The 524858-nt window shown below is 45.2% G+C and overlaps 1 protein-coding gene and 2 pseudogenes across 4 annotated transcripts; 1 reads left to right on the plus strand and 2 right to left on the minus strand.

The window, feature by feature from the left end:
- Positions 1-65790: 65790 nt before the first annotated feature.
- SIDT2 (SID1 transmembrane family member 2) lies at positions 65791-296408 on the minus strand. Of its 4 annotated transcripts, XM_085647452.1 has the most exons (28): positions 295683-296408; positions 229614-229735; positions 229204-229368; positions 228343-228388; positions 225248-225349; positions 224450-224533; positions 223852-223951; positions 222302-222367; positions 212008-212098; positions 207027-207085; positions 206530-206541; positions 193948-194019; positions 190809-190883; positions 161664-161729; positions 157768-157886; positions 151377-151450; positions 150835-150901; positions 149539-149612; positions 116054-116177; positions 115521-115638; positions 105709-105845; positions 101902-102010; positions 97947-98023; positions 96598-96644; positions 80243-80348; positions 80016-80126; positions 79499-79612; positions 65791-66346 (listed from the first exon to the last, which is right to left on the minus strand). In XM_085647452.1, exons 1-28 carry the CDS (start codon positions 295875-295877, stop codon positions 66284-66286), a joined length of 2595 nt encoding a protein of 864 aa, XP_085503578.1. In that variant the 5' UTR covers positions 295878-296408; the 3' UTR covers positions 65791-66283. The 4 variants fall into 4 exon arrangements, with proteins under 4 accessions (XP_085503578.1, XP_085503579.1, XP_085503580.1 ...); XM_085647453.1 differs by lacking the exon at positions 206530-206541; XM_085647454.1 differs by lacking the exon at positions 161664-161729.
- On the plus strand, positions 233840-234588 carry LOC146856965 (voltage-dependent calcium channel gamma-8 subunit pseudogene; annotated as a pseudogene).
- Positions 296409-308094: 11686 nt separating the features above from the next.
- On the minus strand, positions 308095-309945 carry LOC146856966 (syncytin-A-like; annotated as a pseudogene).
- Between the last annotated feature and the right edge of the window lie 214913 nt (positions 309946-524858).

The raw sequence follows: 524858 nt of genomic DNA on the forward strand, positions 1-524858 counted from the left end.
AAGCAGCCGCAAACATTCAGCATACACTACCGTGTAGAATACATATTTTCTTTTGGGGTGGGGGGGGGTACAGGGTTGTCTCTACAGAGCGACATACAAGGATAGATACACTGATTTAAGCAAGTTGACTTTCAGCACAGTGTAGTTTGAAACATAGCTTCGTGAGGGGAGTACTTTATACACTACGACATGCAGTGCGACTAATAGGAGTGAATGCACAAGAAAGTTAACTGCGATTGGCTATGCGATATTTTATGCAATATTCAATGCGACCTCTGTGCAGCCCGGTTCTGCCGACAGTTTATGCAGTGCAGCGTGCAGTGTCCGACACAGTGCGATGCAGAGTGTGAACTGCCGTGCAATACTCGGTATCACAGTTTGACACTTTGGTGTGCGTCATGCCTGTCACATGCAGCGCCATTTACAGTGTAGTGTGATAGACAATACGCAGCGCGACTGGCAGTGCGATTGAAATGCAGTACGTGGTACAATGCACCATGCAGCGCAACCTACAGCCTACTAAGAGCAATTTACATTATATGATAATGTTCATTATGCAGTTCAAAATCCAGAGCGCTGTGCACAGATTGTACAACTTGTCGTTGGATGTGCAGGAACTGTGATATATTAACAGCAGTGGAACATTCAGTGCTATTAAACGACCGCTTCATGATATGATATGCAGTGGGAAATGCAGTGACACAATGCACTGCAATGTTAACATGGCTGTTCCTAATGCCAACCCTACATCTACACAGTGCACCCCAGCCTGCCACCGTGTCAACCAGTGTGAAGACGCGTGAGGGCAAAGCATTCCACTACTACATGAAACGCGCGAAATCCGCCGCCGGGGAAGTTTCGCGCTCGGCGGAGATTTACGCGGAGATTCGCGAGCGCGGCTCCTTCGGTTCGTTAAAACGAGGAATTTTGGTGATGGTTTTTGCGTTTCATTCTTTTTGGGAGACTCGTTTCATGGTATACCTTTGGCAGGATTTTCGTCCCCGTTGCGCGAATCCACAGCCATTTTGTGAGTGTTCCTCGAAACAGAAAATGTGTTCTAGGCCTAGCAATGAGCAGATGCAGGACAGGGTATGCACACTTGTTTTTTTTTATACACTGTATAGTAGGTGTCGTTGGTACTCCTATTTGGCAGCACTGCTAGTGGCCTGAAGTGGGACAAGGAGCAGCGACCTCCTGAGAAATATCTTGGGTCCTGGCACTTATGTCACACATTAAGCACTGCTAGCAAGTGATGTTGCTTTCTAGCAACCTCGTCACTGCTTCATTATTTACTGTTCTATTTTCCCTTAAGTTCATGGCCTCAACAATTGTGTTTCCGCGCCAGTGGCGCTTTCCGTTAATGTACTTGCACGCAATCCACAACCTGTTGCGTAATTTGCAGATTTCAACAACAACAAATATTTCAATCTCGGATGGATCGACAGTTACTTTAAAAAGAGCCACCAGTGGTGCAGGACAGTGACAGAAAAGTGAACTGCTCACCTTTCAGTTGCTTAATGTCATATTCAGATGTTAAGCTAGTGCTAACACGGTGACATTTTTTCTTAGACATTATTAATATGTTTTAAGATTACAAATTTACGAAATAGCATCGCAGGTGAGCAAGTTGCATTTTGCCACATCATTTACCCTTTTCTTGCCTCATAATTCGCTCAACCAGGCGGCATGAGTTCCATTGCGGCAGAATTCCAGTTGCCCTTCTTATGTTTTCATCTTTTCCATATGATTTATAATATCGTTATGCGCGTTTACCCTCCAGGGAAGTCTATGAGTTAGCGTTTAATGTTCCTTGCAATTGGTTACATGTAAATGTAGCGCCTTCTGGCTTTAGTCTCCTGAATTTACAGTTCTGTAACCTTTTTCGTACACATGGCGATCGGGTTGGTCATCTGTCTCTTCTCCATAAAATGTCACATAAATATTGTTGATCACTTTGTAAACAGAAATAATAAAACTAAACGTGTCGTTCCTTTTCACATCAAGGCCAAAACTGCTTTTGATTTTCGCTGACACACGTTCCTCCGACAACGTAAACCAATCGTCTTCTTTGAAAGATTCCAACACAAAAACTGAAATGAAAAACAATTGAAAATTAAGGTGCGTTATCGGGAATACCCGTATTCACGCGCCCAAATAAGTTGTGCACGTGTTGGCGTGTGTGCGAGCTGCTGAGCGCTCCCTCCTCTGTTTATCTGTGGTGTGTTTCGGGAATTTCATGGATCTCTTGGTATGTGCCCGAATGGGGGGGGGGGTCTAGGAGACAGGGCGAGTGAGAAAGAGATCAAAGGGGCTTCGGTGTATCTGTGAAAGACGGTCCAAGTAACGGGTCCCTGTAATGAATGCAGCAGTGTCGTTTTGCGTGGGGGCGGTAGTCTCTCGTAAGACAGTCTGACACGGATGTGGTTGTGGTTTTTCTCAAAATAGTTCAGACTGCATTCAGTTATATACCTGATGTGAATGTGGCTCGGTGTGACAATGCAAAATAACTTTTTTCCTTATAGGTACCCGGTATGTTAGACGTAGTTTGGGAGCGATTTCGCAAGAATGTGACTATTACTTGATGATTTCAGGTATTGTAGAAGCTTGTTCGACAGTTTCTTTTCATGGCTTCGTTTGTGCGGCATTGAACAGTAGGTGTGTTGGCACGTGTGTAGTACGGGATTGGGTCTCTTACCTTTTAATCTTGGCATATTCTCTGCTGAAATGGTTTGTTTTTTCCTCAAAAGATACTATTTTATATTTCTGTGACTGAGACCGAACCTGTTGAGATCACACTTTGTTCCCCATGAATCTGTTGGGTTCTCGAATAGAGATACTACGTGTAAGCGGTTCCTCGCAACTCTACCACTGCTACTTCGGGTGTTGGAAAAGCGTCTGCAATTCACAGGGAAGGTAAAAAACATGGTTTTTAGGTCTCTAACCCCCCCCTCCAAAAACAAACCGAGGGCACCGGAAGACACCACCGCCTTTCTCCGAGGCAGAGCAGAAATGCCTCGGAGAAACGCAGCGTCCTTTTCAGATTCGGGGGCGTGTTTTGCTGTTATCTCCTCCTTGAGACTTCTTGCAAAAAACACGCCCCTCGATCCGAAAAGGACGGGGCCTAATCTGAATGACTGACCTCTTCTCCAGTGGCTGGCCAGCATTCAAGAGGCCAGCCAATGGAGAACAGGGGAGAAGAGGGGCTGGTTCAAGCCCCTCTTCTCCAAGTCATTAAATCTCTCGACTTCCGGTTCTGCCTTCGGCAGACCGGATGGTCCCGAGACCTAAAAAGAGGGGAAGAAGCGCTAATTAGGAGCTGGTGCGGGTAAATTACAAAGCATGTGAGCGAGGTGTAGGTCAAATTACTCTTACTTAGTAGGTAGAAATTGCCGGGACAGCTGTGTATATCATAGCGCGTGACTCACTCCCGGAAAGGATCTAATGAGGGAGAGAGAACGGGGTGTCATGAGCCTCATGGTTGGAGAGAACAGGAAGTTAAAAAGCAGTGAATGCGCAGGACCGATAGTGTACTTACAGTTAATTTCAAGGCCCAGTTCAATAATTTGGAGAATCAGGGACGAAGAGAACAGCGCGACTCACTGTATCTCACTGCTCTGGCTGTCTGCGATGAGTGCGATAGTGGCCCGGTGTGCAGGGAAGTTAAATAAGGGCTGTATCAGCTGTGCAAACAGCCGCAGGGCGGAACTAATTAGGAAGCCTCTGTTCGCGCTGGAGAGTTCGGAGGCTGAAGTGAATTAACCCTTTGTGCGCTCTGAGGGGAGGAGATGCCGGTGAAAGGACAGGCTGCTAGGGAGCAAGTAAGAATTGTAAGAATAAGGAGATATTTCAGGAGTAGGATGGAGAATGAAACTAGAGAAAGTAAAATAATAAATCATTGACTGTTACAGTAATGCATGCGTCTTATAGCCACTGTGGCCAACCGTTCGGAGGGGACAGAGCGAGGGGCAGAGGCAGGGCCAGGTACAACTTCCCACCAGGCGAGCGCCAGACAAGACGCAAATTCTACCAATGTACTAGTACTGGTACCCCCATTATACCAATGGGGGTACCAGTACTAGACATCGTGCCTAACTCCACAATACATGAAGCAGACCCTATACCCATCTTTAACTTGTCTAAACACCAACTGGCTTCCACAGATATAGCTCTATTGAGCAGAGGTCTATCGTATGTAATAACCGAAAAACCCAATTGGTTCTCAATACAAACTGAGATTTTTTAGTTTTTCAGAAAAGTCAGACTGAATGCCTTTTTTCAAGACAAAGAGACACCTCCCAAGACTGACACGACAGGACTTCGTCCCAAATCTACCTTCAATCCCCCGAGCGGCTATATGCCCCCTGAAGTCATTACCCTTGAACACCTTGTACTTAAAGACTTACACAAAATACAACAAGAATATAGGTTTACCCGCTCCAAAGTACAGAAGGCGTGGCTCAGGTTTGTGGATCTTGCCCTTCTCTTAGCAATTAGGGTGATCACCATGAGATGGAAGTCTCCCAGAAGCCCGGCGGTCACGGTGTGGCAGGCTCACGTGCTCCAGTGGGGAAGGGCAGAGGGGGCGGCTATTCAGAGAGAGGAGGAGAGAGGGCTGAGGAAGCAACACATCTCCCTAGATTGGGAGGCCATGCTGATTGCACTGGAAGCACTGGACCTGGCCCCCACACAAGACACCACGACACTGTAAAACGTAGAGTGTGAGTCCATTCATGCCTGTACGGCTCGAGGAACAGAGAGGCTGTGAATCTGACCAGTACATGGTACCCCGGAGCAGACGCTCCTATAGTGACTCCCTGCTATCACTGACATAGTGACAGTTAGACTGACCAGGAGAGGGTTAGGGTGGGATAGGAGAGCGAGAGGGGGAATAGTTGGGAGTTGAACTTAACCAATGCACTATTTTAAGTTAATAATGCCCTATATAGGACTCCCCTCTAATGCAGATAGGAGAAACCAGATTGATACAAATGCATGGGGCTGTATATGGTATATGATGGGAGAAAACCAAAAGACTGTATTTGAATGCCTATATTTTGAAAGTACATGATATACAGCGGTCACCAATAAAGTGTGTTAAAAAAAAAAAAGACTATAGGTTTACCCCATTCCATGTGAGCCTAGAAGAAAAAAAACAGCCTTAAGAGACTCAAGGAAATGGATGATATTGTCATAAAACCATGTGACAAAGGTGGAGGCATAGTCCTACAGGACAAAACAGCATATGACAACGAGATCCATAGACAGCTAAATAACACCTCACACTACGAACCCCTGGCACGTAACCCTCTTAGAGAAATCAGCGATTTAATCTTTACTGTGACCAAAGAGGGTTTAGATGAAGGCTTCCTTAGCAAAAATGAATTCTTGTTCCTCAATAACAAGACCCCTCGGACACCAGTATTGTACACCCTACCCAAAATACACAAAATCCTGGAGGTACCTCCAGGTAGACCTATCCTGTCTGGCTGTGGCTCAATCCTAGAACCCCTGGGTAGATACATAGACTACTTCATAAATGGAATGGTGCAAGATACCACCACATGTGTGAAGGACACCACTCATCAATCTGATAGAATCACAACCTTTCAATCCACAATCAGAACTCTTGGTAACCCTTGACATTGAATCGTTATATACGAACATACCTCAAGATAAAGGCATAGAAGTTATCAAAAAGCACCTCACTCTCCGTCCGACTCCACATCAGGTACCTACGGAGTTCATTACCTCACTGCTCGAAATAGCTTTGACTAAAAACGACTTCCTGTTCCAAGACAAATACTACAGACAATGTAAAGGTACATCTATGGGGGCCTGGTTTCGCCCCCCAATTTTGCCATTCTGTTTGTAGACGACATTGAGACTAACATCATCCTCAATAGGATGAACCCTTTTCTACAAAACATCCGTGTATGGCGTAGATACATAGACGATGTGTTCATGATCTGGGGCGGCACTAACTGTGAACTCAAAACCTTCTGTTCTTGGCTCAACACTGCCCAGCCGGACCTTAAATTTACCTACAACTATGACGATACCAAAATTGACTACTTGGATGTCACCATCAAGAGTCACAATGGCGAACTTTATACCACCTTGTTTAGGAAGCCGACTGAGCGCAATACCCTCCTCCAATACAGAAGTGCACACCCTAAGGCCCTAAGAGATGGACTACCTTATGGCCAGTTCCTCAGAATCAGGAGGAATTGCAAATTCAAAGAAGATTGTTTCTTGGAAGCTAACACACTATGCAAGAGGCTCACTGACAGGGGCTATCCCAGACGCCTAGTTAAACGGTCTATGAAACTGGCCTGGTATTCACACCGAGAACATCTGTTACAGCCCAAAGTAAAAACACCCCTTTCTAGAATGACATGCTTTACCACATTTTGCAATGTGAGTAACAAATTAACTAAAATGATCAAAAAACATTGGACGGTCCTAGCGCCACTTAATCTTTCAACAGGTACCCCACTTTTTTCATTTAAAAGAGGCCACAACATAAAAGATCATCTGGTTAGGGCCTACAAACCAACGAAATGGGATCAGACAATACACCCCTACCTCAATCTTCCTCCTCTACAGGATCACTACAAATGTAATAATTGCATGGCATGTGATTCCACTGTTAACACCAAAGTATTTGAATTTGAGAACTCTAAGTATATTCTGCAGTCTTTTTCGAATTGCAACTCACAAAATGTAATTTACTGTATTGAGTGTCCTTGCAAATTGAGGTACATCGGCCAAACCACACAAAAGATCAAAACAAGAATTTCCCAACACAGGAGCAGAATACGGTGCAGGACTACTACAGCACCTCTTGTGGAGCACTTTCTATCAAAAGGACACTCTGAAACAGACTTTACGTGGCAGGTCATTGAAATCCTACACCCCAACGGCAGGGGAGGAAACCAACAATAGATCCTCAACCGCCTGGAATGCAAATGGATTTTTAATTGCCGAACCATTGAACATGGCTTAAACTCGATTGATGAATGGAATGCCATTTTATAACACCCGACTATTCGTATCTGCCGACTCTGACCTTGGTCACTTAGTACAACTGTGTACTCTCACTGAGTGTTTAAGGTCATGCATCCCAATTGATGTACACCTACTGCCCACTGAATTTTCTATTTTCTCTTTTTGATTTATGTCCAACGTTATATATTGTCACAGTAGTTGAATATTAATGGATTCACTGCTAATAATCATTAGGTTACACCATAACCATAAAATGTCTGTTTCAAGTCCAGCAATATATGCTGCCAAAGTGGCTATAAGACGCATGCATTACTGTAACAGTCAATGATTTATTATTTTACTTGCTCTAGTTTCATTCTCCATCCTACTCCTGAAATATCTCCTTATTCTTACATTTCTTACTTGCTCCCTAGCAGCCTGTCTATTCACCAGCATCTCCTCCCCTCAGCACGCACAAAGGGTTAATTCACTTCAGCCTCCGAACTCTCCCGCGCGAACAGAGGCTTCCTAATTAGTTCCGCCCTGTGGCTGTTTGCACAGCTGATACATCCCTTATTTAACTTCCCTGCACACCAGGCCACTCTCGCACTCATCGCAGACAGCCATAGCAGTGAGACACAGTGAGACGCGCTGTTCTCTTAGTCCCTGATTCTACAAATTATTGAACTGGGCCTTGAAATTAACTGTAAATACGCTATCGGTCCTGCGCATACACTGATTTATAACTTCCTATTCTCTCCAACCATGAGGCTCATGACACCCCATCCTCTCTCCCTCATTAGATCCTTTCTGGGAGTGAGTCACACGCTGTAATATACACAGCTGTCCCGGCACTTTCTACCTACTAAGTAAGTGTAATTTGACCTACACCTCGCTCACATGCTTTGTAATTTTCCCGCACCAGCTCCTAATTAGCGCTTCTTCCCCCCTTTTTTAGACAGCATATTGAGGATGATGTTAGTCTCAATGTCGTCTACAAACAGAATGGCAAAATTGGGGGCGAAAACGGCCCCCATAGATGAACCTTTACATTGTCTGTAGTATTTGTCTTGGAACAGGAAGTAGTTTTTAGTCAAAGCTATTTCGAGGAGTGAGGTAATGAACTCCGTAGGTACCTGATGTGGAGTCGGACGGAGATTGAGGTGCTTTTTGATAACTTCTATGCCTTTATCTTGAGGGATGTTCGTATATAACGATTCAATGTCAAGGGTTACCAGCAGTTCTGATTGTGGATTGAAAGGTTGTGATTCTATCAGATTGATGAGATGAGTGGTGTCCTTCACACATGTGGTGGTATTTTGTACCATTCCATTTATGAAGTAGTCGATGTATCTACCCAGGGGTTCTAGGATTGAGCCACAGCCAGACAGGATAGGTCTACCTGGAGGTACCTCCAGGATTTTGTGTATTTTGGGTAGGGTGTACAATACTGGTGTCCGAGGGGTCTTGTTATTGAGGAACAAGAATTCATTTTTGCTAAGGAAGCCTTCATCTAAACCCTCTTTGGTCACAGTAAGGATTAAATCGCTGATTTCTCTAAGCGGGTTACGTAACAGGGGTTCGTAGTGTGAGGTGTTATTTAGCTGTCTATGGATCTCGTTATCATATGCTGTTTTGTCCTGTAGGACTATGCCTCCACCTTTGTCACATGGTTTTATGACAATATCATCCATTTCCTTGAGTCTCTTTTTTTTTTTTTTTTTTTTTAAAAACCTTTATTCGTGCATCTTAAAAGAACAAATACGGGCCTACAACCGTCAGGCCGGCCACGATACAATGAAGCACTGATACCCACATTACATCCCCCGTGCATCAACAGTCAGGATTAACAACGAGTTATGGGTCACACACTGGAGCTATCTTTGACACCCGGGGAAGGAGAAGTGAAGGTTAATTTTAAGTTTTTTTGATAATTTTATCAAAGAAAAAAGTCAATGAAGGATAGGAACAAAGGAGATTCGAGTCCGCAAGATAGCCTCACCACACGGGAGAGCAGCAACATCAGTAAGAACAACAATTGAAGGAAAAACTCAAACAGTGAGGCGGTGCAGGAATATAACAGGATAGTCACAAGAGCAAGTACGCACCCCTCCGGAGCCGCCCCCACTCGATCCACCCCACACCCGGACCCCGAATCGAAGAAAGTAGAGCGCAGAGACATAAAAGAAAAAGGCCCATAGAACTAATGAAGAACAGAGTATTACCCCCCCACCCTACACCAATGCGGAGGCTACGGCCTACCCCCCCCCCAGCATAGTGCCTGTCGCCCAATGAACCCGAAATATAGAGAAGAGAGAAAGTAGGAATAGAGTAAAGAAAGTAAGAAAACAGAAAAAAAAAGGTGGGGAGGAGCCCACGGGACACCAGAGCGCCCCAAACCATCAGCCATTCACACTGAGAGCCCACTACACCAAAAAACGGCATGCGAAGATACCATGGCACCACAGTGTAAGCGAAGGGATACAAGTCGCGACGAGTGCGCGCAAAACATACATACAGTTCCAGTCCCAGGCCAGCCCGTCCATAAACCATGGCAATAGAAGTCAGTCTAGCCCTGGCCCGATCGCGGGCTTGGGATTAAACCAGCCCCTGCATGAAGGCCCCATGTCCCGAGCAGACAAAGACAAGATGGCCGCCTGTGAAAGGATAGTGAAATAGGATCACGAAATGGCCGCCGCCCATCAAGTAAGGTCCCTCTTTGCACCACAGAAAATCCAAACCTGGCAAGTAAGGTGCAGGAGTTCCACAAAAAGTAAGCAGTGGGCCACCGCGGACGGCTCCCCGAAGCCGTTAGGTATCGCTCAACAGGATAGTCCAGCGGACGCGGTGAAGCAGGCAACAATGAAGCAGGCAGCCATGACCAGGGGGACAAAGTATCCGCAGTTGAGGTGTAGAGCGGTGTACCCTGGGCGCCGGGAGCGACAGGTGAAGGCACCAGTGTAGCACAGTCACACACCGCCGTTGCGTCCCCGCAAGCGGACAAAAGCACCGGGAGACCCACGCCCTGTAGATGACACACCGTGCGCTCATGACCCGCGGCCGACAGTATGGGGTCAAACCGCTCACTCAGCGCCTGCAGGCCAGCGCACATCTGTAGTTGGAAGTCCCGCAGGGCAGCCAGAATGGAGCCGCATGTCAGCGGAGGCTGGGCCCCCCCATCGGCAGCAATCCGGGACGGCACCGTGGAGCTGGTTTCCGGAAGAGGGAGGGCGAAGTGGGCAGCGGGCGAGACCGGAGTATCGCCCCCCAGCCGCAAGTAGGCACTCAACGCCATGTTTTGCCGCTATACGTTGCAATGGCCAGGGGGGGGGGGTCGTGGCAAGGAGTCAATACCCCTCAGGTCTACGCCGCAACGGGAAAGGCCGACAATCGCTTCTCTTCTCGCAGGTTCCCTCCGCCGCTGGCTTGGCAATAGGCGAAGGGGGCAGCAGCCTCCCACAGCGCGGTCCTCAGAGCGGGGCAGGGGACCCGCCGCACCGGGGCCCACCCCACAGCTCCAGCCCGTCCGGCACAGGTTGCAGAAGGTGTCCGGCCGTCCCTCTCCGGGCTCATCCAGCAACGATCCGTGGTGCGAGGTGAGATCGGGACCGCGGGGCTCAGGTTCGCGCTAGCTGGTCCGGTGACTGCGGAGCTTCCAGGGGGCCAGCAAAGGCCGTAATGGCGCAGGGTTTCAGGGCAGAAGACAAAAGCACTCAGAACTCGGGCATCCGGGCGGGCTGAGACTCCGGGAAAGCGGCAGCGCGGTCAGCGCGTCTTCGCACACGTTGCGCTTCGAAAATCGGCGAGGATGGGCAGCAGGATAGTAGTCCGAGGCCACGGACCGACGGAGCCGGGCGCTCAAGCGTCTGCTCCGGTCGCCATCTTGGCTCCTCCCCCTCCTTGAGTCTCTTAAGGCTGTTTTTTTTCTTCTAGGCTCACATTGAATGGGGTAAACCTATATTCTTTTTTTTTTTAACACACTTTATTGGTGACCGCTGTATATCATGTACTTTCAAAATATAGGCATTCAAATACAGTCTTTTGGTTTTCTCCCATCATATACCATATACATGGTACAAGATACCACCACATATGTGAAGGACACCACTCATCAATCTGATAGAATCACAACCTTTCACTCCACAATCAGAACTCTTGGTAACCCTTGACATTGAATCGTTATATACGAACATACCTCAAGATAAAGGCATAAAAGTTATCAAAAAGCACCTCAATCTCCGTCCGACTCCACATCAGGTACCTACGGAGTTCATTACCTCACTGCTCGAAATAGCTTTGACTAAAAACTACTTCCTTTTCCAAGACAAATACTGCAGACAATGTAAAGGTACATCTATGGGGGCCGTTTTCGCCCCCCAATTTTGCCATTCTATTTGTAGACGACATTGAGACTAACATCATCCTCAATAGGATGAACCCTTTTCTACAAAACATCTGTGTATGGCGTAGATACATAGACGATGTGTTCATGATCTGGGGCGGCACTAACTGTGAACTCAAAACCTTCTGTTCTTGGCTCAACACTACCCAGCCGGACCCTAAATTTACCTACAACTATGACGACACCAAAATTGACTACTTGGATGTCACCATCAAGAGTCACAATGGCGAACTTTATACCACCTTGCTTAGGAAGCCGACTGAGCGCAATACCCTCCTCCAATACAGAAGTGCACACCCTAAGGCCCTAAGAGATGGACTACCTTATGGCCAGTTCCTCAGAATCAGGAGGAATTGCAAATTCAAAGAAGATTTTTTAATGGAAGCTAACACACTATGCAAGAAGCTCACTGACAGGGGCTTTCCCAGACGCCTAGTTAAATGGTCTATGAAACTGGCCTGGTATTCACACCGTGAACATCTGTTACAGCCCGAAGTAAAAACACCCCTTTCTAGAATGACATGCGTTACCCCATTTTGCAATGTGAGTAACACATTAACTAAAATGATCAAAAAACATTGGACGGTCCTAGCGCCACTTAATCTTTCAACAGGTACCCCACTTTTTTCATTTAAAAGAGGCCGCAACATAAAAGATCATCTGGTTAGGGCCTACAAACCAATGAAATGGGATCAGACAATACACCCGTACCTCAATCGTCCTCCTCTACAGGATCACTACAAATGTAATAATTGCATGGCATGTGATTCCACTGTTAACACCAAAGTATTTGAAAACTCTAAGTATATTCTGCAGTCTTTTTCGAATTGCAACTCACAAAATGTAATTTACTGTATTGAGTGTCCTTGCAAATTGAGGTACATCGGCCAAACCACACAAAAGATCAAGGCCAGAATTTCCCAACACAGAAGCAGAATCCGGTGCAGGACTACTACAGCACCTCTTGTGGAACACTTTCTATCAAAAGGACACTCTGAAACAGACTTTACGTGGCAGGTCATTTAAATCCTACACCCCAACGACAGGGGAGGAAACCAACAACAGATCCTCAACCGCCTGGAATGCAAATGGATTTTTAATTGCCGAACCATTGAACATGGCTTACACTCGATTGATGAATGGAATGCCATCTTATAACACCCGACTATTCGTATCTGCCGACTCTGACCTTGGTCACTTAGTACAACTGTGTACTCTCACTGAGTGTTTAAGGTCATGCAACCCAATTGATGTACACCTACTGCCCACTGAATTTTCTATTTTCTGTTTTTGATTTATGTCCAACGTTATATATTGTCACAGTAGTTGAATATTAATGGATGCACTGCTAATAATCATTAGGTTATACCATAACCAAAAAATGTCTGTTTCAAGTCCAGCAATATATGCTGCCACAGTGGCTATAAGACGCATGCATTACTGTAACAGTCAATGATTTATTATTTTACTTGCTCTAGTTTCATTCTCCATCCTACTCCTGAAATATCTCCTTATTCTTACATTTCTTACTTGCTCCCTAGCAGCCTGTCTATTCACCGGCATCTCCTCCCCTCAGCACGCACAAAGGGTTAATTCACTTCAGGCTCCGAACTCTCCCGCGTGAACAGAGGCTTCCTAATTAGTTCCGCCCTGTGGCTGTTTGCACAGCTGATACAGCCCTTATTTAACTTCCCTGCACACCAGGCCACTCTCTCACTCATTGCAGACAGCCATAGCAGTGAGACACAGTGAGACGCGCTGTTCTCTTAGTCCCTGATTCTCCAAAATATTGAACTGGGCCTTGAAATTAACTGTAAGTACGCTATCGGTCCTGCGCATACACTGCTTTTTAACTTTCTGTTCTCTCCAACCATGAGGCTCATGACACCCCGTCCTCTCTCCCTCATTAGATCCTTTCTGGGAGTGAGTCACGCGCTGTAATATACACAGCTGTCCCGGCAATTTCTACCTACTAAGTAAGTGTAACTTGACCTACTCCTCGCTCACATGCTTTGTAATTTACCCGCACCAGCTCCTAATTAGCGCTTCTTCCCCCCTTTTTTAGACAGCATTTGACAGTCTCTTGAGCGATTCGGTTATGCTATTAGCCAGTTGAATTCGTCCACCCACGGCTACAAATTGATTTCGTATGCCAGCAATTCGTCTCACGGATTATTACACCAGTAAGTCTCCACTTAGTGGCTCCTTCCTTCTTTTAAGGGCACCACCCTGTAGCCCCTTTTTTTTTTTTTAAACGCATTTTTCTACTAGCGTGCCTTTCTACCAATTATCCTGTGTTGGCGCTTTCACGTGCAGTTTCTTTCATTTAAATACCTTCCCCATGCGGATTCGTGACCTTCCCCTATTTTCTAGTAGCGCGCCTTTCTACCAATTATCCTGTGTCGGCGCTTTCACGTGCAGGTTGATTCCTTCGTATTCTGTAGATTAAAAACACCTTCACCATGCGGATGCATGACCTTCTCCTGCACTTCTTTGCTAACTCACTCCTCCCTAATTTAATTCTTACTTCCATTTTTGGCATGGTTAAAATGGAATTGTTCGCATGTAGTATGCAGTGACATACACGTATACCTAGCAATAGGGTCTGGACCTTTATTCTTAGTTGTCCTTGGTTTTTGATTTATTATTCTTTAAAATAATGGAGCCTTATGACTATGAATATTTAATTACAATTGTACAGCATTTAGTTTAGTTTATTAAAATGCCCGTTTTTCCTCATTTTTAGATTCAGCTTCCTCACCATATATGTCCTGATGATGATCTCTAACAATTGAGATCGAAACACGTTGACCCCTCACAACATAAAACTCTTGCCTTTTATAAAAAAAGTTTTTTTGAAGAGTTTTCTACAATTGTTGTCAATGCGATGCCGTAATTTTAAATCTCACTATCACTTTGCACGTCACGTTTCTTTCACTTATTGTGTGAGCACCTGAATACTACTATTGGGGAAATAAATGTTTCACATGAACTGTGCTTTGTCCCGCTGTACATTGTTTTTGCTCCCTTGAACAGATTAATTCTCAGCTCTCCAATCATAGTGCTCTCCCTAGGATCACTTCATAGTGCTCTCCCTAGGATAACTTTATAATTGGCCCTTATTTGGCCACACCAGAACCATTGTTCTTCTAACGTATTATTCACCCCAGGTTCACATATTGAGGCACTCTTGTTTCTTTCAAAACTCTTTCAGATCAAGGCTGCATCTTAGAACCTCTCATTTAATTTAGATATTGCAGACCTTTTCTGTAGAACTGGATGGGCAGATATATATACACGCCTGGGTGTCCAACAATTGTCAAACATCCTGTATGCTGATCATCTGCCACTTCTCAGCAATACAAGAATAAGCCTACAGAGGTTACTAAACTACCTCAGCTCATAGGCAGATGAGAATGAGTTGGATGTAAACCGTAAAAAAAACACTAAAGTGATTACATTCAATCTCCGTATTTTAAACAAGCGCAAATGGCTTCTTAGTGGAAACACAATTGAGAAAGAACCAACCTATGTTTATCTAGGAGTCAAAATAGATCCAAGAGCTATGTATGCACCCCAAAGAGAGGCGATTAAGAGAAAGGCACAAGCACTCAATCATGCTTTTATAACACTGGCAAGATCCATTCAAGGTCATAACCTGAAGCCACTGGTAGCAGTAACGAAGGCCAAACTGTTACCAACTCTTGCTTATGGATCGGAAATGACAGACCCCGAGGCCAGTCAGCTTGATAAAATCATGACAAGATCTTCTAAACAAATTTTCTCGCTACTGTAGTGACTGAGCCACTTTTGTGGTCTGACACCCTATGATGACCCTCAACCACCACCATTTTACCTGATTTTAGTGTGTTATATTACCCTAGCCTTAACGAAGGATGGCCCTGCATATGTCTGCTTCTCTTCTGTCCTGTAATCTTGGTGTCTTTCAGTAAAATAGTACTGCTAAGAATAGAAGGTATGGGGTGTCGAGGTGCAGTGCTGTGGGTAGTGGTGTACACATGTGCTCAATGTTGTATACTGAGGGATAAAGTCTATAGTGTTATTTGGGTTATGTGAATTATGTGTTACTATTGCCTTTGACATGGCTTCATGTCATTCTGATTTCTGACTTTACCTTGCTTTATGGCAGTGCTGACTATTGCCTTTGGCATGGTTTCATGTCATCCTTGCTTTGCTGATTCCATCTTGCTTTGGGCCTTTGTGTGTGCATCGCTTAACTAACTCCATTTTCATGACTGAAGCTATTTTCTGTGCCAGCACGAAGCTGCAGAGGTGAAGAGGGCATGTTTTGCTCTTCTCCTGTTTTTCGCACTTTACTGACTAGAGAGAACTGGTTCTTATCAGATGAATGTACATGGTCTGTCTCGGAGCCATAGCAAAGGCCTGATCAACCGATGCAGTGGCCTTGGAGCAGGCTGGTACGGGCTCTCATGAGAACGAGGGGCGAGGCTTGCTAGAAGCTTCGTTGTATTTGAATTTGTATTAAAAAGGGGAGCCCACACTGGCCTGGTGGAAGTTCTCGCCATGGGGCAGCCGTGTTGTCACTGAAGAGTGGGGGCTGGTGTAATCTCTGAGCTTTCACCCGGTTCAAGCAATGGACTCCCCTTAAGTGAAGTGGGGTGAAATGATCAAGCAGTAGGTGAGGTGTCTCTGCTACTAACTGTCTCTTGATTCTTTACTGATTCTTTCCTTTCCTTCTTATTTTCTGATTCTTATATCCATACATATATATTTCTACATATATATTTGCTTTGATTGTGTATTTCAATCGGTTATTTGATATGTGAGAGTCTGCCATGATCAATATATATTCGGCCTGCCCGTGATTGAAGTATTGTGTTAATAAATTTAAATATTCCATATGTTTGAATTCGTCTTTTCCTTGTCTTAGGAGGTGATGAGTGTGCCCTCCTGGCAAGTGATGTGCAAAGTATATCTCGCTCTATTGGAGGGTTGTGTGTGTTACCTTGGTCTAGAGGAGACTCATGTGATACTGGTTTCTTGCCTTGCCTTTGGGGGAGTGTTGAAAGTTTGCCCACCTTAGGAAGTGCTGTGTATATGTTATATTCCATAAGTTTCGAACTGATATTCTCGCCCTGGGAAAGTGACGGTACATACCTTGGTCCAGGGGATATCTGAGACCTTTCATTACAGCTACCCAGATAGGAGTTGCCCACCCAAGTTAGGTTGGAGTTTTCACTGAAGAAACAGACGCTTGCCAGCCCTGCGGCGTATATTAAGTGTTGCTATAAATTGCGGTCAGCAGCTGATGACACACTGGTCTATCGACTCTGGTCCAAAATTAATCTGTAAAGGGGGAATGGTAAATAGAAAAATATCTTGAAAGTAGCATGGAGATACTCGAAATGGGTGACCTATGGAACGCCAGTATATCTGGTCAAGCCTTCAGAAAAATCAGTAAAGAAATCTATTATACTACAATGTTAGATGATTGATAAAGAAAAGACATCCAAGCCGTCGCACAGGTGGTTGGTCTTTGAATTCTTAAGCTACACTAAGAAAGTCACCTCTTCATGAAGCCACCTACCACAGGAAGATAAAACAGAACTTATTGGCACTAAGACTCAGTGATATTTCTACATTAGATTTCCTTCTAAAGTGGAGGGAAGACAGCCAAGGAAGAGATAAGAATTGCCGCCTAGGTCTCCAGGCAGACGAATCCCTGCAGCACGTTATATGTACCTGCCCTGCCCTGGCCACATATGGAAGAGGTTTGTTGAGAAAAGAGTTTAACAACCTAGGGGTTAGGTCCTGCAGATCTGAACTGATAGATTCTCTGGATCAAAGGAATATAATGTTGAGCATTAGACTGGTACAGTTCCAGGGCATTTTTTAAATCCCTTGCAAAGGCAGATGTACAGACATAGGTGGGATAGGAGGAACAGTGAAGAATCCCCCTGACAAGAACTCCAGTTTGTATTATGTTGTGGCAAGATGCTAGGTACAATGAACACTTGTTGCTTCCTATCCTGTCCGGTTGAGTACCAACTCAATCAAATGGCTACTTGCACTTTTGGCAAAAATGTGTACATTGCACATATGTATTTATGCCTTAGCGGTTTGCTAGGGACTATAAACGTTTGTGGTTTCCTTGTCGGCACCTTCCAGGCAAATTTGCACATTGCATAGATATTGCCAGTTTTAATTTTTGCACATTTGCACTTTTGGGCAAAAATTGTTTACTGTATTCCCAGCAAATTTTGTATCAATGGGTGCTCTCCAAACGAGTGTGAATGTGTGTACATGACAGATAATCATTCTAGAAATTATCTATTTATACGTTTCTGTTGTGTATACCCTTCTTTTGATGCTTATGTTTTTTATTGACTGATGAGCGAATTTACTGCCACTGGTACTACTAGCAAGTAGTGTTCATTTGGTGTGGACAGCAAGAAAGTAAAGGGAATAATTATCTGTGAATATTGTAACAATATCTGCATGGTTATTCCCAGTGCCTCGCCAGTCTTTCCTTATAGTGAGGCACATCAGCGTAGGCATGCTTAGAAAGTAATTGAGCTGCTCTTTCTCCCTCTAAATGTTGCCTAGCAAAATTCGATCTGTGATTAAATAAGTTCAGCCTGTCCAGCAATGAGTCACTTCTCTGCAAATATTTCACCGATTAAGGGATGACTGTCCATTGATTTCTTGAGCATGGCCAACTTCCTCCCTGCTCTGTCAAAGTTCCTCTGGCGTGGCAAGTGGACTGCAAGTGTTGTTTTAATGTAAATTCCTTTCTTACGTATGCTTTGAAGGCCGTCTGCTCAACCGGCTTCTCCCCAACAGATCTTGCATTATCCTGTAATTACAGATGTGTAGCATCTTGTTGTAAAGGAGGAGATAAATTCACAGTGTAGAAATGTTCAAAGGTACTTTATTTTGAACGCAGAGATTGCGTTGGTGCTCCAGCTGTAGTTAGAGGATAACTGACAGTCTGGGAACACAATCGTAACAAGAACTTAGAAAGGATAGAATGGTGGTTGGAACTTGACATTTAAAGTGCCCACAACCAGAATATAACACATCTCTGACAATAATCTGTAGGCTGCGTCCTGAAGTGCCTCTCGCTGTTACCTCTATCAGGAAATGCAAGTGTGGTTTCTCCCAGTGCAAAGACAGACGCAGGGAGTTTATGATCCAATATAGTCTTTATTTAACATTTTCCAATAAGAAACATGTGACCAAGTGATTACGTTAAACGCAAACATATTTATAGCAGGTTATTAGTTGCTATTGTTCCACTCAGTTAAGCAGGAATGCATTAGTGCCATCCCACCTGGAATCTCTTCAAGAGGTATATATGCACTCAACCAAGGCTTATTGAGAACACTCAGATTTACACAGCAAAAACATTATTTTAAACCTCCTTATGAGACTCCTGCCACTTTTCCCCATATTTTGTCAAATTACTTGGGACACCCTCTGCTCTTGTATACCGCCACTTTAGCCATCATACACCAATGAATGTTTTTCATGCACACATTAAACACCAGGATAAATTGACTAGTCAGATTTCTTCTTTGCTACCATTATCCGGCACCCACGCCCTGCCAGCCACCCAACCCCATACATGGCAATACCTGGACACAAGAGTCCTATTCTCCCTTTAATTCAATGAATACCAGTCAACCAATGGCCTTGTGTTGGGTTTTAGCGTAAGGGATTGTGGAATGTGGCAGCGTTAAGGTTTTTGTTGGGTCGACTGTAGAATGTAATGTTTTGAATGCTGGGTCTGTTGCTTCTCTCCTGGCTGTCCTGCTGGCTGTATTACAAGTACTGGAAAAAGTAAACTTACATCAAACACCATCCTTGTATGTGTGTCTTTCTGAAACCGGCACTTTAATTTAATTTAATTGTGGGTTTATATAGCGCTAGAATCGACTCCCGGAGGAGTATCTCCGCGCTTCGACCGCTGGGGAACCCGTCCTGGCTCACCCTGAGAGATGGTCCCTAATGGGTATCTCTAAGGTGCGACCAAGCATCCCCGGCGGTCTGGGGGGGCCGTTGTGAAGATGAGGCAAGCTAATGCCCAGAGTTGCCGAGTGTGGTCCCCGACTGGAGTAGGCACCGAGGCGAGAATTATCGAGCCCGCTGACCCTGGTCCACGACCCTGCCGCGTCGGGAATCGAACCCTGGTCCCGGGCCGTCCTCTGCTTACGGGCCTGCTGCCTCTAACCAGTGAGCCACACCTCTCCACTTTGCTGCATACATTTGAATACTGTTAGGCTGAATGTTTAGCGGTGACTTGCACACCTTACAAGCTGTGGGGCACAGTGATCTGCACACCCTGCATCAGTCATCATAAATTGGTGAGTCAGGAGCATGGGTGATTCACACATATTGAAGAGTGTGAGCTCACTGATCCTCACTGTGACTCTGTCATGAACTTGAGCATACAGAAAGCCTAGAGTTCATAGTAGGTACTGTTTTACCGGTAACTAGACATAATATCGAAAAAAAAATATCGAGTTTTTAATATCGAATGGACAGAATATCGACTTGCAAAAATATAGTGGTGAAGAATATCGAAAAACAGGTAAGAAATATCGATTGCAATAATATAGAAGTAAGTAATATCGACAGTCATAATATAGTTGTTAAAAATATCGAATTTTTTATAGTGTTTTAAGAGTTAGTATATGTGTTAAAAGTATGTATTAATATTGGAATGTATGTTAGAATATTTTTAAATTAATGAATTTTATCTTTTTTTATTTTTTTGTAATTTAATTCCGTAGCGGGTTGTGGGTTTATAGGGGATTAGGGTGGGAAGTAATTTAATTATAGTACATTAAATAATAATTTATAGGAATTATTAATTATTTTTAATTTAGTTTTGCGTTTTACTTCTGTAGCGGGTTGTGGGTTTATAGGGGAATAGGGTGGGAAGTAATTTAATTATAGATTATTAAATAATAATTTATAGGAATTATTAATTATTTTTAATTTAATTTTGCGTTTTACTTCTGTAGCGGGTTGTGGGTTTATAGGGGAATAGGGTGGGAAGTAATTTAATTGTTATTAGTTAATTATTAATTGGTATTGAAAATTAATTGGTTGTTGATGAATTATTAATTGGTAAATAATTAGTATTAATTGGTAATTAATTTGTATTAATTGTTTAATTGATAATTATGTTAATTGTATTCATTTAATATTTGTAGCGGGCAGTGTGTTTATAGAAGAATATGGTGGCAAGTAATATAATTGTAAATAAATAAATATTTAATTTATTTGTGTATATTGTTAATTAATATATCTTTAATTTAATTTTGCGTTTTACTTCTGTAGCGGGTTGTGGGTTTATAGGGGAATAGAGTGGGAAGTAATTTAATTTTTATTAGTTAATTATTAATTGGTATTGCAAATTAATTGGTTGTTGATTAATTATTAATTGGTAAATAATTAGTATTAATTGGTAATTAATTAGTATTAATAGTTTAATTGATAATTATGTTAATTGTATTCAATTAATATTTGTAGCGGGTATTGTGTTTATAGGGGAATATGGTGGGAAGTAATATCATTTGAAAAAAATAATTATTTAAATAATTTATGTATATCCTTAATTAATATATTATAAATTAATTATTAATTGGTATTATTTGAATTTATTAATGTTTGTTATTGAAAAACAATTGTTTGTTAATTAATTATTAATAGTTAATTAATTAAACAAAAATGTATTGGTATTTATAAATAATCAATTCTTGTGTGATTGGTAATTAATTGTAATACTTGTTTTTGTATTAATAATTAATTAATACAAAAAAAATACATTTATTATTTTCTCTACTATTGCACTTACTTGAGTGGGAATAGTAATTTTTACCCCTACGCTATCCAATGCTTTCCCTATTATTGCACTCTCTGGAGTGTGAATAGTAATTTTTACCCTCCCGCTATCCAACACTTTCCCTACTGTTGCATTCTCTGGAGTGGGAATAGTAATCTTTACCCTACCGCAATCCAACGCTTTCTCTAGTGTTGCACTCACTGGAGTGGGAATAGTAAATTTGACCCTCCCGCTATCCAACGCTTTCCCTACTGTTGCACTCTCTGGAGTGGGAATAGTAATTTTTACCCCTATGCTATCCAACGCTTTCCCTACTGTTGCACTCACTGGAGTGGGAATAGTAAATGTTACCCTCCCGCTATCCAACGCTTTCCCTACTGTTTCACTCTCTGGAGTGGGAATAGTAATTTTTACCCTCCCGCTATCCAACGCTTTCCCTACTGTTGCACTCTCTGGAGTGGGAATAGTAATTTTTACCCCTACGCTATCCAACGCTTTCCCTACTGTTGCACTCACTGGAGTGGGAATAGTAAATGTTACCCTCCCGCTATCCAACGCTTTCCCTACTGTTGCACTCTCTGACCCTGGTCCACGACCCTGCCGCGTCGGGAATCGAACCCTGGTCCCGGGCCGTCCTCTGCTTACGGGCCTGCTGCCTCTAACCAGTGAGCCACACCTCTCCACTTTGCTGCATACATTTGAATACTGTTAGGCTGAATGTTTAGCGGTGACTTGCACACCTTACAAGCTGTGGGGCACAGTGATCTGCACACCCTGCATCAGTCATCATAAATTGGTGAGTCAGGAGCATGGGTGATTCACACATATTGAAGAGTGTGAGCTCACTGATCCTCACTGTGACTCTGTCATGAACTTGAGCATACAGAAAGCCTAGAGTTCATAGTAGGTACTGTTTTACCGGTAACTAGACATAATATCGAAAAAAAAATATCGAGTTTTTAATATCGAATGGACAGAATATCGACTTGCAAAAATATAGTGGTGAAGAATATCGAAAAACAGGTAAGAAATATCGATTGCAATAATATAGAAGTAAGTAATATCGACAGTCATAATATAGTTGTTAAAAATATCGAATTTTTTATAGTGTTTTAAGAGTTAGTATATGTGTTAAAAGTATGTTTTAATATTGGAATGTATGTTAGAATATTTTTAAATTAATGAATTTTATCTTTTTTTATTTTTTTGTAATTTAATTCCGTAGCGGGTTGTGGGTTTATAGGGGAGTAGGGTGGGAAGTAATTTAATTATAGTACATTAAATAATAATTTATAGGAATTATTAATTATTTTTAATTTAGTTTTGCGTTTTACTTCTGTAGCGGGTTGTGGGTTTATAGGGGAATAGGGTGGGAAGTAATTTAATTATAGATTATTAAATAATAATTTATAGGAATTATTAATTATTTTTAATTTAATTTTGCGTTTTACTTCTGTAGCGGGTTGTGGGTTTATAGGGGAATAGGGCGGGAAGTAATTTAATTGTTATTAGTTAATTATTAATTGGTATTGAAAATTAATTGGTTGTTGATGAATTATTAATTGGTAAATAATTAGTATTAATTGGTAATTAATTTGTATTAATTGTTTAATTGATAATTATGTTAATTGTATTCATTTAATATTTGTAGCGGGCAGTGTGTTTATAGAAGAATATGGTGGCAAGTAATATAATTGTAAATAAATAAATATTTAATTTATTTGTGTATATTGTTAATTAATATATCTTTAATTTAATTTTGCGTTTTACTTCTGTAGCGGGTTGTGGGTTTATAGGGGAATAGAGTGGGAAGTAATTTAATTTTTATTAGTTAATTATTAATTGGTATTGCAAATTAATTGGTTGTTGATTAATTATTAATTGGTAAATAATTAGTATTAATTGGTAATTAATTAGTATTAATAGTTTAATTGATAATTATGTTAATTGTATTCAATTAATATTTGTAGCGGGTATTGTGTTTATAGGGGAATATGGTGGGAAGTAATATCATTTGAAAAAAATAATTATTTAAATAATTTATGTATATCCTTAATTAATATATTATAAATTAATTATTAATTGGTATTATTTGAATTTATTAATGTTTGTTATTGAAAAACAATTGTTTGTTAATTAATTATTAATAGTTAATTAATTAAACAAAAATGTATTGGTATTTATAAATAATCAATTCTTGTGTGATTGGTAATTAATTGTAATACTTGTTTTTGTATTAATAATTAATTAATACAAAAAAAATACATTTATTATTTTCTCTACTATTGCACTTACTTGAGTGGGAATAGTAATTTTTACCCCTACGCTATCCAATGCTTTCCCTATTATTGCACTCTCTGGAGTGTGAATAGTAATTTTTACCCTCCCGCTATCCAACACTTTCCCTACTGTTGCATTCTCTGGAGTGGGAATAGTAATCTTTACCCTACCGCAATCCAACGCTTTCTCTAGTGTTGCACTCACTGGAGTGGGAATAGTAAATTTGACCCTCCCGCTATCCAACGCTTTCCCTACTGTTGCACTCTCTGGAGTGGGAATAGTAATTTTTACCCCTATGCTATCCAACGCTTTCCCTACTGTTGCACTCACTGGAGTGGGAATAGTAAATGTTACCCTCCCGCTATCCAACGCTTTCCCTACTGTTTCACTCTCTGGAGTGGGAATAGTAATTTTTACCCTCCCGCTATCCAACGCTTTCCCTACTGTTGCACTCTCTGGAGTGGGAATAGTAATTTTTACCCCTACGCTATCCAACGCTTTCCCTACTGTTGCACTCACTGGAGTGGGAATAGTAAATGTTACCCTCCCGCTATCCAACGCTTTCCCTACTGTTGCACTCTCTGACCCTGGTCCACGACCCTGCCGCGTCGGGAATCGAACCCTGGTCCCGGGCCGTCCTCTGCTTACGGGCCTGCTGCCTCTAACCAGTGAGCCACACCTCTCCACTTTGCTGCATACATTTGAATACTGTTAGGCTGAATGTTTAGCGGTGACTTGCACACCTTACAAGCTGTGGGGCACAGTGATCTGCACACCCTGCATCAGTCATCATAAATTGGTGAGTCAGGAGCATGGGTGATTCACACATATTGAAGAGTGTGAGCTCACTGATCCTCACTGTGACTCTGTCATGAACTTGAGCATACAGAAAGCCTAGAGTTCATAGTAGGTACTGTTTTACCGGTAACTAGACATAATATCGAAAAAAAATATCGAGTTTTTAATATCGAATGGACAGAATATCGACTTGCAAAAATATAGTGGTGAAGAATATCGAAAAACAGGTAAGAAATATCGATTGCAATAATATAGAAGTAAGTAATATCGACAGTCATAATATAGTTGTTAAAAATATCGAATTTTTTATAGTGTTTTAAGAGTTAGTATATGTGTTAAAAGTATGTTTTAATATTGGAATGTATGTTAGAATATTTTTAAATTAATGAATTTTATCTTTTTTTATTTTTTTGTAATTTAATTCCGTAGCGGGTTGTGGGTTTATAGGGGAGTAGGGTGGGAAGTAATTTAATTATAGTACATTAAATAATAATTGATAGGAATTATTAATTATTTTTAATTTAGTTTTGCGTTTTACTTCTGTAGCGGGTTGTGGGTTTATAGGGGAATAGGGTGGGAAGTAATTTAATTATAGATTATTAAATAATAATTTATAGGAATTATTAATTATTTTTAATTTAATTTTGAGTTTTACTTCTGTAGCGGGTTGTGGGTTTATAGGGGAATAGGGCGGGAAGTAATTTAATTGTTATTAGTTAATTATTAATTGGTATTGAAAATTAATTGGTTGTTGATGAATTATTAATTGGTAAATAATTAGTATTAATTGGTAATTAATTTGTATTAATTGTTTAATTGATAATTATGTTAATTGTATTCATTTAATATTTGTAGCGGGCAGTGTGTTTATAGAAGAATATGGTGGCAAGTAATATAATTGTAAATAAATAAATATTTAATTTATTTGTGTATATTGTTAATTAATATATCTTTAATTTAATTTTGCGTTTTACTTCTGTAGCGGGTTGTGGGTTTATAGGGGAATAGAGTGGGAAGTAATTTAATTTTTATTAGTTAATTATTAATTGGTATTGCAAATTAATTGGTTGTTGATTAATTATTAATTGGTAAATAATTAGTATTAATTGGTAATTAATTAGTATTAATAGTTTAATTGATAATTATGTTAATTGTATTCAATTAATATTTGTAGCGGGTATTGTGTTTATAGGGGAATATGGTGGGAAGTAATATCATTTGAAAAAAATAATTATTTAAATAATTTATGTATATCCTTAATTAATATATTATAAATTAATTATTAATTGGTATTATTTGAATTTATTAATGTTTGTTATTGAAAAACAATTGTTTGTTAATTAATTATTAATAGTTAATTAATTAAACAAAAATGTATTGGTATTTATAAATAATCAATTCTTGTGTGATTGGTAATTAATTGTAATACTTGTTTTTGTATTAATAATTAATTAATACAAAAAAAATACATTTATTATTTTCTCTACTATTGCACTTACTTGAGTGGGAATAGTAATTTTTACCCCTACGCTATCCAATGCTTTCCCTATTATTGCACTCTCTGGAGTGTGAATAGTAATTTTTACCCTCCCGCTATCCAACACTTTCCCTACTGTTGCATTCTCTGGAGTGGGAATAGTAATCTTTACCCTACCGCAATCCAACGCTTTCTCTAGTGTTGCACTCACTGGAGTGGGAATAGTAAATTTGACCCTCCCGCTATCCAACGCTTTCCCTACTGTTGCACTCTCTGGAGTGGGAATAGTAATTTTTACCCCTATGCTATCCAACGCTTTCCCTACTGTTGCACTCACTGGAGTGGGAATAGTAAATGTTACCCTCCCGCTATCCAACGCTTTCCCTACTGTTTCACTCTCTGGAGTGGGAATAGTAATTTTTACCCTCCCGCTATCCAACGCTTTCCCTACTGTTGCACTCTCTGGAGTGGGAATAGTAATTTTTACCCCTACGCTATCCAACGCTTTCCCTACTGTTGCACTCACTGGAGTGGGAATAGTAAATGTTACCCTCCCGCTATCCAACGCTTTCCCTACTGTTGCACTCTCTGGAGTGGGAATAGTAATTTTTACCTCTACGCTATCCAATGCTTTCCCTACTGTTGCACTCACTGGAGTGGGAATAGTAAATGTTACCCTCCCGCTATCCAACGCTTTCCCTACTGTTGCACTCTCTGGAGTGGGAATAGTAATTTTTACCCCTACGCTATCCAATGTTTTCCCTATTATTGCACTCTCTGGAGTGGGAATAGTAATTTTTACCCTCCCGCTATCCAACGCTTTCCCTACTGTTGCACTCTCTGGAGTGGGAATAGTAATTTTTACCCCTACGCTATCCAACGCTTTCCCTACTGTTGCACTCACTGGAGTGGGAATAGTAAATGTTACCCTCCCGCTATCCAACGCTTTCCCTACTGTTGCACTCTCTGGAGTGGGAATAGTAATTTTTACCCCTACGCTATCCAATGTTTTCCCTATTATTGCACTCTCTGGAGTGGGAATAGTAATTTTTACCCTCCCGCTATCCAACGCGTTCCCTACTGTTGCATTCTCTGGAGTGGGAATAGTAATTTTTACCCTCCCGCTATCCAACGCTTTCCCTACTATTGCACTTACTGGAGTGGTATTAGTAAATTTTACGCGCCCGCTATCCTACACAGAAAATATTGAATATTTTTAATTAATATCACGTTAAGATATATGTAATAATTTTTTTTTTAACTTACTTTAATTATTCATTAAGTTTACTGTTATTTACGTATTTTTAAGTATGTGTCAGTTAATTATATGTATTATTTCATTAATTTAACATTACTTTTAAAACATTTTAAAAATTCGATATTTTGACTAACTATATTATTTACAACGATATTTTGGATTCGATATTTTTGTAATTTCCTGTTTGGAGATAGGACTTCGATATTTTGGTATTCTATATTTTGGCATTGATATTTTTGTAAGTCTATATTTTTGTAATCGATATTATGTCAGTGATCCGTTTTACCATATTAACATACGGTCCAACATTGCCTACGGCGTTGGTTAATATGCAGCTGTCTATGAATCCTCCTGCACCTTTTTTGTCGTCTCTTGGTCAACCTCCTGTAGATTGCGAACAATGGAAGGATGGATTCAAAGTATACTTCAAGGAATTCGAAGGTGAGATTTTCACACACAAAAATACATTTGCAAAATTGAGTCACTCCTTCAGCCCAGAAGGCAGGAAAGTGCTGAAACATCTACCTGCGTCGCCTGTGTTCGGGGAGGGAGATGTAGTAGATGAGTATGAGTCACCATAAGGGTGTTGGACTTATGTTTATTAAAACAAAAGTCATAATGGAGCAACATAAATTTTACAGCAGGCAGAAGTCAGTTGAAAATATTTTAAGTGATCTAAGACCTTTAAATGCCTCATGTGACTTTAAGATATCTGAACGAGGAAGTGATACAGGACCAGGAACTGGAGAAGTCCAACAGTAAAAAGGTGCAGGATAAGTAGAAAACCTCACATTAGACAAAGCTATTGAAATAACGAGTGGTATAGAGTAGACAACAAAATTAATGGAACAGATGTCCGTGAGTATCCAGGTGCATGAGCTGCAATCTCAAAACTAGGCAATGAAAAAGTGCCCTAAATCTGAGGTAAAGAAAAAAACACTGAGTGTTATTGGTGTGGGAGTAAAAATAATTTAAGGGATTCTCCAACATGTCTTGCAGAAGACAAATTGTGTGGCAACTGGCAAGTGTAGGAACAAGCATTTACAATGCAATGGTCTCGGCATTGTTAAAGTTAGAGCTATTGGCATTGCTCATGACATTATTTTTGTTCATGTTTTTGTTTTTAAGACATTTAAAGAAACAGCATTGTTATTTACAATGTCAATAGCTTAATCTCTCTCAAATGCGAGACCTATCGCATTTGCACCCACACACAGAGCCACACACACAAAGCCACCCACACACACAGAGCCACCCACACAGAGCCACCTACACAGAGCTATTCAGATAGAGCCACCTGCACACAAATAGAGCCACCCAAACAGAGCCACCTACGCACACACAGTTACCCACACACAGACAGAGCCACCCACGCATAGAGCCACCTACAAAAAAAGCCACCCACACAGAGGCACACACATACACACACACACACACACATAGAGCCTACCACACACATACACAGATCTTAGAGTGGCTGTTGGGGAAATCAGGGACTAAAGACGTGAAAGACTAAATACCGCTCACCTGGGCCGGTATCCCGCAACACTCGCTCCAGCTGTGGGAAGGTAAATTCGGGAAGCTCCAGCAGCGTCCCGTACCGCTCCAGGAACTATGACCAGTCCAGCCCTGGGTGCTGGTGACTACCTGGCGCAGCGACTGGTGCGCTATCTGCGGCTCCACATATGATGCACCCACCCTCTGTCATACGGGCATTCGAGTGTGTTACAAGAGCCTTGCTAGCCTCAGCCGTTGTGAGAGACTCTCGCGACGTGACTTCAAGCTGCAATGGTTCTCAGAGCGACTGTGTGTAGATCAAGTAACCCTGGACACCGCCAGCCCCCCAGGGCCTTCGGGGCTCACTTGCTTTCATTGATGGGGGTTCATCTGCTCCCCCACACAAGCACCTAGAGCTGGAACAGAGAGGGATCCCGACAGATCCTGAATCCAGCAGCTAATACTGAGCCAGATTCAGGTCGGCCCCAGTGAAATGCCCTCTTTTGTCAATTTGTCGACTGCAGGACACACTCAGCAGCATCTACACTTCCTGCAGGAGGCGAGGGAGCTCTCTCACTTTCATGTCCATCCATGCCAAATGCTAATGCCTCATATAAAGGGCCATCAGCACTCCTTTTGTCTGAGTCTCATCCTGGCTGGTGGTATCTGTATCTTAACACCCCGATGCCAATGCCACCAGGCAAACAAACACACTCGGCTTGTCACTGCTCAAGTGTGTGAGATAAGCTATGATCTGGAGACATGGGTTTGACTTTTCAAAGCTCTTCATGTAACAAATATGTACAACTGTTGGACTGTCATCTGTGTCTGTCAATGTGAGTAGCTGCACCGATACCCTTTTATATAGCGCTTTCTACTAGTGCTCATTACTATAGAAGAGCCTTTTCAGCAGCATAAAATGACCAAACATTGGAAGAACATCAGGATGGTTTTAAACTCAAGCCAGGCAGTTTGCGTGCAGCTCCTCGATGCCAGTTCACAGCTCCCCAAGGGCCGGGTTTATAGTTTAATGAAAGGTGGCGGAGGACATTAACATCAAATGTGTATCTCTGTACATTGAAAAGACCCCCGGTCACTGTGGTTCCTTTCAATGTACAAAAAGTTTTATTGAACGGCTGCTCTCGGTTTGGACGTTTGTTCAACAAACTTTTCCAAACCTTTCATTTTTTCTGACACATGCTCCCGAGTCATGCAGTTTTACTCTCTATTTATATTTTTTTAATGAAGATGAACGTCTACAATCTTGGAACACTAAACTAAAAAGAACAAAGGCCCGTGCAGCATCATAAAACATACCTGCACATGTGTGATGACACATGCACATACATCATCGCTCTGGGGATTTTTTTCTTTTTGCCGATACTAAACAGCATTAGCAAAGACAATTGTAAACCCAAAAGACGCGAAACTTTGGTTTTGCTAATGCTTGTTATATTCTAGTCTTATGCACCCCTCATAAACCTGTAGCTGTACATACCTAACCGTGAATAGCAATGGAAACACTGTCTGGGGTAAGTCAGTTGCTTCTTACAACCAACCCACTGAGCTCTCTTCACGGAACCTCGCTCACCACGACACGCACACACCGTGACCTCCTCTGTGAGTTTTACAATATCACTTCAGGCCTAAGGTCCGATGAATCCACATACTGTTTTTAAAGTTTGTCGAAGTCCATGGAACGTTCGAGGTGCGTCTAACAAAGTTCCTGATGTCGGGAGCCTCAGACACTGCTGGGGGGTGGGCTGTAATTACGCCAATAAGCTCGTGCTCTTGGCATGCTTTGCTTTACTCTGTTCCCTGTCACAGCTCCATTTGCAGCGCTTGGTTCTTCCCTCCAAACCCCTCCCAACTCCTGTCTGACGTCAGAGCGCCTTGGCAGGTGTGACGTTGGCAGACTCCTCATACATGACTCTTTAAGGACGCCTCCCGGGACTCAGGGGCGCTTGAACTGTGCTCTGTCCATGCAGGGGGAACTTCCTGCCTCTGCTCGCCTCCTGTTGTAGCCTGACTGAGGGGGATTGGGGGGGGGGGCTCATAGAGGTGGGGGGAGGCGGAGGACGTATAATGACGGGGGGCGTGCATTTATCAGGTGTGGGAGGTAAAGCATGCTTTAGAAGGGGTTGCAAAGGATAGAAACCATCTAGGAAGGAGCAATAATGTTATATCGCCGCACAAAGGGGGAGCGAAATTGCAAGTACGTGCGAGGAGAAAAGGCACTTACATGGAGGTGGCTAGTTGAATGTGTGAGCTGGGGCCACATAGTCTGGTGAATTCCGACAGCGCAGTGTGTAGCAGCTGGCTACCACCAACAGCTTTGAACACCATTTTGTAATTCTTCAATAGAAGTCCTCCATTTAAGTTCTCGCTGTATTTTTCGCTGCTCTTCTTTCTATTTATCTGCCTCATGGTTCCTCGTCCTGTGTGGAAAAACCCACACGTCTTAGAGTTGCGACTCTGATTTACACACATTTAGCTTTTTGTAGATGCTTGAATTTTCGGGCGTGCTCCTGTAGTCACCGATGTAGGAGGTCTGAAGAACTGGAAGAAGAACTGTGGGCGGAGAATCAGAGGGAGAGGACGAGCACGCCACCGCCTTTCTCCGAGGTGAAGCAGAAATGCCTCGGAGAAAGGCAGCGGCGTTTCCGGATTCGGGGGCGTGTTTTTCTTTTCTCTCCTCTTGCCATTGGCTGGAGGAGATAATTCGAAAAGTAGCAAAAAACACGCCCCCGAATCCGAAAAGGACGGGGCCTGTTCGGAGAGACAAACCTCTTCTCCAATGGCTGGCCAGCATTCCAGAGGCCAGCCAATGGAGAAGAGGGGAGAAGCGGGGCGGGTTCAAGCCCCTCTTCTCCAAAACATTAAATCTCGGAGCGAGACTTCGCAAGCGCAGCCTTCGAGCCGAGACCTAAAAAGGGGCACTTCATGAAAATGTGGAAATCAAAGTGGCATAAAGAAGCAAAACTGGCAAAGAATGTGAATACAGTGGGAAATAGTCCCAATCTGAGAAGTCAAAATGATTCTGATGAAAGGAGTGTGGTATTCATGGTGGGTGAGGGGCAATTTGTTTTTTTAAAGGGAACTGAGCTAGGCCACCGGTGAGAGTGAAGAAATCTCATTAATGAGTGAAGCTATCATTAGGAAGCCTCATTGCATAATGGAGGTCAATGAGATCAACATGATGGCAGATTTGGGTTCTTTATTTACATTGATAAGTGTGGCAGGTTGGGAAAATGTCAGAATGTGCCATTACGAAAATCAAAGGTAAAACCAGTAGCGTGTGGAGGCAAACCCTTTGAAGTAATGGGTGAATTCGACGCAGGATTAAACTTTAAAAGGAATGTGGCAGATGGCATGGTGGATGTGGCTGTAGAAGGGTCAAAACTGCTGGGTTGGGAGGATCAGAGAAACCTTGGGATCATGTTGGATCCCAATAACCCAGAACAGGTCATGTTGTGTAAGGAAATGGTGGGTGTGAAGTCTGTAGGGAAATGTGCCTCGACTGAAGAATTTCCTGAAGTCTTTGATGGGGGATTAGGAAAAATTAAAGGCTTCACACACCAATTTCAATTGAAAACAGGAGTGGAATCTGTTGTAAATAAGGCAAGACATGCTCCAATTGCTATGATGGAGGAGTTGGAAGGAGGACTTGAGAAATTATGTCAACAAAATATTATTGAGCCCATAGAAGGCTCAGAGTGGCTTTCACCAGTGGGGTTGACTAGAAGTCAAATGGTACATTGTGAGACCTTAATGAGAGAATATGGGTCGATAGGCATCCTCTACTCAACATTACCGAGATGTTGACTGTGCTAAAAGGGGCAAGAGTTTTCACTGCTCTGGACATATCCTCTACCGACCATCAGATTGCGTTGCATAGGTACTCATGCCATCGAGCATCCTTCGTTACACCCAGTGGAACATTTAGATTTAAACGAATGCCCATTGGGTTCGCTTTGGCCTCATCCATGTTCCAGCGTGTGATCGAGGCAATGCTCAAAGTCATTGACAAATGTGAGATGCTTCCAGGATGAACATTTTATGTTTGGGGTGGATGAGAAGGAGCATAATAAGACTTTGGTATTGTCTATTTTAAAGGATAAAGGGGTCACTTTGAAGGTGAGCAAGTGCCAGTTTGTCGTGACTCGTGTGGATTATCTGGGACATAACTTGTCTGCCCATATGTTGGAACCCAAAGGAAGTTTGGTGAAGACGATTAAGGAATTCCCAGCACCCCAAAATAAAGACCAGTTGAGATAATTCTTTGGAATGCTAGAATTATATGCATGGTTTGTGCCAAACTTTACTGAAAGGACAAAAGAGATGAGGGTGTTGTTAAAGAAGAATGTGAGGTTTGAGTGGTCAGGGGAGGTGAACAAGGAATTTTGTGTGATAAAGAAAGAGATTGCAGATGCTATACCTATCAAGTTGTTTGACACTGGTGATCCGTGCATTGTGGTGATGCATGCCAGCCAGTATGGATTGGGTGCTGTGTTGATGCAGACAAGGGATGGCAAGGATGAGGTGATGGCATTTGTGTTGCATGCCCTTCGCTGAGCAGAAGGCACATATTCAGTCATAGAGCATGAAACTTTGGCATGTTGGTTGAGAGTGTACCATTTTAGGAAGCAATTGTGGGGGGTTGGAACTTACTTACGAATTGACCACAAGCCCTTGGTCAATTTATTCACAACTCTGGGAACTTGCAGAGCAACACCTAAGATTGCTAAATGGCACGATAGGCTGCATGAGTTTCATTTTAAGGTGGAGTACATACCGGGGGTGAAGAACATCTTTGCGGACTGTTTGTGATGGTTGCCTTTAAGGATGAAGTCAAGAGGACAAAGATCATGATTTCTGTGTTGTTGCATGTGCAAGGACGGATGAAAGGGGTAGCAAAAAGGAGGAGAAATTGAAAACAATTGGTGAAACAATATAGTGTACTACAAGAGCTGATGTCTTATTTATATAAAGGATGGCCAAAAGGGAGAGTGAAGGACTCACTGAAAATGTACAAGGAGTGTTTTTGAGGAATTGGGTGTGTGTATAATGGTGTAATGAGGCATGCCAATTTACTGGTGGTGCCTGATGGTGTACAAGTAAAGGGTTTGAAATTGGCACATAGGGCATAAGAGCAATGAAAAGGAGAGTCAGAGATATCTTTTGGTGGCCAGGATTGGACAGGGAGGTGTAGCATTGGGTAAGAGAACGTGTCGCTTGTGCTCTGAGATATAAGCAACAAGTGATGATGCCAAGTCCTGTTGAAGTGGTGCCGGTGCTAGAGAGACCGTGGATTAGACTAGACATGGATATTATTGGACCCATGAACATGCTGAGTGAAAGCCAAAGATATGGAATTGTGTTGTTAGATTATTATTCTTGCTAGCCAGAGGTGAAATTTGTCAAGACTATAAACACTTCGGAGGTGGTAACGTTTTTGCATGAACTGTTCTTGCGGGAAAATGCCCCGGCTGAAGGTACAATTTACGGCTGAAGAATTTAGCAAATTCATGAATAAGTGGGGTGTGAAACATGTCACAACTTCCCTGTACCATCCCAGGAGTAATGGTCTTGTTGAGAGGTACAACCAAGTGATTAAGGACAATGTGCAATTGTAATTGGCGAGTGGGTTGAATTGGAACTAGGAATTAGAGGATTTAATATGGTTGTTACGCACTACACCCAAAAGCAGTCACAAGTATGTCACCATTTGCATTACTCAAGGGAAGGGTATCTGCGAACAAACTGTTGCTTCCATGGATGAATGGATTGGAGCAATCCAAGGAAAAGAAGGCATGCTTAGCTTAAGTTGTGAACTGAACAAGAATGTGTGCAAGGAAAATATGTCTCTGAGAATAAGGGATGGTGATTGAAATCAAGGAGATTGGGTCAGAGTTAGATTGCCTGGTGTAATTGGCAGAGGTCATTCGAAATTTTTTGATTCCAAAAAAGTAGTTGTGTGAAGAGGAATGTGGTCAGGTTGGAAGATGGCAAATGGTGGCGTAAGGAAAAGCGCACTTTACAAAAAGGGCTAATAAATACTCACTGTGTTGGTGAGCCAGCAATGCGGGAGTAGCCACTCAGTGTTTCCGATGACAAGAATCATTCACACACAAGAACTCATTTGGAAAGGAAGGCAGCGGTGTGTTGACGTGATTATGTATTGTGAAACTGCTTACATGTTATCTTGTAAAATTTGTTAATGTTCTGTTTTTAATTGGATTTTGTTGTTGTACGAGGGGAAGATGTGCTGGATTTTAGCGTAAGGGAATGTGACATGTAGGACGGAATGTAAAGTGTTAAGTTTTTTTGTTAGGGGGAATGTAGAATAAAATGTTTTGACCGCTGGGTCAGTTGATTCTCTTCTGGCTGCCCTGCTGGCTGTATTACTGATGCTAGAAAAAGTAAACTTACTACAAAAACCATCCTGGCGTGTGTCTTCCTGAAACCGGCACTTTGCACCCTTGTCTACAACAAATAAAATACTAATCTCAACTGTAATGTACTCTGGCATTACACAATACTTGCAGCCAATATAATCTTTTCTTCATCAATGGTTGTGGAACTATCCAGGTTCGACCCAGTGCCTTGTAATAAGGCACTTGAATCAGTGCAACTTTTATATCCCACAGGGGAGCCTAACATGGACAGACACCACTTCCATTTGATTTTCAATCTGGTCTTTTAGATGGTTTTTCTACCATAGGGGATCCTGCTTTTTTTAATTGTCATCTTCTTTTATGATCTTTAACTTGGTAGGAAACAGCAGAAAGACCTCAGGCCTAGCTTTCGTAACTTCAACTTCACTGCTTATAAAGGTACACTCTGGCTCCTTTGCTGCGGTGTATTTGTGAAACAACAGAACATGGATATTTTCAACTGTGAAAGGACCAATCCAGAGTGCAGTCTGCAGCAGTACGTCGCAGTCTCCGATTTAATAGTGTGGCCAACACAGGTCTTGTTGGCATCGCCAGGGATGACGCTGATGCCTGTTCCTTTTGTGCTGACTAAACTACATAAGAACAAGTTACTTACCTTCGGTAACGTTTTTTCTGGTGGATACAGTATCTGCCTGTGGATTCCTCACCTTTTGAATATCCCCTGCGCCAGCATTCCGCGGAAATTCTTTCCTAGCTCTCCCAAGTCGACGAGGACATCCTAATAGCACGTCTCCACTCGCGACACCGTATGACATCATCGGAGCCATAAGAGGACCTCGTCGGCGTGCTGACGTCAGTTCCACCCATTTTTTCCATGCCACCGAGGCAAACGGGTGGACCGACATTTCCACATGTATACATAGTATACTAAATATATATATATATATATATATATATTCACTGAAAAAACCATAGGTTTCAGGCACGTTATAGTTAGGAATTAGCATTTAAAAAAACCTTAGAAATTCACTGAAAAAACCATAGGTTTCAGGGGCGTTATAGTTAGCTGGACTTTTCACTCGTACAAAACCATTGAAATTCCCCTGACCATGTTATGATTGATGTAATATGTGACGTCATCAGCAGTGCATTGCAGGCGCGCGAGTTATAGTTAGCTGAACTAACTATAACGGGAGAATTTCAATGGTTTTGTACGAGTGAAAAGTCCAGCTAACTATAACGCCCCTGAAACCTATTGTTTTTTCAGTGAATTTCTAAGGTTTTTTAAATGCTAATTCCTAACTATAACATGCCTGAAACCTATGGTTTTTTCAGTGAATTTTTATGGTTTTTTAAATGCTAATTTCTAACTATGCCTACAGAGATAGGACATGTGAAGAAAGAAGAAAAAATGCACAGAAAGAAAAAAAAGAAATGCAGAAAGAAGCAACAGAAGTCCTCAAAGACGAAGAAAAGTGCAGGAAGAAGGATAATGTGCAGAAAGAACAAACAGAAGAGCAGAAAGAAACCTTGTTGCAAAATCATCCTGTACCCTCAACTTTTTCAGACGGATACTGGTGGTAACTGAGTCTGACTAACCAGTCCTAGAGCAAGTGCTATGTTAAAAGACACTCAGAATACAGTGAAAACACCTACATACACTAGGGAATACTATGCGTTGGGGTCCCCCTGTGATTAGCATGACCTCCTCTGTAAGCCCCTAGTATATAATAGGGTAGGGGATTAAAACAACCTCTTAAAACGCGCCACAGGGCGTGTTTGCACATGTCACCTCAGGCCCCGTCCCCTCCCTTCCCCACTGTGTAAACACGCCCTGTGGCCGTTTTAAGTTGGGAGATTAAGTCCCTTTAAATCCTGAGGGTCCCTAGGGTCCAACTAGACCACTAGGTACCTCCAGTAAGCGCCACAGAGCTGCGTTGCAGAAAGATGTAAAAAGGGGCACGGCCTAGACCACCTCTCTGCAACGCAGAGCAGTGGCGCTTACTGGAAGCACCTGGTGGGCTAGTTGGCCCCCAGGGTCCCTCAGGATTGAAGAGGAATTATTTCCACAACTTAAAACGTGCCACAGGGCGTGTTTGCACACGTTAACTCAGGCCCCGTCCCCTCCCTTCACCACTGTGTAAACATGCCCTGTGGCCTTTTTAAGTTGGGAGATTAAGTCCCTTTGAATCCTGAGGGTCCCTAGGGTCCAACTAGACCACTAGGTACCTCCAGTAAGCACCACAGAGCTGCGTTGCAGAGAGGTGTAAAAAGTGGCACGGCCTGGACCACCTCTCTGCAACGCAGCTCAGTGGCGCTTACTGGAAGCACCTGGTGGGCTAGTTAGCCCCCAGGGGCCCTCAGGATTTTAGGGGCATTATTTCCCCAACTTAAAACGCGCCATAGGGCGTGTTTGCAAAGGTCACCTCAGGCCCGCCCCCTCCCTTCCCCACTGTGTAAACACACCCTGTGGCCATTTTTTAAGTTGGGAGATTAAGTCCCCTTGAATCCTGAGGGTCCCTAGGGGCAAAATAGCCCACTAGGTACGTCCAGTAAGCGCAATTGCAGGGAGGTGTAAAAAGGGGCACGTCTGCACCACCTCTCTGCAACGCAGAGCAGTGGCGCTTACTGGAAGCACCTGGTGGGCTAGTTGGCCCCCAGGGTCCCTCAGGATTGAAAGGGAATTATTTCCCCAACTTAAAACACGCCACAGGGCGTGTTTGCACACGTCACCTCAGGCCCCATCCCCTCCCTTCACCACTGTGTAAACGCGCCCTGTGGCCGTTCTAAGTTGAGAGATTAAGTCCCCTTGAATCCTAAGGGTCCCTAGGAACAAACTAGCCCACTAGGTACCTCCAGTAAGCGCCACAGAGCTGCGCAGCTCTCTGGCGCATACTGGAGATACCTGTTGGGCTAGTTGGCCCTCAGGGACCCTCAGTATTGAAGGGGAATTAATTCCCCAACTTACAACTGTCCAGGGGGCGCGTTTGCAGAGTGCTGCAAGGAGGGGGCGTGGCCTCCGGCACGATGCCGGTCTTTTATTTATTTTATTTTTTTAAGAAGGAGGGCTGTGTGGCCCCCATTCTTTTTCTAATTTATAGGCCCTGGGGACCCCATTCCCCAGGGCCTGCACCCTAATTTTTTTTGTTGAAAAAAATACAATTGGCCCTCCCACGGCCTTAATCTGCCCCGGGGACCCCAACCCCCGGGTCATGGGCTTTTAAAAAAAAATTCTTTAGGAGGGGGGCTGCGTTGCCCCCCTTCTCAGGCCACTTATTGCCCCGGGGACCCCATCCCACAGGGCCGGCCTCTGTTTTTTATTATTTAAAAAAAAAATATATTTATAGAAACACCTAGGAGATGCTGGAGAAACCGTATGTACCTATCACCATGATGATTTGCGTGATATTCATTAAAAGGCGACTATGCATACAATGAATCCACGTGGAATGTATTTACACCGTTAGTGAAGCTCTGACGTGTTTGACGTGTTCACGGGCATTACATTTTGCGATGGGGGGTGGAGGGTCAGGGGGTGTTTCTGTCAAGTGAGCCCGGAGTCACAGTCACAAACGTCCTCTTCTTCCTGAATAAAAGTGAGATTATGCTGCATACTTTTTCATATTTCAAGTAGTTCGCACAGACACACATTTTAAAAACAATAAAGTTCCTAATACCTGTAGAGTCCCCGTGGAAAGAAGAGACACGGACACAGGATTCTTACTGCTCAGCTCCTTTATTCGTTCCTTCCTCGTCGTCGGGCTAACGGCTAACTGCCGTTCCTAGCCCTCTGCTCCTCCCTTTCCGCCCGCCCTGGTCCCCACTCAGGCCGATCCTAGTGCCTGACCTGTTTGGACATTGTGCCCTGTTACATCGGCACCATTACATCTCCCCCCTCTGTAAATGAAAAGCAAAATATGAACAACACAGCAACTGTCCCTTTTTTTTTTTTTTTTTAAAGTTCCTCAATAAGGCGAGACGGTTTTGTGATGACCTTTCTGGGGCGTGACTGGAGTTCAGGATTGTCATGCTCGTTCTCGTCGGCCATTTCCATCAATGCCTGACTGCGGTGGGGCAGTGTCTCTGGTTCTCTCTTCTCCATTTTCAATTCAGTCAGTAGTTCCTTAACGTTAAGTCCGCACTTTTTAAAGTGCAACACGTTCCTGGTAAGTCTTCTTCCGTCGGTCTCTGCAGTGATCATAGTTCCTTTTTGTTGTATCACCTTCAGCGGAACCTCATGGTACTTGCGATCAGGCTTCCGGGGCTGCTCTTGCCGTGCAAGCACCCAGTCTCCTTCTTGTATTTGAGGGGACGTAGCACGTCGTCGTTCATCAGCATAGTCCTTCATCTTTTCTTTCTTTATCTTGTCTCTGGCTGCCATCTCCTCATGGTCAGAGTCGGGATACTGTTCGTTCGCTGCCATAGTCATCATTGGTAGTCTGGTGCGCACTGGGCGTCCCAACATGAGAGTGGCAGGACATTTGCCTGTGGTGGAATGAGGCGTGTTTCGGTACGCTCGCAGTACCTCGTTGAGTGCCATCTGAAGGCTCTTTCCGGTGAGTTCTGCTTGCTGAATGGCTTTCTTGATCGTGGACATGAAGCGTTCAACCATTCCGTTGGCCTGAGGCCATAATGGTGTGATCTTACGGTGCTTGAAGTTGAAGTGTTGAGCAAAATCAGCAAAGTCATGGCTGTTGAATGGAGGCCCGTTATCTGACTTCACCACTAGGGGAATTTCCCATGCGGCAAAGACCTCCTCTAGTATCGGTATGGTACTCGATGCTTTCGTGGATGAGCACAGTTGTGCGATGGGGAATCTGGAGTACTCGTCCATGATGACCAGGACATATTGGCCCGATTTTATTGGCCCAAAGAAGTCAAAGGCAATGTGTTGCCAGACACCCTCCGGTAGTGGAGACATTTGTAGTGGTGCAGGAGGATCCGGACGGCTCACCAGTTGACACTGCGGGCAGTCTTTCAGAGTTGTCTCTACCATCAGGTCTAGTGTTGGAAACTAGACTCTTTCACGGAGTGTTCTTTTTGTGGCTACTATGCCCCGGTGCCCTTCATGTGCTAAATTGATGACCCCTTGTCTGAGTTGTCGTGGGATCACTATTCTGGTGTCTCGTAGGACGAGACCATTTGCTGCTATTGACAGTTCGTCGTGGACATGTTTGAATGCCGCCATTTCTTGGTCGTTTTGTTCACTGCTTTGCGTGTGTCTCCAGCTGTTGAAGACGGCTGAAATGCCAGAAACCAGTCTTAGGAAGCTTGTTTCCGGTCCAGGGAAGGCATGGCTTGGCAGTTCGGGCTGGACTGTTCCCATGAGGCACAGGGTCAGACTGATTTGCATATGGCCATGTCTGAACTGGTGTGGTAGAGTGGGCTAAAGAACGGCGATGGATTAAACCCAGATCTGTTGACTGGGTGTGAGTGTTTGATTGGTTCTGATGCTCCGTCCATCACCACCCCCTTTTGTATTGCTGTAGTTTAGGACATGTGGAATGTGATGTATTGTTCTCCTGATTGCCTCTTGGAATATTTCCGCTGCTGATGACACTCCGAAACTTAGTCTTTTATATCTGAATAGCCCAAGGTGTGTCGAGAATGTTGTGATATATCTTGACCTTTCATGCAATTCTAGCTGGTGGTATCCTTTGTTGAGATCTAGTTTTGAAACTATCTTGGCTCCGTTGAGTGAAGTGATCATGTCACTGATGTGAGGGCCTGGATGTCTCTCTCTATCGCCATGTTGGGCGCCCTCCTGCCCACACATAGGCGGACTCGGCTGGTTTCCCCTTTCTTCGGGACTACCACCACCGGGGAGACCCATGGGGTTGGTCCATCTGTTCTTTCTATGATATCTGCTTCCAGTACATCTTGGAGCTCCTTCTCCACGGCTTCTTGCAGGTGAAACAGGATTTTCCAGTGATGCTGTGCTACCGGTGTGATTTGTTCGTTTATGTGCAGTCTTATTTGACAGTCCTTCATTCTTCCCAGGCCTTGAAAGAGCTTGGGGAACTTTTGGATGATAGCTGGTTTGTCAGCCACTCGGTATAGGATGTCAACCAGTTTCAGTCGTTAGGCGGTGGCCAGGCTCAGGAGGCAGTCTGCCTCAGGCCCCTCGATGACATGGATGTAGGCTGATATTGTGCGATCTTGGTACGACAGTTCGGTTGCAAATTTCCCAAGACACGTTAGGGGCTTTTTGGACATCCACGTGTATACTCGTACATGTGCGTTATCCAGCTTGGGAGGTGATTTCATTTCGTTACGGGCAGGTAGTTTAGTGATGCCCCACTGTCTAGCACGAACTTGGTGGGGTGAGCACCAATTCTGATGTCCAAGCACGGGTATTCTTTCAGCCGATCAGGGTCGGCTACACAATAAATATATTCTTTTCGGTCTTGAAAGATTGGTGATGTGGATAGGGATTCTCTTGATGGCGACCGTCGAGATTGATATGTCCTGCAAGAGTGGCAGCTGGATTGTGACGACCCAGTGGATGAGTCCCATCTATCCTGGACTGCTCTGACATGGTGATGACTGCTTGAAGGCTGATGTTGCTGGTACCTTCCCTTTTGATCACCTTTGGGTATCGCCCCGCACATGCTTTCAAAGTGGTTGTCTCTACCACACTTCCGGCATTGTTGTCCTAGTGCTGGGCATGCGTCGGCATGTGGGAAGTCGTAGCCGCATCTGTAACATTTGAGTTGTCTGTCTGATCGTTCCTTGGTGTGGGTTCTGCCTTTGTGTCCTTTGCTTGACTGGTGGTGATGTTTCTTGGATCTGGAGGAACGCACCTGTGGTGGGGATCTTCCATGCATTTGCCGAGACTGCATCCTGAATGCTTGTTCCCGTCTCTCACATTTCCCTGCTTCTATTTTCTTCGCATGTTCATCGGCTTGTTCATCTACTCTTGCCATCTCTTCAATCTCTTCCAGCGAGTAGCTTCTCTTGAGCAATTTGCGTCTCAGTGGTTCAGAGAGGCAACCTTCTATGACTCTCAGCCGAAGGGCGTCTTCAGTTGAAAACTTGTCAAAATCACAGTATCTCGCCAGTCGTCTCAGACGTGTGACGAACACCCCCATTTGCTCACCTTTCTCTTGCGCGGCCAGATTGAATGTGTACCGCTCGTAGTCAACATTGCTTTTGTGTAGAAACTTGCGATTTAGAGCTTCGCAGACTTTGTCATAGGCACCAGAGGACTCAGCAGGCAGTTCTTTTATGAGTCGTCCAACTTCCTTGCCAATCAGGTTCTTGAGGCCAAACAGTTGTTCTTCAAGGTCCGTCACCTTGGACGCTTTCATGAAGTCCTCGAAATCTTCTATCCATTCTTGCCATCGCGGACCCATGACCCCACCAGATTCAAGAACGAGGGGCTCGGGGCGGCGCAGGAATGAGGCTCCAAACATGCTTGTGGGAGCTGGGTCAGGCATTGTTCAACTGTTATTGCTGATTGCTTTTACAGACTTTGTTTGCTCTCCGTTACGCACGCCAGTGCTTGCTTGTTACTTCTGTTGCACTTGCCAATGCTTGTTTGCTACTTCTGTTTCCTTTGCCAATGCCTATTCGTTACTTCCGTTTCATTTACCAATGTTTGTTTGCTGTTTGGCACATCTGCCTGACTTAAAGATGGCCTCTGATGGTCCCTGACAGGGGGATTGGGCAAATCTCGCGCCTGACCTCAAAAATGGCCGCCGCAAGAATCTCGTGTGCAACGAGATTTTGTCTTTTGAATTACCGGAGACACCGCGATCATCAGCGCTTGATTTCACTCACCGGGGCTCCGCCTTTGGGCACCGCTACCACACCAGGTGAGGTTATTTTATTTTCACCATTGCCGCCGGGGTGGGCTCCCGGTAGGCTCTTTGGACTTCACGCTCTAGCCTCCACACACGGGGCGAGCTCCGGATTTGTTGCCGCCGGGGTGGACTCCCGGTGGGCACTTCTGTCGTTGCGCTCCCAGCCCCACACGCAGGGCGAGCAGCTCCGGGCCAGTCGCCGCCGGGGTGGACTCCCGGTTGGCTCTTTGGACTTCACGCTCTAGCCTCCACACACGGGGCGAGCTCCGGATTTGTTGCCACCGGGGTGGACTCCCGGTGGGCACTTCTGTCGTCGCGCAAGCTCGAAGCCCTTCATCGCCAGTTGTAGAGTCCCCGTGGAAAGAAGAGACACGGACACATGATTCTTACTGCTCAGCTCCTTTATTCGTTCCTTCCTCGTCGTCGGGCTAACGGCTAACTGCCGTTCCTAGCTCTCCGCTCCTCCCTTTCCGCCTGCCCTGGTCCCCACTCAGGCCGGTCCTAGTGCCTGACCTGTTTGGTCATTGTGCCCTGTTACATCGGCACCATTACAATACCCACCTTCTCTGAACAGTTAGCTTGCTGCCCCATCCACCTCCTCCCTATCCTCTGTTGTCTGAATCCATGGACTAGCCTCCTCCCACCTGCCGTGCATGGTCTGATGTGCTGCCACTGCCCTCCATTTAGCATGATGTACCAGTCCACTCCTCCTGCCCTCCATTGCCCAATTCTATGGCCCATCATTGACCTCCTGCTTAGCCTCTGTGCTTAGCTTGCTGCCCCTATTCTCCTTCCCCCTGCCCTCCGATGTCTTTGTGCATGCCCCTGCTCCATCCTTTGTGCCCACCATGTTCCATGGACCTGCCACTCCTATCTACTCTGAGTGTTCTGTTGAGCTGCCACTCCCCTCCCACCTGCCTGGCATTGTCAGATGACTGTAACCTGTCCCTGCCACCTCCACTCTGCCTGTCCACATGCCATGCCCCTATCCCCTTCCTCCTCTCCTCTATGGTCCATTTTACTGCCACACCCTTCTACCCTCCCTGGTCTGTTGTGCTGCAACTGCTCCTCCTGCCTGCCCCGGGTGGTCTGTTGTGAGGCCCCTTCCCCTGAACTCTCTTGTCTGTGCCCAGGTCCTGACCCTCCCTTCTATCCTCCATGGTCCTTTGTGCATGCCCCCTGCACTCTCCTTCTTGCCCATCATAGCCATTGCGCTGCCACTAACCCTCCCGCTTGCCATGCATGGTCTTCTGTGCTGCCATGCCCCCTCCCACCTTCCCTGTGTGGTCAGCTAGCTGCCCCTGACCCCCTCCCACCTTCCCTCCATGGTCTGTGTGTATGCCATCATAGTCTCACTGTTGCTTTGCATGGTGCGTCTTGTTTCTAGTGCCCATCCTGCCTGACCTCCATGGTCATCTTGCTGCTCCTGCCCTTCCCACTTTTCCCCAGCCCTCTGTTTCCATGTGCAGACCCCTATTCCCTCCCTCCTGGCTTGTCTGTCCCATTGTAATGCCCCTGATACGTCCCTCCTGCCCTTTATGGTCTGTTATGCTGCAGCTTTCTCTCCTGTCTGTCCATTATGGTCAGCTAGCTACCATTGCCTCTTTCCCCTCTGTTCTCTGTTGTCCATGTGCATGGTCCTGTCCCCTCCCTATTACTTTCTAAGGATTGTTGTGCTGCTCTCCCGTCCCGCATGCCCTGTGTGGTGTATTGTGCTGCTGCAAACCCTGATGCCTGCCCTGTAGGGTCAGTTTGGTGCACCTCTCCATGTCCCTCCTGTCCTCTGTTATCCGAGTCCATGTCCCTACCCCAATTCCTCCTGCCTACCATGATCCAATGTACCATCCTCGCGAACATTTTGAACTTGGTAAGAGGGAGATTTTGAAAAAAAAAAACTGGGGTATTGATTTTCCCCTTTGAGTTACATTGAAAAAGAGGAGATTGTAGACAGGAGACAGATCAAATAAAGCCCATTTGAGCTTAAAAACATTGGACGTTTCCTGGCTGAAACGGGTCTGTTGGCATGTATGGTTGTACTACCACTGCCTCTTCCTTCTGCCCACAATGGGCTATTATATTGCCACAGCCTCTCTTGCCAGTCCTGTATTGTTGGTTTGTTGCCCCTGCCCCCCTTTCCACTGCCCTCCATAGTCTGTTGTGCTACCACTGCCCTTCCTGCCTGCCCAGTGTGGTCAAATTGTTGCCTCAGCACTCTCCTACCTGCCTTCAATTTTCAGAGTCCATGCCCCTGGCCTCTGCCTCTCAACTATATCCCAATGAACAACAAGATTGCTAACATTCTATATTTATTACAAAAGTATGGAATGCCTGACGTCATCTTGATGTAATCAAAACTGTAATATCTAGAGAATTTCCTTTAGAAATTACATATATGAGAGGGTCTTATTTGCATCAAAATTATGGTTAGTGCTGTAAAAAAACTAAAATGAGGACATATTTTCTGAGTTTTCAAATAGCGACAAAGAACTTTTAAATTATTTGTAATCTTTATTTTTTTTATCCAGTTGACCACTTGATTAAATGTTGCACCTAGGGGAGAGGATGTGGTGTTACTTCAAGAGCTGCAGACTTTGCAACTGGGGAACCAGGTTGGAGTTTCTGCTTCAGCTCAACATTCTGTGATTCTGGTCAAATCACTTAATCTCCCCATGTCTACAACTAAAATGAATTTGATCTTGTGTGATGTAACCAATGCTCATGTAAAGCACTCCAATACCTGACAAGTCTGCACTATATAAAACTGCAAATACACAAAAAAGAAGTGTTTTGCACACTTCTGTCATTGGGCTACATCTGGGTGATATTTGTGCTGCATTTGGGCTCTTTTGTCTCTGGTGGCCAGCCTGGGAGATTTATTTGTTATGAAGTTTCCTCATTTACTGCAGTCTCCTCAGTAGGAAATACTTTCAGTTTTTTACTTTGATTCCTTCAAGAAGGCATTCAGATGTGTCACACATTTGCCATAAATTCAGAATGTTAGCACTCTAGTTGCTTATTAGATCACTGTAGTAAAGCTACTGCTCACCAGGGAAGTCTGCTGCTGGTATTGAAAGTGCATGTTTCAGTCTGCATGTCAGAGGTTTTAAATGAAATAGAAGAGGATTTGAGAAGTCACTCAAAATGTGCCCTAATTTTTCTTTCTGCAGCACTAATCATACTTTCTATGGCAAAATGAACCCCCTCATTTTGTTCGTTTTTAAATTAAATGTTTTAAGAGTTACCACTTTATTCCAATCAAGATGGCTTCAGGTGTGCAATACGTTTGTCGTAAGTAGGACTGTTAGCGCTCTAGTTGTTCTTTAGAACACTCTGGGAAGCTGCAGTAGAACACAACTGATAGTCTCTGCCCTGGTTGGATGTACATGTTTTACTGAGAATGTCAGACTTCATTCTCACATGACTGAGAAAGATAATGTGAATTTACAGAAAATATGCTCTCAGTTTAGCTTATAGATCACCTTCCAAACCTCTGTGGGAAAAGCATGAGAAAATAGTTTTCTTTCGCACATGATTCATGATATCACAGCAGAAGGCTTTTTCACATGGTAAAATCACCTTAGAACACACCACAATTCCTAAAATGAGTATGGTACCATCAACAAATGATTTATAATGTAACTAAAGTCTTAAAACCTTCTATTAACTGCAATGCTTTTTAATGAGGTGCTATCATGTATATTGGTCCCAAGATGGCTGCCAACACTTCTTGGATGAAGTACTGACAGCCAATCAGATCTCACGATGAGATGTGTGGTTAGGCTCCGCCCAGATATATCTATCTTTTTAACTCTAATTTTCTCAGGAACTACTGAACGGATTTACCCCATTTAAGCCAAAGGCACGAGTCTGAACTAAGGACTACCTCTTTGCCAAATTTGGTGTAATTCTGTTCAGCAGTTCGGGCTGTAGCTGCGTCAACATGTCCTATGGGAAAATGCATGGGAAAATGCGTTTTGGGACCCCTCTTTTTTCTCTGCCCCCGCTTGACGATTCACTGTGAAATTTTCAGGATAGGAGCGGACCGGAGCTGGCTAAAAGTTTGGAAAATTTCGCCAAGATTCGACAATCGGCGCCAACGTTATTCCAAATAGAATGTTGCGGATTTGGTATGGAAAATAGGTCCTAACTAGAACTACCTACTGGCGACTGCCAGTAGGTAATACATATATACACACAAATGCATAACTTATAAAGGAATGGAGAAATAGCAACAGACCAAGCATTTCTCACTATTAAAACATAAGCATGATTAAGACATATTAAAAACATTCATGTCAAACAGTTAAAGCATTATTTGGTAGACACAGGTGGACAACGGGGAGGTGGGTGGGACCGTGAGGAATCAACAGGCAGATACTGTATCCACCAGAAAAAGCGTTATCGAAGGTAAGTAACTTGTTCTTCTGATGCATACTTCTGCCTGTGGATTCCTCACCTTTTGAATCGAATCCTAAAGCCGTACCTCTCCCGGAGGAGGGTGTCCACCTGACTAGACCAAAATATCGTGCTAAACAGAACGAGCAAAATGACCCTCACTCCTAACCTCCGAATCCAAGCAATAATGCCTTGCAAAAGTATGGAGGGAGGCCCCAGTTGCTGCTTTACAAATATCAATAACAGGAACACCTCGAGCCAAAGCAGAAGAAGTAGACTTAGCTCTGGTGGAATGAGATACCTTTTGGAGAGGCCTTCTTGGCCAAGGCGTAGCAAATCTTGATGCACAAGATGATCCACCTGGAGAGCGTCTGCTTGTGCACAGCCTTGCCTTTCATTCGCCCAACGTAGCCAACAAACAGCTGATCATCCAGCCTCAGATCTCTTGTTCTGTCCAAATAAAAGCTGGCAGCTCTCTTAGGGTCCAAACAATTAAGTCTCTCTTCCTCCTTGGAAGGGTGAGGGGGAGGATAGAAGGTAGGTAAGATAATGGACTGTCCCAAATGGAAAGGAGTAACCACCTTAGGAAGGAAAGCAGCCCAGGCAAGTATTAAGAGGCTTAAATTGAGAACCCATTAAAAAGGTCAGAACGAGATTCAAATCCCACTGAGGCATAATGAAAGGAGTTGGAGGAAACCTATTAGTAAGTCCCTTAATGAACCTCATAACAATGGGGGACTTAAATAAAGACGGCTGGTCCGGCAAACATAGAAAAGCCGACAAGGCCGACAAATAGCCCCTAACAGTAGCCACAGCACAATCCTGCCAAGAAAAGCGAAAACTGAAGAACATCAGACAAGTGGGCCTTTAAAGGATCAATGGATCTCTCTCCACACCATTTAACGAATCTAGACCATCTGAAAGAGTAAACAGACATGGTGGAGAGTCGCCTGGATGATAAAATAACATCCACCACATCCGGCAGGAGAGAGAAGGAACTCAGGTTGCCCCGTTCAATCTCCAGGCATGAAGGTGCAGGCTCTGGAGGTGTGGGTGTAGAACCTGCCCCTGCGACTGCAAGAAGAGGTCTGCCCTGATAGGGAGACGGAGCAGAGGGTGCGATGAGAGGTGAAGTAGGTCTGTGTACCACACCCTTCTTGGCCAATCCAGGGCGATCAATATAACTTGGGCCCGGTCTTGGCGAATCTTCCTCAGAACCAGAGGAATCAAGGGTATGGGGGGGAAACGCATAAAGGAGTTGCAAGCTCAAATCCAATTGAAACGCTTTCCCCCAGCGCTACCTGCATCGGAAACTGGAGACTGCAGAACAATGGGCAGTGCGCGTTCTCGTGAGTTGCAAATAGGTCCAACCGATGAGACCCCCACATCTGGAAGATGTGATGGACCAACTCCGGATGAAGCTGCCACTCTTTATCGGCCCAGTAACGCCGAATGAGACTGTCCGCACGAACATTTGGCACTCCGGCTAGATGATTTGCAAACACACAAATCCGATGGCCCTGAGCCCAGGACCAGAGTCGTAGAGCCTCTCGGCAGAGACGATACGACATCGTGGTAGTGTTGACCGTCAGGACCTGAACCGACTGACCACGAAGGGAAGGGAGGAAGGCCTTTAGTGCCAAACGAATCGCCCGCTATTCCAGCTGGTTGATATGAAGCAACCTTTCCTCTGGAGACCAAAGACCTTTGATCGCCAGATCCCCCAGATGAGCACCCCACCCTAGAGTGGAGGCATCCGTGATCACTGTGGCCACCGGTGGAGGAGGCTGTAAGGGCTTTCCTTGAGACAGGTTGCCCTGCGCACACCACCAAATCAGCTCCGCTGCAGCTTCTCTGGAGATCTTTACCTTCTCCCCGAGATCTCCGTTGTGCTGATACCACTGCCTGCGGAGGCACAACTGGAGTGCCCTCATGTGCCAGCGTGCATGGTTGACTAACAGAATGCAGGAAGCGAACAGACCGAGCAGACGTAGAACGTTCAGGACTGGAACAACCGCTCCATCGTGAAATAAAGGAATCATTTCCTGTATGTCGAGAATCCTCTGTGCAGGTGGGTATGCTCGACACACAGAAGTGTCCAGTATTGCCCCTATGAACAGGCTGCGCTGAGAAGGCATCAGGTGAGATTTGGGTACATTTATCGAGAAACACAATTCAAACAACAGTCGCGTTGTCACCTGCAAGTGGCCCGAAACCAACTCTGGAGACTCTGCTTTCAACAGCCAGTTGTCCAGGTAGGGGAAAACAGGAACCCCATACCTTCTGAGATGTGCTGCTACCACTGCCATCACCTCTGTAAAGACTCGAGGTGCGGAAGGGAGACCGAACGCAAGAACCGCACACTGATAGTATTGCGATCCTACCGTGAACCGGAGATATTTCCGATGCGACTTCAGGATGGGAAGATGAAAATACACATCCTGCAGATCGATGGACACCATCCAGTCTTCCAATTGCAGTGCATGAAGAACCTGAGCAAGGTCAACCTTTTGAAGTTCTCCTGTCTGAGGTAAAGATTCAAAATCCTGAGGGCTAAGATCGGCCTTAATCGACCGTCCTTTTTGGGGATCAGGAAATACTGGGAGTAGCATTCCTGACCCCTTTCCTGCTCCGGAATCCCCCTCTATTGCACCTTTCTGTAACAAGGTAAGAACTTCTTGCTGCAAAAGTAGCAAGTGGTCCTCTGAGCACCAACCCTGGCGAGGAGGGTAAGGAGGAGGAAACTCTAAAAAAGGGAGGGTGTACCCATTCTCTACAAGATTTAAACCCCAAAAATCTGAAGTGATCAATTTCCAATCTTGTGGAAAGAGGGACACCCAGCCCCTACCGGACCAACATGTTCTAAGATGGGGTATTTAGAACTGCTTTCCTGAGGCACCAACGGTGGTGGGAGGAGAAGTGGAGGAGGATTGCTGTCAAGCGGCTCACCTAAGACGTCCTTTATTTTTTCCTCTGTACAATTTGTACAAAGTATTCTGCTGCTGCTGGCTCTGTTGAATCTGTTGGCGGCCACGAAAGGAAGCAGCTCTTCCAAAACCACGATACCGCTTGTAGCTGTAGCCCCTAGACTGCGTCTGAAGGCCCAGAGATCTCGCAGTCGCTTTGCTATCCTTAAAGCGTTGCAAGGCAGAGTCAGCTTTAGTACCAAACAGTCTCGACCCATCAAAGGGCAAATCCAGCAGAGTCATTTGAACATCAGGAGAAAATCCGGACGACCTGAGCCAAGCTTGTCTTCTTGTTGCCACAGAAGACCCCATCCCACGAGGCACAGAGTCAGCAGTGTCCAGACCTGATTGTATCACCGGATGGGCCGCAGCTTGAGAATCAGAAAGGGCCTCCAAGAAATTATTCCAATCCTCTTCAGGCAACTTTGGAGCTAGCTGCTTGACTGAGTCCATCAGAGCATGGATATACCTCCCAAGGATTCAGGTAGCATTAGTGGACTTTAGAGCCATACTCACAGAAGAAAATATCTTCTTTGCCGCTTTCTCAATTTTTTTAGAATCCCTATCACCGGATATGGTAGGGAATGAACCAGAAGATTGCTTCGAACAAGAAGCCTGGACCACCAAGCTTTCGGGTGACGGATGTGAAGACAGAAAAGCCGGATCCCCAGGAGCAGGCCTGTACCTTCTTGAAATGGACCGGGAAACTGCAGGAGCAGACAAGGGCTTCTGCCAGAGTTCCAAAATAGGCTCAGTTAAAGCCGCATTAAAGGGTAGAAGAGGTTCAGAAGCTGCAGAAGGTATATTAAGAACCTCAGTCAGGATATTAGATTTTACGTCTGCTGAAGGAAGCTGCAGATCAAGCAACTCGGCTGCCTTCCTTATCACAACATGATAAAGAGCAATATCCTGCAATACTCCAGCCTTTGGAGATGAGAGATCATACTCAGGAGAAGTATCCAATCCATTGGCCTCCTGTAAGCCTTCAAACTCGTCCACAGACTCAATCTCTCCTTCCGCCTGACCCTGTTCATATTCCTCCTCCTCAAGGAGCCTCTGCGCCTCTCTCCTAGAGCGCTGTTTCAGAATCTGCGTCGGTGGCGCCAACCGCGGCGCCAGTGACTACGTCAACGGCGTCGATGGAGGAGCTTCAGCTTCTAATCTCGGCGTCGATCGAGTCCGAGGCGGCGCCGACTCGACAGCAGAAGGAGTCCGATGAACCGGAATGGAAGACCTCGGCGTCAAAAAATGCAAAGCCGGAGTCGTCGGTAAGAATGGCACAAAGGCTGCTTGAGCATAGTGGTGAGGCACACCCAAGTTAAAGGCCAAAGGACCCATGTGGCCCGAAGGCGCACCAGATGGAGTAGAGGCCTTGGCAAACATGCCAAACACCGCATTTAAAAAATGCGTAGGGTCTAATCCAGAAACAGGAAAAGGAGGATATGGATCCATACCTTCCTGAGCAGGAACCACCTGAGGCTGTCTTGGAGCCTGCAGAGCCGGCGCCCGCACAGGTGAAGCCACACGGACTGGAGACGACTCCCTGGGCATCGGAGACATACCAGGAGCGGGAGAACCTTCAGGCAACGAAGAGCCCTTCTACACCGGTGACCACGGAGCCAGAGATTGAACTGGCGTCGCCCGTGGAGATGGAGTTGGAGAAGAAGAAACTAAGTCCTGACTTCTAAGCCGCTTAGCTGGAGAAGGCGACCTCGAAGCCCTGACCTTCGACGAACGGCGTCGAGAGCCATGTCTCTTCTTTGATTTCTTATGTTTTCTTGACTTCGAAGTGTGAGAAGAGGACGACTTTGCACGTTTTCGACCCCTCTTCTCCTTTTGGCTCTGGCTATAAATTGTTTAGCCTCACGTTGCTTAATGGCCTTCGGATTCATCTTCCTGCAGCTTCTTCACTCATCGACGTCGTGATCCGAGGACAAGCACCAAAGGAAATCATCATGGGGGTCAGTGATCGACATATGACCGCCACGCTCCCTGCAGGGCTTAAATCCGGACTTCCTAGAAGTAGCCATTAGAAATCCTCAAGGAAACAAAGTTAACACTTTAGAAAATGGAGAGTCCCTAGAAAAACAGTTACGCATCGCACGCACGAAAAAAAGGGAACTGACGTCAGCACGCCGACGAGGTCCTCTTATGGCTCCGATGATGTCATATGGTGGTGCGAGCCGAGCTGAACCGTGCTATTATGACATCCTCGTCGACGTGGGAGAGCTAGGAAAGAATTTCCGCGGAATGCTGGTGCAGGGGGTATTCAAAAGGTGAGGAATCCACAGGCAGGAGTATCCATCAAGATAATTTATAGGCCTGTGAGATTGTCAACTTTACTAAACAATCCTCATATGGGGAAACTCCCATGTCATACATTGTTCTGCATCTTCTGTGTGGTATTCCAGATACTAGATTCTCTCTTGTATCTCTTTCAGAAAGGCTTACATTCCTTTTAGTGTGGAGATTTGGCCTTCATTTTCAGTGATTATCAGCTAATTTCTGGTCAGTATGTAGATTTGAGGTTAACAGCATGTATTCCATTATTTACTGCATTTCTGATGTCTTATGGCTGATAAGTTCAATGGAACAACATGACTGTTACATTTTTGGCAAACCCCAGTAAGATCAGGAGCCCACTGTTCTTTAATATGATACCGCACAAGGGGGAAGGATGGCTGGGCTAGGGACTTGTTTGGTTTCCACATCTCACATCTATCACGTGAGCAAGATGTCTGGGGGGGAAAACGCTACAAATCCCTGCACTACTTATGACTTCACAAATGGTGTAGAGGCCATCAGAAACTTTAGAACATTGCTATTGACATTCTCTGTTTCATTAGTTCTAGAGTAAAGAATCATCAATCTAAACCCTAAGTAATATTTACTGTAACTTCAAAATTGAAAGTATCCACAATTGGCAGACTTCTAAAACAGTTGAAATCCATCAGTTACAAAGGGAATTGCAATGGGAATTTAATTAACATGCGAGGTCTGCCCTCAACAGAACAGAAAAACAGTTGATCAAGGGAGGGGATTCCACAACTTCCTCAGCCACTCACAGACTTTTAGCTCAACAAGTGGGCATCACCCATTTGGGGTATTAGCTTAGCATACCAACCCACAAAAAGGCAGACACAGAATCAAGACTAATAATGTTCACCCTGTAACAATTACCTGCCCCATAACCAATCTCAGAACGATAACCACATCTCCACCTGAAAATCATCTTCTCTTTGCACACATAGGATTTAATTTTCATTTTATTTTTAATTCACCAGAGGATTCTTTTTATATTGTGTTTTATAGTAATACATTCAACATACATTAAACTGCTTTCAAAAACTGGTGCCAAAATAGAACACAGAGTTCCACGTTTTACAGTCACACCATCAAATGCCTCATCGCTTAGTTTACTTTTTGAAGGTTATATAGAACTGATTAAAAAGCCACCACTGCTGTGGCAGGCATTACATTTCATGACGCTTCTAGGTCCGATTGTGTACCCAACCCGTGCAGAAGCAACCTGCTGCTACAATGGAATGCTTCCTGGTTAAGACAGAGAATAATGCCTTGTATCCAACCCCTGGCTGCAACCCAAGTCTAGGGTCACCACATTTTTAAAAGAATGATATAACCCATCTGTACATATTTTAAAATTGTACCAGTGTTGGGCACTGGCATTTGAATATGGATAAGTTCCTTTGCCCTGGCATCACTTTTACCACGGAACTGCTAATTCTATCTCTTCTTTCTATATTTAGGAACAATTTGTGCAGCTCTTCACACTTTTGGCGCATTTCAGACTTATTTTTTTCTTTAAGTTTTATTTAAAAATGAAAAAAAAAAACAGTTTAGCCCTAAATATGAGATCACCCAGATACCATTTTAGGAAAACACACTTCCCATATTGGGAGGGGCGCAGTGTGACTTGACATGGAACGTTGGTATCAGGACAAAATAGAACTCCGGAAATTGGTTCTCAGTTCAGACTCATGCATTACCCCAAACTCTAAGGGGATAGGTAGAATGCACCGCAAGTCTCTACTTTTTCTATGTGGAATTCCTGGAAGGGTCATCAGGCGATAAAGTGGTAGTATAGTAGTGATTTTTCCGTTGTTTTTCAATAGTTGCCCTAGACCATCACATAAAGTCTATTGTTTCTGTTGTTCAATGGTTTTCAGTTTCAAGAGGTAAGTCCAGGCATTAAAAGTAGTTAGCATGTTAAAACATTAGAAATTGCTTGCTTACACTCCAAGCATGTTATCAAAACCCTCACCCGTCACGGACCCTCCATTACTGTAGAATATTAGCAGAAGAGTAGAATTCAGACGTAAGAGCTTCACATCGTTGGAGGGTTAAACAAATGTCGTGGGCACCCAACAACCCTTCAGATACTTCCAAAGGCACCAATACAGCTGCAAGATCAGTTCCTGCACGCGCTTGGCGCCTTGCACAACGCCTCGTCTGTGCCACCCGCGCTTTCACTTCCGCCCACTGGAATTCACTGTGTATTTGAGCGCACATCAGCTTTCTACCAAGTAGTTTTAACCTCGCTGCTGTCCCCCTGTGGACTGATATCATGACCAGACTTCATTTAGCATAGAGGTGCCTAATGACATATTGACCTCTCAAGCAACTGATGACAGCGCAGTTTTAACAATATACCAACAAAACAAGAAAATCCCAGCTTCAGTGTAATTTATAATACAATCCAGTGTGGGACTGAAATATACCTTGTAACAATGATCTTCCAAGAAAGCAAAAACAGGAACACATTTTGAAGAAAAATAATGTTGTCACTCATAAATTACATTTGATAGTGTATGCAGTAGAAGCATTTGTTGGGCTGAGGCCCTGATCGAGATGCATCACAGAAAATGACTGGAATGTGCAAATCTGAGTGGTAAAAAACTGCGTTACTAATCCTATAAAAAAATAATACATAGCTTTAGGACTGGCTTCTTTTTTAATACTAGCAGAGTCTTAAGGCATATTTGGCTTTTATTTCTTCTTAGTTCCGTTTTGTGAGAGCCTACCGTGACTTTCATTTGCTTTGCATTTAACAACCACATTTCTTCTGCAGTAGTTTAAGGACAGGCCTGTTGTTTTTCCCAGAATACTTTTGGGACTTGATGTCACTTTCACATGACCCTCGTCGATCCTGATGTGCCGCTGCTTCGATGTTCTGCTGAAACCAGGAGATGTACCCTCTGTGCTTTCTTTAAAGTCCCAGTCTAGGGCGTCAACCTGCTGAGCACTGCAATAACACTTTGCCTGATCCGGTCCACTGCAGAGTCAGGCGGAAGCTACATCAAGTCCAGAAAAACATGGTAACAACCCCACTGACCCGATCTTCAATAGAACCCAACAGCATTTTTTTTTTTTATTAACAGAAGTCTAGTTCCCTGTAAAACTAAAATGTAACAAATAAACAGAACAAAAACAAAACTTTTCATCCAACAGGTTAAAAATAAGAAACAAATACTAAAAATTTTTTCCAATCATTAGATCTCCATTTTAACGTTACCAAGTATGTTCGGGACCAGATGATTACTCCGTAGGGAAGGAAATATAAATGGCGACAAGCAGTGGAAATGAGCTTCTTCCATCATTGAACCCCCAGAATCACATAAATTTGAAGATTGCACTGCTGCTGTGGGGGAGACAGTTTTTTTTAGGTGTGTCTTTGGAAAAATACATCTTTTGCTCGAGGCCACAACTCACTAAAAGTAAATTTAATGAGCAACATTTCTTCACAATTCCCAAGTTATCCGCTTGGTCTGCTAAGAAATTAAACGTCTCGTTCTTGAAGATGGTGAATTAAAAAGCCGCTGTTGATGGTGATAATAAATGAATTTATAAAGTGCAAAAAAATACACCCCCAAAAATGGTTTCCTGGTGCTGTGAGCTTTAGGAGTTTCCCAAAGGAGAGGATCAGTACAATAACCATGTTTTCAGACTCTGCAGAAGTGGAGATGGTGAGATTTGTGCCACAGATGAAGTGGTTACGCAGTCCAGTGTTTGAGAGCAATGTAAGAAAAAAGGCCCTGCTTCCCAAACAAGACCGATGAATAGGAAGGGCAGAGGCCAGAGAAGCTACAAATGAGCGAAGCTTATGGCTAGGCATATATCGCCTAACTCTCCAGCAAACGAAGGCAAAGATCCCGCAAGGCTCACGATCGCCTTGAAGATGAAACACTTTTCTACAGGCTACCAGGGGAGTGCCCTGAGCTTGTTAAAGTCAGAGCAGCGAGGAGGGAGACCTAAGAGGGGCATGGATGCAAGATTCTGGATGAGCCGTATGTGCTGAATAAGGAATTAGGAAGAGATGACTCGAAGGATACAGTAATCAACAGGCTAAAAAATGGTGGATTGAACCAATGATTTGCAGGAATCTATAGGGAGTAACAGTATTATTTTTTATGACATACTCAAACAGTCGACGAAAGCACTCTCTTTGAGGACAATGAACCTAAGTTGATTTGAGGTTAAATAAAAAGGGATGAATGCACATGCTGATTGTAGGACTCTACAATTCTGTTTTCACAAAATCAGAGACATTAGATACACTCTGTCACCCCCATTAGCATCTCAAGCAACACGTTATAAGTTTTCATTATATGACAGTTATTTATTTATTTTTTGCGAACTTGACCCGAATCCAATCCGGTATCAGAGCGCTTTACATAGCACCAGTTACATTACGTTACATGAGGACACACATTCATTTTTTGTTAGGCACAGGGAGATTAAGTGATTTGCCCAGAATCACAGGATGTTTAAACGTCATTACCCCCTCATGGGTCCTCCCCGTCCCAGTCCTTACTACGTGAGGCAGTCCTGCCTCCACCCAGCCAATCACAACGCCAGTATTTCCATACTACATAAGCCCCGCCCACCTACCGGCATGCCTGTTTTTTTTCTGCTCCGACGGCGGTCGGACTGCTGGTGCTCCTGGTTCCGGTCCCTGGACCCAGTTTCCTCTGGTGGCAGTTCCGCGAGTTTTTCTTGTGTTTCTTTGATGTGCATTGTGCTGTTTCATTCTTGATACACGGCGCGGCCGCTCCGGTTTTCCGGTCGGCTGCGCTCCTGTTCTGGGGTCAGGTACGCTCCCCGCTCATGTGCTGGGCTGGGGCGGGGAGATTTAGTGGTGTCCTGGCCTCGGGTCGTTCCGGCGCTGCATCCGGCCCCCGCGGCCATTCTCTTTTGATCTGTGGCTGTGGGTGGAGACTTCAGGGCTGCCCTCCTTTTCTTTATAATTCCGGTCTCACATTGCGTGACTCGGTGATTAAGGGCAGTATTTATTGGAGGTTGCTGGGCACTTCCTTTGTTGTTGTGATTTCCTGTTTGGTTGCTTCTGGGCTTTCTCACTATAAGTGAAGGCGCTTCTTCTCCTGTGCCGGCTAAGGCTGTTTCCAAGCAGCATAATGTTCAGGATCTGCAGGAGTACGACGTCTTGAAGATTTCTAGGGCTGATTTGCAGGACTTAATTAAGTCTGCGGTCCAGTCTGCGCTGCTGGAGCCTGCGGCAAAGTGGGCTAAGGATGATGAGGAAGACATGGACAATTCCCCTAAGGGAAAGTACGTCCAGGGCAAGGTTTTTTCTGACATGCTGGTCCATATTCGAGAGGTGCTTGGGTTTGACGCTAAATCTCTGACTGAGGAGGGATTTTACGCACAGTATAGCTCCACTGTGGTGGATGACCTCCCCTTCCATGATGTCCTGAAGGATATCCTCACAAAAGAGTGGCTTGAGGTGGATAAGCAGGGTATTCCGTGATTCCTGGGGAAGTAGTATTGCCTGGCGGCCTTTGATTCCCAGTTTCCTGCGATTCCAAAGTATAATTCTCTTTTGTCCTCTATGGCTTCCGCCTCTTCTTCCTCTTTGTCCTCGGAGGAGGCTTCCCTGACTGATCCGGTGGAGCGTAAGCTTGAGTCTGCTCTCAAGCGTTTATACGCTGCTTGTCACTTTGGGGTGCGTGCTAGCACTCATGCGGCCTATGCTTCGCAGGTCCTGCTTAAGGATTTCGAGAAACTGTTTGACTGTCTTCAGGATCAAGGGGACCCTACTCTTGTGTTGGCTCAAATGGAGGTCTTGGCACAATTCCTCTCGGATGTCACTTTTGAATCCTCCTGGGCTTTTTCCTCGGCTGCTGGGGCAGCGGTGGCTGGGAGGAGGTCTCTGTGGACAAAACCGTGGCGTCTTGAGCCGGCACAGAAGGTCTTGGTCCATAAACTGCCTTTTGAGGGTCCCCGTCTTTTTGGGGATGCTTTGAGTACGATGGTGCAGCGCTCTGCGGAGGAAAAGCAATTGTTGAAGTCTTTTCAGCCTGCTCCTAAGAAAAGGTCTTTCTTCCAGAAACAGGAGTTTCAAGGGGTTTTGTCCTCTCAGCCCTTTCGTGGTCGGGCCCGTGGTCAGGGGCCGCGTTCCGTTATAAGTCCCGGCCTCAGCAACCGCAGCAGCAGCCTCCTTCTGGTGCAGGACAGAAGTGACTATGCCGCTGTGGGGGCTCGTCTCCGTTTGTTTCTGAACCGTTGGTCAGCTCTGATTTCCGACCAGTGGGTCTTGTCTGTCATCAGGTGGGGTTACCAGATTCCCTTCCAGGGCCCTCCCCCTCTGGATTTTTTTCTGGTTACCCCGTTGTCAAGAGACCCCGTGCGGCGATCTGCCCTGTGGTCCGGCGTCGCCATGTTATTACGGAAAGGGGCTGTGGTGCCGGTCCCTATCGGAGGACGTGGGCCTGGGGTTCTATTCCCATCTGTTTCTGGTTCCAAAGCCCGATGGTTCCTTCCGCCCCATATTGAATCTCCGTTCACTGAACAAATTGGTGTGGTTGGATAATTTTCGGATGGTCACGTTACAGTCCGTCATCCCCCTCATCCAGGAGGGTGATTTTTTGGCTTCCCTGGACTTAGAGGACGCTTATTTTCATGTTCCGGTCCATCCTCCCAGTCAGGGGTTCCTGAGGTTTGCTGTCCACGGGAGGCATTTCCAGTTTCAGGTTCTGCCGTTCGGCTTCTCCACTGCTCCCAGGACTTTTACCAAGGTATTGGCTCCTGCTGCGGGGGTTTTGCAACATCAGGGTTTCTCCGTGTTTCCCTATATTGATGATTGTATGGTCTCTGCTTCCTCTTTCCCTCAGGCTGTTCTGGCGGTGGAGGCTACGTTGTCCCTGTTCCAGGAGCTGGGGTTCAGGGTGAATTTGGCCAAGTCGCATCTGGATCCTGTTCAGAGACTTCAGTTCATCGGGGGTCTGTTTGACACCTCTCTGGGGGCGATGTTTCTCCCTCCTGTTCGGATCCTTTCCCTACAGACTCTGCTGCGGGATCTGTTGAGTCGTCCCTCTGCCCCAGCTCGTGTTTGGTTGCGGGGCAGGGATTGATAGCTGCGACCACTGCTGTGGTTCCTTGGGCTCGCCTCCATCTCAAGCCCTTGGTGACTCATCTTTTGGCTCGGTGGGACCTCTCCCGGGAAGATTAGGAGACTCTGGTTCCTCTCTCTCCTGCTCTGATTCAGGACTTGGACTGGTGGCTTTGCACTCCCAATCTTGAAAAGGGGGTGCGGTTTTGTCTTCCTCCTCCCCTTTTGTTGACGACAGATGCCAGTCTCTGGGGTTGGGGGGCCACTTTGGGGTCCTTGGAAGCCAAGGGTCGGTGGTCTCGGGGGGACGTCGCCTGTTCCTCGAACTGGCGGGAGTTGGCGGATGCCTGGAAGATGGTGCAGTTTTTTCAGGTTCATCTCCTCGGGACGAATCTGTCGGTTCGTACTGACAACCAGGTGGGTCGTTGTTACCTGAACCGTCAGCGGGGGGCCAGGTGCGCATCTCTGAACGTGTTGGCCTCCATGATTTGTGCTTGGGCGGAATCTCATCTGTTGGCATTGAGGGCGGTGTACATTCCGGGACGGTTGAATTTTCATGCGGACGCTTTGAGCAGCGACCTTCCATCTTCTGTTCTGCACCACCTCTCTCTTCCTCTGTTCCTGTCCCTTTGCCTTCGGTTCTGGACTCCTTGGATCGATCTTTTTGGATCTCCTCACAACTCTCTCCTACCCCGGTTTTGTTCGGAGGTACTGTGTCCTCAAGCTTGGCCGGTGGATGCTCTTTCGATTCTCTGGCCCTCGGGCCTTCTGTATGCATTCCCTCCCATTCCCCTCCTCCCGAGGGTGCTGCAGAAGATTCGGGGGGAGAAAGTTTCGGTCCTGTTGATTGCTCCTTTCTGGCCTCGCCGCATTTGGTTTCCTCTCCTGTTGCAGCTGGCGGAGGGTCGGTTTGTCCGGCTTCCTTTGTGTCCGTCTCCTCTTCAGTTTCCACTCCTGTCTCTGCCTTGTCTTCGTCGTTTGCAGCTGACGGCTTGGCTCTTGAGCGGTTGACGTTGAAGTCTGTGGGTTGTTCGTCTGTGGTGGCTCGTGACATCCAGTTGTCTCGCCGCCCTTCGACCCTTAAGTGCTATGGTTGTCATTGGGGTTCTTTTGTTTCTTGGTGTTCTTCTCATGGGGTGGCTTCTGTACTGGGGGATCCTACTTCTGTGTTGGAATTTCTCAGAGATGGTTTTTTGAAAGGCCTTTCCCCTTCCACGTTGTCTGCTCAGTGGGCAGCTGTTCGTGCTTGTCGGGGTCCTGGGGCCTCCTTGGAGGGTGTTGCCCCTTTGGTTAGTCGGCTTCTTCGGAGCTTTCAGCTTCGTTGGCCGGTTTATCCTGTTCTCGTCCCTTCTTGGGATTTGCCTACTGTTTTGCGTGGTCTGCAGTTGCCCCCTTTTGAGCCTTTGATGGAGGCGGATTTGTTGTGGCTGTCCGCTAAGGTGGCTTTCCTGTCGGCCATTACCTCCGCTCGCCGATTGGGTGGGTTGGGTGCCTTGCCCATTACGTTTCCTTATTTGCAGTTACTCCCAGATCGGGTCGTTTTGCGGCTTGATCTGGATTTCTTGCCTAAGGTTTCTTCGAGTTCTCATTTGCAGCAGGAGGTGATTCTTCCTGATTTGCCTGATGAGGGAGGTTCCCTTGTTCCCCCTTCCGTGAATGTTCGCATGGCTCTCCAAATTTACCTCCAATGTTCCCTGGGGCTCCGGAGTTCTCCTGCCCGGTTTGTCTCCTGTGGGGGTGTGGCTAAAGGGAAGAAGGTTTCCACTTCCATGATCAGTCGGTGGGTGCGTTAAGCGGTCTGCCAATATTACAAGTCTTTGGATTTGCCTCCTCCATCTCATGTGCAGGGTCGGTCGACGCGTTCTGTGTCTGCTTCCTGGGCTGAGGCGGCGGGGGTTTCTATCCAGGAGATTTGTAGGGCGGCCACCTGGCAGTCTCATCCCACATTTGTGCGACATTATCGGCTTGATGTTTTACATGCCTCTGCTGACAGTTTTTCTGTTGGCGTCTTGAACGCTGTTGTTCATTGATCGTTTATAGATTAAAGTTTTGTACTCTGCATGGATCCCTGGTGTCATGCGTTTTTTTTAATTAGTTCTCTGCTTGTGAGTTCCTCCCGTAATAAGGACTGGGACGGGGAGAACCCATGAGGAGGTATTGTCTTGTTACTTACCGGTAATCTTCATTACCCCGATTAGGGTCCTCCCCGTCCCTTTCCTCTTCCCTCCCTCTCTCCCGCTGTGTTTGTGTCGGAGTCTTGTTGATAACAGGCATGGCGGTAGGTGGGCGGGGCTTATGTAGTATGGAAATACTGGCTTTGTGATTGGCTGGGTGGAGGCAGGACTGCCTCACGTAGTAAGGACTGGGACGGGAAGGACCCTAATCGGGGTAATGAAGATTACCGGTAAGTAACAAGACATTACCGAGACTCGAACCCAGTTCCCCAGGTCCGAGGTCGAGCGCCCTAGCTGTTAGGCCAACTCCTCTCCCCAATGATCAATGATTCTCCTCCACACTGCCTCTTTACAGAAATCCTGATGCAATCACCTATATTTGTTGATCCAAAAGAATCATGAACAGAGCTCAGAGACCTTTTTTAAGTAAAGAATTGCATTCCAAAACAGTTTGCATTTCCAAGAAGACATTTAATTCAGTTAAAATACATATTTTAACCTACTTAAACTTCTTTAGATGACCGTTTACTTTGGTCCAGCCATTGAGCAAATCTTGATCGACCTGCCTTCCTGAAGAAGTCTATTGGATCATGAAGAAGAGGTGAATGGTGTCTCCACTTCAGAGCACCTGGAACTGAACTACTCTTTCTGTGTCCTGTAAGGTCCAGGCTAAGCTCCACACATTTCCATAGTCTGAGCTCTCTTGCGCACATACCAACTCCTACCTGCCCGAGGACATCACTAATTCAATCTTTAAACCTGGGTGTGTGCGCATAGATTTACTCTTTAGTTCCATTATAAGCAAATGCAAATTTATCACCTACAATCGTTGCGTGTTTTGTGATTGTATCAGGACAAGGGTTGGAGAACAACCGCACATCTATTCAAGGTGTGGTTTTGGACTTGAGGCTGAGATTTCGCCATGCCAGGTTGGAGAGCAGCTGGAGGCTGCCATCCTAATGTCTCTGTCTTTGCTGTGTGAGCCTACTTTCTTCTGGTATTAATGGGATGCAGCTTTACTGTGTCAATCAACTACAGCATTTCCTCTCTGTGCTGTTGATTTAGTGAGCTCTGGGTGCATTAAACAGGCTTTTCTCTCCACTGAATTATCTCAACAGAACATGTAGTAATGACAGATAGCACCCATTGCTGTTAGCAGGAAATGGTGCGGGACTTTAAAGGTGACCAGTGTGCATTACTTCATAGATTACTCAATTCACAATATTTTCTCATCAGTCTTCATGTAATGAGAAAATAATACGTTATCCAGTCTTCATCAAGACTGTACAGTATGTGCCCCAGAAGATTTACACAGGGAATGAGCACCCAAGGAGGTTTTCATAGCACAATGTATCCCACCCAATATGTGAGAGCAAACAGAAATTCAGTTAATAGCAGGGTTACTGATGAAATAAAAATAAGGAAAAACCAGACTGAAAACAAAATTAATACAAGTGTATTTTTCAAAAGTAACCTAGTTTGAAGAGAAAACAAGCATTGGCATAGCCAATAGGTCTCGCCTTTGGGACCTTATAAGTGTTTAGCCATGCAACAGTTGCATAACTAAATACTTATAAGGTCCCAAAAGCGAGACCTATTGGCTATGCAAAGCGGCCGCGAAAGTGAAAGTGATCGCGATCACGATCAAACATCAAACCGAAAGTAATCGCGGTAAAGCGTGGCACGCGCGCACATGCGCTGTGGCTCTAGGCTGGCCTGGTAGCACTTTTTGGAGCCCTCTCAATAAGTCTCGCCAGACCAGCGCATGCGCTGGGTGAGGAGAGACCTAAAAAATGGTAGCAGGCAGGGTAAGTGGCCGTGCAAGCACAAAAATGATTTGTGTGACCAGAGGTATATCAATGATCATGACTGGAAGAGGACAATCTCAAATCTTCAATCATTCATAACTGGAAGTGTAAAATATTCCACCTGAAGCTTTTTAGTCAATGGCATGGCAATAATGAATTCTGATTCGTCAGCAAAACATGATTATTTCTCAGTGAATTAATGCCTAGAACACTCGCAAACCACGATCAAAAACACTAGTGGTGAAAAAAAGCATAAAAAAGTAGCCATTTTATGATACTGGTCCTGATTTCAGGATCAATTATAACTTCCTCATAAGAGGATTCATTGGTTGGGAGCACCAAAAAAACCTGATTTATGAAAGGCCATCAGGTAATGTTTTTGTTCAAACAAAAATGATCTGGAATGTCTAAATTAATCAACCGACACAGATTTCACTATAGTAGAAGAACCTTCTGAAAGGATACTCTTTTGACCTCCATCAAAACTAAGGGTCTTTGTGAATTGTCAAGAAAAGCTTTGAATTAAAAAGAGATTTTGTGTGTCATTTGTGCACTTTAGAGCCCTTGTGAGTTCTGCATGAGAGATACAGCCCTAAATTGGACGCGTAAGGACATGGTTTAGCAGGAAAGGCTATTAAATATTCATATTCAAAACTATGAAAATTATTCATGCCTGTAATCATGGTCATGCGAAATGACCGGACCAGGTAGGTGCCAACAACTGTGTTTGGAGAGTCAAACTTGACAACCCACTGAGAACAAAAAAGGCTTTCAAAGACACCACAGCCCCAAGGAGATCTCACAAAGCTTGAGAAACAACCTACCAACACTTCCTGCACATCTGAATAACTGACTTATGGATGGATTTAGAAATCATGTACTACAAAGGTTTTTTCAGGCTTTAGCTACAAAAGAGATAATGTTAAAATCTCAAAAGAGTAGTTACAAGAATTAATAACTAAAGAGTACCTGGTAAGTTGGCTTGGTTTAAGGAAACCATAATAATGAACATTCAAGTGGAAGAACCTCAGCAAGCCAAGCCAGCCAAGCACAACGGGCAGGAATACATTGACAAACGCCTCAGGTAAAGCAATGCTCTCTGGTTGTACCAATAGCTCCAAGAAGGAGGTTCTGTGATAGCAAATAGGTAGGATCGAAATGTCTGTATAGTGGTCTGTATAGTGGTATTTTATTTAAGTTGTATTTTTTTTTTACATATCTCAGCACCACCAAAGTTGAAGATCTTACTTGTGTTTGCGGTTTAGTGTCTGGCACTGACTAAAGTTCCCAAATAAGCAGGTCTTTTACTGGCATTGGAGAAAAAGACAACTGCTTTAAACTGTGCGACAAGAGGCAAGGAAAAGTATATGGTGGTTTATTGGCCTACATTTTTCTAACCACTCTGGTTTGAGTTCCAGGATTCAGCAAACATTCAATTATCTAAAGAAGTCAGGATAGTCGGGGCAGATCTGACTGGGAGGCAACTTACCAGTAACTCTCCAATAGTCACCTGGCTCTCAAATGTCGAGGAACAGCACTTCACATAGCAGAAGCTGTCTGAGAAAAGGTAGGGGGCCAGGAGAAACTTTTAGAGTATGTAAAGTACCCATTACAGCTTTTTAAACAATGATCTGATATTTTGTAACTAGCCACCAGTAGGACCTAAAGGCACCTCAATGAATTCTCAAGAAATCTGAGGTTGGGCCAATACACACCAACTAAGTGAATCTACCCAACTGGATGCCTCTAGTGGGCAGCATGTTCTACCAGAAACAGAGCCATGCATTGGTCTGGGGACCTTCAAGGTAGTTTGTTATTTTGAGTGGCTGCAACAGGATGAAGACAGGGGGCAGCTACTATAGGTAGGAGGAACCGGTATCATTTGAAGGTGTTGAGCATCTGACACCAACAAGCAAACACATGAAGAAACACTACTTCTAGCCAGGAGCAGTGGGTGTGGAAGAAAGGCCCAGCTAGATTGGGACAGGTGAAAAGGGAGATTTGGCATGTAGGTGAGGTGCACTAGGCAAACACAGGCAGAAATCATGGAAGTTCTTGACGCCAGAGCAACATCCTCCGTCAGCTGGGCAAGGCACAGGACTTCACCTCTATTATGTCACTGGAGCGAAGGCTTCCAAAGTAAGCTAGTCACAATGCTTCATCACACACGAATGCAGATGGTGACCCTATGCTCCCTCTATTACGATGAGTCAAGTAAAAACGCAGAGGAAGCAAAGGCTGCTCACTGTGAAATATTCACGGACGGAAAGAGACTGCTCCTAGTAGGAGGGAGCAGTCAGATTTCAAGACCACAGAGAATCTGAGCAATGAAATCAATGGCTGTTTATGGGAATGTTGGCAATTTATTAGCTGGATTTTGTGCAAAGACTGAAATTGACATACACACAAATATCTGAGCGCACACACATCCCCCACACACACATACACACTGTAGAAAACAAATATTCTGTTTGTGTTATGGATTTTAGTCCTTTAAGAAAGTTCCAAGCATCCTTACTTCATTCGTTATATGCATCTTTCTTAATTCTCTGGAGTGCTACACTGGCACTAAACATCTTCGAGTTGGAAATGAGGCTAGGCCAAAAAAAAGTCCCTCCACTGCGCCCACTTTGGGAAGAGCCTCAATGTCTCCAGAAGGCTTCCCAAAGTCACACCACGAAGGACGGCAGCAGGGGGTCTAAGAACGGCTACACTGTAGACGTTGGAGCCAAAGGCTGAGTTCGGCAAGATGGCCCAAACTGCGGGACGGAATTAGTGGTTTGCTCCAAGGTTTGTACAAACCGAGCACTCCTTTCTGAAATCCTGCAAAAAAGGCCTAGAAGACGTAGATCTTATCTCTCTGTACCGTGTCCAGGTCATCGTCTAGCGTCAGCAGCACCTGGGACAAAAGAAAGGAGATGGTCAGGCTTAATAAGAGCAGAGATGTCTATCATGCCTACCACTTCCCACACCTCTACTCTGAGAAGGAGGGAATAGTGCATTTGTAGGATGGGGACTCCAACAATAAAGTAGTGTAGAGATTTCGTATTACTTGTTAGGTACAGAACAGATCCCTCTGACACTGCACACTCATCAAATAAAGTATGAACTTAATAAGCAAAAGCAACACAAATCTATGGTACCTATGGAGTAGTCATAGATACACAATGAAAACGTTTCTTACCAGTTATTATGGCACACCAGCATTGGTATCTTTCATAGATTCACCAGCTTGAATTGCTCCCTGCCATCAGGCAAGGAGCGTTCTGTAGTCAGAGTAAACAAAGAAGTGTATATAGATGGCCAATAAATAACACTGAAAGTAGCTAATGAGATAAAAAGGCCAGAGCTCTCCCTTTCGCAGAGGCTCCCAACTGTTTGAAGTTGTCAATAGCGTGCAATAAAGTGAAATGAGTGATGGGTGAGTCACAAGTGAATTTATTAAAGATATCAAGGCTGGAGAACTGCAGTCATAGGCAAGTGACTTCTTTCTTTTCCAGCATTAGATCTTTCATAGTTTCACATGCTTGAACTGAGATTAGCAAAGTAGAATCTGAAATTAAACTACATGTGTAAATGAGGCTCACCTCAAGTGAATAGGTTCTCAAGCACTGCCTGTTCCACTGTCAATTCTCTGGATTGAAAATCAGGGAAGTGGAGCTTGATATAGATGTGTGTGTGCCATGTTTCTGCTCTACAAATCTCTTTGAGGGACACTCCAGCGAAGACAGTGGCTATAGCCGCCATGCCCCTAGTCGAGGGTGTTTTAACACCTGAGAAAGGTTTACATGTCACATTATGGGTCATCACATTACATGAGGCAATCCACCCATCAAAACTTTAAGATAAAAGTGTACCCCTGGGAGACAGGCCATAAGCCATGGACAGCTGACATAAGGCTTTAATCTTTTGCAGGTATATCTTCAGGAATCACTTAATATCAAGCAAACAAGGAGTGCTACAAGCTGCAACTATAGGCTGCAGGGAAAAAACCTGCAATGAAAATTGTTGATTAGATGAAATAATTAGTTCAAATAATTTGTTCTCAGAGAGACTATCTTTGAGGAAACTAACATACGGCTCATAAAGGTCTAAGCTCACCTATTGTTCACACTAAAGTATGGGCCATCAAATAAGTTGGCTTCCAAGAGTGACGCCGAACAGTTGCTCTCTAAACTGGATCAAATGGGCTTTTTTTCCATGAAATCTGTTACACCTGTATTAAATGCCAAATACAGGGCAAGCCTTATTGTTGCTGGGAATGCTCTGTATGAACAAGTTACTTACCTTCGGTAACGCTTTTTCTGGTGGATACAGTATCTGCCTGTGGATTCCTCACCTTATGAATACCCCCTGCGCCAGCATTCCGCCGGAAATTCTTTCCTAGCTCTCCCACGTCAACGAGGACGTCACAATATCACGGCTCCGCTCGCAACACCGTATGACGTCATCGGAGCCATAAGAGAACCCCGTTGGCGTGCTGACGTCAGTTCCACCCATTTTTTCCGTGCCACCGAGGCAAACGGGCGGACTGACATTTTCAAATGCAAACATAGCATACCAAATTTATATACATATATAAATTCACAAATACATAATCAATAAAGACATAGAAAAAGCAATGAATAAGCATTTCTCATTATTAAAATATCAACATGAATGAGACATGTTAAGATAAAATATTTTTGGGTAGAAACAGGTGGACAACGGGGAGGCGGGCGGGACAGTGAGGAATCCACAGGCAGATACTGTATCCACCAGAAAAAGCGTTACTGAGGTAAGTAACTTGTTCTTCTGATGGATACTTCTGCCTGTGGATTCCTCACCTTATGAATAGACTCCCAAAGCCGTACCTCTCCTGGAGGAGGGTGTCCACCGGACTAGACCAAAAAATCTTGCAAAACAGAATGAGCAAAATGGCCATCCCTCCTAACCTCAGAGTCCAAGCAGTAATGCTTCGCAAAGGTGTGGAGGGAGGCCCAAGTTGCTGCCTTATTAATGTCAACAACAGGAACACCTCTAGCCAAAGCAGAAGAAGTAGACTTAGCTCTGGTGGAATGAGCTCTGATGCCTTCAGGAGGGTCCTTCTTGGCCAAGGCGTAGCAAATCTTGATGCACAAGATAATCCACCTGGAGAGGGTCCTCTTGTGCACATCCTTGCCTTTCATCTTCCCAACATAGCCCACGAAGAGCTGATCGTCCAGCCTCAGATCTCTTGTCCGATCAAAGTAAAAGCTGACAGCTCTCAAGGTTCAAACGATGCAGTCTCTCCTACTCCTTGGAAGGGTGAGGTGGAGGATAGAAGGTAGATAAAGTAATGGACTGTCCCAAATGAAAAGGGGTAACCACCTTGGGAAGGAAAGCAGCCCTGGTCTTTAAAACCAACGTATCCGCATGAATGGTCAAAAAAGGAGGTTTTGAACGAAGAGCCTGAAGCTCAATCACCCTCCTAGCCGAGGAAATGGATATCAAGAAAACCGTTTTAAAAGAAAGAAACCTCAACAGGCAAGTATGAAGAGGCTCAAATGGAGAACCCATTAAAAAGGTAAGAACGTGTTTCAAATCCCACTGAGGCATAATGAAAGGTGTGGGAGGGAACTTATTTGTAAGGCCTTTAATGAACCTCATGACAATGGGAGACTTAAATAAAGGCGGCTGGTCCGGCAAACATAGAAAAGCCGACAAATAGCCCTTAACAGTGGCTATAGCACAACCTCGTTGTGCCAAAGAAAGTGAAAACTCCAGAATATTAGACAAACGGGCCTTCAAAGGGTCAATGTCTCTCTCTCCGCACCACTTAACAAATATGGACCATCTGGAAGCGTAAACAGACTTAGTGGAGTGTCGCCTGGACGATAAAATAACATCCACTATATCCGGCGGGAGAGAGAAGGAACTTAGGTTGCCCCGATCAATCTCCAGGCATGAAGGTGCAGGCTCTGGAGGTGGGGTGTAGAACCTGACCCTGTGAGAAGAGGTCTGCCCTGAGAGGGAGACGGAGCGGAGGGTGCGATGAGAGGTGAAGTAGATCTGTGTATCACACCCTTCTTGGCCAATCCGGGGCAATCAATATGACTTGTGCCCGGTCATGGCGAATCTTCCTCAGAATCCGAGGAATCAAGGGTATGGGAGGAAACGCGTAAAGGAGTTGTGAACTCCAATCCAATTGAAACGCGTCCCCCAAAGCTCCCTGCATCGGATACTGGAGACTGCAGAACAACAGGCAGTGAGCGTTCTTGTGAGTGGCAAACAGGTCCAACCGAGGAGACCCCCACATCTGAAAGATGCGACGGACCACCTCCGGATGAAGCCGCCACTCGTGATCGGCCGAGTAATGCCGACTGAGACTGTCCGCATGAACATTCAGCACACCGGCCAGGTGATTTGCAAACACACAAATATGATGGTTCTGAGCCCAGGACCAGAGCAGCAGAGCCTCTCGACAGACGAAACGACCCTACACCTCCCTGTTTGTTGCTATACCACATCGTGGTAGTGTTGTCCGTCAGGACCTGAACCGACTGACCACGAAGGGAAGGGAGGAAGGCCTTTAGTGGCAAACGAATCGCCCGCTATTCCAGCTGGTTGATATGAAGCAACCTTTCCTCTGGAGACCAAAGACCTTTGATCGCCAGATCCCCCAGATGAGCACCCCACCCTAGTGTGGAGGCATCCGTGATCACTGTGGCCACCGGTGAAGGAGGCTGAAAGGGCTTTCCTTGACACTCCACCAAATCAGCTCCGCTGCAGCTTCTCTGGAGATCTTGACCTTCTACCCGAGATCTCCGTTGTGCTGATACCACTGCCTGCGGAGGCACAACTGGAGTGTCCTCATGTGCCAGTGTGCATGGTTGACTAACAGAATGCAGGAAGCGAACAGACCGAGCAGGCGAAGAACCTTCAGGACTGGAACAACCACTCCATCGTGAAAGAAAGGAATCATATCTTGTATGTCGAGAATCGTCTGCGGAGGTGGGTATGCTCGACACACACAAGTGTCCAGTATTGCCCCTATGAACAGGCTGCGCTGAGAACGCACCAGGTGAGATTTGGGTACATTTATCGAAAAACCCAAATTGAATAACAGATGAGCTGTTACCTGCAAGTGGCGTGAAACCAACCCTGGAGACTCCGCTTTCAACAGCCAGTCCAGATAGGGGAAAACAGGAATCCCTGACCTTCTGAGATGAGCCGCTACCACCGCCATCACCTTTGTAAAGACTCGAGGTGCGGAAGTAAGACCGAATGGAAGAAGCGCAAACTGATAATGTTGTGACCCTACCGTGAACCGGAGATACTTCCGATGCGACCTCAGGATGGGAAGATGAAAATACGCATCCTGTAGATCGATGGACACCATCCAGTCTTCCGGTTGCAGTGCAAGGAGAACCTGAGCCAAGGTGAACATTTTGAACTTCTCCTGTCTGAGGTAAAGGTTCAAAACCCTGAGGTTCAGGATTGGCCTTAAGCGACCGTCCTTTTTGGGGAACAGGAACTACTGGGAGTAGCAACCCTGACCCCTTTCCTGCTTCGGAACCACCTCTATCGCACCTTTCTGATGCAAGGTAAGAACCTCCTGCTGTAAAAGCAGCAAGTGGTCCTCTGAGCACCAACCCTGGCGAGGAGGGTAAGGAGGAGGAAACTCCAAAAAAGGGAGGGCGTACCCATTCTCTACAACATTCAAGACCCAACGATCTGACGTGATCAGTCTCCACTCTTGTAGAAAATGGGACACCCGACCCCCTACCGGACCAACAGGTTCTAAGATGGGGGATCTAGAACTGCTTTCCTGGTGTACCAACGGTGGCGGGAGGGGAATTAGAGGAAGAGGAGGAGGATTGTTGCTGAGATGAACCCCTGAGGCCTCTTTTATTCCTCCCTCTGTATGACTTATACAAGGGGTCCTGCTGTTGCTGGCCCTGTTGTGGTTGCTGACGGCCACAAAAGGAAGCCGATTTCTCCCAAATCCACGATACTGCTTGTAGCCATACCCTCTGGAGTGCACCTGTAGACCTAGAGATCTTGCAGTAGCCCTGCTGTCCTTAAAACGCTCTAAGGCTGAGTCTGCCTTTGAACCAAAGAGTTTTGACCCATCAACGGGCAAATCCAGCAAAGTCGCCTGAACATCCGGTGAGAACCCAGACGAATGAAGCCAAGCCTGCCTCCTTGCAGCCACAGAAGATCCCATCACACGAGCTACAGAGTCAGCAGTGTCCAGGCCTGATTGAATCCCCTGACCTGCAGCAGCCTCGAATCAGAAAGGACTTCCATGAAATTAGCCTGATCCTCCTCAGGCAAACTAGGAGCTAGCTGCATAACTGAGTCCATTAAAGCATGAATATATCTTCCGAGAAGACAGGTAGCATTAGTGGATTTAAGAGCCATACTCAAAGAAGAGAACACCTTCTTTGCCACCTGCTCCATCTTTATAGAATTCCTATCACTGAGAATGGTAGGGAAAGAACCAGAAGCCTGCTTCGAAAAAGAAGCCTGGACAACAAGACTTTCCGGCATAGGATGAGAGGATAAAAAAAGCTGGATCACCAGGAGCAGGCCTGTACCTCCTAGCGATGGAGCGAGAAACAGCAGGAGTAGACAAAGGCTTCTGCCACACCTCCAATATTGGCTCCGTCAAAGCATCCGTAAAGGGAAGCAACGGTTCAGTAGAAGATAAGGAAGTAGTAAGAACTTCTGTAAGAATGCTAGATTTCACCTCAGCCGAGGGAAGCTGTAAACCAAGCAAATCAACTGCCTTCCTTATGACCACGTGATAAGGAGCAATGTCTTGCACAACACCAGTATTAGCAGATGGGAGATTATACTCAGGAGAAGTATCCAATCCACACGGAGGCCCTCAAACTCATCCATGGAATCAACAATCTCCCCTTCCTCCTGATTCTTTGCATACTCCTCCTCTTTAAGGATTCTCAGCGCCTCTCTCCTAGAGCGGTGCTTAGGAATCGGCATCGGCTGCGCCACATGCGACGTCGGTGAAGCAATCAATGGTGTCGACGGAGGAGCATCGGACTCAAACCTCGACGCCGATCGAACTAGAGGCGGAGCCGAATCAACAGCCGAAGGAGTCCGTGGAGCCGGAGTGGAAGACCTCGGCGCCGGGAAATGCCAAGCCGGAGTCGACGGCAAGAAAGGCATAAAGGGTGACTGAGGATAAAATTGAGGAACACCCAAGTTAAAGGCCAAAGGACCCATGGGGCACAAAGGCGTGCCGGATGGGGTAGAGGCCCTGGCAAACATGCCAAACATCGCATTAAGGAAATGCGAAGAGTCTGAACCAGGAGCAGGAAAAGCAGGATATGGATCGGTACCTTCCTGAGGTCGAGCTGGGGGCTGCCGAGCCGGGGACGGCGCCCGCACCGGAGAAGAAACTCTGCCTGGAGACAACTCCCTAGGCACCAGAGACATCACTGGAGCTGGTGAGTCTTCTTGTTGCTTAGAGCCTCTCAAAGCCGGCGATCCAGAGCCGGAGATGGAACCGGCGTCACCTGAGGAGAAGGAGAAGGTGAAACACAGTCCTTCCTTCGAGGCCGTTCAGTCGGGGTAAGCGACCTTGAGGCCCTGGCCTTCGAAGAACAATGTCGAGAGCCATGCTTCCTCTTGAACTTCTTATGCTTCCTCGACTTCGATGTATGGGACGACGAAGACTTCACCCTCTTACGACCTCTCTTCTCCTGTTTGGCTTTGGCCATGAAAAACTTAGCCTCACGCTCCTTAATGGCCTTCGGATTCATCTTCCTGCAGCTTCAACACTCCTCGACGTCATGATCCGAAGATAAACACCAGAGGCAATCTTCATGCAGGCCCGTGATAGACATATGCCCGCCACACTCTCTGCAGGGTTTAAATCCGGTCTTCCTGGAAGATGCCATCAGGAAACAAACAAGAGAAAAAAAGTTTTCCTCGAAGAAAATGGAGAGCCCTCAGAAAAATCGTTAAGCGTTGACGGCGCAGAAAAAAGGGAATTGACGTCAGCACGCCGACGAGGTCCTCTTATGGCTCCGATGACATCATACGGTGTCGAGAGCGGAGCCGTGATATTGTGACGTCCTCGTCGACGTGGGAGAGCTAGGAAAGAATTTCCCGCAGAATGCTGGCACAGGGGGTATTCATAAGGTGAGGAACCAACAGGCAGAAGTATCCATCAGAAAGGCCTCTTGCTTTGAATGTCAGAACATAGATGACAAAAATATCGCCTGACATTATTCTCATGCCTTGAATATCGTTTACAAAAAAGGATGTATATTTTCTGTTACTACCTTAAACGAGAAAGGTATTTTGTAAACAATATTTAGGACACAACTATTTTTCCAGATGTTGTTTAGATTCATTATATTCTGCTGCAATGTCATTTCATGAGCTCCTATTATTCTTGAAGAAGACAATGAGGGATCATTTGCCTCTTGTAAATTTCTCGAAATAGCTGCCTGATGCAATTTTACCAAAGCACTTTTTAGCCTTGCAATTTACCAATTTAAGAAGATATAATTAAACTGATGGGGCAACATCGAAAGAGGATCCAATTTTCTGTCTTTGTCCTTGTTACAACATCATAACATAAGCTCTTATGGTAGATAAGGCTCTAGCTGATAGGCATATCCTTGTACAGTATTCTGAAAGATCTAGATGGCTTTATTATAAGTCTTGAGGAGCCAGCCATCAACTGCATAGATAGTGGATTTTGAAGGAGTATTTACTTGCTGTCCTTTGCAACAACTGTGGGTCTGGATTGAACTGAATTTGAGTCTGGACTAACATGTTACATAACTCCATGCACTGGTGTTGTTCACTCAGGTTGTAACCACACGGCTCATTGTGTAAGGTTCCTTCCTTATCTTGCTTAAGGCTGTGTAAGGTTCCCTTGTTATCTTGCATCAGACTGAGTATCAGTGGAAATGGCAGAGAAGCATACAGAAACCAGAAAGTGTCCCCTTAAGGACTCTAAATACACACAGTTGATGGACGGAATGCAGAGCAAATCAAACATTCTCCTCCAGTCAATAGATCTGGCTTTAATCCATCATTCTTTTGCTCACCATGCCACCCCAGTTTGGACCCAGCCATATGCAAATCAGTCTTGACCCTGTGCCTCATGGGAACAGTCCAGACCTAACTGCCAAGCCAGGTCCTCCTTGGACCAGAAACAAGCATACTGGGACCGGTTTCGGGGCATCACTCCTCAGCCAGGGCAGCTTGAATCCAGTGGCACAGTGAGCCTGGGACACACGTCTGGGCCTACCCGGAGCACTTCGGCGAGAAAGCGAAAGACACACAGTTGATGGACGGAATGCAGAGCAAATCAAACATTCTCCTCAGCCGATAGATCTGGGTTAGATCCAAAGTTCTTTTGCTCACCATGCCACCCCAGTTTAGACCCAACCATATGCAAATCAGTCTTGACCCTGTGCCACTGGGTTGGCGAAGTGAGCTAAAGAATGATGATGGATTCAACCCAGATCTGTGACTGGGGGTGAGTGTCTGAAAAGTTTCAACGTTCCAGCCCATCATCACCTAGTGTTTGCTTTGTTCGCCTTAAGTTAGCAGGGTATGCCCAGACGTGGGCCCTTGCTCACTGGATTCTAGCTAGCCTGGCTGATGAGGGGTGCTACCCCGAAACCGGTCTCAGGATGCATGTTTCCGGTCAATCAATCAATCAATCACTGCATTTGTAAAGCGCGCTACATACCCGAGAGGGTCTCAAGGCGCTGGGGAGGGGGGGGGGGGGGGGGGTGCTACTGGTCGAAGAGCCAGGTCTTGAGGAGTCTTCTGAAGGCCAGCAGGTCCTGGGTCTGTCGTAGGATGGTGGGGAGAGTGTTCCAGGTCTTGGCGGCGAGGTAGGAGAAGGATCTGCCGCCGGCGGTGGTGGTTTTTCGAATGCGAGGGACTGTGGCGAGGGCGAGGTTGGCTGAGCGGAGGCTTCGGGTGGGGGCGTGGAAGCTGAGTCGGTTGTTGAGGTAGGTGGGTCCGGTCCGGTCCAGTGAAGACCTGCCCTGTTCAGTCTGGACTGTTCCCATTAGGCACAAGGGTCAAGACTCATTTGCATATGGCTGGTTTCTGAACTGGGGAGGCGAAGTGAGCTAAAGAATGATGATGGATTCAACCCAGATCTGTGACTGGGGGTGAGGGTCTGAAAAGTCTCCGCGCTCTGTCCATCATCTCCTAGTGCTTGCTCACTTAAGGACTCGGGCAATGCCAGCTGCTTGCAAATTCTGGACATTTTGGGTTGTCACAAACATGACTCCTTGATGATTCTCCAATGGCAAAATTTTAGAACTGTCTGTCATCTATCTCCCACTTATGGTGTCATGAAGTTTGTCTGCAGACAACATCTGGACAGTTATGTTTGTACTCCTGAAAGGTGCTGACACTTCTACGTTGTATCTGAGTCCCCACATCGGAAAGTCACTGTGCATCCAACAAAAGCTGGAGAGATCTGATTCTTTATGCTTTGTGCACGTAAAACACAGTTTCATTGGCAATCCTGAGTATACCTTGATCAAGAATCAGTTTCAAAAGAAAAGGTTTGCGAGCAAGTCTGAAATCCATGTCTTCCAACAGACTGATATGTGATATCTCCGATTTTGCACAAGTCAGTTCAGATTTAGGGCCAGATTTAGATCTTGGCTTAATGGTCCTGCGGTTACTTTTTCGTTGGACTCCCCGTCTGCCTACTTGTTGATCTGCCCACTCGATTTAGATGCTTGCAGGTCCATTGACAAAAGACTGCCAGAGGCCAGTTAACTCCAACAGGAATTCTCTACCGCGTCACCGGCACCACAGTCAGAAGTGGCTGTCGGCGGGAGGCCTGCCAAGATGACCACCGAGCTAATCACGATTTGGCTTTCCCTCGAGACAACTGTGGCAGGTATACATCCTACTTTTAGTTGGCGGAACTGAAGGAAATGAGGTAAGAACATACCTTCTTTTTTTTTTTTTACTGTTTTCCACTTCCGTCTTGAACCCCATCGTCAAGGTCCCTTCTTTGCTACTCCAACTCCACCACAACTCCAAACAACTTCATTGTTGCCAGGATCTAAGGTAGGCAACTTTTACAGTTGTGTCACTAGGAATCGTGTGTTGACAATTGCTGTAGCCTCTTGACTCTTTTGATTGCTCTTACATACATTTTTTAATTGTGTAAAGCAGTAGTTTATTCAACAACTTAATAAAGGTGTGTTCGTCTTACCTTGATGACACTGTGTGAGGAATACAATTTGTAACAAAAAGGGGTGTAACACATTATCTAGATATGTTTTTGAGGCAAACACAACATATATGTGTATTGATATGCTAATAAGTTGAACTTACCAGTCTCCACTCCACTAGGGACTCACTCTGTCAGCAAACCGCCGCTCGGACTTTGCCAGCATAACGGGGACGTCTAAATAGGCTTAGAAGAATACCGCCGGCCTGACGGCGAAAGAGCCTGCACACATCTAAATACGGCAGGTGGGAGACAGAGTACTTGAAACCACCGCCCCATAGGGACGGCGGGATTACTGCCAAGCTCTAAATCAGGCCTTGAGATGGTTATCTCATCAGGGAGGCATTTATCGGAAGAACCATCGAAGGAATAGGGGATGCTAGGTTTTGACATAAGAAAATACTCTCTCTGTTCATCCGCATTGTATGCAACATGACCGTAATTACATTGAGCCGGTCTCTATTTATCTGCTGCCGCTACATGTTTAGTGGCTCCTTAACAGCCCTCATTCGATGACAACATTGGGGCAGCTGTATGATACAAGATGACATGCTTCCTAAAAGATATTTGATCTTTCTCATTATTGTTACTGCTTTGGAATGAATATGAGTCGCTAGACATATTAACTTTTGATTCCTCTTAAACAGAAACACTCTTCCTTCCTTTTTTGGTCAAATTCGAACAGAAAATCAATTATATGAGAGATGGGGGTACAAACATTCCCGTGTTGATTGCAAGGCACAGACCGGACATTGCATGGTTGGCTGACAGAATCACTTACCAAGCTTGGCTGAACTTCGATGTTTGCCACCGCACAGCAGATGGGCTTGGGATTATCCCAAATATTCATCCAATTATTTTCTGTTTCATCATAAAGTCACCAATGTGAGACATAATATAAAGGTGCTTTCTGCTTGCTTTGTTAATCTGTATTAAGGGATCAGTACCTTAAATAATTTATGCAGAAGCCATGACTAAGGCCTTCTACCCCGAAATGCATTGGGGCATTGCTGGGATATGAATTTCCCCTGCATTGCGGCTTCAATTTGCAGCTCTCCTTTCGGGTCGACACCCGTGTGCTTTCCCGCAGGAGGGCGAAACACCTCTCTTCAGTGCAGCCCCATCCTTTCTCCTTTCCTGGGAGTCCTTAGCAGGTTTCCCTGGCAGAACGCAGTTTCCGGTTCATGTGCAACCGTTAATGGCACAAGAGATTGATGGCAACCAAGAGGCAACTTTGTAAAAGTTGCTATCTGTAACTTGTTAAATTAATTTCAACTGGCGAACCAAGACAGGCTAAATCTAACAAATTTAGATATTCTCCCTGTTTGATAAATGGGAGGGTCTTCTCAAGGTCGAATATAAATAAATCTTGTTTTTCGGGATATTTTATTAGGCACTGCCGATCCAACAACGGTCGCCACTCTCAAGACTTTTTGTAATACCAGAAAGAACCTGTAATTACACTTAGTTCATTTTGAAAAGCAAATAGATAAAAATGTTGTTCTTTTTTAAGAACAAGCACTTCCTCTATTACCTCCTTCCACAACAGCTTGGGAAGTTTGATTTTGAGCTCTTACAGATGCTTGTTTAACCCTCCTCTTGGTGGATTTGGAGGAGGGTTTTCTGTGACCTCCAAAGTGTGTTAACTCTTGATGATACATAGAACCCATGTGCCGGATGTTACAGTTTGCTCATTTTGTAGAAATTAAAGCACCCTGCCTGCCACCAGCACAGTCAAACGGGAGCTGAAAAGATCAATCAAGTCAGGCTTGATTTCCTTTGTTGTTAAATTGGTAGGAGTGTTCTCTTCGTCTGGGTCTGAGCCTACTTGGTTAACCTCTTTGCTATCCGTGTGACTGTGGATTTATTGACTGTGACCCATAACTTCCAAAGTGCCTCTTTTTCTTGATGACTGGTGTTGATAAACCCCTTCAATGTTTTCGCCAACAGTAAGAAAATTACTTTGAAGGATGCCCAAAGATCTTGCTAACTCTTTATCTGTTTTTCTGGATGGCAGAATCTCATCCACCTGCCTGATAAAAGTTTTTTTTATTTACATCCTTTATTTGAATAATTAATTTCTCATATTTTAGTACAGCAAAAATTATACAAACCCAACACCCGAAGCCACCATTCCACCCGTCGCCTCCGGCCCGAGTTGAAGTGGGCCGCTGATGCCAACAAGGTTCACCAGCTCTCCAGAACTCGAGTCCATCTTGGTTTCGCCCCTTGTGGACTACACGATCTCGCCTGCAGCCTCTGCACACAGACCCCCCCCTTAACCGTGACTGCTCCTGGTAAGAAAAAGCCGACACCTCTGCATCCATAGCCCATAGTTCTTGGAGAAGAGGACTCCAGGTTTCCCTACGTCCCCCAACATAGCAAGTCTTGAATCCAACTATTGTTTCAACCTGACTGGCTTCCTAGCTAGAACCTGCATCCTCTATTTACAGAGACCGATCCCCATTGAAACCTATTGGGCTCCTGACGCTGATCTGCACCCTGCACCTGGCCACCCTTGCGCTGCTGGTGGTGTACTGCTGGTGTTGCCTTAGAGCTTGCCCCCCACTCACCTTAAATCCTGGAGATTGGTCCTGTAAGTCGATTTTTTGTACTTGTTTGCAGAACTTGTTCTTGCATCCATAGGATAACATTGCAAACTAAGTGTCTTCAAAAATGTACTTAACCCAGCACCTTGTGACTCTGGGCAACAGCTAGCTTAATCTTCCCGACGGCCCCCAGTCCCGTGACAGCTCGTCTGAGGTAGCTGCGCGCTTTACAAATGCTGGTATTATTATTATTATTATTTACTGCTTAGGCAGACCCACTCACCAGGAAGGAACCGAACATGGCAATAGAGGACAGAAAATGCCAAATGTCATGGTCGTCGAAAAAGTCGAGAAGGATGCAGTCTCTGTTGTGTTCACGTGACTCAGCTGGAGTTTTCTATAAAAAGAAGAAAAAGAGTGGTGAGCAGAAAAAATAGCAGCCAACCTGTCTCACAAATTCTTGAGATACTCATAACTCTCAAAAAGAAATGTGTGCCTCATCAACTATATCTCCATCATCCCCACTAGGGGAGATGAGGGCCAACATTTTTCTGGATTAGGATTAAAAGAGACAATAGAAAATGCAAGGCCATGTGTGAGTGTATATTTGCCCAGCTATGAAATGGTTAAGGGGACTTGCTTTGTAGATATAGTTTAATATCATAACTATCAAATAGCATGGGCTTCTGGTCATAAAGACTTCAGGTTAGTGTTCCCATGTTACATTCTGTCAGTTGCATGTTTACCAGTGAATTCCTTTTCGAAGTGTTGGACGGCGTCTAACTACAGCTGGTACTCACCTGCCAGGTGCTCAGGCCTTGGAAGAAAAAAAATAGGGCGAAGCCCCACACTACGGAGGTGCATATGATGCACATGAAAGGGATGAACTTTATCCGCTCACCGCTGCGAAGCTGAAGTTTGGAGAGAAAGAACAAACATGTTTTTATCTTCTAGTGCCTTAAACATTCCTGTTTGATGTGCTATCTAACCATTATTCATAAATAATACAGAAAAAGTAAAAACTCACCTTCATGATGATGTAGAATGCGAAGTAGAGGAGCAGATTGCAGATCCCAATTGCCAGCAGATAGGATGCAAAGTCATTTGGCCTAATGAAAAGCCCATACGCAGCCCTGGGAAAAAAATATTAGGAGTTCTGTGAGAGTATACACACGCCAACATTCTCAAATCTCCGAAAATGCCTTCCTTTTTTTGCTATACAGTGGTTGTGAATCCCCAACGGCAGGTTCGCTGACAATCACTAATCATCCCAAGCAGTCTTGTAAGTGTTTCCTCAACACCTAGGCTTGATGGAGAACAAGATCACTGGTTCCACTGGGTTTTGGGATAACATGCATGTCATCTTTATGCTTAAACGGATTTTAATGAGATTTATATATGAACAATAAATAGTGCCAATTTGAACGATACATTAGGATCATACAGACAGTGAATTTCCCAATGTCCCCGTCCTCCCCTCCCTTCCTTTAGGCCACCAAGATATTATTTCCATTGTCTGTGGAACAATTCAAGATAGTAATGTGTTCTATACTCGTATCAACATGGAAGTATAGTTAACGTGTATTCTTCATTATGGAGGTTGTGGAATATTTGGTCTTTTAATTGCATTAAGGAGAGCTCTGTTATCGTAGCTAGGGGAGGCAGTGGGCGAACCCTGTGGTGTTCCCAACAAGGATTGTTGAGGAGGTTCCCTTAAGCAGTACACCACAGACACGCCCGAGCTGTGTCCAGGGACCCTACAACTGGTCGAGCCTCTTGCAACTGTACATCCCCCTCATATCCTGCCTATCTCTCAAGTTGTTTGCGCCACGCGGAGACCTCCAGGGACTTTCCAGTTCCTAGCTATTTCTCTCTTCACTAACAGATGAGCAAGATCTTGGAACCTGCTTGTCGTTTTAGTTTTGGAGGTATGTGGGAACCAATGTAAAAGGTATTCCCCAGGGGAGCAGAGAACCTCCTTTGATATGAATTTTGCAACTACTGTTTTTACCTCCTCCTAATAAGTTTACAGTGTCGGGAAGGTCCACAACATATGCATTAACTCGGCTCCATCCTCCCCGCACCTTGGACAGGACTCTCCAATTATGTGCTCTGATAAAAAAACCTCTGTGAAGGAGTCAGGTGTGATGGCTTACTGATTGAGAACCCTAAAGATTTGAAAAGGTATATCCCCAGTTTGATGTGATCTACAAGGGACTGTGGCCAGCCCGCTTTCAACAGCTAGTTGTCGAGGTAGGTGAAGGATAATGTTCCTTACCCAGTAAGCATCTGTTCTTGGCATGTAGAGCTGTAGATTCACATGCTTTGCATACTCCTGCCATCTAGTGTTGGGTCCGGATGGTTGCACTTTGTCTTCTCCAAAGAAGTCTTTCCAGGCACTAGGTAGGTGATTCCTCCTTTCAGTGATAGTGCACATGATCATCGACTCCATTGTTAGATTGTTTTGCCACAGAGGGTGAGAATGGAGATAGTAGGAGTAGAATAGAGATGTCCATGCATATGTATATATAAAGTAAAAGAGAACTGCAGCAGGTATAGGAACCTGGGGAGGCAGGTGGGCGTATGTGAATCTACAGCTCTAAATGTCAAGAACAGATGCTTACTGGGTAAGTCACATTATCCGTTTGAGACGTGTGAGCAGTAGATCACATGCTTTGCATAGACTATACAGCAGTATTTCCCCAAAGCGGTGGCTAACCTGTAGCTGTTGCAGTTGTCTGAAAGAGTGTTCTAAGTACTGCCTGGCCTACATTAGCTTGTTGTCTTGCTGACACACCTACACAATAGTGTTTGGTGAATGTGTGGGGTGTAGACCATGTTGCAGCTTTACAGATGTCAGCTATGGGGATGTTTTCTAAGAAAGCCATAGTTGCCCTTTGTTTGCGGGTGGAATGCACTCCTGATGGTATTGTTAAAGTCCTCTTTGCTTTTGCATAGCATGTTTGAATACATTTAATTAACCACCTAGCAATACTTGACTTAGAAATAGGATTGCCTTTGTGTGGTGGAGTAAAAGCCACAAAGAGCTGTTTATTTTTACAAAATGGTTTTGTCCTTTTTATATAATACGATAATGCTTGTTTAACATCTAATGTGTGTAGAGCTCATTCTGCCACTGAATGTCGTTGAGGAAAGAACACAGGCAACTCAACAGATTAATTGATGTGAAAGGCAGATACCACTTTGGGTAGGAATTTGGGGTTAGTGTGAAGGACCCCTTCGTTTTGGTGGACTTGACAAAATGGTTCCTCGATGGTTAGTGCCTGAAGCTCACTCACACTCCTCAGTGATGTAATAGCAATGAGGAAAGCAACTTTTCAAGTGAGAAATTGCAATACACATTTGTGCAATGGCTTGAAGTGTGGACCCATTAGTCTGGTAAGGACAATGTTAAGATTCCACACTGGAGCAGGTGGAAGTCTTGGTGGAATAACTCTTTTGAGTCCTTCCATAAAAGCCTTGATAACGGTTACTCTGAAAAGGGGCAGATGCTGTCTATTTTGAAGGTATGCCGCTACTGCTGCGAGATGCAAGTGTATGGATGTATAAGCCAATCCTGACTGCTTGAAGTGTAGTAAGTAACAAATTATATTTTGAATGGAAGCATCTATAGGGTTGATGTGGTTGTTATTACAATCTATAACAAACTGCTTCTATTTAGCTGCGTAGCAAGCCCTTGTAGTAGGCCTTCTGGCCTCTTTAATGATATTCATACAGTCTGGTGGAAGGTTCAGATGGCCAAACTCCTTGATTTCACGTGCCAGATCGCTAGGTCGAGTTCCTTGGGATCTGGATGTCTTATGTGTCCATGGCTCTGTGTGAGGAGACTGGGTGGGAGATGCAGTTTTTGATGAGGAACTACTGAGAGCTCCAACTGGGTCGTAAACCAAGGTTGACAAGCCCATGTGGGAGCTACTAGGATAAGTGTGAGGGATGTTTTTTGAGCTTCCGAACCACTAGTGGAATGAGCGAGAGAGGCGGAAAAGCGTAGGCAAATATCCCTAACCAGTTCATCTATAGTTCATCTATAATGCATTTCACTTTGGACAATGGGTGTGGATAACTGGAGGCATTTGAAAGAAGGGGAGGAGAACTTGAGGGTGAAGTTACCACTTGTCAATCTGTTGTCTCTGCCTGCTGAGAAGATCTGCGATCTGATTGTTTACTTCTGGGAGGGGTTCTGACAAGAGATAAATTCTGTAATGTATGGCCCACCTACAAATGGCTTGTGCAAGGTGTGACAGCTGGAGGGAGTGTGCCCCTCCAGTTTCTTTATGTAATACGTGGCTGTCATGTTGTCAGTGTATATCAGGACATTTTTCCCTGCAAGGTGAGTCTGGAAGGCTTTCAGCGCCAGAAATACTGCTAGCAGATCTAGATGATTTATATGAAGTTGCTTTTGACTCCACAACCATTGAATAGTGTGAGTCTGGAGATGAGCACCCCAACCAGTGAGCGATGCATCTTCTGTTAGCACGGACTGTGGAACTGGGTCGATAAAGGGCTACCCTTTGGATAGGGTTTGTGGATTCCAGCACTGCAGAGAGCGATGGATGCGACAATCTACCAACACTAGATCTGACAATTGACCCCCAGACTGATTCCACTGACGTGCTAAGCATTCCTGAAGGGGACGCAGTTGAAGTCTTGCATGGGGAACTATCATGATGCAAGACACCATCATTCCCAGTAGTTGCATATACAACTGAAATTATAGCCTGAATATTGCAGATTCTGGCTGCATTGGGGTAGGCTAGAGCTTTGTGAGTATTGAGAGTTGCTCCCAAATATGTTTGTGTGTTGGAGATGGGACTTCAACACATCTACTGTAAACCCCAGATAGTGCAGCATTATTTGAGTGTGCTGGAGACACTCTGAGTAAGAGCTGGCTTTGATGAGCCAGTTGTCCAAGTATGGGAAGACATGAATCTGCTGTCTTCGCAGGTGCGCAGTGGCTCCTGCCAGGCATTTGGTGAATACTCTGGGAGCAGTGGTGACTCCGAATGGAAGCACTTTGAACTGGTAGTATTTTCCCGCTACCACAATCCTGAGATATTTGCGATGAGCGGGATGTATTGAGATATGAAAGTATACATCCTTTAAGTCTGAAGTAGACAGAAAGTCACCTTGTTGTAGGAGTGGGAACACTTGTTGAAGCGTCATCATGTGAAAGTGATCGGAGTTAATATATTGATTTAACTCGCTGAGGTCCAATATAGGCCTGAGAGATCCGTCCTTTTTGGGTATCAGAAAGTATAGGGAGTACACGCCACATCCTTGATATTGTAAAGGTACTGCCTCTATAGCTCCCGTTTGCAGAAGAGAGTAAACTTCCTGTTTGAGGAGGTGTAGATGCTCTGGTGACATTTTGTGTGAGCGTGGAGGAATGTTTGGGGGATTGTCGGTAAGCTCCAGGCAATAACCAGATTGGATAATTCCTAGAACCCATCTGTCTGAAGTTATTGTATGCAAGGCGGGTAGGAATTGGGAGAGACGTTCCCCAACATGAGTGGAATGATCGGGGGGAGGCAAGTCACTGTTTGTTTGTTGAGGGGGAGGTGCGAGGTGTGGAACCTTTACCTCTTCCCTTGCCATTATGCCTCTAAATCAGCCTCGAAAGTAACCTCTTGAAGAGGATGGCTGACTGTTGCCTTTATACGATGTAGAGGTGTTGTCTGTAGATATGTTCTTGGAGCCTCCCCTATAAAAGGAGCAACGAAAGAAACCCTGATGGATGGGGAATGTAGGGCTCCCAAAGACTTTGCAACGTCTGTGTCCTTTTTCATCTTCTCTAAGGAAGTGTCTACCACAGGACCAAAGAGATGCTCTTTATCGAAAGGTAGATTTAGGATAGAAGCCTGATCTTCGGGTTTAAACCCTGAAATTCTAAGCCAGGCGTGCCTTTTTAACAAAACACTGGTGTTGAATTCATGAGCGGCAGTGGCAGCAGCATCTAAAGTGCATCTAATAGAAGTGTTTGAAATTAGTTTCCCTTCCTGAATTAGGTCGTGAGCCTTAGCCTTGTGTTCATCCTATAGAAATTGGAGATTTTGTTCCAATTCATCATAGTGCGCTCGGTGGTATCTCACTAAAAGAGCCTGGGTATTGGCAATACGCCAGTAATTGGCTGCCTCTGCAGCTACTCTTTTCCCAGAGGCATCGATTAGTTTAGATTCCTTGTCTGGAGGAGGGGCATCCCCCGAGGTTTGAGAGTTTGCCCGTGTATGGGCATTAGAAACCACTAGGGAATCTGATGGTAATTGATCCTTGATATAAACTGGATCCGTTGGTGCAGATTTATAGTTCTTATCTACCCTTGGTGTAAGAATTCTTGCGCAAACAGAATTTTTAAAAATGTCGTCCGCATGTTTTAGCATGCCCTTAAGCATAGGCAGTGTCTGAGTGGATCTTTGGGAAGAGCTTAGTGTTTCAAAGAAAAAATCCTCTTCAAGTGACTCTTTATGAAGCTGAACTCTATAATATTCAGCAGCCCTATTTAGTAACTCTATGAATCCTACATTATCATCAGGTAGAGGGGGTTTTGTAGGGTATAGGTCTGGATTGTTATCTGTGTTTGGATCTGTATTATAATCATCCCATGGATCAGGAATATTATCGTTCACCCCATCCCCAACCCCATCATCCTGGTTGTCAGGTGATTGTGGTGGTGGTAAATTTGTGGGTGTTATGAGCAAATTTGGGTTCGGTGGGGAAGGAGGTGATAAAGGAGGAAGAGAGGGATTAGTACCAACATGCTTTCTCTTAAGGGGAATGTGGGAAGTGCCCTTCGTTTCCGGTTTGATATACTGGCAATTTTGCCTGAATGTGTCCAGTTTTGGGGTTGATAACCAGTTTCTTTTGGGTATGGGTTTGCAGGCGGGACATCAAAACGATGCTCCTTTGATGGAGAAGGATCTGTTTTTTGTTTTGGTGCCAATGTTTTCAGAGCCGATGTTTTCGGCATCAAATTGTTTGGATCCAAAGATGTTTTTGGTTTCGGTATCGAAGGGATTGTTACCAAAACTTGCTTTGGTCTCTGTGCCGATTGTTTCAGCGGGGTGTAATGTGGCCGGCTCAGTCCCGAGCCAGAAGGCTTTGATGTTCTTTGATGTTGGTTTCGGTGCGGAGCCCAAAGGTGGGGCATTGGAAACATGTTCTCGGTGCAGACCTTGGCCCAAATGCAGAGGAGGGACTGGAGCCTTTTTCTTGGGCAGAGATGGTGTTTGGGGTAGGGGAGGATTGGTGCTCACAATACCCTGACCCTGCAGAATCACTTTGTCCATGTCAGAGTCAGCTTCTGACACAGAAGAACAAGTTACTTACCTTCGGTAACAATGTATCTGTAAGAAACATTAGTTAGTTAGATTCCTCACCTTAGAATATCCCCAGGCGTCAGACTGGATCCGGAAGATTTTTTCGTCAGCATTACCCCTTGCGCGTCGCTAGGCGTCGTCTGCGGCTCCGCGTCGTGCGCCGGAATGACGTCGTCGGAGTACTTAGACGCCGCCCTCGCGCGCTGACGTCAGTTCTTGTACATAGCCTTCCGCGCCAGGAACGCAGAGCCATGCAAGATACCGACACTGGTGCCAAAAAATTCTAGGGCCCTGAAAGGGATAGCCTTAACCCTAGATGTCAGTTCGCAGAACGGGGAGGATGGGTGGGTCGGTGAGGAATCTAACTAACTAATGTTTCTTACAGATACATCGTTACCGAAGGTAAGTAACTTGTTCATCTGAAAGAAACACGTTAGTTAGATTACTCACCTTAGAATAGATACCAAAGCAATACCATCCCCGGTGGTGGGTCTGCGAACCAAGATCACACCAGAAAGTCCTGGAGGACAGAACGGCCAAAGAAGCCATCCCTCCGGACTTGGCTGTCAAGGCAATAATGCCTGGCAAACGTGTGTAGCGAAGCCCACGTTGCCGCCTGACAGATGTCCTGCAAAGGGACACCCCGTCCCAAAGCAGTAGTAGCCGCTGTGGCCCGAGTAGAATGGGCGCACAGCCCAACAGGAGGGTCCTTTTTTGCCAAGGAATAACAAATTTTGATGCACAAAACGACCCACCGAGAGATGGTCCGTTTGTGCACAGCTTTCCCCTTCTTAGCACCCACGTATCCAACGAAAAGTTGGTCGTCCACCCGGAACTGCTTTGTGCGGTCCAGATAAAAGGAGAGCGCACGTTTTGGGTCCAGACGGTGGAGCCTCTCTTCCTCTTTGGAAGGATGCGGAGGCGGAAAGAAGGTGGGCAAGGTGACAGACTGCCCAAGATGAAAGGGGGTCACCACTTTCGGAAGAAAGGAGGGACGAGGCCGAAGGACAACCTTGTCCGGATGAACAGAGAGAAAAGGAGGCTTTGATGATAAAGCCTGGAGCTCACTCACCCGTCTAGCCGAGGTGATGGCTACCAGAAAAGCAGTCTTAAGCGTCAGCAGACGAAGAGGACAATTATGAAGAGGCTCAAAGGGAGCGCACATGAGAAATGTGAGAACAAGATTCAAGTCCCACTGAGGCATTACAAAAGGGACAGGAGGGAACGTGTGAGTAATGCCTTTTAGAAAGCGTGTAACTACAGGGGACTTGAAAAGAGAAGGCTGATCAGGAAGCCGCAAGAAGGCAGAGATGGCAGCAAGATAACCTTTCAAGGTGCCCAGGGCAGAGCCCTGCTGGGCCAAAGAAAGAAGAAAGAGGAGAACCTCATAAAGAGGGACGGAAAGGGGATCCACAGCCTTTGCTGTGCACCATGCCACAAATTTGTTCCACCGGCAGGCGTATACCGTCTTTGTGGAGGGACGCCTGGCTGCCAGAATGATATCACAGACTTCAGGAGGCAAGTCAAATGGCATCAACTGCCGCCGCTCAATCTCCACGCATGGAGGTGGAGGCTGGACAGGTTCGGGTGGAGGACCGTCCCCTGCTGCTGCGACAGAAGATCCTCCCGAAGGGGCAGACGTATCGGAGGATCGGTCAACATACTGAGTAGCTCGGGATACCAATACCTTCGTGCCTAGTCCGGAGCCACCAAGATGACTTGGGCCCGGTCGCGCCTGATCTTCTTCAGTACTCTGGGCAGAAGTGGTATAGGCGGAGAGGCGTAGAACAGACCGCAACTCCACTCGTGACGAAAAGCGTCGCCGAGCGAGTGCCGCCTTGGAAATTCCAATGCGCAGAACCGCTGACATTGCGCGTTCGCTTCGGTGGCGAATAGATCTAACCAAGGCCCTCCCCACTGCTGAAAGAGACCTTGCGCCACTTCGGAGTTCAGACGCCATTCGTGATCCATCATGCACCGGCGGCTGAGTTCGTCTGCTCTGGCGTTCAGAGAGCCCGCCAGATGTTGAACCACTAGGGTGACGCCCTGGTGTTCCAGCCATGTCCAGAGGCGCAGAGCCTCCTGACAAAGGGTCCACGACCCCACCCCGCCCTGTTTGTTGCAATACCACGTGGCAGTGGTGTTGTCCGTGAACACCTGCACAACACTTCCCCTGACAGAGGGAAGGAAGGCTTTCAGTGCAAGTCGGATCGCTCTCAACTCCAACAGGTTGATGTGGAGACGAGACTCCGCCGGAGACCAGAGGCCTCTGATCTCCGCCTCTCCCATATGGCCACCCCATCCCAGGAGGGACGCATCCGTCGCTACGACATGCTCCGGTTGGGGAAGGGAGAGGCTCTTGCCCGTGACCCAATCGCGGTCCGTGAGCCACCACTGCAACTTCTGCGCAGTGCCCTCTGAGATCAAGACATGGTCGGACAGGTTGCCGTGATGCTGGGCCCACTGAAACTTCAGGTCCCACTGCAGAGCCCGCATGCGCCGCCTGGCGTGGTGCACTAGTAGGATGCAGGAGGCCATCAGCCCCAGAAGCCGCAACACTAGCCTGACCGAAACCCAGGACAGAGGCCGAAAGATGGGAATCAGGGCCTGTATATCCCGGACCCGCTGTTCCGGAGGATAAGCCCGGAACTGCGCCGAATCGAGAACCGCTCCGATGAAGAGGAGCTTCTGAGGTGTGACTCCGGCACGTTGATGGAAAACCCCAGCAAATGCAGGAGATCCGCCGTAGTCTGGAGGTGGGAGACGACTGCCTGGGGCGAGCCCGCCTTCAACAACCAGTCGTCGAGATAGGGGAAGACTGGAACCCCTGATCTGCGCAGATGAGCTGCGACCACCGCCATCACTTTCGTGAACACCCGAGGGGCACTGGTGAGGCCGAAGGGGAGCACGGTGAACTGAAAGTGCTCCTGGCCCACCGTGAACCGCAGGTAACGCCGGTGGGCCGGCAGGACGGGGATGTGGAAATAAGCATCCTGCAAGCCCAACGCTACCATCCAGTCTCCAGGGTCTAGGGCAGCTAGAACCTGAGCCAAAATTAACATTTTGAACCGTTCCTTCTGAAGGAAGGCATTGACGTTCCGGAGGTCCAAGATAGGGCATAGGCCCCCCTTGCCCTTCTTGGGAACCAGAAAGTAGTGGGAATAACAACCACGACCTACTTCTGGGCTCAGAACGCGCTCGACGGCCTCTTTGGCCAAGAGGGCCGAAACTTCCTCTCGCAGAAGATTCAAATGATCCTCCGAGATACGGTGGTGCTGCGGTGGCATGGCTGGAGGGGTCGTCTCGAAGGGGAGGGAGTAGCCCCTTCGGACGATCTGCAGCACCCACCTGTCCGAAGTGATGGTACGCCAGTGGAGCAGGTGATGGCGAACTCTGCCGCCCACTGGCGAGGAATGGGCCGGAAAGCTCGGACTAGGAAGGCTTGGAGGCGGATGCTGCCGGGGTGGATGTGGGCTGACCGCGTCGACCTCCAGAACCGCCTCGGCGGAAACCATGTCCGCGACCGCGCGCAGGTTGGTTCTGCGGCTGGTGGCTAGGCGGACGTGAGGAGGCACCCCTTCTTCCTTGGCCACGAAAGGGGCGAAAGGCGGATGTTTGCGACCGCGGGGCCGAGAGGCCCAAGGACTTGGCCGTAGCCCGGGAGTCCTTAAAGCGATTCAGCGCACTGTCCGCTTTCTCACCAAAAAGGCGAGTGCCATACAAGAGCATATCCATGAGAGTGCTCTGGACATCCCCCGAAAAGGACGTGGACCGCAGCCAGGCGTGACGTCTAAGCGCCACCGTGGTAGAAATCGCCCTACCCAGCGAGTCCGTAGTGTCAAGCCCACATCGGATTGCATGTCATGCTGCGTCCCTCCCATCGGCCAGAGCCTGGGTAAGTCGTGTCTGGGCCTCCTCCGGGCACAGGGGCAGCACGTCCTCCACCGTATCCCACAGAGAGTGGGAATAACGGTCCAAAATACAGGCGGTGTTCAAGGACCGCAGACCCAAACTAAGGGAGGAGGACAGCTTTTTGCCAAACTGTTCCAGTCTCTTGGAATCCCGGTCCGGCGGAGCGGTCGGGAAGGAGGATTGGGAGGTAGAAGCCTGGATAACCAGGCTCTCGGGGGTGGGGTGTTGGGACAGAAAACTGGGGTCGCCCGGAGCAGGGCGGTGGCGCCTGGCGACGTTCCTGTCCACAGGAGGAACTGTGGAGGGCTTGGACCAGGTGCCCTGCAGAACGTCAATGAGGGCCTCATTGAATTGCAGCAGAGGCTCAGTGGAGCTTGCTGCACACTGAAGCACCTCAGTGAGGACGTTAGTTCTCACAGCCACGGCAGGCAGCTCGAGCCCAAGGGCTGCGGCCGCCTTGCGCAGCACCACAGAGAAAGCAGCACCCTCCTCCGAAGCCACAGTCGGAGGAGAGATGAATCCAGTGTCTGGTGAGGTATCCAGACCACTGGCCTCCCCCAGTTCATCTGCCCAGTCCTGTGACAGCTGAGCCTGAACGGCCATAGGATCCTCGGACCCCTCCCATTCGCCCCCGTCATCCGATTCCTGGTAAACAGGAGGAAGGAGCAGAGCCGGACGATAGACATAATGTGTCTCTAACGGCGCCGTACGCGGCATCCATCGACGCCGCAACGGCGCCGGATCCGGAGCGGGGCTGAACTGGGGCTCGACGCCGTCGACTGGGACTCGGGGGCGAGTCCCTCGGGCATGCAAGGTTGCCCAGTCGGGTCCGCAGGGCCCGAAGGCGCGCCAGCGGGCGTCGACGGCGGAGCCAGGCTCCTCATGGCCGAGAGGAAGGCACTGACTTCCGCCGGCGTCGCGTCAATCCCAGGGATCGGTGGGTATGGTGACTTGCGCGGCGCCTGCGGCTCCGCTGGAGCCGCGGGGGTGGAACCACCCTGACCCTCGGCCGAGTCGCGCGACCGGCGAGGGGAGTCCGAAGAGCGGTGTCGCCTCTTGGACTTCTTGGAGTGCTTCGACTTACCCGAAGACTTGGAGCCAGACGAGCGATGATGACGTCGGCTGCGGCTCCGCGACCGATCCTTGGACCTCCTCCTGGACCGGGATCGAGAGGGGCGCAGAGCCGTGAGGCGAATCTCGAGGAGCTTATGGGACCGCTCCCGTCTAGCTTTCGAGGTCAGGGCCTTGCAGTCCGAACACGACTCCGCGCCGTGGTCGAGGCCCAAACAGTAAAGGCACCGGCGGTGATGATCCGTAACCGACATCAAGCGGTTACAGTCAGCACAGGCTTTGAAACCAGGCATCCTACCGGCACCGGAGTCGAGACAAGATCAAAAAGGATCAAAAAACTTAGTCAAAAAAGACTAAAAGGGGTAGCTCTCCTGGATCTGCGCTTACTGGCGCGGAAAAAAGAAGAACTGACGTCAGCGCGCGAGGGCGGCGTCTAAGTACTCCGACGACGTCATTCTGGCGCACGACGCCGAACGCGGAGCCGCAGACGACGCCTAGCGACGCGCAAGGGGTATTGCTGACGAAAAAATCTTCCGGATCCAGTCTGACGCCTGGGGATATTCTAAGGTGAGGAATCTAACTAACGTGTTTCTTTCAGATATGTGCTTGTCTTCCTCCTTGGGTGTCGCCGACGTCTTGTTTGGAATCTTCTCCGAAGAGATCCAGCATGGAGCCGCTGTGTTGATGTTGCATTTCGTGACGTCAAACTCGTTGGTCACGGAGCGTCTTCTTGGATCAGAACGATTTGCACGCTTCGCAGTCTTGTTCGTCATGCTCCGGGGAGAGACACAATTTGCACACTTCGTGCATGGTCAGTGCGCGGGTACTCGACGTGGCACCTGGGGCAGAATTTAAATGGAGTCTATTTCATCGACTGCGAGCTTGCCCGACGGCCTTCCACAAAGTTTCCGATCGAAAGTGATTTTTTCTGAACCAATACGATATTCGGAGAATGGGAACATGATTGAATAACAATACCATCGAGGGTAAGTGGATTGTGCACGAGGAGAACCGAGAACCGGTGTCAAACCGGAGTGCAGCAATCCATGTTCGAACCCGATGGTGGAAAAAAACAATCTAACAAAGTCGATGCCCATGCGCACCTTCACCGAAAGGAGGAGTCACCTACCTCGAGACTTTTTTGAAGAAAAACAAAGTGCGAATATCCGGACCAAAGACTAGACGGCAGGAGTATGTAAAGCATGTGATCTACACTCACATGCCTCAAACAGCTGGTATTACCACTTTTTTTGGTTTGGCTGCGACCAACGCCATCACTTTTGTGACCACCTGAGAGGCGCTGGTGGGGTCAAAGAGCATGTTAAACTGAAAAGGCTCCTGGCCTACATTGAACTGTAGGTAATGTCTGTGAGACTGCAGGACAGGAGCTTAAAAGTGAGCATGAAGCAGGTTCAAGGCAAACATCCAGTCACTCAGATCCACGGTAGACAGAACTTGGGCCAGTGAGAGCATATTTTAATTTGTCCTTCCGCAGGAAGGAATTCAATTCGGACGGTGAAGATCTAAGATAAAAAGAAGGCCTCTGTCCTTCTTCGACAGGAGGACATAGCTAGAGTAACGATCTATCCCCATTTCCCAGATCGGCACATTATTGATGGCCACTTTGGCTAGTAGAACCTGCACCTCTTGCAGCAAGATGAACAGGTGCTCCTCTAAAAGCTGCTCTGATTTGTGAGGAAGGTGAGGTGTGTGAAAAAAGAATGGTGGGCATACCACTGCTGGACGATCTGGAGGACCCATCTGTCAGAAGTAATGGCCTGCCACCGTCGAAGAAAACGTCTGACCCGGTCTCCTTCCGTTTAGATGTGCCTGCTCAGGGAAAACTAAGGTGGCTTGGAGGCTGACAAGGATATGGTGGAGGAGTGGGTAGAGTGGTATCCTTTGTGACCTGCACAATGTCTGCTTGAATCCCATTCCCTGCCCCAAAAAGATGGGGGTAACTGCTATTGGGGTAGCAGAGTCTGGTGGTCTGTACTCCAGTGCTCTAGAGTAGCCTAGGAAAGGTTGGCCTGCCGAGGACACTGGTGGACAGAGGTTGAAAGGCCCAAGGAACACACTGTGACAGTGCACTCTTTAAAGCTCTCGAGGGCTGTAGAAGCCTTTTTCGGCAATGAGGCGAGACACATCAAATGACATATCCATTAGAGATGCCTGAATGTCCCAGAAAAGCCAGTGTCGGATCCACATATGGCAGTGGAGCATCAAACTAGCAACCACTGCACATCCCAAGCAGTCAGTAGTATCCAAGCCACCCCCATTGACATATTTTGCTGCACCCTATCTGTCTTAGATTGTTTGAGCCAATCAGGCTTGGAACTCCTCCAGGAGCTCGATAGGTCTCAACTGGAGGGCATATAGCTGTCTAAGATACAGACTGCATTGACTGACTTCAATATCAAGGTGGCAGAAGAGAACATCTACCTCCTGAACGCCTCAATCCTTTTGAAATCCATTTCTGGAGGAGTAGTGGGAAACATATTAGGGTGGAATTTGCTGGTGGACACTTGGATCACCAAACTCTTAGTAATCGGGTGCTTCAAGGAAAGGTCTTGGTTATCCAGCGCCGGTCTGTGATGCCTGGCCATCTGCCTGCTTACAAGTGGACAAGAGCAAAGCTTCGCTCAAGTAACCAATAAGTGTGTGAGTCAGACTTTAAAGAAATGGAAGCAAGGGCTTGGATGAGACTGGCCCAGGGTGCAAACCCTCATTGAGGACATTTGTTTTGACTTCAACTGAAAGCAGATGAAGGTCCAGGACCTAAGCTGCAGGTTTAATCACCATGTCAAAAGATGCACCATCCTGCATTGGGGGCAAAAGGGGTGAAAATAACCCTACGTCAGTGAGCCTCTGAGCAAGGGCTTGTGGAAGAGGAAGGGTTTTGTCTGAGTGTATGGGAAAGAAGTATGTCCTGGGCTCACTGTGCCACTGGAAGTAAGATATACCCAGCTGGAGAGCCCATAACAGGGCTGACACCAGTCCTGAGTTGCTTGTGTTTCAGTTAAGGGAGGACCTGGCCTGGCAGTTCGTGCTAGACTGTTCCCATGAGTAACAGGATCAAGACTGATTTGCATGTGGATGGGTACAAGCTGAGGTGGAATAGTGGGCGAACAATTATGGATTGGAATGCGCCCTTGAGCGATTGCTAGTGGCTGAGATTAATTCAAGCATTCCATCCATCACCTTGTTGTTTTTGCACTGAAGGGGAGCACCTACAGAAGCGAACATTTTTTTTCCCAATGGGTTCAGATGCTTGGACACTCTATACTGAGGAATATATAGACTTGTAGCTCCTTTAACAGAGGCAGAACATGCAGTGTAGGATTGGTGCTGAGATATGAATGATCTAAAGATTCCAGCTTGTACATACCCAAAATAGTTCTTGATACTGCAAATGTTGTTCAAGGTTGTCTGATCCATCAGCGCCTCATGAAATTGAATCAATCCTTTCAATGGCTGTTTACTTGAGAAAGTCTTACTAATACTAATGACTTCACCTCAGCAAGATACACTGGAATGGGAAGTGTTTCGTATCCCTTAGAAGCATCTCTTAAAATTAAGCATGATCAGGGAAAAAGCAGCCTGAATTTCATTAACCGGCGAAGTGCCAAGTACAATAAGATCTTGAAGGTCCATAAGTACGTGAGAAATAAAATTTATAGGAGGAAGAAGACTGCATTGTTGACTGTAATTATCCTCAGTATGACTTGCGCTGAGCAGAATTTGAACAAAATTGGAGTCCGAGACAAGCAATTCTTCCATTAGCTGAAAAGATTGCTTTATAGTCACTGATGAAATATCAGGGAACTACATCTGCTACTGAGGTGCCTTGCATTTAGCCTTAACCTGTTCCAACCATTGTATGATGGGCGTTTTAGGAAATGATGTCTTTGCAGATGCCAGAGATTGTGGCACCAAACCAAGAGTCACTAGGCCAGAAGAAGCATGTTAATAGCCATGACTAGGGGCAGCGCTAAATCAGCCCTATGAAATCAAGTAAGTTGTGGCTAAAACCAAGTGTGCCACTTTGGAACCATCTGGAGTTAGGTAAACCTTTGACTTTGACCAGAGAAAGTACATCAGTGGTTCTGGCAAAAAAAAGCCTGCATGGTGTTTCTAAAGGCCCGTATCTCTGACCTGTCTGTGGGAAAAGGTATGGGCTCAAGCATCAGAGTTGGCTCCGAACAGGGGGCAGTACATGTCTCCATTCACTTCTGCTTCTTCTTTTCATGCCTCGAAGCAGAAAGGTCTGTGCTCCTTCTTTTGACATTTGAGAGGTGTAAGGTGGATATGGAATAGAACCATGACCTTCAGCAGGTTATTGTCCTTCTAGAGAGAGACCGTGAGTGACTCTTTGTAGATGCTACCTTCAATTTCACCTCTCTTTCACAAATGGCCTTGGGATAAACTGACTGACATACAGAACATGCTTCTGTGTCATGGCCTGGCCCAAAATAGCATAGGCACTACTTGTGAGAATGCTTTAACCAACACTGATCAGTGACTGATAGAGCAGGACTTAAACCCAGATGCTATAGTAGGAGCCATTTCTTAGAGGTTTACAAAAACACAACAAATATAAAAAGCAATTGTGCGGATCCCATGTCAGTGAGGCGTGGAAAAAACAACTGACATCACTGGGGTGCCTGCACCTTATTTACACGATCCACATCATTTCCAGCACCTCCTCAAACACAGACAAAGATGTTGATGTGTCATGTTGGTTTTTTTTGCAAATGAAACTTCATCTCTCCAAAAAAGAAACACTGTTTTGGCTTACTTATTCATCTAAAAACCACAACACTGCTCATTTTGAGTGCTCTACATTCTGACCAGAGTTCACTTAATGGAGAAACATCTGTTGGTATTCTGTAAACCTCTCCCTTAAAATGGTTGCATTTTTCAAAATTTGCAGAACACAACCTGGTCAGGCTCTGCTTGCTTTTGCTGACTATCAATATTCATTAACATATACATTTTGCCTTTATAGGCCTGTATGATGCTTGTTATGTTTAGCTATCACACTGTGTGACCAATTCATACTTACAGAGACCAGTTTATTATGTTTCCCATGACAAGCAACACCATCCGGTCCTGGAAAAAATGAAAGCATGCAAGTAGTCAGTCAAGGAGATATCTGTGAAACTAACAAACATCACAAAAGAAATGCAGCATAGGCATCCTGCATGCTGTTAAAACAGCAGCTTAGGCACGAGATAAGGATCACAGAAATTAGGATATCTGGAGAAGACGCATTGGAGATTTAGACATTTTGAATCACAGCGATCTTAAGACTGTGTGATTTTGAGCCTAAGCTCTCTCTCAGTGCCTTCTCCTTATTTCTATTTTCTAAAACTGACTAATGCTGAATGCGCTGTTTGAAACTGGGTTCTGTGACTTCCACCTTCAGAATTCTGTGCTTCATTCTCCTACCTGCAGTGTGAAATTAAAAATAACAATGCACCTGATATACCAAAAAACAAGAGAAAATATTGGTTGCAAATAGCAACCAGTTTTTTTCCATAGCCATTGAAGAATTGTATTAACAAAGCTTTGTACGATTAGGTCAGATCGTAAAATTCTGGACCCGGGTGGGTTGCAATCCAACCTACCTCATGAATATTGAAGAAGAAGGTCACACATTGAGAGTCACTCCGGGCTGTGACCGCCCCCAGGGTTGGTGGCCTGCTAGGGTCAACAGACCACCATGTCTGTTATCACCTTTTAATAAAGTAAACTTTTTTTATATTGCAGCTTATTCTACATAAAAGATAAGGGGGCAACAAAGTTTTTTATTTAGATTTCCAAAGTGGAAGGGATCCACTTGGGACCTCTTTCCTTTTACAAATTCCTTACCACTCCAACTTGTAAGTCGGTAATTTTCAATGATTTGCAACCGGATTTTGGTTGCAAAACATTGACATCTCTCATATCGAATCACTATTGGATGTGATGCCTACGGCGGGCCCTTTAATAGCAATTCAGTTTGAAATCACACAGCCATTTTAGGAGTGTAAAACGTACTGACTCTCAAAATAGCCTTAATACATTGAATACAAATTGTTTGTAGTTCGAAACAGTGTTTCAGGCTGTATGTGACAGTAAAAACGTTTGGCACATCTCGCCGGAAGTGCGTATTTATGCAGTGCTTGCCAACAAGCTTTGCAATTTCAGTTGTTACTCTAGGTTATATCAGTGAAACAATTATTTGCCTATTGTATGGACAGGGAAACACAGTTTCCTAGCACATACCCAGAAAACATACAAAACCTGTTTCATATAGTAGGCTGCAAAGTAAAGTCTATAAATTGAGGTACCAGCACACAAACAGACCTATGCTGTACTGACAGTGTTGTGTAGATTGCTTGTGATCACCACTAGAAGCAGCAGACTCACCATGTACATAGGTCCGCTGCATTGTCTGATACAATCTGTGTACACGACATACAGTATTCGCCTGAAGATTCCCGTGTCTGAAAGAGACAACAACCATGGTCAGCAAGTAGGACAAACACATCTATGCTTCCATTCACAGAGATACTGAAGCACTAATTCACTAATTCAGCTCCTCAGGCAGCCCTGCAGCCTATCAAGAAAGCAGTCATCAACACATTTCTTTTCACCTATAGTCACACTCCTATTAACACTTGGGACAGGAATTGTACAAAAAACAGTCTGTAAATCAAACAAGGACCCTCTTGAGGAGGCTTGGAGGGCCAACAAGGAACCTTTTGGGTAAGCTGTGTCATAGAAGGGAGATGCAGGGAGGTAGAACGGCACTATCAGGAAAAGGCTCTGTAACAGAAAGTGCACTGTATGCCCCTAGACACACAGGACACCTTGTGACTCTGTCCATCAGGAAGAAGCATCTAGAGGAGGAGAGATTTGTTGCTTTTTGCCATTACCTACGTCCCCTCTCTAATTTCCTTCCTGTAAGTCCTTCGTCTGCCTATTACTGGCAAAGCAGACATTAAATTTGGAAAAAGAAAACATTTCCTCATCACCTAAATAGCACACAAACATGCCTGACTCCCATCAGATGCTCCAATTCGACTCTTGGTGACAGCAAACCATTAACAAAAAGAATCTGATCTGCAAAACAACCTGGTACAAAACCGTGTCCCAGCCTCAAAACAAAGTACAAGATGATTTGGAAATGCTTGAGTGAACCCCTTCATTCTGGAAGTTAGCGTTATCCGCACCAGAAGTGATGTGGGAAGTGCTTATATAGGCACCACCCCAGCGTGATGATATCCATTTCTTTTTGAGACCTTGCCATGCCAGAAACGCAGAGCCATGAAGAATAATGATGAACTGGTGTACATCACTACAAGCCTCATAAGTGTGGCGCCCTATGTAGAACTTTATTTGCAGAGCAGGGTGGATGGGAGGGTCGTAAAGAATCTGCGACTGGATAGAGTCTTTCGCAGATAAGGCGTTACCAAAGGCATGCCACTTGTTAATCTGAGAGGGAGTTCTAACTGAAGATTCCTAACCTTAGAATGGATACCCAAGCAACACCTCCTCAGAGGAGGGGCTGCTAATAGATTAGGCAAAAAAATACTGCAGGATTGAACGGGCAAAGAGCCCATTACAACAGACCTGACAGTCCTGGTAGTAGTGCTTGGTGAACATGTGCAAAGATTCCCACGTTGCTGCCTGACAGACGTCCAGGATAGGATTTCACAAGCTAACGCAAGGGTTCAGCCTTGTTTCTGGTGGAATGAGTATGCAAACCATTTGGGTTGCCTTTTGGCTAATGCATAACAGATCTTTATACAGAGAACTATCCATCGTGAGATAGTCGGTTTCTACACATGCTTACCTTTCTTCACCCCAACATACCCAATGAACAGTTGACTGTCCAACCGGAATGCTCTACTACGATTAATGTAGAACAACAACGCTCTTTATGGTCCAAGCGGTTGGGTATCTTCTCTTTATTAAAATGGTGAGGCGGAGCAAAGAAAGTAGGCAAGGTGATATTTTGGCCTACATGGAAAGGTGCCATTACCTTTGGAAGGAAGGAAGCACTAGTTCGCAGGACCAGTTCCTCTGGGTAGAATGCTGTGTAGAAAGGGTGCACAGAGTGCTTGCAGTTCGCTGACCCTCCCTGCCGATGTTATGGCCACCAGGAAAGCTGTTTTTATGGTGACAAACCAAAGTGTACAGTTGTGCAATGGCGCGCACATGGGAAACATTAAGACCAGTTTGAGGCTCCATTGGCGCATAATGAATGGCCTTGGAGGAAACAGGTGTTGTAGTTCCTTGAGGAAACGAGTCACAACAGGTGACTTAAACAAAGAAAGTTGGTCCAGAAACCACAAGAAAGCATACATGGCTGAGGCCAGTGAAGGAACAAACAATAAAGATAAGGGTACAGAAAGAGGTTCAATGTTGTTGGATGCACACAAAGTCACAAATTTGTCCCAAAGGCAGGCATATATTGTCTTGGTGGAGGGACGCCTGGCTGTCAAAATAACGTCACAGACTTTGGGAGGAAGGTCAAAAGCTGTCAACGGCCGCAGCTCAATCTCCATGAAGAAGGAGGGTGTGCAGGTTCAGGTACAAGACCCTGCGCTGCAATTGAAAATCCTCCCAAATGGGCAGCCTGATTGGAGGACCAAGGCTCAGTCTTAGGAGTTCAGAATACCACACTTTCTATGCCCAATCCGGAGCCACAAGAATGATTGGGGCCTGGTAGTTCCTGATCTTTTTGAGAACTCTGGGCTGGAGTGGTAACGGTGGAAAGGCGTACAGGAGGCTTGAGCTGAACACAAGACGAAATGCATCTCGGATCGATGGCCACCTTGGAAACTCCAGCATGCAGAACTGTTGACACTACGCCTTCTCGGTTGCGATGAACAGATATAACCAAGGCTCTACCCAGTCTTGCACCACCTCCGGAAGTTGATGCCAATTGTGATCTGCTAAGCATCGACGGATGAGTTTGTCTGCTCTGGCATTCAGAGAGCCCGCCGGATGTTGAACCGCCAGGGCAATGCCCTAAAATTCCAGCCTTGTCTAGAAACGCAGGGCCTTTTGACACAGTGTCCACAACTCCACCCGCCCTCTTTTGGAGTACCACATGGTGGTGGTGTTGTCTGTGAACACATGAACTAGACTTTTCTTGATCATAGGAAAAAAGGCTTTGAATGCCAGTGGGATCACCCGCAGCTCCAGCAGGGTGATATGGAGCAGGGACTCTGGTGGAGACCCGAGTATTGATTCCCACCTCTACCAGATGGCCGCCCCATCCCTTGAGTGATGCTTCCGTCACTCCAGTCATCCCTGGGTGGGAAAGGGAGAGGGGTCTGCCACTGACCCAAAATTAGTTTGCCACCACTGCAGGATTTTTTTTAGTTCCCTCTGAGATGTGAAACCATGTCCCAGAGAGTCCCCTGATGCTGTGGCCAATGGGACTTCAGGCCCTACTGCAGAGCCGGCATATGCCAATGAGCATGGGTTACCAGTAGGATGCAGGAGGCCATGAGGCCTAACAGCCTCAGATTCAGTCTCACCACAATCCAGGATAGAGGCTGAAGGATCAGAATCATAGCCTGAATATTCTGGCCTCGCTGTTTGGGAGGATAAGCCTGAAACTGCACAGTGTCCAGAACAGCTGCGATGAAAGGGAGCATCTGAGAGAGTCAGGTGTCACGTTGGCACATTGATCGTGAACCCTGAGTGCAGGAGGTCCATCGTAGTCTGGAAGCTTGAGAAAACTGCCTAGCCCCCTATCCAGGCAATCTCCGATATGGGCTTGATGTATGCAATAAGACTTGGTTCTCTCTGGTACCTTCTCTGTGAACTTTTTGGTGTTTCCTCCATGAAACCTCATCCAAAAGTCTTATTTTCGTAGATTATGGAGCCTTAAGCTATGCTTTCAGACTCAAAGGTGGAGAAAAATAATCTGAAGATGGCGATCACAAGTGTGAGTTTCCGGGGAGGGCATACGATATCAGAAGAGACTGGCTAAGACGCCAAATGGTGGGATCTTCGACGTCGAAAAACAAAACAGAAAACAGAAAACGGAGAAGGAGTACTAAAAACAGGGGAATACCGGACCCAACTACTAGATGGTGGAATAATGCACAGCATGTGAATCCAGAAAAGATTCACGCTGCAAAAATGTATGAACTTTTATAACTTCAGAACAACGTCCAGGGAGAAAAACCTTAATTGCCATTTGCTATAAGATATTTTTAACTACAAAATAACAACACTTAATGAAGTAAATGCTCCAACAGTGATACAAGCTCAACTTTAACACACTAGTCTGAGTACAATAAGACACATTTATGTGGCAGCAGTGAGTGTTTCTGGAGGAGAGGAGGTAAGGAATTCTTACCCAACTTCCAGCGGCCCATGTAGTAGAGTTGGGAGCTCAGCAGCAATGTGGCAACTATGTGAATCACAGAGAAGATGATCCAGAAAACCAAGTTCCCTTTGCCGAAAACCTAGAGAAATCAATGAATAAAGACATCCTTCAGAAAAGAGGAAGCATATTACAGGATACAAGGTTTGCCTGTGAGCTGGGCCTTGCATGAACAATGTCACCAGAGACATCTGCAGCATCACTTCATGCACACAATTTACATTCAGTTTCTAAAACTTGATATTAAAATTCCCTCATCTGCCAAATCACATAAGGTCATCTTCTAATTCAAATATTGTTGGTTAATCAACTCTGCTAAAAACCTGTAATGCTCATATTACTGCTGTTATAGTCATATAATCTAATTTTACGACTACTTTGCAAGCCTTTACCCATTTTCATGGTAAAAAACAAACTATAAAGTATGCCAAATGTCTTCTACTGTCTTTGCTCCATCCCTGTCCCCCCTCATTCTCTTTACTTTCCAAGTATCTTGCTCTCACCATGGCTTTCTCCTCTTCCCTCCTCCTACCCCTTATATTTCCACCTTTCTTCTAATGATCCTACATTTAATTTCTGGTTTCAAAATTGTTAGCTCCTTCTCTTTTCTTTGGCCAAGTTTGCTTCTCCTCAGATTTGTTGTGAGCGAGGGTGTTAGACTTGGCTTTTTCAGTGGCCTCCTGTTTTTGACCTATTCTCCGTTGGTTTTAGGACTCTGGGCATGTTACCACTGCTAATCAGTCCTAAAATGCATATGCTCTCCATGTAAATTTTTTATATGGATTTGTGTCTCCATGATTGGCTTATTTGATTTACTACTAAGTCTCTAATAATGTGCACATGTGTTCCCAGGGCCTGTGAATCTAATGCTGCTAGTGAGCCTGGAGCACTGATTGTGCACCCACACAAGTAGCCTTTCAAAGGGTTCTCAGACCTGCCACTGCAGTGTCTGCACGCAGTTTTTACTGCCATGTCGAACTGGCAAGTGCACCCATGCTTCCCTTCTCTTCATGTAAGGCACCCCTATGATAGGTCCAAGGTACTCCCATGTGCAGGGTGCAGTGTATGTGAAAGTTAGGACATGTGTGTGTGACATGTCCTGATAGTGAAATACTGTGTATTTCGTTTTTCACTATTGAAAGGCTGTCTGTCCCAAAGGCTTTTTTTTTTTTACCACATAAGAAGAAAAAAAAGGGGTGGGAGGAAAGTAAGTCCTACTCCAACCTCCTATATAATGCCATAAATACACAACAAGGAAGTAGGACTCAAAACTAGATCGCTGTGAATTAACAAGGTCCCTGGGAGGATACCCAAGTGTATAAAACTGCCCTCACACACAGCAAGCTGTGTCATGCTTCATCATAGAGCTGTGAACACATCTCCATGCTAGCCAACGCTGGAGGTGGACCAATAGGGAAGGGGAAGACCGTATAACACAAAGAAAAAAATGCAGAACAAGGGATGAAAGTATGTGAATAAAGGTGCAGAAATAGTGGTATAAAACTGGATTAAAGGATGTCCTCAATTCAACTTTAATTATGGACTCCCTTGACCAGAGTAAAAGAAAAGGCCACTAATATGACCAGTGGATGCAGGTAAGGTGAATTGTAATGAATCACCTACCCCTCTACTCTGCAAGTAAATGTCGACATGTTTCAGCCGAATCACAGGATTAAATTAATCATTACCACGGCTTTCTCCGGGACTTCACATCAAGGAGGAGATCCCAAAAGAATAGACCCTAACCCCTCAGTCCAGGAGTAGGGAATAGGCACCCCTACTTAAGGATTATTACCTACTCATCTGTAGGGATGATTTCCATGGGGAACCGAGTGTATTGAAGTTCAATACTCGAAATGGTGGAGGAGTGAGAACAACTTCCTGTAGTCAAACTTACGTCAAGATGAGTTGTTGGCCCCCTGCGTTCCCTCCCGTCGCTGTGTAGGTCCCATAGGCTTAACATGGGAGTTTACTTGCAACATTTTACAAGCATAACTCTCCATTGGGATAAGATAGAGAAATGTTGTTTAGTAGGCCTGAACTCAGAATTTAAAAAAACATCTTTTAGTGAAGATGATTTTTATGTTGTGTGTTTGAAAATGGCACTTTTAGAAAGTGGGCATTTTCTTGCTTAACCATCCTGTGTGCCTCTGCCTTTTGTGTATTCCCTGTTTAGAGTAAGAGGAGCAGGGTGACTCATAGCCAGACTGAATAGGCCTGGCTGCACTTAGAGTGGTGGGAGGAGTTGTCACTTGCACCTGAATGAACTGGGGCAGCCTTCCATAAAGTTATCTCCACCTCCTGTGGTGAACCTGCCTGAGTCACGCTGAACTGGTTTATGTGTGTCAGAGGAACTTTGTTTGTACCAACTTCAAAGGAAAATGTGGAATAAATATGGGAACCCTGACCCCAGAACTTTTTATTACTGCTGGTCTAACGTACCTGCCAGGAAGAGGAGCTGGAAGAGCTGTGAGGAAAGATTACCACTTTGCTGCATGCTTTGCTGGGTTAGCCTGCAATTGCTGCTTCTGTCTTGGGCAGAGAAAGCACTGGATTGTTCTTTCTGCAACCTAAGTATCTCTAAGGGGTTCATGTAGAGCTTGCCTCCTGTTGGAAGTCTCAGGGAAATTAAAGATTTCAACATCTTCGGAGTACCGCCTTCGGGACAGTGTCTTTCAGTGGCCACAGAGGGAAACCGCAGTCCAAGGCTGTCAACGAGTCCGCCGGCGGTTCCGTGACCATAAGGCACCGCAGAGGACACCACCGCAAAGGGCACAGCCGCACTTCGCAACCCTGGTCTCATCGATGACGACATCTGCCGCCGCCACTGAGCAGCTGATGCACCGCGACCTGTGGGCACTGCACTGTCTTGCTTCACTCTGCTGCACCGCACACCGCACCACTCCGCTTCACACCACAGCCTCGAGGTCTGCCACAGGTGGCCCGCACCGCTGCGGTCGCCCAGAATAAAAAGGTACTGTTTTGAGGATCTTCTGACACTGCAATCGGCAAGGAACCGTTGGATTTGGGTGTCACAACACCAAGATAGCCTTTGAAGGAGCTACCAACTTCAAAGAATCGTATTTAAAGTCTAGTTTTGCATTATTCCCATTTTGATCACTGTATGTTGGATTGTTATCGTTTTGGTCTTGTTTTACATAGATAAACATGGATATATATCTAAAACTGGTGTGGCGTCCTTTTGTAGTGTTTTTACTGTATTACTGTTGGTTATATGCAAAGGCTTTGCACACTGCCTCTGAGATAAGCCTGACTGCTCGTGCCAAGGTACCAAGAGGGTGAGCAGGGGTTAATTTAGATGTGTAACTGCCTTATGCCGACTAGAGTGGTGGAGTCTGATTGGCTTAGCTGCATACCCTAGCCAGACAGAAAACCCATTTCAAACAGAGGAAAAATCAGGCTCTCCGGCTCCCGTGCATCCAATCAGTGAACGAGCAAACATGCTTTCACAGTGCAGTGTTGGCTCACACAATGGATTTCCTGACTCCAACCCTTAAGACTTAGCACCCTGTTGCATGTGCAACATGCTGACAGAAAAGGAGAGCCAAGTCAGTATGTAGTCAAGAAGATTATGGAGGAAAACAAACTGTGCCTATGAAAACACCATACTCACTTCTCCAGAAGAAACCTAGCAGGAAACAAGGCCAGACAAAGGTATAATGCCCAACAAACCTCTCTTCAATTCATAACATTAACACTCCCATTACCATCCCTACTGCAGTCACGAGTGCAAGATTACCATCAAGGAAAGAAGCTCACCACACCGAGGACGGAGAAGAATATGACAAAGGCAAGGCAGGCATAGGCACTGTAGGCACTGGCGTTGATGTCAGAGTGCCGCTTCTGGTACAGCTTCAGCATGCAGAGGCCTGCAATCATGTACATGAACGAGGTGTCTGCAGATTTAGAAAAAAAGCAGGGAGAGAGGTCAATAGGAAAGGGATGTGGATACTAGGAAGTAAAGAACAAGTTACTTACCTTCGGTAACACTTTTTCTGGTGAATACAGTATCTGCCTGTGGATTCCTCACCTTGTGAATATCCCCTACGCCAGCAACATTCGGAAACTTTTGTAGCAGTCCAATCTGATGAGGTCAAAGACGACGTCACAGAAACACGGCTCCACTCGCGACTCCGCTGACGTCACCGGCTCCATAAGAAGACCTCGTCAGCGTGAGGACGTCAGTTCTGCCCTTTTTTCCGTGCCTTCGAGGCACACGGACGGACTGATAGCAATATATGCACAGTACATAGTATACAAATCAACACACCCAGTGTGGAGAATAAATAGGAAGGCAAAAGAAATAGCACAATGCCTTTGACAATAATAAATACACTTTTGAAACACCATCATTAAAAATTGCAGGTATACAAGGGTGGACAACGGGGAGGCGGGTGGGTCAGTGAGGAATCCACAGGCAGATACTGTATCCACCAGAAAAAGCGTTACCGAAGGTAAGTAACTTGTTCATACAGAGCATTCCCAGCAACAATAAGGCTTGCCCTGTATTTGGCATTTAATACAGGTGTAACAGATTTCATGGAAAAAAAAGCCCATTTGATCCAGTTTAGAGAGCAACTGTTCGGCGTCACTCTTCTGATGGATACATCTGCCAGTGGGTTCCTCACCTTGTGAAAAGATTCCCACAGCAGTCCCACTCCCGGAGGAGGGTGTCCACCCTTCTATACCAGAAAGTCCTGAACGAGCAAAGTGTCCGTCCCTCCTCACCTCGGAATCCAAGCAGTAACGCTTCGCAAAAGTGTGGCGGGAGGCCCAAGTTGCCGCCCTACAAATGTCCTCCACAGGAACACCTCTCGACAAAGCAGAAGTGGAAGATTTGGCTCTAGTACAATGAGCCCTTAAACCCTCTGGAGGTTCCTTACCAGCCAAAGAGTAGCATATCTTGATGCACAAGACAATCCATCTGGAAAGGGTGCGCTTGTGCACCGCTCTGCCTTTCCTGCAGCCAACAAAGCCCACGAAGAGCTGGTCATCAACTCAAAAGTTTTTTGTCCTGTCCAGGTAGAAGCTCACCGCCCTCTTAGGGTCCAAGCGGTGAAGCCGCTCCTCCTCCTTGGAAGGGTGAGGGGGAGGATAGAAGGTAGGGAGGATAATGGATTGCCCCAGATGGAAAGGAGTTACCACCTTAGGCAAAAAAGCAGTCCTGGTCCTGAGGACCATTCTTTCAGCATGAATGGTCAAGAACAGGGGTTTTGAACTCAGAGCTTGAAGCTCACTTACCCTCCTTGCCGAGGTGATCGCAATGAGAAAAACCGTCTTGAAAGACAACAGTCTCAAGCGACACTTGTGTAAAGGTTCGAAGGGAGAACCCATCAGATAAGTTAAGACAAGATTTAAGTCCCATTGAGGCACAATAAAAGGAGTAGGAGTAAACTTGTTTGTAAGGCCTTTCAGAAATCGTAAAACAATAGGCGATTTGAACAAAGACGGCTGATGCGGCAAGCAAAGGAATGCCGACAAAGCCGATAAGTATCCCTTTACAGTGGCTACAGCAAAACCTTGCTGAGCAAGAGAAAGGGCAAACTGCAGAATGTCAGATAAAGGAGCCCTCAAAGGATCAATTGACTTCGCCCCACACCAGAGCTAACATTTAGACCACCTATAGGAAAAGACAGATTTGGTGGAATGACCTCTGGCAGACAAAATTACATCTACAACATCTGGCGGGAGAGAAAAAGAACTCAGGTTGCCCCGTTCAATCTCCAGGCATGAAGGTGTAAGCTCTGGAGGTGGGGGTATAGAACCTGCCCCTCCGAGTGCGAGAGGAGGTCTGCCCTCAGAGGTAGACGGAGCAGAGGGCACGAGGAGAGGTGGAGAAGATCCATATACCACACCCTTCTTGGCCAATCCGGGGCGATCAATATAACTTGGGCCTGGTCTTGGCGAATCTTCCTCAGAACCCGAGGAATCAAGGGTATGGGAGGAAACGCGTAAAGGAGTTGTGAGCCCCAACTCAACTGAAACGCGTCCCCCAAAGCTCCCTGCATTGGATACTGGAGACTGCAGAATGACGGGCAATGAGAGTTCTCGCGAGTGGCAAACAGGTCCACCCGAGGAGTTCCCCACATCCGAAAGACGTGACGAACCACCTCTGGATGATGCCTCCACTCGTGGTCAGCGGAGCACTGCCGACTGAGACTGTCTGCACGTACGTTCAGAACCCCGGCCAGATGATTTGCCATCAGACAAATCTGATGATCCTGAGCCCAGGACCAGAGACGCAGAGCCATTCTGCGGAGACAAAGAGACCCTACTCCTCCCTGTTTGTTGACATACCACATCGCGGTAGTGTTGTCCGTCAAGACTTGAACCGACTGACCGCGAAGGGAAGGGAGAAAGGCCTTGAGCGCCAAACGTATCGCCCGCAATTCCAGAGGGTTGATGTGAAGCAACCTTTCCTCTGGAGACCAAAGACCCTTGATCTCCAGATCCCCCAGATGTGCGCCCCACCCTAGGGAAGAGGCATCCGTTATCACTGTTGCTACCGATGGAGGTAGAGACAGATTGCCCTCCACCAAGACAGATCCGCTGCAGCTTCTCCGGAGATCCTCGCAGACTCCCTGAGATCTCCTTTGTGCTGATACTACTGCCTGCGGAGGCACCACTGGAGGGCCCTCATGTGCCAGCGTGCATGGTTGACCAACAGAATGCAGGAAGCAAACAGACCGAGCAGGTTAAGGACCTTCAGGACTGGAACAACCGCTCCATTGTAAAACAAGGGAATCATTTCCTGTATGTCGAGAATCCGTTGTGGAGGTGGGAATGCCCGACACACAGTAGTGCCCAGTACCGCCCCTATGAACAGGTTGTGCTGAGAGGGCACCTGGTGAGATTTGGGTACGTTTATCGTAAAACCCAATTTGTGCTACAGCTGAGTTGTAACCTGCAGATGATGAAGCACCTTCTCTGACGACTCCGCTTTGATCAGCCAGTCGTTCAGATAGGGGAAAACTGAAATCCCCGACCTTCTGAGATGGGCTGCCACCACCTTCGTGAAGACTCGAGGTGCAGTAGTAAGACCAAACGGAAGGACCGCAAACTGGTAATGCTACGACCCTACCGTAAACCGGAGATACTTCCTGTGCGACTTCAGGATGGGGATGTGGAAATACGTATCCTGCAAATCGATCGACACCATCCAGTCCTCCTGATGCAGCGCTTGAAGAACCTGCGCAAGGGTGAGCATCTTGAACCTCTCTTGCTTCAGAAAAAGATTCAAGATCCTGAGGTCCAATATTGGACGCAATCTGCCGTCCTTTTTCGGAATCAAGAAACACCGGGAGTAGCATCTCTGACCCCTCTCCTGCTCTGGAACCACCTCTATCGCACCTTTTTTTAGTAACGTCAGGACTTCCTCCTGCAGGAGAAAACGGTGACCCTCTGAGCAAGCCCCTTGACAAGGAGGGTAATTTGGAGGAAATTCCCGAAAGGGAAGGGCGTACCCATTTTCTACAAGATCTAGAACCCAAAGTGTAGTAACCAATTCCCAATCTTGTAGAAAATGGGTAAGCCGGCCCCCCACAGGACCAGCATGATCCAGAATGGTGGATCTAGGGCTGCTTTGCAGTGTTGAGAGGGGCTGAGGAGGAGGAGGAGGAGGAGGAGAGCTGACGACCTTGAGTGTGACCTCTGACTCTGCCTCTGTAGCTCTTATACAGAGTGCTTTGCTGCTGTTGCTGCTGCTGGGGCTATCTGTAAGAACAAAAGGTTGACCTCCCGAAGCCCCTGTACCTCTTGAACGAACCCCTTGGCTGAGATTGAAGGCCCAAAGATTTAGCCGTGGCCTTACTCTCTTTAAATCTTTCAAGCGCAGCATCCGCTTTCTTGCCAAAAAGTCCAATAGCGTTGACTGGACATCAGGGGAGAATTCTGAAGATTTAAGCCACGCACTCCTCCTGGTGGCAACAGATGATCCCATGACTCTTGAAACTGAGTCAGCTGTATCCAAGCCACTTTGGATCACCTGACATGCCGCTGCTTGGGTATCCAAAAGGACCTCATTGAAACTTATCCTATCCTCTTCTGACAGCTTTGGGGCCAGCTGCTTTGCTGAGTCCATAAGAGCATGGATATAGTGGCCCAAAAGACAGGTGGCATTTGTCGATTTAAGGGCCATGCTGGCAGAAAAGAAGACCTTCTTGGCCGACTGATCCAATTTCTTCGCTTCCCTGTCACTCGGGACTTGGGCAAAAGAACCTGATGACTTTCTGGAACAGGCAGCCTGGACCACCAGACTCTCCGGAGATGGGTGAGATGTCAAAATGTCTGGGTCCCCCGGAGCTGCCCTATACCTCCTGGCAATAACTTTAGAAACTGCCGGAGCAGAATAGGGCTTACGCCACACCTCCATTACTGGCTCTATAATAGCATCATTTAAAGGGAGTAAAGGCTCCGAAACAGTAGAAGGAGAGTGCAGAACTTCTGTTAGGATGTTAGGCTTGAACTCTGCAGAAGGCAACTGCAGATCTAAAAGTTCAGCCGCCTTCTTTATAACAGCATGGTATGGTGCCACATCCTTTGAAGGAGCATCAGAAGGAGGAGTAATCTCCCATTCAGGTGATAAGTCCAGGCCACTAGCCTCCTTCAACTCAAACACATCGTCCGACTCCATCAACTCACCTTCTTCCACTTCCTCCATCTGGTACCTCTGTTCCTCTAGTACCCTTTGGGCCTCCCTCCTAGACCTGATCCTCACAACCGGAGTCGGCTGAGCCGTGACCGAATCCGACGGCGCCGGAGCCGGCGTCACGCGTGGATCCAAAGGAACTGCCGGCGTCGAACGAGGTCGAGTCGGCGCCGGTGAAGAAGGGAGCGGCGTCGATGTCCTCGGCGCCGGTAGATGCCAAGACGGCGTCGCTGGAAAAAATGGCATGAAGGATAAGCTTGGAGAACTCCCAAACTGAAGGCCATAGGACCCATAGGACCCGAAGGTGCACCAGAGGGGTACATGGCTCTGGAGAAAACTCCGTACATCGCATTAAGATAATGCGTAGGGTCCTGACCTAGTCCTGGAAACGCAGGATATTGTTCAGGCATCACCGGACTCGGGCCGACCGGCGCCGACGGTGGAATCAACGGAGCGAAGGCTCACCCGGAGCAGAAGGTTCCTCACACGGAACCGGAGAAGAAGCTGGAGCCGGAGATGGAGCCGGGGACGGAGAATGCTCCGGTGAAGCCGCAGGTGACGAGGAGGCCAATAGGAGAATCAGGAACAGGCGAAGGAGATACAAAGTCCTTACGGCGTCGGGAGGGCGATGTCGATCTCGGAGTCGCATCCCTATCTGAGTGATGTCGAGAAGAGTGCCTCTTCTTTTTCTTGTGCTTCTTAGACTTAGAAGCATGCCCCAAAGTCGACTTCGACGCCGACCTCGACCTTCTCCGGCCTCTTTTTTCCTTCTTCATCCTTGCGATTAACAATTTCGCTTCCCTCTCCTTAAGAGCCTCGGAGCTCATCTTGCGACAGCAAGAACATCCTTCCACATCATGGTCCGAAGACAGGCACCACACGCAGTCTTCATGCGGATCCGTTATCGACATGTGTTTCCCACATTCAAGACAAGGTTTAAATCCAGACTTCTACGTCGACATTTCAGCAGAAGAAGAGAGAGAGAGAAACCAGCTGAAGACAAATTAACAAGAATAGCGCCAGAGAGAGAGTCCCGAAAGCCATTGGCATCGACGGCGTGGAAAAAAGGGAACTGACGTCATCACGCCGATGAGGTCTTCTTATGGAGCCTGTGACGTCAGCGGAGTCGCAAGCGGAGCCGTGTCTGTGACGTCGTCTTCGACCTTATCGGCGTGGACTGCTACAAAAGTTTCCGAATGTTGCTGGCGCAGGGGATATTCACAAGGTTAGGAATCCACTGGCAGATGTATCCATCAGAAAAAGAAAGACCATTGTTTTATGAATGTATGATTTTACATATGAAGACATGTATGCTGTCTTCTCTTCCCTGAGTCCTAACAGTAAATATATATACACCTTATGTCAGTGGTTCCAAACTATTTTGACCAGTGGCTCCCTTGAGCCATTGGCCATTGCCCATGGCTCCCTACTGTCACTTTTTTGGAGGCTGGCCGGATGTAAGCCCGGCCTCGGAAGCATTTTTCTCCCTGAAAGTAATTGGGATGAAGCTGATGAAGGTATTAGAATCATGCAGGGTGTTTTGTATAACTAAGGCGGCGCCTCTAATAAAATATTCCTAGTTACACTTCTTTGACCATGCCTTTTTTAGAGTACCCTCTCAAACGTTTTTGCTCCCACTTACAGTGCTAGATAGCACCTTTATGCATGTAGGCCCCATTGCCAAAGTGTTTGTGCTTGAAGAAAATTTGCATGCACTTCCATTTCTACCCATGTCATACATGCCAACACACCTGTCTTAGCAGGGTGACTCACACATTTTTAAACCACATACAGCTTTATTTTTGCTGTCTCCTCCCTAAAATTACATCCCAATCTATGCAAGCCAAATAAATTCTTATGATTTCTACTTCCCTCTTTCTTGCTTCTAAATGTTGGCATTATGCCGTAAATGGTGTTTTACTTCCCTGTGCTCAACGGGAGAGCAGGCCAGTGTGGAAATGTGTGTGTGCTAAAAGAAATGTGTACTGGAAGCTCCTATGGTTCAAGTCCAAGTGCCAATACTTAAAAATACTTAATGTGTTTAATAGACAGGACAACTATACTTTCCGGATAACTTGCATTGGTGTAAAATGCATTCAGAAAAAAATTAAACTTCTGCTTACTTTGGGAGTGTTGGAACGTGTGGATCCAGTGAAATATGGAATTCATCTCCCTCGACATGCTATCAATTAAGCACTATGTTTACAGCTGTCGGCATGTCACTTATAAATCATCAACATCATGCGTTTAAGTCCAATTAGTTTAACTGAAGCCAATAGACCCTTCAACATTAAATGCATTAAAGTGCTAGGTTTGACTGCTCCCCAGGGAGCCATGGTGCACAGTTTGGGAATCACTGTCTTATGTGACAAGTCACATACTTTGTCATAGTTATTTTAAAAATACGCCAACATTCAGAAGCCCTGTGTTAAATGAGTGCACACTAATTGCTTCCAATTCATTTGGGATCATTAAAATCAGGATCTCCTTAATACTTGCACATGATCGGTTGACTAGGAGGAAGTGCTACCACCTGTGTATAAAATCAGAAACTTTGCTCCAGACCAAAATGACATTCATTTTTCACATCATGACTAGGTCAAAAGATATTGATGACAGTCTCAAAGAAAGAACTGTTGATCCTCATAAGTCTGTGAAGGTCTACAAACTCTTTTCTAAGCAATATGAAGTTGAACAGCAAATGTCAGAGTTCATTATTCTATCGTTAAGAAGGGGCTTAGCAGGTGCTCACTGGCCAAATGAAACCGAAATGGATTTGTTCAGCTATAATGTATTACATTTGGCAAACACAAGGGGATGATGGACGGTGCACTAAAACTTTTCAGACACTCACCCCCAGTCACAGATCTGGGTTTAACCCTTCATTGTTCTTTTGGCTCACTTCGCCACCCAGCCATATGCAGATCAGTGTTTACCCTGTGCCTCATGGGAACAGTCCAGCTCGAACTGCCAAGCCAGGTCTTCCCTAGACCGGAAACATGCATCCTGGGACCAGTTTCATACACCGAATACAGTATCACCACACTAATCTCATACCAACTGTCAATCATGGGAGCAAAGGGGGCGGAATGTGTGTGCCTGATTTGGAGCCACAAAACCTAGATGCCTCACAATCATGGAGTCCAGCATGAATTCTTGTATGTACCAGCACATTCTAGATAAAAATGTAGAGACCATATGTCCAACAGCCTAAAGTTATTCATGCAATAGGGCAATGAACTAAAACACACCAGTAAATATTTGAATGAGTAGCTGATAAAGAAAATAATCAGGATTTTTGAACGGACAAGTCAAAAACAATACCTCAACCCTATTATAGCGAGGATTAGGCCAGAATTCTCCCCAGCAATATGAGCGAGAGGATATTTTTGCTTGAAGTTATTTCTGCTAAAGGGGTTATATTTCTAAATCATGTGGTGCACCTACTTTTTCACTCAGGGCTACTGAGTTTTAGCAGATGTTTTGTTTAATAAATATTCAAAAAAGCGTGAGCGTTATTTGTCAAACGAGGTCAGGTTAAGACCTGATGAGCACTTAATAAAAATCAGATATGTATAAATATGTAAAACCATGGGCTCAAGTGGTGTACTTTCTTTTTCACATCACTGCACATAAAAAGAAGAGATACATCGCAGTGAAGAGAAAAGAAGGGGTGAACATGCCCTATAAAGAGATGAGAGAGGTAACACGTGTAAAAGGTGCAGAAACAACTGAGTCAGAAGTGAAAGACTAGGTGTTGGTCTAGAGCTGGGAAAAGAAAATTGTAATTGGAAAGGGAGAGAGGTGAGTAGGAAGGGCAATCAACAGGTTTTAAGAGAGAAGAGAAGAGATCAATGAGGATAGAAGGGAAGAAATATGTAAAGCAAAGAGGGGTGAGTAGAGAGGGAAAAGATGTCTAGAGAGACATGCGCTAGACCATAAATAAACAAGTTTATAAAGGGCAGAGAGAAAAGTGATCTGGAAGGGAGAGAGGCGGGTAATAAAAAGGGGAGCCAAACAATTCTGGAGAGGGCACACAGGGATTAGGTGGGAGAGGAGTGAATGAGATTAGCGGTAAAACCAGAGACATGTGGATTGCAAAGGGAGAGGGAAGTGGACGTGACTAAGATTGGAATGAGACATAAGATGGTAGAAAGCATATGGGAAGACAGGTCCAGAGCGAGGTGGGAAAGAAGGCTGTTGATAACAGAACTGCTAGGACCAGCATACAATAACTTGCATTAACTAACCAGTCATGATGGATGTAAGTGTTATGACGGGACACCTGCCTACGAAGGGGAGAGCAACCTGCTGAGATGTGTAGATTTCTGATCAGAGTTTTGTAGGGTTAAAAGTCCCTGGCACTATGTCCATTTCACAACCCGCTAATAATTTTACCATTCCGGCAGACCGAGTATGTTTCCCAAAGTCACTAAACTCCTGAAAAGTATTTTACATGATTAACACGTGTTGCTCACCAACAGTGTTAAACTCTGAGGGTTGGCTGGGGGCCACCCAAAGTGATACTTCCTTTAACAGGATGAGATAGCACTAGTGGTTGGTGGTAGCTAATTACAGTAGTGGTTAAAATGCATTGGCAGAAATGGGAAAACCAAGAAGATTGCAAGATGCATTTAGAAAGAGGAGATGCTAATGACAGGGATACAGTCAGGAAGAGAGATGGGGAAAAGACAGAAACATGTCTCACACAAGAGGAATGTGCAAAGGGGGAGAAGAAAAGTTGAGCATGAGAAAGGGTTAGGAGTCAGGAGGTGGAGACCTGGAAAGGTAAAAAGAAGACATAATGTAGGTCAAAACTGAACACTGCAGTAGCAAGAGAAGGAGACAAAGAGTTAACTTTACAGTGAGTGATTGAAGCACGTGTTGCTTGACTGCTCATCTGATAAACAGGTATTCTGCTCACCAAATTGGAAGTTGGTGTAGTTGGGGCAGACATGGTAGCAGGCGCTCAGCAGCCCTTCCATCATGAGAGCTGTACCCATGGCGTAGAAGACTCCAAAGTGTTTGGGGATACCACACTCCTGTCCATACAAAAGAAGGGTAGCATCAACGCCAGAATTGAACTTGTGACATCATTTTAACTCTGCCCCCTTGTTAGGAAGAGCAGCCTTATACCAACTTTTATCCCCCCAAATTTTTTCGAAAAGCCACTCTACCTCTTCTTTCAGCACTTAACCTCATCTTACATAGGTATCTGGTTACCTGATTTCTGAGCTAATACTTATTATTTAAAGTTCACCCTCATAATGATCTTGACTCAATGCTTGCCCTGATTGTTTCTTCATATGAGCATTCCTTGAAATGCACCTGATATTTTCTGAAAGGTTATCTGGATCCTACACTCAATGATCATCCCAATCCTAACATCAATGCTCACTTTAATCCTACCATCAATGCTCGCCCCGATCCTACCATAAATGCTCACCCAGATTTTACCTCAATGCTCGCCCGGTTGTGCATCAGCGCTCTGTTGTAGTTCAGCTCTCTTTGGAGCACGATGAGCAGAAACAGCATGCCCAGCATGATGTATCCCAAGTTACTGACTATGTTATTAAATGCACTAGTAAAAAGAGAAACAACAAACTTATGGTGACAGGCGGCAGGCACTAACATGAAGCTTTAGACAAACGATATTTTCAAGAACTGATCTAGAATAAATGTAGTTCAGTGAGGAAAAGCCCCAAGACAGGGCACAGAAGCCACTTGCCCAGCAGCTACACACTTCACTCTCTGACAATGCCACACATGGGAGACAGAAGAGTTGGGGTAGAGTTGTTTGCATATGTGACAGCAAATGAAGAACAACTCAAAACACACACATCAACCACACATCACAGACATAGCAAAAGTGGAGTCCGAGGCTATACCCAGTTTTGAAGCACATCTCCAGAAAGAAGAGAACGACTCACATTGTGAGTATTAAGCTTGTACAAGCCAGTAACAGTCCTGACACAAAGCAAGATTAATTTCTAACATTAAACAGTGTGTGTATATATACATTTACATTATACAGAGGCGGACACCACTGTGTAGTTATAGTTAGGTCAGTTTTTATAGGTAGAGAGTTGTTTGTTTTGCTAGTATCTTAGGCAATGTTAAACTAATCTGGACAAAACGTCACCAAAAAAAGTTCACCGAACTTAGCTTCCTTCATGGAAAGCATTGGCGCTGATCCGTTAAGCAGGGGCCAAGAATAAGGGGGTCCAAAAGTGTGAATTCCCATAACAAACTTTGCTCTCTGGTACAGAACAAATGGCTCAATGTAATTACACCAAACTGGGCAGAAAGTTAAAACTTTACTCAGAAAGGGTGCTTTTTGTGATTTGTTGTAAATCCATTTAGCTGTTTTCAAGAAATTAGTTTTAAAAAAGAGCTTGAAATGGGCAAAAACGGGTTAAAAAGTCAGGTATATCTGGCCTGTTGTGATTGACCACTACATAAACAAATCGTTATGGCAGCCATTACACAACAGAGGGACACGGTCCCTGCATCCTGAAAATGAATTACAAAATATATACAAGGGGGAGGTAACCCAAGGGGCATGTGTGGGGTAGCGTGGCTGAATGAAAACTGTTTTCTCTCATGATTTTCTCAAAGCAGTTTTGGAATATGCTCCAGAAGCTAAAATGATAGCACATTTTCTATATGTTCACACTCTCTTCCTCAGCCATGCAAGAATAAAGTCTGATGTTCTGAGTAAAACATGTACTTTGAACAGTAGTAGCTTGATAGCTGGTTTGATTCTCCAGTGTTCTACTGCAGTGTTCTAATGAACAACTAGAACGCTATCTAGTGTGTGGCAGGGGAGATTTTTTAAGTGGGTGTGCCCTGCATTCCACCCAGGGCACCAACAGCTCAGTTTCTGTTCGGGGTTTGCAGGGAGAGCTCCAGGGTCCCTGGTTCCTCGGGCAGGAGCTGGCCATTAAAAAAAAATATGTTTTATTGTAGGAGGGTGCCTCTTAGCATCCACAATTCAGAGTACATTGGGGCTGCGGGGAGAGCCCAAAGGTCTCCGCCCAGCACCATACTGGTTTTGGCGGGACCAGACACCATTACTTTTCTCCTGCCGGGCAGGAGCAGTTTTTATTTACTGCTCCCAGATGGGCGGGAGCAAAGTTCTATATTCTGCCTGGGAGTTCACGTTCTTGGGGCCTCATTGAGGCACAAGGAGGGGGGCCTTGCGCACCCTTTCAATTTTAATAATATGGTGGTCCCAGGTGGATGGGGTCATGAGCAATAATTGGCTGAGGAAGGGTAACCCACGCCTCATTTCCCTTCATTAAAATGTGCCCGGGATGGGAAGTGAGGGATGGGGTTGCTGGGGCCGAAATCAGCTTGGGGCTTGGAAAGGGGCCCACGCATGCACCACTTTCCCTTTTTGGAAAAAAAAATATATATATGGTTTGACGACCAGGACCTGGCCCACCCTGGGGGAGTCACTTATAAAAATAAATAAATACTATGGTGGCCACCATTTTGCTTTTTGTGAGCATGTGCTTTTTTAACATGATCTCACAGAAGAATCGCATGATGGTGGCCATAATAAAAAGAATGGGAGGCAGGGTATCTCTATTCTGCCCCTATATAATGCTTTTTTTGTGTGTGACTTTTTTAGGATAAGGGACGAAGTCCCGAGTCCTGTGATGGCTGCAGCAACAATTATTATGCTGCGGCCAGTCAATCAGTGAGGGTGCAGCGGGAGTGAGGTGGAAACTTTATTTTTTAAGTTGTGTGCTCGCAGCGCACTCGCAAGAGTCCCACGAGCCTAACCGTCCAGCTATACAAACATTTTGAGACTTAATTTCTTTAAAACCGCTGATGGATTTACACCAAATCACCAAAAAGCTGGCTAGCTGAACCACAATCTAGCTTCCTATTACACTCTGTCGTTTTAGCTGTAGCGCGTTACCAAAAATCCATAGAGAACTTGCATGGGGAAATACCATTTTGAGACCCCCTCTTTTTCTCGGCCCATGCGTGACAGATCACCCCGAAACTTTCCAGGAAGGAGCGGAGTAAAAAACATAAAAAGCTTTTGGAAAGTTTAGTGACGATCCCTCAAATTGTGCAAAAGTTATTAGCACACCAAAAAAGCGATTTCCTATGAAAAGGTAGTCTTAATTATAACTACCCAGTGGTGAATGCTACTGGATAATTTTATATATATATATATATATATATATATATATATATATATATATATATTAGTAAATAGCTCTTTATTGTTTGATTTTAAAAACCATTTACAACTGTACATGCTAATAATTAAATAATCTGATTTAACTATAGTAAAAAATTTAAAACAGTACATGCTAATGATTAAATAATCTGGTTTGACTATAGTAAAAAATTTAAAACAGTTGATCAATAAAATAGAGTTCAGTGGTCGTGAATGTCTTAGTAATATTCTGGTGCAATACGTCGCCCTAGGTTTCATGTAGTTTGAGATAAAACATCTTTTAGTTCAGGATCTCGACTCTTACTGAAGTGGAGGTTTGGCTTCAAGAAATCTTGACGCTTTATGAACGAATTTCGCAAGCCCAATATTTAACTTTGTGTTCGCAGGGTTAAGGGCAGCCAATATTGCTTGACGGCAGGAACGTACACCCAATTTAATACATTGGCCTCTCAATAACTGCCGTCTGGCTTGAAGTAGTACTGGGCATGCACAAACAATATGTTCCATTGATTCGGTGTGGTAACCGCACAACCTGCATGCAGTGCTACAGCCCGACCGGCGCCATGCCGGGAGATTCTTCAAAAAGGGCCATTCTCCCATCCTCAAGGCTAAAAACGTACGCTTCCAATAAAGTGCATATGTGCTAGACAGATAGGGCAGCTGGACACCCACTTCGTAGTTGGCAATCACTGCCCAGGCATGTCCCCTCTTTGATAGTGTTGTCCTATCTGAATGGAAGGACCACAACCTAACAGATTTCTTTATGGCAGATTTTAACACTGATGGGGAAAGATTTAAGTCCCATAGGTCTTTTGCGCCTAAAAGCTGTAAGCTGTGATCCAGGTATTGTCGGTACTTTTGACTAGTGGGCTTTTTCTGTATTTCCTGCCAGAGTCGCGCCTCCAAAGAACCCTCCCGGGCCTGACGCAGTCTATGGCACAGTTTAACAAAGGCGCCTGCCTCCACACCGATTTGATCTTGGAGTCCCAGTTCTAATCTCACCTGGGCTGGCGATGCAGATTTTGGCAGCCGGAATGCTCGTTTGAAGATTTTTGTAATTAATTTGTTTATTAATTTACTGGTTGAGCCCTTGGTGATCTCATGACCATATATTAGTGCGTTGATTACTTTGGCTTTCATTACTTTCAGCATAGGTGTAAGACTGGGACCTAATAGCTGGTTTGACAGTTTTGCAGCGGCCACCTCTAATGAAAGTCCTTTTATTTGTAGTGCTTCCTTGTGCTTGCCAAAGGAGCCACTTGCCTTCAGGAAGATGCCCAAATATTTATAACTGGAGGTTGAGTCCAGCTTTGTTTTTATTGAAGAACCACCTTTCTATTGTCCTTTTTTGTTTCCCAAAGGAGATAGTTTTGGTTTTTGACAGGTTAAGTTCTAAATGATTTTTTGTATATATATATATATATTTATTTTTTTTCACTGAAAAAAACATAGGTTTTACAGACGTTATAGTTAGAAATTAGCACTTACAAAACCTTTGAAATTCACTGAAAAAACCACAGGTTTCAGGGACGTTATAGTTAGTTGGTCATTTCACTCATACAAAAACAGAGAAATTCGAACGTTATAGTTAGTAGAGCTAACTATAACTCGCGCCCCCGCAATGCACTGCTGATGACGCCACATATTACATCACTCATGACATGGTCAGTGACATCACTGATGACATCTCAAATGACATCACTGATGAAATCATCCAGTGAATGTGTGTTTTGGTAAAGTTGAAATATATTTTATATATGTTAATGCCAAGGTGTATTGAAGAATGAGTTGGTGTATAAGTGTCTGGGTGGAGGATTTAATAGGTGTGTGACTGACTGTATAAGTCAGTGATTAAATGTCTCTTACTGAATGCATGGTTAGTGACTAAACTGTGTGAATGTCTGTATCAGTCTCTCAGTTGTTGTATAAGCTGCTGCATGGCTTGATGATTAGATACATGACTGTCTATATGGGTTACTTATTGGTAGCATAAGTATTTGTATGGGTGGCTCAGTGTTTGTGTGTGTAGGTGGGTGGGCGGTGTGTGACTTTCTGCCATGTGTGAGTAGCTAATTTACTGGGTGTATGGGTTCAATAGTGCATGTGGAATTAGCTGTTTCGGTGAGTGAGTGTGTGTATCAGTGTGTTGGTGAGTGAATGTATATCTCACTGGTATACGTGTGAGTAACTACATATGTGAAAGGCAGTATATGTGAGTGTTGAGTATATAAATGACTGTGATAGTGAGTAATTGTGAGAGTGGCTGTATAAATGAGTGTGTGCTTGTGTCAGTGATTGTATAAGAGAGTAAGCATATGTTAGTATCTGTATGAATAGGTTAGATAGTGAATGTATAACTGTATAGGGGAGTAAACGGTAGTGTTATAGATTCTTTACATGACTAGCTAGGTGTGTCAATAACTATGGATGAGTGACGGTGTATGAGTTTGTATAGGTGTATGAGTACATATAATAGTGCTGTATTGATGAGTGACTGCATGTATGAGTTACTGTATGGGTGAATGAATGAATGTGTGTGTATAACTAGGAAGTAGGCAGTGGGTATATAGTAACTGCTATTGATTTGTCTATGGTTTAGAAAATGGTAGTCAGTATTTTAGAGTGGGCGTATCAACGGTCATACTAGAGTGTGAAGAGGTGCATCAGATTATCATGTGGATGATGTCATCAGTGATGTCATTTGAGATGTTATCAGTGATGTCACTGACATAATCAGCAGTGCATTGCGGGGCGTGAGTTATAGTTAGCTCTACTAACTATAACGTTCGAATTTCTCTGTTTTTGTACGAGTGAAATGACCAACTAACTATAACGTCCCTGAAACCTATGTTTTTTTCAGTGAATTTCTAAGGTTTTTTAAATGCTAATTTCTAACTGTAAAGTCCCTGAAACCTATGGTTTTTTCAGTGAATTTCAAAGGTTTTGTAAATGCTAATTTCGAACTATAACATCTGTAAAACCTATGGTTTTTTCAGTGAATTTCAAAGGTTTTTTAAATGTTAATGTTTAATTACAATGTTCATTAAACCTATAGTTTATCAGTGATTTTAAATTATCATTCCATTCTCAACCTGGTTAAAACAGCCAATATTGCAAGTTTTCCAGCAATAGCTCCCGCCCCAAAAAATTGCCACAAATGAGAGCAACAACTAACGCAAATAATATACAGAGTAGGCGTTCCTGTACAAAAATAACACGAAAACACCACTTCCCGACATTTTCACTGAGCAGCCAAATCTGCGGTGCGTTCCAAAAACAGGCGATAAGCTGCGTTAGCAGTAGGAATGTAACATCTGCCTTTTACTGGTGTAAAGTAGGACGGCTACCTACAGTGTGAAAGGGATCCCAGCCCAGAATCACATCTGAAGACCAACACACGTCATAGAGCTACTGTTCATGCACTTCCGACACCCAAGAAGGCCACAAATAAAACTGCCACCACCCTCAGGCCCACCCCCGGACCACCCCCCCTACTACCACCGAGGCAGCGCACAACAGGGCAGCAGACCTTCCAAAAACGGCATGGCCCCTGAGCCACACAATAGCTGAATGTAGTGAGATGTGGCAACTAAACATGTGTGAAGAACGCAGGTCACCCACACCACACCCATCAAGCACAGGCATCACAGGACACGTGACCCTGCCAATAAAAATGACCAGACGCACGTGCTCCACGCCATTTCCATTTCAGACTTGGTGCACCGGATAGACTGCAGCCGGCACAGGCACACCAACACGGGACGGTGAATTTTGGTCCACTGAGGTAGGGGCATTGTAAGTGCTGAGCGGGTGTGCAGCCTGCATTGATGCCCCGTCCCGGTGGTCCGGACAGCTTGTTTTGTGTGCCCTGCTGGACCGCAGTGTAGGCTTGAACCATCCAACAGCGGGGGCCTACCGCCACGTGCATGGCCTCACTGGTCACTGAGTTAGTGGCACCGCAAGGGCTGAGCGGGTGTGCAACCTGCGATGATGATGGGTGCACTGGTATGTCCTCTGCCATGGCAAAATCAAGACGCAGCACCAAATGTGAGACCTGCGGAGCGGGGCTGCATAATGTGGAGGGTGCCCTGTCCGCAAAAAGGTGAGCAGTGAGGCCTGGGTGCGCAGGGGCAGGCAGACACCTCTAGGCGGCAGGAGTGGATGGGGTGCAGTAGCCTGGGTGCGCAGCGATGGGCAGACACCTCTGGGCAGTGGAAGTGGATGATGTGCAGCAGCCTGGATACACAAAGGTGGGACAGCAATTTAGGCGTGCCCAGTCATATATACTCTACCATTCCTGATTGTGTACTATGTTTCAGATGTGGGAGCTTGAGGGCTCCACTAGGTCCCGGCACGTGGCTGGAGACACAGCGGTGGCGTAAAGGTGAGCTGTGAGGGTTTTGTCCTCAGTGTGGGCACTCATTGTCCCTCCTCATCTCTTCCTTTCTCTCCCTCACACTCTATCTCTCTATTCCTCTGTCTCACACTGTTTCTCTCTTTCTCTCTCTCTCACTCTTTCTCTCTCACCCTTCCTCTGTTTCTCTCCCTCTTTCTCTCTCTTCCTCTCTCACTGTTTCTCTCTCTCTCTCTTCCTTTCACTGTTTCTCTCTTTCTATGTCTTCCTCTCACTCACTCTTTCTTTCTTTTTCTCGCTCTCTTCCTCTCACTTTCTTTCTCTCTCCCTCTTCCTCTCTCACACTCTTTCTGTGTCTCTCTCTCTCTCTCCTTTGATGGACGCATGCCGCACAATCTTATCTTGCTTTTTGTCTAACAGGCTGTGATTCACGGATTGACGTCCCCCCCAAACACAGAACTCCAGCCACTCAGTGCCACCAGAGCTGAACACGTGTGCAGCCTGCCATGATGCGTGGCCATCCTGACAATCAACACACATTTTGAATTGTGAGCTCTGTTTACCGCGTGTACGCAACGCCTGAGAAGGTTGCTTCGGCACATGGTGCACCCTCTTACACACACGCCAGTGGCGGAAGGTGAGCAGAGAGGCTTGTTTACGCAGCAGCGGGCAGTCACCTCTGGGCGGTGGGAGTGGATAGTGTGCAGCAGCCTGGGTGCAGAAGAGCGGACAGACACCTCCGGGCACTGGGAGTGGATGGGGTGCAGCAGCCTGGATGCGCAGGAACGGGCAGTCAATTTCGGGCACTGAGATGTAGAAGCCTGGGTGCACAGCAGCGGGCAGACACCGATGGGCAGTGGGAGAGGATGGGGTACATCAGCCTGGGTGCGCAGACGCGAGCAGACACATCTGGGCGGCAGGAGTCAATGGTGTGCAACAGCCTGAGTGCGCAGGACTCCCTGGGCGATGGGAGTAGATGGGGTGCAGCAGCCTAAGTGCGCAGGGGCGAAACAGAATTACGCGTGTGCAGTTGTATGTACTCTGTCATTACTATTTCTATACTATGTTTTAGATGACTAAACTTGAGGGCTGCATTATATCCCGGCAGGTGGTTGGAGGCATACCGGTGGCAGAAAGGTGAGCTGTGAAGATTTTCTCCACAGTGTCAACACTCACTCTTGCTCTCCATCTCTTCCTTTCTGTCACTCACACTCTTTCTCTCTTATTCTCTATCTCTTCCTTTCTCTCTCTCTCACACTTTCTCTCTTTCTCTTCCTCTCTCTCTCTTTCTTTCTCTCTCTTCCTCTCTCACACTGTTTCTCTCTTTCTCTCTTCCTTGTATCTCACTCTGTCTCTCGCTCTCTTTCTCGGTCTTCCTCTTTCACTCTTTGTTTCTTTCTCTCTTTCTCTTTACTTTGCTGGACGCATGACGCACCATCTTATCTTTCTTTTTGTCTTGCAGGCTGTGATTCACAAATTGTCGAGGGATGGCACGCCATACCTGTACCTACTTTTATTTTGTTCAAATAAAATGTTTTATATGTAAATCCATACATGACTAAGATTCTCATTTGTCCAAATCACAAGCATCTTCTTATTAATAATTTTACCACATTAGCCATTTTTTTAAGTTCCAGATTCCCTAACGTGACTGTCACATTTGTTTGTGGAGAGTGGGGGTGAGGGTGGGATGGCAGACAAGTAGCTGCTGCTGGGGGGTATCAGAGCAGTGTTGGGTGCCCCACCTGCATGATCGTTGGCTCCATTGCATCTGTTCTCAGAGACTTGCGAGCCGACTGGCTGGCTCATAGAGGAAGAGCCGCGGCCCGTCAGTTCGCAGAGGGAGAGCTGCAGGCCAGCTCGCAGAGGAACAGTTGCAGGCCGACAGGTATAGGGAAAGGTGCAGGCCGTCGGCTTCCAAAGGGATAGCTGAGGAACAGTGATGCGGGAAGAGGGAGCGTGAAGTGGGTATCTCGCAGAGAGAGACCTGCGGTATATTTCCAGTCTTGCCTTCACACATACAACTGTGGCCCGAGAAGTCGCACCCGAAGAGCTGCGAGCCGACCGGTGGTTCGCAGAGGGAGACTTGCAGGCCCAAGAAAGTTGTTGGGGGTATGCTGGTGATGTGGGAAGAGGGTGTGTTACCTGCTGATGTGGGGAGAGGCAGCGTGAAAGGGGTATCTCGCACAGACAGAGTATGTTTTCAGAGTTGCCTCGGACAGATGCGAGTTGACGGACTGAATTACAAAATGGCTTTTCAATGCTCATATAGTGTGACTTATCAACAGTTCGCACCCAGGTTCGCAGAGGGACAGCTGAGGCCTGTGGGCTCGACTCGCAGAGGGAGTACTACGGGCCGTCCGCTCCCATTGGAACAGCAGAGTACTAGCTTGCAGAGGTAGAGGCACAGCAGCTTACTAGCTCGCAAAGGTAGAGAGCTGCGAGCTGACGGACTGTCTTCTAAAGGCATAGCTGCTAAGTGGTGATGTGGGGAGAGGGAGCGTGAAACGGGAGTCTCACACAGACAGAGCTCCGGTATATTTTCAGTATTGCCTCGCAGAGATAGAACTACGGAGAGATACGAGCTGACGGACTGAATCACAAAATGGCAGCCAACACTTCCTAGTCTCAACAGTTCACAGCCAATGAGCCACAAGCTCGTGCTCGTAATGCCTCAACCAATCAGATGTCAGAATTCTCAAAAATCGATATCTGTACAATATAATATTTCTCAAAAACTACTGAATGGATTTACCCCATTTAAACAAAAGCATGCTTTCTGGACCACGACCATTCTCCCTGCGAAATGTGGCGCATCCACTCGCAAAGAGGCACAGCAGCGTACTAGCTCGCAAAGGTAGAGAGCTGCGAGCCGACGGACTGCCTTCTAAAGGCATAGCTGCGAGCTGGTGATGTGGACAGAAGGAGCGTGAAAGGGGTATCTCGCACAGACAGAGCTCCGGTATATTAAATTGCCCCCGGCACCTTTGTTTTATATTTTCACTCAATGCGAGGCACAAGATGGCTGCTAACACTTCCTGGTTTGAAGTGTTAGCAGCCAATCAAAGGATACTTCCAGCTTTGAAGAGTTAGCAGCAAATCAGAGGCAAGCTCGTGCTCGGGAGATAGGCTCCGCCCATATATATATATATATATATATATATATATTTTTCCTTTAATATCTCAAAAACTACTGACCGGATTTACATAATTTCATCAAAAGCGTGCTTTCTGGACCAAGACCTTTCTCCCTGCCAAATTTGGCGTAATTCCGTTCAGCAGTTTCACCTGTAGCCTTGTCTGAAGTTTCCTATGGAAAATGCATTGAGAAAACACGTTTTTGGACCCCCCTTTTTTCTCAGCCCCCCCTTGAACAGTCACCCCCAGACTTTAAAGACAGGAGCTGATCAAAAAAGAGAAACTTTTTGGAAATTTTTTATAAAGATTTGTCAAACGACGCCAAAGTTATAAGCACATGAAAGAAAATAAATAAATAAATAAATATATATATATATATATATATATATATATATATATATATATATATTCACTGAAAAAACCATAGGTTTCACACACGTTATAGTTAGGAATTAGCATTTAAAAAACCTTGCAAATTCACTTAAAAAACCATAGGTTTCACACATTTTATAGTTAGCTGGACATTTCACTCGTGAAAAACCATTGAAATTCCCCCGTTATAGTTAGTGCAGGCAACTATAACTCACGCGACCGCAATCCTCTGCTGATGACGTCCGATATTACATCACTGTATTTAGAAACTTATTTACCCATGTCTTCTTCCATTAATTTTTAGCTATACACATATTACAAATATTTTTTTTCAGAAAGACACATTTGTCATCAGTGATGTAATATCTGACGTCATCAGCAGAGGATTGCGGTCGCGTGAGTTATAGTTGCCTGCACTAACTATAACGGGGGAATTTCAATGGTTTTTCACGAGTGAAATGTCCAGCTAACTATAACATGTGTGAAACCTATGGTGTTTTAAGTGAATTTGCAAGGTTTTTTAAATTCTAATTCCTAACTATAACGTGTGTGAAACCTATGGTTCTTTCAGTGAATTTGTACGGTTTTTTAAATGCTAAGTTATGTATTTATTTATTTTTTTAAGGTTTTTCACCTTGCGCGTACCGTACGCGCACCAATGAGCTTCGCTCACCGTGCGCGCGCTGTGGGCGCTTGGTGCGCTTCGCGCACCGCGGGCCCACGTTACGCAGTTCGCGGAATTTTTCCGTTTCTACTGTATGCGCACGCTACGCGTACTCGCGATTTTTCGCAAAAAAATTAAAGGACATTTTGCCCTTGAGGGTCCTTCTGGGACCCCCTGACAAAGGCTAGGGGGTCAGGAACTGTCCACCCTGCCCCCTTTTCACGTTCTCCACCTTTGTTTTTCACCCCCTCAGACTGCGAGAGACAAAATGGCGGCCGACACTTCCTGGTTTCGACCGTTTCGAATGTTTACTAAGATCTAACAACCAATCAGAATCGCCCTCGCGCACGGCAGCGTGCGCGTACGGTAAGTTTTACCGTACGCGCACGGTGCGCGCTTATAGATATATATATGCTTTTAAATGCTATTTTCTCAGGAAATACTGAACAGATTTACACCAGACCTGCAAAAGGCACATCCCTGACCCGAGGACTACCTCTCTGCCAAATTTCAAGTAATTCTGTTCAGCCGGTCGGGCTGTAGCTTGGACTAAAGGTCCTATGGAAAAATGCATGGGGAAAACGCGTTTTGGGACCCCCCTTTTTCTCAGCCCCCGCTTGATGAATCCCCCCGAGACTTTCAGGGAAGGAGCGGAGCGCCCCACCTATTTTGAAAATTTCGCGAGGATTCGTCAATCGGCGCCAAAGTTATTCCAAATAGAATGTTGCGGATTTCCTATGGAAACACGATCCTAACTATAACTATCTACTGGCGACCGCCAGTAGATGATATATATATATATATATATATATAAAAACAGGGACTTAAACAGATTGTTTGCTCAGTGATTGAGCAGCTGACACTGTAGGAGTGTAAAAAAGCATCATGAGTGAAGATTCCATGTGGAATGTGGATCACTACAGTCCTGCAATCCCTTTAGGTGTGAAGTAATAGGTGGTATTGCCAATATCCGTCCATCTGAATGCAAGGATTTTAAATTGTATATACTGATGTTTTTCCCATGGAGGCTAGTAGCTCCTTTAAGATATGTTCCACACAAAAATCATCAAATCTGACAGCAAAGTGTCCATAAAGTTAAAATGATAGGCCACAGGCTGGTCAAGTTTCTTATTTATTATACTGATTTGTAATTCCTGAATTGTGTACAGAGGCCATTCACTATTTTGCCTACATCTTGTTTTTCACAGCTTTTGCATTGCCACTAAATCACATAAATAATGCATGTTGATTGACATGTAAGATGCTGTCTTATCTCATAGGTTTGTCTTGGAACATAAGTGTTATTGATGATGTTTGTAAAAAGGTATTCACATGATACACCTTTAAGAAACACAGCAATTACCCTCTGCATTTGTTACAGCTAGCTTAAGTTCAGCTCTTACAATAAGATATCATACATTGAGAGCTCTATGATAAGCAATGACTGGCTGTTTTAGAAAAACCTTTTTATTTTTTTCTGCAGGTAAATAATAAGTGATTTTTTTTTTAAATGAAGTTTTCATACTTTGATGCTGATGGAGGATAGTCAAATAGGATTCGGTCACCTTTGTTTCTGTTGTTGATATTGCAAATAAGGGATTCCCTGCCAAACTGCAACGACTGGTCAATTTGTTACTGTACAATAAGCAGAGGATAGCCTCAAATTTGAAATAATCTAGCAAATTCTTGCAGATGTTCTTTAAAAGTGTCCTCAGTATTCTAGGTGAGTCTTATTCTGAGTGCATTGCTGTAGATGATGCTGAGTTTAGCGTGGTGGTGGTGGGGGTGACACAAACTGATCAGTTAGAATTTTCTGTTTGTAAATGGTGAGTAGCACATTCAGAAAAGGGAGAAAATGCTTGTTCTTAATATTGCTGCTGGTGCATTTGATGGTAGGATGGATACTGTTAATGTAAGCTGTAAATTCTTCCCGTTTTCTACTTCCTTTGCTTCATACTATTTATATGTCATCAATGTATCTTCAGTGAACGAGGTGGTATGCACACCGTGTTTTACTCATTTGTAATCCATTTTGTCTGATCCATGTTTAACAAGCTTTACGAATTGCGTGCGGAACTGGGCTGTGCATACCCTAAATGCACTTGAACATATAGAAAACATGTGGGGAGCGTGTGTATCAATGTATCTGAGCCATATCACTGGTTTGTTGCTAGAAATAGCAAGTATATGGTGCTCTACTTAGTCCATGACTATATTAGCATAGGATGGAGCTATCCGAGTGCACATGGTAGCACACTGAATCTGCAGATAGTGTTTACCATTGAAGATAAAATTATTGCATTGAAGGATAACTCTTTCAATGTTGGTAAGCACATTGCTTGATGGCTTTTTCTTAGTTCTTTTATTAAGAACTTCAGATAATGCAATTAGACCACCTTCATCCGATATACTGGTGTATAATGATGTAACATCAAATATAGCTATGAGGGTGGCTATTGTTTGCTTGTGACACGTTTTGGCTTGTCCAGACCTTGATCACGTAACGTTTGCTGAGATAAAGAGACTGTACAATACAAATAATACAGTTGATGGATTTCCCATTCAATCATGAAAAAAACATCTACATAGTGCACAATGAGATAGACAAACCAACAACATGAAAATTCATTGATCGATTAACATCTGCATTACTTATAATACATAAATATTGTTATAATCACCCAAAACGTCTACTACTTATATCACCAACAATTAGGCATTATGATCTGTGACAATGTTACATGTAAACACCCAAAAATTACTCACCACTTAGTTTGGTGTACAGTCACACATAAATTACAGCACTCATTGTCTAAATTCATCATTGTACCTAAATCAGTGAGCAGAGTATAACTTCAGAGCGAGGTCAGGTGGCACCATGGGACTCCGCTGTGACATTGCACGGACTGCAGAATTGTCGGCGTGGAGCCCTATATAGCCCACCCCTACAAGCTGATGTCTTTTCCTTCCTTTCCGTGCAGTCGATGCGGATAGAGAGCTCAGCTTCCATAGTTCACAACAGTATGCTAGGAAAACTTCTCTGCAGTAGCCCACAGGATTCCAAAAGTGCTATGACTGGAGGAAGCAGATGTCAGTCATGGACCCACATGACATCTGCCTGGGTGTCTGGGGTCCAAACATACCTCCTAAAGTCCTGTGCTCCAAGTAACAGGCTGCTCCTGTGCCAGGTTCCAGAAGTGGTCCAAGTTAACATTGCCGGATAATTCAAAAATTAAGGCTAAGAAGTCCCACCATAAACACAAGAAGTCCAAGCAGCACTCTTCTCAGATCTGTCCATCCTGCTCCTAGGAGACAGTCATCACTTGAAAAAACCCAATTCCACCTCCCTGCCCAGGTGGCATACAACTACCAGTGGGAGCTGCACATTGTTCTATTCTATTACACTCTAACCTTCACATCTGCTCTTCCTCATGTTTCACCTGTCCGCCAATCATGACTCCATCCTTGATCTGGAAATTCCCTGTTGGCCAAAGGGGCCATAGAGATCATTTGCGAGGAAGAGGGGGCAGGAGGCGTTACTCTCAGTACTTTTCAGTACCCAAAAAGGACAAAGAGTTCAGGCAGCATAAGACTTTCGGTTTCTGGACACTTTCTTCAGAAGGACAAGTTCAAGATGGCCATGCTGCCATCAATCCAGGGGACTGATTGGTTTCTTGGACTTGCAGGATACGTACTTTCATGTGTCCATCTTGAAGTCCGAGAGATACATTCTTTGGTTCATGATTGGGTTAGAACACTTTCAATTTATTGTCCTGCTCTTCGGCCGCATAAGTGTTTTTGGAGGTGATTACTGCAGCCCATCTTCACACGTTGGGTATACACATGTTTCTAAAGCTAAATGACCGGCACATTCCAGTATAATTTATGACCCTAATGTTTTGGCTCGCTCTTGGGTTTCAGCATGGATGGTTCTGAAATTTCATGGCTTCATGCTTTTTGCTGGTCGCTCAAGCTCTTTGGCACATGCGGGCACTGCATTGGAATGGCTACCCTCAATGGGCCTGGCACTGAAGTTACCTCTTGGAAAACATTTGTATTTTACAAGGAGCAGCTCGAGACCTTCAGTGTTTGCTGCCGTAAACCACTCTGACCTGGAGCAGTCTGTTCTACCTGAAAGTCTGGCGATGGCTCAGCCTTCAGAGGATCTCTACTATGGCCAACCATTCAGCAGCCATCTCAATTTTAGAGCATATGAGCTCAGCAGATGCCACCTGAAGGACCATGAAAGGCACCTGTAACCTGTGGTGGTTCAAACAGGCTTTGTGCCTGGGTATCTTTTTGCTCTGCCAAGGATGCAGTGTCGCTCTTACTGCATGCTGGAGTTTATGCCTCAAGGTTCCTGGGAGACTCATTCTGCCTGCAGTAGGACTTCAGTCTCCTGTGTGCTTTCCCAGCTTTCTCTTCTGCCCCAAATGCTAAAGAAGGTCATAAAGGAATGATTACCATTCACCCTGATAGCCCCGGATTGGTTCAGAAGAGTGTGGCACTCACATCTCTTGAACATGATCATTTGCTTTCTGTGTCACCAACCCCTTGGGTAGGATCTTTAGTCCCAGCAACAGGGTCGTGTTCTGCACCTGAATCTTATGGTCTGCTCCTGCAAGCAGGTAGACCGCGCAGAAGAAACTGAGTGGGTTTGATCTGCCTTCATAAGTAATGGATGTAGAAGTAGTGGATGTTATCCATGTGGTTCGGTGCCCACAAACTCATTTATTCTGGTCGTTGGATGAAGTTTGTTGCCTGGTGCGGTACACTCAGATGGATCCTCTTCTGACCAAGTTGACGGACATTGTGATGTTTGTTTTGTTACTGGCCTGGCAAGGCTTTGCTATGGGTACCATTTGAGACTATTTATTGTCCCTTTCAAACTTTTTTGGCATAGATATCTGCAAAAAAATAGGCAGTGGGTTGTAAATGGCCCGGGGATACCCCTCTGGACCCTCCCGTTATTCAGTAAGGTTAAAGCTATGGGTAACAGATACAGAACAATGCTGAGATCACAGTGATGGACAGCTACAGGATTCCAGTTCGCTTAAGACATTTCCAGACAGACATAGAACCCACCGTTTGGCCTATTCCTGATATACATAGCTTTACTCAATGCAGCAATATCTACATGGGGCTCAATCTCTGGATAAACCAGAGACTGCTAAGACTTTAAAATACTGTTAACATGGAGTCGTCTCTTGATCATCAACCCTTTATAAATCCCTTCGATAAAAACAAAAATGTAATTTGAAGGATAGCTATTAGAAGGACTTGGACACAGACCTTATAGTCATGGAATAGGCCACTGTCTCAAATATATGTCCATAAAGTATCCAGGAATGCCTGCCTAATATCTGTACAATTTAACTACTCACATCACACTTACCTCACCCCACAAATGCAACAACATGTTTTCTGGTACCATCAATAACTGCCCTAGATCTGATAGCCCAGAAGCCACGTTCTCCCATGTGAGATGGTTATGTGATGGTCATGCCCGGTCATGGCCTCCGTTTGGGTTGAGGTGATGATGCAGTACCTGGACAGGTAAACGAAAGCTGTACAAGACCAAAATCTTCCTATTTGTTTTAAAGACAAAACCCAAGCCAGGTAAGTGCACACACGCTTCATTGATCTAGCTATATTCTGCTGAATCTCAAAGCACGGGGGTGTAGGTTGTGAGCTATTATTATAGCCAAAAGGGCTATCTTAATCTCTAAAAAGGAGGGTTGAGGTTTCATTAAATGGACAAAAAAAGAGCCCTTTGTTTTTACATCGAGCGCACTGAGGATCACCAGGTAGATAACCATCTTTGTATTGATTTTGCCGGAGCTAAGAAACTAAGGGGGGGGGGCAAAAACAGCCCTTGTCCAGATAGATCTTCCTGTGCATAAAACATGGTGTTCCTTGCCCAGGAAGGAGACGCCTGAGATTCTTCAAACACATACTACCAGAGCCAACGTTTGCACCATGACAAAGGTGAGGGATGTTCTGGTGTTGAACATCTGCCAGGTGGCCACATGGGCGCATATCCATACCTTTACCAAGCACTAATGTCTCTACTCTCAGGGCCACAGGGAGAGCCATTTCACCTGCTCTGTTCTGCAAGATGACCCCACATGAAGTCCACTTGCACCCTCTGCCTTTTGGGAGTAACTGCTATGATTTCTAATCAAAGTGAGGAATCTGTAATTAGAAGTATATGAATACGGTTACTGGAAAATAAGTACCTCGCTCTTTGTGGACGGACTTATATGAAGTAGAACTATGCACTATTTTCCTTTCTAACAGAGTGGTTACGGGAGCCCATCCTTCATTCATCCAAGAGATAATTTAGGATTTTCACATTACCCAGAGTAATACTCTGCCAACGTTCTTTCCTAATCCTTCAACACCTGCAGAACATGCTTTACATTTTCTAGATATCAGAAGGGTTCTTTGTTTATATATAGGTGAGACAAGGGTAAGAGGAAGACAAATCAACTTTTACGGTAAGATTAGAAAAAGCATGGCTACATCCAAGCAATCTATAGCTAGATGGAAATTATCCTGTTAGCAAACAAACCTCTACCTGGTAAACCTTAGGATCATTTTCCCAGAGGAAAAACAGCTATTACAGCTTGGATCAGACGCATACCAATAGTCGATATACACAAAGTAGATACATGGAAATCAGAACACAACTCACAGGTATGCTAGAATAGGTCAGAAACCTATTTTAATAGAGAATCTCTTTCATTGTATAATTCCAAGAACCCTTACAATTGTTTATTCCATATTCTCTTCCTGCTGCCCAACAGCCGCTTTCTGAAGGAAGATTTTAGCTTGCTATTCTAATCCAGTGTATATACTATCAATGAAGACCCGATGATGCAGAGGAAAAAGTCATTTACTTATAGCCCTAGGTCTGCATCACCAGAGTCTTCATTAAAGCCTTAAACAACCAACCTCCTACCTGGCTAGATAACTTTGGGCAATGGAAATCAAGTAAGAAATATAAACCTCTTTTACCTAAGCTACTGTTAAAAAACTGGCTCTTTGAGGTAAATGCCAGTAGAGTGTATTGTGGGTAGAGGACCCTCTTGGACTCTTAAAGAGACAGAATATTTTTCATCAACTTCTCTGGAAAAGAGAAATTGGAGCTCCGATAAGCTGTAACAAGGTGCGATTCCTCTAGACAGACAGACCTTGGCACCTTGTGGTTTATAAATGATCATTACATCCATGAGAAGTGCTCTGGAGTCCACGTATGTAGCGCAGAATTCTTCTAGTGTTTATGAATATCAATGAAAAACTTACAATGCAGAATCTGCAGTTAGACGTATCCAGCAGACATAATGGTGTAGCTCTTTGACCTCCTGTGTCCATGTTTAGCTTACTTTTTCACAAGGTTTAAGTGGCTCTTTTGAGCTTGCCCATGGTGTTATTTACATATGAAAATCAATACTCGTTTTTCACAGGTTATGACATTTCACTTGAGATCCTGTGACCCCTAGGACATCCTGCACCACACCTGCAACACCCGAAAACCTAAGGAGGGCTGCCTTTCATGTACTACCATCTTTGTGCAGAGAGGGGAGAAATGAGTGACTCTACCTGACACGACCTGAGGCCTGACTCAGAATCAAGTTTGTTTGTAACACTCACTTAATCTTGGGTGCATTTTTAAATACCTGACCAGATTTCCACCTTTGTCTCCTTGCGATCGACACATCACCTACATTTACATCCTGTCAAAGAGCATTTGTTGTGATAAACTGTTGATACATGTATGTGCAAGTCAGGGTTAAGGAAGCAATGACTGTGTGAAGAGAGTTTCATATTACCAGATTGTGTGCACATCTTGTGCCTTAGTTTATCTGCTGTCCTTTGCTGATGTGTAGGCCAACTCTGGAGGGAGTATAGTATTACGCACTCTAGTGAGATCACGACCTTAACACTCCCTCCATCTTCCCACCCTTTGAATCTTGATTGCTAAGTAACATTTAACATCTCTGGAGAAGGAGTATAGGTAGAGGGATCACAGGATATGAGCAGGTCTTTTTCCCTGTTTAAGTCTGGAAGGGTACCAGGGACTGAAATCCTGAACTTTGTATCCCTCATCTTCCCTTACATTCCTTCTGCATGTTTTCCAATTCTCAACCAATGCCAATACCACAACATTAAGTATACAACCACTTCTTAGTGATTTACCGTGGACCCTCTACTAACATGACAGATATTTCCTTAGTTTGTTCAATCACCACACCACACAAAAAAATGAATAGTACAATGCCTGCAATTCAATAAATGAGGACTATCTCAGCTACAGTCATGAGGCAGCAAGTCTACAATTGCATTTTGAAGAGTTGTCTATCGCTGACCTTTAGAAGGTGCCGGAGTACTTTGCGCATTATTACCACAGATTTGGTTGTCAGTTTTTTCCAGTCTTTTTGAGTAATTTCTTTTTCAGTCGCTGTCTCATTACAGCAGCTGAGATAGTTATAATTTAATGTACTGCTGATGTTTTATATTCTTTTTTTTCTAGAATTCCCTTAAAAGTGACATGAAGTATTGTATGCAAAAAGCACCTAGAGGTGGAGTGATTTATACTCCTGGATTTTTCGCTTAAGATACGAATGTCATAATCCATTCGTACTAGACTCCATACACATTGTATTGAGCGAAATGTTAATGAGTTTGGTCCATTTTCTCTTCCCAGGTGCTACCTTTTTTTGGTCCGTAAGATGACTTAGATTCAAAATAATGATTATTAGGGTTGAAGCGTTGACAAATATGCTAGATGAGTTGTTTTAATCAGGATCTTTTACCCCACACTCTGATTTTGAGATGTGTCATTGAATTTTACATTCATGTCAGGCCCTAGCTTTGTATATATACATTGTATATTGCACTTGGGCACTTTAATTACTTATTTACCATCACTGCGTCGTTTCTTGGAGCACCTTGGTTGCTGTAGACTCTGAGACCGACCGCGATGGATCCCGAATTCAAATACACCATAGCTTGCTCAAGGATTTTACCTCTGGACTTGGTCTGCTGGATGGAAATCAGAATCTCTCAACAAGGCAAGGAAGCAGGCTATATCCAGAAATGTCTCACCTAAGTCGGAGAGTAGTTAAATGAGGTCCTGCTGAAGCTGTTGATTTTGGCAGGAAAAGCTCAGAGCGGGAAAAGTCTCTTCATCGGTTGCATACTTTTGGCACCTGTGCCTGGTCAAGATTTTTACCTTGGGACTCAGACTCTTGAATAGAGCTTGCATTTCTCCAGCAGGACAAGTCAGCAGGCCCAACCCATACATATTATAAGTGAGAATGAAAGCACTCACTTAAATTGGGAGTTATCATAAACTGATTCATCCTTCATCTCAGACAAGGCGCTGTTTAATTCCCAAACATAATATATTGATGAAGGAAGCATTTTATACCTTCTATTCGGGTTGCCATGTGGACTACTGTATAAACGGCAATAACAGAACAGATTAATTTCGCCCTGAAGAAGTCCTTCTGATAAGGACGAAACGCGTTGGCTGTGTTTTTGATCATCTCTATCATGTTTTAAAAAACGTCATTGAATTAAAGGAAGAATTTGGAAGAACACTTGTGGACATGGATTATATTTAACTCTTTGTCTGAGTCAATTTGTGGTGCACCTGTGCTGTTTGTTTAAATTGTTATATTCCTGTACTGGAATTACATTGGGACAGTGGGTGTTTCTCAGTGTGCACACATCTCTCTGGGTAGTTCCAGGCTATACCTATATAAATTAGGGATAGCAAGTTAGGTGCTGAGGCCTATAGGGTTCCACTGTCTAGTCTTTCTGATTTCACAACCCGAAAAGGAATTCATGGGGTCAGATACCCTTTCACAGAGGGGCTGCTGAAATGGATTTGTTGCTGCAGAAAATCTCCAAGCGGATGAACCAGTTTCTTTAGCCCAGCGAAGCTTCTACTTTGTCCTTTTTCAGCAGTGCTTCACTTAGGACTTCAGGGCTTGGTTTAGTACAAGCCTAATACAAGGCCCAGAGCAGGTCCAGCTGTGACAGAGCAACTGATCATGCGAGAAAGTGTTTTTTCAGTTTGTTGTGGCCCTGTAGCCACACAGGAGGTCAGCTCACTTAACTTTAGAGGCCACTTCTTTGTCCTGGGTACAAAAGGGAGCAGAACTAGTCCTGAAGGGCTTATCGCAGGTTACAGCAGGCAGGGACCAGTCCTATTCTGGCCTTCACAGGGCCAGAAAGTATTCTGAGGAGGGTTCCATATTTATGGTTTCCACTAGCCTGTGGGCTGGAGTAACTCTGGTCTTCATCCTAACAATTGATGTACATTTCTCCAGGGGTTAACCTACCCTCTTTGTCAGCAGTTTCTGCTTGCCCTACTACAAACAATCCCACAGTGCACCTAACTCCTAAAGTCCAAGATGGGGGACCCCATACTCTCTTGTGAAGACCCTTTGTGTCCACCCAGAGATGTGGCCTGGGAAATGAGTTGCCCCCTCCTTTGTGGTCACTCAAAACTGGTTCTGGGGCTAGCTTCCCTTCTGCTGGGTTTGGAGCCAGCCTCAATGTGGGAACACATGTTTGGCTTCCCTTAGGTCTCACCTTACATTTACTTATGAAAGGGCAGGCCCTTTACAAGTTAATGAATGAAGTCCCTGGGTCCAACTTAAGTGGTCTTCGCGCATGGGGAACAAAAAAACATTCCTACACCCATGCCATTGTTTCTGCTCAGGGAGCAGCTTTCACATCTCATTAAGGTTAAGCAGTGGCAGACCAGCCAATGCTAATTAGCCACTGGGGGTTCAGGCAGGTAAAAGGTAATTTTCTAAAAAAACAATTCTAATAAATATTAGAAATAGGTGTTGAACACCTTTTTTTATGCATTTTCTGTCAATAGTTTCAGATTAAAGTTTATATTCTGCACTTTGACATTTTCTAGTATTCAGCCACAGCCCTCCTAGGGGTGACTTATTAATATTTAAAAGCAGGGTGGGGACTGATTAATAATAAAAGCAGGGTTTCCGGCCTGCCAAAAGGAGTTATTTTGACAAGCCAGACATTGAGTTTTTAGGCTTCTGCAGTCAGGCTACCAGAGCAGGCCTGAAGAACAAGTTACTTACCTTCGGTAATGCTTTTTCTGGTGGATATAGTATCTGCCTGTGGATTCCTCACCTTTTGAATACCCCCTGTGCCAGAATTCTGCGGAGATTCTTTCCTAGCTAGCACGTCGACGAGGACGTCATAATAGCACGGCTCCGCTTGTGACACCATATGATGTCATTGGAGCCATAAGCGGACCTCGTTGGCGTGCGGACGTCAGTTTCACCCATTTTTTCCGTGCCACCGAGGCAAACGGGCAGACCGACATATATATATATATATATATATATATATATATATATATATATATATATATATATATATATATATATATATATATATATATATATATATATATATATATATATATCTATATCATGCTCCGGTTTCCGTCTTTAATATATACACACACACACACACACACACACACACACACACACAAATGCATAACCAATAAAGGCATGGAGAAATAGCAACAGACCAAGCATTTCTCACTTTTAAAACATAAGCGTGATTAAGACATCAAAAAAATTCATGTCAAACAGTTAAAGTATTTTTTGGTAGACACAGGTGGACAACAGGGAGGCGGGTGGGACCGTGAGGAATCCACAGGCAGATAATGTATCCACCAGAAAAAGCGTTGTTCTTCTGATGGATACTTCTGCCTGTGGATTCCTCACCTTTTTAATAGAATCCCAAAGCCTTACCTCGCCCGGAAGAGGGTGTCCACCTGACTAGACCAAAAAATCTTGTCAAACAGAACGAGCAAAATGACCATCCCTCCTAACCTCTGAATCCAAGCAATAATGCTTTGCAAAAGTATGGAGGGAGGCCCAAGTTGCTGCTTTACAAATATCAATAACAGGAACACCTCTAGCCAAAGCAGAAGAAGTAGACTTAGCTCTGGTTGAATGAGCTCTGGTACCTTCAGGAGGGTCCTTCTTGGCCAAGGCGTAGGAGATCTTAATGCACAAGATAATCCACCTGGAAAGTGTCAGCTTGTGCACAGCTCTGCCTTTCATTCGTTCAATGTAGCCAACAAAGAGTTGATCGTCCAGTCTCAGATCTTTTGTTCTGTCCAAATAAAAGCTGACAGCTCTCTTAGGGTCCAAACGATGAAGTCTCACCTCCTCCTTGAAAGGGTGAGGGGGAAATGGAAGGTAGGTAAAGTAATGGACTGTCCCATATGGAAAGGAGTAACCACCTTGGGAAGGAAAGCAGCCCTAGTCCTTAGAACCAACTTATCTGCATTAATGGTCAAAAATGGAGGTTTCGAACTAAGAGGCTGAAGCTCACTTACCCTCCTAGCCGAGGTAATAGCAATCAAGAAAAACGTTTTTAAAGAGAGAAGCCTCAAAGGACAACTATGAAGCGGCTCAAATGGAGAACCCATTAAAAAGGTAAGAACGAGATTCAAATCCCACTGAGGCATAATGAAAGGAGTGGGAGGAAATGTATTCGTAAGGCCCTTAATGAACCTCATGACAATGGGGGACTTAAACAAAGATGGCTGGTCCGGCAAACATAGAAAAGCAGACAAAGCCGACAAATAGCCCTTAACAGTGGCCACAACACAACCCTGCCGGGCCAAGAAGAGCGAAAATTGAACAACATCCGACAAGTGGGCCTTTAAAGGATCAATGGATCTCTCTCCACACCATTTAACGAATCTAGACCATCTGAAGAGTAAACAGACTTGGTGGAGTGTCGCCTGGATGATAAAATAACATCCACCACATCTGGCGGGAGAGAGAAGGAACTCCGGTTGCCCCGTTCAATCTCCAGGCATGAAGGTGCAGCCTCTGGAGGTGGGGGTGTAGAACCTGTCCCAGCGACTGCAAGAGGAGGTCTGCCCTGAGAGGGAGACGGAGAGGAGGGTGCGATGAGAGGTGAAGTAGATCTGGCCATTTCAGGGCGATCAATATAACTTGGGTCCGGTCTTGACGAATCTTCCTCAGAAAACGGGGAATCAAGGGTATGGGAGGAAACGCGTAAAGGAGTTGCGAGCTCCAATCCAATTGAAACGCGTCCCCCAATGCTACCTGCATTGGAAACTGGAGAGTGCAGAACAACGGGCAGTGCGGGTTCTCGTGGGTGGCAAACAGGTTCAACCGAGGAGACCCCCACATCTGGAAGATGTGATGGATCTCCTCCGAATGAAGCCACCACTCGTGATCGGCCGAGTAATGCCGACTGAGACTGTCTGCACGAACATTCAGCACACCGGCTAGATGATTTGCAAACACACAAATCCGATGGCCCTGAGCCCAGGACCAGAGTCGCAGAGCCTCTCGGCAGAGACGATACGATCCTACACCTCCCTGTTTGTTGATGTACCCCATCGCGGTAGAGTTGTTCTAAAGGACCTGAACTGACTGTACGCGAAGGGAGGGAAGGAAAGCCTTTAGTGACAAATGTATCGCCCGCAATTCCAGAAGGTTGATGTGAAGCAACCTTTCCTCTGGAGACCGAAGACCTTTGACCTCCAGATCCCCCAGATGAGCAACCCACCCTAGAGTGGAGGCATCCGTAATCACTGTGGCCACCGGCGGAGGAGGTTGAAAGGGCTTTCCTCGAGACAGGTTGCCCTGCACACTCCATCACGTCAGCTCCGCTGCAGCGTCTCTGGAGATTCTGACCTTCTCCCCGAGATCTCCATTGTGCTAATACCACTGCCTGCGGAGGCACCACTGGAGTGCCCTCATGTGCCAGCGTGCATGACTGACCAACAGTATGCAGGAAGCGAACACACCGGGCAGACGTAGAACCTTCAGGACTGGAACTACTGCTTATCCATGAAATAAAGGAATCATTTCCTGTATGTCGAGAATCCTCTGCGGAGGCGGGTATGCTCGACACACAGAAGTGTCCAGAATTGCCCCTATGAACAGGCTGCGCTGAGAAGGCACCAGTTGAGATTTGGGTACATTTATCGAGAAACCCAATTTGAACAACAGTTGCGTTGTCACCTGCAAGTGGTGCGAAACCAACTCCGGAGACTCTGCATTCAACAGTCAGTCGTCCACATAGGGGAAAACAGGTACCCCATATCTTCTGAGATGAGCCGCAACCACCGCCATCACCTTTGTAAAGACTCGAGGCGAGGAAGTCAGACCAAATGGGAGGACCGCAAACTGGTAGTGTTGCGCTCCCTCTGTGAATCGGAGATACTTCTGATGCGACTTCAGGATGGGAAGATGAAAATACGCATCCTGCAGATCGATGGACACCATCCAGTCTTCCTGTTGCAGTGCAAGAAGAACCTGAGCCAAGGTCAACATTTTGAACTTTTCCTGCCTGAGGTAAAGATTCAAAATGCTGAGGTACAAGATCGGCCTCAATCGACCGTCCTCTTTGGGGATCAGGAAATACCAGGAGTAGCACCCCTGACCCCTTTCTTGCTCCAGAAGCACCTCTATCTCACCTGTTTGTAACAAGGTAAGAACCTCCTGCTGCAAAAGCAGTAAGTGGGCCTCTGAACACCAACCTTGGCGAGGAGGGTAAGGAGGAGGAAACTCTAAACAAGCATTTGCAATGCAATAGGTCTTGCATTTGCAAGGGTTTGAGCTATTGGCATTGTAAATGACAATGCCTTTTATTTATATGTTTTGAAAACCTGCACGCGCTACGTAAACACGCACTTTGTACTTAAAGTCGTTACATACGAGAAGCAAGGCTGGCAGTAACTGCGCCTCTTTTACTACCAGTTTTGCTTCTTGAAAGCAAGGACTATAAGTATGTTTGCAGGTTTTAAAACATATAGATTAAAGGCAATGTCATGTACAATGCGAATAGCACAAACTCTCGCAATTGCGAGACCTGTTGCATTGCAAATGCTTGTTTTCCATGGGCAGGCCTTCACAAAACTTAACGCGGAAACTTAGCTGACTGAGCCGGGGGAATGCCAAGATTCCTGCAAGTCCATCAGTGGGGTCAAAAGTCACAAGCAGATCAAAGAGCACCTTCTCAGTGCAAACGTCTGACTGAACCCCAACTGCATAGTGGTATCGCCACTGTGTAATATGTACACAGCGTGTGCTTGTGTGTGTGTGTATGTTGCCCCTTGCTGGTGGTGAGAGAGGCCAGTGTAGCAAGTCTCAAGAGGTTCAAGATATAAATTACATAGAACGGAGGCCAGTACTGGCCGTTGTGAGACCCCAAGATATGATTACAGGATGAACATCTAATTTACAGGAAGTCTTTGCCTCAGTTCCAGTCCTCCTCGTCACACTCACTTCCTTACTGAGACCATCCCCCAACCCCCCAGACAGGCCAGTGTTACTCATATCACCGAACGAGCCGACCAGATAAGCTGTCTTACCACCATCCACCATGTAGTGGGGCAATTACTCCACGGATAATGACATTTCCAATAACCTTAAAAAACAGAAGCAGCATTGAAAAAAATGCTTTAACAAAAATATAATAAAAACCCTCTGGAGGTAATTGAACAGAAAAATTGTGCTTTCATAGTTTCATGAGCGAGAATGAACCCTTCCTAATTTGCAGTCAGCATGGACCAGTGGGCGGGGCTCTACAACTGCACCATTTCACTCTCAGACAATTCAGTTCTTCAGGAAAACATGTGTACTTTCTTCTCATAGACAACAGCGCCTCCTGCCTGATCCATTGCACAAACAACCATCTTGTTTAATATCACAAATTTAGCATAATTTTCAACAAGTCCTGTAAATGACTTCAACTGGTCTTTATCCTTGGGGCAGGTGCATCGTTGATCTCGTTCAAAATCTTAATTTTTTGGGTCCAGTTCTTTCACTGTATATATGAGGTTTAAAAACTCTGCTCCTGTACCTTCAACATACAAAACATTACCAGAGCTTTATCCAACCCTTTCTGATGCACACTTGATTTACACATCCTTGCCAAGAGTCCCTGCCTCCCACACTTGAAGCAAGACTCATTTGCAGCCAAACAACTTTTGCTGTTGCCTAAACGTACCTTGCATCATTTTTCTCTCCATAGTCCTATCACAAACCACAGGATTAGGATTCAGTAATATGTATTTTACCACCTTGCTCTTCAGATTATTTCAAATTTTCACCCGGTAGCTGCAATTGTAAGAGGTTGTGATGCTTCATTCAACACAGTATTCTTTCTAGGGTGAAACCGTTCATCGGAAGTTTTAACGATTGAAAGATATTCGTCAAGTGCCTCACCAGTACCCAGGGCTTTAAGTGGGATGAAAAAAACTGGAAGGTCTCTCAAAGGGGCGTGGCCAATGCAATTAAGGGCGTGGCTTAAAAACACTTAAGCTAAAAAATCTGTGCTTAGCATAGTGTGCCGCCCGACTTATTTTGCTGTTTCTGTCATTGCATCTAGATATAGAATACAAGTAACATCATACCTACAACAAGTCAGGACTAATGGCTTTGTCAATGGTTGTTAGTTGCAAAAGATAAATAATCAGCAATTATGGCTTGTATATAATATTGAAAAAGCTTCCACTTAAAGCCCTGGTGACACCACGACAATGTTGCTGCTCCTGAGTTTCAAAAAGAGAAGGGAAATCCAGAGAGAAAATGACGCTCTATAAAGGATTTCCCTTCCCCTACAAAGCTCACCTGGCATGAAGTCATGCCCTCACTTCTCCACTAGTGAGAAGTGAGCAGCGCACATGATGTGCCTCCTGCACTGCAGTCAGTTAAAAAACGGACCGCCTGTCCCAGAGCACAAAACAGAGCCCGATAGAGACCCGTTTCGAGGCCTCCTTTAAAAAAATGCCAGTGCTCAGACCCGGTGAGACCCAGCCCACTTAAAGCCCTGCCAGTACCAGTCCGTACATGTAAGTCCCCTTCTAACAGAAGAGTCTTTAACACATTCCACCTTTCGGGACATAAATTATACTGCAATAGGGCTCTCTTCGTCTGTGACGCAAACATGTTTCCATCAGTTGCCTCCAAAGAAGCCTCAAAGGCGTCTTTCCATTGTTAAGAGTTGGGGTACCCAAGCACACGTAGAAATAAAGTTTGCATAGATTATTACTCGAATTGGAGCCAGACGCGGATGGGGGCAGTCTTATATTACGGACGTACTCTCCACTACTCGGAGATGGGATCTTTGCTGTTATACTGAACACAGCCACCAACCGATATTGTTTCCCTACAAGGATTGGGCCCCCCCCGTCGCATGACTGTATGACCCGGAATTATCGTCATACCCTAAATACTGATAATTAGACAGTGTGCAGCCGTGAACAAGTCGCATGTACAATATTACTAGAGGCGACGAAACACGTGTTGGCTTGGAAACCACTGTGAAGACTGTGAAATTGCTATGAATCAAGAATATTAAACGAAGAAAGCTACAAGAAAGAAACGGAAAATCACTTATTGTGTTATAATTGTTACTTGATGTAATAATCTATGCAAACTTTATTTCTACGTGTGCTTGGGTACCCCAACTCTTGACTTTTGTTGCTCTGGCCACAAATCCTTTAGGGAGGCTAGTGGTTCTTCCTTACCCTCTAGCACCGTTACTGATTTAGAATTTCACGAATACCGGGTGCACTCACCACAAGCGCCTATCATCTATTATAAATACCACTGCCCAGTTCAAAAAAGTCTTTCCATTGTTACCAGCACAGTGTGGGCGGTCCAGGAGCAGTCAGGGATGGGGGTGGAGCAGCAGCCTTTTCCATATTTCATGTGTCTGTGCGCAGTCAATGAAACACGTGGATAAGTTGCGGCCACACACAGAATAAGCATATAGAGAGAAAGCTCTGCCTATTACCGATGCTGCAGGCACACATTTCACATAACTGAATTGGTAAATGACCCAACTCCCAAATGTAATCGAACCTCATGTGCCTTAAGTCATGCTTGTGACCAATAATACAGGCCTGTGGCCAAATGTGCTCGAAGGTGTGGCTATCACCGATAGCAAAGGTCAAAACTTCATGCTCTGAGGTGTGCCTGTCACCAGTAACACGGGCAGCAAAGGTGAAATCTTCATGCACTGAGGTGTGCCTGTCACCAGTAACACGGGCAGCAAAGGTGAAATCTTTGTGCGCGGAGATGTGCCTGTCGCCGGTAACTCAGGCAGCATTCAGCGTACGTAGAATCTCAAATTAAAATGGCCGCATTGATTTTGGCAGAGGTGTGCTCACAGTTAAGAGGGCAGCTATATCAACGTACATGTGTCATATGTTTGATAGAAACAATGGCTGCCCACAAACGTACATCGACAATAATGCCAACCACCTAGGGTGACCAGATTCTCAAAACAAAATTCAGGCAGGCTCGAGGAGCAGGAGACAAGGAGGGGGTGCCTGTGTCGGAGATGGTTGGGGGGGAGGGGGAGGGAAAGAAAGTGAAAGCGCAAGCATGGCATGCACGCGTTGTGCTGAATGCGCCAGTCCTACGCGTGCACATCGCCTGGAATGAAGAAGAAAAACAAGGTGGAAGAGATGTGAGACGCAGTGCTCGTGCCATCTCCTGTCCCCCTTCGCTAGCAAAACCGACGACTATAGGTCTCGCCAAGGTGAGCAGCGCATGCGCTGCATCACTAGGCGAGACCTAAAAAGGGAGGGTGTACCCAGTCTCTACAAGATTTAAAACATAGCGGTCTGAAAGTGGGACACCCGACTCCTTACAGAACCAACATGTTCTAAGATGGGGGATCTAGAACTGCTTTCCTGAGGAACCAACGGTGGCAGAAGAAGAAGTGGAGGAGGAGGAGGATTGCTGCCGAGCAGCTCCTTAAAGACATTCTTTATTTTTCCCTCTGTACGATTTGTACAAAGGATTCTGCTGCTGCTGGCTCTGTTGAATCTGTTGGCGGCCACGAAAGGATGCAATTCTTCCAAAACCATGATGCCGCTTGTAGCCGTATCCCCTAGACTGCGTCTGAAGACCCAGAGATCTCGCAACCGCTCTATCCTTAAAGCGTTGCAAATCAGAGTCAGCTTTAGTATCAAACAGTCTCGACCCATCAAAGGGCAAATCCAGCAGAGTCGCTGGAACATCAGGAGAAAATCCGGACGACCTGAGCCAAGCTTGTCTTCTTGTTGCTACAGAAGACCCCATCACACGAGCCACAGAGTTAGCAGTGTCCAGACCAGATTGTATCACCTGAAGGGCCGCAGCTTGAAAATCACAAAGGGCCTCCAAGAAATTATTCTGATCCTCTTCAGACAACTTTGGAGCTAGCTGCTTGACTGAATCCATCAGAGCATGGATATACCTCCCAAGGAGACAGGTAGCATTAGTGGACTTTAGAGCCATACTCGCAGAAGAAATTACCATCTTTGCCACTTGCTCCATTTTTTTTAGAATCCCTATCACCAGGTATGGTAGGGAATGAACCAGAAAATTGCTTCGAACCAGAAGCCTGCACCACCAAGCTTTCCGGTGACGGATGTGAAGACAGAAAAGCCAGATCCCCAGGAGCAGGCCTGTACCTTCTTGAAATGGACCGGGAAACTGTAGGAACAGACAAGGGCTTCTGCCAGACTTCCAAAATAGGCTCAGTTAAAGCCTCATTAAAGGGTAGAAGAGGTTCAGAAGCTGCAGAAGATGTATTAAGAACTTCAGTCAGGATATTAAATCTTACCTCTGCTGAAGTAAACTGCAGATCAAGCAACTCTGCTGCCTTCTTATCACAACATGAAATGGAGCATTGAGATGAGAGATCATACTCAGAAGTATACAATTCACTGGCTTCCTGTAAGCCTTCAAACTCGTCCACAGACTCAATAATCTCTCCTTCCTCCTGTCCCTGTTCATATTCCTCCTCCTCAAGGAGCCTCTGCGCCTCTCTCCTAGAGGGCTGTTTCAGAATCGGCGTCGGCGGCGCCAACCGCAGCGCCGGTGACGGCGCTAACGGCGTCGATGGAGGTGCTTCAGCTTCAAATCTCGGCGGCGATCTAATCCGAGGCGGTGCCGACTCAACAGCAGAAGAAGTCAGAGGAACCGGAGTGGAAGACCTCGGCGCCGGAAAATGCCAAGCCGGAGTCGTCGCCATGAATGGCACAAAGGGTGCTTGAGCATAGTAGTGAGGTACACCCAAGTTAAAGGCCAAAGGACCCGCGGGGTCTGAAGGCACACCACGTGGAGTAGAGGCATTTAAAAATGCATAGGGTCTGATCCAGGAACAGGAAAAGGAGGATATGGATCCATACCTTCCTGAACAGGAACCACCTGAGGCTGACTCGGAGCCTGCGGAGCTGGAGAAGACAGCGAAGCGACACGGACTGGAGACAACTCCCTTGGCATCGGAGACATACCAGGAGCCGGAGAACCTTCAGGCGACGAAGGGCCTTTCGACGCCGATGACCTCAGAGCCGGGGATTGAACCGGCGTCATCCGTGGCGATGGAGTTTTAGTTGGAGAAACAAAGTCCTGCCTTCGAAGCCGCTTAGCTGGAAAAGGCGACCTCTAAGCCCTGACCTTCGACGAACGGCGTCGAGAGCCATGTCTCTTCTTCGACTTCTTGACTTCGAAGTGTGAGAAGACGACGACTTTTCATGTTTTCGACCCCTCTTCTCCTTTTTGGCTCTGGCTATAAATAGTTTAGCCTCTCGTTCCTTAATGGCCTTCGGATTCATCTTCCTGCAGCTTCAGCACTCATCGACGTCGTGATCCGAAGACAAGCACCAAAGGCAATCATCATGGGGGTCAGTGATCGACATGTGACCGCCACACTCCCTGCAGGGCTTAAATCCAGACTTCCTAGAAGTAGCCATTAGAAATCCTCAAGGAAACAAAGTTAACCCTTTAGAAAATGGAGAGTCCCTAGAAAAAACGTTATGCGTCGATGGCGCGGAAAAAAGGGAACCGACGTCAGCACGCCGACGAGGTCCTCTTATGGCTCCGATGACATCATACGGTGTCGTGCGCGGAGCCGTGCTATTATGACGTCGACGTGGGAGAGCTAGGAAAGAATTTCCGTGGATTGCTGGCACAGGGGGTATTCAAAAGGTGAGGAATCCACAGGCAGAAGTATTCATCAGAAACTATGTTTTATAGGTCAACCCTGTGGATGGCACAAAAGGTGCTGCAGACCAAATGTGGCAGTTAACTTCCTGGCCCTGAATGCATTTTCTACACCACATACCAAGGACTAATAGGCAAATTAAATATGTCAATCAAGGATACATCAATTTACACATGTCAAAGGAAGAGTACATGGACTTTACTCCTGTTTAGTATGGGTAAAGCGCACGGAGTTCCAAGTCCATCAAAAATAGGGTCCAGAAAAAAGCAAAGAATTTGGAGGAACCTTGCAGAAAACGAGGAACTGCTACATTGCCAGCAACCTGTGCACTCCTCCAAGCTACCCCGGTCTCTCCTGGGCAGCCCGTAAACAGCACAACTACAGCTGGATTTCTACTCTGCAGGCCTGTCTGTTACTAATCGTTGCACCTGGCTAGACTCAGATCATTCACCTTGACTGGAAATATATATTATTGCATGCCTGTAAGTTGCTATTCTGTCACTCTGGGGCAAATACCAAGACAATGTACCATCACTGCTGTAACCGGGGGATGCCTTTGGTTGTTCCTTTGCCACAAATGTGTGGATTCCACAGAGACCTACTCAATCAGACAACAATGAATTAATGTAAATTGCCTTCATTCTCTCTCTCCTACCTCAACCCACCACAATAAGTCTTGGCTTAGTAAGCCAAGAGCTCCACTTCTCAGGCATGACACCAAAGTGCTCCCCACATATGAGAGTGCAATTATACACTCTTAGCAAGCATTCTCGCATGGTATAGCAGGTTACCTCTCCACTCTTCTGCACCTCATAAGGCGTATTAAGCATAACTAAATGCAACTACAATGCAATATGTAAGATAAAAAAAATTACATTTATAAGTCCATAAGGTATTTGTATTCACTGCTAAAAACGACATCAAAGCAGCAAAGATGAGACATTTCTAAACTGATAAATTGCAAACCAACCAAGATGGTAGCCCCTGGGATTGCTAAAACGACATAGTGGGCTACATGCAACTAACAGCTAGGACCCTAAATCTAAGTGATAAACAAACACAGCCAATTCATCTGAACCTCGGACATGATACAGATAGGAAGGTAAAGCAGGGAAGGAGTACGTAAAAAAGACAGATGCTAGAGAGGTACATACCTGAGGGCACCCAGTGGGTGTGCGCACAGGAAGTTGTAGTAGCAGATGTCCTGGTTTCCAGTCACATTCACAACCTGGAGGAGAAGGAGGGTATAAATACAATCATCCCCCAGTCACGATCTTGCAAGAGTGATGACTGCTGGGAATTTGGAATCAGAGTTCCTTGAGAGTGGTGCAGACTGACGCAAAAAGCAATTGGAAGGACTAATAATATATGTAGTCTCGCAGTTTAGCTCCCAAACAATCAAAGGTAAATTTAACAATAGAAATGGCTACTAAACACTTTTTGCAGAAAAGAGTCTCTGTCCTACAGTACTGCTGAAAACCTACATAAGGCACTTAACTAAATAGTAATGGAAACCACCTTCCTATGCCATTAGTCAGAGACAGCTCCTTTAAAGGAGACTATATTCTGGGACCATAAAATACTGGCACCTCAGACCAGTAATAGGTTCCTCAGAAGGGCTTGCGTGACGATCTACAGCCTCAGCATCTCCTGCTTGAATGGAATAATTTATATTTCTTCCTGTACTAGAAAAGTGTCCTTTTTCAACCACAGTGATGTTTCCATGCTATTGCAGCTTTGTACGTGCCTGTAATCCCATTTGATCTTCCTACATTGTCACTTACAAGAAGAAACAAACTTGAAAGTAGCAACAGGCTGTGCTATCTCCTGCTTTACATTTTACTTCAAAATATTGCTGATTGCCCAGTCTCACTACCTAGGTCGGAAACATGTATGTGGAAAGTCACAAAAAGATAATCAGCTTCACTGGCCATGAGTACCAGAAAGGAAAAATGTGTGCACTGAGGCAGCGATTTACATACGATGAAAATCCCCAACATTGTGACTAGACATGTCTGACTATAGGAGGAGTGGTGCTAGATGGACTGTAGTCACTTGTGGAAATTTGAGGGTGGAGGACTTTCTCCAAGTGTTGGGACATAACTTCTAAAGCTCACAGATGAGCAAGCTCACTTGGAAAGCTACTTTTTGTGTTGGTGTAGTAACTACTGCCAGGATGTAAAGTACACGTTGATTTGGGTCAACTTCTCTTACAAATCTAGTACAATGTTGAAGAATTTTGGCAGGTGTGTTTACGCTTTGGTGATCTCACACCACGTGCACCAATGAAGGAGGATTGGACTTTCATCGGACAACATGTTTTATGTCCTCTGAAGGTATATGTATATACATCCAGAAGCTTGCATACCTTTAGATACTTTATTATAAATGTATGATATGTGGAAAAAGAGCTGATCTCTCCTGCCCCTCTCCCAGTTCACCCCTCGTACCGTCTGGTATGTAATCACCAACTGGATGACCGGGAGTGCGTAGAAAACAGCAATTGTGGCAATATTCCTGCAAGAATAAAACTAAGTGTGAGTGGAGGCACCGCAAAATATAAACATTAATGCCATTTAAAGGAAACCTGTAAGCTTCCTAAACACACTTTACAATACATATCTGATGTGCTTCATATGTTTAAGTGATTTTCTGGCTCTGAACATAGGCAGTTTAGGATGGGGCTAAAGCAAGAAAGGATGACTGAACACTGCCTGCTAATGGCCACTTGGTGACATCCCTATGGTATAAAACAGATATCTGGACAAAGGGACAGCGGAGAACCCAGAAAAAGACAAACCCATAAGAAAGGCTCAGTATTGTGTTGCCTCTGTCTTCATGATAGCAGAAAGAACTTGGCAACCCATATTTTTATTCAGAAGAATAGACCGAGATGTTATGGATGCATAGGTTACAACCAGGATGCTCTAGGTCTACTTTCTAATTTGAAACCCCCAAACAACGTTAACTCCATCCCTGGCCGCGAACTCACCAGAAGTAGATTTGGTACTTCTTCCTCATGACTCTTGTGTCCTTTCGAGCCAAGTCAGCCACACATAAGTATTTCTGGAAGAAAACCAGTGTGTTAGATTAAGAGACTTGCACCACAATACATACAAAGCATAGATACTGAGGAAACCCAAATAGTCTGATAAACTCAACACTGTAGGAATACAGAGCAAAAGAAAAATTATCTAAAGTGCATGAGAAATTTAAGAAAATGCCTTATTCTGGACTCTGGGCAAAGGCAGAGGAAAATGTGAGTGATAAAGAGCATAGGTATACTACAGAAGGCAGCGAGAAAGAAGAGACAATTAAGAGCCAAGATTCCACAGCATCGACATGAAGAGATATGGTTCCAACTTCTGGAGCATTACTTATCCTGACAATCTCTCCAAAACTGCATGAAAAGGTTTAAACATAACATACTCAAACAATATCTGGAACAACTAATAGCAGACACCTACCTCAACACAGACAAGGATAGTCTAAAGAGGATTTCATCTTCTATTCAAAACGCCCAGCAAAGTGGAGAACTGTTATTTCTCTTCATCCACAAGTAACTAACATAAACAAAACTCCTTATGGAACCAAACATATTAGTGCTCCCTCCAAAATCTTCAAAGGGGAGGCCGTCATTTCCATCTTTAGGACAGGAACATACTAATTTAAGCAACAAACCAACACCTCCCCACCTTTGACAGCCATTTCCCGACACTTATCTCTCTTATCGTGCAACACAACCCAGCACCTACTCCCTAGCAAGACCACACTGCTACATTATCTTCCAACTATTCCCCCCTCAGGAGCTCTAATGGCTACTCAGGAACCCAGACCGCCGTCTTACACCTACACCGGGACAGATCCGGCCCCAATCCCAGGCTCTTCACAGAGCTCCACCCAGTCTCTTCGAACACACACATGATCTCCAGCATGAAACCCACCCAGCTAAAACAAACATATTATACCTCCAACCCCAACAAATAAGATTTAGCCATGAATATTATTCAGCTGCACTGGAAGCATCGACTGCCCCTCATGTGGTGTCAAAACCCTCCCCAATCTTCTAAACACAACCCTTAACATAGAAAATAAAATGGACATCCTAGCAGAAGAAATCTTGCACATAAAAAAGGAACTCCGGACCAAATTATTTTCCAAAGCTGACTATGACAGAGAAAGTCTCCCTATAAAAGTTCTTTGAGTAATAAAGGGGGAACCTACTGGACCACTATCCCGTTTGGTCACTCACCTCACAGACCTCTTAACCTCCTATACCCATCTGAAGCAAAATTACTTACCAAAATCATACTGCATTAAAGCATTCCTAAAGAACCCCAAGCCTTTATCTAGTATTCCAGTAATCTTCAGCTCGAAAAGAATCTCTTAAACATAGTGCCCAGACCCCCATCATCCAAACGGTTTGCTCTTGAACTGTAGATCAGTTGTTAAGCATGCAACTGAACTAGAAGAAACCATACTAACAGATAACATTGACATTACATTTCTGACTGAAACTTAGCTAAATGAACACTAAACCCCAATACTTGACCTGCTTGCACCACCTGTCTATTTTATTATATGATGGGAGAAACCAGGATGTACAGGAGGTGGTCTAGCAATCATTCAAAAATATGTCATCCGGCTCAACACCTTTGAGACCACGAACTACTCACCATTCGAATACCTAGGAGTTAACCTCATAACAAAAAGGTGCAACCCCTATCAAACTTCATACCATCTATCACCCCCTGGTGCTCACTCAATCTACATAGAAGAACAATCAGACCTGATAACACAGGCATCCCTAAATGACACCAATGACGTGTTCTTAGGGGACTTCAAGCTTCACTGGAATGGCACAGATGACACCACGATCCGTAACCTAATAAATTTACTGGAAATCAATGACTTTAAACAGCTCTGCAAAGAACAGACCAACAACCGAGGTGCTACTCTAGATGCAATAATAACTAGAAAGTGAGTATGTCCCTCTTAGGTATCTCAAGCCCATCGACTGGTCTGATCACCATCTCATACACTCCAACCTAAAGGCTGAACCCAGAACTTACCAAGCCACATTTTTTTTTTGGGAGCGTTTGAGTTTTTATATATAATGAAATCCAATAATTTGTGGTCTGCTTTCAGATACATTATAATTTGCTTCGATGCACGGAAAACATTGTGAAGAATTGATAATGCATAGGCAATGCCATCAAATTGGAACATGAATTCATATACCAAAGAACCATAAGGAAACACCTTCAAGAATGTTCTCCCTTCTTTTCTAGGGATTGAACTGAAGGTATATTGAATCAACTGCAGAGTGAAAGAAAGGGCCACGTTTGGATGCGGAGAGCAATGGGATATCTACTCAAATCCGGCAGATGTTCTCTATGCCACCTTTCAGGTCACTATGTCAGTCACCTAGCGGTCCAGGTAGCATAGTTTTCCTGATGACACAGCCCATGTCTACTCTGCTATTGGAAAACTTACCAAGCCATAATTAATAAACATGCACAATGGACACAGAAGATCCAACAAATTTCCCTGTTGACTCTGGAAGCCAAGATAAACGCCCAACTTCATTCACATCCTCATCTACGCATGGTAGATGACCTCACTGGCCACTATAACTGAACAATAACAAACTTGCTTGACCAAGTGGTCCCACTCAAACACAAGAGATCCAGAAAGATCCAGTCTCAATCATGGTTCAATCCAGATCTAAACACAGAGAGGAGACAACTAACAATGGCTGAAAGACTATGGAGACAGAACCCTACACCAACTCAACTTGCTGTCCTCGGGGCTGAACACCTCTCCTACAAGAAACATTTTTAGAGAAATAGGTACTTTCCAATCGAGATTCAGAAAAGTCTGCAGCACAGAAACTGCTACAATTAATATATCGCACAACATTATCAGATCTCTAGATGAAGGCGACTCTTGCCTCTTAATCCTACTTGATATATTGGCGGGATTTGACACAGTCAACCCCCAAACTTTACTCGAGACCCTCAAGAATCACACCAACGGCTAGCAGCCAAAGGAAATGGGCGCTGCCTAGAGAGGCTCCGTGGCTCAACAGACAACCCTATCAATCCGGCTATTAATCCGCTGGAACAAAGATACCAAAAGTAGTGGAAAGTGTGGCGGATGTGGTGCGGCATTAATTGTGCTGCCCATGGTTGCTAGAAAAAGGATACCGGCAAGCCTACGTCGACGTGAATGGACGCGGCCTGCGACGTGAAGTGCAGCCGGGGTCTCGAGTGCAGCGGCAGCCGAGCAAGTGAAGGCAGTGAGACCCAGGCCCGGAGGCAGCTTTCGTGCGGCCAGAGGAAGCGGCCGACCAGAGCAGGTCAGTTACGGTCCCAGCAGATTGGTGGGGTTCAGCAGCGCAATTGCCCTGGCTTGGCAGACACGGCGCAGCTTCCCAGGACCCCCCCGGGAGCCGCCCGTGCGCTGGCTAGACGCACTACGAGGACAGGTCAGGTCGGCCTGTACGGTCCGAGGCATGGTGGGAATTCCCCCCCGGGGAGATTATTTCTGGGTTAGTGCGCGCAAGTACCCGAGAGACTCACCAGGGTGACCGTAAGCGAGGCGCTGTAAGAAATACAGCCACTTTGAGAATAAGTAGCCTTGAGACAGTAGTACAGGACCGGTAGAGAGTCTGCACCAGTAGAGACTCTGAGGTGCGCAGCCCATTGAGTGGTATCCTTCTCTTCCCCCTCACTGGTTCAAAGGAGAAGATAACGCCATGCGATCCGGCTCCAAGGGAGGGGCAGTGGCCATCTTGAAACGCCGTTAACGTTACCAGAGGAGGATCACCTGGCCTACTAGCGCGCCAGGAGGGAACAAATAGACAACAAACACGGTCAGTCATACGAGTTCCTGCACAGGTGCGCAGCTCTTTGACAACCCCTCAGTAGCAGCAGCGAGTACGAGACACAACTGGCAAGAGGTGGAAAACCCGAAAGGCCGCGTGTGGCTCCCAACCGCTCAGGCAGGCAGCAGTGAGTACTACCTCCTACCACTCAACGCGACATCGTTGGAGACTTGCTGCAATGGGAGGAGGGGGCCTGCGCAGAACGCATCAAACAAAGCTGGACAAGTATGTCTGCGCCAAAGGCCCACCTGAACTGTCTGACCGCAAACCCACCCGTGTGGTGAGCCCCACAATCTCGGAACTAACAGAGGTCACGCTGCAGGACATTATGAGTACGTTGAATAACGTGCATACATCCTTAGACTCCCGAAAAGGGTCGGTCTCCATGGAACTCTCCCTAATCCGAGCAGACTTTAAAAAAATGGGTACGAGAGTGACGGAGGTTGAAGCAATTACAGCGACTCTCTCAAAAGACACGTCTGCTCTTCAACCCCAAGTACGTCAACTTAAAGCAGAGAACAAGCTCATGGCAGCCAAACTAGACGATCAGGAAGGCCGATCAAGGCGTAATAACGTCAGAATCATTGGAGTGCCGGAAGGGACAGGAGAACCAGCACTGGACCTTTTTGTCGAAGACCTCATCAAGAACCAGTTGCAGCCTCGAGGTCTATCTGATTATTTCTCAGTAGAAAGAGCCCATCGAGTTCCGGGAGGCAGACCCACACCGGGATCCCCCTTTCCCCAGACCCATACTAGCCCGAATTTTCAACTTCCGCGACTTGATCCTTCAGACAGCGTGAGTCACCCCTGCTACGGCTCGAACACAGTACAGTGACATGGCGGCGGTGACGAAACAACGACAAAGCTTCCTGGAAGTCAAGAAAGAGCTGAGAAACCGTGAGCTCAAGTACTCCATGCTCTTCACAGCGAAATTAAGAGAAGAGGCGGAAGGAAAGACTTGGTTCTTTACGACACCTGAGGAGGCACAGGAATGGCTGGAGGGAAGGCGTTGAACTGCGAGCTCTGGAAGGACTGGAAGAAAATCCAATCAACAGTCACAGGAAGCGGCACCAGTAGAGTTGGAACCTCTTCATAGAACGCCTCACAATTATTCTGAATCAAGAGGGTGTGAAATATCACCTATAGGCAGACAACATACAGCTTTAGTACAAAATATCTTCCTACAGTGACATTCGCCAAATAAATGTCACACTAAACAAGATACAAACCTGGCTAAACACCAATCAACTAAAACTGAACCCTAATAAAACTGAACTTATACTCTTCCCCGCGCCCCCATGGCAAGCCTTTACTAATCCAAAAATGGCTCGAGAGCCTGGATGCTCTTAACTGTTCTTTCACACTCTTCAACTCCGTGAAGTCCCTGGGAATCATCCTAGACAAAAACATGTCAATGAAGGAACACATCAACGACTCAGCCAAATGGACACTCTACACCCTAAAACATTTCGGGAAAATCAAACCGTTTATTTCACCTGAAGGCCTCAAGACTGTAGTACAATCACTAGTCCTCTCGAAACTAAACTACGGCAATGCCATAATCAATGGGACCGCTAAAAGCCACCAGACTCCTCACAGGTACCTAAGGATTTGAACACATATCACCAACTCTCAAGAGTCTCAGTTGGCTCAACATAGAAGGAAGATGCATCCTCAAGACAGCCTATATCACCCAATAGGTTCTTCAAACCCTAAACATTTGGATAGCAAACTATCAAGAGCGGGTAGAAATCGGGCCCTGAGAAGCTCCAACTCTCTCCTTCTGATCATTCCCCAAACTAAAAGAAAAACATCCCAGAAACGCTCCTTCTCAAGTAATACTCCATGGAATTGGAGCTCACTTCCCATAGATGTCTGTTGCAATCCCTCTTATACTTTCTTCAAATAGAACCTCAAATCACTATTGCTTAACAAATACTACAATCTGCTCCCATGAGCCCGCCACACCGACATGATTATTGACATGGCTTCTTGACCCAGCATCTGATCCATCACTAATGACACAGATGAATAATGCTGTACTTATGATACATTTTAACTTACATATATAATATCTCATTTCTTTTATTTTTTATTTCCTTTGGATAAACTAGGTCAACCTTGAATCCTTGTATTAATGTTATGATCTCTGTTCCCATGTACTGTAAAGCCCTCTGATGCCTCCGGGTCAAGCCAGCGCTATATAAAACGCTCAATATATAAATAAAATTAAGAGTCAAGGACAGATGTCTGTTTGCCAACAAGATGGATTGGTGTGAGAACAGAAAAGCTTTAGGTAGAGTACAAGAAGCAGCATTTACACATATTAGGAGAAGAAAGAAATTAACCAAAAGCTAAGTGTACCTATAAGGGAGATACAATGCAACTGTAGATAAGAGGAAGAATGGGTAAAATCAGGTGCAACACTGGGTAGGGATTCCTGAAGCAACACAGTGATGCACAATCCATTAGTGATTAAAGGGACAACATTTACCTTGGTTCGGATTACATTTTTGTCAGATTCAATGTCAACTAGTGTGTCATAGTCATCCTCTTCCACAGAGCTCAGGGACTCCAGGCGAGGTCGGCTGGCAAGGTTCTCGAGGGAACGGTCTAAGGGACACAAGGAATAAGTAGATGTGAGGTGAACAATTAATGCTGCCATGCAACAAAAGGATTAAGAGGCTCATCAACATGATACACTCACACCGCAGGCAGATCACCCATGAGTGAAGCTATGGCACTACTGCCAAATCTCAGATAGCAGAAAATTCATACATGAGCAGCGGCCAGACCAACGCTACAATGGTCTGCTTACACAAACGGCAATTTCTACACGTCACTGAAACGGACATCCCACCAGTTTCTATTTTCAAACATCCCATGTGAGGATCCTTTCAACTCTCTACAAGATCAGGACTGGTCAGTTTTGCTTGAACTCCAGGGCAAATCTCAGGCAAACTCAAAAGCAGTGAACTGATGGCTGGTGGTAGCTGCAACCTGTATCAAATAAGTTAAGGCAACAATAAGATATTCTGAATCTGCACAACTTAAGACACTGATTACAGCCAAACACATCATTTAGGAAGGGCTATGGCCACCTCTTGCCACTTCCTTCGCAAAAATGGCCCATCAAGTTTCTGTCTCAAAAAAAAAATACAGATCACCCAGGGGCGTCATCATCCATACAATAGACTTCGTCAGGGACTTGGCAGAACAGAGTTGCATATGGCGCCTTTGTGAATGCTGAATCCACCTACAAGACACACAGAGACCAACAGATATCTTCAAGGCAGGTGCATTCAAAAAGTAATCAAGCCTAAGGCATGTGATTGGTTCCACTCTGGTCCAAATTACACTCCACCTGTGAAACAGCTTCATAGCCTGCATCTAGGTTTGTTATTAGCACAGGAGTACAAACACACAAAAGGTATGGCAGCTAAATGTATTTCCAAGCTCACCCTATAGGGATTTCCAGCCATAGGAACTCAGGCTCCAAAGATTATGTATCAAAAGGCCTCACGCACATTTTCTTGGCATGCGTCATCATTGGCCAGTCCGCCCCACCATGTTAGGACAGTGCCAACACCGTGTCTCAAACTTATTGAAAGGATTGTATTCTCCCATTCAGTAAGGTTGGGACCACCGAGGTAGCAGTGTCCTATTGCAGTGGTGCAGACTGGCCGATGATGAAGCATGTCACAAAAATGTGAGGGAGGCTTTCCGTTCAGAATCTTTGGAGTCTGTGTTCCTACCGCAGAAATCCCTTTGAGATGATTAGAAAATAATTAGCTGCCATACCTTTGGTGTGTTTGTATGCAAGTTGTGGAGGATATAGTGCAGTTTTTTTAATCCTCTAGCTCTTCCTTTTGTGTGAAACCATTGCAAAGGAGTGTCACTGTAATCTACTGCTCCAGACAGGAAGCTTTAGAGGTCTTGCATACCTGCTGAACAGCAATGAAGCAGACACGGCTCAGTTTAGAAAGAAGCTGAAAATGTGGCTATTTAATCGAATTTAACAGTCTGCTGCTACTGGACAGCTAATTGGAGGTGCAGAGCCACAGGATAATCCTTGGAGTGGCAGTGTCCTATACGAGTGCCTTTTCATTCATTCATTCATTCATTCATTCATTTGACCCTGGGAATGCAGGCAATAATTGCAAACTCTAATGAATAGTTGATTGATTTGGGTTAATGATCACATTATGTATTCTCCTCCCACCCTTCCAATCGATGCTGGGGTGGAGGACAGACACGCATCACAAGCCTTGTACATGGATTGCAAGGTACATGTACTGATCATAGTGCCTGATAAACAAAAAGATCACAAGTGACAGACAGATGAAAATTATCATGCACTTGTCACAAGTGCCCTGCACTAATCACAAGTGACAGGCAATGATCAAGAAGTGCACACTGAGGACTGGTGGAGTGAACAGACTGCAATTGATGTGCACAGATTATACGTGACAATCAATACAATTAGTTTATTTCCAATGTTTCAAATACTGAGTCCTTAGGATTCTTTTTTTTGCGAGGGAGAACAGAACATGGACCACTCATTATGGGAGTCCAGGATACCTGGCTTCTGATAGACCAAGGATATCTTATCCAACAGCAGCACAGCTAGAGTTCTGCACATAATGCAGCAAATATGTGAGGGACAAACACCACCTACAGTCAATGTAAGTTATATTTAGTAACAACATGGACACTCAACTAAGCAACGCTAAAGCTTACCACCATGCTACACTGTGAGGTATATCTCTAGCTAGTGGTTTAGTTTGTAAAGTGGTCTGAAAAGAGCGGCCAGTAGCAGCACAGGGTTTAGAAATTGAACAAATGGGATAGAATACTTCTCAATGCAAGGTTTAGTATCTTAAATAAAATTAGATGTCTCTCAATGAAAAGCTTAGCATTTTAAAGAATGCAGAACTCAGTATCTCAAAGACTAACCTGGAATGATTCTGAAAGCAGAGATTGGTGTCCTAATGTACAGTCTGAACTGATCCTCTATACTGGGTTTGTTATACCAAACAAAGACTTAAACACTTATTAATGTAGAGCTCCTTCAAAGAACCATATGGAAGTCTTCTCAGTTAAAAGCTTGGTAATAACCAACAGAATAGATCAATTTTCCATGCCGAGCTTAGTTTCAAACTAAAAACCTCAATTTTCCAATCTGCACAGATTCTCATTTTAAAGAACTGCCTGGTACACTCCTCAACCCTGAGCTCTGTAGTCTAAAAATTGGCCTCGAATGGCCATATCTCTGTTCTCAAACATTTGAACGATAACCATGAACACTTCTCTGTGGTGAACTCACCATCTTAAAGAATGGCCCAGAAATACATGCATATGATGTTTAATGACAAACATAAGAGCCCTTGATAATACAGAGGGTTGTGTTCTGTTCTCCCAAAAAGCAAAAGGCAATTCGAATTTGCCAAATCAGTGGCAGTTTACAGCATTAAAGGGCAGTGGGGGTAATCTGACAATATTAGGAGTGTTGAGCTAGACCGTAAGCAGAGCCTGACTTGAGTGGCAAAAGAAAGAAGGATTAAAAGGGATTTTTATATTTACCCAAGGTGTAGCAAGTGCATCCCCAAGGATTGGCCAATAGGAAAATCCAGAGATTTAGGCACAGGCCTGGTGCTTTTTCAGAGTTTAAGGAAAGATGCTACATGACAGGCTTAGCGCTAAATTGCCCAGTAGCACTGGGGTAAATACAAGACATTTTACCCACCCTTCTAACATTACCCAGGAAGCTTCACATTACCTTCATCAGGCAATCTCAGAATTACCATAAAGAGCTAGCAGAAAATGGTGCTGTAACGTGCCCAGCAGAGATAACGGATATTACAAGACTGCCAGACAGGACAACCTAGGCTGAGATGAGCTGCAATGAAAGTTAAGGAAATTCATGCCCATGCCAAGTATACAAGTATATCTGTGCTGAATTAAGGGCTAAGAGTGCAGTACAATACACCCCTGTTTAAACTGTGCTGCAACACAAGCAAAGGTGCAGTGTGGCACAGACTAGGGTCAGCTGTACTGCCAACTGGGCTAATGGTGTTGTATGGTACATGCAAATCTGAGCTGTGCTACCAGAAGGACTGAGCCTGCTGCAATGCACACATAAGGCTGAGCTGTATTATCATACCACTTTCTGAGATCCAACGTGCTTGTAAGAATAAGGCCAGAAAGTTTATAAGGCGCCAACCCACGTAAGGTAGCCATAACAGTATGCTGCCTTTTCAATTAGTGAAGTATTCTATGCTATGAAGAAGGGAAATGCCTGCGTCCCTCTCCCTCCTCCAACTCCTGTTTGGTTCTGCCTGCGGTCAGCTTGCATGTCTTTCTCAGACTCTCAATTTTGCCCATGTGTACCCATATAAATATAGACTGGTCTCCACTGTTTGGTGCTGGGGAATCGTCGCTTGAACCGGTCCGGGCCTTTAAAGGAAATTAACAGTTATTTAAGCTCCAATATATTTACGTTTTATGGGATTTGTTTATATCTCAAAGCCCACACTAAAAGTTCAGAGCTGCTTCTAAAAACAAACAAAACCATACACAAAAAGACAGCATTGCACATGTATTGTCCAAAATATAAAGCTGAAGACAGAGGATTGTCTGCGGAAAAGAAGAAAGGACCCCTTTTTTTACAAGGTGCCCAGGTATCTGCATGAAGGTTGTGATGTGCGTTAACTGCAGATTGCTTATCTAGGGTGCTAAAATTCCTCCAGCTATGCTATAGCAAAACAGAAGTGTAGGGCAGGTGTTGCAGGACGTGAGAGGAGAAGAACACAGGCATTGCAGGGCACGATTCAAGTTGCAGTCTGGTCTGCAGGTCAGGATGTGAGGTGAATGCTAGTCTGTAGTGCACTCTGTGGGGTTTAGATGGACAGCAGGGAAATGTGCAAGGTGCAATGAGCTGCACGACACACTGACATGCAGGCTGGGCTGCAGGGCATGATCTGAGAACTACTGGATAATGGGGACCCAAAACCCTATCTAGTCACTTATGTGAAGCAAACCTTTTGTGGAGTGCAGTTGCATTACAAGTACACTGGATAGAGCTGCTTTACTAACAGATTACAGAATATTTCGATACAATAAAATGCTCACACTAACATTTTGATTGATAAGTTACATAATGATAAACATGTCATGCAATGCAATCATAATCAGCAAGAACTTTATGGGTTGCGTAAAAATGCTTCTTTTATTATTTAGAACCCTCTGTTCAGTTTTCAGAAGGTACAGACAACATTTGCTTAGTCTCCTGAGGAGTGCAATGATACAGCTTTCTCAACACAGTTGGAAGTAGGGCTATGTCTCAGGGAGTTCTTCTTTGCTGAGGTAAAGTCAGTCCTATGTAGGGTAACGCTGCAGCCTGTTAGAGAAACCTGGAAAGCAGAGTCACTGTCTCGGAGTGGTCTACGATGTGATATGTGTGGGAGAAGGATGAGATGGTGCCCTTTCTAGTCTTCTAGGGGAAACAATGCTATTACACTTTAACCCTACTCAAAGTTCTTGCTGATTGTTATGATTGTATGGAATGATATGTATAACATTATTTACTACTACTGAAGCATTTTCATGCAAGTTATGATTGCCACAAAATACATGTTTAACATTATGCAATTGATCATTGGTCAAAATGTTATGGTGTGTGCATTTCATTGTCTCAAATAAAGAACTGTTAAGCAATATGGGTTTGAGAAGTCTGGGAGGAGAAATATTCCAGATGCTGCCTTCCCACACTAAACATCTGCAGATAGGCAGGCAGACAGGCTCTGCAGTACAGGGGGAGTAACATCAGGGCAGCACATGCTTAAAAGTAGCGATGGATCAGAAATAAAGACATGTAACTACTGACGATGGAGGAATTACAAACAAAAAAAGCTTTTATTTCTCTCCGGCTAGAGCTTCCTCCGTATCTGCACACCATATCTCATTAAGGTATTAGTTACCTGGAAGTGTGGCCTGTGCTTGACGTGACCTTCAAGCAATGGAGAGCAGAGCCTCACCCATCATTCAAGAGCAGAGGCCCCTTCCTGCTAATGAGGAGCAAAGGCTTCCTCAGTAATGAGCAGCAGAGTGTCCCCCAGCCAATGAAGACCTGGTACCTCCAACCAATGAAAAGTGGTGTCTTCAGACCCAATGAGGAGTCCGGTCCACCTTACATGAACCGTAGGAAGCAGTTCTCTCGAGAAAGAATGTGGTACAAATGGACCCACCTCCCTGATTTTCTTCAGAACCATGAATGAAGCAGGTAAACCCTAACTCACCTTCTATTAACTGCCAACACTTCAATAGTGGTGACCACTTATGTGTATACTGGAGTATGATCTAGCATCTGTGACTAACCTATCCTATTTTCCCTACCCAATCCTTGTATCTGCAACACACTATACAAGCTATGTAGATTACATGCCGAAGCCAGTTTCATGTGAGACTACCGAATTGAGTGTGCTTGAAATGGGAATGCATTTCTCCAGAACAAGAATAAATGCATATCTGTAGTGGGTGGAAAAAGAGTTTAAAAAAAAAACCCAAAACCAAAATTTTCTTCAGAACCATGAATGAAGCAGGTAAACCCTAACTCACCTTCTATTAGCTGCCAACACTTCAATAGTGGTGACCACTTATGTGTATACTGGAGTATGAGCTAGCATCTGTGACTAACCTACCCTATTTTCCCTACCCAATCCTTGTATCTGCAACACACTATACAAGCTATGTAGATTACATGCCGAAGCCAGTTTCATGTGAGACTACCGAATTGAGTGTGCTTGAAATGGGAATGCATTTCTCCAGAACAAGAATAAATGCATATCTGTAGTGGGTGGAAAAAGAGTTTAAAAAAAAAAACCCAAAACCAAAATTTTCTTCAGAACCATGAATGAAGCAGGTAAACCCTAACTCACCTTCTATTAGCTGCCAACACTTCAATAGTGGTGACCACTTATGTGTATACTGGAGTATGAGCTAGCATCTGTGACTAACCTACCCTATTTTCCCTACCCAATCCTTGTATCTGCAACACACTATACAAGCTATGTAGATTATATGCCAAAGCCAGTTTCATGTGAGACTACCGAATTGAGTGTGCTTGAAATGGGAATGCATTTCTCCATAACAAGAATAAATGCATATCTGTAGTGGGTGGAAAAAGAGTTTTAAAAAAACCAAAAAACAAAAAAAAACGGTGTAACTTCACTTGTCTAGTCGAGCATCGTTAAGGTTACCAAATAGTTTTTAGATCATCTTGGATGTGACTTTCAAAATGGGCTCTGAAAGTGTTGCACAGTTAGGAGCTTAAAACATACTAAAAATAGGTAGTTGGCTAGTGAGGAACATGGCTGCATGTGCCTTACAGATGCTATGGGGTTTCACATTAGACTATTAGTTCAGAAGACGTAGAAGTTTGAATATTATAAAAAGAAATCTAGAAATACAATTAAAAACATAAGGCTAAAGTGCCATTATAGTTAGGTACGGTAATAAGATGTTAGCTTGCATTACAAAACCTCAGAAAAATCACACAAAAAAACAACGGTTAAGGAGACATTTGTTGACATCTAATTAAAATAATTGGTAGGGTTGATGTGTAATATTGGGACTGTGAGTCTTCATGAGATCTATAGTCCAAAGCCAATTTAGAAAACCTTCCCAAGACAAGATTGAAAGTCAAAGCCTAAAAGGTATATCTGTAATTATGATCATTAAGGGAAGAAAAAAGTAGTTAGTTAAGGAATTAGCAATACATCTCTCAATAGTAAATCAAATTAATGCACTAAGATCAACAAGCAGTCCAACTAGAATTAATGTAATATGTGGAAGGGGTTGAAAGTCACGGAGGTGTCCGCCCTCTTTAAATGGGATGTTTCGCTTGGAACCAGATGTCCAGAAACGAGAAACCCTGACCCCTATTGAGAGGAGAACTGAAGTTAGGTTGCGGGACAGAGCAGGTAAAGGGATTTTAATGTACGATCCTCTATTTTGATGGATAGCCAATATGAATGGAACACAAGTCTTAGTTTACGCCCTCATACGCCTGCATCTTTATGGGACAGATGAAAAGGTTAAGGTGTGGAGTGACAGCTTCTCAGAGGACACACCACATATTAACTTTTGGGGTCCTTATATCAATGATATCTTGTGTATCTGGCAAGTAAACATTGAAACACTGAAAACTTTTCTTAACTAGTTGGACAACGTGTGGAACATCAAAACTACTTCCAAATTCTCCACCACAGCAATAGAATTTCAGACCATTCAATCTACATTAAAAACGATGAACTCCATAAGAGCCTGTATTGTATGTAAACAGCGGCAAACACAATACTCCACACAGGGAGCTGTCACCCCAACCACAATATTGGTAACATCCTAAAGGTAGAACTTCTGCGTCTGAAACAAAACTGTGGCAAGGAAGAAGCATTCTGGACTAAAGGAACTGCATTGATTTCATGCTTGGAAAACTGTGTATACCATTCTGTCCTTCTCAAGAAGACTGTGAAGGAGATTCATAAGACCAAGCGTAGCGAGCTTCTGAAACACAAGTTAAAACCACCACAATCTGACGCATTGTGCATCATTATCGATTATCACATCAGTAAATATCGTATTAGAAAAATCTTACGACATCAATAGCATCTCCTGACACAGAACTAGAGCATCTCACACTGCATTACAACTTACCTAGAAATTAGCTTTAGGAAAGTCGCAGAGTTTGAAAAACTCACTGTGCAAGTAGGAATTTGTAGACAAAAGAACCACAAAATCCACATTTCTTGGTAGACCACTGGGCTTCCACACGTCACAATTTTAACATCTGCAAAATAGAGCTGAACAAACTACAGAATCTTATGTTGCAGACTGGAGAGAAAATCGAAATGAGGACCTAGATTGATTACAACACTAAATTTGCTATCTCCATTATTCCATGCAACCTTCCAGATTTTCCAGCACAATCAGACTTCTTTGAACCGGGATCCAGGAACACTATAGGAATATCCGTAAATGTACGACTGGACATCTGCTCACTAAATATTTTCATAACATCCACCAGCACGATAAGACATTTTCCTTTGCAGGAATTTAGATTATTGCTAACGTAAGTAAAGACGGAGACTGGGAGCAGGGACTCCGCAGGAGAGCAAGTGAGCTAATTCTCTGATACCAAACTATCAACAAGCATTGGCATAGCCATTAGGTCTAGCTTTTGGGACCTTATATGTATTTAGCTATGCAGCACAATATCCTTGGTGCAACATCAACTGTTGCATGGCTAAACACTTATAAGGTCCCAAAGGGAGCGCTTTGTTAGTGTTTATAGCTCAGATCATATGTAACTCTCACTTCAAACTTTGTGTCTGTGCAATTTACAACACTTACACATCATCTTCACTGCACTATTTATCACTACTTTGATGACGTTGCAGGCTGGTCTCTTCCTCTGATATTTACAATCTAACAAGCGGTCGAGAAGGCCCTTTATTGCAATGCAATACGTCTAGCATTTGCAAGAGTTTAAGCCATTAGTATTGTAAATGACAATGCTTTTTATTTATGTTTTAAAACCCAAAACATAAATACAATGCCAATAGCACAAACTCGCATGATTGCAAATGCTTGTGTTTTTTAAGGCACAGTAGCTCAGAATACGTGGATACATTCACAAAGTTTCTAACTTTTCTTTAATAACCTAAGGAGTGCCAGAAATGCACGTGTTGTTATGAACATCTTCTTTTTACTTGACAATGTAGAGCTAGAAAATCAATGCAGAGGAAAGAAAGGGCACATTTTGTTTTCTCATTCTTTAAACAGCAGCTATAATTATGCTCTGTGGCCTGACCTGCCTTGCCCCTAGGCTGCTGGCTCCACCAACAGGCACAGGACATCAGAACACAACTATGATTATTACAGAGTTCTGACCTCTTTTCTATATAATAGGCGACTGAGTGGGTCACAGGTCACATATAAATAAATTAGAAACTTGTTCTGGATACACAGTCAAGAAGTGCAGAGGGCAGAATTACGATGGATAAGAAAGAGAGCAGAGGTGCTTCTGACCCAGCACCTACAGCCCAACCGTGTAGTACCGCCAATCCTATTTGCGTACACGCTGACATTTCGGAACAGACGAGGCAGATGTGAGAAAAAATTCAGAGGGTTAGTTTCCCCATAACAATATATCGCAATGAAGAACACTGTAAGCGGGGAAAAGCTACAAGAAGAAAATGTTCATTCACAACACACAAACATACCGAAAGATTTGAATGAGGCAGAACCTTGCAGACTTTTATGCAGATATAAACAAGTGAGTGTAACATACCTCTGTAATAAAAATTTTCTGCCATCAGACACACTCCTGACGCAAGTCATACGCTAACATATGGCGGTGACCTGGCATTCAATGTGAACGCCCTGTTGAATGCAGCCGCATCAGCACTGAGATACTTGTCTACTGACTACTTCCCTTTTTACCTGCGAGGTCACGAGGCTACACGCGTTATCAGCATACGCATGGTCGCTACATTGTAAACAAAGAAAATCGACGAGCCATCAGACTGCACACTTAAAACACATTTTTGCACTGACTATCATGGCCACGTGTTAATACATCCCTGGTTTAGAGCTCCCCCTCCACAATCCAGCTGATTCTGGTGAAGTTACCCACATGTGAACATGAACATAGGTCACTTTTCTTTGGTTGTGCTATGTTTGAGGTGTTATCCCTGCTACATGATTGTGACTAATAGAAAATCGATATGCTGCCAGACCTAGGAAGACAAAGGGCGGTAAAGCAGGCTGTCTTTCAGGTTCGTGGAGTTAAACACAATATCATATTGAATATGTGCGTTTTAGAGTCTAAATATAAATATGTGGCTTTCGTCCGTTTTTCTCGACCAAGAGAGGAGCGGGACATGTGCGCATTAGAGAATAAAAATATATGTCAATAGAGCTCAAATAGGAGACTTTACATAAACGGCGTGTCCTACTTTTATGCACTCTAAACTAGCCCTCCGAGAGAGCTATACCTCGCAGAGCGCATGCTCGGAGAATGATTACGGAAGCGACTGGATCACGTGAAGTACAGAGGAAAGGGGCAGAGAGTTGCTGAGACAGCGGCTGAGGAGGGGAGGGTTGCACTAGGCAGGGGAAGGGGTGTGGGGTCTGAAACCCAGATTGCGCCTGCTCGGAGAATGATTTCGGAAGCAACTGGATCACGTGAAGTACAGGGGAAAGGGGTAGGGAGTTGCTGAAACAGCGGCTGAGTGCTGAGGAGGTGAGGGTCGCACTAGGCGGGGGAAGGGGTGTGGGATCTGAAAGCCAGATGGCACCTGTCCGCGTAACCGTGCGCATAACCGCATGCTTTAGGCCACACAAAAAGCATGTAGTCAGATTTTTGAAGCCCACTTACTAAAAGTCTCGCCAGAGCAGCGCATGCGCTGGCTCAGGCGAGACCTAAAAACAGACTGAGCTGAGATGCCGAAATGCACTAATGACTTCTTGGAAAAATTAGATGGACCGGTCGACACATGCCTAACAGCACTCTGGAGCCCCTCATCTTTCCGGGGTATCCCCTTGCTGTTTTCATGTTCGTGACCTGCACTTTTTCCTATCGCACATTTGACTCTTTCAGGGCCTACCCCATCATTTAATCCTACTCTTTTCTCCCCGCAGAATCATTCTATTATGGAGACCTGTATTAGAATTTGTGAATCCCTTTTTTGTTTACATCTTTCATGTCATTTAACATTTGGGATATGTATTTAGTGAAACGTTATCCTGACTCAGGGCTATAACATGCTTCACTACCAAACTGTAGACTTTAATATATGCAACTGACTTACACCATTTGTTGTCTGACTGTGAAGGACTCGGTATAAAGATATTTAGATGGCTCTCATAGTATTGATTATGTTAATCCTAAATTAATTGCTAATTAATAAAAACAATCTAACATTCCAACCTCTGATAATTTTTTAATGACTACACTGTACTGTAATACAGCACTTTATTTATCATTGTTCTTGCTATGATTTCTTCTTCTGTAAGGCTCTCAAATCATCGTACGCTCTGGATTTAATTTAATCAAATTTGATCTCCTTTCTTATTCTGGATATTTTCTTTTTCTTTTCATAATCACATTTCAAACATCCTTAAAGCAAATATCTTACAACAGGTTAAATATAACACTATGTCCATTATGATTAATAATATAATTAGTATACTTAATATTTTTAGTAAACCGCCACCAACCTCACTAATTCATTCATCCATCTTACCAAATCCTTTATCAATCTCACTAAACCATTCACCAACTGTTTCCCACACACTAGTTTCTCCCAAAGAATGGACGTCACTTTATTATCAATATACAATGTATTGCTCATGCAATTATCTGGCACAAACATACATCACTGCTAGACCTTAATTAAATGAAGCAAACCACTTTCTTTTGCCAAAAGCATATGAAAGGAAAGCCTAGTCTGAATCTTGTTTGCATGCATGGCAAACATTTCAACGGACAAGTTACTTACCTTCGGTGAAGCCTTATATGGTAGAGACTGCAGATTCCTTAACTTAGACTATTCCAGGCTAGATCAGGGAGACCTTTGCTTGAGCAATAATACCCTTGCGTGCCGGTAGGTGGCGTTGGTCAGCTCTGCGTGGCATTGTCGTCGCCAAAAGCAATGTCTGTGTCACCTATATAGGCGCCACCTTGGCGTGCTGATGTCAGTTACTTTTCACGACTTTCCAGTTCAGGAGCACGGAGCCCTGAAGTGCACTGGCAGTGGTGTGTTTAGAACAACTAGGGCCCTGAAAGGGATCCGCCCTGATGCTAAAAACCTGTCCGCAGTGCTAGGAGGATAGGTGGACAGGATGGAATCTGCAGCTAGATCATGTCTCTACCAGATAAGGCATTATGTTACGTTAAAACAACTTATAAAGCGGTACGGATATATTTAACATATTTAAAGGAGAGAGCACATGCCCTTTAGCACTGATTAGCAGTGTTAAAGTGCCCAGAGTCCTAAAGCCAACAAAAGGTCAGAAAAATAAGAGGAAGAATGCAAAACGTTTGGGGATAACCCTGCAAAAAGGGCCATGTCCAACACAGGCCATAACATAGCATAAAATGACAGGCCATTCCATATCAAACCATACAACGACAGACCATACTACACCATATCATACCATACCATACCATACCATACCATACCATACCATACCTTCATATAAAACTCCAATTATCTTTGCAAAACAATGACTTGTTGTTTAGGAAACAAAATGATGAAACTAAGAAAAGTAGTTCGCTTTTAACTGTTTGTATGCAAAGGACTGCCTGTGGACCATACCAAAACCTACAGTGGACTTAAAGTATGTCCATTGCTTACTGTTAAATTTGCTATATTGTCATTCTCATTTGCTTGCTTCTTTTTAGGTCTCACTTGAGACCGCACATGCACAGTCACTTATAAGACATTATGTTACTCTAAAGGGGACCTAGAGAACGGCTACTTCTTATCACTGATTGGCTTCATTGTCATTCTTATTTGCTGGCTCCTGTTTGGTCAGCACATGCTAGTTTCATTTACTCTTTTGTGTGTTTCCCCCTCCAGTGGAGCAGGGCCCTAGTACTCCTTCCTTTATTTGTCCTTCCGCTGGTTGCACTTTCAGGTGCAGCAAATTATGCAATTTAAATTGCAAAAAAGATCACAACTGAACAAATTCACTAGACCAGTCTCACTAATTATGAACTCCTGATTAGTAATACTTGAACCCATTTCAACTGAAGCAATTTCTGACAAATTTTTGTAACTTGTTTATTCAAATCACTTACAAATTGGGCTTCTTTCCTCAAGAGGGGTTGGATGGCCATTAACCTCTCCTATTACAATAGGGCCATTTTGGTCTACCTCTAGGACTACAGCAAGCAAGGAATTCTCCGACCCTCTTCAGGCATCATTATTGTGCCCCGACTCAGTCCTGTAGGACCTCCCAGTGTAAATGCAAATGGTGGAAAATTGTCATTAAATGGTGAATGTTTTTGATGAAATTTTAAATTTGATTGAGATCCTAACATATTATTCTGCATAGGCTGTTATATGACTGGGGCTGAAGGCCTATCACCATTGATCTGCCTTACAATCTGCATGTTCTGCATTGGAGGAACAATTTGTGACTCATTTTGAAGTCTATTTACATTAAAACTAAAAGTTAGTTTCCAGTGGCCCTCACTACCACAAATGTGACATGCTCCAGTTTACATTTGCAGACTATTAGTTTGAAAAGAATTATTGTTAGTAAAACCTCAACCTAAAACTCCTTGAATATCTACTTTTTACGGCGAGCCTGGGTAGCGCATGCGCTGGTCTAGGAAGCATGGTGTATTGGAGTATGCACTTGAAGCCCTGCCCACTCTCCTCCCATATTTGTCATTGGCTTGCGTCATTGTTCTTCGTAAATGCTGGCTTCGGATTTGTAAATAGGCTTGTTAGTCCCTCCTTAGTACCGCCTTGTCTTCATTTGCAACCTCCCATGAGGACTGGCCCTTTTACTTCGGTTGTTACACACTACGTGTTATTTAGTCTGTAAGCACTATTTTCTTTAATTACTTTCTCTTACTGCAGGCTCGACATGCGCTGCTTCAGCTGTCCCAGCTAACCCGTTCCTTTCCGTGTGCTTTGAGGCCCGGGTAGCCACTTACTGGAGGTGTGAAACACAGGAAGTGACCGAGGCTGGAGTGCAGAGTGCCTCCCAGGCGAGCGGTGTCCTGTCGCGTTATGTTCAGCATGTCAGTTCTCACTCCCCTCCTCCGCACGCACTATAACACATACATGTCCCACACTCAAAGTGCATCACCACCCCATGGTGGCAGGGAATGGCTTGCATCTATTTGACATCCATAACTAATACTGTCACCAGATTAGTATCATAAGCCCAATCAGCCGTCTTACGCAAATTAGGCCTGCTAGTGTGTCTTAGAGGCTAGCTGTATCCTCTGCCATATGTCTGCCAAAGTGGCAATAACAGGACCATGGTATATTATTACTGGAATAACAAACATGGTTTCCTTAAAAGCGCATGCAGTTCTGTGATTCTTTTAAAGCAGATGCGTCACGAGTCCCCATCCATTTTAGTCTGTTTTTCTAAAGGATGGTTCCTCTAAAGAAAGTACAAGTTACTTACCTTCAGTAACGATGTATCTGGTAGAGACGGTTCTAGCCGCAGATTCCTTAACGTAGAATTATCCCCAGGTGTGAGACTAGACCCAGAAAACTTTCTTGCCCAGCATCTCTGCGCGCCGGGGGCGGTACCTCGTGACTCTGCCTCGACACCTCCGCGGGCGTGACGTCAGCGAGGTCACATAAGCCCCACCCCGTCACGCTGACGTCAGTTTGCTTGGGAGAACTTTTCTGCGCGAAAGAGAGAGAGAGAGAGAGAGAAAGAGAAAGAAAGAGAGAAAGAAAGAGAGAAAGAAAGAGAGTGAGTGAGAGAGAGAAAAAAACGGAAAGAGAAAGTCTACAGAGGACATTCAACAGACTGAGAACCAAGATTAACAGAGCCACTTATTTTGTACCCAAAGTAGATAGAGAGAGACACACACAAAAGGTGAGGAACAGCACCAGGTGGCACCGAGGCGCCAGGAGGCTACAACAGGAAAGCCAAAGCAGGAAGAGAGCAGACCACGTCTGAGGAACAACTGTGTAAGCCAGGTGGTAGCACCAGGCAGCACAAAAGTACCAGAAGACCACATCAGGAAAGTCACAGTAGAGAGAGCGGAAAGCACCTCTCTGCGGAACCACCATGCCAGCCAAGGAGAGATCCGGGCTGGAGGCACAAGCAGTGAAAAGTGCTGTAAGAGAAAGAGAGAGAGAGACTGCAACCAAAGACCACACAGAAAAGGGCCACACGCCCGGTACAGAGGGGCAACAGCAATCCACCCCCAGACTACTCAGTCAAGAAGGGCCAGAGCCTCTGAAAGGAGCAGGAGGCCAAGGACAGGCAAAAGAACCCCCAGCGTCGAAGACTGCAAGGGGATCAGAAATTGTAACAACAAAGAGAAAAGAGCAAAAGCAGGCCCCTACACTGGAGAGAACCCAGCTGGAATGAAGTCCGACAGGCAGAAAAGGACCCCCACAGAAGACAAGCCACCCAGAGGGAGGCCAGTGCAGAAAACCAAGCTGAGGGTCCTCGCAGAACGGGGAGGAAGGGTGGGTCGTGAAGAAATCTGCAGCTAGAACCGTCTCTACCAGATACATCGTTACCGAAGGTAAGTAACTTGTACATCAGATAGAGACTACTAACCGCAGATTCCTTAATGTAGAATAGATACCCTAGCCATACCCAGACGGGAGGAGTGCCTGCGAGAGAGCCTCCCCACCAGGAGAGAGTAGGGCCCCAGCAGGGGACATGGCAGACGAACAAGAAGGAAAGGGCCAGGAGATCCAAGCCCAACCAAGAGAAAGAGAACGTCCAACACCCTGCAGGGGCAGACAACGCCCCAAAATTCTCAAGGAACGCAAGGGCCACCTCAAACCCAGTGAGAAGAGGTAGAGCCAAAGGCTGGGCCCACCAGAAGAAACACAGGCAGAGCGATAGAAAAGGGCTGAATACACCTCGGCCGCAAGCAGCGGGCAAGGCCGGAATGGCGCCACTGCCAACCGCACAGCCGGAAGAAGAAAAGCACCGTTGCGCGAAGCCCCAGCGGAACCAGAGGTAGGGGCGCACGGAAACACATCAAGATCACAACGTAGGAGAAGAACAAGCAGGCCCGCATGGGCATGCGCCACCAGTAACAGGCAACAACACGGAACAGCACACCCTGGACAAGGCAGACGCCAGCCGAAGGCAGAGGCCAGGGAGGGCCAGGACACACACTGACCCACAAAGAAGTGGAGGAACCGGCAGAGAAGAAAAAAAAAGAGACGGAGGACAGCCTAAGCCTGTTACCAGAACACAGAGGCCAATGAAAGTCAAACTCTCTGGAGCATCAGACCGAGGACCAAGCCAAAACACAAGCCTAAAATGCAGAACTGCTAAAACCCGATGCCGCAGACAGCAGGCCAGACCGGCCAAGCGACGTAGCAACAAGGGGATGGACGGATTTAGCGTAAGCTGCTCCAATACAATTGGCAAGAAGATCGCACCGACGACATACCGTGACGCCACGGAGAGCAAGGAACCCGGAAAGGGTGACCACCCCTCCCCAGCACAGGACAGAGCTATGAAATAGCTACAAGTACCCCACATAGGGTAGGTAACGTCCCAAGAACCATGGGAACACCTCTTAGGAAATTTCCGCAGCAGAGGACAAAACAGAAAGTCCTGCAGAAAAAACCCGCAGACGGCTTATCAAGCAGCCAATAAAGAAGATACAGAAGGCCTAATCTCAGGGTCTACCAGGCTTACCAACAGCCAAAACCACAAGTCAACAAAGGCCGAACCAGCAGCCAACAGCACCAAGGGCCCAACAAAAGGACCCCAAGGGTACAACAGGAACAATACAGAACACATAACCCTGGCTACCCGTGACAAGGCCCCAGGAAAAACAACAGAGAACACCTCCCAAAACACAGACCGGTAGTCAGGTCACTGAGGGGGAGGAGGAGAACGAAGACCCGCAAGAAACCTCTGAATGGCAGAATCCGCAAGGGCGTGGAACAACAGAGTGCCATCAAAGGAAAGGTCAACCAGCCGCTCCCCAACGTTCTCAGGGAAAACACTATCCCATATCCAGGTATGGCGACGAAGGGCCACCAAAGTAGCTGTTGTATGACCAAGTACCTCTGAAACGCCCAGAGCCGAGCAAAGAATAAACACCGCCAGCTACCGGCAATCCAACACATGGTGCCACAGATCAACGCAGGCACCCTCCTGAGAAGCAGAAGACACAAGGGACTCCGCCGAATCCCACAAGCAAGATGTGGCCCTGGCCAACACACAAAGTGTGTTAAGGGCCCGCAAAGCAGCACTGGAGGAGGCAAAGATGTTGAGCACCCAGGAATCTAACTACCAGGCCTCCCATGACGGGGGGGAGACAACACCGATGGCAAGGAGGGAAAGGCAGTCTTTAAAAGAGGGCCCCCTGGTAGAAGGGTGGAGGGAAAGACAGACAGGATCATGTGGAGCAGGACAGTGGCGGTGCAGAAGAGGCTGGGGCACAGGGTCCCCAGTGGCAGGACGCCCCCAAAAGAGAATTGTGGAGCGCAGCCCCGAAGGGAAGAAGCAGGTCCCGTCCACCAGAGCTCTGATGGAGAACCTCCAGCAGATGATCCGTGGGAAAATGGGCAGCTGGATCGCCCATGCGCACGATCCCTGCAGCCGTGGAAACAGCCCGAGCAAAGGCAGCACTCGCCTGCGTAGGACCCCACGGCGGGGAAAGCAGTTCCTCCGTGGGCGATGGCTGCAAGCTAAGGCAGCCGTCCCCCAGCCCAACCGGAGGAAGGAAAGGCCAAGCTCGAAAAGGAGGAGGGTGGACCGATGAATGGGGAACCTGAGGCATCTCTGGCGAAAACTGTAGGTGCGGTGACGGCGAAGAGCCGTCCTTAGAGGACGCCGGAGAAAATGCGACGACGCGGTGACCCGTCTCTGGAGAAGATGAAACCAACAACCGCCGAACCTCTGGAGAAGAGGGGTGTCCGAAGACGAATCAACGACCCAACGTCGGCCCGAAGGGGACGCCAGAACGACCTCTGCCACAACGTGCGGCACAGGAGACCGGGGCGGCTAAGGAACGGCACCGAAAAGGTGTCGACTCCACCTCTGACGAGGCAGCCGACTGCGTGGAGGGCCGAGAGGGGCTCGGGGACACACCCCGACCCCTAGCCGGCGCTGCCAGGGCCAGCAGCCGCCGGCGCCTGAGCGGTGTCACCTCGGCCTCGGATAAGGCTGCCGCCTGCCCAGAGGACTGAGGGGGACTCGAGGACATGCCACAAGCCCTAGCAGGCCCCTGCGGTGCCACCAGGGTCAGCAGTCGCCGGCCCCTGAGCGGCGTCACCTCGGCCATGGCCGCTGCCTGCCCAGAGGACTGAGGGAGACTCGAGGACACGCCCCGAGCCCCGGCAACCTCCCGCAACACCACAGGGACCCCCGCGGGGTTTTGCGGCGAGGCAGAGGCGCCGAAGGAGGGAACCTCCGAAGGGCCGAACCCAGACGGCACCACATCCTCTGAACCTGGAGGTGCCAGAGCCACCGGCGACGTCGCAGGAGTCCCCGTACGCGGCAAGGGATCCGCAGACATCCCAGGAAGAGAAGGAGAAGAAGGAAGAGCCAAAGAGGCCTGCAAGGCCACCGCATAGGCCTCCATCTGGGCTCTGGTCGCCCCCGCGCCGGGGAACGGCGCATAGGTTTACATCGCGCGGGGCCGCACCACCCACGGAGAACCCATGCCCCCAACAGGCCGTGGACCGGGTCTCGGGGACAAACTGCGACACTTGCCAACAAGTGAGCGATGCTCTTGCGACCTGGGAGAAGGACGCTGTCGGAGACAGAACCGGCGTGTCTTGAAGCCGTCCGCGGGGGAAGGACGCGGCGCCGACACTGACCTGGACATGCGTGCCGAAAGGAGTTACATCCGGCGCTCCCGCCGGGCCTTCGGCTTCATTTGCTGACACGCCTCACAATCTGTGGAGTTGTGGTGCTCCCCCAAACACCACATGCAGATGGGGTGAGGATCCGTCGCCGACATCTGGCGCACGCAAGACGAGCACGTCTTGAATCCCGAAGGCATTCGCCCACTGTTCCCAAGAAGACCCTCAAAGCGGAAAAAGAAGGCCTGAAAACAGGCCAGGAACACAATCTGGATCCACGTAGCACGCGGGAAAGAAGAAAACTGTCAGAGCGCCGGGGTGGGGCTTATGTGACCTCGCTGAGGAGGACGTCGGAGCGGAGTCACGAGGTACCACCCTAGCGCGCAGTCAAGAGGTACCGCCCCCGGCGCGCAGCGATGCTGGGCAAGAAAGTTCTCCGGGTCCAGTCTCACACCTGGGGATAATTCTACGTTAAGGAATCTCTGGGTAGTAGTCTCTATCAGATGAATAGTTTAAGTAATTTTAGTGAGCAGAGCAGTGATGTGTGTCTGCTTAATAATTTCCTCTAACCCTCATGCTTAAGTGGCGTTGCCAGCTCTCCACTCCCACCCCCCACATCTCTCAGCTTCTTTTGGTTGAGCGGGCTGCCGAAGATCAAATTAATGTAGTGTATGGGCAGGGCTGTCACACTGCAGCTCCTCTCTATTTCATCCTTTGTATACAGAGTCATGCCTATGCCTTCACCTCTGACTGAACACAAAACAACACCTTGGCCTCTACTTAACACTTCAAGTGATAGCAGCTGGATCAATGCCTAATTGAAAGTGCCTCAGTGCTGTCACTCCCCTCGCTACATTTGAAAAAGACAGACACATATTGTGCATTTACATAAAAGCCACCCTGCATGTTTATCAAGAACCTTGCAGCGCCTCTGCTCCCATTCAGTCCGAGCAGTCTGTGCTTACCCACCTATCGCCCCCCAGAACAGTCAGGGCTGCAGCAGTGCCTAGTTTGTAAAACCAAAATAAGTGCCAGGCCCACTGCGGGTGCTGTACTTCTCCAGCAGTGGTGCAGCGAACTGTGTACAGCGCCAGGCTGCTAAGACCCTATTAGCGCGTGGTCGTGATGGGGAAAGCAGATTATTAAACCGTGTTTTATTTTGCATTTCTGATGGAGAAAAGAAAAGAAATATCAGGGTGCGAGGAAAGAATAGGACTAGACAAGGTACTTACTCCCGACAAGAAGGGACCAAAGCTCTAGCTGGGACTGGTAGACTGCTCAGAAAGTAAGCTGCTTTCTGATTGAATTTAGCAGCACTCTTAGCTACTGAAGCCTGGGCACTGTACGAATTATAGAGTGGCAAAAAACCCGTACACTACAGGAGCAGCGCTTACACATACAGAACGCGGACTAATTCCTTGCAATGCAAGGTGCCACAGCATTTTCTTGGAAAACAGGTCTTCACATTCACCTTCAACAAGGATTTGCAATGCAATAGGTCTCGCATTTGCGAGAGTTTAAGCTATTGGCATTGTAAATGACAATGCCTTTTATTTATGTTTGAAAAAGCAAAACGTAAATAAAAGGCATTGTCATTTACAATGCCAATAGCTCAAACTTGCGTAAAAGCGAGACCTATTGTATTGAAAATGCTTGTTTAAGAACTTCATCTGAGCCACCACCTTCTACTCTGTCATTTCTTTTTCGCATCATAACACCCAGTTCAATACTTGGCATAGGAAAGGAACTGATCTAACTATTTTACTCAACAGCACATTACACTGCTGAATAGGCGGCTGATCTCTGGCCACAATCCCAGCACAAAAGACAAGAATCCGAACACGCTTTCATTTGCCGGATCATCAAGTTTCCTATGCTGTCTGTCAATTTGCCGCAATCTCTCACAATACAGATGTACTGACTCAACTGCATATTACATCACTCTCATAATATTTTGATAACTAACGTTTTTCTGTGGAACCTTTCATTTCAAATACTCACTTACTTGAGTATACTTCTGTATGACAATCGGAGACAGCTTAAAAAGAGAGGCATCTCTTTGTGGCTCTTGATCTGGCCAGGGTATTATTGTCTTACTCTATCCCCACAAATCTTTAGATACCACAGTTGAAAACAATACTCCTAATTCTTCTGAAAGTACCTTCAAAATTGTCACAATGCTTTCTATCTCAGGATACCACTTATCTGGCTAGTCTCCGGTCTCAAGAAAGTTCTTTGTAAAACTCCGTAGGTCCTGCTGAGTACTGGGTAGACGCACATATGCTCCTCCAGATACTTAGCCAACCAGAAATAATTTTTCAACAATCACTTAACATTCAGAATCACTCTTACTCGCACGTCTTTTTGAATTACTATTTTCGATTTTTCAGACTCGTCAGAAAACTCAATCAACTCATCTCTTTACTCTGCCACATTTTTCAAGCCTCTGATCACATTTAGTAATTCTCCTAGATTGTTTGCCAAAGGTATAAATGTTTGTGTTTTTGCAAACTCCATGCGATCAGTCTCATTCTAAAAGTGTCACCAATTCTCTTTATAGATAAATCTACTTTCAATTCTTCAGCCAATTTCTCAAGATTTTCATATTTATGAAGGGCACACTTTCCTGTTTCTGCACTCAAAAGCAACAATTCATCTTTAACAAACAATGAAATTTAACAGCTATAAATTTCCATGTGTACAATGTTAAAATACTCTTGAAGCTTAAAAAAATAAATCCACCATATTCTACTCAATTGTTGGAGACGGACTAAACTGTGATTCCTCTCTCATTACATTCAGATCTCCTGCTCCCGCAATTGCACACAAGTCTCAGTACATGGTGGAGGTCGTGCTTCAATCAACAAACGATCCTCATACACATTTTATCCCTTGGAACCCCTCTCAGTCTCATATATAGGTTTATTTTCCTCGTTTTGCTTTTGTCTAAATCCGCAGTAATTGCAGGAAATACACCTACAGTCTCAAACACATTTTCACACCATTCCTTTATCCATAAGCACAATCTCGCATCCATTCATATTTGTAAAGCCTTATCGAACTGACCGTTCAACATTCGGTAACGATATATCTGTAAGAAACATTAGTTAGTTAGATTCCTTATCTTAGAATATCCCCAGGCTGGACCTGGAAAGATTTTTCGTCAGCAGTACCCTTGCGCGTCGGTAGGCATCATCTGCGACTTCGCGTTCGTCGTCGTGATCGCCAGGATGACGTCGGAGTACTTAGACGCCGCCCTCGCGCGCTGACGTCAGTTCTGAACATAGCTTTCCGCACCAGGAACGCAGAGCCGTGCAAGGAACCGACACTGGTGCCATGAAACTAGGGCCCTGAAAGGGACGACCTTAATCCTAGATATCAGTTCGCAGAACGGGGAGGATGGGTGGGGCGGTAAGGAATCTAACTAACTAATGTTTCTTACAGATATATCCTTACCGAAGGTAAGTAACTTGTTCATCTGAAAGAAACACGTTAGTTAGATTCCTTACCTTAGAATAGATACCCCAGCAATACCAACCTCGGTGGTGGGGCTGCAAACAAAGGTCACACCAGGACGTCCTGGAGAAAGGAACGGCTAAAGAAGCTGTCTCTCCGGACTTGGCTGTCCAGGCAGTAATGCTTGGCAAACGTGTGCAGCGAGGCCCACATTTCTGCCTGACAAATGTCCTACAGAGGGACTCCCCGTCCCAAGGCAGTAGTAGTCGCTGTGGTCTGAGGGGAATGGGCCCTCAGCCCCACAGGAGGTTCCTTCTTAGCCAAGGACTAACAGGCCTTAATGCACAAAATGACCCACCGAGAGATGGTCCGCTTGTGCACTGCCCACCCCTTCTTAGCGCCCACGTAGCCAACGAAGAGTTGGTCATTCACCCGGAACTGTTTTGGGCGGTCCAGATAGAAAGAGAGCGCACGTTTTGGGTCCAGACAGTGGAGCCTCTCTTCCTCTTTCAAGGGATGCGGAGGCGGAAAGAAGGTGGGCAAGGTAACAGACTGGCCGATGTGAAAGGCAGTAACCACCTTAGGGAGAAAGGAAGGACGAGTCCTTAGAACAACCTTGTCCGGATGGTGTAATGGCTGGATTTTCTGTTTAGATGGGATCAGCCCCCAGGGGCCCCTGTGACCCAGCCAAAACGTACTCACCTTCCGTCCTCAGGACTCCTCTATATCCAGGCACCTGGTACCTACCTGAGGATAGGGAACTCGCAATATACAAGCTCATATTATTAAGAACACCACTAAATCTATAGGGATACTAAGAATACTCACTGATTACTAGGGATATCCATACCCTACACCACACTTATTCACATCAGTTGGTCTCGCGGCCACCCTGACCCAGACCGTTCTACCCTAGGGCAGATCTGCTACACACGGGCCTGCAGAACCCAATGCTCCCTTTTCCAAATCGTTCGCGATCCTGCGAAACCTACACGGCGGTATCCCTCCCGCCGCTCTCACTTATACACGGGCTGCAATCCGGCAGTCCTACACGCTGGTAATCCTCCCCAGCGCTCTCATTAACGCCGCATATCAACGACGACCACATTCCTATGAACACCTATACATATATATATATATTGGGATATTATCTCAGCTGTCTACTCGGGATGAAACTACAATAATAACTTTGAATGTGGGTCCAGATTATTGTGTATTACCTGCTCTTGGCATCAAAGGTCCACTCACTCCCTATTTATGTGATCACCACTTACCTGATTGGGATTACTCATCCATTCACGCGCCTAGTGCTCACCTAGGAGCTTCATTTACCTTCAGTGAACAAGAATAGGGGCTACACACCAGTTTGTTATAAACTGGGGGTCATTTATTACAGTAATATAAACATTAATACAAATCTAACAAAGGCTATAGGTAGAACACACTACTTAAAAGAGAAGGATTACACATAACAGGAACACTCCGCTGAAAGGGAAAAGATTAAGTGTAGCTAATGTGATGAAAGCGATATCACCTGATTAGTGTGAAGTCTTGTTCTAGCTGTCATCTGGGTTCCTCTCTCGTCTGTGCCTTGGCTCATCTCATGCTCTCTCTCTCTCCTGCACTCTTGGGTACACCTCTGCGCTGATCGCTCTGCCTCTGGACTCCTCTCCCCCACACGAACTGTCTCTCCACCTTGCGTCTTCACTCTTAATGGTTCCTGCCGCTCTGATCACCGTTCATTCTACTATCTTATTCGCTTTGTCTCTGCGCCAATGTCCAATTCCATCTGCTCCCATAGGTTAATCCACAAGCTCTCCTCTATCTCTTCTAAAAGGCATTACTTCAGACTCCAGCTATTCACACCTCCTCCTGATAAGCAACTGCTTCTGACTGCTTCCTTCAGTTCCAGCTCAATATTCAACTCAGCTCTTCTCCAGATTGAACTCTCTCTCTCTCTCTCTCTGCCAACTCCACTCCACTGCTCTCCTCTCTGCTGGACTCTCTCCTCGACTGCCCTCTGACTGACTCACTGACTCCGCCTCTGCACTTCACAAATATAGAATGCTGTTTCCTCATGGAAAGTTCCAGCCATCAGCCCGCCGCCCACCGGGTCTCTGCATCACCTCGCATCAAGGACACTTTCCCAGCTGGCCAGCCTTTTGTTGTGTCTTCTACACAGAGAATAATACAGCCTACCGATAAGGGCTGGCCCAGACCGGTTCTCTCCAAGTGAAAAACAGCCTTAACTATAAACTTTGCCTTTGCCCTGAAAAGCCTCTCAGCTTCATCAAGATGGAGTCCCTCTAGCTCTAGGCCTGTAGGCCTGAAAGGGGTGAAATGCTCCTTAGCTCTGTCAGAATACCTACATGAACCATACCAATATGTCTAATATGTCAAAGCCAATAGGCAATAGACAGGTTAAAGTCAAGAATAAAGGCATATTAAGCAGCTATCCTCTTCTAGGTCTGGAAAAAGGGCTTAAAAGGGCCAACACAGGCTAAGAATGCCTATACTAGATGCGAGCAAGAATAATGATCTATTATCACTGCTAAATAAAGCCAAAAACCCTGCCATAACAGATGGACAGAGAGGAAAGGAGGTTTAGAAGAAAGAGCCTGGAGCTCACTCACTCTTCTGGCAGAGGTGATGGCAACCAGGAAAGCAGTCTTGAGAGTCAGAAGACGAAGAGGGCAGTTATGAAGTGGCTCAAAGGGAGTGCACATCAGGTAGGTTAACACCAGGTTCAAGTCCCACTGAGGCATTACGAAAGGGACAGAAGGAAACATGTGAGTAATGCCTTTTAAGAATCTAGCAACAACAGGGGACTTGAAAAAAGAAGGCTGATTAGGAAGCCGCAATAATTCAGAAAAAGCTGAAAGATATCCCTTGATGGTGCCCAGAGCAGAGCACTGCTGGGCCAGGGAAAGAAGAAAGAGGAGAACATCAGAAAGAGGGGCGGAAAGGGGATCCACAGTCTTTGCTGTGCACCATGCCACAAATATGATCCACCTGCAGGTGTATACCGTTTTAGTGGAGGGACGCCTGGCTGCCAGAATGACATCACAGACTTCAGGAGGCAAGTCAAATGGCATCAACTGCCACCGCCCAATCTCCACGCATGGAGGTGGAGGCTGGACAGGTTTGGGTGGAGGACCATCCCCTGCTGCTGCGACAGAAGGTCCTCCTGAAGAGGCAGTCGAATCGGGGGATCAATTGACAGACTAAGTAGCTCGGGATACCAGTATCTTCGTGCCCAATCGGGAGCCACAAGGATGACTTGGGCCCGGTCGTGCCTGATCTTCTTAAGCACTCTGGGCAGAAGTGGTATAGGCGGAAAGGCGTATAACAGACCGCAACTCCACTGGCGACGAAAAGCGTCTCAGAGCGAGTGCCGCCTTGGAAACTCCAAAGCACAGAACTGATGACATTGCGCGTTCTCTTCGGTGGCGAATAGATCTAACCAAGGCTCTCCCCATTGCCGAAAGAGACCATGCGCCACGTCCGGGTTCAGACGCCATTCGTGATCCATCATGCACCGGTGGCTGAGTTAGTCCGCCCTGGCGTTCAGAGAGCCGCCAGGTGTTGAACCACCAGGTTGATGCCCTGATGTTCCAGCCATGTCCAGAGACGCAGAGCCTCCTGACAAAGGGTCCATGACCCCACCCCGCCCTGTTTGTTGCAATACCACATGGCGGTGGTGTTGTCCGTGAACACCTGCACTACACTTCCCTGGACAGAGGGAAGGAATGCCTTCAGTGCAAGCCGGATCGCCCGCAGCTCCAATAGGTTGATATGGAGCCGGGACTCCGCCAGAGGCCTCTGATCTCTGCCTCTCCCTTGTGGCCCCCCCATCCCAGGAGGGACGCATCCGTCACCACTACGTGCTCTGGTTGGGGGTAGGGAGAGGGATCTGCCACTGACCTAATCGCGGTCCGTGTGCCACCACTGCAACTGTCATGCAGTGCCCTCCGAGACCAGGACGTGGTCGGACAGGTTGCCATGATGTTGAGCCCACTGGAACTTCAGGTCCCACTGCAGAGACCGCATCCACCACCTGGCATGATGTACCAGCAGGATGCAGGAGGCCATCAGACCCAGCAGCCGCAGGACCATCCTGACCGAAACTCGGGATAAAGGCTGAAAGATCGGAATCAGAGCCTGAATATCCCGAACCCGCTGTTCGGGAGGATAGACCAGAAACTGCACCGAGTCCATAACCGCTACGATGAAAAGGAGCTTCTGGGAGGGACTCAATTGTGACTTCTGCACGTTGATGGAGAACCCCAGCAAATGCAGGAGATCGGCCATAGTCTGGAGGTGGGAGACGACTGCTTGGGTTGAGCCCGCCTTCAACAACCAGTCGTCGAGATAGGGGAAGACTGAAACCCCTAACCTGCGCAGATGAGCTGTGACCACCGCCATCACTTTCGTGAATACCCGAGGGGCACTGGTGAGGCCGAAGGGGAGCACGGTAAACTGAAAGTGCTCGTGGCCTACCGCGAACGGCAGTAACGCCGGCGGGCCGGCAGGACGGGGATGTGGAAATACGCGTCCTGCAAGTCCAACGCTACCATCCAGTCTCCAGGGTCTAGGGCAGACAGAACCTGAGCTAAAGTGAGCTTTTTGGACTTCTCCTTCCGGAGGAATGCGTTGACGCTCCTGAGGTCCAAGATAGGTCGTAGGCCCCCTTTGCCCTTCTTGGGAACCAGAAAGTAGTGGGAGTAACAACCCCGTCCTACTTCTGGGCCAGGAACGCGCTCGATTGCCCCCTTGGCCAAGAGGGCCGTAACTTCCTCCTGTAGAAGTTGCAAGTGATCCCCCGACATGCCGTGGTATTGCGGTGGCATGGCTGGAGGGGTCATCTCGAAGGGGAGGGAGTAGCCCCTTTGGACAATTTGCAGCACCCACCTGTCCGACGTGATGGTACGCCAGTCGAGCAGGTGATGGCAAACTCTGCCTCCCACTGGCATGGAATGGGCCTGAAAGGTCGGAATAGGAAGGCTTTGAGGTAGATGCTGCGGGAGCAGATGTGGACTGACCGGCTCTCTGTCCCCCTGCTCCCCCACGGCAGAATCCACGTCCGCGACCGAGTTGAGGCTGGTTCTGCAGCCTGTGGCTAGATGGACGTGTGGGGGCGCCCCTTCCTTGGCCACAAAAGGGGCCAAAAGCGGAAGTTTGCAGGCGCGGGGCCGAGAGGCCCAAGGACTTGCTCGTAGCCCTGGAGTCCTTAAAGCACTCCAGCGCACTGTCCGCTTTGTCGCCAAAAGGGCGACGGCCATCTAAGGGCATGTCCATGAGTGTGCTCTGGACATTCTCTGAAAAATTTGTGGACTTCAGCCAGGCGGGACGACGAATCGCCACAGTTCTCGCAATCGCTCTGCCTAGCGAGTCTGTGGTGTCAAGTCCACACCGAATGGAGTACCGTGCAGCATCCCGCCCCTCAGCACGAGCCTGGGCGGGCCTCCACCGGACACTTGGGCAGCACGTCCGCCACCGTATCCCACAAGGAGTGGGAATAACGGTCCAAAAGGCACGTGGTATTAATAGACCGCAACCCCAAACTGAGGGAGGAAAACAGTTTCTTCCCAAACTGCTCTAACCTTTTGGATTCCCGATCCGGAAGAGCGGACGGGAAGGCGGTCTGGGACGTAGAGGCCTGGATAACCAGACTCTCAGGGGTGGGGTGCACTGACAGAAAGCTGGGGTCGCCCGGAGCAGGACGGTGGCGCTGGACGCGTTCCAGTCCACAGGAGTGACTGTGGAGGGCTTGGACCAAGTGCTCATCAGAACGTCAGTGAGGGCCTCATTGAACTGCAGTAAAGGCTCCGAAGAGCTTACGGGCGGTTAAAGCACCTCAGTGAGGAGGTTAGTCCTCACGGCAGCTGCAGGGTGCTCCAGGTGAAGGGCCTTGTCAGCCCTGCGCAGCACCACAGAATAAGTCGCACCCTCCTCCGTAGCCACGGAAGGAGGAGAGATGAAGCCAGTGTCAGGCGAAGTGTCGAGACCACTGGCATCCCCCAGCTGGTCTGCCCAGTCCTGACTTAACTGGCACTGCTGTGCCAGAGGGTCCTCAGACCCCACCCAGTCCTCCCCTTCATCCGTCTCCTGGTATACAGGTAGAAAGGATGGAGCCGGGTGGTAGATGAAACGCTCATCCATCGGCGCCGGAGACAGCGCCGGACGGCGCCGTTCCGACGCCGGACCAGGGCTGAAACTGGGGACGGCGTCGTCCGAAGACGGCGCCGGGGGCGGGACCATAGGGGTCGGCACCGGCGGAGGAGTCTTAAGGTCAACCGGCGTCGACCGGGATCCAGGCCTGGATCCCACGGGGACCTGCGGGGTCGGGACCGAAGTAGACGACGGCACCGGGGCCAAAGCCGCCGGCTCGCTAGGCCTCGCAGTCGGACCTGCGGGGCCCGAAGGCACGCCGGCAGGCCGCGACGGTGGAGTGAGACACCTCATGGCCACGAGGAGGTCCCGAATCTCGCCCGGAGTCGCATTAGGCCCAGAGACCGGAGGGTATAGGGCCGGACGCGACTCCTGCGGCTCAGACGGAGCCGCGTGGGTGGTGCCACCCGGACCCTCAGCCGAGTCACGTGACCGGCGAGGGGAGTCAGAAGAGCGGTGCCGCTTCTTCGACAACTTCTTACTGTGCCTCGACTTACCTGAATGCGAGGACTTCGAACCCGACGAGCGATGATGACTTCGGCACCGCGACCGGTCCGTCGACCTCCTCCTTGACCGGGACCTCGAGCGGCACGGAGCCGACTGTCGGATCTCGAGGAGCTTGTGGGACTGCTCCCACCTAGCCTTCGAGGTCAAGGCCTGACTTGTCATCATGGTCGGCCCCAAGGCAGTAGAGTCACCGATGGTGGGGGTCGGTAACCAACATCAGTCGGTGACAGGCATCACACGGCTTGAACCCGGGCATCCCTACCGGTACCAGGAGTCCAGGTCGACTCGAAGGAATAGACCAAAAGAGTCCAAAAAGTTAGTCAAAAAGTGACTAAAGGGTATGCTCTTCCCGGATCTGCGCTTACTGGCGCGGAAAAAAGAAGAACTGACGTCAGCGTGCGAGGGCGGCGTCTAAGTACTCCGACGAAGTCATCCCGGCGATCACGACGCCGACGACGATCGCGGAGTCGCAGATGACACCTACCGACGCACAAGTGTACTGCTGACGAAAAATCTTTCCGGATCCAGCCTGACGCCTGGGGATATTCTAAGGTAAGGAATCTAACTAACGTGTTTCTTTCAGATCAGGTATGCAACCCATGACGTAGCAGCATCTCATTTACAGCACTTCCAACTGGGGGTGAACTTCTCCTACATGAAAATGTTTCTCAGAGTTTGCCATAAACACACTCACTACAGACTCAACCAAACTTCACAATGTGCAAGACACACGTAATCAATCACAATATGGTTTCAAAACACAACCTACAGATAATACGCAATATCAATAAACTAAAGCACATAAACCTTTTTGAATGCCTACCAATGACACTGGACGAAAATCAAATTCACCATGAAAAAGGTAAAAGCACCTTAAAAGCACACCCGAAAATAGGTTTTCGTTCTGCGACAACTTATCTTTGGAATCAGTGTGGTCTATCCTCGCACACAGAATAAACACCACTACTCCAGATTAGTTCTTGTTCACAACTAGACTGCTAACGACCTGATAGACTGCAAATTATAATTAACCTGGCGCCACACGTTTGTTCAGCAGACAATATATCTAACTCAAGTTCTCCTTTAATCCAAAACCTTCACATGAACTTTCGAAAATCATCAATATTAACCGCGCAAAGCCGGATTGATATTTACCAAATCCAATACTTAGACAACACCTGGATACTGTAGCAATAATCCAAAATCTCCATGATACTTCAATTTTTCACCACCAAAATGAATCAGTAATAGGTTAATTAGTGTTATTTTTGATAATTGGATTGTCTCAATGCCAGCATTCTCTACCAAAATGTTGACAGCTCTCTTATTAAAATAACTAAGAGGGACAATGAGCAGGATCAGGATTTTCTGTGTCTTCATAAAACACAGTCCAAAGCCAATAAAAAAAAACCTCCACAAGACAAGATTCAAAGACAAAGCACCAAAGGTTTTAAGATCATTACAGAAAGCAAAAGGTAGTTAGTCCGGGAATCAGCAATAAATCTCTCAATAGTAAATCGAAATAAAGCAAGAGGATCAACAGAAGGTCTCTCCCCAAATCAAGTAACCACCCAGAACCAAATATATGTAAGGAAGAGGATTGACAGAGTCTGCTCTCTAAGCAAGTAAAGCATAAGTCTAAGAATAACTCAAATGACAGACTAGCACAGTCAGCACAGATAAAAAAGTAGGAAAACGTCTGGCACATCTACCAAAAATACCATTTTTATTGGGTAAAATTAGCAACGTATCATTCTAGTAAGCCAAAGAAGTTTCTAATACAGAAGATACTTTCAATAAAATGTATCTAGGACTACCTACTTTGCTGCATAATAATGAATGATGTGTCATAGGAAATGAAGGAAATAACATGGTGTTTAATTAATATAGAAATACAGCAGACGGTGCAGCAAATTAATAGTTCAAAAGAAATACTCAAACAAAGTACCTTGAAAGTTACAAAGAAAGGAACATCCTGAACATAGTTTCCTCAAGAATAACACAAATTAAAACAAATATTGTTTATTCAATAAGCACGATAAATAAAGCTGTATTTTTCTAAAAATGGATACGAACACAGAGGAACACATGCACGTGGAAAAAGGCCGGTTCACATAAAATAAAAATGCACATTTCTTTCTGTATTTACAAACAGATGTCAATGCATGCTGTGTGCAGCCTAATCATGCCAGCATAAGCATATCTGAATTAGACATTATTTTTCTAATTCATATAAACTCCAACACTTTATGTAGTTAGGTGGTGAAATGTGAATAAAATTCTGTTTAATTACTAGGAAAAAAACACTGATATTAAAAAGTTATTACTTTACTGTGCTTATTTTAGCTTGCACCCCCACCATGCACTGCTTATAACCTCACATATTACCTCATGACATGGTAAAGGACATCACTGATCACGAGAGTCAGGCATTGGGACAGTGTCCTATAGGGTTTATGGACTTGAAGCATTTCAACATGCTACACCTGCGGCCAATTTTCTATCACCAACCACATGAAAACGGCCATCACCTGTGACCACATAAACAACTTCATCAACGAAACCACCTTCCCAGATGCCTGGAACATGTCACAGTTCTACCGCTCCTTAAGAAACCCTCACTAGTCAACTTCCGTCCAATCACACTGCCAATCTCACTGCTACCTTGACCGACGAAAGTTATGGAGAAGCACATGAGCAAACATCTAGCTGTCCACCTCAATCACAACCTCCTCAACACCACTCAATCTGGCTTCTGAAACTACCCTCATCGCCATCGCGGACATCTGACTGGCCATGGACAGAGGAGACACCATTGCCCTCACACTTCTGGATCTACCCAGCGCCATTGATACAGTCACACACCCCACCCCATCCTCATACAACACCCACACAATGCCTGTATTCAGGGACTAGAACTCCATTGGAACTGCTCTTTCCTCACAGCTTGCCCCCTGTGGGTCAGCTTGGTTTCTTTCACCTTGACCACATGTAGTCATTACCAAGTAGGTGGTGTACAAACTAAAATATTAGTGTTTGGCATGCAGTGTGTGTGTAATTAGCATAACAGGAGTGGTATCAAGGAGTGTTTCCCTTGGACCTGATTAAAAGCCAATAGGGTTCGGCTTTTAGAAACGCAGGCACATTTAAGCCTTCCCTTTCATTTACCCCTTGGTTTTAACTACATGGACTAGAGAACAGCATAAATAGTGGTTGACCTACTGGGCAGGTATTTTTAATCTCACTCTCCATAAAAGCTTTCCACTCCTATCGTTTTCCATCTCCTTTTTCATTTGGATATACCCAATGTTCTCCCGAGTATCTCGTAGGTAATAGCACGCCTCGTTCCTCAGCAAAACAGGATAGACCTGATGATGAAGCATGCTACCAAGGAGAAACCCTAGTGGGTGAGGGTATTACAAGAAAACCTATAGTTTTCTTTCCTTTATAAGGGTTAGTCCTTTTGAAACAATTGGGCTCTCTTTTTTTTATTTACATCTATGATGTCATCATTGCCATTTAACATGTGATGAATGATGTAATATATGAGGTCATAAGCAATACATGGCAAGAGCATTACTGATGGTTAGCTCAGTCACCAGTGAATTTCAGTGTTTCTTTTATATTTTAAATGTTATTTTTTAGCCATTTCAACACCTACCTATAACGTCACGTTAACATTTATTATTTTCAGTGAATTTTATATCTATCTATCTATCTATCTATCTATCTATCTATCTATATATATGTTTGTATGTATGTATATTTTTGAACTATTTTGTGTTAACAAGAGCCCCAAATGGAATGACAATAACTTCGGATCCCTCGTAGTGCTTGCGCTTACCTGTGTAGCCGTAAGTACCTTCAGAGGACACCAAGCTGTCTGAAATCGCATCGGTGCTGGCAGTGGAACCGTTATCTGAAATATAGGGTAGCACAGAAAGTGAAATGAAGTGCAAGGTGTAAAGGTCTGTAGGAAAGTGCCCCTTTTTGACATGGTCACCCTCATGTTGTGCCTGGTATTTGATGGAACTTTGACTGAAGAGTACTTGTTTCCTGCTAACCAGGTCACTGGTGCCAGTGATCTTCCCAAAAACCACATAACTGTGCAATTGTTCCACAATTGGATAGACCTTTAGCACCCCTGTAAGTCCATAGTAAATGGTACCCCTGATACCTAAGGCATGGGTACTAAAGAGGGTACCTAAGGGCTGCAGCATGCACTGTGCCACCCTAAGTGACCCACCACCAAACTCATGAAGACAAAAGTGAAAACATGACATGACACACACCCTGTGTGCCATGTCCCCAGACACTGCATGAAATATATGTATACGCCTTAGGCCTTCCAGCCATAAGGCAGGGTGCATTATATTACATGTGAGGACATATCTGCTTGAGATGATATGCCCCAGTGCAATCTAGTCCAATTACTAGATAGTACAAGTGAACAGGGAAGCCATCTTGCGTACATTATGAGATCCCCAGCAACATGATGGCTTTACTGAAAACTATGGTATTTAGTATCAAACACCTTGTCTTAATAAACCCATACCCAAACCCATACTGATACCAGTTAAGACACACGCCTAGAGGTTACCTTAGAGGTGCTCCCTGAAAACCTACAAACTTCTAGTGCAGCCCAGCCTGCCACCACAGACCGGTTTCTGACCCTCTGCAGGTGAAAACCCATGCTCTCAGAGGTCAGAAACAGTGTCTGCTCCAGTCGGTGGTGTTGTCACCTCTGAGGAGGAGGAGGATGGCTAATAATCAGCATATCAGGGCAGGAGGCTTCAAAGGCCTCTGCAGTCTTTGATATGTGACCCCCAGCTTCACCCAGACAAGGAAAATTCCACCCCCTGTCCGAGGTCCATTTGGCGTCAGGATAGGTTGGAAAATTTGTTAGGTGGAGGAGTGTTCACTATCAAACTTGATCCACCTCTACGGTGGGCTACCTGAAGCGAACACGAAACAGAGAATTCCACCATCTTGGTTTTTCATGAACTTAGATACACTGGGTCAGTGTTATGCCCACTCCCCACAGGAAATGGTCATATGTGGGGGTGGGGGGTAGACACCCCATAGGTAAGCAGGAGACTACTAACTCACTCTCCCCTGAACTCCCCTAAATTGAGTGTTTAGGTGACACCCCTGACGCCAGGAACTCAGATTCAATAGACACAAGATGAAGAGTACAAAGAAGAGTGAAGGATCAGCTGCATACTTTTTCGCATCAAACCCTGCCTGCCTACACCTGTGCCGACAATCGCGATAAACCAACTTGTCTTGCCCCTGTGCATCTGCCAAGATCCCCGTGGGTTGCCAGTACTTTGCAAATTGCCAGCAATTTTTCTTGGAGTAGAGGAGCTGCTCCCCGGCAGCCTGCAGGCACCAAACAGCAAAGTCTGGTATACCGTTCTACCGCCCCCCCGGATCGACTGACACAGCAGCCCCCCCAGGAAGAGGTCTCTGTGCTCCAGAAGGGCAGATAAGTCTTCCCACCAAGTGAGAAGACGCCAGGCCCAAACGGAAACGCACAGCACTAATACCCGGGGTAAGGGATCCCTTGCAGCAACCAAAGCCTGTTTGAGTCCAGTTCAGACTCCAACTACACCAAGACCGAGCAGCCGTCGAAGGACGTCAGAACTGCAGAGACCCACTTCTAGAGTCGCCCAGCTATCCTGTTCTTGTCCCCTCAACTGGCAGGCAAGGAATGACAACCATGAGCGCCTGTGACGCACAAGCACAGCCGGCCTAACCAATCTGCACCCAAGAACCCCTGCCCAGGTTTCGAAATCCGACTGTGCTTCTTTGCTCCTAGGGCCCTCACGAACTGACCCCCCCCCCACCCCCACATAGGGAGCTCCCGTAACTTGTCACCAAATCCCCCTCTGCAGCCTGTTTCTAGGTGCCCCTCTCATTTGATGCAGCTCGCAAAGCTACCAACCTGACCAGCACCTACCCACCCGGACACTCCAAGACAAGTAAAGACCGACTGCTATTAGTTCTTTGGACCTTGGCCCCCTACCACCTGAAGTCATTAAGGGAACCGCAAGAAACCTCATGCAAGTAACCATATGCAGTACATGCATTTTTAACCACAGGAAAACATTACTGCGTAAAGACGCATTTAAGTGAACATTTTACTTCCCTGTAAAAATCAATAATTCTAAAAGTACTTACTTGATTCTGAAGTTCTCGGTGTTCAAATGTATATAAAAATGTATTCTTTTTCTCTAATTGGTTTAGGATTTATTTTTAAGAGTGTGTCTCGTTTATTGTCTCTGTGAGCACAACAAATGCTTAGCACTACCCTCTATTAAGCCTAAACTGCTCTCCCATACCAACACAAAATAGAGCGTTTTGGTTTACTTGTGCCTTTGTTAACCAATAAGGGTTGCCTGCACACAGTGTACCTCGTTTTGATAGTCTATATAGAAAGCCGGCTTCCTACAATGTCTACTGAAGAAAGGTCGCTGAAGACTGAATGTAGCTAGGCCCTCTTCCACAGGACTCCTTCTCCTCCCATAAAGTGGCAGTTTTAACAAAGATATGGCAGAGAGAGTGAAAGAGTGAGAGAGAGTGAGAGTCAACAGAGGACATTCAACAGACTGAGAACCAAGGTTAACAGAGCCACTTATTTTGTACCCAAAGCACATAGAGCTTTCAGAAAAAAACCTCTTACGAAGTCCATGAGAACTAGACAATCCATCAGTCTCATCTCTGAACGGAACACCACCCTGAAAGGAAGGTGCCCGTACCAAAGGAAACTTAAGTCTTTAAACAATCAGAATGCACACCAATCCTGGTATTAAAGAGGTTGAGAGTAATAGAGCAAGGAATTCTCCAAAGCCAAGACTGCCATACATTTAGAACCCATCAGCAACGACCAAGGTGACGTTTCACACAAACCGAGATATGCAGAACAGTAGAGCACTGCCCAACATGCCTTTTTATCACCCCCACAGAACAAAAACACATACCCAAAGATCCGTATCCATAACCTTCATATTGAGGACTTCCACAGAAGGTGCCAGGACATACTTTCGGCTTCCCTGGAATGTAGATCAGAACAAATTAAATGGCATAAGGATAAGGGCAGACATATTCCGGTCTCATATTCATGGGGACTTGGATTTGTCATTTTGCAAACTGCACATAATAGTATTACCATGAAGGCTTCTCAGAAAATAAGTGTAAACATCTTTCATTGAGACTCCTTTAAACAAGTCTTACCACACCAAGAGGTTATTGTACCCCATCGACTTTGTCCATAGATCGCATACCCCGGTCTTCCTGCTGTCAATCAACGCGGAGAAGGCCTTTGATCGGGTGGACTGGGATTACTTATTTGCGGTGCTCCGTGCATTCGGCTTCGGGGACAATTTCATTCGATGGGTGCGCTGCCTAAACCCCTCCCCCAGAGCGGCGGTTTGAGTTAATGGCTGCAAATCCCCCATGTTCCCTATTGTCCGGGGCACGCAACAAGGCTGCCCCTTATCCCCCCCCTCCTGTTCGCGCTCTATATGGAGCCTTTTGCTCAGCACATTCATTCCAATCCTGATGTGGTGGGTTTGAAGTTCGGAGCGGACACCCATAAAATTAGTATGTATGCTGATGACATCATCCTCTCCCTTACACAGCCGCGGACGACTCTGCAGTACCGGACGACAGGGCTTTCTACCTTTGGAAGGTTAGCGGGATTTAAGGTCAACTTCTCAAAGTCACAAATTCTTAATATCTCTATTCCAGAGACAGAGGTTCAGGACCTCCAGCAAGACTTTCACTTTCAGTGGGTATCCACGGATATTACCTATCTCGACATTCGTTTGACCCCTTCTATTGCTAAAACAGCCGCTCTTAACTACTCTCTGTTGCTGGAACAGACAACCAAGGCCCTGGTAGCCTGGTCTCGTCTCAAGCTGGCATGGTTTGGCAGGCTGGCGGCGGTGAAGATGACGGTTCTGCCGTGTATCCTTTATATCTTCCAAATGCTCCCTTTGAGCCCGCCACCGGGTACCCTTCGCAAACTCCAGGGGCTGCTTAATAGATTCCTGTGGGTCAATAAGAAATCACACCTTGCGCTTGCTCATGTGACCTCCCCGAAAGTGCAGGGAGGGCTTGGCTTCCCGATTATGCGCACCTACTACCAGGCAACATGCCTTCGCTTCATCGCGGAGTGGAACAGACCGCTTTCCAGCACGCACTGAAATTTTATGGATCAGACGGTGGCTGGCCGGAACATATGGCGGGAGCTCTGGCTTCCACGTCGGCACAGAGCGTGGGGGCTATACTCTTCTCCGATTACGTCCCCCGACTCTTAAGGTGTGGGACCGCCTTGCGGGCTCGAAGGGGTGTACGACGTTTCCCTCTCCCTTGTCCCCTTTAGTCGAAAACCCCGACTGTCCGCCAGGTTGCGCATCCTAGATCTTCCAACGATGGAGGGAGGAGGGTTGTAAGCAGATGGGTGCCTTGTTTGATCGCGGGGTTGTGATACCCTTTCCTCAATTGCGCAGGGATCATGCGTTGTTGGAGGCCGATGCCTTTCCCTACGCGCAAGTTGTGCACTGGGTTACGCGACCTGAGAATTTTGCGCTAATGTCCCGTCCCCTGACATCCTTCGAAAAATGGCTGGGGTGTAAGACGGATGATCATAAACTCATCTCTGAACTCTATGCCCTAATCACCTCGCAAGCGCAGCAGCGCCACACCAAAGCGCAGGTTCGGTGGGAAATTGACCTGGGGAGGCCCTTGTTACACAAGGAGTGGGACCACATTTTTTATAGGGCACATCATACTGCTTCCAACACAGCAGGGGCCGAATCTGCCTATAAGGTGGTTACTCATTGGTATTATACACCAGTGCGCATCAAGAAGTGGGACAAATCCAAATCAGATCTCTGCTGGCGAGGGCGTGGTTCTGTGGGCACTCTGGTGCATTTGCTGTGGCGCTGCCCCAAACTAGTGCGCTATTGGAATGCAATAATTGATGATATCGATGCAGCTTTCCAGATCCTTCTGCCGCGTGCGCCTGAGCACACCTTGCTAGGTCTTCCCCATAATAAGTTCTTCCCGCTGAAATCGCTAAGAGGTAAACAAATAGCGATGCCTTTGCTGGCAGCGCAACAGGTGGTCTTAGCGCATTGGGGGTTGCTGACGATTCCAGATCCTCGAGACTGGATCCAGAAGCTTTGGCAACTCTTAGCGATGGAGCGGATGTCCCTGAAAGGCACGGAGTTTCCGAAGCTATGGGCTCCCTTTTTGCAGATCCTCACTAAAGATATGAGGGAAGTTACGTGCCCGAAATATTTGAAAATCTTGCGCCTCGTACCTCTAGAGCCTCCAGGCGCAGTGGGAAATGACTAACTGGCTCTGCGACCCCTAGGTGGAGACACGAATGACAGCCTTGTCTGATCTGAAGTGATGCGGAGGGCGGGTGGGGGGAGGTTATGGGTGGGGGGTTTGTTTCTTTATTCCTGTTGTTTTGTTAGATAAAAGTGGTGCTTACATTTGCGCCTACCTGGCTTACTTTGGCTTACTTTCACTGCGAGGTCGGCCTCCGGGATGTAGACCTATGCGGTGTGTCTATCTCTACAGTTTTCGCTCTGTCGGCGCACAGATGTAGGCGGTATAGCTGTGTATTTGTTTTTGTGCCCACATAATAAACATGATTAATTCCTAAACAAGTCTTACCCACATGTTAATTTTTTTTTTTTAATTAATCCCTTCCACCTACTTTCCCCTGGAAAATGTAAGTGGTTGGTAATGTTTTGGAATCTAAAGAATTATGTCCGAACAGCAACAGTTATGGTCATATTCCCACTTTATCTAATTTGTTTTGAACTCAGATTCTTCACTTTTTGTTTCAAAAGGATCTGAGAAATTACACCTCCAGAGCTACTCCACCGTCTTTGATTTTATTTTTGCCAATTGAAAAAGTAGAAATTGTTCTACTTTTTATTTCTAATTATAATCTTTTTTTTAAAACAGAAATGATCTACAATTGTCCTAGGAAAAAATGCATGAAATGTCCGTTACTCATTTGCACAGAGATGTTAGGGTTCTCTTAGTCGAGAGGCTTGTGTCCCTTTTTGATAAAGAAGGCGATGAAATCAGTTATACTACCAAAAGTTTTCAAAATATAGGCTCTCTTTACAAATTAATGTTGTGTTTTGCAGTGTATGGTGAGGCCATTGTATATTGGTATAACAGTGTTTGGTCAATATTTGTGCAGCTCAATAAAATGCTTTGTTTCACATGGAGCTTGGCATATTTAACCTGGGCACTTTTCTGCCATGCGGATCTCGTAAACTGATTACCATCGCTGACAAGTCAAAGACAGAGTGTGGTAGTGTAAATTGCAGTATACTATTATTAGGTTCTTGGCACAAGAAGCACCCAAACACCCAACTCAATAGGAAACAAGGACAACACAAGCACTGATAAAGCAAATCGGTCTAGCCTTAGCAAGCTATGTAATGATTAATTCCTTTTTTTTTTTTTTAACTGCAAGCATATGTTTCAAATAAAACAGAAAAAACAAAAGTGGCTGCCATATGCTTGCATTAAAAATCTTACATTTAAAAGAAGTTTACTGTTGTGACGGTTTCGCTAGTTATGTTTAAAATAAAACAAAAAACTTTCAGTTGTGACATGCACTTGATTAATATTATTTGTAAAAGAGGCAAGATTGAATCATTACATATTCAAGCACTTTCAAATAACTATTTTATTGCTTGATTAATAAAAACCGTTGCAATATAATACATGATAAACACCTATACAGAAACAAGTAAAATGGAACCGCTGTCATAAATTCAGGGCAATAAAATCAATTAAAACCCGTTTCAAAATGTGAGTACTTATCTTGAAATCAAAGAAAGATGGAATCTAAGAAAGCAGTGCGACCCTGAAGCGAGTCCATTTTGAAGTGAAAGCACAAATGCTCATTTGAGCGCTCTAGGACAATGCAATGTGAAACGTTAATGTGCAAGTGTCAATTTATAAAGTCTAGTTTTATAAAATGTAGCGTGTTAGGCCAAGAGTGCACAAGGCCAGATTTAAGTAGACCCATGTTGGAGAGATTAACTTAAGTTCCAGTTTGTGCCAAAGAGGGCAGCCCAAGGAGCCCTCTGGTGCCATCCTTAGCCTCTGACAACAAATCGCAAAGGGCTCCTGCCGAGCCTGAAACTGTTTAGCAATGCCAAACTCCACCCTAATTTGTGCAGGTAATCAGTTCAGTGGTAGTTGGAAGACTGACCTGTATATTTTGAGTACCATTTTATCCAAGGTGCCACAATCCCAACCCCGGAGCACCTCACTCCCAAAGGTCAGAGTGGGAGGATCTTAGCTTGTGCCACCTGCAAAACTAGCATTAGCATAGGGCCATTTAGTTTGTTGTATAGAGACCTCATGCCAAAAGCCAACACATAACCTTTCTTCCTTATTTCCTCAAATCGGTCACTGTATCCTCCAATCCCATTGAAGTGAACTCCAAGGTACCAGAGGCTTTTTACTGATTCGATTTTTTCATGTCCAATAAATCAGGTGTGCTTCTGCTTCCTTTTTTCCTTGCACTATTAATGTTTTAGTTTTTTTCCTGTTGATGGTCAGCCCGTTTCTTGCAGAGAAAGCAAGAGCTGAATCAACCAGATGCTGTAAACCGACCTTGGTTCTGCTTATGAGAGCTAGGTCATAAGCGTACAATAAGTTCTATAGCTGGAAGCCCCCTAATTTAGGTGAATGAGAGTTTAAATCATTTAGTAAAAGAGTAAGATCAGAGAGAAACAAAATAAATAAAGTTGGGGCCAAAACACATGCCTGATTCAGCCCTTGCGTAGTTTTGATTTCCCTTGATACACGAGAGCCATCCCCTACTTTAATTCTGACCCAGGTTTCAGCGAGTAATAGTTCCAAGGCCTTTAACAGACCGTTCAGAATCAAGCACTCCAATCACAGGTCGCTACAATGTTACTTAAGCACTCTCTAACAGTAAAAGGGAGAACAAAAATAAATCACCTTCTTACTGGGCATCCCAAGAGTCAGCAAAATAGTTGTATTTAAAGTTAATATACAAAATAAATACAATTCAAAGACCACATTTTAAAGCAGATTCGTCACTGAAGGGAAAGGAGTTATTTTCAGGCAGATATGAATAATGTGCTCAGGGTTTATGCAGCTACTCTAAGTGATGTGTGGCAATTTGTGAAAGGGGGGGGGGGTGACCCATTGCCCCAGGCTATGCACTATGAATGGCAGAAGCAAAGTGTGAATAACAAATTAAGAGAGCAATGGATGAAACCCTATTGGGATGGATGAAATGCCAATTTTGAAGGACACTTTGGGAAAACAATAGCATAGTACTACTTTGTTATGGCGCAATCAACGTCAGGCAGGCAAGTTGAGGCTCAAGAAAAAAAAATTGTAGACAATACACACCTGTAGTAGGGCTACTGCTGTCGTCTCGTTTGAACACGCTCCAAATGACATCCGGTGGAACGCTCCACAAAAGAGCTCAGAAATGACACAATACACCCAACGTTCCACGAGCTGGAGCATTCTACAAACTCCAACTCGAGATGTAGAACACAACATACTTCTAAAGCTTCTTCAAAAGTCAGACCGGCAAGGAATGGCTGCAAAGTCATTTTCTGACCAACACAAACGGGCCAGGGTTCATCCCTTCCCTCTGGAGCCACTATCAAACACTTGTGATCATTTTAAATAAATGCTCTGTTCACAGGGAACCACAGATGTAAATACAGAAACTTGACAGTTTTCGGGCAATGGACAGGTGACTCGCTGCTGTTCTATAAAGAAGCAGTTAGACGTTAGAAAAGTTGATGAAGCCCGACCACATAAAAATGGCCAAAAGCGGTGGATTGAGTGTTCATTTTTAGGCATGCACTAGCCCCCTAAATCAAGGAGAGGCCTCAGTGTTGCTTTGGCTTGGGTTTCCTCCCAGCCTGCTACTGAGCTCTGCATTTTAACAGAGCAGCTCCCAGAATAGTACTGGCCCAGCCACAGGCACAGCTTTTCATTTGGCCTAGAGGGCGAACACATGACAGGTGCTTTGGTTGAATTATTTCACATCACCACTTCCAAGCATTGCCTGGCTGTCAGCGCCCACTGCCTTTCGAACAAAGGCTAATCTTTGTAACCTTTATTTTGTGGCATTTGGGGCTGCTTTAAATCACCAAGTTTATCTGCCCAAGATAAAGGAAGAGGGGCGCCTCAGAAGTGCCTAAAAGCCATCCCTCAACTAGGCAGCCCCCAGCCAATGTAACAATGGATTAGGGATCTCCAAAGTTGGTTCTGTAAGGCCGGATCCATGCCATGCTTTAAAATCTGGCATGGATCAGGAATTCCAGGACCGACTTTGGAGAACCCTGGGCCAAGTTACCCACTTTCCGTAACACGCTTTCTGGTGAATTTAATTGCATGTTCCTCAATTTAGAATACTCCCCAGGTGCCAGACTGTACCGAGAAATCTTTTCTCAAGCAATGCTTCTGGGCGCTTCTAGGTGGAGCCATGCAGCGCCACGTTGACTCTCTGCTGCCCGTGAAGTATTGGAGCGGAGCCACATATGAGCGCCACCATTTGTGCTGACGTCAGTATCATGCTTGACTCTTTCACCCAGCGAAGCTTCTTCTCCTCTTCCGAGGGGTGAGAAGAGGCAAATAACCTAGGGAGGGTGCTAGATTGCCTAAAGTGAAAAGGATGTGCATTTTTAGGCAAGAAGGCTTCCTGAGTTCTCAACACCAGTTTGTCTGAAAAGAAGGTGGCTTAGAGAGGATGCACCAACAGTGCTTAAAGCTCACTCAAGAGATGAGATGAATTAATCATAGTGAGGAAGACAGTCTTCAAAGTCTAGAGCAAGTGATCAGCTATGCATCGTTTCGAATGGTGTACACATGAGAAACATTAAGACTGAATTAAGGTCCCAATGTGGCACCACTAATGATTTAGGAGAAAATGTGTCTCAGGCCTTTTATAAACCTCATCACTATGGGTAAATTAAATAAGGACAATTGGCCAGTCAAATATGAAAAAGGCCAAAGGGGTCAACAAATAAACTTTTGTAGTGCCCACTTTAAGGCCTTGGTGGGCCAAACACAAAACAAACAAAAGAACATTAAAAAACTTGGAGTGTAAAGGGTCAATCTTGCAGTTATCCCACCATGCCACAAACTTGTCCTATCACCAGCAAAAATTGACTTCCTGGAAGGGCACCTGGGTGAAAAGGATGAAATCCATCACTTCTGGCAGCAGATCAATCATTGTCAACAGTTGCCTCTCAATATCCATATACAGTGTTGATTGCGTAGATTCAGGTGGAAGGACCTGCTGCTGAGATAGAAGTTCCTCCTAAGATGGCAGCTTTATTGAAGGAACACATAACCAAAAGGTCTAGGCACCATACTCTACTGGACCAATCCAGAGTCACTAGAAGTAGTATGGCCTGGTCGTTCTGATCTTTTTCGGAATTTTTGGCATGACAGACAGAGACAGGAAGGCATACTAGAGTCCTGCATTCCAATACAGCTAAAATGTATCTCCTAACGAGTGTTCTTGCAGAAACTCCGAGGCAAAAAACTTTGGACACTGCACATTCTCAGTGGTAGCTTAAAGATCTAGCCAGGGGTTCTCCCCACTGCTGCAGGATGTCCTGTATCACCTCAGGATGTAGTCACCATTAGTGGTCTGCCAGACACTGTCTGCATAGCTCATCCGCTCGGACATTCAATGGCCCTGTCAGATGGTTCGCAATCAGGAATATGTTTCAATGCTCCAACCAACTCCAGAGGAGCAAATCCTCCCCAGCACAGAACCTCACTCGACCCTGTTTGTAACAATACCAGTTGGTAGTGGTTTTGTTCTTGAGACCCTGCACCACCCTCCATTTGATAGACAGGAGGGTGGCCTTTAAAGACAAACAAATGTCTCATAATTCCAGCAATTTGATTGAGTTGGGCTTCCATCGGAGACAAGTGTTCTCTGATCTTCACCCCCCCAGATGACCGCTTCAATCCAGTAGGGACGCATCTGTCACCATGGTCAGCTCTGGGTGGGGTAGAAGAGGGGCCAGCCACTGACCCAATTACATTTGAGTAGCCAACACTGCAGATTGGGTGCAGTCCCTTTTGAAATGGAAATGGTATCCAGTAGGTTTCCTTTTTGCTGGGCCCACTGGAATTTCAGATTCCATTGTAGAGCCTATGTATAAAATCAGGCGTAGTCAACACAAAAATGCAGAAGTCTAAAAGGCCAAGAAGCCTCAGACCTGCTCTAACTGAGATCTAGGACCGAGGCTGAAATATCGGGATCACATCCTAATGTCCTGGACTCATTGCAATAGAGGGAAGACCCTGAATTGTACGGATCTAGGACAGCTTCAATGAAAGGAAGACTCTGCGTATTAGTCAGGTGTCACTTTGGCATGTTGACCATGAAGCCCAACGAAGCTAGGAGTTTCAGCGTCTGGAGGTGGTCTACGACGGACTGTGGTGAGCACGTCACCAACAGCCAGTCACTTTTGTAAGGGAAAGTTGGTATCCCTGACTCTCGCAGATAAGCAGCAACCCCCACAATCATTTTGTGAACACCATAGGGACACTGATGAGGCTGACGGGAAGCACAACAACCTGAAACTTCTCCTGGCCTACCTGGTCCCATAGGTAACATCTGTGGGACTGCAGGACAGGCAAGTGAAAAACACATTCCGCTGATCCAAGGACACCATCTAGTTGCTTGCGTCCAGGACAGACAAGATCTATGCTAGCATGAGAATTTTTAATTTGTCTTTCTGTAGGAATGCATTCAGAGGTCAAAGGTCTAAAATGGGCCAAAAGCCCTTACCCCTTTACGGCACAAGGCAATAGCAAGAACAGCAACCCTCTCTAATTTTCGAGAGGGGAACTCTCCCGATAACTCAGTTGAAAAGTAAAACCTGCAGCTATTGCAACAAAATAGAAAGGGATTTCTCTGAGATTCGTTTCGATATGGGATAGATTTGACAGAGCAGAAAGAAAGGGTAGGACATAGCCATGCAGAATAATCTAAAGGGCCCATCGGTTGGACATGATAGATAACCACCATAGGAGAAAGCACTGGATCCTGGCCCCACAGGGTGGGTGTGCACCACTAATGGTAACCTAAAAGGACATGGTGGCTGCTGCCGCAGGGGTAATGAATAGGGAAGAGGGGTAGCAAGCCTATGCTTTTTTTGGCCTGCATCTAGCTCGCCAGATCCACATCCACAACCTTAAAAGGACTGGAATTATTGCAACATCAGTGACAGACTTTGTCTATATGCCAGCCCCCTAGAGTAGACTCAGGATTTTCTAAACTGATGAGGAATCTGTTTGGCAGGGGTCAAAATACCCAGGGGAATTGCCTTGGTCCTAATTTCTTCAAAGTGTTCCAGGGCAGAATCACCTTTCTAACTGAAAAAGCATGAATCATCAAAAGACATATCCATGAAGGAGGGCTGCAATGATTTAGAGAATCCTGTAAGGATCATGTTTTGGCTGCATCTTGGCCATCCTGAATTGTCTGAGAAATGAGGCCCTAAATTCTTCTAGAACCACTTGCAAGATTTTGCTGGCTATGTTGCAGGGAGCACACACATATCAGCCCAATAAGCAGACTGTGTTGACTGATCCCAATACTAGGCTAGGAAAGGAGAAAAGGCATTTACCAAATGGCCGAGTCCTCTTAGACGTCCTACCCAGAGCAGGTGTGGGAAATTAATTTGGGTTCACCTTGCTGGTTGAGGCCTGAGCAACCAGACTCTTTGAAGGAGGATGCTTAGTGAGAAAATCCGGATGGCCAGATGGCAGACTGTGACATCAGGCTACCTGCCTAGTCACAGGTGGGAAAAAACAGGGCGTTGACAAGGTCCCTATAGAGGTATTAGTGAGGGCATTGTTGAAAGAGTAAGCGCTTCGATGTGGCTGGCACACGTAGTAAGAAAGTTAATTTTCAATAGAGGGCAGCAGAAGGTACAAGACCTGAGCTGCTCTTCGGACTACTACTTGAAATGATGCACAGTCTGCCACTGGTGGTCCAAATGGAGAGTGCAACCCTGTATCTGGAGAAGTATCAAGCCCACTATCTTCTTGTAAGTCCATTTAAAAATTATCATCATCCTAATGAGGAGGTAGATAATCCCCATCACTATCGTAAAGATATCTGGGTGGAGATAAGTATGGGTCACAATCAGAGCCTAAAATGTAGTGGAGCTTCTGATGGCGCATCCACCCCGAAAAACTCACTTTGATAAGACTTAGGCTGTCTGGTGACTAGCAGTGCTTTAATAATTTTATAGCGCAACATCGGTCAGGATCAGGGTGAAGTCTGTTTGGAGACAGACACTGGAATCAGTACTAGATCATGGTGGCATCCCGCACCAACACCCACAAGGGAGGGAGGGACAGACGTAGGTCTTGAAGCTGGGTACGTTTGAACCACAGTCTGTACGAGACCCCTAATATAGGGCGCAAGGGGGTAAGACCGGACAGCACGGAGGACAGATCCGCAGGCTCAAAGGCATGCCAGAGAGAGCCAGAAGAACACAAAATTTCTGGAGGATGGGCTCCTTAAAAGCGTCAATTTGCTGTGGCGTTTTTGATGACCCACAATAGTAGGGGTGCACCTAGATCAATTGTGGAATTGGCTCTGCAAACGGAGATATGAATGGAGACTGACTGACATTGTGACAGACTTGCGCCTTCTCTTTGGTTAGAGAGTGGCGGGATGGGGTAGAGACCTACTTCACTTTCTTGTTTACGCCCTTAACTTAGAGCAGGCCTATGCAAGGTCCAGCAATTCGTTTTGTGATGGGTAAGGTACCGCTTTGCCTCTCGGTTTGTTTTAGGTGCATGAAGGCACACTTGGAGCACAACTCTGAGTAGTATCCAGTCTGACTGACATCAATTTTGAACCATCGCAGCATGTTTTGAAACTGTAGTCTTGGGAGGAGACATTGGATTTTTGTATATTTTTGGGAGTTGGTGTAAGGGCAACAAAACTGAAATGGAGTACCAGATCTGTATTGGAAGGTGCAAAAAGTAAGGAACTGACATCAGACCACAGGGGTGCACTTGTAATTGGCTTAGCTCCATCACTATCAGGCGTACGGAGTGAACACGGCACATCTAGCAGCGAGCGGGAGCGTTGCTTCAGAACAGTTTTCTGGATCCAGTCTGGTGCCTGGGGAGTAAGTGAGGCACCTGTGGTTAGACATATCCATCAGAATTTAATATAAGAAGAGTAATGAAATAGGTCACCTTTCTGCCATGATACCTTGATATGGATAATTTTCTGCTAAATGTTATTTCTCCTAGCTTAAGGTTATTCTTCTAACATTACATCCCAGCTTCCTGCCCCACTGAGGAAATTAAAATACTATAATTCTAGATACTAAAGTGGAGTTCTTGTTAGAACTAATGTATAATCCATGCAAGTGCCAATACACATACAGTCAAGGCATTTATTCACACTTGTTATGGCTCCTCTGTGCGTGAGCAGGAAGTGGGGGATTCAAGCATACAATTATTTTGGTGTCTTCTGAGTAACCCAACTTTCCAAAAATCCTGGTACTCCTCACTAGCAATATAACTTCTAAGTACGGCTAGACTGTGAACAGTTTGTAAGGAAGAATGCGTGTTAAAATGAAATTCTGAATAATTTTTCTTTTTTAAAAGGGAAAGGAACCCAAGTAAGGAAAGGCAAAAGACAATGCATATGTCCCCTTTATCAACCACAACACACTTAAAAACCGATGTCCTGTAAGCGATGATTCTACTCCTTCAAAAGGTTCAATGTAAGATAAAAGTGTAAGATGTCACAAGTGCTGAAAATCAAAAGAGACTTATATTTTCCAACATAAACAAAAGTCTCAAAGCAGCATCTCCAGCAGAAAGACACAAAGTACCACAGCACCCCGTAAAAGAACACAAGTAGCTCTGAGTAAGAAACCACAATGACTCTGCACCCATTACACAATTTGAAAGCACATTAACCACCGACAGTCAAATCATGCTGGCCCTTTGCCACCATACTTCACTGCTTAACACCACCAAACGTTGCAAATATCGCTGGTCGCTCTCCCAGAGAAAGGTTCTTACTTGTATCTCACAAAACTAAAAGCTTTTTTCTGCACATAAGTATGGGCTGGAAACACATTTTCACTAAACTGTAACTGTATAGTCTGTTGGTGAATTGCAGGAATTATGTTCCCTTATTGAGACTTCCAAAGAGTTGTATATAAAGAACAGCGGTTTCAAAAACACTAATCTAAATCAGCTCCAGAACTTCCAACCCATTTGTTTGGTTTTGCCACAACCAATCCAAATATTTGGAACTTACAGTAATTTTGTGCATTTTTGTTAGCTAACATTTTGTAAGGAATAAAATAGAGTAGCCATCTTTAGAACAAGTAACGCTTTCTCTGGGTAAAGTGAATCCATAGAGAACGCTCAGAGTTAGTACAAGTGTTTGGTGCATGTAAAGAAACAGACCATGCTACCTTACACTAATGATCAGAAAATAACAATCTTACCGAGTAAGGAGGCTGCAAATGTGAATGAGACAAGGGTGGAAAGAGAGACAGAAACAGAGAAGCACATTATAATCAGGTCAATTCCTCAACTTAAAACAAGCATATGGTGATCAACAACCTCATTCTATATGGAGGGTACACCAGGAGGAGGAGGGTCTGATCTATGTGTGTGAGTGGCTATATACACTTCCACCTATTAGTTTCCAGACACAACAATAGGGAGAATGTACAATCAGGGACAGCAGGAGGAGGCATGTAGGGACATCCCTCACAGCTTTCACCACATACTAAGCACAAGAGCCATGGATGACCAGCAAGTCCCCATATTCTGTTCCCCACTGTCATGCGACCACCTACTGACTAGTGGTTTATATGTTCCCTTGCCATGGAGAAGCCTGCAGGCTGAGCCTCACAATCACACTTCTCTTATCACACAAACTGGAACATTAATTTGTAGAAAAGAAAAGCAGCTGTGGACCAGGCTGCAAATACTGTACCAGTCTCATCACTTGGTGTGCTCACAGGTGTCAGCAGTCCTTTCTTCTTTTTCTGTTGCCTGCAAGTAGAGTATGCATCAGCAGTGAGGATACAGAACCAGCAAGAATTAAAATTTTCCTAGCTAACGTAACGGAAAGTTTCAATTCTATTAAGGACTCAGAGGCGAGGATTATGCCTTCTTTCTTCACTTTAATGCACAGCAGCGAAGATACCAAACAAACTACATTTCCCATGGAACAAAGGGAACATGTAGTGGCAACAAGAAAAAACATGGTAACATCCAATCACAGCCACAAGACCAGTGCCCAATCAGGGATCAGGCTGCCCAACATAGTCCTTCCACAGTGTCCTCCACTCCTCTTTCTGAGCGCGTAGCCAGCCTCTTTCCACCCTTCAAGTCTCCTGCTTGTTGGAATCCGAGCCCGAGGACAAGAGGAACAAATTACTGGAGGAATCACTGAGAAAATATTGCATAAGAGTTATTCACAGTGCAACAAATACATAAGAACTAGAACTAACACCCTTACTTACTGTCGTACGGGGAGGGGTCTCCTCCAGGAACACTGGGCGGGATAATCCTCGCCTCCGAGTCCTTAATAGAATTGAAACTTTCCGTTACGTTAGCTAGGAGATTTTTCATTCTATGTCAGGACTGGAGGCGAGGATTATGCTTGTTTAAAGCTTGCCCACAACCAAATGAGCCATATTCAGAATCGGTTTGAAATAGAACAGTTTGAATGTGAAGTCCGAAGACCAGTCTGCCGCGTTGAGAATGTCCTCAAGCCGCGCTCCTAGACTGAAAGCTTTAGAAGCCATGGCACCCCTCGCGGAGTGCGCCCCAAACTGGGTGAGGTTGATACCGGCTTCCTGCATCACCCAACGAACCCACCTGGCAATTGTGGGAGAAGACACCGCCTTAAAAGGCTTCCGCAGCGAAATGAGAAGCAGCCTCTCTCCTGGGGGACGGAATTCCTCCGTCATGTCCTCGTAAGCCTTGAGACAACGAACTACACAAAGCTTCGGGAATCCGGAAATTGTGGGTAGGAAATTGATCTAGTATGGCACTTAGTGCGTCTGACCAACGTAAAGGTTACCCCCTCAGAGATGTCCAGAGCCCGAACATCGGACATCCGCCTTCAAGAAATGAGGCACAGAAGCATTTCCAACTTTGCAGACAATTCTTTCCTGGAGAGATACCTATTCTGCTGCCAGGATAAAAACAGGTTAAGGACTTGATTCACGTCCCAAAGAGCGGAATAGCGAGGCTCCGGGGGCAGGGACAGGCGAATGCCCCGCAAAAGACGACAAACCAAAGGGTGTTCACCCACCGGAGCGCCCTCCACCGGAAAGTGGCCGGAAGCGCCAAATAATTTATGTGCAACTTCTGTTCGTCGGGTGACCACAACCCTCCTGTAGAGAGGTCTCCGCACCTTGCCCCCAACCGAGCCTGCTGGCGTCCGACTCTATTACCATGTCCGGCGCAGAACCGAAGATTGCCCTTCCATTCCACGCCTCCATGTGGTGCAACCACCACTGTATTTCGGACCGTGCCTCGACAGATAAGAGGACTTTGTGTGAATACGGAAACCCTTTCCGAAGGAAAAACCCTTTGAGGCGCTGCAGAGCCCTGTAATGAAGCGGGCCTGGGAAGATGGCTTGAATAGAAGCGGACAAGAGACCCACCACTCGAGCCAACTGGCGAAGGGAAATCCGCTGCTTGGCCAGCACCCGACGTAGTTCGTGGCGAATCTTGGTCACCTTCCTGCCGGGCAGGCTGAGTGTGGAAGTAGTGGAGTCTATGACGAATCCCAAGAATGTAATGTTCTGGGTAGGATGCAAGAGAGACTTCTGCTCGTTGATAACGAACCCTAGATCCTGGAGAACCGACACCGCCATCTGAAGCTGTTGCAACAAGCGACGATGGCAAGCCGCCATCAGGAGCAGATCGTCGAGGTAAACGATCATTCGGACACCCCTGGACCGTAAGAATTCTATCGCCGGTCTGAGGACCTTGGTGAAACACCAAGGGGCCGACGAGAGGCCGAAGTGGAGACACGTGAACTCGTATGTGTGGTGACCCCAAAGGAACTGCAGAAATCGCCGATGAGGCGGGAAGATCGGAACCACCAGATAGGCATCCTTGAGGTCCAAACGGACCATCCAATCGAGGGGCTGGAGGACATCCCTGAGAAGATGGATTCCCTCCATTTTGAAATGACGATAAACGAGCCACTGATTGAAGTCGCTCAGGTTTATCACCGGCCTCTTCCCCCCATCGGATTTGTCGACCAGAAAAACGTTGCTCAAGAATCCCCTGGGGTGCTGGGTCGTGCGGGCGATCGCGCCCTTCCGGAGGAGAGAAGAAGCCTCTTTGTCTACCAAGAGGGTCTCTTGCACTGAGAACCAAATAGGACAGGGGGGGGGAACATTGCACTGGGGTCACTTCGAACTCTATGTGAAATCCTCTCACAGTTTGCAACACCCATGCATCTTGTGTGATCGTCACCCAAACCGGGAAACACCTTGCCAACCGCCCCCCTATGTCTTGTGGGGAAGAAGGGAGAACTCTCACCTGGGCTAGAGGTTGCAGCAGCGCCGCGGTATCCTCTCCCTTTACCCTGTTTTCCTCGAGTGGGGTAAAAGTTCCCAAACCTGGACTGGTCCTTGTATTGTCCGGAGCCTCTCTGATTGGTCTGGTGTTGCTGACGACCGGCCGAGAGGCCCCTTCCTCGGCCGGCCCCGCGAAAAACACGGGGGAACACCTTCTTAATAGTGGACTGCGCTCGGTGGTGAAGGTGTTGACAAATTTCCCGAGCTCCTTCACAAAAGGCTCGTCAAAAAGACCGCCCTGGGCAACAGGGCCTGCCTCTGAATCCGCCAGATCCCGTAACTTGGGGTCAATCTTAATTAGAAGAGACCGGCGGCGCACACGTTGTGCCCAACTGGAAAGGGTCTCAGGGTAGATAATGGAGCCTGACTCTTGGCCTCCTCCGCCACATCTAATATTTTTGTAATCGGGCCTAGCGCGTCCAGGAGTTTATCCTGGCAGGCCCTCCAGGATCTGTCTATCCCTTTTTTGGGATCCCTTATCAACTTCTGAAGAAAAGTGCCCATCCGCGGGTCAATCTCCGGAGTCAACGCCACCTTGCCTTCTAAAGAGGGGCGAGGGCACTCCGCCCGCAAACAGTTGCGAGCCTCCTTCTCAAGGGGGCAGCGAATATGGGCGGCCACATAAGTCGCTACCTTGTCGGCCGGGGTCCACTCAGAGGAGCGAGGGTGTACTATGTCGTTGGGGTCCAACATATCAGAGGTGCTCGGGGGATCCTGGGCTGTCCCAGGCAGCTGCTCGGGCGGAGAAACCGGCAATGGGGCAGGGGGGCCACCGGCCGAGAAGCCATAAAGGCCTGTCTAAGGCAGTCAAACGCATCACCATCCACGCCCTCTTCTCGGGAACGTTTGGGCGGAGGGGCGAGTGATTCCTGACAAGAAGTGGAAGGATTCAGAGGGGCAGGGGGGCCCACTGCTGAGAAAGCTTGGAAAAGGCCTGCTCAATCTGACGTGAGAGTCTATCCTCCAAGGGGGAAATTGCCTGGTCAACTGCCCTATTAATAGAAGTATCCATCGCCTCATAAAAGGCGTCGCCCCAGGGCATATCAGTGAGGGGGTCCTCCTTCTCTTGATAATCGTCATAATATTCCATGACGCGTGGGAGTGGGCAAACTCGCAACACAAACTACAGAGTGGGTCCCACTAAGTGTGTCAGCAGACGTTTACAGGCTGGGGGGCAGCCAAATTTTTTCCACAAAGCGGATAAAACCGCAGAATTTACGGGTCCAAGCCCAGGGGACACAATGCTGGTGAAACCAATCTCTAAAAACCCTTGTTCGGGTCCACAGGTCTGGGTCAGGTCCCTCAATATGCCCCCAATCAATACAAGACCTTACAGGCGTAAACAGCCAAAAGCTGCAGATACAGGATCTGCCTTGAAGGAATATATGGGCCAAGGCAGCGAGCGTGGGGCACAAAGTCCAGACGGCAGAAAATCACTGTTGCTACCGCAATACAGCTGCGAAGGCGTCACCCTCAGACCCTGCTCCAGGTTCGAAAGGCGGGCGCGACATTTGAATCTCGCTGAGGAGATATCAACGACGCGCCGCGTCCGCACTGCCTCCCGCGCCCTCTAGTGGCGGGAGGCCTGGAGGCTACACCAGCAAGGAGCCACGTAGGCACGGGGAAACGCGCCCGCGGCTCTCTCCCCGCTACGGAGCCCACCTGCTGCGGGAAGTTCTAATGAAAGGAAATGAAAAAGCACGATATCGGCGCCACCGTACAAATAAACAAATAATTACCTCAGCGCAAATAAAGCGACGCCCGCGAACCAAAGAGCGCGATCACAACAGAGAGCGGCGCAAGCAGCGCTTACTTCTAAACATTGCAAAATTCTTAAATATATATCCATGCATATCTAAATGCCACCAAGTTAACCATTCACTCCACAATAAAGGTAACAAGGTGAAAAAAGCACTTACCTTGCTGCGCAGCAGCGAAGAAAGAGGAGTGGAGGACACTGTGGAAGGACTATGTTGGGCAGCCTGATCCCTGATTGGACACTGGTCTTGTGGCTGTGATTGGATGTTACCATGTTTTTTCTTGTTGCCACTACATGTTACCTTTGTTCCATGGGAAATGTAGTTTGTTTGGTAGCTTTGCTGCTGTGCATTAAAGTGAAGAAAGAAGGCATAATCCTCGCCTCCAGTCCTGACATAGAGTCTTAGTGCCCTCAGTCACTTCTCTGCTTCTCCTACCTGGCTCTCTAGTTGTTGACCCCAAAACCACTCTTTTCCTCTGTCACTTCTTTCCCATTTATAAGAGTCTTCCAAATAAAACTATTTCTTCAATCCTCTCCATCTCTTCCTTCTACCATCTCTCCCAAATCTTTTAACTGTTCGCCCTACCAGTTCCAGCCACAATATGCCTTACCTCCAGAGCTCCCAACAGGCAATGATGAATGTCAGCAGGTAGAAGGATAGGAAAATGCCCAAACAGAATAACATCCCGCCAACATAGGCATCTATGGGAACAAAGGCATGTTGTAAGGCGCGCAGAAAGAACATTCCCCTCAAGCAAGCATTAGTGGCAATAAATGCACACAGTAAGGTTATTGGAAACAACATCCTCCCTACAAAAGTATCTTTGGGGATAAAGGCACGAGGTAAGGTGCACTGTTAATCCAGGTGAGGAAGGCAGTCCAGAGACAGATGGTGGTCTTTAGAAATTTGGGAGCCTGTTCAGTCAGGTCACAGTTTTTCAAATACATTTTCGTTTCATGTCTGCATAAGCAGTAAGGGTGTGCAATGCATGAAGATACGTGGCACATGATAGCTAGAGCCCATGTGCAATGCAGCTATGTGGAGGGCCATGTGCAAATTAAAGCACACGTCAGTTATTGATTGGGCAACGCGCAAGGAAGTTTTTGAATCTTTATGTAAAGCCTGGTAATATGAGAAAACATCGAGCACATGGCAATTTCTGCAAGGGGCCAAATGTATGAAATAGGCATTGTACATTAGGATAACAGAAGAGTCAGGGTTGATTGATTGACGAGGAGATGTCATAAGTGCTTTGATGTTTGGACTTCGAGATAATACAAGCTGCAGTCGAAAAGTCTAATACAACAATATGGAATACCAAATGTTACCACAAATACCATTACCATGTGGTATGTTACAATGCGTTTTTTACAACGAGTTGTACCTTTACAATGCGCTGTTTTTATTTGTTTTCTAAAAATCTTTATTGTGAGGAAAACATTATATATATTTATTTATTACACACACATAACCACACACACATCTATCTATATATACATATCTATATAAACATAGCTATATCTCTATCTCTGTCTTTATATATCTATGTGCTGCCGTGAATGTCAGAAGCAGGACGCTCTGTTCCTGCAACGCAGAGGCCGCCCTGTCAGGGTCGGTGGTCCCTCAGCACGGAGACAGCCTGTATGGATTAAATTCTGGGGCATGACCCGCTCGCCTCACACAAAGATAAAATGACGGATTCACCTGACATAAAGAGGTGAGTAAGGGATTTGAGAGGGGTATTCCACCACCTCTTGATGACACTGGAGGACCGGGCTCTCTTGGACATTTACGAACTGTGGCAGTGTAAATTCAAAAAGCGCTTGGGAGTATGTTTATTTTGAACAGTTTGCAGCAAACAGCCATTGTAGCAAAATAGGTATTTTACATCCATGTTGCACTGCACTCTAAACTTGCGTGATTTTTCTCCCTTGTTGCTTATTGGGAAATGAAGGATTTTTGGACTACAATGCAACAAGGTAGTCTACTTTAAAATTTTAACTACATGGTATTACAACTCATTCTCCAATAATTAAGGCTAATCGGCTAGAAAGTGTCCAGAAAAATTATTTAATCTGCCGCCCTGTGTTAAATAAAAGAGCCTTGGCGAACGAGTATATATATATTCACTGAAAAAAGCATAGGTTTCAGGCCTGATATAGTTAGGAATTAATATTTAAAAAACCTTTGAAATTCACTGAAAAAAACATAGGTTTCAGGCCTGATATAGTTAGGAATTAGCATTTAAAAAACCCTTAGATTTTCACTGAAAAACCATAGGTTTTAGGGGTGCTATAGTTAGCTGGACAGTTCACTCGAACAAAACCATTGAAATTCCTCCGATATCGTTAGTGGTACTAACTACATCTCGCGCGCCCGCAGTCCACTGCTGATGATGTCACATATTACATCATTTATGACATGGTCAGTGACATCACTGATGACATCATCCAGTGAATGTGGTTTGGTTCGTTATTTAAATATGTATTATATATATCGGAATTTGCATTGAAGAATGAGTGGATATATAAATATCTGGATGGAGGACTTAGTAGCAGTGTGATGGACTGTTTACTTGACTAATTTATAGTGTCTCACTAAATATATTGGATAGTGACTAAACTGTGTGAATATCTGTATCACTTTGTCAGTTGTTGTGTAAACTGCTTCTCCAGATACTAGCTATGTGAAAGTCTATATTAGTTATTGATTAGTTAACTGAGTATTTGTATGGGAGAGTGAAGGTGTGTGTGGTTCGGTGAGGGGTGTGTGACTGCCTAAAGATGTGTGAATAGTTAATTCAGTAGGTATATGAAGTTAAAACTACATGTTATAACAGTTGTTTGGGTGAGTGAATATCTATATGGGTGTGGCGATGAGCAAATATATATCTCAATGTTACATGTCCAAAAAACTAGAAAAATAAAAGCCAGTGTATGTGTCAGTTGTTGTATATACATAAGTATACACAAGACTCAGTGATTGTATGAGTGACTGTATGGATAACTGTATACTTGTAAAAGTGATTTTATAACACACTAAGCATGAGTTATTATCTATATGAATAGATGAAGTGGTGTTTTTATAAGTGTATAGCTAAGTAAAAGTAAGTATGATCCATTGTTTGCATAAGTGAGTAGGATGACTTCATAAGTGATTAGGATGTGTGCTGGTGTGTAATGTCGATATAGGTGTATAAGTATATTTGATAGTGTTCTATTGATCATTGACAGCATGTATGAGTGAATGTATAGGTAAGTGATTAGATGTGTGTATAGATATAGGATACACTGAGTGGGTGTTTAGAAACTTGTATTCCTGTGTCAATGGTTTTAAATCTGGCACTCTGTATTTTACAGTGAGTGATGAAAGGTTATACTAGTGTATGATGAGGTGTATCTGATTGTCACGTGGATGATGTCATCAGTGATGTCACTGACCATGTCATGAATGATGTAATATGTGACATCATCAGCAGTGGATTGCGGGCGCGCGAGATATAGTTAGTACAACTAACTATATCGGAGGACTTTCAATGGTTTTGTTCGAGTGAAATGTCCAGCTAACTATAACACCCGTAAAACCAATGTTTTTTTCAGTGAATTTCTAGGGTTTTTCAAATGCTAATTCCTAACTATATCAGGCCTGAAACCTATGGTTTTTTCAGTGAATTTCAAAGGTTTTTTAAATGCTAATTCCTAACTATATCAGGCCTGAAACCTATGGTTTTTTCAGTGAATTTCAAAGGTTTTTTAAATACTAATTCCTAACTATATCCGACCTGAAACCTATGGTTCTTTCAGTGAATTTCAAAGGTTTTGTAAATGACAATTTTTAATGTATTAATTGTTATACTGATTTTTTTGATACCGATTTACTACATTTTTTAAACTATTTATTTTTAGATATTTTTTTTTAATTACATTATAATTACATTATACAGTATAATACAAAATAATCTTTCTCAGAATGAATTACTTTAGTTTAAATACTTTGCAAATAGGCAATAGACTTTTGTACAGTAGTTACAGTTGTTGCAATGGGCAACACAGTTTCAAACACAATGCAACATTGAGCTCAATGGGAATTTCTAGTCAAATGCAATTAGTTACTCAGGGCTCTCAAAATCATAATAAATGCACTAGACCAGCAGGTCTAGTAACCTACAAAATCTCCTCGACCCAACTGAAATGCACTTGACCTCTAATCTGAAAGCTGAGCAAATGTGACAAGTTAACAAGATTTAAAAGCATTTTTATTGCTCATTTACTTTATGAGCAATAAAGACGCCTTTAAATCTTGCTATCTTGTGACATTTCCCATGTTTTCAGAGGCAGAGGTCAAGTATCAGTTTGTATTCCTATTCACCAGTACGGGCAAGTGTTGTTTATTTATACAAACATGGGTAGCTATTGACGGAGGATGCAGGGGCATGCACAAAGGACCATGGAGGATAGAAGGAAGGGTCAGGACCTGGGCACAGACAAGAGAGTTCAGGGGAAGGGGCTTCACAACAGACTGCGCGGGGCAGGCAGGAGGAGCAGTTGAAGCACAACAGACCAGGGAGGGCAGAAGGGTGTGGCAGTAAAATGGATCATGGAGGACAGGAGGAAGGGGGTAGGTGCATGGCATGTGGACAGGCAAGGTGGAGGTGGCAGGGACAGGTTACAGTCATCTGACAATGCTAGGCAGGTGGGCGGGGAGTGGCAGCTCAACAGAACACTCAGAGTAGATAGGAGTGGCAGGTCCATGGAACATGGTGGGCAAAAAGGATGGAGCAAGGGCATGCACAAAGACATCGGAGGGCAGGGGGAAATAATTGGGGTAGCACCTAAGCACAGAGGCTAAGCAGGAGGTCAATGATGGGGTATAGAATTGGGCAATGGAGGGCGGGAGGAGTGGACTGGTACATCATGCGAAATGGAGGGCAGTGGCAGCACATCAGACCATGCATGGCAGGAGGGAGGAGGCTAGTCCATGGATTCAGACAACAGAAAATAGGGAGGAGGGGGATGGGGCAGCAAGGTAACTGTTCAGAGAAGGTGGGTATTAGGAACTTTATTGTTTTTAAAATGTGTGTCTGTGCGAACTACTTAAAATATGAACAAGTATGCAGCATAATCTCACTTTTATTCAGGAAAAAGAGGACGTTTGTGACTGTGACTCCGGGCTCACTTGGCAGAAACACCCCCTGACCCTCCACCCCCATTGCAAAATGTAATGCATGTGAAAAGGGTAGGTGAACGCAGTGTTATATAGAACATAGTCCTGAGAGCACGATTGAAAATGAAAACTAGATATAGTGTATGGTATAAACTATGCACCAAAAAGTGTGATATAAGATGAACCGGGCGTGAAATATAATATGCAATACATTGTGTGCAATGACCGATTCATTGGAGAGCGCGAGATAGCACAGGCACTAGCGCGTGCTATGCGATATGCGCCTTTGAGTGTAATATGCACAGGGCAGTGTTGTGTAACCTAACTAGTCTCTAAAGTTGTAATATAAAATATGTGCTGGGGAGTGTAACGTTGCATATGCTCTGTGACAAACATATGGATCCTAGATTGTAATATGTATGGCATAGCGCTGTGCGTTATAACATAGGCATCGAGGAAGGCACATTAGATGGGGCAATATAACCCGTGCGAAGGCAAGTGTGGCATAACATATTCACGGGGTGGTGTTACAGTGCACATGGGCTAGAGAGTGTCATAGCATATGCACTAACTAGTGGAATACAACACAGAGGTGTGTGGCACTCGGCGGGCACTGGTGGGTGTAACACAGCATTAGGCTCAGCCAGGAGCGCGCTGTGACTCTCAAGTGAGGTTCGTCTCCTTTCCAGAGAGTAAAATAAAAAGTATTACACATCCGGCGGTGGATGTGTGTTTTTTTAACCGTGAGAGGGTTTCTTGCATTGTTTTTGTCGAATTTTTGTCGAATCCCCTTTGAATGGTTAGTGTGCGTGTGTATTAAATGTGCCCTTCTTGCCCATCATAGCCATTGTGCTGCCACTAACCCTCCCGCTTGCCATGCATGGTCTTCTGTGCTGCCACGGCCCCTCCTACCTTCCCTGTGTGGTCAGCTAGCTGCTCCATACCCCCTCCCACCTTCCCTCCATGGTCTGTGTGTATGCCATCATAGTCTCACTGTTGCTTTCCATGGTGTGTCTTGCTTCTAGTGCCCATCCTGCCTGGTCATCTTGCTGCTCCTGCCCTGCCCCTTGCCCCCAGCCCTCTGTTTCCATGTGCAGACCCCTATTCCCTCCCTTCTGACTTGTCTGTTCCATTATAATGCCCCTGATCCGTCCCTCCTGCCCTTTATGGTCTGTTATGCTGCAGCTTTCTCTCCTGTCTGTCCATTATGGCCAGCTAGCTCCCATTGCCTCTTTCCCCTCTGTTCTCTGTTGTCCATGTGCATGGTCCTGTCCCCTCCCTATTGCTTTCTATGGATTGTTGTGCTGCACTCCCGTCCCGCATGCCCTGTGTGGTGTATTGTGCTGCTGCAAACCCGGATACCTGCCCTGTAGGGTCAGTTTGGTGCACCTCTCCATGTCCCTCCTGTCCTCTGTTATCCAAGTCCATGTCCCTACCCCAATTCATCCTGCCTTCCATGATCCATTGTACCATACTTGCGAACATTTTGAACTTGGTAAGAGGGAGATTTTGAAAAAAAAAACTGAGGTATTGATTTTCCCCTTTGAGTTACATTGAAAAAGATGAGATTGTAGACAGGAGACAGATCAAATAAAGCCCATCTGAGCTTAAAAACATTGGACGTTTCCTGGCTGAATCGGGTCTTTTGGCATGTATGGTTGTACTACCACTGCCTCTTCCTTCTGCCCACAATGGTCTATTATATTGCCACGGCCTCTCTTGCCAGTCCTGTATTGTTGGTTTGTTGCCCCTGCCCCCCTTTCCACTGCCCTCCATAGTCTGTTGTGATGCCACGGTCCTTCCTGCCTGCCCAGTGTGGTCAAATTGTTGCCTCTGCACCCTCCTACCTGCCTTCAATTTTCAGAGTCCGTGCCCTTGGCCTCTGCCTCTCAACAGTATCCTAATGAACAACTAGGTTGCTAACATTCTATATTAATTGCAAAAGTGTGGAACGCCTTACGTCATCTTGATGTAATCAAAACTGTAATACCTAGAGCATTTCCTTTAGAAATAACATATATGAGAGGGTCTTATTTGCATCAAAATTATGGTTAGTGCTCTAAAAAACAAAAATGAGGACATATTTTCTGAGTTTTCAAATAGCGACAAAGCACTTTTAAATTATTTGTTATCTTTATGTTTTTTTATCCAGTTGACCACTTGATTAAATGTTGCACTTAGGGGAGAGGGCGTGGTGTTACTTCCAGAGCTACAGACTTTGCATCGGGGGAACCAGGTTGGAGTTTCTGCTTCAGCTCGACATTCTGTGATTCTGGTCAAATCACTTAATCTCCCCATGTCTACAACCAAAATGAATTTGTTCTTGTGTGATGTAACCAATGCTCATGTAAAGAACTCCAATACCTGACACGTCTGCACTATATAAAACTGCAAAAACACAAAAAATAAGTGTTTTGCACACTTTTGTCATTGGGCTATACTTGGGCTACATCTGGGTGATATTTGGGCTACATTTGGGCTCTTTTGTCTCTGGTGGCCATCTTGGGAGATTTCTTTGTTATGAAGTTTCCTAATTTCCTCATTTACTGCAGTCTCCTCAGTAGGAAATGATTTCAGTTTTTTACCTGGATTCCATCAAGAAGGTATTCAGATATGTCACACATTTGCCATAAATTCTGAATGTTAGCACTCTAGTTGCTCATTAGATCACTGTAGTACAGCTACTGCTCACCACGGAAGTCTGCTGCTGGTATTAAAAGTGCATGTTTCCGTCTGCATGTCAGAATTTTTTTCAGCACTAACAATAATTTCTATGGCAAAATGAACCCCCTCATTGTGTTCCTTTTTAAATTAAATGTTTTAAGTGTTACCAGTTTATTCCAGTTTATTCCAATCAAGATGGCTTCAGGTGTGCCATACTTTTGTCATAAGTAAGACAGTAAGCACTCTAGTTGTTCTTAAGAACACTCTGGGACATTCTGTCATTAGGCTATACTTGGGCTACATCTGGGTGTTATATGGGCTACATTTGGGCTCTTTTGTCTCTGGTGGCCATCTTGGGAGACTTATTTGTTATGAAGTTTCCTAATTTCCTCATTTACTGCAGTCTCCTCAGTAGGAAATACGTTCAGTTTTTTACTTTAGTTCCATCAAGAAGGCATTCAGATGTGTCACACATTTGCCATAAATTCTGAATGGTAGCACTCTAGTTCCTCATTAGATCACTGTAGTAAAGCTACTGCTCACCAGGTAAGTCTGCTGCTGGTATTCAAAGTGCATGTTTTAGTCTGTATGTCAGAATTTTTTAATGAAATAGAAGAGGATTTGAGAAGTCAAAATGTGCCCTAATGTTTCTTTCTGCAGCACTAATCGTAATTTCTATGGCAAAATGAACCCCCTCATTTTGTTCCTTTGCAAATTAAATGTTTTAAGAGTTACCACTTTATTCCAATCAAGATGGCTTCAGGTGTGCCATACGTTTATCATAAGTAGGACTGTTAGCGCTCTAGTTGTTCTTTGTAACACTCTGGGAAGCTGCAGTAGAACACAAAGGAATCAACTGACAGTCTCTGCCCTTGTTGGATGTACATGTTTTACTGAGAATGTCAGACTTCATCCTCACATGACTGAGAAAGATAATGTGAATTTACAGAAAATATGCTCTCAGTTTAGCTTATAGATCACCTTCCAAACCTCTGTGGGAAAAGCATGAGAAAATATTTTTCTCTCAAACATGATTCATGATATCCCAGCAGAAGGCTTTTTCACATGGTAAAATCACCTTAGAACATACCACAATTCCTAAAATGAGTATGGTGCCATCAACAACTGATTTATAATGTAACTAAAGTCTTAAAACCTTCTATTAACTGCAATGCTTTTTAATGAGGTGCTATCATGTATATTGGTCCCCAGATGGCTGCCAACACTTCTTGGATGAAGTGCTGACAGCCAATCAGATCTCACGATGAGATGTGTGGTTAGGCTCCGCCCAGATATATATGTGACTTTACTTTTCATTTTCTCAGGAACTACTGAACGGATTTACACCATTTAAGCAAAAGGCACAACTCCGAACCAAGGTCTACCTTTCTGCCAAATTTGGTGTAATTCCGTTCAGCAGTTCGGGCTGTAGTTGCGGCTAAAGGTCCTATGGGAAATTGCATGGGGAAAACACGTTTTGGGACCCCCCTTTTTACTCAGGCCCCGCTACACGAATCATCCTGAGACTTTCAGGATAGGAGCGGACCGGAGCTGGCCAAATGTTTTGAAAATTTCGAGAAGATTTGTCGATGGGCGCCAAAGTTATTCCAAATAGAATGTTGCGGATTTCCTATGGAAAATAGGTCCTAACTATAACTACCTACTGGCGACCGCCAGTAGGATATATATATATATATATATATATATATATATATATATATATATATATATATATATATATATATATATATATAGAGAGAGAGAGAGTTTCACTTGCTTAACATGGAGTATTTCTTGCACCCCAAACTTAAGTGATTTTTAGATGGTGAACAACATAACTTTTAAAGTGCAGTTATATTTACCTCAAGGGCTTTGCTATTTCCATGCAATTGACACGTGTACACTCAGTAACTCTATGCTGCATGTGACCATGGTGTTATCATTGATGTCATCAGCAATGTTATCAATGATTTCATTAAACATGTTGTGGCTGATGTTATATGTTAGCCCATAAGCAGTGATAGCAGGGGTGCAAGTTATAGTTAGCTCAGAAAAATATACCAAGTGAATTTAGAGGGTGCTCTTTCTAAATGTTCGTTTTAACCTTATTTCAACACCTAACTATAACGCCACTTTAATCATTGATTTTGTCAGTGCACTTGTCGCACAGAACAGTCAGTCTGCAGGAGCAGTCAAGATGTCAAGGAAAGGCAGGGCTGAGGCAATGTCAGAAACTATCAGCGGCATGAAGGTGAACTGAAGGTGTCCAATCAAATATCGGGCTAAGCCTAAACTGGTTACTGCTCTGATTATATGCTCATTTCAGGTAAGGGTGGATATGGACCAGTATAAAATATCTCTCAACTCTCCTCCTCGCACAAGAATGAATCACAAATGTGGCTCTTGCCTGTTCGGATGCCCCAGGCTGCCCTCTATGAACTCATCTTTGCCTGGCTGATAGGACAATCTATGTCAGGACTTTCAATTCATCTCTTCCATCGAGACACCATACCCCACTTCATCTCATTCTGCCAGAAAACCAAAGCCTGAAAAAGGCCTGGATGCAGCTCAGGAGACAGAGATGCAGCCAAGCACCTGCTACAGCGAAAAGTGATGACGGCTTCCTGCTACAAAACCACTGGTGCGGGAGGTGCTTAAGTTAAATTAAGAGGTTGTGGAAAAGCAAAGATCAGTTGGTTATGGTGCAGAAAGGGATCAGGTCATTTCACAAACAATTTTGAGGAGAGCAAGAGAAATGTGCTGAAAAGCAAAGTGAGGAATAGCGCAAACATGGACTCCTCTGTCATGGGGGGGGGGGGGGTTACACTTCAATTTTTTGTTTTTGAGCTTGTGCTTTGAAACGCATTTGCTGATTTAAAGGATCATCATTTTCAATATATACACTTGTGGTGTTTATACTGAAAGACTCCGATAAGCAAATGATCTCTGAATCTAGACATTTCACTTGAATTCTACAAGCATTTTTCTCTTTCTTTAGAACAAACTATAACACAACCATCAATCAACTCTAGGAGTTTTCCCCACTCCACACCCACAATGTCTACTGCAAAACTTACTTCTGAGTGCTGGTGTCACAATCACATCCAGGCTCTTCTGTCGACTGCCCTGATCTACAGGTTGACCTAAAGATAGAACAATACTTAGCACAAGTATGCAGCTACATACCCCACTTCGTCCTCCCACCGCTCCCCCCCAGTTAACACACTCACTAAGAAACCGCTCAACTGAAATCAGAAAGGGGTCCACATAACTCAATTAGGAGCCCTACTGACAAAGATCCCCAGTCTCAAATTTGAAATGTCACTAAAACTAGGGCCTAATGATGACATTTTGTAAGCATTTTATTTACTATTCACTCTGCCTGTTTGTACAATACATATAAACATGTATCTGAAACCTGTGGTGCTTTTGAAAGAACTCTAATATGGTGCTGCATGGGACATCACCTATTCCAAGGTGCAGCGCTATCACAAAGACAAGACCTTTTAGCAGTCTAGAGGCAGTAGTGGTAGGAGGATGGTGTGAAGACAAAGAATGGGACTCCAGCTGGTGAGCAGGAGGCATCAAAGTCCAGCTTAAAACTGCAGGAATTGGAGTGCAGAAAATAGGTATTAGGGAAGCCCATAGTGTAGCTACAGCAGCAATGGTGGCAAGGCATGAGGGAAGTAGGCACAAACTTCCACACAGACATTGTGGGCATGGGAGTGGCAGATCTTGGCATCCAGTAACCATGAGAATAAAAGGACAAAGAGAAGGTGCCAAGGAGCATACCGTATAAGTATAACAACCTGGACGTAGGTCGGCAATATACTGTAAGAGCAGGCACTGAGTGAGTGCAGAACTGCGTACACCATAAGTATAGTCAGAAACAGAGAGTGTAATGCGCCATTCATGGAAAAGAAAGAAACCGTTGAAATGCTACTAACCTTACATAGGACAGAAAAAGTTGGCCCATTTTGACAGACGAGGAATGAAACCTGATTAAGTGCTGTACAGCATACCTTGAGTTTTGTTTAAATCTGTTTATTGTATTTTCGTGAAACAATATTTTAATACCGTGTACATTTCACAACTCTGCAGCTCTGACATACACAGTACCTGATATCAAAAGTGAGTATAATACTTTGTCATCAGAATAACATGGCATCGGTACATATGTGGGACACCCTTCAGCTACTGGGGTGTCATAATGACTCTGGGGTGCCAGCTTTTGAGAGTGCGAAAGTGAACAGCTAATGCTGTGAACGAATTGTGTGGGGGACGTTGATGGCGATAATGTGATAGGGCCAACGGGACGCACCTCCCCACCCCCACGGCATGTTGTAGCATTCAGCTATCATGTTTACCGTTCTGCCAGGAGCGACCCAAACTAAATGGAGTGGAGGTGGCAAACGTGGCTGCTACCTATTGTAGAGAAGTGGATGGCTGTACCAGCTACACGGTAAATGTGCGTTGCGAGGTAGGTCGCAGGTAAGTGTTCTGTGGTGTGCGCCCTGTGATTCGTGATTGCGCCAGTAGGGGGAATACGCTCCCGTGGAAAGCACACTTGCCGCTGCCGTATGTCAGAGCTGTTAAGTGGTGAAGGAACCGGAACTGTACAGCATACCTTGAGAAAAGGGATAATAAGGGAGAGGCCCCCCACACGCTTCATCTTCAGTCTTTACCACCACCACCACATAGAAACTGCTGCTCGGGAAATCCTTTTTCTGCAAGGGCATAATATAGAGAGAGAATGTGAAAGAGAAATGAACATGGGCAACAATGTCAAGAGTTTTTTAATGTTTTGTAGGGAACATCCTAGGATGTGCACGTGGTACGACAGAGCCCATGACGTAGGCGAACAAAGAAGGGTCAAGCATCGCATGACAGGTATCATGACCTGGATAAGCATGGCAAAGCGTTTTACACGACCCGGCTGACAACAGCAGAATAGATCTCATGGCAGAGAAGACAGACACAGGACAGATCCCCATGACATGGATCAGCACAAGAGGACAGATTGCAATACTGGAACAAGCATAGCAAAACAGACCACATCAGATGAAGAAGCATGGAAAGGCACATAGCATGATATAGACGAGCACAAGCGGTCACATCCTATGGCATAGAATTACATGAGACAAGCTAGCATGGCAGAACAGATACCAGGGCTTGGTCGAGAACAGCAGGAGAGCTCACAGAACTCAGATGAATATGGCCAGTACCTGGACGGTAATGGCTGCTTTCTTGGTCATCGTCTGGTACATGCCGATGAACTCCACGTTGTTATCCAAATCATACACTGGACACTAGACGAGGGTAAGAGGAGACGTTTGGGGCATTTTTGATTAACATTTAGCAAAAATGCACATTACAGAAGCCTATACAGTATCTAATAGTGTAAACAGCACACAAAAACATAATAGGAGTTTAACCACATACTAGGTTCACGCATTTTAACAGTACTGGCAGCTACACATAGACCGTGACCAACGTGAGCATGCTCAAGTGGTAGTTATATGGACAGACTGAGGGCCAGAGTAGGGTGAGAGCCAGATGCATGGGTGGAAGTGGTCAGGTACAAGTGGGGTACAGGATACACAAAATGCCCTAGGTTTAGGGGGCTGTGAGAGAATGCTATTGCAGATGGTGCTAGACAGATGCAGCATCAAATATGTGCTCATGGGTGGTGGCAGATACATCACTTAGGGCTAACTCCACATGAACTTGCGAGGCGAATACTCGATCTCAAATTGTTTACAGTTTATGTTAAGCAAAAATATACTGATTTTCTTTATTGATGTGACTGCAGTGTGACTCAGCATCTGGCACGCTTAATGACCCCCTGGTGGAAACATTCACTGTTCTCCTACTAGCTGTGTATGAACGGTGATGTAATGTTTTCTCCATTATCCTTTATTCCATAGTTTATTAAGAAGTTTAAGCATAACAGAAAATGAAAATCTAATAAAGCGATACTAAAAAAATGTGAATACGCCCATCCATCATATTTCTTTACTCACCAGGATGTCCTGGATGGAGATGACGGAGCAGGGAAAGGCAGATGTGGACGTTACTTTCACAATCACAGAGTCTACATCATCTGGAAACTGGTACCGCAGATACTAAAAGAGAAAGACCACAGATGAGACTCTCACAATCGTCTTCAAATGGACAATACAGGCAAGTAGGCCACAGAACAATCCATAACACATTACTGTCTTAAACTTCACCCTAATTCAGGGGAAGCTCATTGTAGAGTTATTTTCCATTTACACAGGTAAAATGCCTTGAAATTTGACAAGTAAAATGCCAAATCGCTGGTTGGCCATACGGTGATCAATATTCTTGAAGGGACTCAGGGTTTCTGAAATCTTGTTAACTAACCTTGCCGAAAAAATATATTGTGGTTGTGGAGAAGAAGCATATTGAAAAGTAACAAAAAGTGACCAGTGGGTATGTTTGCCTGTCAAAAGCCATTGGGTGATTTTCTGAGAAAGGAATTATTAAAGGGTTAAATGTATTACGTGTGCAATTTAGCTTATTATTCCTTAATGTCAAGTGTCCTTCATTAGATGCAGTGTGTCCGACTGAACATATGGTTTCTCCACATTAACCTGCTGGCAAAACTCCTGTATAAATCAGGTGCCATGTGCATTGCCCCTCTTACATCAACTCACTTCATCTTCGGGCACTATTTTGTGAGAAAAAGTCAACCAATTAAGGATGCTAAGGATATCTTCTGAGGACTACAGGCAAATCATTTCCTATCAGTTCAGTGGAAGAATTCTATTTCTAGGGTTGCATGAACACACCGAATTAGGGTGTAGTGTTCAAGGGTTTATGTCCACCTGTAGTAATAATAGCTTAGTGTCTCTCTCAGTTCATGTTTTCCCCATTTCTACCTTTTTGCTCATTTCCCGTATTTGCGAAAATTTCAAATGTTTAGAAACAGCCAAATCACCTGTATTTATTGTTATAGAAAACTAATTATCCACAGCGACATGAATTAAGCAAGGCCACCTAGACTAGATCAGCATATGCGGAAACAGCAGTGCTGGAGAGACTTTCTAGAACTGCAATTATATAACAAACACACTTATTTAGCAGCATAGAAGCTCTATAAAGCTGCGCATGCAAACACTTTGGTATTTGCAATTCTTTATTTCCATGGTGAGAAGTCTATAAACGATTAAGGGACAAATGCACAAAGCTTTTTTAATGTTGCAAATGGCCAGATTAGCGGGATTGGGCAATTTAAGAGCACAAAAAATGTTTTTTACACAATGCCCAAAAGGGAAACTGAGATTTGGTAACTAGTTACCGAATCACAATTTGTGTTTGCTACTAAATATTGCTCTGGTATTTGGAAAGGGTGTACCTTTCAAATAACAAATCGGTATAATATGTCTTAATAACATGTTACCACCAGTTTTAACCCATTCGCAAAGGGGAAGGGTGAGACATTTCCCCTATGAGAATGTTCAAGAAATAGTTTTTAATAGCAGGCCGTGGTCTCACGGACCACTGCCTACGCTTAACGAATAGAATTGCAAAGTTTAATTCTCTCTATTTAAACACATCCCGTTTTCCCTCAAGGAAAACAGGCTGCATTTTAAGAAAAAGTTTGCTTTATTAAAAAGCTGTCAAAGACATGGTGGTCTGCTGATCTCAGCAGGCCACTTTCCCTGTGAGGCCTGCGATTCCTAATGGGTTGCAAATCGCGACCTACATCTTTAATATGTATGAGGTAGGTCTATTTGCGGCCCAGTAGAAATCACTAATGAAACTCACAAGAGTTTCATACATTCGGAATACTGATTTTCTTTTAAGTTCCAAAAGATAAGTTTATTGAGCATACAAAGGAAAAGGAAACATCACTACATTACATATATCAAAAAGCAGAAATCACACAGAAGAAAAATAACAATGATAACACCATGCAGAGTATATTTTGGCAAAGAAAAACTTGGAAATTTTTACGGGAAGCAAGCTATAATACAAGGCTGAAAACAGCAATTAATACAAAGCTAGAACATATTAGACAAAAGGAGATATGGCGTTATTTGGAAAATTAACAATAGGAAGAAGTTCAAGGAGGCTGGGTAACTTCCTGTGTAAAAGGGTAAGGAGCATAAGACTTTTTTGCCCTATCATCCAAAAATTGCGTAATGGGGGAACCATAGTAGTAAACGTTTCTCAGAAAGGGATATAGGAAACACTAAAGTTGTGTCCAATCTATGATTGTGGCAAACAGAATACCACCAAGCTAGGTATGAAAGTTTGGAAGCATCCTTCCAATTTTTCGTTATCTGTTGAAAGGCCGCTGCAGCAAAAGGTCAATAATTTGGGTGTATGCAAACTTTGTGTTCCAACCAGTGGAGAGACTACCAAGAAAGATATTAGCAGATGAGAGGGGAATTCTGGTGTGAAATATAAATATAATGTTGATTTGTGACCCAAGTTCTTGCCAAAAATTGAGTACATAAGGACAAGTGAAAAGTACATGTTTTAAATCAGCATGGCCCATATGGCACGTCCAGCAAGTGTCCAGAGGGTCAGTGGAAAACTTATGTAATTGAGTTGGTGTTAAAAGAAGTCTATTATATATAAAAAAAAGGGTTTGAGTGGCACTTGCCGATCTGGAAGATTTTCTAATTGCGATTTAGAGAGCATTCCTAATGACTGCACATCTACCCATAAGTTCCTAGTGCGACTAGGTTTAAATTTGGTGTTTGATGTGGCACCAACATGTTGCCTTGCCACCTCTAGGCAGTGCTGGGGTTGCCCTTTATGTACAGTGGCAGAGAATGAGCTCTCCAGAAGACTGTGGGCTCTATCAAGGGAGGCCATTCCCTTACGAAAAGTGGCTTAGTCCAGATGTATTCTTCCATGTAGTACTGTTCCTCAAGGAACAGAGAAATCTTTGAACACACTTACTCCGATAAGAAAATTAGATTACTTCCAACATTTGCTAAACAGTGAAATTATACGATTCTTACATTATGACTAGCATGAACATACTATCTTACAGCTACGTCAAAGCACTGCAAAATTAATACAAAAAAAACTCAAACAGAAAACACAGTTGCAAGGTTTCATTGTCAATATTACTGACTTGAGGCTGAGAAGGTGTGGCATTGAAGCTGACTGCTTGTCTCGTCCTATAGGGAAAAAAAAGACAGCTGTTAAATATCTCGAGCAAAGTCCAGGTAAATATTACAGGGGTGACAAACAAGTCGTGTACATTACACGTCAGCACTGCTGTGAAAGTTTTTTTTGGCTGCTTGACAAATTAAGAGCTTATCAAACCATGTTACTCACAAATAATTTATAGTGTGCTCCAAGTGTCTCAGCTCATGCAATTCAATTGGTACTTCTAGGATGCTACAACCCACTATATAGTAGGTATAATACAGAGAGGCTTAAGAACAGCCTAGTATAAGTATCGCATAGGGAAGAACACAGAAAGGAGAGTCTTCACTCGACATTCAAAAAGCTGACGGTTCTGAGTTCTGCAAACTCTAACTGCAGGTCCTGCAGAAAGTCGTGATCCAATGGTGCAGTTGTTAACCTTCCTTTTGCAAACAACTTCACATAGGCTTCATTTGTGCTGGCACCTATATGTTTTTCTCCTTACAGAAGTCTTGCTTTTCTCATAACTGCACACTACAGCCTTAAACAGTGTATCTTGTTGTCTTAAGTGTAAAAATGTAGAATATCTCCCTACTACAATTTAGGTATATTGGCATTGAAGGAAAAATTAAATGCCTGTCTAGTAGGAAAGTATTTAATGGAATAAAATAATCTGATGTATGCCGTTTCCAACTGACGCAATAAAAAATAATAGAAAAAACAAGTTCATAGCATTGTAGTGCATAGGTATACCGGTTATGGCTTACAATGGTTGGCTCAAATCCTGCTAAAAATCATCAGTGATAAAACCAATGGACAGACTTTAACCCGTTGGCCTGCTCACCTCAATATAAAGTTATCCACCCGGGAGACACTGAGCTGGTACGAGGCGTTCTTCATCGACAAGGTTGACACATCCACGTAGAACACTTGCAACTCCGACATGTTCTTGGTCTGTGGTTGGCACAGGGTGCGACCAACATCCTGGTACATGTATTTCCTCTGATACCTAGAGCGACAAAAGAGGCTTGATGCAGGCACAGAAGGAAAGCGCCACTGACATATGGCCTCAACATTTCAGTCTCTTAAAGCAATCAACCACAGCTCATTAAGCACACTTAGAACGTTCACATATTCTCCTCAGCACCCCTCTCTGCAGTCACTTATTGTACTGGTTTCAGTTCTTGACAAGTGAGGAGAATGGGGGACAGAAATGAGGAGCACAAACAGTCTAGGATGAGCATCCATACTTACAAGCCCCTGAGGACGAGTGGCACTTGAAAGGACACAACCGCCTCCTTCTGCCGCACCACAAACAGCACCGGGCTCTCCTTCTGCTCCAGGGACACGTTCACCGAAACCCGAACACCCTCAGTCTGCACAGAACACAATCACACAGGTGACGTTAGGCATTGACAGGAATAAAGAGTTGCAGTGATGGGAGTCAGTGTGAATACATGTTTAAGTTAGGGAGCATACCATGAATTAAGGAGTAACAGTCAGTAGGCAAAGCACAAATTTGTGTCAGAGAGAGAGGAAGGTAACAAAGAGAGGGCGCAAAGCAAGAGTGGTGAAGCTAGAAAAGGCAACAATGTCAACTGTACGGCCAGGAGTCATGGGGGTGGTCACCTGCGGGGAAAGGATGAAATACAGGGACAGATTTTACAAACAAATTACGATGTCAGATAGAGAGAGAGAGAACAACACATGAATTATGGGGTCACGGACGTGATAAAAAACACATATACATGAGGCTAGATTCACAGAGAGACTAGGCAGAGGAGAAATTATAGAGTTAAAGGTGGATGGAAATGCTGCAGAGATTGAGTGGGCCCAGCCCATACACAATATGGAATTTAATATGGTCAGCGATGAATCTTGAAGTATAAACCAATGGAAACTCTGAGGAGAGTTTTCTAGTCGTACCCTCGGAAGTCAAAGCGGACAACGTAAACCTTACCAGCAATGCATGTTCCAACTCATACAAATTTCTTGCAAATGTTCTCGGCCTCCCATTTTTAATTCTCATCTACCCCTTATAGCACTCCGCACTCACTAAACTCTAACCTTCTCCACTCCCTCCGCCCCAACTATTTCTAGCTCCAATCTTACCCCTTCAGTACTCTGCTTCCAAACAACTATGTGCTTCCCCCTCGAGCTTTCTTCTACTCTTTCCACCCTGCCTTCTGCACTCCCCAGCTCTCTATTACTCCCACAACTTTCAGCTCGACCGACACCTCCTCCTATTTTAGACAACATAGTTCAGTGTGTTCAGTCTGCGGGCCACTGGTTCAAATGTCACTCTTTTGAGTTCGATAAACTTAGTAATACCAAATTGAGTGATAACCTTTGTTTGGTACAACACTAAGCCTCAGCAATGACTCTACAGCAGTAAAATTTGCATATAAACTAAAGTTATTATTTCCACCTATCGGACACTCGTGCCAAATCAACCTTTTCTGTTGTGCAACATTCCTCGATGCTGCTCCACTTGCTCTCATATATAGAGGAACATTGCACAGGCCTTAATCACCATTCCACAGAGACATGCTGTCCCAGTGCTGCTCCTTATTGTAGATCTTGCTCATGCAGGTTGGCAGATTATGACGTTTTTATACAAAGTCATGTGGGTGATAAACATATCTAATTGTATCAGACACGTTTTTAAGGCTAATGCAATTTAAGGTAAAAGCTGGAAGACTTCCCTAGATAGTTTTGAACCACGATCAGCGCTGCACTCTGTTCCATCCTCAACACCTCCCTCAAAACAGCCACCTTCCCAAAAAGCTGGAAACACGCTAAAAATCACTGCCCTCCTCAACAAGCATTGACATAGCCAATAGGTGTCAGTTTGGGACCTTATATGAGATTAACCAGAGGTTTTGGCTTGGACTTTGTTTTTAAGCTATGTAGTAGAGCAGTGTGGCTGCTGTGCAGCATGTTGAAAAGGTATATTGAACAAGAATAGCCACATTCCTGGAGGAGCAAAAAAGATCAACCGACGGAGAGCAGGTCAGAGAAGAGACGGCGAGGGGGACACAGAAAGGCAGGTACGGGACAGTGAGAGAGCAAACGTGACAGTCAGCCACACAGACAGAGAGGCTACTGGAGAGATGTAGAGAAAGGAGATTCTCGCACAGTCACCTGGAGTGAGAAAGAGACAGATAGTCAGGAGGTAAATAAGAAGCCAGGGGGGAGAAAGAAAGAGACAGACAGACAGAGAATGTAGAATGAAAGAGAAAAATAAAGCGCCGCCGAGATAGAGCACCATACATCCGTGAGGTGAAAGAGGGTGGGAAGAACTGAGAGAGACAAAGAAAGTGCAGCGGCAGAGGTACAGAAAAAGAAAAGAGCTAAAGAGAGTGCCAGATATTTGCATAGCGCTATTTCTATTCACATGCCCTTGGGGAGCTGGATACCCAGAAAATGGGAAATAGGTTATGGGGGGGGAGGTGGGAGGGGGGGGGAGACAAGAGTAATATGCTGGCTGTGATAACAAGTAACTATGGAATGATATGCTCTTGAAGCCACAAGATTTGAAACCACAAACAGGGACATTGGCTTCACATCTATAGCTCTTAATATGACTGCGCCAACATAATCATCCTTCCACAATCTGACCACAGCCAGAACCTAAAGGGAGCTCAGCTCACAGGAGGCACTGGAATTATACGATTCTATGGCTGCAGAGTTTCTCACATAATTATGGATTTGCCGCAAAATATATTATCTGCAGCATAATCTCGAGATATTAAATAAACATTGTTTGTAGCTCAAACAGTTCTAAAGTTAATAAAACCATGGCAACATGTGTTTGCACGCAGCAGAGGGCTCTTTGCAAAGGTTAACTGGGTATTCAGTTGCTGATTTCTGTATTTGTTTGTTAAACTAGCTGGTACTAGTGATGTGAAATCGTTGCACAGACAGTATTAACATGTGTCATGTGTAAAAAAGACAAAATATTAAAGTAATACTATTAAAATATGTCGCATTATGCCGCATGTTTTGCCTTTTTTTGTAGGATAATTTAGCGTTCTACTGCTGCTTAATTCCAGGAACCCTGACTATAGAAATGAAAACAACAAAGAAACAGCAGGAAGAAAAGGAACTACTGTTAGGGAAAGCAAATTGAGGTAAAATGTGAACAGGGACGGCATCTTTGACAATAGTAATGGATCTACAGAGTCATTGTATAGAAGGAGATCTGCCTTGCTTCTTGCCTCTAAATACTGATGCGGTCAGCTATGAGAGTCCGTTTTCAGCTAGTGAAGCCCTGATGAGCACACACCAGAGTAGGCTTTTGTTTATGTGCAGGGATGTCTCTCAGCCATAGAAGTCGGAGTCCTCGTGTGGTTGTAAAATAAAATCAAGCACCGCTTCGGAAGGCATCCTATCTCAGCAGGAATGGCTCACACCTGTGCAGCTGGAGTTAGTCCAACCCATAGCACTGCTTTGCAATGATAGTTTACATTATTTGAGCAAATAAAAGTTCCTTTTTAGGCAGGAATCTCACATGGCAAATCCCTTAATCTCCCTTTGGGTGCATGTAAAGCGCTCGGACACCTTCGGGTTAAGTTTGTGGTATAAAACTGCGACAGTAAATTTGGATCGACTAAAAACACAAGCAGTTGTTTAAAATCTGCTTTCTTCACAAATATGTTTTTAATATGCCGAATAATCTGCATTCTATCTGCTAGGCAGTGGGCCTTTTAAACCAAATTTGTGTTCAAAGCAGTTTTTAAACAAGCGCTTGTGTTTACAGCCGATCTTGGTTTGCAAGCAACTAACGAGAATCAGCTGAAAACACAAGCGTGTGCAAAGTGAACGAGGATCGACTGAAAACAGAAGTGCTAGTTAAAAACTTCTTTCTACACAAATCAGATTTAATGCAGATTTCAAGCTTCACACGGAACTAAACTATAGTTAAGCAGCATGGCAAGAGTACATCCGGTGGGGATACTGGAGTTAACAAGACATCACTTGAGCAGACTGGCGTGAACTAAGAAAGAAACCCAAAAACAAGCATTGGCCGCGTAACGCTGGAAGCTTGTAATAAGAGAAGCTGACGAGGAGGGAGTGGGAGAAGGGAGAGGGTAGGGCAGGGGATTCACACGCTGTAAGGCTTAATGAGCCATTACAGAAACCCAGATGGCATCTGTGCACGTTCACGCGCGTGGACACTCACACTTGAGGCCAGCAAAAGCATGTGGGTACCACTTTGAAAACCCACTTACTAAATGTCTCGCAGAGCAGCGCATGCGCTGGCTCAGGCGAGACCTAAAAATGTATGTTGCCAAAGAATGAAGGATGAAATATAATGAAAAATCAGCATGTCCAAGGAACCATGGGGTTTCTATTTTACATAGAAGGTCTTCTTGCAAAACATATGTGCACCTTTCTAGCCAGGACATGGCTTTATGAACTAATTAATGCTCTATTTATTTAGTTAGCCATCAAAGTAATCGAAGTAATACATCTTTTTCATTCCTCCCACCACTGCAGGTCTGAGAAACATTATCGGAGTGATCGTTTACATATCTGCCAACAATACGAGTGAGCCAGCGGGCAAGTCTCATGATGAAAAGAAAAGCCATTACTCGTATGGTAGTCTTTTTACTTCGGAGGGCTATCATTCATACTGGCAGAGATGATCGGGGTCTTGGCTGTCAACATCTATATCGAAAAAAACAGGGAGGCCCATTGAAAATCTCGCACGGAACTTATCAAAAACCCGTCTGCCATTTTGCGACTACCCAGCTACCGTTTCAGGTACCGCCAGCGCTCCCGCTCTCGGTCAACCGAGCCCTCCCAGTCCCGGGACACATCGCCAGTGGGAGTGAAGGGGGTCCCATCAACTGACATCTCCATGTACACCTTGTCCAGGGATCCCTCCAAGGCAAATGTCAGCAGCCTGTTCAACACAGAGTGGACAGATCACAGCTTCCTGCAGCTTCACAACTGCTTCCCCAAGGAGTCTGGGGTCACCGTGACCGTCACTGGCTCAGCATCCAAAACGGGCACGCTGGGCAAGGATGGCTCCAACACCAACACGCTAAACAGGAAAACCACGCCTGTGCAGGGAGTGGGCACGCCCAGCGGGTGTTTGTGTGTGAGTGAGCGTGTGTGGAAGTGTGTGTCTTGGCGAGTGTTGTGGGATGAGGTATTAGCCATTATTGCCATGAAGCAACATGAGGAAGATTCTAGAAATGTTTTCCTTCACAAAGTATGAACGTTCGCAGAGACAGATCAGGAAACTGGAACTGGGGGACGGAGAGAGGAAAATGAAATAGTAATAGATTGCATATAAAGAACAGAGAAAATGTATGTTTAAGAACACTGAAAAGAGGCAGTGCAAGAAAAGAAAACTAAGACATGAAAGGAAAAAAGCATTGTAAGAAAATATATGAAAATATAAGCAAGGAGAAAAAAGTAAGGGATGATTTAAGCAAAGAAAGAAAGAATGAAGAAATAAGGCCAGGAGAGAGGAAGGATGGAAACAAGGAAAGAGGTGAATGTGGGAAGAAAGATAGGAAGGAAGTAGGGAAAATAATATTTTTACAAAGGTAAGAGGTTTCTTTCTGAAACATAAGCATATCCCAGCTTTGTTGGGTAGTTAGATGAAAGCTGCTTGCTGGGTTGCTGTTAGATCCCAGAATGTCGTGGCTCAGATACAGGGCTTTAGATGAAGGAACCAATCCCTGAAACTCTACCCCACAGTGCTGAGCGGGGGTTGAGCTTATCCTGCAGGCCTAGTGACAACAAAGTGCAAGGTTCCTTGTGCCAAGTCACTGATTGATGCCAAACAGCTATTAGGAGATGCTGAACTTCATTGGCTGAGGCGAGGCAACCAGGGGTCTATAATGAACTAATGCCAGTCAATAGAGGGCTTATTCAGACAGTCAGGGCCTGGTGTTGAGCAGTTATGGGAGGATGCCTGACAGTCATGATGTAATGCTAGGCTATTCTTGACTGATGCTGGGTAGCCATTGGCTGATTCTAACAGCTGCTTGATGTGTGCTGGGCAGTCATGCACTGATGTTGGCAGTCACAGGCTTATGATGGACAGATACCAGGCAGTCACAGACTTATATAGGGAAGCCAGGGTCTGATGTTTGGCTCAATGAGCTGGTGAAAATATTTATGGTCCAATGCGGACGTCAGATACTGAGCAGTCTTGGGCTCATTCTAGGCGTTAATTGCTGTCTGTTGTCGAGCCACTATAGACATATAGATCGGCAACCGGATGATGCCCTGAAGTCACAGGTTGATACTGTGCAGTCATTGGTTAATGTCAGACAGGCACATCCTAATACCAGGCCATCATTGGCTGAGGCCGGACATCGGCAGCCTGAGGGAGAGCAGTCATTGGTTATTGTTAAGCAGTCACATCCTAATGCCTGGGCATCACTGGCTGAGGCCGGGTATTCACAGCCTGACGGTGAGTAGTCATTGGATTATTTGTAATAGTGGCAGATGCTAGGAAGTAATTTGCTATTGTGAACAGTAATAAGCCGCCGAAGCACGTTCGTGGTAGAGGTGTTGAAGAGGCAAATATGTTTTTGTGAGAACTTCCCAGTTTCTGCGCGTAGTTGGCAACAGACCTTTCATGTGGGGTTTCATGTGCCATTCCGAGATTCACACCCCTTTTAAGTAGTTATGATAAAAAAAGATCGCCAACCTCCATCCAACTTCAAAGAGAAACCGGTGAGCTTGTCAGTTTGTGAGGAATTCTTTTTACAAAAAGGCATAAATGAAGGAAATTCAGAAAACTTTTAAAAGCTCAAGTAGGCCAATTATCAGAATCTCCAGAAGACTTTGCTCACTCCATAAAAACTTTGCACATAAACAATTTGTGGTTAATTGCTTGTTTGACATGGACTGATGCGAGAAAGCAGTGCTGAATTTGTGCCGGTGGTGGGCAACACAGATTTTTCAGGACTGGGGGTTATTTTTCATTTTCAGACTTTGACTCAGGAAGGAAGGGAAACAAGCATTGGCGCGCGGCCGTGAAAGTGACACGGCCACGCCGCCCGCGAAAGTGATCGCGATCAATGGACGAAAGACAGATGGCAGCTGCGCACGTGCACGCAAGCTTTAGGCCACCAAAAGCCTGTGGCAGCACTTTGAAAACCCACCTACTAAATGTCTCGCAGAGCATGCGCTCGCTCAGGCAAGACCTAAAAAACCCTCAGCCGACCCCAAAGTCCTCTGCAACTATCGAACCATCTCTCTGCTCCTCTTCCCAGCCAGTCATTGAGAAGACCATCAACAGACCACCTAGAACACCACAAACTCCTGGAAGAACGCAATCAGGATTCCGAAGAAACCACAGCACTGAAACAGCCCTCATCGCTGCCACAGATGACATACAAACCATCCTCAACCGTGGACAAGCCACCGCCCTCCCCCCTCTTCGACCACTCCATCGCTTTCGACACAGTCTCCCACCACACACCCATTACCTGACGGCATACACCTAGAACACAAGGACCAGCACTCAAATGGATAGCTTCCTTCCTATACAGAAGAACACGATGAGGCTGGCTCTCGCCGTTCACATCAGAACCCAAGGACCTCATCTGCAGAGTTCCACACAGATCATCACTCAGCCCCAAACTTTTCAACATATGAATGACTCATCTGACAAGCATCATCAGATCCAACAGAATCAACATCATCTCCTATACGGAAGACTCCCAGCTAATTTTTTCCCTCTCAGATGACACAGTCACCGCCAAGACAAACTTCATACAATGCATGACCAGAGTGCTCAACTGGATAAAATAAAACTGCCTCAAGCTCAACAGCAAATTGCTGATCTTTAGACATAAGAGTTCTCCTTTGGAGTCCACTTGGTGGCCCTTCGATCTTGGACCCACACCCAGCCTAGGAAGCTAGGCCTTATCTTGGACACCAAACTCACCATGAAGTCCCAGGTCAAATCTGTCACCTCCTCATGCTTCCACATCCTCTTGGATGTTACATAAAATATTCAAGTGGCTCAAATAGACACCAGACGTACCATCACATAATCCATAATCACAAGCAGTTAGGACTACGACAATGCACTCTAAATCAGCATCCCAACCCATCTCTTTCACAGACTTTAAACCATCCAAAAATGCAGCTGCCAGACTCGTCCTACTACACCGAACCCACACTGCACCACCCCACTCCTCAGAAACCACCACTGGCACCCCATCCAGAGGCGCTGCCAATTCAAACTGCTCATACACACATTCAAGTCACTACACAACACGGGCACCGCATACTTCAATCACAGGCTTCACTTCCACCAACTCACCTGACAACTTCCCTCAGCATCGCTCTCACTTACACACACCCCAAATTCACAGAAACAGAACGTGAGGTTGATTAGTCTCCTACCAAGCTGCCAAATACTGGAACAACCTCCCCCAACACATCAGGGCCTTCTTCTCACTTCTTCATTTTCACAAGAAGCTGAAGACCTGGCTATTTAACTAGACTTCTTGTGGGACCACCTAGACTGCCTGTATTCAGGCCCAGCCTCACCACACGCCAATACTCACCTACCCAGCGCCTGAATACCCTCATGGGTGAAAAGCAGCACTCTACAAATCCACCTTACATTACAGGGGAAGGGGATGGAGGCTTCTTGATCTAGAGGTGGCGGGGAGCCAGAACCTTAATTATTTGTTATGGTGAACAACTATATAAGTATCAAGCCGCCCCGGTCAGCTAGCGAGGGTTATGGCTCCCTTCCCTCGTCTGCACTAGAACAGAGAGGTTAAAAAATGGTTTCCAACGCATCAGTATTTCCATCCACTACTTTCTTTCCGGGTTGGCCAGTTTGAGGCTTCTTTTTATTTTTACTATAGTTTACTTGGTTAAGATAAAGTCATCTATGATTGTGGCAGAAATACGAGATTGCAGCATGTCCACCCCATTATTGGCTTTTGTGCTGAATTATAAGGCAGACAAGCTGATAATTCACTAGGAAGGTGTTGAGAACAGACCACATATCAGCTAAAAAGTTCCTTGCTTATGCCCTGCAATAACTAGAGGAGTGACCGCGAAGACAATCTACTGATACTCTGAAAATAAGACGAAGACGCTTCCAGAATGACCTGAGCAGCAATGATATCAGCTATATGGACGAGGGAATGTCACCTAACAACACTTCTAGCACTGAATAAGGGCTGTTGATAGGCAACCCCACTAACCCACTCACTAATTGTGGCAGGGAGCAGAGCATTTTGCTAATCTGTTTTATGAGGTCAGGCAAGTATGCAGCACCCAGGAAATGAACTTGCGGGAGCCGTAGACAGATATCTATGCACAGTATTATTAGTGATGGCGCAACGTGGGATTCTAAAGAACACCCAAAGAAAGAACATACTTGCCAAGAAGGACTTTGCAAATGGCCCTATGTCAGAAACGGATGTTTAAAAGGAAAGAAAATAACAAGCACCAGGAAAAAATATCTTTAAAGCCTGCTGTCACACTTTTCTCCTGAGGCAAAAAGAGATGCCGGGACTAAAGTCATTCTACTCAGAGTTGGGGCAAGATATTTTTGAGGCTGGAGTCTTTATGTGAACATACCCTTGTTTCAAGGGGACAGGGTCAGTGGGCCAGTGTTGCCTTGAAAGCAAGAATCAGACTGCAAGGGACCCAGAACTTGTGCTCCAGTCACCAGGTCAAAATAGGGAGGTGTTGACCCAGTGGGAACTATTCCCCCAATTTGCGGAAGCACGACCTTGACCATCCATCATAATGGTTATCAGTTGTCAAACTAAATTGGATTTAGCGGTTTTCCGATCTTATTATTTTGTAAGTGATCCATACCTAGCTTTTCTACATTTTCTGAAGAGCAACCATCTAAGATCCACTTTCCACTTTCCCTTACATTTTTTTCTCCAAAAGACAGTGGTAAAAGATTCTATTTCCAGAAGGTATCCCCACCACTATGCTTAAAAACTGGTCAGATCAGTACATTTTAAGGAAATTACAAGCTTGCCAGTAACTGCACAGCTGGAACAAATCTCCCACGGTTCGGAAAATGTCCCTGAAAATGCATATCATTTCAACTCTCAATGGTCATAGTAAATGAACATCTAACTGCTTCTGCATGCAATATAAATGCCATGAATTAAGATTTAGGAAAGGCTGAGAACTGAAACGAAAACCAAAATTTGGAAAGATATTTACCACATATTGGACAATGGATGGAAAACCCTGACAACGTGTCCTTCTTGACCTCTCACCGTCCCAGACATGAGATTCGAGAGAGCAATTCAGCTGCTTCGTGTGAATTATCACAAACCGCTGGGTGAATGATAAATATCTGCTCAGACACAGTCATACGCAAAAGTTTTCAGGGCTCCCTTTCTGGCCCAAATGTTGTTAAATTTGTATCTGGAGCTTCTAGGGTCATGATGGAGGAATCCTTTGTGACCATTCACCAATATGTTGAAGACATCCATTTAAACATGAAAATTTCCTCTGTTGCCGACATCCTCACTCCTTTCTCGCCACTTTAACACCCACGGAATTCCATTAGATCCCAAATTACGTTTTTATTTATTTAATATCTTCCTTGGTTTCTTCTAAGATGCTATCCACAACTAGGAGCCAAGGGGGTGAAAAAAGAACAGGTCGCCCCCCACTCACGGAATTCAACACAAGAAAGGACCTGTTCTGTCAACTGTCTGAACTACAGTGAGCGTCCACCATATATTTTCAAAATCACACAAATTTGTGTGACACAACAGTGGATCAATATCTCCCATCTGCCACAGAGTGACCTCAATCACTAATGTGTTTAAAACCTGGTGTTTAATGCTGTGCCTGGTTGTGTAACCCTCCTACAAGTGTGAAGCTGAAAAACAGTGAGGAAAAGTTGACAGTGCCTCACGGGAGTAACACCACGGGAGTTTACAGACTGGTACTCGCCTGTATCCTCAGGTTCTCATCATTAGCAACTGCCAACTTGTAAAGCAAATAAGTGGTGAGCAAAATCTTTTGTTTCTTTTTCCTCACCACTTATTTGCTTTACAAGTTGGCAGTTGCTAATAATGAGAACCTGAGGATACAGGCGAGTACCAGTCTGTAAACTCCCATGGTGTTACTCCCGTGAGGCACTGCCAACTTTTCCTAACTGTTTTTGACCTTTAGTTCCTCTTCACACTTGTAGGAGGGTTACACAAGCAGACACAAAACAATTTAGTGATTGAGGTCACTCTATGGCAGATGGGAGATATTGATTCACTGTTGTTTCACACAAATTTGTGTGATTGTGAAAATATATGGTGGACGCTCACAGTAGTCCTGACAGTTGACAAAACAGGTCCTTTCTTGTGTTGAATTCTTCTAAGATGCAACAAATGATGTTGGAGAAATGACTGTTTCGTGGGTTTCATGCATCACTCAGAAATCCTGGTCTTGTGCTTATTGTTAATTGCAAAAGTTCACAACCTCCCACTGCACCCAGTGAAAGAGTAAGGATACATTTAAAAAATCATAAATTATTACATGCATTTCTGTTCAGTGTTGCATAACTGTCAAAACCCATTCAGGGGCCCAAGGTACAAGCAGGCGCTACTGGGTCTTAACCCTAAGAGCTGGGGCTGTTTGCCTCTATTGGCTTGGGGTCCATCCTACCTATGGCCCTAAAGACTGTGACAAGTATAACCTCTTCAGCACTTGACTCTCAATGGTAGCAATGGTGAGAAGTCACCGGCTTCTCAGGAAGGCAGCGTGGGGGAGCTTTCAAGCTGAGAAATCAACAGTCACCATGCAGTGCAATAACATTGTACAATCAAGTATTGCACTTGTTAAAAGAAAGTACTTTAATACACACAGAAAACATAGTGCTACACACTACATGCAACAGATACAAATGGTTCACTGGCATTGGCCAACTGTGTTTACAGGCTGGTATTCATCACCTCCTCTGTTGAGTTGTCATGGGCAGGTATCAAGAACAGGTGCAATTTGAACCCTCTGACTTCAAGTGCTCACTTTTTATAGTAGTCCCCAATTGTTTTCATCTTATCACCGTGGTGTTCTGTCCATTCTTCGGGTGCAGACAGCAGGGACTTGCAACACATGTCTGGCTCCCTTGCTCTTCTGGGAGGCAAGATGCTGGCTGGGGGAGCACCTGTGCTCGGGCCTTAACCGAGGACAGTAGCAGTGAAGGGTACCATCCAGAGACTGTGTAGATATGCAGGCTCCAGCGGCATCCCAGGTCTCCGGCTGAGTGTAAGTATCTGCGGCTGATTGTAAGCCCACTTCTGGGCTACTGGTTAGTTGGAGGTTGTAAGCCATGGGATCAAGGGTCATGCACTGTCTTGAGGCCAACTTGTTCAAACAGCACAGCCCCATCATATCAAGCTAGTGATACATTCCACTAAGGGAGACTTTGTCTTTCTTGCTAAGCCAACTGCTCAGGCACATTTCACAGTCAAACTGGCAGAGTGCGCCTCAGATAAAACTTCACAGTGATGCAGAAACATAGTCTGCTCAGGCACAACTTCACGATGTTCCCTAATGGAATTGCTTATCAGGAGAGAAAAGCTCACATTCATGAACTCCGTCTTTCTGGGTGGGTCCGCACATTCTGGGGTAGTTTGCGTCTGTCTCGCCCTTGACTATCACATTCCCAGGGTTGGCAGACTCGTTCGCTCTTTCTGGCAGGTTGGTTTCCAGGTGTTCAGGACAGGGGTTAGCTTCTTCCATTCAGATCAGAATCCAGATGATGTCTCCTCAGCTCTGCGAAGTTGGTTGTCCGGCAAACACCAGCTGTCCTCAGAGTACTCTGAAGAGTACCCAAAACCTAAGGCAAAGAGAACCTGTAACTGGTGCCTCGCACTTTTTTACAGCCAAAGCATCCATGCAATGCTAATTTTTTCCCCTGTATTTCAGAACAAGTTTAGGGTGGTTCTTTCCTGTGTCTTCTTCAGGCTGTTTTGCGGATACAGCTCTAGTATAGAGCAGGGTAGTCTTCAGCTTGACTACCCAAAACAGAGGCACAGAAGGGTGTGAGCTTACTGCACCTGGCTATCAAACAGAAGAGTGATCAGAAAGAAGACAAAAGGCAGGCTTCAATTAAAGGATACTTGACACTCAGTTCTACCCTTCAGCCCCACCACCTGCTAGATGACAGTGCTAAGCAAGACTAATCCGCAGCCCCTGTCAGCAAAAGGCCCTAATCAAATTTATAAAGGAAACCATGTTTTCTTTCCTCAACTTAAGTGTCTTTGCCACCTGAGTCCAGTTTCAGGAATGTCAGCAAAACCCTTCAATTGTGACGGAAAACAACCTCGCATCCAGCCTGTGCACATAAAAAGTCAACAAACTAGTTACAAAACAATAGAGAACTATAGTGAATGAATGCAATACAACAAGCAGGTGAAAGAAACATTGAGGATTGTACCATTACTGAGTCTATGCCAGAGAGTCTTTGAGAACATCATTTGTAAATAAACAAACATGACTTGAAGGACAACGTGCATCACATGTGATAAACAATTAATGTGCAGGGTGAGACATCCATTTTAAACAAGATGGCGCTGAGAGCCAGCTGAGGCATAGTTAGCATAAGACAAGAAATGCAAATTAAAGTGTCTTATCAAAATCGTTTCAAAGGCAATAACATCATTAAAGTGTATGCATATAAATTCAAGTGCAGATTACTATCCTGCGCATTGTTACTAATGCACAATTTTATAATTGCACAAAAACTTCAAAACAACCATTTTCTGTCGAGGGTTATCTTTTCCTTACTGAGCGCACACATTATTTGGACTTATAAACAGAACTATCACAATTCTTCAGAAAGATCAGACTTAAGGCCTTCTTCAGGAAAACACTGTCTCTCTACATGACCCCACGGCCACAGACCACCCTTATCTTTTTTTTACCAACCATTCCCGTAAAGATCCTTACTTTAGAGAAGATGGTCTCGAAGGATAACTCTATGCAACAATATACCCATCAATTCACGCCACTCAATTTCACTAAAGCTGTGAGATCAACCCTTCAATGTCAGAAAAACACCCCAGCCCAGGTTAAGAAACCAGTGGACAAGGGGAGCGGGACAGTACTACAAGACACAGACAAACATAAAGAGGAGATTCTTTAACAACTAGAGAACATTGAACAATACAGTGAATTGTCTAAGAACACAAGTAAAGACATACAAAGTGAAATCCTCCAGGTTACATCATCTGCAAAAGAAGAGGGTAATTAAGCCTCAATTCCAATTTGAAACGTTAAAAAAAATCCCAGAACCTCGTACTATTTACCCTGCCCAAAATTCACAAAAACACAAATTGACCAACAGTTTCTTGTTGCATTTCTATTTTAGAGACCATTGGACAATAAGTGGGCTTTATCATCAAAACATTTGTACCATTTACTAATTGTTACATTTGTGACAGCATGCATTTCATCACCCTAGCAGAAGATCGACCTTTTGATCCATCACTTGCATGCGTGGTCACACTAGACATAGAATTCTTGTAAACTAATTCCACAAGAGGAACGGATTTGAGTGATTCAGGACTTGCTTGAAACAGGTTCCCACACAATTTATTATTTCCCTCTTACATTTGGGCTTGAATAAAAACGTTCTTAATTATGACAATCAATACTACTCACAGATAAAAGGTACATAAATGGAAGCCATTTTGTATTCCAACTTTGCAATTCTGTATATGGACTATATAGAATCAAATACCATGTTGTTCATTACCAATCCCATAAAACAATATATATATTTTGCTGGAGATGTTACATGGAACACATTTTCCTGATCTGGAAATTTCCCCAGGGGCACCTGATAAAGTTCCAGGACTGTCTCAATACTAATTGCAAAGGATTGTGCCTCACTATGCATCACAACAGATTAGAGATTGAAGTTTGGGATAGCATTATGAGGGTCGAAGATGAGCATTTGTGCAACATACTGTAAGGAAAAAAAAACTCGAGAAAAACACCCTTCTCTCCCAATATAGTTATCATTCGAGATCATTAAATAACTCATTACCATACTCAGAATCACATGTAACTGTAAACTTAAGGCAGACTTCTTCAGAGAAGCAGCCATTTTATCCCAGAAACTCTCAGAGAGGTTATCCACGACGTCTGGTCACCTGCTCAATGAAAAGAGCATGGTATTGCCCAAGGGATGAACTTTTTTTACACAGTGAAAGGAAAACTAACAATAAATTGGTCTGCGTTATAACTTTCTCACCTGCTTGGATTTTGTCAACAAATGTATAAAACAAAATTGGAAAATACTGTCTGCTGGGGACTTGAACCTTAACCTATCTAAGTTTGCGTTCAAGAAAGGCAAAAAACTAAACCAAGTAATTTTCTTTCATTCAAATTAAAACTACAGTGAGGGACTTTTCTAATTGCAACATGAACATTGACATATGCATATTTATTTGTCCTTGTAGCTTTTTTATATAGGACACATTAGCTACAAAATCCACCTATGCATCTCCCAACATAGAAGTAGGCTGATGTGCAGGGTCCCCACTGAGCCTCTGATCTCCATCTTTCTAGAAAGAAAAAAAATACAGAGAACGTCTTCAAATGACAAGTTATCACTGATCCCACCATCGACCAGAGGTGGTGAAATCTCATGAATGCTCAAGAATGAGGAGCTTAAATGGATTGTACAATGTGACACTGTTAATAACGGACTTCACACTAAGGAAGATTGGAATTTGTTGACATAACTGGGGAACATGTCTTCCGGACTATTGAGTGTTCGGCCCAACATAAATAGTTAGGCCACTTCCTTGATCTTTGATTTTTTATACATGACTTTATAGTTCAAGATATAGTGTTTACCAGTCCTACGCAATTTCGTAGCGTACAAGACTCATTCACTCTCAGAACATTTGTCCATTCTTAATAAATTTCTATTTCTGGCCCACATTCTGGAACAATTATTTGTTTTGTTAAAAATCCTTCATTATGTGATAATGTGGTTTACATCCAAATAGGATATTCTTCCGATGTAACCTTGAAACGTTAATAATCAGTCATGTAATCTCTCTTAATTGTGTGAATCTACATTTGCCTTCTCTCTAATTCTTCCTTCTTATCTGCTTGAAAATGCTATGGGGCAGCAGAGAATAGAGGCACGGTTTCCGACGGCTGCAGTTAGCATCCATTATTGGAGACTTTTACCCATCTTACACTGCCCTTGTGCCATATTTCGGCACTGGCCCGACTCTGGCTGGCCACTTTCTACTGCAATTACAAGAGGACACTTTTATTTTGGGATGCGTCCTCAATGTGTCAGTTTCCAATACAGAACAGTGACAATTATTTTTCTTTTCACAATACCGTGCGTTTGTCCGTGGAATAACCACAGGGTTCCTAATTGCTGCTGACCATGTATGTCACTCCCTGACTACTTGTAACGCTCACACTACTGCTTGCCATCATTACCTCATTGTAAACCAGAATATTACAGTTTCCATTTTCTGCCAGATTCCATGTCCTTTGAAGGACTCATTCTTCACTGTGCCTCAACTCATGTTCTGCGAGTTACATGAGGCCTTAAAATCACATTTGATAAGTATCATGGTCTTCACTGCACTGGGAATTTCGTTTTCCCTTTAATCATGCACCACTAACATTATCCTTTGCATAGTTTCCATTTATCATCCCCCTGCTCCAAGAGGGTTAATTGAAGCCCTCGTGAATTGCATGACTTGTAAAAATACTCACATCTTCACTCAGCTTGTCCTGTGCAGGGTCTAACTGTCTTTTCCAGTTTCAATTTATTTAGAGATATTCTACATACTCACCTTTGGGTTCTCCTCGTTATCTGCCCAGTCCTGATGATGGTCCCATAATTAGAAGGATCAAAAGATCAAATACTCTTTTACGAGTTATTTAATGAATTATCTTGGTTTGTATGGTCGTCAGTGAAAGCACTTTACATGCCTCTATCATAGTGTGCTTCACGTTTAGAACACCCATTTTATTGAATACATTTCCAGTCATTTAAACTGGACTATAAATATTCAGATTATGTGATATCTTTGAAACGTATTTTTCAACATTAAATGTTTTAAACTATTGATGCATGTCATTACATAGGGCCCAATGTCTTAGTGAAACAATCACCTCAAACAGGTCACTCTAAATCTCGAACCAATGGAATCAACTTCCTAGCTGTAGCGGTTTCAGAAATTTCACAGTTCAAATCCCAGCCAAAACCATATGTCCAGGCGAATAGTCTACGGGCCACTACACTTTCAGGTGCCTTTCTGGGTGCCACAACACTGTAAAATCCCTGCCATGACTGGTTACTTTAGAGATACCTGCCTCCTACATGAAATGACCATGTATGGAACAATTAGGGTGAACTGGCCCGGCTCCTCTACAACCCAGTTGCTACTAGGTCTTTGGTCTTCAGAGATTAGTAACAGTGTCCCCCCTCAAGTAGGGGACAAAGTCACACATTGCCACCACTGGGATTACTATAAGGAAGAACCAATACCATAATTTTGAAAGGTAGGCTCTAACTAGGATTGTGGCGCATGCACAGACTGCATTTCTAAGCACATCCCTTTAGACTTTGGCATCCACAATCACTGCATTTCAAAACTTTAAAAAACATTAGAAAAAGTGTTGGAACTTTAAAAATAAAAAAATATGAAGTTTACTTAAACAGAATGCTTCAGAAAGAACTTGTGGGCGTTACAACAGGCTCAATAGGATAATGTTGGCCACAGGACACAATTTATACTATTTTCTAGTGTGCAATGCCAAAGCACTAAAATGCCCGGGGTTCTCTGGCTCAGAAGAAGCTAGAACATCTGTTTTTTGCTACTTGTTTGTGATCAAAGTGTAAAATATGTATTTACCTATATATAATGCCCTTTCCTTTTCTAAAGTAAAGAAGAGCTTGAGTGTTGAAATTATTTGTTATTCATTGTTTCACACGTTTGCTGAATATCGAACCTCACACCGACTCCTGGTTTAAGCTCTGACTGCTAGACTCAGCTAATCTCATGGAGTTTAAATGCTAAACGTGAGTCATCGGTCACTCAGTTTGAGTGCAAGAGTGTTGTGTCATCAGAACACCAGTAAAAGACCAGTAACTGTTATTTATTGCCCAGAAACCCGACTGCCTTGGAACCCTAGAAAAGATATCACAAGACAAATTCTGCAGTCTGCACATTGGAAGCAAAATAAAAACTGGTTTGCTGGACAGTATATCACAAACGATCCTGCAGTTTGAAATTGTGCAACAGACTCCAAAGAGGACTCAACTAGTGGGAGTGTTAGCATCTTACTAAGACAGGTTTTACAAGCCCAGATCAAATATCCCCACCCCTCACTGTATAAAAGGAGCATGTAAACTCTCAGCTTTTGCAAACACTAGCTATTTCGATCGGTCTTTTCTGCACACTACCACTACAGATCTCAACAGCTTGTTGTTTCCAAATACTTCAAATTGAGTATTTGACAGCTGTTGAGTTAAATACATTTTATGACAGCAACTTAGAAACCAGACCGCCACACCAATACTGACAACAACAGTTCTGGCATTCCTTATACACAAGCTAGCATATGCCAGAACCCGTACATCCTGCGTCGCTTGCCACTGAAAAACCTTATTCCATTTACTGCCATGAAAACGGCAACCCACACTGTGTGGGAGGTTGAGGATGAATCTGGCTGCCGAGAATTCAGCAGCCAGACTCATCTTCAATCTCCCACACAGAACTCACAATACTCTACACCCCAGGAACTACACTGGCTTCCAATACACAAATGCACTCAATTCAAACTACTCACACACACATTCAAGGCACTCAACAACTCCCCAACTACCTGCACAGTCGCATCCTTCCACCAACCATCCAGACACCTCCACTCCGCAGGACTCCTACTTGCCAATCTGCCATGCACACACAGACGCAGATCAGGAGGATGAGTGTTCTCTTACATTGCTCCTAAATCATTGAAAGACCTCCCTCTCCCCACCAGAGCCTCCTCTTAAATTCTTCTTAAATTCCACAAGAAACTGAAGACCTGGCTTTTCAATTAACCAAACTACCATAGGTAGGGCTAGGCACACACACCTTCTCAGTGCCATGACATCCACTGCGGGAGATAGTGCACTGTATAAATACACATAATATAGCATAACGTGTGAATATATTGAAAATGTGTCTTTACTCAGGGGTGTTAAATCGCTCCAACAAACATCAACCACAAACATTCTAAGTAAATGCAGCAGCTCCTTCAACAACCATGGCACTCCGAGCTACTAGAGTCGGAGGTGGCAAGTTGGGTGAAAAATTGATGGACTGGGATGCAGCAGTGAGCAATTACCAGTGGCTGATATTAACTTAAGCATTCCATCCATCAATGTTTAGGTCTCACCTGAGCCAGCGCATGCGCTGCCCTGGCGAGACATTTAGTGAGTGGGCTTTAAAAAGCAGACCACAGCTTTTTGGGTGGCATAGAGCGTGCGGTTACGGGCACAGTCACGAGCAGAGGCGCCATCTGGCTTTCCTCTCGCTCTCCCAAGCGCGCACGCCTCGCTCCGCCTCTCTGTCTTGCTCGCGCTTCAATGCTTCCCTTCTCTTTCTGACTTGCGCTCTCCTTCTCCTGCCTCGCTTGTTTGCCTCTCTGCGGGTTTCCTGTGAGTGACTGTCTCAGATTACAACCCCAACCAGTCAGCCCCGCAACTTTCCCTTAACCCGTCTGCCTGCCCTGCACCTCATTCTCTGCCAAACTGCCCAACCTTGCCATACAGTGTTTGCCCTGGGCTCTGCCCTGTATCTATTTCCTGCCGCTGCTCTTTTCCTCTGCATCGCTGTACTGCTTGATTTTCCCGGCTTTCTGGTGCTGCAGGGCAGTCCATATGACTTCAGTCTATTTCCATCTAAGTCTCAAGTCTGGAGTAGTGAGTAGAGCCTGTCTGTTAGACACTTTGACACAATCCCGTGCTTCTACCCATAGCTTAGGGCCTATATACATAGCCTAGGGGATAGATTCGTTAGCATTGAGGATAACTTGCCCTATAGTGAGGGTATTTCATAGAGTTGTACTGAATCCAGGCCTGGTAGGCCTCAAACGGGAGAGACTCCATCTTTCTTTCTGCTCCGGCAGCCCGGGACCTTCCCAGAGGGAGGGGGATGTTTTAGTTATGAAGTGTTATTCGCTCGGAGAGAACTGGTTCAGGCCGGCCCTTATCGAAGGATTGTATTTTTCTTCATGCCGAAGACACTACAACAGGCCGGCCGGCTGGGAAAGTGTCCTTGGTACGGGGAGGTACAGGAATTTGGTGGGCGGCAGGTTTCGAGCTGGAAATTTCCATGAGGGAATGCACGTCCATATTAGTGAAAGTCTGAGTGAGATAAGGCACTTGCTTCTAGACCGTAGGCGGCATCTGGCCGTTAGCAGAAGAGCTATTGCTTATTCCAGGGAAGACTGATGGCGAACTCGAATCCAAAGAGAAGAGAGTAGCCAAGGAGGACAAGGTTCTAGTGACTCGGAGAGGGAGAAGGAAGCAGACCCACAACTGCCGAGGGGTGACTTCCAGGCTAAACCGAGGCATAGACGAGAAGGGAACCCAGATGACCATCGAGCACAGCCTACACATATATAAGGTGCAGTCGATCCCTTTTTCTCCTTTGAAGTATATAACTTAATCTTTCACTTTCCTTGCAGGTTCTATATGTATGATATGTTCTATAACTGTGCATGCGCCATTTGAATAAAGTATTTAGCTTGTTGTACGTTAGCATGTGTTGTGTACTTTTGTATAGGAGAACAGTCTATTCTTTAGTCAGAGTTACTCTAAAGTGAACAGAGATTAATCCTGGTCAGGTAAGGGGTAACTGGATGAGGGGAAAGACAAGCCCCTCGAACTAAGAGAACAGGTTGTGCTCAACTGGTAGTCTTTGTGTGATCGGATATATGGTAATCCTAACTCCCCTGTCGTGTACTACAATTATAATAGGATAAGCTCGTGCTAAGGCTGCCGAATGGGTAGGAGATTCTGGGTCTAACAAAGGCCGCGAGACTTTGAGTGTCGCTGCCGACTGGGTAGGAGATTCTGGGTCTAACAAGGGCCGCGAGACTCTGCGTGTCGCTGCCGACTGGGTAGGAGATTCTGGGTCTAACAAGGGCCGCGAGACTCTGCGTGTCGCTGCCGAATGGGTAGGAGATTCTGGGTCTAACAAAGGCCGCGAGACTTTGCGTGTCGCTGCCGAATGGGTAGGAGATTCTGGGTCTAACAAAGGCCGCGAGACTTTGAGTGTCGCTGCCGAATGGGTAGGAGATTCTGGGTCTAACAAAGGCCGCGAGACTTTGAGTGTCGCTGCCGAATGGGTAGGAGATTCTGGGTCTAACAAAGGCCGCGAGACTTTGCGTGTCGCTGCCGAATGGGTAGGAGATTCTGGGTCTAACAAAGGCCGCGAGACTTTGCGTGTCGCTGCCGAATGGGTAGGAGATTCTGGGTCTAACAAGGGCCGCGAGACTTTGGGTGTCGCTGCCGAATGGGTAGGAGATTTTGGGTCTGAGATTGCGAGGCTGTGAGGCCTCCATATATATATATATATATATATATAATAGGAATTCCCTGTCCTTAGGTGGTACGCATATATGTGGTTATTTAGGTGTAAAAAAGCCCTAGGGAGGGGGTAACGTTCTGGTTTGGGTCAGAAGGGCTCTGTAGAGCGGGTTTCACCAGATCTGAAAACCCAAGCAGAACAATCGCCAGCTTGCCTTGCACTTTTCCCTTTCACTTTAGTCTGCCTGCAGCTTGGCATCAACTTTAGTACAAGCCTACCGTGCCCCCATTACTTTGCGGTGCAGATCTGTACTGTACCTCTTACCAGCATACCCCTCGCCTCTTTCCCGTCTGCCCTGTACTTTAACGAGTGTGTGTTGCTACCTCAATCCGCCTCCATAGCCCCTCAATTCTATTGTTTTCAGACTAGCGCGTGTATAGATCTGCTCACGTGCTGCGTATTCAGTTTCCAACTCCCAAACCACAGCGCTTCCCGCCAACCCCAGCCCTAATCTGTCACTGATCCATGTTAAATCCATCCAACGTCCTCCTAACTACGTGCCGCTTTGTCCTTCAGCGACTTCTGCCAACCCGAACCGCTTCCTGAAATCCTCTTCCGCTAACCATTTCCGGCTTCCTGATAATCTCCCAGCTGCTTCCGGTTTTCCTCCAAACGCTATTGCGTTTCCTGCTAACCGGTGAACAAGATCTTTAAAGCCTGCACTGACACCTTGCCTATAATTCTGTCACTTACATCCCTCTCCCAAGTTTCCCTCGCAAGGGTGGTAGTATTCCTCACAGCCAAAAACGCACACTCATGAGCTGAGGTCACCGTGCACAGCAGGGCCGTTGTACTGTGTGTGTGGTAATGCATTTGGCTCTCGTGAACATCTTTACCGTGCACACCACATAAATGCCCTGCACCACATCCGCTGCACATCACGCCCAGTCTCTGCACTGAGTGCCTCTACACATGAGAGATCTTCTCTGCTTCTCCCCTCAGCTAACACCCTTTCTTCCATCTCATCCTCCGCGCTGCAAGTTTTTCCCGCTTATCCTCAATATTTCCCAACTGCCCGGCAACTTCTCTTCAGCACCGCCTAACGTGCACCTCATTTTTTGCATTGTTCAGCGGCCCTGCTTCTCTGCAGTATCCACTCGCCCTTCACGCCATCCTCTGCGCTGTCAGTTTGTCCTCTTTGTACTGTCAGCCTGTCTTGTAACTCATTTTGTGCGCTCTCTGTCCGTTCTGCAGCTTATCTTGAGCGCTGTCAGTCGGCCCTGCAACTTTACCTTAACCCGTCTGCCTGCCCTGCACCTCATTCTCTGCACTTCCAAACTGCCCGACCTTGCCATACAGTGTTTGCCCTGGGTTCTGTCCTGTATCTATTTCCCGCCGCTGCTCTTTGCCTCTGCATCGCCAGCTTGCCTTGCACTTTTCCCTTTCACTTTGGTCTGCCTGCAGCTTGGCATCAACTTTATTACCAGCCTACCGGGCCCCCATTACTTTGCGGTGTATTTCTGCACTGTTCCTCTTACCAGCATACCCCTCGCCTCTTTCCCGTCTCCCTGTACTTTAACGAGTGTGTGTTGTTCCTCACAAAGCAACACATTTAGAAATAGCAACAATCTGCCCCAAACCTTTAAAGGATCATACAGGCCAACATTTTAAAATTAAACAAGCATTGGCATAGCCAATAGGTCTCGCCTTTGGGACCTTATAAGTATTTAGTTATGCAGCACAATATCCTTACTGCAACAACATCAACTGTTGCATGGCTGAACTAAGCTGCACCTGACTGAAGAGGCCTTGGGTCACTTGTGTTCTGGTTCAGAGAAGACCTGGCTCGCAGTGTCACCCTACGTACGTTTGCCTGCATGATGTGTTGCCAGATTGCTGTACTCTTCTTTGCGTCTTTGTTAAAACTGTAATAGAAATATTATGAAACAACTAAGACCTGGATTTGCTGTTCAGGCTGGACTGTTCGATAGGAGCAAGACCAAGCAGGCCGGGTTCTAGCGGGTGGACCAGGCCCATCCAAATATGACCTTTCGCCCTCCCAGTAACAGCATGAAGGCCAACAGAAAACGTACACTGTAAATTAAAAGTTCCTCCGAATGTTATTTTTCTTCTTCTTAGTTGCCTGTTACAGGATTGGGCCAGGGTCTCTATCTCGCAGGAACCCCCAATCACACACCTCCTTTTAGATAGGTGGGCTTTGTCGTCGCCCACTAGTGCAGGTACAATAGGGGCATGGCAAGGGGAGCAAATCCTTTCCTTTGGCTCCAGAGTAACTTTTTCCGGCCATCATGCTGAGTGGATCTCACCTTCACTATACAGTGCTGGAAAAAAATAAGTTTATCCTGCTACAGCTACATCTTTCTTGATCCCTGCAGCTGCTGGTTTATCAGATACTGCTGAAAAGCAGAGTTTGACATTAACGTTCCAAGCAGGTGAGAGAAAACTGCGGTGCGCATGGCCATTTGTTCATGTTTTCAGATTCTGCAATTGCCCAGCAAGAAACATAATTGGTGTACGCTTCATTTAAAATTGTTTCTTTCGTTATTAACATGTCCTTTCTGGTTTTGCCTGTTTAATTAGTAGTAGGGTCATTAGGGCAACTGTGTAACACGTTTTAAAGTGTGTACTAATTATATTAATTGTTATATTCAATGTTTTAAGTTTGAAGGTGATTTTATTAATATTTTTTATTGGGATTAATCAAAGTGGAGACAGATGGTGGCTGATAAGGGGCTGGGGACCAAGGTCCGCTTCAGCTGTGAGATAAGGTGCACTGGAGAGAAAAGTGGATAATCAGGCCTGAAGGGAGTGCGCTGCAGAGTCCGGGGTCAAGTGGAGGTAGTAATGAAGAGGGATTCTCTCTCAAGGCTAACACAGAGGGAGCCTGAGCAGTCACCTCTTACCATCAATGGGACAATACATTGAGAAAAATAACACTTTTTGAGAGTGTTAACATTTAAAAAGAGACTTGGAAAAGAGTTCATTTTACTGAGCCTTGTAAAGCTCAGGAGAGGCAAAGGAGGGCCCTGAGAAAGCCCTGGCTGCACACATGGACCCGGCTCTAGAAGTTGGTGACCAAACAAATTAACCGGAAGAGCCAAGAGACACATGGGCCCAGCTCTAGAGGTGGGTGGGACAACAAATTAACAGTAAGAGCCGAAACAGCTGAGCCAAATGTTTAGCTTGGTTCAAAGAGCCTGGTATCGAGCAAAACTTTTGCACTGTAAGTTGTACAACATACCTCATGTAAAATCAAGATAAAATCTCTTCAACATTGGAAAAAGTGCTTATTTTTAACATGCGGGAGTAATTGAGCATAGTACATCAGATTATATCCCTGCAGTGAGAGGCATTTCTTTAAAAACTATCACTTTTAATCTCAACAGAAACATTCATGCCTGTCGCACAAAGCTTTTAGTGACCTAAAATGCAAGTCAGTTGTCATGTGCGCCCTACTTGTGGCTTAGATTCTTAGTGCAGATGAAGCACCGTTATAGTATACCAAAATCAAACATAAAAGATTTCTGTACTGTGCACATCTTGAACATATGTATTTGAAGGTGAGCTCTTATGCAGTAATGAAAAGGAGGCTCAGGAATAAAGATTCGGCTAGGATCACACAACTTGTTAAAGTGGAGAAGCCAAAATTGATCCCAGTTTTCCAGTTTCCCATTGTGCAATTCGGCTACTAAATGGGTATCTTATTCTCCTGGTTCGCAGGAAAGATTAATGTTTTGTCTTTAATTCTGGGTGAATGACGTTACAGCCTGGGCAGCAGCAGAAGCCAAATGGAAGCTCGGCTTGTTTTGGGCTTGAGGGACCAAGAGGACCTTGAGCAGAGCCAGGTGTCTGGCTCAAGTCTTCAGTGGCTTGCCCACCTCTATCCAGCTCTACTAGAGGTATCCCTGAGCATTCAGATTCAGGCCTTTATTGTCCGCAGACCCTCCCACACCCCTTCTTGGGGAAATACCCAAAGAGGTCAATGGCAAGTGTAATTATGACGATTACGTATTTTAGTCTGTGCATGATGTGCACAGTGATATACTGTAGGATGCGGCATGCGTTATACTGATCAGATAGTGGCAGTGCATGCCTCATTGGATGAGCAGGCATGAGGTGCTGCAGTTCTGTTCAGATGAAAGGCTGCTCGCCGCTCAAGAGTCCAGCTGACCATACACGCCTGACACTTTGGATTCCTGGGGAAGAATACAACATTTGAGCTTCATCTGAGCAAGGTACTCTGTGAAGGAGCCCAACTAACTAAGAGGATCCCCATAGGCGATTAAGTATTGCTACAATGTTCAAAGGAAATGTATCAGGGTGCCAAATAATGTTTTTTTCTCCTTATAGCTGTTCCTCCGCCACTTTGCTGGCCTGCGTTTATGTAGTGCTTCAACTAGCTACTTCGCCTGGCATACTAGTTCCATTTTTTTCCCTCTAACCGCTTTGAAAATCTATGTGAGAGTTAGGTAATTGGCTTTGTTCCACCAAAATGGATTTGGCATGACACACAAAGGGGGTGTGCTTATGCTTAGCAGCAAGGGGGTAACCTCTTTCCCCTACCCACCCTATATGGGGCCCCTTCATTACACCTTCTATCCATCTATTTCAGCATCCTTTAAGCATTTCATGCATCCATCCATCCATCTTGTTCTGCTTCCATCCTTTCACCATTGCTTCCATTTTTCCTTTTTCATTCTGTGTATCCACCCTTTCAACATTACACTCTTCCAGCCATTCATTCATGCTTTTCCCATCCAGACATCCAATCGTTTTCATCCATCATTTCACCCTCCTTTTATCATTTCACATATCCATCCAGTCTTCCATTCATTCACCCACGCATTCATTCAACCTTTCATGATTCTAACCATTCTTTCTTTCACTCAACCACGCAAATGTTATATTACATTTTATCCATCAGTCCTTTCACCCCTGCATCCATCTTTTAATGTTGTTGGCCCTTCAGTCTTTCTCAGTTTCTTCTTTTCATATGTCGTTCATTTCATTCTTCCTTCCAGCCTCATCCCTCCCTCCCTCTCACACGGCCAGTAGCATAGCCAGTGTTCCGTGGGCCCTAGTGCAGGGACGAAATGACCCCCCCCCACCCCCCCCCCAGCAGCTACTTGAATTATAAAATACAACAGGAATCAAACAACAAGAGAGAGAGGGTCAGAAAACACACTCTTCGTCCCCCTGGAGTACTAATAATAAACAACAAAAGAGTATGGAACAATTATTACAAAAGGAAAGGGGAAAGAACCTATGTTGCCACAAAACAATCAAAATTTGTTAAAAGAGTCCTCACTCACCAACCTGGTTGGTGACATGCTTCATCATTGGACTCCCACCAGGGAGGTCTAGCACCTCCCCGGTGTGCTACAACGCCTGGTTACAGCGGAGCGGGTGATTGATGTGTCACGTGTGATAGTGCAAGGTGATGTGCAAAGTGGATATAAAAAATGTCAGGTTTCAACCAAAAACCTTTATTATGGCAAACCTGGCATTAATTAAAAAGGGTATGATAACTAAATACCAAATTTTGGTTAGTTAACCCTATTAGTGAAAAGGATAAAATTTGGTCAACATGTTTCTGCCATTTTTAGTTGATTCACCAGGCATTCGTCAGGACCTTACTGCCCCGGTGGTATGCACACGCTAAGGTGCACCCAACCGTCGGCAGTGATGTTAGTAAAAAACTCACGGTTCTTGTTACCGGAGAGTCTTCAGGATTTCTGAAGAAAGAAAGGTATCTGCAAGAATAAACAGAAACAACATACAACATAAAAAGAGCATTGCTTCGTGGAATTTACAAGCATTTACATGTTTTCAGTCAAAGGAAAAAATCCCCTTTCACTTAACAATATCGTTTTTTGGTACACACGAAATCTCATTAAGAAATCATCAGAAACTACTATGGTGTGTAGAAAGCTGAATGATATTTAGTTATCATACCCTTTTTAATTAATGCCAGGTTTGCCATAATAAAGGTTTTTGGTTGAAACCTGACATTTTTTATATCCACTTTGCACATCACCTTGCACTATCACACGTGACACATCAATCACCCGCTCCGCTGTAACCAGGCGTTGTAGCACACCGGGGAGGTGCTAGACCTCCCTGGTGGGAGTCCAATGATGAAGCATGTCACCAACCAGGTTGGTGAGTGAGGACTCTTTTAACAAATTTTGATTGTTTTGTGGCAACATAGGTTCTTTCCCCTTTCCTTTTGTAATAATTGTTCCATACTCTTTTGTTGTTTATTATTATAAAATACAACAACAATAAACAGGGTTCAGTGAGGCCCTCAGGCCATGGTGCCACTGTACATGCTGCAATAATGGAAGCTACGCCCTTGCACACACTTTCTTCCGCTCTCCCATCATTTCACCTTTTGGGCCTCCTTTACTGTGATTGGTTTTGCATCACTGACCTCAGGGATGGATTTCCCTTACTTTGTGTTTTAAAGAATTTTTGTCTGCAGAGCTGCAGCCAGAACGGGCCCATAATTAGGTGTCAACAACACCCCTACTTAAGCTGTGAAAGCGGTATGGGGCGGTTCATGATGCCACTGCCTGGAGGCATTGCATTACTGAATGACATTGTACTTTGTACCAATGCCTTAAGTTTACAGTTGTAATCTGTATCTGGTACAAGAATTAAGATACCCCTCTGTTGCTCCTGGGTGGATGCATAGTACATATATGCTGGCTACCTATAACCCCTTGGATCTTCTCATGCATTGGCATGCTCACCATTTACCGGTAGATGGGCCCAAAGCCATCTAGCTACCTGCCTATATGCCCAAATCTGTGCAATACTTTCTCTAGGCAGATCTACGCTGGTTGCCTGTAACTGGAGCACTCCGTTAGATAGCTCGTCATCACTGCTGGTTGGACTCAAGATTATTTGTCATATAATTCAGGCCTGTTGTATGTTCATCGTCAATCTGGGGGATTATATGGAGCCATAGTATGACTGCCGTTCTCGAGCATATGGTGGGTCACTCATCTGTTGTAGCTATGTAGATACATCGGTAGCCTGCTCACTCACTCACAATAATACATTTATGTAAATTGCATGTATTCCATCTCTTACTCTTCTCCCTTCTATTTAATGTCTACTTGCAATGGCCTAATAAAATATAAGAGCATCACTCATCCACAGTACTGAAACACTCCTCAAGTAGGCCACACCACAATGCACCACTCTACCAACTGATCATCAAACAGGATAAGTTTAGACACCATATGCAGATAAAATGCAGGACATTGTATTGTGACGGGAAAAGACTCCATAAAATTCATTCTTTGTTAGGAAAAAAAAATCCGCCAGAGATGGTAATTAACAACCATACCTCAGACTGCTTCAGTCCCCATGAACCGTACAGGGATACATGCAGCTCAACAAGCCTACAGAATGCTAAATAAGAATGCCTTGGATTGAGGGAGAGAGAGTTGAAATGGGTCCCATGTAACACATATGCAATTCATTGCCGATGCAGCATTGCACCCTTATTGGGGATTCAAGGTTATTTTAAATGTGATCTGCGACTCATGCCAGGTTTGCCACACCAGAAAGAGCATGGTCTGTTCTGTATATCCAGATATTGTCATGATACCAAAGCTATCCACAGCTGCAATTTTCTACTGCTTTTTGAGGATTTATCTGATGCTTAGTACCAATCACACCCTTGAGGATTTAAAAAAAAAAAAAAGTATTATTGTACCGACACATTAATTTTCAGAAACCTTTTTTTTTTTTTTTTTTTTTTAAGTGTTTGACTAGTGGTATTTTGACCTGATATTTCAAGAAATCTTTTAACCAATCAATGTTTTAGACTTTTGGAAATGTCAAATATTTGTTTCAGTTTCTTCTAAGACTAGCTTGGGTATCATGGACAGATTCTTCATTCGGAGCGGTTCTTTAGACGCCACCTGCAATCCCTCGTGTTATAATCCAAGTCCTGTACCAGTATCCCCCATGAAAGGTGAAAAAGTAAGAAAATGTATGCTCACCTAAATCATGGTACTGCTGTGAATATATAACTTATTGACAAAGAAAAGCATCAAGGTCGTCTCAGCAGCAGTGATACTGATCTGAATAGGGATAAACCATCCCAACCATTTCTCAAAACTAATCGACAATGTAGATTTGGCGTTCGTGAGAGGGCACTCAGCTCAGACTGGTACAGAACTTGACCATGGTTGGAGTACTCTGTTAGTCTAGATGCTGGATTTTGTTTCTCAAGTCATATGATTTCTAATGGGAAAAATTATATGGATACATTGGTTTCTGTAACTGGAAACGTGCGCTGGCACCTGGTTCAGGTTTTGCTAAACATGTGGCCAGTCAAACGCACACATATCCTGTACTAGCTCTAGCAAAGGCATCTAAGAAAGAGGAGAAAGGAGATACAAATGCCTGTTTATTAGATACAAAGTAACAGAAAATAATCAATATTAATTAAAAAGCATTGAAGAAGTCATTCAATTTCTTGTTGTGAATGAACACATGGTGCATGGTGACACAGAAGTTTTTGATTCAACAAGTGGATTATTTTTAAAGCTTTTCCAATACACTTTGAAACAAGATAAAAAGCTAGCCAGAATGATACGCTCTATTCCACTAAATGCAAAATATATGTCTAAATGTATCTAAAATCAAGTAATAGATACTTTAGCTGGCATGGTTCTCTCACAAGGCTAAATGCGGTGCAAATGCTGTGATTTGAAGATTTTTTGTATTAAAAGCGATTGCTCCTGTGATAAATGCAGTATGAAAATATGTTCCTCATGGTGCGTTTTGTGAGCAAAGCCACACCAGAGGAGAATTTAATTGGTATTTTACAGATGGAATAATTAGTTTATGAATATATAGCTGAGCAGATTTTAAGCCACTTGGTTGCCTGTGATATTAAACCCGAAGACATTTTAAGTCAGTGCTATGATGAAGTATCAGTGATGAGAGGATGCAGGCTGTGATTCAGGGAAGATTAAATGAATACATTCCAAACTTACACTTTCACAATCTTCAGCTTCATCTTTTTGTCATACATGCCATCCAGACGAACCAAAGGCAAAGCGATTCTTTGATCTTTATAATATGCTGTACAATTTTTTTCATTGTCATTATGTGAGTCAACAATATAATGGACTGACTCTCAAACATCTTCTTGAAATTCGAGGGATTAGCCATTATGAGGTAACAAAATGTGTGGTTGAAATCACTGACCCAATTTCTGATCTTATCAGACATATATCATGACGAAGCTTGTGGATTATTATATCATATTTGTTGGGGTACAAGTCAATGCTGAAATCTGCAGCTCGAAAATCGCTGCACATCAAGCAAAGTACAAGTCACATTATTCTGTGGGAATTCTTCACTTCTGCATCTGGGTAATCATTATCACTAGAGTTATTAACTCAAGGTTTTCATTGGAGATACGCACTCCATTAGCTTCATTGCGTGTCTTACATATTTCTACTTCACTCCAGCATTACTTCAGTGATACGCACGCTATGCCTTGCTTGCTCATATCTCCTTCCCTCCCCATGCATTACCTCCCGCCTGGTGTAATTCGCAGAAGGGCACAGCGTTTCCTCTGTTTTCTTCAGTCTTCACAGTACAGCTGTTCTGGATGTGTCTACTGCTTTCCACTGCTCGCTGACAGGCACAGCTTTCATTATACTGTTACAAGGGCGACTTCAGAGCTTTCTCATATCTTCCATGTATTTGCAATCAGCTAGTGTTTCAGAGTCACACATTCCTGTTTATTACACTAGCGTGTATCCGCTAATACGCTCACCATCCCTTCCTCGTCGCCAGTGATAATGATTACCCAGATGCTGAAGTGAATAATTCCCACAGACGTAAGTAGTTCAGGAGTTTATTTCCAGCCTTCCACTCTCCGCCACAGAATCAAATAGAACCTCACATCAACATTCTAAGGTGCACTCCAGGGAAAGGGAAGAACCAAGTCAGGAGGGGGAACCAGGGGAGGACCAAACCACGTCCCCTAAACGGATAAGAAGGGAATGGTATCTTAGACAGAGGGAAAATATAAGATGCAACAATATTCAAAAGGGAAAATGTTCATGTTATTGGGAAATGTTTACAAGATCAACTTTTAGCTTTAAAGCCTGCTTATGCTGGGTTTCAGACCCAGAAAACAAATCTGTATTTTGCAGTGGAAGTTCTAAAGTCCACACTTAGTGCCCTGAAAGCAATTCGTACAGATCCACTGCTCTTCTGTTGAAGTGTCAGACAAAACCAGGTGTTAATCGTGGATCAAAAAGGAGGAGGACTTTCAAATGCCGATTTGCAGATTCAGTGGTACCTTCAACAGTTGGACAATCTTCAGATGACTCTTTCTTTTCTCAACAGCAAGCCCTCTCGAACATTCTGAACAGAGCAATAGTTGAAATGGAAACAAAGATTCTCCCAGAAAAACATTGAACTTATCTAAGCAATTTCTATCTTGGTTCCCTCACCGCCTTATTTTCTTGATGTGAACAAGTGTGCACCACTTCTAGACCTAAATAATGTAAGCAAAGCTGCTCTTGCAGCACAACTAACTGTTGCAAAACCATTGTTACAAAAAAATGTCACAGATGATGCAGACGTCACGTTTTGTGAACTGTTACTTGATTATGCTGAAGCTTTCCCAGCACAAGTTACAGGGGCTTCAACTGCAGCCTATGAGAGCTCCTTTTCAACCCTAGCCAATGTCCTCACACCTTTCCAATGAACAATGTTCCATGATCGGAAACAGAACTTGACTATTTTAACACATGAGAAGGAGCTCACTGCGAACTTATGAATGGATGGGTTTGTAAGGGAATTTTCAAAGAACAACTGAAGGTTACCGCTAGGATTGCAACTACTAGCTTTGCAATTGTCACGAATGAAAACTGCTGTCAGTTTTCAAAAATACTCCTTACTTTTTTTCAAATGTGTTGCTCTTTTTTAAAAAAAATGTACCTATGGAAGTACATCGCAAAAGAATGACAGGAAAATAAAAATAATAAAGCTCCTATCGTGCAAAAAAATACGTTTTGGACAAATTACAAGTAATAATAGCCATCCTTTCTAGTGCAATGATGTCAAGGTTTTTGTGGGTAATAGGGACCTCCTTAATCTTTGTGAGAAGTTGGCCTGGCATATGCTGGTCACTAGTTATAGTGGCCACCTTGCACCAGTCCAATTTGACTCTTATGGTAGATAGGTTTAAGACAACCTTTTAAAGAAAGTTATCCTAGTGGTAGCTGTGGAGAGCAGCCTTCAGACTAAGTCTCAGAGGAATGTAAAGCAGCTTGTTTTACCTTATAATCTCTTGAATTACCAAATTAAAGGACACCACACAGGTATATATATCAAATATATATGTATTTATTTCTAGACACACTCTACTAATCTCTTTATGAGATTAGAAGCCAGGAACACATTCAAATATCAACGTTTCACAATAAGTTAAGCACAACTATGGCTGGGGCCCTAGGCGCCCTAGGGGCGAACCAGACCATATACTAAAAAAGAGGTTTAGGAAAGTCGACTTGCAAGGGGACAAGGCCTAGGGCCTGTAGAATCGCAGGGGCTTCACTAATCCACCCAAGGCAGGTAAGTAGGAGACCCACGGGAGACGCATGCAGTGTGAGAACACAGCCGCGGGTCCCCTATTGATTTCAACGCAGCAAGTCGCGGTTGGATTTTTAAAGTTCTAGGGTACTTTGAGGAAGTCTACAAGCAAGCCACTTACTCGAGAGCCAACACAAACTAGGGCACCGGAGTGCACAAGTTACCTCACCCAGAGAAGCCGGGTGCATAGGTGTCTTTTGGTGTCGGGTCGCGTCGCTGTTTTCTATGGAAGCCAAAGAAGATTTGCTGCTTGCGAAGACTGAAGAAGTGTCCGGTGGAATCCAAGGCTGGATTCAAGATGAAGATGACCTGAAAGCAGAAGGGACAGTGTTCACAGTCACTTGCCAGTGACCCGGGGCCAGAAGAGATGGATGCCCACGGAAGTCGGGTGATTTCAGGTGATCAAGGGTGTTTTGACTCTTCGCTCACGAGGTCCAGAAGGGATCGACGATGACCAGCAGCTGGATTTGGAGTGTCCCATGACGTCTGCAGCTTGCTGAGGTGTCGGCAACCGGATTGGAGCCAACAAGCCTTGGCAACAGCAAGTCTCGTGGAAAGTGAATTAAGTCAGCGGTGCAGACCAGCAAGGTCTGAGGGACTGAGCAACCAGGGGAGCCCTTTGGTTCGATAAGAAAGTCTTCGGAGGACCCACAAGCCAACGGGCAAGGGATCGCGAAGACACCTCGTGAGGAAATGCTATGCAGGAGCCCACGGTCACTCGGGACGGGTAGGCCTCTGATTTTCGCTGCAAAACCTGCTGGAGGCTTGGGCCACAAATGGTCCAATGCACAAGTTCGTAGAACGTCGTAAAGAGGTTGCACTAGACAATAGTGCACGGTACCCGGGTATTGCTGTTCCTCGTCACTCGTGGAGTCCACTCGCCACAGCTTTGCTGGGGACTCACAATGGCTGTCGAGAAGTCAGGAACTCCACTTCCGGGGCTGCAGGGACTTCGGACTCCGGCGAGAGCGGGAAAGTTTGCGACCGTTGATTAAGGTTTTTGTGCCTGCCAAGCAGGGGAGTCACTCCTTGACTCCAAGGGAGATTCTTCTGTCTTCCAAAGGTAGTGGAACGTCGAAGGGCCAGGATTCTTCTTGTAAAGCGTCGTTCATGGATATCTAACTTGCAATGGCAAGGTTTCCCTATCTTATACTAAAGGTAGGGGAGGGACTAGCTCTATGACCACTCCTCTGGGAGGGTCAGCGTAGTGGGTGGTTACGCCCACTTCCCTTTGTCCAGTTTCGCGCCGGAGCAGGGACAGGTAGCCCCTGAACTAGTTTGAGCTGGCATATGCACAGAGGAGCCTACTGCTCCCCCAGTGCAGGACTTCAAAGCACTCTAGAAGTGCACCCACCCATCCCCAATACACTAAATCCTGTCTGGAAGGTAGTGACACCTCCCTGTGACAGGATGCCTATTGTTGGGCCTCCTCCACTGCGAGTTTCAGTCAGCAGCAGGAGGGCAGCCCAGTGTCTGTGCTGGTGGCATCCATTTTGTGATGCCAGGGCTCTTTCAGATTTCTACTGTGTTACCACAGTAGGTACATGCCGTCCCCTCTAGAAGGGTGGGATCATACTGCCACACCAGTAACTGGTGTGGGGGTATGATTCCAAGTTGTTTGACACCAAACACGACATGTTTTGATGCAGTCATTCCAAAGTTAGCATTTACCGGGAGGTAATATTGCACTTAAGAGTATATGGTTTAACCACAGTCACAAACAGCCACAGAGAATAGACTCTGCCAGCTGCAGAGGGGTCCTGCTCATGCAGAGGCACACCCTCACATTGTAAACCAAGCACCCTGCCCTCAGGATTGATAGGGCCTGCCATAGGGGTGACTGATAGGTTTATATGTGTGTGTAGGGTGAGATATAGGGAACCTATACCTCCGTGAGGAGTGCTAACACTACCTCACCCAGGCTGCAGTAGCAGGCCTGTGGTGTCAGATTTAGCCTGCTTCCCAGGGGTGGCATAATACATGCTTCAGCTCCTGGTAGGCCTGTGAAGTACCTATGCCATTGGTACCTAAGGTACCATATACTAGGGGCTCATATGGTACCACAGTATCCAATCACTAGTACATCTAATATGCACACCATGTCATTTAGGGGAGAAAGCAGATAGGTTGGGGTCCTGGATAGCAGGATCCCAGCCAGACTAGTCAAAAACCATCAAAACACCAGGAAAAAAGTGGGGGCAACCATAGTCAGATTCCACCTTCCTACAATCTTGAACTGCTATTACAATATACTTGATATTCAAGTGCTTGTGTTGAAGCCTGGCCTGCTAGTATTTGAGGGTTTGCGCGTAGGCACCGACATTGCTCTTACTGTCAAGTAGCTCTCTACATGCTCTGTATACACACAGAATCTATCCTTTGTATCATGGTGACTGGAAGTAGATATGATGTAATTTAGACCTTGTAGACTACATCCGGAAGTGATAAATTGGGCCCACAGTGGCACACCCGAAAGAACCCTTGGCTCATCCAAATAAAAATTCCTGGAGCCAGCCCTGAGGACAAGGATGATTTGAATATGGCTAGGTCATAACTGAGGTGGCAAGGTGGGTAAAAAAAAATTATGGCCTGGAATGCGGCCTGAGTAATTAGCAGTGGGAGAGGTCAAGCATTCCACCCCTCATTTTTTTTTTGCATTACTCCGTGCAATGCTCTCAGTGCGACAGGTATGCCCATACGTAGGTCCCTTGCTCGCTGTTCCAATGAAACCAACTTTCACAAGGATGAAAAGGCCTAATTAGACTGAAATTGGTCTTGGGTTGCTTGTGTTCCGGTTTTTGTAGGACTGACTGTCCTGACTGCATCAGGATCAAGGATAATGGCTAACGCATATGGCTGGGTTTAACTTGTGGTGGCGAAGTGAGCAAAAAAAAAAAAAGTGGACTGGGATGCAGCCCTGAAAAATTACCAGTGGCTGAGATCAATGCAAGCATTCCATCCATCGCTCTTTTGTATTCCTCAGAAGTCTTGGCAGCACCAATCCAGACACCAGCGCTTCCACAGGCACCATGACTGCGTTATTGAAAGCCGCATTTCTGGTACAACCTAACATTATCCAGTCTCTCCATTTAACTCAACTAACTCTGATAAGTGAACTAGTAGATACCAAGCAAGCACCTTTACCTGCTCTTTCCTAAAATCACATCCTAGCTGTCTCTACTTTGCACAATCACCTCACAACTTCAATGTTCCACTGTCTGCCAATCTATCATTCAAAACCATGTCTAATTTACCGTACCTGTAGAAGCCACGTTCGCTCCGACCAATATCAGTGATGGTATTTATTTTGTGCTGACCTCCAAATATAATTGTTGGTACCTGAGGTACCTGAGAGAGCAGTCATTGCCTAGGACAACTGGAGATGGAATCATATTTTCTATAATAGGAATCTCGAGATAGCTGTATCGAATAGGACAATAGCTACAGGTAAGACAAAAAGTAGCCACAATCTCCCAGAGATAGAGTTACCCAGCATACCAACAGGTTCCCCCAACAACAGCCCGTCTCTCCTCCGTCCAGATGGGAGCTAAAAAATCTCAGTTCACAATCGAACAAGACTTACAAGGCCTTGCAACTCGCTATCAGAGATATGAAGAACATTCTACACCTCTCAGAAAAATCTCTCTAAAGAATTTAGCTTTTTCAGAAATTAGTACACGAACCCCATAGCAAACTAAATACTATGTTAATGTTAAAGACATTTATAGAGCGCTACTGTTACCCAAAGGTGTCCTGGCGCTATGGAAAGTCCTCCAACTTAAGCATAGGGAAATAGAGAATGAGGCTGGGGTTATATATTAAAAAGCCAGGTTTTCAGGGCCTTCCTGAACGCCAATAGATTTGTCATACTTCTAAGATGGAATGGCAGACAGTTCCATGCCTTGGCTGCAAAGACCACAAAGCTCCCGCTGCCCCAACTGTTTTTTTTTTTTTTTTTTTTTTTACAGAGGGCATTATCACCAGTTTTGCTATTGAGGAGCGATCTTTTAGGTATGTACCATTGAAATTGCCATTTCAGGTGGCCAGGACCAACACCATGAAGGGCTTTGTATACAATGGATAGAGATTTGAAATGCACTCGCTTCTTGACAGGTAGCCAGTGCAGCTTTCTAATCTCCCCAGAGACTGAAGCATATTTTGGTATGCCGGCGAGTAGTCTGGCAGCTGCATTCTGTAGGAGTTGAAGTCTGTACATAAACTTTTCCTGGATGTTGAGGTATAGGCTATTACAGTAGTCTAGCCTAAACATGGTCAATGCAGTAATTACCGTTTGCTGACTGTCTTTTGGCAAGTTATATATTTATACAGAACAAGGGGACCCAATAGGTAGTTGAGGACCTTGGGTAATTGTTAATTTTAAGCAAACAGTGGTCCTCAAATTTGTTTAAGGAATGAGGGGAATAAATATAGTACAGAATCGAAACTATATTTAGGAATTTCCAGCCGGACATCCAGTTTAATTCTTCAATGAAAAAGCAAACAATAATCAACAGCAAAACATAGGTGGGACACAGTCCTGTATCCGTTGGGGGAAGAAGACAAATACAAAACAAACAGACATTACAGGCAAGGCAAGCGGAGCTTAATTACGAAATCCAATGTTTTAAGCTTTTTTTCTACAAACAGTGCACTTTTTTACATAATAGATTAATGTGCATGCTGTATAGATTGGGGTCGACGACGTTTCGATCCTATTACAGAGATACAAGGATCATCATCAGGACGAAACAATGAACAAGCCTGGTATTGAAGGAAATTGCCTGTGGAAAATCAAGAATATGAAAAGGAGGAGAGAAAGAAAGAAAATTTAAAGCTGGGATATGGCAGCGCGGAATATACATCCGTGATAGTGCTCAGTGCACATGCCACATGTGACTTCATGCAGTTTGGCTGTCTCTAGAATGCTAACGAGTGAGCTAGTGAACTAGACAGGACGAATTAATCTCCACGGAGAGGCAAGCATTAGTTTAGCACCGGTGGTGGAGTTCTACCGTTAGAACGTAAAGCCGGGGGGTGGCAAGGCGCGGAGTGTGTGACCGCAATAATTATAGCTGAGAGTCAAGGCTGCCGGTCTGAGAGAGGTTCGCTTACCAAGGACAGTCGACGTGGTAAAGTGCCGGAATATATAAATCGCGTCTAGTAGTGCCACAAGGTCTGGAGGTAGGCTGGCGGGTGCGGGTGTGACCGCAACGGTAGCTGGGGAAGGAAGGGAGGCAATTGAGGTTGGGGAACAAGTGAGTGGGTAGCGCCAGGGTGACGGGATGCGGACGAGGAGGGTACCTGTTAAAGTACGGAGGCGGGCAATAGGGATTTCTAGCTCCGGTCCGAGGTCAATGTTAACAGTCCGCGCATCCGGGGTTGACGAGCAATCGTGATAGAATTGCTGGAATGAAGGATCCGTGGATATGCACTAGAAGGGAAAGGTGCAGTTTACTCAAAGGATCAATAGTGAGTATGCCCATACGAGGTAGACGGACAAGGTGCTTACCGTGATCAAGTGGCGTCCTCAGTTAGCAATGAACGAGTGACGAGGAGGGCCAGGGAAGCGTGCAGGTTTACATGCATCGTGAGCGTGTGGTACACTAGAGCGTAAAATTGCGACGCCATGATGGAAGAGGATAGTAAAAATAGAAGAAAGATTGACCAGAGGCGGAAAGTTTTAAAGCAGATAATTATTATGAAGGGACATTTTCGCATGTGGAGAAGAAAATACAATTAATTACAAAGCCAACAGGGACTGTTCAGCAATGCGTCGTAATTACTTGGCTGAACCCAGGGAAAGCAGTGAGACAGAATGGGCAAGACATAAAGAATTAATAAAGTGCGAACATCAAGAACTGTGAGGAGTGTAACAACGAGGCAATCACATTTCCGTTAATTAGAAGTAAGCATTGTGCGATGAGAAGCATCATATGACATCTGTCATAGCAACCACAGTTCCGAGTGGAATATCTCAGGAGACAGTCTAACAGAGAATGGGATCAGAAGTGTGTTATTCAGATGAGATTAGTCCAGTCCTCATTCCGATTCAGACCATCCTTGATGCTGTTCATACGAATGATCATTCTGAGTTCTTCTTTATTTAGAATCTTGGCGATGTCACCACCCCTTGGGGGTAGTTTGACGCTCTTGATGATTGTCCACTTAATGTCATCCTCGGTGTGTCCCATTTCAGAAAAATGTTCAACAAGAGGGGCATTGGGGGTTTTGCAGCGCAGTCTGCTCCTGTGTTGACCAATGCGTAGTTTGATCTTTTGGGTAGTTTGGCCAATATACACTTTGTTACAAGGACAGGAAATCAGATAAATGACATTGTTGGTGTTGCAATTGGAAAATTAAGTCAAGGTGATAAAAACATTGTTAAATAGAAAACTTTTTCCTTCCATAGTCATGCTACATACATTACAATTTCCACATTTGGCATGACCAATGAGGGGCGTGAGCCCCCAATGTTCATCCAAGGTAGTCATGGGACGAGTGGTTGGCAGGGTGGCCCTTACCAAATGATCCTTGAGATTGCGGCTCTTACGGAAGGCAAACAAGGGTCGCTCTATGGAAAGATTGCCCGCATTTAACACTGGCCAGTGTTGCAGGATGGATTTTCTGATTTGATTGGAAGCGGGGGAGAAAGTGGTGACACAGACTATGCGGTCGGTATTGGTTTTGGTTTTGGGGGAAAGAAGGACTTCCCTAGGACAATACCATGCTCGTTTTTTCGCATTGCTTACAAGTCTTTTGGGATACCCTCGGTCTCTGAGTTTGTTGCTAAGGGTAGTGGCTTCAAGGAAAAAATCCTCCTTGGAGAAGCAGTTGCGTCTAATGCGCAAAAACTGTGAGTATGGTAGAGAGTCTCTTAAGGCTCTGGGGTGATGACTCTCATAGCGAAGTAAGGTGTTTCTCTCAGTACTTTTCCTATAAAGTTTAGTGAGTAGTTCGCCATTACAATGATATATGGTAAGGTCCAGGAATGGGATGTGTGATCTGTCGTGTGTATTAGTAAAATTTAGGCCTGAGCAGTTATTGTTCAGCCAATGGTTGAACTGACAAAGAGTTGCTTCATTCTGATGCCAGATTAGAAAAATATCGTCTATGTATCGACGCCATAGGGTGATACCAGAAAGGAAAGGATTCGTGGGAGAAAGGATGGAAGACATTTCCAAGTGATCCATATACAGAATGGCCAGATTAGGCGCAAAAACTGCCCCCATCGATGTACCCTTCACTTGTTGGTAAAAATCATTCTCGAAGGAAAAGAAATTACGGGTTAGACAAAGTTCTAATAACTGGATAATGAACAATGTGGGAACACAGTGAGGGCGTGGTCTGGAGTCTAAAACCTGTTGAATTACAAGGAGTGCTGGGATTTGTGGAATATTGGTGTAGAGGGATTCTACATCCATGGTGCATAGGAGATCATTGTTAGGATCGAACAGGTGGTGTTCAATAAGGTTAATCATAGACATGCTGTCTCTGATATAGCACTCAGTGAGGGGGACAAAGTCCTTAATGAAATGGTCTATATATTGGCCAAGAGGCTCGAGAATAGAGCCGCAACCCGACACTATGGGACGTCCGGGTGGGTTACTCTGGTTTTTGTGGACTTTTGGGAGAGTGTAGATGACTGGGGTACGTGGAGCCTTAACATTGAGGAAGAGAAATTCCTTGGGACTAAGGAAGCCCTGTACTTTAGCTTCAGTAGTAAGTTGGAGAATTAAGGTCTGTAATTCCTTAGTAGGATTAGTGAGGAGTCTGCAATAGTGATCAGTGTTGGATAACTGTCTCAGAATTTCAGCTGTATATGCATCCTTTTCTTGTAGCACAATACCACCACCTTTATCTGCTGATTTGATGATTAGTGATTGGTTCAACTTCAACGAAGAGATTGCGTTTTTCTCGGAAAGAGTAATGTTATAGGGGATAAAACGCTTTTTTGATTCCAAAGTGGATAGATCTCTTAAAACCAATTTCTCGAAGGTGGTGATTTCACTCGGTACCATACTAGTGGAAGGGGAGAAGGTGGAGGGAGGTCTGAAGGGAGTGTTGCCAGTGGGTGGTGTGGAAGGATTTAAAAGAAAGAAGGTGTGTAGACGCAGTCGTCTAAAAAATCTGAGTAATTCGGTGTGCAGTTCTAGGAAATTCGGATGAGTCGTAGGGACAAAGGACAACCCTTTGCTCAATAGGGAAACCTCAGGGTCAGTGAGTACATGCTGGGACAGATTGAAAATGGGTATGCATTGTAAATTAACCTCATTTACCATTGGTAAAATTTTTGGTGGGTTTGGCGTTCTCCTGGTGGATTGTACCATCTTTGGTGTTGTTTGACCCGGCCACGTTTTGGTGGTTCGTTGTGGCCTCGGCCTAAAAAATTGCAATTGGGACCAGGGTGGGAAGGGCCAGGAGGGCAATTTGTTCCACTGGTGCCCTCACCTGGGTCTGAGTTGTCTGAAGATTCTGCAGATGTATCGGAAAAACCCACTAGATTGTGGCGTCTGTTGAAGCGTCCCCAGGGTCTACTGTTTTGTGGATTAGAGTATGCCCTATTTGTGTAAAAGTCCTTCTGAAGATATGGGTAGGTGCGCTCAATGTTGTATGTTCTGATATCTTTACGGACTTTCACTGATTTCTTGTTTTGTTCTATTCTTTGAAAGTCATCAACTGTCTTTTGAATTTGTTCAAGTAATTTCTTACTGTCTGTAATCTAACTAGATTCTTTGATTTGTTTCTCAATTTCAGAAATTTCTTCAGCTAATTTCTTAAGTGACTCAATGGCTGTGTCAATACCTAGAACCAACCAGTGGCGAGAGCAGGTGGTACCTATATAACTGAAGCTGTTGATGTACTTGGGAATATCAGTGAATATACCAGGAATATTACGCACTTGTAGCCCAGTCGGAATGATTTCAGCTTTCAAATACTCAGTGAGCATCCGGACCATAAGTTGGAGACGAACCTCTTTCTTTTTACATTTTTCTAGTTGTTCATTAAATGATGCATTGGCAGTGGAAGGGGAATCTGTTGTCTCAGAGAATAAAGAGGGGCCTTCACAGATTTTCTTGATGTACTCGTCAGAGTAAAGGGGTGCGTGATCAGACATAACAAGAGAAAGTAGGGGGAAATAAATGGGCAGGGGCATGGACGGACATAAGAGGAAGGAACCCACTTACTGGTAAGGGGATAGGTATCCTGACCCTTGCAATCCAGCGATTGCGCTTAACATATTTATACAGAACAAGGGGACCCAATAGGTAGTGGAGGACCTTGGGTAATTGTTAATTTTAAGCAAACAGTGGTCCTCAAATTTGTTTAAGGAATGAGGGGAATAAATATAGTACAGAATCGAAACTATATTTAGGAATGTCCAGCCGGACATCCAGTTTAATTCTTCAATGAAAAAGCAAACAATAATCAACAGCAAAACATAGGTGGGACACAGTCCTGTATCCGTTGGGGGAAGAAGACCAATACAAAACAAACAGACATTACAGGCAAGGCAAGCGGAGCTTAATTACGAAATCCAATGTTTTAAGCTTTTTTTCTACAAACAGTGCACTTTTATACATAATAGATTAATGTGCATGCTGTATAGATTGGGGTCGACGACGTTTCGATCCTATTACAGAGATACAAGGATCATCATCAGGACGAAACAATGAACAAGCCTGGTATTGAAGGAAATTGCCTGTGGAAAATCAAGAATATGAAAAGGAGGAGAGAAAGAAAGAAAATTTAAAGCTGGGATATGGCAGCGCGGAATATACATCCGTGATAGTGCTCAATGCACATGCCACATGTGACTTCATGCAGTTTGGCTGTCTCTAGAATGCTAACGAGTGAGCTAGTGAACTAGACAGGACGAATTAATCTCCACGGAGAGGCAAGCATTAGTTTAGCGCCGGTGGTGGAGTTCTACCGTTAGAACGTAAAGCCGGGGGGTGGCAAGGCGCGGAGTGTGTGACCGCAATAATTATAGCTGAGAGTCAAGGCTGCCGGTCTGAGAGAGGTTCGCTTACCAAGGACAGTCGACGTGGTAAAGTGCCGGAATATATAAATCGCGTCTAGTAGTGCCACAAGGTCTGGAGGTAGGCTGGCGGGTGCGGGTGTGACCGCAACGGTAGCTGGGGAAGGAAGGGAGGCAATTGAGGTTGGGGAGCAAGTGAGTGGGTAGCGCCAGGGTGACGGGATGCGGACGAGGAGGGTACCTGTTAAAGTACCGAGGCGGGCAATAGGGATTTCTAGCTCCGGTCCGAGGTCAATGAGAACAGTCCGCGCATCCGGGGTTGACGAGCAATCGTAATAGAATTGCTGGAATGAAGGATCCGTGGATATGCACTAGAAGGGAAAGGTGCAGTTTACTCAAAGGATCAATAGTGAGTATGCCCATACGAGGTAGACGGACAAGGTGCTTACCGTGATCAAGTGGCGTCCTCAGTTAGCAATGAACGAGTGACGAGGAGGGCCAGGGAAGCGTGCAGGTTTACATGCATCGTGAGCGTGTGGTACACTAGAGCGTAAAATTGCGACGCCATGATGGAAGAGGATAGTAAAAATAGAAGAAAGATTGACCAGAAGCGGAAAGTTTTAAAGCAGATAATTATTATGAAGGGACATTTTCGCATGTGGAGAAGAAAATACAATTAATTACAAAGCCAACAGGGACTGTTCAGCAATGCGTCGTAATTACTTGGCTGAACCCAGGGAAAGCAGTGAGACAGAATGGGCAAGACATAAAGAATTAATAAAGTGCGAACATCAAGAATTGTGAGGAGTGTAACAACGAGGCAATCACATTTCCGTTAATTAGAAGTAAGCATTGTGCGATGAGAAGCATCATATGACATCTGTCATAGCAACCACAGTTCCGAGTGGAATATCTCAGGAGACAGTCTAACAGAGAATGGGATCAGAAGTGTGTTATTCAGATGAGATTAGTCCAGTCCTCATTCCGATTCAGACCATCCTTGATGCTGTTCATACGAATGATCATTCTGAGTTCTTCTTTATTTAGAATCTTGGCGATGTCACCACCCCTTGGGGGTAGTTTGACGCTCTTGATGATTGTCCACTTAATGTCATCCTCGGTGTGTCCCATTTCAGAAAAATGTTCAACAAGAGGGGCATTGGGGGTTTTGCAGCGCAGTCTGCTCCTGTGTTGACCAATGCGTAGTTTGATCTTTTGGGTAGTTTGGCCAATATACACTTTGTTACAAGGACAGGAAATCAGATAAATGACATTGTTGGTGTTGCAATTGGAAAATTAAGTCAAGGTGATAAAAACATTGTTAAATAGAAAACTTTTTCCTTCCATAGTCATGCTACATACATTACAATTTCCACATTTGGCATGACCAATGAGGGGCGTGAGCCCCCAATGTTCATCCAAGGTAGTCATGGGACGAGTGGTTGGCAGGGTGGCCCTTACCAAATGATCCTTGAGATTGCGGCTCTTACGGAAGGCAAACAAGGGTCGCTCTATGGAAAGATTGCCCGCATTTAACACTGGCCAGTGTTGCAGGATGGATTTTCTGATTTGATTGGAAGCGGGGGAGAAAGTGGTGACACAGACTATGCGGTCGGTATTGGTTTTGGTTTTGGGGGAAAGAAGGACTTCCCTAGGACAATACCATGCTCGTTTTTTCGCATTGCTTACAAGTCTTTTGGGATACCCTCGGTCTCTGAGTTTGTTGCTAAGGGTAGTGGCTTCAAGGAAAAATCCTCCTTGGAGAAGCAGTTGCGTCTAATGCGCAAAAACTGTGAGTATGGTAGAGAGTCTCTTAAGGCTCTGGGGTGATGACTCTCATAGCGAAGTAAGGTGTTTCTCTCAGTACTTTTCCTATAAAGTTTAGTGAGTAGTTCGCCATTACAATGATATATGGTAAGGTCCAGGAATGGGATGTGTGATCTGTCGTGTGTATTAGTAAAATTTAGGCCTGAGCAGTTATTGTTCAGCCAATGGTTGAACTGACAAAGAGTTGCTTCATTCTGATGCCAGATTAGAAAAATATCGTCTATGTATCGACGCCATAGGGTGATACCAGAAAGGAAAGGATTCGTGGGAGAAAGGATGGAAGACATTTCCAAGTGATCCATATACAGAATGGCCAGATTAGGCGCAAAAACTGCCCCCATCGATGTACCCTTCACTTGTTGGTAAAAATCATTCTCGAAGGAAAAGAAATTACGGGTTAGACAAAGTTCTAATAACTGGATAATGAACAATGTGGGAACACAGTGAGGGCGTGGTCTGGAGTCTAAAACCTGTTGAATTACAAGGAGTGCTGGGATTTGTGGAATATTGGTGTAGAGGGATTCTACATCCATGGTGCATAGGAGATCATTGTTAGGATCGAACGGGTGGTGTTCAATAAGGTTAATCATAGACATGCTGTCTCTGATATAGCACTCAGTGAGGGGGACAAAGTCCTTAATGAAATGGTCTATATATTGGCCAAGAGGCTCGAGAATAGAGCCGCAACCCGACACTATGGGACGTCCGGGTGGGTTACTCTGGTTTTTGTGGACTTTTGGGAGAGTGTAGATGACTGGGGTACGTGGAGCCTTAACATTGAGGAAGAGAAATTCCTTGGGACTAAGGAAGCCCTGTACTTTAGCTTCAGTAGTAAGTTGGAGAATTAAGGTCTGTAATTCCTTAGTAGGATTAGTGAGGAGTCTGCAATAGTGATCAGTGTTGGATAACTGTCTCAGAATTTCAGCTGTATATGCATCCTTTTCTTGTAGCACAATACCACCACCTTTATCTGCTGATTTGATGATTAGTGATTGGTTCAACTTCAACGAAGAGATTGCGTTTTTCTCGGAAAGAGTAATGTTATAGGGGATAAAACGCTTTTTTGATTCCAAAGTGGATTTCAGCTGTATATGCATCCTTTTCTTGTAGCACAATACCACCACCTTTATCTGCTGATTTGATGATTAGTGATTGGTTCAACTTCAACGAAGAGATTGCGTTTTTCTCGGAAAGAGTAATGTTATAGGGGATAAAACGCTTTTTTGATTCCAAAGTGGATAGATCTCTTAAAACCAATTTCTCGAAGGTGGTGATTTCACTCGGTACCATACTAGTGGAAGGGGAGAAGGTGGAGGGAGGTCTGAAGGGAGTGTTGCCAGTGGGTGGTGTGGAAGGATTTAAAAGAAAGAAGGTGTGTAGACGCAGTCGTCTAAAAAATCTGAGTAATTCAGTGTGCAGTTCTAGGAAATTCGGATGAGTCGTAGGGACACAGGACAACCCTTTGCTCAATAGGGAAACCTCAGGGTCAGTGAGTACATGCTGGGACAGATTGAAAATGGGTATGCATTGTAAATTAACCTCATTTACCATTGGTAAAATTTTTGGCGGGTTTGGCGTTCTCCTGGTGGATTGTACCATCTTTGGTGTTGTTTGACCCGGCCACGTTTTGGTGGTTCGTTGTGGCCTCGGCCTAAAAAATTGCTATTGGGACCAGGGTGGGAAGGGCCAGGAGGGCAATTTGTTCCACTGGTGCCCTCACCTGGGTCTGAGTTGTGAGCGTGTGGTACACTAGAGCGTAAAATTGCGACGCCATGATGGAAGAGGATAGTAAAAATAGAAGAAAGATTGACCAAAACATTTTTCTGAAATGGGACACACCGAGGATGACATTAAGTGGACAATCATCAAGAGCGTCAAACTAGAGTGGAGGAGCCAAGATGGCGGACGGACAGGACGTCTGAGCTCCCGGCTCCGCAGCCCGTTCGCTGTTTACATGACATCCTGATCTTTAATCCTGCCTACGGCGCGAGCAAATGCAACCACGAATGCGCTGATACTTTCCGCATTCCTCCGATGCCCCCGCCGGCTTTTTTGGTCGAGGATTCATAGAGTTCGCCGACTTTGGACTTCGCCCACGCATTCTGGCCCGACCACCGCCACCGGACACCGCTTATCACGTACGGTGGGACGACCTGGGGCTGGACCGGCGCCCGGGGAAATGTGACCGGACGTGGAGTGGGCGGCCTGGCGGAGCCTTCTTCGCGACGGAGAGAATTCCGGTACGATTGGGTCCGGGCTGGCGAATCTTCCTTTGTCCTCCTACCAGCGGTCAGAGCGGTATCTGTTTGAGAGCGCCCACCACCCGCATTGCAACACAGCCGAGGGCTCTCCCATCGTGTGAGCCCCGTATAGCGAGCAGTAACTCCTCTTGCCTTAACTACTGTCCCTCCATCCTATGGAGTCGCCCTCACCCCTCCGAGGTGGGCTAACGGCAAAAATGGTACCGGTGCCGGTCTACCTCGCCGGAAAGGCGGAAGCCGCCATATCCTTGACGCAAGCTTCCCTGCCTACTGTCGAGCTGGAGGGTGTCCCGGTGGCGCCTTTACATACTGTCGGCATGCTGAGGCAGGGAGCAGACCTGACCTATGGTGATATCCTTCTAGCCCTAGGGGACTTGCGGGCGACATGGTGCCAACGCACTCGAGAACTAGAGCGGAAGATCGATGCCGCTATGCCATCCAGGGAACTACTGCGGTTGTCTGACCCCCCAATGCCTCTCATTCCTTTCGAGGCGGATACAAATTGGCGACAGGGGGATACTGTGGAACGTCCTCTCCCTGGCTACAGTGTCGAGGGTTCTTTTAAGGACAGAGTTGCAGTTACAAAGCTCCCTTCCACTTTACAAGCTGAGACTCTGCCTCTGCAAGTGTTGCCATGTCTGCCTCAACATCGCCGGAGTGTGAGCCGTTCTGTGGGGAAAACTGTGTTTGTCACTATCGATGTGGTGATGGTCTACGACTGGGAACTCTCGCTTCCTCTCCCTCTGCGTCCTCTTTGCCGGGAGCGGCCATCTTGCTCCTTTGTTCTGCCTGAGGTACACTCCCAGCGGCGGCCATGCTTGGTGGGGTCTCCGCGTTCAGGCCAGGGTTGATGTTGCCTCCCTTGATGATCCTGCCTGACCGCCTGGCATGACCCGGACTAGAATATTTGTTTATGTATCGGTTGTGCCGCATGTGGGTAATTTGCTACTGTTTATTGCGGGGGTGGATCTGTGGGGCCACTTAGGATCGGGCCGGGGCTGGGCGATTCCCTTTAGTTTGCGGTACGTACTGGCGGGCGGGGACTAGGACGAGACTGCTAATTATCTGCTTTGCTCGCACATTTGGAATGGAGTCTCCCCACCTGCCGCTTTGCTTGCTGCTTCAGTTGTGCTGATGATATTCAGGGTGGGGGACGCTTACGGGGCTGTGGTGACCGGGAGTATGTAAAAATTCCTCCTCCTGCCTTCTTTGGGAGTCGGAGACTGGGAGGTTATTTCCCACTCTCCAGACTCTCTTTCCTACTTGGGGTTCACTTGGGGCGACAGGCATGCCTATTGGGGGGGGGTGGGCCGTGGCCTTCCGCTGGTATGCAGGGTGGGGGGATGGGATGTGTTCTATGTCTTCTCGTCTCTATGGCCCTCTTTCTCTCTCTTTCTCTCTCCCTCTTTGGTTTCTTTCTCTTTTATGTTTCTTCGTTTCTTCGGGGTCGGGGTTCAGTGTTAGTAGGGAGTTTATTGTGTTCTATCATTCTGTGGTATAGTGTATGCTCTTAGTTCCTGGAGGGTGGCCACCTGTCTCCTTACCAATGCCTTCCTATATAGCGCCTCCCTCTGGGTGCTCCGTGAACGGTGATGTCTCTCCTGGTCAATGATTAGCTTCGACTCTTTTCGAAGTTCACTACATCGTACTCGACGAAACCATAAAATTAAACCTTTTCTTATCCTGACATTATTGTTCTATGTTCTCCAATGTCATAGCGGCCGGCCCCGAGGGGTTGTAGGCAGACGCTGTGTATTGTGCATCTACCGAAATAAAGGTTTTAAAAAAAAAAAAAAAAAAGAGCGTCAAACTACCCCCAAGGGGTGGTGACATCGCCAAGATTCTAAATAAAGAAGAACTCAGAATGATCATTCGTATGAACAGCATCAAGGATGGTCTGAATCGGAATGAGGACTGGACTAATCTCATCTGAATAACACACTTCTGATCCCATTCTCTGTTAGACTGTCTCCTGAGATATTCCACTCGGAACTGTGGTTGCTATGACAGATGTCATATGATGCTTCTCATCGCACAATGCTTACTTCTAATTAACGGAAATGTGATTGCCTCGTTGTTACACTCCTCACAGTTCTTGATGTTCGCACTTTATTAATTCTTTATGTCTTGCCCATTCTGTCTCACTGCTTTCCCTGGGTTCAGCCAAGTAATTACGACGCATTGCTGAACAGTCCCTGTTGGCTTTGTAATTAATTGTATTTTCTTCTCCACATGCGAAAATGTCCCTTCATAATAATTATCTGCTTTAAAACTTTCCGCTTCTGGTCAATCTTTCTTCTATTTTTACTATCCTCTTCCATCATGGCGTCGCAATTTTACGCTCTAGTGTACCACACGCTCACGATGCATGTAAACCTGCACGCTTCCCTGGCCCTCCTCGTCACTCGTTCATTGCTAACTGAGGACGCCACTTGATCACGGTAAGCACCTTGTCCGTCTACCTCGTATGGGCATACTCACTATTGATCCTTTGAGTAAACTGCACCTTTCCCTTCTAGTGCATATCCACGGATCCTTCATTCCAGCAATTCTATCACGATTGCTCGTCAACCCCGGATGCGCGGATTGTTCTCATTGACCTCGGACCGGAGCTAGAAATCCCTATTGCCCGCCTCGGTACTTTAACAGGTACCCTCCTCGTCCGCATCCCGTCACCCTGGCGCTACCCACTCACTTGCTCCCCAACCTCAATTGCCTCCCTTCCTTCCCCAGCTACCGTTGCGGTCACACCCGCACCCGCCAGCCTACCTCCAGACCTTGTGGCACTACTAGACGCGATTTATATATTCCGGCACTTTACCACGTCGACTGTCCTTGGTAAGCGAACCTCTCTCAGACCGGCAGCCTTGACTCTCAGCTATAATTATTGCGGTCACACACTCCGCGCCTTGCCACCCCCCGGCTTTACGTTCTAACGGTAGAACTCCACCACCGGCGCTAAACTAATGCTTGCCTCTCCGTGGAGATTAATTCGTCCTGTCTAGTTCACTAGCTCACTCGTTAGCATTCTAGAGACAGCCAAACTGCATGAAGTCACATGTGGCATGTGCACTGAGCACTATCACGGATGTATATTCCGCGCTGCCATATCCCAGCTTTAAATTTTCTTTCTTTCTCTCCTCCTTTTCATATTCTTGATTTTCCACAGGCAATTTCCTTCAATACCGGGCTTGTTCATTGTTTCGTCCTGATGATGATCCTTGTATCTCTGTAATAGGATCGAAACGTCGTCGACCCCAATCTATACAGCATGCACATTAATCTATTATGTAAAAATGTGCACTGTTTGTAGAAAAAAAGCTTAAAACATTGGATTTCGTAATTAAGCTCCGCTTGCCTTGCCTGTAATGTCTGTTTGTTTTGTATTTGTCTTCTTCCCCCAACGGATACAGGACTCTGTCCCACCTATGTTTTGCTGTTGATTATTGTTTGCTTTTTCATTGAAGAATTAAACTGGATGTCCGGCTGGACATTCCTAAATATAGTTTCGATTCTGTACTATATTTATTCCCCTCATTCCTTAAACAAATTTGAGGACCACTGTTTGCTTAAAATTGTCTTTTGGCAAGAACAGCAATATTTTCTTCCAGGATCTAAGAGCAAATGATGTGGTTGAAATAACTGCCTTCACTTGGTCCCCAAAGTTAAGTTTGTCATCAATCCAGACTCCCAGCTTTTTCACTTTCTTAATGGGGGTAGGGAGAGGACCAAGCGTATCCGGCTACCAGTCAGGGGCCCAGAAGTTGGGGTAATTCCCAACAAAACAGTTTGAGGCAATTTTGGGCCATCCAATTACCCACAGCTGCCATGCAGTCATGGAGCCGATTTGCTGTTCCCAGTTCCTTCCCTGACAGCAGTGACACCACAATCTGGGTGTCATCCGCAAAGGACTTCAGGCCAAAGCCAAATGACTCAATCAGAGGTGCCAGTGACGACACATAGATATCAAAGAGCGTAGGGCTCATGGATTGGGACTATCCCAATGCCAATGACAAACAGACTATACCGACCTCGCAATCAACTTGGATATCTGACAGATATTGAGATACAAATCCTATTGTTATTGTATGAATCATCACCCAACCTCCCCCCTAAGGTAGATGAACATAACATTACATTAGCCGCCATCTTGGGTGAGTGGTTGGGAAAACGGGCCGGTGACTAGGCGCCATCTTGGTTGGCGGGCTAGACGATCGCATAGGCGGTCTCCCGCGCTCTGCCCTCGCATCCTGCATTTAAGGCGATCCTTTTACACCGGCAGGTAGATCTTTTGAACCTGCACGCGTGTCACTGCTTTTGCCAGCTTTTTAAATTGATTCCTAATTTTTTTTCGCCATAGCTTGGCTTTCGCTCCTGTTCGCGCTCGTGCTGTAACCTGCGCAGTTGCGCCTGCATTTTGGGGGGGTGTGAATAGAGTCTTACCTGCACTATAATAATTGGAAACTCACCCGCATTTGTGGGATTTAGTGAGTAGGGCTACCTGGGAGGCTTACATCCCGGCGTTAGCCGCCATCTTGGGTGAGTGGTTGGGAAAACGGGCCGGTGACTAGGCGCCATCTTGGTTGGCCGGCTAGACGATCGCATAGGTGGTCTCCCGCGCTCTACGGTGATAAATAGTAATGGAGGGCCCAGCGCGCAGCGTTGGCGCGCAGCGGGCGCGCCGGAGGTGCGCCAGAGGTAAGCCCGTTTGCGCCCGTTCGCGCACAGGACGCGCTGGCGGCTGGAACTGCTGCCCCCGTCTCCCTTATGCGCTTAACCTACACGAAAGAAGATCTTCTTGTCCTGAAACCTGATGTTTCGGTAGAACACCAGCCCTCTACTATTGTTAAAAGCCACAATTCCTTGGCCTGTGGTCTGCTAAATGTGAGATCCTTGTGCAGGCATTACATAGAGATAGCGCTACTCATAGAACAACATGAGTTAGACGCCTTATTCATGACGGAAACATGGACAAGGACAGATAGTGGAGTAGAATTGGGGCAAGCCTGCCCCCCAGGATATAAGATTAGACATAATCCTCGTGTTGGGGCTAGAGGAGGAGGCGTAGGGTTGATTTATAGGGAATCGCTGGAATTTTCCCAGCTAGAAATTAAGAGAATCACGGAGTACGAACTGATGGGTTTTTCTCTGAAGGGACAGGGGGGGGTGCTATTCACTGGTCTCCTGTGTTATAGACCCCCGGCTGGCGTTACGTTTGCCGTGTCCGACCTTACTGACTTGATCTACGATCTATCAAACTCCCATGCCAGACTGATGGTACTGGGGGACTTTAATCTGTGGCCAGATGGGCCAACAGACTGAGCCTTCACATACCTTACCCAGGCATGTTGCAACATTAATCTGGAGCAGTTGGTTCTTTCTAAGACTCACCAGAGGGGACATGTTTTGGACTTGATCTTTGCTGACTCTAGTCAGGTGAGGGTTGGAAATATCCTACCACAATGCTGGACGGATCACGCCCTAGTTCTTTTCTCCGCAGCTCTCCCGGTAGGCTACTCTAAGAACAGTAGCACGGGAACTGCTAAGACTGGGAGACAATGGTCAAGGCTCTTGAGAGGCGCAACCCTACCAAATCTGCTCTCTGAAGCTTTTCAGCTGGGAGACAATGCGGATGAAAGTTATAATTCCCTTATCCAGCGAATTACGGCCTCTCTGGACAACCTGGCCCCGCTAAGAAAAACGCGAGACAGAACAAAAACTGCCATGCCATGGTTTTCGAGGGAGCTCCTCCAACTTAAACATCAGTGTAAACGTGCAGAGCGGAGATGGAGGAAACACTATCTGGCATCGGATAAAGTCCTTTTTAAGCAGGAGCTGGCAGCTTATAAGTCACAGATTAAGTGTGCAAAAGCGAGGTTCCTAGAGGAGACTTTATTGTCAGCCTCAAATAAAGCTCAGGCTTTGTTTAAAATCGTCAACGAGTTGTCACGACCGGCCTGAGCTACTACAGCTATCCCAGCCTCTCAGTTACTATGCGACTCGCTGGCCAAGGCCTTCGAAGAGAAGATCGCGACCATCTTGAGTAACTTAAGTCCTATGACACCAGGGGCTGCTCTCTCATCTACATCAGAGATGGAGGCAGAGAAAGCAAGGTTGGATAGTTTTCCTCTTCCCTCCTTTACAGAATTTGGCGCTTTCGCGGATAGTGTGTCCTCAGGCTCCCCCCTTGATGTACATCCGCACAAACTCTGGAAAGTGTTTAGGGAAGAGTTGTTCCCTCCTCTCCACGCAATCTGCTGCCAGTCTCTTGGTTCCGCCCAGGTCCCGGACAGCTGGAAGCTTGCGGTAGTTTCTCCGCTGCTGAAGAAAGAATCACTGGACCCCGTATGCCCCGCTAATTACAGACCCATTTCATTACTCCCTTTCCCGATTAAGATCTTGGAGAAACTGGTCACGAAACACCTGTCCAGTTTTTTGAAAGTCAATGACTGTCTGGATGCGGCGCAGTTTGGGTTCAGGCCAGCGCATGGAACCGAATCAGCTTTGGTGACTGATTTGAGTGACCTTCGTTCGCGTGCCGACTATGGACGAGCAGCCTTTTTAGTGCTACTTGACATGTCGGCAGCGTTCGATACGGTCAGTCATGCCATCTTGACCAGGAGATTGGAGGAGGCTGGTGTGATGGGTCTGGCCCGGGATTGGCTTGTCTCATACCTGGCCAATAGACATTAGGTGGTTGCCCTGCCTCCCTTCAAGTCTACCATCAGAAGGGTTGGTCAGGGCATACCCCAGGGATCGGCCATTAGCCCCATTCTTTTTAATCTCTACCTCCGCCCCCTGGTCAAGCTAATTAAATCTCTTGGCATTGCAGTCACCAACTATGCTGATGACACCCAACTCATCTTCTCCTTTGAGGGGGAGAATGCGGTGTCACAGGAGACCTTTCACCATTGTATGGTCACCACGGCAACATGGCTGAGCAACAACTCGCTGCAATTCAACAGCTCCAAGACGGAGGTGTTGCATTCCTCAGCGGACCGTGTCCCGCGCCCTCTACCGCAGGACTTCTGGCCCCCCTCCTTTCAGGGCACGGTAGCAGCGGCAGACTCGGTCCGAAACCTGGGTGTGACAATGGAACCTAATCTTCAACTGGATGGTTTCATTGATAAAACAGTGTCTACCTGCATGGGGCTGATGCGTACCCTGCGGAAGATTCTCCCTTTGCTTCCCGCCCATGCCAGACCAGAAGTAGTGCGCAGTATCATCTTAAGCAGACTCGATTACTGCAATGCACTGCTTCTGGGGGCACCTGTCACTGCATTAGGCAAACTACAACGGGTACAGAACTTCGCTGCCAAATTAGCACTTTCCCGCCGACGTCTTGACTCGTCATCCGCAGCACTTAAAGACTTGCACTGGCTGCCCATTTCTCAGCAGGTTGAGTTTAAAGCTTTATGCTTGGTCTTCCGGGCCCTTCATGGCTTGGGACCGTTGCCCCTACAGGAGATGTTCTCTTGGTACATCCCTACTAGATCTCTCCGCTCTGCTTCAGCCTACTTGGTAGTTGTCCCCAAGATCCGGAGTAAGCGGATGGGTGGCCGTTCCTTTGGCTTTACGGCATCCAAGATGTGGAATGATCTGCCACTGCCGCTCAGATGCTTAGGAGACCTTCTCTCCTTTAAAAAAGAACTAGAAACTCACCTGTTCCCTAGGATAGTGTAGCTTGCTGATATAGTATTGACTGTGTTTCAGGATCTGTTAGATCACAGCACCAGGATGCCCGTTGGGTGACAGGAGCGCTTTATAAGTGTGTCATACATACATACATACATACATACATCAGTCCTAATCAACGCAAATAGAAATTCAAAGATTAAACACAGAAAAACAAATCTTAACAACCTAAAACAAGCATTTACAATGCAATAGGTCTTGCAACTGCGAGTTTTAGAGCTATTGGTATTGTAAATGGCATTGCCTTTTGAAAAATTAACAGGTATTGTAATTTATAATAGTAATTTTCCATCTGTACCATAACTACCACTATTATTATTACTATCACCACAGAGTAGTAATAGTAATAATTGTAGTGGTGGTTATGGTACTTGTGGTGGTTGTAGCGGTGGTGGTAGTGGTGGTGGTATTGGTACTGGTGGTGTTAGTGGTGGTGGTACTGGTGGTCTACATGGATTTTATTTCATTACTTATGCTACTGCTGGAATATTTTTTAACAAAAAAATACAAAAACTAACAAACAAACATCATTTGCAACGCCAATAGCTCAAACTTTTAGTAATGCCAGCCCTATTGCATTGAAAATGTTTGTTTTATGTTGCAGACATGAGGTGCATCATCTACTTCCCACAATACAATCTTAGATTTGTAGACACTTGTAACAGTTTTATGGTAGGAGGTAGTTGTTCAGCCAGAGTAAGGCTAATAGGTCACACAACTTTGCATTTTGATACCTGAAGTTTTAAATTACAATAAATGTAGTAGACCTCAGGCAGGAGACTTGAGTTACCAGTAACTGTGGAAAGAACAACAACTTTAGAAACTGGTGCTTTATTTCACCTTTTCCGTGGTGTGAAGCTTACATAACTGTTTTATTGCGTTCGAATGGGCACAAGGGTGCTTATTTACAAGTCCCTTGCACCGCTGGTGCAAGGGGTTTGTAAATAAGCCCCAATGTCGTTGGCAGAATGCTTTAAAGATGCCAGTCGATTGCCGCTCACTCTATGCCCACACATATATCCCAGAGAAAATCCTGCTCTTAAGCAGTGTTGCCAGCTTTTGGTGTCCAGTGAGGCTTGAATACTTCCAACTGAAAAACGGTTGTGAAACCAGGAGCAGCTGAATCCGCGAGACACCTGGACCTACAGCCAGAACATTTATTATAGGTATTAGCAAGGAATTTAATACATCATTGAAAAAATCCCCCTGGGCCTTAATGTCCTGTGGCAGAGGAAATCCCTCAGTCAGGGCACATACATTATTGGCAAACAGTTTAAAGGCAAGGTGTATAAATAACCCTTTAGAGCCTCATCAGAATGTAGCCGAGAAGTAGCACAATCAAGACATATACACAGTTGGAAAAAGTGCTCTTAAACATCCAGACCACACCACAATGCCACATAAATTCAACTAAATTCATGCTAACTGCCAATGATACAAGGAACGTGGAACAGGGGAAGACCCGTTGACCCAGTTGAGACCGGGTGAAATATGATAACAAAACAACAATGTCGTAACCAGTGATCATTACAAAGGGGCAATTACAATAAGTGCATACGTCACTGAGGGAGGGAAAAAAGGAGACCAAGATAAGAGAAAAGGGATTATTACTGAGCAAGTAGTTATAACAGCACTACATTACAATTGGATTAAAGTAACGAAAAAACAACAACCAATTGTGTACTGACCGTGTCGGTGTAAGTTATAAGTGCATTGACACAAGTGATATGTACACAACGTGAAGCGGCGCAAAACAATAAAGACAATCAATATTCAGGATCAGACAATATATATACAACAAATAATTCGTTTTTAAGGATTTTCTAAAGTGATCCTGTGGTGGCCATAGATTACACTGTAATGTCGACGGCGTTTCGACCTTGTTGAATAAAGGTCATCATCAGGACAATGGCTACAGCTTTTAGGTAGTGCTGTTTGGAAAGGAAAGCGAAATAGAATAAAGGCTATGAAAGTCCATAAACCATGCATAGAGAACGTGAATTAGCAAGCGAGGGAAGTCACCTGGAGGCACACAATGGACGAATCAAATGAAGTAATTGCAGGGGTGATTAAAAGGCGATCACTATCAATAAATGTAGGAGGCAAAAAAATCGGGTGGCATCAGAAATGGAAAGAAAGGGAACAAAAAATAGCCGCATTTCTAACTGGATTATGGACAACAAAAACGGACATACCAATGAAGGTAGTGACTCACAGTAATGGTTATTCCTACCGAGGTAAGCATAATGACGCTGTCCATGAGTAAAGGAATGCGGCGGTATGGCCAGGCGGACCAGGGATCAAGTTAGCTAGTGGATCGTGGTATCAGCTGTTCCAGTAGGGCGCGAGGGTAACTGATGGTAAATCAGAAAATAATAGGAGGGGGGGCGAAAGGCAGGGTATCGGATTAAATAAAGGATACAAAAAAAGGGTGGTAAAGGCACTGGACAACTATGGTATGGGACAGGAGGAAGTCTTACCAGCATGCAGTGAAGTTACTTCTTTTAATTGAGAGTAGAGAGAGGGAGGTGATCGCTGCCACGATCAACGTTGAGTTCAAATCCAGGAATGAATCACCGGAACGAGTAAAACTAGTATGGGAGCAACACGGCAACTGCTAAGTAAAGCCGATATCCGAAGGGCGCTGGTGCGGTGGGCAACAGAAACACAGGAAAGTGTAAAGTGTCAATGCACTTATCACTTACACCGAGCACGGTCAGTACACAATTGGTTGTTGTTTTTTGGTTACTTTAATCCAATTGTAATGTAGTGCTGTTATAACTACTTGCTCAATAATAATCCCTTTTCTCGTATCTTGGTCTCCTTTTTTCCCTCCCTCAGTGACGTATGCCCTTATTGTAGTTGACCCTTTGTAATGATCACTGGTTGAGACATTGTTGTTTTGTTATTAACTGCCAATGATACAGTTTATGAAAGGTTTAGAAAAAAAAAAAAAAAAGAAAGAGAAGAAAAGACAAACATCCTAGTGTGAATGTATATACGGCATCTCGTACTTAATTACAGCCAAGGTTCTCTGGCTGTATAGCAGCTCTGCTGACCTGGTTCTCTGGCTGGACAGCAGCTCAGCTGACCTAGTTCTCTGGCTCACAACGGGTCTGCTGACCTGGTTCTCTGGCTCTAGAGCGGCTCTGCTGACCTGGTTCTCTGGATCTACAGCAGCTCTGCTGACCTAGTTCTCTGGCACTAGAGCAGCTCTGCTGACCTAGTTCTCAGGCTCTAGAGCAGCTCTGCTGACCTGGTTCTCTGGCTCTAGAGCAGCTCTGCTGACCTGGTTCTCTGGCTCTAGAGCAGCTTTGCTGACCCGGTTCTCAGGCTGTACAACGGTTCTGCTGACCTGGTTCTTTGGCTGTACAGCAGCTCTGCTGACCTGGTTCTCTGGCTCTATTGCGGCTCTGCTGACCTGGTTCTCTGGCTATATTGCGGCTCTGCTGACCTGGTTCTCTGGCACTACAGCAGCTCTGCTGACCTGGTTCTCTGGCTCTACAGCAGCTCTGCTGACCTGGTTCTCTGGCTCTACAGCAGCTCTGCTGACCTGGTTCTCTGGCTCTCTAGTAGCTAAGCTGACCTGGTTCTCTGGCTCTATAGCAGCTGTGCTGACCTGGTTCTCTGGCTCCATAGCAGTTCTGCTGACCTGGTTCTCTGGCTCTAAAGCAGCTCTGCTGACATGGTTTCTCGGGTTCTACAGCAGCTCTCCTGGCCTGGTTCTCTGGCTCTAGAGCAGCTTTGCTGACCCTGTTCTCAGGCTGTACAATGGTTCTGCTGACCTGGTTCTCTGGCTCTAGAGCAGCTTTGCTGACCCGGTTTCTCAGGCTGTACAATGGTTCTGCTGACCTGGTTCTCTGGCTCTAAAGCAGCTCTGCTGACATGGTTTCTCGGGTTCTACGGCAGCTCTCCTGACATGGTTCTCTGGCTCTAGAGCAGCTCTGCTGACCTGATTCTCTGAATCTAAAGCAGCTTTGCTGACCTGGTTCTCTAGCTGTACAGCGGCTCTGCAGACCTGGTTCTCTGGCTCTAAAGCAGCTCTGCTGACCTGGTTATATGGCTCTACAGCAACTCTGCTGACCTAGTTCTCTGGCTCTAGAGCAGCTCTGCTGATCTGGTTCTCTGGCTCTACAACAGCTTTGTTGACCTAGTTCTCTGGCTCTATAGCAGCTCTGCTGACCTGGTTCTCTGGCTCTACAAAGGCTCTGCTGACCTGTTTCTCTGGCTCTACAGCAGCTCTTCTGACCTAGTACTCTGGCTCTAGGGCAGCTCTGCTAACCTGGTTCTCTGGCTCTAGAGCAGCTATGCTGACCTGGTTCTCAGGCTGTACAACGGCTCTGCTGACCTGGTTCTCTGGGTCTACAGCGGCTCAGCTGGCCTGGTTCTTAGGCTCTGGAGCAGCTCTGCTGACCTTGTTCTCTGGCTCTAGAGAAGCTTTGCTGACCTGGTTCTCAGGCTGTACAATAGCTCTGCTGACCTGGTTCTTTGGCTGTCCAGCAGCTCTGCTGACCTGGTTCTCTGGCTGTACAGCAGCTCTGGTGACCTGGTTCTCTGGCTCTAAAGCAGGTCTGCCAACCTGGTTCTCTGGCTCTAAAGCAGCTCTGCTGACCTGGTTCTCTGGCTCTAAAGCATCTCTGCTGACCAGGTTCTCTGGCTCTAAAGCATCTCTGCTGACCAGGTTCTCTGGCTCTAAAGCAGCTCTGCTGACCAGGTTCTCTGGCTCTAAAGCAGCTCTGCTGACCTGGTTCTCTGGCTCTAAAGCAGCTCTGCTGACCTGGTTCTTTCCCTCTAAAGCAGCTCTGCTGACCTGGTTTCTCTGGCTCTGCAGCAGCTCTGCTGGCCTGGTTCTCTGGCTCTAGAGCAGCTTTGCTGACCTGATTCTTAGGCTCTAGAGCAGCTCTACTGACCTGGTTCTTAGGCTCTAGAGCAGCTCTGCTGACCTGGTTCTCGGGCTCTACAACAACTCTGCTGACCTGTTTCTCTGGCTCTAAAGCAGCTTTGCTGACCTGGTTCTCTTGCTCTAGAGCAGCTCTGCTGACCTGGTTGCAACAGATATTGGGTTGTTTCGCAAGAAAAGTCACCCAGGAGTAAATTTCCATTATTTTGGAATTGACAGGGGATTGTAGGAGTACTGCCAGGAAACCATGATGACAATCACACTTTCCTGAGGCCAGTTGTGGAATTCTTTGTAAATCTCAACGTTCTCACATGGATATTTGGGTATTTTTGGAAACAAATATAGAAAACGTACATTTACGCATGCGCAAATCCCTCTCAATTACAGAAACCCAAATCAAGCGCGCGGTGGGAGCGTGTGAAAGCTAACATCGCTAGAGAGGAGACACCATGCGTGTGCACATCGCCTGTCCAGGCGCGCACATGTCCTGTCCCCCTTGGCCCATCAAACCGACAACAATAGTCTCGCCAAGGAGAGGAGTGCATTTGCTGCATCGCTAGGAGAGACCTAAAAAAGTGACTTTAATTCCCGAAAAGCACGACTCAATAAGGGACATTTTACAGAAACCTATCTTGTTTCTACTACTTAACTGTCTCTCAGCAAAGAAACATGCCGCAGACATAGCCGACCTCATATTAAACCAGGAAATCGATGTAATTATCCTAACAGAATTATGGCTATCAGAATCATCCTCTCCATGCCTTGATCTATTAGTCCCACCAAACTACAGCATTGGGAGACTTTACAGGCTAAACACAATGGGTGGAGGCATCGCCTGTATTCATAGCTATGACATTGGCATTACGAAAGTTCATTCGGACCCCCTTGTGTCATGTGAATACCTCGGTTTATCCTTAAGATCCATAGATAACCAACTTTGCAAACTACACGCGTTTTACCACACCCCAGGCAAAACACCATGTTCATAGACCCACTGATAGAAATCATCACAGTAAACTCTGCTCCTCAATCCAACGACATCTTCATAGGAGACTTCAATCTTCACTGGGAAGATCACAATGATACTCAGATCAATTTGCTCAGAGACTTCCGGGAAGATCAATCTTTGGTTCAAGAATGCCAGCAACAAACCCATACAAAAGGCTCTACATTATATTGGATCATCTCTAAGAAAAAAGCTGTTGACACAATCGAGATCATCCCTTGTGACTGGTCAGATCATCACATCATTACCTTCCAAATACCCTACATAAAGAGCAAAACATCCGCACAATCAATCAAACCCAGAAAATGAGTTTGTGACATCAGAGGGCTTAATATGGAGCATCTTGTAGCACGATGTGTGAAAGAACTACAACCTCCTAATAACCTGGCAGACGTCAGCAAACTCACGGAATACTACAACTAATTGATGAGATAGCCCCTTTAAAAGTCAAAAGAATACTGGACAAAGATAAAAACCATTGGTTTAACAGATCCCTCAATGAAGAAAGATGGTCACTCAGACTAACAGAACGGAAATGGAGACAACACTCGTCCTCACCCATCTAAAACTACTAAGACGGGCCAGAAATGCATACAATAAAAGTATTCTAAAATAAAAAAAAAACTTCTTTAGAAGAGAACTGGATAATGCAAAAAACAGATCAAGGAAACTCTTCGAACTGCTAAAAGATCAATCCAACAAAACGGTCAAAGCTGCACTAATAGCACAAAAATCGAACATTAGCTGTGAAGAATTCTCTTCCTCCTTAGCAGACTGCCTAAAAACAGGGCAAGTCATTCCAAACTTTAAAAAAACCTACCATGAACCCCTCAGACCTTAACAACTTTTGACCGGTAACAAAGATTCCAATGCTAGCCAAAGTTATGGAAAAATGTGTTTAACAACAACTGAGCCAACACAGTTCAGAATTCAAATTTCTGAATGACTGCCAATCAGAGTTCAGACCAAATCACAGTACTGAAACAGCTACTCTTCACAAAGTGGATGATGCTCTACTTGCACCAGACAGCCATGAAACTGGTCTCCTAATTCTGCTTGACCTTTTGTCTGCATTCAACACTGTAAACCATGCCAAAATACTAGAACGACTGGAGGAAAGGATGGCTTTAGTGGGCATAGCCCTAGAGTGGGGCTAGATCCTTCTTAGAGAACAGATCGCAAAAATTCATGGCGAACCAAACACTATCAGCATCATCCCCAAACCTTATTGGAGTACCACAGGGATCAACTTTATCCCCTGCTCTATTCAATCTATATGTAGAACCGCTAACTAAAATTTTACAGCAGGCAAACATTTCCTTTCACATGTTCGCAGATGACACACAGCTATATATCAGGATTACATCAATGGAAGAGATCATCATCATGAACCAGAAATTAAAGAGGACCGTTCATTGGCTAACTAATAATCATCTCAAGCGTAACCCACATAAAACAGAATTCCTTCTCATTTCCCCCCAGAAAAGCGCTACGAGTATAATGGAATGGACCAAGCTGATCACTGCGCTACACTGTACTCAGAGTCTAGTAGACTCAACCAAGTCTCTAGGAATTGTGATAGATAAGGACCTGAACATGCAAACTCACATTAATACAATGGCAAAAAATGCCCGCTTCCATTTAAGCTATCTTAGAAAACTGAAACCTTTCTTAGCTACTTCAGACCTCAAAAGGGCAGTCCAGGCATTAGTCATCTCGAGGATCGAGTACGGATGCACAACTCTATCAGGACTACCCAAGATTTCAACAGCCCCGCTAAAAGCATGTCTCAATGCAGCCACAAGACTTATAACAGGCTCCAAAACGTTTGACCACATCACCACTCATCTGAAAGCGCTTAATTGGCTACCTTTCGAAGTAAGAATTTAGAACTCACTCCCCCGTGCATTTGAAGAATCTCGTCGACTTTGGCTTTCAAAAAAGAAGCCAAGACCTTTATTATGAGCAAATATCTCCCATAATAACAGTAGACCAGACACTGTTAGGCTACTTTCCTGGTCATACACCTTGGTAATACAAAATCGATCTCTAGTAGTCGTTAGGACATGTATATATGATTGTGAAAGCACAAATGTCTCTCTCTCAAATTGATGCATACATGATTTTGTAAAAAGAACAAATGATGGACAGAATGCAGAACACTGTCATACATACACCCCAGTACAGAGATCTGGGCCTGAATCCATCGTTTTATTGCATGCCCTTCCAGTTTGGACCCAGCCATATGCAAATCAGTCTTGACCCAGCGCCCAATGGGAACAGCCCAGTCCGAACTGCCAGGCCAGGTCCTCCCTGGACTGGAAACAAGCATCCAAGGACCAATTTGCATATAGCTGGGTCTGAACTGAGGTGGCAAACTGAGCTAAAGAATAATAATGGATTCAACCCAGATCTGTGACTGGGGGTAAAGGGAAAAAGGATGACCCCCGGTGCTATCGCCCGATTTCCCTAATTGATGTAACAGCTAAAGTATTGGGGAGAGTCGTCCTGAACCGCCTCCTGGATTGGGCAGAGGATCACCACATAATAACCGACTTGCAATATGGGTTCAGAACAGGAAAGTCAACTACAGACCAGTGTCTGAATCTCTACCTCCTAACGGCCAAGTATACTATTGCAAGCAACCAGTCGATTTATATGGGGTTTATGGACCTCTCATCAGCTTTTGACCACGTCAATAGAGAAAAGCTCTGGAACTTAATGATTAAACTAGGGGTAGAAGATGGCCTGGTGGTTATCTTAAGAGCACTCCACTGGAACACCTCTGCTAGAGTACGTTATAATCTAGAGGGTGATACTACAGCTCCCTTTCCCTGCACTAGCGGGGTGCGCCAGGGTTGTATTCTGGCCCCGTTTCTGTTTTCATTATACATAAACGGGCTAGAACTGGCACTTGGTAACCTAAATGTAGATACCCCTAGAGTGGGTGCTCGAGCAGTACCGGTGTTGTTATATGCGGACGACGCGGTACTCTTAGCTAGAACACCGAAAGGCCTCCAGATCTTGCTGGACGGGTTTGTTAGCTTTATGGCTAGTTTAGATCTCTCCGCAAATTTAGCTAAATCTTACGTACTGGTGGCAGGGTCTAAATCATGTAAAAACGCTTGCTTCAAAATTGGCTCACACGTAATGGAACAGGTTAAATCCTTTTCCTATCTGGGTGTTTTATTTGACGGGTTTTTAAATTTTAAACTTTTAATTGAAGGTAGAAGTGCTAAAGTAGTGGCCTCCACGGGGGCTATAATGAGCTATGGACACAGGTTGGGCAGGTGGTCTCCTGAACAGGTCATGCATTTGTATGGTTCAGTTTGTTGTCCCAAAATAACTTATGGGGCAGAAGTGTGGGGTTTTGCGAACCCACAACTAATTCAAACTGAGGAAAACAAATTTCTTAGGAAAATTTTACAAATCCCACAAAGTACGTCAGTCTATATTACACACGCTGAATTGGGAAGGGTGTACATAGAGGACCTGATTAAAGTCAGACCACTTATGGCCTGGTTGAGAATATGGACCAATAGTGAGGCGGGTCTGAGTAGGCAGATAATTAGTGACTGTATGGGTAGAGATAAGGGGTTGGACATCCCATGGCTGAGCTATGTTAAGGGTGTCCTGTCCGGATTAGACTGCAAGAATCTTTTTATCGACCCCACGACAATAATTGCTGCGGATAAAACCCGTATCAAAAAACTTTTTCTGTCAAAGGAGTCTGCCCGTAGAGCTACCCTAGAAGCAAGTAAGCCCACTGTTTGCACTTTCAACCTAGTTAAATCAGTAGTAGGTATGGAACCCTACCTCGCCCTGTTATATAATGCACAAGACAGATTTTTAATTACCCGTTTTAGGCTCAACCTTTTACACCATCTTTTGGCTGACCCATTTGGTTTTACGGCCACAGTTGAGCAGAAGGGTACCTGCGGCTGCGACAATAGGTCTCCGCAGGATACCCTTCATTTTGTACTTCTTTGCCCTTTTTATTCAGTGCCCAGACGTCGTTTTTTAGTAAGGATTTTAAAACAAATGAAATTTAGACATGCAAAGGTTGCTCTCTTATATTTACAAAAGGCTGGGAATCCATTGACGTTAGCTTGTATCATGAATTTTATTAGAGTTGCACTAAGATTGAGACGCACAAGAGGGTTACTTTGAATATTTTGATGCAAATGGCCCCCTCCTTTTTGTCTTTTCTTTTTCTTTTGTCAGTATAAAATGATTTGTATTGTAATGTTTTTAATTGTACCATTGTACTTTTATGATATTTTCCAAATATCGAATAAAGGTTTTTGATGATGATGACTGGGGGTGAGTGTCTGAAAAGTTTCAGCGTTCTGTCCATTATCTCCTTGTGTTTGCTTTGTTTGCCGTACGTTGACAGGGTATGCCCAGACGTGGGTCCCTTGCTCACTTCGCCACTGGATTCAAGCTAGCCTGGCTGAAGAAGGATTTTACCCAGAAACCGGTCCCAGGATGCTTGTTTCCGGTTCAGGGAAGACCTGGCTTGGCAGTTTGGGTTGGACTGTTCCCATGAGGCACAGGGTCAAGACTGATTTGCATATAGCTGGGTCTGAACTGAGGTGGCGAAGTGAGCTAAAGATTGATGATGGATTCAACCCAGATCTGTGACTGGGCGTGAGTGTCTGAAAAGTTTCAGCGCTCGGTTCATTATCTCCTTGTGTTTGCCCTAAGTTGGCAGGGTATGCCCAGACGTGTGTCCCTTGCTCACTTTTCCACTGGATTCAAGCTAGCCTGGCTGATGATGGGTGTTACCCAGAATACTGTTCCAGGATGCTTGTTTCCAGTTAAGGTATGATCTGGCTTGGCAGTTCGGGCTGGACTGTTCCCATGAGGCACAGGTTCAAGACTGATTTGCATATAGCTGGGTCTGAACAGAGGTGGTGAAGTGAGCTAAAAAACGATGATGGATTCAACCCAGATCTGTGACTGGAGGAGAGTGTCTGAAAAGCTTCAGCACTCAGTTCATCATCTCCTTGTGTTTGCTACATGATTTTGTAAGCACAAATGTTTCTATCAATTTGTTGTACGCTTTTTATTTTTGCTTAAAGTTCATGTCAAACCTGCTGTCTTAAGGTTAAGGCTATGTAAATGTGAAGCGCTCCGACCCTATTTCGGTTCATGTCCGCGCGATTTAAAACACAGAATAAATAAACAAAGAAACCACTCACAGCAAATCACTGCTTAACCAAATGTTTTGCAATGGAGAGAAATTCTCTTTCAACGGCTAAATTCACAAGCATCATCATCAACTGGATCTGTGGTACTTATGAGTAGCATTAAAACATAGTTGAGAAAATTGTGATCACCATCCACATCGTATGAAGTACTCTATATACACACACACACATTCAATACTATCAATAAGCGAAGGAGTATGGTTCGGTATAAACATGGACAGATGTTGCTGCACTTACCTTGTTCCGCATCACGGTGTGGTTAAAGGTGTAGATGTTCAGAAGTTCGCCGTTAACGTGATCCGAATAGACTTTGTCAAACTCTGCATCTTGCTGGGAGATTACTTTACCGGTAGGAGCATTCGGGAATTCCATGGCCATGAGAGGTGCCACTGGCAGAACCCAGAGCAGAAGCCACATGTCCACGGACCGCATGCCGTGAGGGGTCTGCCTGCTGGGGAAGGCGAAGGCGCGAGAGCTCCAGGGTGTCGCCGTCTGGCTTCCAGCATCACCAGGGGCAGAAGTTCAAACTCAGTACATTGTGCAACACCCCGGTGGCATCGCACAGTCGCGAGCTCCACTTCCTCGTTTGATGCAACCGATGAAAAGCAGAATAATGGACAGGAGACGGGCAATCAGATGTGTCAGAACACGGAGGCAGGGAGTGCCAAGGAGGCAGACTGTGTAAACAAATAAATATTGAGGACTTCCGTTATGCAGGGCTGAGCTTCCACGTAGAGAAGGAAAGCAGACAGACAGGAAAGCAGCTCCTGTCTGACTGACTGGCTTCTTAAACTGGAGTAGAAATAAACTCCTTCTCCGTTAACTGCAGCAGGCACACTGCACCTTTAAAGTCTACCAAATAGTGTTCGCTCATCCACTACTTTCAACCTCAAGCCCCTTGTTGATCAATAATTGTGCATAAATGCAGTACTTCCGGGTCGCATGACAGCCAATCCCATGATTAAATGTGATCTGTGTATGGAGGAACTCGTTATGTGTAAGAGGCACTGGGATTGGAGAACCTACAGCAAATACTGTCGCGAGGCCAGTGTTTATTTATTTATTTTTTTGCATCTTTTATATAGCGCGAACTCGACCCGAAGGTATTGGAGCGCTGTACATGAGCACTGTATTTACATTACATATTCAGGCACGGGGAGATTAAGTGATTTGCCCAGAATCACAGGATGTGGACGCGACCTCGAGGCTCGAACCCCGGGCGAGGCACACAATTGCGAAGTGCTCGTTGGTTGGGGTGGCCCTACATGCCTTCCAGAATATAAACACTGCCTAAGGACTTGATTACAAGTATACGGCGCCAGTTATCACACCCGATAAATAACATTGGGGCATATTATCAAGCCAGGCGATAAAATTATCGCCGCTTTAGCGGCAGAAAACTGCCGCTAAAACGGCGATAATGGGCTTGATAATATGCTCTATGGAATTCCAATTGAAGCCCATGTTAGATGTGAAGGACATCTAACATGGGCTTCAATTGGAATTCCATAGAGCATATTTTCAAGCCCATTATCGCCGTTTTAGCAGCAGTTTTCTGTCGCTAAAGCGGCGATAATGTTATCGCCTGGCTTGATAATATGCTCCGATGTTCGTTATTTTTCGGGTGCGAAAAATAGCACCTGTTACGAGTCGACTTAGCTGCCAAGTTTCCCAGGTCCAACATGACGTGCTGCTCCACAGCACATGTTTAGGTCTCGCCTGACCCAGCGCATGCGCTGGTCTGGCAAGACTTATTGAGAGGGCTCCAAAAAGTGCTACCAGGCCAGCCTAGAGCTACAGTGCATGTGCGCGGGCGCGCGCGATGCTTTTACCGCGATTACTTTCACTTTCACGGCCGCTTTGATGTTTGATCGCATCGCACGGCCACTTGGCATAGCCAATAGGTCTCGCTTTTGCGACGTTATAAGTGTTTAGTTATGCAACTGTTGCATGGCTAAACACTTATAAGGTCCCAAAGGCGAGACCTATTGGCTATGCCAATGCTTGTTTTTTCTTTGAATCCTGGGACGCATAGTCCTGTTTTCATAATGGAATAAACAAGACTACAGGTCCCAGAATTCAGAGAAAACAGCTAGACTGGAGCAGCACATCACACGTGACCCTGGGAAAAATGGCAGGGACGAGTTGATGGGTGTAGTGTCCTGCTGGACACGTTCTAGTGTTTAACCCTGTGCCTCAACCACACGTTACACCCACCCACCATAGGCATCACCAGTCAGGTGACACTGGCAATAAAAGTGGCCGAGCGCACATGCTCGTGGCCAGTTCTACCATGTAACAGTCAGCGTCTGTGTGGTCATTAATTAGCTATGCCTGCCTAGCGCCCGCCAACTTTACATTGGTGACGAGGGGGCCGTGCCCGTGCGTGCAGCAGCCCAGGAGGCGCACGACAGTCCGCGGGCGTGGAAGAGCCGTGGGGGAGAAGAGCTAGCGACCGGAGCCCACCCACATCGGTCGCGGCGACCCGCCGGGCAGGAGGTGAGCCCATGCACAAAAGAGGTGTCGAGGGGGTCCGAGGCGTGAAAAGTGTCCCCACACATCAGGAGGTCCGCGGGAACCCACCCGCGGTGAAGAGTCTGCTGAGGTCGCACCCGTTGGTGAGTGAGCCTTGGCTGTGGGATGTTGGGGCAAGAAAGAGGTGGCAGGACGGAGAGTAGAGTAGCTACCCACTCACCCGTCCCCGACGGAATGAACAAACTGTGCCCAAGGCCCCTAATGAATGAAGCAGCACCCGGGTGCAGCGCAAACCTCCCCCACCCCACGCAGCGTGTGAGGAGCGAGCCGGTGGTGGTGGGGTGGAGGAGCGATGGCAACCCCAGAGTGAAACTGCCTTGAAGTGAAATAAAGCCGGAGTCTCCGGCAGCGGCGCCAACCCTACCCCAACCCACGCAGCGAGTGAAGCGTGCGTGGCTGCCGCGGCGGGGTAGAGAAAGGACAAGGGACCGTGTGTGGCCCGCAGCTGCAAGTAAATTCACGGGAGCAATGTGATGGTGTGTGGCCGCCCGCGGCACAGAGCGACCACCTAAAGCACACGCGGCAGTAAGAGGCAGAATAACCCCATCGGAGCAAGCAAACATGGGGTGGAGTACCGCGTGTGCAGTGGTAAAGGCGCTGTGAGGGCCGCTGTGCAGCAGGCAACGGCGGCCCTGTTTACAACTAATTAAATAAATGAAAGGACTTACTGGGGAGACGAGGAAGATCACCTGTAGACTTACGGCAGCCTTTTAGAGGTCCTGGGCAAGGAGCTATCTGAGGGGTGCCCACTCAGGAGGCGGCGTGTGCAATGCCATCAGGAGTCCTGAGGCAGGCATGTGTGAGTGGGGGACATAGCCAGAAGAGTGCACTAGGCCCGCAGCGTTGAAAACCTGCAGAGGCTTGTGAGTTGTGTAATAAAGAGACACTGTCATCGTGTGGCCATTCCAAGTATGGCACCCGTGAAAGAAAGCATGGTGCAGAAGAATCAGCTTTGTAAAGGAGGAAGGGCAAGGGGCATGCCCAACAACTCGGGGGTAACAAAGGCAGATGAACTCTGATAGAGGAAGGACTGACTAGTGTAGCCTGCACTCAGAGCCACAGATTGAGGTGAAGGCAGCACCCACCACGAGTGCCTGCAAGTGCTCCCTCTGTTGCAACGACGCTCGTGCACAGGACAAACAGTAGCACCAGTGCCATCTAGTGGCCGTCTCATGCTACCGCATCTAAGGAATGGTTGGAGTAATTTACAGCACAGGTCTACAGCAAAAGTGACTGGTGGACCACACAGCAGCTCTGGGAAAGCTGCTACCCAGTAAACCGGAGTAAACCAAATGAGCAACTGCATAAGCGGATAGGGGGCAGACCCCCCTACATGTGTCCCTGTAAGTTTTTCAAAAGACAAGCTGCCAAGGTGTCAGTGAAGGAATGCAGCGGCGCCTACTGGCCCGAGGTGGTCACTGCAGCAGTAAAGACGACAGTGAAGCACTGCACACGGACACCGGGCGGAAGCCAAAACAACAGCCCAAAGCAGCAAGTCTCTAAAGGGACCGAAGAGCGCAGTCAGAAGCGCGCCAAAGCAAGGCGACCGCAGAGAGATGACGGAGAAGTGGTTGCACAGACCACCAGTAGCAAGAAAACCCGCAAGGAGGAAGAAGCCGACCTGCCAGATGGTCGCAAGGTGGAAGAAGCCGACCTACAAGATGGTCGCAAGGAGGAAGAAGCCGACCTGCCAGATGGTCACAAGGGTGAAGCCGACCTGCAAGACCATCGCAAGGAGGAAGAAGCCGACCTGCCAGATGGTCGCAAGGAAGAAGAAGCCGACTTGCCAAATGGTCGCAAGGAGGAAGAAGCCGACCTGTCAGATGGTCGCAAGGATGATGCCGACCTACAAGTGGTCAGAGAGCGAAGTGACCTGTGAAGAGGTCAGAGAGCAATGACCTGTGAAGACGTCAGAGAGAGCAGAGATCTGACAAGAGGTCCGCGAAGAGGACCAGGAATAGACAGAAGAGAAGTCTGTCAATAGTAACTGGAAGTCAAAAGTACACGAACAAAAGAAGGTCGCGACGACAGGTCCAGTCACGGAACGAGGTGAAGTCAGTGTGCTAGGGGACGACAAGACCAGGGAGACATGTGTGGAGTGCACGCTACACGGAGAGGCCTGGTTAAGGCAGACCAGCATGAGAGAAGACCAGACCACGTCGCGAAGGAAGAACGTAAAGAAGGAAAGAGAGTGGCAGGGCGCCACCCAGTCAAGGAAGAAAAGAAAGTAACCATGTTCATCATCCAAGTGCATCAAGGATGTCAAAGGAGCATCGCACCACCCGAGTGGATCCTAACACTCCAGCAACCTGAATTCAATGAGGCTAGGTACCCAGGAACCTTCTGTGTGCCCCCGTAAACCTGCAGCCTGTCAGAGAAGAGCATACCCGAGCATTGGACCATCCACCCTTGGGGTTACACGAGGCTTGGCCGTGGCCCTGTTGGGATTTCCGCAGCGACCCCTCAGCGCGGCCTATAAAAGGCCCGCACAGCCCACGTGGTCACGTGGCAATTCCTGTGAGAGGGGAACCCGAATAGGAGAGATGCATCAGCAGCAGCTCCCCCAAAAGGCAAGGGAAGCATGGAGGTCACAGTTGAAGACTGGGCATCTAAAGACCATCCGAGGAAGACATAGACCCAAGTCCTGACAGAGAGAACATCCAGGCTGATAACATCACCCTCTGCGCCCACATGAGCGACTTGGCTGTGGGTCCTGTTGGCAGTTCCTCAGCAACGCCTTCGCGCGGCCTATTCAAAGCCCGTATAGTCTGCACGGTCCCATCGCAACCCAGCAGGAAGGCCCTCCAGGAGACTCCAGTGAGAGAGGAGTCCAAGCAAGAGAGGCAAGTTGGAGAGGCTCCAGTGAGAGAGGAGTCCAGGCAAGAAATCCAAGTCAGAAGTTGCTTGGCCGTCGGGAGCTTGAAAAGATCATCAAGCACAGGGCCTCCAAGAGAAGGCCTCTTGCACCGTGATCGTCTCCAACAACTAAGGTTTGTCGTCCACCGGACTCTCAACACCTGCGAGATCTCCAGAGTGGATTCCATCACCGCTCCAGATGCACCGATAGTTGGACCTTGTACATAAAATCCAACACAGCGAGACCAGGCCGGTCTGAACTATACCGCTGAGGTGGATTCCAGCTTCCTGACTTTGTGGTCTAGAACTCTAACACCGCCCAGCAGATCGCCTGAAGAGACTCATTTGGTGCAGTGTGCTGTTGATTTGTTTTCTTGCAGTTTGGACGTTTGTTTGTTTCTTTTCATTACATTTTGGGAGGGATGTAGTGTCCTGCTGGACACGTTCTAGTGTTTAACCCTGTGCCTCAACTACACGTTACACCCACCCACCACAGGCGTCACCGGTCAGGTGACCCTGGCAATGAAAGGGGCCTAGCGCACGTGCTCGTGGCCAGTTCTACCATGTGACAGTCAGTGTCTGTGTGGTCATTAATTAGCTACGCAGGCCTACTGCCCACCAACTTTACAATGGGGAATAACATGTGGATTTTGGTGTTGAACATACCAAAATACCATGATACAGTAATTACCGTATGGTTTTCCCCTCTTACATTTATGGAGGTTTGACCTGCCAAAACTTAACGAAGACTGAGGTTTGTAGTAACGTGAAAAGAAAGAGATTTATTCGCAAAAAGAATAATTTAAGTTATTTATTAATTACCAATAATAAGGACCACAAACAGCCGATACGAAGTGTGGCTGTCAGATGAACAGCTGGCAAAGGAATGCGGAGCATTCCATGACGTCAGATAAATACACCTCAAGAGTTCTACCACACGTCGCAGATGAAACAGCAAGCATGTAACTGTGGGGTGCAACCCAACTATGAATTTGAATAACTTTATACATAGTGAAGAGATACAACAAGGTTAAATAACACTCAACTTGTAATTCCAACCCATGCGTAAACAGAGGCTTATGCATGGGTCCAGGTGCACACCGGCCATTGGGCTCAAAGGGCTTCTGTATTTATTTGTCCCACCAGTACTGACTGATCACTTAATAGACAGCAGTGTATTGGGGAGTAACAGAAGGCCCTCTATTAATGGTGGGACGAGTTGGTGCAATTTTAGAAAATAATGGATGCAAGATTGTATATATTGAGGAGTGTATATGTTTGAATTACTTTTGCATTTCATATCATTATAGTTTAGGCACAGAGATTTTGTTTAGGATCAAGGATTTAAGTGGGCCAGGTCCCTCTGGATCTCATACCCGGTAGTATTTTAGATCGGCTATTGAAACGGTTCGAGTCCTATATTCATTTCCTTAACTTTACTGGCAAGACAATGATTTTAGAATAATTAATGAAATAAATGTTTAGGTAATCCCTGTCAGTCATTAAGTTCCCATTTATATTTCACGTTTCACTGAATCTTTGGCTACATTAGAGTGGTCGCTATTCACAGGATGTTGTGTTTTAGTTTGTTTTTTTCGTGCAGCAATTACTCTTAAACAGCGCTAACTTTGAACTCAGACGCCTACAGGTGTTTATAACTGCCACAATTGAGAGCTTTGGGGTGGAGGCTGACGACAGCGCAAGTTTCTGGCAGTGTCTGTCAGTTGGTCAAAAAGGTGTTCAGAATACATGGGCATTCGATCCTTGGCATCTCTACAGAGCGCATTCAGACAACCATTGACCAAGCTGATAGTCCAGGCTGATGTTCGGTGTATGTCAGTTGTTGTGTTATTAAATCTGGATGCACTAACAAAAAGGTCAGAGAAACACCAAAATACCAGTCAGGTAGCACACTATGGGAATTACAGACATTTATTTTATGTGTGTTAGTCACGCATATAACTACGAAGGCTAAGCCCCTTTTTGAGACCCCCCACATTTTTCTTCCTACTTAAAGCCCTGTCTAGGATTCCATAATAACAGTGCAGGTTGAATTTGAACTCTATTACAAAATTGTCACTTTAACCATTTGAACAAATTATGTTGTTGCTTAGTTTTTACATTATTAGCAACAACCAATCTGAAAAAGGGAAGAAGTTCCCTCTTAATTAGTATTCTGTCAACTCCAGTAAGCCACTGCAGTCAGCTTTAAACTTTTTCATTTAAGAAAATAAAATATCGAATGTGTCAACTTTTTCAGAAGTCCTGGGGCTGTCTGGGGTTTCTTGACCCGGATCCGGTGGTTCCAGGCCATATACTACTGGTGTTCAGAGACGTTTTAAGACATGGACAAAGTGGGCACCATCTTCCAAGAGAGCCTTTGTAAAGTTATTAGAAAAAATAGGAAATCCAATTTAAAAAAAAGTTTTATTTTATTTTGACAGCTGGGCAAGCATGCGCTTAACTCTGCACTCCCAGGCAGTTTGTGTGGGAAATACACTGCAAACAAATCCTTCTGCCTCATGTCTCTCTCTTTACCTCAAATGTTCTACTTCATTTCTTTATATTTACATATCTCTCTATTTCTACATCTCTATGTTCCGACCCATTTCTCTATCTCAGCTCTCTCAAACTCACCTATATCAACCTCATGTCTTTCTCAATACACTGTTTTCTCCATCACCTCCATCTCTACTACTCTCTCTGTCTTCATCTACATCGCTACCTCTCATCCCTTCTCGCTGTACCTCAGTGCTAACTCTGGGACTTTCTCCTCTGCACCTCAATGTTCTGCTTCCATCTCACATCCATGTATCGTGGCTCTCCAAAACTCATCTTGCTATTCACCACACATGCCCTTCTCTCTCTCCACCTCTCTCTACCTTATCTCTCTCTACCTCTCTTTCAGCCCATTCTACATCACCTATGTTTATCTCATCTTCGGCTCTACTTGATTTCTCTCTTTATCTCATCATTCACTACCACACCTCTTGCTCCCCCTCTAACTACCTCCCCTCTTACTTACCTCATCATTTATTCTCCACCTCACCTTTCAACTTCCCCTCTTGCTTTTTAGGTCTGGTGTTAGCCAAGAAAGACCTTTTGATTTTACCAAAAGTATATGTATAATATAGTTACATAAAGGGGCGTTTAGCCACCTCTGTTCATCCATTTGTCTGTCATTCACATTTTCCTTCTGCCCTCTACAGAATATATCAATGGGCAATGGATCAGCCTAACTTAGCTTCTGGCTAACTTCACTTAGAGTGATTGCATTTAGCCCTTTCACAATGTACATCCACACACACGTTAGTTCCCATTCAGTGCCAGTGTTTTTGTTATTTTTACTTTATTATTACCTTGAGTGTTGCCTTTGTTTGTAGAGCCTGATGTGATGGCAGAAGACTTTCTACCAGATGAGTTCACAGGGCCCATTCCCGCTTTATCAGTTCCCGTCTCCTGCCAATGCTGTTGCAAATTCCTTTATATGGCAGCTGCTTTTTCACACTATACCAGCAGCTCACATGTACTCTGAAAATAAGCTCATGAAGGTGCTCTATATTTGCAACCCTAACTGTCTGTCTGCAATTCCTTCTTTTTTTCTTCCCTTCCTTCTTTCCATCCTTCCTTTCTTTCTTTTCTTTCTTGCCTTCCTCTTTGCTTCTTTTTTCTTCCTTTCTTTTTCCTTTCTGTCATTGCTTCTTTCTTTTCCTATTTTCTTCTTTATTCTTTCTTTCTGTCCTTCTTTCATTTTTCTTTCCTTTCTTCTTTCCTCCTTTCTTTGCTTCTTCCTTCTCTCCTCTTTCTTTCTTCATACTTTCTTGCTTACTTTCTTTCTTTCTTTCCTTCGTTCTTCTCTTTGTCCTTCATTCTTTCTTTCTTTCTTTCCTCCTTTCTTTCTTTGATTTGTTCCTTCTTCCTTTTTTCATTCCTTTTTCCTCCTTTCATTCCTTCTTTCCTCCTTTCTTGCTTTCTTTCCTCATTTTCTCCTTTGTTTCCCTTGTCTTTCATTCTTTCCTTTCTTCTTTCCATCCCGGTTTCTTGTCTTCTTTCCTTTCTTCTTTCTTTCCTTCTAACTTCGTCTTTCCTTATTTCCATTTTTTCTTTCCTTCTTTTTACTTTTACTTTCTTTCTTCCATTCCTTCTTTCCTTTCCTTCTTTCTTTCCTCCTTTCCTTCATTCTTTAATTTCTTCTTTCCTACTTTCTTTCCTTCCTACTTTCTTCTTTCTTTCCTTCTATTTTTATTTGTTTGTTTGTTTGTTTGTTTCTTTCTTTCTTTCCCAATCCCAGGCCAATTGGCTATTTTAAATCTATGTTAGCCGCTTGATTTTACCAATAGAGGGTTTCAGCCAGAGTTTGTCCATTAATCAGTGGTTCTGTCAGCCACTTTTATCTTCCACCCACTCCAGCATGCCTTAAGGGGCAATGTGTCAGTCCGCTTCAGCCATTGGCAGACTTCACTATGAGTTATGGCTTGCTGCCCTTTCACAAAGAGCACGTCAACACATAAAGTAATCTCCTTCCGTGCCAGGGAATACTATGGCAATGTCTATGTTTTTAGACAAAAACAACATATTTGCCTTTAGCCAATGTTTTTCCTTAGATTGGTGAGGGCAGCTTTCGAAATAAAAATGTTTTGCAAAAACCATCACAAAACAAGAGTTGCTAAAAGGTTGGTGGCCAACGCCAGACCTATTGTCTTTGTCAATGCGTATTCTATCGCTGCTCCCTCCATCTCACCTCTCTCTACCGTACTCCTTTCAACGAGCGTTCCTAGTCTTACTTCACTTTTTGTTCTCTTTTATCACCTTTCTCTTGCTCTTATGTCTCAGCATCTTGTTTTCTGTTTTATCTCACCCTCTCTACCTTGCTTCTCTGGTACACTCTGTCTTCATACATCTCTCTACCTCACCTCTTTGTCTCTGCCTTTCTCACTACCTCACAGCTCTCTCTGTACACCCTCTCCAGACATTTATATCATCCTCACCTCTTTTTCCACCTCATCACTGTTTCGCTTCTCCTTTTTTGTCTATACAATTTATTTCTATTTTTATCGTTCAGCCATTTCTATCTTTCTCCCTTCCCTTTACTTTCTATACCTGACCTGTCTTTCTATACCACTTCACTTTTTACCCGTCTCTGTACACCGCAACACTTTACCATTATAATACATCTTGCTATATCTTCCACTACCTCACATCTCTACTTGTCTACCTCAATCTCTTTTTGCATCTACCTCTTTCTTACTCACCTCTTTTTGTACCTCTCCCTGTACCTCACCCCATGGCATACTGTTGAAGGAAAATCCATTAATAAACTAAGGCAGAACAATTTTACACAATAATATGGTTTTAATTAATCAATCAATCAATTGGGAAAACCAGCCAGTCTCTAATAGAGACCAAAGTCTGAAGTTCAAAGTTCTGGATTACGAGCAGTGGTATAAATACTGTAAAAGCCACAAAAAACCCGGGTTACAAATTCATATATGATGCAAATAGCAAGCTGGGCAGATAAAATACTGTTAACATACGTAAACATTTTAAAGAATTGTGTACGTGTCCATGTTAAGCAGAAGCCCCCTTGTGTGGGTTTTTCTTTTAGATCTCAGAAAAAGGGTGAGATAATCATAGAAAAACATTTTTGTTTTTCCGCATAGCGAGTGATTATCTCTTGTTTTACTTCATTGAGCCTAGCCCAGCCTGTCTGACTTTAACATATTCTCAACAGGCTTACGCTAAGTCAGAATCCACCCTTGTTTCCGCGCTGTACACAATGTTCCAGGACAATGTAAAAACAATTTCTATTGTCAGCCTCTTGTTGTGTTTGTTTAAGAGATAAAAATATGGTGGCCTTTTCTGTGACATCTGTACTGATTGTTGATGTCCTGTCGAGTTTGAATCTGCAAAGAAATATAATCTAGTTATGTTTTTGTGCAGCTAAATCGACCACGCAACATTGGTGTATGTTTCTTAAACTAATGTGCACTATGACCTATGTATTTCTGCGGAACCCACAGTTATCTTTTTCAGCACATCCATTTATTAGGCCTAGGACGGTCCACTACTTACATAGGTTTAAAACTATCCCTCGCATGAAATATTTGTATTGGGGTTTGGGATTTTATATTTGTTTGTATGTGTTTATAAAATGTACTCCTATTATTTCCCTACATCAGTCCTCTCTCTAGTTGATACTTCAACTATTTTCCCCCACCTTCCCATCTACTAGGGGAATCACCTTATGCTCACTACTCTATCCTTTTGTTTTTTTATTTTTTATTAAATCTTTTTTATTAGTTGCAAAATACAAAGGAACAACATGGTCAATCAGTAAGCAAATGAGTCGCTGCAGCACCGGTTACATGTCTGGACAGTGTAAAGCTATAGGTCTTACATAACCCCATGAAGGAAGAGATCTTTCAGTCCATACTCTCCAATACGGAGCGGCGGGCCTGCGGGGGCTCACATATCTCCCCTCTGTATTCGTTCCACTTTGACCACACCTCCCCCCACTTTCGGGGGCACCCCCGCGCCGTGTACACAGTCTTCTCTTGCAGCATACACCAATCCATGTCTCGTTGCCAATCTGCCAGTTTCGGCGGAGCAGGTGCACCCCAAAGGCGGGCTATGTTTCTCTTTGCCACTGTTTGCCCTAGCGTGACCCAGAGTTTCCCTCTCGCAGATAAGTCTGTGGGTTCCCAAATGTTCAGGAGGCATCTTTTTGCCTCCGGGCGTAAGTCCACTTCCCATACCTCCTGCATGCAAGCCACAACCCTCCCCCAGTACCGCTGTACATACGGGCATTCCCACAGAATATGAAAAAAAGAGCCGGCTACCCCGCAGCCCCGCCTGCAGAGCCCCCCCCCCCCCGTCCCATCGCCTGCAGTATCGTGCACGATATGTACACTCTATGTAGCACTTTAAGTTGTACAAGCCGAAGTCTGGCTGATATTGCCACCTCCCTCGGGGAAGCCAGTGCCATAACCCACTCCTCATCATCAATCTCCAGTCCGTCAGCCACCCATTTCTCTTTGAGGGAGCCGAGAGGGTCAGGTGGATTATTTATCAATTTCTTATATGTAAGTGAAATGGCGTGCTCGGGCATGTAGCCGTCGAGTAACCTGTCCTCAAGAGGGGAGGCCTGTGGGGGCTTAGTCCCTGGTGGTATGTTGGCGCGAAGGGAGTGTCTGATCTGCAGATATCTGAAATATTCAGTAGGAGCTAAATCGTAGGTTTCCTGCAGGTAACTACTCTATCATTTTATATCCTTAGTGCTTTCGCTAACCAACAAGGCTCCTCTAATTTTAGATTTCATCCTTTCACAACATGCTATTATTACCTGGAAAATAAGACATGTCAAGAGCAATATCACGATAAAAGGCAACAAGGTCTTAAACAACCCCGACATCCAGGATGGTACCCATTCGAACCACCCACCAGGGGCATCCCCTTTATCGCCCATTTTCTTGTATAGGTCATGCAATGTCTGAATGGTCTCAGTCAAAGTCCCATCGTCTGCATTATTGCCTGGCACATAAGTACAGTAGGCTGACCCAATCTTCTTACACCCCCCCCCTCTTTCCATGGCCATCATTAAGTCTAATACATATCTGTGCTGCATTATCATCAGTCTAAGAGCTCGGAGTTCTTCCTTGACAACATTAAATCCATCTTGAGTTACATTGATTGTCTTCATTCAATCCCAGCACGTCACTTGGTGCTAACGGACAGTTGCTTTTTCCTGAACAAAAGGTAGGTGCTCCCAAAAAAGCTTGGCATTGTTGAATAGTCTATATTCCTGTAGGACTTCTTTAAAAACTTCAGTACCATAGTATTCCGCAGTTATTTTTGTCCGGTGCTGATGAAGCAAGGTTGTCGGACAGCCCATGGGATGGTCATGTAACTGGGAAATGTTCACACCTGGTATTATCAGGGAGGGGGGTAGAGAGTCACCAGGGAGCAGAGTCCGTTCCAGTTCCAGGGTAGTTGTATGTGGAACCGGGCCTCACACATCCAATAGTGATCCATAAGGCTGGAGGTGCTGCCCTGCATATAAGCGTTGTAGGTGGTGATCTTGCAGTTGAGGTTGCTCCCCACCCTTGCTGTTCCATTTCCTCTGAAACAAAGAGAAAACTGTGTTAATTTCATTGCTATTCTAGGGTGTGTGGTAATTCATGTCCATGTATATCTCTGTATGTTTGCACCTCATATTTCTTGACACTGGCCTATTATCTTATCAAATATTACATGATCGTTTGTCTTGGTACCTTCCCATAATGATATTGCTCTACATTTGACCTTCCCTACAGCATATCATTTGTCATGGGCAAATACTGATCCCATAATGCTATGACCTGTCTGCTCGCACAATGAGGGGTTAGAGGGTTAGCTAAATAGTTACTACACTCGGACGATGGGTAAGACCTCCCAAAAATGCCTCAGTGTAATACCCTTTTTCCCACTCTGTGTGAACCCTGTTTTGCCCTGCCTACGTCATTGCTGATATCTCTTCTGTTGTCTCTTGTTTTTCTGTCAGAACTTGTAGGACTTAAGGGGTGGTGTCAAATCTAATTGTGTTAACTCATGCAGTTTCAGGGCTAACAGGAGTTGGTTGTAGCTGTGCTTTTAAACTGCATAAAAAGAGGTGCAGGAGACAGCGTGTAATATTTGGGGATACCTCTTTAGGGAGATACCATTTGTCCACTGCAGCCGCATGGATAATGAGGGAGCATACATAAAAGCCGGTGATGGATGTGGATGTGCCAATCCTATGAATGTGCTACTACCACATATTATCAAATAAAGCAGTATGGAGAGGGTGATGGTCAGTATCATTATCAACAGTTCTGCTCATGCATGCAATAGTTGATGTAGGATCAAAGGAATAAAAATGAACTAGGGGTAAGAATAGTGGTATTACTGCACCGAGAAGGAGAAACAAACAAGAAATATATAACTTGAAAGAAGTTTTCTCTATTGTTTGAACAATAGAGTGAAACTTTACTCTGGTTGCTTCTCCTATTCACCCTTCTCTTTTTCCTGCTTAGTATCTGAAGGGATCGATGGCATGGTTGGGGCTAGGGAGATGTTCATCAGATGGATCCATGGTTTGTGGCATTGGACTTTCACCGCTGGTATCATGCTTTCAGTCACAGGGAAGGGTCCATTGAGCCTGCTATCTTTCCACTAGTGCTCAAACTTTCAGATGTAAACTAATGTTCCCAATGGCAATGGTGTCTGTTGGTCATTTACAGGAGGTGTTTGGGGGTTCTTGTCAGCTGTACGTGTGACCTGGTTAGAGAAGAACTTTGCAAACTTTGTTAACTCAAACATATATACATTCATTTCAGTTTGTACAACTTTATGTGAACTCCCAGTCTCCAACTTATGCCTCATTGATGGTACAAATGTACTCATTGTTCTGCCTGTCACGATTTGATGAGGAGTCACATGGTGATCTGATCCTGGGGTGTTTCTCAAGGCAAACAGTGCTAGTGGAAGACTGCACAATCATTTATTTTTCAATGTCACACATAGTTTACTTATTTTATTCTTGAAAAGGCCATTAAGATGCTACACAATACCATTGCTTTGGGGGTGATAAGCTGGGGACAGTTTGTGCGTTATTCCCAACAAAGTGGTGAGATGGGAGAAGATAATGACGAAGTGGGTGCCATTGTCTGATCTAATCCCATCAAAAAGGCCACACATGGGTATTACCTTGCGGATCAGAAAATGAGCAGCAGACTTGGCATCACAGTGGACACAAGGTCCTGCTTCAATCCACCCTTGGAATGGGCAGACTACAACTATGAGGTAGCGATAATTGTTGCATCTGTCAATCATATCAATGTAGTCACTGTGCAGTTCCTTAAACACTCATTGTTTTTAGGGTATTGCAGAAGCTGTTACATTAATGGCGGGACTTAGTAAATACTGTTGTCATACCGTACAGGTGTGTATGTACATTGTAATCATCTCATGTTGGTTGGAAACAAACCAATCCTGGCTTATTTGGAGGGACATGTCTCTGGCAGTATGTGAAGGAAGATGTAACTGGTTTAGAGCTATCAGTAACAATACTTGGGGCATGACAGGCTTTCCTGTAGATATCTGTCCATATATTAAATTTGTTCCTGTCTAAGTGCATCTTCTAGCTTCCCACAACTGTTTCTCATGCTCTGGGGCACTTTCTTGTATCTCTCTAAGGTGCAGGTAAGCTGTCTCAATGTAATGTCTTGATGCATCGAAAGGGTCTGATGGTGTCGATGTTTAACTAGCTCCCAAAATTGTGGTGTGTGTGTGTCACTAAGGGGGCATTTTGCTGCATCTTTGGTTGCCCAATCAGCCAGGGCGTTTCCACAGGATACAAAATCCTGAGCACTAGAATCGGCTGCGCACTTCACCACTTGGACTGCATGTGGCAGTGATAAGGTTTGTATCAAGTCCTCCAAGAGGGGACGGTGCATGATGGGACTTTCAGCAGACTTGAGGAATCTGCGTCTGCTCAACTGCATGATGCTTGAGTGCACTGTTGTGGTAACACAGGCTGAATCAGAGTATGCACTTATTGTTTCTCCTTTCCTTTGTTTGAGATCCACCACTAAAGCTACTAATTCCACAGCCTGGACTGAATACTGGGTTGACAAAGTTGCCTGTTCTGTTATCTGCAGTGTGTCTGAAGAGTCATGCTGCATCGCTCTGACCACTTCAGCACCTGTATGTCTTACTCCTGCATCCTGGTCAATTTCTGAAGACCCATCCACAAAATATATAATGCTACCCAGAAGGGGCCCTTCTGTTGCTTGACTACTCTCCTCTGAAGTAAATGTAGCACAGTCATGGACATAATCGTCTGTGTCTGAAATGGGGTGTGCAAAGAAGGTAGCAGGGTTGACTGTGTGACATTTAACTATCTTCAGGGATGGCAATGAAAATATTATTTCCTAGCCTGATACTCTCTGTGTTGTCAGTGTCATTTTAGCTTTCTGAATTATTGCAAACACTGCATGTTCAGCGTACAGCGTCAGAGGTGCACCTATGACAATGAAGGCACTTTTCTTGACTGCAAAGGCTGCTGTAGCAAGCGCTTGTTCATAAGGGTAAAGGACTAACATGATAGAATCAAGTAGGCCACTAACATACGCAATTGGCTTGTGGCCTAAAGGACACCTTTGGGTGAGGAGAGCTGTCATCACCTGGCCATTGTAGTGGCAAACAAGGAAAAACTCTTTATTGTTGTCTGGAGTTCCTAACACTGGTGCATTTGTTCTCTCTGCTTTTAACATGCTAAATGTTTTTTTTCATCTCTTTAATCCATGTTATCCTGTCTTTCTGTGTTTTAGCCTGTTTGATAGATGCACGCAGTGGGGATATTAAAGTACTGTAATCAAAAACCCATTGTCTGACATAATTACATAAGCCCAGGAACATCTGTATTCCTTTTACTGTCTCAGGCTCTGTCATTTGTTGAATGGATGATGCTCTTCAGGCGTATCTCTGCTGACAGCAGTTGCCCCAAGTATTGGCCTTCTTCCTGACAGAACTGCAATTTGTCCCTGCCCAGTTTGTATCCCCATTGAGCAAAGGTGCACAACAGGGACACAATCTCTTTTCTTTGTTGCTCTTCTGTCGGACTACAGATCAGTAGTTCATACACGTACTGCAACACTGTTGAAAATTAGTGAGGTCATTCTTGACGGTCCAATTAAGATGCTAGGGAACTCGCAGAACCTTGAGGTAATCTCGAATGGAGATACTGAGAATGGTGATAGGAAAAAGTGATCAAATAGTGACGGTCTGGATGCAGGGGAAGGCTAAAGACTGCATTATTTAAGTCTATAACTGAAAAGTATTTAGCATCTTGGGATACATTGGTGAGGTTGACAGAAGAATCCGGCACTACAGGGAATTCTGAAATCAATATGTCATTAAGTAGGTACAGGTCTTGAATCATACGACACAAGTTGCCCTTGTCCTTCTTGACAGGGTAAATTGGGGTGTTGCAGGGGGATACACCTGGGTATATGACTCCAGGCTAAACCAGTGCCTGCCTGCCTGTGCAATGCCCTCCTCTGTTTCTTTGGATAGAGGGTATTGTCTCACCCTTGGCAGTATTGCTCCTTCCTGCAGAGTTATTCTAAATGGTACTGCTGTGCAGATGAAGCCTACATCATGGGGGTCTTTTATCCACAAATTAGAGGGTACCTGCACAAGGTCACTGTCTTTGATAGGCCTAGAGACATTTTTTGGTACCGCAGGCCTTGTCTCCAGTGTGGTGGATGAGGGGAAAATTGTCTTGGTAAACAATCTCTGTTCTTCTGGGGTCATCAACAAACAACTGGTCATCTGATATGTCTCCCACCTGTATGTTGAGATCATAAAGGTTGACATATGCCCACATCACACCGGTGGTCACTTGCCATTAGTGTCCCATAGGTGAGAGACACTTTCAGAGCCTCTATTTCCAGATTGAAGTCTTTGTCTAATGCTGTCTCCAGTGTGTCTGTCTCATCTCCTATAAGGGAAATTAGTAAGCTTTTAATGTTCCCTTTTTCAAGAGTAATCTCAGTTGTATGTTTTTAAAAAAAGCTGCTATTTTTTCCCAATGCTTTCAGTGAGTGGTGGCAATTGTTTTTTCAAGCTTTTCTTTGTCCATCTGGGTCCATGGCCTTTAAATATCAAGGGAAATTGTGTCAGGACTGTGGTCCTATGGCCAGTAGGGTGACAAGAGTCATACTTACGAGCACACTTCTGCCACACTCAGAGACTTTCTTGCATATAGGGATAGTCCAAATAAGGATCCCCTATGCGCTGAGAAATGCACTTCTCTGTATTTGCCATGTCTCAGGCTTTAAAGGAACCCTCTTGCTGCCATGGTGCAATCTGTGATGTCAATCCTTCTGTCCAACCCGCTAGGTTGTCAGTAAAAGGGACAACATTACGCCAACTATTCTCATGTTGGGCTACTATTTCATTGGTCGTCAAATCATTGCCTTGATACACATGGAGTACACATTCCAGATCTTTCTTCAGTGTCATCTTTGCTGCTATGTCAAACGTTACCTTTCTCCCATATGTGCGTGCATGAGCACCATCAAATGCTAATCTCCTCAGTTCCTGTTGCCCTCTTTGTAAAGCTCGTCTTGCCTTATTGGTTTCTTCTCCCTCACAGGCATACTGTGACTGTTCCGTTACTTTCCTCAAGAAGGGACATTCTTATGTTCAGTGATGTCATCTAATGCGTCCTCTGATCCTTTGTAGGATATTTCTGATTCCATTTCTTCTTCCCCTAGGATGCTATGGGTAAGGACTGTGTCCTCTGGTCCTCTTTGTTCAGTCATATGTGGCCCAATTGGGGCCCGAAACTTGTCCCTGGGGCCCTTCTTCCCTTTCCTGAGTTGCTGTTGGGTCTGCTGTCCATCCTCCTGCATTTCAACCCAGTTGCCTACACCATTCTCCTCTGCTCCTAGGTGCCTGAACCTCCAGCACCCTGTGGGAGCAGGTTCTGGTGTGAAGGCTACCCTTCTAGTCTCATTGTTACTGCTGGGACTTGTTTTGTCCAGAAAATCTTCCTGTTTTCTAGCACCACCCATTCTCTGTGTGTCCCTTGACCCTTCGTTAAGTGCACCCCATTTCTCCTAGTGGGGGGACATCTCATCCTCCAAATGAGGTGTACATGTGGTGTCTACCATCCCTATGTATTTAGTACTGTCCCCACCCAACATCTCCTGTGGTGTACTAGCCATTCTAGGGCATGGAGATATACAAACATACTCTCCATGTTTAGAAGAAGAGTCTGATGGTGGGCTATACTCAGGGTCTGTATATCTCACAACAGCGGGATGTGAAGAAGCTGGTAGTGGGTGCAGTGGATCAGGTTGCATCCTGTGCATGCCCTGTACCTTTGCACAATCTAAACTTAATTGCACATCTTGGTAAAGAGGTGGAGGAGCCACAGGGGTGGTCTGGGAATTTATATTTGACTCTCTCATATTTGTTTCAGGAAATACCTTCCATAGGCCTAGTGTGGTTTTCCTTTTCTCTAGTTTACTTCCCTTGAATTTGCTTTGTAGGTAAGTGGCCATGTGTTCTACCATTGTTGTATCAAATGTGATCTCTTCAGGACAGATATGTGCAAGTTTTAATGGTAGTTTATGCCATTCTTTGCAATATTTCTTTATCCTGTCCTTGTCTACTGAGAACACCATAACCATGTGTTCAAAAAGAGACCCCATGTCTAATGGCGGTAGGTGTGCCTTGTTTACTTCCTGCATAATGCTGACCTTTCTGCAAAGTACCGAGGCATTATCACTATCTAGTTTCTAAATGGCAGAAACTTGGACCAAGGACACTGCAGCACTTTACAATTGCACCAGGTTACTTTTCACATTTCAATTTTTGGCTTGTTCACAGTCTTGTTGGTTGGCCGTACCACCTACCACCTTTTCAAATAGTTTCAAAATTGTGTTTCAAAATGACAGTATGGGCTGTGGAAAACATATTCAGAAATGATCTCTCGAGCACAAAACATCAGTGTTTGATTTTATTGGGGACTATATGGTTCAGCATGAAGTAGGAAAGAAGATATGTTTATAGTTTAGGTTGTTATCATTCCTTTGATAGGAATTGGGTCTGAAAGTCTTATAAACTGACAGCAAGCGCAGTTTCCTTTGTGGTGGAAACAAAGTAGTGATTATTGAAGCTCCTCCAAGCTTCAAACCATCAGAGCTGATGACTAAAGAGCCAGAGATAACTGGGAGCACAGACAGAAGAAGGATGGCAGCCGAGAGGCAGACATGGGTACAAGTGGCCTGTTCATGATAAGAAGCAATGTTTAAAGGTCACAACACTTGAGTTTTATTTTCTACAACTCAGGAAGTGCTGATTTGTGTTGTAGAATTTAGCAAAACCAAAGGGGATGATGGACGGAGTGTTGAACAATGCAAGCATTCACCCCCAGTCAACTGATCTGGGTTTAATCCATCATCATTCTTTAGCTCACTCCGCCACCCCAGTTCAGACATGGCCATATGCAAATCAGTCTGACCCTGTGCCTCATGGGAACAGTCCAGCCCGAACTGCCAAACCATGTCTTCCCTGGACCGGAGACAAGCATCCTGGGACCGGTTTCTGGCTAATCAGCCGTCATCAGCCAGGCTAGCTTGAATCCAGTGGCAAAGTGAGCAAGGGACCCACGTCTGGGCATACCCTGCCAACTTAGGGCGAACAAAGCAAAACCAAAGGGGATGATGGACGGAGTGTTGAACAATGCAAGCACTCAGCCCCAGTCAACTGATCTGGGTTTAATCCATAATCATTCTTTAGCTCACTCCGCCACCCCAGTTCAGACATGGCCAAATGCAAATAGTCTGACCCTGTGCCTCATGGGAACAGTCCAGCCCGAACTGCCAAACCATGTCTTCCCTGGACCGTAAACAAGCATCCTGGGACCAGTTTCTGGCTAATCAGCCATCATCAGCTAGGCTAGCTTGAATCCAGTGGCAAAGTGAGCAAGGGACCCACGTCTGGGCATACCCTGCCAACTTAGGGCGAACAAAGCAAAACTAAAGGGGATGATGGACGGAGTGTTGAACAATGCAAGCACTCACCCCCAGTTAACTGATCTGGGTTTAATCCATCATCATTCTTTAGCTCACTCCACCACACCAGTTCAGACATGGCCATATGCAAATCAGTCTGACCCTGTGCCTCATGGGAACAGTCCAGCCCGAACTGCCAAGCCATGTCTTCCCTGGACCGTAAACAAGCATCCTGGGACCGGTTTCTGGCTAATCAGCCGTCATCAGCCAGGCTAGCTTGAATCCAGTGGCAAAGTGAGCAAGGGACCCACGTCTGGGCATACCCTGCCAACTTAGGGCGAACAAAGCAAAACCAAAGAGGATGATGGACGGAGTGTTGAACAATGCAAGCACTCACCCCAGTCAACTGATCTGGGTTTAATCCATCATCATTCTTTAGCTCACTCCGGCACCCCAGTTTAGACATGGCCATATGCAAATCAGTCTGACCCTGTGCCCTGCCTTGATGAAGAAAGGTTTTCTTTACAGCATTAGACACTGAACAGCCAAGTCGGCTGCTCCGCAAGCTCAGACCTGAGGCTCAGTCACATACAGAGCCATTCCTGCATTCTTGCAACTCTGATCCATTTCTTTCTTTCACCCCCCCACTGTCACCCCCCAACCCCCCCCCCCCCTTCAGTGTGTGACTACAGGCGTGTGCCCCTTCCAGGTTCTGCTTAATGCTACATCAAACACGTAGCTAGTGTAAATATGTCTCTTTTTTTCTGGTGACAGTTTTTCTGTGATATGCAGACAATGTACAGCTAATGGCACAACCATGCACTCCCCACATTGACGGGGACACACGTGTGGCACCATCCCAGTGTCACTGCGATTTATCCATTTGCTTAACAGTATACTGAAACACAATGGCATGCTAAATATGCACCTCTATAGATGGTCTATTTTTCAAGTAGTGCATGTACCGCATGATTTTTGAAACAGAGTATACTGGAGTATATGGCACTAACTGCTGACTGTATGGAAGGCAGCATTGATTGACTCACATTTGTGCTATTTCACAAAAGACACCTTTTAAGTCAAGGAAGGCGACACAAAGATACTGTTCAAAAGATTGCATTTTATGTTACTTGTCTTGTCCTTTTCTTTTTCTCTACAGGTCTTTTATATTTCTTCAGTGGGTCTGTAAGTACGCAAACACCACTGCATGCACGGCACACCTTAGCGAGTGCGCTGAACAAATATTCACATGGCGTGTTTTTGCCACTAATTCATTTATCATTCACATCACGTGGTCCTGATAAAAGCCTCCTAATTTTTCAAGAAGCTGAAACATGTTGACCACAGGAACAACTGAGATCAATTAATCTTGAAGTTGTCCTTTTTTCTCTTTTAACCTTGTCCTGGGCAGCTGGGAATAAAATGTGTTCAGAAAGGATTCCCAGAGACATTTTTAACTTGTGATACAGATCAGGGTATCAAAAATATGCCCACTACCACGGATAGAGTACTCTAACAGTTACACGCACATACATTCATCATACGCTAGGGCCCATTTCACTAACATACGCTCAAATACTCTACCAGCAATAAACCTGTGGGAAGAAAAGCACCCTGCATCTATATCTAGGCGATAGGACCTGATTTAGTGGTTGTCTAACATAATATAAACAATCTATAAACAATAATCAAAAATGTACTCAATAATTGACAAGGAAAGAATATTCAACACCATGTTTAAAAGTTATATTGCTTTATCTAAAATTAGTCAAAGTAAAATCAGAATAAATCATTTCTCATAATTACCTATTCTAACTAAGTGTCAGAACGAGTCAGGACCAGTCTCTCGGTAAAGTCTTTCAGGACAGGGTCCTCAGCATCAGTCCTCAGCAACGCAAGTTCACGCGGCAAAAGGCGACGAAAGAGAGTGGGGAGAGCCCTCCCTAAGCTAACAGTTTTTATAATAAAAAATACAATGGAAACTCACATAAATTTGACAAGCAAAACTGTATCACTGAGCAGAACGAGAAGGAAGGGATGTAACTTTGCAACATCTTGAAATCTCCGCTCAGGAAAAGTCACAATACGTAAACCACGGAACAGGAACCAAGAAACAGAAACTATTAAAGTATCCATCTCGTTCATTTCCCTCGGCAACCCGGCTTCAGCACATTGTTCATTTCAGAAGCTCCTTTGTTCACCAAGGACAACTCATTTCTTTTGGAGATCCTCCAAACTGCTGATGTCCTCATGGAAATTTTCATTCAAGGACTACGGTCAGTTGTCTTCAACCAATTTCCAGCAGGGGTCTCCCTTGTCACATCACAGATTGCCTGCGCCACAGCTCAGCCAGGCTTCAAATTATTCTCAGCCATTTCATAAAGGCCTCCATAGGCCACAATAGACCATCTTTAATTAAAGAGACAAAATAAAGATTACTACATCATAATGATTAAACAGTGTTAACCCCACTAATACCCTTATGTGTATGCATTTATCTAGCCTTGCGACATAAAGAGCATTAATTCAGACAGCGTTTTGTGCCCAAAATAAATAGCACACAGCAACGTTTAAACATGAAAACTTGCACGTTATTGTAAATACAGAAACAGCATATTTAGGCTAACCCTCGTGTAGCTTTCTCTCGTGTTAGGACAAACAGGTTGATTAATGAAACACACTTGCACAAGACAAATAATTAGTTGTTAATTATTAATAAATTAATAAAACGCATAGACATGCCAGAGCTTCAAAAAGCCCCAGAATTTTCTAACAGAAAACTCTGCTCCAGCAATCCCCCCTTTGGTGATTTTATCACCAAATAAACCCAAAAAAAAATTAGTGAAAATTTAGTCCCATTTTTAGGAGAAATCAGAAATGTCTTTTCCCCTTACACAAAATTATACACCAGTCACTCTTTCATCATCTCTCTTTGTCTCTAAATAAACACTCTCCCTCAATTCTTCTAATTCAATCTCTTCTGGTTCTCTTTTCGAATTTTTCGAATTCTTATTTTTCTTTTCATTTTTCAATTTCTCTTTCCCTCTCCTGTTTTTACAACACACACACACTAATCTCAGTATCAGCAAAGCAACAATTATACAAGACAAAGGAAACAATATTCTACCTATAATAGTACTACCTATTTTTGCAATAAAATCCTTAACAGCTATCATCTTATTAGCTAGTTTAGTCCATAAACTCCCAGTTTCAAGTGGTACTAAATCTTCATGCAAATCAGTAATATTTTTGATATATACCTTCAGGTCCTTATCTTTCGTCAGGAATGTAAGTGCAACAATGTTGAACTTTCAAAATTCCACAAACTCCACCCTCCTTAGCCAAAAGAATATCAAGGGCAAGTCGATTTTGCATAGACATGGCACGTACGGCACTTAACTCCGTATTTACCAAAAGAAATCTTCCTGCGGTATTTGTCGATAAACGATCAACCACTGTGGACAATTTCCGAATTCCATAAGCATTTAAAGAAATTCCCACTGCTGGAATCAAAACCCCAAAAATATCACCCACTATTTCAGACCAAGTTTCTCTCTTAAAACGTTTTAATAGGTTAATATCTTCTACATCACTTATTTTATCTGTATGAAAAATCTTAGGAAAAACCAAACCCACATAACATGTGCCATACCAATGGTCAGGCAACTTGTAATAAGCCTTGTTCCCACACACATAGTACACTCCTGGAAAAATTGTATCTTCTCCACCTCTGAAACCCCAACCAGTCGCAACGAAGTATGTATCATGGCACTCACTAGTCCCCACAAAATATGTATCATATTGGGATCTCCTTCTGGTAATGCATAGTTTACCCTTCTGCGGTGCATCTAGAGCCAAAGTTGGACTAGCCCCATTTCTCAACTCTTTTCCCATCTCAATGTCCCAAATTGTCTCACTCAGTTCATATTTCCCTGCTTTCTCATGTATATTCACTCTCCTTTCCTCTACCATATCCAGGAAAGCTTTCTCCTCTTCTTTCAAACTGCAAGTTAAATTATTCTTAAAAATGTAATCTAATGTTAGTCCTTTTTCTTCAATAAAAATCTCACCAAAAGTGTTAGCTTCTTTAGCTGGATTCAGCTCTTTGTTCATTGGCAAGTGCCCAAAAATACTATCTCTGTTAGACATCTTATAATCTATTTTCCCTAACAAATAAAAAACACTACTTAAAATACTACAAGAAATACCATATGTAGCTGGTAAATGGTGATAAGTAACACCCTCTGAAACGGATGCAGGTAACTGCATGCAGACATAACAATCCCTCACTTCCATTGTCTTCACATATTCATATAACAGTTTAGAAAAAACATTACTAGAAAAATTATTAATTGACCTATCTTTGTGTATGTAACTACTACTTCTAATTGGAACTACTTTTTGTGAATTCTTCTCTATATTACTCATGTTTTCTGTGTCCATCCCAAATTCAACCTTAAAAGTAACTAATAAAACTAAAACACCCCATAGAAGCATTAATATTCCAGTACAACAGCAGCACATCTTGCACCACCTTTTAAAGAAGGCACATCTATTTTGATTATTCTCTATGTTAGCCATTCTGCTTTAACTTCTACTACTCCACTACTGAAATTAGAACTTTTCAAATCTCCAACGTTTGTTCCAAACTCTTCAGCTTCTTCAAAGATCTCTCTGTTCACTCAGACCAAGTGAATCCTTCTTTTACTCAGTTTGGATACTCATCATTTTTCACTCCAATTTCTTCAACATCAAATTGTATCAGATCTCCAACACTCAAATCCTCAGTATCTGACTCTTCTCTAATGTCAGTCAAGAGTACTTTGAGGATTTCACCAGTATCTTCATCAACCACTTCTCTCAAGACCACTTCCGGATTATCTTGAGTCACTGTTTCTTCTTTTCCTTCTTCAGACAGTGTCACATAAGACCATTCCGGTGATCTGTACTTTTGGTTGGGTCTTTTAACTTTTTTTATTTCTACTGGTTCTTTTGTTTTCTTTGATTCTTCTTCTTCTGCTTTTGAACTTTGACTGGATACCTCATTCACTTGTTCAGCTTCCGATGTATTTGCTCTTATTATCTTGTATCTCAGTCTTTTCACTCTGTTGTTAGGCCAACGATCTCCTTTCACAACCTTTTTCGGCTTCACTTCTTTAACACTCCTTTCTCCAATTGAAGTTCTCTTTCTCAGAACTCGACCTTCTGTTTGTTCATTCTCATCATCCGATTCTGTTTCAATTGCCTCTTGCTTTCGTTTCTAGGCAGTTTTCTTTTCTTCCACAGATTCTTTCACCACTATTTGAGACTTCCCTACTTCTGTCCCTCCTCGGGTCTCCGACACGCAATCTTCTTGCTGTCTACTTGTCCCTTCACCTAGCTCCTCATCAATGTTCCCTACACCTCCTCGGGGGTCTTCCGCAATCTGTCCCTCTCTATCTTTTTCTGACCCTGTTTCTTCAAGAATAATCTCAAGTGGTTCTTCAATCTCCTCCTCTTCTGATTCAGGAGTAGTCTCTATGTGTTTTCTTTTTTCTTTTCTTTTTCCTCCACTGCTACTTGAAACTTCAGGCTCTTTAACAGAATCTGATCTTCTTTCTGATACTCGCAGTGATTCTCTTGAAGCTCTCTCTGCTTCTCTTCTCACTGATTCTGTATCTTCAGGATCTTCACCATCACTGGAATCTGACTCTTCATAATACTCTTCACCAGTTCCCTCTCTCGGGCTTGGAATTCTCAGAGTATGACTTGCATGTACCCAGTGTCTCACTCCAGCACACTTTACTGCAGTCGTTGTAGTCAGAATAACTTGTCTCGGCCTTCCCCACCTTGGAATCAAGCAATTTCTTCTTCTGTGCACCTTAATCCTCACCCAGTCTCCTGGACTTAGATCATGGGCTTGCTTCTTCTCAAGTGTGGTAGCTTCTTCTCCAACCTGGTGAAACACAGAATGAACTGCGTCAGCCAGGCCTTTACAGTAATCCAAAATCATGTCATCAGTTATTGTCATCAATTTATTCACAGGCACGAATGCATGGCGCATTGCACGTCCCATAATGATTTCATGCGGACTCAAACCTGTAGTTCTATCTGGAGTAGATCTCATAGTCATCAAGACTAGAGGCAGAACATCTGGCCATTTCATGCCAGTGGCTAAACACATTTTTCCAATTCTGTTTTTGATTGTGCCATTAATCTGCTCAACCACACCAGAAGCCTCTGGTCGGCATGCACAATGTAGCTTCTGCTGTATTTTTAATGCTTCACAAATCAAACCAATGAGTTCATTTTGAAAGTGTCTACCTCTGTCAGATTCAACTGTAACTGGAAACCCAAACCTAGGAATCAACTCCCTCAACAGTAATTTTGCCACTGTTAATCCATCATTTCTTCTAGTCGGGTAAGCTTCCACCCACCTTGAAAACAAACAGACTACCACTAGAACATACCTCAGTCTGTTCACTTGGGGCATTTCAATGAAATCAATTTGCATTCTTGTGAAGGGACCTCCTTCTCTGCCAATTGTCCCTAAACTCACCACTGTCTTTTTCCCAGTGTTAAATTGCTGACAAATCAAACACCTTTGACAGATGCTCTCCGCAATTGTCCTAAACTTTGCATTGTACCAGGTCTGCTTAAAGGACCTAATCATCGCGTCCCTCCCCAGATGTCCCTGGCCATGATACATCCTTGCCATTGACGACAAAATTGAGTTTGGCATTACTGGTCTGCCATCTCTGTAGACCCAAACATGGTCTGTTTCTCTTGGAGCACATCCTGCCTTAACCCAATCTTGTTTTTCTTCTTCTCCTGCCTCATCTTGTAACTGTTTCACTTCATCCCACGTTTCTAGGACATTAGTAAACATCACAGAAGGGAAAGACATTTCTTCCTTTTCTCTTTCCCTGTTAATTGACTGATTCAATTTTGCGCAATATTGCGCCACATCGTTAGCATACCTGTTGCCAACAGTGATAAAATCCTCTCCTGAAACATGTGCTGCACATTTTACAACTGCTAACTCCTTAGGCAGCTGTATCGCCTCAAGCAATTTTCCAATCAGCTCAGCATTCTTTATCGGAGTTCCACCCGATGTCAAGAAACCTCTTTGTAGCCACAGTTGGCCAAAATCATGCACCACTCCAAATCCATACTGATTATCAGTCAACACAGTTGTTCTCAAGTCTTTCCCAATCTCACAAGCTTTTGTCAATGCCACTAATTCAGCAACTTGCGCAGATTTTACTCCTTTCAATGGTGATGCTTCCATAACCTCTGAAACTTTGCACACTGCATATGCTGCACATAGCACACCATTATCATTTCTCAGGCATGATCCATCCACAAATAACACATGGTCATTCTCTGGTAAGGGAATATCCTTGATATCTGGTCTTGGTTTCGTACAGTACTCAAGCACATCTAAACAATCATGATCATCTTCCATCTTTATACCCACATTCTCAATATCCGGCAAAAGTGTCACTGGATTCACATTCGTACATCTCTCAAGAGTCACATTTGATGCTCCCAAAATCACTTTTTCATATTTAGTCAGCCGACTATTTGACATATGCTGAGTTCTGCTTCTTGTCAAAAGAATTGCCACATTGTGAGGTACGAATACCCTTACAGGATATCCCATTATGATTCCCTCACTTTGTTCCAGGCTTCTGCATGTTGCAGCCACAGCTTTTAGACAACCTGGTAACCCCACAGCTACAGGGTCAAGTGTCGATGAGAAGTACGCAATAGGCCTTCTCAATTGCCCATGTTTCTGGATTAACACTGAAAGTGCACATCCATTTCTCTCACTGCAGTACAGTTCGAATTCTTTTTCATAGTCTGGCATACCCAAAGCTGGAGCTTCACACATTTTTGTTTTGAGCTCTTCAAATGCTGCCAATTGTTCTGCATCCAAATCCAATGGATCTGTCATATCACTTTTTGTCAATTTAATCAATGGCTTTGCTATCAGGGAAAAATTAATTATCCACTGACGACAATATCCCACCATACCCAGAAACATTCTCACTTCCCTCTGGGTTTTTGGAGCTTTCATTTCTCTGATTATTTTAATCCTGTCAGTAGTCACTTTTCTCAGACCTTTCTCAATATTATGTCCAAGATAATGCACCTCTTTCTTGCAAAACTGCAATTTGGCTGGGGATACCTTTAACCCTCCATCTGCCAGATGATTCAGTAAAGCTATGGTATCCACTTCACAAGCTTCACGTGTCTTTGATGCCACAAGTAGGTCATCAATATACTGCACTAGTACTGAACTCTCAGGCATGATCAAACTTTCCAACGATCTCTTCAATAACTGATTGAATATCGAAGGACTCTCTGTATACCCCTGTGGGATACGACACCATGCTAAAATACGCTGGCCAAACCTAAATGCAAAAATCGGCTGACTGTCATGATGCAATGGAATTGAAAAGAATGCATGACACAAATCAATCACTGTATACCACTCAGCATCATGTGGAATTTGATACAGAATCACTGATGGATTTGGCACGATGGGACAACATGCCACCACAATCTGATTAACTTTTCTCAGGTCCTGCACGATCCTGAACTTGCCATTAGGCTTTTTCAGTCCCATTATCGGTGAATTACACGGACTACTCAATAGTTCTCTTAGGACTCCTTGCTGAATCATTTTCTCAATAATAGGAGTTATCCCTTCAATTATCTCTGGTGTCATTTTGTACTGAGGAATGTTAGGATATGCAATTCCCTCTTTCACTGCAATTTTCACTAGATCTACATTATTCATCAATCCCACATCCTCTCCTGTAAAATCCCAAACTGCTCTTTTCACTGTGTCTCTCAGCACTTGAGGCAGATCCTCCGGATTGAACACTGGAAATGCACCAATTAATTCATTTTCTCTATTTTCTAAAGTCATCCGGTAGAAAACATCATCATCTGGTGTTTCAAAAGCTATTCCATCTGGTGTACAGAAAATTGTGCAGTTCATCTTACATAATAAGTCCCTACCTAACAGGTTCACTGGACTCGTGTCACAGACAATAAATCTGTGCATATCTGAAAATTTCCCTATCTGTACTCTCACTGGTTCAGGAAGACGTGTTCTGATTTGTGTATTGGCTACACCAACTACTTGGATTGCTTCATCCGAGAGAGGAAGATTTCTAACATCTGTTGACCTGACAGTTGATCTTGTCGCACCTGTGTCTACCAAAAAAGTAACACTCTCCTCATTTATTTTCCCATCCACAAATGGTCCTGCCTGGTCTATTTCTAGAGTTGCACCAAGTATGCACTCTTCTTCCTCTCCTCGGCACCGTCAATAATCACCCTCAGACTCACTCCCTTCACTCTTTAACAAGTACTGTTGTACCTTGTTAGTACGTCTTGGTTTGTTTACCTGCTCATCATTGAAGAATCCCGAGTCCTGACTGTACTTTTGTACCCCTCTATTCTGCGGTAAAGGTGGTTTTGGCTCTTGACTCTGCTGCTGTCTCACAACTTTCTGCTGTTGTTGCTGCTGGTTATTCCCTTCATTCTGCACCTGTTGATTTAAGGATTTACCTTCATTTAATGGTGGATTAGGACATTCAGATCTCCAATGTCCCAGTTGGCCACAATTGTGACACGGGAACTTCTTTTTGGCTTCCTCAAGACTTCCCCTTCCTTTTCCTGCAAATCTTGGTCTATTCCCTGTATTATTTCCTGGATTATTTGCCTGTTCCACCAACTGTGCTTCCTGTCTTTCTGCAACTTTCACTTGTGCCCACATTGCTTTCTCTTTCAGCTTTCTTTGTTTTGCTTCAATTTCATCACTGAAATATTTTGCATGTCTCAGAATTTCATCTACTTTCTTACTCTGCCAATCCACTGTGTGTTCACGAATTCTCTCACCAATTTCAGGTCTAAGACCATATACAAATCTGTATACAAAATGACTCAAATCCTTGTCACCCAGGTGTTCATCTCCACTGAATTGTTTAAAAGCCAGTATCAGCCTTTCGTAGAAAGCATGAACTGATTCTTTTGCTTCCTGTTGTGTTCGATCTATTTTAACCCAGTCTGTCTCTTTTGGAGGAACTTTACTCTTCAGGTATACCATCACCTGATCATACTTCCTCATCACTTCTGGATCTGGTGCCCCTGTTCTCGGATATCTTGGATATTCCTCACTAGGCCAACTCACAACTATTTTACACTCAGTCCACAAGTCTGCTGGAACAATTATATCAAACAGACTATTCAGGTCAACCCACAGCACTTTTGACAATTTCACAAACCTGTCTACCTGCCTATACCACTCGACGGGCTTTTCTCTCAATCGAGGGAAATCATTCGTAAATGATAAAATATCCTGTCTGGTCCATGGAACATGTACATATCCTCCTCCAGGTATTTCTCTCATGGGAAACTGCTCCACTGGTTTCTCTTTTTCTCTCACAGGAAATGCTGAGTAAGTTGTTCTATCTTCAGATTCCTCTCTCTTCTTATACCACCTATCCTTCCACTTTTCTACATCACCCCATCTACGCAATAATGCCACCATTTCTTTAATCTGTCCTGTTCTACCAGAAGTATTCAAATTCTCTATATCCTTCTCTGTGAAGTCCATCCTGTATGTTTTCTGTAAAGCCTTTACTTTATCAATGTCAACTCCTTGCTCATTTGCTATCGCTCTCAGTCTATCATGTGTATTTCTCGCTCTCCATGTTATGCTCTTGCACATAAACATTAATTCACCATCATGATGACTTTTCAGGATTTCTCTTGGAACTGTTCCTGTCACAAGCTCTTCTAATTCTATGCGTAATTTAACCACATCAATAACTTGTGAATCTTTATCCTTTCTCTGAAGAACCTTCATCCAGTCATTTAAATCGTCAACTGTTATTTCTGCAGTTTTTCTCACTGGAATCACTTTTTTCTGCGGTTCTAAAATCGGCATTCCTGAACAACTAGGTTCACTAACATCCATTAATTCACTACATGTGTCATGTCTGGTTTGTCTCAGGTCATTTCTCCCTGTTCTTTTATCTGAATCTCCTGAAGGACCAGCTAAATTTGTCAAATAATTTGCAATATATGGAACTACCAGTCCATTTTCACCTGCTCTCTGTCTGTCAAACATAGGAATAACCGGACCTATAGTTACAGGCACCGTAACAGCTTCCAAATTCATCGTTAACTCTCTAATTTTCTCAGTCAGCTCTGTTGTCGTCTTCGCTAATTGTCTGGCTCTGGCATTTTCCTCACTACCTCGATTCTCTCTCTCTCTGAAAGAACTACTACTTCCTGATTCAGGTGTCATTTTTTCTTTCTCAACTGTATCTCTTATTGGAGAAACAACTGGTGTACTCTCATCTGGTTCTGATCTATATGGAGGTGGTCTTTTGTAAATCATGTCATTTAAGACCTCATCTTCATACTCTCCATATCTTCTCCTATCTGACTCAGAAACCCTTTCTTCTGAAGGAGCAGAAGCTTCAACTGTTCTCATAGGATATAATCCCTCTGACATACTAACTTCTCGCCATCTTTTCATTCGATCATGATGTGTCTCACGATCATGTCTCCTCCCAAACATATACCTGTAATACCCTCCAGATCTTTGCTTTTCTCTGTCATGAACTTCCTCTTCCCATTCCACTAAAGCCTCGAACTGTGTAGGTCTCGGCTTCGGGTCTAAGCATAACATCTTTTCCCGTAAATTTCTCAACACGGCCAGATTAAATGAACCATGTTCTGGAAATGCTAGAATACCATCTTCTTTAGTATACCTAACCCAATTCTGCAACCATATACAGGTATGTAATCCATATTTCGCAACCATGAAGGATGCAGGTGTTTTCGCTGGAGGTAGCAACTCACCCTCTCTTGTCTTAACCTCTTTATCCTTGCTAAACCACTTCTTAACCTTTCCAAAGAATGTCTTTTTCTTTTTCTCTTCTTGGTAATACATTTTAGCTAACACTTATTAATCTCTCTACTTTTTAGGTTGAAAACTCAATTCTCGCTAACGCACCAGTCCTGGAGCGTCTACGTCACTAAGCAGCTTTTCCAATCTCTGCGCGACTCACACTAACGCACCAATCCTAGCGCGAACCCTATTCTGAGTCACTATCCAATCAGTGCGCGAACCTTCTGACGTCAGCAGCCGCTGCAGTCTCTGTCTCCTGTCTCTGTCACTCGTCTACACCTCCTTTACAAAAACTCTCAGTAGACTTCGTGTGTCCAAATTTCTACAAAATCTATTAGTTACAACATAAAAAACATCTCCATTGTCTGCTTCGCTAACCACAGAATAGAAAAGAGAGTCTATTTCTCAAGAGTCAACAACTTTACATACATCTCATAACTGTTTCCTCTAGGACGTATCCAAAAGAGTCTTACAATCAATAAATGTATATGCATTCACGCACATTCATACGAGAAAAATATAGTACATACACACAGAATCCTGCTTCTTGAGAACAGCGCACAATCTGCCTCTTGTACAGAATTATAACTCACAACAACTAAGCAGCTTACCTCTGCCCAGTTCTGCAAACAAGCTCAGAGAATACCTATTACTCCTCCCGCAATAAGCTTTAACGGCAATCCTTACGGATCCCTGGGACTTAATACCAGAGTTTCACAGATAACCTTCACTACGATACACACTCCTTATATACCAGAAATTTCTAATAGTAACATACAATGTCACTGATTCCGAACCCAGACAATGTGGACGCGCGACTTCAATTGTCACACGTAATTCCTTACAATCCCGCCTTTCCCGAGAGCAGCATATACACCTTCCTCTGCCCTACTACGGAACTGTTTCCAGCTTCCAAGTTCCAGAAGCACTACATATAACTCAACATTACGACTCCAACATTTAATATTAGTACATATACCAACAACATCAAAATAAATCAATAATCAATAAGCTAATTTACAAGCAATCTTATCTTATCAGATCAAGACAACCATCTAAACCATCCTCTGCTACCAGAGAAATTGATACAGATCAGGGTATCAAAAATATGCCCACTACCACGGATAGAGTACTCTAACAGTTACACGCACATACATTCATCATACGCTAGGGCCCATTTCACTAACATACGCTCAAATACTCTACCAGCAATAAACCTGTGGGAAGAAAAGCACCCTGCATCTATATCTAGGCGATAGGACCTGATTTAGTGGTTGTCTAACATAATATAAACAATCTATAAACAATAATCAAAAATGTACTCAATAATTGACAAGGAAAGAATATTCAACACCATGTTTAAAAGTTATATTGCTTTATCTAAAATTAGTCAAAGTAAAATCAGAATAAATCATTTCTCATAATTACCTATTCTAACTAAGTGTCAGAACGAGTCAGGACCAGTCTCTCGGTAAAGTCTTTCAGGACAGGGTCCTCAGCATCAGTCCTCAGCAACGCAAGTTCACGCGGCACAAGGCGACGAAAGAGAGTGGGGAGAGCCCTCCCTAAGCTAACAGTTTTTATAATAAAAAATACAATGGAAACTCACATAAATTTGACAAGCAAAACTGTATCACTGAGCAGAACGAGAAGGAAGGGATGTAACTTTGCAACATCTTGAAATCTCCGCTCAGGAAAAGTCACAATACGTAAACCACGGAACAGGAACCAAGAAACAGAAACTATTAAAGTATCCATCTCGTTCATTTCCCTCGGCAACCCGGCTTCAGCACATTGTTCATTTCAGAAGCTCCTTTGTTCACCAAGGACAACTCATTTCTTTTGGAGATCCTCCAAACTGCTGATGTCCTCATGGAAATTTTCATTCAAGGACTACGGTCAGTTGTCTTCAACCAATTTCCAGCAGGGGTCTCCCTTGTCACATCACAGATTGCCTGCGCCACAGCTCAGCCAGGCTTCAAATTATTCTCAGCCATTTCATAAAGGCCTCCATAGGCCACAATAGACCATCTTTAATTAAAGAGACAAAATAAAGATTACTACATCATAATGATTAAACAGTGTTAACCCCACTAATACCCTTATGTGTATGCATTTATCTAGCCTTGCGACATAAAGAGCATTAATTCAGACAGCGTTTTGTGCCCAAAATAAATAGCACACAGCAACGTTTAAACATGAAAACTTGCACGTTATTGTAAATACAGAAACAGCATATTTAGGCTAACCCTCGTGTAGCTTTCTCTCGTGTTAGGACAAACAGGTTGATTAATGAAACACACTTGCACAAGACAAATAATTAGTTGTTAATTATTAATAAATTAATAAAACGCATAGACATGCCAGAGCTTCAAAAAGCCCCAGAATTTTCTAACAGAAAACTCTGCTCCAGCACTTGCACCACTTTTACAGCACTTTCCTTTCACACAAATACAAAAATCCAACTCCGCTGTATTCAGGCGTTGTAGCACAACTGGGTGGCACTCGACTACCCAATTGGGACCCCAATGATGAAGCATGCCACCAACTAGGTTGGTGGGTGAGGGGTCTTTTTTATAAACCTAAGGGGTTTCTGGCACTCAAAAACTACAATTGAGTCGACTCTACTAGTGGGTTATACCACTGTGTTTTTCTGTACTTTATCCTGGGGATAAGGACACACCCCACCATAATCCTCGCTATCTCCATTTGTTTATACATTACTGTGTAATCAACCAGAAAAAATTCATTTTGTTAGATTCTTTTTGAAAAGCGACAGCTGGCCATATGCGAATTGACATTGAGACACGTGCCCCGTTATACAACCTCATTCAAAGTAAGTGTTTTCATACAAATCCTCTCACTGTTACACTGCTGTTAGAGACGTATCTGTTCGTTCTCCTTCAAAAAGTTAATACACTTTGTCTTAATACCCATTTAACTTCTCCGCCTGTTTCCCCACCCCCTCTCTCTCTTTTCCCCACTATCTCTGGATGCGACACAAAGCCTGAGAGTTGGGGTCTTTTGTGGAGAGAGTGGCCACAAACGTTTAACCTTTGGTTTGATATAAATACAAAGACACAAATGAGTCCACTAAAAAACATTTGTTTTCTATTTATCCCTCCTGGAACTTACTCTTCTCTGCACTGCATCATATTCAAATATCAGAGGTTTCTGTGGCCACCTGTATCATTTGAGACACTTAGTATTGCAAGAGGAAACCACTTAAGAGCATGTCATCTGCCATGGTCATTCTGTGTGCCACCTGGTCAGGCCTACCCCTAACATCATCTGCCATCTTCAGGCTGATACTATGCCCCATAGAGGAGCACAGTGTGGGCTCTACATGCCAGCATGGAGGACGTGTATGACATATACTTTCTTCATAAATATCTCTTCTTCTGGACATCCGGCACCCAAACATGGTTTGGGAGACACATGGAGAAGTGTTTGGTATTTTTTTCAGAGAAATATCCATTTGAGCACTGAAGCAAAAATCGATGAAGCAAGATGGAATTTTTGGATTCAAAAGTACGAAATTGATTTTGGAACAAATCGTATGTCGTTATGTGGCGAGAGATGTTAGACCATCTTGGAGAAGATAGACATGCATGCTTTCTTATGGTATTCAGGCATATCTTAGCCATTCCAATTGCCCTCCTCGCTTCCAGCCATAAATTGCTGTTTCTCCTGAATCTGATGGTGATGAAAATGGAGGCTGAATTCCATGTGGCGGTGGTAGTAACCTTAGGTTTTTTATTGCCGCATCAGCGGCCTTTTCTAATATTTCAGTAGCCGATATTTTCGAACCCGAGCTCAGTCTGCTGCTGGGCCAATCAGAGTGCTCAGCCTCCATATTCAGTAGGATGGAGCTGGAAACATAGCATTTCTTTGTGTTCACTGTGTCTTCGCCAGGTAGCAGGCCACGTGATGAGTTCTGATATGAGTGAGATGCAGGTCTGGCTTAGTCTGTTGTATAGGGAAATTGATGTTGTGTATGGTGACTGTTTTTAGGTCGAGCCTGACTGTGTCTCCTTCTTATAGTTTGTTTCTTAAAAAACGGCAAAAATGACATTGTCCCCATAGGGTTTGGCTACTTTCCCTTGCCTGCTGATAAGGGGTGTTATTTCCTAAAGTGACATCACAGGATTGTAGCACACACTGAAATGGCCTCTTGTACAGATAGTGAGATTAACAATTAGTAAGCGGACAAAAAGAAGCTGAGTTATAGTTCAGCATTCAATTTATTTAAAAAAATCAGGCGCTAGAAGGAAATGAATTCAGTACAGGCAAGCATTTCTGATGGATTTATTCAGCAAATTCGTTTTGCGGTGGAAGGAACAACTCTTAATTTGCTCATGCAAATCTTCAAAGTTACTTTACTGTTTAAAATACAGTATCAACAGTGTTCCTCCATCTTGTGCATTTCAAGTAAGTTTGTAAGGTGTTTTTTTTGCTGTTTTTTTAAAGAGTTTAATCAATGTGATTGTTTCGGTTGTAATGCTTTAGAGTATTTAATTTGTCATGGTTTAACGTGCCTCTGTTATATCTTATTTCACTAACACACTCTTTTTCTTCATTATCGCGTAGGAAAGCACTTCCACGTATAAGTTCAGACTACCAGCTGTACACAAAAAAACACTTTAAGAAGTACTTCTCAACGCAGTGCTATAATGTGCCTATTAGTGGCAAAGCTGTTTTGTTAAAGAAATACACTATTTTGAATTTTGAAGAGACTTTATAATATTTTCATGAAATAGCACGGAAGCCCATTCTTGTTATATATGGGCTCAATACTGCCACATTTACATGCCCGTCCTACTCACTACTTACGTACTTATTCTTCCTGGTTCCTTATTTAAATACACTTTTCTCACGTTCGTGTGCTCCCCACCCCCCTTTTATATGCTGTCTCTGCCCCCCTTTGAACATTGACCCCTTTTAAGATATCCTCATGACTGTCAGATTTATATACCCTCTGTGGTTCCTTGGATATACTCCTAGTTGTAATGTATAGAAGCTTCAGCTCTCTATTGATACTCAGTCCCTGGTTCTTTCATGGTAGCCCCCTGTCTAGTCCACTCTGGTCCACTCTGGTCCTCCTACTAGGCCTTCTGGCAAACTTCCCCTTGTTACAATGAGCAATTTCCCCATTACCAGGCCTGTCCCAGGGCGGGATGGGTGTTACCTTCATCTTCATGCACTTGTTTACTCTGCTTCACACCTCGTGTGCCTGCAATTTGGCATACACTTTTTATGTTGTGTGCAGTTTATTTATTTGTTTAAATGAATGCAATTTTGACTTGATATAACTTTACACATACTCAGTAGTTAAGCTATAATTGAGCCACAGAATAATGTGCTGCATGTGTAAACACTTATAAGGTCCCGAAAGCCAGACCTATTGGCTGTGCCAATGCTTATTCTTCAGAGTAGTGACTGCAGTGTGCACCTCCTCACCGGTTGGTCAGCTCTTGCCTCTCGAAACTACAAACCAGGAGACTGTCAAGTGTATGTTTACGACAGCTCCTCGCCTCTCGTTGAGCGCGACCGCCGACGAGCAGTAGAGAGCAAGCCGTGCTTGTTCCCACCTCCTGCATCACATGGTCATCAGCCCTGAGGAGCAGGATGAGGATCTCCAGTTGAAATGCCTGCACCTAATTTCAGGCTGCACAGTGGACCCCTGAGTGGCTCCCCGCATATGGGCCTCCTACCAGACCCCGAGCAGTCTGAGGCGGAAAGTGGTGGAGTGTTTTCAGGTTATGGCCTTCCTGTTGTTTGGGCCCCCCAGTTAGCCTCGGTCCCTGCCCATTGTTAAGTATTTCCAGGAAGCTGGAGAGAATGCTTAAGTGGTGGGTTAGGCGAGGAACTAGGGGACGACAAGGTGTGGATAGTCCAAGAGAGGCAACAGTCCCAGCAGTACGAAGAAATATCGAGAAATGTAGAGCCTCTCGGGGCAGCAGGACATTGCAGGGTAGATGAAGGTGTGGCTGCAGTGTGTCTGCATTCATCCTAGAGGGTGGAGACAAGCACTGTCATCCCTTTTGATGCACCTTTGTTTTTTACCCCAAGTTAATTCTGCATTGTGGTCGGCACCTGCCTGGAGCTGTGTTCTGGAGCTCCTGTAGCATAACCAGTTTGAGTCTAGTCACTTGAGGACATTCGTGGTGTCATAACTTCTTTGAGGTAACTGATTTGTATGGCTTAGTCTTCTTCGTCTAAGTTGCTGGAGCTGTGGTAAAATGATGCTGGTCCTGCAAAAGAGACAGGGCAAAAGTCAAGGCCTCTCTGGGAATGTTAATACTGGTAACTAGAAACATCAAAGAAAAGTAGGAATTAGAAGATCCTTAAAATTTGCCTAGGCCCTCCTCCTCTTTATCCCTTCTAAATAGGGAAAGTCTGGGCCAGGATCCAACCTCAGCTACTCATTGAACCTCCTCTATAAGAGAGTTTGTGGACAGTTTTCTAAACCCAAAAGGGGAGCATTCTTCTAGTACACCCGCCCCACCTCATGAAAAATTTCAGGAGGGTTATGGCGCGACAGTGGAACTCTTAATATCCGGGGATGAAGGCCCCGTGGGTATCCATGCCAACTTCCTTTTGAACATACCAGCACTGTGTCTTTCATCTTCCCGAAAGATGTCGCAATATGGGGTTTTATCCCCCAACTTTAATTAAGGGTCTATTGCACATGAGGGAAGGGTGGCCGCAAGTAGTGAGCGGCCAAGGGACAGTGATGGTCTAGCTGTGCCAGGAGTGGGCAGGCTAGAGGATATCCTTCCATTGCATCCTCAGGGCAACCAGTTGTCTATTTCTGAATCTGCTTCTGAAGCCTCTTCGTTGATGTTGGATGTTTTATTTTTAAGGCAGAAAAAATTGCATGGTATTCGAGAAGCAGTGATTTAAAAAAAATTATAATAATCTGAAAACACAATCAAGTTTATTAAGATATATTGCCCGAGGATTGAGACAAATCAACTCGAGAATGGTATCTGTAGTTTGACCTGTAGCTTGTGGTGAAGCAGAGGGAAAAGCCCAAAGCGAGCCAGTTAGGAGTAAAGATAGTTTGGTACCATCGGTTTATGTTTCAAAGGTTCCAATGTTAATAAAAAGAAGAGGTGAGCATTATGGGTCAAAGAGACAAGGTTTTGTTAAATAAGGGTATATGATTCCAGCAGTTGGTCAAAAAAGGAAAGCTAGTATTAAGTACATTCTCCTTCACAGCAGACAAGATGTAGATGCAAGTCTTCAGTGGAGTATTTAAAGTGCTGCAAGCAGTAGTGGCCGCTACCGAATGGGTGTGGGGGGGGCAGGAAAGGGCAGAGCGGTGGGGGGAGGGAAAAACAAAAACACTTACCTGGAGGCGGCCAGTAGGCCACCGCCTCTCCTCCAGTCCTCTTATCTTCTACCAGGCAGCAGGAAGCGCACAGCCTCCCAGACTCCCCTGTCCAGTCGCCATACTGCCATATATGGTTGGCCCAAGACAGCCGGCCAAAATGTCATGCGCAGTTAGGAAGCGCCTACCACTCCTCCCCCAGCTCTAAACAGCCTCGTCCCGCCGCCAAACTAACTGAGCCAGTACGGATAAATACAATGATAATAACGTTGAGTTATTATCATTTTAATTTTCTGCTTTGATTTTGGGGCGACACTTAGCGGAGGAGCCGCCACTGGCTGCAAGAGTATAAGCAAACCATCAGGGAACTCCCTAGAGTTGCCACAGAAATAACAGAAGAAGGGAATTTCATTTAAGGTTGATAAGAAAGACTCGAGGGAGTCAGAGAACCTCCGAAACAGGCAGAAGGAAGGAAATCAAAGCTCTCCTTACAGGAGCGGAAAAACGTGTAACATTGAGTTGAAAGTCCTCAACAGGTTTCTATGTTTTGACATGTTAGGGAAAGGCGAAAAAGTCTGTAAAACTGCGGCACTTAAATGGATCTAAACTTGTATCTCTATTTGACAACTGCCCCTATTTGTATTCCTTATCTTCAGAGGATTTATAACAAATAGTGTTTATAAATAAGAAGGATGGCAGAGAGTTCACAAAAGTGAGTTTTTATTCTTCGGTAGTACATGAGGTTATTGTGAATGCTGGAAATGAGCTAAAGGAGCTGGGCCTGAGATTAGTGCGGAAAGGCAAATTTGAGTCATATGTACCAAAAGTGTTTCTTAATAATCAGGCTGGATTGAGGAATGGTCAAGTAAAGCTTGTACCAGCTGTAGGGGGCAAGATGAAGGAGGATTTAAAGGTGGCAAACAAAATCATCTCTTAAGGGACTACAACCTTTTTAGTCCCCTTAGTAAGTTGCAGGATGAAGGGTGGTAAAATCTCAGTGATATAGATTAGGATAAGTAGACCCCAGACAACCTCCCAGTCCTCTCTTGGACAGCTCTTGGTTTAAGAAGATTATCAAATTAGAGTGCTTTAAAAAAGTGTTAGTGGATTCTGCCATAATTTGTTTTCAGGAAACTTGGTTGTCTGGGGAAAGTATTGCTACAGATAGTTTTGTTCAGACCAGAAAAAATGCACAAAGATCGGGCACTGGGTGTCCCTCGGAGGGCTCTTGACTCTTGTCTCAGCCAGGCTTGCATAACATATTGAACGATTGAGAATGGAGTGCTACGGGGCTCAAACAAAAAAAAATTCACTCAAATTCTGTAATCTGTGAAATAATTTTGGTGGTGAATGTGCATGTCTAACTTGACCGAAAGATGTGGGATTTCAACTAATTGGATATATTTAACTTTATAATTTATAAGTAATGTATGGTCATGGTCCAGATTCAATAATAGGAACTCTTATTATGCGTTTGAAACCCTGTTGGGATGATATGATTCTAGGAGATATGTTAAATCCTTATAATGTCCCAATTGATGATTTTCCAAAATGTAGCAATACAAAAATAGTAGAAGAGATGAAAAAAAAACACTAGTAGAAGGAGGTTTTATTTGTCTCAATGGGTGCATGACCTTAGATAGGTCTGGAAAACAAACTTTCCAATATGGTAATTTAAAGGGGCCAATTGATTACATGTTCTGGCCAGTCTGGAATTTTGAGAAATGTAAAAACTTCCAGGTGTTAGGTAGGGTAGGAAGTGATCACTGGCCTTAATCGGTAGAGCTGTGTCTGTGTATGTGGATACGAAAACAAACTCAACTGTTGTAAATCCGTGCCCACAAACAACTATTCTCATTGATGAAAAACAGCTAGCCCTCCTAGCACAATTCCAAATTTCAATATAACTGAAGAAGGTGACTGGGGAGCAGTTTGTATCCCCAGACTGGTATTCGTCCATATTAAAAAGAGAGGCTGATTCCTTTTTAGTCTTTAAGAAAAGCAACCAGTCTGCTAAGACATTGAGATGGAGGAATTGAGGTTAAAACTGCTGGGTGGTTCAATTTAAGTGTCAGGTCTTGGAGAGGCAATTGATGATAATGAGGCATACTAAAAACGTGGTGTGGAATGCAGAGTGTACGGCCAAGTTTTGTAGAACTGAGGCAGAATATATTGCCTTAATTGGAAGTGAATAAGAGCCTCCAGTATAAGGGTAATTGGGAAGAAATGTGTTCTGTATTGGGACCGAAAGACAGGAAAAGGTTTTGGCTTCTGGTGCAGAAGGGGACACACAATCATGACATAGTACCGCTGTTGGACTTGGCCTTCTATGCATGGTCACCTCCAAACTTTTTCGCCTTTCCACTCCACTCCACTTTTTGCTGAAAGTCATTTTTGCTGGCTCTAGGACTCTGTCCACTTTACCGCAGCATACACCTGATTAGCATATTTAAGTTACTTAATAGTCCCTCCTAGAGTGGTATTCCATATACCCAGGACCTGTAAATTAAATGCTGCTAGTGGGCCTGCAGCACGTATTGCATTACCTACATACGTAACCCCTTAAAACATGTCCCATTGCAGCTTGAATGCAGTTATAAACTGCCAATTCGACTTAGCAATATAACCCCCTTGCTCAGGCTTAAACTCCCCTTTTATTGCATATAAATCACCCTAAGGTAGGCCCTAGGTAACCCATAGTGCAGGGTGCATTATAATTAAATGCTTGGACATGTACTTATAAGTTTTACATGGCCTGGTAGTGAAGAACACCTAAGTTAGTTTGTCGCTACTGTGAGGCCTACCCTTCCCAGAGGATTACATTTGATTACCTTATTACATTTAATACGTGCTAACTTTTGATTGGAAACAGGTAAACATTTCATGCTTAGTGTCTGAAAACTTGCAATTAAAAATCCTCCTTAATGGTAAAGTTGGATTATAAATTACAATTTAAAATATTTCACGTTTAGAAAGTTTGACATGACCAGTGTAGTTGGCAGTTGGAATTTGCTTATTCCTCCCAGACAACCACCCAATAAAGGGTTTAGGTGTGTCTGGATGGGCCATCAACTGGCAGGATGGTGGGGCGGAGCTGAGCACAGCCCCACTTTCAAATGAATAGGCTGTGCTCTTCCTTCACACAAAGGATTTGTCACCGCTGCATTGTTCATGCAGCTAGTTTGGAGCCAGGATAGGGGAGTCAGGAACCTTCAAGTACCGCAAAGGGAATTCTCTAGAAACCTCTGCTACTTGAAAGAAGGCCCCAGGTATATAAACGGGACCGTCAGACCCACTATTCAGTTCTCTTTCTAGACCTGTGGAAGGACACTCAGAGGACTGCCTGCTGGTGTGGCCAGCTGTGTGTTCCACAAGACTGCTTTGCTCTGCCTGGAAAGACTGCTTTGCTGCCTGGAGCCTTCGTCAAACCCTCAGAGGCCTACCCTGCTGCTTGAGCCCTATTTCATCACTTGAACCACCCAGGGCTACCAGAGTGACTCTAAGGGCTAGTTGGCTGGCTTCTTGATTAGAGCCTCAGGGACTGAAAAGGCTACAACTATCTTGAACGTGGACTCAGCCTGAGTGAGTCCTGAACCCCCAACTGGTGTCCCTCTAGTCATGGGTACTTGGTTGTGGTAGTAAAGGTGCCTAGACAGCCAATATCCAAAACTTGGGTCTTAAAAATGTTGTGGCTACAAACTGCTCTGAGAAATGAGAAGAGACCGTCATTAACCTGCACATCTATCCACCCAAGGACCATCGCCGGTAAACCTGAATTCACAGTAGCTCCCGCTACGTCCTTCTCTGCAGCAGCAAATCCTATTCAGCAGGTATTCGACCAAGGGGTATCCTTCTTCCCGGAACTTTCACCAGCTACAGCCTCCAGCTACGTCACGGTGGAGATTTTCGACTTCCAAAAAAGAGGCTAAGTCTGAACATAGAAATCTTCACTGCCGCTCTTGTTAGCAGCTCCCCCGCGATGACGGCTCCTCCTCGAACACCGCTTGCAGCTGTGCCCTGCTGAATTTTCCCTTCTAAGAACATTTTTCTCAGAATTTCGTCTAAGTCCAAAGATAAGCACTGACTGGGCCCAATCCACTTCTTGTATCTGACTCGCGCTCCAACGAGGTTGGCCATATTTTTCGACTTTGATCCACTCTCACGCGACTAGATGTCCACAATTGGGGCTTCAAACTTTAAAAATTCATAACTCCGGTTCTACTGATTGGGATTTTGTCATTTTGATGTTAAATAAATTTATTTTAAATTTACTTAATTTTTTTCTAAATTGGTGTGGTATTTTTCTTGTGTTCTATTTTCACTTTATTGCTGTTGTTTGCTGCATAAATACTTTCCACATTGCCTGTGGAAGCCAAGCCTGACTGCTTTTGTGCCAAGCTACTAGAGGGTTAAGCATAGGATAATTTAATGACTTTTGTGGTTCATCCCAACAGAGGTTGTGGTTGTGGGTTGAGCTGGGGTCATCCCCCATTCAACCAACAATCCAATTTCTCACAACCGGCATCTTTGGTCTCTGAGGATGACTGGATTAATTATTTGTATGCTCTATATCATGCTGAGTCATGCACTTCAGTTAGGGAGCTAGTCCTGTGTGATGAAGAAACTGATGTCTTAACTATCTTCAGAGTCTATAAAGCAGTTAATTTTAACAGTTCATCTGTTCAGGGCAGCTGGTCCAGATAATTTGTTGGTCATAGTATTTGGAACTAATATCGAGTAGTTGACAAGCTTTTTTATTTGAGCTTTTAATGTTTTTACTATGACAGGTCGCTACCCTAGCAGTTGGAAAGGGGCCATTATAAGGCCAATTTTCAAAAGGGATGAGACAGACAACTCTAAAAAGTATTGCTTTATAAGCCTACTAGATGTAGGGGTTAACATTTATTCAAAGGCAATTTGAAGAGCTGGATCGATAAGCATGTGTAAGTATCCATTGAGCCAGGGTTTTTTTAAAGAAGGTCACTTGAAGAAGGATCATTGCTTTTGCCTCTGGGCCATAGCCCAGAAAGTGTTTGAGATGTGAAGCAAACTTTTCTGCTGCTTGTGGACTCTCGGGCAGCACTTAGTGGATCAAACTATTCTGTGGGATAAATTGGGTTGGATGATTATGGACTCCACTAAGGATGCATTATTGCACCAACCTGGTTTACCTTGTTCCTCGCTAATCTACCAGTAGTCTTTCAAATAACCCACTCATTGTCCCTCCTGATATGTGGACGACGTATACCATGTCTTCCTTATGCTGATGATCTAGGTATTGTAGATGTAACTCAGGTAGGTTTGCAGTGGAAATTAGGTGCTTTGATAAATATAGCCAGCACAACATTCTCATCATTAACATTGAAAAATCGAATACTCTGAAATTTGTGAAGGATGGTAAGCATTCTTATTGGAAAATTGGAGGTGTTTTGGTAAAGGAGGCTTCGTCCTATAAATATTTCAGGGGTAATGTTTAATAACACATTACAGTGAACGATGCATCTGAATGTGCTGAAAACCAATGCATTAATCACGGTAGGGGCGAGCTGAAGGCATTTAAAAGAGACTCTTAGTGGACACTCTTTAGAACCAGTCAAGGGAGTATAAGTCAATGGTTCCCCTCACAATTGTTGTATGGAGCAGAGATTCTTGGGCTTGGGTATGGGCATGCTTGGGAGAAACTGTAAGGAGTGTGTCTCCTTGACCATCCCTTGTGCTCCATGATCCAGGCTATTCAATTGGAAAATAAAGTTACATTTTTGGAATTTTTTTGCTTTGACCCTTTGGCTTCTGGCATAAACTGATGTTGGCAAACAACACAAAAGTGTTGATGCTATGTGCCAAAGAGATATGCATTAGTGAGCTAAGCTGGGTAAGGCAGTTAAGAAATCAGTTGGTAAAAATGGCAGGCTTGTTTGAATACAGAATTATAAAGTGCAGGAATCACTTCCCATACCGAAAAGGGATTTAAGGGAAAAAGACGGGCTTGTATCCAGGGCCACAGATTTAGAATAATTAAGTACTAAGGGGTCTACCTAGTATCTGTAAAACTCCTGTGCTCTTCAATCGGCCTTTTCCTACCTATCTGGGCTACTCAACTTTGCTATGCTCTCTGCAGTTTTAAGGTTTTGGGTGGGTTTACTTTGGACATGAGGCAGAGCTATGGACAGAAGAAAGGATTTGTCATTGTGGGCTAGTAATGCATTTTACAGTCCATATTTTAATTAATTGTATACATTTTTTATCCTCAAGATGCTGTTTTTTAAAACCACGTTGTGGTGGATGGGCAGAGGCAATTAGACTTGTATGTAAAATGAATTTTTTGGATGTAACGTGCGGTGGGTAGATTTTTATTGGCTCTGTGGAGGGGTGGGCGCTTCTTAGCGTGGATTTAAATATTATGTACTGCATGCATTGCATAGTTTAACAAACCATTGGTTTAAATAAACTAAACTTTACTACTACTTGCCTATCGAAGCAGGGTCCAGGCAGCCCCTTCTGGCAGACTAGTCAATTTTCCATGCTCCTGGATCGAACATGTACAAAGGGAGTTGGTGGTAGTCACCCTAACCCTAATAATTCTCCTGGTCTCCATTACCACTGGAAGTTTCTGTCCCCTCTTTCTATCCAAGTTGCAGCCATACTTTGTGTATTTCAGTAGTTCAGTCTGTTCTGTAGCCTCTTCTGGGTAGTACAGCACTTCGGTTAATTTGAAGCAGACAGGTGCAACCATTGTCTTTGTCCAAAGCAAAGGCATGGATGTGGGATGGAGTAGGGAGTTTTTAGGCAATAGAAACCCATAATAAGAAGCACAAAGATTTGCATGCTGTCCCTCTCAACTACCTGTCAGCCTGTGGATGGTAGCCCTTTCAAGGATAAATGGGCCAGGAAAAGGCTGGGGGAAATTCCCTCGCCTCAAAGGTACCCAGTGCCTCCTCTCCAAAGCACTTCAATATGACATTGAGGCATATCTACTAGGACGGCGATAAATAAACGCAAACCGCGCTTAGCGATTTGCTATTTATCGCCGTCTATCTCTGGAATTTTTCGCCCTGGTAACGCGTTATTAACAACGCGCTACTCCAGGGCGATAAAAATTCCAGAGATAGCGGGGAAATCGCCATTCTGCAGGGAACATCGCTGGTTTTCCAGCGATGTTCCCTGTAAAATGACAATAACCTTGCTGATATGACCCACAGGGTCGTATCAGCATAATCCACCTCAATGTCAGGGATAGGTAAGTCTGCATTTTAGCAGACGTTAGTTTATGGAGAAAACAGCGGTTTTCTCCAAAAACTAACGTGTGCTAAAACCCTGTGGGCTGCCTTGTAAATATCACGATGTGAACATCAGCGATATTTGCAAGGTAGTCCATCCGGGGTACTCCCAGTAACGCCCACTTTGCATCTCATTAGAGATGCAAAGGGAGGCGTTGGGAAAAAGGGTGCTAACATGCGATTAGGCATGTTAGCACCCTCTTGTAAATAGGGTGACAGTTTTATCTACGCTTTTTTGGCTTTTTAAGCCAAAAAAGCGGAGATAAAGCCCTTGTAAATATGCCCCAAAGTGCCGCCTTCTGGAATGTCTGAGCAGAGTCCTTCCTGTAATTCACATCTGGTGTCTCAGCTCTAATCAGTCCTCTATTTTAGGTACCACTTGTGCTTTGTATCACACATAGTGGAAGCTAGTGTGGCTACGACCACAGGCACCACACATGTCTTTTACATGCAGACAACACACATTCAGTGTCCATGTCTTGCAGGGATGGGAAAAGCTCCTGGTTTCAAGGGACTGGCAGACAATAAAAAAAAAGAGAGCTGCCTGTAGGCCTACTCTCTAGCAAGCAACAGATAAAAAGGCCTGTCCTGCTGACTAAAATTGGTATCTCGGCCACCACTGTCGATCTTGTAAAAGCCTAGAGAACAGGCGCGGCTCCTCCATAATGGCAAAAGAGCGTCGTCCCACTGCTCAGAGCCAGCAGATAATAAATAAAATGATAATAAAACAATGATATTATCCTTTTATTTATCACTGTCTGACTGAGCCGAAACCAATGACCCGGGCCATGGCAGGAAGGAGCAGTGGTGGGCACTGTAAGTGCGCATGTCGGTTTGGCCAGCCGTCTTAGGACGGCCAAGCCAACATGCACACTTATATTTCTCCATCCCAGCTGTGTTGCAAAGCCGGGTGGAGTAAAAGCACAGGCTCCCTGTGCCTAAGCAAGCATCAGACCAGCCTGCTTAGGCCAATCCTAGCACTTCTCTCATGCTAGTTATTGGATGAGAGTAGCATCTGGATTGGGTGGGGAGCCTGTGCTTTGTGGCTGTTGGGAGGAGAGGAGCACTGAGGTGGCCGGCAGCGTCAGGTAAGTCTTTTTATTTATTTATATTTCCCTACACCCCTCACTCCTGCGCCACCCCACCACTTTTGATTGGCAGCAGCCACCACTGCTAGAAAGCAGACAATAGTGGTAGTTCCAAAAGGAGGGTGTTCTTGATGTGCCCTTCTGACTTCAGACTCTCGCCATGGGTCTCACTCAGTGTTACAGAGGCCTCAGTGCACACCCGTGATTGTCACGTGTGCTGAGGTAGAGTTCAAAACTACTACAGATTGCTAGAGTAAATTTGAGGCAGAGGTGCACTCTCCTAAGCCATGCAGGCAACCTTTCTCTGTCCCAACTCTTTCAGACAGCGCTTACATTTGCTTCCTGTTTTGAGTGTTATTAAAAGCAGGAATGAATGATTGGTGACCCCAAAGCCTCTCGACTCTTAAATAGATGATGAATGGAAAGGAAGAACTTGATTAACTGCAGCAGGGGAAGGACAGGGGGGATGGATAGGAGTGCTCTTTGGTGGGTTTAAGATTATCTGACTGTGACAAGGCGACTGGAGTTGTATATCCTGTGATATCAAGCTTGTTTTACTATTTTAGTGTCACAAACTTCCCATTATCAATTTGTAGGACACCGCGCGCAGGAGCTGATTCATCAGAAGACGTTTGTGAGGCTGGGGGGTCATGGACCATAATTTTGAGATTTCATTACGCAATCCCCCCCTTTAAATCAGACATTATTAAAGATATAACTTATCCGGAGATTTAGCTTATCAAGTGGGATCACTATGTCACACTGTATTTGAGTTCCGGTCCCTTTACTACCGCCTGAAGAAAGCTAGAACTTCTCGCTTTGGCCACATTTAAGAGACAAGTTTGTTGCATGAATAAATCTGTTATGCAAGTGGAATGAAATTGTCTTAAGCGCTGAAATACCATTGATTAATATCAGTCTCCATCAAAGAGATTGCCTAAAAACCTTCTGCCATAGACCCAAAGAAAAAGTCTTGTGATCTACTTATGTCGTTTTTCCATTGTATGAAAATATTGGGGTTGCTTAGCAACAGTCTCAATACTTGTAGGGAGCGCTATATAGAAATCTTGACAGGCAGTCCCGCCCAGTGTCACTCGCCTCAGATTATTCTAATGCACATGCTTAAGTATTGTCCCATTCATGCACTGAATTTTTGCACCACAATTCGTTCGTTCGAAAACCTTTATTTCGGCTCGAGGCCATAAAAGCACGCAAGTAAACAATAATAAAACATTAGTAATTAGAATTCAGTAAATACATATATTAAAAGCAAATACACCTAAAAAAGAGTTAAAATGAACGTGTGTTTACAAAAAGTCCTAATAAAATATTTTGAATACAAAAAAATGAACACGTGTACAGAAAAATCGAACTCAAGATAAAAAAAATACAACTTTAAAAATGCACATTTTATTATATTTGTGCACATTAAGACAATAGCACCAGATATTTAACTATTTAGAGATACTGAATTTGGCCCTGGTTTTCCACCTAGTCAACAGATAGAGGGAGAGTGCAAAAACAGTGGTTTACTAAGGTCAGTTTTTAGTATCCTTAGGGCAAAAGTATGTTCTCTGACCACCAAATTCCAACACAGTGGTAGAATCCAACACCTACTATTTAGGTAGGCTGGGCTGAAGAACAATACATGTTCTGGAGTCTTCTTAGAAGCCCCACACGCTGGGCTCAGCTGTTCATCCACCATAGAGGATTTGGCTTCTTTGAGTTCTGCATCAGTTCGTGATTATACAACATGTATTATTATATATCCGTCCGAATGTTCTGGATTCTAGAAGAGTTGGCTGTCTTGGTGTGAGGTCAAACCCTCTGAGCACTGTGGCGCGTTTTGTCCATTTAAATCAAGCTATGTGGGTAGAGACCAAAGGTGGTGCTCTGAATTATGGCTGTGGATGGATGAGAAAACAACAGTTGATGGACAGGATGCAGAACAATGTCATACATTCACCCCAGTACAGAGATCTGGGCCTAAATCCATCGTTTTTTTGCTCACCATGCCATTCCAGTTTGAACCCAGCCATATGCAAATCAGTCTTGACCCTGTGCCTCATGAGAACAGTCCAGCCCAAACTGCCAAGCCAGGTCCTTCCTGGACTGGAAACAAGCATCCTAGGACCGGTTTCGGGGTTTCACTCCTCTTCAGCCAGGATAGCTTGATTCCAGTGGCATGGAGAGCACGGGACCCGCGTCTGGGTATCCCCGTCCCATTCGGGGTGACAAATGCAAAAACAACAGTTGATGGACAGAATGCAGAACAATGCCATACATTTACCCCAGTACAGATATCTGGACCTAAAACCATCGTTTTTTTGCTCACCATGCCATCCTAGACAGACCTCCTGAGGCGGAAGCCGGGAGCGCGACCTGCTGATATTTTAATTTGTTATCAGAATCACTTGGTGTTTTTAAACCACTTACCCTCTCCCACTCCTTCATCACTTCAGGGCACTAGCCTGCTCTTGGACACGCCACGCAGCCGATATTAACGCTGCCGCGGGAAAACACCTAATCGAATCTTGCCGCCATTTACTGCTCGTTCACGGAGGCCACGCCCCCTTCTGAGGCCATGCCCACCACGAACCAGTATTTAAAGCGCTGACTACTAGCGCCGTAATTATCCTAGACAGACCTCCTGAGGCGGAAGCCGGGAGCGCGACCTGCTGATATTTTAATTTGTTATCAGAATCACTTGGTGTTTTTAAACCACTTACCCTCTCCCCTCCTTCACCACTTCAGGGCACTAGCCTGCTCTTGGACACACCACGCAGCCGATATTAACGCTGCCGCGGGAAAACACCTAATCGAATCTTGCCGCCATTTCCTGCTCGTTCACGGAGGCCACGCCCCCTTCTGAGGCCACGCCCACCGCGAACCAGTATTTAAAGCGCTGACTACTAGCGCCGTAATTATCCTAGACAGACCTCCTGAGGCGGAAGCCGGGAGCGCGACCTGCTGATATTTTAATTTGTTATCAGAATCACTTGGTGTTTTTAAACCACTTACCCTCTCCCCCTCCTTCATCACTTCAGGGCACTAGCCTGCTCTTGGACACACCACGCAGCCGATATTAACGCTGCCGCGGGAAAACACCTAATCGAATCTTGCCGCCATTTCCTGCTCGTTCACGGAGGCCACGCCCCCTTCTGAGGCCACGCCCACCGCGAACCAGTATTTAAAGCGCTGACTACTAGCGCCGTAATTATCCTAGACAGACCTCCTGAGGCGGAAGCCGGGAGCGCGACCTGCTGATATTTTAATTTGTTATCAGAATCACTTGGTGTTTTTAAACCACTTACCCTCTCCCCCTCCTTCATCACTTCAGGGCACTAACCTGCTCTTGGACACGCCGCGCAGCCGATATTAACGCTGCCGCGGGAAAACACCTAATCGAATCTTGCCGCCATTTCCTGCTCGTTCACGGAGGCCACGCCCCCTTCTGAGGCCACGCCCACCGCGAACCAGTATTTAAAGCGCTGACTACTAGCGCCGTAATTATCCTAGACAGACCTCCTGAGGCGGAAGCCGGGAGCGCAACCTGCTGATATTTTAATTTGTTATCAGAATCACTTGGTGTTTTTAAACCACTTACCCTCTCCCCCTCCTTCATCACTTCAGGGCACTAGACTGCTCTTGGACACGCCGCGCAGCCGATATTAATGCTGCCGCGGGAAAACACCTAATCAAATCTTGCCGCCATTTCCTGCTCGTTCACGGAGGCCACGCCCCCTTCTGAGGCCACGCCCACCGCGAACCAGTATTTAAAGCGCTGACTACTAGCGCCGTAATTATCCTAGACAGACCTCCTGAGGCGGAAGCCGGGAGCGCGACCTGCTGATATTTTAATTTGTTATCAGAATCACTTGGAGTTTTTAAACCACTTACCCTCTCCCCCTCCTTCATCACTTCAGGGCACTAGCCTGCTCTTGGACACGCAGCGCAGCCGATATTAACGCTGCCGCGGGAAAACACCTAATCAAATCTTGCCGCCATTTCCTGCTCGTTCACGGAGGCCACGCCCCCTTCTGAGGCCACGCCCACCGCGAACCAGTATTTAAAGCGCTGACTACTAGCGCCGTAATTATCCTAGACAGACCTCCTGAGGCGGAAGCCGGGAGCGCGACCTGCTGATATTTTAATTTGTTATCAGAATCACTTGGTGTTTTTAAACCACTTACCCTCTCCCCCTCCTTCATCACTTCAGGGCACTAGCCTGCTCTTGGACACGCCGCGCAGCCGATATTAACGCTGCCGCGGGAAAACACCTAATCGAATCTTGCCGCCATTTCCTGCTCGTTCACGGAGGCCACGCCCCCTTCTGAGGCCACGCCCACCGCGAACCAGTATTTAAAGCGCTGACTACTAGCGCCGTAATTATCCTAGACAGACCTCCTGAGGCGGAAGCCGGGAGCGCGACCTGCTGATATTTTAATTTGTTATCAGAATCACTTGGTGTTTTTAAACCACTTACCCTCTCCCCCTCCTTCATCACTTCAGGGCACTAGCCTGCTCTTGGACACACCACGCAGCCGATATTAACGCTGCCGCGGGAAAACACCTAATCGAATCTTGCCGCCATTTCCTGCTCGTTCACGGAGGCCACGCCCCCTTCTGAGGCCACGCCCACCGCGAACCAGTATTTAAAGCGCTGACTACTAGCGCCGTAATTATCCTAGACAGACCTCCTGAGGCGGAAGCCGGGAGCGCGACCTGCTGATATTTTAATTTGTTATCAGAATCACTTGGTGTTTTTAAACCACTTACCCTCTCCCCCTCCTTCATCACTTCAGGGCACTAACCTGCTCTTGGACACGCCGCGCAGCCGATATTAACGCTGCCGCGGGAAAACACCTAATCGAATCTTGCCGCCATTTCCTGCTCGTTCACGGAGGCCACGCCCCCTTCTGAGGCCACGCCCACCGCGAACCAGTATTTAAAGCGCTGACTACTAGCGCCGTAATTATCCTAGACAGACCTCCTGAGGCGGAAGCCGGGAGCGCAACCTGCTGATATTTTAATTTGTTATCAGAATCACTTGGTGTTTTTAAACCACTTACCCTCTCCCCCTCCTTCATCACTTCAGGGCACTAGACTGCTCTTGGACACGCCGCGCAGCCGATATTAATGCTGCCGCGGGAAAACACCTAATCAAATCTTGCCGCCATTTCCTGCTCGTTCACGGAGGCCACGCCCCCTTCTGAGGCCACGCCCACCGCGAACCAGTATTTAAAGCGCTGACTACTAGCGCCGTAATTATCCTAGACAGACCTCCTGAGGCGGAAGCCGGGAGCGCGACCTGCTGATATTTTAATTTGTTATCAGAATCACTTGGAGTTTTTAAACCACTTACCCTCTCCCCCTCCTTCATCACTTCAGGGCACTAGCCTGCTCTTGGACACGCAGCGCAGCCGATATTAACGCTGCCGCGGGAAAACACCTAATCAAATCTTGCCGCCATTTCCTGCTCGTTCACGGAGGCCACGCCCCCTTCTGAGGCCACGCCCACCGCGAACCAGTATTTAAAGCGCTGACTACTAGCGCCGTAATTATCCTAGACAGACCTCCTGAGGCGGAAGCCGGGAGCGCGACCTGCTGATATTTTAATTTGTTATCAGAATCACTTGGTGTTTTTAAACCACTTACCCTCTCCCCCTCCTTCATCACTTCAGGGCACTAGCCTGCTCTTGGACACGCCGCGCAGCCGATATTAACGCTGCCGCGGGAAAACACCTAATCGAATCTTGCCGCCACTTCCCCGCCTCCTCGCCAGCCACGCCCCCCCGGAACGCTGACTACAGTCTTATAAAAAATGTGCTTCCCCCGGAAGTGCAGCGGACGAGCGCAGCGGGCGCGACGAATGTGCGGCGAAGGCGCGCCTAAGGCAAGCCCGTCTGCGCCCGTCCGCGCCAAGGTAGTGCCATGGGCCACTTACGCTGCCGGTTTAGACCCTTTACATCAGGATCAGCTTCCTTCCGGGCCACCCTACTCTAGAGAGGAGCTCATCCAAATAGGTAAGCAACATGCAGATAAAGGAATACTTTCTCTAGTACCTACATCACATCCCCGGGCCGACGTACTATGTGAAGACGTTTTCAATTGCGGGCTATTAAATGTTAGGTCCCTGCCTAAACATTGCACTGAGATCCAACTTCTCATTGACACTCACGAACTAGACATTCTGTTCATGACAGAAACTTGGACGCGTCCAGACTGCTTGGTCGACCCTGGATTTGCTTGTCCACCCGGGTTTAAATTTCTCCACTCCCCTAGGCCTACTGGTAGAGGCGGGGTGTGGGAGCTATTTTCAGAGCCTCTTGCAGCATTAAGGTCCTTACTCTTGACCTTACTTTGGGCACCGAGATGTTAGGGCTTTCAATCCAGACCCACGCTGGGACTACTGTCACAGGGATAGTTTGCTATCGCCCACCAGGGGTGTTTAGCCTTCAGCAGCAACAAGCGCTAACCACCACCCTGACTAATATCGATCTATCGCACCAGAAGATATTTATACTTGCTGATTTCAATCACTGGCATAATGGCACCCTTGACTCAGCTCTCAGGAACCTACTTCTTACCTGTGATAGTTTTGGTCTCTCTCAATTGGCCTCCAAGGCCTCCCACAAAGCAGGTCATCTACTTGATCTGGTCTTTGCAGCTCCAGATCTGGTGGTAATGGAGGAAACCCTTCCGATGGACTGGACTGATCACTCTTTGGTTAAATTCTTTCTTCACAAGAAGACTGGTCCTTATAAGGCCCCTGTGCTGACCAAGGAAATTAAATGCAGAGATTGGAGAGCTCTCTCACGCTTACACCCTTCTGGTGAAGTGTTCCATTTGCAACAGCTCTTTGATGTGAACAAAAGTACAGGCGAAAATTATAACTCTCTTATCACCAGTATCTCAACGGTTGTCGACATCCATGCCCCTCTTAAAAGTCGGACTTGCAGAGGTAAAGACTCTGCCCCATGGTTTAACGACGATCTAAAACTGTTAAAACTTGAATGTAAACAAGCAGAGAGAAGGTGGAGACGTGACTATAAGGAAACGTCCAAAGAAACGTGGAAAACTAAGGTCCATGCTTATAAAACTCTCATTAAAATATCCAAAGCTGATCACTACTCCTCTCTGATCTGTAACACTACCAACAATTCTAGGAGCATTTTTAACATCCTTAACAGCGTCACTAACCCGGAATCTTGCAAAAATTCGATCGTCCCGTCCCAAGACCTCTGCGACAATCTGGCCACTTTCTTCAAAGAGAAAATAGAACTTATCCTTAAAGACCTGGACACCCCTCCTGATACTGAAGCTCCCCTAGTCCTGAATCCTGTCACTCCGGAAGATCGATCACCTGACTCAGCTAGGACTCCAGATGAATCACTTCTCAGGTTTCCACCGCTTACATACAATATTTTTACTAAGATAGCAAGAGAGATTGTTTCCAGGTCTCCTCTGGACCCGGTGCCTCCCAAAATTTGGAAGGAATTTGAAGATGAACTTTTCCCCCCTCTCCACCTAATCTGTAAGCAATCTCTAATGACTGGCACTGTCCCTGCCCACTGGAAACGAGCGTTAGTCTCCCCCTTGCTAAAAAAACCTTCCCTAGATCCTGACTGATCTAAAAATTACAGGCCCATCTCACTGCTGCCGTTCCCTGCCAAGATAGTGGAGCGGATGGTCAGTAATACTCTCTCCAACCACCTGGAACATCATCTACTACTTGACAGGGACCAATTTGGTTTCCGGCCTGCCCATGGAACCGAAACAGCCCTCATCACCGCTATGGACGAACTACAAAGGCGGGCAGACAGAAGACAGGCATCGTTCTTGATACTGCTCGATATGTCTGCCGCCTTTGACACGGTGAATCACAAGATCTTATTGAGGCGGCTGTTGGAGGCAGGAGTGACGGACACGGCGCTGCAATGGTTTCAGTCTTTTTTGCAGGACAGGCAGCAGGCAGTATCTTTGCCACCTTTCCAATCAGCCTTTTCCCCGGTAACGCATGGAGTCCCCCAGGGCTCTGCTATCAGCCCAATACTTTTTAATGTATACCTCAGGCCGTTAATTCTACTTATCAAAAGTTTCGGCATTAAAATCGTCAATTACTCCGACGACACGCAGATGATCCTCTCCTTGGAAGGAGAGGATTCTATCTCTGTGGAGGTCCTACATAATTGTCTACGGGACACATCAAGGTGGCTGAAGGATAACTCACTTCAGTTCAATGCAGGGAAAACTGAGGTGCTCTTTAGCGCTGGTTCGAGGATCCCCCGACCGTTCCCTAACAACTTCTGGCCCCCGGAAACAGGCTCCAATGTACAGCCTGCGGACTCTGTCTGCAACCTAGGGGTCATGCTTAACCACAGGCTTAGCATGGAGACCCATGTTAAAAAAACATCGGCCTGCTGCTTTGCCATCCTCCGCTCTCTAAGAAAAGTCTTGCCCCTCCTACCCACCCTGGCCCACGCCCAAGTGGTTAGATGTACTGAGCAGGCTGGACTATTGCAATGCCCTCCTGCTCGGGTCCCCTGAGTTTCTGCTGGATAGGCTCCAAAGGGTCCAATCTGCGGCTGCAAAATTGGCCTTGGGGCTGCCGAGAAGATCTCACGGACCATCTGCCTTGGAAAAATTGCACTGGCTCCCTCTTAGACAGAGGATCCAGTTTAAGGCCCTCTGTATTGTTTTCAAAGCCCTCCATGGTACTGGTCCAGCCCCTCTCCAATCTAAGTTTGCGTGGTATGTTCCTACCAGACATCTTCGCTCCTCTGATGCCAAACTGGTAGTCATCTCCAAATTTAGGAAGGTCAGAGCCGGTGGTAGATCCTTCGAGGTGGCAGCCGCCAGACTTTGGAACACCCTCCCCATCGAGATTAGGCACATCAATGAACTCCTGCCGTTCAGAAAAAAGGTTAAAACTTGGCTTTTCCCTGGTTAGCCTATTCCCCTCTGGTCCACTTCTCGCTCTTCCTCTGATTCTGTCAGCACCAGGATGCCTGCAATGGTGACAGTTGCGCTTTATACATTTTAAAAATAATTCGAGTTTGACCCCAGCCATATGCAAATCAGTCTTGACCCTGTGCCACATGGGAACAGTCCAGCCCGAACTGCCAAGCCAGGTCATCCCTGGACAGGAAACAAGCATCCTAGGACTGGTTTCGGGGCTCCACCCCTCTTCAGCCAGGATAGCTTGATTCCAGTGGCATGGAGAGCACGGGACCCACGTCCCACTCGGGGTGACAAATGCAAAAACAACAGTTGATGGACAGAATGCAGAAGAATGTCATACATTCACCCCAATACAGAGATCTGGGCCTAAATCCATCGATTTTTTGCTCACCATGCCATTCCTGTTTGAACCCAGCCATATGCAAATCAGTCTTGAACCTGAGCCTCATGGGAACAGTCCAGCCCGAACTGCCAAGCCAGGTCCTCCCTGGACTGGAAACAAGCATCCTAGGACCGGTTTCCGGGTTTCACCCCTCTTCAGCCAGATAGCTTGATTCCAGTGGCATGGAGAGCGCGGGACCCACGTCTGGGCATACCTGTCCCACTCGGGGTTGACAAATGCAAAAACAACAGTTGATGGACAGAATGCAGAACAATGTCATACATTCACCCCAGTACAGAGATCTTGGCCTAAACCCATCATTTTTTTGCTCACCATGCCATTCCAGTTTGAACCCAGTCATATGCAAATCAGTCTTGACCCTGTGTCTCATGGGAGCAGTCCAGCCCGAACTGCCAAGCCAGGTCCTCCCTGGACTGGAAACAAGCATCCTAGGACCAGTTTTGGGGTACCACCCCTCTTCAGCCAGGATAGATTGATTCCAGTGGCATGGAGAGCACGGGACCCACTTGGCTGGACTGTTCCCATGAGGCACAGGGTCAAGACTGATTTGCATATGGCCAGGTCTAAACTGGGGTGGCACGGTGAGCAAAGAGTGATGGATTTAACCCAGATATCTTAACTGGGGGTGGATGTTTTGATTTGTTCTGCATTCCGTCCATCAATTGTGTGTCTTTTGCTGTAGATAGATGAGGGCACACTGCTCAGAGAAAGGTAAATATGACATTAGAGGTGACTTGAGCAATGGATTATGTAGTGGGTTAGCAAATATTTGTACTTTAAATTCATACGTCAGTTTGCTGCCATTCTGATTAATCATGCCTTACCATGGGCACCTTGAGAGATCTTTGTACTCCAAATCACAGGATCGTCTTTGGGTCCCTATGTGGTAATCAATGAACATTTTTCTCCACAGCTGGCAGTGGTTGTTTCTTATTACACAGAGCAGCTCAATCAGGCACCAAGGTTCCAGGAAGTAGCATGCATAATCCTTTCTGATTTAATCCGTCATTCGCTGTCTTTCCGGGACGCATTTTGGTTTAATTTCCTACCGCCGCATTACAATGCTGGCTGTCAGAAATTAAAACGGCCGGTCATTCCCGCTGACTTTTGACAGTCAGAGGCCGGCACGTAATCCCAAAAATGTGGCCTTTCCGCCCTGGGATTACGATACTCGGTCTCCGGCAGGCTTTCCATATCGAGCTTTCCAACATGGAAAGCCTGTCAGAGAGCGAGTATGGGGGCTCATAGCAGGGCCCTTTGGCATCTGCAGCCCCCAGTTGGGGGTCCTGGGGGCTACCTATGGTTCCCCCCTGTTCATCCCTGCACCGTGTGGCAGGCACCCTGAGGTGCCTGTACATGGTGCAGGGATGAACACAGACTCCCATTCCTCAACAGAAACTTGTGTTACTGTCAGTTTACGGCCATAACATGGGCTCCCATAGAGGAATGGGAGTATGTGACAGAACAGTGTTCGTCGCATCATGATGAGGCAGTTGGGACCGCCGACCAGAGGTCGGTCGGTCCCGTTTCCGAGACGGCATCCTCACAACATCTTAATAGGCCCTTGGTTATGGTCCAGGGGCATGTTTTAGTCACAGAACTAGGTGACTTGACATCTTTTCTTGTCTTTACCACTTCACATCAATATGCTATTTACAAAAACAGTTTTCTAAATCTGTTCGACCCACAATGCAGTGACATTTCCCAGGGAAGGGTAGTCCCTTGGCAGTGTTATAAGAATCACTGCTACTCCAGGTGCAATCTAGTGAGCTAATAATTCCTTTGGTTTTTAAACCCAGCCTTCCCACTAGGTGGGCAATCACTTTTTGATGTTAATCCTCTGCTGTTTTTGGGAGAGATTATGAGTATTTAAAATCAATCAAACTAAACACACTGCACTGAAGGTACCTTGGGGAAGGGGTCAGTGCCCAATCATATGGTATAATCTCCAAACTGCAATGTGCCAGTAACAGTGTGTTGCAGTCAAAGTGCTTCAACTTTAACAAATTGTTCGATTTTAAGTAAAATTATAATCTCCCTGTGTTTCTGTCAACTAATCACACAACATGGAGCACCCTGAAATAGGCTTAAAGTAAGAATTAAACATCAAAGGTATGTACTCTGCACCGGACGCCAGCATGGGTTTCTTTCCAATATTCAGGGCTGTTTAACAGTATGTGACACTTTCCGTATTTGCATCTTGAGAGCTGAATGTGCTCCTGCAGCTCTCTTGTGCAAGGCGACTCCTGTGCTGCAGCTCCTCCCTCTGAGCAGTGACAGGCACCTCCTTCACAGTTCATTTGGGGTTAAAGAGTTAGAGTTGGCTAAGAGGTGTCCCACCTGGTAGCTCCAATCGTCCTTTCTTTCTTCTCCTGTGACTGGCTCTTTGTGGGGAGTGGGATAGACGACTCATTAGCAGAAGAAACCCACCGAAAATGGAACAGTTGGCCACACTAGTGGGTGGACTCCAACTACAGGTGTAATATGCTGCACTGTCACTTTATTTTTGATTGTGACCTGAAATGATGCCCATATAGTATCTTGCAGTCCTGGTGATTTGTGGGAGGTGAGGCCACAAGGGTCAGTATTAGCCCTTTGGTAGTGAGTAAGCAGGAATGCAAGTTGAGGGTGTAGGCTAGGAGACTGTGTCATATTCCCCCCTAGTGTCAGCAAAGGTAGAACGCAGGCAGATTGCCTATCCCCTCTCCGCTGTCATCCGATGTAAAGCTGCAGTTTCCTACACAGATATAACTCAGTCACAGGGAGGTAATATCTATACAACTTCCCATGCCTGTACTTCTGCTGTCAAGTAGGAGGATAATAGTTGGTAAAGGATGAAATTAGACTGTTGTTGGGAACGAGAGGACACCGAGGATAGCTCTTGCCACCCTGACCAGAAAGGCGGCAGATGGGGGGCATAGCACTCCCAGCCTTGTGTTTGCATTACTGGGTGACCCAACTGTTGGTGGTCAACGACTGGTCCTTTGCAGACCAGAGTAGGCCCTCCCTGAAGGCAGACAGATGAGCAATGGACGCCACTGTCACATTTGTTTCAGCCCTGATGAAGTCCTGTCATATAGCAACGGACGAAACACGTGTTGGCATGGAGGCATGAAGTTGTGGCATGAAGCTGTTTTACTTTGTTAAGAACCGTGTATCAAGGAACTGAAATTAAGAATATGAAAAATAATGTCTGAATAAAAGACATTGGAATTCTACACGTGATACGGACTTCGACTTTGACTTTGGAGTGCTTGAAGTTCTAACTTAAATTGTGAGGAAAAGACTGTTGTCTACTTTCCTAATGAGGAAGACTTGGTGGCTCTACCTCCTCCTCAAGCGCCCTATGCAAATGTTTTTCTATTTTGGACAACTGAAGTCCATACTGGTGTGTGCCCCACTTCCCCAAGTCACCAATATTATTGGAACAGACTGAAGTACTGGGTATTTCAAGCCCAGCGGTGCAGGGGAACACACCCTATGACTTCGGGTTCTTCCTGTTTCAGACCTACAGAAACACAGAGTCTTTTGGGTGAAGTCAAAGATCAGTTTATTGGCTGCAGACCAATTACAGGTATCCAAGAAGTACAACAGCGTGTGTGTTCTAAGGAGACTGCTAAAAATCACAGAAACGGGCTTCTCCTTAAATACAAAATATCCTGCCTCAGGCATACATTCCTTGTTTTATGGCATGGTCATTCAAATGTATACATTTCAAACGAAAAGGCAGAGTCATGATGACCATCCCACATTCCAGTTAAACCAGCCCGTAATTATTTACCCAGCAAGGCTCAGATCCCACATCAGATATCGATAGGCCCCAATAAACATGAGCATCTCCTGTTTGGAAAACAAGCCATAAAGCAGGAACAGTCAGGTGTGAAAGAGATTAGCTGGAGGCTTGTGTAGGATGAAAAGGCTTTATGGTGTGTCAAGCCCTGATGCTAATCACAGGTGGCCAGAGGACGGGGAGCTCGTGAGACCGGACTGACCTGGGGCAGCGGAGCCAAGCTGCCCAGGTCACAGAAAAGTCAAAGGAAGGCACATGTGCTCTAAAAGGCCCGTATTTGCTTCATGATATGTAGCCTATGTGAGGGCAACCATAAGATGGCCACCGCTCCAAGATGGAGCCCACGTAGTGATGTATAATAACGTATACACAGTGCATTCATAGCTAAAACGTTATACAAAGCACTTGTACATACCGCATTGACCATTCGCGGTTCGCTAATACCGGGATAGACAGGGGTAGGGCCCTGCCTCCTACGCGGTCCCAAATTCTAAAGTACGACAGACCCTCCTTTTGCCCTTACATAGGCAATAACTATACTCATTTCAATCCGAGTCTAGGTCAATATTCATGAAGTCATGGAGATGTTGCTGTAGCATCATCCTATTACTTAGCTCGTCCCTTGATACAGGTTTCCTTACACATAATGTAGCACAGAGGCCACATATCGCAGGAGCACACTGTATGCACAGACAGAACAGGAAAAGGATGGCTAAGATCATTCCAATGACCATCAGAACTTTCCAACCCCAGGAAGATATCAGTTCCCAGAACCACCCCACCAGTGACCAATCTCCTTTATCCACGTGTATGGACTCAGATATTTTATGCAGTTTGGAGATGGCTTGATAAACTGTTGGAGCGTTGTCTGGTATGAAAATGCAACAACTAGATTGGATAACCTTACATATCCCACCGCGGTCTGCAAGTATAACGTCTAGAACCATGCGGTTCTGCAAAGTCATGAGGCGATCCGCTTGGAGCTCAGCTGTCAAATTACCAAGGGCACCAGCCGTAACATTAACAGTGGATTCAACCACACGAGTCAGTTGTCTCAGGTTCCTACTATTGACCATAGGTCCCCAAAACGGCAGGAAACCCAAAAAGAAATCTCCCGCTTCCTGACCGGCAGTATCCTCCTTACTAATCACGCCTCTCACAACTCTGGTCTTGTGATAGTCAGAGGCGGCAGTAAATGTTGGCGGTAGCAGGTTTGCAATATAACATGTGCCCGAGAAATCAGGGGGCAACCATGTATATGCTCGGTCATTGCAGATGAAATATGTACCCTTGGCAGTCAAAAACGCAGGGGAAAACTGTGACGGAAAAGTGTACGTTTCAGTACAGTCACTTCTTACCAGTTGAGCTCTAGGATTCTGACCATTACCTTGCAAACAGAACCGACCTATGTGGGGTACGACCCAGATTGGGGATGAGATTTTTTTGCTGTCTTTCACCCAGACTAATACTATACCCCGTCGCGTTCCACCCTACATAAGCTCTCAACTCTTCTTTGGGAATAGATGAGTATGCATCGATATCTCTGCTCATATCGGCAACTTCTTTCATTAAAGCTTTATTATTGGTGCTAGGTCTGATGGAACGCGGTTGTCGCGGGGAATACGCATCTAATGCAAAGAGAAACATGGTCTGGAATGCCCATGATGATCCATTGTAACTAAACGGCAGCACTAGATAAGGAATACCCTTATTAATGGTATGTGGCATTAAACCACACACCCAACAATTGGTTGTATTCATAACTAGTTGGTGCTGGTGCAGGAGCTGAATAAACGAGTTATTTACAAACTCAGACCGTCCAGCTTGTTCATGTTCAGGCAGAGGGTGAAAAGAGTGTGAGGAGACAGTAGGAGGAGGTATAGGCTGTACAGTGGGTGCAATGGGCTCTTGGGAGGAGAAGAATACAAATCCTACAGTAAACACTACCATACTACATAATATAAACAAACATAAAAATACAAAACGTTTGCTCTTCATTATTTTACACATTTTTGCTTGAAAGTTCATTTCCTCAGCGAGTCTCTCCATCTTAAAAAACTCCATCCTCTAATCGTGCCGCTCGCGGTGGTTGAGTATCTTCTGCTAAGGGGTACGCCTGTCAGTCCAGGGAACGCCCTAGACCAACCAGAACCGTTGACCTAATGTCTTCGGCTTGTACCCCAAAGTCTTGGCACCGCGACCCTGCGGCTGAACCCGGATGGTGGTTCGAAAAACAAAAATCAAGAAAAGTCCTTCAGATGGGAGAGCTCTGGTTATCAAAAACAAAAAGGGTAAGGAAAAAGAATATTTATTTGTCCATGGACCTTGGTCTTAGATTATAATGGAGACGGCCAGGTACTGTTGGATCTTGAAACAAAAGTTCAGGCTCTGTAGTGTCCAATCGAATTGACGGAGGCACAGCTTCTTGCAAAATATCGTCACTCTGTTGTGCTGAAGTTGTGCCTTTTATGCGTGCATCACTGAACGGCACAAAACGAGGTACAGTGTCTGTTTCAGAGTCTGCGATACCCTCCTGGACCCACCGGTCATACGGCAAAGGCAAAGGGATCCTTTTAACGTGGGCGCCGTGGATCCAGTTCTTCTTCCCCTTTACTCGAACAGCTGATCTTGTAGACAGAAGTACGAGATGAGGGCCGATCCAACGAGGCTCATCGTTGCTTTTGCGCTGGAAATTTTTTACCAGAACCCACGCGCCAGGGTCGATAGGGTGTCCTGGAGCCTCAGAGGCCGGGGGAAGAGTATCGTGCACCTGTTGGTGTAAAACACGCAATTTAGCCGTCAATTCATACAAGTAATCAAGCAGTACTGGATGTTCGATTTCGCTGAACTTTGTCGGTCTTGGCACACGACCTCGTAGGGACTAAGTCCCACTCGTGAATGCACAGTCATTCTGGTGGACAGGAGTGCTAGAGGCAGAGCGTCAGGCCATTTAAGACCTGAGCTCGCTTGGATTTTGGCCAGCTTGAGTTTTAGAGCGCCATTGTAGTGCTCTACTAATCCAGCTGATTGGGGGTGATTTGCAGCGTGGAATTTCTGCTTAACCCCTAATCCCTCACACACATTCTTCATCACTTGACCCACAAACTCACTCCCATTATCACTCCACACCATTCTTGGCATTCCAAACTTAGGGAAAAATTCCTTCACAAGGGCTTTGGTTGTGGATAGAGCAGTGTTGTCCTTTAGGGGATAGGCCTCTATCCATTTTGAAAAAAAGCGCAGACAACCACCAATACATATTTCAGGTTGTTGCATCTTTCCATGTGGATAAAATCGAACTGCAAAACCTCAAATGGATATGATGGAGGCGCAAAATGACCAGCTGGAGTTGGGGTTCCCCTACCAGGGTTGTACTTCAAGCATACCATACAATTCTTGACCACATTCTCTGCACACTTGGGAATTCCAGCATTCTGCCATACTGGAGCCAACAACTTACAGATTCCTTTCATACTGATATGTGCCATTCCATGTGCCATAGTAACCACTGGAAGCACATATGCATCAGGTAACAACCATCGCCTATGTTCTGACAGATCAATCCAACAACCATTCTCATCCAACTTACCCGTACTTTCTCTCCACTTGCTCAACTCTTTCTCTGTGGCTTCAGCTTGAAGGGACTTCACACTTTCTATTGTGTTTTCACACATTCCAACATCACCAACCCATCTTGCAGGGCCTGCAACATACATTCGAGTCATTACATCTTTTGCTGTTTCTTTCGCGGTTTCATCGGCAAACGCATTACCACGACCAACATCATCAGTGATTTTCTTGTGCGCACTGCATTTCATGTTCACTACTTGCAACGGTAGGGTCAGTGACTCAAGAAGATCATTCACCAACTTGCCATTCTGAATCTTAGCTCCATGCGAAGTCAGGAACCCACGTTCTTTCCACAATCGCCCAAAACTATGAGCCACGCCAAAGGCGTACTGGCTATCCGTATATATGTTCACTTTCATTCCTTCAGACAACACGCATGCTCTCGTGAGGGCAATCAATTCTGCTGCTTGAGCCGAATTTTGTGGCACACGCGCAGTTTCCACAATCGTGTGCAAAGTCGTGATAGCATATGCAGCAGTCGTATCACCATTTGGAAGCTTGAAACACGAACCATCCACCCATAAAGTACCATCACACTCAGTCAGGGGAGTATCTTTAAGATCTACTCTCCCTTTCGTTTCTTCTTCTGTTCTGAACAGACAATCATGTTGCTCAATCTCATCTAGGTCTGCTGGAATTGGCAATAGTGTAGCTGGATTCAACGTGTTGCATCGCCGGTTCAAGACTTGTCTGTCCCGGTTCACACCTTTACTGGTCATGGCCACGGCAGTACAATCGATTATATTTTTGTACCACGTAACATGTTCAATTTATTGGGCACGTTCCAGGTTACACAAAATGGCCTAAGTGACCATAATCCACTAACACTGGAAATCAAAGTTAAGGCTTTGAGGAAAGATGTTACGCAGCCTTTGATCTCTAATCTAAACCTCGAGCCTACAAATCAGGGCAGACGACTTAGATGGGATGTTATCACCCCGGCTGATTTCCTCGTCAATTTATATGAAAGTAATACAGAGGATTTCAGCTTGTGTCTTTCCTTAGGGGTGGAACCGACAGTGATTCTGGATGCTTTCGACAGAATCACCAAACATGTAGAGGGGAGTCTCACTTCCCATGGCAAACCAAAACCTAAGAAGTTTAAAAACTGGTTTGACCATGCCTGTTCTAGTGCTCACTCCGCTCTCTTACTGGTACTTAAAGAACCTGGGAGCACCCCCAGTAAGATATCTGAGGCAAGAAAATGTTATAAAAAAGCAATAAAGGATAGGAAACGTGAGCTTAAGATCAAAGCATGGGATGATTTGACGGATGCTAGCTTACAGAAAAATAGTAGCCAGTTTTGGAAAGTTATAAATAGTCCCCTCTTTAATGAGACGGAAAATACCATCAAAGAATGTCTTATTCCACCAGACAAATGGGTGGCTCACTTTAGCGGCCTCTATTCGGAGATACAAGAAGCCAATCCCACAAATTATGTGGATTTTACGTTAGCTTCAAGAATTATTTTCAAGGAGGAGGAAGTCCGGGAGGCCATCGAGGCCACGGCGTCCGGTAAAGCACCTGGTCCGGACGGTGTCCCAGCGGACCTTTATAAGGCAGACCCGCAGTTTTGGGCGAAACTTTTAACTTGTGTTTTTAACGCAGCTTCTGAGGTCGGTGCACCTAGATCTTGGGCAAAAGCCGTTATTGTCCCACTTTTTAAAAAAGGTTCAAGAGACGATCCGGTTTGCTACCGGCCTATCTCTCTCCTCGATTCTGCCATGAAAGTCATGGGTAAAGTAGTTCTTGCTCGCCTAACTATGTGGTTGGAGGAGCATTCCATTATTTCTGAACTTCAATATGGGTTTAGACAGGGAAGGGGCACAGTGGGTCAATGCCTCAATTTACACCTCATTATAGGAAAATATACAGTCGTTAAGCAAGGGGACCTCCATTTAGCCTTTATGGATTTGTCCACCGCTTTCGACCTTGTAAATCGGCAAAAATTATGGGCATTATTAGCCGGTTTGGGGCTTGACCCGGTACTGGTATCTTTCCTGGCTGTAATCCATGACGACACAACCGCAGTCGTCCGTTATAGGGATGATGGAAGCCAGACTGATGCCTGGCAGGTAAAGCGGGGAGTAAGACAGGGGTGCATTCTTGCTCCCCTGCTCTTCTCGCTTTACATTAATAATTTGGGCCCGGTCCTGAATACGTTCTCTAAGGACACCCCGAAAATAGGTTCAAAAATGATTCCTGCTTTACTATACGCGGACGACACAGTTTTGTTGGCCAGAACCGCGAGAGGATTGCAAGCTCTTTTAAACGGATTTTATGATTTTATGGTCTCTTTAGACTTATTAGTTAATTTTAAAAAATCACATTCTATGTCGATTGGTTCAGGGAAAGCAAAAAGGGTAAAATTCTTCTGCGATGGGCAGGAACTAACGAAAGTCCAGACGTTCCCATACCTAGGGGTAACATTTGACGACAGATCCTCCTGGGTTACACAACGTGCTCAAAAAAGGAACATCTTAGCCAGTGCCACAGGTGCTTTGTTGGGCTTCGCAAAGCGCTTAGGCTGTAAACCACTCCCTGCTTTATTAAAAATATACAGTGCAAAGTGTTTGCCCATGGCACTCTATGGTAGTGAGGTCTGGGGTTACAAGGCTTCTCCGAATATTCAAACAGTTGAAAACAATTTTTTCCGGAAACTGCTGTCTTTACCCCCCTCTGCCCCTACTTTTAATATTCACGAGGACTTAGGGATGGGTTATATTAGTGATCAGATAGCAGTGGCCCCGTTACTAGGTTGGCTGAGGGTTTGGGCACAGGAACCACCAAACCTAAACCAACAAATTATTCAGGACTGTCTGACCTTGGAAAAAGCCTTGTCTATCCCTTGGTTAAACTACATTAAAAATAATTTGATTTCATTAGGGTGTTCGGAACTGTTTTCTAGTCCTTGTGTGATTAGTAAAGAGCAAATTAAAGCCATTAAGACCCAATTTTTGATAAAAGCAATGTTGTCAAGAGAAAGTGTTGAGCTAGGGAAACCGACAGTGAGAAGGTTTGTGATGTTGAGTTTAGGGAACAAGATTCAGCCTTACCTAACCTACATTAACAAACCTTTCCATATGTTTTTGCTAATAAGATTTAAGCATGGCTTGCTTCCCTGGCTCCTGGCTTACCCGAAAGGATTTTTTAAAGAGGGAACTCTGGGGCCCTGTCCCTGTGACAACATTTCTGAACAAAATTTGTTGCACATGATATTTTTCTGTAAATTTTACTCTGTACAGCGAAAAAAATACATCTTGCCGATTTTAAAAAACTGCCAATTTAAGCAAGTTAGGCCCGCATTGGCTTATTTACAGATGTTGGATTCTCCATTGATTTGTTTTGGGGTTGCCTGCTTTTTAGTGGGTGCCCTGAGAGTCAGAAATAGGGCCCAGTTGACATAGCTACCTGATAATGATTACTGTTCCCATTACGTTGTGGTATATGAAATGTTTTTAAGGTTATCTTGGAATTTTTCTATGTTTTTAAATCTCATGAATGAATTTACTCTAAGTGTTATTTATTGTACATTTCGCCAATCTGTTTTGTATTTATTATTTATGTTAATAATTTTTCTGTAATGCATTGACCTCTATCTTGTTTTCTGTTATGTGCTTTGATGGTTTTAAATTTTAACCGAATAAAGCAAATTTTGACTTTGACTTTGATCTCTTTATGTGTATATGGTTTGCTAACAGTGTCAGCTCATAACCAGATAATCGCGCACTAGTTAAGTGCTGTGTCTTGGTCCTGTTTAACAATGTGTCCACAGCATGTGGAACCATAACAATCAATGTATTATCCATCACTAGGCCAGCAGACTGTCGAATAGACATAGCTGCGGCGGCTGTGGCTCTCAGACAACTTGGCAATGCCCTCGCTACCGGGTCCAAGGTTGACGAAAAATATGCGCATGGACGCGGTCTATCGCCAAAGGGCTGTGTCAACACTGATAATGCGCAACCATCTTTCTCATGAACATACAATGTAAAAGGCTTGCTGTAGTCAGGGGTACCCAACACAGGAGCTGAACACAATGCATTACGCAATTCCAAAAAACTTTTCTGACACTCTTCAGACCATGGAATAGGATTCGGTGTGTCTTTGCATGTTAATGCTAACAACGGTTTTGCCAACAAGGAAAAATTAGGAATCCAATGCCTACAGTATGAAGTAATGCCCAAGAAAGCACGCACTTCTCTCTGTGTTCTTGGCACACTCAACTGTGCAATGGCTTGAATTCGTTCTGGGGTCAGCTTCCTTCCCTCCTTCGATAAGAGATGACCTAAGTAGGTCACTTCTTGTCGACAATATTGCAGCTTTGAGAGAGACACTTTGTGATGGAAGGCAGACAAATGACGCAACAATGACAAGGTAGCGTTTTTGCAAATCTTTTCAGTATCCGCGGCGATTAGTAAATCGTCAACGTACTGAATAAGAATAGCGCCACTGGGTAAAACCAGTGCATCAAGCTGCGCTTTTAAAGCCTGACTGTATATTGATGGACTTTCACAGTAGCCCTGGGGAGCGCGTTTAAAGCGGAAGCTGCGGCCTCCTAAACTAAAGCCAAAAATGTCTCTGCTCTCCTCTGCAATTGGGATGCTAAAGAAGGCATTCTTTAAATCGACCACTGAGAACCATGCAGCGGAGGCTGGAATCATGGTCAACAGGCAGTTATATCAGGGACAACTGGAAACTGTGGCACAACAATCTTATTAACCTCTCTGAGATCAATCACAAATCTGTAAACAGGTGGCTGTAAAGGGTCCGTTCGTGTTAAGACAGGTAAAACAGGACTATTGCAAACGTTGCCTCTTGTCTCTTCAGTTACATCCTTTTTAATCGAATCACTGACAATTGCTAACAATGCTTTCTGACCTCCATTGGAGATCTTGTACTGGGGAATACGTGGCAATCTGATATTGGCTTTTAAAGTGACCACATATGGCGGTATTTCCAAAAGACCCACATCATTGGGACCAGTAGCCCAAAGGACATCCGGAAGGGGTGACAATTCAGGTGGCATTGCATTTTTAGACAAATACATCGGGGAAATCACTTTCTTGCCTAATGTAAGTTGTACTCCTGAGGGAGAACAATATAGCGTTGCATGCAATCTTTTTAGCAAATCTAAGCCTAGCAAATTTTCACCACAACCTGTTGTTAGAATGAGGGGTGCTTTTAGCTCACAAGGTCCAACAGAAAGTGACATAGGACTAGAAATCGGGTTCCTAACTGGGGCGCCAGAAAAACCTACTGAGACATTCATTTCGCCAGACAAAGGCGCGCCAGGGAGTTTTGAATGCATAATTGAACTCTTTGCAGCACCAGTATCCAGCAGAAAGGGCTCCGTTACATTTGCTGTAGTTACTTTAACATAAGGTCCACTCTGATCCACTGGCACTGAAACAACTCCCTCTCTCTGTCTACGGCTGTCCTAGTAATCATTATCTTCTACATTGTCGTCTTCTGCATAATAATAATTATTGTAGTACTGAGCTGTATTACCAGTCGCGTTGGCTTGCTGATCAAAGCTATTTATGGTATTTTGAGGCGGAAGAGGACGCGCGTTCTAGGGAACATTTCCACGCCCTCTGCCTCTAGGAGCTTGCTGACCACCTCTACCTCTTGCGCCATACGCATTACTGTTACGCTGCATTAATTTAGGGCAACTATATTTAAAATGACCTTCCTCTTTGCAATATGAACATTGGTTGGGACCTACAGGGATTCGTGGTTGATAATACCCATTCATTTGCTGATTATTCTGAAATTGTTGGGGCTGCTGATAGATACCTTGTGTTTGCCTATAATTATTCTGTCCCCCACGTGGTGGATAGGCCTGCTGCAAGAGGACCTTTGTTTTCAGTTCTTTCGTTTTCTTATCTGTTCTATCCTTCTCATCTTTGTCTCTATTTTCATAATACTGTGCAGTAGCCAGTATTTGTGCTGAAGAGGAAACAGCCCAGGAACTTTCTGAGTCTTTTAATTTTTTACACAACTCGGGAAGTAGATTCTGCACAAATTTATCAACAAATAACCGTTGGCCACCTTCAGTGCTCATGTCTTGACCACTGTGGTCGATAAACGTTTCTTCAAACCTGGTAAAGAAATCGGACACTGTCTCATCTTTCTTCTGCTTACATGCGGATAGTTTATCCCAATTTACGCGCATCGCAGGCATTATAGTTTTCATGTAGGTAATAATTCGACCAGGGAGTTCTGCTACTAAAGGGTCAGGTTTCGCGCCACCAACTTGGCCAGCATCTGCAGCAATGATATTAGCCCATGTGTTACCCAATTCTGCAGCGTGATCTACATTACGAATGGATCCCCATAAAGGTTGTGGAACCACATTCCCAAACAGCCTATCTATGTCAGCCAGATTCATTACACACGATTCTGCAGTTTGTGATAACTCCTTATAATAACCTGTAGGGTTTTTACGGGGGTCAGGCAATGTCTGTTTAAGTGCTAACACTTCAGATCGTTTCCAAGGGACATGCACCCAAACACGCTGAAAATGTGCTGGAGCAGCAGCAATACCTTGAGCGGCATTAGCCGCAACGGCTTCTTTCCATACCGGAGGGACTTCTCTCATAGGGTATTGTCGCGCTTTTCCCTTCTTCCCCACAGGGAATTCCTGTTCGAACAATGATTGCTGACAATCCCCATTTCTGAGGGACAGTAAAGTCGCAACTGCTTTATCTACATTGGGGCCCACAATTATACCTGTTTCAAAATCAAATCGCACTCGACACAATTCCTGTGGGTTTGGGTTTGCACCATTATCCTCCAATTCCTCACAGAGGAATTCACACATTTTATCAAAGACATGCCTCTGTTTTGGGGCATCCCATTGGTGAAAAACGTTAACAACTGATTCCACATCATACAGTGAAGGGAAACCAATCCACCTACGCGCCAGATGGTCTAACACCTCTTTCTCGTCGGGACCAGGCAGCTGACTGCGCAATTGCTTACGCTGTAAGCCAGGAGTCGCACTGGATGACCCAAAGAGAGGCGACATTAAACTAGTAACTACATTAGCTAGTCGCTGTCGTGCAGAAGGAGAAGTTGAGGCGAAAACGGGGGGACAGACAGAGGGAAGAAAAACGGATTCAGATACAGGTACCTGGGTAGTGTAAGAAGGAGCGCCAGGGGAAGCCACTGGCGTGCTAGGCAAAGTCGCAGGAAGCGCAGGGTAACAGGTAACAAAACTGGCGACCCTTGAGAGGGCTGCACTGCAGGGATAGGAGCCAGCTGAGGAGGAGCTGGCGGCTGTGGGAAGGCTTGCGGCATATTTACTGGACGCTGCACATTTACAAGCTGTGGAGGTGCTGTGGCATTTTGCGCATATGGGGGTGGCGAACTTAGTAAATGGGACATTAGGGAATCTTTTTCTTTCTCTTTTGCTGCAGGTTGCACAAGGGGTGACAAAACAGGGTAACATTTATCAATCCCTAGTTTGAGCTGTCTGTGCAATTGCTCATTCATTTGTTCCTCCTCATTATCTTTAAATTGCACAGCTGCTCGCATCACAGACATACCTCTTTCTCTCTTATTTCTTTTCGCTAGCTTAATTTCCTTCTGTTTGGCTTCCTTTCGCCATAGGCGGAAAGAATCAAACATCGCCGGCCGGGCTTTCTTTTTAAACAATTTCACTTCCAAATTATCTAAGATATCTTTATCGAAACTACCATTTTGGGGCCATTTTAAAACACCATCCTTTCTGGTATATCGGATCCATACTTCATTATATGCAATGGGGCCCACGCCATGTTTTACATAAAGGTCATAAGTTGGAGTTCCAATTGGAGGAACCGGACATGAATCCTCTAACTGGAAATCCCTTCCACAACTCAAACAAAACAATCTTCCAAATACACTAGCACCAGGCATCTTTGCTCACTAGTCTAGTTCCAAACTTCAAAGGATTATCGATTACGATAGTCTCGTGAATACACGAGTCCTCTGGCTTTGGGGTTTGCAAACTCCAAATCAAAATAATCCCGAAGGATACCAAATTCAAACTGGGAGACGCTCCACTTATACTTAACTGAATATCGATGATCAATGGCGTCACCAGAAGACTCTCTCGATTGTTTCGCTCTACCAAAATCGTCAAGGGTCCAAAACAGGGCGATTAATCAGGGCAGCAGTCCTTCGTAGCCGTTGGGACGCGGAGAACCTCGCAGAAAAGACTTTCGGACCACGTCGACAAGCAGGGGTCGATGAAGTGGCGGCCTTCCTCCAGAATTTCCACACGATGCTCCTCACGAACCTCTGGCTTGGACCGGTACCGCTGAAATCGCGCCGAGTTGGGCGCCAACTGAAGTACTGGGTATTTCAAGCCCAGCGGTGCAGGGGAACACACCCTATGACTTCGGGTTCTTCCTGTTTCAGACCTACAGAAACACAGAGTCTTCTGGGTGAAGTCAAAGATCAGTTTATTGGCTGCAGACCAATTACAGGTATCCAAGAAGTACAACAGCGTGTATGTTCTTAGGAGACTGCTAAAAATCACAGAAACGGGCTTCTCCTTAAATACAAAATATCCTGCCTCAGGCATACATTCCTTGTTTTATGGCATGGTCATTCAAATGTATACATTTCAAACGAAAAGGCAGAGTCATGATGACCATCCCACATTCCAGTTAAACCAGCCCGTAATTATTTACCCAGCAAGGCTCAGATCCCACATCAGATATCGATAGGCCCCAATAAACATGAGCATCTCCTGTTTGGAAAACAAGCCATAAAGCAGGAACAGTCAGGTGTGAAAGAGATTAGCTGGAGGCTCGTGTAGGATGAAAAGGCTTTATGGTGTGTCAAGCCCTGATGCTAATCACAGGTGGCCAGAGGACGGGGAGCTCGTGAGACCGGACTGACCTGGGGCAGCGGAGCCAAGCTGCCCAGGTCACAGAAAAGTCAAAGGAAGGCACATGTGCTCTAAAAGGCCCGTATTTGCTTCATGATATGTAGCCTATGTGAGGGCAACCATAAGATGGCCACCGCTCCAAGATGGAACCCACGTAGTGATGTATAATAACATATACACAGTTCATTCATAGCTAAAACGTTATACAAAGCACTTGTACATACCGCATTGACCATTCGCCGTTCGCTAATACCGGGATAGACAGGGGTAGGGCACTGCCTCCTACGCGGTCCCAAATTCTAAAGTACGACAAGACCCATGGGGCTATGTTAGGGACTTATATGGTAGGGGGAGGCTTACAGACCTCCTGGCACCAATGGCTAACACGGTTAAGACTTGGAGGAGGGCTGTACAAAAATTGGGATGGAAAAACCAAATAACATTAGAGACATCTCTATGGGACTTGGAGGTCCTGGTGTCCCTGCGTGATGTTGCAGGTTATAGACAGTGGGATATACTTGGCATCTCCAACTTGGGTAATATCCGGAATAAAAAGGTGGCTGACCTTTTTGCTACTACGTAGGCAATATGATCTGGTGGGGAGCTAATTCCTGCGCTACCTCCAGGTTAGATCGATCCTGACCCGTTATATTTATAAGTACCAAGAAATTGTGGAGGGGGACCCATGGGAATACAAGGCCCTTGGGGCCCTGCTACACAGTAATGAAGTTTCTCAGATCTACACCACACCACCTAATAACAATCAACCCCTCCTGATGGCACTGAGGGAGGAATGGGAAGGTGACCTGGGCAGATTGAAGGATGATGTTTGGGGGGGCGGTGTGCAGATATCCTGCAAAGGTTGCAATCCGAGACGGGTTAAGGGTGCTCCATTTAAAAATACTTCATTGTGCTTACTTCACCAGGACCCGGCTGTATGCTGGCCACAGCACCGAGGTTGTTGTTGTTGTTTTTAATGTGATATGGTGTTTGTAAGAAATTGGGGGGGGGGGTAATACAACTCTCAAGCAAAAACTACAATTCCTTGTCAGGGTGAACAACAAAAGTCACTAAATTAACCTGTGTTTAACCTGCTGGTAGCTTGGCACAAAAGCAGTCAGGCTTAATTTAGAGGCACTGTGGTATTTATGCAACACACAGCAATGACTCTCTAAAACAACCCAATAAAAATCCCAAATCAATTTAGAAATATTGTATACATCTAAATAAATAAAATATAACAAAAAAAGCCAATCAATTGAAAGGGAGATATGCCATTTTAAACGTTTAAGTAAAAAAAATGCCAAGAAGTGAAAATTGTTAACTGTGCATATCTGGTTGCGCTTCACCAGGCCAAGTCACATAATTAGGCCGGCCATGATGGAGTGTGGGCCAGATGCAGGGACCAGGTTAGTCCTGATGAAAAAATTGCCTTCTCAAAGTCCGGCATCCAGAGTTCAATATTTCAGAATTTTACTGGAGGAGCTCCACTAATGCTAGCCAAGAGTCCATGAACTTGGGAGGACCTTTTGGGGATTAGGAACTCACTCCGTCAGAGGCCAGTAGAGTTCAGGCAGGTTCAGTCGCAGGTCCAGTCAGGTCCAGTTGCAGGTCCAGGCAGGACCAGTTGCAGCAGGTCAGCTGGGTAGTTGCAGGGGGGCTTCGGAGCTTGTTGTGTCCCTGTAGCTCAGAACAGGAGGTCAGCCAGCTGACCCTCGGAGTTACTGAGGTTAGCCTGGGGTGAAGGGAGCAGGTCCAGTCTTCCTACTCAGAGAGCAGGGCAAGCATCAAGCATTGGGCAGTCTTCTGAAAAACAAGCCAGGCCTCAAGCAGCAGGGCAGTCCCTTGGTAGCAGGAGGGCAGTCATCTAAAGAACAAGGCAGGCCTGGTACAGCAGGACAGTCCTCTGGGGAACAAGGCAGTCCTTCTTCTGTAAGTTCACATGTCCAAAAGTGTCCTGATGAGTCTCTTAGAAAGTCCAATATTTAACCCTGATGCCACCCTTTGAAGTGGTGGAAGCCTCTAGTACAACCCCACAACAGGGTCTGGAATGTTCTTTCCTTCCCCTTTCATCCTCTGCCTGGGCTCCAAGAGATCTAGGGTGACAAAAGGCTGGTGTTTTACATGACACATGCACAATTTAAAGGATTTGAAAACAAGTTGAAGGATAGCTTTCTACACAGTGTAGTCTGCCGCTGCAGGCCTCAGTACATCTACAAACAGGGGGAGATAGGTCAAATTGTACATACTCCAGTTTACCTGTGCGTGCCTCAGTATTATCACACACATTGATTGACGGGCAGGTTTGCAACTCGTATGCAGGCCTCACAACTTTTGCTAAAATAGAGCAGAGGAGCAGGAACAGATCTGTTCATAGTTCTGTCTGTCTGTGCAGACCCCAAGACATGCTCAACGTTTGAGGAACACCATTGGCACTCACAGGCCAGTGCGGAGGGTGTCTATAAGCACACGTACATGCCAAAGTCCCAGATGTAAAGTGGTTATACTACTCACACTGCTCTCCACTCGCCTGGGAATATGCAGTACTCTAGTCACAGCACTTTTAGTAATGCCTGGCATATGCTAAACATATGAATGAATGAATGAATGAATGAATGAAGAATTTGGAAAGTGCTGGAATCACCCCCGTAGGGGTATCTCTGCGCCGACCACGGAAAGAAAAATAGGGGGTAGTGGGATGCTCAGTTATTTAAAAGTTCAATTTTCAATAGTTTCCTGAATTTAAGAAGATTAGGGCACTTACGTAAGGCGATGGGGAGCGAGTTCCAAAAATGCAGGGCAACATAGGCAAAAGATTTGACCCCGGTTCGAAGTTTGTTAACTTGTGGGACTACTAGCAGAGCCTTCTAACCAGAGCGCAGAGATCTGCTAGGACCGTAATAGACAAGTTTTTCTGCCAGATTGAGGAACTTCGATTTTCGATCATGATCGTATCGACCCGCCATTTTGTGCTCCGCCGCCATTTTGTGTTGCCCTCACTCAGGCAGCACGACGATCGAAGTCTTTTTCTGCTTTTCCTGCAATAGTGTGTCGAAATAACCTTGTGCCTCTGTTTACAAAAGCTGGTGTTAGAGACTGGCCGAGTACACTAATCCCTGTCTGGTTTTCCTAATCCCTGTCTCAACTATCTGTTGGTTCACACTATTCTCTTCTGATTTTATCTTATCGTCTGGCCTTCGCTGTCCTCTGCTCGTATTCTCTTGTTTCACAACTGTCCTCCAAAACACACAAACGTATCTCGTCACCTGCAAGACAGCTACAAGTCAGTTAATGAATTAACTTGTGGGAAGGGGTGACAAACACAGTTAGAGGAGAGGCTTCTTCGAGTTACTCAATACTTTATTTTCAAACCTTTCCTATTGGTTCTGTTCTGTTTTCCAACTTTTCCTATTGGCTCCTTTTATATGTTTTAGGTGTGTTCCGAGTTAATGTATATGTCACCTATATACTATATAAGATTGTGCGCCACGGAGTGAAGTGGCAGTCTCCTGAGAACATACCGTGTGTACTTCTAGGACAACTGTACTAGCTGCAGCTAATAAAATCTCATTTTTTACGCCGACAGAGTGTCCCCGTGTCTCAGTGTAGCTAAGCAGGAGAACCCAGGAGATTTAGGCGTACCCTGCGCCGCCAGGTCCAAAAGGTTCTGGTTCTTCAAGATACCTCGGCACGCTATCATTGATTGTTTCATGGAACAGGCCACAGATTTTTAACTTGATTCTGTAACAGATGGGGAGCCAGTGAAGACATTTCAGTATCGGCACAGAGGCTGCCCCAGGAGGCAAGTACAGAGCCAACCGTGCTGCTGTGTTCTGAACGACTTTTTTTTTATTTTTTACTTCTGTTTATTGTGGTTTTTCTTTTTAAACAAACAAAGCAGATAATGACATCCGGTACATCAATTCTCATATTAAACATTACATCGTCAGCATATTTATCCTTCCAGCACTTAACGCAATTCTACATGCCCCAAAATGTGCCTCCACCCTTCTCCGAGCCCTCCAGGCATGCCTATGTGACAGCCCCACATCTTCCAGGGTACTTTAGATTCACCAAAAGGCCCATGCTCCCAGTACAGTAGAACCACCCCACCATATACGTACATGGCTAATTAAACCGGTATTATACAGCAGTTCATCCATTATGAACATAGGCAGAACCTTACGGCATAGTACTCAGAATCTAATCAAGCTTGTATGTAGGGATCAGCTTCTCAGGGATCATAGAAGGATGCGAATACTTGGGAACGCGATGTCTACTCCGCTAGTATAGCACTGTGCCACCTGTCCTTTGCCCCCGGTCTTACCCCTCCACCCAGGATCCATCCATCTTAAGGGCCTGTGCTCCCCCCACTCAAGAGGGCCCACCCTCGACTCTGCACCATCGCAGCATCAATGAATCCGGCTGTCTGCTGCAGGGGAGAGAGCCTCATGCGGTACCGCCAGCAGGTAGCACCTCAGGGGGGCCAAAATATCCCTAGGCCTAGAAGCACTAAGCAACAGCTCGGCATATGTAGTGAGTCGTTCCTGGCAAGTCACTAGATCATCTATCCAATCCTTAAACTTGGGTTCCATTCCCCGGCCCCACTGGCAGGCCACCCGCCTCTTGGCCATAAGTAAAGCCAGTGCAACATATTGGCGCTATGCTGCCGGTATCAGTTTTGCGTATCCGAGAAGAGCTACCAAGGGTGTGGGGTCGATGCATATGTTCGTCATCCGGGCTAAGGCGTCGAAAACCTGCCCCCAAAAGGCATTAACATCCGGACACTCCCAGGCCAAGTGAAGAAAGTCTGCCCCAGGAGCTCGACACCTATCGCACCTATCAGAATCACGCAAATTAAACCTGTGTAACTCGGCTGGGGTATAGTACAATCTATGTAGAAATTTATAATGTATCATGCGAAGCCTGCTGCTGGCCGATACCCTCGCGGTCTGCAAGCAGCAGTATTCCCATTGATCATCCGACAGGACCAGCCCCAGCTCTTCACTCCACTTCGTGCGGGACAACGTAGCCGGTAATTCCCTCTGTGTGTGCACCGTTCGATATATCAAATAAACTAGTCTCTTGTTCCCTGTACTCTTAAGTAGTAATTGCAGTGGGGCCAACACTCTAGGCTCCAGCGGGAAGTCCGGTGTCAATGCCCGGTTACCTTGCCGAAGGCGAATATAGAGGAAAACGTCCAGCGGGGTCTGATGAAGTCCCTGGAATACCTGATCAGCAGTGCGGAAGCGGCCATCATGATATAAATCCCCCCAAGTGTTTATGTGTGTGCGCTCTTTAAAGCTATGAAACAGTGCCTCCTGGAGGAGAGGCATACCTGGATGGTAAGCGAGGGGCATCAACGGGGAATATAATAGGGTGACCTGCATCATACGCCCTATGCGTTGCCATGCTCCAGTAGTACACGTAAGGGTAGTCGGTGCCCTATCTCGAGGCTGGATCGGGCCATACAACACTCCCTCTAGTGGAATGGGGTGTGCCAACCAGTGCTCCGGCGCTACCTGCGGCATATACCGTGGCTGTTTCACCCAGAACCATGCATAATAAGCGTGTGCACTAAGGTAGTATAATTCAAAATCAGGTATACCAAACCCCCCTTGTGAAAAGGGTCTTGTAAGGACCTGCCACTGTAACCTTGGCTGCCTACCCCCCCATACCAGGCGCGTTAATTCCGCTTTGAGTGTCTTAAAAAAATAGTTGCCCGGATAATACGGGATGTTTAGAAACAAGTAAAGCAATGTTGGCAGTATCACCATTTTAATAAGGGATGCGCGTCCCGCCATAGAGAGGGGAAGAGCTATCCAGTGGGTCACATATTCCGTTATACGGGTCAGTGAAGTACCATTATTTGCGCGCATTAATTCCTCTCTGTTCCTGGTAATCTGAATTCCCTAATATCGCATGTCTGTATCACACCACTCCAAGGGATAATCGAGCGGGAAGCGAGTCGTAGTATCCGTCAAGGGAAAAACGCAAGATTTTCCCCAGTTAATTTGGACCCCTGACAGTCTCCAAAAGACTATATATTCCCGGAGGAGGGGATTTAGGTTTTGTTGCAGGTCTCGTATATATAACGTAATATCATCGGAATATAAGGATATAAGGATTTGCCTCAAATTACACCGCAAGGCCTTGTCATTGTGATGTTGCCTTAGTTTGGCCGCTAAAGGTTCCGTTGCGAGAGAAAAAAGCAAGGGTGAGAGCGGACACCCCTGCCGGGTGCCCCTGGTAATTTGAAACGCGTGTGATGTTTGACCATTAGCCAAAACCTTAGCAACCGGCTTATGATACAGAAGTCGAATCCAGGAGAGGAAGAGGGGCGGAAAACCCATCCGTAACATGACCCCATAGATATAATCCCACTCAATGCAATCAAAAGCCTTAGTGGCGTCCAAAAATATCGCGGCCATAGGCAGGTCGGGGGAGACATTATTTAGAACGGCAAAAAGCGTTCTCACATTATGCGATGTTGCCCTCCCAGGCACAAATCCCGACTGATCCGGTAGGATCAAGTTCTCCAACAGTAGGCTCAATCGAGCTGCTATGAGTTTGGCCAGAATTTTGACGTCGCAATTAAGGAGAGAAAGGGGTCTGTAGGAGTCGCACTGTGTAGGTGACTTCCCTGGCTTTAAGAATGAGACAATAATAGCTTCCCTCATGGACGCGGGTAGGTGGCCCACCTCTAATGACTCTTCATATATCTCCCGCAGAATAGGTGCCATTATATCTATATATGTCTTGTAGAACTCTATAGGAATGCCGTCTGTGCCGGCAGCCTTCCCACTTTGCATGCTCATAATAGCATCCCTGACCTCTTCCAGTTCAAATGGGGCGCACAAGAATTCCCGCTGCCTATCACTCAACCAGCCTAGTACTACATCGTCAAGATACCCTGCCAGGTCCAGGTCCTCACAACGCTTGGTAGTATAGAGGTGGTTATAATGCTGTGTAAATTCATCAAGGATATTAGGGGTATCGCGTAGGACCTCCCCGTTCGCATTCTTGAGCTCCAACACATAGTTAGCATGCCGAGGTCTCCGGATCACTTGCGCTAGGGTCCTGCCAGGGCGCTCCCCCTCTCCGTAGCGACGAGCCACCCATGATTTACCTCGGAACCTCGTTTCCCTTTGCGCTGCGTCCATATATTCCGAGAGAGTCTCCCGAAACTTGTTACAGGCAGTGCTGTTCGGCCCCGCCGCCAGTTGCCCCTCCAGTGCCTTAAGCTCTGTCTCTAGCCTACGTAACGTATTCATTATATCTTTAAGGACTGCTGACCCCTTTGCTATACATCTTCCACGGAGTGTGGCCTTAAACGCCTCCCAGATGGTCTCCACACTATCCACTGAGCCTTTATTGCGTGCTAAAAAATCCTGTATTTCCTCTCTCAGTTCCGCCTGAAAAACCGGGTCTAGCAAAATAGGGGCATGAAGCCTCCACGCTCGGCGCGGCATGTCGAATTCTGAGGAGGACAGCGTGAGCTTCACTGGGGCATGATCAGAGTACGTCCTAGCTAAATGTTGTACTTGGGCTATCACCAGCCCCAACCCCCGGGTAACCAACCACCAGACGCGCCAATGTTCCCTCCAGCGCCGTGAAATGCGTACCCTCCCTCCCGTGTGGGTGAATATGCCTCCAAGCATCAAGTAACTGGTAAGCTGTGATAGTATCATGGAGGAATGCACGCGCTTTCGAATAATGGTGCGGGGCAGGGTGTGATCTATCCATGCTGGGATTATGTGTAACATTGAAATCCCCCCCCCCCCCCCAGATGATGTGACTGGACCCTATGTCTAGTATCCTAGCCCATAGCGAAGCGTAAAACTCTGGTGCATCCACATTCGGCCCATAATAGCAAGCAAGGGTGACCGAAGAAGTCCCCAACCGTCCCCATGCCAAGCAGTATCTACCACATGGATCACTCTCCGCCCCAGCCAACTGGAATGGCGCCTGTTTTTTTATAAGGATTGCCGTACCCCTCGCATATGATGAATACGAAGAGAGGACCTTATGCTCTGACCATTTGCCTACAAAGTTATGTGATTTCTGAAGAGCAAAATGCGTTTCCTGCAGCATAGCTATATGCACCCGGTGCCTGTCTAAATATGCCAAAATTTGCCTTTTCTTCCTCGGATCACCCATGCCTCTGACGTTCCACGTAAATGTGTTCAAATGCCCAGCCCCTATCTCAGCCATATTCAGTAACAGGTGCCATCCGTCTAAAAAAGGCGAAGAGGGAGAAGTGTATGCCCAGCATACCAGCAAATGCCCATCCCGGTTCGCCCTCCAGGCGCACAAACTCCCTTACCCGTGGCATTGTAACTATGTCTGCTAGACTAGAGTCTTGATGCACAGATGTCAGACAACAAAATATCCCATCCCCCCTCCCCCACCCCACCCACTGAAGCAACCCCTACTTGCCAGAATAGTACTCCCTCCCACCCTCCCTCACTCCCATACCAAACAAAAGTAACCCAACAATCCCTGCAGCGACTGTATAGGGAACATTCTCAGGGGAATACCCATGGGGGGTCATTTCCAGGTGGCAGCACAGGTACCCCATGCCTCCGATGCCCTCCCTGTTGTTAGGGGCGTGCGTCCGAGGGCGGGGTGTGCTTATTGCCACATAACAATATCCCAAAATGGTCCGTCATATGCTCAGTGTAATTGTTTCAGCGGATGTGCCTGCATGACAAATATTAGTCTTGGCACGAACCGTAGTGATAAAGACCAAGCAACTTAAGAGTCTATTCAGTGCATCGCATCCTCCTCCTCCGCCGATGGCGACCGCCGAGGTGACGACACGCAGCCCTCCGAGCGACCCAGGCGCTTCACCTGTTTGAGGAACTCCTCCACCTGCTGTGGCTTGGTGAAAAAATTTTGCTTGCCTTGATGAGTAACTCTAAGCCTAGCAGGATATAACAACGCATAGTCAATTTGTGCTTTCCGCAGCTTATTTTTGACTTCCAGAAATTTGTCTCTCTCCTCCTGGACGATTGGCGTAAAATCCGGGAAAATAGAGAATTCGGTTCCATCATATGGCAATTTTTGTTTACTTCGCGCAACCCTCAAGGCCACATCCCGGTCCCTATAGTTCAAAAGTCTAGCTATGATAGGACGTGGCAGACTGCCGGGTGGGGGGCGCGGTCCGAGAGAGCGGTGGGCCCTTTCCACAATAAACTGACTGGAGAAGGATTCGGCCCCAATGGCAGACAGCAGCAGCTTTTCGACGTATTCCTCCATTTTCCCAATATTGGTCGATTCCGGAATACCCATTATTCGAATGTTATTGCGCCGACTGCGTGCTTCTAAATCCTCATTTTTTGCTGCAATGAGCTTCAAGAGCTTATCCATGTGAGCCAACTGCGTGGTATGTCTCGAAGTTGTGTCCTCCGCATCAGAGACGCGCCTCTCAGTTTCCTTAATACGCTCATCATGCACCTCTAGCTTATGCGCAATCGCATCCATCCGCGTGGACATTCTGTCTACCTTGTCCACAATGGTAGCGAAACCCTGCCTGACCTCCTGAAGGATACTCTGTATGTCAGCATCCTGTGCGGCCGCCCCCCCTTGCTCCTCATCTCTCCTTTCTGCATCCCGGTCCGCCTGCAAGGGCCGAGGACCACGCTTCGCGGCCTCAAAGGAGAGCTTCGGTTGTCTATTGTCCGTCTTGCCCATGGTGCCTCTGATACGCGGCCAGGCAATACGCCCCCACAGCGTTTACGCACCTAATCCACTCCTCAGATCTATGATCGCAGGTCCAGCGCCGGACGGCGCAGCAGTCGACCGCAAAGACTTCAGGGGGCCCTTCACTCTTAGCACTCAAGTCCAGAGTCGCTCAATGGGCCTCGGATGCATTCACAGTCGTGACACTCCCAGCGTGTTCGCCTGTCGCCGGTGCCACCACTCCAAAGACTCACTCGCCAGATCGCACACAGTCCCTCGCCCAGGCTTGGCAGCAACTCGTTCTAGATGCGGCAGGGGTCAATTGTCAGGCATTCCAGACCTGCTCCAGCAATCCGGGGGGGCTCATGGATCTCAAGGGCGATAGCATGACGATCTCCAACCACGGTTCAAGCCACACTCTCTGTCCCCCGCCCGCTTCAGCTGGGCAGGCTCTGTTTTTGGCCAGATAGTGTCCTCTGGGCCGCTTCACCAGAGGGGCGACCCAGCGGCAAAGGTATCCTGCAGTCTCGCAGACCCCTGAGCGGTGACACAAAAATCTCAAGCGTAACTCTCCCTATGATCTACATGGCCCAGCCACCACCAGCCCCCCAGCGGCACCACCAGTTGAAGGCCCCACGAGCCAATGTCCGCGGCATAATCTGCGCCGCCAACTCTATTGCGGCCCCCATCCGATTGTGACTTGCGGCGAGTCCTCGATCCCCCAGCCGCTCAAGCGCCAAAGCACAGGTCCCCAATGCGGGCAGCCAAGCAGCAGCAGTGTCTAGCCAGGGCAGGAGGGCAGTCTATTACTCGTGTGATAGCGCCTTCCAGCGCACTCCTGAGATAGGCCACCCACGCTCCTCAAACATATCAGCACACTCCCGGTTTCCCCGTCCGTGCTGCCGATGTCAACTTGCCTCCTGCCCCACTGCGGTGAGTCCACGGGTCCTACGCCACAGCCTTCACCGTCCACACACGTGGCAGCAGATCCCTGCTGGCGTCGAGCAAGGCAGGGGGGGGCAGATGAAAGCGCCTACGGCGATGCCCCGTAGACAGTTCACAACGCAGAGGCCCCCAGAGCGCTGCGGTCGTCACGGGCAATGTACATCAACTGCATGCATCGCGGCATCCGCCACCAAGTCTGTCTGGTGCCCTCCTACCGCATTCCGCTGCAATGTCCTCCGCCGCTGAGGGGCAGATAGTGATGAATACAGGCCCCAGCTAGGCCAGCAGGACACAAGGGTTTGCTCTCCTGCAAATGGAATCTATAAGGAAGTTGGCACGGAAACTGCAAAGTACAAAGACAAGATTTATTAACCCTTAAGGGTGGTCCTACAATCCATACAACACTCTTCAGTATTGCATAGAGTAGCACAAAGAACTTGCATACATGGTCCCCTTTTATACACAATAGAGGGGCTCTTAAGTGGGTGGATACAACATGAGGGAAAGAATATTGCCTTTTATGGTCATTTTCGATACAGGATCAATATATGGGCGGAGCTGACATACTCCTTGAGCCCGCGAAAACATGGTCAAGCAAGACTAACTGATAACAGATGTGGTCAAGTCTGGGCATGCGCCAGATGGACAAAGGAGCTATTTATAGACTGTTACTAGGCAGATTACAAGAGCAACTAACACAGAGGTCGGACTCTTCGCGTGGTGAGCACGTGGAGACACGATAATACAAAATGGAGTCCGAACTTCAGTCAACATAACAGAAGGAACATACTCTAAAATAAGGGAATTCATGTCTTTAGTAAATGCTTAATCACATCGTTGTTTCAATTTACAACAGACGACCCTTTCAGCATTTACTGAAGACATCCGGTTTGTTAGGATAATCATCATATATGTCAATTGTCATCATTTCTTCGACTTCCTTAGCTAAACGTTTCTGTTGAGCGACATCGGCAATAGCTTTCGTATCAGGAATACAGAATGATACACATAAGGAACAGAGCAAGGGACCACATTGAATACAGATACAACAAGAAAACAGAACTGCCACAATGATACAGAGACCAGTTAAGACCTTCCACCCCCAGGCAGTGATCAATGCCCAAAACCATCCAGAAAAGGACCAAGTGCCGTTTTCTGTATGGATTTCGGCCGCAATTTTATGCAACCTGTTGATTGCATTATAGACTGACGGCGTGTGGTCAGGGATAAACACACAACAACTACTTCCGATAATTTTACAAGCTCCACCTCGGTCGGCCAACATAACATCAAGCACCATACGATTCTGTAATGCAACAATTCTAGTAATCTGTAATTCTTCCGTAAGATTCCCAAGAGCAGCAGCAGTTTGGTTTGTCACAGCCTCTACCACTCTCGTTAACCTTCGAACTTTCCTACTATTTAGGGCAGCTCCAACGAAGAAAAACAATCCTAAATTAAAATCAATATACTGTTGCAAACTAGTGTCAGTCTGATCCACATCATCAATTGATAGACTGCGTTTGTACCTATTTACAGTCACATTATTTAACAACTTCAAATCCTTATGATAAGATGCAGGTGCCAAGAATACAGGGGGCAATAGAAATGCCACATAACATACTCCGGACCAACCGGCTGGCAAACGGTAATAACCTTTATTTCCACATACGAAGTATGTATTATGGGATGCTAAAAAGGTACTGTTATTCAACCCGTCGATATTTAATATGGTAATGCAATCACTAACACCAACAGGAATAAAACCCACACTCTGGACACACAGGTCCGCTTGAGCTTGTGCCACTTGGATCACAAATTTGTCCTTTCCCACAGTGTCTCTGGTGTTCGTAAAAATATAGGGAATCGATTCATTGTCTGGTCGATACTCTTCCCATTCCCAAATTGTCCCATTCGCTTGCGGATATCCATCTTTATCCTGATGACATTCTTTATTGAGTCTGAAGAGTAATCGTCCCACTGTGGGTTTCCGAGTGGCAAAAAGCAAAGTGTACCATGCTCTACAAGAGCCATTATGAGAGAAGGGAAGAGGTATGAATGGCGTTCCTCCTTTCTTCTGATGAGCTGGCATCATACCACATATCCAACAGTTCGTAGCATTCGTGGCAACATGGGTGTGATGCAACATCTGGATGAAAGTGTTATTCAAATAAGACTGACGATGCTTCAACTCTTGATACGGTAGTGTATAAAAATAGTGCTCCTCAGGCACTGGAGTAGTCAACACAAGTAGCTTTCGAGCGGGAGTCACATCCTCCACAAACCATGTGGTTATCCCCACAATAGCTACAGTAAACATAAAACCTGATGCACAAAGAATTTTCTTTTTCTCCATGTCAGAATAAAGAATCAATATCTTCCTGAAACTAAAAGTTTGTCAGAACTCTTCCCCTTGGGCAGCGGTCGATTTCTTCACCAGCGGGCCAAGACGGGTGTCGCTACACTAATGCAGGGCTGATCCCCCCCCCTTGCCTCATTGGCTCTCCGTTTCACTAACCCAAGGGCCGTTCTGACAATATGTCCCAGTACCGAAGAACTCACTTCCTTGGTCTAAGATGATATCGCCTTCCTCCAGAAGTCGTGTGGTCCGGAAAGAGCTCCTCAGTGGCGCTTGGCTCCGCAGCACGGCCTGTCTCGGCAGCCAGGATTTCTCGTTGATCGGTCAGTACAGCAGGTTCCACCAATCCAGGCGGCACCTTCCGACAATGAAGGGAATGGATCCAATTCTTTCTGTTGGAAACTCGCACAGCCGTCCTCGTTGCAAGGAGGACCTGCTCAGGACGCACCCATCTCGGTTCCAAACTGTTTGTCCTGTCGAAGATTTTTACCATCACATGGTCACCAGGTCGGAGACCATGTCCTTCACCGGTAGACCGATCAGGGAGCGCCTCTCGGACCTGTTGATGAATAGAAACCAGGTTATCCGTTAACTGTGCCAGATAATCGCTCATCATTACACAAGGTACATCGTGCACAGCCCTAGGTTTTGGTGGACCCCAAATATTCATTGGGCGTCCAAAAACAATCTCATACGGTGTAAGACCAGTTCGAGAGTGTGGTACCGACCTAATTGACAATAACGCCAGTGGCAAAGCATCTGGCCAAGTCAAAGACGTTGAAGCTTGAATTTTAGCGATCTTGAGCTTCAGTGTACCATTATACTTCTCAACTAGTCCTGCAGACTGAGGGTGAAATACTGCGTGGAACTTCTGGGTGATGCCCAGGCCCCTCAAAACATACTTTATAACATCCGCTATAAAGTGGGACCATTGTCACTCCACAAAAGTCTACAAACGCCATATCGAGGGAAGAACTCCTTCAACAGCAGCTTCGCAGTAGTCATTGCAGTATTGTCTTTCGTAGGGTACGCTTCAACCCATTTACTAAAGGCGCAAACCACTACTAGAACATACTTCAAATTGTTACAGCGCTCAAGCTGGATGTAATCCATCTGCAAGACCTTGAAGGGTGCAGTAGGTGTCACAAATCCTCCTGCCGGAGTTCGGGTACCTTTCCCTGGGTTATACCTCAGGCAGATCATACAAGCCTGCACCACCCTCTTTGCCGTGCTAGCAATCTCTGGATGCTCCCAAACTTGAGTAAGCAATTTCACAATTGCGGAAGCTCCAACATGTGCTAGCCCATGTGCCATCTGAACCATAGGTTGTACAAAAGCTGTGGGTAACTTCCATCTATCCATCTGCTTATTTCTCCAACAACCTTCATCATCCAATTCTCCCTCACTAGCCCATTGCTCCCGCTCTTTATCAGAAGCGGTCCTTTGCATTTCTCGCACTTCCTCTTTCGCATCATGCCATCTTTCCACCTGTGACTTCACTACATACATGGCAGTAGCACCGGGCTGCATCGCAGTCTCCCGTGCCACTCGGTCCGCTAACGCATTCCCTTCTCCAACTTTATCAACTACTTTCCTATGGGCGCTACATTTAACGATGGCAATTTTCTTCGGATATGTCAATGCAGTTAAAAGGTTATGAACTAACTCTCCATGCATTATCTGTACTCCATGTGACGTTAAAAACCCTCTCTCCTTCCAGAGCAGGCCGAAGTCATGCGCTACTCCGAAGGCATAGCGGCTATCTGTATAAACATTCACACACAATCCTGTACTAAGCTCACATGCTCGTGTTAATCCTATCAGTTCCGCTGCTTGAGCTGATTTCTGTGGTATGCGTGCTGTCTCCACTATCGTTTGCAATGTGGTAATTGCATACGCCGCTGAAGTCGTACCATCTGGTAGCTTCAGGCATGATCCGTCCACCCACAGTTCTCCATCTACATCTAAAAAGGGCGTATCCTGGAGATCAATACGACCCTTTGTTTGTTCCTCAGTCACAAGAATACAATCATGTGCTTTCCGTGCTTCAGACTGAGTCTCGGGGTATGGCAACAATGTGGCCGGATTTAACGTTACGCACCTCTTCAACGTAATATGAGGAGCCAAAAGCGTCAACTCATATCCCGTTAAACGGGCACTGGTCAAATGCTGCGTCTTTGTTTGATTTAGCAGGGCATCAACAGCGTGGGGGACTAATACCAACAACTTATGAGATAACACAATTCCCTCGCTTTGGCGTATTGACACAGCTGTCGCCGCAACCGAGCGAAAACACCCTGGTAATGCTCGGGCAACAGGATCAAGTACAGCCGAAAAATATGCACAAGGGCGCTGCTTATCGCCGTGCATTTGCACCAAAACTGACAACGCACATCCATCTTTCTCATGCACATACAACGAAAAGGGTTTTGTATAATCAGGGGTCCCTATCACTGGTGCTGAACAAAGGGCCTGTCGTAATTGCTGGAAAGCAGCGTCACACTCATTTGACCAAGGAATCGGGATAGGCGTGTCTTTTGTCAAAAGGGCTAATAATGGCTTAGCTATGTGTGAAAACCCCAATATCCACTGCCTACAAAAAGAAACAAGACCCAAAAACGCACGCACGTCCTTCTGCGTGGACGGCGTCGGCGTGTCCAGAATTACTTGGATACGATCTGGTGTGAGTGCACGCCCCTCCTTAGACAAAAGGTGACCCAGATAAGTCACCTTTGGTCTACAGAACTGCAATTTCTTCCTAGATACATTATGATTGGGGGATGCCAAAAAGGAAAGTAAGGATAACGTACTCTTTTCACACAACTCCAAGGTGTCAGCCGCCAGCAAGATGTCATCGACATATTGAATGAGGGCAACCCCCTTGAGCAGAACAAAGGAATCCAATTGTCTTTTCAAAGCTTGACTGTAAATGCTAGGGCTTTCTGTGTAGCCCTGAGGGATCCTACAAAAACGGTAAGATCTATTATTTAAAGTGAACCCAAAAAGATATCGGCTATCGGGGTGAATGGGAATGGAAAAGAAGGCATTTTTCAAATCGATAACTGAAAACATGGTCGCCGTAGGCGGGACCAAAGTAAGCAACGTCGTGATATCAGAAACCACTGGGTACTGAGGTATCACTATCTTGTTTACTTCTCTCAAATCAATTATAAACCGATAGACTTTGGCATCCGTATCTTTTTTCAGAATGGGTAGAATCGGGCTATTACAGACGTTGTAGGGAACTTCCTCCACTACTCCCACTTTAATCAGATCCTGCACAATCTGTATAAGAGCCTCCTCCCCCTCTTGGGAAATACGATACTGTGGGAGGCGTGGTAACACCGCCCCCTCCTGGACACTAATGTGAACAGGCGGAATCACCATCTGTCCCACATCAGTATCCGAAGTGGCCCACAAAGCACGAGGGAGGGTAGCCAACACTGCATCCTCTGCAACCACACACATCCGTTCAGACCGAGGGTAATTGTCATTTAATATCACCCGCACTCCGGCAGGGGAGCAGCGGATCGTAGCTCTGAAGTGCTTTAACATATCAAGACCCATAATGTTGTCCGGCGTGTTCGGGGCAAGCAGAAACGGGCAGGGTGCGGAAAAAGAATCGACCTGAAATGTGAGGGGTTGCGAAAGAGGGCTTCGGGAGAGTGTACCATCAAATCCTACCGATGTAACCATTAAGCCAGATGGGGGAGCCCTCGGAACCAATTGTTTAGACAGCGCACTACGAGTCGCTCCGGTATCCACCAGGAACTGATCAGTAGAGCCCAAAACCTCAGCCGATACATAAGGACCCTTCTGATCAACCGGCACCTCAACTGATTCTAACCCCCATCCAACGCATTCCTATGCATGCTGAGAATCATGGTACCCAGAGCGGTCAATCCCCGACACTTGATACTGGTTTTGTCGATCGAAAACATTAGGCCTATCTCGTTGCTGCCCGGCAGTGTCAAAACGAGCGTGATCATTAGAATTCCCTCTAAAGTTCGAGAAACCCCCTCTACCTCTCGGGCCACCCTGACTATGCCCCTGACGCGAAGCGTGCAACGCCGGGCAATCTCTAGCCCAATGTCCCGATTGCTTACAATACGCACATTGATTCCTATTCAAATCAGATCGGCCCGAGGGAGGACCATAAAATCCTCCCCTACCTCGATTAACACCCCGTCGAGGCGGGCCATATACTTGGGCCAACATCACCTTTGTTTTTAGATCTTTCGATTTCTTTTCCTCCTGGCCCTTCGCTTCTTGCTCCTGACGCTCATAATACTGAGCTATAGTCAGGAGCGCCGTCGGGGTCGCGGAGGACCAAGAACTCTCACTCGCTTTTAAACGGGCCGCAACTGCCGGCAGCAGATTAGCCACATATTTATCCGCAAAAAGGTGGCGACCCGTATCATCCGTAAGCGACTGGCCACTAAAGTCATGAAACGTCTCCTCAAAGCGCGTAAAGAAGTCTGCAACTGATTCGTCAACTTTCTGCTTACATGAAGCTAACATATTCCAATCAATCTTTTTAGGGGGGATGATTGTTTTCAGCTTAGTCAGAATAGCAGCGGGGAGATCTAAGATAATCTGGGGTGGTTTCTGCGCGGGCTTCCGTTCCCTATCCTCATCCTCAAGGTCAGACCACTGAGCCTTAAAAGTAGCTATATCATCCACCTTTCGGACAGATCGCCACATATCCGGTGGTAGAATAAGACCAAAGAACAGGTCTATATCCGCTAAGGTCATAACGCAAGAATTCAAGGCCCCCTCGACTTCTTCGTAAAAGGCCGCTGGATTCTTGCGGGGGTCAGGCAATGCATTCTTCAATGCCATAACATCAGCTCTATGCCAAGGAGTATAAACCCAATTATACACAAAATATCCCTTAGCATCAGCGGAGGTGATGTCCGGGTTAGTCCCCGCTCCTTTAGGAGGAACATACAAAGGCGCCGCCTCTCGCATTGGTTTAGCATGCACTATATCATTCTTATCTGACTGGGAGGTGGATGAGTGGCCCTCTGCTGTACACGAATCCAACTCCTTCTCCTCCCCCGCTCGTTGGCGCGCTTTTTCTTTTAGGCTCAGCACCGCGTCCCGTAATGCGAACAGCCGCCGAGCCGTATCAGGAGCCTTAGAGGGAGAGAAAACACCGTTACGCAATGCTTTGGCATCCAACACCACATCGTCAGGCTCAAAGACATTGGAATATTTCCGGAAAGCAGCGATCACTTCATCAGCAAAATGGCCCAAAAAATACAATTTCTCTCTATCCTGCCACAGCCCCCAAGAAGAGAGCAGTTCATCCAGGGACACCTTGCCCTTGAGTGCACGAAAAGAAAATTGCCGAAGCTCACCCATTCGCTCAGCCGGTAGCATGGACCGCGTATCTACCTTACCCGGAACCGGGTCAGAATCTTGTGGCCTCGGGGCAGATGCGCCAACATAAGGGGGCGGAGAGCGATCTAGTAAATAAAAATCATCATCAAGATTATTAAGGACAGGATAAAGTGGCTGACGAACAGCATATTGACCCGAGACTTGCAGCCTACGCTCTTTCTCTTGTCTCTCCGTCTGTTCTTTGTCCTCCCGACGCCTCGCTTCCTGTGCTCGCACATGATCATTCTTCCGTTGTTCTTTATCAAACAGCGCTTTCTCACGCTTCTCTCGCTCACGCACTTCCTTCACCCACAACCGCACACACTCAAACATATCCTGACGAGCACGCCGTTTACACATACACTGTTCCACATACTCAATCTTACGTATATCAAACGATCCATACAAAGGCCATCGCAACTCAGGATCCTTCTTAGTATATTTCCTCCATACTGTGCTGTACATTATGGAGGAAAGACCATGCTTCACATACATATCCCTATTAGGAGTCCCCTCTGGGGGAGCTGGAGCAGATTCCTCGAGGTTTAACCGGTTTCCAAAACAGCAGCACCACTTACGGAGTGCGCTAAAAGCAGGCATGCTCAAAAATAATGCAAAATATGCAGTATTATCATAAAAATGGCACTTAATCGTTGCGCCGTTCAAAGTTACACCACTCCGGAGAAATCTCTCCACATTACCTGCCTATATGTGTTGCAACGCATATATTTTCACAGTAACCAATACAAGATATGACCGGTCATCACAAATCAAACTCAAATAGCCAAACCAGGCTTCAAAAACTCGGAGCAAGTACCGTACACCGGTTCTTACCAATCAAGAGTCCAGATTCCAACTGCCAAGCTCCAAAATTCGCCCAAACGGCTTTCACGGCAGGACCGACAGAAGAGGTCTCAGTCGAGGACCGGCGCCACCCAGACGGTCAGCTCGGAAGGGAAGGAAGAAAAAACCTTGGGATGCCAGGGCTAAAACGCCGCTGGCAGTGATCACATCCCCGGCCAAATTCCTCACCTTCGTCGCGACCAGTCCTTCGAGCATCCAAGTCGCCGATGAGCCCCACGTGACGGGCGCCAATTGATGAATACAGGCCCCAGCTAGGCCAGCAGGACACAAGGGTTCGCTCTCCTGCAAATGGAATCTATAAGGAAGTTGGCACGGAAACTGCAAAGTACAAAGACAAGATTTATTAACCCTTAAGGGTGGTCCTACAATCCATACAACACTCTTCAGTATTGCATAGAGTAGCACAAAGAACTTGCATACATGGTCCCCTTTTATACACAATAGAGGGGCTCTTAAGTGGGTGGATACAACATGAGGGAAAGAATATTGCCTTTTATGGTCATTTTCGATACAGGATCAATATATGGGCGGAGCTGACATACTCCTTGAGCCCGCGAAAACATGGTCAAGCAAGACTAACTGATAACAGATGTGGTCAAGTCTGGGCATGCGCCAGATGGACAAAGGAGCTATTTATAGACTGTTACTAGGCAGATTACAAGAGCAACTAACACAGAGGTCGGACTCTTCGCGTGGTGAGCACGTGGAGACACGATAATACAAAATGGAGTCCGAACTTCAGTCAACATAACAGAAGGAACATACTCTAAAATAAGGGAATTCATGTCTTTAGTAAATGCTTAATCACATCGTTGTTTCAATTTACAACAATAGGGCCCCCTCCGCACAGCCCCCGGTCATCACCGCTGCCACTCCAGGGATCGGCCCGGCTGCTCCGTCACCTCCGCTCTTCACCCCTCTGCCGGCCTGGGCTCCTCGTGGTCAGCCGGGAGCTCGCGTAGTTGAGGATGCCACTCCGAAGCTCCGCACCACCACTCCCTCGTCTCCGGCCACCACCTCAGTCCATCATTTCAGAGGCGGGCAGCCTCCAATGCAGCTGAAAATCGCACCGAGTCAGGAGCGGGGCAGTGTGCGCCGAGGATTTTACTTTTCAGTCGTCAGCGGGACCATTTTGGAGGATAAATGCCAGGATTTCAGCATCGGGCTGCCGGAGCCTCACTCCAGTGCGGCCATACTGCTTGCGCGCCACCTAGCGCCCCCTGTGTTCTGAAGTACTTGCAACCTGTTTAGCACCACCTCATTTGCTGCTCCCAGAAGTGCGTTGCAGTAGTCAAGACGACTGCTACTAAAGCTTGGAGCAGGGTCTTACGGACAGATAAAGGGAGAAGGTAGAACACTCTCCCTTCAGTGCTAAAACTGTCCTTTGAATAAACAGGTATTTCTGTCCCACCATTTTCAGTTTCTCCCTGCCCTGGGGCTAGCTATCCCTGAGTGTTCTGTTGCTGTTCCAAATTTCACATTTAGGTGGACTGAGTCACACATCAACTTTCTGGGTTCTCCTTGGTACGTGTTCCTCTCGTCAACTGCACAGCAGCATCTTCTGGATAGAGATCAGAGGTGTATATCACTGTTGTAAGGATCCCGAAGGTCTAGACTTGTGTGCCTTAAACCTAGTGGAACGGTCAGAAGCCATACGTAAATCTGATCTGTGCTGACCCATAGAATGGCGCCATCACCACTGCTGAGCAGAGAGCACTGCTATGTAAATGCATATGTATTTGTATACTTATAGCACAAACACATATATATGTATGTATGTATGTATGTACATGTATATAAATATATATACAGCTTTTGAGGCAATTGGAGAGTAGATATATTCTGCAATATAACACCAAGGTGCCCGCTGGTCTCAACACCATGGAGGATCTGCACCATTTCCTGTAACATAGCATTGCATTCACACCCTTAGTGATCATACCATCGCATTGTAACTGTATATTAAGGTTATCACCTGTATATATTTCACTGTTTATATCAGGCTCTACCTGTGCACTCTCAGTATTCACATAGAGTTGGGTTTCCTGTCATCAGGCTATGTGCAACCACGAAGAGAATACCCAGTATTCATACTGTCATTTTGGTTGTCTATAGCCGGTCTTTAAGCATAGGCACTACAGGCTTGTAACTAATGCTGCGGCAGGAATGGCAACACATGTATTTAGACCATGTTTGCGTATGATTATGAATTAGAATGTCACTTTTTCACAATACGCTATGCTATACACTCATTGCTTCATTGCAAGGGATACTTTGAACAAGCACTGGCAGACTCTATAATATTTCCTGCGCTTTCACACATTTTTTTCTTAGTACTTTCTATACATTTTTATGTCACTCAAATGCTCTTGAGGCGGTACAAGCACCACACTTATATATTTTGGCTTATATGCGCACTCACGCCTTCCTCAACATGTATATACACGCCCATGTGCACATTTCACCCTCACTCACACTTTCAACTTTTGTTGTATTAAGTGGCAGTTTTGTTTTGCATTTATGCAGTTATTTAGATTGTTTGCATTTTTGCCGTACCGGGGCTAGACGCGCACATCTTTTCGCTAGCCTTTGTTCACATGCAGCGTTTTCACTTTATGCTTCATGAGACGCACCGAGAGTAGGGAGTTACGGACACACACACTGTTGTGCTAGGTCTTGCGTTTCTAGTTGTGAGCAATCGGTAACACGAACTTGATTGCTTACAAGGGGCATGCTTTCCATTTTAATGTGTACTTACACGATCGGTTGGCTGCATCTGGGGACGCCATATGCTCTTGTACAAGCTTCCACGATGCATGTGCGGGAGGACTGAGGCAATCACCGGCTTCAGCAGATAGTTGGCAGTTTTATAGTCTGTTTACACTGGCGTTACTAACTGAAGTAAAACATGATGTCACACACTGCAAACCTACTCAGTCATTGCAATGAAAATAGTAAAAACACTGCCACTCACACATATATATAAATACCACCCATTCACCAGTACAGCGCTATGTGATCAAGGCCGCATGTCTGGCGGCCGAAACACGTCATATGGACACTTGATGCTTGAATAAATCATCTTTTAACTCTCAACTTTGCCTTTGGTGTCTGTTTCCTTGTGTTGCGCCTTTCTTTGAATGGCGGTACCCCTGGGATCCTGCTGCGGAATATATATATTAATTACCTACTGGCGGTTGCCAGTAGGTAGTTATAGTGAGGACCTATTTTCCATAGGAGATCCACAACATTCTATTCCCAATAAGTCTGGCGCCGGTTGACGAATCTTCGTGAAATTTTCCAAACTTTTGACCAGCTCCAGTCCGCTCATATCCTGAAAGTCTCGGGGTGATTCGTCAAGCGGGGGCTGAGAAAAAAGGGGGGTCCCAAAACGCATTTTCCCCATGCATTTTTCCATAGGACCTTTAGCCGCAGCTACAGCCCGAACTCCTGAGCGGAATTACACCAAATTTGGCAAAGAGGTAGTCCTCAGTTCAGACTCATGCCTTTTGCTTAAATGGTGTAAATCTGTTGAGTAGTTCCTGAGAAAATTGCAGTTAAAAGTACATATATATCTATGGCCTCGGTGGATCCGAGCACACTATGCGCACCCTGAGCACACCCTGAGTGCACCCTCTGCGGACCCTGCACGCACCCTCCCAATCACGCGGTGAATGCTAATTGGCTATCAAGTGATTGTCAACATTCGAAACCAGGAACTGTTGGCATTTTGTGCCTCGGTAGGCGAGGCTGAAGAAGTCTGTGGAATAAGTGTGTAAAACATATAAAGGGGGCGAGGGTAGAAATACTATGACCCTCTAGACCTGCTTAGGGGGTCCCAGAAGGACTCCCAGGACCCCTTTGTCTTTTTTTAAAAACGGCAAAATGCGCGCTGGGTGCGCGGATCCGGCCGTAAAAATAAAAGAACGAAGCGCGGGCTCCCGCGCTTCTTTCATAATTAGCCCCCGGGGGGCCAAATCCCGGGGGCAAAAACCGTAAAATTTAATGGGGGGCCCCCCAGTCCCGGGGACCGCTACCCCCGGGGCTATAAAATAAATAGGTGGAGGGGCTCAATGGCCCCCCAAGCCCCGGGGACCACCACCTCCCGGGGCTTTATTTATTGAGGCAGGGGGGCTGTGTGGCCCCCCTCCTGGATCCCTCAAGGGCCCTGGGGACCACCACACCCCAGGGCCGGCTCCTGCAGTGTCCTGGGGTGCCCGTTCCCAGGACACTGTTGTTTGCTATGAGAGGTCGGGAGTCTCCCGCCCTCCCATAGCAAACTTCGTTTGGATTTTGGAAGAGAGAGCAGGGAAACATGCTCTGTCTTTCAAAATCCAAACCATATTGCTTTTCCACACGGGGAGCTGCATGTCAGCAGCTCCCCATGTGGAAAAGCAATGCCGGCTCATGAAGGACGCGGGGAGCCGACTGGGACCGTGGGGGCATTGGGGCTCCCCCCATGGTCCCCAATGTTTTTTATAAGCCCCGGGGGATGGGGTCCCCGGGGATAATAAAAATTAGTGATAGGGGCTATTTTTCTTTTACGGTAAAATTAGGAGTCGCGCATCGAGCGCGACTCTCAGCATGCCCCCTGGTGTGCACGTGTTGGGTGCACGACTCCTATCGTGTTGGGTGCACAATTCCTCTCGCGTAGGGTGCGCGATTCCTATCGCGTTGAGTGCGCGACTCCAAGCAAAAAAAAAAGAACTTTTTTTGAGATAAACATCAAGCTTATGTGTTTCGTTCTTGAGTGGCTCTAAAAAGAGCCGTTGTGTTCATTGAGAGTTTTTGGTACTGATAAGTAAGTACCTATACAGAGTCTAAAGTTGTTGAGGAAGACTCTGTTACCCTCATCAGTAAAATGTACACCATCTCTCCTATAGATGTCTTGCATATGAAAACGCAGAATGTTGTTGTAAATGGACCCCATTCTATAGTCTCGGAGAAAAGCAGAAACAGATTTATTCACAGGTTTCTTAGCTTTCTCAATCTGTGGACAAAAATGATTGGACCAGTTCCATTTCTGCCTTTGGCATATGTTAGAATAGACAAAGGCAGTTTGGGGGAAAAGTGAAATCAATTCTGCAAAGGTGTCCTTGATAAGCATTTCCAGACCTACCCCAGTCAAAGTGCCTAGGTCATTGCCACCACAGTGCACAATTATGAGGTCAGGGTGTTGGAGATGCAAAAAGGATTTTACCAATTGCATCAATTAGTGCCACTTTAACCCTCTCTGTCCAATCCATTTAATGTCTAAATTTGGCAAACCTAGGTATTTGTGAATGCCTTTGTTTTCTGCATACCTTTCGCTCCAGAAAATATAGCTGTGTCCCACAATCCACACTCTAAGAATGTTGAAGGGAGGTCTGGATGCACTCAGATGGTCTCTGTAAATGAAATGGCAGTTTGAAAAGTAAGATTTTTCTAAAATGGTGGCTAAGATGCAGTTTTGAAAAAAGAAAAGAAAAGATTGGTTGTTTGACAACATTCTACACTGAAAACTAGGGTGCATGTTTCTGTTTTTTAAATGCATGATTCTTATTGGTTAACGAAAACTGATTAAAAGGAACATTATATATGATAAGCTGATATGTTGAAAAGTCAAGCACACTTGCTGTTTTGATTAGCAACATTGTGTGCTGAACTTGTGACCTGTGTGCTCAGTTAAGTGTTCCATGAACTGTTTCTATGGTAACAGGCAGAAGGCAGCTTGGGGGTAGGGTTCAAATTTATGTCATTTGGAAAGGGTTGAAATGTGTAACCAATAGAAATGTGTGTTTGATTTTGAATAAATGTGGGAAGGAATGTGATTTGGTGTTTACATGTATATGTGTGGAAAATGAGAGGGAAGCATCTGAATATCAGACAACAAGATTATATGCAGAAGATCCAAGATTTCGACAATGTATCCCTTATATGTTTCATCTTCTGTTTGAAAGTGACTTGTCTGGACTTTCATATGCAGTAAATCACATTTTAAAAACTAGAATGCATCTGCAAAATGTAACTGCAAAGGATTTTATGGATAAAGTGCATCAGAGAGATGATCATTTAGAATCTCAGTTGATTAATCTGATGGCATGTCAGCGTGGGACTAATGAATATTGGTACCCTCATCATGGAGCACTGAAATGTATGCTACGGAACTTAGGAACTCCTACATGGTTCCTTACACTAAGCTGTGCTGAGTACGCTTGGGATGATTTACTTGAATTTCTTCAAGAAGAAAATTCAAAATATAAAAAATATTGAATACAAGACACCTGGAGAATTGTGCTCTTTGGATCCTGTTAATGTATGCAGATATTTCAATCATAGATTTGAAGCTATGATGTCTTTCATCTGCAATAAAAAGAATCCTCCTCTTGGAGAAGTTGTGGATTTCTTTTGGAAAAAGGAGTATCAAGCAAGAGGTGCTCCTCATATACATATGTTGTAATGGATCAAGGACGCCCCCAAATTTGGAACAGATTCAGATGATGCTGTTTTGTCTTTCATTAAAGAATATGCCACCTGTGCTGTACCCAATAGCAGAGAAGATAAAAACTTAAAACAAGTCTAACGATTCCAAAGCCATAGATGTGGAAAATACTGTCGACGAAAGTACAAGTCTAAGGATAAGTTCTATACCAAATGTGGTTTTTCATTTCCACGTCCTGTATTATCCAAAGGAAGAGTGAACAGTTTTATGTCAGCTATGCGACATACCATCACAAGAAAGTCTCTGAAAAATACCTACAACTTAAGAAGAAGCGAAGAGTCAAAATACATAAATAACTACAATCCAGTTATTTTATCCAGGTGGAACGCTAACATGGATATTCAGTATGTTGCAGACAATTCCATTGCTGTTGCTCGATATGTAACGTTCTACATTACTAAATCAGAATAGACGGAATTGAAAGAAATGTGGGAAGAGATTTCTCACGAGAAGACTTTAAGTAAGAAATTATACAGTTTCAGTTTGAAGATGTTATCGCATCGAGAAATTGGAGCATATGAATGCTCAGATCGGTTATCATCTGCAAGTCTATACTCCAAAAGTAGAAGAATCATTTGGGAGAGTCTAGGTCTTGCAGCAGTGCGAAATCGGGTACTGAAATCTGTTCAAGAAATTGAATATTTAGCAGAAAAAGAACCAGAAAGTACAGATATTTTGAAAACGAATATGTTGGACACATATTACCCAAACAGAAGTCATCATCTTGAGAACATGTGTCTCTATGAAGTGCTGCAAAACTACACTTTTAAACGGAAAACTACAGAGAACATCAATGATGGAAAATATGAAGTCATTGGTTACGAAGGATGTTTGGTGAAACAAAGGAAAGGAAACTTGATCAATCACAGGAAGCTGAGTTGCGACACTGCTGATAAAAGGGAATTTTACTATTTAGCCCTTTTGCAAATGTTCAAACTGTGGCGTTCAGAACTGGAATTACTTGGAGATTTTCAGAGCTATGAAGATTCATTTAATGCTTATAAAGATAGCATACAATGCAGTGCTTTTGCAAATTATGTGAAAATGTTGAATGATGAAATTGATCAAGAAGCTACAATTGCAGCTGAGATTGCTAGAGAAAGTTCTCAAGACAGCCAAATTTCTGCTGCACTGAGTCAAGATCCACTAGGACAACCAATTGTTGAAAACGAAGCAGCAATTGCCATGAGTGAGGTGGAGACAGCAATGCATCAAGCTCAAGAAGATGTAATGGAGTTAGGAAACTTGGAAGAACAACTAAATGTTGAACAGAAACAAATATATCAGCAAGTGAGACAACAGATTGACCATGGATTACTTCATGAAAAGAAAGAATGCTCATGCACATCATTTCAACCTATCCGAATGTATGTGAGTGTACAAGCTGGAACAGGAAAACGTTTCTTAATTAAAGTAATTACAAGTTATCTACAGAAAACAACTGAGTCGCATTTGTCTTGTGTTGTCACTGCTCCAACTGGGTTGGCAGCACATAACATTAAAGGAATTACTTTACATCATTTACTAATGCTACCAGTAGAGCATGAGAACAAATTGGAATACCACAAGCTATCTGGAGAAGCTTGTTGTGAAGTTTCAAGAGTCCTGAAGAAAATTAAACTTCTCATTATTGATGAGGTAAGCATGGTCTCAAACTTAATGCTTGCCTTTGTGCATGAAAGAATGCAGCAAATTCTTAAAACAGAGTATGACGTGTTATTTGGAGGAAAACACGTCATAGTTTTTGGAGATCTACTGCAACAGACTCCTGTAAAAGGACAACCAGTATTTAAAACACTTGCGCTTGAGGACACCAGAAAGTCTCTGGGTAGTGTTGGAAACGTGAACATTTGGTCATATTTTGAATACAAAGAACTGACGAAAAATATGCGGCAGGCAAATGATGCTGAATATGGAAGTATTCTTCAAGATATAAGAATTGGACTTCTGACAGAACATGGCAAACAAGCTTTGCAGAGTCGATTACTTTCCAATTTGTTTCCAAACGAAAATGTAGTTCCTGAGAAAATATACATGAAAATTGCAGAAAATAAATCTGTAATCTGCTTAATACCAACACTGCGCGAGTGTTCTATGTTCAACGAAGAACTATTGAAACTGGAAAATTAAGAAATTATAAAAATGGAAGCCATCGATAAAATAGAGCATGAAGGAATCACTATTATTTTGACGGGAAAATTGAAAACAAAACTAGATTCTTTAGAAAAAAAGATGTCTAAAACGGCTGGTTTAGAAAAGAATCTATATGCATATATAAACTGTCGGGTAATTTTAAGGAGTAATTTGGATGTAGAAAAAGGTTTAGTTAATGGAGCAATGGGTAAGGTTGTGGATTTTGTTAATTATCAGAAAAAAGATGGAATTGAATTTTTAAAAATTTAATTTGATCAGATTGAAGAAGTTAAAGAAATTGGTTGTTGTTCAGTTCGTTTTTTGCTTGTTAAAGATGTATATGTCCGTAGGAAACAATTTCCATTTTCTGTGGCATACGCAGTGACTATTCATAAATCTCAAGGATTAAGTGTAGACAGTGCATTGGTGAATATTGGATCTACTGTGTTTAAAGAGGGTATGGCATATGTTGCTTTGTCGCGAGTCAGAACATTATCTGGTTTGTTTTTGATTGATTTTGATGACACTAAGGTTACTGCAGATGCAAACTGTGTAAAAGAGTATAATAGGTTAAGAAGAGAGTATGTTCCCAATTTAGGTCAATATCCTGTATTTGAAAAGTGTGTGGTTGGTCGAAAAAGAAGGTATGAGAATATCTGTATTGACGGTGTAGAGAAGGGAAAAAAACAAGGTAATGTTGTCATTGCAAGCAAAAAGAAAAAGGTCACTGTTGAAGAGATTGTTGGTTATCAGTTTGAAAATAGTTCAGGTGTCAACTGCTATGCTAATGTAGTGGTCAATGTTGTTTTTTATCTTGAAGGTTTGCAACAACAAATTATGCAGAATCTGGAAAAAAGATTTTGTTCCTTGTTGCATTCTGTTTATGAAAAATTGAGAAGTGATACAAGTAAAATACAAACTGTTTCTGATATTCGTAATCTTTTGGATGTATGCTCTGGTTCTACACAATTTACGCAAAATATCCAACAAGATGCTCTAATGTATATGCTTACCATTTTTGAAAATGAAGGTGTAGAAATTGAAAATATTTTTGGCCTTTGTTACAAATGGGAACATCATTGTGAAAATGGTATGTATACATCTAGCACTAATGTAGACACTGAAAGATTTCTATATTTAACATTACCGGACTGTAAATCAGTGTCTTTCAATAAATTAGTTAAAGCTGCAGCATGGAGTGTAGCCAATGTAAATCAGAAATGTTATCAACATTATTTTTACAAAGATTTGGACAATATATAATTTTAATGATGTAACATTGTACAGCTGATGGAGGAAAATTGGGCACTTTAAAAAAACATTTTGTAGCAACACAACTATCAATATCAGGAAGGACTTTTGTAGCAGTTGCAATAATTTTCCATGATGGTCCTTCCACAACATCTGGACATTACACTGCCTATCTAAAATGTGACAAAGGCTAGACACTTTGTAATGATGCCCAGTTGGTTTTCAAACAACATTTGCCTAGTGAATTACCAAATTCCTACCTAATATTTTTAAAGCCAAGGTTTTAGGAAGATAATTCAGCCTCTGAGGAATTTATTATTATAATTTAATAGGATTACCATTGGGCAATTTACATAAAAAACAGTGGAAAAATACCATTTGGCCTCAAGGAAAGGTATATGTTTGAATTATGGACTTTTTCTTACACATTGACTCAGTGTATATTTTAAAGCGACAACATTTACAGTGTTTATAAATTTAAGTTATAAAATTTTCTTAGCAGTAAGCATTTTATATATGGGTGATTTGTATTTTCTGGTATTTTACTGAGAATAGATTGTTGGTTTTTTTTAAGAAATCTTTTTGATTGTTTTTTTTTGCCCGCTGTTATGTGATGAGTACGACTGAAATCACTATTTCTAGTGAAATTCAATATATTCTGAGAACAGCAAAAAAGGCAAACAAATAACTTTGTTTAAATTATGCTGCGTTGTTAAAAATGTATTATTACATGTTATAACTATTTTTTCTTTTCTTTCACAGATCCTAATTCTAAAATAAGCAATTTACATAACAAAAAACATCTGAAAAAAATGTGTACCATTTTTTATTTCTATTACTGTGAAGGTAAGTTTAACTAAGAATTAATATGCATAATGGGCAGATCTGCAAGAAGCTACAAAGTTTGAATACATTTTTCAAAACACCCTGTTTATACCTATGTTGTTTTGGAATGCCCCTGTCATAGGATATCATGTGACCTGCAAAAAAACAGATTTGAGTGGTTCATAATATTTCCCATTGTACCTATTGAAGGGCCACAATGATTTCAATCATTCTTCTTTGAGCATCTTTGCAGACAAAACTCTGTGCTTACCTCCTATCATTCACACGCAATTTTCAGAAATATGTCACTTTTTGTAACATAGTTATAGCGCAAGACACTCTTTCATATTTACAAAGAGAGGAAAAGGCACTCTGTGTACCTTTTCTTTTCCATGTAAATACAACCTCATCATACACACCACTTTGCGTTGAAAGGGCGTTCTATAAGTGTTGCTGTGCGTGATTGCACAAAATACTCATAGAACAAGAGACATCTCCAGATTTATCAAAAATCAGAAATCTGGACATGTGTGTGAATGCTGCACCATTCTCCAATTGGTGTAACAAGGCACAACAAGGAGAATTGTTTTCATTTCTCCTCATTTTTTATCTTTCAAAAATGCTACAATGCTCAGCATACATTGAAGGAGAAAAATGCCTTTACTGATTGTTTTTGTGCAGGAAGGTGTGTCTTCCAGCACAAAAACAAACTCCACATGACACAGATATCCTTGCACCATGGTGCAAGGGTGCCTGTGTCACCACATGGCTGCAGTTTAACCAGCCGTGCAGATGGAAGCATAGACTTGCAACATATTTATGTACATATGTTGCATCCCTGTGCTTCGGAAGTATCACAGCACACTGCAGTTAAAGAGGTTACTGTGTGATGCTGCAGCACTTCCTCATAGTTCTGCACTTATACATTCACCATACACTACTAATGCATTCGTTCAATCAATTATGCACTACACATACATTCATCTAAACTTTCACACACAACATACAAATATAGCTCTTTTTTTAAACCAGAAAAGTTAGTTCTGACAAGAACTTTTTTTTTCTTCTTTTTTAATTTTTTTTGGTTTTTCTTGAAAAACAGAACTGGAGGAGCAAAACAATGAACTTCAGGGAAAAAAAAAATTCTAGCAACGATGGTTCTCTTGCAACCTGCAAATTAAATCAATAGATTGCTCTCCGTAGCATAGGATTGCATTACACTTCAAGCAGTGCACTTTGAGTGTTGCAAACTGAGGACATATGCCCAGGTGTTGTTCAGATGGATTCGTGCGAGAAGTACTTGGTTGTGATGCTTGTGAAGGTGCTGGAAGAACTTTCATTCTTGGGCACTCTTCACGTGCCAGGTTTACTGGATGCATAGTTTTAAGATGTTTCTTCATGCTGGCTGTACCACATCGGTACTTCTTTGCCGGATCTCCACGGGACAGCACTCTCTGACATATTTTGCATGTCACTTTGGTGGCATTTGTCTTGGTTTGTCCCTCTGGGAAAGTAAAAAATTTCCAGACAACAGATGAATATCTTTCTGGGCGTGGTGGTTCAGCCAAAAATTAATCTTCTGATGAATGTTCAGATGCTGGTGATGCCTGCTGCCCTGAAGCCATTGTTTCTCAAAAAAAGTTTGAACTAAGTGTCAACTTAGCCAAAAAAAGTTCTTCTAAGCACAGAGATGCTCCTCCAAAGAAGGTCTAAGAAGAATGATTGAAATTGGTGGGGTCTTTCAATAGTTAGAATAGGAAGTCTAATGAACCAATCAAATCTCTTTTTTTCAGGTCACATGGGATCCGCGCACCCTGCGCATAGGCAGCACGTACCGAGCGCTAATTCGTGAAATTGCATTTAAAAGTAATATAGGTTGATTAAAAGTAAAAATACATTAATTTTATGAGTAGCTTAGATTATGTCTTGCCTTAATAATTATATGAAATACATATATATATGTTTTTTGACATGTAAAATATTTCGCGGGAATAGCGCACCCACCGCGTCCAACACGTATATGACGTTTTGCGGAAGCGTGCGAGCGTCACGTAACGTATTATGTATGTGTTGCATATGCGCTTGGAGTCGCGTACCGGTCGCATAGCAATCACGCACAAAAATACATACCCAACGCACACCCTAAGTGGATCCTATACAACAATCGTAAAATGGCGACTATGTTCCGCGCAGGGATAGAGAAAGGTACGCATTGGGTGTGCGACTCCAAAAAATAATTGAAAAAAAATAACAAAATATTAACAATATAGTTTAAAAATATTTTTAAAAAAATAGTTACATTTTTTTTACAAATATTTAAAAAATAAAATTCATTAATAACATGTAATATTTTTTTTTAAATATGTAAAAAAAACTTTAAAATATGATGAACAACAGTATAAAAACATAAATAAAGCAATAGATACACTGAAAAATAAAGATTTAGAAATCCTATGAAATTCAGTAAAAAACCATAGGTTAGAGATAAGTTATAGATAGGAATTAGCATTTAAAAAACCTTTGAAATTCACTTAAAAAACCATAGGTTTCAGGTATGTTATAGGTAGGAATTAGCATTTAAAAAACCTTTGAAATTCACTGAAAAAACCATAGGTTTCAGGCACGTTATAGTTAGGAATTAGCATTTAAAGAACCATAGAAATTCACTGAAAAAACAATAGGTTTCAGGGGCGTATAGTTAGCTGGACATTTCTCTCGTACAAAACCATTGAAATTCCCCCGTTATAGTTAGTTCAGCTAACTATAACTCGCGCCCCCGCAATGCACTGCTGATTACGTCACATATTACATCACTCATGACATGGTCAGTGACATGGCACACCTGAAGCCATCTTGATTGGAATAAAGTGGTAACACTTAAAACATTTAATTTGCAAAGGAACAAAATGAGGGGGTTCATTTTGCCATAGAAAGTATGATTAGTGCTGCAGAAAGAAAAATTAGGGCACATTTTGACTTCTCAAATCCTCTTCTATTTCATTAAAATCTTTGAATACCAGCAGCAGACTTCCCTGGTGAGCAGCAGCTTTACTACAGTGATCTAATGAGCAACTAGAGTGCTACCATTCAGAATTTATGGCAAATGTGTGACCCATCTGAATGCCTTCTTGATGGAACCAAAGAAAACAAGCATTGAAAATGCAATAGGTCTCGCCCTCGTTAAAGTTAAAGCAATTCTGTTTGTAATTAGGTGGCTTTTTAGCTTTGATTGTATTAGTGTTTTTCAAACTTTCATGTACATAACATGCATATGTATGCATATATGGATATGTATGCATGCATTTATATTTATATAAATATGCAGATTATATACATATTTATATATGTATGTATATATATATACACATACATATATATAAATGCATATGCATATATATATGTGCATATGTGTGCGTGTAGAGAGAGGTAAAGGTGTAGAGGTAGAGAAGTAGAGGTAGAGAGTAGTAGAGAGAGGTAGAGAGTGGTAGAGAGGTAGAGAGTAGCGAGCGAGTAATAGAGAGTAGAGAGTGAGTAGTATAGAGTAGTAGAGAGAGTAGCAGAGAGTGAGTAGTAGAGAGAAGTAGAGTGAGTAGTAGAGAGTGAGTAGTAGAGAGTGAGTAGTAGAGAGTAGTAGAGAGTGAGTAGTAGAATGAGTAGTAGAGAGTAGTAGAGAGTGAGTAGTAGAGAGTAGTAGAGAGTGAGTAGTAGAGAGTGAGTAGTAGAGTGAGTAGTAGAGAGTGAGTAGTAGAGAGCGAGTAGTAGAGAGTGAGTAGTGGAGTAGTAGAGAGTGAGTAGTAGAGAGTAGTAGAGAGAGAGTAGTAGAAAGTAGTAGAGTAGTAGAGAGTGAGTAGTAGAGAGAGAGTAGTAGAGTAGTAGAGAGTGAGTAGTAGAGTGAGTAGTAGAGAGTAGTAGAGAGTGAGTAGTAGAGTGAATACTAGAGAGTAGTAGAGAGTGAGTAGTAGAGAGCAAGTAGCAGAGAGTGTGTAGTAGAGAGTGAGTAGTAGAGATTAGTAGAGAGTGAGTAGTTGAGAGCGAGTAGTAGAGAGTGAGTAGTGGAGCGTGAGCAGTAGAGAGTAGTAGAGAGTGAGTAGTAGAGAGTGAGTAGTAGAGAGTAGTAAAGTGAGTATTAGAGAGTGAGTATTAGAGAGTGAGTAGTAGAGAGTGAGTAGTAGAGTGAGTAGTAGAGAGTGAGTAGTAGAGAGTAGTAGAGAGTGAGTAGTAGAGAGTAGTAGAGAGTGAGTAGCAGAGAGAGAGTATTAGAGAGTAGTAGAGAGTGAGTAGTAGAGTGAGTAGTAGAGAGTAGTAGAGAGAGAGTAGTAGAGAGTGAGTAGTAGAGAGTAGTAGAGAGTGAGTAGTAGAGAGTGAGCAGTAGAATGAGTAGTAGAGTAGAAGAGAATGAGTAGTAGAAAGAGAGTAGTAGAGAGTAGTAGAGAGTGAGTAGTAGAGAGAGTAGTAGAGAGTAGTAGAGTAGTAAAGAGTGAGTAGTAGTGAGTAGTGGAGTAGTAGAGAGTGAGTAGTAGAGTGAGTACTAGAGAGTAGTAGAGAGTGAGTAGTAGAGAGCAAGTAGTAGAGAGTGTGTAGTAGAGAGTGAGTAGTAGAGTAGTAGAGAGTGAGTAGTATAGTGAGTAGTAGAGAGTGAGAAGTAGAGAGAGTGAGAGAGTAGTAGAGTAGTGGAGAGTGAGTAGTAGAGTAAGTAGTAGAGAGTAGTTGAGAGCGAGTAGTAGAGAGTGAGTAGTGGAGAGTGAGCAGTAGAGAGTGAGTAGTAGAGAGTAGTAGAGAGTGAGTAGTATAGTAGAGAGAGGGTAGTAGAGAGTAGTAGAGAGTGAGTAGTAGAGAGTAGTAGAGAGTGAGTAGTAGAGTGAGTAGTAGAGAGTAGTAGAGAGAGAGTAGTAGAGAGTAGTAGAGAGTGAGTAGTAGAGAGTGAGTAGTAGAGAGTGAGTGGTAGAGAGTAGGAGAGAGTAGTAGAGTGAGTAGTAGAGAATAGCAGTAGAGTGAGTAGTAGAGTAGTAGAGAGTGAGTAGTAGAGAGAGAGTAGTAGAGAGTGAGTAGTAGAGTAGTAGAGAGTGAGTGGTAGAGAGTAGTAGAGAGTAGTAGAGTGAGTAGTAGAGAGTAGTAGAAAGTGAGTAGTAGAGAGTGAATAGTAGAGAGTAGTAGTAGAGAGTAGTAGAGAGAGAGTAGTGGAGAGTGAGTAGTAGAGACTGAGTAGAAGAGAGTAGTAGCGAGTGAGTAGTAGAGGTTAGTAGAGAGTGAGTAGTAGAGAGTGAGTGGTAGAGAGAGAGTAGTAGAGAGTAGTAGAGAGTGAGTAGTAGAGTAGTAGAGAGTGAGTGGTAGAGAGTAGTAGAGAGTAGTAGAGAGTGAGTAGTAGAGTAGTAGAGAGTGAGTGGTAGAGAGTAGTAGAGAGTAGTAGAGAGTGAGTAGTAGAGAGAGTAGTAGTAGAGAGTGAGTATTAGAGAGTAGTAGCGAGTGAGTAGTAGAGAGTGAGTGGTAGAGAGTAGTAGAGTAGTAGAGAGTGAGTAGTAAAGAGTAGTAGAGAGTGAGTATTAGAGAGTGAATAGTAGAGAGTAGTAGAGTGTGAGTAGTAGAGAGTAGTCAGTCAGTCAGTCAGTGTCAGTCAATCAGTGTCAGTCAGTGTCAGTCATTCAGTGTCAGTCAATCAGTGTCAGTCAGTGTCAGTCAGTCAGTGTCAGTCAATCAGTGTCAGTCAGTCAGTTTCAGTCAATCAGTGTCAGTCAGTGTCAGCCAATCAATGTCAGTCAGTGTCAGTCATTCAGTGTCAGTCAATCAGTGTCAGTCAGTGTCAGTCAGTCAGTGTCAGTCAATCAGTGTCAGTCAGTCAGTTTCAGTCAATCAGTGTCAGTCAGTGTCAGTCAATCAGTGTCAGTCAGTGTCAGTCAGTCAGTGTCAGTCAGTCAGTGTCAGCTAGAGCAGCTCTGCTGACCTGGTTCTCTGGCTCTAAAGCAGCTCTGCTGACCTGGTTCTCTCGCTCTAAAGCAGCTCTGCTGACCTGGTTTCTCTGGCTCTACAGCAGGTCTGCTGACCTGGTTCTCTGGCTCTAGAGCAGCTCTGCTGACCTACTTCTTAGGCTACAGAGCAGCTTTGCTGATCTGGTTCTCTGGCTCTACAACAGCTCTGCTGACCTGGTTGTCTGGCTCTAAAGCAGCTCTGCTGACCCGGTTCTATGGCACTAAAGCAGTTCTGCTGACATGGCTCTCTGGCTCTAGAGCCGCTCTACTGACCTGGTTTCTCTGGCTCTACAGCAGCTCTGCTGACCTGGTTCTCTGGCTCTAGAGCAGCTCTGCTGACCTGGTTCTTAGGCTCTAGAGCAGCTCTGCTGACCTGGTTCTCTGGCTCTAAAGCAGCTCTGCTGACTTGGTTCTATGGCTCTAAAGCAGCTCTGTTGACTTGGTTCTCTGGCTCTAGAGCAGCTTTGCTGACCTGGTTCTCTGGCTCTAAAGCAGCTCTGCTGACCTGGTTCTCTTGCTCTAAAGCAGCTCTGCTGGCCTGGTTTTCTGGCTCTAAAGCAGCTCTGCTGACCTGGTTCTCTCCCTCTAAAGCAGCTCTGTTGACTTGGTTCTCTGGCTCTAAAGCAGCTCTGCTGACCTGGTTCTCTTGCTCTAAAGCAGCTCTGCTGGCCTGGTTTTCTGGCTCATATGTATATTAAGACACATACATATCATTTTGGAACATAAAATCTTTTTGCAGGAGTCGCACACCCAGCTCGCCCCAGCACGTATATGACGTCACGCGGGACCCGCAACCGCGCAAACATCTCGTACCGTAATGCACATGTGTTGCGAATGCGGCTAGAATGCGCGCACCCACCGTGATGTGTACACTTTGAGTGCGCGAGAAAAGTAAATATTCAATCCGACCCTTTGGGTATTGTACTAAGTAATCGTCAACTAAACTTTAGAGAACACTAAAAGGATTATTTACCAGGTGGGGAGGCTCAAGTCGTTGTAGTTTCTCCTGGTTTTACTACGTATAAACTTTGGGTGTGTTCTTTCTCGTCTCCGCCTAGGCTGAACACGGAAGTCCGCGATCATGTCAGTGAGGCTGAAAGCGGACTATGTGCTTTTATTGTGCAGTCTAGTTGGGCTATGTTGTGCCTTTTCTCCTGCCAATCAGTGGCAGGAGGAAAGGCACAACATAGCCCAACTCCAATTTTCAGTGTTAGAAAGAGTAACACACAAGACAGACATGAACCTGACTAGAGCGCTCCTTCAAAGAGAAACATATTGGATCAGACGTTTAGACACCCTCTTAGAAAAGGGAATTAATGACCGAATAGATTATGCATGTTATCTATGATCTGAAACACTGACTGTCTATGGTACACTGTGCGTGAATCACGCTGGAATAACCAATGTGCCTTTGAGTTTGATGTTACATTTTCGTCTGGTTGTAAACTCGTTCATCGTGTTTCCTTTTACATTTTTTTCATTTCACTCTTTCTTTTTAAAGCATTTGAGCATGCCCAAATCAGCTAGAACACCCCTATCGTAATATGGTGGCCGCTCTCCTTCTTAGTCCGCCCCAGCTTGAAGACTAAGCAGTCCGTAGTTTCAACTAGACTGCATGATAAAAGCACATAGTCCGCTTTCAGCCTCACTGACACAATCGCGGACTTCCATGTTCAGCCTAGGCGGAGACGAGAAAGAACACACCCGAAGTTTATACGTAGTAAAACCAGGAGAAACTACGGCAACTTGAGCCTCCCCACCTGGTAAATAATCCTTTTAGTGTTCTCTAAAGTTTAGTTGACGATTACTTAGTACAATACCCAAAGGGTCGGATTGAATATTTACTTTTCTCGTCTAGGGGAACTCCCAGCAATTTGAGTACAGCGTGGCATCACGATGATGCTTCAGGTACTAGACTCCAAGTTTATTTCCCGTCAAACGTCCCACGGGTGGCCCCACGTATTGAGATACAGAATTTCTGCATGAACTACTCAACATGCATGTATATGTCAAATAGACGAGCGTCGTTATTTCCAATTAGCCACTAAACAATGGTGGAGGACCATGCTTTTCACTTTATCTTATTCTATTTCTATCCTTTCGTTCTCATCATTTTATGCTCACGATAATGAGGTCATTTTATGTTCACGATAATGAGGACATGTATGAATAACAAAGCATTGGCACATATATTGATAAAGCATCGATGTTGCAATGATATATCTGATGTTTGAGACATACCTGTAGAACATTGTTTATGTTCATTTTTTCAGAATTGAAGCCCCTGAAGAAGAGCCAGAGCAGGCTCGAAATGCATTGGGCAACAAGAATAAAAGTATAGAATTAAAGCAAAAAAGCAAACGTTGGAAACGACTATTTCTGTTTCAAATTGATGAAATAATGGACACTTATTTCACATAGAAATTGTAAAAACTTTACTGTCAAATTTATTTGAACAAATTTGGAGTTTAAAGCAAATTTTTTATGTCTGTGAATATCAAACAAATCAAGAAGTTGTATTAGATAATTATGTAACCATACAATGGTATGTCAACCACAGCTACAGTGCGCAGAGGACAGGGTCTTACTGATCCTATTAATTGAAGCGTTTTCAATGACAATGTTTGACTGTACATGCCTTCCCCTGCAGCACGCTTAAGCCTAATTAGATAAGATTTTTTGAATTAGAATATCCCAACAGTTCGAAACAAGGACAACCAAGTGTGTGCCTCTACAAAAATATTGTTAGTTATAGTTAGGACCACATTTCCATAGGCTATGAATTTGTTTGTTAATAACTTTGGATTCATTTAACAAACTTTCCCAAAACTTTTCATCCACTTCAGCTTCTTCCTAGAGAGGTTTGTGTTGATCCGTCAAGTGGGGTCCAAGAAAAAGGGGTAAGGATGCAGAAGGTCTAGACTTGTGTGCCTTAAACCTAGTGGAACAGTCAGGAGCCATAAGTAAATATGTGCTGATCCATAGAATGGGGCCATCACCACTGCTGAACAGAGAGCACTGGTATGTAAATGCATATGTATTTGTATACTTATAGCGCAAACACATATATATATGTATGTATATACGTGTATATAAATATATACATATGTATATATATATAGATATTCACTGAAAAAAACATAGGTTTCAGGGGCATTATAGTTAGCTGGACATTTCCCTAGTACAAAACCCTAACTATAACTCGCGCCCCCTCAATGCACTGCTGATGACGTCACATATTACATCACTCATGACATGGTCAGTGACATCACTGATGACATCTCAAATGACATCACTGATGACGTCATCCAGTGACTGTGTGTTTCTGTAAAGTTTAAATATATTTTATATATTTATAGTGAAAGGCCTGTGGAAGAATGAGTGGATGTACAAGTGTGTGAATGGATGATTTTCTAGGTGCGTAACTAACTCTATAACTGAGTCATTAAATGTATATTACTGCAGACTAGTGACTAAACTGTGTGAATGTCTGTATGTGTCTGTGTGTAGGTGTATAAGTGGCTGCATGGTTTTGTGAATAGCTATATGAGTGTCTATATGGGTTATTGATTGGTTGTCTGAGTATCTGTATGGGTGCCTGAGTGTTTGTGTGGGTAGGGTGTGTGTGACTCTATGCATAGATGTGTGAGTGGGTGATTCTATGGGTGCATGGTTTTAAGAGTGCATCTGTGATGGACTGTATGGTTGGGTGAGTGAATGTATGGGTGTGTTAGGGATTGAATGTATATCTCAGTGGTACATGTGTGACTAACTACATATGTGAAAGGCAGTATATATGTGTGTAAGAGTATATAAGTGGGTATATGTGAGAGTGTGTGATTGTGAGAGTGGCTGTATGGATGAGTGTGTGCTTGTATCAATGATTGTATAAGAGCATAAGAATGTGGTACTATTTTTATGATTAAGTGAACTTGAGTGTGTTTAACTGTATAGGTGAGTAAATTGGACTGTGTTTAATTACTTGCACGACTGACTAGGTGTGTCAGTACCTCAATGGATGAATGGCGGTGTGTGAGTGTCTATATAGGTGGATAAATGCATATGATAGTCTTGTACGGAGGGACTGTAAGTATGAGTGACTGTGCAGGTGAGTGAGTGGAGGTGTATGTAGACCTAAGAGTTAATGAGTGGGTATGTAGTTATTGGTATTGGAGTATCTATGGTTTTCAAAATGGCCGTCTGAAATTTTGAGTCGGTGTATCAAAGGTTATATTAGGGTGTGAGAAGATACACTAATTTATCACATGGATGATGTCATCAGTGATGTCATCAGTGATGTCATTTGAGATGTCATCAGTGATGTCATCAGTGATATCACTGACCATGTCATGAGTGATGTAATATGTGACCTCATCAGCAGTGCATTGCGGGGGCGCGAGTTATAGTTAGCTGAACTAACTATGACAGGGGAATTTCTAGGGTTTTGTATGAGGGAAATGTTCAGCTAACTATAATGCCCCTGAAACCTATGGTTTTTTCAGTGAATTTCTAAGGTTTTTTAAATGCCAATTCCTAACTATAACGCACCTGAAACCTTTGTTTTTTTGAGTGAATTTCAAAGGTTTTTTAAATGCCAATTCCTAACTATAACGTGCATGAAACCTATGTTTTTTTCAGTGAATTTCAAAGGTTTTTTAAATGCTAATTCCTATCTTTAACTTATCTCTGAAGATATCATGTTTAATGATTTTGATTGGATTTCTATATTTTTCAAATTCAGTGTGTCAATTTAATTAATTATGTTTTTTTTAAAATACTTGTTTATCACCACTTTTTAAACTTATTTTTTCAATTAATTCTTTTAAAAATTAAAAAATATTATTTGAATGTAATGGGTTTTTCAAACATATTTTTTTATATTTTTCAAAATATTTTTTTAACTATATGTTCAAAACTTTATTTTATATATATTTTTTCCATGTTTTTGGATCCGCGCACCGTTCTCGATCCCTACGTGGTAGCATCCACGCATGGTATGCGTTGGGTACGTGTTTAGTGCGCGATTGCAATGCGACTGGTACGCAACTCCCAGCCTATACGCGACACGTATGATGTACGTAACGTGACTTTTACGCGTTTCCGCGATGCGTCATATGCGTCTATGACGCGGTAGGTGCGCAGATCCCGCGAAATATTTAACATTTAAAAAAACATATATATGTATTTCATGTGAATATTAATTGAAGACAAACTCTAAACTAGTCTTAAAACTAATATATTTTTACATCTAATCCTATAATTTTTTTTAATTCAATTTCGCGAATCCGCGCTGGGTGCGTGCTGCATTAAGCGCAGCGTGCGCGGATCCCATGTGACCTGCAAAAAAAGAGATTTGATTGGTTCATTACACTTCCTGTTCTAACTATTGAAAGACCCCACCCAATTCAATCATTCTTCTTTGACCTTCTTTGGAGGAGCATCTCTTTGCAGAGAAGATTTTTTTAGACTAAGTTTACACTTAGCTCTAACTTTTTTCAACTAAAAATGGCTTCAGGGCAGCAGGCATCACCTGCATCTCCTCATACATCTGAGGATGAATTTTTGGAGGAGTTACCACGCAAAGAACGGTTTTCTTCAGTGGTGTGGACATTTTTTACTTTTCCCGAGGGGCAGAATAAGACCAATGCCACCTTGGTCATGTGCAAGATTTGCAAAAGAGTGCTGTCGCGAGGGGATCCTAACAAGAAATACTCGTGCGGCACGGCAAGTATGATGAAGCACCTGAGGACCCTTCATCCAAACAATCTTGTACGACAAGAGTGCCGACGGATGAGAAACACTCCTGCTCCTGAGCCTTCCACCTCATCGCAGCCGAGCACTTCAATAGTGCATCTATCAGCCCAAAACTTGGACATCTGCCCTCAATTTCAATATTTAAAAGTGCTCTGCACTAAGTGCAATGCGACTTTGTGCTACGGTGAGCAGTCGATTGATCTGATCTGCCGCCGGCAACAAAGTCACATTTGCTAGTTTAAAAAAAATAATAATTTTTTGTTCCCTGAAGTTCATTGTTTGGTTCCTCCTGTTTTGTTTTTTGTTTTTTGTTTTTTTCCAGAAAACCCCCCAAAATCACAAAATTGTTAGAAAACCCCCCAAAAAAATATAAAAGAAGAAAAAAAAAGTTCTTGTAAGAACAAACTTTCCTGGTTTAAAAAAAGAGCTAAATTTCTTTGTTAGTGTGTGAAAGTTTAGATGAATGTATGTGTAGTACGTAATTGAGTGAATGAATGCATTAGTAGCGTATGGTGAATGTATAAGTGCAGAACTATGAGGAAGTGCTGCAGCATCACACAGTAACCTCTTTAACTACAGTGTGCTGTAGTACTTCCGAAGCACAGGGATGCAACATATGTACATAAATATGTTGCAAATCTATGCTTCTCTCTGCACGGTTGCTTAAACTGCAGCCATGTGATGACACAGGCACCCTTGCACCATAGTGCAAGGATATCTGTGTCATGTGCTGTTTGTTTTTCTGCAGGAAGACACACCTTCCTGCACAAAAACAATGAGAAAATGCATTTTTCTCCTTCAATGTATGCTGAACATTTAAGCATGCATTGAAGATATAAAAATGTGGAGAAATGAAAACAATTCTCCTTGTTGTGCTTTCTACATCAATTTTAGAGTGGTGCAGCATTCACACACATCGAGATTTATGATTTCTGATAAATCTAGACATGTGTCTTGTTCTATGAGTATTCAGTGCAATCATGCACAACAACACTTATAGAACACCCTTTCAACGCAAAGTGGTGTGCATAATGAGGTTGTATTTACATTGAGTATAAAAAGTACACAGACTGCCTTTTCCTCTCTTTGTAAATACGAAAGAGTATCTTGCACAATAACTATGTTACAAAAAGTGACATATTTCCGGTTTTAAAATTCCTTGCGAATGATAGAAGGTAACCACAGAGTTTTGTCTGCAAAGATGTTCAAAGAAGAATGATTGAAATGATTGCGGTCCTTCAATAGCTACAATGGGAAATATTATGAACCCCTCAAATCTCTTTTTTTGCAGGTCACATGATATCTGATTATGGTCAGATTTCAAAACTACATAGGTATAAACAGAGTGTTTTTAGAAACGTGTTTCAACTTTGTAGCTTCTTGCAGACCTCCTAATTCTGCATATTGAGACTTAGTTAAACTTACCTTCACAGTAATAGGAATAAAAAATGGTATACATTTTTTTCAGATTTTCATTGCAATCTAAATTCATATAAATTTGGATCTGTGAAAGAAAAGGGAAAAAAAATTATAACATGTAATAATACATTTTTTACAACACAGCATAATTTCCACAAAGTAATTTGCTTGCCTTTTTTGCTGTTCTCAGAATATATTAAATTTCACTAAAAATAGTGATTTCAATCGTACTCATCACTTAACAGCGGGCAAAAAAAAACCAATCAAAAAGATTGTTAAAAAAAAACAACATGCTATTCTCAACAAAATACCACAATATGCAAATCACAGATATATAAAATGCTTACAGCTAACAAAATGTTATAAGTTTAACTTACAAAAACTGTAAATGTTGTCGCTTTAAAATATTCACCGAATCTAAGGATGAATTTTTGGAGGACGCACCACGCCCACAACGTTTTCCTTCAGTGGTGTGGAATTTTTTTACTTTTCCCGAGGGGCAAACAAAGATCAATGCCACCTTGGTCATGTGCACGATTTGCAAAAGAGCTCTGTTGCAAGGGGATCCTAACAAGAAATACTCGTACGGCATGGCAAGTATGATGAAACACCGAAGGACCCTTCATCCAAACAATCTTGCACAAGAAGAGTGCAAACAGATGAGAAACACTCCTGTTCTGTATCTGTAAATAAGAATCACAAATAAATGTATATTAATAACTTTCAAATTTATACCATTCCATTACTGTACAAACACATTTTATATAAAAACTGACTAAGAAACTATAGCCCTGAACCACAAGTGTGACGATCGTTAAAACACTACATGCATAGTGCATACTACTTTGAAGCAGTTCATGCCCTAAAGTCTACCTCACTAAAAGACTACATGCTAACTGACTGAATGATTACAGTACTATAAGGAGACACACTGGGTGAGTAACAGGGTGTTTGCTAGAAGTGTATGAATACTGACTGGGGAATTGAAGGTGTGAAAGACAACTGTGTAGGTGGTTAGAGGACTGCATGCATACTGGATAGGCATTTGAAGCAGTCCATGTGCTAAAGCCTGGCTCACTGCATGAGTACTTGGGTACTGACTGAATGATTAGAGTACAGCAAGGAGAGTGCCTGGGTGAATTTATAAGTGGTAGGCTTTTGGCGCAGGGAATGATTAGTACTTGGTACTGAATGGGTCACTAGAGGAGTGCAAAGGGAGTGACAGGATGTTTGCTGGACTGTAATGTATGGATACTGACTAGGGAATTGAAGATGTGAAAGACAAGTGTCTAGGTGGTTAGAAGACTGCCTGCATAGTGGATAGGGGTTTTAAGCAGTCCATGTGCTAAGGCCTGGCTCAGTGCATGAATATTTAGGCACTGACTGAATGATTAGAGTACTGCAGAAAGAGTGTCTTGGTGAATTTATAAGTGTTTGGATTTTGGCACAGTGAATGGATTAGTACTTGGTACTGAATGGGTCACTAGAGGAGTGCAAAGGAAGTGACAGGATGTTTGCTGGACTGTATGGATACTGACTAGGGAATTGAAGGTGTGAAAGACAAGTGTCTAGGTGGTTAGAAGACTGCATGCATAGTGGATAGGGGTTTGAAGCAGTCCATGTGCTAAGGCCTGGCTCAGTGCATGAATACTTAGGCACTGACTGAATGATTAGAGTACTGCAAAGAGAGTGTCTTGGTGAATTTATAAGTGTTTGGGTGTTAGCACAGTGAATGGATTAGTACATGGTGCTGAATGGGTCACTAGAGGACTGCAAAGGGAGTGACAGGGTGTTTCCTGGAAGTGTATGGATACTGACTAGGGAATTGAAGGTGTGAAAGACAAGTGTCTAGGTGGTTAGAAGACTGCATGCATATTGGATAGGGGTTTGAAGCAGTCCATGTGCTAAGGCCTGGCTCAGTGCATGAATACTTAGGCACTGACTGAATGATTAGAGTACTGCAAAGAGAGTGTCTTGGTGAATTTATAAGTGTTTGGGTTTTGGCACAGTGAATGGATTAGTACATGGTGCTGAATGGGTCACTAGAGGACTGCAAAGGGAGTGACAGGGTGTTTCCTGGAAGTGTATAGATACTGACTAGGGAATTGAAGGTGTGAAAGACAAGTGTATAGTATGTTAGAAGACTGCATGCATACTGCATAGACATTTGAAGCAGTCTATGTGGTAATGTATGGTTCACAACATAAGTACTTAGAAACTGACTAAATCATCAGACTACTGCTAGGACAGTGCCTGGGTAAAACGTTTAAATTTTCAGTCCTGGCACAGTGAAGAGAATAGTACATGGTACTGCACCTTAGTGTCAAACCCTGACTCATTTTATCAATGCATAAGCAAAGACTAGCTTCTAATGCTACTAAAACTTGACAACATGACCGGTTTTAAAAGAGTTATCTGTCAGAAAATACACAATGTTACTCAATCCTTCTCTCACAGTGGTTCCCAAATGCACACACACTCACAGTGTGATTCTAGACAAGCACCACTATCCCTAGGAGTTTACCAAAACTCATTCACTACAGTGGAAGTGGTAAGGAAACTGCACACAATATACATATTTCAGGACTGCACTTTAGTGTCAATGCCTGACTCATTTAATCAAAGCATAAGCCATAACTGTCTTCTAATGCTACTAAAACTTGACAACATGACAGGTTTTAAAACAGTTATCTGTCAGCAAATACACGATGTTACCAAATGCTTCTCTCACAGTGGTTCCCAAATGCACACAGACTCACAGTGTGATTCTAGACAAGCACCACTATCCCTAGGAGTTTACCAAAACTCATTCACTACAGTAGAAGTGGTAAGGGATGTGCACACAATCTACACATTTCAGGACTGCACTTTTGTGTCAAAGCCTGACTCATTTAATCAAAGCATAAGCAAAAACTGCCTTCTAATGCTACTAAAACTTGACAACAAGACAGGTTTTAAAACAGTTATCTGTTAGCAAATACACGATGTTAACACATGCTTCTCTCACAGTGGTTCCCAAATGCACACAGACTCACAGCGTGATTCTAGACAAGCAACACTATCCCTAGCAGCTTACCAAAACTCATTCACTACTGTGCAAGGGGTAAGGAGACTACGCACAATCTACATATTTCAGGACTGCACTTTTGTGTCAAACCCTGACTCATTTAATCAAAGCATAAGCAAAAACTGCCTTCTAATGCTACTAAAACTTGACAACAAGACAGGTTTTAAAACAGTTATCTGTCAGCAAATACACGATGTTACCAAATACTTCTCTCACAGTGGTTCCCAAATGCACACAGACTCACAGTATGATTCTAGACAAGCAACACTATCCATAGCAGCTTACCAAAACTCATTCACTACTGTGCAAGGGGTAAGGAAACTACACACAATCTACATATTAAAGTACAGCACATTAGTGTCAAAGCATGACTCATTTTATCAATGCATAAGCAAAGACTGGCTTCTAATGCTACTAAAACTTGACAACATGACAGGTTTTAAAACAGTTATCTGTCAGCAAATACACGATGTTACCAAATGCTTCTCTCACAGTGGTTCCCAAATGCACACAGACTCACAGTGTGATTATAGACAAGCACCACTATCCCTAGGAGTTTACCAAAACTCATTCACTACAGTAGAAGTGGTAAGGGATGTGCACACAATCTACACATTTCAGGACTGCACTTTTGTGTCAAAGCCTGACTCATTTAATCAAAGCATAAGCAAAAACTGCCTTCTAATGCTACTAAAACTTGACAACAAGACAGGTTTTAAAACAGTTATCTGTCAGCAAATACACGATGTTACCAAATACTTCTCTCACAGTGGTTCCCAAATGCACACAGACTCACAATGTGATTCTAGACAAGCAACACTATCCATAGCAGCTTACCAAAACTCATTCACTACTGTGCAAGGGGTAAGGAAACTACACACAATCTACATATTAAAGTACAGCACATTAGTGTCAAAGCATGACTCATTTTATCAATGCATAAGCAAAGACTGGCTTCTAATGCTACTAAAACTTGACAACATGACAGGTTTTAAAACAGTTATCTGTCAGCAAATACACAATGTTACCAAATGCTTCTCACACAGTAGTTCCCAAATGCACACAGACTCACTGTGTGATTCTAGACAAACAACACTATCCCTTGCACTATACCAAACCACATTTCTTCATCTAGTACTACATTTTAGTATAGAAACATAACTCATTTCACAAATTCATAAACAATGACTGGTTTCTAATTCTACAAAAATATAAAAACAGCACAGTTATCTGTCTGCAAACACATGAAAAACACAAATGATTATCACAGAATGGTTTCTACATGCACACACACTGTCAATAAGATTGTAGAGAAAAAAAGTACTCCCTACACTTTAGCAGGAGAAATACATTAGTCTGATTAAAATGAAAATAGTGTACATACATCCCCTCACAATTAAATAACTCACCTTTCAAGTTGTTTTGTAGATTAAGAAGTATATCAGTCACACACCAGATTTTCTTTTACAGAATCTCTGCACTGTGCACCTCTCAGCAAAAACAAAGAATGGAAAGGTTTCCCTTTCATTTTCCACACATATACATGTAAACATCAAATCACAATCCTTCACACATAAATTCAAAAGCAAACACACATTCTATTGGTTAAACATTTCAACCCTTTCCAAATGAAATACATTTAAACCCTTCCCCCAATCTGCCTTCTGCCTGTTACCATAGAAACAGGTCATGGAACACTGCACTGAGCACACAGGTCAAAAGTTCAGCACACAATGTTGCTAAACAAGACAGCAAGTGTGCTTGACTTTTCAACATATCAGCTTATCATATATAATGTTCCTTACAAACTGTTTTTGTTAACCAATAAAAATCATGCCTTTAACAAACAGAAATATACACCCTTGGATCCGCGCACCCAATGCGAGAAAATCCGTGCACCCAACGTGATAGGATGCGCGCACCCTGCGTGCATTTCGCCGCTTTAAAACATAAATAAATAAAAGGGGGCCCCAGGGGGTCCTTCTGGGACCCCGTAAGCACCTCTAGGGGGTATTTCCACTCTGCACCCTTTATATGTTTTACACACTTATTCCCCTTGCTTCTTCAGCCTCTCTTCTACCGAGGCAGAAAATGGCCGCCAACAGTTCCTGGTTTCGAATGTAGACAGACACTCGATAGCCAATTAGCATTCAGCGCGCGATCGGGAGGGTGCGCGCTCGTTTCGGGAAGGGTGCACTTACGGTGCGGGTAGGGTCCGCGGATCCTCCCCGGCCATAGATATAAATGTACTTTTAACTCTAATTTTATCAGGAACTACTTAACGGATTCACACCATTTATGCAAAAGGCACAAGTCTGAACTGAGGACTACCTCTTTGCCAAATTTGGTGTCATTCTGTTCAGCGGTTCGGGCTGTAGCTGCGACAAACAGATCCTATGGGAAATTGCATGGGGAAAATGCGTTTTGGGACCCCCCTTTTTTCTCGGCCCCCGCTTGACGAATCACCACGAAACTTTCAGGGCTAGAGCGGAGTGGAGCTGGCCAAAAGTTTGGAAACTTTCGTGAGGATTCATCAACCGGCGCCAGACTTATTGGGAATAGAACGTTGCGGATTTCCTATGGAAAATAGGTCCTAACTATAACTATCTACTGGCGACCGCCAGTAGATAATATATATATATATATCTATATATATATATATTCACTGAAAAAACCATAGGTTTCAGGCACGTTATAGTTAGGAATTAGCATTTAAAAAACCTTAGAAATTCACTGAAGAAACCATAGGTTTCAGGGGCGTTATAGTTAGCTGGAATTTTCACTCGTACAAAACCATTGAAATTCCCTCGTTATAGTTAGTTCAGCTAACTATAACTCGCGCGCCCGTAATGCACTGCTGATGATGTCACATATTACATCACTCATGACATGGTCAGTGACATCACTCATGACATCACTGATGACATCTCAAATGACATCACTGATGACATCACTGATGACATCATCCAGTGAATGTGTGTTTTTCTGAAATTTACATATGTTTTATATATGTATATCCCAAGGTCGGTGGAAGAATAAATGGGTATATAAGTGTCTAAATGGATGATTTGTTTTTGAAACATTGATTGTATAACTGACTGATTAAGTGTATCTTAGTGAATACATGGCTTAACCCCTTCCATGCTCATGACGGAACGGTTCCGTCATGAGCCACGGTTGAGCTGTGCTCATGACGGAACCGTTCCGTCATGGGCCCGCCCGCGCACGAACCCTTCAGCACCGCGGCGGAATTCGCCCAGCGCTGAAGGGGTTAATGAGTAATGTTTAAATATGTAAATATCTGTATCAGTCTCTCACTTTGTGTATAAGTGGCAGCATGGGTTGGTGAGTAGCTACATGAGTGTCTATATAGGTTATTAGTTGGTTATTTGAGTAGCAGTATGAGTGTCTGAGTGTCTGTATGGTTCGGTGGGGGGTGTTACGTAGTGCATAGGTGCATGAATGAGTAACTCACTGTTTGTATGTGTTGAAGACAGCATGTGTGCAGGACTGTATGGGTGGATGAGTATGTGCATGGGTGTGTTAGTGAGTGAATGACTGTCTCAATAGTGTCTTTATGAGTAACTACATATGTTTTAAACTAGTATATGTGACTATTGGTGTATATAAGTGTGTATATGTGAGAGTGAGAGATTGGAAGAGTTCCTGTATGAATAAGTATGTGTTTCTATAAGTGATTGTTTAAAAGACTAAGTATGTGTAAGTTTCTGTAGAAGTAAATGTGGTGGTGTGTGTATAACTGTATATGCAAGTAAATGGATGTTTGATTCTTTATTAGCATGAGTGACTATGTGTGTGAGTAACTCTATGGATGAGTGCTGTTGTGTAACAGGATGTATAGGTGTATGAGTACATATGATGAGTAAGTACATGTATGCGTGACTGTATAGGACTGTTGGTGAATGAGTGGATGTGTATGTGGATCTTAGAATTACTGAATAGGTTGTTGTAACTGGTATTGGTATGTCCAATGTTTTGAAAATTTTAGTTTCTATTTTTGAATGTGTGTATCAAAGGTTATATTAGGGGGAGAGGAGGTCTGCCACTCTATCACAAGGATGATGTCATCAGTGATGTCATTTGAGATGTCATCAGTGATGTCATGAGTGATGTCACTGACCATGTCATGAGTGATGTAATAGGTGACGTCATCAGCAGTGCATTGCGGGCGCGCGAGTTATAGTTAGCTGAACTAAATATAACTGGGGAATTTCAATGGTTTTGTACGAGTGAAAAGTCCAGCTAACTATAACGCCCCTGAAACCTATGGTTTCTTCAGTGAATTTCTAAGGTTTTTTAAATGCTAATTCCTAACTATAACGTGCCTGAAACCTATGGTTTTTTCAGTGAATTTCAAAGGTTTTTTAAATGCTAATTTCTAACTATGCCTACAGATATAGGACATGTGAAGAAAGAAGAAAAAACGCACAGAAAGAAAAAAAAGAAATGCAGAAAGAAGCAACAGAAGTCCTCAAAGACGAAGAAAAGTGCAGGAAGAATGATAACGTGCAGAAAGAATGAACAGAAGAGCAGAAAGAAGCCTTGTTGCAAAATCATCCTGTACCCTCAACTTTTTCAGACGGATACTGGTGGTAACTGAGTCTGACTAACCAGTCCTAGAGCCAGTGCTATGTTAAAAGACACTCAGAATACAGTGAAAACACCTACATACACTAGGGAACACTATGCGTTGGGGTCCCCCTGTGATTAGCATGACCTCCTCTGTAAGCCCCTAGTATATAATAGGGCAAGGGATTAAAACTACCTCTTAAAACGCGCCACAGGGCGTGTTTGCACATGTCACCTCAGGCCCCGTCCCCTCCCTTCCCCACTGTGTAAACACGCCCTGTGGCCATTTTAAGTTGGGAGATTAAGTTCATTTGAATCCTGAGGGTCCCTAGGGTCCAACTAGCCCACTAGGTACCTTCAGTAAGCGCCACAGAGCTGCGTTGCAGAGAGGTGTCAAAAGTGGCACGGCCTGGAACACCTCTCTGCAACGCAGCTCAGTGGCGCTTACTGGAAGCACCTGGTGGGCTAGTTAGCCCCCAGTGGACCTCAGGATTGAAGGGGAATTATTTCCCCAACATAAAACGCACCATAGGGCGTGTTTGCACATGTCATCTCAGGCCCCGTCGCCTCCCTTCCCCACTGTGTAAACACTCCCTGTGGCCATTTTAAGTTGGGAGATTAAGTCCCCTTGAATCCTGAGGGTCCCTAGGGGCAAAATAGCCCACTAGGTACGTCCAGTAAGCGCCATTGCAGAGAGGTGTAAAAAAGGGCACGGCCTGCACAACCTCTCTGCAACGCAGAGCAGTGGCGCTTACTGGAAGCAACAAGTGAGCTATTTGGCCCCCAGGGTCCCTTAGGATCGAAAGGGAATTATTTCCCCAACTTAAAACGCGCCACAGGGAGTGTTTGCACACATCACCTCAGGCCCCATCCCCTCCCTTCACCACTGAGTAAACGCGCCCTGTGGCTGTTCTAAGTTGAGAGATTAAGTCCCCTTGAATCCTAAGGATCCCTAAGGTCAAACTAGCCCACTAGGTACCTCCAGTAAGCGCCACAGAGGTGCGTTGCATAGAGGTGTAAAATGGGGCGTGGCCTCAGAACACCTGTCTGCAACGCAGCTCCCTGGCGCATACTGGAGACACCTGTTGGGCTAATTGGCCCTCAGGGACCCCCAGTATTGAAGGGGAATTCATTCCCCAACTTACAACTGGCCAGGGGTCACGTTTGCAGAGTGCTGCAAGGAGGGAGCGTGGCCTCCGGCGCGATGCCGGTCTTTTATTTATTTTATTTTTTTAAGAAGGAGGGCTGTGTGGCCACCCTTCTTTTTCTAATTTATTGGCCCTGGGGACCCCATCCCCTAGGGCCTGCACCCTAATTTGTTTTGTTGAAAAAAATTAATTTGGAAGGGGGCCGCGTGGCCCCCCTCCCACGGCCTTATTCAGCCCCGGGGACCACAAACCCCGGGTCATAGCCTTTTTTTTTTTATTCTTTAGGAGGGGTGCTGCGTTGCCCCTCTCCTCCGGTCACTTATGGCCCCGGGGACCCCATCCCCCGGGGCCGGCCTTTGTTTTTTAATATTTAAAAAATATATATATTTATAGAAACACCTAGGACATGCTGGACAAACCGTATGTACCTATCACCATGACGATTTGCGTGATATTCATTAATGCATACAATGAATCCACGTGGAATGTATTTACACCGCTAGTGAAGCTTTGACGTTTCTGACGCCCTACCGTGCCTAATCCCGGCGCCCCCGCCGGTGGGTACTCTCCAAGTAGACACCCTTGTCGTTTATTTATACAAACATGGATAGCTATTGACGGGCACATTTAATACACACGCACACCAAACCATTCAAAGGGGATTCGTCAAAAATTCGACCAAACTATGCAAGAAACAAACCTCATGGTTAATAAAACACACATCCACCGCCGGATGTGTAATACTTTTTATTTTACTCTCTGGAAAGGAGACGAACCTCACTTCTTGAGAGTCACAGCGTGCTCCTGGCTGAGCCCAATGCTGTGTTACACCCACCAGTGCCTGCCGAGTGCCACACACCTCTGTGTTGTATTCCACCAGCTAGTGCGTATGCTATGACACTCTCTAGCCCATGTGCACTGTAACACCACCCCGTGAATATGTCATGCCACACTTGCCTTCGCACGGGTTATATTGCCCCATCTAACGTGCCTTCCTCGATGCCTATGTTATAACGCACAGCGCTATGCCATACATATTACAATCCGGGATCCATATCTTTGTCACAGTGCATATGCAACGTTACACTCCCCAGCACATATTTTATATTACAACTTTAGAGACTAGTTAGGTTACACAACACTGCCCTGTGCATATTACACTCCAAGGCGCATATCGCATAGCACGTGCTAGTGCCTGTGCTATCTCGCACTCTCCAATGAATCTGTCATTGTGCACAATGTATTGCATATTATATTTCACGCTTGGTTCATCTTATATCACACTTTTTGGTGCATTGTTTATACCATATACTATATCTAGTTTTCATTTTCAATCGTGCTCTCAGGACTATGTTCTATATAACACTGCGTCCACCTACCCTTTTCACGGGCATTACATTTTGCGATGGGGGTGTGGAGGGTCAGAGGGTGTTTCTGCCATGTGAGCCCGGAGTCACAGTCACAAACGTCCTCTTCTTCCTGAATAAAAGTGAGATTATGCTGCATACTTGTTCATATTTTAAGTAGTTCGCACAGACACACATTTTAAAAACAATAAAGTTCCTAATACCCACCTTCTCTGAACAGTTAGCTTGCTGCCCCATCCTTTGTTGTCTGAATCCATGGACTAGCCTCCTCCCTCCTACCATACATGGTCTGATGTGCTGCCACTGCCCTCCATTTAGCATGATGTACCAGTCCACTCCTCCTGCCCTCCATTGGCCAATTCTATGGCCCATCATTGACCTCCTGCTTAGCCTCTGTGCTTAGCTTGCTGCCCATATTCTCCTTCCCCCTGCCCTCCGATGTCTTTGTGCATGCCCCTGCTCCATCCTTTTTTCCCACCATGTTCCATGGACCTGCCACTCCTATCTACTCTGAGTGTTCTGTTGAGCTTCCACTCCCCTCCCACCTGCCTAGCATTGTCAGATGACTGTAACCTGTCCCTGCCACCTCCACCCTGCCTGTCCACATGCCATGCCCCTATCCCCACCTCCTGTCCTCCATGGTCCATTTTACTACCACAACCTTCTGCCCTCCCTGGTCTGTTGTGCTGCAACTGCTCCTCCTGCCTGCCCCGCGCGGTCTGTTGTGAGGCCCCTTCCCCTGAACTCTCTTGTCTGTGCCCATGTCCTGACCCTCCCTTCTATCATCCATGGTCCTTTGTGCATGCCCCTGCACACTCCTTCTTGCCCATCATAGCCATTGTGCTGCCACTAACCCTCCCGCTTGCCATGCATGGTCTTCTGTGCTGCCATGGCCCCTCCCACCTTCCCTGTGTGGTCAGCTAGCTGCCCCGACCCCCTCCCACCTTCCCTCCATGGTCTGTGTGTATGCCATCATAGTCTCACTGTTGCTCTCCATGGTGTGTCTTGTTTCTAGTGCCCATCCTGCCTGACGTCCATGGTCATCTTGCTGCTCCCGCCCTGCCCCCTTGCCCCCAGCCCTCTGTTTCCATGTGCAGATATATAGGACTTGTAGGTTCACCAAGAACCCGACGAGCCCAGAGCCAAAAACTGAGCAGCAACTTGCAATGGTTTTTTATTATGTACCGGGTATATAGTAATTATTCTGTAAAAATGTGTACATGGAAAAATCGGTATAACAGACACCTATGTATTTCTAAAATGGGAACAAAATATAGAGTTTAGAAACAGTAGATATTTGCACATTTCTGAAATTGGGAATACTCATACTAGCATGAGAATTATCAGTCATTTTTTAGAATGACTTATTTTTTACACAATGTCTTTCATTTGGAAGGCAGAAATGCATCAAAAGTCAATAGATAATAACAGTTCCTTTACAAATATGAATTACCCTAAGTCTCCCGATAAAAATGGTACATCACTTGTGTGGGTAGGCATAGTGCCCGCGACAGGAAACGGCGCAAAACGCAACGTGGTCACAACTCAATATCGCAGTGAAAATTTACCCTTTTTTGGCAAAGTGCCTAGCTCTAGTTTTTTAACCCTAGCTCTGCGGGCACCTTGGGAAACCTAGCAAACCTATACATTTTTTAAAACTAGACACCCAGGGGAATCCAGGATGGGGTGACTTGACTGCCTCCCACCAGGTTCTGTTACCCAGAATCCCTTGCAAACGTAAAAAATTGTCAAAAAAAACCCAAATTTTCCCCACAATTCTGTCATGGAAAGTTCCGGAATCTGCCTGAATCCACAAATTTCCACCCACCCCGCGTTCCCCAAAGTCTTACGAGACAAACGGTACCTCACTTGTGTGGGTCGGCCTAGTGCCTGCGACAGGAAACGGCGCAAAACGCAACGTGGTCACACCTCAATTTCGCAGTGAAAAATGACCCTTTTTTGGCAAAATGTCTAGCTGTAGTTTTTGAACCCTAGCTCTGCGGGCACCTTGGGAAACCTAGCAAACCTATACATTTTTGAAAACTAGACACCCAGGGGAATCCAGGATGGGGTGACTTGACTGCCTTCCACCAGGGTCTGTTACCCAGAATCCCTTACAAACCTAAAAAATTGTCAAAAAAAACACATTTTCCCCACATTTCTGTCGTGGAAAGTTCCGGAATCTGCATGGATCCACAAATTTCCACCCACCTCGGGTTCCCCAAAGTCTTACGAGAAAAACGGTACCTCACTTGTGTGGGTCCGCCTAGTGCCCGCGACAGTTAACGGCGCAAAACGCATCGTGGTCACACCTCAATTTCGCAGTGAAAAATGACCCTTTTTTGGCAAAACGACTAGCTGTAGTTTTTGAACCCTAGCTCTGCGGGCACCTTGGGAAACCTAGCAAACCTATACATTTTTGAAAACTATACACCCAGGGTAATCTACGATGGGGTGACTTGACTGCCTCCCACCAGGGTCTGTTACCCAGAATCCCTTACAAACCTAAAAAATTGTCAAAAAAACCACATTTTCCCCACATTTCTGTCGTGGAAAGTTCGGGAATCAGCGTGGATCCACAAATTTCCACCCACCCCGCGTTCCCCAAAGTCTTACGAGAAAAACGGTACCTCACTTGTGTGGGTCGGCCTAGTGCCCGCGACAGGAAACGGCGCAAAACGCAACGGGGTCACACCTTAATTTCGCAGTGAAAAATGACCCTTTTTTGGCAAAATGTCTAGCTGTAGTTTTTGAACCCTAGCTCTGCGGGCACCTTGGGAAACCTAGCAAACCTATACATTTTTGAAAACTAGACACGCAGGGGAATCCAGGATGGGGTAACTTGACTGCCTCCCACCAGGGTCTGTTACCCAGAATCCCTTGCAAACCTAAATAATTGTCCAAAAAAACACATTTTCCCCACATTTCTGTCGTGGAAAGTTCCGGAATCTGCATGGATCCACAAATTTCCACCCACCCCGCGTTCCCCAAAGTCTTACGAGAAAAGCGGTAACTCACTTGTGTGGGTCGGCCTAGTGCCCGCGACAGTTAACGGCGCAAAACGCATCGTGGTCACACCTCAATTTCGCAGTGAAAAATGACCCTTTTTTGGCAAAACGACTAGCTGTAGTTTTTGAACCCTAGCTCTGCGGGCACCTTGGGAAACCTAGCAAACCTATACATTTTTGAAAACTAGACATGCAGGGGAATCCAGGATGGGGTAACTTGACCGCCTCCCACCAGGGTCTGTTACCCAGAATCCCTTGCAAACCTAAAAAATTGTCAAAAAAAACACATTTTCCCCACATTTCTGTCGTGGAAAGTTCCGGAATCTGCATGGATCCACAAATTTCCACCCACCCCGCGTTCCCCAAAGTCTTACGAGAAAAATGGTAACTCACTTGTGTGGGTCGGCCTAGTGCCTGCAACAGGAAAAGGCGCAAAACGCAACGTGGTCACACCTCAATTTCGCAGTGAAAAATGACCCTTTTTTGGCAAAATGACTAGCTGTAGTTTTTGAACCCTAGCTCTGCGGGCACCTTGGGAAACCTAGCAAACCTATACATTTTTGAAAACTAGACACCCAGGGGAATCCAGGATGGGGTGACTTGACTGCCTCCCACCAGGGTCTGTTACCCAGAATACCTTGCAAACCTAAAAAATTGTTAAAAAAAACACATTTTCCCCACATTTCTGTGGTGGAAAGTTCCGGAATCTGTGTGGATCCCCAAATTTACACCCACCCCGCGTCCCCCAAAGTTTTACGAGAAAAATGGTACCTCACTTGTGTGGGTCGTCCTAGTGCCCGCGACAGGAAACGGCGCAAAATGCAACGTGGTCACACCTCAATTTCGCAGTGAAAAATGACCCTTTTTTGGCAAAATGACTAGCTGTAGTTTTTGAACCCTAGCTCTGCGGGCACCTTGGGAAACCTAGCAAACCTATACATTTTTTAAAACTAGACACCCAGGGGAATAAAGGATGGGGTGACTTGACTGCCTCCCACCAGGGTCTTTTACCCAGAATCCCTTGCAAAATTAAAAATTGTAAAAAAAACACATTTTCCCCACATTTCTGTGGTGGAAAATTCCGGAATCTGCGTGGATCCACAAATTTCCACCCACCCCGCGTTCCCCAAACTCTTACGAGAAAAACCGTAACTCACTTGTGTGGGTCGGCCTAGTGCCCGCGACAGTTAACAGCGCAAAACGCATCGTGGTCACACCTCAATTTTGCAGTGAAAAATGACCCTTTTTTGGCAAAACGACTAGCTGTAGTTTTTGAACCCTAGCTCTGCGGGCACCTTGGGAAACCTAGCAAACCTATACATTTTTGATAACTAGACACCCAGGGGAATCCAGGATGGGGTGATTTGACTGCCTTCCACCAGGGTCTGTTACCCAGAATCCTTTGCAAACCTAAAAAATTGTTTAAAAAAACACATTTTCCCCACATTTTTGTGGTGGAAAGTTCCGGAATCTGCGTGGATCCCCAAATTTCCACCCACTCCGCGTTCCCCAAAGTCTTACGAGAAAAAAGGTACCTCACTTGTGTGGGTCAACCTAGTGCCCACGACAGGAAACGGCGCAAAACGCAACGTGGTCACACCTCAATTTCGCAGTGAAAAATGACCCTTTTTTGGCAAAATGACTAGCTGTAGTTTTTTAACCCTAGCACTGCGGGCACCTTGGGAAACCTAGCAAACCTATACATTTTTTAAAACTAGACACCCCGGGGAATCCAGGATGGGGTGACTTGACTGCCTCCCAACAGGGTCTGTTACCCAGAATCCCTTGCAAACCTAAAAAATTGTCAAAAAAAGCCCATTTTCCCCACATTTCTGTGGTGGAAAGTTCCGGAATCTGCGTGGATCCACAAATTTCCACCCACCCCGCGTTCCCCAAAGTCTTACGAGAAAAACGGTACCTCACTTGTGTGGTTCGGCCTAGCGCCCGCGACAGGAAACGTCGCAAAACGCATCGTGGTCACACCTCAATTTCGCAGTGAAAAATGACCCTTTTTTGGCAAAATGACTAGCTGTAGTTTTTGAACCCTAGCTCTGCGGGCACCTTGGGAAACCTAGCAAAACTATACATTTTTGAAAACTAGACACCCAGGGGAATCCAGGATGGGGTGACTTGACTGCCTCCCACCAGGGTCTGTTACCCAGAATCCCTTGCAAATCTAAACAATTGTCAAAAAAAACACATTTTACCCACATTTCTGTGGTGGAAAGTTCCGGAATCTGCGTGGATCCACAAATTTCCACCCACCCCACGTTCCCCAAAGTCTTATGAGAAAAACGGTATCTCACTTGTGTGGTTCGGCCTAGTGCCCGCGACAGGAAACGTCGCAAAACGCATCGAGGTCACACCTCAATTTCGCAGTGAAAAATGACCCTTTTTTGGCAAAATGACTAGCTGTAGTCTTTGAACCCTAGCTCTGCGGGCACCTTGGGAAACGTAGCAAACCTATACATTTTTGAAAACTAGACACCCAGGGGAATCCAGGATGGGGTGACTTGACTGCCTCCCACCAGGGTCTGTTACCCAGAATCCCTTGCAAACCTAAACAATTGTCAAAAAAAGCACATTTTCCCCACATTTCTGTGGTGGGAAGTTCCGGAATTTGCGTGGATCCACAAATTTCCACCCACCCCGCATTCCCCAAAGTCTTACGAGAAAAACGGTACCTCACTTGTGTGGGTCGGCCTAGGGCCCGCGACAGGAAACGGCGCAAAACGTAGTGAGGTAACATCAAAATTGCTTATCTCAAAACCACCTGGTTTTGCAAGGGGGGTCACTTGGGTTTTTGGCCCGGTGCTCGGCGGCCTTCTAGGGAAACCTACCAAACCCATACATTTCTGAAAACTAGACACCCGGGGGCTTCCAGGGAGGTATGGCTTGCGTGGATCCCCCAACGTTTCCTTACCCAGAATCCCCTGCAAACCTCATTTTTAGCTGAAAAAAATCACTTTTTTCACACATTTTTGTGTGGGAAAGTTCTGGCATCACCGGGCTCGCTCAAATTTCCCACCTCCCAGCGTTCCCCTGGGTCTCCCGGTAAAAATGGTGCATCACTTGTGTGGGAGGCCCAAGTACCCGCGACAGGCAAGGGCCCAAAACGTAGTGAGGTGACATCAAAATTGCCTATCTCAAAACCACCTGGTTTTGCAAGGGGGTCACCTTGGTTTTTGGCCCGGTGTTCAGCGGCCATCTAGGGAAATCTACCAAACCCATACATTTCTGAAAACTAGACACCAGGGAGGTATGGCTTGGCTTGCGTGGATCCCCCAACGTTTCCTTACCCAGAATCCCCTGCAAACCTCAATTTTAGCTGAAAACATCACTTTTTTCACACATCTTTGTGTGGGAAAGTTGTGGCATCAATGGGCTCACTCAAATTTCCCACCTCCCAGCGTTCCCCTGGGTCTCTCGGTAAAAATGTTGCCTCACTTGAGTGGGAGGCCCAAGTTCCCGCGACAGGCAAGGGCCCAAAAAGTAGTGAGGTGACTTCAAATTTGCCAATCTCAAAACCACCTGGTTTTGCAAGGGGGGTCACCTGGGTTTTTGGCCCGGTGCTCTGCGGCCATCTAGGGAAACCTACCAAACCCATACATTTCTGAAAACTATACACCCGGAGGCTTCCAGGGAGGTATGGCTTGCGTGGATCCCCCAACGTTTCCTTACCCAGAATCCCCTGCAAACCTCAATTTTAGCTGAAAAAAATCACTTTTTTCACACATTTTTGTGTGGGAAAGTTGTGGCATCACCGGGCTCACCCAAATTTCCCACCTCCCAGCGTTCCCCTGGGACTCCCGGTAAAAATGGTGCCTCACTTGTGTGGGAGGCACAAGTACCCGCGACAGGCAAGGGCCCAAAAATTTTTGGGGAAGGGCAATTTTGATGTCACCTCACTACGTTTTGGGCCCTTGCCCGTCGCGGGTACTTGGGCCTCCCACCCAAGTGAGGCACCATTTTTACCGAGAGACCAAGGGGAACGCTGGGAGGTGGGAAATTTGAGTGAGCCCGGTGATGCCAAAACTTTCCCACACAAAAATGTGTGAAAAAAGTGATTTTTTCAGCTAAAATTGAGGTTTGCAGGGGATTCTGGGTAAGGAAACGTTGGGGGATCCACGCAAGCCATGCCTCCCTGGAAACCCCCGGGTGTCTAGTTTTCAGAAATGTATGGGTTTGGTAGGTTTCCCTAGATGGCCGCCGAGCACCGGGCCAAAAACCCAGGTGACCCCCCTTGCAAAACCAGGTGGTTTTGAGATAGGCAATTTTGATGTCACCTCACTACGTTTTGGGCCCTTGCCTGTCGCGGGTACTTGGGCCTCCCACACAAGTGAGGCACCATTTTTACCGAGAGACCCAGGGGAACGCTGGGAGGTGGGAAATTTGAGTGAGCCCGGTGATGCCACAACTTTCCCACACAAAAATGTGTGAAAAAAGTGATGTTTTCAGCTAAAATTGAGGTTTGCAGGGGATTCTGGGTAAGGAAACGTTGGGGGATCCACGCAAGCCATACCTCCCTGGAAGCCCCCGGGTGTCTAGTTTTCAGAAATGTATGGGTTTGGTAGGTTTCGCTAGATGGCCGCCGAACACCGGGCCAAACACCCAGGTGACCCCCCTTGCAAAACCAGGTGGTTTTGAGATAGGCAATTTTGATGTCACCTCAATACGTTTTGGGCCCTTGCCTGTCGCGGGTACTTGGGCCTCCCACACAAGTGAGGCACCATTTTTACCGAGAGACCCAGGGGAACGCTGGGAGGTGGGAAATTTGAGTGAGCCCATTGATGCCACAACTTTCCCACACAAAGATGTGTGAAAAAAGTGATGTTTTCAGCTAAAATTGAGGTTTGCAGGGGATTCTGGGTAAGGAAACGTTGGGGGATCCACGCAAGCCATACCTCCCTGGAAGCCCCCGGGTGTCTAGTTTTCAGAAATGTATGGGTTTGGTAGGTTTCCCTAGATGGCCGCCGAACACCGGGCCAAAAACCAAGGTGATCCCCTTGCAAAACCAGGTGGTTTTGAGATAGGCAATTTTGATGTCACCTCACTACGTTTTGGGCCCTTGCCTGTCGCGGGTACTTGGGCCTCCCACACAAGTGAGGCACCATTTTTACCGAGAGACCCAGGGGAACGCTGGGAGGTGGGAAATTTGAGTGAGCCCATTGATGCCACAACTTTCCCACACAAAGATGTGTGAAAAAAGTGATGTTTTCAGCTAAAATTGAGGTTTGCAGGGGATTCTGGGTAAGGAAACGTTGGGGGATCCACGCAAGCCATACCTCCCTGAAATCCCCCTAGTGTCTAGTTTTCAGAAATGTATGGGTTTGGTAGGTTTCCCTAGATGGCCGCCGAACACCTGGCCAAAAACCCAGGTGACCCCCCTTGCAAAACCAGGTGGTTTTGAGATAGGCAATTTTGATGTCACCTCAATACGTTTTGGGCCCTTGCCTGTCGCGGGTACTTGGGCCTCCCACACAAGGGAGGCACCATTTTTACCGGGAGACCCAGGGGAACGCTGGGAGGTGGGAAATTTGAGTGAGCCCAGTGATGCCACAACTTTCCCACACAAAAATGTGTGAAAAAAGTGATTTTTTCAGCTAAAATTGAGGTTTGCAGGGGCTTCTGGGTAAGGAAACGTTGGGGGATCCACACAAGCCATACCTCCCTGGAAGCCCCCGGGTGTCTAGTTTTCAGAAATGTACGGATTTGGTAGGTTTCCCTAGATGGCCGCCGAACACTGGGCCAAAAACCAAGGTGACCCCCCTTGCAAAACCAGGTGGTTTTGAGATAGGCAATTTTGATGTCACCTCACTACGTTTTGGGCCCTTGCCTGTCGCGGGTACTTGGGCCTCCCACACAAGTGAGGCACCATTTTTACCGAGAGACCCAGGGGAACGCTGGGAGGTGAGAAATTTGAGTGAGCCCGGTGATGCCACAACTTTCCCACACAAAAATGTGTGAAAAAAGTGATGTTTTCAGCTAAAATTGAGGTTTGCAGGGGATTCTGGGTAAGGAAACGTTGGGGGATCCACGCAAGCCATACCTCCCTGGAAGCCCCCGGGTGTCTAGTTTTCAGAAATGTATGGGTTTGGTAGGTTTCCCTAGATGGCCGCCGAACACCGGGCCAAAAACCCAGGTGACCCCCCTTGCAAAACCAGGTGGTTTTGAGATAGGCAATTTTGATGTCACCTCAATACGTTTTGGGCCCTTGCCTGTCGCGGGTACTTGGGCCTCCCACACAAGGGAGGCACCATTTTTACCGGGAGACCCAGGGGAACGCTGGGAGGTGGGAAATTTGAGTGAGCCCGGTGATGCCACAACTTTCCCACACACAAATGTGTGAAAAAAGTGATTTTTTCAGCTAAAATTGAGGTTTGCAGGGGATTCTGGGTAAGGAAACGTTGGGGGATCCACACAAGCCATACCTCCCTGGAAGCCCCCGGGTGTCTAGTTTTCAGAAATGTACGGATTTGGTAGGTTTCCCTAGATGGCCGCCGAACACTGGGCCAAAAACCAAGGTGACCCCCCTTGCAAAACCAGGTGGTTTTGAGATAGGCAATTTTGATGTCACCTCACTACGTTTTGGGCCCTTGCCTGTCGCGGGTACTTGGGCCTCCCACACAAGTGAGGCACCATTTTTACCGAGAGACCCAGGGGAACGCTGGGAGGTGAGAAATTTGAGTGAGCCCGGTGATGCCACAACTTTCCCACACAAAAATGTGTGAAAAAAGTGATGTTTTCAGCTAAAATTGAGGTTTGCAGGGGATTCTGGGTAAGGAAACGTTGGGGGATCCACGCAAGCCATACCTCCCTGGAAGCCCCCGGGTGTCTAGTTTTCAGAAATGTATGGGTTTGATAGGTTTCCCTAGATGGCCGCCGAACACCGGGCCAAAAACCCAGGTGACCCCCCTTGCAAAACCAGGTGGTTTTGAGATAGGCAATTTTGATGTCACCTCACTACGTTTTGGGCCCTTGCCTGTCGCGGGTACTTGGGCCTCCCACACAAGTGAGGCACCATTTTTACCAAGAGACCCAGGGGAACGCTGGGAGGTGGGAAATTTGAGTGAGCCCATTGATGCCACAACTTTCCCACACAAAGATGTGTGAAAAAAGTGATGTTTTCAGCTAAAATTGAGGTTTGCAGGGGATTCTGGGTAAGGAAACGTTGGGGGATCCACGCAAGCCATACCTCCCTGGAAGCCCCCGGGTGTCTAGTTTTCAGAAATGTATGGGTTTGGTAGGTTTCTCTAGATGGCCGCCGAACACCGGGCAAAAAACCCAGGTGACCCCCCTTGCAAAACCAGGTGGTTTTGAGATAGGCAATTTTGATGTCACCTCACTACGTTTTGGGCCCTTGCCTGTCGCGGGTACTTAGGACTCCCACACAAGTGAGGAACCATTTTTACCGGGAGACCCAGGGGAACGCTGGGAGGTGGGAAATTTGAGTGAGCCCAGTGATGCCACAACTTTCCCACACAAAAATGTGTGAAAAAAGTGATTTTTTCAGCTAAAATTGAGGTTTGCTGGGGATTCTGGGTAAGGAAACGTTGGGGGATCCACGCAAGCCATAACTCCCTGGAAGCCCCCGGATGTCTAGTTTTCAGAAATGTATGGGTTTGGTAGGTTTCCCTAGATGGCCGCCGAGCACAGGCCAAAAAGACAGTTGACCCCCTTGCAAAACCAGATCGTTTTGACATTGTTTGTTTCTACAGCGTGAGAATTTCGGCACAATATTGCAAGGAAAATGTGACAGACATTTTGAGTTTTGCAGGACATTGTGGATAAAATTACTTTTTGGAATTCACAGGAGAGACATCACCATGAACTCCCGTGGGTTTACGACAATATCTACAGTTGGTGGGTTATTCTTACATGGAACATACACATTGGCAGAGAAACTAAAAAGACAAAGATTCCTGCACAGCCATCTATTCCTCAAACGCACACACATACTGGTTGGATTTGGCACGAGGGCGAGTGATGGTTCAGTATATTAAATTTTATTAACAAGAGATTTCACAAAAATGAAATGCACTGTCAATAATTAAATGGAGAAAAAACTGAACCAATGACTCGCAGCTCGTGAGCTGTAAAGCCACGGCAAGGCACCAACCGCTTTACAGGCCATTCACACACCTTTCATACGTGATACACACAAGACCATTCGCACCACCAGGCACAAAAGCAACACATTACAAAATTCACAAAAGGGACAAGGTACACCCTGCTTCAGAAAGGCAAATATTACTGCACAGCCATCTATTCCTCAAAGCACACACATACTGGTTGGATTTGGCACGAGGGTGAGTGATGCTTCAGTATATACAATTGTATTAGCAAGTGATTTCACAAAAATGAAATGCACTGTTAATAATTGAAAGGGCGAGAAACTGAACCAATGACTCGCAGCTCGTGAGCTGTAAAGCCACGACAAGGCACCAACCTCTTTACAGGCCATTCATACACCTTTCATACGTGTGAGACATACAAAACCATTCACACCGCCAGCCGCAGGGCCCATCACATAACAAAACTCACACCAGCACACAGCGCCATTCAAGGGCCCATCACTTTCACACGCCCACATTCCTGACACAGCAACTACACAAGCTGATGGATTGCGTGGAGTGGCACTCAGCTAGCAGTGTGTGTAGTGACCAGCAGCAAGTCACTACTCACACACCGCCAGCCAAGCACCATTCCACGCACACCGCCAACCAAGTGCCAGTCCACACACACCGCCAACACATTTAGGAGTTTTTTTAGACAAAAATAAAAACACAAACAAATCGCAAATCGATACAAATCTACAAACACAAAATCAGAAACTAAATACATTGCACTAACGCCAACCTTGAAACAGAATCAAATTTTTCAAAGAATACAGACCAGGCAGTTCACTTTACCACTCATGAATGCTCCCAAAAATTATTTTGCGTGTGGTACGCTCTAAAACAAGCAGGGACACACAGCCCAGGTTTAGAAGGACAGTCGGGGCAGTACATACGAATCTCCTTCCGCGTACCTCTCCTCCAACAGACTCTGCATCTCCTAGTGGGAAAATCTTTTGCCGGTGTGGGAGGGATGAAATCAGGAAAGTGGCGATCTTTCAATCGAACCACATCCTCCACCACTCCAAATCTAGGAACACTTGCATGTTCCACAACAACAAGGCTAGCTATCACAGAGTGCTGAAACTGAAGAAATGTCAAGTTTGACGCAGGAGAAGACTCCTTGAACACAATAAAAGCATTGAAATTTGATAATTCGAATTAATGGATGGCCAACTTCTTATACCAAACATAAGCCTTCCGAATAGCAGAGTAAGGTTCCAACCTCTGATCTACTCTGTCAATACCACCCATGAGCTTATTGTAGTCTAGAATGCACACAGGTTTGCACACTTCAGCAACCTGTCCCCAAACAGCCACAGGTGAAGTACTCTCATCATGGATGGTAGTCAGCATGTACACATCCCTCCTGTCCACAAATGTTACAGCTAGTAGTTCATCACTACGCAAGGAACTGCACTGCCCCCTCTGAAGTTTTTTGCAAACAAGCTCTTTCGGATAACCTTTACGGTTAGAGCGGATTGTGCCACATGCAAAAGTGTCCACTTTATACAATTCCTTAAATAATTGCACAGCAGTATAGAAGTTATCAAGGTACAAATGGTGGCCTCTGTTAAACAGTCTTCTAGCAAGATCCCACACAATTTTCTCTGAAACTCCAAAAGTGGACGGACAACCTGGGGGGTCAATAGTAGAATCTCTACCAGTGTACACACGAAAATTAAAAACATATCCTGTCCTACTCTCAGACAACATATACAGCTTAATTCCATAGCGTGCCCTCTTGCTAGGGATGTACTGCCTAAAAACCAAACGGCCCTTGAACAAGACCAAAGACTCATCAATAGATATTTCTTTCCCTGGAGTATAGATCTCAGAAAATCGATCTACAAAGTGATCAAGAACGGGCCGAATCTTAAAAAGACGGTCACAGTCAGGGTGATCTCGTGGCAACGCCATAGAATTATCAACAAAATGCAGCATACGTAGCAAAAGTAAATACCGATTATGAGTCATAATTGCAGGAAATATGGCAGTTGCCAACAAGGGGCTAGTAGACCAATATGAAGCCAAGGTTGGCTTCCTTACCACACCCATCAATAAAGTCAAACCCAAAAACTTCTTAATCTCTTCCAGATATGTGGGAGTCCACCGGGTAGCTCTAGACTGGGGCCTAAGTTTGTCGCTGTTGTCCCTCAAAAACTGTTCAGCATACACATTCGTCTGCTCAACAATCTCACCCAAAACTACATCATCCATAAACAACTGAAAAAACTGTATAGGCAAAAAGTGTTCACAGTCCACTGTACACCCTGCATCACTGCTAAAGGCAGGCAACACCGGCTGCACCATGTTTGGATCAACCCAAAGTCCAGCACTTCCAGTAGGAAGCCTAGCAGCCTCAGACTGCAATCCAGATGCCTCTTGCACCATCGGCACAGCAGTTTCCTCCTCTAAGACAGGCACTTCATCCGCACTGGGAGTTGCTTCATCCACACCAAGAGTACCTTCATCTGCACTGAGAGTACCTTCATCATCTGATGATTCCATGTTGAGAGAAAACTCACTGCCAGAATCTTCCCCTCCCTCCTCTCCCTCAGACGCACTGTCAGTCTCATAATCATGCTCAGAGGAAGATTCAAGAAGCATACCAACCACCTGTTGAGCAGTCATTCTACGGCTAGCCATATTGCTTACTAATAAAGGTAACTTGTCAAACAAGTCAACAACAACAAACACTTTGTAAAATAAGTAATAAACAAAAAGCACCTTTATCAAAAACTCATATATACTCCAAAACAATACCACTCACTTGCCAGAGGCAGCTAAACTACTCACCACCACCTACTCTGTATAGACACAGTATGGATCAACAATATCCCACTAAAAAAGAAAGAGAAAAGCAATTACACATAAGACTATGCAAAACACATTGTAAAGAATTTAATGCTCAAACCACTAACTAAATATGCCGCCATTATGACATCACTTACAAAAAAATTAATTCAGACATTACAATATTACTCATTTGGAGTAAATACAACAAAAAAAAATTCTTACCAAAACAACGCAACTACACAAAACTGCAGAACAACCACTGTCGAAACTGGAATCAGGAATCAAAAGCTTTAGACTAGAATAAAAAGGAGAAAAAAACGTTATTGTCACATATGCATATAATGCTCTAGACCATCACGTACTGCGCAAAATGTATTACTTGAACCTCCCACTTTCAAGAAGGAAAGATCGATGGCCCAATCCTTTACAAGCAACACAGCGAGAATCTGGAACTCAGCCTCAGCTCCGGACCACCCCCTCCCTCTTCCCAGTCCTTCAAAACTGACCTCAAAGTTCTCCTCCTGCAAAGACACTTCCAAACTTAATTCACACCCTCTCTATTGTCTGAAGGAAGTCTTTACATTATAGGAAATTCTGTTCTCCATGCCCGTAGAAGTGCCTTCCCAGTGTGTTCCTGTGTTTTGAGTTTCTGCCATTTAATGCACTTTTATACCTCTACTTGTACTTTGTACTCTTTTGTAACTTACACACATGTCACTTTTCCTCTTGTAACTTATTGTTTGCTACCTCTTGTATTTTGTTTGCTTTTGATACATGCACAATTACCACCATTGCCTCATGTAACATAACGTTTGCTCTTGTTTTCAGTGTCTGCCATTTATTTCAGTATTTTACCTCATGTGACATCCATCAGAGAGCTGCGTGAATAATTACCTGGTAATCCCCTCAGCACAATGCAAACACCCACCCGAAATAGGTACCCAGTGAGGTCACACCGTTCGCATCGCCCTAACCTGCTCAAGGTTCATGTGACCTCAGTGACAGTCACAGCGACTGGATCACTGTTGCTCTAGGGTGTGCTGCTTCATAGGCCTGCCCGCAAGACTGGAGATGAACTTCAGTATGGATTGTGGTGGACAGGCCTTCAAGGTTAACCCACAATTGACACCACTAGGGTACACCTGCTTGTGCTAAGACATCAAGCCTTCTAAGGTCTAGTGGGGCCTTCTACGGTCTAGCATGGGAATGTGCTCCCTCAGTACAGTGGTGTGGTGGACTGGTCATGAATGCGGAACCCGGTTCCCCAGTTCCAAATTCCACAGCTCTGGCCATAGTGCCACATCCCCACTGAAAACCATACTTGCCCACTGAGAGAAACTCGCACTGCCTTCAGCTATAACCTAATTGTGCCCGCTATAAACACTTGGATGTGGCTCAATTCAAATTATGCACTTGATAAGAGTAATATGCTGCCTAAAAAAAAAAAAAGCAACCACTCATAGGGAATGCAAAGCATGTTAAATGTAAGCAGAAACAACATGGTTACCTAAACGATCTCTCACTAACTATTCAGAAATCAGCGAGTGGTTTCACCTGAAAAGTTATGGACATGACTAGAGGGCCCTGAAGGGAACCGTTTCACTGTCCATTGCTTACATCCTTACAAAACGTAAGCAGTATGGTATAAAAAGACCACATCCATAAACACAGAGCCATGGTACACATTGTGTTTTCCAATCCACCCATCAACCAGGTATTGCAGTACCTCCAGGAATGGTACACTCTCCCAACCTGGAAACAACAATGCTCTTCAAAGAAAGACGAGAAAATGAAAGTAGCACTTCACTGGCAAACTCTGTAAAGTGATGCTGGTGTATTTGGATGTAAAAAAAAACAATCTGGCCACTTTGCAACCCCTCTGTATTGCTATTAGTTAGGTATTTAATTCTCATATAAGAAATTTTATTTCTCTACATGCTGCTGCACTTTGGATTTGAAAAATTAAAAAGAAAGGCATTTCTCGGCATTTTTGGATCCATTTCACAGGGAAGCAACTAGAAAGACGAGCGTTTTTCAAATTTGGATCCATTTCACAGGGAAGCAACAACAAGCACACACGAACAAAGCCGAGCCTCGTGGCATGCCTGGGCATACCAAAGTGCCCCCACCCTAACCCAAACCCACCGATGCAAAAATCATGCTGCTGCACTTTGGATTTGAAAAATTAAAAAGAAGGGCATTTCTCTGCATTTTTGGATCCATTTCACAGGGAAGCAACTAGAAAGACGAGCGTTTTTCAAATTTGGATCCATTTCACAGGGAAGCAACAACAGGCACACACGAACGAAGCCGAGCCTCGTGGCATGCCTGGGCATACCAAAGTGCCCCCACCCTAACCCAAACCCACCGATGCAAAAAAAAACCCCTCCCCAGCCCCAAAACTCACCTTTACTCTCCGACGTGCAGGAAGCAAATGGCTTCCTGCGCCTCGGAGAGCAAAGGGGAAACCTCCAATGACGTCAGCGCGGCTCGCGCGCTGACGTCATTGATGACGCGGGGGGAGGCAGGGGAAGGTCTTCCCCTGCCTTCCCAGTAAAAAAAAAAAGATCGACCACTCACGGGGGGAGCGCCAGCGCTTCCCCTGTGGGTGGGTGCCATGACGAGCTGGACTCGTCATGGGCACAGCGCGACTGTGCTCCATGACGAGTCCAGCTCATCATGGGCACAGAAGGGGTTAACAGTGCCCCTCAATTCTCCATAACCACTCTCTCTTTGATGCATTTGATTACTTTTATAGCGCCACTGATACCGGTGTAGGTGTCAGAGCAATTTACATCACACACATTACACAGATACAATCAATCGCACGTGTGTAAATCACTGTATAGGAAATGTCACACACCACAGAGGACTACAAGGGGTAGGAGTCACATGTCATCCATACTGGTAGACAGTATAGTTTAATAGTGATTGGTATGGAGAAGCACCAACTCAGAATTTAAAATTTAACACCATGGTTGGGGGTTCTCTTTCATAATCAGAATTGATTTATATCCAAATGAACCCTTTTTGCAATATTAGAATAATCAGAGACGGGGAAAAAATCATAACGCTCTGATTTATACCTTACAGTTTGCTTGCAGCTCTTTGATGACAAGTCATAGCTCATATTGATATTTTTATTGTTTCCTGAAAATTGCTGGAGGCCAGGAACGCTGCAGCAAGTGCTTTTAAAACGATAATATATTTCCAAACATGATGCCCCCATCCAAAATCAGCACCCTAGAGCCGGCCTGTGAGAGGCTGGGCTGGTATATGCTGTCTACTAATGTAAGTGGGCACCTTGCACCAGTCCAGACAACCCTTATAGTGATTTAAGAGGTCTGAGACAACCTTAGAAAGCTATCCAAGTGGTAGCTGTGGAGGGAAGCCTTCAGGCTTAGTCTTGAAGGAGTGCAAACAGCTTGTTTTAACAGAATGCAATCTTATCGTATAGATTAAATGAAAGAGAACCACACAAGGTATTTATAAAATATGTATTTATTATATAATAGTCTCTAGTATGTTCCAGAATCTCCTACACGGAGATAGATACATAGCACACATAGCACACAATAGTATAGCAAAGAAATCATAGTATATAGCACTAATACATAGTGGGCCCGTCTTAAATCACCATAAGGGTTGTCTGGACTGGTGCAAGGTGCCCACTTACATTAGTGAACAGCATATACCAGGCTAGCCTCTCACATTGGTGTGCAGCGGTTGGAATTCAAGCCTACATTGTTTTACCAGATAAATCTTTGTGTTGATTAACTGAAAAACACTAAGTACTAGGAACATATAATACAAGCTTAGAATAAGTAAGTTCCTCTGAACTTGGGGATGGGTAGTTAAGGGTCTAGCACACTCTTTCTCCAACCTAAGAGAGTTTAGCTCCCACTAGGTTAGGTAGGTGCAACACCACATCACACTAAGTATATCTACTAAAGGAGATGCAAGTAGCTCTCTGCCTTCTAGATACAGTGAACTTTCGTTCCAAGAACTGAAAGCACTGTGTGCCTCTAGAAAGCTAAAGACAGAGAGGAGTGCCAACACTCAAGGCCTGGTAGAGTGTTACTTTTAGATGACCTAAGGAAGACTCCTGGGTCAGATGAACAGGACATAGTTTGTGGGCCAAGGTATGAAGATAGGGCTGGAGGGGTCCCCTCTATGACCTAGAATCTAACCCTGACCAGGGGGAACCTGAGGGCTCCCACCTGGACAACTCAGATCTCCAAGAGGAAAATGGAGACGCCGTTGAGGGCCCCTCCTTTGTTCCTCCTGGAAGAGTGCAGAGTTTACCAAGGAGATCTAGATCTCCCTCTGCAGAGTCTATTCACTCTGGACAGTCTGTAGGGACCGCTGTATCTAGCAAGAGGGACCACTCTTTTGATAGGGAGTGCCAACTTCTTGAACTTGAGAAAGCTAGGTGTATGCTCTGAAAAGAGCAGTTGGCCCTTGACAAAGAGTCCCTAGAATTCCAGAGAGCTAGAAAGAAGTTGGGACAAGAATCCCATGGTGGCAGCAACAGTGTCCCTAGAGTTAAGGAACATTCCTTTGATCATAGGAACCAGAGCAAGATTGTCCCTACCTACTATGTAGGGGCGGACACCCATAAGTGGATAACTGCTTTGGTGAGGGCCTGTAAAGTTCAGAAGGTCCCTCAAGAGCAGCAGGCTGCTATCTTGTGGCTCTCCTTTGCTGACAAAGGTAGAGATAAGCTCCTCGCTGTTAGAGAAGAGGATGCTGACAATTACTCAGTTTTGAAGAGTGCTCTAATTGATGAGTGTGGCTTAACCAGTGAACAGTACAGGATTAAGTTCAGAGAAACCCAAAAGACACAGAATCAGCATGGGTAGACTTTGTGGACAGTGCTATTAAGGCTCTAGTAGGCTGGTTGCTTGGCAGCAAGGTGCATGACTTTGAGGGATTGTACAATTTGATTATGAGGGAGCAGATCCTTAATAATTGCCAGAATCAGCTGTTGCACCAGTACCTGGTGGACCCTGATCTGACTTCTCCCCAGGAATTGGGAAAGAAGGCAGACAAGTGGTTTAGAACCAGGGTGAAGCAGAAAAACCAGAACACTGGTGGTAACCAGAAGAAGCAAGATTCTAAAACCCAAAAGAAGGGTAGAGACAAGGATAAAGACAAAAAGGAGTCTTCATCAGGGCCCCAAAAATCTGCATCTGGGGGGGAGTCACAGTCCAACAAAGGTAAAGACAAAAAGAAACCTTGGTGTTAATTTTGTAAAGTGAAAACCCATTGGACAAAAGATGCTGATTGTCCATGGGAAATTCCCCTACCACCACTGCCCTTAAGGCAACTGCATCCCTTAGCACAAGTACAAGTGGTGGTACTGGGAACAAGGGATTAGTAGGGTTAACCGTGGCCTCTGAGATGGGTTCTGGCCTAGTCAGAACTCCAACTCAGGCTGTGCTTGTCTGTGATGGTGGCATGGATTTTGCCACCTTATTTGTCACTCCCAGTAACCTGGGAAAATATAGACAGCAGCCTTTGGTAAATTGTAAGGAGGCCATGGCATACAGGGACACATGTGCAAGTGTCACTATGGTGACAGAGAATCCCCAACTTGACCTCAAGGGAAGTAGAAACCCACCTCCTGTGTTGCTGAGCTTTTCGGAGTCCGTATGAGCTCTGGGTCAGCAGACCGGTCAGCAGTGTTGCGGTGCATGCAAATGCAGGGGAGTGACTCCTTCACTGCAAGGGAGATTATATTCAGGTGTCTTGGATGCTCCACAGGTCCTAGATGGATTCTGTATGGTGCACAGGCACAGACGATGCAGCAGACTGAGAGGGAGACAAATTCAGGCCCAAACAAAGTCCAGCGAATTCCAGAGTGCCCAGACGGTCGAAGTGCAGTGGTTTCAGTTCTGAATCTTGTCCACGAAGAATCTAAGGTCCTGCAACCTGGTAAGCCCTTAAGTACCCACAGGAGAGGGTTGGAAAGATTCAGGGGACCCTCCCAGGAGAGGGTCTGGACAAGGGTAAGGTTACTCCCATGTTCTTTGTCCAGTTTCGCTCAAGAGCGGGACCCAACGGCTCCCTGGACTGGTTTGAACTGGACAATACACAGGGACACCAAATGTGCCCCTCATGCAGACTTTTAGTCGCTAGCAAGCGCACCCACCCAGCCCTAATACACTGAATCCTGTCTGGGAGGTGGTCACACCTCCCTGTGACACAATGCCTATTGTTCTGCCTTTCCCTGCTTGAGCTTGGCTCAGCAGCAGGAGGGCAGAAATGTGTCTCTGATCGGCTGCAACCATTTTGTGCTATCCGGAGCTAGAAGGCTGGTACCGGGAACACCAGAGACCCCACGAAGCACGCTTCTGAGGAATGGACTCATACCTCCCACACCGGTTACTGGTGTGGGGGTATGATTCCAACATGTTTGACACCAATCACAATAGGGTTTGTTTCAGCCGTGAGTTGGTCATCACATGGTCGCTTAATGCCCCTCTATAGTAGTATATGGCTGCTTCACTGACAACCCGTGAGAATGGACTCAGTAGATTGTAGGGGTGTCCTGCTCATGCAGGGGCACCTACTCACTTAGAACCAAGCATCTTGCCCTTTGGATTGTAAAGGCCTGCTATAGGAGTGACTTATAGTTTTTAATTGCAGTAACCCTTAGATATAGTAAACCTATATCTTAAATAAGTGGTGCATGCACTGACTTACACAGGCTGCAATGGCAGGTCTGTGGTTCAATTATGCATGGCTTCTCATGGGTGGCATAATTCATGCTTCAGCCCATGGGAGGCCTCTGGGGTACCTATGACCTGGGTACATGTGTACCATATACTAGGGACTGATAAGGGTACCCCAGTATCCAATCTGGAGTGTACCTAAGTACATAACATAACAGTTTAGGAAAAAACGCAGATAGACTGGGGTCCTGATTAGCAGGATTCTAGTCAGACTAGTCAAAAACAGTGTTACATCAAGCAAAAAGTGGGTGTAACCATAAGAATCAGATCCTACTTTCCTACATGGCCCTGCCTGGATACGACAGATGTAAAGGTAAGATCTGGTTGACTGCCACCACATCAACAAAGATGTAGTGGCAAACATTTTAGGACCCGGAGACTCAGTCCCCACTCAGAAGGGCTCTGGGAACAATATTCCCTATGGTTTAATAGCAGCAGTGTCCCGGGGACTCCATCCGCTGGGACTTTGCTGTTCCCATCCCGCAAGTTCAACTCCCTGCCCATGCACAGGGAACATAAGTTTGCTCCTGCCTGGTCAGGAGCAGAAAGAAAACCTGCTCCCAGCCGAGTGGGAGCAAAGCTGACTTCTGCTGGCACCTGAGATGGATGCTTGCAGGGGAGCCAGCGGGGCCCAGGGGCCTCCCCTTGTGGCCCCAAGAGATCAAAATTCTGTTGCTGCCCTGGGTGAGTCTGTGGCACCCACCACCCAACAAAATCAAAAACCTATGTGAGTGTGAGCTACCCGTGCTGCCATTATAAAAAAAAACAGGGCAGAGTTTCGGGCCTCTGGGGGCTCGAAGTCACCCACTCACTCCTACTCCACTGAGATAGGCCTTGAGCCCCTCCACCCCTCTCAATACTCTGGGACCTAGCTGGGCTACTCCGAGCCTCTTCCCCAATACTGGACTGGAAGCTACTTGAGCCACTACTGTTGGAAGTAATCTCCCATACCTCATCAGAACCTTGGGCCCTTTCCCAACGGTCTGCTTCCTCTGCAAGGTCCCAAGGACAAAAATAGTCATACCTCAACAGGTGTTGGCGCAACCCTGGAGAACAACTACTGAGCATCTGCTCTTTGGTAATCATATCTAGCGCTCCATGCAAACCCCGTTCCGGGTTAAACGCCAGCCACTCCACCAGTGCATCATGGCAATCATCCACAAAATACCCCCACGACCGGTGAGACAGCTGCTTCCTGCTGTTACTGAACTTCAACCGGTACTCCTCCTCTTGGGAAACAGGTACCATACTCGGGGAACTGGGAATGGAACATCCTGCACTGGACTCCATACCGCTGCCACCACTGGACTCTACCCTCACTGGTGAATCCAGAAAACCACAACTGCGCTCAGGGGACAACTTACCCTCCAGAGCTAGTTTCTCTCTGGCAAAGGCCCTCTCAGCCTCCGCCATCTGTTTCTGAGCTAAGACCCTCTCGGTCTCAAACTTTTTCTCCTCCACATTCAGCTGCGCCATCTCCTTGGCATGCTCTAACCTGAGCTTCTCCATGGCGTGCTGATGCTCCCTTTCTTCCCTCCTTTCTACCCACTCCTCTGGGGACAGGGAAAGGGATGGGGTGCTGCTCCTGACACTGGACCCAGCAAGGGACTCCCTATCTATGGGGTCTTCACTATCTACTGGCGTCCCTGTCAGGTCACTTTCTTCCTCCTCTTCAGATTCCTCAGGGCTCCCCTCAGACCCTCCACCCTCTTGGCGTGTGGCCCGGGCCCTATCTTCCTCACTGCGCTCACGTTCCCATTCATCCTTTTGCCATAGGATCAGGTTGTCCCTCAGTTTGGACTGGGTGTCTGACTCACCCACCTCTGTCTCTTTCTTCACAGAACCTGACCAACTCTAACATACTGTATCTAAACAGACCACAGAAATTAAAAGCTGGCTCCATTTTGGCGGACGTTCTCGAGAAAAGTTAAACACAAGGAACCTGGGCGTCTGAGCTAAAACAGGAGTACACAATTCACAAAGGAAACCTTTAGGAGAAGAAATAATGGAGCTCAAAACAATAATCCCCAAAATGTGATTATCTAAAATGTAGAGTTTTGTGGTGCAGCCAGTTGCTGCTGCGGTACAGCGCAAACGCAAGTCCTATCCCACCGCTGATCACCAACGTTAGAAATGGGATTTCTGGTTGGCTAGGTCTTGCGCCAAAGCCAGGCAGAAACCACCACTCTAGTCAGGGCAAGGAAGTTACACGCCAAAGATAACCCCTGCTCACCCCCTTGGTAGCTTGGCACGAGCAGTCAGGCTCATCCCGGAGGCAATGTGTAAAGTGTTTGCGCGCGCACCCAGCAACAACACCCAAGGCCCACCACAAAAGAAACTCCACACAAGGTATTATATAAAAATAGCCTTTGTATTATACCAAAACACATTAGATAATATTCACACAATTTACACTGTGCCAACTGGCACGGGCAGAATTTACAGGGGGATTATCTACATGGGACAGGGCCTCATGGACCACTGTCAGGAATAAGCACTTTTAGAACTAACACTTGTTGGAATAACACTTTAGAACATAGCACATACAATCACTGTAGCACCAATTAGAAAATGTAGCGCACCACCAGTAACCACTGGTAACAGGTAAGTACCACCTACGCAACCCTAACCACCTTAGGAAAAGATTACGCAGGGAACCATGAACTTACTAGTTGTAACCTATACTAGGAAAAACCCTCTCCTACGCATAGGCACAGTTAGCAATAAACATAGTATAAAGGAAAGGCACATTGCGCAAAAGTACATATATAAAAATCACCAGGAACCCTAGGGGAGGGCACAACACAGGGAAACTGTCCCCAGGCCAACTTGGCCTCTCAGGGGCTCAAACACCCTTTGTCCAGCAGAGTCAGGGCAAGGCTGCGCAGGCTGCGCAAGCCAGGAGCAACTGAGCACAAACTACACGTTGCAGCTGCCCACTAAGTGCTGGGCAGCTGGGGAAATGCTTGGGCACCACTGTGCCTTTCTAAAACATATCACTCACGTGGAGCCTCTCTGGGCTCTTACAGAAATGAGGGGGCCAGACGTTGGAGCCTCGTGAGCTCAAAGTTACCAAAGAAATGCCCTCGCGTTGGAGCCCTCACTGGCCCGTCAACACTCAGCCTCAGTCACGTTGGAGCGCACTAGTGCTCTAAAACCAACAATGCGGGGGATGTTGGAGCCCTCTAGGCTCTTTAACAAATAATCTGCCCCCGTAACGTTGGAGCCTTCTCGGGGCTCTCAGAACAATCTGGGGCACCGGTGGAGCGGTCCGCTGTCAGGTGCGGGACGGCTCAGTCAGCTTGGGCACCCCGGGCCCTCAGGACCACTACAACACTATCATGGGGCAGGCTCGCATGGGTGAGGTCGCTACTGGCCAGAGTATCCCGCCCCAGCCCTCACTCACCAGCTCGGGCGGCTCTTCCGGTCTCCTCTGTTTTGGTCCGGGCGGCGCTTCTCCTGTGGAGCCTCCGAGGCTCCAGGCACGCAGGACTCGTCGGGGTCAGAACGGCCGGCACCAGAGAGCTCCCGCTCCTCTGGGGCTCTCTCTCTCTTACCCGCCGGCCTCCTTTCGTTTACCGGAGCACGGGGTGGGCTCCCGTCGGCTTCCGGCTTCGCCTGCTCTCACCCGGGCCGACGCGGTGATCCTCGGGGTCGTTTCCGGGCAACCGCGTCGACTGGGCCAATCCCAGCGCGGGGGTGGTGACGTCAGCGAACTCTCGGGCTGGCGGCGGTGAATTTGATACGGGGTAGGCTCCCGGTCTAGATAAAAGTACTCGCAGGGTGGGCACCCGCTAAAGGTATCGGCAATTGCGGGGTAGGCTCCCTCGTTCTATAAAACCATTTCAGTAGCGGGGTAGGTTCCCGCTTGGGCGCATAAACGCGGGGTGGGAACCCGCCGCGAAACACGGCAAAAGCGGGGGAATCTCTACGTCGGGGTTCCCGTGCAGATTGTCGTAGCGCCTCGCTGCAGGCCACAAATGCAGGCACTTCTTCACTAAATCAAGGTTTTAGCGCTTCCCCGGCGCTGGCAGGCAAGGTCCAGGGAAAAGCCTTTCAGGCAAGGTCTTCAGAAGCAGGGGGGCAAAGACTGGGCCCAGGGGCCAGCTCACAGGGCCCTCCAGCAGGGAGGCAGTCCCCAGTGGCGGTCTCTCCTGGCGCCCAGCAGCAGCAGGCCCCCCTCAAGTTAGGATCAGAAAGAGAACATTTTACTTGGGGTCACAGCCCCATTTTATACACAGGTTTACCTTTGTTTCAAGGTGCAGGTGAGAGGTGAACCAGATGCAACTGGTTCTTGAGCACTTTGCTTGGCTCAGCCCCTCTACCTATTCAGAGAACAGGCCAGGGTCATCAGTCGCACCACACACCACAAGGGGCGGAGGCAGCATTGTGTGGAAAGCCCAGCCCTATTCAGGTCCTAGGTGTACTCCTCCCACCCATCTGGCTGCTGATCTCCCTATTCACCACTGGGTGACTCCTCCTGACTCTGGGGATTCCCTAGCCCGTCACATGACCTCAGCCAGCCAATCACGCACCAGGCAGTCACTGCACATTTATGGCAGCGTCTAGAAGTGGCACGTCCATACTAGCTACATGGACACCGCACACATCATCGCGCAGCATTTCATCACACGAGTCCGCACATACCAAACTCGCACCTGCACTCCCCACACGTCAGGAACTACCAGGGACACATACATTCCCCCATGCATTCCTATGGGAGGGCAGGCCAGTCTAACTAAACCATACCCAGAGCGCACGCGCTTTCCTCTGGGACACAGTGTGAAAGCGCCTAGAGGCCTATAACCACTAGTCCTCCATAGGGAAAAAGCTAATATACTCGCAAAAAGTTTAGGGGTGAACCTGCCAGAAGGGCCAAGTCCAACAAGAGCCAACAGGGGTCGCAGGAGCATTGGTGTTCCCCCACGTCCCCCAACTACATATAAACTGTGGGTGTCCTGGGTGTGACCAGAACACCCAAAATATTATTTAAAAGAAATTAATGATAAATGAGCTGCATTTGTCACTCATTTTTTATTCACTGCTTTTAGCCTGGAGCACCACATAATGCTCTTCAGGGGTTGATGTACATCTTTTTCACTGTTTGTTGGTGTCCCAAATCTGGCCAGGGCCACCACCAGCATGTTATAAAAGTGTTGTGGGGGGGGCTGCAGGGAGCACAGCAATTCCCCAGAAATTACAAAAACAACAACTATTAATTCTTCTGGGTCATTAAATGCATGAACGCAAGAGAGCTTAGCATTATTTTTAAAGTACTGCTAGTTGGACCTGCATGCTCTTCAGCTGAAGTGTGGTGACTCCTTGTGGTTAGTTATATGGCTGCTAGTTTATAGAGATCAATTGGAAGGCCGTTGGGAACCAGTGCCTAGCCTGACTGGAGACTTCTAATCGCTAGTGCAATTTCATCATTAGTGAAGTCGCTGTCCAATAGTTCTCCGGTCATCAACCAGTAGGGTAGGAAGCGCAATGTCCCTGAGGAGGGACTGGGAATCCTCTTCAGTGTAAGATGTGTGAGTGCGATAGATGTCACTATAATGAGCAGCGAACATATTGGCAATAGCCTGAGGATCTGTGATAGATTGACCATCTTTATCTATCAATTCTGGCACCAACCTGGTTGCCAGTTCTTTTCTGTCTAGCCATGCTATGAGTTTCCCTGCCTTGTCTCCAAGGTTGTACACTCTGCCCGCCGTCTCCCTCCCCATGGATCAGGCCCTGTCTGTGGCTATCGCTTTGTATTCATCCCTTTTAAGTTGCAAGGTATGGAGCTTTTCCTGTGTCACCTCCTCTTCCAGTTCTTCTTATAGTCTGAGGACTGCACTTTCTACAGCCACCAGTTCCTTCATTTTCTCCTTGCGTGTTCCAGCTATCAGGGAGAGTGCCTGCCCTCATATTACTGACTTAAATGCCTCCCACAGTGTCTGGGGGGAGTCAACTGCGCCTTCATTTTCTTGGAAGTACTGGTCAATGGCTTGCAGTAGGGCTTGCGCACACCTGGGTCGCGAAGATACCATGGATTTATAGGGGCTATCCTACCAACCCCTCCCTGACCTAGCGCAAGGTGAGCCCATACCAGTGAGTGGTCGGAGATGCCTCTCGCCTTGTGTCCGATTTCGCAGATATGTGCAATTTGGGATGCTGGGACGATAAAGTAGTCTATACCGGAAAGGCTATTGTGCGCCCCGGAGTGACCCTATCTGGGTGGTATGCCCTCCACGCATGTGTTAAACAGAGGGCCTCTAGAAAGTCTGGCAACCATCTGACTGATGCCCCAGTGTCTCGCGGGGGATAACGGTCCAGTGTGCCTGAAACCACAGAGTTAAAGTCCCCCCCATAATCAGCAGGCCCTCAGGAAGTGAGAGAAGTACAGCTCCCAAGTCTTTGAATGTACGGTTCTGAAGGCCTGGTGTGACCTAGACAGACATGCAAGTGAGCGTACATCCCTCCCACTGCCCCGTGATACATATATATCTCCCCAGGCCATCCGACCATGTAGATTGGACAATAAATGGGAAGGAGTTTCGCATCAGTTTTCCCACTCCCCGTGAGCCAGTAGTGAATCCTGAGTGGGCCACCAGTTTGTTAACCCACCTGTTTAGTGCCTTGCAGGAATTTCCCACCAAGTGAGATTCCTGATGAAGGATTATGTCCGGGGCATGTCTCCTAATATACTGTAAAACCACACAGCGCTTAACCTTTTTCCCGGATGCTTGTTTCCGGTCCAGGGAAGACATGGCTTGGCAGTTCGGGCTGGACTGTTCCAATGAGGCCCAGGTTCGGACTGATTTGCATATGGCCATGTCTGAACTGGGATGGTGGAGTGAGCTAAAGAATGATGATGGATTAAACCCAGATCAGCTGACTGGGGGTGAGTGTTTGATTTGCTCAAACGCTCCGTCCATCATCCCCTTTGGTATCGCTTTGTTCGCCCTAAGTTGGCAGGGTATGCCCAGACGTGGGTCCCTTGCTCGCTTTGCCACTGGATTCAAGATACCTGGCGGATGAGGGTTATGAACCTGAAACCGGTCCCAGGATGCTTGTTTGCTGGTCCAGGGAAGACATGGATTGGCAGTTCGGGCTGGACTGTTCCCATGAGGCACAGGGTCAGACTGATTTGCATATGGCCATGTCTGAACTGGGGTGGTGGAGTGAGCTAAAGAATGATGATGGATTAAGCCCAGATCAGTTGACTGGGGGTGAGTGTTTGATTTGCTCAAACGCTCCGTCCATCATCCCCTTTGGTATCGCTTTGTTCGCCCTAAGTTGGCAGGGTATGCCCAGACGTGGGTCCCTTGCTCACTTTGCCACGGGATTCAAGATAGCCTGGCTGATGAGGGTTATGAACCCGAAACCGGTCCCAGGATGCTTGTTTCCGGTCCAGGGAAGACATGGCTTGGCAGTTCGGGCTGGACTGTTTCTATGAGGCACAGGGTCAGACTGATTTGCATATGGCCATGTCTGAACTGGGGTGGTGGAGTGAGCTAAAGAATGATGATGGATTAAACCCAGATCAGTTGACTGGGGGTGAGTGTTTGATTTGCTCAAACGCTCCATCCATCATCCCCTTTGGTATCGCTTTGTTTGGCTTAAGTTGGCAGGGTATTCCCAGACGTGGGTCCCTTGCTCACTTTGCCACTGGATTCAAGATAGCCTGGCTGATGAGGGTTATGAACCCGAAACCGGTCCCAGGATGCTTGTTTACAGTCCAGGGAAGACATGGCTTGGCAGTTCGGGCTGGACTGTTCCCATGAGGCACAGGGTCAGACTGATTTGCATATGGCCATGTCTGAACTGGGGTGGTGGAGTGAGCTAAAGAATGATGATGGATTAAACCCAGATCAGTTGACTGGGGGTGAGTGTTTGATTTGCTCAAACACTCCGTCCATCATCCCCTTTGGTATCGCTTTAACCTTGTCCCCAAGCCCATTGACATTCCAGCTCAAAAGTTTAATGTTGCTGTCCCCGTGCATGCTCATGAAAATGTGTGAAGGTCAACGGTTCCTCCCATAAAACACAATCTTTTCGTGCAGATTCAACAAAAACAGGACAACTCTCAATACCGCAATCCCAACAACTCCCCTCCTTGCTCCCCTGCACTCTGGGCCTTAAACCGCCCATAAGCTCAAATATGCAGAGTGCCTGTCGCCCAACTGAAGAACTAAAGGTAGAAACATTGGGGTGAAGAGGATGCTACGTCTCCCCATCCCTCCCTAATCGATTAATGTCCCACAGCTCCCCGAGAGGGACGAGCCCCAAGAGTCATGTCCCATCAAACATGTTTGGACCCAATAAGTCAGTAGTGGTCTCTGTTGCATGGTACCTGTGTCACCCGCCGACGCGGGGAAAGTTCAGTGAGGTGGCGGATCCCATGCGCCCTGGAATGGAGTCATGTAGTCTCCATGGACGGGCTCGCTGGTTTTCTCAACAAGAGTTGTGTTCCTTAGCTCCCCGCCACAGTTTCCGGATTATCAAAGAACCAAGCCCTGCCTTCAGCCTCCACGCGAAGTCGCGCAGGGAACAGCATGGCATAAATCACACCTTTTTCTCGTAGCGTCTTTTTGACGGCTAGGAAAGATCTTCGTTGTTTTTGGACTGCCTGCGTAAAGTCCGGAAAGAAGGATATATCGGCGTTCTGATACCGGAGCGGCGGGGCCACTCTGGCATTTTGCAGAATCACGTCTCTGTCACAAAAATTTAGAACCCGTGCTAACAGTGGCCGTGGGGGAGCCCCAGGCTTCAGTCACCCCCCAGGGACCCTGTGCGCTCTCTCGATTACAAAGAATTTGGACAGGCCTTTGGGTTGAAGATGAGTAAGAATGAGTTCCTCCACAAATAGATCCGGCGTCTGCCCCTCCTCCCGTTCCAGCACCCCAAAGATTCGTATGTTGTTGCGGCGGGTGCGACCTTCGTAGTCGTCAAGCTTACTTTCATCAAGCTTCCGGAAAAGCCGTAAGTTGCGGATCTTGGTTTGGAGGTGCAAAGTGTCTTCCACCAAGCTCGCTGTTGTGATCTCCAGTTGCTTGACCTGTTCGTTGATTTTTGCTAGGTCCGCCCAGATGAGTGTGACGTTGGTGGAGATCGTGTCCATCCTTTGTTCCAGAGATGTCCGTACCCCGGATATGGCCTCCATGGCATCTTCGGGGGAATTCTCCTCTAATCCGCCTCCCGCTTTGTCTCTGGCCCGCTGGTCCTGAGGTGATGCTTTGGGGAACGCGTAACGGTCCAGTTTGTTCTGTTGGACCACCTTGGAACCCTTTGTCCCAGACATCATGGTTTTCACAAGTTCAGGTCCAGTACTAGATTGCAACGGTGGTGTGCAGCAACTCCAAGTCCCTTTCTATACCAGCGTGTCAACTGGGAGGTGTAGCACCGGTGGGTCTCCACTTTGCGAGTGCGGCAGTTCGGTGAGGTAGGGATGAGGTGATATTGCCCAGCTATAGGAGGATGGCCTCGTCAGTGCACATGACCCACTCTCCAGGTTCGTCTCTGGCTCCCGGGTCACTAAGCTCTCCAGGCCGGGTCAGGAGCGAGTGAAGGGGCTGGGTCTTAGGGCCTCAGCGTGCAGGCACTGCAGCCACTCACCACCCCAGGAGCAATGGTGCCACTAGTGTATCATGGGGGGAGGCACCCCCCGCAGCAGCGTATGAGGCGGTCAGGCCTCCATCAGTGTCTAATTCAGCCTGGGCCTCTGCAACAGCGCCTCGCCACCTCCTCACCTTCTCAGCGCGGGTTGCTCCGGTGCTGCACTGGGGATCATCCGCCACGGCGTCCCCCCCTCTCTCGCAGGAATGCACCAGTAATTACAGGCTGTGCACAGCTGCCAATGAGTCCGGCGGAGACCCCGACTGGTCGAGGCAAACGCCACGCCACCCGCAGATCCACGCCATGGTCCACTGTGGCCGGGGGTTGCACCTCTGGTCACGGTTTCCTTGCCCGCCTCAGCTCCTCCGAAATAGGCCCCGCAGTTGTGCTTCTCAGGGGGCTTTAGCGACGCAAATTACGTTCATGTGGGCCCAAAGCCCGGGCCGGCATCAGACGTTCCCCGCCATGCGTCGTTACGCACTCGGCTACGGTGATCACTCCACACTGCCCGCAGGTCCGCAGGTCTTCCTCTCACGTATGCTGAGCTCAAGGGCTGGATTAGTGTCACGAATAGTCGGGGATCAGAAGGGTACGACGGAGCAAACATAACCAGCGGCCACCACGCTACGCTGCGTAGCCACGCCCCGACAATGCTTATTGTTAATCATTGTCAAGTATATACATGGAAGTACAGTGGATTATAATTATTGGTGAATTGCTGTGGTGACTTATTGACAAAGACAATCAGTCAGCATTCTATGTGTTGATGTGCTGAATTCTTGATCATGCCAATAGGCCAGCGTTTTGTCTTCTAACCATTTGACAAAGCCAGTGGGTCTGCCTTGCTTAAAATAACACCCTTTATATTTTTACATGACTGACAGCCATGCGGGGCATGGCAGGGGTATGAGGAGGCCTGCAGCCAACCTCTCAAGGAGGTGGACAACTTACTTTACATTAAAGAAAATATAGTAATTCATTGCAAAAACCAAAGGCTAAGGTGACGTTATAGTTAGGAAGTATAAAAATATAGTAGTTTGCATTACAAAAAACCTTAGGAATTTACTGAAAAAAACCAAATGATAAAGGCACAGTTTAGTTAGGTGGAAATGTCAGTTATAACATAGGGGCACATTTACTAGTAAAGTGGCGAAGCGTGTTAAGCCAAGAAGGCCATATTTACAAGAATTTGGTGCAGCTCTGCGTTCCCCCCTGTGCTGGCACTAAATTTAGCTGCCTAGTGCCAAAGCAGGCACCCTTGCACCATAGTGCAAGGGTGTCTGCGTTGCAGTGGTTGATTGTTTATGTGCCCTAAGGTGTCCCTTCCTGCACATAAACAATCTTTAAATGGCATTTTGTAACTTCTATGTGTGCCGCTCAATGCAGCACACATAGAAGTTGCAAAACATAATTTTTTAGAAATTATTGTTTCTGGGCAGGAAGGGACACCTTCCTTCACATAAACAATAATTGGCGTTTTGCTGTTTCCATGTGTGCTGCACATCGCAGCACAGATGGAGACAACAAAAACTAGGAGAAATTAAACATTTCTCCTCGTTTAGCCAGGGTAATTTTGGAGCTGCCCCATATTTAGGCCACTCTTGTAAATATGGGGCAACGTCAAAATCAATGGATGTTGAGGTGGAACGCCCACAGCAACACCCATTGCCCTCCCCTTTCACGCTAAATATAGCGTGAATGGGTGCCTTATTTACAAGGCAGCATTAAGCCACGTTAAATTTCTTAACGCTGCCTTGTAAATAAGGCGAAGCCCCTATCGCCACCACAATGTCCTGAAAAGTGATGTGGTGGCGATAGGGGCTTGTAAATATGCCCCATAATGTTTTAATCTCACAAAGACACTGAAATTAACCAGTTACAGTTATTTCAAGTAAATATAACTCGTGCCTTAAGGTAACTATAACTTGCGCCCTCGCCATCCACTGCTTGTACCCTCACATATTACATCACTCATGACATGTTTAATGACTGCACTGATAACATCCCTAATGACATCTAAAATTACATCATTGATAACACTGTGCTTTGTGGGGGTGCGAGCTATAGTTACTTTAGGGCACAAGTTATAGTTACTTGAAATAGCTATAACTGGTAAATTTCTGTGATTTTATTGGTTTAAAACATTATGTTTTAACTGACATTTTCACCTAACTATACCGTCCCTTTAACCTTTAGTTGTTTCAGTCAGGCATAGCTTGGTCCAATGGCCCAGTGAGCACAAGACCCATGCCTGGGCACTGGAAACCAAGCTGCACCTGACTGACAAACCCCAATGAGAGTGCAACCGCTCTTTGATTGCTTATGTTCTGGTTCAGGGAGGACATGGTCTGGCAGTTAAGGCTGGACTGTTTCCATTGGAGCAGGGTCTAGACTGATTTAGATGTGACTGGATTCAAACTGAGGTGGAATAGTAGGCAAAAGAACGATTGTTGGAATGCTAACCCAAGCGATTGCCAGTGGTTAGGCTTATTGCAAGTATCCTCCCATCACCTTTTGAGTGTTTGATGTAGCCCCCTTTGTGGCCAAGCGTATGGCCAGGTGTGGGTCCCTTGCTCACTGTGCGACTGGAACCAAGCTATACCCAACTGACAAAACCCAATCAGGGCAAAACCGGTCTTCAGAAACTTCCACTTGTGTTTGTGGAGTGCAAAACCACAGCCAACGTTTCTATGGAGGACAGCCCTCCTCCTTTGGGGGTGGTCCTTATGGTACATCAATACTCTTATTCCCGGTGCCTTTTAGATAATCAAGGGTTTCATTTATTGACACCTTTCCTTCTGACAATATCCCAAAGGTAAGCCTGAAGTAGCTCCACATCCTACTAAGAGTGGAGAATATCATGGTGCAATGACTTCATCCAGTGCAGTGTGTTGCTGCCTGCATTCAGATCCAACTTCCTGAACCATTTACGTTTTTCAGATGAGCCAGTATATTGTCTATTATTGGTGGTAAGTGTCTTTTATATCACCTGGTTTGGGAGTGTCAACTCAATGCATATCCTGACCGCTCATGATTTTTTCACCTTATAGGTGACAACCATTAAGGGCATACAGTGCTTTGGACCTGAATCTTTGTTGATGATCTCTTCCTCTTCAAGCATGCACTGCTCAACATCATCTAGCAAAAGGAAGTGGAAAGGTAACAGACAGCTGACCCTGAAGATCTGAATAATTTTCGACCAATCACAAACATTCTTACTCTGGCAAAACTACTTGAGAAATGTGTTCATGAACAATTGTGTAACCACATTGAGGAATTCCAACTCCTTGATCAATTCCAATCTGGCTTCCGGCACGGCCACAGCACCGAAACAGCCATAACTCACATAGTTGACGACGCTCTCACAATGCTTGACCAGAACAAATCTTGCCTACTAATCATTCTGGACCTCTTATCAGCTTTTGACACTGTCAAACATTACAATCTACTGAGTCTTCTGGAATGTAGGATGGGGCTCTCAGGCATTGTACGAAAATGGTTTGCATGCTTCCTCAATAACAGAATGCAAAGAGTCAAATCCAATCAAACTCTATCCAACTCCAGTCCCTGTACTCTGGGGGTGCCACAAGGGTCCTCTCTCTCTCCCACACTTTTCTATCTATTCTCAATCCATTCATTGAACCTCTTACTGTAATCCTCAAAGCATCTAACATCCAGTATCACATGAATGGGGATGACACTCAATTGTCCATGAAAATCTCTTCCCCTTAAAGATATTAAGATACTCAACGGAACTCTGCTCAAAACCCAAAAGTTGTTAACCTCCAACCACCTCAAATTTAACTCCCTCAAAACGGAATTCTTACTTATATCGCCGTCCAAGTAAACCCCCATTGTGGAGAAATATGTGAAAACCCTCTCTGCTCTCAACTGCATACCCCACATCATTGATTCTACGAAATCGCTAGGAATAGTGCTGGATAAGAACTTAAACATGCAGGAGGACATCAGCACTTCTATCAAAGGAGCGAATTTCCAACTGAGCATCCTCAGGAAACTTAAACCCTTCCTTCCCCATGATGACTTCAAATCTGCGGTGCAATCGTTAGTTATCTCACAGTTGGAATATGGTAGTGCCGCACTCTGTGGGCTACAGAGATACAGATTAGCCCCCCTCAGAGCATCTCTGAAATCGGCGGCTAGGCTTATCACTGGCTCTAAGAAATCCAACAACATTTCTCGGGACCAGAAATCTCTCATCTGACTTCCGTTAGAGGCACGGATTCAATTAAAAATTTCTTGTATGACTCATAAAGCACTGCATTTCAACACCCCTCTGTGCTAGCAAATAAGCTCGAACTGCCGGGCGGTGCCCGTGCCTCAAGGACCTCCAGCTCCCTGCTTCTCAAGCCGAGGAAATATAAAAAAATGAAAACAACCTACAATCGTACTTTCTCAACTATTGCCCCGAGAATCTGGAACTCCCTTTCTCCGGAAACTAGACTGATTCCTTCTACACTCGCCTTCAAAGGAAAGGTGAAAACTTTACTGATGAACACCACCCTGAGCTAGAAACCCTTGTCCTTTCATCTCCTATCATGTAACGCTGATTATGTCCGACGTGGCAATATTATTACCCCATTGCCTGCCTCTTTTATGTCTTTTTGTTGTCTTTTTTACCAGCTGTTATGGTTTTTATCTTTGCCTTATATCATTATATCACTTGTTATTGCTTTATACCATGGCCTTGTGGGTTTCTCAACTCTTATGTAAAGCACTCTGATACCCATTAGGGTCATGTTCGCGCTATATAGAACTCTAAAAATAAATAAATAAATAAATACATTTTTGCGCCAGAACCACTGGGTGTACTGTAAGGTATATCTGATGCTCTATCCATCTCAGACACTCTAGACCTTCAACAGATTTTGGAACTCTGTCACAATATCTTTCAGTTTGCACATGTTGATTCTCCTAGTGAACTGAATTAAGCAGAGATCTTCTACATGTCTGCAGTTTAGCAGCTTTGCTGTGTCTTCTTCAGTCACATAAACTTTAATCTGAATATGTCTGTCTTCGTGTTGGAATATCATCTGAAAAAGGATTTCAAGAGGAAGTGGTTTGAAGCCACCATGTGCTTACATACAGCCAATAGCTGGACACAATGGTTGCACCCTCTTCTCTTGTTGAAGTTGTCCGAAATAAAGGCTCATTTTGGTAGCCACTGTGTTGCTACACAGTTAGGAATAACACATGGAAGCAACAGGTGTCTCTTAGATGAGTTACTGATTGAAGGAAAAAGCCATGCAGCATAAAAAGCTCCAGGCAGACCGGATATCCAAAGTAGAGTATTGTTGAGGACCATGATACCCACAGAAGAGGGACTTGAGTAGATGAGCACCGGATTCAGCCGGAGTAGGATTCCAGGAGAGGAAACAGGGTTCTAGGAGGTACTTCAAGGAAATTGTGGTTACATAGGAAACCACATGCAGGTAACCAGGGGGAGAACTCATCGGCAGATTTAATGCATCATTTGTTCCGCATAGTACTGAGAGTTCGAGCTCCTTCAATAGGGTGGAATAGGAAGTAGGTGAAAGAGGAAGCAGAAACTGACATACAGGCATTAGTGCTGCCATAATACATTGCGGTGTCCATGGTTTTCTGTTCACTGTGGTTTTGGGAGGCCCCTCTCCAGGGTGATATTAACTACCTCCATCTTTATCATCTGGTCTCAGTTCAGTCTGCCCTGACATCTTGGCGAGGGCAGACTACATGTTTGTGCCATGGGCATTCTGAAGGTTTGTCCTCTCCCGTGAGGTTAGGATGGCTCATTCTGGGTTCTCTTAGACTCAGACTCTTTAGCACTTGTGATGTGCAAAAATGAGTGCCGGGTGCTGCACCTGCGACCACCAACTCAAATTAAGCACTGGATTTCCAAGCTTTATACTTTTTATTATGCATCTTGATTGGTTTTGAAATATTTTTGCCTTCTGCATTTCACTTTAATATTTAATAAACCTAAATTACTAAACTGTAGCCTCTTTTAGTCATGGCTAATTCGTATCATTTGCAATTTGAAATGCTGTTATAAATCTTAGTTTGAGGGACACATTTCCACACTGATTCTTGAGGACAACTCTGTCCATGACCCAACATTAGGAGCTTTATTTCTAACATGTCAGACTTTCAGAAATAGCGCCAACAGATTTTTTTTCCTAATAGATAATAGGTATATTGAAGGAATGGTATAGCTTAGTTCCCTGTCCCAATCCTGTTTGGGTTTGTCTAGCAGTTGAAGATTTTAATTTGTTATGATTTCATAAATCGTAGAGGCAAGTAAAGCGTTTGTAGAGCTGTAAACCAACATACCATAGACTGACATCCTCTGCCTGCACTACTCAACTGAGAAAAAGATCTGGGGGAGCGTCGCCCCACTGCTTTTTAGCAGTGAAATAAAGAGAAAATAAAATGATAACAACTGGTGTTATTATCACTTTATTTTGTCCTACTGCGGCAGCTTTGCGGGGCTGCTCTGCTCACAGAGCAGAGTAGGGGAGAAGTGGTAAAAGCGCAATGACTGTTTGGCCGACCCTCTTGAGCCAGCCAACCAGTCATGCGCACTTCCCATGTTCTCCTTCAGGCTACATTACAGATTGCATGGAGAAAATGCCCAGGCTCCCAGTCAGATTCTGGGCGCCCAACCACGGAGCTCAGATCATTAGCAGCGTTATGAATGGCTGACTGGGAGCCTGTGTGTGCTCCCTGTTCAGGCCGAGTGAGGAACCATGGTAGAGAGACTCAGCGCGGAAGCAGCGAGAAGGTAATTTTTTTCTTTCTATTTTATTTTTTAACACCGGCTTCTCCCAACGTCCCTACCCCACCCGCCCCCCTACTTCGGATCCGTCCCGGCCGCCGCTGAGTGGGGGTGGTAGTGTGCCCTGTGGGGAAATTGGGGTGAATGCTTGGTCACACCTTGAGTGATGGGTGGTTTCATAGAGGTAGGAGTTACTATATCTTACCTGCAGTGTGGAGACTTTGAATCAGTGCAGAGTGGTCACCATACTTGGTGCCCTCTATTTGCCCCACCCCATCCCACTTGTCTTTCTGGGTGGTCCCATTTCTCGTGGATGGGAGTCTTATTAGTAAGCCATGCAGAGCACCATGCACAGAAGGGCTGTAGATACTGCAGGGCAGTGATACACTGTTAAAAATCTGCTGAAAAGAGACACTGCAAGAGCCAGTGAAAACCAAGGGAAGACTAGAGTGCAGCTACCCTACAGCAGCAAAGGGCGCTCTTCCTGAAAAAGAGTCTAGTACACAGTTTGACATAGGAAACTGGAAACCAAAAATAGAAGACGTTGGAGATAGTTAAAAGTAAAATAGATGTCATTAAGATACCTCGTTGTGGGCAGTATGTGATTGTGTACATTTATGTATAATGATTCTTGGAATTAAGATAACATAGATGAAATCTAATTCAACAAACCTTTTAGAGCCTTCTTTAAAAATAAATCATTCATAAGTTTCCAACGGTCAAGTGGAAGACTATTCCAGAAATTAGCCCAACGTTCTATAAAGGCCTAATTGCAGCAACAAGCAAGACTGAACCAGGATCTGAGGATGTTTAGCTTCTTATCTCAAAGGTCTAAGAAGAGCATATGACCACACAATGTTATGCAGTAAATAAACTTCCTGCCTAAAAAGAGGCAATGAGTAAAACTGTCTGATTTGTCAATATCCGATGGAGTCTATGGTGGTGATCTCACACCTCGCCCCTTTTAGAGAGGATATTCTGAAGCAGTCCAACAAGTGTAAGCCCATGAATAAGAGGTCATCTTATGGGGGTGAGGGTCGTAGTTCGAAAAAAAACCAATTGTTGATACTAGTGAGACTGTTGTACAAATACACATCAAATGTTTTGGATTTTTCAGACCGTGTGCATACTGTGTGTGTTGGCAGTTTAACGAACACCATTGAACACAGAGTAACAGGGCTGGAAGGGTTGACACAGCCTCTTTGTCCTTAACCAGGGCGTCGATTGAGCCTCTTACACCAGGACGGGCGCCTGGGCCTGAGTCTTGGTCAGATGAGAAAACAAGATTAGCCTCCAGGGAGCTTTGCTTGGCCCTCTCCTCCATAAGGATAACTGGATCCTCTCCATCTTGATCTGGTGTGTGGGTCTTCCACCCAACAGAAGACCCCTGGGTGACAACAGCTTGCATACAAGTGCTCCCACCACCACCCTCCCCCTTTCCAGATCACTGGATGAGGGGTGTACCTGCAGCTACTGTTTTGTAACGGTAAGGAGTACTATGTAGAGGATCACAATGGCAGAGAGACTGATGCAAAAGGAGCAATTTCACAGGATGAGTGCTGCTAACATAGGAAAGGGCAAAAGAAAGCAGCCCAGGTCTCAACAGATGAAGTTGAATTAACACTGGTCAAGCATACTCGGCTGCAATCCATTAATGCGTTAAACACAGATCTTAATCAAAATACAAAGAACATTGCATTTGCTGTGAAAGTGAAGCTGAACAGTTGATAGGCCGGGTATACGAAGTGGATCAACAGCCAGAGAAAACTGGTAAAGTGCAGGTGCTTGAAAACTCTCCTGTAGAATCTAACTTGGTAATGGCAGAGATGGCCACTTTCAAGGACTGTTCCATCATGATGATGGTAAAACTCTTTCAAACCATGTTTTAAATCTACAGTGAACTTCTTGACACTCTAAGGAGAGATTCTTTTTTCAGATCACTGTCAGTCAGTCAGTCAATTATCTTTATTCGATTATTAAAAATCATAAAAGATCGAGCAAAAATACATAACAACATTTCATCAGATCATTAAATTTGCATACAATTATCAAAAAAGAAAAAGAAAGTTTATACAATAAAACATACATAAATATTTTAAGAAAAATAAAAAGAAGGGTTTGTTAAAAAAGAGGAAATTCATTTTTCAGAGATAAAGTGCCTGTGCCTTATTTGAAACTTATTCAAACGTGCTCCTGCCACTAAAAAACTAGCGACAGCGAAGGCTACTTTTATATTAGGAAGAAGTTGCAAAAACAACAGGGCTGGTTTTACCTGAATAAAGCCCTGAGTACGTAAAATAGGGAGCAAGTATCTTTTTCTAATCTCAGTATAATGACCGCAAAACATAATAAAATGCATCGTATCCTGAACTGAAAAACAATCGCAATCGCATGGTTCAGCGTCATCAGGTCTGGCCCAGGTTCCAAAATTACCCAATATAAAATGAATTAAGTCGAAACGAAATCTCGTTAAGAGAAAACGATGGTAAGGGTTTGTTACCCAAAGAAGGTATGGTTCCATTCCAGGAACAGAGGTAAGCAAATAATGTTTCCTTACCATGGTTTTTTTTAGCTCTTGTGCTTCCCTTTCCAGAGCATATAGATTTAACAGAGTATTTTTAACTAATATTAAATCTTCGTGAATTATTTCATCTGGAGATGAGAAGAGCTCCGGGCGGCCTGCTAGGGACAGCTGAGTTCTCACGTATCTTACCCATGGGATTTTAAGTGCTCTGTCCAGGGCTAAACAATCTTTTAAAATGATGTGATTTAATGTGAGCTCCTGGTTAAGCCAGGTTTTTAGCCAGCCAATCACTGGGGCTAATTTTAAAGTATCAGATATATAGCCCAAGCCTATCTCTGTATGTAATGCAAATGTCGGAGTTGATTGGGGAACAGAAAGGAGAGATCTTAAGAATTTATTTTCTACATTCTGTATTTTAGTAGAATTAATGTATCCCCAAATAATAGAGCCATACTGGGCGACTGACAAGCATTTTGCTTTGTAAACTTTAATTATGCTTTCCATAGGACGAGCACCCAGTTTTTTGGCAAAACCCAACAATCCTGCGGTCGCTCTAGCAACAGCGCTACTTTTAACCAGAAGCTGGGGGCCCCAAGTGCCCTTTTCGTCAAAAGTCACACCTAAATATGGGAAAGAAGGGACTCTCTTAACCTCCTTCCCCACGCAATAAAATGTTAGCATCTTTTTTTTTCTGCCTGCGTGTCCAGCGATCATTACATGTGATTTTTCTGTATTAATTTTCATGTCCAAAGATGACATAAAAGCTCCAAAAGATAAAAGGAGTTTATTCAATGCGACTCCAGAGCGTGCAAGAAGAACAGCATCGTCCGCGTACAGGAGGACAGGTATCTTTGTCTCCCCTGCGCGTGGAATATCACTGTGTGATGTTCGCATTACTGCCTCAAGGTCATTAATATATAAGGTGAAGAGGAGGGGGGCGAGTATGCACCCTTGCCTAACCCCCCTCTCAGACTTAAAGAGGCAGGTGCATCTTCCTTCCCTAGTGACTCTAACTGAAGTCATAAGATCCTTATGTAGCTCAGCTAAGTAATCGACTAAAGGTGGGTCAAGGCCCATGCCCAAAAGGATCCCCCACAGCCTTGACCTGTTAACCAGGTCAAAAGCTGAGGAGAGGTCCATAAAGGCCATGTACAGTGAACCACCCCTAGCGACTACGTATTTGTTTATAATTAGCTCTAGGTTTAGGCACTGATCTAAAGTTCCTCTGTTGGCTCTAAAGCCATATTGTGCATTAGATAAAATACCCTTACTTTCTAAAATCGTGGACAATCTGCCTAACAGGACTCTCCCCAGGATTTTGACACTCGAATCAATAAGAGAGATAGGCCTGTAACAGGCCGGGTCTGTCCTCTGTCCTTTCTTGAAGATTGGCACAATGGTCGAAATTGCCCAACTGGGGGGGAAAATAAATTCCCTTGTAGCATTAAAAATATTAGTTAAAATTTTTGAGCTAAGTTGAGGAGCGCTCTTAAAGAAGTCCGCAGGGACCCCGTCTGGCCCCGGTGCCTTTTTGCAAAGTGTGTCTTTAATTGCAAGTATCACCTCTTCCTGAGTAAAGGGAGGAATATGAGTCAATGATTTTAGTACTGTTGTTTCACAGTCTATTGTGGTGTGAGTTTGACTATAAATGTTACTAAAATGTGACACCCACTGTTCGTCTGGGATAATGCAGTCAGCTCTTTGATTATCTAATCCCACAAAATATGGGTGATTTATGACTGCCCAAAATTTAGCACTATCTTTCTGTGTCTCGGGCAGCAACAAATCATTCCAAGCCTCATTTTTAATCTCAGATTTCCTCTTCCTAATAGCAAGATTGTATTGTTTCCTCAATGATGCTATCAGTACTCTGTCTCTGGGTTTACACTTTAAGGCCTTAAGAAGGGCTGAATGGGCCCTAGAACAGTTTGTGTCAAACCATCTAGGGGCCATTGGTTTATTTAACTTTGCCTTTACAGTCAAATCTAAATTAACTTGATGACATATGACACCAAAGGCATCAACCATTTTGGCACTCGGGTTTTTGTTATCTAAACAAATAGCAATTTCATCAACAACTTTAGCCAAAGTCTCCTGTAAAAAAGATGTTGGGATAACTTGGTCCCATTTCAGCCTACGGTTTTGATCTTTTAGCGCAAGACCTGTCGCGCACAATGTGTCAATCTTCCTATTTTCCAGGACTCCATATGCTAAAACCTCTAAAATCACAGGATTGTGATCGCTAAAAACAGAAGTTTCTACCATATAAGCAAATGTTTTAGGTAGAATACTTAAAGAAACAAAAATGTAATCAATAATTGTACCAGAATCATGACCCACATATGTTGGTAGCCTCAAATCATTTGAGCAGGTATAAAATTCATAAAGGTTGAGGGTGGCCAAAAATGATTCCAAGATCTCTCCGCTTGAAGTGTGTTCAAAATGCGGAGATGGGGGATAAAAAGGAAGTATCTCAGTCTCCCTCTGACAACCTGCCAGGCAGGGATGGATGTTAAAATCTCCCATGAGGATTACCTCATACTCGAAATAACTATTCTCAATATGAGTAGATAAGAAATCCTCTAAGGATAACAAATGCTCGTTAGGAAATTGACTAGTCGACGAATTATAAAAGTTTACAAATAAAATAGGGTTACAGTTTGATAAAGTCAATTCAACCATTAAACAGTTTTTGGATTTAGACTGGATGTGTCTAGGTTTACCTTTAACGTCAAGAGAAATATACACGGCTAACCCACCCCTTGCTCTTCCTGCTTTACTGGGAACTGCAGGTGCTGAAAAATGGGAGTAGCCATCTAGGGCCAAACACTCTAACGTTTCCCAAGTTTCCTGGAAAGCAAGAATATCATAACTCCTGATTTTGTCCAACCACATTTTGTCTTTAAATTTGGTTCTGAGCCCAGCAATGTTCCAGCTCATAATTCTACAGGCCCTATTGCCTGCAGGGAACTGAAGTGATAAGACGGGAGCCGGATGTAGTCCCTCAACATCATTAGTTTGATTTGGCAAAAGTCAATCATTTTGATCCATAAAGGATAGTGGCGCAAAGCGGTTAAACAGTTCTAAAGGTTGTGTAACTGGGTTAAATACAAAGGGTTGTTGTCGGTGGGCTGGTGCATTATTCCTTATATCTTGTCCCCATCTAGAGTGAAGATCCCAATTTGTGTTCCATCCTAAAGCAGGAGTCCTTGGGATTGATACGTTCTGCTGTTCCCCATAAAAGAATTTCAAGGTAAGGGGAACCACAGTGCCTTGTCTTCGTTGAGGGGGAAGGATATTTGCAAGAATATTAGGAAGAACATATTGATTTAAAAAGCTCACAGTCACACAGTCACCTTTGAATTTTTTTGGCCGATTTCCCAGCCAAGGAACCCTAGTTGCTGACTTAATTACACTTGCGAGATGTTGCTGTCCTCCTGGAGCTAGCCGCATATTACTGGTTAACCAATGTAGGGCTTTGCTACACAGTGAGTTAGAGCTTTCCACCGTGCCTCTTTCTAATGGAGGGACATTTGCAAGGACTAACACCACGGGTGTGGCTTCAACAATAAATTGCAGGGGATCCGACGTAGAAGTATGGGGTTGTAATGTTTGCATGTGGGGAACATTCGCCGCGGGGGTTGGATTTGTTGGGGGGCACTGGAGCATAGAGCTCCCAACAGCAGCGTTGGAAATCAGTGTCGATGGATTGTCCCCAGGAGGCTCTGTTCCCTCTCCAACACCCAAAGTAGTTCCGTCAGCGGCTTCCCCATGGTTATTGTTCAAAAGAGTAACTAACGTGGTTAAATTTTCAATGCCACTTGCGACTGTGTTTTGATAACCACCCAGCTTCTTAACCTCTGCTTGTAATTTATCAATCTTGGATATGAGCGGTTTGACAATGGAATTAATTTTAGTCTCAATAAAATCCGCGATTTTGTCAAAAAGGGCTTCTTCGATAGAACAAGTAGAAGGATCCTCAGCATGATTCACTTGTATACATTTTGTGATATTAACCCTCTTCCATTTAGCCCCAGAACGTAGACCACCCCGCTTTAAAGGGATCTTAGTGCATTGACGCTTAGGTCTAACTTCATGGGCTGTAGGAGTTAGGTCAAGAGTAGGCACCTGGGACGTCTGAGACTGTGCGTCTTGGTCAGAATTAATGTCATTCAAATCATTTATAATACCCTCGATAAACGAGTCTTCTGAAGCCGGAGTTACATTGTCCGAGATATCAGGTATAACTTGGGAAACAATGTCAGCAGACGTGGTTGCACTAAAAACATCTTGTGTGTTAATTTCATCAGACGAAGTAGTAGCGAAGGTAGGTGGGGACAAACAGAGCAAATCCGGTGATTGGCTCAGCCCCAATGACTCCCTCCTTTGCGTGTTAATCTTCTGTACAGTCTGAACCAAATAATTGTTCATCTTGTTGTGTTGGACTGCAACAACTTTTTTAGGCATGACTTATCATGTAACCGCAGTTCGTGCAAACAGATAAATGTGGGGACTTCTATGAGCTCAACTTACTTGTGCAATGATGTCCAATGTGACTCCTACAGCGTGTATGGCCCTGCCCCTGCCTCTTCCTGCCGATGAGGGCCGTAGAGGGCCCGCCCTTTGCCCGGGCTCCGCCCCGGGCGTCCCGCTCGCGTCCCGCAAAGCGGGCCTTGCGCTGATTTTATGCGCCTCCTGGCGCCGTTGGTGCGTGCGTGCTGTGCGCCGCCGCAAGTGCTGCCGGGATTCGTAGTCCCGTTATGCGGCGGCGCGGGATCTGGCTGGCAATGACTCTTGGCGGTGGCGGCACAACCGTGTGGTCTGTACGGACTCTTGGCGATGGCAGCGTTAAGGTGAGCTTGGTTCCCCCCGCTCCGCCGGCCTTGCGCTGATTTTATGCGCCTCCTGGCGCCGTTGGTGCGTGCGTGCTGTGCGCCGCCGCAAGTGCTGCCGGGATTCGTAGTCCCGTTATGCGGCGGCGCGGGATCTGGCTGGCAATGACTCTTGGCGGTGGCGGCACAACCGTGTGGTCTGTACGGACTCTTGGCGATGGCAGCGTTAAGGTGAGCTTGGTTCCCCCTCAGATCACTGAAAGTACAACCAACGGCCCCAATTGATTCGCTCCCTGAAGTGAGCATGCAGGCAGTCAGTCCCTAAGAAACTTGATGAAGGACACTAACTTAGTACACCATTGATGGTGGGGCTAAATTAAGTGGAATGGAGTGATGTACCATTATGCACAGCAATATGAAACAAGCATTGGCTAAGCCAGTAGCTCTGGCCCTTTGTTAAGTATGATAGTAATAGCTGGGTGACTGAGTGTGTTGCCCCTAGAAGTCCCTGAAAGAAAATCCCATAAAGAAGCAACCTTGTTTTAGAACAATATGGGAGTTGGGACCTTTTGCTGTACAGACTGCATTAGCAAAAACACCTGATTTCAGTTTCACCTACTCAGAATGCCCAGTCTACAGTTACTTCCTCAGACTCCAAGCCTGTGCTGAAGCCAGAAGTCTCTCACACCTAGATGGTGGCAATGCATTACTAGCTGGACTCCCAACCATGTCCCTTACCAGGGTAGGACTGGGGCAGAAAACAGGCCCAGGCACCAATATAAAAGTGCCCCCCACTAGCGAATTAGAAAGCTAAAAGTGCCCATGTTTGCAAATTGGGGCAGTTTTGAACTTTTAAAACACCTGTATAAGTGTTTTTAAAGATATGGAAGACTGCATGGATCTGAGCTTGCTGCAGGCAATGTTTATTTTAATATCAGGGAAATCAATAGTACATTTCGACCCAACAGACCAAACAACAGGCCCACACCTGCCAAAAACCTGGCTTGTCAGACCAGCCCTTCAGTCACTGCCTGATTGCCCTATAGGCCAGGCCAACCCTGTCCCTTGCCCCTCTGAAAGCGGTCCTCCACTTTGATGCCTACCTTGTCAAAGAGGTCAAGAGGTTAGGCAATATTACTCCCATCGTGAATAATCTCCACTGTCTTCTGCTTGAAGCCAGACATTGCTTCATAATGGCAGCACTATTCACTAAGCCCTACCTATCAGTTTATCAAGCTACTTGTAAGGTAAGCTCCCCATTACAGGAGAGAAAATAAATACCAGTAAACATGTCTAGCCTCTTTCAGTGGCCAGAATCCACACAGCAATGCAGAGGAGACAGTCTTACTGAGGTCTGGGGCTGAAATCCTTGACAGTCAACTCCTCTGTCAGACTTGGCAGAAATATGATGTCCTGCATCCTACTATATGCTCTACTAGAAAACACCTACAAGGAAGAAGCCTGCGTGATGAGCTGGAGGTATTTCTACAGGAGAGTGTTGCATAGAAGACAAATCCACAGCCCAGTGTCCCTCCCGTAAAAGAGGAACTGTGCAGGAAGGCCTAGGAAACTAAATGCATACATTATACTTGGGGCCCACAAGAGAACAGGCCTGCCCAGTGCTGTGATAAGCCAGGCTTCACCCTGAACCGCTGTGTGCCCTCTAGACCAGAACATTAAGCATTCAAAGCAGTAGGTCTGTGGCTCTTGGTGAGTGGTCCCCACATGATCCTCTCTTTTACTGAGGATCACTTAGACTTTGTAGGTGGGCTCTCTGAACTCATTTCAGGTCGTGGAATTTTTAGACTAGCGTGAGCGTCCCTTGTGAAAGGTTATGTAGCAGTGCTGAGAGTTGCAACCTGTGAGGCGGATCCCACCAGCACTTTTTCTCTCAATACTTGGTGACCGCTTCTGCTCCCTAAGTCCGCTCCATGCACAAGCTTCCATCTGAGGTGTACATGATGGTGAGGGTAGGAGAGCAAAGATTAGTTGAGCCACAAGAACTGCAGAAAACCAGGGATATCAGCAAAGTGACTACAGCAAGCGAAAACTAACTGTAACTAAAAACACAAATGTACATGAGCAACTGAAATATGCACTGGCTTTGCTATTACGTTAAAGAGATATTCATTAGAGACTAAGTTAGGTCACTTAAGACTTGACTGTGGTAATACCGTTGTAGTGTCTTGCATGTTTTATGATAGGACCCATTTGGCTCCTAACGGACTTCGTAGAACTGTAACATAGATGTCAGAGTGAAATCCAATGAAAGCTTGTTTTAGAATTTCGGGTTCGCAGTTACATGCAGAATAATAAAGATGTGTAAGTTCATGCTCTGTGTGCGGCGTAGTTGTTGGCTGTTACTCACGCTAGGGAGTACGCTGCAAATGGAAACAAGATAGGGGATAAGTAACCCAAAGAACAACCGTGCTCTCATAGAGAGTTCGTTGTGGCCCAAGCAAACTGCTAGTGTGTGACACATTGCTGTTGAAATACGGAATCGACGCTTCACGCATGTGGAGTCAAAGCGCAGCTCCAGCCACTGTAAAGCAGGTGAAGACAACTGAAGCATTGAAGCTAATTTACAGGTCGATATTCGAGAACCTGCTAGTCAGGCCATACATAAAAGTATCGCTCTGCCATGGAAAATAAAGTTGTACATTATTGTTAAAACTGAAGGCGGATTCAATGTGGTTTACGAAGCACAGCCGTTGACAATCATAACTTGCAGATGCAGGGTCGGGCCTGGTTAGTACTTGGATGAGAGACCACCTGGGAATACCAGGTGCTGTAGGTGAGCCTACGGCCATACCACCCCGAATGCTCCCGATTTCGTCCGATCTCAGAAGATAAGCAGAACTGGCCTGGTTAGTACTTGGGGGATAATCATAACTTGCAAAATAATAATGCGAACAGATGCACTGCAAGGCAGAGATCAACCAGGTGTCAGAAAATGCTAATTTACATTTAGAAGTGAAGAAACAAATTACTTACTGAACAATTTATAGAGAGTCATCGTACCAGAGCACTCGGTAAAGTTGGCTTAAGGAGAGGTGCTTGATGTTTTGCTTACAGAGCTACCCATACCCAAAGCAGTTTATTCACAAAGTTGCCGAGTGGGGCTCAGAACAACTTCACAAGTCTTGAAAGAATAAGAGAGACCCTCGGAATAGTAACTTTTTCAGATGGTAGCGAAGAAAGTCATGTTTCCAGTTATCATTAAAGATGATTCAGAGGCCAGCATGCCAAAAGGTCTCACAGATGCGCTGCCGAAACCAAGTCACAGTGATCCACCAGCGGTGTCAGTAAGTTAAACACTGTTCTACAATGCTGCTGCCTTCTTGAATCCACCACCACTTTTCGATACCACCAAAAAGCATAATTTTGATGATGGGAAACAGCCATTACAACACAGACTCTGGGGCCGACCAAACAATCATGTGCAGGCTGTGCCCAGGCCCCCAGTTCCCATCTGAGCACCAAACCATGGCGCTCAGACCAATCAAAACGCTGCATTGCAGCATTGTGATTGGTCAGGTGAACCTGGGTGCTTCCTGGTTCCTGTTTGGGTGAGTTCTGATGTGGAGGAGAGACGTGGCGGCGATAAGGTAAGTTATTTTTTTACATTCGTCCCTGCCCCCGATCGGTGCTGGCTGCCACTGCCTAAGGGGTCTGTTAAAAAATGTGCCACCAACAACCCTCAATCAGAGGAATGAACCAGGAGACCTAGAGGAACCTCCAATGGTCTGCCATGAGATAATGTACACATGGAGCGTGGCACCACAGATGTGTTCTACGGAATTTTTTTGTTTTCCTTTCTTCAGCTAATAAGCTGACTAACACTATTATATGAACAAGTTTCAAAACGTAAGGATCTAATCAACTTTTTCAGGAGTTGTATATAAAGATTGAGATGGGGAGAGTATCAATTCTTGGGGAAATCTGCAAGGAACCAACACCATTGGGGGACAAAAAAAGGGGAAAGTCACTACCTGAGTACACTCCTCCAGAAAAGAGGAGAATCAGTGCAAGACAGAGCCAGATCTCTCTGTTTTCCTAGAGCCAGCTGACCTACATATTATCAGCTGTATCCTAGGCAGATGAGAGATCGATCTGCCGTAAACCTGACTGGTCTCCAGATTCCCTGTCAAGGTCAACTCATCCAAGGAGGAAAGCCCAAAGTGACTGTACTCTCAGCAGCGACCAAAAGCCTAACTTGAAACCCATTTAAAAGCTCATTAACTGCCAAATAACAACTATCAACTATGCAAGAAGCTTCTCAGGTTGGGCCAGTAACTGGGTGAATCAGACGATTTTCAAGTAAGGTATTTTTCAGTTATGATTTGCTCTCTAAATTTTTTGGGATGGGGTAACCAGGTTGGAAGCAAAGGCTATATTAACATAACTAATGACTGTTGGTTCTATGGCCAGTGCAAATCTTTTTGAGAACAAAACAAGGCCAGGTCATTAGGGGATCATACGTTAAGCCTGGAAAGCGTGTCCGCAACCTCAACTTCAGATATTAGACGAAGTGCAGAAACCTGGAGAGAGTACCTGAATGTCATTTTGGAGGTTTCTGAATTTTATTGAGGAATATTAACTCTTATCAGTGTTGTATGCCTTAAAATTAGGTGAGCTACCTTATTACACAAGAATTGAGAAGGGAAAGCCATTATACGGCTCACTAAAGCCATGAAAATGTTTTCTAAGGTGAATAGTTCTCTGAAGGATTTAGTCACTATAGTAATAGATCAAAGTGATTTTACCAGGTGTAAGATTATAGTGCCTTAACTGAGCTCTGTATAGGAATGAGCTTCCACCACAAACATTAAGCTCATCTAGTGAGCACATATTCCAACATAGGTTCCGGTGTGAAACAGCAATTCCTTCTTGAGAAGTTCTGAAGTGCCTCTTTTCATGGTTTCCTTCAGGTTGTATCCCATTTCTGGCATACTCTCAAATATTTTCCACACATTTTAACAGCTTAGGTGCTAAGGAAAAGCTAGACACATCCTCAGTACTGCCTCTCAGGTGTTAAGAACATGTCTAGCACATCCTAGCACCCACCTTTGGGGGAAGCGCTGGTGCTCCCTCACTGGCGCCCTCAGTACCCTCAGTACAGACCACCACTAGGGATGGCAGGGGAAGTGCTTCCACTGCCATCCCCTACACCTTTCATAATGATATCATGATGTCAGTGCATGTCGACATCATGATACTTCTTGGAAACATGACGAAAAGTATTTTGCAGGATCTAAAAGCAGTAAGATCTTCTCATTGAGAGGGGGAGAAGAGACATGTCTGGAGAAAGGTGTTTTACGTGGATGTATGACGTTACAACGCATACTTTTACAACGCATGCACTTACAACGCAATTTTTACAACGCAACATCCACTACAACGCATTCCATTACATCGCATGACACTACAACGCATTTAAAAAAACTACCTTTACAACGCATTCCATTACATCGCATACTACCTTTACAACGCATACCATTACAACGCATAATGTTACATTACATTTAAGGTAAGTATTGGATAGTATAGGGGTAAAAATTACTATTCTTACTCCAGGGGGTGCAACAGTAGGGTAAGTGTTGGATAGTATAGGGGTAAAAAATACTATTCTTACTCCAGGGGGTGCAACAGTAGGGTAAGTGTTGGATAGTGTAGGGGTTAAAAATTTATATTCTAACTCCAATGGTATGCATTGTAATGGTATGCGTTGTAATGCCTGCGTTGTAGTGACATGCGATGTAGTGTCTGCGTTGTAATGGTATGCGTTGTAATGGTATGCGTTGTAGTGTCATGCATTGTAAAGGATGTTCCGTTGTAATGCCTGCGTTGTAAGTGTAGTGCGATGTAATAGTTGCGTTGTAAAGGTTGTTTCCCATTTTACGTTACCCTCTGTTCTGTGTCTTTTCTGTATTCCTGCTGAGGGATTGTGGGTGGGAACGCTAACCCCTAACAGGAATGCCCCACTGGACTACTAGAGTATTTGTGTTCATAGGAAGAGCAGCCGCTGGCTAAGGGTCACTCTCCCCAAAGCGGCATATCCTTATTTTTGGTTCCTGCCCTCTGAAGTCAGAGTGGCTCTTTTTTAGGCCGATCTGCCTCCCAGAAATCCTACCTGATCACCAGAGATATATTTGTTTGTGGGGGTAATGGCCTCTTGGCTAACAGTCACTGCCCTTCAAGGGAATATTTATTTGCTTCTTGTTTCTGACCTCCTAAGGGCAGATCAACCCTTTTCATTAAGGTGATTTGCCCTCCTTGGGTGGAGGAGGGATCCCACGAGATCGCCGGGATGGTTTTAGAGGACAGGGGGACCTGTTCTTATGCAAGTACTGGTTTTAGAGGACAGGGGGAGCTGTGCCCATGAAAATAATGTTTAGGGGAATAGTTTGCAGGCTGGAATGCACCACTAGATCACTGAAGAGGAGTGGCTTATGCTAGTAATTCACTGATGTTTAGTGCATTTCCCCAGACGGTTTCTTTGTGCTGGACTTGTTTCATTTCTGCTTACAATCCCCAGGATGTGAAGGGAGCAATCATGGGCGGCCGGCATGGCACGCGGGTGTGGGGGTGGGTTGTGGACTGCATTTTCAAAAAAAAAAACTAATTAAACTTACCTTGCAGCTGCCGGTTCCTGCGTCTTCTCTCCTGCTCGCCTGTGTCCGACTCCAGGTCGGAACAGGAAGCAGGCAGCCTGGCTCCCACCCCTAAACCAATCGCAATGCTGCAACGCAGCGTTGTGATTGGTCAGCATTGTGATTGGTCTGAGTGCCGTCACACGGTGCTAAGTCAGGGGGTGTAGGGGTGGGAATAATCTCCACGCAGGCTATATTGCAGCCTGCATGGAGAAGGGGGAAAGTGCGCATGACTGTTTTGGGCGACCCGAGAGGGCCGACCAAACAGTCATTGCGCACAGGAGTGTTCTACCACTCCTCCCCTGCAGCTCCGCCCGCCCCCTCACGCACTGCTGCAGCAGGAAGACAAAATAAAATGAGAATACCGTTCATTATCATCATTTTATTTTTTCCTTTTTTTTTGCTGCTTCCTGGCAGTGGGATGACGTTCCTCTACCTTAGCGGAGGAGCCGCCACTGGGAGCAACGTAGAGTAGACTGGGCGCATTTGACCAAGAACAAAGGCTGTAGACAGGAAATGAGTAATCTCAGCTTGGCCAATCAGAACTGCACTGTTGTTTTTGTTTTTTTAAATGTGGAAGGATGTGTTTGGTATCTTTGCAGCCTCCTGGTTAATTTTTAACTCGCTCTCGGTTGTGAGAGGTACTTCTGTCTCTCTCTCTCTCTCTCTCTCTGTGGTTACCTGTGCGGAACAAATGTTTTGTTTGTTTTGTATATTTTGGCTCGGCTTTGTTGGGATTGTGTCACCGTAGTGTTTGATATGGTGTGAGTTTTTTTTGCTTTCCTCTGATTTCTTTGTGGAGGCGGATAATGTGCTTGTTCATACATGTCTTTGTTTTTGGCTACTATGTCCTGTTTGTTTTCCTGCAAATGTGTACTTTTCTAGGATATGCCGTAAATGGTGTTTATAAACTGCTTGTGAAATTTAGTTACATTTTTTCAGAAACTTTTCTAGTGCTTTTGTTTTGAAGCATATTTTCGTTTGTGTTTATCAGGGCTCACTATAATGCTTTCAGTATTTGGAATGCTGTAGCTGTGCATTCACAAATTCATTTAACTCCAACTTCTCTTGCATGTTTGAAAGTAGTACGTTGCTGCCATTTTGAGACTGCTTTATAATAAGTGGTTGTGGAATGAGAGAGGGCAAATATTGTACTTTTCATTGAGTCCTAAATACCTGTGCTTTTTGTGTGCTTTTTTCACATTGGTTATTTCTTGTGTTTTAATCTGATTTTATTTTGCACTGTAATATTATTGGTTCTATGATTTCTGTGTTCTTTTAATGTCAACAGTTTTTTTCCACTCATAATTTGCATTTATTTGTGAAAGTATTTTTTTCCTTTTTTTTGTAGGGCAATGCTTTTGATTTCCCTGGTTGCGAATATTGCTTGCGATTGCGGCATAAATAGATCTGCAGTTAGTGTAGTTGCATGTGTTTAGTAAGGAGCATTTTCTTGCAATATGTACTTCAAGTGAGTTTTATTGTCCTGAGTGAATATTTTTTTTTAAATGTTGAATGTTTTCAGCATATTCAGCATATATTTTATTGTGCACCACACTGCCGAAGAACATGAAGACTTTACCATGACAGAGCCCCTACGTATAACTGCTAATCCGGACGAGGCAGTAACAACAATCCTCAAACCAACTTTAAACCGAAAGGAAAAAACTCTTGCCGCAACGGCGGCCAGGATCAAATCACAAATTTCAAAAGGGAGATTAGAGGGTGCTCCCGGCCCCAACGGAATACCCCCAATTATGTACAAACAAGACGCCGATTTTTGGAGTGCCACCCTGGCGCCAGTTTTCCAGGAAATCAGGGAAACAGCAATAAGTCCATCATCCTGGAGAGGATCAACTATAAGCCCAATTTACAAACAGGGCGACAGGAGCAACCCAAGCAACTACCGACTATTGCTTTAATCAACACTGAAGCAAAGTACTATGCGGGACTTATCTTGGAGGAATTAACATCCTGGGCCACCCACAAGCTCATCATTCCAATTAACCAAACCGGATTCTGTAGAGGCTAGGGTACAATAACCAACATCATGGCGCTAACCCTTCTGACAGACGCGGCAAAAACAGCCAAGAGCTCGCTATTTCTATGTTTTATAGACTACAGCGCTGCATTTGACCACGTTGACCGCAGCAAACTCTGGCAGAAGCTGGAAAAATGGGGGATTCCCGGGCCACTCTTACAACAGCTGATATTACTACACACCAATACTTGGGTCAAAATCAAGCTGGGCTCCGGTACGCACCTCTCAAGGCAAATCAATACCACCAAAGGCTTAAAACAAGGATGCGTCCTAGCCCCTATGTTGTTTAATCTTTTTCTTGCAGACCTCCCAGGAGAATTGGAGAAAACCAACTCACACGCCCCGCGGCTGGGAGGCATCACGCTTTCAAATCTCTTATATGCAGACGACCTGGTCCTTATTAGTCGGTCCCCCGTTGGACTTCAGCATCTTCTGGACACCACCAACATATTTTCAATACATAACGCATTAAAGATTAACTTGAAAAAAACAAAAGTCATGTCAGTAAATTATAACAAAACAAAGAAACACGAATGGTTTCTCGACGGACAGAGGTTAGACCGTGTAGCCACTTATAAATACCTAGGCGTACTTCTAGACAGCAGAGGCTCATTTAAAAACCAACTAGAGGCCATTCGACGGAAGGGTACAATATTCCACCTTTCAATGAGGCCCTTGAAGAAAGTCCTCCCTGATCGGTCATTGGATCCCCTTTTACAGGTGATTAGAGCACGTTTACAGCCTATGCTGACATACGGCAGCGAACCAATGCAAGAGAAAGACGCCACGGTCTTAGACAAAACTATCAGTCAAGCCTACAGGGCAATCTTCCATCTGCCTAACTACGTCTCCCCTGCCCAGATTCGACTCGAATTTGGACTCCAGAGACAAACGGTGGAGAGAAGAGGAGCCTACATAAAAAGCTGGCGAAAAATCAGAGGCGCCGAGCAAGGATCCTTAAACGCTCATCTTTGGACCGAACTCTCCACCCGAGAGAACTCTCCCGCTAGGAAGTATTTAAACGAATCCCTGGAGTCCCTGGGATTAATAAACCTCTGGGAGTCATCAACAGACATCAAAAGCTTTAAAAACGTGGTTACAAAAGTAACCAAAATGATATCATCAATTGACGATAAAGAAATTCTGGCCAAGAGGGCTCATGGATGGGCAGTGTTGAAAGACTATAACGCTCTGAAACCGCAGGCTTACCTGAAAACGGGCCTTACGCAGGTGACAAAAAACAAATTTTTAAACTTGCGTCTAGGCATCCTACCAATACTACCCCACTTGCCACCTTGGAAAAGGGGAACAGAAGTCCATCTCTGCCGACTTTGTAGAGCAGGGAAAGAGGACCTTATACATATAATCTGCATCTGTCCAATCTTGATGGACATAAGGCGCTCTTTACTTCGAACTTCATGGAATCAAAAGGGCATAAGAAGCTGCAGGCAGGCTGTGATGCTGTGCTTCAATCCAGTTGAAACTCAGCTAAACTGCCGACTGACAAAGTTCTTTGACATAGTGGCTAGAAGGCTTCTGAACTAGCCACACGGCTCGCTTAATGAACAGCAAGCAACGGCACCTCAACCAAATAAAGGACAGCGGGTTACTCACTTGCCAAGTTAAAGCTTCGACTGGCATACCAAGTCACCTTGACTCTATAAACTTACAAATGGACAATACTAAAAAGTAATGAAACTCATGATTTTATTGAAAATAACTATTTTTCTTTTATAATTGTATTACAAACGTATATAAGGCTTAATATGTACTCTTTTGAAGTTTTTATATTGTGAATTTTTATTAATTGTACAATAAACCTTACCTTATTGTGCTTCAAAGTTCATGTGTAGCTTTTGCAAGAGCTATCGTGTTGCTCTGTGGGTAATTCTTTTTTTCCTAGTGGGATGTCTTTGGTGCTTGTTGAGTGTGTGCAGAATAGGTGCACTTCATTTCAGTGTAGCTGTCTGTGGAAAGTTAGGGGTATCTTTTCTTTGATAGAAAGGTCATTGTGTACTTTGCATTGGTAGTTTATTTCCATATCTTTATATTTCAATAGTCATATTCACTGTTTGATATATCAACAGATGCTTGATTTGTACTTTAAGCAGTTTACTCCTTTGTTGTCAGATTTTTTTTACAGTTTTATTTATTTTTTGCTAATCAATTTTATTGGGTTTTAACAACGGTGTTAACCAATAGACACAACTCATTGTAGCATTGTCGCCAAGCATGGCATACATAATTTATCATACTCAAGGTTACCCACGTTTCCGGCAATTGTAATTGTCCACACATCAGAGACCCCTTTGGGGAGCAGGATCCCCATACATCTCTCCCGTTCATGAACCCAACAGCCCCAGCCATTTGCCCCAAACTCTCTTGTATTTAGAAGGACATCCCAGGGCCTCATACACCGGCTGTTCTTGCATAACACACCAGTCGAGTCCTTTGCGCTACTGGGAGATTGAAGGAGGGATGGGGTTTTTCCATCTAGCCGCTTTATCTCTTTAGGCCAACATGGTGGCAGCACCCAGGAAAGCCCTATCTGCTCTAGTACTGCCTATGCCTTCCATTACTCCTAGGAACAATGTTTGGGGAGAGAGCGGGACCTTCCAACCCAGAACCTCGGCCATTTTAACAGTTTTATTAGTACGCATTATGGATGATTGCCTACCAAGTTGCTGGTTTGCTTTTGAATCTACATCTCAACATGAATTTGAGACTGGCTCTGCATCTGAGGCAAAGGATCAAGTAGAAGAATCTGTGAGCGAATTGTGCTGTCCAAAAGGAATTATCAGATGTTGAATTAACTACTAGTGCAGATGAATTGACTTAATACAGAAGGATCCGAAGGGCTTCCCGTTGTAAGCAGTGAAACCTGGGTTATCCCTAACATGGTGGAGCCAGTTTTGCCTGCCTATTAGTTGTTTTGCAGGATGTAAATACAGAGAACTTTTTGCCAATCAATTTCTTCACTCTTTTTTGATGGTGTGTTTTTGGATAATATAGTTTAGAAGCTAAACTTATATGTAGACAATTTTTAGGGTGTACATTGCCACACTAAACCTCCATGATAGAGCTACTCAGTGGACTTCCAAATATCTTCATGAGATAAAGCAGCTCTGGGGTTTGACCTTTTTGATAGTCCTACTAGGGAAGCCATCATTGTCATTATATTGTTCTACTAATCTCTTGATGGCAAATGCTACTTTTCCAGTGACTATCAGCAGAAAACAGTAATTGCTTCTGCAGCAGATGTCTCATTTTCTGGGCAGTACTAGTATGTTGGCACAAGCTCACCCTGGATGTGACGGTCTCTTCAAGATTCAGCCTGTCCTTAACCATTTCTTAAATCGTTTATAAAAGATCTATATTCCAGAACAAAATATAGCTGTGGACGAATCTCTGGTCATGGTGAATGGCTGTTTGGTTTCCAGACAGTACATACCCAGCATGAGTGTACATTATGGCATTAAGTTGCATATGCTGTGTGAAAATATATCAGGATATGTGTAAAGTTCCAGAATCTTCACTGGAAGGATTCTTCAGTTGACCCACTTGATTGTCTTTCAACTTTCTGAGTTAGAAAGAAAACTGATGTGGGAACTTGCCAGAATACTTTTTCACAAAGGTCATAATTTGTATCCCAGTTGTGCGGATGGGCAACCACTGAAACAAGAGCAGATCCAACCAGGGACAATCTTCGCATGGCCCCTGGTTTGACCATTTCACAGTGATAATTCACACAAGTGGGGGGCACTCTTTTATAGGGAAAAGTTTGGGGGTACAGGGTGGTAGGAATGTTGTTGATACCCAGCTTCCAGAACTTTCTCTAACATAAATTAGGACATTTAATACATAAAGTTTGGGGTTTGCAGTTCATCATGGGTAAGAAAAGAGAATCAGATCCAGGTAGGCCACACCACCCTGGATTCCCCTAGGTGTCTAGTTTTCAGAAATGTCTGAGTCTAGTAGGTTTCCCTGGCTGAACCCAGGCACAAGTTCCTCAGCTACCCACATTTCTAAATCGGGCTATTTCTTTTCTCAGAAATGCTGATGTTTCCATGTTGGTTTTTGGGGCCTTTTGTGTCATGGGCACTAAGCTGAGTTTCTTAAGTGGAGTACCGTTTTTATTGGGAGAAGTGTAGGAATACTGGATCGTAGGGGAATTTTATGAATTCCCACAGCTTCTGGAACTTTCTTACAGAAACAGAAGAGCAATTAATAGCCAACATTTGGGGTTTGCATTGAATTATGGGTAAGAAAATGTAGTGTTCCCTGGACAACTCTGTGTGACTAGTTTTCAGAAATGTTTCTATCTAGTGGGTTTTCTCGGGTAGCGGCTGAGCCCAGGCTACCAACATCACAAAAAACTGTAATTTGTCTCTAAAAAAAGTGATGTCTTAACATTGCCTTTTGGGGTGTTTGATGTCACTGGCACATTAGGAAATGTTTGAGAACACAGACTAGTAAACATTTGTTATTGCCAATTACATTTGTATCTATTTTTGGTTTCCAAATGTAAGCCAGTATGCAAGAATGACCATATTTTCAGAAATCCCTCTGAATCACAACAGTATGGGTAACTCCAAATTCAGTGGTGTATAGATAATCACTGTATCCTGTGGGCATTTAAAAAATACATAGATTTCCTTCATAACCATTTTTCATTTATTCGATTTTAAACTTAGAAATTGCTGCATGGTCAGTAAACTACGAAAGATCATTATAAACTGCAGCTAAGTTGTTGGGTCTGGGTAGTATGTGTTTTTGGACAGCCACTAAACACTATTTATTCATGCGACCAGAAGGGTCTGTTGGATTTAACAGTATGTTATTCTTGTAAATTTGCCAAAAGGGCAAAAAATTAAAGATGTCACGACTTGCTATGTCTTTCTACTTATAATTTTTTGTATCAATAATTAGTTTCTTTTTGAAAACCATGAACAATTTACACAAATGACCCCCTGTTACAAAATTACAAATGTTGATTGCTTTATTGAAAAAATCCCATTCTCTGAATTGTCAGGACTATTTGTGGCACAAACTATGAGGAACCTGCATATCAAGATGGTTTCTTTTCCCTCTATTGCTTAGTGGAGCTTGTAATTGAAACAGCCTGTTGCTCCTCCACAGATGGGTAAACCAAATCTTCAGTCCCTGTTTTGATTTGCACAATACACATTTTGCTTTTTTTATGGCTTTTTAAGGTCCTGAGCTTGTGTCATACACCCACCAACTGCCTCTTGGTTAGACGTCGGACTGCCCTTTGTTTTTCTTCATTGTTCTTCATCCAGCAACTCGCCGGATCCGCTGTGCGGGTCCCGCAGCGTGCCAGATCTTCGCGGGAGTTGCCAGAAGTAGCTGCCTCATACCTGGGGTGAGTGCATTCAGACCAGGGCTGCGAGCAGCGAGGACTCCATTGCCCAGGAGTCCCTGCGAGCCCAATTAGTCACACCTGGGCTGCTATCCCTGGTCGCCACGCCCCCTCGCACAATCATCTCCCTACTTCTGGAACACAGTTCCCCGCAGCGCGGGAGCGCGCGGGAGCACCCGGGGCTAAGCCCGGGCAAAGGGCGGGCCGTTTGAGGCCGTTCGAGGACGGAAGAGACCGGACCGGGCCATCTCCCTAACTTTTATTCATTCGGACTGTATATCCAAAATTGTACGTATTGGTATCTCATTGCCATTGCACCTGTGAGTTCTTAAAGATTTAGTATCATTGACAATCTGCTTACATAAGACGTTAACTCCCCGTATTGGTCTAACAGGAACTATGGTTTTAACTAGAGGAAACAAAACCAAAGTGTTGGGGGGTGGGGGCAAGCTTTTGGGCCCCATGGATGACTTTATTACCAAGGCAAATACATTCATAGACCAAAGTATTAGTTTGATAGAAGGTAGGGTGTCTTTGGATTTAGCGTTGGCTAAGAGATCCTCCATGGGGAACTTAGTGGATGCAAGAACCCCCGAAATACCCAACATCTCTGGGCGAAGGACGCCTGGTGAGGGTAGGCGTAGCCTACCAAACAATGTGGACCTGTCGGCCTCCCAGCTTTCTGATTTCCAGACAAGCTTAGACCTAGAAAGGACAACAGAGCTGATACCCCAAATTAAACCGGATGAAACAAGGCAAACAAGAGGGAGGAGGGAGGGCGCTATAAGGAAAAGAAAGAATGTTCGGAAAAATCCATTTCCAAACGAGATTAGTGACATGCCTAGTAGAAAAGAGAAAGCACCCCCTAGAGCAGAACAGATAGTAGAGTCTGTGATTACAAATCAGTCCACACATGATACTCCAGACCTTATTAGTCTGGAATCCTCCATTCATTCACCCTGTAGTAAGGAAATAAGCGATAGCAACAATTCTCAACTGCTAAATAACATTGCAGATCTATTAAAATCTTTCCTTGCTCCAGTAGAAGTAAGATTATCACAGATAGAGCACCAGCTATCCAACTTCATAAATCTCACAAAGTCCAAGCAAGTGCTGGGGGCCCAAAAAATGGGGGGGAAACAAGCAGACCCCTCTTAAGCCAGCACTCATGCAAAAAAATGTACCTATACCTCTAGAAGTAACATCTAAACCAACACCCCCTGAAACATTAAATATCAATAGAGCAGTGAAACCTTCCACTAATGCTACCATAACCCTACCTCAGGGTAATGCCTTGTAATAACACCGGAGCCTAAAACATCGGCACCCAAACAATCGGCGCAGTAAACTCCGCCTTCCAAAATACCTGCCCCAAAAACTTCGGCCCCAGTATCCAACAGAGGTGATACTAGGGGACCCCCTGAAGCTAGATTTGCTGTCGATATGCCACCGGAAGCAAGTCCCTTCGTAGTTGTAATGACAGGTGTGCCCGAGTTAGTGGATTATAACGCAGAACCTACGTGGTCATTGAAAAACAAGGCCCAATATTGGCTAAATACCAATCGCCCTATTCCAGCAACTTGGACATGTAGGATTCTGATGGTACGTAGGACTCCCTGGGTGGGAAACAGCAAAAAAACAATACCGGGAGACTGTATTCTGATTACATTCGAAGATCCCCATGTGGTAGATTATATTTGCTCCTGGGAGTTTCCGAATGTAAATGGAGATATAGGCACCAAGCGACTTTCCTTTTTCTATCCTTCAAGGCACCGCAATGGCCCCTCTAATGATTATGACAGCCCCTGGGAAGTAGCAGCTCTTCGTCATAGTGAACAGTCAAAGGGCATTTTCCGTGTGGCATGTGTGCCGCTTGCCCACTGACAAAAGAGACAAGCTCCATAGACGTTGGAACTACACGACCATAGCGTCTATCTCAACACACAAATTGCAACAGTGACAGGCACATTTATCTGATCACTTGTCCGCTTGCTTTACGATACGTGGGCATGACTTCTGGGAAGGTAAAATTGCGTATTCTAGTACACAAGAGCACCATTCACTGTAAAAAGACTGCTACCAAACTCACTAGGCACTTTCTGGAACACAACCATTCCCCTGATGAGCTTAGATGGACAGTTCTAGAGAAACCTTTCATTCCGGCCCACATTAGTGACATCGCCACATTCTTGTTCAGGCGTGAGCAAAGATGGGTACACAAACTTAACACGACTAGTGTAGGGTTGAATTATAAAATTCCCTGGGTGTAGTTGTAAACCATTATGCCCCCCTTTATGTTCTTTGTTAGGATGTACATTTTGGACTCACTTCCGGTTGCTATGCCATGGTGGTCTTGACTGGCAGTAGTAGACCCAGAGGCCAGACAACACATGTTTAGATTAGGACTGTAGTTACCATCTGACATTCAGTTTAATCTTGAAAGAGATCCCTTACACATCTGTGCTATACCGTCTGTTATAATTTGCATAGTGGCACCATCCTGTGCTCATAGAGTACTGCCATACTGTGAGAAGTTGGCCTGGCATATGCTGGTCACTAGTTATAGTGGCCACCTTGCACCAGTCCAAATCGACTCTTATGGTAAAAAAGCTATCCTAGTGGTAGCTGTGGAGAGCAGCCTTCAGGCTAAGTCTCAGAGGAATGTGAAGCAGCTTGTTTTACCTTATAATCTCTTGAATTACCAAATAAAAGGACACCACACAGGTATATATATCGAATATATATGTATTCATTTCTAGACACACTCTACTAATCTCTTTATGAGATTAGAAGCCAGGAACACATTCAAATATCAACGTTTCACAATAAGTTAAGCACAAATATGGCTGGGGCCCTAGGGGCGTACCAGACCATATACTAAAAAAGAGGTTTAGGAAAGTCGACTTGCAGAATGACAAGGCCTAGGGCTTCACTACTGCAGTGAAAGCAGGTAAGTAACAGACCCACGGGAGACGCATGCAGTGTGTGAACACAGCCACGGGTTCCCTATTGATTACAATGGAGCAAGTCGCGGTTTGATTTTTAAAGTTTTAGGGTACTTCGAGGAAGTCTACAAGCAAGCCACTTACAAGGTAAGTAATTCGAGGGCCAACACACATTAGGGCACTCGAGTGCACGAGTTACCTCATCCAGGGAAGCCGGGTGCATAGGTGTCTTTTGGTGTCGGGTCGCGTCGCTGTTTTCTATGGAGACCAAAGAAGACTTGCTGCTTGCGGCGACTGAAGAAGTGTCCGGTGGAATCCAAGGGTGGATTCTAGATGTAGAAGACATGAAAATTGAAGGGACAGTGTTGACAGTCACTTGCCAGTGACCCGGGGCTAGGAAGATGGATGCCCACAGATGTCGGTGATTTCAGGTGATCAAGGGTGTTTTGACTCTTTGCTCACAAGGTCCAGGAGCGATCGACCATGACCAGCAGCTGGATTCGGAGTGTCCCATAAAGTCTGCAGCTGATGGCGGTGTCGGCAACCGGATTGGAGCCAACAAGACTGGGCAACAGCAAGTCTTGTGTAGATTGAAGAAAGTCGATGGTGCAGACCAGCAAGATCTGAGGGACTCACCCAGCGAGGCTGAGTGAGGGCAGACCTGGAACAACCAGGGGAGCCCTTTTAGTTGATAAGAAAGTCTTCGGGGGACCCACAAGCCAACGGACAAGGGATCACAAAGACGCCTCTTGAGGAAATACTTCACAGGAGCCCACGGTCACTCGCGACGGGGTAGGCCTCTGATTTTCACTGCAAAACCTGCTGAAGGCTTGGGCCACAAGTGGTCCAAAGCACAAGTTCGTAGAATGTCGTGAAGGGGTTGCACTCGACAATAGTGCATGGTACCCGGGTATTGCTGTTCCTCGTCACTCGTGGGGTCCACTCGCCTCAGCTCTGCTGGGGACTCACAATGGCCGTCGACAATTCAGGAAATCCACCTCTGGGGCTGCAGGGACTTCGGACTCCGGCAGGAGCGGGAAAGTTTGCGACCGTTGATTCAAGTTTTTGGTGCCTGCCAAGCAGGGGAGTCACTCCTTGACTCCAAGGGAGATTCTTCTGTCTTCCAAAGGTAGTGGAACGTCGAAGGGCCAGGATTCTTATTAGAAGAGCGTCGTCCAGGGTTATCTACTTTGCAATGGCAAGGTTGGCTTTCTTATACTGAAGATAGGGGAGGGACGACCTCTATGACCACTCCTCTGGGAGGGTCAGGGGAGGGGGTGGTTACACCCACTTCCCTTTGTCCAGTTTCGTGCCAGAGCAGGGACAGGTAGCCACTGAACCGGTTTGAGCTGGCATATGCACAGAGAAGCCTACTGCTCCCCCAGTGCAGGACTTCAAAGCACTCTAGAAGTGCACCGGCCCAGCCCCAATACACTAAATCCTGTCTGGAAGGTGGTGACACCTCCCTGTGACAGAATGCCTATTGTTGGGCCTCTTCCACTGCGAGTTTCAGTCAGCAGCAGGAGGGAAGCCCATTTTCTGTGCTGGTGGCATCCATTTTGTGATGCTCCAGGGCTCTTTCAGATTTCTGCCTTGTTGCCACAGTAGGTACATGTCATCCCCTCTAGAAGGGTGGGATCATACTCCCACACCACTTACTGGTGTGGGGGTATGATTCCAAGAGGTTTGACACCAAACACGAAATGTTTTGATGCAGTCATTCCAAAGTTAGCATTAACCGGGAGGTTATAATGCACTTAAGAGTATATGGTTTAACCGCATCCACAAACAGCCACAGGGAATAGACCCTGCCAGCTGCAGAGTGGTCCTGCTCAGGCAGAGGCACGCCCTCACATTGAAAACCCAGCACCCTGCCATCAGGATTGATAGTGCCTGCCTTATGGGTGACTGATAGGTTTATATGTGTGTGTATGGTGAGATATAGGAATCTATACCTCTGTGAGGAGTGCTAACAATACCTCACCCAGGCTGCAGTAGCAGGCCTGTGGTGTCAGATTTAGTCTGCTTCCCAGGGGTGGCATAATACATGCTTCAGCCCCTGGTAGGCCTGTGAAGTGCCTATGCCCTTGGTACCTAGGGTACCATATACTAGGGGCTCATAAGGTACCATAGTATCCAATCACTAGTGCACCTAGTATGCACTCAAAGTTGTTTAGAGAGAACAGAGAGACTGGGGCCCTGATTAGCAGGGACCCAGCCAGACTATAGCCAGAAACCAGTGTATACATCAGAAAAAAAGTGGGGGCAACATAAGTGCAGATCCTACTCTCCTACACAACCCCCCCCCCCCCAACGCAGGGACATTAAACTAACCTCGACCAGTTGAGTCTTCATGTTCTAAGTGGAAATACCTTGAGAGTCCATCTGCATTGGCATGCTGGGTCCCAGGTCTATGTTCCACTGTATAGTCCATCCCCTGTAGGGAAATGGACCACCTTAGCAGTTTAGGATTTTCACCTTTCATCTGTTCGAGCCATAGGAGGGGCTTGTAGTCAGTCTGAACTATGAAGTGAGTGCCAAACAAGTATGGCCTCAGCTTCTTCAGGGCCCATACCACAGCAAAGCCCTCCTTCTCTATAGCTGACCAACGTTTCTCTCTAGGGGTCAGCCTTCTGCTTATAAAAGTTACTGGCTTGTCTTGACCTTCATCATTTAGTTGAGACAGTACAGCTCCCACACCCAGCTTTGAAGCATCTGTTTGGACTGTTTGGACTTCTTTTTGTAGTCTGGACTCTGCAAGATGGGAGCAGTGCACATTGCCTGCTTTAGGTCATCAAATGCCTTTTGACAGCTAGCTGTCCACTGAACCTATTTTGGCATTTTCTTAGAGTTTAGATCATTTAAGGGGGTCACTATAGATCCATAGCCCTTAACAACCCTCCTATAGTATCCAGTCAGGCCTAAAAAGGCTCTAATCTGTGTCTGGGTTGTTGGAGCTACCCATTCCATTATGGTCTGGATTTTGCTCTGCAATGGTTGAACCTGGCCCTCATCTACAAGGTGGCCCAGGTACACAACCTGACTCTGCCCTATCTGGCACTTAGGGGCCTTGATAGTGAGGCCTACTTTTTGCAGGGCCTCCAAAACATTTCTGAGGTAGACCAGGTGATCCTGCCAGGTGGAACTAAAGACAGCAATATCATCAAGATAAGCTGAGCAATAGGTTTCGATACCAGTCAGAACTTTATTCACCAACCTCTGAAAAGTGGCAGGTGCATTTTTAAACCAAAGGGCATCACAAAGTGATAGTGCCCACCAGGGGTTGAAAATGCTGTTTTGGCCTTGGCATCATCAGCTAACTTGATTTGCCAGTAGCCAGCTGTTAGGTCAAATGTACTGAGGTACTTGGCTGAGGCCAAAGTATCTATTAGTTCATCTCCCCTGGGAATTGGATAGGCATCAATCCTGGTGACTGCATTGAGGCCTCTGTAGTCAACACAAAACCTCATTTCTTTCTTACCACCCTGGGTATGAGGTTTAGGCACAAGGACTACTGGACTAGCCCAAGGGCTATCTGAAGGCTCAATAACACCTAGTTCCAACATTTTCTGGACTTTAGTCCTGATACAGTCCCTGACATGTTCAGGTTGCCTGTAGATTTTACTCTTGACAGGAAGACTGTCTCCAGTGTCCACCTCATGGGTGCACCAGGAAGTCTGCCTTGGGGTCAGGCTAAACATATGTATGAACTGTTGCAGAACTTGTCTGCATTCAGTTTGGTGATGCTCAGTGAGGCTGCTTGCCAAAGCAACATCATCAACTGACCCATCATCAGGGTTCTGTGAGAGCAGGTCAGGGAGAGGGTCACTCTCCTCTTCCTGGTCCTCATCAGTTGCCATGAGCAAGCCCATGTCAGCCCTGTCCACATATGGCTTTAATCTGTTGACATGGAGCACCCTAAGCAGGCTCCTGGGAGTTCCAGGATCCACCAAGTAGGTGATGTCTCCCTTTTTCTCAACAATTGTATGGGGGCCACTCCATTTGTCCTGGAGAGCTGCTGGGGCCACAGGCTCCAACACCCACACTTTCTGGCCTGGTTGATAAACAGTCAGGACAGCCTTTTGGTCATGCCAAACTTTTTGTAATTCTTGGCTAGCCTCAAGGTTTTTAGTTGCCTTCTTCATGTACTCTGCCATCCCGGAGCGGAGACCAAGTACATAGTCCATCACATCCTGTTTGGGAGGTTTGAGAGGTAACTCCCAGCCCTCCTTCACCAAACATAATGGGCCTCTGACAGGGTGCCCAAACAGAAGTTCAAAAGGGCTGTAGCTAACCCCCTTCTGTGGGACCTCCCTGTATGCAAACAGAAGGCAGGGAAGTAAAAGGTCCCATTTTCGCCTAACCTTTTCTGGGAGGCCTTTAATCATTCCCTTTAGGGTTTAATTGAACCTTTCAACTACCCCATTGTATTGTGGGTGATAGGGAGTAGTGAACTTGTAGTTGACACCACGCTCCTTCCACATTGCCTTTAGATACCCTGACATAAAGTTTGTAACTCTGTCAGATATAACCTCCTTAGGGAAACCCACTCTGGAGAAGACTCCAATGAGGGCTCTTGCCACTACAGGGGCTGTAGTGGTCCTGAGGGGAATTGCTTCTGGGTACCTGGTGGCATGATCCACTACCACCAGGATAAACCTGTGCCCAGATGCTGTTGGGGGGTCAAGGGGACCAACAATGTTAATCCCTACCCTTTCAAAGGGAACCCCCACCACAGGTAGTGGTATCAGGGGGGCCTTTGTTGTGCCACCTGACTTGCCACTGGCTTGGCAAGTAACACAGGAGCGACAAAACTCCTTAGTGTCCTCTGGCATGTGTGGCCAATGAAAATGTGGAACAAGCCTATCCCAGGTCTTGTTCTGGCCCAAGTGTCCTGCCAATGGGATGTCATGTGCTAGGGTCAAGAGGAACCCCCTAAACTTCTGAGGTATTACCAACTTCCTGGTGGCTCCAGGGGTAGGATCTCTAGCCTCAGAATATAGGAGTCCCTCATCCCAATAAACCTTATGGGACCCACTAGCACTCCCACTCCCAGCAGCTTGCTGTCTGAGGGGTTCAAGAGAGGGGCAGCACTGTTGCTCCTTGCTTAGATCTTCCCTGGAAGGTCCCCCTGCCCCCAAGAACTCAACCTGACCAGGCTCAAGTTCCTCTGGGGCAGTTCCTTCTTCAGGCTCTGCTTCGCTTCTCTCAGGAAGGGAATCTGAGATCTGAAACAGAGGGGAAGGCACAGCCTTAACCCTACTGCTCCTCCTCTTGGGTAGCATCTGGTCCATAGTTTCAGGATCCAGAGCTGGTTCAGCTTTATGCATTGTGGCCTGTGACCTGGTCACAGCAAATACCTCTGCAGGTATGCCCAACATCTCAGCATGAGTCCATACCTCCACTTCAGACCAGGCTGAAGTCTCCAGATCATTGCCCAACAAACATTCGACAGGGAGGTCTGCACTGACTACTACTTTCTTAAGGCCAGTTACCACTACCCAGGCGAAATTCACAACTGCCAGACTATGGTTGGTCCTGACATTGCTTGCATTGGTTACCTGGTACATTTCACCCAGGATGATCTGTGCAGGGTCCACTAGATCCTCTGCCACCATGGTGACACTAGCACCTGTGTCCCTGAATGCCAACGCCTGTTTGCCATTTATTAGAGGCTGCTGTTTGTACTTGCCCAGATTACTGGGGCTCACTAGGAAGGACATATCAAGGTCTCCCTCACAAACTAGCAATGCCTGTGTTGGTACTCTGACTAGGCCAGAGTCCACATCAGAACCCAGGGTCAACCCTACTACACCCTTATTCTGATTACCACCTCCACCAATGACTGCACTAGGGGGAACAGCTGCCTTAGGGCCTAGAGTGGTGGTGGTTTGGTCTTTGGACTTGGTACAATCAGAAGTCCAGTGCCCTTTCTGTTTACAGAATTTGCACCAGGGCTTCTTTAGGCCTTTACCCTTTGTAGACTGTGAATCTCCACCAGATGCAGATTTGTGGGGCCCTTGTGAAGACTTCTGATCTTTTGCCTTATCCCCACCTGTATCTGAGCCTTTAGGATCCTGCTTCTTAGTGTCACCCCATTGGTTCTGGGTTTTCTGCCTCACCCTGGTTCTGACCCATTTGTCTGCCTTCTTTCCCAATTCTTGGGGAGAGGTCAGATCAGAGTTCACCAGGTACTGATGCAACAACTGGTTTTGGCAATTATTAAGGATCTGTTCTCTCATGATAAGATTATACAATCCCTTAAAATCAGTAATTCTACTACCAACCAGCCAACCTTCTAGAGCCTTGGTTGCACAATCAACAACGTCAGTCCAATCCTGAGTCTGTGCTTTCTGGGTATCTCTGAACTTCAACCTGTACTGTTCAGTGGTTAAGCCAAACCCATCTAGTAATGCACTCTTCAGGGCTTCATAGTCATTAGCATCCTCTTCTCTAACAGTGAGGAGCTTGTCTCTACCTTTATCAGAAAAGGAGAGCCACAAGATTGCTGCCCACTGTTTCTGGGGGACCTGTTGAACTTTACAGGCCCTCTCCATAGCAGTTATCCATTTGTGGATATCATCCCCACTCTGGTAGGGAGGAACAACCTTGGACAGGTTCCTATGGTCTGGAATGTAATCTCTGCCTCTAGGGACACTGTTGCTGCCACCAGGGGTATCTAACCCCTCTTTTCTAGAAGCTCTCTGGGGCTCAAAGGCTTCTCTATCTAAGGCCAATTGCTTGGTTCTGAGGGTAAGCCTAGCTTCCTCATACTGGAGCATCTTGTACGTTCTTTCAGAGTAGGTCTACCTCTGGAAGTAGGAGTTCCTCTGATGAACAGAATCCTTGTCAGAGTGATATGAGTGGTTATATTCCCTTGAAAGGGACCTAGGCCTCTCTTCCACTCTGCCAACTCTCTTATGGAGAATGCCTCTGTCCTGGTCAGACCTTTCTGGGCCTGGTCCTTCAATCACAGACTCCAGGTCATCTTGATTTTCATCATCAGACCCAGAGACTATGGCTGACCCACCCCCAGATCCAGATCCACCAGCTTCTAGAGCCAGTCTAAGATCATCTGCTACTAGTAGATTTATCAGGTGTTGTGTGGAGGGACTCTGTCCTAATCCCAGGTGTCTTGCAACACACATGGCCTTCAAGTCAAAGAAGGTCATGTCCTTATACTGGGGTTGGGTGGACCCACTGGCTCCATCCCTTGAGGACATTCTAGTGTTATGCAGTGTTGCACTACCTACACTAGTTTGTGGCCTACTGATCCTAGCTTGAGCTGTAGCAAGGGTGTGCTATCCCTTCACAAACAACTCTAAGTTCAGTAGAACTTATTGATACTAAGCTTGACTTTATATGTACCTTGAGTACCTTAAGTGGCTTTCAGTTAGTAATTCAAATAGAGATTCTCTGGTAAAACAATGGCAAGCTGGAATCCCACACGCTGCCCACCAATGTGAGAAGTTGGCCTGGCATATGCTGGTCACTAGTTGTAGCGGCCACATTGCATCGCCGCGCTTTACTGCCATTACTTTCACTTTTGCGGCCGCACGGCCTCTTTGATGTTTGATCGTGATCGCGATCACTTTCACTTTCGCGCGGCCGCTTTGCATAGCCAATAGGTCTCGCTTTTGGGACCTTATAAGTATTTAGTTATGCAACTGTTGCATGGCTAAACACTTATAAGGTCCCAAATGCGAGACCTATTGGCTATGCCAATGCTTGTTAGCTACTTGCTTTGGGGTGTGTTGTTTCTGTCATTGTGGAAATCTAGTACACCAACTGTGGCAAGTTGTCTCTTGTTAGGTTGTTTTTCCGTTCTTGACTACCAGCCCTCTGATTAGACTTTCCCTCCACGTGAGAGTTTAGCCTGCCCATTGTACACTGGGTACATGGCATTTTAGATCTGCACATATTCTGTTTTACATTGTGCATAGACACTGGCACACTCAAAAGACAGCCAAAAATATTTTTTCCTTAGAGCGGTGCCCCTCCCCTGAGCTGTCGCCAGGTTGAGGTGAAGCAACATACCCAGTTGTTACGGGTAAGCATGAAGTACTATTGTCTTCCTGTTTATATGTACACATAGTTGGTACTAATTGTAGGCATGAGTTTTATTGGCCTACTATTCTGTCTGATTGTCTTTGTTCTTATGTTTGCATGTTTTAGGCTACTGACTTTCTCTTTTGTATCTACCCACATTAGGTATTGCTATTTCTGAAACACCAGGAACCGCAAGTATATTTGGTTCCATATTGTTTGTTCAAAAAAATATGTTTTGTTACACTTTTCCACTTTGAAGCAGCATCTTTGAGGTCCTGAAGAAAGCCTTGCCCGAGATAGGGGCTTTACGGCTGAAACATGTCGAACACACTCTTGCACCTCACACATGTGGTTTAAATCCATACCGCAGGTGCACTGTTTTTAATCCTAGCACCGAGGAGAGCTTCTAAATAAAGTACTCATTTAGTTCTCCCTTGCTAGTTTTATCACCACTTCACCTTTATTATTTTCTTGCGATGCGCTCTCACTCACATTACTAGTTTCATTTGGAGGATTTACTAATCCAGTTAGAATAGTAACCAAAACATCCCTGCTCTCCTCCCTCTCAGAGAGGTGGTGGTAGCCCCTAGAAGAACTAGGTCTTCTTCTGGGAGGAGAATCCCAAATGATGAAGCATGCCACCTAGGTGGGTGAGGGATTTCGTCCTGACGGGATTCTTCCCTTAGCATAGTATGTTGTGAGTCTGTCAGAACCTCGTTGTCTGTGTGTTAGTAACTTTCTGTTCAGACTATTTAAACCTAAGGATTTTTGATGCATTCAGCTTTGTTAACTGAAACAGGAATTAAATCTTCTTTGTGTCATTTAGTATTAAAATATATATCATCCGAACATCTAGTTTTGTCACTGTTAATATTAAAACCTATATTATGTTAACATTTATTTATGAGATATTTGTTACCACAGTTTGGCCTATTTGCGTTAATATTATCTAAGCTTGAAAGGATTAAATGGAGAGTTGTCCTGCCAGGCATCAAACTTGTGAAATGCAAGAGGCACACAAATCTCACTGATGAGGTCTTGATTCACTATCCTAGCTGATAAGTATCATTATTACTTCTACATTATTATTCTGGAAATTCCTTTGTCACATGTTACATACGCACCTATGAATGGTAGTAAGAATGTTGGGAAGGTCCCAGACTGGAGCACTTTTAAGAATGTACTCTCAAGGACAGAAATGTTTCACTCAAGAGCCTTCACTCATATGCTTCATGCGGAAACAGCAATACTACGTTTGACAACTAGGAAAGCCATCTTTATCTTCAATAACTTACACATAAATTCAGAATGACTTCCTGCCTGGGCTGTATTTAAACACTAGGGGCCTAATTACGATGAGAGTCGGAAAGCCTCTGACCGCAGGTCGGAGGCTTTCCGAATCTCAATGCGGTTTCAGTTTCGACCGCCGTATTACGATGTAGGCGGTCGAAAGTGAAACCGCCCGTCATTCCGGCTGGATTCCAACGGGTTCAAGGAGCCTGTCGGCCAGTCAGAGGTCTGTCTGTAATCCCTATGGACAGTGTTTCTGCCGTAGAGATTACGATGTCAGTTTCTGACAGGCTTTCTAGGTCTTGCTTTCCAACATGGAAAGCCCGTCAGAAAGCAACATTGGGGGTCCAGGAGCAGAACACCCCCCCCCCCCCCCCCTCACCCTGCGGCCTCCGGTTCGGGGCGGATTGGGCACCTATGGTGCCCGCCTGCTAATCCCTGCACTGTGCGGCAGGCACCCTGAGGTACCTGCACGCGGTCCAGAGTTGAACAGATTCTCCCATTTGTCTATGGAGCTTGTGTTACGGCCAGTTTACAGCCGCAGCACAAGCTCCCATAGACAAATGGGAGTATGAGACCACACCAAGGGCTGCAGTGTAATTGCGGTGTCAATTAATTGTCAACTGCAAGCAATTTAAACTGTTAAGACAGTTCATGTAAGAATTTAAATCATGGTACAAAAATCCCAGCTTTCAGATGGTTCAAGTGGGACAGCTATTCACATTTTAAAGGAGGGAGGAGGTGTTTGTAGGATAGCTGATGCTGCATTTTATTGTTTACTTGCCTACTTTAAGAGTTCTATATTCTACGTAGTAGTTTGTACTTGGAGATTCTGGGCTTTCCTTGGTAGCAGAAGTTGGAGTTGGTCCTGCAATAAGAAACACATGTTCACCGGGGCTGTTATTAAAGGAAGTTGTACTTACAAATAGAGTCCTATGTGGTACGATTATGCAACAATTTAGTGGCAAGTATTATTTACAGCCACAGAGGAGTGTCTAGAACCCATGCAGAGTTCAGGAACAAGGAAGAAAGGGGTAGGACTTCCCAAAATGTATGTTGCATCAAAGGATAAGGGCGTGCTTCTGGATTGAGTCAGGTAACTCATTTGGAGGATCTTTGAAATATTAAAGGTACTGTCTTTCATTGAATGGTTGGAATCTAGAAGAACCTGGCAGATGACTACTAGAAGGAGAGTCTTTGTATGCTGATTGTTTGGCCTGGCAGTGTGTGCGACATGCAATCTTCTCCTCTCTGCATGCCTGTATTGGAGAAATCACAGCGTTGCCTCCATGTGATCTTTAGTGGAAGAATTTTGCCCTTGTGTCCTTAATGGATGTGGTGCCTATGCAGTACAGGAGACACTGGAAGTACTGATGTATCACATCATCACGCGATCAAGACCTTGTGTGCCTCTATCGTCGGAGAGGCACATTACTGTGACATCTGTATTTCTTGTGGTGACTTTGTATACATCTTTTCTCCTGTTGAGCTGACATTATCTCTATGCACTTCACTGTTTAGTGGGCAATATACCTGAAGTAAGTGCACGTCAGCCATGAGCTTTTCTTGACTTCCTTTTTTGACCCAAATACCTGAATGAGAGAGTATCCTTCCACGTACCCAAGAGGAACCTCTGCTCCGCTGACCTCGCCCTGGCAGAGGTCCCCCACATCCGCAGGACCAGAACAGGAGGGAGAGCCTTCTCTTACATCGCAGCCAAGACCTGGAAAAAGCTCCCGGTGAACATCAGACGCTCCCCGACCCTGCACACGCTCAGGAAGGACCCTGGCTCTTCTACTGATCCTGAGCTATCCCCCCCCCAGCGCCTTGAGACCTTTACGGGTGAGTAGCGCACTCTATAAACCCCCTGATTGATTGTAAATTGACATCAGGAATTTATTTACTATGGCACTGTGCTGTACCCGGTCTACTGGAAACAGAACAGTTAGTAAAAAAAAAAAAATAAGAAATGTACCTGAGCTGATTGTGTGTAATTTTTTCTTCACCACATCATTAAATATTTGTCTTGTAAGTGTTGTGCTATGTAAGGGCACAGTAAGAGGAATTCTCCTTTGGAAAAAGTTTTGAGTGAGACCAGATTATCCTCTTTTGAATCTTGTGGTCAGCAGAAACATGTGCTTCCCAACATTTACATTTTTTAATCTTGTTCCTCCTAAAGCATTCCTTCTCACCCAAGGCGAATCCACAATCAAATGGGAAGAATATAAGCAGGTACGTATCACCTCTATCTCCACTTTTGAATATAAGGTTTTGACTGCAGAATGAAAGTGATTACATCCCGGAGTTTAAAAGGAATACAACCAAATAGAAAAGATAGTGAGACCAGCTGGACAGGGAGACATATTTTTACATGTCATGCTATGTTAAAATGCTTTTATAAAGCGCAACTGTCAACCGCAGGCAACACTGAAGATGTTTGGGAAGATTGTTCCAGAGTTTAGGGGCAACGCAAGAGAAACTGTGGTTGCTCAGCCAGGCCTTACAAAATCAGGGAATCTAAAACAGAAAATGATGATGAGCAAAGAGTCCCATTTGGAATGAAGCAGACAAGTCAATGAGAAACTATATTATATTGAACGAAGAACAGTGCACAAGCCTGTAACAATAATGCATGTACGGATGGGGAGCCTGTGAAGGGACTTCAACAGATTAGAGCCAAGAATACATTTAGGAGCTTCTACTGCTTTTTAGCTGCCTGATTTTGGATTGATTTCAGCCATTCTAACAAAGAAGTATTGATATTGAGACAAAGGCTGGTGCAGTAGTCAGGTCTGGAGCCAACCAAACCGGAGACCACTTTAACCTTGTCCTCAGGGCAAGATTGGGCGAAGCTCGCAAGCAAGGAAGTTGCAAGACAAAAACTGATGCAACCTGGGCGTCCATCTGAAGGGTGGCATCAGTTTTCCCCAAAAAGCTTTGGAAATAATCAGAGACAGGAGCGCAGGTGCTGCAAATAGTATGCCATAGCGACTACAAAAGCGATGTAGGACTTTGATCCACTAGGATTACTGGTTTATCTTCATGGGCACTGGGTCAAGACTGATTTGCATATAGCTGTGTCTGAACGGGGTGGTGAAGTGAGCTAATGAACGATGATGGATTCAACCCAGATCTGTGACTGGGGGTGAGTGTCTGAAAAGTTTCAGAACTCCGTCCATCATCTCCTTGTATTTGCTTTGTTCGCCCCAAGTTGGCAGGGTATGCCCGGACGTGGGTCCCTTGCTCACTTTGCCACGAGATTCAAGCTAGCCTGGCTTATGAGGGCTGTTAGCCCGAAACCGCTCCCAGGATGCTTGTTTCCGGTACAGGGAAGACATGGCTTGGCTGTTCAGGCTGGACTGTTCCCATGAGGCACAGGGTCAAGACTGATTTGCATAAAACTGTGTCTGAACTGGGGTGGCGAAGTGAGCTTAAGAATGATGATGGATTCAACCCAGATCTGTGACTGGGGTGGAGTGTCTGAAAAGTTTCAGCGCTCCGTCCATCATCTCCCTGTGTTTGCTATTTTACCAATTGTCACGACATCCATGTGATGACCTTCATCGGAGCCACATAATAACTGCCCTGAGCAAGTCATTTTAGTCGAAACACGTGTTGGTTGTGCTGTTTCCATCTTAGAAAACTACCTCTTTCAGTATATTACATCATGTTAATCAACATTAAAATCAAACAATTGTATAAAATATCTTTTGTTGTATGTTCTAATACTAAGAACTAACATAATATTGTGAGAAACCAATGCATTTCACCAAGACTAGAAATAAAAACCCTTTTTTCTAACAAAATTGTGAATGACTATTTTCTATGAGCTCCAGATTACAAAAGTATGTATAGTGGTCATTACTCTTGCAGTTGACTAATTCACATTGCAGCAGGGGTGTAGTCTGTAGTAGCACCACAAAACGTTTTGCTTTTTATGTACTGACAACACCTGTAAGGAGATACGTGTGCAGTAATGTCCTACTCTGCAGCATCCTTGTATAAGTTAGTTGTAGGCATGGAGGTAGGGGTAGTTTCGAATGGGAGTGAATAGTCCCATGGGACTATCTGAAAAACCCACCTGTCCGACGTGAGGTTTTGCCAGTGGATGGAATGTGATGGCTGATCCTGCCACCAACTGGCCGCCCATGATCTTGAAGGACTGGACTAGGAGGGTTTGGAGAATTATGTTGCAATGGGAGAGGAGGGGGACTGACCTGACCTCGGGCCGCCTGATATACGGGGTCAAAAATCTTCTTCCGTAGACTCAAAAGATGCGAAAAGCAGACGGGAGATGTGTGGCCACTGAGATGCTTAGCCCGCGAGTCCTTAAAGTGCTCCAGGGGCATGTCTGCTTGGTCTCTGAAGAGGCGGGTGCCATCAAAGTGCATGTCCAGGAGGAAAGCTTGTGTAGGAAAGTAAGATCTCCGACATGGCTGCTCCCACTTTTTGACTAGTATCAGTGTGTTTAGACTATAGTACATTAGGATCCTGCTAACCAGGACCCCAGTGTCAGTGCTCTCTCCCGTAAATTGACTGATAAGTACAATGTACATCCCACAAATGGCATACTGGTGTACCCTTGTAAGTCCCTACTATATGGTACTAAGGTACCCAGTGCGTGATTATGTTTGGTATCAAACATGTTGGAATCATGCAACTACACTGATTCCACTGTTATTTGCATAATACCATTTAATGGGGGCCTCCTTAGAGGATCTCCCCCATGTGTACCTGTGTAGCCTTGCAGGGTCTGCGTGGAAGCCAGTGATGCGGCCGACCACAGACACTGGTCTGCCCACCTGCTGGTGAGCCTAACTCAGGGAGGGGAAGGCAGAACAAATGATTTCCTGTAGAAGAGAGATGCAGCCACCTCCTTTAGAATTAGATGTCTCTGGGATAGGATGGGAGTGCTTCTGAGTGCCACCAAATTGCTTTGAAGGGCACATTTGGTGCGTTCCTTGCATAAACCAGTTTACTCCACTGCAGGAGCCCTTGGTCCCCGCTCTGGCACGAAACTAACAAAGGACAGGGGAGAGGCTCTATCAGGTGGCCGCTTGATTCTGTCATCTTGAAAGCAAGATAAGCAGAGGCCCCTGGGAGCATCTGACTCGCCAGTCCATGAGAGCAACTTCCCTGACCCCACCCCCTCCCCGATTGATGGGCCACAGCTGAAGCTGTCCAACCCACTTTTTGGGTTATTTAAGGGCTTTCCTGAGGGTGGGTCCTTAGCTTCATCTGGAGAAAGATTCCTCTGCAAGATTTGTCTTCAGGATTCTCCCACAAGACTCTTCTGCTGCTGGACGCTGCTGTTGGGCTCAACCGGACTCAAGACAAGACTGCTTCTGGTAGGAAGGTTCATACTGCAACTTCGTCCCTGTGCTCACAACCATCCTGCAATATCCGTGGTCATGCATCCTCCTGAGTCACAAGGACTCTGTGTGCATCAAGGACAGTAAGAAGGAATCTCCCTTGGAGTGAAAGAGTCAATCCTCTGCAACCACAGGCATCTCTACAACGACGACCAGCTGATGGATTTTGCTGTCCCACAAACTCGCCCAGGCTCTGCAATACAGGTGGTGGTGGTTTGGTGGCTCTCCAGAGGCCTGGCTAGTCTTCTCTGCAATTTGGAAGACTGTAATCCCTCGAGGAGCTACCGGAGCTGTGTCCCTGTGCACTGCATCTGTCTGCTGTTGCCAAGGCTTGTTGACTCTCCAGTCTGAGGTCTTTCAGATCCAAGAAGCCCCAAGCACTACACGGCTGCAAAAGTGACATCCTCACTGCCTCTCCTGCAATGTGGGCCTCCATCTTTGGTGTGGTACTGAGGTCTCCCTGCGACTCCCTGTGCCGGCTGCCAGAGGATTCCCGTGGTCTCTCCTGCAACTCCTGCTGGCTCTCCTGCTTGCTGAGGGACTGCTCTGATTTATCTGTGGTGGGAGGGTCCCTCAGACCGTGCTGGTCTGCAATGCTGCTGCATTTTCAATTTGCAACACATCTGTTGCATTTGCCAAGGCTTGTTGGTGGTCCTGCTGGCCATTGACCCTCCTGAAATTAGTCGGCCATCATGGGACACCTCATGGATGACTCCTGTGTTCCTACATCATCGCCTGATAGCTGCAACTCCAAGACCTCCATCCTACCGTGAAGTACCCCTCAAAAAGGTGGGCAATGTGCTCCTGCACCTCCTGGATGACTCCGGGTGGCTTAGACTCTGTCTCCTCTCTCCTCAGGTGCTCCTCGTCTGGAACCCACACCTAGGTTCCACCGACCTGGACCACAGGTTACAGTAGCAGCTGGACATCCGAAGATCCTCACTGACTTCAACGGGAGGTTCTGACACCACTTCACACCTATGCACCCGGGCTCCCTGGTGTAGGTACCCTGCTCCTATGGGTATCCACGGGTGGGGATGCTCTCCAACCTCCCCGGTTCCAAAGGTTTCCTCTGAGCAGGGTGCTGAATCCTGAAAATCCTAACCGCGACTTCCCCATTTTATCCCATAGACCCTAAAACTATAGACCCTGACTATTATCACCTCTGCACCCGGACGCCTAGGGACTCCTAGTTACTTACCTTTGATGGTTAAGTGCATCCCCTGACCTACAGATCCTTGGATGTTAGTCTTGGTTAGGTACCCCTTTCGCATTTCACTTACTTAGTATTTGGATTGATGCGCCCCCACCTCCATAGGGGCCCGTGTGTATGTATTTGTATGCTTACCTGTTTTGCTGATGTATTTCTTGTGCACGCATATCTCCGGGAGGAGATATACCAAAGTAGTTTGTGACTGGTGGTGTAATAAATAGTCAATATTTTTCTAACATTGGTGTGGTTCTTTCTGGTGTGACTCTGACTGACAGACTTCTGTGGTAAACGCACCCACTTTACACCCTCCTGGATGAGCGATGCGTGGCTGCTAAAGACATTTAAGAAGTCTTCCTAGGTAGCTTGAATTTATGACATGGCAGCGTGTTATTAACAATTGTTCAACCTTTTCAAGATTGTAGTTCGCCGAAGCACTTGCACATACCTGTTACTGCAGCGTGAGTCCTCGAACGTGCCTTAGCGCATGAATGTACGTGCGCTTACAACGAAGTATCTGTAGCTGGAGTCCTGGAACATGCCTTCAGCGCAAGACGTTGATTGTGCTCCAGCCTGTTTGAGTACGCACGCCTACTACGCTGCTTGCCGGAGCCTGGGAACGTTGCATCATCAATGCTATTGAACGAGCACAAACATGCACCCATGTGGAAAGCCTTCTGTCGCCGAACAGTATAGGCACTTTAGTGTCCACGACGTGTACACTCAAAAGTTTTTGACAACCAGGAAGCCAGCTTGAAGGAGAAAGACGCACTTAGTAATTTTAGTACTTTTGGAAACCACGCTTCAGGCTATTGTGTTGAACGTAATTTTTGAAGCAATATACTTGTGGTACTCTCTGAACTTGCTTCAAGCCACATTTTTTGAGGCACTGTATTGAACATTGCTCTAGCTACGCATTTATGCTCACATTTCCGAGGTCGGAACGGTGGGGAAGACACCTTTATATTTTAGCACAGCCGCAGGGAAAACAACACCAGATTGAAGTTTGTTATTTTAGTTTCTTGTGTCATCTTGTTATGTTATTTCATTATTTTAGGTTGATTTATTAGTTAATTGTTTTTACAAACAGTATTTGATCTTGTGCCAAGACTGAAGCATGACAGTAGGAAGCATGCTTCCAACTTCGCAATTTCTCTTTGAGGCAGTTGACCCCGTTTTGCCGTGGAAGAAATTCTTTGAGTCTTACAGGATTGCAATTGGGACAGGGGAGTGTTTTGTGGAGGCGTAATTTTCCCCAGTAACAAAACGGTGTTTTATTATGTTATCTTGCAATTGAAATCTATAACAGTTTGGATGAGTTACCCATAGGGAATGTTGAGCGAGAGTTCAGAGATGTTATGAGATGTCCATGGCTATATTAGACAAGCACTGTCATAGCCAATAGGTCTCGCTTTAGGGACCTTATAAGTATTTAGTTATGCAGCACACTATCCTTGGTGCAACCACATTAACTGTTGCATGGTTAAACACTTATAAGGCCCCAAAGGTGAGACCTATTGGCTATGCAACTGCTTTTTTTTTTTTTTTTTTTTTTTTAAGGACAAGCGGTGCTATCAGGCTCCGGCTGCCACTTAGAGGTAGAGAGAGAGAGAGGTGTGTAGAGAGAGAGGTGTAGAGAGAGCGGTAGAGAGGTAGAGAGAGAGAGAGAGAGAGATAGAGAGAGGGAGGTAGAGAGAGGGTGGAGGGAGAGAGAGGGTGGAGGGAGAGAGAGAGATAGAGAGAGTGAGGGGGCGGAGGAAGAGAGAGAGAGGGTGGAGGAAGCACATGTGTGTACATGTCCAGGAAATGGCGTAGGGTCTCACCCAGAGGTAGGAAGTAGGCAAAAATTAAGGGTGCCTGGGGTGAGCCACCCAGGTAGTTGCTCGGAGGATCCACTAAGGGATAGTGGATTCTACAAGTAAGGAAGTGCCATGTTAGAATCACTGCATGTAGAAATTGCTGCACAATAAGTAGGCCCACTAATGATTGACGAAGTGAAATCAATACATGTTAATTATGGGCCATAAAGAACGAAGAATTAAAAATCACCATATCAAGCTCAATGCACGTAAATATGGGCCACCGTAAAGGAGGAAAATACAAATGACCATCAAGAATGTGCCATTATGTAGAGAATAGGCTCACTGTAAGTAGCGTAACAAAATTCTATTAGCTATGCAACAGTTTAATGTTTTGCAGTTGCCAAAAGTCCGCCCGTCTGTTTCCTCTCCCCGGGCTGGTTTGTTCATCAGTCACGCCCACGGCACAACCTCCCCGAAGACACCACTAACACCTAAACTGCCCAAATTAAGGCCTTGCAGGAAAAAGTTGTGGTACGGGTATTGAAAAGGGAAACAAAGATAAGAGGGAAAGAAAGGGGTGGACGAAAACGTAGCCTGGTAAAGGGGAGTGAAGAGCAGAGATGAGGGGGAGAAGAAAGGGAAGGGTGGAGAAAGAAATGCGGCCGGAGAAGAGTTAAAGCAGGGTGGCGTGGACCCCATGAGAAGTAATTGTAGAAACACAAAACCAACAGGCTTCAAGGTACCACAACTGTTGCTGCACATGCTTCCTCACTCCACAGGCTTTAGAAGATTTCAGCAGAGAGGCTTAAGGCAGCCAGCTGTCTTGGCATGCTCTTCTTGCAAGGAGGTACTGAGACAGCAAATTGTGTCCAAGTGGCAGATAATAGCCTGGTATAAGCCTAGGCAATAGTCTTGTTTTTCTGTGTCTCATTTTTGTAACAGAAGAGTTTACCAGACCACAGCCTGAGTCTCATCACACACATCCTGCAGTTCCAAAATGCGTTCACAGAGTTTGTAACAGAAGAGTTTACCAGACCACAACCTGAGTCTCATCACACACATCCTGCAGTTCCAAAATGCGTTCACAGAGTCTTTTTGGAGGTCTTTCATATGTACTGCCGCTTATCTTCCTGTCAACTACTTTAAAACATTTAACACATGACTTTTTTGGGGGAAATGTCCACTTGACAGGCTGTATACAAGTATAGGTCTTTGGCTGTGGTTAGGTAGAGAAACTGTTCTAGAAGTGAGTGGGACGGATTCGAAAAAGCAGAAAACACCCATTTCTGATGAGCATAAACGCCATATAGCCTACAGAATGCACCAACATCATTGTCATGGCCCCAAAAGGTATACGTTTCTTTATCTACCTAAACGGTAAGCTTCAGAAATATGAAAATCGTATTACTGATTTTGAATGTGTAAAATATATCAGGACAACAATAATGTTAAACCAAAACATGAAAATCTGAGTCCAATGGAAAAGTACGTGGAAAAATCAAGTCAAAAGACTGCGACCCAAAAATCAACACAAACAAGATATCCAACATAACTTGCTTCAAAAACAATTTTTTCAACTGTTTCCAATTCTTCATAACTATTGGTATATGGAAGTGTTTGAATAATAAACCGATGGGGAATATACCAAATACGAGCTGCTTGTAGTTTATATAATGCAAATACATGGGTTTTGTTCTGGCTAATGCTCCCCCCCCCCCCCCAACCCTCCTACTCTGGCCACAACCCGACATGATTAAAACAACTCATCTCAGATCTATTAATCAAACACTGAGCGTCCAGTGAGTGCTCTGAGAAGCAGCAGCCACATGGCGCGGAGGTTAAATTTAGCAATCCTTGGACCTTTCAGCAGTCAGAAGAGGCACAAAGTGCAACCCACAAATGTCAAACACGAAACCTGGTCAGGCTTACTGAAGAGGCCAAACGACCTGGCCTGTGGGAACGAATGCCAGCACGCGTGTTACGCAGCCACAAGCCACTCGCATTACTGGGGAGGGGGCAGTTAAGGCAGCGTTACATCGAATGTCTCTCATAAACGTTTATATCGTACAGTGTGGGAATATTTCCAGGAATTTTACCGTCTTTCTCTCTGTTCCTGTCCAGATTCATAAAGTTTGGATGTCGCCAAGTTGACCAGAACTGTCTGCCTCAGACAGACAGGGCAAGTGGCAGGTTTTTGTCAAGTATTACCTCTACAGAGGTAGCAGTGGTTAAACGCTGTTACACATACACAACATGTGCCATTTTAGTTATATACGCTTATGTCTTTGAATAACAACGGAGGATGCTCTGACCAGCAAAAAATAGTGTGGGTTGAATTGTTGACAGCTCAGTAACCCGTTTGAAATATGGAGATAATGGAAGAACACCTGTCAGAATGTTACTTGTTTTAGAAAGATTTGTTTATTACATATTTCGTCCGTTCATGGTGCTCTGTAAAACACGTTAGTGACACCTGGTGTATTTCATGCAATACGGCCCCAGAAATGTTTTGCCAAATGCAATGTATCTCCGTCACATAAACAAAGGCAATAAAAACACGCATTTAAGGATGCCCGCGATGCGCTTAATGAGGAAGAGATAGGAAGCTAGATGGCGGCTGCGCGCGTGCACACGCGCATAACAGCAAGCCTTGGGCCACAAGCAAAAGCTTGTTGTTGCATTTCTAAAGCCCCCACTCACTAAATGTCTCGCCAGACCAGCGAATACGCCGGCTCAGGCGAGACCTAAAAACATTGTGGACCAAGAATCAATGTAGTCATGGATAGACACGTTTTTCATGAGAGTTCAAAATAAAATTGAAAAGGAGGAAATTACATTACTAAAGAGTTTGGCAGGCACTTGTGAATTCAGGGACTTAACTGACTACTTAATAAGAGACCAGCAGATGAATTACACGAATAATCCCAGCGTACAAGAAAAATCACTTATAACCACAGGATGGGTCAATGAAAATGCGAGAGGAACCGGACAGCACAATAGAAAGACTATCTCATACGATGGATGTCAAAGAAACTTACTATTTTTCAACCCTCCCATGCCTCAACAATGGCAGACTAATGCCACAGTCCCCCAGGATAGGGCCTTGGGTTTAATCTTGTGGAATGTAGCAGGTTTGCGTGCTAAGCAGGAGACTTCAGATTGGGTAAATCTAGTGAGACAATACTTAATAATGTGCAGCCATGAGACATGGCTCTCGGACCCACCACACATAGACAGATGTTACTTACCATGTCCCAGCTATCTGAGCTGTGTGAGGCCGAGCAAATGGGGGCCTGGCAGATTTTTTATAATAGTGACTTTGGTGCACAGTAAGGTTCTCAAAATTGCCATATACTCTTGGCCACTTTGCAGAAATCCTTTGATTTGGTATTGGTCAAATTTTATTACAACATATCCGATTCCTCAGTAACCAAGATTGTGGACGGATCAGAGGATGCCCTACATAAGATCTAGAATGACCATGGAATTGAAGTTTTAATCATGTGGGTGGGAGACTCTATTACTGAAATGTGCGATTGTAGAGTCTCTGCATCATGTGGCGTCTGTGATGAATTTTCCCAACCCCTCATTAATTTTAAGCACACCCTATATGGGAATACACTGAATAGAGCGATTTTTGCCAATAATTTGATATTTGCTCAAGATTGTGGTATTGTGAGTTGGGAACAAATCCTGACACATATGGGGCCAGGCTCGAATTTCATCATTAACCATACATTAATGTCTAAGGAATTGCTACCAGTGTTTATTAGCTGCCAAGTTATGCCCCTCTGCATAAGTGATCATAACCCTTTAATATTGGAGCTTAACTTAGAGCTAACTGCGAATACCCCTAAAATACCGTAACACAGGATAGAATACAGCAAGAACAAAAATATGAGCATTAAGTGGGAGAAAATTGGTATGGAAGCCTTCCATAGAGGCCTCTGTATCTATTCAAACTAACATTGATAAGGTCCGGCAAGATGACTTAGATCCAGTAGATGTTATACAGGCCTATACATCCTTAAATAATGATATGGCGGCAAGACTAATTAAAAACGCCGCAAAAAACAGTAATAGCCAAGGTGGTCAATCAATCAATCATAGGCATTTATAACGCGCACTCAAGGGTCTCAAGGCGCTTGGGGGGGCGGGGGGGGGTCCGCTACTGCTCGAACAACCAGGTCTTGAGCTTCTTCCTGAAGGAGAGGTGGTCTTGGGTCAGGCGTAGGTCGGGAGGGAGGGCGTTCCAAGTCTTGGCGGCCAGGTGGGAGAAGGATCTTCCTCCTGTTGTCGCTCTGTGGATGCGGGGGGGCGGCGGCGAGGGCGTGACTGGTCGAGCGGAGGTGGCGTTTGGGAGCGTAGAAGTTGAGGCGGCTGTTGAGGTAGGTCGGGCCTTGGTTGTGTAGGGCTTTGTGCGCGTGGGTGAGGAGCCAGAAGGGGATTCTTTTGTTGATCGGGAGCCAGTGCAGGTCTCTCAGGTGTCTGGAGATGTGGCTTCGTCTGGGGACGTCGAGGATGAGTTTCGCCGAGGCGTTCTGGATCCGCTGGAGTCTCTTCTGGAGCTTGGCGGTGGTGCCGGCGTAGAGGGCGTTGCCGTAGTCCAGTCGACTGGTGACGAGGGCCTGGGTGACCGTCTTCCTGGTCTCGGTGGGGATCCACCGGAAGATCTTACGTAGCATGCGCAGGATGTTGAAACAGGACGAGGAGACGGCGTTGACTTGTCTGGTCATGGAGAGGGAGGAGTCCAGGATGAAGCCCAGGTTGCGTGCGCGGTCTGTCGGTTTGGGTGCGTTGCCCAGGGCGGGGGGCCACCAGGAGTCGTCCCAGGCAGAGGGTGAGGAGCCCAGGATGAGGACTTCCGTCTTGTCTGTGTTCAGTTTCAGGCGGCTGGTCGTCATCCACTCGGCCACGTTTTTCATCCCTTCGTGTAGGTTGGCTCTGGCGGTGGCGGGGTCGTTGGTCAGGGAGAGGATCAACTGGGTGTCATCGGCGTAGGAGATGATGTTCAGGTTGTTTTGGCGTGCGATGGCCGCAAGGGGGCTCATGTAGACATTAAAGAGGGTGGGGCTGAGCGAGGAGCCCTGAGGGACGCCGCAGATGACTTCCGTGGCTTCTGATCTGAACGGGGGCAGGCGGACTCTGTGTCCTTCCGGTGAGGAAGGAGATGATCCATTCCAGTGCCTTCTCGATTCCGACGTTGCTGAGGCGCTGCACTAGGGTGCGGTGGCAGACAGTGTCGAATGCCGCGGAGAGGTCCAGGAGGATGAGGGCCGCTGTTTCTCCGTTGTCCAGCAGGGTTCGGATGTCGTCGGTGGCAGCGATGAGGGCGGTCTCGGTGCTGTGGTTGACCCGGAAGCCTGACTGGGATGGGTCGAGGGAACCCGTCGTCTCGAGGAAGGCTGCCAGTTGCTTGTTGACGGTCTTCTCGATGACTTTGGCTGGAAACGGGAGGAGCGAGATGGGGCGGTAGTTCTTGAGTTCGGTGGGGTCCGCCGTTGGTTTCTTTAGTAGAGCGCTGAGTTCGGCGTGCTTCCAGCTCTCAGGGAAGGTGGCGGTGTCGAGGGAGGTGTTGATGATGTCCCGCAGGTGGGGTGCGATGACAGCGTCGGCCTTGTTGAAGATGTGGTGAGGGCAGGGGTCGGTTGGGGATCCGGAGTGGATGGAGTTCATCGTGCTGATGATGTCTTCGAGGTTGATCGGTGTCCAGGCGTTGAGGGTGGTGGTGGGGGGCGTTGGTTTGGTCGTGGGGAGCGTTGGTTGTGTTCTGAAGCTGTTGTGTATGTCAGCGATCTTGTTGTGGAAGTAGGAGGCGAGGGAGTTGCAGAGGTCTTGCGATGGGGTGATGTCGTTGGTTCCGGCGTTGGGGTTGGAGAGCTCTCTGACGATGTTGAAGAGTTCCTTGCTGTTGTGTGCGTTGTTGTCCAGCCGGTCCTTGAATGCTGTTTTCTTGGTGGCATGGATCAGTTGATGGTGCATTCGGGTGGCGAGCTTGAGGGTGGTCATGTTGTCCGGCGTTGGGTCTCTTCTCCAGGCTTTCTCGAGGGCACGGCAGTTCTTCTTGGAGCTCTTGAGTTCGTCGGTGAACCACGGGGCTTTCTTGCTTCCGGGTCTGCTGGGCGGGGTCCTCAGAGGGGCGAGCTCGTCCGCGCAGGTGGAGATCCATTTCGTGAGGTTGTCGGCGGCTTGGCTGGGGATCGGTGAGCTGGCGGGAGGGTGCTGGCTCAGGGATGCGGCGAGTTGTTCGGCTGTGATCTTGTTCCAGCTTCTTCGTGCAGCCTATTGCTGGTGGTGGTGGACCGTGGTTCTTTTGAAGGTGAAGTGGATGCAGCTGTGGTCCGTCCAGTGGAGTCCAGTGGCGTGGCTGAAGGAGATGTCTTTGCTGGACGAGAAGACGGCGTCGAGTGTGTGTCCGGCGAGGTGGGTGGGGGTGGTCACCAGCTGCTTGAGTCCAAGGGTGGCGAGGTTGTCAAGCAGGGTGGTGGTGTTGCGGTCGTTGTTGTTCTCCAGGTGGAAGTTGATGTCCCCGAGGAGGATGTAGTCAGCGGAGGGGAGGGCGTGCGGGCTGATGAAGTCGGCGATGTCTTCGCTGAATTGAGTGCGTGGTCCCGGGGGTCGGTAGATCAGGGTGCCTCTGAGGGTGGTCTTGGGGTCGGTGTGGATCTGGAAGTGCAGGTGTTCGGCGGTTGTCAGGGTGTCGTCGGCGTTGGTCGAGATACGGATGGTGTCCCTGTGGATGATGGCGATGCCTCCTCCAGTCTGGTTGTCGCGGTCTCTCCGGATGATCTTGTAGCCCTCTGGGATGGCGATGTCGGGCGCTGAGGAGTCGTTCATCCAGGTTTCCGTGAGGAAGGCAACGTCAGGAGCTGTGGTGTCGAGGAGGTTCCAGAGTTGGACGGCGTGTCTGTGGACGGAGCGGGTGTTGAGCAGGATGCACTTGAGGTGGTTGCTGCTGGTGTTCGGCTTGGCGGGTGCTGGTGCGGGGCAGGTCCGGATGCAGGTGAACTTGCAGGTGAGGCAGGTGAAGGGTCTGTGGGTGCGTCTCGGAGTGGCTCGGTAGCACCCGGGGGTTCGGCCGGTGTTGAGTGCATTGAGGGTGGCGGCATCGTAAGTCCGGCGGGTGGGGTGGCCTCTGCGGGGGCCAGGGGTTCTGGCGCTGGGCGCGGTCCAGGCACGGACGGGCGCAGACGGGCTTACCTTTGGCGCACCTTCGGCGCTCAATCGGTGCTCCCGCTGCGGGCGGTCGCTCTGGGGGCGTCATAAGAGGGGAGCCGGGAGGGAGGGTCTGCGGGGAGGCGGGGAGCGCGGGACCCAATCGGCAGGCAGGGGGGGCGGGGTCTCGTTGGTAGCGGCGGGAAACCTGGGGGCTCGGCGGCGGCTCGGAGGTGGCTGGGGCGCCGCTCGGCGGCCCTGTGGCTGCTGGGGCAGTGCTCGGCGGCCCTGTGGCGGCTGGGGCGGCGCTCGGCGGCCCTGTGGTGGCTCAGGCAGCAGGTGGCAGCAGGAGGCTCAGCAGGTAAGGAGCAGGCGGGAGGTGTGGGGGCGACCAGGCCGAGGGCGCAGTGGTCAAGGTGGTCAAGGTGGTTAGACAGTACCTGCTCCTTGGCCCATAAATTGTTAAGCTTTCTTTCAGCAAACGCCCACAAGACCAGGTGGAAGTATCCATGGCCAGAAAAATGTATAAAGAAGCCATCAAAAAAGGAAGGTGAAAATAAGGTAAAAGGCTTGGGAAGATTTAGGAACTGCAAGCTTGATGAAAGATTCCCAAGCCTTTTTGCAGGCAGTAAACTCCCCAAATCTTTTGGGTGAGGATATGCCAAATGTCAAGTGTGTTGTCCCAACCAAACATTGGGTGAATCATTTTTCTAAAATATTTGGTCCAAAGGTGCAGAATGTAAATGCGACTCCTGACATTGCACCCCCCGGTGACTCAAATGCTGCTTTGGATCAGACAACAATAATGTTAAACCAAAACATGAAAATCTGAGTCCAATGGAAAAGTACGCGGAAAAATCAAGTCAAAAGCCTGCGACCCAAAAATCAACACAAACAAGATATCCAACATAACTTGCTTCAAAAACAATTTTTTCAACTGTTTCCAATTCTTCATAACTATTGGTATATGGAAGTGTTTGAATAATAAACCGATGGGGAATATACCAAATACGAGCTGCTTGTAGTTTATATAATGCAAATACATGGGTTTTGTTCTGGCTAATGCTCCCCCCCCCCAGCCCTCCTACTCTGGCCACAACCCGACATGATTAAAACAACTCATCTCAGATCTATTAATCAAACACTGAGCGTCCAGTGAGTGCTCTCAGAAGCAGCAGCCACATGGCGCGGAGGCTAAATTTAGCAATCCTTGGACCTTTCAGCAGTCAGAAGAGGCACAAAGTGCAACCCACAAATGTCAAACACGAAACCTGGTCAGGCTTCCTGAAGAGGCCAAACGACCTGGCCTGTGGGAACGAATGCCAGCACGCGTGTTACGCAGCCACAAGCCACTCGCATTACTGGGGAGGGGGCAGTTAAGGCAGCGTTACATCGAATGTCTCTCATAAACGTTTATATCGTACAGTTTGGGAATATTTCCAGGAATTTTACCGTCTTTCTCTCTGTTCCTGTCCAGATTCAAAAAGTTTGGATGTCGCCAAGTGGACCAGAACTGTCTGCCTCAGACAGACAGGGCAAGTGGCAGGTTTTTGTCAAGTATTACCTCTACAGAGGTAGCAGTGGTTAAACGCTGTTACACATACACAACATGTGCCATTTTATAGTTATATACGCTTATGTCTTTGAATAACAACGGAGGATGCTCTGACCAGCAAAAAATATTGTGGGTTGAATCGTTGACAGCTCAGTAACCCGTTTGAAATATGGAGATAATGGAAGAACACCTGTCAGAATGTTACTTGTTTTAGAAAGATTTGTTTATTACATATTTCGTCCGTTCATGGTGCTCTGTAAAACACGTTAGTGCCACCTGGTGTATTTCATGCAATACGGCCCCAGAAATGTTTTGACAAATGCAATGTATCTCCGTCACATAAACAAAGGCAATAAAAACACGCATTTAAGGATGCCCGCGATGCACTTAATGAGGAAGAGATAGGAAGCTAGATGGCGGCTGCGCGCATGCACACGCGCATAACAGCAAGCCTTGGGCCACAAGCAAAAGCTTGTGGTCGCATTTCTAAAGCCCCCACTCACTAAATGTCCCGCCAGACCAGCGAATACGCTGGCTCAGGCGAGACCTAAAAACATTGTGGACCAAGAATCAATGTAGTCATGGATAGACACGTTTTTCATGAGTTCAAAATAAAACTGAAAAGGAGGAAATTACATTACTAAAGAGTTTGGCACGCACTTGTGAATTCAGGGACTTAACTGACTACTTAATAAGAGACCAGCAGATGAATTACACGAATAATCCCAGCGTACAAGAAAAATCACTTATAACCACAGGATGGGTCAATGAAAATGCGAGAGGAACCGGACAGCACGATAGAAAGACTATCTCATACGATGGATGTCAAAGAAACTTACTATTTTTCAACCCTCCCATGCCTCAACAATGGCAGACTAATGCCACAGTCCCCCAGGATAGGGCCTTGGGTTTAATCTTGTGGAATGTAGCAGGTTTGCGTGCTAAGCAGGAGACTTCAGATTGGGTAAATCTAGTGAGACAATACTTAATAATGTGCAGCCATGAGACATGGCTCTCGGACCCACCATACATAGACAGATGTTACTTACCATGTCCCAGCTATCTGAGCTGTGTGAGGCCGAGCAAATGGGGGCCTGGCAGATTTTTTATAATAGTGACTTTGGTGCACAGTAAGGTTCTCAAAATTGCCATATACTCTTGGCCACTTTGCAGAAACCCTTTGATTTGGTATTGGTCAAATTTTATTACAACATATCCGATTCCTCAGTAACCAAGATTGTGGACGGAACAGAGGATGCCCTACATAAGATCTAGAATGACCATGGAATTGAAGTTTTAATCATGTGGGCGGGAGACTCTAATACTGAAATGTGCGATTGTAGAGTCTCTGCATCATGTGGCGTCTGTGATGAATTTTCCCAACCCCTCATTAATTTTAAGCACACCCCATATGGGAATACACTGAATAGAGCGATTTTTGCCAATAATTTGATATTTGCTCAAGATTGTGGTATTGTGAGTTGAGAACAAATCCTGACACATATGGGGCCAGGCTCGAATTTCATCATTAACCATACATTAATGTCTAAGGAATTGCTACCAGTGTTTATTAGCTGCCACGTTATGCCCCTCTGCATAAGTGATCATAACCCTTTAATATTGGAGCTTAACTTAGAGCTAACCGCGAATACCCATAAAATACCGTAACACAGGATAGAATACAGCAAGAACAAAAATATGAGCATTAAGTGGGAGAAAATTGGTATGGAAGCCTTCCATAGAGGCCTCTGTATCTATTCAAACTAACATTGATAAGGTCCGGCAAGATGACTTAGATCCAGTAGATGTTATACAGGCCTATACATCCTTAAATAATGATATGGCGGCAAGACTAACTAAAAACGCCGCAAAAAACAGTAATAGCCAAGGTGGTTAGACAGTACCTGCTCCTTGGCCCATAAATTGTTAAGCTTTCTTTCAGCAAACGCCCACAAGACCAGGTGGAAGTATCCATGGCCAGAAAAATGTATAAAGAAGCCATCAAAAAAGGAAGGTGAAAATAAGGTAAAAGGCTTGGGAAGATTTAGGAACTGCAAGCTTGATGAAAGATTCCCAAGCCTTTTTGCAGGCAGTAAACTCCCCAAATCTTTTGGGTGAGGATATGCCAAATGTCAAGTGTGTTGTCCCAACCAAACATTGGGTTAATCATTTTTCTAAAATATTTAGTCCAAAGGTGCAGAATGTAAATGCGACTCCTGACATTGCACCCCCCGGTGACTCAAATGCTGCTTTGGATCTGAGCAGGTCAATTAAGGTGCCTGCTGTCATCTTAGCCATAGTGCCTGCTGCCATCTTAGCCATTGAGAGTAGTCCCTCAGAGAAAGCCCCTGGACTTGATAGAAGTCCATCAGACCTTTTAAAGTTCTCCCACAATTTTGGGTTCCTTTACTAACAAACATAAGATGTGCAATTGTAGGCCCTTCAATTAAGACATGGAAGGAGGCTATCATTGTCCACATTTTTAAAAAGGGTGACAAGCGTCAGCCCCCTTGTTACCGTCCAATTTCCCTCCTAGATAGTATGGTCAAGATTTTAGGCAGGGTAATTTTGGCCAAACTGGAAACCTGGGCCACCAAGACCCAAGGTCTCTAGGACCTTCAGTTTGCATTCCATCCAGGCCTAGGAACGGTAGCGCAGTCCCTGAACCAATCTTTATATACAAAGTCAAAAAAAGGCTGTGTCCATCTAGCCTCTCTGAACACAGTTGACCGCCGCAAACTATGGTCAATAATGTCATAGCTAGGTATCAATAGTGCAATTATTACCCTGTTTGTAAACTTTATGCACACACTACAGCCAGAGTCTGTTATATTTGGAGTGGGGATCTCATAGAAAAATTTCCCTTGGTAGCAGGGGTCAGACATGGCTGTGTATCGGCACCATTTCTCTTTTTAATTTATATTAATGGCCTTGGAGAGCAACTGACAAGGGCAGGAAAATATATTCCAAAGGTTAATTCACAAGTTCCTGTGTTTCTCTATGTAGACAATGCTTTTCTTATTGCCAGAACAGCTAATGGCCTCCAATTCCTGCTAGATCCTTTTAACAGTTTTATCGGTAGCCTAGGACTTAAGACAAATCGCACCATGTCTTTTGTAATGAAATGTGGCCCTAAATTAAGTAAGACTAAGAATTTTTTCGTTGGCGGTGAAATTTTTTGGAAAAACCCTCATTTTACATATCTGGTAGTACAACTGATGCAGATTTTAACTGGAAGTTTTTAATGAATGTAAGAGTTGTGCAATTTCAAAGGGCGATTGATGCAGTTTTTAGATTTCCTAAAAAGCTGGGGCACAAACCAACCAATGAACTGTTTTGTATTTTTAAAAATACATTTGTGTCTGTTGCTACATATGGTGCAGGTATCGGGGGGGCGGGGAGGTGTCATGCCAACCGGAATTCTCCAGAATTGTGGAAAATAGCTTCATAAGAAGGTTTCTGGCAGTCCCACAATCCACTGTAATGTCCCTCTGTCATGATGAGGTTGGGCTGAACTGCCTACAAGATCATATTAAACGGCAGCCCCTGTTACTTTGGCTCAGATTCTGAACAAATCCAGAACCCAATCGTGCAGAGCAGTCCTGACTGATTGCATGAATTTGGATTACTGCTTAGATATTCCATGGTTTAAATATATCAAAATGAGTTTTGCTAGGCTTGGTACCTCTATATATTTTTCTAACCCAGCTAGCTTACTGAACATCTCCCCGAGTAGAATAAAAGAGCTTATCAACACATTCAATTGGCATGAATGGGTGACAGATGCAATGGGTTGGGAGTTAACCCATGGCCATTACCTCCACACCCGCACTCTACTTGCAGATAATTGCAAAGGAGAGGCAGGAGTTCTTGTTGACCAGGTTCCATCTTAAATCTATTGATGTTTTGTTTGTTTTCCCAACTAAAGACACCTGGTTCCCATCCCTTCCCCCGTCATTGTGAAGCTCCAGCAGAGCAACGCACTTCACACTTTATTCTTTTTTGCACATTTAATACCCCACAAAGAAGGAAATTTTTTCGCCCAGTATTAGAGTCCAGATCACACTTAACAGCCTTTGCTTATATACATCACTTGGGAAGTGAAACTGTTATTTATTCTGTACTGAATTAGATTTTAAGAGCATTAAGGATTTTACCTAAATACTGAATCATGTTTCGTTATTATTGCTCTTCTCACACTCTTACACTTTTATCTATTTTAAATGATTTTAAAAGGCCTTTTATTTTGTGTATTGTAACGTATTTTCTTTCTCGTGGCTCGAACGAGTTGAATAAAGTATTTTGATGATGACGAGTGACTCACCTCAGTATAAACAATGAGGAAGATGATGAATCTAACACAGCAATTTATAAAGTAGGTCTTGTCAACTCCAAGGGAAATTCAACAAATGTCAAAAGCGAGGGAAATACAAAGATACCAAAGACGGTGTTAAGATAAAACTTCATAGATGTGGCAACCACAACCACCTTTCCAGCAGCCCTAATTGTTTGTCAGAAACTTGACTTGCAGGGCTTGTAGTAATACGGGACACCTAGTACGGGTGAGTATAAATAGTAAGGTGCAGTCCATGGATGATGAACCTGATATGCATCAACATGCCATTTTATGTGTATCCGAAAAGGAGGAATCAGGAGTGAATCTGATGAATGGAGAGGTGGAAAGTGATCAGGTGGTGATGCAGGAGTGCCAAATAACTGTGGGTGGAAAGGAAGTCACTATCTTGGCTGATTCTGGTTCCCAGTTCACTTTAATTGGTGATAATAAAAACTGGGAGACCATTTTTGGAAAACACAAGATAAAATTGAGTGCCTCTGACATCTCTCAGCTATCACAACTATGGTACTATTAAATTGCACGATAGGCTACACTATAATGAACATCAAGGGTTGGGAGACGGAAGGAAAATTATATGTAGCTATGTGAAGTGACAACCTATTAGGCTGGCGCCATCAATGGAATTTAGAAATCATGATCAATCCCAATGCTGCTGATCAGGTTATACTGAGAGAATATCAGTGAGGATGAGGACATAGTACAAGATTATCCATAGGTGTTCAGGGAAGGTTAGGGTTTGCGGAGATGTTTGGAGCATAAAATCATCCTCAAAAGCAATGCCAGACCGGTAGTGCATAGGTTGCGCAAAGTTCCCAATCTTATGATGGGTCCATTGAAAGATGAACTGGACAAGTTTAAAGCGTTGGATGTTGTGGAGGAGAATGATTTGGAGTGTTTGGCCCCTGTGTTCCTCGCACCAAAGGACAATGGGTCCAAGTTGAGGATATGTGTGGACCTCAGGAACCTAAACCAGCGTATCTGGGTTGAAAGCCAGCCTCTTCCAAACATACCAGAGATGCTTTCTCTGTTAAATGGGGCCAGTGTATTTAGTGTCATGGATATGCCGGCAGCTTATCACCAGATGGGGTTGAATAAGGATTCCCGTCACCTCATATCTTTGTGACACCATTAGACACTTACAGATTTAAGAGGATGCCTTTTAATTTAGCTTCAGCTGACGCTTGCTTTCAAAGAGTATTGAAAAAGGTTCTTGAAGGTGTCGGTAATGTGTTATTCTCTCAAGATGATATTCTTGTTTTTGGGACGGAAAGGACAAGCCATGATGTTAGTTTAAATCACGTTTTGGACAATCTGAAAGACAATGGACGCACATTGAAACGAGATAAATCGAAATTTAGCGTGTGCACTGTGTCCTACCTGGGTCATACCATCTCCGAGTAAGGCTTTAAACCCAAAGTGAGTTTGACATAGTCTATCATCCAAGTGCCACCTTCTATTGACAAAGACTGTGTCCGGTCATTCCTTGGATTGGCTGATTACTATGCCACATCTGTACAAGGATTTGCTAGCATTGCGCAGTCTTTAAGGGCACTGTTGAATAAATGAGCTAAATTTGAATGGTAAGCTGAGTGAGTTTCTAATAAGAATATGGTGACTGGTGGTATGCCAAATTTATGACACTTTGATGTGATGAAAAGGACAATACTGACTACTGTTAGCGCCAAAGTTTGCAGTGTCCCGTGCGTGTGCCCACCTGCACGCTTGTCAGCCGTCTGGGGATCCTGACCTGCCTTCAGTCTCATTTGCCCAGGGATTCGAGCGTCCATCATCGCACCTTTTGTCTCCTCCCCCCGCCGCAGCCCTCCAACACCGGGACTGCCGCAGAGCGGGGGAGTAGAGACTACAGTCCCCAGAAGCCTCCGCGACTGGACCGGAAGTCGCGTCGAGGCTTGGCGCCCGGAGGCGCCGTTAAAGGGGCTGCCCTTCCCGCGTCGCGGGACCGCGCGCGGGGCTAAGCCCGGGCAAAGGGCGGGTCCTCTGTGGCCGCGGGCCCTCTGTGGCCCTCAGAGGCCTGAGGAGTCTGGGCTGGGCAGTACCTCCGGCCGATCAGCCACCCATCGATAAGTATACTATAAATGGCCCCCATGGAGTCCAAGCCTACCGCTAAGAACACGGTTAAAAAAACGCCTATCCATACACGCTCAGTTACAAGGAATACTGCCCAAACTAAAACACCGCTACCAACGCTAACTGCAATTGATCGCATGCTCCAACAAACAATTGTGGTGGTAGCGAACGCCATCGAAAATACCGAGAGACGATTGTCGTTACCACCTAGCACCTGTCTAATTCAGCAGATATTACAACCTGCTGATTGTAATGAACATAATATAAATGTGACATCACTATCAAATGATTCTATATTAATGCAATCTTACACAGGTCTCCCTGGGGCCGTGCCAACCCATGTGGAAGATCCTTCCTCACTTCCTGCAGTGTTTCAAGATAGGGATAGCCGGTTGTCCCTAAGTCCTAATTTGCAGATTATTGCGACACCATCAGAGGAACCGGAGCCTAGTAAGGCGCCCGAGACCAGCACAATCCTGATTTCCTGCGATAATGATGATCCTATCCCCACAATTGATTCACTTAATAATAGCTGTGTCGATAGTACGACCGATCACGGCTCTGTTCACCGCAGACCTAGACGCACGCATAATAGAAAATTACTGGCCCCAAGTAGGGGGTGTGCTAAACAAAGGGGTAGAAGGAAGAAGGTAACTCTGCCATTATTTGAACAGACCAATGGAAGAGAACCACCACAGTCAAGCTCAAATCTGGGTTTCAGAGGCAATGGGGAGTCTATAATGGGTCACATTATGGATGCTATGAAGCTCCTTATTGCCCCCCTAAATGACAAACTTGAGCAGATATGTAAAAAAAGTGGAAAATCTGGAGAAATTGGGTTTAGCTAAATTAGATATTCTTGAACATCTGGGTCCACAAGTTACTCCAACCCCTTTGCATGTACCTACTATGAATAAGGTTACTATGACTGCCACAAACACAACTAAATCACTGTTTCCTTCCGCTAGAAATGTGACCCCCACGGCAGCTCCCGGCAAGCCCACTAATTTATATACCTATACTTTAGGTAACACCACAAGTGGGCCTTCCTCTGCCTCCTTTTCTGGGGTAAGAGGAGGAGTGCTAACGGGCCATACTTCAGTTAGCGGGAATCCACCAGCACGCAGCCACTATAATAATATCATCCCTGCAGTGATTAATCTCCCGCCAGAAAGTAGACCATACGTGGCAATTCTTGCCAATGTCCCAAAACTTAAACCCTCCCAATACGAAAACAGCGAAACACTTAAAAACAAAATTTTGTACTGGCTTACCCATAATTGTGGATTCCCCTTAAGTGGGGCAAGCCAGATCCTCTCAACCTAAAGGGTAGGGTGGGTGGGCCCCAGTAAAAAGGAAATCAGTGGGGACTGCGTAATCATTAATTACAAAACCACCGAATGGGCAAGAGATTCCATCTTGAACGCGCCCATCCCCTCAGACAATGATTACAATACCACCTTGCTCCCATTGGACTACTTTTACAGAAACCTGGTGGGATTTAAGATTCCCGTGCAGAATTTTAAACACCCCAGAGCAATTAACACGCCTTTTCCACTAGTACAGCAGGCATCAGCGCAATCAGTTGGGTACCCTTTGACCTTTTATGACCCAAATAACCAGTATGCTCCACAGCAACCACTGAATTTATTCAGAATGCCAAACCCTAACTACCTTAATAACCATGACGTCCCTGGGCCGGGAACTAACATTTATGGTCAATATGCAGTCCCAACATCGAATAGATTTCAGATATTCAATTCTTTAGATAAAAATGACTGACTCGGGGATACCCTTGTCGAAGAACCATCTGTAACTGAGGATCCTAGGCTGATGGCTGTTAATACAGTTGAGGAATCTTCAATAGACACCACTGTAAGAAGTTCTAATGATCCAACTGTGATAGATGCCACCATATGTACCGCTGAAAATCGCCTGGGAAACCCAATAATATCATCAGTCATAATAGTCACCAACCCATCCCAAGTAGCCTTAGAAGAGAACTTGAGGGCTATTACGTGGAATATAGCTGGGCTAGCCTCTAAGGTAAACACCCCCATATGGGCTGACTTTATTAAACAGGGTTACGATATTATCTGCCTGCAAGAAACTTGGGATAGGGCTGAAGTACACGTTGAGGGCTATACCTCCTTTAACGTGCAGGCTGTGGCATCCCAAGCTGGTCGAGCCAAGGGTGGACTTGTGACCCTGATATCCACCGCACTGACTGAGTTTTGTGTTAGTGATCATGTAGTTCTAGGTGAACATGCTTCTGTTCTGCGTATGGCCCATAGCGGATACAGAGATTTAATAATAGTGAACTTTTATAATAACATTGCGGGGCACAAACAGGGAAAGTTTATTTCTGACATAGAGCGGGCCATTGATGCGATTTTATTGAGTACACCCAAACCTGCTGCCATTATATGGGTAGGAGATTTTAACATTAAATCATGTACTTATGCACTCAAGGGGGCATGTGGCCATAGGGAGGAGTACTCTGGAAGGGAAACAACATGTGTATATAATCATTTCCCGCATAACAACTATGGTAGCGCTCTGAATAACCTATTGGCTAAATATGACCTGGACCTCCTAGAATGCAATAAGAACACAAACAATGCTAGATGTCCGACATTCCATGGGAAGAACAGCCAATCATTTATTGATCATATTATGATATCTTGCTCCGTAGCTTATATCAATGTTTGGGTGATTGAACAAACGGTCAGTGATCACAACAGTGTAACTGTTGAACTATTGGGTTGGGGAATCAAAAGGAATATTGCTGCAGAAAGACCGAATGGGATGAGGGTGAAATGGACAAAAGTTGACCCCACTAAACTTGTTGCCAACGCGATCATAAATTGTTGTGGAGAGGTCGAGTATTGCTTATCGCTGATACCATGCCCACGAATCCTGTTATCCAAATTCCTAACTATTACAAAAACCATTGAGAAATCCCTGACATATAAACCTCGGAAATCAAGGAAAGTCAAGGCGGTGTGGTTTGATGACCATTGTGCTCAGTCATTAAAAAGGTTAAAAATGTCACTTGATGCCACACCAAGAGACGTTTGTAAGATCAGGGAAGAGCGCCATAATTACAAAATTGCACTCTTCACCAGGAAGAAGGAATTGCAGGACGAGGCATGGGAAAAATTAGATCTGGCTGCAGATACCAAAGATCATAAACTTTTTTGGGACATTGTAAATAGTCCGTTCTTGAAGAACGACAACATCCCTGAACTAACCTCGCATGTTAGTTGTCAGGCCTGGATAGCACACTTCACAGGGATTTTTAATTCTGATTTTATCTCTGATTTTACTTCTGTTTTTAATTCTAATGTTTTAACTGATACACCAACCTGTTTTAAATGGGAGAAATTACTGTTTTCGGTGACATTAAGTGAGGTGATTGAGGCAATTGAAAAGAGTAAGGGGGGGAAAGCCCCGGGTCCGGACGGGGTCCCCGTGGACTTTTTCAAATCTGAGATTGTTCTATGGGCCCCCATTTTAACCCGTTATTTTAATGCTGCAATCGAGGATAAGTTACTAACCTCATGGGGTCAATCCATTTTAGTGCCACACTTTAAAAGGGGTTCTAGGGCCGAAGCACGAAACTATCGCCCAATTTCACTTTTAGACTCGTCGTTAAAGATTTTGAGTCGTATACTTCTGGTGAGATTAGAGTCCTGGGCCGAAGACAGTAATGTTCTTTCGCCTATTCAGTTTGGGTTTCGAAGGGGTCTAGGAACCATGGAGCAGTGTGTGAACCTTGAACTTATTATCGGCAAGTACACTAAAGCCAAGGAGGGGAATTTGTTTATGTGCTTTGCCGATCTAAGTTCCGCATTTGATCTAGTGGAACACTCACTGCTCTGGCCAATACTACTTGCCATGGGCGCACCACCTGAAATCATCCACCTCTTGGCTAGAATGTATAGTAGTCTTTCAAGTAAGGTTAGATTCGGAACAGACGGTGAATGCACCCCCCTTTTTAAAATTGGTAGAGGGATCCGACAAGGGTGCGTGCTTGCCCCCCTTTTATTCTCCCTTTTTATAAATCAGGTTGATCAATTTTTACAAGAATCTTATGCTGATGCCCCCATCATCAATGGAAAGCAAATACCCGTCCTTTTATACGCGGACGATGCGGTCCTGATCTCCAGGACCGCGAATGGGCTGCAAAAGTTAATTGAGAAGTTTCAAATTTTTATTCAGGGCAGAAAGCTTAAAATTAACAAGGGTAAGACTATGACCATGACTTGTGGCAAGAAAATAAAGAAAAACAAGTCATTCTTTTTAGATGGGGATAAACTTGAGGCTGTCCAACATTTTTGCTACTTAGGTATTACCTTTTCAGGAGATAGGAGATGGGAGATGGGTAAACGAGCAATCCTGTGTTGGTCTGAAGATGACCAGAAATACAAATTGCATCTTCAGATTCGCCTCTAAACTGGGGGGTCGTAGAATCCCAGAGATGATTTCCATCTATAACTCAAGGTGCATGTCCTCTGTCCTGTATGGAGCAGGGATATGGGGATATAATCCTCAGATTGCCCTGTCCATCCAGAAAGAGGAAAATAAGTACCTGAAACGACTATTATGCCTCCCCGTTTCTGCCTCAAACGAGATTACCCATAGAGAGCTAGGCATAAATTAGGTCACAGACCTGATTGCATTGCGTCCCCTGTCCCTATGGCGGTCCATATGGGCCAAAGAAGAAACCAGGTTTACCCAGGAAGTAATTTTGGACTGTATCAAACTTGATCGACATTCGAAAATCCCCTGGCTAAAACACATTCACTCCTGGTATAAGACTCTCTTTGGTCAGGATATTTTTAAAGATATTTTAACAGAATCGGTTTTAACAAAGCGTGACCTCAAAACCACCTATTTGGATCATGCAAAAGGGACCAGAATGAAGGAGTATGCAATGCAAAGTACGTTCAAATTATACTTGGAGTACAACCTTAGCACAAGACTCCCATCCTATCTTACATTCGTTAGCATTAATTCTCATCGCTTTGTTCTAGCACGCCTGAGGCTGGGAATAGTCCACCATTTGGTGGCTTTCCCTACCGTAAAAAAACCCGGGTTATGTCTGTGCCCATGCGATGGGAAATCTAAACAGAGCATCTGCCACTTTTTACTTTTTTGTAATTTTTATACTGGTTTTAGAAAGTTTTATTTGAAGCAACTATTTTTAGAACATAATATGTACAATACAAGAGCCGCAATACAATTGTTGTTTGATTTGGCTTCCCCGAATGTGTGCTATCGTGTGGCCACCTACATTCTAAAATGTATTTGGCACAGGAAATCAATAATTATATGATTTCTTCCCTTCGTTATCCCCGTTCACCCGTTGGCCGTTACATTCTATGACTATTCGTGATTTACTGTTGAGTTATATTGTTTGTATGTGTATTTATTTTTGCACTGGCGTTTGCACAAACCCTTATCACAAACAAATTGCTGCTAAAATGTCTAAAGTGAACTAACTTCCTCCTCAACAATTACTGCTAAAATGTATACAGTGACCAAATTTAACTCTGTACCCAAAAGTGATATACCTTATTGATTTAACAATATCGGCATGGATAGTGATGTAATTTTAAACGTTTCATTATTTAACTTACATAAATATGATTTCTAACTGTATTGATGTATGTTGCTATATGGTTGTACTTGTACAAACCGAATAAAGCATTTTACTACGACTACTGATGCCAGTCACAAGGTGATGGAAGTAGTTTTGGCCCAGATTGTGGCTGGAGAAGAGAATTTCACACTCCCTCAAAAGGGGCATATTCTGTCATCGAGCTTGAGGCACTTGTGTGTGTCTGAGCCATCCATCCTTTCAAGTTTTTCCTTTGGGATTTGCTTTTCACACCAAGGTATGACAACAAACCTCTGCCCCAGGTATTTAAGTGCAAGGGTTCTGAAAAGGTAACTGAGGATTGGGAGATGGGTGGAGAGTGTGCTGGAATATAGTTTCCAAGAAGAATATCTTCCAGGAATTCAATATGCTGTAGGAGATTGTCTTTCCATGCTCCCTTTGGAGGAACAGGTATTATCTGAAGCTGAAAATCCAATCATGTGGGTGAAGGAATCAGCTATGAAAGAACTGAAGTAGGGTTAGGAATTTGACAAGGATTTGATTTGGGTGGCCTCAGCGAAAGCTTATGTCGGAAGAGAAGAGATTTTGGGGAGTGAAGGAGTTGAGTATCATTAATGGCAAGTTGTTCAGGGGAGATCAGTTGGTTCCACCTAGTGGGTTGACAAAATTACGATTTTGGCCAATGAAGGATACCTTGGCAGAAATCTCACCAACTCACTAAGGCCTGGCCTTGATAAACAGAAGCACTGGTGAGAGACTGTTGGATCTGCACAAGTAGCGACAAATCTAAGGTGGTGAGGATGGCACCATTGACTTCAGTGGAGGTGCCAGAGGAGCACTAGGGTTAGATATTGTTGGACCCTTTAATTTATTGGCCCCGAATTAAACATACATATTTGTGTTAGTGGACTATATGTCCAAATGGGTAACTGCTTGTTGCACCAGTTCCATTGCCACTGACCATGTATTGGAGTTTATGAAAGAAGTGTTTGTGCGAGGGTGTCCCAAGGCTAATTATCACTGACAATGGTGTTCAGTTCGTATCAGATGAAATGAAGAGCTTTCTTGAGGAACTGTCCATCGAACATCGCCGCACTGGATTGTATGCACCCCAGGCCAATGGTCTTGTTGAAAAGATGAATGGTCTGGTGAGATTTTTTTCAGGCAGCTGTGAAAACAAGAGGGTCATCTAGAAAGATTTTAAGAGAAGCTGGGTGGCACATTGCACCACCCCCAACAATGTTACACAATTCTCTCCATTCCATTGTCTGGAAAGGCAGTTGCTGGTTCCAAACTCATTCCTTTGTGGTTGGAATGCAAGAAGGACAGAGTCAGTTTTGGTGCGGGAAATTGGCTGTGTATCAAAAGAAATACAAAGATTGTTACGATTTCAAACAGGGTACCACTCAAAAAGTCTGGAAAGTTGGAGAAGAAGTGTATGGAGAAAAACCTAGGTGGGTTGCCAAAGGTGAATCTAAGTTTGTTGGTCTTTTCCTTATAACAGAAGTCAAAAAGAATGTGGTGGTTCTGGAAAATAGTGAGGTGCGGAGTAAGTCACGCTTGGAAAGATGTCCCTCACAGGTGGATCAGAAGCTGAATAAACTAGTGGTGAAAAATGAGCGCCATGTGGATGTTAAGCATATATCTTTAATAAGTTTGTCTCACGTGTGTGCCCACATCAAGAGGAGCCCAATCTATCTGAGGGATTATGTTGTGAGTTAGTTATACTCTTATAAGGACAAGAATACTCTTTGTTGAAGCTTCTGTGAAAGGTCATCATGTGTTTTAGCAGTTTTCTTCTTACCTTTGTATTTTCTATTATATAGCATAGTAGAATTAAGTAGAGTATGAAGCCTTCCCTTTTCTTTAAGTTGTTACATCATTCCGGTTTACTTTTCCTATTTGTTTTCGAATTAATATTATGTACAGTTCTTGTGTTATTATTTAGGGTAAGATGTGTTATGGCCTATGCATAGTTGTACATGCTCCTTTAATGATGATGTAACCTTTGAAGTTTTGTGGGCATCATCTG

Source organism: Triturus cristatus, chromosome 3_2, assembly GCF_964204655.1.
Source record: "Triturus cristatus chromosome 3_2, aTriCri1.1, whole genome shotgun sequence".
Lineage (NCBI taxonomy): Eukaryota > Metazoa > Chordata > Amphibia > Caudata > Salamandridae > Triturus > Triturus cristatus.

Coding starts and splice junctions, on each gene's coding strand:
- SIDT2 (XM_085647452.1), bottom strand. CDS start 295,877: ATGCGGTCCGTGGACATGTGGCTTCTGCTCTGGGTTCTGCCAGTGGCA. Junction 229,369..229,613: donor CCACTCGTCCTCAGGGGCTT/GTAAGTATGGAT, acceptor TTGTCGCTCTAG/GTATCAGAGGAAATACATGT. Junction 66,347..79,498: donor CCATGTTCGGTTCCTTCCTG/GTGAGTGGGTCT, acceptor CTTTTGTCCCAG/GTGCTGCTGACGCTAGACGA.